This window comes from Balaenoptera musculus, chromosome 2 (genome assembly GCF_009873245.2).
Source record: "Balaenoptera musculus isolate JJ_BM4_2016_0621 chromosome 2, mBalMus1.pri.v3, whole genome shotgun sequence".
Taxonomy (NCBI): domain Eukaryota; kingdom Metazoa; phylum Chordata; class Mammalia; order Artiodactyla; family Balaenopteridae; genus Balaenoptera; species Balaenoptera musculus.
The window spans coordinates 10,427,961-10,986,468 of NC_045786.1; the positions used below are offsets into that span (position 1 = coordinate 10,427,961).

The window sequence follows — 558,508 nt, forward strand, 5'->3', positions numbered from 1 at the left end:
AGACAGGGCTGCCAGGGACACCTGCCGCAAGAGCCTCTGGAAACTGAATGGATCAGTATGAGCAGAAGAGGTAAACTTAAATCTCAATGGCAGGGATGCTTTCCCCATCTTTTCCATTACAATTTCCAGCACAGGGGAATACAGCTTGCTTTGTTTTGTTTTCCTCTTTTGGGAAGTAAGATCATTTTAAGTTCATACTTTCCTTAAAGCATGGAAAAAGAATTCCATATTTCTGCCTTTTCTGAAATGTCCCCACTGTTTGGGAGACATGTGCTCTAATTTTCGTGTTGAGCTCTGTCTCCTTGGAAGATGAGGCAATAACGCGGGATGAGACCTTTGCCTCCGTAGCCTTACGCATCTTTCTGGTACCCGCTATCTTATCCTTTTCAGTAACACCTCACGTCCCTGCCATTTCACTGTGTAGCATTAAAACTAGGTCAACCTGCTCTTTCATTAAATTTCCCTCAAACATAGCACTGTCAATTTCAGAATGTTTTTTCCAGGCGTGGTCAGTCAACGAGAAAGCCTGAGGAGCCTTGGGGGTTGCCATGGCAACCGCCGGAGAAGCTGGGAGATGAGGACACACAGGTTACATTAGCTGTCTCCTGTCACCCGGTGCTGCCTGGGGGCAGGGCCTCTTTCTGGAGCCTGGAGCCAGACTGGATGCTGGATGCATACAGAGCAGCAGGGAAGGACCAGCAAAGCGGCCACAGATGGGAGCTGGTCAGAGGGGACCCTCCTCACGGGGCAGAGCCCAGCCCTTCCTGGGGCTGAGAATCGAGGGCAACCTTCCGTGCCACCCGTGCCTTCATCTCCCGTTCTCAGAAACCCCCAATCTGTACGTGCTGTGAATGTAACATCTCCTGTAAACAACTTCTCCTGAGCAATGACTAAGAGGTGTGAGCTAGAAAGAGAGGCAGGGGCTGCAGGAAACAAGGGCCTTGGGGCTGGGACCCCGAGCAGGTCCTATAATGAGTGCGCTTCCGCGTCCTGCAAGGTAGACGGGATTTGGTAGCCATCTGCTGCTGCTTCTGCATATGTCCTGTTTTCTTTCTCTCCCTTCTCTTTATTTTTAACTCAACCTAAATAATTTTTTTTTTCCTCGCAAGACGTTCGTTGCCATCTGCTGACCAGACTCAGTCACTGCAAATAAAACTGCAAACCTGATATCCAGGCAAGAGGTGACTGCGTGTCACTGTGTCCTGGTGCTTCCGAATTAATTAGGCTAAGACTGAGGTCCCTGTTTAAACAGGATCGTGGTGGTTTTAGGACCAGGAAGCAGCAATATTCCAGGGTGGCTGGATAGGAGATTGGAAAAATAGGAAAGAGCACAGATGCCAAATCAGTGAGTTAATGACAAAAGGACATCACCATTTTGCCTCTTCAGATATGTAAACAAAGGGCAAGTATCACAAATCCCAATATTTTGTTATAAAAAGTTAGTTGAGAATATCACCATTTAATGCTTTAAGGAGGAAATGATAAATGTAGACATAATGATATAGAATAAAGGGGAAATGAATAAACCCGCGAGTCGTTAGGACGGATCCTCGCAGGGGCGGGACTGGGCGGAGGTCAGTGACTGAGGACAGAGGTGGAGACGAGGCCAGGCTGCCCCCCACATGTACAGATGGAGGTCCACATATGTCCAATATTTAAAATAATAATCCCAGCTAGACACTGCTATAGAAGATATATCTCATCCTCCTCCCTTGACGAATACGGCATGTCAGGGTGACGTGAAATGTCAGGCTGGAATTCAGCCCTCAGATTCTTCAGTTTTAAGTGCCAGAATGCCGGCCTGCAAAGACGCCCAGCCTCTGTGCCCCCGGCTTTGAAGCTGGTGCCTTCTCTCCTCACCTCTGGCTCCCTCCTGCGGGACGAGCTGGCTTCAATGTGTGGTTATCCCAGCTTCACATCCAAGTCTGTCCAGCCCCAGGTACGCACGTGGAAACCCACTCAGCCCTCTAGAGGATGGCCAGGGCCGGGGCGGGGGGTGGGTGCAGAGACAGGCGGAGATGCTGGTGCCGGCTTGAGGCTGCAGGGTAGATGGTTCCAGGGTCCCAGGTCCCCGAGTGTGTGGTCCACAAGGGGAACATGGCCCCCCGGCCCCTTGGGCTCTTAGCTGGTGGCGATGAGCTTGGCTGCGGGGAGGCAGAGCAGTCCTTCTAAAAGTTTGGGGCTGGGGCTGTGGGCCCTCTTGCCCCCATTTCCGGGCACTGCTGATGTGACCGGAGGTGAAGGGTAGGAAGGCATGGCAGGCAGCTGGGGCCTGGAATGTCCACTCTGCTCCCCCTACACTCCCAGCTGTGGCACGCGGGCTTAGTTGCTCTGCTGCACGTGGGATCTTCCCGGACCAGGGCTCGAACCCGTGTCCTCTGCATTGGCAGGCGGATTCTCAGCCACTGCGCCACCAGGGAAGTCCCAAATTATACTTACTGTTGAAAGTTATTCGTGCCAAAACCCCTTCACAGTCTCCTGCTATGATATCATCAGACTTCTCTGCCTGGCTGCACCCCTCTTTTTTTTTGTATTTTACTTTATTTTTTTAATTGGAGTCTAGTTGCTTTACAATGTTGGGTTCGTTTCTGCTGTACAGCAGAGTGAATCAGATATGCATATATCCCCTCTTTTTTGGATTTCCTTCCCATTTAGGTCACTAGAGATCATTGAGTAGAGTTCCCTGTGCTATACAGCAGGTATTAGTTATCTATTTTATACATAGTATCAATAGTGTATGTATGTCAATCCCAATCTCCCAATTTATCCCACCCCCTCCTTCCCCCCTTGGTAACCATAAGTTCGTTCTCTACACCTGTGACTCTATTTCTGCTTTGCAAATAAGTTCTGTACCATTTTCCTAGATTCCATATATAAGTGATATTGTATGATATTTGTTTTTCTCTTTCTGACTTAACTTCACTCTGTATGACACTCTCTAGGTCCATCCACATCTCTGCAAATGGCACTATTTCGTTCCTTTTATGGCTGAGTAATAATATTCCATAGTATATATGTAGCTTATCTTCTTTATCCATTCTTCTGTTGATGGTGTACATATATTTCTTTTTTTTTGAATTTTAGAATTTTATTTATTTTTGTATACAGCAGGTTCTTATTAGTTATCCGTTTCATACATATTAGTGTATACATGTCAATCCCTATCTCCCAATTCATCACACACCACCACCACCCCCCCCCCCCTTTAAGGCACACAATCTCCTAGGCTCCCGTCCGACCTTCCTCTCTGAGCTTCGTGTACCATTTCTCATCACCTACCTCACAAACCCCTGGTCTGGTCACCTCCAGCCCATTTTTAGCACAAAGTTCCTTCCTTCAGCATCTGTTCTTGTCACTCTAGATGCTCTTCCTGGATCACCCAGGTTATGTGGCTTCAGCTACAACCTTGATGCAAATAACTCCTAATCTGGGTCCGCTGAACATCTCCCGCTTGGATGAAGCACAGGGACCTTCACACTCAGCATGTCCAAAGCCAGATTAGCCCTCTTCCTCCCCAGATCTGCTCCATGTTCCAACTTCCATAGATCAGCATCAGTAGAGCAGAGAGCGCAGAGACAAGTGACACTTCCCCCCTCCCCAAGTCCCACATTCAAACACTCACCAATCTGTGTTTTCTCTCTTTTGGGTGCAATTTATATTCATCCTTCCCTCCCTCCCTCCCTCCCTCACTGCCTTTCCTCTCCACGTTTGTGCCCTTGTTTCTAACCTCATCGTTCAGATGACCCCACTTCTTCTTGCTTCCTTTCTGTTCACTTTCACTCTTGTTCATTTTCTTTTTCTTAATTAAATTTTTTTGCAGTATAGTTGCTTTACAATGTTGTGTTAGTTTCTGCTGTACAGCAAAGTGAATCAGCTATATGTATACATATATCCCCTCTTTTTTGGATTTCCTTCCCATTTAGGTCACCACAGAGCACTGAGTAGAGTTCCCTGTGTTATACAGTAGGTTCTCATTAGTTATCTGTTTTATACATAGTAGTGTATATATGTCAGTCCCAATCTCCCAATTCGTCCCACCCCTCTCTTCCCCCCTTGGTAACCATAAGTTTGTTCTCTACATCTGTGACTCTATTTCTGCTTTGCCAGTGAGTTCATCTGTACCATTTTTCCAGATTCCACATATAGGCGATATTATATGATATTTGTTTTTCTCTTTCTGCCCCACTTTCTGGAGAGTTTTTATCACAAATGGGTGTTGAATTTTGTTGAAAGCTTTTTCTGCATCTATTGAGATGATCATATGGTTTTTATGCTTCATTTGTTAATACAGTGTATCACATTGATTTGCATATATTAAAGAATCCTTGCATCCCTGGGATAAATTCCACTTGATCATGGTGTATGATCATTTTAATGTGTTGTTGGATTCTGTTTCTGGTTCATTTTCTTAAGTTTAAAAATAGTAAACCAACAAGAATTAACATAAAAGAATTTGACTGTTGGCTGCTTTTGATTTAATCCTTATTAAATCCTAAAATGACTTAAACCTTATAAAGTTAATAAATATTTTGCTTCCCCAAATTATTCCATTATCTTTTGAGGCAATTATTATGTTGAATTTAGACAAGATCAGGCACATGCAGGGTGATATGGCTGTAGTATTATGTCAAATTTAGATTAGAATCTTCAAATTAATTTTTATTACAGTTCCATATAGATATACATAACTGGAGCAAGTAACATGGACTCCTGTTGTTTCAAATATAGAGAAATGGTATTATGTATATCTTAAATGTGATTTTAAAACTTGCCATTAGAGTTTAAGATCTATCCTTGTCAGTATATATATGTGTATGTGTGATGTGTGTGAAGCATCTGTACGTGCACATACATATTTATATTTATCTATCATCTGTCTATCATCTATCATCTATCAATCATTCATCTATCTACCTATCTCTAGAAAACATATTCACTCTTTTTACTTCAGAATCTTAGTCCAACACATAAATATATCACAATTAGTTATCTACCCCTTTGTTGATGTTTTTTTTCCAATGAACATCATTGTACATGTTTCCTTTGGTACATACATAACACTTTTCTTTGGGTCTATTCTTGGAAGTGTATTTGTTAGGTCGTTTTGAGGCTTAAGAAAAGCGAATTTTGTGTAAAGATACATGGGGGAGGGGGCTGAAGCCGGAACAGGAAGGGGGGATGACAGGTCCCACCACCTCCACGCGTCTCCCCAGGCTCTGGGTCTCTCCTGCGGCGTCCCTGCTTCCGTCTGCCCAGCTGCTCCAACCCCTGCTACCGGCCGCTCCCTCAGCCTCCTCACCGCCGCAGCTCTCACGGGGCTGGGCTCTCATTGCCCAGCCTCCATCTCTTGGTGCCTTTAGAGCTCCTGGCCCCTCTGCTCACCCCATCTCTCTGTGTTTATCAATCCAGCTCTTGAGAACCACTGTGTGGTTGGCCTTTCTGAACCAGGCTCCGTGGAAGGATGTTGACTTCCTAGGGCTGACTTGGACTGGGGAGAGACTGGGGGCAGGGTGGGACCGTGACACTGATCTTTGCAGCAACAGGGCCATGGATGAGGGGCAGAGTCCCTGAGTGAGGGGTGAGCCCTGGCAAGCATTCCAGGCTTGGTCTGTGAATTACACGTCTATTTCCCTCCACACTCCCCTAAATCCTCTCTTCCAGCAGCCCTCCCTGACCTTCCTGTCAGATTTAGATGACCTTCTCTTTCCTTTCATGACCCCAACACGAACCTCTACGGTAACATTAATGACTTTGATCTCCTGTTTCTGCTAGATGTTTAGTCACCCTGATGGCAGGAACCACATCGCATTTTGCTTTGTCCAGCGCTCAGCACAGCACCTGACATGCGTCAGATAATTCATAAATGCATGAGGCTGAGTGCATTAAAAATGCCCAGGAGACTGGGAGAGTCTGCGAATGCCTCATGCATGAATTACAGCTTGAGCTGGGCCTACATTTAATCGGGTTGCGTTGGACATTTTTTCTCCCTTAATTTCAGGCAAGCAGATCCTGACCTCACGGCGAGGTGAGCACACCTTCCCCTGACTCTTTCCTTAAGCCCTTTGCTGCATCTCCGCCATCTCCAACCACCCCTCTGCCCCGACACCAGTCCCACATCTACACTCCAAAACTACCCCCCACCCCGGCTTGGGACCTATCCAAATTCTATCCAGGAGTCTAGGGCCCTTGAAGCCAAGGGGAAAACAAAATGTCAACAGAGCGTCAAAGAATTCTTGAAGGCAGGATAGTAAACCGAGTCAGAAAGGAGGTGGAGGCGGTTTCAGTGTAGAACGTTTGCCACTGAGGTGGTGACAGGCGGCCAGCAGCGTGATTCAGCGCCAGGCGTGACGGGGGGACGGGAAGTAGGGGACCGATTGCTGGGGGAGAGGAGGGGATGGAGGGGGAGTCGTGGCATCTGTGGAACTCGGCAAGCATTCTGACGAGCACAGCGCGGAAGAAAGCGCCGCGGAAGGAGTTCCCCTCCTGGGGAGGTGACAGGTTGGCGACTCTGTTATCTGTAAAGGGCAGCAGGAAGGGGTAAGGGGTCTGAGGACACGCGAATTTTACGGGGGAAAAGGGCGGGTGGCCTGGAGTTGCCCTGAGGGCAGTGGAGGGCGCCACCCCACCTCCAGGGCCAGGGTGGAGGGTAGGCAGCTGCCCCCTTGAAGGGAATATGAGAGGCAGCGGCCTCGGGAGCAAAACAGTCAAGGGACCTTCCAGAGAGGCGACTGAAGATCCAGGGATTTGGCCCAAGGCCGGCCGCGATCCCAAAGGGTGCAGGGGAAGGATATCAAAGCTGGAACTGATGGAAGGCGGGGTCAGGTGGCAGCTCAGCCAAGGCCCACGGGGAGGCCAGGTGACAAGGGTCCAGGCCTTCCCGTGGAGATGCCTCCGACAGGGGAAAGGGCGCCACGAGATGCCACCGACGGCCTCAACACAGACTGCGGCCGAGAAGATGGAGGGCTGGGGCAGGAACGGAGCTCTTCCCAGGGGCGCGCCGAGTTCCGCGGGCCCCCGCTCCTTTCCGCCAGTGGCTGGTTGGAGGCCGGAGTGGGGGAGTCTCAAGGCCCCGGGAACACGTCGCCAGGCTGAGAGCAGCGGCCCCGAGACCCAGGAGGCGCCAGCCCCGTGATGATTAACCGACCCCGGGGGCTGGCTCTGGCCTTCGCTCCAGCCTGGGGGCTCCCACACGCCTCCTGATGTCGCCTGCGGACCTGAAGGCGCAGAGACCCCAGACCCACAGGACAGCTCGGCAAAGGGCTGCTTCCCTGCCCTCCAGCTTTGCCCCTGCTCTGCTCGGGCCCCCAGGGTCCCTCATCCAGCTCCTCCCTCCGCCTGGTTTTATTTTGTTTCCACTGGTGTCGAGACAGCATACACGTGTTTCCTAATTTCACAGAGAAGGGCCCACCAATTTTGTCTCCTCCCAGAAGATAAAGCCTCTCTTTATAACCACTTAAAAATGAAAAACAGGGCTTCCCTCGTGGCGCAGTGGTTGAGAATCTGCCTGTCAATGCAGGGGACACGGGTTCGAGCCCTGGTCTGGGAAGATCCCACATGCCAAAGAGCAACTAGGCCCGTGAGCCACAATTGCTGAGCCTGCGCGTCTGGAGCCTGTGCTCCGCAACAAGAGAGGCCGTGATAGTGAGAGGCCTGCGCACCGCGATGAAGAGTGGCCCCCACTTGCCGCAACTAGAGAAAGCCCTCGCACAGAAACGAAGACCCAACACAGCCATAAATAAAATAAAATAAAATAAGAAATTAAAAAAAAAAAAAAAAAAAGAAAAACAAAATTATCAGGGACAAGTTAATTTTACTATAATTATTTCCTAACCTCTTCACCACAATTAGGATTTAAATTTCCTACACAGGACTTCCCCAACTGTAACGTGGGGAAGTTTCCATTTGATGAGGCCGCAAACTCTAAGAGCCAAACAGCCAGAGTTAGGACCCCCTTTCTCTTTTTCACAGGTCGTGGGTTAGATTTTTAGCTCATGAAACCTTAAGTGTTTGGCATATTTTCTACCACCCGTGGCTCGTTCATCTAATGGGTCCGGCCATGCCTCGCTCAGGGGCAGGGCCACATCTGCCCCCAAAGCGGAGCTGTGCTCGCCGTACTCATTCCACACCCCCCAGCCCCTGGGAACTATCTGGAAGCTTTTGCTGAGATCCATACAGAGCCACATCGTCCTGGAAATCCACCAGGGATCTAGTCCAGGCTTATGGTGGAGACACAGGAGGTCAGATTTGGAGGAAGAAGGGCTCCTGGGAGGTCAGGTTCTCCAGGTGGGCATCGGGGGTCACAAATCCCAAAGCTTTCTCCCCTGAAATACACATGGGTCCCTGAAGAACCAAGGCTCCTTGGGCTCTTGCCTCCGGAGATGAACCAGCATCAGGCCAGATGTGAGGGCATATATGTATACGCATAGCTGATTCACTTTGCTGCACGGCAGAAACTAACACAGCAGTGTAAAACAACTGTACTCCAAGAAAAATTTTAAAAAATAGATGTGGCCCTGTTTTCAGTTCCTGCGGAGAGCCCTGGCCCTGCCCTCCTCAGACTCAGGCCTGAGGGGCTGGGGGGCTGCTGGTGGGAGGGGCTGTTGTGGAGGCCCAGGGACCTTCTGGGCAGCACAGACAGGCCTAGTTCTTCCCTGACCTCTTGCCATTTGTGTAACAGCCTGTTATTTCAAAAGATTCTTTTTGACGTCCGCCATACTCTCCCTGTTGGTCATCCTCGCTGCTTTGAGAGAGGAGTTGGAGTAGCTTTTTTTTTTTAACTTTCTCTCTCTCTCTCTCTTTTTTGTACCTTTAAGCATTGCTGAGATTCTTTAAAAGGAGCATGTCCCGTTTTTTCAAAACAATAAGGGAGTTTCTGAGAAGAAGGAAAAAGAAAGAGAATTGAGGCAAAAGAGGAGGAGACGCATATAGAAGATGTTGGGACCCATTTCTGTTCAGATTTCACGGCCCGTTGGGCACTGATGGGCCAAACAAATCCAGCCTCAGTTAGAAGGGCCGCCTAGAGGCTGTCTCTCTGTCCATTCATGTTGCTTGTCTGTAGCTGCCGTACAATGAACTCAGAATCTGCCCCCCTCAAGGGGAAGCCTGGCATGGAGTGGAGGGGTTTCAATGTCATTTTTTGGCTTAAAAAATCCACTGTGATTTTTTAAAAGTTGCTTTGATCTTATGAATCCTCCCTCAGTAACCTTTGATGTGCATTTTCTGGACTCTTGGTTTCCCCTTACATTGCATTTTCCTTCCTTCACTTACTTCTATTAAGGAGATCAGAATGCTTTGTGGCTTTTGCGTGGCTTTTCTGAGCAGCGAGAACTTGCCATCAGCTTCTCTGCATTCAGCCACACTCTCCTCCCAGCAGCCTTAGTGATCCTTTTTAACAAACACATCTGTCACATCTCTCTTCTGCTCAAATCCTCCTGTGGCTTTCCATCTTGCTGAGAAGAAACCCCAAGTCCTTCCGATTGTCTACAAGGTCCGTCAGGAGCTGTTTCTGGCGTCCCGGACCCCCCTCCGAGTCTATGGGCATTGCTTTCCTGCCTGGTTTATGCTGTTCCAGCCCCACCAGCCCCTTGACGTCACTTCATCCCTTGAAGAACATGCCCACTTCTGGGCCACGACACTTACGCCCTCGTTCTTTCTGATCTCTCCTCAAATGCCCACTTTCAGAAAGATCTTCCAATTGCCCTACATAAACCTCCCAACTGTCATGCTCTATCTCCGGTAACTTACTTTATTTTTCTTTAAAGAACTTATCTTCGACTGTCATCTCTCTTTCCATCTATCAATCATCTATCTATCTATCTTTATTTTTTATTGTCTCTATCCTCTAGACCTTAAGCTCCACGAGATCAGAAACTTTTTTTTTTTAACTGCTGTATCCACTATATCTTTATTACGCAGCATAAGTGCTCAATAAATATTTGGTGAATGAATGAATACCTGGACAAAAATGAAACTTAATGATATTCCAGGTAAAAGCAGCCTATCTATTCCTATGTGTCTATAGAAAACAGTGTTTCTAAACTTGAGGACCAGAGGACGGCTGCTTTAGAGTGTCTGTTTATAATGCATATTTCTGGGCAGAGCTACTGAGTCTGAAAGCCTGGGGGTGGGCTCTGACATCTGCATTTTGAGCAAATTTCTCAAGCGATCCTCTCACCAAAGCTTGAAATCTGTGGGTCTGTCACGTCCTATCAAAGAATGAGTACGAGAGAGAATGGGGACAATGCAGACGATTGAGTTCCTTCTCAATCAAAGGCAGTTGACTGCCTTTTTTTGAAGGAGAGAGAAAGAATAATGTAAAAAAAAAAAAAAAAGTAGAAGCAAACAATATCATGCAAACTGAACGCATCAGTGGTGACTGATACTGCGATTATGGTCAGCCCTTCTTTAAAAAAAATTCAAGAGGTTCTAAGTCTCCTGGGTCTATGCAACCCATGTTATAATTGAGTAATAAATAAGGCTCTTTGTCATTTCCCTGACTCTCAAATTTAGATAATTTAAGAAATATCCATGGCAGCAGAAACCACTATTATTCTGAGCCAACAGTGATACAACTAATGGCAACTTCTCCTTCTGAGAAGAATTTAATATCTTTAGGTCTCTCCTATTTAACTTTATCTGGCATTTTATCTAACAGGCATGCAAAACTTTGGAGGTCATTACACAAACCTAACAAGACACAATCCAGACTCTCCAGATGAGCCCAGTGATGATGGAATAATTCTCAGAGGGGTCTGGCACTTAGGACTAACCGTGTTTTCAAGTCACCCATGATTCTGGGTAATTAATAATTACTTTTGCTATTTATTCATTCCAAACTATTTATTGAGGTTATATCAGGGTAGTAGGATAACAGTGAACATTATCATCCTAATTGCTAACTTTTGTGAACATTTATTATGTGTCTGGTTCTGTTCTAGGACCTCATGTACATTAATTCATTTAATCATCATGGCAACCCATGAGGCAGATACTGTTATTATTTTTCCCAATTTTAGATGAAGAAAATAAAGCACAGAATGGTACTCATAGATGCTGAGGTAATAAGTATTAGTAATAAAATTAAGTCAAGGCACTTACATAACAGAAAATAACAAATTCTGTAGAAGATCATTTCAAGCTATTACAGGACCAAGGATAAAAAGGTCTGTGACACGGGAATCAGGGAGGGATGAGCATTTGCTTTGGATATTAAATATCTTAAAGGACTTACAGACTCAGAGATGGTGTGTGGAGAAGAATGGAGAGAGGAGGAGGATGGAGTCACTCCAGGCAGAAAAATCCTCAGCATTTTAGTCATGCCAAAGTTGCCGTAGAGGCCCCTGTGTTGGAAGTGCCCATGCCCACCAAGGTTCAGTGTTTCTAGGGATGTAACATTTTGCTGGACTTGAGGCCTCACCTTGAACTCTGAATTGGTCTCGTCACCAGTCAGTTCAACTGGCTGACTGCATTTCCCAAATTGCCAGGGAATGGACCATAAGGTATGGGAATGAGATCTTTGTAAAAGGTTGTGTTTTTTTTAAGGCATACAACAAATTATGGAAACCAAGTCCTATCTTGAATCTGGAGCACTTTCATTGTCTGGTCCTGGATATCACCAGAGAAATCTCTAACAGCTTCTCCAGTAACTCTCCTTGGGCCCAAGGTCATCACAGTAAGGTGTGCAAGTAGGGAAGCTCACCCCACATTTGTGCAATGTTTGCTCACAGGCGCCTGCCTTCCCTCTGCTTAACCCAGGAGTGGGATCCGTGGGTAGGCTCTTGGCTCCTAACACAGGACTTGTTGCATGTTGTGGGCAAGGCCTCCGAGTTCTCCTCTTTTATTCAGAAACCTCGCTACAGCTTAGCAGGGCTGCATCCTGAAATGCCGTCCTCCTTTGGCAGTACTTCCATGATCCATCCTCGAGACTAAGAACTTTCTCTTGCTCACCGTGCTGTATCTTTTCTTTCTTCATTTCATCTTCCATCTGAAGCAGAGCCCGGTGGATCTTACCATAAGCAGTTCAAGTTGCTGCTCTGTCCTCTGTGTCCAGGAAGCTGGATACAAATTCACCGATGGCTGATTTCAATAATCTTCCATGTTAGACCCGCATGGAAGAGTACTAGAAATATCCGGGTTGAGGAAGATTTTTGTCCTTCTATCAGAAAGAACAGCTTGCTCACTTTAAACTTGTTAGGGAAAAAAAATTCCCTGGAACTAAAATAGTAATAGAATTCGACATCAAAAGAGGGGTAAAGAGTGAGGCAGAGATGGAGTGCGGGTTGGTTTACAGGGTAGAAAAATCTGTGTGCTAGGAAAGGAAAAAAACTGGATAAAATATTACGTATAAAGTTGGGCTCCCTTCCCAAGGCTGAGGGAAGAAGAATTTGACAAGTCTGAGTCTGTTTGTATAGGGTTCCGAGACCCTGACACACAGGCAAAGGGTCTTTGTGGGGTGTTTTCCACTGCATTAACCCTGTCTAGGCACGGCTGTTCGCCTGGGGATAATTTTCCCTCAAAGTATATCAAAGTCAAAGTGGAAATATTTAGAGTCTTTTCAGAGAAAAGTTGGATACAGTAAACATCATGAACACCCAAGTTGAGAGACCAGGAGATGGTTAAGGAAAGGACTGGCCTCTAGGGGGCGCGCAAACCTGAAGGCTGGTGGCGAGTAAGCCTGTGACGGGGCCCAGGGCGGTCCTGAGGAGGGTGCACGGATCGTCCAGAGATGCTGCCCGCCATGCCCGAGCCCCGCACTTGGCCGTCTGGCGTGTTTTCCTTTCCAACAGCCGGCACCTGCATCTCTTCGCCTAACTGCTGACCCTAGGCCAGTACTGACATTGAATTTCAGTTGCCAGAGCCTGCTTTGCCTGCACACATGGGTGGCTCTTACCCAGTGATTCTGGGTGTGGAAGTGTAAGTACTCCAGCGGCCTCACCCCTGATTGGGACAGTTTGACGTGGGGACGACACCGTCCCTAGAGCGCTCCTGTGGGGTTGCACCCAACCTGCCTGATAACTCATCTTTGCTTACCTTGCTGCCCATTCCTGATCCACTTCCCCACTTACCTGCCAGTTTTTCCTGGAAACACCTCCTAAAAAAATCGCTTTTGCATGAATTCTTGTCTCAGGGTCTGTCTGCTTCTGGGAAGACCAACCTAAGACAACAGGCCACCAGAGTGTTCGCAGGCACACGCCAGTCCAGACGGGGACCCAGGCTCTCACAGCTCCGTGATCTTAGCCGTTGAGATCCGTCCATTTCCTCCCCTCCCCGCGCTTTGATTCCACGATCACCAAACCACCTTCCAGTTATAATTCATCTTCCCACTGGGCTTTTCTCTAAGCAGAGAATATGTTTATCAGCTAGAAAGAGCAGTTCAAGTTCATTTTGGCAGTTTTATTTCTCACCGGCCATTTAGAGTTCTGGTGTCAGGAATGCAACTCTGTCGCCAAGAGTCAGACCATCCCTCAGAAACTGACAAATTGTATTTCAAAACCTGCAACTCAGACATCTCGGAAACACACCAGGTGCCACCTTGAGAGGGCATGTTTTGAAAGCCACCGGCCTCTCCTGGCACCTTCTTTATTGGGCTACTCTTTAACCAGCAGAAGCTTCAATGCATTGGTCTCCTGACCAGGCAGAGCTGAGAACATAGATTGTAAATGTTTCCTTCACCTCCTTGAGAACGATCCCTTCCTTCTCTTATTCCTCTGAGAGGCAGACCAATTCTTTGGCTGGAATCTTTAGAGAGAGATCCAGATTTGGGGTCAAATCCCATGACTTGTGCAATTTATAAAATCCCCTACTTACATCCTGTGAGGTTTATCATTTGGATATTAAGGGGAGAAATAAAACTTTTTTCTTGTGGATGCATCAAAGGTGTGGAATAAAACTAGAAACATGGCTAATTTAGAGCATGTTTTATCTCTACCTCTTCCACAACAGGCAGAATCACAATCTACTCTTTTGCTTCTATGATTTCATACTTATTCGTATATAGAAAGGTTTGGGTTTTTTTTTTTTTCAAAAAAAGAAGAAAGCTTGAGTTTTGATGAATGAGTAGAGTGACAGATGATAATGATTAATAAGGTAGGGTCACACACTATGAGCACAAAAGAATCACATTAATATATTTTCCCAAATAAACTCTGCTTCATAAGACTCTTATTTACGTGGCGGGTAATACACTTTTCATTGAGTTTTTCTTTTTCTGGACAGAAGTTCCGAATTCATGTGCAGCATGTAATTCCCTCGTCTTCCTCCTATGCATCTGGCACAAACCTGAAGGTCGGGTGGGGTCACTCCCATTGGATAATAAACTATAAAAAGTGGGTCGAGAGAGAAGCACAGAAGGCAGAAGCTACTCTGAGCTCCCCTGATGAGAGTCTTAACATTTTTGCCGCAGGTTTGAAATGTGGCCTCCGGGGACCGCTGTTTCCTCTTCTGAGTCATTGGCAGACAGCCCTCTTTCCCCTGCAGTTCTGAGCTTCACCACTAAGAGCCGCTGCTGTATCGAGTTCCACCTCGGAGAAACCAAACTGAAAGTTGGGGGGAAAATGACGATGAGATCACTTCCTCCGTGTGTCTTTCCACTTCGGGGAATGTTTTTCAATTAAAACGCCAGACACAGACAATCATCATTCATGGCCTGCCTCCTTCAGAGCTCGGTTGGAGGCCAGGGCCGGCAGGAGCAAGGCTCTCTATTTGAAGGAGCTGTCTGTGCCGTGGAAAGAGAAGCCAGAAATAGACCTGGGGAAAAATAAGGGAATGGGGACTTAGCAGATGCTCAGAGCCGTTTTTCTTCATAAATATTTCTGTCCACTTCCCACCCTCTTCCATGTCACTGCAGGCCATTAGCACTCTATTTTTGTTCCCGCGGACTCTCTGGGCTGGGCCCACGCTGCTTCCCCTCATGAGGGCAGCTCTCCTTGGCTGAGGGTTTGACAGCATGAGTTATTTTTATCCCAGTAGATTGCAGTATCATAACAGCATATATCTTGTGCCAAAGAATGGCCCCAAAGCTGATGAAGAGGAGAAATTATCTCAAAGGTAAACTCCCGGATCTCAAAATGCTTCTCCAGATAAGTCTATTTAAAGCCATTGCAAAACGAGTGACAAAAATATACACATCTTGACTGTGACCTGGAAAACAGCGTAGTATCTTCTCCAGTTTCATAATCACCCCCCAAGAAGGCCTGTCCGACGTCTAGATGAGATAGGTGGCCCCCTGGCTGTGATTACAATTGGGGTCCAAGAAAGGGGCCCCCATCACCCTAGATGTATCCAAAGGTATCCTTTCTACTTTCTTACTCTAATTAAAATTCTCCCACTGTGAATCCCTTTGGGTTACATTGTGATCTGGGGGTGGAAGCTGAATAGCGCCTGAAGCTGCAACCTACCTCAGTGTGATCCCCAAGTGGACAACCGTGAATTTGGATGCAGGGGAAGGAAACCGAGCTCAAGGGCAATGCAAATTAGAGGATCCAGGGAAAGGCCACTCAGCCACCTGGCACGTGGAGATGGTTGGTGCCAGAGGGGGATGCAGGGAGCCCTGAGGGGCCTGAAAACACACCTCAGGCAGCAGAACTCAGCATGACATGGGACCATGTGAAATGGCTTTTTTTTTGGCCAGGATCAGTTGGCTCTGGAGCCAAGCGATCCTGAATACACACGGGGTGCTCCAATCCAGGGTTGCCAGCTCCTGAACTCTTAGAATATTGCACCTGCATTGACGACCCCTCCCAGGCGCCCTCACCTCACTGCACTTTCTCTAAACTCAGTGGGTTTTGGTGTCAATTATCCTGAAACTTTCTTCTGTAACACATCCAACAGATAACATCTCCATGGAAGACACCCCATCGCTCGGCGTGGCCACAGTGCTGCTTGTTATACAATTAAACAAGGGGATAGTTGAGGCACATTTCCTGCCCTACTAGCTCTTGTTCCGTCTTTGTTGTTTCCAATAGTCAGATGACCCTGTGGCCTGGAGAGAGGCCATTGAAGAACCTCTGGTCTATAAGATCAGGAACGCAGGAGAATCTATAGGAACAAGGTTTTCTCAGGAGCATTTATCAGCCTATCTACTGCAGATCAATAAAAACTGCCATATAAAATCTAATTGGATTGGGCTTCATTTGGGGTCTCTGGAAGATGGAATCATGATATTGTCATTTGCACGGAGATGGGTTAAAATAAGTGGCTGTGGATAAGGAACACTCCAAAAAAGAGGCAGATCCTGTGCAGGACACTGTACCCCTGGATCAAATGCCAGCTTCATGGGAGGCGTCCAGGGTGCCATGACAACCAGAGCTGCGGTGGACGGAAGGCTGTGCATTCATCGGCTGACACACAGGCTGAACTGGGCGCTGCAACTTCCAGAAGCGAAGGAAAATAAAGAAGGGTCCACCTTCTAGTTCGCAACTCTATCTCCCGTTTGCCAGAAAGCCGAGTGGAGTATGTGGACACGCTGCTTGGTAGGTCCTGAGGACGGACACCTCTGAGCGTCCCCAGGCAGGAAAAAACCCACAAACCTAAAAGGTTCCTATAAGTCTGATCCGACAGATTCAAAGGCACTTTTATCCTTCCAGGTTCAAATTTTAGAGAATTTCCCTACAATCATAGAGGAAAATTTAAGAATTTCTTGGAAAATAGTACAGAATAGACACCAAATACCAAAATCCAATCACATTCACGATGATTTTTTTTCCTGCTTATCTTCTTTCCATTCACTAGTGAATATTAATAGCCACGACTGTCTTGCTCATCTCATCTGTAAAAACACTCCCAGGATCCAGCCCTGAGTTGTTTAGCTCCAGAAAGCCTTCCTTTAAACTATGGTAAGTGGTCACACCTCTTGCTGGATTCATCGCTATTAAAATATTCTGAGCCTGTGGTGTATATTGTGCTGGCCTCCATTCAAATACCCTAAGGTAAACCGATCTATGAGACGTGAATGTAAGACGACGAGGATGCTTGTTATAAACACCTTCTCAGGGTAGCACACCGACAGCGGTACCAGCTATATTTTAAACAATAACCTTATCTTGGGAATGATTGTATAGGCTCCCACAGAGACTATCTTGAAGAAAAAATACATTTCTTTGGTCAATCTGTGTGCTCTGTGCATTCATATGTCAATTTCATTCCCCCAAATTCACAAATTTCTGGACCTTGATAGGCATAGATCACTTTTGGAAAGTGAATATATTCCATTTGAAAGACTTCAAAAGTTAGCATTCAACTTCTCTTTGCAGAGATTTCTCGAGTAACTAAGTTCAGCCCGGGAGGTTTCTAGCCCAGGGTTTTAGAGAGATGATATTTAAGAGGGTGATAAATGCAGGTATGACATTCGAGAGTTTAGAGGCGGACTTTAGGGCCAGGCAGCCCGGGCTTGGAGTAGAGCCACTCACCAACGCTGGCAGGTCCCACCTGAATTCAGGAGTCCTTGGCTCCGGAGCTGATTTTTGACCGCTTCTGGTTTCCAAAAATGGCAGTTTCATTTGATTCAACTCAATTTTAAGTTCTGCTGCCTTAGGCTTGTGCCTAAAATTATAAGCACAAACCAATATTTAATTTTCACGGGCGGGTTACCGTAGTTACGGTAGTACTATAGAACAGAAGATAGGTAACCATTTATAAGTTTAGGAGTACAGCCTATGCTTTTGAGTTCTAAGTAAATAAATACTTAGTCATAAAATACAAATACCAAAGTTTGGATCTAAAGTAGCCTACGTGCCCCCAGGGGGTCCAAGCATCGTGGGTACCTGATACTTTCTCTACCATAAAAAGCCTAAAAAGAGTTATTCTCTCCAACTCCTCTGCCAACGCAGTGTTAGACTGAGGGCTGATGTTGATTTGACAGTGAGCTTTCATTAGGTACAAAGCAAAAGGATGACCCTCTGATATAATTACAGAGAGTTACACACAGCATGGTAAATGCCACTCAAAACCATTTGGTCTGCAAAAATTCTATTCGGCCTACAGTGAGGCATCAATCACACCAATATTTCTCTGTCATCTATTTAGCTCTTCTGTACCCCACACAATTTCTTTTGTCACGTCATCTCCCCGAGCTAAAAGGAAACTAACTTCTGCCCACGGAAAATATATTCAGATCGCTCATTAAGCAGATTTATTTAAAAAAGCGTCATAAGGACAAACCAGAGCAGGAAGCCAGTTGCCACTGGACTCAGATTGAGTAATTGGATTTTTCATCTTATGTTATGTTCCAAGGAAACAACTGAATCTAAAAAACGCAGACTCTTTTAGATTGCATACTACACTTCCACACTTTACTTCTAGTGAGATGATCAATTTTTCCACAACTTAAAAAGACAGCTGCATACTTTTGTTGTTTAACTCCATACATGTGAATTTACTAGTTGACAAAAAAAAAATCTTAAATTTTAAAATTTATTCTAATGATCTCCAAACTTTTAAAATGCACTGGTAACATTCTCTAATAAATCAAGGCATAATATATACTTGGGGTGAAATAATCAGTAATGCGAGCAGAAGTAATTTCTATTTCAAGTAGTCATTTTGATAAATGCACTTTCGGGGCCTCTTTTTGTGACATGGATTGTATGGAGATTGCTTTTATTGGCGATGTGGTTGACAGCGGGATTGGGTAAAAATCAAAGCAAATAGAGACTCTGCCATTTTCTTGTTGTTTACCTTTGCTGAATGGTTAGCATTATCACTGATGTATAATTTTGTAGAAAAAACCTTCTTAAGTCAGTTGCTCATTTTATAAGGATACATCTATTTTTATTTATTTATTTATTTATTTATTTATTTTTTGGCTACACAGCAGGCATGTGGCATCTTAGTTTCCCGACCAGGGACTGAACCAGCACCCCCTGCAGTGGAAGCACAGAGTCTTAACCACTGGACTGCCAGGGAAGTCCCAAGATACATCTATTTTATTTTATTTTATTTATTTATTTATTTTTTTTAAAGAGCAGGTGATATACAAGCTGGCTTTTTATTTTTATTTATTTAAACACTATTTTATTTATTTATGGCTGTGTTGGGTCTTCGTTTCTGCACGAGGGCTTCCTCCAGTTGTGGCAAGCGGGGGCCACTCTTCATCGCGGTGCGCGGGGCCTCTCACTATCACGGCCTCTCCAGACGCGCAGGCTCAGCAATTGTGGCTCACGGGCCCAGTTGCTCCGCGGCACGTGGGATCCTCCCAGACCAGGGCTCGAACCCGCGTCCCCTGCATTGGCAGGCAGACTTTCAACCACTGCGCCACCAGGGAAGCCCCCAAGATACATCTATTTTAAAACTAAGAAATGTAATCTATGAAGTCACTTCATCCAGTATGAACCTAAATTGCAATGCATCACAACACACTGAAAGCAAACCATCACTGAGGACACACCACCAGCCCTTATCTTGTGGGATTCCCATTCCTTCTGACAAGGGACTCCTCCAACCCACAGTGTGGCATCCAAACCATATAAGACCAATGAGGGCCTTGGTCTCAACTAGTATTTTAAATAGTGTTAAAAGAATTTCTTAACTTTAGATAAAGAAGGCAAATAGAAATAGAATACAAACATTTCCTCCTAAACCCCAGTGAATACTCTTATGTACTTGCTTGCTCACCCATCTTAAGACCACTGGTTTAAGATCACTGTCTCTTAAACTGCTCCATAAGTCACTGGCATCAGAATTGTGAAATATAATTATTTAAAATATAGATTTCCAGGGTCTATTTTGGATGAAACTTTTTCAAGTCTTTGAAAGTACAGTCCAGTAATCTTTATTGAGTAATAATAAGTATTGAATGTGTGTTGTTAGACAGATTTTTTGCAAAACTTTATATGTATATTAAACTATTTAATCCTTAGACCAACACTATGGGTTATATACTCTTCTTATGCCCATTTTACAGACGGAGAAATTGAGGCACAGAGAGGTTAAATAACTTGCCCAAGGCTACATGCTAATAACTGGCAAAATCTGGATTCAAAACCAGAACTGGAATTAAAAACACATTTAGACACTGTGAAACTAGTTCTTTAGATGATTCTTGTACACATTAGGTTTAGAATCACTGATTTACATGATTTTCTGAACATCTTGAAATTGAATGTATATGAAGATCATGCTTAGCTTGTTTCTGTGTCAAGTTATTTGTAAGATCAAAAAGGAATTTTTATTAATAATCATTAACCTCTGACTATAGATTACTAAATGATATTCCCAGGAAATAGAAAATCAAATATGCCAGAATGTACACAGTATTTGGTAATTTCCTTAATTAATTTACAAATAATGTCAATAGGTGTGACTAAAATTGCAGGGTTTTTTTTTTTCTCTCACATAGTCTTTTAACAAAAAAAGAGGTCACACTGCTGTCTGAACCCACGCGTCACTTCCCAGCGAGAGTAATTGAGAACAAATGTTTCTAGAGCAGTGTCCTTGGCATCAGAAAAAGAGAAGCAGCTCCATTTGGATGTTTGGTGCAGGTGGGGTCTATTTTTAGTCTCTCTGGCTATATATGTGGGGTGGGAGGATACAGGACAATCAAATCCCTTACCAGTGCTCAAACACCCCATTAAAACGGGGTAGCAAAGGAGGCACAGAGCTGTTGCCCTTAGGTTCCCAATGCAGCCAGGATCTCTGGGTAGGTCTCACTTTAAGGTGTATGAGAGCTGGGTGTATGAGTGATATATAGTCAAGGATGTAGTCGCTCTTCTGTAGCCCAAAGTCCAGGTCAGTAGCCCTAAGGTGCTGCAGTATCACCAAGGGATTGTGTTTAAAATACAAACCCTGGGCTTCCCTGGTGGTGCAGTGGTTGAGAATCTGCCTGCCAATGCAGGGGACATGGGTTCGAGCCCTGGTCTGGGAAGATCCCACATGCCGCGGAGCAACTGGGCCCGTGAGCCACAACTACTGAGCCTGCGCGTCTGGAGCCTGTGCTCCACAACAAGAGAGGCCGCGATAGTGAGAGGCCCGCGCACCGCGATGAAGAGTGGCCCCCACTCGCCGCAACTAGAGAAAGCCCTCGCACAGAAACGAAGACCCAACACAGCCAAAAATAAATAAATAAATAAATTAATTAAAAAAAAAACAAACCCTTGGGACTCACTTTCAGAGATTCTGTCCAATGGGGTCAAGGATCCAGCATTTTATGAAGGATTCCAGGTGAGTTCAATGCAGGTGGTATGATTACCACACTGAGAAAAAAATGGTGGAGAAAAGAGCTATCACTAGGATGGATATAACTGGAACAGAAGATAACACTTTGAAAAATGAAAAATATCAATCACGCAGAGCAGCACAGAGATGGACCTCAAAATTGGAGGGAAAGGGCTTCCCTGGTGGCGCAGTGGTTGAGAATCTGCCTGCCAATGCAGGGGACACGGGTTCGAGCCCTGGTCTGGGAAGATTCCACATGCCGCGGAGCAACTAGGCCCGTGAGCCACAATTACTGAGCCTGCGCGTCTGGAGCCTGTGCTCCGCAACAAGAGAGGCCGCGACAGTGAGAGGCCTGCGCACCGCGATGAAGAGTGGTCCCCACTTGCCACAACTAGAGAAACCCCTCGCACAGAAACGAAGACCCAACACAGCCATAAATAAATAAAAAATAAATAAATAAAAATTTAAAAAAAAAAAAAAATTGGAGGGAAAGAGGAGAAAACAAAAACTGAGGAAAATGATGAATGCAGAAGGCAGGGAAAGGGATGAGGCTAATTCACAAAGGTCCTTCCTCTGCTGCCTCTTTCTTCGGCTGAGAACAAGGACAAAAGAGCCATTGGATATCACCCCTGGTCTGCCTGACTTCTGGTGGCCAAAAAAGGTGACCAGGGTATCATTTGGGGGCCATGTTTTGATCGCCATGCAGGGGCACACAGAGGTCACACTGGGAATCAAAGTGAACAACCGGGAGCCAGGGGAGGTCTACTCTGGTGCCCTCTGGTTCCTGCAGGAGGATGTGATTGGATTGTTTGACTAATATCACCATCTGGCAGAAAACTAAAACCTGCTACTCAGAGACTAGCCTGGTCCTCTTGATAAGGAGGGCTGTTTGGCTAGTGGGTCTTATCCACAGGAGCAACACAGGGAAAGGAACTTGCAGTCAGGCCATCTGAGGCTCTGCCAGCTTCAGAGGTGAAGGTAGCACGTAATATTTGTGATATTGTGATTATAATAAGAAATGTAGGTTTGGTCTTATCCTGTTCCTGGCACAGAGCCCCTAAAATCCTTGGAATTTCCTAAGTATTGAGAGCAATAAAAGGTGTCCTTTGTTATGTTAATGAAGCGACTTTTGGAAAGCCTCTCCATCACTAAGGATGGAGGCTTAGGTTGCCAGGGGAACCAACCACATGATTAAAGGTGGGAACTTTCAGTCCCAACCCTAGACCTCCAGGGAGAGGAGAGGGCCTGGAGATTGAGTTCAATCAATGGCCGATGATTTAATCAATCATGCCTATGTATGAAACCTCTATAAAAACGCTAAAGGACTGGGTTTGGAGCACTTCCAGGTTGGTGAACACATGGAGATTCAAGGAGACTGGTGAGCTCAGAGAGCATAGAAGCTCTACATCCCTTTCCACATCCCTTGCCTGTGCATCTCTTCTATCTGGATGTCCCTGAGCTATATCCTTTTATGATAAATTGGTAATCTATTGATAGTAAGTTTCTCTAAGTTTGTGAGCTACTCTAGAAAATTAATCAAACCCAAACAGAGGGGCTTGTGGCAACCTCCAATCTGTAGCCTGTGGATCAGAAGCCCAGGTCACCACCTGGATTGATGTCTAAAGAGGAGGAGGCAGCCTTGTGGGACTGAGCCCTTAACAGTGGAATGCGATGCTGTCTCCAGGTAGATAGTGTCAGAGCTGAGTTGGATAGTAGGACCCCCAGCTGTGTCAGAGAGTTGCTTGGTGGTGTGAAAAACAAACAAACACACGCACACATTGGAATCAGTGTCAGAACATAATATTAACTTTATGCCTTTCACCACAGGTCTGTTGTCCACTTGCTTGTGTTCTAAGAGCAGGACTTGGTAGAGAGATGTGATGCCACACAGTTGAGAGTCCTGCTTAGGTGCCTCAGTTTTGTTTTTTGGTTTTGTTTTTTATAGATTTATTTATTTATTTATTTTGGCTGTGTTGGGTCTTTGTTGCTGTACGCGGGCTTTCTCTAGTTGCGGGGAGCAGGGGCTACTCTTTGTTGCGGTGCGCGGGCTTCTCATCGCGGTGGCTTCTCTTATTGTGGAGCATGGGCTCTAGGCGTGCAGGCTTCAGTAGTTGTGGCACACGGGCTCAGTAGTTGTGGCTCGCGGGCTCTAGAGCGCAGGCTCAGTAGTTGTAGCTCACGGGCTTAGTTGCTCCGTGGCATGTGGGATCTTCCCAGACCAGGGCTCAAACCTGTGTCCCCTGCATCGGCAGGCGGATTCTTCACCAGGGAAGTCCCAGGCGGATTCTCCACCAGGGAAGTCCCAGGTGCCTCAGTTTTTTAAAATGTTTTATTAACAGATGGCCTCACCTTCACATGCTGTGCTGTCACACATACCTACCTATACCTGCACTCCAGAGGAGAGTAACCTTGACCTGTCAGCAGCTCAGCTTATCAAAAGTCTCCAAAGAAGGATCCAATATTTATGTGCAAATAAAAAATATGATTCAGCCAGAAAAACTAGAATGTGTCCCTAGATAAAGCTGGAATTAAGAGATTTGCAGACTGAAACTACATTGTTTTAACATCCTGCAAACTTCTAGTTTGGCAATGGGCCTCTAGCTGACTATCAGAAGAAAGCCATACATACTTTCCTGCTCATATATGGAAGGAAATGGTTAAGAATATCATCCACTTTTCACTCAGTGCTCTCCATTTTAAGTTTCATGTGGGTTAAGACTCCGCACTCCCAGTGCAGGGGGTCCGGATTCAATCCCTGGTGAGGGAACTAGATCCCACATGCCACAACTAAGAGCCTGCATGTTGCAACTAAAAGATCTCGCATGCTGCAACTAAAGATCCCAAGTGCCGCAACTGAGACCCGGTGCAACCAAATTAAATAAATAAATAATAAATAAATAAATATTTTTTTAAAAAAGAAATTTATTGCAAGCTTAAGTGTAAGGAAAAGTTTTCCTTTTGCTGATAAACTGGCATAACTTTTCTATATTCTCTAAGATATCCAGATATCTGTTCCAATCTTTAACCCGACTATTTCTCTTTTATCCATAGTTCCTCTAATTCTGAGTGGCTTATATTTTTCTGTTTAATTGTGAATGTTATTTATATCATTTCAAGTTGCTTCAAATGTTTGGTGAAATTACATATGTAGGTAGGTATGTAGATAGATGATAGATGATAGATGATAGGTAGGTAGATAGATGGATAGATAGATAGATGATAGATAGATAGGAGATAATTTTTTCAAGTTAGGGAAGGTAGGTTTCTTTCCCTTATCATTTGCTCCCTTCCTGAAAACTTCAGGCTGTGAAGAAAGTCCAGGTTGTGCTGGTTTAGCTACCTGTGGTGCTACACTGCTCATATTTGCTGTGTTTCCCTACCTGTTGACTTCTTTTACTCGCATGCAGTTTTTACTGCTCAGTGTTGAAGGAGACAGATGATGGCCAAGAAAACAATGGGATGCAAGAAAGAATAAATGTAAGGGGTTCCACACTAGGAGTCTGGGGAGGTAATGAATGGATGCATTCTATGAGGGGAAATTCCCAAATCATGGGCCTTCCATGGAATTCTTCCTTGCCTTCAACTGTCCTGACTCGAGTGTAAGAGAAAGGGAACAGCTTTTTGAGTATGTTATTTTAGATCTTGTATATCTTCACACGTGCTAAAAGGCACAGTTGAGCTGCCAATGTATTTGCCTTATTCAAAAAACAAAAGAGCTTTCATTGTGGTGTTTTCCAGGCAACTGTCTTCTGTTTTGATCTTTCCTTGACCCAAATTCATGAATTCACTGAATTTTAGAGCTTTATCTAACCTGAAAGATAAGCTAGTCTAACAGATCCATTTGGTGAAGTGCAAAGATTTTTTGAGTAAAGCAGATTTGGATAAAACCACTGCTCCGTTGCTGAGAAACCTTAGACAATTAAGATCGTTTAGACTTGATCGCAAAACTAAAATAAATTTGGGCTTCCCTGGTGGCGCAGTGGTTGAGAGTCTGCCTGCCAGTGCAGGGGGCATGGGTTCGAGCCCTGGTCTGGGAAGATCCCACATGCCGTGGAGCGGCTGGGCCCGTGAGCCACAATTACTGAGCCTGCGCGTCTGGAGCCTGTGCCCCGCAACAAGAGAGGCCACGACAGTGAAAGGCCCGCGCACCGCGATGAAGAGTGGCCCCCGCTTGCCACAACTAGAGAAAGCCCTCGCACAGAAATGAAGACCCAACACAGCCATAAATATGTAAATAAATAAATAAAAATTAAAAAAAAACTAAAATAAATTTATATCAGAATGAATGTATAATGTTTGGTACAGTAATTTCTCATCAGTAACTGTTATGATTATTATTTTTTTCAGGCCCAGGCAGACTAAGTGACTTGTTCAAGGCCATACAGCAAGTTGTGGAAGAATTCAGAGTAGTAAGGCAGTTCCCAGACAGGTGCTCTTACCAGTATATAATACTAGTTTGTGGATCCCTCCCAAACAATATTTCATTTCTCAAAAGAAAGAATCTTTTTAAAAAATTTTATTTATTTATTTATTTTTGGCTGCGTTGGGTCTTCATTGCTGCACACGGGCTTTCTCTAGTTGCAGCGAGCAGGGGCTACTCTTCATTGCAGTGCGCAGGCTTCTCATTGCAGTGGCTTCTCTTTGTTGCAGAGCGCGGGCTCTAGGCGCGCGGGCATCAGTAGTTGCGGCATGCGGGCTCAGTAGTTGTGGCTCATGGGCTTAGTTGCTCTGCGGCATGTGCGATCTTCCCAGACCAGGGCTCGAACCCGTGTCCCCTGCATTGGCAGGCGGATTCTTAACCACTGTGCCACCAGGGAAGTCACCCCCCCCCAAAAAAAAGAATCTTACCAAAAAGTATACTTTATTGCACTCCAACTGTGTGCTCAAGTACTCTGTTAGGTGTTTGCAAATGTTATTTCATCTTTACCATAATCTGAAATATAGATATTGTTACACTTATTAAAAAACTGAGGCTCAGAGAAGTAACTCACCCAAAGTCACAAAACCTGGAAATGACAAAGCCAAGATTTGAACCTGGTCTCTCTGTCCCCCAAACCTATCAATGCGTGAGCTACGTTGCATATCTGTGTTGTCTAAATGGAAACTGGGCTCAGGAAGTCTCCTAGTAGACCCAAGGAACATGTGACTTCACATAAAGGCGTGATGAAAACCACCAAGCAAGAGTCAGAATTACCAATCTTTATTTGGCTAAAAATTTTGTTAAACAGACCCTCCCACTTTGAACATCTGCTCTGACTCATCCGATTCACAGAGATGCTGCTCTGCTAGATCTGAAATGAATAATTAAATGAGGAGACTGCTAACTGTCCGCCAAAATACACTCTCCCCTTCTTATATGTTAATATATCTTGGCCACGGCTCTCGGGTTAGACTGCCTGTTTTTTAGCCTGTGGTTATATGTGGTTAGGTGTGGCCATAGGACTAAGTTCTCACCAATGAAGTGTGAGTTTTGGATGTAAGCCATATGGATGTGCTCTCTTCCACCGTATGCTCTCCCCTACAACTGGCTGTTCTGGAACAGAAAGTGGCAGAAGTCCAGGTTTGACCATTGAGGGGACGCCTCTAAGGGTGATAGCACCATGACTGGAGAGGAACCTTGGAAGGAATTGCCTTGCTTACCCTGAAACTCTCAACTGAGAGAGAAACTTCCATATCCTTCAAGGCACTGTGTTTCGTGGTCTCTTTTCTGGCACTTGTTTAGCTTTATCAAAACTTAAACAGGGATGAAATAATTGCGTAGAGAAATTCCATGGAGAAATGGACTTGAGTTGTACCTCAAAATATTTATTAAAGATTAATCAAATGCAAAGGAAAAAGGCAAAGACAGAGAAGAAAAACTGTCTTTTATCATTGTCTGTTAGTGATCAGACACTCCCTGTCCATTAAAATAGAACAATAAATTCTACCCTTAGTGAGAGTGTCACATTTTGACAGAATAGAATTGTTTAATAATATAAAAAAATACTCTAAATACAAATGTCCAATAGAGTAAGTATCTTTAATTTTCATTTAATTGTCTAGGCCTGGTTTCTCTATCCACAATTCGGGGAATTTTTAATGGAAAAAGAGGACTTACTGTGGTTCTATTTGTGGTTAAGTAAAATTGTAGGATAAAACCAACTCTAATTCTATGGTGCAACTGGAAAAGGCACAAGCAATTACAATCTGACTATATCTGCTGTATCCTTAGTTATATAACTCTACCTTTTATCTTTTTAAAAGGGACTTTTCACTCCAGACATGATGAAAATAACGGGTACCAGATTTGCTGTCTTGCCATGAACAACTAGAAAACTGCTATGAGACACTGGATGAAAACCAATATAGGACTGATAGCCTAGTGAAAAGAGAAACAAAGAAAGTGAGCCCTGCCATCCTTCCGGCTTTCTGCCTGGCGGCATTTTCGGGGCAGCATTCAGGCAGGAGAAACTTGAGAAGATCATGGTCTCAGTGAGTTCAGGAAGCAGAGATCAGAGTCTGTAGGGGTTGAGGTGTGACTGGGGTTTGCATTGTGAAGGACCAGAGGGGAGAAGGGTACGCAGGAAAAGAGTCCCAGAGATACGCTTGAGGTCCCTTAGTCCTGTGGAATACTAAATGGGTCATGCAAAAGGGTAAAAGTCTATGAGGCTGAGAAAAGAATGGCATGGGATTTGTCTGCTAAATATCCCCACAGTTCACCCAGGGCTGGGAGATGTCCAACTTTCAACCAGCCAGAGTGGATTGAACAACTGGAACATTCAGGAGAGTCCCCTGAAAGCTCACAATTTAGCAGTGGAGTGAAACCACCCCTGAAGTAAAGGCAGTGCCAGACTTGCCCTAACACAGCTTTAAAACAAGCTTCAAGAATTTGAAAAAGAATGGATATATGTATATGTATAACTGGATCACTTTGCTGTACACCTAAAACTAACACAATATTGTAAATCAACTATACTCCAATATAAAATAAAAATTTACATTAGAAAAAGAATTACTCTAAAAAAAAAAACTTCAAAAAAATCAAGCTGAGTCTCAAGTCATTTTAGTAGGAAACAAAGTCCAATACTCTATAAAGACATGAAAATCTAGCACTCAACATCACACTAATCACAAAGCCTAGCTTCCAATAAAAAATTTATTAGGCGTACGAAGAAGCATTAAAATGTCATTTGTAATTTGCAGAAAAATGCATCAAAGATCCAGGAAAGACAGACATAGTAAAATTAGCAGACAAGGACTTTAAAATGTGTTTTCTAAATACACTAAAGGATTTAAAGGAAAATAGGAGATCATGAGGAGAGATATGCAAAATATATTTTAAAAGAACCTAATGAAACTTACAGAGTTAAAAAATGCAATATTTAAAATGAAATTTTTACTGAAAGCAATAAAAAGCAGATTAAGAGCTACAAAAGAAAATAACAATGAATTTGCATACATATTATCAGAAAGGTAGTACAGAGAGAATAAAAAGAAAAAGTTGAGTCTCAGTGACCTGTGAGAGAATATCAAGGAGTCAAACATGTGCAGTTTCATTCCCATAAAAATGAAGACTAGAAAAAGTATTTTTAAAACTTATAGCTGAAAAATATCCAAATTTTATTAAAACAACAAAACCATGGATCCAAGAAGCTCAACAAACTCCAAGCAGACTAAACACCTGTAGAAAACTATACCATGGCAGGCTACAATCAAATTATTAAAAGACGGTGAGTGAGAGACATCTGGAGAGCAACCAGTTGCAGGGGAACAGGCATTGTATATAAGGGACAAAAATAAGAAAGAGCATGGATATCTCCATGGGAGCCAGAAGACAGTGGAAAAACATCTATAAGTATTGGGGAAAAAACCCAAACACTGTCAACCAAGAATTTCATATCCAGCAAAAATTTCCTTCAAAAATGAAGGCAAAATAAAGAATTTTCAGGCAAATAGGAAGCCCAGATGATTCACTGCCAGCAATTCTGCCCTTCAAGAGGTTCTTCAGGCAGAAGAAAATGATGCCAGATGGAAAATGATCTATACAAAGTAATGAAGATTGTCAGAAACCATAAATATGCAGTAATTTTAAAATTCTTTTTCAATATTCTTTAAAATACAATTGACTATAACTCAAAACAAAAAAGGGAACAACCTGATTTACAAAATGGCCAGAGGAACTGAATCAGTATTTTTCAAAGAAGATATACAAATGGGCACCAGGTACATGAAAAGATGCTCAGCATCACTAATCATCTGGAAAATGCAAATAAAATCTCAGTGAGATATCACCTCACACCTGTTAGAATGGCTGTCATCAAAAAGATGAGAGGCAACAAGTGTTGCTGAAGATGTGGAGAAAAGAGAACCCTGTGTACTGTTGGTGGGAATGTATATTGGTGCAGTCACTGTGCAAAACTGTATGGAGGCTCCACAAAAAATTAAAACTAGAACTACCATATGATCTAGCAATCCCACTTTTGGGTATATACCCAAAGGAAAATGAAAACAGGATATCAAAAAGGTATCTGCACTGCCATGTTTATTGCAGCAATAGCTAAAATACAGAAACAATCTAAGTGTCCACCAATGGATGAATGGATAAAGAAGATATATACCACATCTATCACATCTTCTTTATATTTGTGTCAAGAATAAAGAATTCTCACAAATCAATAATAATAATAATAGCACAAATAACCCTATTTTTTAAAATGGGCAAAACATCTTAATAAATGTTAACTAGAGAACTTAATGGCCAATAAACACATGAAAAAATATTCAACATTACTAGTCATAAGGAAAGTGTAATTAAAACCATAATGAGATATAACTTTACACGCATTCCAGTGGCTCTGAACAAATGGAAATCTTACACATTACTGATGGAAATGTGAAGTGGTCAACCAGCTTGGAAAACAGTTGGCAGTTTTTTATAAAATTAAAAGTACACTTACGATAAAAATCATATGTTCATCTCAATAGATGCAGAAAAAGATTTTGACAAAATTCAACACCGAGTTATGACAAAACCTCTCCAGAAAGTGGGCATAGAGGGAACCTACCTCAACATAATAAAGGCCATATACAACAAACCCAGAGCCAACATCTTCTCAATGGTGAAAAACTGAAAGAATTTCCTCTAAGATCAGGAACAAGACAAGGATGTCCACTCTCGCCACTATAACTCAACATAGTTTTGGAAGTCCTAGCCATGGCAATCAGAGAAGAAAAAGAAATAAAAGGAATACAAATTGGAAAGGGAGAAGCAAAACTGTCATTGTTTGCAGATGACATGATACCATACATAGATAATCCTAAAGATGTCACCAGAAAACTACTAGAGCTAATCAATGAATTCGGTAAAGTTGCAGGATAGAAAATTAATGCACAGAAATCTCTTGCATTCCTATGCACTAACAACAAAAGATCAGAAAGAAAAATTAAGGAAACACTCCCATTTACCATTGCAACAAAAAGAATAAAACACCTAGGTATAAACCTACCTAAGGAGGTAAAAGACCTGTACTCAGAAAACTATAAGACACTGATGAAAGAAACCAAAGATGACACAAACAGATGGAAAGATATACCATGCTCTTGGATTGGAAGGATCAATATTGTGTAAATGACTATATTACCCAAAGCAATCTACAGATTCAATGCAATCCCTATCAAATTACCAATGGCATTTTTTACAGAACTAGAACAAAAAAATCTTAAAATTTGTATGGAGACAAAAAAGACCCCGAATAGCCAAAGCAATCTTGAGGGAAAAAAAATGGAGCTGGAGGAATCAGGCTCCCTGACTTCAGACTATACTACAAAGCTACAGTAATCAAGACAATATGGTACTGACACAAAAACAGAAATATAGATCAATGGAACAGGACAGAAAGCCCAGAGATAAACCCACACACCTATGGTCAACTCATCTATGACAAAGTAGGCAAGGATATACAATGGAGAAAAGACAGTCTCTTCAATAAGCGGTGCTGGGAAAACTGGACAGCTACATGTAAAAGAATGAAATTCAAACACTCCCTAACACCATACACAAAAATAAACTCAAAATGGATTAAAGACCTAAATATAAGGCCAGACACTATAAAACTCTTAGAGGAAATCATAGGAAGAACACTCTTTGACATAAATCACACCAAGATCCTTTTTGACCCACCTCCTAGAGAAATGGAAATAAAAACAAAAATAAACAAATGGGACCTAATGAAACTTCAAAGCTTTTGCACAACAAAGGAAACCATAAACAAGATGAAAAGACAACCCTCAGAACGGGAGAAAATATTTGCAAATGAAGCAATGGACAAAGGATTAATCTCCAAAATATAAACAGCTCATGAAGCTCAATATCAAAAAAACAAAAAACCCAATAAAAAACTGGGCAGAAGACCTAAATAGACATTTCTCCAAAGAAGACATACAGATGGCCAAGAGGCATATGAAAAGCTGCTCAGCATCACTAATTATTAGAGAAATGAAAATCAAAACTACAATGAGGTATCACCTCACACTGGTTAGAATGGGCATCATCAGAAGATCTACAAACAACAAATGCTGCAGAGGGTGTGGAGAAAATGGAACCCTCTTGCACTGTTGGTGGGAATGTAATTGATACAGCCACTATGGAGAACAGGAAGGAGGTTCCTTAAAAAACTAAAAATAGAATTACCATATGACCCAGCAATCCTACTACTGGGCATATACCCTGAGAAAACCATAATTCAAAAAGACACATGCACCCCAATGTTCATTGCAGCACTATTTACAATAGCCAGGTCATGGAAGCAACCTAAATGCCCATCGACAGAGAAATGGATAAAGAAGGTGTGGTACATATATACAATGGAATATTATTCAGCCATGAAAAGGAACGAAATTGGGTCATTTGTAAAGATGTGGATGGACCTAGAGACTTACTTCATACATAGTAAAGTAAGTCAGAAAGAGAAAAACAAATATCGTTTATTAATGCATATATGTGGAATCTAGAAGAATGCTTCAGATGAACTGGTTTGCAAGGCAGAAATAAAGACACAGATGTAGAGAACAAACGTATGGACACCAAGGGGGGAAAGTGGGGAGAGGGGGCGTGGTGGGGTGATGAATTGGGAGATTGGGATTGACATGTATACAGTGATGTGTATAAAATAGAGAACTAATAAGAACCTGCTGTATAAAAAGAAAATAAAATTTTTTTAAAAAGTACACTTACTTTGTGACACAGCAATTCCATCTCTAGGTATTTATCCAAGAGAAATGAGAAATATGTCCACAAAAATATTTGGATGGTAATATTCATAGTAGCTTTATTCATAATAGCCTAAAACATAAAATAACCCAAATGTCCATAGATAAACACATTGTGGTATATTCATGTAATAGAATAGTATGCAGCAATTTAAAACAATGAGCTACATTCTATATTCATTCAACAACATGGACTGAATCTCAAAAACATTAAGTTGAGTTTTTAAAAAGCCATGATACTACTTCATTTAAATGAAATTCTAGAAAAGGCAACACTAATGTATAGTGACAGAAAGCAAATCAGTGGTTGTTTATGACCAGGATTTGGGGAAGGGATTACTGCAAAGGGAAACAATGGAATTTTTTGTTTCCAATGCTCCATATCCTAATGTGGGTGTGGTTACATGGGAGTATACGTTTGTCAAATTCATTATACTGTAAAACAAAGAAAGTTGATTTTTTTAAAGGCGTATGTTTCTCTTTTTTTTTCCCCTCCTTTCTTTTCAGAATAAGATGCATCCAGCAGAGTTGCCTGGTTACTTTAAATCAGAAACTCCTTGAAAATCTGTTGATGAAGGGAGACTCACAGTGAGGTGATTAGAGCAGCTTGATTTGACATCTAAATGTAGAAGTTCTTAGGGGGGAAAAATCACCATTTGACTTGTTACCATATAAAGAACAGCCTGAGGAGGAGGTCAAGTGGTATTACTACTGTAGGCGCCCCAGACTATGAACTCATCATTAATAAGGATTCCGAAACTTCATCATTTCCATTAATAAGTTGATGTTTGCGTGGCAGACGAATTGCTAGTCTGATTGGAAATTCTTTCCTGCACTGAAGAAATGGCACCAATTAACAATATTCGTCTGTCAGTTCAGCTCTGCAGGTTCAGGCTCATTTAACTTGATAAAAATAGCTCCTTTTTTTCTGAGTAGGGAGAGTTTTTCTCTGCCTCCATCTCTGGTTATGGGCAGAAGTGGTGAAGAGGCTTATTACAGTGGTCACCTCCCTGTCTTGAATGCTCTCTACCCAGCTGCAGTGTCACATGCTGCCCCATTTGTGGATGCCCATTTCACGATTATCCACTGGAAAAGCATGCACAACGTAAGAGCAGTGAGTTTCAGTTTTACTGGGGGACCTTACTGGGGACTCTAGCCCGGGGGAGATGGTAACTCTGAGGAATTGTTGAAAGTTTTTGGCTGGGATGTAGTTAAGTATGCATCTTGGTGAAAGAGGACTGCTAATCACAGAAAACAGCTATCTCAAGATATTAATTTTAGTGCTTTTCACGTATGGGAAGATGCAAGAATCTGAGGACCTTGAAACACTTCCTCAGATATGCAGCTTAACTATCTAGGGGCCAGTATATCCAAAACACAAAATGCTTCCTGTTTTGTTCCATCCTGAATGATCCACAGGGCACAGTGTCAGTGCATGACTTCAGTGGTTAATGACGGGATCCTTGTAGAACTGGAATGGTGGGCAACATCTGCTTGTTTGTTTACAAGAGCTTCTTTGGTTTCTTTACCACAAAAGTCACTCTAAGCATATCTTTTACCCAAAAACCCTAATGCCGTGTTCTCTCTCTATTTGTCTTTTTTCCTGTTATTTTTTTTATTTTTATTTTTTGGCCGCGCAGCATGTGGGATCTTAGTTCCCTGACCAGGGATTGAACCCACACCCCCTGCCATTGAAGCGTGCAGTCTTAACCACTGGACCACCAGGGAAGTCCCTCCTCTCTTGTTATTCTTAATATCATCTTTGTCTCCTTCCCTCCCTCCCCCCACTTCATCCTTCCTTTTTTTCTCTTTTGTTTAGACCTTCACCAGTGCCTAGCATCTTTTAAAGTTTATGCCCCTTTTATGGTGAGATTATGGACGGGCTCCTGCCTAGCACTTCAGGCTTTGGGTATTTTTTCCCTACGCGGTTTCCTCATACTGAGGGGGGTACCATCTCCCCACAGCTGCTCACATCCTTTCCATTTTGAATGTTTTACTCCCATGCCGAGAGATAAGAGATGACTGGCTGGTTCTCCCAGTCATCTTAGCCCACCTTAAATACATACAGACTAATTCACTTGAGGAGTCTACGTTCTCTGCCCAAGGGGAAATCCCTTTTACGATACCTATAAAAGTGACAGAATCATCAATCCCAATGTAAAAGGTAAATGATAACTACCCATCGTGTCGCAATGAACGTGGTGCTAAAAAGTAAATCATTTGCTATAGAGTGGAAACAGGCAGATAAAAAACAAGGATAATGAAAGATACAGTGTGAAAAAGGTGAGCCAAACTTTTAAGGGTGATAAAAAGGCTCATTAACTGGACTGTAGTGATGGTTTCATGGGAGTTTATTGGGTCAAAACTCATCAGATAATACACTTTAAATAAAGACAATTTATTTACATCAATTGTATCTCAAAAAAGTTGTAAAGCAAAGCAAACCAACAGTAAAAAAAAAAAAAAAAAAAAAATATATATATATATATATATATATATGTGTGTGTGTGTGTGTGTGTGTGTGTGTGTGTGTATATATGTATATGACTTAGGGGTAACTAGCCAGGCTATCCTCACACGCAGACTAGTGTACATGGAACTGTAGCCTTGTTATTAACCAGTTGCAACTTTATTATATTAAAATTTCATTTTACCTTTAAAAAATTAGGGTGTGAGTACACACCGAATGAATGTTAAGTGGTTCTTGGTCAGCGTAGAAGCTGCATAATTTCTCCTGATCAGACTCACTTCTGTAATTCAGATTGTTTTAACCCACTGTTCCTGTATTTTGAAGGGCACTGACTTCTGTGGAAATATATGAAGCAGAGGTACTATTCACCCCGAACCCCAGTGACTTTATTTCTATCCCTGCGTTATCATGGGTCATCCATATTCTATAAGCTAGACTCAGTACTCTTTTAATGGTCTGTGATTATGTTTTGTTCTGATTATGGCATATTATGGATTTCTGTTCAGCAAACCTATTGTTTGATAATACTAGGAAATGGCTAAAATGTAGATATGTTTATTTGTTTTTTTAAACATCTTTATTGAGGTATACTTTGTATACAAAGAACTGCACGCATTTAATGTGTGTAGTTTGATGAGTTTGGATATAGATAAGCACCTGTGACACCATCACCACAATCAAGGTAATAGACATATCTACACCTCCCAGGGTTTCCTTGTGTTCCTTTGTGCTTTTTGTTTGTTTGCTTCTTTTTTTTTATTGGAGTAAAATTGCTTTACAATGTTGTGTTAGCTTCTGCTGTACAATGAAGTGAATCAGCTATATATATACTATATCCCATCCCTCTTGGACCTCCCTCCCACCCCTGCCATCCCACCCATCTAGGTCGTCACAGAGCACCGAGCTGAGCTCCCTGTGCTATACAGCAGGTTCCCACTAGTTATCTATTTTACACATGGTAGTGTATATATGTCAAACCTAATCTCTCAATTCGTCCCACCCTCCTCTTCCCCCTCTGTGGCCACATGTCCGTTCTCTATGTCTACGTCTCTATTCCTGCCCTGCAAATAGGTTCATCTTTACCATTATTCTAGATTCCACATATATGCGTTAATATACGGTATTTGTTTTTCTCTTTTTGGCTTACTTCACTCTGTATGACAGCCTCTAAGTCCATCCACATCTCTACAAATGACCCAATTTCATTCCTTTTTATGGCTGAGTAATATTCCATTGTATATATGTACCACATCTTCTCTATCCATTCAACTATCGTTGGACATTTAGGTTGTTTCCATGTCTTGGCTATTGTAAATAGTGCTGCAATGAACACTGGGGTACATGTGTCCTTTTGAGTTATGGTTTTCTCAGGGTATATGCCCAGTAGTGGGATTGCTGGGTTGTACGGTAGTTCTATTTTCAGTTTTTTAAGGAAAGTCCGTACTGTTCTCCATAGTGGCTGTACCAATTTACATTCCCACCAACAGTGCAGGAGGGTTCCCTTTTCTCCACACCCTCTCCAGCATTTATTGTTTGTAGATTTTTTTTTTTTTTAGAGTTTTTAACATCTTTATTGGAGTATAATTGTTTTACAATGGTGTGTTAGTTTCTGCTGTATAACAAAGTGAATCAGCTATATATATATATATATATATATATATATATATATATATATATATATATATATATCTCCCCATATCTCCTCCCCCTTTTGTCTCCCTCCCTGATGGCCATTCTGACTGGTGTGAGGTGATACCTCATTGTAGCTTTGATTTGCATTTCTCTAATAATTAGTGATGTTGAGCATCTTTTCATGTGCCTCTTGGCCATGTGTATGTCTTCTTTGGCGAAATGTTTATTTAGGTCTTCTACCCATTTTTTAATTGGGTTGTTTGTTTTTTTTGATATTGAGCTTCATGAGCTGTTTATATATTTTGGAGATTAATCCTTTGTCCATTGCTTCATTTGCAAATATTTTCTCCCATTCTGAGGGTTGTCTTTTTGTCTTGTTTATGGTTTCCTTGTTTTCTTTGTAGCTTTTTTTAAGAACACTTAACATGAGATTTTAAAACATCCCCTGAGCAACTATAAAAAATAAATGTTAGTGATAATAACCACTTCTCCATTTTTGCCCTGGAAGCTGGGGGGCTATGAGTCAAATGTACAGCTCAGTTTCTTGGGATGTTAGAAATACACTGTCGTTTCTATCCTTACCCTCACAGCAACTTACTTTTTCCCCATTGTTTTCTCTTTATCCTGATGTGTTTCTTTCTTTCTTTAACTCTGTTGTATTATAACAAGCTTCCACCACTCCTTTTCCAACAAGTTTGGGTGTGAATAAAGAAATAACAAACTTCCTTTAGATGTGAGAAATGTGAATCTTTTAAAGTGTTATTTTCCAGGGCTTCAAGGCAACACCCAGATAACAAGATAACATGAAAACTGTAGAGCTATATTGTGAGTCTAGGTGAGCCCCAGGGTGGCTTTCACTCACAAATCATGCTTACTTCTCAGAGCGCTGGACAGACATAAGCCCAGGATTCAGAGACAAAGAGGTTTGGGGTCAAAGCTTCCCTCTCCCACAATGGCATATTTGCAGCAAAATATTCTGTTAAGAGTCTTGGAGGACAAGGATACACTGGGGAGGGTGGTGGAAGGGAAGGAAATCCATTTCAGAGGGAAATAGTTACAAGATTACCGTCACTTTCAAGGTATAGCAATAGGTCATTATTATTAACCGGTGAACTTGGCAGAGAAAAAAAAATCAGTCATATGGAATCATGTATTATGTCCAGAAAGGACTGATTATTGGCATTTTTCTAGTGGACATGAAGGCATTATAGACACATAATCTTGGTTTTCTTGGTTTCTATTTCTACGGATTTGCACACAGTTGTACATTAGAGGCATGGATGCTGTACTAGGAACCAGCCTTGATGGACAGTGCTTAGCCTTGGCTGTCTTCACAATGCGTCATCTCTTTATCAGCGGGCCCCAAACACAGATGGAGCCTGCAAGAACACACAAAGCAGCATTTTGCCAAGGGTCAAGTTTCAGTTCCACTGTATAACATTCACAGAAGACACAGAAGGTGGCGGTTGGAGAGTGGCTGCTTTACTCCATTCAGTTGATGCCCAAGTTCCTTGATGGACAGGAATAGTTTTCTTCCTAGACCCTCAAAGCTGCTAATCTCCCAATTTTTAATGTGACTTTTCTTGTTTTGTCCCCCATGACCCCTCAATCTCTTTAATTCCTTTAGTCTTCCCAGGTTTACCCTGGCCCTGCCCCTTTGGTCTCTGGAGCAGGCTGTCAGTCATTCAGTTCCATGGGTTTTGTTGCCAGTATGGGGTATCTACCAAACAATTGGACATATCCCAGTGCCATGATTGATCTGCTTTGATCATTACAACTCTTTAGTGCAAGTGACAGAAAGGCCATTCCAGGGGACTTGAGTCCTCAGGTGTTTGTTTATCCTTTCAGGTTCTAGTTTGCCCTTGTTCTCATCTACTCAGTGTTCTCCCCCCATTGCTGGCTGTTCTGTAGACTTCAGGCCAACCTCAGGTACAGAGATATGAAGGCCTGCAGAGCCTTCTCCACCAGCAGTCAAAATTCCATAAGATGCAACCCCACAGTAAACCCCTTATTGTATCACTCCTAGTGCTTCTGCTTCCCGTATCGAATCCTGACCGATAAATACCTTTAAGTAAGACACCAAGACCTTGGAGAAGCCAAAGTCTATGCAGATATAATTTAGCTAATACTATCTCTTTGATTAAAAATGCTAGATCCAGGGCTTCCCTGGTGGCGCAGTGGTTGAGAATCTGCCTGCCAATGCAGAGGACACGGGTTCGAGCCCTGGTCTGGGAGGATCCCACATGCCGCGGAGCAACTAGACCTGTGAGCCACAACTACTAAGCCTGCGCGTCTGGAGCCTGTGCTCCACAACAAGAGAGGCCGCAATAGTGAGAGGCCCGTGCACCGCGATGAAGAGTGGCCCCCGCTTGCTGCAACTAGAGAAAGCCCTCGCACAGAAACGAAGACCCAACACAGTCAAAAATAAATAAATAAATAATAAAAAACAAAACAAAACAAAACCCAAAATGGTTTTTAAAAAAAGAAAAAAAATGCTAAATCCAGTTTAGATAGTTGTCCTTACCAATATAGGCATTTCCTTTCTACATTTTACTGAAGTCAAGTAATTATAAAGCTTGATTCACTATTTAATACCATATCATAAGCATTATTCATACTGGTTTGTAGTCTTTATAACCCTAATTTTAGAAAGATTTCATATTAGATTGAGTGGATACTCCATAATTTAATCATTTCCCTGTTGTTAGATATATAGATTTCTTCTAATTTTTTACTATTATGAATGATCTGAAATACTTCTTTATGCATGTGATTTTTCCCCATATTTTAGAATATTTTATTAGGCTATAATTTCATTAGTTGAGGATAAAAGTATGTAAAAGGTATAAATTTTTTATTGCTTTTGATTCATATTGCTTAATTGCTTTCAAAAAGGACTAGAATAATTTGTAATGCTATTAGCAATTGATAGTATTCTTACTAACTTTGAGTAATATCATTTAAAATAGTCTTTCTTTATTTAACCGAAAAAATGTACCAATGCAATTTCAAAGGGACTCCACATTGCCCACTTTATATTGGTATCTATTTCCTGCTTTGCAATATCTAGAAAGCAAACACTGATCCCAAGTGGATTGGAAATATTCTAAAGACACTTTCCCTGAAACACAGCTGTTAATTTCTGACTTCTGAATGCAGCCTGCCCAAAATATAAGGATTCAACCACATACTTTCTCATTAAACTGAGATTCTTTCACTTTGTGACTAGAGCAATTAAGAGACTCATCAGTGGAGACAGTGTGGAGGCAATGGAATCACGTGCAACTAATGTTCTTATCTTTTTAATTTTAGGTAATAGCACTTCTTCAGAATAACATCTTCAGGGAAAGCATATTGAATTCAATCTGTTGGGTGAATATTTTCAGTTAGAGAAGGTACAGTATGTATGTATAAATGAACGTACAGACTGCTGGTGGTTTATTTTGGTCCTATAGCAGTCTTGGAAATAGAACTGAGTTTTATATAGCATCTTCCAGAATCAGGGGAGCCCTAAGCTCTTTATGGAGCAGTGATTTTGGCTATGTCTAAATAAACCTCATCCTTATAGTCAAAGACAAAAAATTCAGATGACAAACTACTTCATCTTTCCATACAATATCATGTAAATGGCTTGATTTGGGGCTTCCATAATTGCATGGCTATTTTGGCTTTATGGATGCATCTTTTTGCAACTCCCAGTGCCCTGTAGAAGGAGAAAGGCTGTCAAGGATGTCCTAGATGACTCCCTGGGTAGGAGTGGGAATGCTCCTCTTGGAAACAAGTCATGGCACCAGTCATGGGAGCAGCATGGTACTGGCAATTTCAAGATGCTGCCCAGATATACAAGGGCATCTCTGTCTCAAAAGGAGCCATCCTAGCCTTTCTATGGGGGGCGGGGAATGGGGAGTTACAGTGCTTAGTAGTTGGAACAGTAATTATTGTGGATGATTTTTGTCCTGTCTACTGAACCGCCTGGTGGGTAAATGTATATATGGGACACTTTCCTCCTTATGTTCGGGAATAAATTTAGCAGGCATGTTTACCAATAGTAGCATTTTATAGCCTGAACCACACATGTTGGTCTGTGTTGTTACAGTAATAGCCATGTCTTGCATTTGTACAGATATTCAGAGTTTTTTAAACGCACTTATACTTCACTGGATTATCTATACAATAACATCTCAGCTCTTCGCTGCAAGTCTTGTCAGTTGTATCTCTTAACTACATCTCAATTGCCCACTACCCCCTTCTGCCTGAAATCATATCATGCTTGTTCCCACATCGTGAGTTGCTACCAAGCTGGTCTTCCTACTTATTACCCTCCTGAGGCTGTTGGCAACCTATTCTCCCTAGAACAGCTTGAGGAATCTTTAAACATCATAACTCAGGACATGTCTCTGCTTAAACTCCTTTATTGTTTTCAGAGTGCTGATAAAGATCTGAAATGCCTGACTATGGCACAAAGGCCCTGCATGATCTGGCCCTTCCAACCTCTGCAGCCCGCTCTGCTCTCCCCTCTCTCATGACCCCTCCAGCTCCTGTAAGCTCCTCAAGTACAACCCCAAGCTGCCTTCCCCGAGGACATTGGCACCTGCTGATGTGCCTGCCTGAAAACCTCTTCCTGGGGCTGAATTCTCATCTTTTGGGCTTTAGCTCAAATATCCCGTCTCTAAGAATCCTTCCCCACAAAATGGGGATTCATGGAGGATGTGAGACTCAGATGAGGACCCAAAGCGATGGAAGCATGAAAACTGGAAGGAACCTCGCACTCCTGCCAGAACTGATGCCAGCCTGTGACTTACATCCATTTCTCTGCCAGTCACTAGGAAGATCATAGATTATAGGGATACTTTCTATTTTTGTTTGCATTCTCTTGACTACAATGTTTAGGAAAATGGGAAGATATTGCTGATGTTAAGTAATTCCCGAGTGGTTGAGACTGGTTCTGGCAGGAGGGACTCTGAGAACTGACAAAGACACATGCTCACCAGCCCCCGTGGAGCCAGGCACCCTTGGGTTCCCTTTCAAAAGGGAGAGAGTTCCCATTTATAAGGAGAGAGCTCCTCTTGCTACAGAGTTGTTTGAAAGCACCCTGGAGACTTCCACTTGAAAGATGATCAGAAAACATCATCATGAGTTCTTTGATTTAAAATGGAATTTAAAATAGGACCAATTTCTACCCTTAAGTACAATAATATTTCCTCTAAACTAGGGTATATACACAGATCACTTTTCCTCTGGGATATTTTTTCTCATCCAAACATTGTCTTGCAAATACAATTTTTTACATGCATTTGTGACTCACTCTCACCTTTTTAACCTAGAAGACTCCCTGGTGTCAGCTGGCCTCCTCTGAGTTATTCATCCGGGTCTGAATCACATTGAACACATATGGCAGGTGTCACCCTGGACAGGCAAAACCAAGAGAAAGTCATGAAAAAAAACAAACATTACTTTTCCTAACCACTAATACGTGCTACTCATTTGCATTTCAGATAGTTTCATGCCCCTTTATTTTAGAACATTGAATCACAAAATAGAATTTTTAAAGACTATTTAGCCTCATAGCCTCATAGATGCATTAAATGCCCTGGGCTGTGTCTCCACCAAGCTTCATTCAGCCTCTATTTAACCACCTCCAGCAAGGAGCACTGACTTTCTTCTGGGGCTGCACCATCTTTGCGTGGAATTAATTGGTAGGAGGTTAAGTTGAGCCTAAATTTTTGGCTACTAACTTGATCAACAAAGAATGTATGCTTTCATCCAGGACATCAATTAAACACTAAAGAGCCAAGAAGAGAGCAGTGGTCAGCTTCTAGAGAACTCTAGAACCATTAATCAACACAGGTTTTGTCCTAAAATCTGGTCGCAGTGATTGATGAGGAGACCATGGAAGTCTTGGGCAATCAAGGCGCACTATATATTCTATTAACATTCCTGGGTTACCCCCCCTAATCTAGAAAACTCTGGTCACCTCAGGTTGCCCTCTGACATCCTGGTAGTGGGCAATGTTATTAAATAAGCTCAGCCTAAGGCAGGCGTTTGACAAAGATTTATATAGATTAAAACCCCTTCTCCCTTCACACAAATTTTTCAAAATCCTCTCAAAGTTCATCTATATCGCATCTCCATAATAATACATACCATGAGTAACCGTGGGACAGCCTGATACTTTGATTTCATTACAAATTGAGAGATGTTCATCTCTGCATGTATCACTTGGTAACGATATCTTCCTTCCTTTCCTGGGGCTCTTGGCATTTAAGGATGCATGGTATTTTCCCAATAGTACTAGAAAAATCATCGAGTGAATCTAATGTTCCCAATGTCTTCCTCCACTCAGGATATTGTATTTATGTGCCTTCTCCCCAGTATTTAGTTTCACAAGCAAAACAAATTCTGCAAATATATAAGTCCCATATCTTTGATTTGGAAAAGGTTAAAGGATCCCAGCTGCACAAAGTTTCTACGAGAAAGGATGTAGATTCTCACTGGCTCCAGTCTTAGGTGGGGAAATGGAGGATTCTAGAGTTCTGAACACAGCATGGGCCAGGGAAACAAGGAGAGGAAAAGTATAGACCAAGATAGGTTGGCTATGACTTTAAGCCGGGTAAACGGAGCTCACCTCAATTCTGTTGGAGTATCCCCCCGTTTTCACATCCTACAATAATGTGTACACTTGTTTGTAACCACATCAAAAAGGAGATGAGTTTAGCCTGGCATGACTTACTTATTCTCACTGAACCCATGCTGGCTGCTAATGATTGCTTTCCTTTTTAAATGCTCCCAAGCCATCTGTTTAATAATCTATTCTAGAATTTTGCCTGAGAAGAATCTCAATGCTAATGAAGTGGAAAGATCCCCAGGCAAAGATCAGGAGACCCAGGTTCTAGCCCAGGCTCTGTCATCAACTAGCTGAATGTCGCTGGGCCAGCACCATACCCTGTCTTGTCCTGTTTCATCTCTAAACTGAGAGGGTCAGAATCGATGATCTCTATGCTGCTTCCAGCTATGAATCTAGGATTCCTTCATTACCTTAGTCTGTAGTTCTTGGAACCTTCTCTTCCCCCTGTTGAAAATCAGGAACTTAACCGTACAGTCTTTGAGTATTTCTGCTCTGTGTGGTCTAGATCCTGTTACTTACTTATTAGTTGACTGGGGAAAATTGTTACAATTCTATGGGTCTCAGTTACTTCACTTTATTTTTTACATTTTTTTAAAGATTTTTTTTGATGTGGACCATTTTTAAAGTCTTTATTGGATTTGTTACCATATTGCTTCTGTTTTATGTTTTGGTTTTTTGGCCACGAGGCATGTGGGATCTTAGCTCCCCGACCAGGGATCGAACCTGCACCCCCTGCATTGGAAGGCGAAGTCTTAACCACTGGACCGCTAGAAAAGTCCCATCAGTTACTTCACTTTAAAAATGAAGGGGTTTAAATCAGATGACATCTACATTTCTGAGTCCAAGTCCATAATACCTAGACGATATCGAATATTGTTTCTGTGCCCACATTCCATACCTTCTTGAAGTAACCCAGTACTTTGTGTTTGGCCCTGGAAGATGAAAACACTCATCAACTCAGGGTGGGCAGAAAGCTTAGACATTATCAGTCAAACAACTGACTGAATAATATTTAGAGTGGCTGGTGCTTTTTTCCTTGCCTTGGATTTAAATAATCTTTAATTTCTAGTTTGTACTGATTTTTTAAGTGCCACCCTCCCCCGCTTTTCCCATTGAACAGCCAGGTCTGCTGCTGGGTTCGTTTGCACTGACTAAGGGCACCATGCTCATTTCAGTGAATGCTCCCAAAGTCTAAGGGTATGGAGAGAGGAATCTCAAAATCTGCTTCTGTTTCTTTATTTCAGGTAATGAATGCTTGGGTTATAGAGCTATTTTATTCCGGCCTGATGATGTGGCATGACTCAGTGTAGATGATTCCCACAGGAAGGTCTGATTTTTATTCTTTGACTCAAAACTAAAAATAGAGCCTTCAGCTCGCCCTGTACTCTCAGCTGTCATCTGCCATCGGAACCTGGGCACTTGGCATGTTTGCTTGTGGCTTTGAAAGAATCACTGCCTTCTCTGGGTTAAAATAAGGAACAAACAAATATACGTGTATGGACCTGGAATGTTGTTTCACTTCCTATTGCCTTTATTCTGGGTGAATTATGCAGCTGAAGGTGGCTTTTCTTTCAAATGTATTTAAATGCAATTCTTTTCAAAGGTGAGTATGAGGAGGTATGGCCCAGAAAAGACATATTCTGACTCATCACGTCTTTTTAAATATACCTTCTGAATAATCATAAACGCTGATGGAACTTGACTGTTTACAGAGTCTCATTTTGGGTGGACAAATCATCTGTCAACATTCTCGCTTTGGGAATAAAGCAGGCTGAGGCTAAATGAGCACTTTGCCTCAAGTCACAGACCTAAAGAGTCGAGGAAGTAGAACTGGACCCCAGGATTTGTATTACCCACTTGAAGTCGTTCTTCTGCTGGAACCCTACACCCGACTCCACCACCAAAGAAAATACACCAAAACGTCAGACAAAATCTGGGCTGGTTTCTTCATGAGTCCTGCCCAGGGACAGTCACACACACTGGCTGTCCTTGTGTCTGAATATTTCTTGTCTTTATTGTTTGTGACACACAGTTGAGGCCCCTTCCTTAGTTCTTTGTAGCCTTCTCATAGTTCTATGTCCTGGCTAGATGGTTTCCCTCAACACTGGCACAGAGCTGGGTCCACAGTAGGCTAATTAGTTTAATTCAGGAAAAATAAGCCTCCAGGCCAGAAAAGAAGACTCTCCCAGAACTGGAGTTAACAGATGGCATGTCTCCAGGGCGTGAGCCCACTTTAAGGCTTGTTCTGGTCATGCGGGTAGGTTGCCGTGTGCAACTCCAATTATTCATAGACTCTCCACATTTCAGCAGCAGAAAGAGAAAAAGGAGTTATTATACCTAAATTAAGTCCTTTGAGACTGGGGTTGATAAAATTCTCTTAAACATTTCGCTGGGAAAGATTTCCCAGTGTCCCTCAATGAACCTGTTACGTGACCATATGGTTAAGAAGTCCAATCCAATTGTGGTAGGAACTGGTCTGACTCCGAGTTGGTGAATTCCATCATACAATTCATAGTAGGGGTTAATTAAATTTTAAAATATTCAAATTGGGTTTATATGCTCCTGTAGCTAATGTTGACTCCAAATCTCCCTTTGTTTAGTTCCAGCTTATGCTCTGGGAAGTTACTAGTAATGACACAAAGCCCTAACACAGAGCATGCCGTAGACGTCTCATTAGGACTCAGGCCAGCCTGCCAAGACAAATAGGGAGCTGGTGTATTTCATTTCTTTTAAGCACTGGGTCGGGGAGGGCAGACTTAGAGAATGTGCAGTTACATGTTTAGGAGCAGATTAATTCAAGAGCTGTTATGTCCACAATATTCTGCTAGTCTCAATGCTCCCTCATCAGAGGTCATGAGCATGACATTGACAATGACCTTGATGGACTCAGGACTTTTCTCCAAACCTGTGCCTTGGTTTTACCTACTTTGCATCTCTGCTGGTTATCACTGTCTCAGCTCCAAACCCTCCTTCTTTGCCCTGCTTTGTGCTCCTGGAGATGGACCGTGGAACACTTCTCCTTTGTCAGCTGGTGCAACGTTAGTCCTTGACATTAGAGAACGTGGGAGAGACATTGGAAGAGGAAGAGGCTTCTCTTTTTCTTTCTGGGCCTGTACTTTTCTTGCTCTCATGGCATGGCAGGTGGCTTTCCTGCAAGGGGGCATGGGAGAGCCAGAGGTGCACAGCCTCCAGTGATTTCTATCGCTACCCAGTGAGTTCCACGGGGAGGTTCCTGGCAGCCAGTCCTGCCCTGTGGCATCTCAGGAAACTTCTCCATCCAGTGGGCTACAGATGCACAGACACATCCTCTCCAACGGGGGGTCTCAGCCACGGATGGGGGCTGCCTCCATGTTTGTTCCTTCCTTGGGCACCCTCTCTCAGCCCTAGAGGCAGGGGCTGCACTCTGCATCTGCTATTTCTGTATTACGAAGAGTTCTCTGTCCCCCTCTTGGAAGTCAATCGCTTGTTACTGGTTAATAATTTTACGTTAAATTTTCCCACATAACCAGTGTGGTTTCTGTTTTCTGACGGGACCCTGACTGATACAGAACCCCTTCAAGAATAGATCATCCTTTAGCCTCGGATCCATTTGGCTTCAACTGTGGATTCCCTGTGCTGCTTGGCCGTGTTTCTGATTGGGCTTTGGACCTTGCTCGTTGGTACTGACACAAAGACCTCATATTACATTGTGCCTTCATTTCCCTCCAGGTGCCGTGAATCAAGTTGAGTGGTTCTCTCCCACCCTCCGCGTCCCTCACCTCTGCTTGTCCAGGAAGAGTGATGAGTCATGTTCAAGAAGCCCGAATAATATGATCTGCCTACAAGGTTGTGTGACCCGCAGAAGCAGAAAGTATTGATTGATTCTTCACTGCTGTTTGAAGAGAAGAAATTGAAACAGTTCTTGGAATCACCCTGTTGCTGCTTTAACAAATACAAGCTAAATGCAGCTAAAGACATCCTAGAAGATGTGTATGAGATAATATAACAGTAATCGTTACCACTGCTATCATCATTGCTTGAAGGCTTACTGTGTGCCAGGAACATGTTAAGTTACTAACACATTATTTTATTTAATTCTTATAGCAAGTCAATAATGTAAGAGCTATTAGTTCCTCATTTGTATCAGTCAGGGCTCTCTAGAAAAACAGAACTAATAATATATATACATACATATATATATGCATATATATACACATATAGAGAGAGAGGGAGAGAGAGAGGACGCTTTATTTTAAGGAATTGGCTCACGTAATTGTGGAGGCTGGCAAGTCTGAAATGTAGGGCAGGCCAGCAGGCTGGAAACTCAGGCAAGATCTATGCTACTGTCTTGAGTGGGAAACCTTAGTTTTTGCTCTTAAGGCCTTCAACTGATTGGATAAGTCCAAGCCATATTAATGAGAATAATCTCCTTTACTTAAAGTCAACTGACTGTAAATGTTAATCACATCTACAAACTACCTTCAACAGCAACACCTAGATTAGTGTTTGATCAAATAATTTGTCACCATCGCCAGTGTAATCAACCTGCCACCAGGTAGCTGACTGATCGCTCTGGGGAATGATGGAATATTGAAGACTCAGTGTTGGCCTCAAAGTGGGCACACAGCAGTGGCTGTAGCCACCTTGGCCTTGGAGAGAAGAAGTCCATGTTGTTGAGCCCAGGCCTGACTTCCATCCCTGTCACCATAGCCAGTGTGTTCATAAACCCAGTGGGCAGTAACAGGGGTGAATGGGAAAGAGACTGAGGTATCCAGAGCAGATCATCTTATCCACTTGCTTACTAAAATCCTTCTCTGCTGAGGTCACCCTTTGGTAAGCACTGGGACACAAACAGGTTCATTTTTCTTTGTCCATTCAGGGAGGTCTCTCCACATACCTCTTCCCCAGACTCTGTTGTCACCAATATTCCAATCATGTTACTTCCAAGCCCTTGACCATCCAGCTAAACAACATCCAGTTCATGATGGGCTGCTTAGGTCATATGGTAGATTGGTGGACCATGGTTGAGTATTCAGTCTCTACTAAGGCCCAGTAGCAAGCCAAAAGCTCTTTCTCAAAAGGAAAGTAGTTGTCTGCAGAGGATGGCAGGCTTTGCTCCAAAATCCCAAGGGTCTGAGTTGCGATTGATCTGTTGGGCCTGTCTGCTCCAAACAGTATCTCTATCTGTCACTGACAATTCAAGCACCACTGGATCTGCTGGACCTATTGGTTCAAGGGGCAGAGTAGCTGGCAAGCAGGATAGACCTGTTAGAGAAGCTTCTCTTGTTCTGGGCTCCATTCAACGCTAGCAGCTTTTCTAGTCACTCAATACATGGGTCAGAAGAGTGCACTCCATGAGTAGCATGTTGCTCCCAAATCCAGAGACCCACTAGGCACTGTGCTTGTTTTATGCTTACAGTAGGGACCAGATGTAACAACTTGTGCTTCGCCTGAGAAGGGATATCTCAACATGCTTCACACCAGTGGACCCCCAGAAACTTCACGAAGGTGGAAGACCCCTGAATTTTTGTTCAGATTTACTTCCCACCCTGTGGCATGTCATCATCTGCTGCCAATGGTCCAGAGTAGTTGCTACTTCTTGCTCAGTCATTCCAATCAGCATATAATCAAGGTGAAGGATCAGTGTGATGTCTTGTGGAAAAGAGGTCTCGTGTAGTCAAGGTTCTTGCAGACTAAATTATGACATCGGGCTGGAGAATTGATGTACCCCTGAAGTAGGACAGTGATGGTGTATTTCTAGCCTCTCCAGCTAAAAGCAAACTGCTTCCAGTGGTCTTTAGTAATAGGTATGGAGAAAAAAAGCTTTTTCCAGATCAATCACAGCGACAGATCAGCGACACACCAGGTACCAGGGGATATGCTAATTTACTCAAGCAACAAAACCACATTTGGAACAGCAGATGTGACTGGAGTCACCACCTGGTTACGTTTATGATAATCCACTGCCATTCTCCAAGAACTACCTGTTTTCTACAGAAGCCAAATAAGTGTGTTGAGCGGGGATGTGGTGGAAACCAACCCCCCTGCATCCTTCAAGTCCTTGATGATGCTGCTAATCTCTGCAATACTTCCAGGAATTCACACTGATTTCGGTTTACTTTAATCCTATGTAGAGGCAGTTCTAGTGGCTTCCACTTGGCCTTTCCTACCACACTCCACAGAGCAGGGAAACAATGTGGAGCTTCTGCTGGTTGCTGAGTATTTCCATTCTAATTATGCATTTTGGAACTGGGGAAATAACCACAGGATGGGTTTGGCGACCCAGTGTGAGATAAACTTGAGCTAAGATTCCATTGATCACCTGACCTCCATAAGCCCCTACTCTGTTGACCCACAGTGTCAGTTCAGAACTAGGGTTCAATCACCCCTGAGAAGTCTGATTTTTTCCTTTTCCCCAGTGCAGAGTCACCCTTGTAAAAGGCAGTAGGTATCTTTGGAGAAGGCTGGGAGAAAGTTTAATAGTATACATTTTTGGCAGTGTGATGAGGTCCTTCTCCAGGGGACACAGTCTCCTCTTTATTCAATGGGTTCTGGGTGTGTAAACTGGCTCAGGGCTGGGAATTGACTCAAGGGCCGTGACTCTTCAGTTTTGGTGATTCAAGTTAGACTTCTGTCATTTGACTTAGAGCTTTTCCACATATGCAAATCAAGCCAGAATTTAGGAGACTGCCTGTCTATTTCTCTTTTAGGGAAACTGTTCAACTGGCCAATGACATAGGTCTCTGCAAGTCAGACTATTTTGATTGCTGCCTTGACTCTGCTATCCATTATGGTAACAACTCTTGCCTTGTATTGGTGATTAAGTGCCACCAGTGGCCCTTGTCACCCTGCGATCCAATTATCCCCATGACATTTAAGGATCCCAGTCAGTGGTAGCCATTCTCCCTATGATTTCTGACCTACAGAGAAGAGTGACCACGGAGTTCTTCAAGGATGCTGAGGCTCCTTTCACAAATTTGTTTTTCTGTAGTCATAGTGAAAGGTGTGTCCTCTGGCCCCTTGGTCATGGGGGCGAGCAGATCTTATATGACAAATCAACTTTAACATCCCAATCTCCCTAAGCCTTTGGATATATTCTTCTACAGTATACCAAAGAAGTTCTGGCATTTCAACTTCATTTAGTGTAGGAGACATTTCAGTCTATGTTTCAGCCAACACCACCCCTGCCCACCCCCGCCCTGCAAAAAAAACAGAGCTTTTTCTAACTCTTTATTGAACCCAGAATTTTTGTTTAGTGGGCTCAATAAATTCAGCCTGATCCAACATTACATTCCTTCCACCATCATCACGCACAACTTCAACTCCCATAAATATTCCCCATATTCCTGCCTGGATACATTGGAAAAATTATATGGTCTTTTGTGCTGTGACACATCTTGTGGGTCACACTTTGCACCTCACCTGGGGCTCGCAGGAACTTGAGTCTAGCTATGGGTCTAGAAGCAAAAAGCAGTGGTGGGGGCATGTCCTAGGAGAATCAGCCATGTTTTTCAAGGCAGTTCCTTCAGGGGAGGCCATTACAATTTCATCAGGCAAAGCAGGGTTAATCTCCTCAGGTGGGAGTGGCTTAAGGGCCATTTGTAGGGTGAAGAAGACTCACTGTCGCCAGCTTCATCAGGATCTAGCCGTCTGCCCCATTCCAGTTTTCAGGACTCCATTCCTTCCCAATCGACGCCTTTACTGCAACACCTTGTAAAGCTGAAAATTTAATTTGCATTGTAATTCAGCTGCTAACTGCAGAGATTCTGCGTCTGTTTTTATAAAGCTCAGCTCCAGGGCTACAGGAGGTAAGGATTTCTTTCAAGACAGACATAGAAAGTTTCAGATGATTCATGTGGTGCTAGAGGTGGGAATTTGAATCCCTGAACTAATACTTTTCTTTCCCCACACTGTCCATAGCAGTTAGGAGCAAGAAGCCAATCTCCTTATACTCGCTAGTTTGACAAAGTGTTCTAAGGTACCAAACAGATGGTCACCCAGAACCTTGCCTCCTGTAGGTATTGGATTAGGAATATTCAGTGGTGAGATTTTGTACATTTCTATTGCCACATTACACAATGGATTATCAGTACCCTCTCTCCCACCAGAGTCATTAGTGCATTTAAATCTAATCAAATTAGAGAACCAATTCCAGGAACCTCAGAACCAATTCAGAAAATTCACTCTTAAGATTCTGTTCCTCTAGAACTACTCTCAATACCAAAATCAGTATCAGTCAGAGTACTCCAGAGAAACAGAATCAATAGGATGGATGGATGGATGGATGGATGGATAGAGAGGGAGAGAGATTTATTTTGAGGAATTGGCTCACACAACTGTGGAGGCTGGCAAGTCTGAAATCTATAGGGCTGGCTGGAAGGCTGGAAACTCAGGCAGGATTTTTATGCCATAGTATTGAAGCAGAATTCTTTCTCAGTTTTTGTTCTCAAGACCTTGAACTGGGGACTTCCCTGGTGGTGCAGTGGTTAAGAATCCGCCTACCAATGCAGGGGACACGGGTTCGAGCCCTGGTCCAGGAAGATCCCACATGCCGCGGAGCAACTAAGCCCGTGCGCCACAACTACTGAGCCTGCGCTCTAGAGCCCACGAGCCACAACTACTGAGCCTGTGTGCCACAACTACTGAAGCCCGTGCACCTATAGCCCGTGGTCCGCAACAAGAGAAGCCACTGCAATGAGAAGCCTGCGCACCGCAACAAAGAGTAGCCCCCGCTCGACGCAACTAGAGAAAGCCTGCGCGCAGCAACGAAGACCCAATGCAGCCAAACATAAATAAATTAAAAAAAAAAAAAGACCTTAAACTGATTGAATGAGGCCCACCCACATCATCAAGGGTAATCTCCATTATTTAAAGTCAACAGACTGTAGAGAGTGATGGCATCTACAAAGTGTTTGTTGAGGACACTTGGTGCTATAGTCAGACGGTTTGCATTTTCCTGACCCCATAACTATTCCCCTCTGCTGTGATCTGCACCATCCACAGTTTCAGCTGTTTCTATTAATTGTTTTCATTTCTTCCTGGATGCCTCCTATTTCCCCCTTTTTTGTCCCTTTTCTGATACTTCTCAGTTTAATGCTACTGGCACTGGTTTTCAACACCCTCTTCTAGGTACATCAAGCCTCTTCTTCCGCACTGGGTCTCCTGTACTTTTAGTGTTTTCAGCATTTCTTGGCCATTTTGGCCACCAGTCACCGTCAAGCACTGATTCACTTCCAGCTTTGGGGCTGTTCCTGAGGAAAAATGTAGCTGCTAAATGGTAATAGATATGGAATAATTTACTTCTATTTAATTTATGTTTGGGATACAAATGAAACAACTGGATTACTAGAATTGTGTTATGTTAAGTGAATCTGGAAACAAGCATATACTCTCTTAATAAACTAAAAAAATGGGAATAAATAAGATTAGGTCTTAGAAGGGGATGTGCCTTTAGGAGGACACACTGATGAGTAAGATGCCAGTGAGAATTCCCATAACAATGAGCTCTCTGAGCTGAGGAGAGAGGTGTTATGTAAATGTCAGGTTATTTTTATATCATTGATACTTAAGATGCTCCAAAAAGGTCAAGCATTAGCCAAAGGGAACAGAATGTTTTCAGCTTTTAATGGACCAGACCCATTCATTTGGAGGAAGTTTAAAAGGAGTCTCACACACAAGGTGGATAAACAAGGCTGCGAATTTCTACCAAAATATTAATACCTTGAGTAGGTTTTAACACTTACAAATTCATCTCAAGAGGATTTGAACCAATCCACAAACAACTTTTATATTTCTGTTCACATATGGAAACTTTATAGTTATATGCATGCATATCATGACTACTTCTACATAACATGAAATATATGGATAAGAAATTCTAAAGCCAGTAAAACATTCAGTTTGTTCAAACACCCTCATTTCTCAGAAACATCTGAAAGTCTAGCATCAGTATTTATTTTTATGTGGATATTTTATTTAGATCCCACCAAGCTTTATTTTCCAAAGAGTTCAAATAACTAAAAGTAAGTTCCTACAGTCAAATTAAACATTTCTTACTTTTTATGACATATGGAAATATTTTTTAGAGCTCTAACAAACTGGGCCATGTCCCAAACCTTCAGCTTCTCCCTCCTTAGGGTGACAAATCAATTCTTACCTTGTAGTGCTGGAGAGTTACTGCGGTTCAGTCATAATCTGAAGTTTCCAGACACTGCCAGGATGTGGATGGAAGACCGGTTAGTACTGAACATTTTAGAAATTCTGCAGCAAGTCTTCATCCAACTCCTGAGTTTCTCTTTCTCTTCAAGTGTATTTTAGACAATGATTAGTAATCAAACATTTCAATTCGGCAAATATTTATTGAACTCAGAGCAAAGCACACGGCTAGAAATTGGGGATATAGAGGTGAACAAAAAAAATTTCTTGCCCCCAGGAACTCTTATTTTAGCAGATGATAGAGGACTATGTAACTAACTAAACTGTGAGTCAGTGCAGTCATAGACTTAAGCAAATTCCTAAGGCAAGCACAGAGGAAGGAGAAAGTCCTTCTGATTGTGGCATTAGGAAATGCTTCATGGAAGGAGCAGGGCATTTGTGCTGTTCCTTGAATAGGCTAAACAAACTAACATCCCAGGTTGCTTGGGATAGTCCCAGTTTACACTGTTTTCCAAGCATAATTATTCATTATTAGCACTGCACTTTCACTCTCAAAGGTTTTCTTTGGACAATAAATTATATGATCATACTAGTATTGGAGCACACATAAGATGCTGACACAGAGAAGAAGGAGGGTGAGAATTTCAGATGGACCAAACAGCAAGACAAAAGGCACGGAGGAATAAAATCCCATGGTATGGTATGCTAGGGGAAAAACTGGGCTTAAAATCTTGAAGAGGGCATTTGCCGTCTTTTCTATTGCTGTTTGAACTGAAATGGAAGTACGTTCTATAAGAATTGTCATGGGCTTCCCTGGTGGCGCAGTGGTTGAGAATCTGCCTGCTAATGCAGGGGACACGGGTTTGAGCCCTGGTCTGGGAAGATCCCACATGCCACGGAGCAGCTGGGCCCGTGAGCCACAACTACTGAGCCTGCGCGTCTGGAGCCTGTGCCCCACAACGGGAGGGGCCGCTATAGTGAAAGGCCCGCGCACCGCGATGAAGAGCGGTCCCCGCACCGCGATGAAGAGTGGCCCCCACTTGCCGCAACTAGAGAAAGCCCTCGCACGAACCGAAGACCCAACACAGCCAAAAATAAATAATAAATTAATAAATAAAGTAGCTATAAAATTAAAAAAAAAAAAAAAAAAGATCAAGGTGACCAGCTAGCTGTGTGACCTTGGCCACAACACTTTAAAAAAAAAAAAAAAAAAAAAGAATTGTCATGACCTGCTATCTGCATACTTATTTTTCTTTCTAGGAATGTGACTGTTGTGCAACAAAGACTTTTCCCATATTTATCTCTCATTTTCCATTTTCATTTGATCAGACAGTTTTATTTCTGGCAAAGTATTACATTCACATCGCAGAGAAAGGGAAATTAAAAACCAATTCAGACTTTCCATTGTCTGCCTTCTGACCAGTTAACATTGAATTAAAGCATTCAATGTGCTCCGAGTTTGCCCTTGTACTTTCCCAGAAACAAATGTTTAAAGAGAAAATAACCAAAATTAGAAAGACATTATTTCTGTCCTCATAACTATTCAGGGGGAAAAGGACAGAATATGCTGAAATAATAATGAAAATCTTAACTAACTTGCATTGCTTTAGAACAAGAGATTGACATGATTACTTTTCGGAGTGATAAAGTCAATCTCTGATAGGAATAGTCCTCTTAGGTATTTTTTTTTAACAGAAAGGTTCTAAATGTAGAACAAAGAAACAAGACTATCACTGTGCATAAATATATGAAAAATAATACAGCCATCAACCAAGCAATTCCAACAAACACTGAAAAGGCTCTATGTTCCTTATCACATAAGTAGACTTGATTTCCATGGCTTGTTAATCCCCAAAGGCTTTTGTCTCAGCTCTTTAGGATCATTCAAAGACCTGAAACCACTGATTCTACGTGTAAGTACCGAGAGAATACAGAATGTGCAAATACGCAATACACAGTGAAGAGTTGGGAAAGGGCCACTGCAGGAACCATTTAAAGGAAAGGTGATGCAGGGAGAGGGTAGATCCAGCTCCCTCCTCTGACCTCCTGCCACACCTGCTTCTTTCTGGAACTGCTTCAGAGCTGCCACTTCCAGCCAGGAATTTAGGTCCCCATCTAGGCAAGCCCTTTGCTCCTTTCCCAGCCCAATTCAGTATCAAGGTGGGTAGAGGATATTGAGGTCCATCGACCTTCAGAGAGGGCTTTGAAAACTTTTGAAATTATCCAAAATGTTAACAAACTTAGAAGGAACATTTATATTTGACATAGTTACCTAATTACTCTGATTTTTCTGGTTTCCTAGGAGTATAACATAACAGGAAACCCACTGGAAGATGCTATTTTGATAAAAAACAACCAATGTTTTTTTCCTCTCCTCCTTAGGCCCTCACTTTCCCTTACCCTGACTCTCATACTAGTCTTCTAACTGATCTAGCTGCCTCTAGTCTCCTCCCACTTCAGGCCATTTCTGGGCTGCTCCCCATCACTCGGGGAACAAATCATTTCCTTCTAAAATGTGACTTGATTATGCCCCTATTTAAAGCTTTTTGATAGCTCCCAGTACTAAAGGATACACTGTAGTTATCTGAAGCAAGACATGCAATGCTGTGCACAATTACCTTTCTGGTCTTACATTCTTTCCCTTTCATACCTGATGGCTTTGCAGAATTTCAGCCTGGTGAATGGGCCCTCCTTATTAAGCCAGCCCTGGCTCCGAGACTTAGTCACGCTCTCCTGTGTAATACCATAGCAGGGACCGGATACTCTTATGGGTCTGAGTGCTACTGGAGCACCTTGTTCATCTGAAGATCATCATCATTGCTTAGCAGATTGCCTGGTATGTTTGTTGAGTAAATTTAAAACGGTAGCTGAACAGGGAACTCTATTCAATATCCTTTAATAAATGATAATGGAAAAGAATATATATATATCCGAATCACTTTGCTGTACACCAGAAACTAACACAACATTGTAAATCAACTAACTTCAAATTTTAAAAAAGGTAGCTGAGGAACTCACTGCAGGGGGCACTTGTATGATCCCTGGTTGGGGAACTAAGAACCCATAAGCCGCGTGGCGCAGCCAATAAATAAGTAAATAAATAAATAAATAAAAATTAAAAAGGTAGCTGAATTAGTTCCCATTTAGCTAGAGCATCCTTAAATCAAAACCACTAGTCCTAACAGGTTTTATTGGCTCCGAATGATCACCTGCATGTTTGAGGCCACATTTGACTACTCACACATTCCTGTATATAGGCAACGTGGGGATGTGTGCGTATAAGTGTACCAAAACCAAAGATATATGGGATTCCTCCTAAAGTTGGTTAGGTGAAATGAATTCAACTTTTGATAGATGAACACACAAATCGCCCCAAATTGCTTTCATATAAATATGTTTTATTGCAGAGAAGTTATAAGTATTTACATGCTGCAACACGTCACGACATAAATTTACCAAATATTTTATGGTGGGATGCTGTAGGTTTCAGATAATAGTTTCAGAAGAACCACAGATTAAGTGAAGAGACTGACAGCTTTATTGACTCTACATCTCTCGGTTGCTAAATGCTAGAAGTCAAAGGCAGTGTTTTTTTCAGTCCTACCTGTCATCACTTGCATGCAGAAACCTAGGAAGCAAATACAAGAGAACTGTCGAGTTTCAAATCCATATGGCCACCAAAGTTTACAATGGGTTGGGTTATAATTCATGTCGTAAAGCGTTTAACTCTTGCATAAAATATACAGTTCTATTAAGATTGGTATAAATCTACTTATTTATAAACCCTGGCTTAAAAACAAGGACAGGATGCAGCGTGCACGTGCACTGAGAAGGACAACCTAGCGAATGTCTGTGAACTTCATAGTGTTTCCTCACTTGCTTATTGTTATCAGTCTGGGAAAACAACCTCAAGGATTGCAGATTTAAACTTCTCTTGGTGATAAATAATGGCAATGAAAGTCTAGGAAAGACCCCAGGCGCTCTTGCTGATTTATGCTGGTGGAAGAGAATCTATGGACTGTACTAAGGTAGAAACAGGCAAGTCTTCTTTAGGCCACATCTCTAGCAGGGTCATCCTGAAGTGCAATAAAAAGTCGCTGATGCCTGACTGCTTATTTCTGAAAAAGTCAGTAAAGTACTAACTAACAGATCTTGGATGTAAATGAAACAAGTAGGTGGGTCTGGACACTCCAAACCAAATTCACAACTTTATACCTTAAAGTTGTAGTCCAAGGTCACTAAGTAGATAGATAGGCTTTGATTGAAAAGGAAGCGGAGAAGGAAGTAAATGAAGAAAGCAAAAACAAATAGAATTTCTACATCTCTTCAAACCTACCCCACCATCCTGAGTAATGCACGAAGCAAGCAAATGGGTGAGGAGATTTATGCACAGCTTTGCAAAATGGTGAAATGCATGTTACTCCTGAATACAAATCACTGGGAAAATTTTGATGATGAATAGGAGAATTCCCAGTTTTTATCTTCCATTGAGAGTAATATTCCTAAGAACAGCCCCGTATCCACCTTCTGATTCCCTTTTCTCAACTTCTACCCTCCTAGCATGTTCTCCTTGCTGCTCAGAAAATGAGAAACAGTTATTTAGGCTATAAATGTCCTGGCCGAACAAGCCGTGATACTTCAGCATTTAGCGTGAGAGAAAGGAAGTCTTGGTTCTATTTTTAAGTGATTCATCTTAAAATAAAATGAGACTGAGTTTTGCAATGGAATCTCTTTGCATGATCACATCAGTAGGGCTAAATCAGCAGCTTCGGATTGCCATGCCAGGTGATCAGTGTGGAATGCGATACGTTTTATAAAACATGCTTTGGGGGCTGCTGTGCCTTGCAAATAACCCCTACATTTGGAATTTTGAGCCTGGTAGCTCACCTAGGCCATTTGCAGGACTTGGAAGTTTTCCAGGGCTTGGAAGAATGAAGAGCCCACACTGCCTCATAGGCTTTGAGTAACTCTGGTTATAAACCTCTTTGGGATTCAAGCCCAGCAAGTTCTACCCTTGCCTGAAGCAATGAATAAGAGTTTATGAGAATAAGTAGTTTAAGGTAATGTAAAATATTATATATTTAGTATACATAATAAAAATATATCCATATAATGATCTTGATGCTATAATAACTTTTCTCTTTAAAAATATAATCCCTTGAAAGTGCTATTGGGAGCTCCCTTTCTGTCTTTGTTTTAAAGGCAAATCCCCTGGCTCTGCAGTACTCTAATTCTCTTGTCATTCCCAGAGTCTTCCCTTGCCAATGGTAATAATAACGCACAGTATTTTTTTCTCACTCTTAGCTTCTTCCTTCCTTATGAAATGCTGCTAAATATGAAATACTGAAAGAGTTAAAAGGGACAATTAATTGGAATGAAGGCATTATCTATCCCTGACTTTGAACAAACAATAGATAAGTTGTCCTTAATGAGATGTATGACTAAGTAGGACCACTTGATCTCCAATATTAATAAAGCTTCTGAGTCCTAACAGGAAGTGCAAAACAAGAAACTCAACTTGTATAAAAAACCCTGATTAAGACAGTATAACAAACCATGATGTGAAATAATAGAGTCAAATCCAAATTCACAATATATAAACCACAGCCAAAACTAAAAGGTTTTATCATAACAGTTATGGCTTCCCAAGCCAGAGAAAGCGTACTGTACTTCAAGAATCAACTAAAGTTGATAGAGAGCAGGTATTCTGGAAGTTGCAATAACAATTGAGTAGCTGCAGATTGCATAAATGTGTTGTGTCACATAATATCAAAGTTATTTGCAAAAATTATACAATCTGGAATGCTGGAATGAGACACAACAATGTACTGAAACAGACATTTATAAGAAAATGAAAGCAATCATTAATATAAAAGGTATTTTTGGATGCATTAAGTTAGCAGTGCTATCAAGGTTAAATAGGTAAAGTAAGTTCTTTTTAGTCAGCTACTTAGAATTTCGGTCACATACGTCAATACCTTCCTCTCCTTTGCAAAATCTCGTCCCTCTTCTGTGTCTTCTGGTTTGCCTTGCTTGGGATCTTCAAAGTCCCAAGGGTAAGTATTGATCAGGGGCAGACATTGAGGGCTACTTCTCCCAAACATATGCTAAAGTGTAAGGATTTTCCCAGTGTTCCCTGGGGCAAGACTTTCCTGGCCAGTCTAACTTCTCCATTACGTCGTCGCCCTGGCCTCCTACGTTTTCTTCCACCCCTGCCTTTCACATTTCCCTTGATTGACCAATACTCCTTGGGAATTTGTGATCCTGTATCTTCCGTCTTATAGCGAATTCAGCGTTTCTTCCTTCTCCTTTTCTTTCTGGGGATGCTACACTTTAAAAGTATCCCAGACCTCTTATTTCCGAGGCCCTGCTATCTTATTTGCACTTAAAGCAGAAGAGGCAGGGATAGCTACACTTCTTTCAGCATTTGGTTGATCTGGGGTCTCAAACTCCCAGGGACACACCTCAGCTCGTGATGTTAAGGATTGCTGAAAGTTATTACTTGAGTTATATGAGTCAGGCACGTTTTGCTCAGAGGAAGATGTCTTTTTCTCCTGGTCTCCTAGTTGGTTGAGGTTTTCATTCTCCACTTTTGATGCTACAGCTTTGGGAGGCAGTTCTTCACACTGCCCAGCACACACACTGGCTGCAGAGTGCTGGCCTCCATTCTCCCCTTGAGCTCTTCCTGGGGGAACCTGAGTCTTGGAAATCACATACTTCTCATCTTCAAAGAGGGACTGACCTTGGATCTCCCAAGGGCACACCTCAGCTTTGTCTATGCTCTTCGGATTGGACTGCTGACATAGTTCAGCTGCCTTAGGCTTGGGATGAGATTTCTCCTTTAAGGAAAAAATTGGGGTTTTCTCCATTTCAGAAGCCGCAATCGATACGTGCTTTTGAACTTTTGATTCGGAAGGCACAGGACCGGGGGTCAGGTCGTAGATCTCCCAGGGGCACACTTCCCCTATGTCAAAGCTGTCCTTCATCTGGGTGGCGCCTGGGCTCAGGTCGGAATTGGCAGCAGGGGGGTTGGCCCTTTGTTGCCTCATAATCCCAGATTTCGGAGGTTTTCTTGGCTCCTCTGAATGATTGGAGTTTGGGGGGGCAGAGTCTTGAGTCTCTGCGTTATCTGAATTTGAGTATTTTCTGTTTGTCTCTTTCTCTCTCGGCAGAGCTTTCTGGGCTTTGGCCCGTTCCTCCACGCCGGATGCCTGGGTTTTCCCGGCCAATCCGAGCGTCTTCTCTTTGGCACTGGCGATGACGCTGAGGGACTTCTGTAACACGGACGTGCGGGGCGGCCCGGGCTTCTTCTCCGAGCTGAGGTTGTGGGCGCTGGCCGACTTACACACCAGAGGCACGGACTCGGTGGACACGGCCTGGCTGTCGTCTTGCAGGGCTCGCGGCCGGTTCGTTCCCGCTGGCGACCCCAGCGCAGAGTCGTCCGTGGCCGCCGCCTCCTCCTCCTCCCGGCTCGGGGCGGGCGGGCTGCCCGGCTGCTCCCGCACGTGCTCGTACGTGCTGTGCGATTTCTTGAGCGAGAAGACTCGGTTCCGCAGGGACTCCTCCTTGGGCTTCCCGGCGCCGCCCGCAGCCTCCTGCGGGTTCCTCCTGCCCGGGACGGTGCCCTTGGCCGTGCCGTGGTCCAACGCGTCCTTGTCCTCCTTGGAGCACTGCCGGCTGACCGTCTCCGGGATCTCGGTGATCCGCCTCATGATGGAACGGCCTAAGCCCTTCTTCGAGCACCGCTTTTTCTGGAGGTGGGGATTATTTGTGATCATCTTCTTCCTCTTATAGATTTCCAACTGGGCGTAGAGTTTCTTCAGCTCGTCCTGCCGTAACAAGAGCAGATTCAAAGAGGTGCGGAATTTAGCGTTTCGGCCGGCTAATATCACTAACTGTAATGTGAAGTCAATAAACGGAGCTCTTCCTAACATCTCTGCTCATCAACTTTCCCCTCACTCTCACCTTCTGATTCCTCTGTATCTTGTTTCACACAGCGTTTGAACTTTAAGACGTGAACTCCTGCATTCTGCACTTGCTTCATGCAACAGGCACTTTGAACTTGTGAATTGCGTGGACCAGGCTGGGCCTGGACCATATGACAAAACACAGCCTGTGTCTACTGATAAACCATACCCCTCAACAATATGGGAAGCGTCATGTAGCCACTGGTACAATTACACCTAATGTTAAATTAGTGTCCAACAGACCATCGAATACTAAAAGCGTCTTCTTCCTCCAAATGCTGATATATTGTCACAGATTATTTTAAATAATTCACACTCTCTGCTCACAGATCTATCCTAGTTTCCCATCAGCAAGATCTCATAAACCGTCATCATGGGACATGTACAACCAGTTCATCATCATGGTGTCCAATAAGTCAGTTAAGACTATCAAGACTGGCCTGTGAGGCCTAACTTATAGTGTGATTCTATGTTTTAGAACTGGATTAACTGCATGTGATGCCTTCAGTTCTTACACAAACACACATGCTCTCTAACACAAAGAAGCACACATGAACATCAACCCACACGTGCGAGCCTGTAGGAATGGGTGTAATCTAAAACAGAAAAGAAGAAATACTGGCATTACCCGAATGTCTTCTGGATCCAAGCTGTGCTCACTCCAGGCTGAATTGATACTGCTGTTCAGGTAGGATCCAGATCGGCCCATGTCTAACTCATCTTCGTATGCTTCTGTAGCAATGTCATCTCGTGGGTTATTGCTTGAATGTGAAAACTGCAATAGAAATTCAATATGAGTTGTAGACATTAATCCACTGTAGGACACAGCATAATAATTTTCTAAAGGTTCTAATGTTACATCATTTCTTCAGCTTAGATGAATTCATTCACTGAACTCTTTACAAAAGATTTGCTGTCATATTTGTGTTTTGTTTCCCACCTTACATGCTAGAGCACTTAGTGAGGCAATATTAACACTTGGTTCCCTCTTTGACTCCTATTTCCATTCTTGTCTTTTTTCCAGGTTCCAAGGGTTAACTCACATTATTCCTCTTCAATGATATTTGCATTTTGAAAATGAAAATAAGTAGAAGAATCCAAAGAAATGTTCTCTTAGGGCACCCTTAGTACACTGTACTCTAAGAGTAGCAATTTAGACCCACTGGCAGCTGAACGGGAGATATTTTTTTGAGAGGTGGTGTGTATCAGGTCATTTCACTTTACACAGAGGAGGCTGTATTTCATCTATGGGCACAATTGGACTGATCACAGGAATATGACTTTCAGTCTGTCACACAGAGCTTCAAAAACACTACTTTCAAAACTCAGGGGACAGGAGATCTGAATTCCAGCCTCAACTCTGTTGTCAGTGAGATCTTAACCAGGCCATGGAACCTCTCAGGAGCACAGTGCCCTCTTAGCCTAAAGGGCTTGCGCTGGATGGTATCTAAGTTTAAAATGCAAAGATTCACTGAAATTATAGATTGTTTTTCTTAAGCTCATCATTATTCTCAAGTTCCTCCTTCATTGCATTTTGATATATTTTAATTATCTTCATGTAGTCTTTTGATATTTTTCAGTTTCATGTACTCTTGCTATCTCTACTCTTCTTCAAGTGGAAAAGTGAGGAAGAATGAATTGGGTAAATGATGGAAAGCAGGAAGAATCAAAAGCATCCAGCCACATTTTATACAACATATAAACCAAGTGTTTGTCCTATGAAAATTGAGAGAACTTGGGTTCTCTTCTCCTACCTTGTCATCGGGTAAAATATTTCTTCAAATAATGCACAGGTTTTAAAAAACTAAAAATAGCAATCCCACTCCTGGGCATATATCCAGAGAAAAACATGGTTCGAAAGGATACATACACCCCCATGTTCACTGCAGCGCTGTTTACAATAGCCAAGACATGGAAACAAACTAAATGTCCATTGACAGATGAATGGATAAAGAAGATGTAGTACATGTATACAATGGAACATTACTCAGCCATTAAAGAGAATGAAATAATGCCATTTGCAGCAACATGGATGGATGCAGAGATTATCACACTAAGTGAAGCAAGTCAGACAGAGAAAGACCAATATCATATGATATCGCTTATATGTGGAATTAAAAAAAAATGACACAAATGAACTTATTTACAAAACAGAAACAGACTCACAGACTTAGAGAATGAACTTATGGTTACCGAGGGGAAGGGTGGGAGGGAGGGATAGATTGGGAGTTTGGGATTCACAGGTACACACTGCTATATTTAAAACAGATAACCAACAAGGACCTAGCGTTAAAAAAAAAAAAAAAGTAGCTAATCTCATGATAAGAAATGTAGCAGTAATCCAAATGGAATAGATTAGACTTCCAAAATATACATGTGACAGGGGTCCTTCCACTTAATTTGTGTGATTCTTGTCAAATCTTTTACCCTCTATACTATTATGCACTGTCTATAAAGACATTGATACTTAAAAAAACAAAATACAATTAAAGAAAAAAACAGAACAGGTTGCCCTTTGATACAGAGACACAGAGATATTTTAATGTCAACTATTGTTAAAATATTCAGCTAGGCAGGTGAACACAAATTGGAGATAACATGTGAGATGGTAGTTCTGTATTTAAGCAATAATGAATCTTTTGTATTTGGGACCAACTGAGAAACCACAGGAACTGATGAACTTTCCCCTCAGTCTTCTACTTATGTTTGTGGGAGCCACATGTGCCATAAACTTAAGGCCATAAAGGTGAAGAAAATAGAGTCCTGGTCCTCCAAAATCTCACATGCTACTGGAGGTTATTTAAAAGAATGAAATTATTTTTCTTGAGCAAAGTCTTAGAGATTATCATGAGTTTAAGGGACAGTTATTTGTCAGATATTGTCCATTTCCTGCTTTATGATTTTTCCTTAATGCTTATCTCTATCTAAAATACTATTTTAAATATTTATTTTGTTTACCTTTTTACCTCAGAATATAAGTACCAAGAGAGCACAGATTTATATCTGTTCACTACTCTTATTCTAGGATATAGTGCTTAGTAAAGCTCCTCAATAATGTTTTAAATTATTTATTGAAATATAATTTACGTACCATAAAATTCTCAATTTTTAACTATACAAATCAGTGTTTTTTAGTATATTCATGAGGTTCCACAATCATCACCACCATCTAATTCCAGAATATTTTCATCACCCCCAAAAGAAACCTTGAACCCAGGAAGCAGTCACTTCCATTCCCCTTTTTCCCCAGCCCATGGTACCACTAACCCACTTTCTGTCTCTTTAGAGCTGTCTATTCCGGACATTTCACATAAATAGAATCATATAATATGTGGCCTTTTTTATCTGGCTTCCTTGGCATAAGGTTTTCAAGGTTTGTACAAGTTGTAGCATGTATCAGCGTTTTATTCCTTTTTATTGATGAATAATATTTCATTTTGTGGGTATACCACATTTTGTTTATACATTATCAATTGATGGACATTTGGGTTGTTTCCACTTTTTGGCTATTATGGATAATGCTGCTATGAACATTCATGTACAAATTAAAAAAAAAATTTTAAGCCAGCTCTATTGAGGTATAATTGATATGCAGAGAACTGCACATGTTAAATGTGTACAATTTGATGAGTTTGGACATATGCAAACAGCCGTGATGCCATCACTACCAAGGTAATAGACATCAAGAACAAATTTTTGTGTAAACATATGTTTTCAATTCTGTCTGGAGCTCAATAGCAATTTTTTGAATGAATAAATAAATAGTCTGAGTATATACCCATCTAATAAAAATGTAATCATATTATGTACAGTATAAAGATGGTTACGATAGATTGCAGGAACAGACACATCCATGAAAATTATGGCTATTTGGTATAATTCAAGTAAGGAAGAAAATAGGCATTTTGCTCTGTTAACAATTGTTTGGCCTTTTCAATCAGGCTGAAGTTCAATGTTTTGGTTAATTGTGAGAGGTGAGGTAAAGAAAGCCTAGAGTGAAAGAAAGAAATCACAGTTCTGGTTTCAGCTGTGCTAACGTTACATTGTACGACACTGATAAAGATGTATTTTGTTTTCCTACATGTAAAAGGGGAAAACAATGATAATTTTTGTTTTTCTACACATAATATTTTGTTCTAATATTTTGTTTTTCTACACGTAAAAGAGGAAAATAATGATAATTTGTATAGTATCTTTTTTCCAAAACTCAGATATCATTTTGTTTTATTCCAAGCAGCCTCACTGCTATCATGTCATAGATGAGGAAACTGACACTCAGAGAGATGAAAAGTCTTGCCTAACGTTACATTACACAGCTAACTTGGGGTGGGGTATGAGTTCAGAATCCCTGTATTCTGAGTCCTGGCCCATTTCCCTCCACATCAGAATGCTGTGTAGATAAGTCTTTGTCAGAATCCATCATTGTTAAGCAAGACTCTTTTTATATAACATTATAATTATTTCTATTTACATAAAAATTCTCTGAATGTTTAAAACACAATACTTCCCTGAATACAAATCCAAACAAGAGGATTCTTAGACTAGGATAATTCTCTTTAAAAACGAGCTTGAGGTTACAGCTACAATGAAAGGCCACCTTGAACCCCTAATAATTAAAACATAAATAGATATCAAAGTATTTGGAAAAGGACTAAGACGGATGATGGGTTTTGTACAAACTAAGGCAGTTAAAAATTATGTGAGATGTTTAATAAATCCCCAAAGAAAAGAGACACCTAGATTCCTGAGGAGGGAGTTTTAAAAACATTGTAGTGTGTCAAGCAAATCTTCACACCTCCCTTTGCCTATATTGCCAGATATTTTTTAAAGGAGAAACAATTCCACGCTCATTTAAAACAACTATCTTGCAAGAGAAAAGTAATGTTGGAGGAATACCTTTGGAATCAAAAGCAACCCAATGGTGACTGTCACAGTCAAATGAGTATGTGCAAAATACAGCATCAACATCCAATCAGACTGAAGTCTTGAGGCAAGAACAAATCTGAAAGGAGAATTCACCACATTAGCAACCCAACAAGATCTCTACTTAAAACACTAGGATACTTGGAAACTCTTTTCCTCAATGTATTAGTAAAAGAAAGCAAGCAAGAAAGAAGTCATACTGTTATTTCTATGACATATATTTTCATCACAGAAGAATAAGGGTCTAAGTAACTCTAATTAGATGCATAAGATATGAACTCTTTAGTTCTTAAAATTATCAATAGTAAGAAAGATAACACATACATATATAACGTGCTAAACATTTCCTTGGATTATTATTTTGTAGGTAAGTTGAATGTGCAAAAGCAAAAGCAGTGAACACACGTGAATTCAAAAGAAGAGTAGCTTAAAAAATGATTGTTTCAGGCAAATTTAGGTTATAAGACACATCCAAATAACTCTTGATTATAATATTCTTCTCTTAAAAATATTAATTAGAACTAAGGAAAAAAAAATGGGTAAATATCTGTTTTAGTGAATGATCCCAGAAGTTTAAATGATAAGCAATGTAATGGATAAAATAAATGTACTAATGGTTTGTAATGTGCATCTTTTTAAAATTGTTTTTAAAAATTGAAATATAGTTGACATACAAAGTGCATCTTTTAAAATACATCTTAGTTTTTAAAGAGCATCAAATTATTTTAAAATAATTTAAAATATAATATTTAAAATCTTATCTCATTGAGGAATTTATAAACTTGTGTTCCAGGATGGCCCTTCAAGTAACATGTGTAGGAAAAATTCATTATTTATATCTGATCTGGTAATTCTGGAATGTTTTCACAAATCAGTAGGTACATGTACAAACTAGAACTCATGTTTTAAGGACTCATCTTTATGCAGAAACCAGATATTGCTTTTATTAAGGTCATTTTGCACTCATATTCTTCTTTTAATGTTTTCCCATCTATTGTTTATCCATGAAAGCTAAATATGAGATTTTAGTGCTTTTGGAATTAGAGAATTAGCATTTTGTTTCAATGATATACATCATCAAATTTGAAAAGCTCATATCCTAAGAAAATGCTTATGATATAATCATGAAATAAACATATATGAATCTAAAAAGAGAAGAGACTAATTTTATTTCTGCATTATACCATATTCATGACAAATTTACTAAGTAGATTAATATTATTAATATTTAAAACAAAATTTCCATCAAGGATATTTCTTCCTCATTTTCACTTCCATCCCCCCCCCCAAAAAAAAATCAAGCTAAAATGGAAACTCAGGAGTCATCAAAATGGAGATAGAGTTTTTTCCCCTGTGTCTGGAGATATAAAAAACATAGACTTATACACAGAAGTGCAGAATGGCCATGATACTTCACAGACAACTAAAAGGGATTTTCTGGATTAACATCTTTTCTAGCTCCTTTGTGAGAAAAGTGGCTTCATACCTGCTTTGAATGTGACTGAATATTCACTTTGTTCAGGGATGGGATACTTTTGACCATACAGTCTGTGCTGGGTCAAGTAAGATTTTTTTTTTTAAGCACTAAAATAGGATCATCTTACTCAATAAAAAGTTATAGTCTCTGAGACAGAGTACTGAGGCACAGAAGCAGTAGAAAATGTACCCCTGAAAATAATACAATCCCAATCTGCTGGGGCCCCTGCCAGTACTGGAGCAGACAGTTACATCAAAGGAGATGGATTTACAGTCAAAAAGCATCCTTATGTACTGGGAATTCCTATCTCAAATGCCAACACAGGTAAACTTCAAACCAGCCTGACAATACCTGGAAAAAAGAACGGGTACACATATTTTGAATTAAAACAGTGAATCTTCCAAAAAATAATTTTGAGATATGCTAACATCAATTGTCCTTAATCAGCTTTTAATTACTGCCAGATTTTTTTAGGTTGCAGTTTTGATTAGAAATACCTTAAGAACAATTGGGTTTTGAAATAGTATTAAAGCTTCATTTTAAAAAATAGTATTTCAACTTAAGAAATAGGTCCAAAAATCAGGCTCATCGAAATATTTGAAAATTGAGGTTAAGAATAAAGGCAAACTTTTTAAAAGCCTTGCACTTTCCCAAAGGTTTGCTTTATGCTTAGTACTAAAAATAAGTAAAGGGTTAGAACAGACTGAGCGAAATGCCTTCTCATTATTTATCCTTCTAGACTTAACCCTTTTAGGTTATTTTTGCTCAGTCTGACAATTTGGTAAGAAAGAAAGTAAATCTGTACATAATATGTAGTCATAGTTTTTAATTTATATATGTGTATGTATAAATATGAATACATACATATATGTATACATAATTTTATATTTTAAGCAGACAAGAAGAACATATATATCCTATTGATAGAGAATATCTTTGCTGATGTTGGATGCCTTATTTAATATTATTCCATTCTAGGAAAAAATTGCCAAGATGGATCCAGCTGATTTAAATTTTTATGTTATTGCTTCTTATCCTTATTTATTAATTTACTAAATTTATTAATTTATTAATGCTGGAACCACAGCATATATGAATTCAGTCCACATGTAAATAAGAAATTGTGCATAGTTGATTTCTTTAATTATCACTGCCTTTTACTTGCTCCTGGCTCATCCCCCTAAAATCAGTGTTCTGTAGATTTATTGTGTTAAACTATAATTCCATCACTGGTCCCTTATGGCCATACAAATTAAACTTTCAAGAGAGTAGCTATGATTCTTTGAAGCCAATGTGCCACCATCTAATCGAGTCTGGTCTATGTAGAAAGGTAAGTCAAATTTGGAACTTGAAATGTAGAGCTTCCCATTCAGGTTTGCTTAGCCTTGCCTAAGAAGATACCAAAAGATACCAAGGCTGGTCCCTCTGCTACCATTTGAAGTCCTCCCTGTTCAAAACCGATAGGGGATTAAAGAGTTGTCTGGAAGAAGAGTATGCTATGTCTGCCCAACACCAAACCTACTAGGTTCACCATGAACCATTCAATCAGAGCTCGTGTCTACGTGAACCCAGCTCATGGTTTTATATGATTCTTCTGGCTGGGTTGTTTGGGACTCTGTAGGAAAGACCTAAGCAAAGTAAGAAAGCTATTTTCAACAAGTATTTAACATATTTCCTATCACCCTGGTTCACTGTTAAAACAGTATTTTCTGAAGCGTGGCTGCTGCTATCAGATATAAGGGTTGGGGGGATTCCATTGTCGATTATATTTGGAAAATGCTGGTTAAACAAAGTTAAACAGGTATCTGTACAGCAGGACTTCTCGGTATGCTAGCTTCATTGTGACATTCCTAGAAGGGAGTTATCAAATGTGATGTGTCACAAATATACACGCATATAAAAACATCTAACAGTGATTTACTAATATGTTAATAGTGCTTATCTTTGGGTGGTTGGATTAGGGAGTTTATTTTCTCTTTATCATTTTATGATTTTTTTTGAAATAACCATCTATTGCCTTATTATTAAGAATTTTTTTAAAGTTCATTTAAAAATCATTTACCTTGCCTACTTCTGAAAGGACTTGGGCCAGTTGAGAGTTGAAAATCTATTGAAAAAACACATTAAATGATGGAAATTGAACAGAGTAAAATTGAACAGGTTGAAAAGATATAGATCAATTTTGGCAACTGTATTGAACAGATTTAATTTCTTGGGCGATTAATTTGGTTCTAAGAAACATAACAGTTAATTTTAGGGCACAAGTGGGAAACTCTGCATGACAGTTACATTCTGACAGTAGAAGACATTTAAACTCATCTGTGATAAGCCTTTTTTTTCAATTTTTATTTTTTACTGAAGTATGGCTGATTTACATAGCCACTATTTTATTTATTTATTTATTGGCTGCGCTGTGCAGCATGTGGGATCTTAGTTCCTTGACCAGGGGTCGAATCCCGGGCCCCCTGCATTGGGAGCGTGGAGTCTTAACCACTGGACAGCCAGGGAAGTATGTGTGATAAGCCTTCTTACATGCTTATAACTCTCTAGTTGGTTTGTTAATATAACATTTAACTTATCAATGGTTCTAGATAAGCATGTTTGTTAGATCTTGAAACACGTGTGTTTGATATTCTGAAAACAAACAACAAAAATGATGCAGCTTTTTTGGGGAGAGGGGTTGGAAGAAATGTGAAGGCTCTGGAGCTCTGGCACCATGACAAAGTGCCCTCTGGTGCTCACGGCATTTCAGACCAGGGCATCCTCGCTCATATCCTTGAGCTCTAGTCTGAGTGGAACTAGAGAAAGCATCCTTTTCTTTGCTTATTTATGATTTCATATTCTGCGTCTCATCTTTCCTCCCTCTTCTACTCTTTCTCTCTTTTCTCTCTCTTGAGAGAGGGCAAGACAAAGCAAGGGGCAAATTGCCTTGATTCCTGGCCGTCTCTGATGGAGTTTCCAGGGTTGTCAGATCATAAATACCTCTTTCTCTTACTTTAAGAGTTTAAAAAGTGTAGATTATGCCTGAGGCCCAACTGTTCTTTGGCATCATCTATTCCTAGAAGTGCAAGATGTCATTTTATGATTACTGACTAAAGTGAGAGGTGATAAACATCCTGCAAAACTTCCGCAGATCCACACCTTTTCACCCTATTATTAATCTCTATCTTTCCATTGCGGGCCAAGACTAATATTCAAAATTTCTAATTACATTCTTAAGTGTGTCCTAACTTTTAATATATGTAGAGCAATTAAATGGCATCTTTTTGTTGCTTTTCTGACTATAGGATTCCTTTTTGGTTGTTGTTCTTGTTGAGGTTTTTATTTCACCTTCAAATATGAATCAGGTGAAAATTCTCAGAAGATAAGTCATACATATTTCATTTTGTTCACTTATCATAAGCCACTCTCTTCCTCCTTTGTACTCATTGGTTATGGAGATACATGGAATAATAAGAAACGGAGGGCCAGGCCATATTTTCTTACCACAGAAAGTCATCGCTACAGTGTAATGATCAAAGAACCCCACTGCACACAAAAATCCAGTCATCAACTTGGAGTGGTTTTTTGGTTTTGAATTCAACAGATTTCACATACATAAGTTACCTGAGTGTTAAAATTTTGAAAATTTAAACCAGAATAATAAACATGAATGAAAACATAGACAATTTACCTGTATCTATTTTCTAATGTATGCATGTATTGCTTTATATCTTCAGAACAAACAGTATTATGTATCATAAACAATTTACCCAATGACATCCCCATAAGTGGTTTAACAAAATACAATAACATTGAGTTACCCTTCCAGGTAAATGAAGGCAATAAACAACTCATCAGAAGGAACTAAGAACAGCAGAGTTTAAAAAAAAACCAGAACGATTCATTTGCCATTTCTGTGACAAAGCAATTAGTCAACTTATAAAACACTATCCTTCCTACATCTTTCCATTATGCATCTTATCCAATTTTGCTATTTAAATTAAACTGCAACACATCAGAAAAATAAAACAGTTATTGAGTGGCTCTGCAGATCACTTGCCTAATTGTATGGAATATAGCGGAGATAATGAGCTCATTGTGAACTGCAACAGCCATATAGCGCGGCTCGTGAAAAGCTGATGGGACCGTTCGCACCGCATAGCAGAGATAAACACCCCATAGGAGGAATAAAAATTCAGCTGTGAGAAGAACAAACAAACAATTCTCTGTTAGTTTTATAGGTGAAGAAAGAAGTAAAATTTAAGCTCTTTAGCATGCATTTTGTGTCTAGGATAGAAACACATAGAAACAGATGCATACAAAATGTTCATATATGAATACCTATGCCATCTATTTATTTTAAATTTTTATTCAGTGTATAGAGGATTTTTTCACAGGTACACTTTGTGGTTTTTTTTAATTAAAAAAAACTTTTAAATAGTGTTTGGCATCTCAGATTTTGTGTGTGTGTGTGTGTGTGTGTCTGTGTGTGTGTGCTAATACCTGGCTTTTTCCTAAAACAACTGTAAAATAATTTTCCACATTGCCAACCTAAGTTTAAGCTGTTCATAGAGCATCTGGATCACAATAAAGTCCTCAGGGCAACAAAAGTTTATAATGTGTTTATATGCAGCTCCTAGAAATTTAAGTTCTTACTGCATTGAGTCTGGTTCAATACATAAAGACCCATTGCCAGAAATGTGAGAAAATAGGCTGGTAAACATTCAGTGGCATAGTTATAATTGAACCATTATTTCTTCACACATGACAGACATCCTATCTTTGGAGGGTATATGCTAAAGGCTCAGTGAAATTCACAATCACCTTGTTTGCTTGCTCAAGCCAGAAGAGACAAGCATAGTGTAGCAGTTAAGGATAGGGCTTCAGAGTCACACTAGACCTGATGGGGAATTCTAGCTGGATCCCTAATTAACTTTGCATAATCTGAGGCAATTTAACCTCTCTGGTCACAGTTTCCTTACCTGGAAAATGAGGATAATAAAAGTACATATTTCATGGAATTATTTGCTAATGAAATCGAATAATGGCTATAAAGCACTTAAGAGTTTCTGACAGAGTAGATGTCAGATAAATAAATAAATAAAACAGATGTTAAATAATTGGTTCTTATTGTTAAACATCTCCTTAGACTTTTTTTTTTTCAAACTGAATGTTGTTATTTTAATTCATTCTGAGCAGTAACTGTTACCATCCATTTTATCTGTCGTAGTGACATGACCTCATGGGAACATGACATCTAATTAACAAAAAGAAAGCTCTAATTTGGAGAAAACATTTCACCAAATGCATTACCTAGGGGTAACCTACTTATATACTGAAACACTGATTTCCAGTCCCATATGCCCAGGTGTTTTACCTGCCAAAGTTTCAGCATATTTCTACCATATTTAAACAATAAGCAGTGCCCTACTCATTGAAAATCCCTTAAGTAAACACATCTGTCAAGAGTTACTCTAAAACCCTAATGTGGTCAGAAGTTAAAGGGAAAATAAACCTTACTCAAAGGTCTCCATGAGATTAGAGTGGAGGTCCCAATTATTCTGTACGTTGGCCACTGGCCATGTCTGTGAATGTTCTTTCCAGCCTAGCTCTACTGGATCAGGAAAAGGAAAATCAGGAAATACTGACATGTTCGTGTATAACTTTCTTTCCTAAGGCTTATAGTTCGGTCCATGCTACTACTATTGCCTCTTCAGTCAGGTTTGAAATCTCAGTGCCACCTTTCACTGACACATTTCTACCCTGAGTTACTTTTCATATGTATCACTTCTCTCAATGTCCACAATTATAATCCTTGCCTAAGCTCCTACCAGTTTACTCCTTATTTGTTACAATTATTTATCAACTGCCCCATCGAAACCTGGATTCACCCTTTATTAATTCATTCTTCATAACAGTGACAAGTTCATTTTTCTGAAGCTCCACTTTGATCATATTACGATTTGTCCAAATCTTTGCCACTCCATTTGGGTTAACTGATTCGTATTTCCATTAGAAGATTCACTCATACCCACTTAGGACCCTGGAATAATTCCTGCTCCCAAAGGAAGACTACAGGGGTTCCTGCTAGGGCAGACATGTTTCAAGTTTCATGACTTTGATGACTTTCTTGCAAGAAAATTTCAAGACTTTCTTGCCACCCAGGCTTCCTGTTAGCTGTCCCATTGCTTGGCCTTATTCTTTTGTGCTTGTATATTTCTTAGACTCTGACTTCTTGTCTAGTCTCTGGCCCTCAGGTTAGCCTTCTGTGAGGAGCTGCATGCATCTTCATTTAGCAATCTTTAGTAGCTCACTATTATTTTACTCCTTGCCCTCTATGACCTCATGTTATGCAACCAACACAATCTCCCAAAGCTCCCCATCATGAACTCTGAGCTGACCCAGGAAGACTCACTGTCCTCTGAACACTCCAAAGATTCTTCTTGCTTCTTAGTCTTTGTTCATGCTATTGCTCACATACGAAATCTCCTCTCACCCACATTTCTAAACATTAACCAATTTTTCAATGTCTGATTCAGGTCCCACCTCCATCACAAGGCCACCTGAAATGATTCTAACTTACACTGAAGTTTCCTTCCTCTAATCTCTTACAATTTTTAACTGTCTATACTACACAATGCAGAGACTAATAATGCCACACAATATATAATTGGGAGAAAATTGTTCATGGAGTCTGGAGCCCCAACTGTGATGACCTTCTTCAGGGCAAGAATTGAGTCTTTCATTTATTTTTTCTGTCTTTGCCCACATAGATGATAGCAACAGTACTGATTACACATGGATAAGATTTAATAAGTATCTGTTGAATTGAATGAATATAAATGATATCAGTTTCACGTCATTAGAGATGTAGGCTTTCTGTTACCTTACCACTCCATCTAACACTGATGGATGTCTAGATCAATCTAACATCTATATACATGATCCATCTATATACATGATCTAAAGATCATACTGGCATTATTATTAATAGTGGCAATTGCTACTTACTGATAGACTGCTAGGTGTGTGGTACTGTGCTTGGCACACAAGAATGATGAATGCAAAAATATTATTATTATTTTTTTAACATCTTTATTGGAGTATAATTGCTTTACCATGGTGTGTTAGTTTCTGCTTTATAACAAAGTGAATTAGCTACATATACATATATCCCTATATCTCCTCCCTCTTGCGTCTCCCTCCCACCCTCCCTATCCCACCCCTCTAGGTGGTCACAAAGCACAGAGCTGATCTCCCTGTGCTATGCGGCTGCTTCCCACTAGCTATCTGTTTTACATTTGGTAGTGTATATATGTCCATGCCACTCTCTCACTTTGTCCCAGCTTACCCTTCCCCCTCCCCATGTCCTCAAGTCCATTCTCTACATCTGCGTCTTTATTCCTGCCCTGCCCTTAGGTTCTTCAGAACCAAAAAATATTATTAAACAATGCTAGTACAAAAATATACTGTAATTGAAGGAGTCACATGTAGCTGAATTATGAAAACACTATCCCCTGCCACCTATTGCAGTGTTTTCGTATAACGTTATACTGAAGATTTTTTTTTTAAAGAAAAGTAGTTATCAGGTTAATTAGTGTGCTACAATGGAGAATTACATTTAAAAATATAAGACAAAATAAGATTCCTCCTAATAGCTAAGCTGAACATTAAAATCATTTCATTAGCAATATCAAACAATATGCTCTGGCTGAAAAAAAATATAATTAACTTCAGACTAACACTGCAATTAGTAAAGAAAATATGCAGATGTTACCAAATTTTGCAGTGTTATTGCATGGGAGCTGAAATATGTGTTGTGCTTCTGCTTTAAAAAATAATTTCTGGTGGTAAATGATTTTGATGGGAGGCATGGGTATAGTTAAAAAGGGAATTGCATTCATATTTAAAGATTCAAATAGGGCTTTCAGAAAACTGAGGTATTCTATTTTTAACCTATAAGGAATAACACTCAGTTTAAAAGTTAACTACCATAGCTTTTAAAAAATTAATATGCCATAATGAAAGTAATTTCAAGTTATCTTTCCAAAGGCCTGGGTCAAGCAAAGAAGTGACAATTAATATCAGTTCTTTGCCACTGAAGATGTCCCAGATCTGTGATCTTAGAACACTCACAAGGGCTGAGAGAAAAACAACATCAAAGTACAAATGTCCCTCAAGCTGTGGTCCCCTGCTTTGCCATGTTGCAAAGGCATTTTGTATTTAATAACATTTTATGCCTCTTAGCCCGTTTGAAAATTAGTTTACATGGCACAAATAAATACATACAGGAAGCATTTAGGTTTCATTTTCCAAGTGTGTCTTTTAATGTCTTCTCTTTTTCTCTAAATCCTATCCACTTAGAAAATTTATGGTCAAAGTAAACTTACTCTGTTTTTATTCTAATAGTATGGTGGGCTGCATAGACGTTATGGTTAAGTATTAAGTCAAACAACTTCAATAATGCTTGAGAACAGCTCAAATTCTATCATTCCAGGGTTGGACTGCAAACAGAAGCCTTGATATTCTGGAGGCTTTCTGCCTTTTCTTTGGTTAAAATAAAGACAGTTATGAGACGTACAATGATGAAAACCATGAGAATGATACTCCTGGTAGAATCTTAAAGGGTGAAGTGACTTTGTGAGACCACGTGGTCTGCGGGTACATTTTTCAGTGTGTGGATGTGGCCGTGAAAGTGTTGCTTGGTGAGTTGCAGTTATCCTGGTTGTGGTGAAGTCAGTTTATTCACCTGAGAAGCATGGAGAAGATGGATGTTGCAATGTATTTCACCGCTAGGACACCGGGGGCCAGAATGTCTGTTCCCTTCTCAGCTCCTGGGAGCAGCAAGTCACAGGGGTGGGCAGAGCTGGGCCGTAGGATACGCCCATGGAGAAGCTAGCTCCATCCCTGCTGACTCATCGTGAAAACAGCAGAACAGGGCCTGGATCCCAGGTCTCCCGGTTCCTGACCAGGGTTCCCTAAATTACATCCTTCGACTGAGACTTTCTTTTGCTTTATTACTAACAGAGGTGGATAAAATCCTTGGAAGTATTTTTATACTACTGAAGAAAATAAACATTTTTCCAAGCAACAATTGTTTGTGTTTTAAACAACTAATATACTAATTAGAATTAGCCAGTGGTAGTTAAAAGAGTTCTACTCAAAAGTACTTTTTGTCCCTTATTTCGTCTGACTTCATAGCTAACATCTGTTGAATGTGCCAGGTGCTGTGCTGAATGCATTTTGTACATTATCTACATTTGATTCCTTTAAAAATGACTGGGGCAGAATTCTGAATGCTGATATTTCAAGTTTGGGTCAGAGACACTGTGTGGTGATACTAAGGAACACTGTTGTTAATCAAACAAACTTTACAGTTCATACAGCGACCTAACTGTCCTATCCTCTTCCCCACTCGCTGCCGGGAGCTCTAGGCAGAACTGCCCTGAGTACATTTGCAGGTTGGGTTTTCTTTACTGCTCCCTTTCACAGAGCTCTAGACCTGGGGTCAAGTTTTTCACAAGCTCCACTGGACTGGGGAAGGGACAGGAAGTGTACTTTCCCTTCTCTCTGGCGTATGTGTTTAAGATCTTTAAAGTCTGAGGTGGGGTGACAGAAATGTAGTGAACCCAAGGTTCTTCCAAGCTTATGCACACACATTAAAGGTCATGAATGCGAGAAGAGACAGAAGAGAGGGACAGGATGAGATCAGGGCCTTGGAGGGCACAAGGTCAAGGTCAGGGCAGCAGGCTGGGTCTCCCAGGAATGTCCCTTCCATTTCTCTTTCCCTGCCACTTGTCTGTGTGTTGTTTGAGGTGGGAGTTGGAACTGGGGTTATCTGTTACCACTTTAAAAATGTATTTTAAAATTTCAATCCTTTATGGAAGACTGACGGCATTGAGAATTGCCTTTGCTTGGGCGACATCACTGGAAACTCACATGTACTTTTGAAGGGCTAGCTTGAGTGGTTTTAGAATGACTGTAGTGGGGGTTATCATCCCAAGACAGTCCTGACCCCATCACAAAACCCCTTTCACTTCCAGAAAGAAAAATGGCACTGTAAGGATAAAATTAAGGAACAAAAATTCATTAATTTATCCTTTTTCTCAGCCCTTTAGCATCAAATAAATACTCCTCAAAGAAGTAAAATATTTTTCAGAAGATGTAGTATATAGATAAAAAAGGAAAATAACCTCCACTTGACGCATTCTAAAAACACTCAAGCAAGACCTTCAGAAAGTATGTGTGAGTTTCTCATGACATAGCCCAAGCCTGTCAATGCAGTCAAGCTTTTATCCTTTGATTGAAAATTAAAAATACATTTTTAAAATGGTAACCAATGATGCAGTGCGGATTAAGGCATATGGTACGTTAGAATAAAAAAAGATGTATGTAAATGATCCTAAATCATGAACATTAATCTAAGTCAGATGGAGAGGAAGTCTAATCTATTTTCCCCAATACTCATTAAAGGGTGCTTATGTCACATTTCACCTGTCACAACATAGCCTAATCTTCTGGGGTGATTAAGTATCTTAATCCTTAGAAACAATTGCTATTTTAGGGAGATTAACCAAGATGGCGGAGTAGAAGGACGTGCTCTCACTCCCTCTTGCGAGAGCACCAGAATCACCACTGGCTGCTGGACAATCATTGACAGGAAGACTCTGGACTTCACCAAGGAGGATACCCCGCGTCCAAGGACAGAGGAGAAGCCACAGTGAGACGGTAGGAGGGGCGCAATCAGAGTAAAATCAAATCCCATAACTGCTGGGTGGGTGACTCACAGACTGGCGAACACTTATACCACAGAATTCCACCCACTGGAGTGAAGGTTCTGAGCCCCACGTCAGGCTTCCCAACCTGGGGGTCCGGCAACGGGAGGAGGAATTCCTAGAGAATCAGACTTTGAAGCCTAGAGGGAATTGATTGCAGGACTTTGACAGGACTGGGGGAAACAGAGACCCCACTCTTGGAGGGCACACACAAAGTAATGTGTGCATCGGGACCCAGGGGAAGGAGCAGTGACCCTGGGGGAGACTGAACCGGACCTACCTGCTGGTGTTGGGGGGTCTCCTGCAGAGGCGAGTGGTGGCTCTGTTTCACCGTGGGGATAAGGACACTGGCAGCAGAGGCTCTGGGAAGTTCTCCTTGGCGTGAGCCCTCCCGAGTCTGCCATTGACCCCACCAAAGAGCACCGGTAGGCTCCAGTGTTGGGTTGCCTCAGGCAAAACAACCAACAGGGAGGGAACCCAGCCCCACCCATCAACAGTCAAGTGGATTAAGGTTTTACTGAGCTCTGACCGCCACAGCAACAGGGAGGGAACCCAGCCCCACCCATCAACAGTCAAGTGGATTAAGGTTTTACTGAGCTCTGACCGCCACAGCAACAGTCAGCTCTACCCACCACCAGAGCCTCCCATCAAGCCTCTTAGATAGCCTCAACCACCAGAGGGCAGACAACAGAAGCAAGAAAAACTACGATCCTGCAGCCTGTGGACCAAAAACCACAGTTACAGAAAGATAGAGAAGATGAAAAGGCAGAGGGCTATGCACCAGATGAAGGAACAAGAAAAAACCCCAGAAAAACAACTAAATGAAGTGGAGATAGGCAACCTTCCAGAAAAAGAATTCAGAATAATGATAGTGAAGATGATCCAGGACCTCGGAATAAGAATGGAGGCAAAGATTGAGAAGATGCAAGAAATGATTAACAAAGACCTAGAAGAATTAAAGAACAAACAAACAGAGATCACCAATACAATAACTGAAATGAAAACTACACTAGAAGGAATCAATAGCAGAATAACTGAGGCAGAAGAACGGATAAGTGACCTGGAAGACAGAATGGTGGAATTCACTGCCACAGAACAGAATAAAGAGAAAAGAATGAAAAGAAATGAAGACAGCCTAAGAGACCTCTGGGACAACATTAAACGCAACAACATTCGCATTATAGGGGTCCCAGAAGGAGAAGAGAGAGAGAAAGGACCAGAGAAAATATTTGAAGAGATTATAGTCGAAAACTTCCCTAACATGGGAAAGGAAATAGCCACCCAAGTCCAGGAAGCGCAGAGAGTCCCATACAGAATAAACCCAAGGAGAAACACGCCGAGACACATAGTAATCAAAGTGGCAAAAATTAAAGACAAAGAAAAATTATTGAAAGCAGCAAGGGAAAAACGACAAATAACATACAAGGGAACTCCCATAAGGTTAACAGCTGATTTCTCAGCAGAAACTCTGCAAGCCAGAAGGGAGTGGCATGATATACTTAAAGTGATGAAAGGGAAGAACCTACAACCAAGATTACTCTACCCGGCAAGGATCTCATTTAGATTTGATGGAGAAATCAAAAGGTTTGCAGACAAGCAAAAGCTAAGAGAATTCAGCACCACCAAACCAGCTCTACAACAAATGCTAAAGGAACTTCTCTAAGTGGGAAACACAAGAGAAGAAAAGGACCTACAAAGACAAACCCAAAACAATTAAGAAAATGGTCATAGGAACATACATATCGGTAATTACCTTAAACGTGAATGGATTAAATGCCCCAACCAAAAGACATAGACTGGCTGAATGGATACAAAAACAAGACCCATATATATGCTGTCTACAAGAGACCCACTTTAGACCTAGGGACACATACAGACTGAAAGTGAGGGGATGGAAAAAGATATTCCATGCAAATGGAAATCAAAAGAAAGCTGGAGTAGCTATACTCATATCAGATAAAATAGACTTTAAAATAAAGAATGTTACAAGAGACAAGGAAGGACACTACATAATGATCCAGGGATCAATCCAAGAAGAAGATATAACAATTATAAATATATATGCACCCAACATAGGAGCACCTCAATACATAAGGCAACTGCTAACAGCTATAAAAGAGGAAATCGACAGTAACACAATAATAGTGGGGGACTTTAACACCTCACTTACACCAATGGACAGATCATCCAAAATGAAAATAAATAAGGAAACAGAAGCTTTAAATGACACAATAGACCAGATAGATTTAATTGATATATATAGGACATTCCATCCAAAAACAGCAGATTACACGTTCTTCTCAAGTGCGCACGGAACATTCTCCAGGATAGATCACATCTTGGGTCACAAATCAAGCCTCAGTAAATTTAAGAAAATTGAAATCATATCAAGCATCTTTTCTGACCACAACGCTATGAGATTAGAAATGAATTACAGGGAAAAAAACGTAAAAAGGACAAACACATGGAGGCTAAACAATACGTTACTAAATAACCAAGAGATCACTGAAGAAATCAAAGAGGAAATCAAAAAATACCTAGAGACAAATGACAATGAAAACACGACGACCCAAAACCTATGGGATGCAGCAAAAGCGGTTCTAAGAGGGAAGTTTATAGCTATACAAGCCTACCTAAAGAAACAAGAAAAATCTCAAGTAAACAATCTAACCTTACACCTAAAGAAACTAGAGAAAGAAGAACAAACAAAACCCAAAGTTAGCAGAAGGAAAGAAATCATAAAGATCAGAGCAGAAATAAATGAAATAGAAACAAAGAAAACAATAGCAAAGATCAATAAAACTAAAAGTTGGTTCTTTGAGAAGATAAACAAAATTGATAAGCCATTAGCCAGACTCATCAAGAAAAAGAGGGAGAGGACTCAAATCAATAAAATCAGAAATGAAAAAGGAGAAGTTACAACAGACACCACAGAAATACAAAGCATCCTAAGAGACTACTACAAGCAACTTTATGCCAATAAAATGGACAACCTGGAAGAAATGGACAAATTCTTAGAAAGGTATAACCTTCCCAGACTGAATCAGGAAGAAACAGAAAATATGAACAGACCAATCACAAGTAATGAAATTGAAACTGTGATTAAAAATCTTCCAACAAACAAAAGTCCAGGACCAGATGGCTTCACAGGTGAATTCTATCAAACATTTAGAGAAGAGCTATCACCCATCCTTCTCAAACTCTTCCAAAAAATTGCAGAGGAAGGAACACTCCCAAACTCATTCTATGAGGCCACCATCACCCTGATACCAAAACCAGACAAAGACACTACAAAAAAAGAAAATTACAGACCAATATCACTGATGAATATAGATGCAAAAATCCTCAACAAAATACTAGCAAACAGAATCCAGCAACACATTAAAAGGATCATACACCACGATCAAGTGGGATTTATCCCAGGGATGCAAGGATTCTTCAATATACGCAAATCAATCAATGTGATACACCATATTAACAAATTGAAGAATAAAAACCATATGATCATCTCAATAGATGCAGAAAAAGCTTTTGACAAAATTCAACACCCATTTCTGATAAAAACTCTCCAGAAAGTGGGCATAGAGGGAACCTACCTCAACATAATAAAGGCCATATATGACAAACCCACAGCAAACATCATTCTCAATGGTGAAAAACTGAAAGCATTTCCTCTAAGATCAGGAACGAGACAAGGATGTCCACTCTCACCACTATTATTCAACATAGTTCTGGAAGTCCTAGCCACGGCAATCAGAGAAGAAAAAGAAATAAAAGGAATACAAATTGGAAAAGAAGAAGTAAAACTGTCACTGTTTGCGGATGACATGATACTATACATAGAGAATCCTAAAACTGCCACCAGAAAACTGCTAGAGCTGATTAATGAATATGGTAAAGTTGCAGGATACAAAATTAATGCACAGAAATCTCTTGCATTCCTATACACTAATGATGAAAAATCTGAAAGAGAAATTATGGAAACACTCCCATTTACCATTGCAACAAAAGAATAAAATACCTAGGAATAAACCTACCTAGGGAGACGAAAGACCTGTATGCAGAAAACTATAAGACACTGATGAAAGAAATTAAAGATGATACCAACAGATGGAGAGATATACCATGTTCTTGGATTGGAAGAATCAACATTGTGAAAATGAGTATACTACCCAAAGCAATCTACAGATTCAATGCAATCCCTATCAAATTACCAATGGCATTTTTTACGGAGCTAGAACAAATCATCTTAAAATTTGTATGGAGGCACAAAAGACCCCGAATAGCCAAAGCAGTCTTGAGGCAAAAAAATGGAGCTGGAGGAATCAGACTCCCTGACTTCAGACTATACTACAAAGCTACAGTAATCAAGACAGTATGGTACTGGCACAAAAACAGAAACATAGATCAATGGAACAAGATAGAAAGCCCAGAGATTAACCCACGCACCTATGGTCAACTAATCTATGACAAAGGAGGCAAAGATATACAATGGAGAAAAAACAGTCTCTTCAATAAGTGGTGCTGGGAAAACTGGACAGCTACATGTAAAAGAATGAAATTAGAATACTCCCTAACACCATACACAAAAATAAACTCAAAATGGATTAGAGACCTAAATATAAGACTGGACACTATAAAACTCTTAGAGGAAAACATAGGAAGAACACTCTTTGACATAAATCACAGCAAGATCTTTTTTGATCCACCTCCTAGAGTAATGGAAATAAAAACAAAAATAAACAAATGGGACCTAATGAAACTTCAAAGCTTTTGCACAGCAAAGGAAACCATAAACAAGACGAAAAGACAACCCTCAGAATGGGAGAAAATATTTGCAAATGAATCAACGGACAAAGGATTAATCTCCAAAATATATAAACAGCTCATTCAGCTCAATATCAAAGAAACAAACACCCCAATCCAAAAATGGGCAGAAGACCTAAATAGACATTTCTCCAAAGAAGACATACAGATGGCCACGAAGCACATGAAAAGATGCTCAACATCACTAATTATTAGAGAAATGCAAATCAAAACTACAATGAGGTATCACCTCACTCCTGTTAGAATGGGCATCATCAGAAAATCTACAAACAACAAATGCTGGAGAGGGTGTGGAGAAAAGGGAACCCTCTTGCACTGTTGGTGGGAATGTAAATTGATACAGCCACTATGGAGAACAGTATGGAGGTTCCTTAAAAAACTAAAAATAGAATTACCATATGACCCAGCAATCCCACTACTGGGCATATACCCAGAGAAAACCGTAATTCAAAAAGACACATGCACCCGAATGTTCATTGCAGCACTATTTACAATAGCCAGGTCATGGAAGCAACCTAAATGCCCATCAACAGACGAATGGATAAAGAAGTTGTGGTACATATATACAATGGAATATTACTCAGCCATAAAAAGGAACGAAATTGAGTCATTTGTTGAGACATGGATGGATCTAGAGACTGTCATACAGAGTGAAGTAAGTCAGAAAGAGAAAAACAAATATCGTATATTAATGCATGTATGCGGAACCTAGAAAAATGGTACAGATGAGCCAGTTTGCAGGGCAGAAGTTGAGACACAAATGTAGAGAATGGTCATATGGGCACCAAGGGGGGAAAACTGCGGTGAGGTGGGGATGGTGGTGTGCTGGATTGGGCAATTGGGATTGACATGTATACACTGATGTGTATGAAACTGATGCCTAATAAGAACCTGCAGTATAAAAAAACAAACAAAACAACTAATACTAAACTTTCATTGGGTTATTTGTATGGAAATATGTTAATATAAATGTTTCAGACATTACATGAAATTTCTAAAAATCTTATATTTGTATTTGTATGGAAATATGTATGGAAATATGTTAATATAAATGTTTCAGACATTACATGAAATTTCTAAAAATCTTATATTTGTATTTGTATGGAAATATGTACGGAAATATGTTAATATAAATGTTTCAGACATTACATGAAATTTCTAAAAATCTTATATGTTCTGGTATAATGTTATAAGTAATAATCCTAGTTATTACTTTAAAATGTATATCTCAGAAATAACTAATTTTCTTGTCAACTGCATTATTATGAACTTTCATCAAATCTTTAACCGTGGTCATTTTTAAGTCTTTTGTCATTTACAGACAGTTCTGGGTGTACTCTGATGATTTTGCAAATATGTTCCTATAAAAGGGTTTCATCTTCAAGAAATTCATGGAAAAGACTCTGACAAGTACAGGTTTCTGGTAACTGACTGTACTGCTGAACTGAATGAATAAGCATTTTCAGAACTCTAATGAAAAACTGATGAACTCATAAAAGTGCTAACAAAAGATCAAGATGAAAAAAAAATTAATTACATGGGACTGAGTGAACTGATGAGGATGAGTCTAATTTTTGTGACTTTCTGTCTGAATTTAAAAAAAAAAAAAAAAATCCCACAAGGACTCAGAGGCAAAGAATATACAAATCAATTTTCACTGCAAAGTAAAGGAGCTGTTACAGTGGAGGATTACTGGACTGAATGTCAATATTATGACATAGTATGAGTGTGTTTCATGTTTGGTAATTGCAATCATTGTTGCTTTTGTTGTGGTCATCCATGTACAATGCTTGGTGTCAGTCTATTTATGTCTTGTAAAAATAAAATACAGTGTGTGTGTGTGTGTGAATAAAAAAAAAAAAAAATACATACATGATAAAAAAAAAAAAAAAAAAAAAAAAAAAAGAAACAATTGCTATTTTAGAATTTCCCTATATAATCAGTAAGAGTTACTGTATTCTTCTCAGTTCCTTCTAAACACTGGTGTACCACTAATTAAATTACTGAACACATTGCTTGTTTTTTGTGTTTAAAATATTATACCAGGAAAGAGGAGAACAAAGAGCATGTTAATGAAGAAGAGAAAAGATTATATTTTCTGTGGTGAAAACATTCCATGTGAAATTTCATGGAAATAAATGAGTACTTTTGAACAGTAAGGAAATCAATGTTGGAATTCTCTGAAAGCAACCAAATCTTTTAAAATTCCCAAATGGAATATGTGAACCCAAGCTTATCATACCTGTTTAATCACTGCTTAGATTTCTCTCTATGTCTTTTTGTAAACTTGGTGAATAAAACATAAAGCAAGGGATGTCAAGTTCTAAGGGGTTTTCAGAACCATGAGGTACCTCATATACTGGTGGACTTTTCACAACCAGGAAGAGATGGGGGAAGATCCTAATTTATAAAACAGTCCTTGTCGGGGGATAGTTATTAGATCATGTAAATGCAGTTGAGAAGAGTTAGGCCATATCAGAGATACAGAAAGATACAGATAATAATAGAAGATAAAGAGAAGCCTGGATCGAGCTTTTTGTATATCTTCTTGTGCTGGCTAAGGAAGGCAGCAAAATAGCTTTATTCTGAATTATGTCCATTTTTAATCACATTAGATTATCACCACCTAACTTCTGGAAGAAATCAAGAAAACATTTCAGTGCTTGCCTAGATCTGAACTAAAGTTTGACCCAGAGATTCAGCCATGGAACAGAAATTCTAAATGTCTTTGAGGTTGCCATCCCTCAGCAGTCAACTTTTTGCAGCGCTGTTGCTTTTTCTCGTAGGCAAGGTAAGAATCTGCCCACTTACTCTAACTTACCTTGGTCACCGGTGCTGGTTCAGTATGTTGTCTATGTTCTGAACATGTAGTCAGAAATTGACTGCTAAACAACTAAGTATACAGAAGAATGAACCCCACTGTGTTACCACCTCTGCTATCGAATTTATGTATTCCACACTTGGAAGCTATATATCAGAGGACCTTGGCCGCAAGCTCTAAATCTAGGTGTAAAGATGTGGTCTTCTGACATTAGGAAGGTAATTCAGACATGAGAAGTCAGTTCCAATCATTTGTCAGTTTGTACCAACCAACTAGGAAACTCACAGGGTAATGAAGTTTTAACTTTTTAACCATGATAAATTTTATTGCTATTGTGAAAAATCCTGAACGTGAACAACTGACTACCAATTGACTAACTGGCATACACAGATTCAGAAAAAAAATCTCATAATCCTACTACCAACTTTTTTCAAACTGAGTATGACTTGGGATAGTTATTTGCTTTCTCCATTAATTTAGGGGAATGTTTGCCCATCCCAACTCCTTTATTCTTTACACAGCTCTAGGAGAATGGTGAAATAATAAAAATTTTTATCAAAAGCAAATCAGTTTTATTCTACTTCAATATTTGTAAATGCACTATGCAGGATTTTAAAAATTATAATTCTGATTTGCCATGCCAAATTTGTACCAAGCTCGTATTTTGACTGGATAGTTTGGATAAGTCAGAGGTCAAATTTCATAAAAGGGCTGGGGACTGTCATTTTAGTTTACATAATTTGCTCAAAAACACCTTCCCCAATCTGAACATACACTTTACCATTAAAATTGATTTGGGGACAATTGTGTAACTCCTAGATTTTTAGCTTTAATGTGTCTCCTCACACTGGTCTAACCCTGACCATAGAAAATATTACACAATAAAGGGAACTGAGCTCCTTCTTTGTTCATTCAGCAAATATTTCTCGAGAGCCTACAACTGACAGATACTTTGTTAGGTGCTACGGATATAGGGTGAACCATCCAGGCGATGTTGTGAAGAACAGATAGCTAGCTACTAGGTTGGGAGAGGAAAGAGAGTGAACAGATGTGAGAATCCTTCCTTTTGCCTTCAGTGAGCTACAGATAAGATACTGAAACACGCTTAGAGAAGTGCTGAGTCATATAAAGATGACTAGGGTAAGTACTGCGGTATTATCTTTATTATAGATGTAGATGATTTTCAAAGTCGTATGGCAGCTTAAGTTTTTCCAGGAATTCTAGTCTGATCTAGAAATATTCTGGAACATCCAAATTTTGAGGTTCTCTTTCCAAGAGATAAAATAAAATCTTTTTTTTAAAAAACAGACTACTGGGCCTGTAAAGTGTTTCTCACCCTGGCCAATGTTCACCTGTCTTTCCTAGTCGCAATGTTTAGAAATTATTTGCTTTCCATTAAAGTTTACTTCACATTTTTTAATATAGGACAAGCAATGATTATTGAGAATTATAAACAGACATAAATAATAATGGGATTCTGAAAGTCATTTTTCTTCCATCTCTATGTTTTGAAATATTTCCTATGTTTTCAGATATTTCCTCAAAGAAGAAACTGAGGCTCATAGAGGTTGAGAGGTTTTTCCAAGTAGTTTTCTATACCTGATTCCTCCTTCTGAAACACCTGTGGTAGGAAAATCACCTACCTGGGCAGGTCTGAGCAGACCCGTGCAGTAAGCAAAAATAGAAAGGACCCATTCTTTAAATTTATGACCCATATTTCTAACTGGAGTTCTACTTCAGTGGGAAAACTAGTATCACACTCTTTCAAATGGTTCTTTATTTTGCATTTTTTAAAAAAACAGATTGTTTCTGACGGGTAAAGGTGATCCAGAACACATGTTTATCAATAAATTAACCATCAATTTTCCTTTTTTTTCTAAATTGACTTCTGACACTAAGCTTCTTGACAAAGATTTTTCACAACAACTTTAAGGTAAAACCTATCTCCAGCCTCTCCACATCCTTCCCCCTGCATAGAAACATTTCTGTTTAGGAAACGGGGAATAATTTAGCTTTCAGTACATGTTTCTTTCTGGCTGACTGAAGATACATGGATTTATTCTTGAATAACAGCCTGGATATAAAAAAAATCTAATGGTAAACATGCTACTTATAGAAATATATAAAGAGGACTGAAAAGAGGCATATGTTACACATTAGCAAACATTAAATTAAGAGAGGTTAAATATGGAATATCTAATACCACATGCAGAAAGAGAAAGAAATGAAATCGCTGTAGGGCAGTGTGAAAAAAAGTTCATAGCAACCACATGTCTCTGAGTTTTCAGGATGGTCCTAATTTAAAATATTTGTTCCTGTTGTTAAATCACGTGTCTTGACTTTTGTTTAGAGAATTGTGTTACTGCAAGAAAAGTGTAATTTTTGAAACTAAGGTGTTGCAGAAGTTTATAGGACAAAAACAATGACTGGAAGATAGCAAAAACACCACCACCAAACATTTAACTTCTTACCTCTTGATCTCTGCACCCTATCATTAGTCTTTTATTTTCCAGTATTTTACATTCTAAAGAAGGTCACATCTGTGATTTCTATATAGAAATAAGTAGGGATACATAACTGACAGTAACCTGCAATTTATTTTACATAAACTTTCTTTATAAATAAGTAAGAATTTTATATGATAAACAAGATCCACTGAATACCTATAATGTCTTTAGTAAGGTGTTGAACACTTTATGGGAGATATAAAATATATAAAGGCCTTATTCCTCTCATCAGGTAGTTTACTATTGGTTTACATAGATAAGTGAGAATTGTTAAAAATTATTAAAAAGCAAAATTAGGTGGTAAAGACTCTTGGTACAATGGTAGTTCAATAAAGGAAGACAACCACTCGGACCTGAACCCAGGAATCTGTATAAAAGGGAAGTTCTTTGAGGCATGGTGAAGTTTAGAATATTGTAAAGAGGTATAGAGAACATTTCCTTTGATAGGAACAGTGGTGGAGGTGGCTGGGAATTGTGTGAAGCATGAAGGAAATGCCTAACTGGAAAAGAGGGTAATGCTGAAATACATTGTAAATAATGCTGGATGGTTACATTTATTGTGAATCTTAAAAACCTGTTAAAGGAATCTGGAGAACCAGAAAGTGATGTGATAAATCAATAAATTCAATCTATTAATAGATTGCTTTTAGGAGATACACACACACACACATACCCACACACACACCCCCCAAATTCAGGGGTTTTGGAGTTGGAATCATTAGAATGGAGAAAGACTCAGAGCAGTGCTTCTCAAAGTGCGGTTTCAGGACCAGGAGCCGCAGCGTTGCCTGGGAACCTGCTACAGATGCAAATTCTTGGGCTCATTTCCGCTTGTTCATTGCCTACCCAATGATGCCTCATTATGAATTTCAGTATTATATTCTTTGTAAAACATAAAAGAAATATAATGGGCTTTTCTTCATAGTAATATTGGAAAATGATTTTCCCTAGTTTGGTTGACTTGGATTGAAGAACGTAAAATAATGTTATAGGTTTCTATTAAGTAGAAATTTTATATCTGTACAATTTAATTTTCATATCCAGACTAAAGTCAGAATCGGAATTGCTTCTTACCTTAGTTCTATGCTTTATCTTCTGATACTGATATTGATATCTCCTGATACGAAACTACTGATATCTACTTTGATATTGATCAAAACAACGATGATTGACTTTTATGTACCCACATTGCTTTATTATTACAGATATCAGGCCTATAAGATTCCTAAAATATCTTGTCCAGAAAAATATTATTCCATTTAAATTGTAAACTAAATACACATTAGCTTCTAGCAAAATAGTAAATGTGAACATTCAACGAACAATTGCCAAATATGGGGGAGACAGAAAATGGGAATAAATTCATGGGTTTATTTTTGCCAAATAAAATTAAGATTTGTCCCTGGTTGACTGAGGGGAATGACAACAAAATAATAAAGGGTTTTTGTACTTTTGGAGGCTTAGTTTAAAATAGCCCAATAGTAACAACAGAAAAATTCCTGTGGATTTTTCTCTTCCTCATTTTTCAAAAAACTGAGCTACCAGAAAAATAATCTGTTTTTGGCCCAACTCATCATGGGATTCTTCCAAGTTCTCCAGTTTCTCAGTCACATAACTTACTACCTCCAAGGAGCATGGCTTTGTGTTTATATAATACTGGGCCTCCAGAGAATTCCCAATAAATTACCTTTAGAGGAAAGATAAATTAGAAATTTTGCCCAGAGTGCTCTAGATACCAAGTCTGATATATCATAGGACCAAAACTATATAAAAAATACCAGTACGTTTCCTTTTTCCTCCCAGCTAAAGAAATAAGTCAAGAGAACAGCTACTGTTAGCCAAATAGGGACACACTGATAGGACGGAAAGCAGAAAGTCTCTCTGTACAAAGAAGTTGCCTTTACTGACTGCATTTCTCCTTCTTGATTACATTTTCTGAACAAAGCTACACACCTTTGAAAAAGATGGAAACTCTCAGAAAAAGTTTGCATTCCGCATGTCATTATTATCTTTTCATAATATTGTTTCACCAAAACCATATTAGGTGAAATTCCTTTAGGGTTTGTGAAAGGGCTTGGCAAGGCTTCTAACGAAGTCCATTTTAATGCTAGTGGGCAAAGAACAAAATCGCACAAAGCAAGTGATCACATACCAACTGCTGTCATGTAATCCCAGCGCTCAACGAGGCACATATTGAAGATGAGGTGATCTGATGTTTGCCCTTGGCCAATGAGTGAAATCTGCCTTTCCAAATTCTGGCAAACAGATGAAGTCCAGCCAATGAGAAACCAAAACACTACCAGGAGTATTACTGCCAGCATGCTCAGGACCCGTCCACCGGTCATGTATGGAATCCGTTGGGCTGTTCGTGAAAGAAACACCTTCAAAACCCTGGAAAAGCAAGACATCAAAATGTGAAGGCAAACCTAACAACCAGAAAGTAAAATTCTAAGATATCTCATTTTTCTAGGTGATATTTAAACCCACCCAAACCTACTTAGGCAGAGTTTTAACATAAAAAACAAACAACAGTGTTGCCTATACTTTTACTGAATTTCATTCTACTTTACCTTCCAATAGCAGAACAAATATCCTGCATTAGGGGTCAGTGAGCCAACAGATTTGTGTAGGATGGAATTCTTTTGAGTATGTTTTAATATTTCAAGGAAAATTCTCAGGACCTTAGAAAGATCCATAGGCAAACATTGCTCAAACAGGGTTTCTGAGGGATCAAAAAATAGTCCTAAAAGTGAGTAGTTGGGTTTTACAATATTATACTAAGTCAAAGACTTCCTTAAACCAGTTATTTTTTTTTTACAGTAGAATGTTATAAAAGGTATTTTCTGAAAATCATTTTATATAGCCTCCCTTTATAGTCATTTTGTCACATTACCAAAAATAAGTATGAAAACTATAAGACGGGTATTTAAATACCCCTGAATAAGATTATTGCATTAAGGAAGAGGATATGACCTATAAGAAATGCAGTGATTTTTAAAATTTGGGGTTTTTTTTCTGTATATACGACTCAAATGCACAGCCAGAGTTGAGACCTACTGGATTACATGATATCTAAGAACTGTTCCATCTCTAAAAATGGTGTGAAGACAAAATCCAACCTTACTATAGGGATCTTTCCAGCCATCCTTTCTTTAATTTCATCTCCAGAATATTCTTAGCTGATTTTAACTCCCCATTCTCATTCTGATATTTTAGGTCACAATATTGTGGCCTGACATAATCTACCATGAGTGGTTTATGATACTATAAGGGTATCCATAATCAATTCCCAAAAGGCAAAAATGAATTCATCTTCCCAACTTTTCTATTTCCTCCTCAGTCTGATTCTTTCAACATTTTAAATGAAATATTCATAAAAATCATTATAAATATGGAAATGAAACATACACACCTGAAATAACCTAGACGTATTTTACTATTTTTTCTCTCAATGCTGGGCTTTGATAGCTCTTCCAAATTAACACAACACATCCAGTAAAGAAAGTTATTTTCTAGCAGATTCTTATTTATCCTTCCCCCCTGCATATCTTTAACCCCACTGTCCTTCACCTAACACACAGCATGAAGTTATTTAATTCTGAATAAAATACTTATCCTCAATTTTTATGTGGAACAATGTCAGTAAGGTATTAGTATAAAACAAGAGTACAAAAGAAGATCACTTTACTCACCATTTAACTACAGACAGTCCCCAACTTAAGATGGTTCGACTTAACGATTTTTTGATTTTATGATGGCATAAAGTGATAAGCATTCAGTAGAAACTGTACCTCGAGTTTGAATTTTGGTCTTTTACGGGGCTAGTGATATGTGGTACGATATTCTCTCCTGACGCTGCAGCTCCCAGGCAGCCACACGATCACAAGGGTAAACAACTGACCCACTTACAACCATGCTGTACTCATTCAACCATTCTGTTTTTTACTTTCAGTACAGTATTCAATAAATTACATGAGCTATTCAACACTTTATTATAAAATAGACTTTGTGTTAGATGATTTTGCCCAAGTGGAGGCCAATGTAAGTGTTCTGAGCACGGATAAGGTAGGCTGGCCTAAGCTATGATGTTAGATGTACTGAATGCATCCTCGACTTTACGATATTCTCAATCTACAATGAGTTTACCTGGACATAATTCCACTGAAAGTCAAGGAAGATCTGTAGTTCACCAGATTAGCAGTTCCTTTCCATTCCCTGGGTGAAACATACTGAGTATGGCCCGTGTCATGCTGAATGCTAGTACTGGCAGCGAACGCAATGTCTCTCTCCAGTATGCCTCAAACACTTTTGCTCCAACTAGCTGAATTGCTACTTGTTAAGAATCAGTTGTACTTGTCCCCAGATTATGTCCACTGTTATCATCTTTTTTTCTTGATAGTTGATAGTTGATTTGTAATATTATATTAGTTTCAGGCATACAACATAGTGATACAATATTTTATAGATCGTACTCCATTTAAAGTTATTATAAAATAATGGCTATATTTCCCTGTGCTGCACAATATATCCTTGTTGCTTATCCATTTTATACATAGTAGTTTGTATCACTTATCCCATGCCCCTAACTTACCCCTCCCCCCTTCCTTTTCTCCACTGGTAACCACTAGTTTGTTCTCTGTATCTGTGAGTCTGTTTCTGTTTTGTTATATACATTCGTTTGTTTTATTTTTTTAGATTCCACATATAGGTGATAAAAGAGTATTTGTTATCATTTTATATAATTTAACTAAATTGACTGTGTAAGCAAAGGAGACATTTGTACAAAATTCTATTTTGAATGCTTTGGAAGGACTCCAAAAAGGTGAGTCACTAAAAGAAACTGTTAACTTAGGGGAAAGTAAGAAAAATTTTAATATATTGCGGTGGTCAACAAACCAAAATCCAGAAGGAGTCTACACTCAGATTACCTCAAAATAACAAACAAAAACTCTTTAGATTCTCACTCCTACTTAAAGAACCAAAACTATGAACAATAGATAATACATTGCAGTGATTTATGCTACAAAGAGAACAATTAGATCCACAGTCAAAGAAGAGGACTTACTTCAAAAATATTGGTGAATGATTATTTGTATCTTAAATTACAGTATCTATACACTTCTTTAACCCCTTTCTACTTTAAAAAACTTTATTCATTAATTGACCAATCACTAATCCATTAAGAAGGCTTCTACTATAATCAGCAGATCAAGATTCAAAAACTCTATCCTAGGAATGAGAGAAATTTCTTGGAAAACTAATATTTTTGCCAGTGCCAATCTTATTTTTTGTAGGAGAAACCTGCAGCCACTATGTGCACATAATTGTTTCTGGTTGACCCTGGATGAATTCTAAATTCTGAATGATTAGGATCTCAAAAGAGGGAATCTGAACCATTTTTCTGGTCTTCAATATTTTGGCTAGGGCCAAAAGAAAAATAGAGAATTGTTCCAAATTCTAGCTTGACTATATCTGAATATCTGAAATGTAATTATAATGAACAAAGGTTTATGTAGTGACAACCATATGCGAGGTACCATACTAGGCATCATGGAAGGCATAAGATATGATTCCTGTCTTCCAGAAGCCTACAATCTAACTAGAAATAAGTATGTAAATAGCTACCATATAAAACAGCATATAATTATATGTTGTTGTGTGTAGTTAGTAAGTCTAGGAACCTAATAGAATAGGTGCTACTTGGTCTGGGTCTTGATGGATATCAGTAGGTAGAAATGGAGGAAAGTGGAGAAGATATAAGGAGACATTCTAGCTGAAGGGAATCACATAACAAAGTACAAAGCAGGGAAATGTAAGTTGTCTTTGAGGGACAGTGGGTGGAAATGTTTGGCAAGAGGGGAAGTTTTTTTTCAACCCACAGGGACTCCCAGGGATTTTTCAAGTTACTGCGAAGGGTTTCATTGGGTTGAGAACCATTGCTTCAGAGAAAAATAGTTATGACTTATATTTTCTTTCCATGGCCAATATGTGGGAAATCATTTATTTTTCTGATACTTGAAGATTTTCACATAGAAACTCTAAACCTCAATGAGAGGAAATATTGAATTTTTAAAATACTTCTTAACCAGATGAGTTTGTCATTTGCAGAGGAAATCTATATGATCCCAGTATGGTAATCTTTTAATCAAGAAATCCAACTTCTAAATTATCAGAAATTTTCATGCTTTCCAGATGACCCCATGGGTATTTATTGTAATATCTGAGAACTCAAGATTGTCATAGATCCCCAAATCTCATTTCCAGAGAGGAAAAGCCAAAGCAGAGCTCCCATGAGTCTCCTGTTACTGCTTTTACTGGCTTTCAAACACTAGAAAATACAATAACACAACTCTGCACGGCAATCTAACCATTTCAGGATATTGGTTTTTGTAAAATGGAATAAGATGCATTTTTCTAGGATTGCCTTAAAATAAAATGAGAAAATTCTGCTATATCTTTAAAAAATGAGCTCTTGTTAGTCTAGGGTTCACTGCCTAGAAACCAAGTTCTAAAAATGAAATCCGTAGCCACGCACTTATATGAAATACAGCAGTAGAAAAAATGCAATAATTAAACTTATATCGATTACTTTTCCTACTATTTTTTCCACAGATAAATTTTTAAGCTACCATCTGTTCAGAAGGTTTCACTATTCTAAAGGAAAGCAGTAATGTATACAAGAGCACTGCAAAAAATTTCTAGAATTTAATATAAAAAGGTATATTTAAAGCATATATTCAGTTCTCATTATTAATAGTAGATAAATTCATAGAAATCATGTTGAAATGATAAAAAAAAAAAAAAGGGAGAAACCCAGGAATTGGCTGTCACTATATGTCTGCCTCTACTTTTCCACGTTCCACATTTCTAGTTTGAGCTCATAAAACTCCACTGTAAGGACTTGTACTTAGGTTATCGATTATCTGCTTCAAATATCTAATTGATACTGTTACTCCTTATTTAACTTGATCTCTCTCCAGCTTTTGGCGTGGCGGAGGCACTTGGCTTCCATTATGTCACGTTCTCTCGATTCTCTGCCTACTCCTCTGTCAGCAGCTTTTTAGTCTCTGTTACAGAGTCCTCTGCCTCAGTCTTCCCCTTAAATAATAGTGTTCCTCAAGGATCTCCTAAACTTAGTCACCTTCTCTTCTTGCTCTACAGATTATACTGGGAAATTCCATCCACAATCCTGCTTCAATTATGTACATGCTGGTGAGTCCCAAATCTGTAACTTCGGTTTAGATCACTCTCCTGAGCTCAAGATCTGTATACTCAGTGACCTACTGGACATCAACAGTTTCCCCAAATAAAATCATCACTCTCTCCACTCCTCTCTCCTCTAACCCACTGTGTTACCTGTCTCAATGACCAGTAGTTAATTGCTCAAAGCAGAAACCTAGGAATGAACTTTGATACTTCTCTCTCATTTACATTCTGGACACCAAATGCATGATTAAGAACTTAATTTCTACCTCTTAAATATCTTTCAAGTCCTTCTATTTTTCTCCATTTTCACTGCCACTATACAGCTCCTGGTCATCAATCTCTGTCTTCAGTAATTTCCTAACCAGTCTCCTTATTGGTCTTGCCCACCTTCAGTCCACACTGTACGCTGAAGCCACAACAATCTTCTTAAACTGCACTCTGATCACGTTTCTCTCCTGTTTACAGTCCTTCTGCGGCTCTCCACCCAAATCCTAGCTACCTTACGATGGTAAAACGCCTTTAAAAATTGGTTCCTCCTTGCTTCAGCATGCTCATCTCTCACTATTCTTCCCTTCCTAGGGTCCTGCGGGTCCCTGTGGACTATATGCAGGTGTCCTCTATCTGAACCTTTGCCCTCAGCTTCCTGCACTGCCCCTCCCTCCATCAATACAAACACCTAATTTAGCTAATTCTGCATATTTCTTCATGGCTCACTTGAGAGGCCACTTGCTCTGGGCTAGTGGTTCCCAAACCACCAGCATCAACACCATCTGGAAACTTGTTAGAAATGCAAATTCTTGGGTCCCATCCATACCTACTACTATGTCAGAAATTCTGGGTATTAGGGCCCAGAAATCTGTATTTTAACAAACCCGTTAGGTAAATTCGGACGAAGGCTATAGTTTGAGAGCTTTTTTCCCCAAAAGGCTTAAGACTGGTGCAGGTGTCTTTCTAATGGGCTGACTGCTCTAAACTGTCAGATAAATTTTTGAGTTTTCGTTATGCTGACACCAAAATTTAAAGCCTCTAGTAACAGAAAGTTTTCCATTTTCAGAACATCTGCATCTGTTTGTGATTTAGCAGCATCTTTTTTGTGTACTAAACGGGAATGAACATATATATCCTCAAGCCATCTAGTCTTCTGTTCTATTAATTTAATCGGAATAATCCTTAAGTCTTGAAGTTCTCCATTAGACTTGAATTTCTATCCATTTTACTACTTTCTTAGAAACTCCAGAGAATAAATGCTTCTGATGAAAAGTAGGAGGTGATTATTTTCTTTTATAAATATAAAGCCACTCAAGTCTTGACAAAAGAGCCTTAAGAGTGAACAACACAAAAAGGGCTGAAGTCACTCCCTCTAGGTTTGCTTTAAATGGTCACAAGCCCTCATGTTTATTGAGTTTTTCAACAATTTCTCAAAATTTCATTTTCAGAAGTAACCTAAAGCTGCTTCTTGGTCACTGGGTAGATGTTAGGTATATATTAAAAAGGATCTGCATCACCTAGGCAGAAATAGATTGTTAACATTTATCAGACGTGAAGTTCAGTAAACTGTTGTGACTATTTTAAGTTATTGCTATTATAAGAAGGAAAACTCACAACTCAGCCTTCCAAATATAGGTATTTTTGTTCATTGCAGTGACCTGCTTGTGCTCTCATATCTCATACTAATCTTCCTTTCTTTTGACCTGATTGTAAGTAGATAGAATAAGGCAGAATGATGAAAAAATACAGGAAGAAGGAAGGGTTACAGGACTATTGCAAGTCAAATATAGAGCTAGAAGGAACTTGGGTATTATCTCTTCTGATATCAGAAACAAGGAAAGAATGTCTGCTCTCACCACTTCTATCTTTTGACCTGATTGTAAGTAGATAGAATAAGGCAGAATGATGAAAAAATACAGGAAGAAGGAAGGGTTACAGGACTATTGCAAGTCAAATATAGAGCTAGAAGGAACTTGGGTATTATCTCTTCTGATATCAGAAACAAGGAAAGAATGTCTGCTCTCACCACTTCTATCCATCATTGTACCAAAAGTTCTAGCCAGAGCAATTGGTCAAGAAAAAGAAATAAAATGCATCCATATTGGAATGGGAGAAGTAAAACTGTCTCTGTTAGTAGGTGACATGATCTTATATATGGAAAACCCTAAAGAACACACACACACACACACACACACACACACACAATCTGAGCTAAAAACCACATTCAGTGAAGCTGTAAGATACAAGTTCAACATTAAAAAATCAGTTTTATTTTTACATACTCGTGATGAGCTATCTGAAAGTGAAATTGACTAAACAGCTCCATTTACTATAGCATCAAAAAAATACCTAGGGGTAAATTTAACCAAGGAGGTAAAAGACGTGTATGCTGAAATCTCTACAACATCACTGAAAGAAATTTTAAAAGATCTAAAGAAATGGAAAGACATTCTGTGTTCATGGATTGAAAGACTTAATATTGCTAAGACGGCATTATTCCCTAAACTGATCTACAGGTTCAAGCCAATTTAACAAAACAGTGTGGTACTAGCATAATGGTAGACATATAGAACAACAGAATAAGACTGATCATCCAGAAATAAACCTCTACATCTCCAGTCAATTGATTTTTGACAACAGTGCCAAGACCATTAAATAAAGAAAAAATTATCTTAAAAAAAAAAAAATCTATTCAATAAAAAAGGGAGTTGCCTGGCAGTCCAGTGGTTAGGACTCAGTGCTTTCGCTGCCGTGGCCCCGGGCTCAATCCCTGGTCAGGGAACTAAGATGCCACAAGTCGCATGGTGCGGCCAAAAAAAAATCTTTTAAACAAATGGTCCTAAGGACAAGTGTATATCCAAATGCAGAAGAATGAATTTAGACCTCTACCTCACGTAATACACAAAAATTAATTCCAAATGAATCAAAGACCCCAATGTAAGAACTAAAACTGTAAAATGCTTAGAACAAAACAGAGGTATAAATCTTCCTGATCTGAAATTAGGCAATGGTTTCTTAAATATCATACCAAGGCATATGTAACAAGAGAAAAAATAGATAAATTGAACTGCATAAAAATAAAAAATTTGGCATCAAAGCACACTATCAAGAAAGTAAAAAAGAAAACCTACAGAACTGGAGAAAATATTTTCAAATAATTTATCTGATAAGGGTCTCAGATCCAGAATATATAAGAACTCATACAATGCAACACAAAAGACAAAAAAACCCAATTAAAAAATGGCCAAAGGACCTGAATAGACATTTCTCTAAAGTGATGTATAAATGACCAATAAACACCTGAAAATAATCTCAACATCATTAGTCATTGGGAAAATGGATAAAAAGATTTTCCTCCTTTTGCCCTTTAAAAAATTTAAAGTATCTTACTGTATTTTATGTATCTTTAAAAGAATACATAAAATAAATAAATATAAATATCTTTCAGTCACTTTCAAAATTTACTAGGGGGAGGGGTGAAGTGGGAGGCTGGGGTCAGCAGATGTGAGCTATTATATACAGAATGGATAAACAGCCAGGTCCTGCTGGATAGCACAGGGAACTATATTCAATATCCTATGATAAACCATAATGGAAAAGAGTATAAAAAAGAATGTATATATGTATAAATGAATCACTTTGCTGTACAGCAGAAATTAATACAACACTGTAAATCAACCACACTTCGATAAAAAAATTTACTAGGAAACAAAACTATCTATCTATCTATCTATCTATCTATCCGTTCCCACAAAGTGTAAATATTTGGTGCTAATGAGTGCAGTAGAGAAAACTGCTACAAATTGCGCTGTATCCAGAGCAAGCAGTACTGAATAATGCATGAAATGAAAATCCCTAGGCCAGAGCCAGAAGAAGGATTTTTTGCAGCCTGCTTAAATATTTGTTTTAAATATAGTACAGAAAAGTCTTTTGTTTTTTCTTGATTAGCCTTAGAAAAAGGAAAAGGCAATTTGTTTTCAGAAATCATATTACAGGGAATAGGAAAATGTTCTTCTAGCATTAAGTTTCTTAATCTCTCTCTACCCCCTTTCATTTAAAACAGTTCCTCATTTTTCCTCCTGAAAATATACTCAGATTTTCTGAGACTAGAGATATTGCCTTTCCAGGTTGCTTAAAACCAACCAACCGACCAACCAACCAACCTAGCTTAGCAAGTATTCTGTGAACCCACACATGCATGGATGTGCCAGATGTTCTTTTAGATCTGTCCTACATCATTAACGTACTAAGTCAAACATATCTATGGTTACTGAAGGAAACTCTTTTTATAAATGAACCTTCTTCATTTTTGCCTATTTCAGCTCTATTTTTCCTTATGATCCATACTAAGCCAGCTAAAACCTGTCCCATTCTCCCTTCCTTCTTTCTCCAAAGAGAAACAAACAGTTTTAGGTTCAAATAAATTGCATTGCATGAATGGCCTGCCAGTGAGGTGGGGCGGTGGGACTTGTCTGCCCTGGGTGCAGGTAATAATGTCCGTGGAGAATTTAAGGCAATAATAATGACAATTCAAAGCTGTTCTGCTTTTTTATCATTACCATGTGCTGGTGATTCTAAACAATGTCAGTGATAAAATACTCCTCCCTGAAGGACTAGACCACTTTCACCACCTTCCCCTAACTTGTTACACCTCTGTATTGCACTGTTAAAAAACAAAAGACTTGCAATTTTCCTTTGGATTGGTATGGTAGTCTTTGGCTGTATGACTCTCAAACGTGGGGAGAGACCACTAAAGAAAAAGGTGGGAGATTTGATAAAAGTGAATGAAACCCTTAAGTTCCCGTCCTAGGCTAACAGTATCATTTCTAGTGACAGACTGAGATCCTATTCCTCTTTCATATTTTCTTCAAGTTTTCAGAGCTACTGAATTCTGTAAACACTAAAATTGATCAGTGAGAGATCAGGAAAGAGAAGAAGAAATGTTGAACAATTTTACTAAGCTTTGAGGGAAATGGCTGAAATAAAACAAGAACTCAGGTGTTTCCTGCTTATCCTATTCTCAAGGGACTAGAACAGTCACTTTATTTATCAGTACTGATAACTGCCTTAGAATTTGCTGCCTAGAGAGGTATTACTTTCTTTTAAAAATTTGAAATAAAAAATGAAGTTCTCATAAAAATGAGAATATAGCATTCAAGGGACTTTATCCCTTAGCTCAGGCTACCTTGATCCCTCAAGCTACCCTGGGTCAGGTCTGACAAAGCCTGGTTCTTTAGCTTTCTCTTCAACTCTGTGACCTTCGCCATATCCTTCCAATGAATTTCTTTTTTGCTTAATTTAGCCATCCTCAATGTCTGTGGTTTGTAACCAAAACCCCCTACTTGACATATTTTACAAATATTTCAATCATGTTTAAGATTTACAGCAACTCCACAGGTGAGGTGAGAAGTGATTCTCAGAAGCTAAAATAATTTCTTCTTGGTTGTATAAGTTATTAGTGGCAGAACTGAAATTCAAATTTGGATTTGTAAAGATTTATGTCTTTCCTCTCTATCATGTTACTACAAAATCTTCAAAGTCCCTTCTTGAGGACAACACGTTGCTTGACTATAAGAGATATCAACCAAAGACATCCCTGCAGCTCCATTCACTATAACCATCCACCCATTCATTCACTTAACAAATATGCGAATACATTAAATGGGCAGGACGCAGCACTAAGGATGGGGAATACAAAGCTGGTTCAGCCAGTCACTTCCATCGGGTTGCTCACGTTCCTCTGAGATGCTGATTCTTCAGTTTATAGACGTACACAATATTGGAATCAGTTAAATTTAAACAATATGGAAAAACAATATAATACACAGCCATATGGTTCAGACAGGATAAGAATAATTCAGCTCATTAAACTAGAAATAGTTTCCACTCGATTTAAGCCTTCAGTAGGTAATTCTTCACTGCAATGACTTTTAGAGACACACAGTCAGAGAGAAAATCGTTTTAATTACAGTCTTTAAAATAAAGAAAAGAATGATGAAGTAATCTAGTTTCCCAAATCCCAATCATTTGTATGCCACCCTCAAGATTTCTGCCTGTATCTGTGTACCAACTAATATTTTCTTTAAATCAACTTCTATTTATTGCTTTAAAATATTTTAAAGGGACTTCCCCTGGCGGTCCAGTGGTTGGGACTTCGCCTTCCAATGCAGGGGGTGCAGGTTCGATCCCTGGTCGGGGAGCTAAAATCCCACATGCCTTGCAGCCAAAAAACCAAAACGTAGAGCAGAAGTAGTGTTGTAACAGATTCGATAAAACTTTAAAAATGGTCCTCATCAAAAAAAAAATCTTTAAAATATTTTAAAGAAAACTTTATATTGCTACTTTCAATGAAAAACTGGTAGGTAATCCATAAATAGAATGTAACTATGAAAATAAATACAGTGAAATAAAGATAAGAAATTTCATCTAGATAGTATTGCAGTGGGAAGCTCTGAGCCTGAAGCTTGATCCACTCTTCGTGGTAAAGGAAAATTAGCAACTGTTCGGCAGGTGTTAAAGACCTACTATTTCCAAACTATTTTTTCTCCTGGAAATAATCAGAGGGATGGAAAGAAAATCTGAATGGAAGGAATTTTCTTACTCTGTGATTCAGTGTTATTTAATACTGTGTTCTTGTCCCACAAACAGCCTCTCACAGACCGCAGTGTCATGTATTTCAGGCACTTGAGAGTACACAGTGAGTCAGGGAAATAGGAATGCTTTATGTGTGGAGGGAACTGTGGGAAGCAGCTTCCAAGTCTACATCTGACATTTTCATTCATTCACTTATCAACTATTATGCATTAAGCACCTGCCATGTGTCATTCATTGTGCTAAGGATTCATTTGTGAATGGAATTCACTTGTGAATGACCTCACTTCAAGTAGAAGGTAAATTAGGTAAAAATGAAGAAGATAATTACATAAGCAAACTGTATCATATAATAGAGGACCCAATAGATGCTAAGGGCTAGACTCATAGGGAGGGAGATCATTCTCAAGTCTCAAGAGGCCACCCATTCTTTTGGGAATTCCAGAAGTCTTACTGTCCATTATAGGCTGTCAATGATTTCTCATTTCCTTTAGCAAGCACCAGCTGAAAAACAGTTATCATATAAGGAATGGAAACCGGAAAGTACTTAAAGAACAGGACACAAGAGCAAAGTGTGCTGTGATGTGGAAAGAATAAAGTGAGTATCAGAAAGACCATTAGAGATTAGTCTAATCATTTCTTTTTGTAGTAAATAGACGGCTATGGTTTCCTAGGCTAAACTGAGATTTAAAATGGACCTCCTGAAGTCCAGTCCAATAAACTTTGTACTATATGACATATATAAGAAAGGATCTTGAGAGTTAAAGACATTTACATTTGTTCCAAAAAGATAATCTGGAGCATTCCCAGTTATTAAAATAAGTACAAAAAAATAGTAAAAGAAATGGAGATGCTTGTGTAATGGAGAGTATAATGATCACATTTCAAGAAAGGGTGAAGGGGTGGCATTTAAAGACAAATATAACACATATTATGGCATCTAAGATAAACTGTTTTATGAGTCATATCAAGATACATTTATTGAGAAATACTTATGGTCAAATTAGCATGAAAATATGAATGGCTTACTGTGACTATTAAAACAGCTTTAAAGCTGATCAGCGTAAAAGGTTTCCTCTATAGAACTACAGTGTTATCCTGCAGGAGAAATTTGTATTTTATCTCCTATGCTCTTTGGCACCACTACGCTGAGAAAACTTGGAAAGAGGAGGCAAGGGAAAGCCCTGGAATCATTTCCAGCTATCCCCAGCCTTTCTGGATAGGTAATTTATTTTATTGCCTCTTTCTTCCTAGTATTTATCATATACTTCTTAAAAGTAGGTGATTTTGAAACTAAAGTATAAGGGAATTTACAGTGTTCTCCAATTTATAAGGTTGATAATCACTGGAGCCTACTGGTTAAGGAGGGAAACCAAGAATACTATTTTTAAAAAAAAAAGAATACTATTTTTTGGAAATTCATCCAAAGAATATCAGTGGGATTACCCTGGGGCGTGGAACTCAGGAATGGAGGACAACAGCTTTTGTCAGCTAAGCATATTGCTGAATTCTACTATACAGGATTCTTTGGTAGCTCTGGACTTGGATTATTATTTCAGCTGTATTGTCTTTGTATTTCTTCCTGTTCTTAGCTAGTAAATACTGTTTCACATTCATTCTAAATTTATTTTTTATTCAGAATTAACCTTTCCATAACCAATGGCACATTCTATTAAAGCATGTTGTTCAAATTCAATTGTATTAAAGACTTTCCTAGAGTATCCTAAAGATATTGTCTTAAAAAGGAAAAATATATATCATCTTCCTATCTAAATTTCTGAAATTTAACCATTTAAGTGGCTGACTGAGCTGGCAATTACATGCTAAGTCAAACACTTTGATCCTCCCATGGGAATGAAAACTAATAAAACATAATATACCTGTGAAGCTTGAGAGTGACAGTTCCATAAACAGTAGCAAAACCGAGAAGACGGACCCATCTTAGGAGAATACAGCGAAATGTGCTTGGCTCAAAGTACAAAATAACAACCTGTGGGATGAGAAGAGAAAGAAAGAGACCTTCAGGATCAGCTGATGACCCACACATTAAAATCAGTATTTCACAGTCTGATGTTTAATACTATGAATTTTGACATGAGAACGTATTTATTTGAATAAAACTCTAAAATATTATTTTGATCATTCTTTGTCCAAAACAAAGAATTATAGAGTCTCCTTATTGTTTTCATATCAGATCTAAAGTCTTTAATTCTAGCTTTCAGGAGTTCCTAGCAATTGCCTCTAAATTTTTGGTATGTCCAAGCTTCAGTCTCCTTTACTTCCCCAGATGGGCCAGCCAGGCGAGCTTCCACTGCCTTTCTCAGCTGGAGCCGCGCCTATTCCTGCCCACACTTCCGGCAATACCTTTCCCCTGTCTGAAATATCCTAAGAGGAGTATCCTGTACTGCACCCCATCCCCCCATCATCTATCACTCTGTGTTTATTACCTCACTTAGTACTTGGCTCCATTACTTCACTAGCTCCTCTCTTCTCACTCCAGAGTTTTCATTCAACAAATATTAATTAAGCATTTATCATGAGCCAGGCAATATACTAGATGCTATGGGTACAAAGGCCAATAAGAAAGGGAAGAAAGCCATATAAAGAAGAAATTGGAGGCTTCCCTGGTGGCGCAGTGGTTAAGAATCCGCCTGCCAATGCAGGGGACACGGGTTCAAGCCCTGGTCCGGGAAGATCCCACATGCCGTGGAGCAACTAAGCCCGTGCACCACAGCGACCGAGTCTGCACTCTAGAGCCCGCGAGCCACAACTACTGAGCTCGTGTGCCACAACTACTGAAGTCCGTGCACCTAGAACCCGTGCTCCACAAGAGAAGCCACCGCAATGGGAAGCCCACGTACCGCAATGAAGAGCAGCCCCCGCTCACCACAACTAGAGAAAGCCCGCATGCAGCCGTGAAGACCCAACGCAGCCAAAAATAAAATAAAATAAATAAATTTTTAAAATATAAATAAAGAAAGAAAGAAAGAAAGAAGAAATTGCATCAAAGCAGTATAGGTGCTGTGATAAACATCTGTGCAGGTTCCATGGGACACAAAGGAACAAGTGGCCCACTCTGGGGGATGGTCAAAGGTCCTGTGAAAGCACAGTATGCACGACCTTTCGTCTGCTACCGCGTGGTTTTGAGCAAGCCCTCATTGAATAGGAAATGGTTTGGACCTGCTAAAGGATTAGCGCCGTTGAAAAATGTGGTCTTGCCCTCTCCTGCTGGAGCAGCTGGCCTGAACTGATTCTGCTGAGCACAAGGTCACTGTAACAGAAGAGTATGCCCACTCCTAAAATCTCAAGTGTCATTTTGGTTTTTCATCCCAAAGATGTGAATACTGGAAAACAGAAAGCATAGCTGGGGGAGATGGGGTGGGTGCTGACAGTTTCTTGCTGGTATCTGACAAGTGGAGCCCCACTCTCCAGCCGTACCAAGCATGACATTACCTGTAACTCTCTGCTGGCATCTCTCTAATATTTCTACTATATAAAAGTATTAAATTAAGCATTGACAAGACCATTATGATCAAATTCTCAAGGACTGGGGAAAAGACTGGCCAAAAGTGTCAGGAAGAAATGAGAAGAAGGTAAAAAATAGCCGTGGACAGGAGATAATGTTCCTTTGTGTGTATATAGTACTTGTCCTTAATTTTCTAATTCACTAAGTCTATGCTGAAGATAGAGATAAAGATTTGATTTCAGAATTTAATCTACCAGGAAACTGCATCCAAAACTTGATATAAAACCTTTCTTTTATTTTCTATTTTCACAAAACAAGTTAAAATTCTGTAACTTTGTATTCTAAGTTTTAGCTCATAAGTTTTAGACATAGTTCCTATGCACAAGGGTCCAGTGGTTATTATGAGTTCTGCAAAGTAAGCTGTACTGTTTACTAAGGAATCGGAGCTCAAGGAAGAAGGGAAAACTTATGGGAAAGAAAAATAGAGAAAACTTGATATAAGATTAAGGGATTAGGGAAGCATAAGTGTTCCTTCTCATGGCAGAGAGAAATGATAGATTAGAAACTAGAGAGATAGGACTCTAAAGTCTAGAATATATAAAATCTCAAATATTTCCACTAGAAATGGCTTTAGAGATTATTCCAGCACAGTGGATTCCTGGGGGCTGCAAAAGCCTGAGACTCATTGCAAACTTTTCTATTTCACAACAAGCAACAACTAAGAGAATGAATAAGCAAAGGTGAACAACTACACTACAGACGTCTGCATGATTTTTTTATTTTGAAAGAAAGAATTGCTCTTGAACTGTTTGGGAACTATTGATATAGCTTCAAACTTTTATTTCACAGATAAAGAATCTGAGAACTTGTTACTGTAAGTGAAAGATTGAGTCGGTCAGAAATAAATGAAAGAATAACAATTTTTTTCAACTTCCCTGGATGAGGTATAAGTTTAAAAAGTAATAGAAAATGAAACTCCAGTGAACTTAATAAAACATATTAGAAATAGTTCAGCAAATAGTGAAGTAGAACTCTCAATTTTGCAGTGTGGTGGTGGAGAATACAGGCTCTGAATCCAGTCTCCCTGGTCCAATCCTGGCTCTATTCTTTATTAGTTGTATGACTTTGACAGACATTGCCTTGCTATGCCTCAGTTTTCCCATTTGTAAAATGAACACAACAATAATACTTGCAGATGGGACTGTTCTGAAGTTTCAGTGCGATACACATAGTGTCTGCTACAGTGAGTATTCAGTAAGTATTGGCTAATATTATTATGAGAGTTGATTTATGAATGCTTTGTTCTAAAAGTTACCCCTGCAATGCAGTATAACTGCACCTCATGAATTCAATGAATTCTTTACTAATGCTTCTAGCCACTCCTTTTGAATTCCTATAATCACTTTTGGACTGTATATTTTTTCTACCTTATATTATAGTTATCTGTAGGGGTCTCTCCCTGAATCAAATGTAAAATCCGGTGTGTTTTACATTTATATGTAAAATATTTGCTCAGTGATCCATTTTAGTTAATTTAATAAATACAGTATTATCTTCAAAATAAACTATTTGAAAAGTCCCATTAGGGTTCACTGGTCTTTGTGACTCTAACTTACACGTTCACTATTTATTTACTTTGCGTGAGGCAGTAAGGGATTTAGAAGCCATAAAAGTAAATCCGATGCAGATTAGGTCCTCAAGTTATCATTTAGAAGAGTGGATGTTACAAGTAAATGATAAAAATACTGGTATGATCATACCACATATTTATCCAGCATTATTGCTAGATACTAAATTATACATTTTTGCATTACTTGCACATTTAATCCTCACAATACCTTATGAAGTAGGGACTTTTATTTTATAGAAGAGAAATGAGGCACAGAGAATTTAAGTGATATGCTCAGGGCCACACAGCTAGGAAGTGTCAGATCTGGGATCTGAATCCAGGTGGTTTGGTTCCAGAGTTCATGCTCATAAGAGCTGCACTGGCTTGCCTCTCCAAATAGTTCTACCATGTGGGGAGATGACAAATGCCATAATACCATGAACTGCACCATATTGAGGATTCAGAGAAAAGGGAAATTTCTCTCAGTGGAAACAAGCAAAGTTATCCTGGGAGGCTGGACAACTGAGAGCGCATGAAGGAGGAGTGGGTTTAAGTATGGAAGCAAAGAGGAAAGAGGGGGCCTGAGACAGAGCCATGGTTGTGGGGATGCTTCAGAGTGTGGAGTGTACAGACAGACACAGCAGGAAGACATCCAGGGGAGTGTAGAATATCAAGCTTCAAAGCAGAGACGTGGCCAGTTCACTGTAAACTGTGAATAACAGGGTGAGGAATTCAGATTTTATTCCAAGAGCAGACATGCCATTAAACTTTGAGTTGAGATCAGAAGTGTGTTCCAGAAAGTTACTCTGGTAGGAGCATGCAAGAAGACTGGTTGCCCATGGAAGGAGAAGACAGTGAAGGTGAGAAGACCAGTTGGAAAAAAGAAAAACAATCCCAATCCATCATCTTTCCCACCAGCCTTTTCCCTCTTCTTATATCTTATTCCACCATTCCTCTTTCCTCCAGCTCCCGAACGGCAGCTAGGGTGATGTTTCTGACACCTCACTCTCCTGCCTAGAACCTTTCACTGGCTCCCACGAAAAAGTCAAAATTACTCGAGCTGGTTGTCAGCAGCCTGCCTTTACTACATCATTGCTTTTCCTCCACCCAAGCCCTCCAATCCTTGCATATGCTGTCCCTTCTCACTGGATGTTCCTTACACAGCCCCACAGTCTCACCTGTACCTGGCTTACTCCTGTTCACCCGCAGGCCTCAGCCTGAATATCCCTTTCTCTAGGAGGACGAAGCCTTGCCTGTGGTTTAGGACACTGTCCCTGCTTTATGGCAGCACTGGACCCATGGCACCATGTTGGATTGTAGGCGCCGTAACAGCCATGTTTATTGTGTTCACTTCTGTAACACTGGCACTAGCAGAGTCCTGGCACACAGGAAATGTTCAGATATATTTGTTGAATGAAAGAAAAAATAAAGCTATAGGAAAAAGGTAAAGAAAGATGTAACAAATACAGTGAGAATGGGAATTCAGTCACGCATGGGAATAGAGGAAAAGATGATGCTGAATCAAGAAAACTGAGCAACCGATTATTTGTTGAGGCAAAAGAGAATAAAGTGTCAAAGATAATGTATAGATTTTAAGCCTAGATGACTGGGAGGATGATTGTGTTTGAAAAGAAACAGATAAAAGAAAACGATGCATAAGTTGAAAAAATTATGTTACCTCTGCTTAAAACTCTCCCCACTCCCACCTTGTCCTTCACGTTTCAGGTCAGGGCTGACATCCATGATGCGCCCCAGCACCCCCAGACCAAGTCAGGTTTCCATCTCGCTTGCACGGTATTGTATTGAATTCTGAGCTTTCCTTCATCACACTCGTCAAATCTATTTTGATGTAAGTATTTCTGTAATTCTCTTGTTGAATATGTCTTACTAGCATGTAAGACACGAGGGTAGGGATTGTAACTGCCTTATTCATGATTGCATGCCTATTCTCTAGTACTGTACGTTGTAATAGGAGATAACCCAATGTGGGAGGAATGAGATTAAAAAAGGAAGGGAGGGAGAGAGGAGAGAGGAAGTGAAGAAGGAGAAAAGACAGTAAGTTCATTTTTGGATATATGGAGTGTAAGTTTCCTGTAAGACATTCCATTCAGATCTAGCTTTGTATTAGTTAATATAATCTGTAATGAGAAAAAAACAAAAACAAGGCTAAGTTGTTTCAATGTTTTTCACATCCCTATATTTAACCTTTTCTTGTTATATATAATGTATATAAATGTATAACAAATTATTGTAAAATAAATACCTCCTCCCAAATCCCAAGTTAATAGCAAATTTCATCACAGACCTTGGTAGGAGAAGAAATGAAGAAAAACTAAGCCACTGAGCTGAAGATTTATGAATGATGCTGCTAATACTAAGAGCTGTCATTTTTCTGTACAAATGACAACAATAGCTGCTCAGGCCCACCCGCTGATCACTGTGCTAGACACGTTACTTATATTTAAGGTCCAAGATATACTTTATTATCCCCATTTTAAAGATAGAGGCTTAATTTTAATGGGGTTCACTGATTTGCCTATGGTTATCGAAATAGGAAACCCATAAAAAAAATTCCTTTACTGCAAGAGCTGCCTAAGGTGTATTTTCAAAGTACATGTTTCAAGGGAAAACTTTTCCCGTTTTCTTTCCAATACTAGAGGCTAATGATAGATATAAAGATATTTTATTTAATGTGTGAGAAGCAGGATATAAGCGAACCATCTACGGACCAAAGAACATGCACAACTGCTGGGCGAATAAGCACAGTGTATAAACTGTTAGGGTTAGGAGGGTGGGGTGAGAGAAAAAGAGACATTCGGGGCTAGCAAGAGAAAACAGGTCACAGCAAAACCACCGGTTTTCTTTTACCTTTAATATTGCCTCTTGGGAACTCACTATACTCTGCCTAGAGGTTTGTTTCCCCCAATCTCGTTGAGAGGAAGCCTTCAGTGTGAAGGTCTAAGGTGGATGTACCCCTATGGGCATTTTAACAACTTGGCTCTTCAACACTGGAAGTTTCTTCAGTTGCTTACAAAATTCAACCAGCTGATCTTAGTGGTGGGATGCTCTAGGCATTGTGATTTTTAAAAGTACTGCTGTTTTGGAAACAGCCTTCCAAGCATTCCCCGCATTCCAAACAAATCTGCACAGATTATCCACCCATTTCATCAAATGTGATTTTTTAAGCTAGTTTTGAAGTCAGCTTGATTGCTTATACCTTTTGGATACTGAACACAATGAATGAGGAAGAAAAGAGAATCATAGAGAAAAGACTATTAGTCTTTTCAAATATGTACAAAATAGAAGAATGTTTTAAAATATTTGCCTTTGCAAATATAGACACAACACCAGAGGTAGAAAATTGACCTCTGCTATGTTTGCTCAGAAGGTACAAGGCCTGGTGCTTCTGGAAGAATAATGTTTAGAAGGTGGAACCGTCGGCAGTCAGCACAGTCTGGTGCATTACCCAAAGCTCTGACACTGAAAGATGTGAAGCACCTGTTTTAGGCCTGATATTTTAAGGATCTGAGCAAGTTTCCTAATAGTGTTGGACACAGCAGTTCTACTTTCCTAATTGACTCGTCAAGTGTTACTTGCTTCAGTTCAGTGAAACTGGCTGTGAATTAAACCACTTTTATAGGTGAAGAAGGTGTTACATGCGTTGGGGTTTCTGTTGGTGTGTGTGAACAGTTTTATTTATAAAAAAAGATTCCTGGGTAATGGAAGCACGGGGACAGATGCCGGTGGTGAGACTTTTGTTGATGAAGTTGCCCTTTGATAAGGATCTGAGGGACTCCTGGGGCTTTAAGGACTTTCTCTACTACATCTACAATTTCCTTCTATTCCATACAAGGAAAAGTCCTGCTAGTCAAATATTTTCCAGGCCCACTCATCCCTCTTAAGTTTACTGTGCTCCCAACACTCCTTATTGAACAAGGGAGAATGAAGCTTATATCTCATCTTGATGGAGGACAGTCCACAAAAGTAATACTTGGAAATATCTAGTGTTAAAACCTAGTACTTAATCTACCCAGGTTTGCTATCTTTTGAACTAGGAGGCTGGAAATGAATCATTTAGGCAGGACTAAGTATATTAAAGCACTTTTATACATGACTTGCTTTAAAAATAAGTAGATTCAAAGTCCTTGAATGTATTCTAAATTATTTTTTCTATATTTGGCAAGACATATGGTTCCATCCACAGGAAATTTATTTAGGGTGAAAATGCATGTCCTGTAAATGTTTAACTAAATATCTAAAGTTGGATTCAAACTACAAAAAATAGAAAAATACTTAATACAAATTACTACACACATGAAGGGGTCTATGGGTGTGATTAAGACTTTACACAACCATGGTCTAAAACTTATTACTTTGCACTTGGCTCCTATTATTCCAAAGCAACAAAAAAGGGATAAATTAATAGACTAAAAATATAAAATACATAACTTAAAAATTTTATTAATACATACAAAGAACATTTTGGGGTTATTGTGACAGATGAGATATGCCACAGCCCCTCTAAAATTCCCAATGTAATACTCCTAAAAAAAAAAAAAGAAAAGAAATTAAAGGGTGACAGATCTAAAAACTAAAGGCAAAGATGACAAGATCCCACAGTCTCAGGAGTGAGTCTACTCACTGCTTGGTATAGACAGCATAGAGCTAAGAAGCACTTTTTAAATAAAACACCACATGCCTCATTCCCTGGACCAGAGTAAGATCTGAAGGCCCAAAGATAACAGAGAAAGATTTTCATTCACACTCCTTGTCAGGCTCTAACTCTGAGACCCACAGGCTTTTACTAAACAAAACAAACACATTTGAAAACTTTGGGTTGCGCCCTAACCATGCAGGAACTCTTTCTCCATCAGCCAGTCCTGGGGCCTTCCAGTTCATCACCACCCCTCCCCCATCAGGTCCTCTCTCCTCCATCCATTCACAGGTTAGAATTCCCAGGATGCAGCACTCAGAAATGTGATGCTCAGCTCCCCACGGAAAAGCGGAAAGACGCGGCAAGGTGGAGAGAAGGGCACAAAGAAGATGCAGCTAGAAAGTACAGGGAGCTTCCCTAGTCTGTCTTCCCATTGCTCCACAAGAAAAGGCACTTGGTGGAAATACCCTATCCTAACAAACAATACATGTAGAAACAAATGACTCTGTTTGTTTTAAACTTTTATAACCTCAGTTTATGTGTTCAAAAGAAATCATGTTTTGGTCAAGAATAAATTATGGTACATGACTTATGATAGAAGATTATACCATCCTTAATAATCGTGCTCTGAAAAATATTAATGAATACAGGAACTCTCTCAGGATTTATGTTAAGTGAAAAAAACAAGGAGTGCATAAAATACATTCACAGTATGATATTGGTTATGCTTAAAATGTATTTGTATACATGAATATATATATGTTCACATATATATACACACATAAGTAAAAGTATACCTATTACCTGCTTATTATTCTTAATTTAACATCCTTAATTTATTCCAGAAAACAGGGCATAAAGGGGATACACATAAAAGCCAACAGGAAAATGTATTGTTCTGTTTGTTCCTATTAAGAAGTCCAGCTAAAAATTATACTTTCTATAATCATCAAAAAAGCACAACAAACAAAAAAAGAAACAAAAAATCTGAAGCTATGGTTTTGCTTCCTATTTTCTCTTGCAATGCTCTCATGAGCAAACTGCATGTTCCTCTGAGAGAAAAACACATTAGTGAGCACAGTGGTGAGATTATGACCAAAGCATCATAGCTAACTTTTTTTTGGTTTTGTTTTGTTACTATGAAAAAATTCATATTTCTAAAATGGGCATAAATTCTTGTTAGGCTTCAGTTCAAAATCTTACTGTAAATATGTATTAAGCAAGGATGATTCTGAATAAATATAAATGTATATACATGTGTGTATATGTCAATATATATATATATTTATATATATATATATATCTCACAAAGTTAATGGTCTTGACAGTGATTCTCTGCTTTCAGTATTAGGTATGCATGTACTTCCTAGTATTTAAATTATTTCTATAATTAGAAAAAAAGGTTAGTTTAAATAAGAAACCATCCTAATATCTGCTACAGGGACTCAGTAAATAGTAAGACAGCATGGGATAACTGAATCTTTTAGTTTAATCCATGCAGATAGCAGGAGCATAAAATTAAACCTTCTGAGTCCTCTCCTAAAATGTGACTATAAGAAAGATGCAGTTTATCTATGAGCTAATAAATTGGCAGAGAGGTAAAAAATACATCTCTTGAGAAATGGACAAGTTCAGAAACAAATGAGCTCTGAATATGATCAGTGATTTAATGATTCTGGGGTTTTTTTCTTTTTTGTATAATGGACAAAAATAGTACAAGAGTCGGTAAATAGAATAGTAACGAAAGGCCATTAGCAACTGGGAGAGTTTACTTAATTCAGAATAAAAATATTTGTAACATGTATCTTAGAAATTTTTGCTGTGACTGCTGTCAGAACGATACACCTGCTTCAAAATATATATGCCATATGTATATGGCAGGAGAAGAGATTTGATAAGATAAAAAAATTTTAAAAGGAAATTTAAAAATTTCATTTGTCAAATAGTGCAAATATATGAGTTGCCTACAAGTCAGGTGGAGGGAGATGGCAGCCTGGTGCAAAGGATCAAAAGAGAGATTTGGAGTTAGCTGTCTTAAGGGCAAGTCTGGGCTCTACCACTAATTAGACACATGACCTGGGACAAGTATCAATACCTTAAGTTCAGCGGGCCTCAGTTTCCTCAGCAGTTTAATGAAAATAATGCAAACTCCTATAGTATTTATGGAAGCACTTAATAAACCACAGATAAATGGAGAAATGTCAGTTTTATTCTTAACATAGGCAAATTACTTTTTATATTTTTCACATTTGAATCAACAATCTGTTTAGTCCTCTTATACATTTATCTTCAAATGAAAAGAAGCTTCTGAATACTGTCACGTCAGAATGGAATATATAGGGAAAGGAAAGAAACAGAGAAGGCAAACTGAGTGTCCTGAGTGTGCAGTGACAGAGTTATTAGTATGATGGTAAAAGCAGGGGAAGCCAGGTGTATTAATCACCTATTCCTACATCACTAATTACTACAAACTTAGTGGCTTAAAAAACACATCTATTATCTCATGGTATCTGTGGGTCAGCAATCTAGGCTTTGCCAGTCTCAGGGTCTCTCCCGAGATTGCAACAAAAGTACTTGCTCAGGGCTGGTGTCTCATCTGAAGGCTCAGCTGGGAAAGGATACACTTCCAAGCTCATGTGGTTGTTGACAGGATTTGGTTCCTTGAAGGATGAGGAAACTGAGGCCCTGAGTCTTTGCGGGTTGTTGGTTGAAGGCCACTCTCAGTTCCTTGCCATGGGGACCTCTCAACACAGCAACTTTCTTCATCAAAGCCCGAAAGAGAGTCTGCTAGCAAGATGGAAGTCATAATCTTCTGTAACCTCACTGTGGAAGTGACATGCTCTCAATGTTGATGTGTTTTATTAATTAGAAACAGGGTGGTCAAAGGGAGGGGATTGAACAGGCTGTGAATACCAGGAGGCAGGGATCGCTGGGGCCACCTTAGAAGCTATCTACCACCAAAGGAGACCCTACTTTGAAATCATCAAAAATGCTATTATCTACCTGTGTTCAAAGCAAATGATATAAGAAGAGTATAGAACAAAAAGCCATTAAATACCCAGGGCATGCATTTAGAGAAAGAATAATGTGAAAAATAATTTTAAAGAAGACATTTTTAAAAGATGAAAAGAAATCTACCGAGTCTGCCTTCTCCAGCGGAGTCTAACTCATCATCAAGTTCATAATTCTGAGATTACTGCACATGTCTCATGACTAGATGCTGCTGAGAAAAGACTTTTTTGGTTGTAATATTTTTAAACAATAAGAAAAACATGATATGGTCACAGTGCACTGGGAGAAATAATTTGGATCTTTTCAAGTATTTATATCTATGTTTAAATTGTGACTAACAAAGAATGAAGACTTTCATGTTCAACCTGGCAGATTGAACATGTTTATGTCTGTTACTTCTGGAAACTCTAGTTAATGACTGTAAAACTCTGAAGGCCAAAGAGAGTATGAGTAACAATGACAACAGATGATAGCTATCAACAAAATTCTGGAAGATGGAAAGCAGATGGCAATGTATAACCAGATGAAGAAGTCAAAGAAAGAGGAAACCTGCACCCGAGAGGGAAGCCACTCAGAGGTCTGTCTGTCATCTTTTAGGAGGGAGCTGGACAATAATAATAATAACAGCATCTAATGAGTGCCTGCAATACTCCAATTACTTTTAAAGTGTCCTACACTGAACAACTTACTTGTTCCTTACCACAATCCTTTCAGGCAGGCATTAGTATACCCACTTTACCTGTGGGAAACCTGAGGCACAGAAAAGTTAAGGAATTTGTACAAGGTCACACAGCCAATAAGTGGCAGAGCTGGGGTTTAAACTGAGCCTGAGTCTGGAGCCCAAGTTATCACTATGTGTTACTGTCTGCTCTGCCATTACGTAGGAAAGATAGAGTAATCAGGTAAGGACAGTGGTCTTTGACGGAGGCTGAATGTCATCGAATGCCTGGTGCCCTAGGACTCTGACCAGCTTATTCATGGTGGTAAACAAGGAGGGCTTAAATTGAATAATGTTGTTTATAGGGTAAAAATAATCTTCAAATAAAAAGAAATGAAAGTTATAACTAAAGATAAAAGAATGTAGTTAACAAATGGGGAAATGAATGCTAAAAAACTAAACTGGGGTAATTCATGAAGAGAAATTGTGAAAGGAAAGAGTGACATCCCAGAGTTTGAACCACTGAGCCAGAGAGAAAGTACAGCCATAATCATGGGAAAAAATGGAAACCAGAAACCAAATCAGCAGTCTTCAACATCAGAATCACCTACGGTGGTGTTAAAACATATGAAAGCCCAGGTTTCCCTTCTAAAAACTTTGATTCAGTAGTTCCAGGGCACAGCCTGAATAATTTGCTTTTTTAAAATGCTCTGCAGGTGGTTTTAACTTAGCAAGGGTTAAGAGCTGCTGATAACCATTTACAGCCCAGCAGCAAGCCACACATGGACCTGGGATAACCACAGCTCAGACCAAGACCGGGAAGGGTGAGGAAAGCGTCCAATACCTAATAAAATGCAGTAAGAATTCTATTTCTAGAAAAATGCTCTACATATACATGCATACAAAATATGCAAAGATGTATGTCCAGGAATATTCACTAAAGCATTGTGTGTAACAGAAAAACAACGAAAACATTCTCCACCCAGAGGGAACGGTTTAAGTCTGTAATTCATGTTACATCCATACAAAATGCACAACAGTAAACTTTAAAATAATAAATGGATCTGATTCTGTTGCTGTAAAAACATCTTTAAGAGAAACTGTAAATGAAAAAAAGTTGCATAAACAGTATTAAAATATGATTCTGTTTGTATATACATAAAAAAGGAACGTCTGGCTGCACACTCAATGGCCTATTAAGACTATTTACCGTTGGGTAGCCTAGCCAGCTTGGCGGCTGAGGAGGTAGGGAAGGAGAGGGGGATTTTTATTTTTTAACATATCTTTTGGTACTAGTTGACGTTTTTTTTAAATAATGAGAATATATTACTTTTGTAATAAAGGAATAAAAAAATGCAGGAAAAGATTCTTAACTCATTCATTGTAATCACTATAAATGCCTGGCTCTTAATGGGGTCTGGAGGTTTGTTTCTAAGTACTGGGGATCTGAGAGCAAAATGGAGAAGGTACCATATGTGATATCTATGAATTGGCATTATATGGAGGTAGCAAGATACAGAAAAATGACCTCAGAGAAACCGGAGGATCTTAAGAACCCCAGACCTCAATAAAGAAACAAAGATGCAACACAGTGCACAGAAAAAGAGTTGAAGTACAGTATTTTGAGAAGAAAGGAGAAAAAATGGTGAAAAGACACAATATATAATAAGATGATTAAAAACAAAAGCTTTTTTAAAGCCGAGAAGAAAATACACAAAATGCTTGTTCGGTGTGTTATTTCCTGGTCCTAAGGCGGCCCCCTAGCCCTTGGCCAAGGCCCATCTGTCTACCTGAGCTTTGTTGGTCATCCTTTCCCTTGAGACTTTTGCATCCACCATTCACTGGAAAAAACTGTCTCTCTGTTCAGAGTCTGAAGATTCTTTCCAATTTGTTGAAGAAAGTGTGCAGAACATATAAAACAACAGGTCCTATAAACCACACTTAAAGTCTAAAAAAGTAATTATTCAAGCTACAGTCACAAGCCACGCTTGGGATTGGTCAGTCACATCTCCCTCTGTGGGGAAGTCACCAGTGCCGGTATTAATTCTCAATGCCCTGGGCAGAAAGAAGCATGGATTTCTTGAGAGGCAGAGGAATATAGGGGAAAGATTTTAGCATTTGTATACATAAAGGGAATGCTCTGCTACTTACTAACTGCATGACCTTGAGCAGCTCATTCTGACCATCTCCTTCCTCATCTGGAACACTGAGTTAATAACCCCTTCTCTCCCTCCCAGGATGGGAAAAATGTATGTGAAAGCACTATATCAACTAGAGTGGTATAATTATTTCTCCTACACTTATTCCTTCAGGATTGATGCAAAATCCTTTTTCTTTCTGTTTAAAGTGAGCATCAGGTGATTACACCTGATCTTTATAAATTCTCTCTAGATGGCAAATCAACATAAACATCAAATTGCTATGATAAGGGAACTGCTTTACCAGCCCGATTCAGTCTGAGTCATCCACTGCCTCGCTCCTCTGGGAGAAGAGACATTCGTATTACTCAGTTCCAAATAAAGGGCTGAAAATAAAAATCTAAGTTTAACTGTAGGTTACCATAAAAGCTCTTCAAGAATTTGTCAGTAAGCATTACCCAATGGATTTCTCAATATATTTTTAATCCTCCTCCTATTCACTTTCCTGTTCTGCAGTGGTCTGTTTAACGTATAACCATCACCGATAATAAAAAATGAATCTGTACGTGTAATTGTCACTGTTTATTGCATACTCGATTATCTATTTTCCTGAATGCAGATGCTTAGAAGGTTCAGTGACTTGGCCAAGATGACATAGTTTAAACACATCAAAGGTGGAATTACTCTAAATTGTCAACATTTTCAAAGAATGTCCTTTTTTTTTTTTAACAACTTTATTGGAGTATAATTGCTTTACAATGGTGTGTTAGTTTCTGCTTTATAACAAAGTGAATCAGCTATACGTATACATATATCCCCATATCTCCTCCCTCTTGCGTCTCCCTCCCACCCTCCCCATCCCACCCCTCTAGGTGGTCACAAAGCACCAAGCTGATCTCCCTGTGCTATGCAGCTGCTTCCCACTAGCTATCTATTTTACATTTGGTAGTGTATATATGTCCATGCCACTCTCTCACTTCGTCCCAGCTTACCCTTCCCCCTCCCTGTGTCCTCAAGTCCATTCTCTACATCTGCATCTTTGCTCCTGTCCTGCCCCTAGGTTCATCAGAACGACTTTTTTTTTTTTAGATTCCATATATATGGGTTAGCATACGGTATTTATTTTTCTCTTTCTGACTTACTTCACTCTGTATGACAGTCTCTACATCCATCCACCTCACTACAAATAACTCAATTTCGTTTTTCTTTTTATGGCTGAGTAATATTCCATTGTATATTTGTGCCACATCTTCTTTATCCGTTCATCTGTTGATGGGCACTTAGGTTGCTTCCATGTCCTGGCTATTGTAAATACTGCTGCGATGAACATTGTGGTACATGACTCTTTTTGAATTATGGTTTTCTCAGGGTATATGCCCAGTAGTGGGATTGCTGGGTCGTATGGTAGTTCTATTTTTAGTTTTTTAAAGAACCTCCATACTGTTCTCCATAGTGGCTGTATCAATTCACATTCCCACCAACAGTGCAAGAGGGTTCCCTTTTCTCCACACCCTCTCCAGCATTTATTGTTTGTAGATTTTTTGATGATGGCCATTCTGACAGGTGTGAGGTGATACCTCATTGTAGTTTTGATTTGCACTTCTCTAATGATTAGTGATGTTGAGCATTCTTTCATGTGTCTGTTGGCAATCTGTATATCTTCTTTGGAGAAACGTCTGTTTAGGTCTTCTGCCCATTTTTGGATTGGGCTGTTTTTTTGATATTGAACTGCATGAGCTGCTTGTAAATTTTGGAGATTAATTCTTTGTCAGTTGCTTCATTTGCAAATATTTTCTCCCATTCTGAGGGTTGTCTTTTCATCTTGTTCATGGTTTCCTTTGCTGTGCAAAAGCTTTTAAGTTTCATTAGGTCCCATTTGTTTATTTTTGTTTTTATTTCCATTATTCTAGGAGGTGGGTCAAAAAGGATCTTGCTGTGATTTATGTCATAGAGTTTTCTGCCTATGTTTTCCTCTAAGAGTTTTATAGTGTCTGGCCTTACATTTAGGTCTTTAATCCATTTTGAGTTTATTTTTGTGTATGGTGTCAGGGAGCGTTCTAATTTCATTCTTTTACGTGTAGCTGTCCAGTTTTCCCAGCACCACTTATTGAAGAGGCTGTCTTTTCTCCATTGTATATTCTTGCCTCCTTTATCAAAAATAAGGTGACCAGATGTGCATGGGTTTATCTCTGGGCTTTCTATTCCCTCTTCTTTTTAATGGAAAGCTGTCTGGTATCCAAAGTTGCATTTCCTTATTGGTAAAAGTCAAGTTACTAACTGCCTCACAACCTAAGTACTTTGAAGTCAGTGTTCTTCAGGTAATTCTGCTTCTACGTGTAGACACAGGCCTTCTCTCTTTGAAATTCCTGCCGTGTTCTGCCCCCTGCTCCACCGTTGTCTCTACGAGAACTGAACTCTAAGGTCTTTCCCACGCACAGAACCTTCTTCTGTCCACTCCTGCCATTCATTGTCCTCTGCAGTTCCATGCACCCTAACTTCACAATTCCTCGACTTCCTCTACTCCTTTGCCTTCCTCAGACTAGAGGAAATCTACATGGCCGTGTCCTGGATCACGTGGAAAGTGGGTATCACCTGGAAAAGCTGTCTTTTGAACCATATGCCAGAGGCTCAAGGCCACGGAAATAAAGGTGTTTCGAGGAATACTACTTGCTTGCTACCTTGAGAACGTCTTTATCTTGGTGAATAGAAGTTATACTCCATATTCTGCTACAGGTTTTCCATCCAAAATATAAATCTGCCTAGAAACCACTCTTGGTTTCCTGTTTTTCATTAAATAAAGATTACATTGCTTACAATGGCATACAAAATCCCTTCTTCTATGTCCCCACCATCCTTTATTTGTCCTCTCTTCCAATGCCATCTACATCTATCCATATTCTAGCCACATAGATTTTGCAGACCTAAACAAGCACAGACTTTCATAACTCCATGCCTGTATTTGTGCCATTAATCTTAGAATATTCCTTTCCCAGCAACCTCCCTAATTGTTACTCCAGAGAGCAAATATTTACTTCTTTCTGTAGCCTCTTCTGTATTCCATAGGTAGCAGTCCCCTTCTCTGTGCTCACAGAGCCTTTTTTCCTTTATTACAGAACATATTACATTGCATTGCAATACCATTTGTACACTATATCTCCTCCACTGGGCATTATGTTCCATTTATGCTAATTGAATGAATGAATGAAAGTGGTTTTCATTTAGGAATCATTAGCTACAAATTCAGCTACCTTCTTAAGTTTAACAAACTAAATGCATTAAGATAAACTCAGAAGCATGATAACAAGTCACAAAGAAAAGGAGGAGCTCTTGGAATAACCTTTGATAAGAGTCACTGAATAAGATGTGCCACTAAGTTCTCATAAGGCAAGTATAACTAGGATGTGTCATAAATAGTTTAATTTTAAAGGCACTAATAAAAAGATAATTTAAAAACATTTTTCTTACTGGTTGTCACAGTGCCTAAAATAGCTACCATTAGAATCACTTTTTATATCTTCAAAAAATCCCTAGTGAAATTTATCTGAAAGGATTAGAGTGATGACAACTAACTGAAAGCCACTTAGGATAGAATAAGTTCTAGAAATCATAGGTGCAGGACAGGGAAGTTTTGATGGAAAGGAGAAGGAAAGAAACTATTCAGGACATGGTCTACTGCTCAGATTGGGAGAGTTCAGTGAGGCAGCCTCCAGGATACCAGAGAGAGCTGGTGCCGAGGTTGGAAAGGCTTTGGTACTGATGCTAGAAGAGGTGCTGAAAAAGAGAGGCGCAGACCTTGGGCCTGTTTCCTGCTGCTTCTTGTAAAGATGTTTTCTCTCTCCAGGAGTGTTGTCACATCAGAATTCCTTAATTTATGCAAGACCTTAAACAGGCCTTTAGTCTGCATTTATTTTCTCGCATATGTGCTAATTTATCTGGATAACTGAGGAGCACTGTTTATTGGATATATTTTTAACCTTTCCTGCCTGGTGCTGACTCACTAGCAGTAGCAGCTCTCACTGCAGCCTCGTGTCTGCAGAGAGGAGGGGTGAGGGCACGTAGCTGCAAAGGCCTCAGAGGGCTGTCAGATAGGCCTCCTACATGTCCGCAGTGTCTAGACAGGTTCTAAGTTCTGTGGATTCTCATCTGCAACAATATTTCATGACTATAGGTCAGTTTGGGCTGTTCTTGAACTTCACAGAAATGGAATCATTGAGTGTATATTCTCCTGTGAGACTGAATGACTATCACATTCTCGGTGCAGAGCCAGTTTCACGTTGGCATGAGAGTGCTTTTAGCCTCTGACTTAATCTGTGAAAGAAATAAAGGAGAGGCCCTTTCTCTTGTGTGTGTTATGCTTGTTGTCTATGGCTTTTAAAATTTGTCTCAGGCATGCTTCTGCCCTGTTTTGAGCTTACCTTTTGTCTTTTTTGGAAGCCACAATTCAACCCGTTACACCGTGGACTCACCATCGCTAACCCCTCCAGCCCCAGGGTGGGGACTGCTGCACTGGAATGAACTGATTTTTTTTCCTTAACTTAAGCACCTCTACTTTTATTTCTAGGAACTAAAAAAAAAGGAAAAGACATCTGTTTGCTCTTTGAAAAAATAATAGAGATAGATTAAATTAGAAATATAAAATGTATTTTTATACCAAATATAAAATATAGAAATTGCCCATGTATTGGGAAAGCCTTTTGAATTTTCAAAACATCTTCACATTATCTCATTTTAGAAGCTACACAGTTACAGATCCACTTTGGCTCAGGAGAGGGAGAACCCCTCAGAGGCATGAGGAGAGAATGTGTACCCAGACCTCTAGCTGCCATCCAATCTCCTGACTCTCCCCCTGCAACCTAAACATATTAAGGGTTGAGGAACAAAAGACACTGATCCCGTGTGAGTGGGATGAAACAAGAATTTTTTTGTGGTGTCACACTAAAGCAGTTAGGTAAGAAGGGCCAGTAGGGTTTTTTGTTTGTTTAGCTCAAACTGATGGGAAAGTAAGACAAAAAATATATGCAAACTACTGTTGCTCACTTGCCAGTTATTGGAAAGAGAGGAGCGAGAAAAAAAAAACACACAACAGGAAGAACAGGGCAGATCTGGGATGCAGGACCAAGGTCTCATACAAAACAGAGGGAAGTCAAGGAAAGAAAAAGATCAACCTCCCCACTCCCGGCACCTCCACTGGCAGGAACGCAGGTTGTTTTAACAGTGACTATTCACTGGAGCAGTCACCAGGCCAACACGTAAGGTTCCTGTGTTCCCTTTAACCTTATCTCAACCTTCACAACATAGCTGCTGAGGTGTTCATGTGTTTCACTGCAATTTCTTGGCATCGTTTTGTGTTAGTTACCCTTCCTTTACGCTTTTACTTTCTATTTGTGCGAACCAGTATAATAACACATTATATATAAGTGAAGGCAATGCCTGAGTAGCCATGGCGACCTCCAGGACAGCCCCCCCACCCACCCCTCCCAGTAACCCAAGGTTTCCCAAAGACGCCTTTTGATGAGCAAAGGTTTTTACTTTCATGAATTCCAAATTATCCACTTTTTCTTTCATGTTCACTGATTTGTGTGTCCTCCCCTGCCCCTTTCCCACCCTCCTGACATATTTATCCAGTTGCTTTAGCACCATCTGTTGAAAAGACTTTACTTTTCATGTTGAATTACCTCGAAGCCTTTGTAAAAAAATCAATTGACCTTCTGTGTGTGGATCTATTTTTGGCTACTTTATTTTGTCTGATTGATCTATTTATCTATCCTTTGTCCAATTAACACTGTATTGTGTCCTGTAGCTTTAAAGTAACTCTTGAAATCTGATAGTATAAGACCTCCAGCTTTGTTCTTCCCACGTATTGAACTGGCTAGTCTAGATCCTTTGCTTATCCATATAAATTTTAGAATCAACTTGTTAATTTCTACAAGAAAAGCCTGTTGGAGTTTTGATTACAATTGCAATGGTTCTACAGAACAAATGGAAGAAAATCGACACTATTTAATTCACGAACATGGTACATGCCTCCGATTATTAGATTTTATTTATTTTCTTTTAGTGATACTTTGTAGTTTTTCAGTGTAGATGTCCTGCACACTTTTTGACACATTTATTTCTAGGTGATTAGCGCTTTTAGATGCCACAGCAAATATAATTAAAATTTTTTCATTTTTCAGTTGTTTCCTACTATCTATAAAACAATTGATTTTTGTATAGACTTTGTATCCTACAAGTTTGCCAAATTCACTTATTCATTATAGTTTTGTACATTTCTTCAGATTGTCTATTGTAAATAAGTATGTTGTCTATGAATAAAAACCATATTGCTACTTCCTTTTCATTTTGTACCCTTTCCTTTCTTTTTCTTGCCTTGTTACAACTAGCCAGGACTTCCAGTACGATGTTGAATGGTATTGGCTTGAACGGATATCCATGCCTTGTTCCTGATCTTAAGGAAAAAGTGTATATTTCACTATTAAGTATGGTTTTAGATAGATGTCCTTTATCATACTGAGAAAGAGCTCTTCTATTTTTTTTTTTCTGAGAGCTTTTATTATACATACGTGTTGAATTTTGTCAGATGCTTTTTCTACATCATTTGGGATGGTCATATGAATTTTCTCCTTTACCCTGTTAATGTGGTGAATTATATTATTTGATATTTTAAAAACGTATTAACCTAATTTTGAATTTGTGAGATAAACACCACTTGGCCACAATGTATTATCACTTTTACCTATTTCTAGATCCAATTTGCTAATATTTTGTTAGGGAATTTTGAATATACATTCGTGAGGGTTATTTTTTATGTATTTATAATATCCTTGTCAGGTTTTGGTATCAGGGTATGTTAGCCTCATACTATGAGTTGGGAAGTATTCTCTCTTCATTATCTGAAACAGTTGCTTAAGACTGACATTCTTTCCTCCTTAAATGCATGATAGAACTGGCTAGTAAAGACATTTTGGCCTATCATTTTCTTTCTGAGAGGTTTTTATTATTACAAATTTAATATATTTAATATGAATATGCCTATTCAGATTTTCTATTTCATCTTCTGTCAATATCGGTAAGTCATATTTTTCAAAGCATTTCTCTGTTTCATCTAAGTTTTAGAATTAGTTGGCAGAAAGTTTTATTGTATTCTTGTTGTTATCTTTTTAACGCCTGCAGAATCTTTGGTGATATTTTCTTTTTTATTCCTAAAATCTTAAATTTGTGCATTCTTTTCTTTTTGTTCTTGATTGGTTTTGCTAGGGGCTTGTCAAATTTAGTGCTTTTAAAAATAAAATTCTAGCCTTTGGTTTTGTTAGATTTCTCTATTGTTTGTCTGTTTTCTATTTACTAGATTCTTATTTTTATTATTCCCTTTCTCCTACTTATTTTGGGCTTAATTTATTCTTTCTGTAGATTTGTAAAGTGGAAGCACAAGCCATATTTTTTTCTAACATTAGCATTTAATTATATAAATGTCCTTAAAGCACTGCTCTGGCTGCATCTCAGTAATTTTGATATCTTGTATTTTTATTATCATTCACTTTGAAATATTTTCTCATTTCCATTGTGATTTTCTTATTTTACAAACTGGTTGTTTAGATATTGTTTAATTTCCAATTATTTGGGGCCTTTAGAGTTAACATATTATTTATTACTAACTTAACTCAATTGAAGTCACAGAATGTACTTCAGATATCTCCATTTAAAAAAATGTATTGAGTTTTTTTGGCTATCTTGAGGAACACTGCATATGTACTTTGAAAGAATGTGTATTCTTCCATTGTTGGGTGTAGTGTATATAAATAGCAATGTCAAGTGTTTTCAAATCTTTTACAGTATAACTGATTTTTTTGGTATGGTTGTGTAATTTTATCAAGACAGGGTGTAAAAATCTTCGATTTAATTGTGAATTCATTTCACTATCCTTTTAGCTTTCTATTTTTTTGCTTTATTTATTTTGAAGCTGGTATTACATGCATACATATTCAGGATTGTCGTGCCTTCCTGATGAATTAACAGCTTTATCATTATGGTAAAATGTACCACTCCAGTTTTCTTAGGCTTAGTATATCCTTTTCAAGCATTTAAGTTTTATCCTATCTACTTAAAGTACATCTTTTGGAGACAGCATATAGTTGGGCCTTGCTTTTTTATAAGTGCGGCAATTTTTACCCAGGTGCTACCCAGTCTGTGCGTAAGCTGCCACAGCCTTTACTCTCTCTGCATGCCTCCGTATCAGCCTTATCTCACCTGGTTCCGAGAAAGTAGTTTGTTGTTTTGCTTGGCACCTGTCCAACTCTTCCTGGCTAACCCGGTGAATTTCTCTACCATTCAGTGGGCTGTAGCCACACCTTCTACAACAAGGTCTGAATTCCTGCCTCGGGGACAGAGCCCTTTTCCAAGTTTGTCCTTCCTTGGGTACTTTCCCTCAGCCCTAGGAGGCCATTTAGCGTTCTCTTTATATCTTTATAGCTACTCCACTGTCATGGTTTAATAACTCTTTGTATTGAACTTCCACCGTTCAAATTACTGTATAGTTTCTCTCCGGATTAGACTCAGACTGGTTCATGAAAGGATCCCTCCTTTTCACAATTTATCCCCTCAATTTCCAACTTCTCTAGCAAAATTGAACTCCATCCTCCAACACTTCCAGACACTTAGACTGCAGCTTTTTGCTTGAGCTACAGCTCCACACACTACATAAACAGCAGAGCACCCTCAGGGGGAAAGTCAAATAATATGGAACCCATCCAGTGCAGTTCTGTTATCCAAAGGTTAAATTCCTTCTAGTTTCTGCCTCCTTTGGGTAATTTTCCATTACCTTCAAACAGTTTTGTTTTTGTATGTTGCCCAGAATTTCTAATTATTATCTGTTGGAAGGTTAGTTCAACATAAGCTACTCTGTTATTATTGGAACCAGAATTGCTGTGTAACTTTTGTAAACAACTTTAGTACAATATAATTCACACATCGTAACATACATTCATTTAAAGTGTCCAATTCGCTGGTTCTTTATTCTATTCACAGAGTTGTACAACCATTATCACAATCAATTTTTGAACATTTTCACCACCCGAGAAAGAAACCTCATACCAATTAGCAGTCATTCCCCATTCCTCCTCTGTCCCTAGTCATAGGCAACGACTAATCTATTTTTTGTCTCTATATATTTGCCCATTCTGGACAATTCATAATGGTATCATGCAACATGTGGTCTTTTGTAACTGCCTTCTTTGATTTAGCACAATGTTTTCAAGGTTCATCCACATTGTAGCATACATCATATTTCATCCCTTTTTATTGATAATATTCCATTGAATGGATATACCACATTGCTTATACATTCATCAGCTAATAGACATTTGGGTTGTTTCCACTTTTTGGCTATTATAAATAATGCTGTGAACATTCACAAACAAGTTTTTTTGTGAATGGTAAACTTATGTTTAACACTTTGAGGAAATTCCAAACTGTTTTAGAACATGGCTGCATTATTTTAGGTTCCACCAACAATATGTGAGGCTTCCAATTTCTCCATATCCTTGCCAATACTTGTTATTGCCTATCTTTTTCGTATAGTTATCCTAGTGGTTGTGAAGTGGTATTTTATAATTTTTGATTTGCACTTCCCTAATGATTCATGATGTTGAGCCTCTTTTCATGTTCTTATTGGTCATTTGTATATCTTCTCTGGAAAAATGTCTACTCAGATCTTCTGCCCATTTTAAAATTGGGTTATCTGTCTTTTTATCATTGAATTGTAAGAGTTCATTAAATATTCTAGATACAAGTCCCTTATTAGATTTATAATTTGCAAATATTTTCTCCCATTCTGTTTTTTTCTTTTTACTTTCTTGATGGTATCATTTGTAGCACAAATTTTTTATTTTGATGCAGTCCAGCTTATCTATTTTATCTTGTGGTTTGGTATCATATACAAGAAACTATTGCCTAACCCAAAGTCATGAAGATTTATATCTACGTTTCCTTTTAAGAGTTTTACAGTTTTAACTCTTCCATTTAGGTGTTTGATCCATTTTGAGTTAATTTTTGTATATGGAGTGAGATAAGGATCCGACTCCATTACTCTGCATGTGGATATCCAGCTTTTCTAACACCATTTGTTGAAAAAACTATTCTTTCCCTCACTGAATTGTCTTCATATGCTTATAAAAAAATAAGCTGACCATAAATATAAGGATTTACATCTGGACTTTAAATTTTATTCCATTGATCTGTCCATTGATTGATCCTTATGCCAGTACTTTTTGCAGTATATCTTAATTCCTGCAGCTTTGTAGTAAGTCTGGAAACTAGGAAGTGTGAATCCTCAAACTTTGTTTTTCTTTTTAACATTGTTTTGAATATTCTGGGCCTCCTGTACTGTCATACAAATTTCAGGATCAGTTTGGGAAATTCAGCAAAAGGATAGATAGCGTTTTTACAGAGATTGCATTGAATCTGTAGATCAGTTTGACATCTTAATAATATTGTTTTCCAATCCATGAATTCCATTTATGTAGGTCTCTTTAAAATCTCTTTAAATCTCTTTTATAGTTTTCACTGTATATGTCTTGCACATTTTTGTTAAATTTATTCATAAATACTTTATTCTTTTTTGATGCTCTTTTAATGGAATTGTTTTATTAATTTCATTTTGGGATTGTTCATTGCTAATAGGGAAATTAAGTTGATTCTATATATTGATTTTTATCCTGCATCTTTGCTGAACTTGTTTATTAGTTCTAATAGTTTTATTGTGGATTGCTTAGGATTTTCTCTATCCAGGATCATGTCATATGGAAATAGAGATATTTTTACTTCTTCCTTTCCAAACTGGATGCCTTTTATTTCATTTTCTTGCCTAACTGCTCTGGCTAGTGCCTCTAATACAATGTTGAATAGAAGTGGTAACAGTAGATGTTGTTGTCTTGTTCCTGATCTTAAGGGATTATTCTATAGATGTCTGCTATGTACTGTTGGTTTATACCATTTCCTTATTGATCTTCTGTTTAGGTGTTCTATTATTTATTGAAAGTAGGATATCGGAGTCACCAAATGTTATTCTTAAATTGTCTATTTCTCACTTGTGTGACTTCTTCAAAGTGGGGAAACTTATTAGAAGTTCCTAGACAAAAACCTCTGTGTGCTTTTAAGGCAACTACAGACAATTATAAGGGCTTCACCTGGTGGCCTCATGGGAAAAAGCTCTCCCCTCACCAGACCTGATGCACAATTTTGATGTACTACAGTCTCAAGGGATTTACAGGCAAGGGCTGTGGCCCTCTGGCTGGCCATGTTCTTACTCATATATGCACTCTTAGCATAGGAATCTCCATCCTGAGGTCTCCTAATTGGAAGACCTTGAAGTCATTTTTCTCCACTCTGAATCAGTACTGAGTACTTTTCCATTCCTAGCCCTTCTCCCCAGCCTCTGCAGCCACAAAACTGCAGGAGCCTTTTGTACGGGGCTCCTTCAGCAGTGAAAGGATTCCCCACACCTGTGCTGGTCTGTCTGACCCTCACCTGGTGACATTCCATGGAAGAAAATGTAACAGAGGAGAAGCCAGCAGTTTCTCTGGGTTAGCCTCTTGCTAATACTATTGCAGTTAAGTGATTAAAGGGCTTGACTGTTACTTTCATTTTTGGCTTGTTGCCTTAATCAGCTATTCTGACACCTGGCAGCTCAGTTCTCTCCAGCTCAGCTCAGCTCTTGACAGGACTCTTTAATACAATTTTATCTTTTTATTTTGTGAACAGTTTTTAAAATACAGAAGTTGACTGAGAATAATATAACCTTGACATTTGCATACCACACAAATTAACAATAAACGTGTATAGTTTTGTTATTAATTGCTTTGGGATTTTAAATAACTTAAAACTTCACCCATATCAGGTAGAAGCTTCTTAATTTCCCTCCATAGTCCCACTGTCTCCTACCTTCTCCAGAGGCAAGCACTAAAATGAATTTGATGTATATGTACCCAGGACATGTTTTTCTACTTTTGTTCCATTTATATGTATCCATAAATAATATATAACCTTATTTTGTGAGTTTTAAAATTTGTATGTAAGTGGTAAATTGTATATTAGCCTTTTGAAATTTATAGGTCTGTCTTTATGGTGAATTAAACGATCCAATTTCCATCAAGACAAAGTTAAATCCAGATCTCTTTTCTAATTGTTTATTTTCCCCCAACTCCCATATCTCATTACTAAAGCCAAGGAGAATTAGATGAGAGTTGGCCTTATCCTCACAGGGTTACAGAAATAGGGAGGTTATCTCTCTGTTGGGAGATCTCTCTTTATGAGAAAGTAAGCATATTAATTTCCTTGAAAACAGGACCCATATAGGTTTTCAGAGCTCTTTAAAAGCAGGGGATCTGTTACATACCCTAACCATGCCAAGCTCTGGGCTCCCAGTTGGGGAGTAACCAGATTAAGAGAAACTAGTTGAAAATGCTCATTTGAGTATTTTTTGGACATTTCCCTAAAACTGACAATGAACTACAGAAGTGAGAAGGGCTTCGGAGATCACTCATGCTAACTGTCTTAACTTACAAAGTATGAAACTGAGACCCAAAAAGATCAAGTGACTTGTGCAAAGTCACAGGTTAGCCAAACCAGGACTGCAGCTCAGGTCTCCCGATTCCTAGTTCACTGCTCTTTACGCTAATTACTGATTACTCAACTGGGCTCTGTGGAGGCATCCTCAGGGTCAAAGGAGAAGGTCAAGCAAGTTGGTTGCTAGGCCCCATTTCCTTTCACCCAGCATGCCTCAACTTTCAGGAACTGTTATCTTCTCACAGTTAATAGGCTGCAACGACTCCTTAAATGCATGTTGGCAACCGTTTTCAACTGAGCTATGAATGTATGAAGTTTCCTGTCACTGCTTTCACACCATAAGCAAGATCCCATTATTCTTGCTAAATTAATTTGACGGTGTCTCAAAAATTCACCTAAACACTTAGATTTTACTGGGTTGCATTACCAAGTAATATTATTATCACCTTTGTATCATTTACATATCATGCTAAAATAAGTAAAATGGAGGGATTTACAGCATGGTTATTTTAGTCTAGTTAAAATGTAAAGCTTTACATAATATCATCTTTGGAAGTGATTTATTTACTATACATATAGGATATACATTTTTTATTCTCCTGTGGACTGTTTTATCAAATAATGGTATACCAGCAAACACTGTTGGTTGTCTACCCAAACAAAATTCCCTTCTTCATTACTAACAGAATTCCGATGTCATCCAAGGGCCCACCTCTGTGGCATCCTGTATTTTCCAAAGGTGAGTACACTTATCTCTGTCCCAGCCCACATGCTCTTCTTACAATGTGATGTTTACATGTTTCCTTGAACCTTGTAACTGCTCTGTCCAATAGAGTATGCTGGAAGTGTGTTAAGGGACTTTGGAGGCTAGGTCATAAAAAAGCAATACAGCTTACACCTGGCTCTCTTTTTCTTGGGATGTTTGCCCTTGGAACACTTTGTAAGAAAGCCAGGCATCCACAAGGAAAGGCCAGGTGTAAATGTTCCAGCCATATGTCCAGCTGTTAGTCTTCCAGCCAACAGCAAGCATCAGTACTAGATGGATGAGTGAGAAGCCTTCAAAAATTTCACCCTGAACTTTTAAGTCCTCCAGCTGAGGCTTCAGATATGGTGGAATAGAGAGAAACCATTCCTGCTGTACCCTGTCAGAATTCTTGACCCACAGATTCTATGAGCATAATAAGTGGCTGTTTTTTGCAACTAAGTTTTGAGGTAGTTTGTTATGCAGCCATACTAACTGGAACAACACTGCACAATAAAGCCCGATATTCAGGGGGCACTAACTCTGTATCCACCCCGAGGGGTGGCCTCTAACCGAACTAAGCAAGGGGTTCTCAGTCAGGGACAGTCATGCCTCCACGTGACATTCGGAAATGTCTGGAGACGTTTTTGGTCGTCACAACTGGGAAGGCGGTGCTTCTGGCATCCAGTGAGTGCAGGCCAGGGGTGCTGCCAAACATCAGTATTCAATGCACAGGACAGGCCCTCCCACCCCAGCAAAGAAGTATGTAGCTCAGAATGTCAATATTGCCAACGTTGAGAATCCCTGACTAAGCCAACCAATAGCCTTGTGTGTATCGGACTGATCAATTAACAGTTGCTTGTGAAAGAGATTCTTAACAGATAGGCAGAAGAAAAAAGATGCTAAGGCATCCTATCAAAAGGAGATCAAACTCCAAGTTTCTAAATCTAAACATTAATATGAAGCTGGGGACCAAAAATGTTCACAAAAATACCAATTATACTTATACTCCCTTGTCTGATATGGGAGTTCAGGTGAAAATTTATAGCTGGGATCATCCTTTCTGTTTTCTATTCCCTAAAGAAAGAAAGAAACAAGAAAACATCTTATAAAGTTTCTGTAATGAAGAATACTAAGTTAAAGAAACTTATACATCAGAAATTATGGCCACATTCTATGGACATAACTTCAGTATATTAGGGATTTTTTTCTGAGTATTTAAATTGATTACCTGGGTAATAATATTCAGATTGGAATCCTGGATTTCTGAAAGTACAAATATTTGCATGTTTTTATTAGTCAAAAAAATTGGAATTTCCCTCTTTGGCATAAAGCCAAATTAACTGATGACTCTAGTAGCTTCATCTTAAAAAATGTGTTTGAGTGCTAATGTCATGTAAGATAATTTTTGCAATGTCATTAAATGGAGTTTTAAAAGATCTTCACGGTAGAATGTATCTTTTCCTCATTTGTGATATATAACTTGCCTTGAAGAATGCTATAAAAATATTTTTAAGGGCTTCCCTGGTGGCGCAGTGGTTGAGAATCTGCCTGCTAATGCAGGGGACACGGGTTCGAGCCCTGGTCTGGGAAGATCCCACATGCCGCGGAGCAACTGGGCCCGTGAGCCACAACTACTGAGCCTGCGCGTCTGGAGCCTGTGCTCCGCAACAAGAGAGGCCGCGATAGTGAGAGGCCTGCGCACCACGAAGAAGAGTGGCCCCCGCTTGCCACAACTGGAGAAAGCCCTCGCACAGAAACGAAGACCCAACACAGCCAAAAATAAAATAAATAGATAAATAAAGTAGCTATAAAAATATATATATATATATTTTTAAGACAGACAACAAGGATTTACTGTATAGCACAGAGATCTATATTCAATATCCTGTAATAACCTGTAATGGAAAAGAATCTGAAATATATACATATATGCACATGTATGTACATATCATATATATATAAATATAACTGAATCATTTTGCTGTACACCTGAAACTAAGGCAATACTGTAAATCAACTATACTTCAACAAAAAATATTTATATAGTCAGATTGATGGTTTTTTGGGGAGAATCTGTGAAGCATGGCATGAATTTTTTAAACTGTATAAAACGCAACATGAAAATTACTGCTTTGTAGTATATACACTTGGGTTCTCAATCACCCATATTCTCTACATAGTATTAGACGCCACACTGTCTCAGAGAGAAATATTAGCTCTGAGTGTGTACTTCCTGTTTCCATCTTCATTCTAAAGGGTGGTGACTTTTTAACCAGGTTCCTCAGCTTTGTGCAGTAGTCAGTGCTGAGCACAGATCTTCCTCTCTCTCCTTCCACTCTTAAGATTAGGAATGGTATTCGCCTCTGGTCGGGAGTTGTAAGAGCCAGTGTGTGCTTTTGCCACATTCTCTTTTCCATGCGTCCTTATGGCCAGCAATGTCCCACATAGTTGCCTGGGTCCCAGAGCGAGGACAACAAACAAGCACATAGACCAGAGCCCCCGGATGATCCATGATAGATGTGCAGCATGAATCAAAACTAGATCTTTTTGTTTTAAATTACTGAGAGTTTGGGGTTGCTCATTAGCACAGCACAGCCTAGTCTCTTATGTGCTACAGTTTGATAAAATGAATACTAGGCAAACATCCTTTGTGATAATTAGATCCTCAACTAATAAAACAAAACACCTGTACTTTGAGTGTCACAGTATAAACTCTCAAATTCTGGCTTCCCTGGTGGCGCAGCGGTTGGGGGTCTGCCTGCCAATGCAGGGGACACGGGTTCGAGCCCTGGTCTGGGAAGATCCCACATGCCGCGGAGCAACTAGGCCCGTGAGCTACAACTGCTGAGCCTGCGCGTCTGGAGCCTGTGCTCTGCAACAAGAGAGGCCGCGATAGTGAGAGGCCCGCGCACCGCGATGAAGAGTGGCCCCCGCTCGCCGCAACTAGAGAAAGCCCTCGCACAGAAACGAAGACCCAACACAGCCATAAATAAATAAATAAATAAATAAACTCTCAAATTCTAGGCTCACCAATATGTAGCAAAAGCTAAGTTGCAAGAAAGGATAATAATAATAAGAATTACTCTTCCAAATACTCTGAAGTATCTGAATTAAGGCGTATGATCAGAGCCCTACATACTCATGCTCCACGGGTTGGGGCCTTACAGATTTGCTGAACTGCATTTTAATGTCATGCTACCTGCCTCAATTGATGACTATTCGGAAATACCCCTAAGAAGCTCGTAATTGCACTTGTCAGAGGAGCATAAAAGAACAACAGAGCTGTCTCTTTATGAGAATCTCTGGGACTCGGTATGATAAAATTGGTTTCCTTTCTTATCTCAGGGAAACTCTCAATTGTATAACTATTGATATGTTTCCCACTTTGTGCTAGCTGTTAGCAAGTTCCAAGTCAAATTTTTGGTCCATTTCTAGTCAAGTTATAAAACCACAAAACCATATGGGATATATCTAGGGGACTAACAAGTTGTTATAATTTTTTTCCTACCAAACTTTCTTTTCCTCTTGATTTCTGTACTAAATTGCTGTTTTAATTTGCGAACAATTTTTATTATTTTGTTGTTCTGTAGATATCTCTATAAACTTTTAAAAAATCCTTTTTTTGTTTTTTAATTTCTGAATTATTATTTTTGGAAAGTTTTCTGTAAGGTTTTCCAAATCTTTGCTTGGGGTACATCACAGCATAAAAATTAAGTCTATCACTGTACACTGATACTTGTTATTTGATACACTTATATTTTGAGTCCTATCATATAAACATAGACTGTTAATTTCTTGCTTCAAAAAAATATTGTTGAATGCTTCAAAAATTACCTTCTTCTTCATTTACATTCTCATGTTTATTTTGTTATCCTGCTGTTGGGTGAAATTAGGAGTAAACCAGTGGATACTCACTCCTTCAACATGAGATGAGGTCCACTTTCTGGAAGACAGTTTTTAAATGACCTCTGTATGCCTATAACTTAATAAGGTTTCATAGAATGTACCCTTAAAAGTAATATTTATGGAAGGCATATCTTATTCTCTTAATGTTATCATTGCCTTAAACATTTTCTGCAATTCCTCTTTGATGGTAACTTTTAGGAGTATATAAGCCACATAAAAAGTTTCCTGTGACTGCCTATGGTGGAACTGTAGCATTTAAAGACAAATCACAATTTTGTGACACATATAGAACCTGGCATCAAGTTTTCAAAGAGATACAAAATAGTTCAATCCAACTTTGATTGACTGCTTAAAATGTTTCAGACACTGTGTTTAGAACACAACGAAAACTAAGATCTGCATTTACCATGGAGGAAAGCAGAGTCTAAAGGAGGGAATAGATTTGTGCTCAAATCACATCAGTAGACAAAGGGGTTTTGATTGAGGAGCAGGCACTGAGAAGAGAGCCTAACAGTGAGAGAACTTCCTTGATGAGAAAAACTCTGATGAGTCTTAAAGGATAAGCAGGAATTATCCAGGTGAAGAAAAGGAAAGGGGTGTTTGCATGAGGCAGGTACAAAGGCACGAAGGCATGAGGTGGCATTATGATCGTAGGCAAGGACAACACGCTCTTATTTGCTGATGAACGAAGTGTGAGGTGGAGAGTGGTGAGACGGCTGGATCTGAAGACAGAGCCAAGCCTTTGAGGGTCTTGTACACCATCCCAAGGAACTGAAATCCTAACTCACGGAGGAGTTTTACACAGTGGAGCACCAGAGTTGAATTTACGTTTTTGAAAATTCATCCTGGCCATTGTGTGTAAGGTGGATGGAACTAAGGTAAAAGGTGCAAAAGAAATCCAGAGATGAGAGAAACCAAAGGGACTTGGAGAATCAGAAGATGGCCCACAGAACGCTGGAAGGCAGAAAGGAGGGCAGAGAACTTCTATTCAGGGAAAACGGTCTTATTTAAAGCATGAGACAAGTGTAAAAACAGCTTGTTTACCTGAAAGAGACTGTTCTGGATTTGTCTTCGGTTCATGTTAAGGAATTATCCTACAATTTAGAATTCTATGCTTAGAGCAGAGCAGAGCAGACTCTTGAATTTTGGCTGGATCTGGAAAAGACCTTAGAGCTGACCTCATATAGACCCTTTACATTAAAAATGAAAATCAGAGGGCGGAAAATATACAGATAGGCTTTAGTTCTTATCATCACCATCAAAGCAAGAGCTAATGGTTCTATACTGTCTCTTATGGATGAAACACTGTTCTAAACTTTATACATCTTATCTCATTTAATCTGATAACAACCCTGTGAGGTAAGTACCATTATTGTTCACATTTTACAGATGAAGAAACTGTGGCATATAAAGCCGAAATAATTTTCCTAAGACTGAACAGCTAGTTAAGTGATGGAAGTGGGATTCAATTTCAGGTAGTATTACTTTAGAGCTTGTGCTTTCAATTCTACATTTAACTTCATCTAAGCCACAAAGCTAATGGTTTATCCAAAACTAATATTCAGATTTCTAATCTGGTGCACATTACAACATGTGATAGAACGAAAACTTTCCTATTAAAAGATAAAAACATTTTTACATGAATTTAGAATTAGACTATCCAGCCATGATAAAAAGGGGTTGGATCAGTAGAGAAAAGCCACATTCCTCCATGTAGGAGGTGACACATCATCTAAAGAGCTAGGTCCTCAATAATGTCCATCACTGGGAAGACCACCTCTCCCACACAAAGCAGAACTCAGTAGGAATGGCCTAGGTAGCCACAGAGTTGAGATCTGCCGTTTTTGGTCCTGCCTCTGAAGGTGATAAGGGTTTAAAGGCATCTCCCAGGTGATGGACTGTATAAGGTAGTGATCACCACATGGAAGCTGGCCAGGGGTTAGGAAGAAAGGAACCAGGCAAGGCTGAGATCGGGGTCTCTTCTTGGGCTCAGGACCAAAGCAGGAAACTTCTTGGATCTAATGAGGATCAAAGAAAGTTAAGTAGGGGGCTCAATATATCAGGCAAGTTGGGCAGCTTCTTTTACGGTGCGTCCTGTTCTCTCAACACTAAAACGGGAACTATGGTTTCCTCAGTCTAAGTCACGGGATATTAGGAGGATCGATGAGGTAGTGCCAGGCACCCTCGCCAACATGATCTCCTGCAGGTTCAAGTCTGCTTGAGTGTGCAATTTTTGTGCGTCTCTCTGAGTGCGCCCAGACCACAGCTGCATCCCCAAGACGAGGGCTACAATCCAGTTCATAGCCATTTTTGGATTGTTTTCCTCCAGGGTCTGTATATTCATTCAACAAACATTTCTTACCTGCCTACAGTCTGCCAGGCAGAGTTAAGTGCTGAATGCACTGCTGGGGGTACACTGACAAAGAAAACAGGATGCTGCCCTCCGGCAAACTGTGGTTAATTTAGTAAGGGAGAGAGACTATAAATACATAAACACACAGATAAACAAATAAATAATTTCAAATTATCATGAAGGAAAACATAACTAGGTTCAGTGATAGAAAATAACGGAAGGAGAGGTTTTTGGTGAGATGGCCAGGAAAGGTCCCTCTGAAGAGTGGCAACTGAGCAGAGACTTGGAGGATGAGCAGGAAGGATGCTGTGCCCCCTCGTGGGATTGTGCGGCCACGCAGCCTCGCTGTGAGGAATCCCCTTATTGCCTGGGGCGAACCTCCCCTCTCCCCCCAGCAATCCTCTCCCCAAAGCAGCCCTGACTCTCTCTGTTCTGAGCTGTGACGAGGGGGATTTCTCCTGCCCAGTTTGCCCAAGGCAGGTCTGGGTCCCCGCTCTTCCCTCTGCCCCTTTCTGGCTTCTGCTTCCTACCAGAAATGGTTTCCATAAAGCAGCCATCTATTTATGTGCATGATAGACTGAAACCCCTGCGTGCTGGATAACTTCAAGTCTTAAAGCACGTTTCCTTCAAAGTGAACGTGGCCTGATGCCAGACACAGCTGGAGATCTCCAAGCAAACTGTTTTCAGAGGAATAAAATGTCCAAATGATTCCCAAATCAGTTTGCTCTCACATAGCAACCTCGTTTTTTCTTCCATTCTTCTACCTTGCAGCAGTTTAATTTATATGCCAATAAGCTGCCGTGTGCAATAACTTTGCAATTGTAAGCCCTGTTCATTTATCAGTCACTTCACACTGTGTATACCTCTCCAAGATTTAAATGCATGCATCTGCTTCAGTGTGAGCCCAGCCAGTTCGATGTGTCAACAAAGGAAACATCCAGAAAAAATCCACCAGCATTTATGCTTTAATACCAAACAAATAAACACTTGGTCATTTAGTTAAGTTGATCACCTCAGATAAATCACTGTGTAAAGGTTATATGTGTTGCATTCTACAGTAACTTAATAAGGGTGCTGTCTGACTTTCTTTTAGGATTTAAAAGTGATAGGAAGCCAATCTATGCTTTCATTTCTTCCTTTTTTTCCCTGTCAAAAGGCATGGAGTGATTCCCAGGTGTTTTGAAAAAGTCAAAGTAGACCATCAAATTAAAAGCAAATATCATCCTAGAATCCAACGAAGGTCTCATACCAGTGCTTCCTTCCATATTTATCTGCTGTACATAGAGAACATAATTTTATAAAATATAGGTTTTCAAAGAAATCTCTAGCTCTCAGCAAATCAGATTCAATTAAAGTAATGACTATCTCAGACCATGAGCTCAGTCATTCCCAAGGTAAAGGGCAAGAATCCAGCCACATGTCTCTCTCATATCTTCTTTTGAGATAAGGGCACTAATACTCCTGAGGTTAATATGGAACTAAAAGAAAAGTCACAAATGTCTGATCTGAGAAAAATGGATTCATTCCGATTTAAAAAATCTGGGTAATTGTATGCTCAAATCAAATCAAGTGAAGGCAACAAACCTACTGGATTCAAAGACGTCCCACTGAACGGAGAATACGATCCAACACCTTCTGCCAGCAAGGCCTCTGTAACTCAGCCCCGGCTGCCTCCCGAGCTCTTCCCCTCACTCACTGCGCTCCAGCCACTCCGCGCTGTTTTTGATCCTCAAACTTGTCAAGCCCATTCCCACCTCAAGGTCCTTTCATTTGCCTGGAATGCTGCGGCTGTGTGTGTTCTCTGAAAAGGCTCCTTCTCTTCATCCGAGTCTCACCTCACATGCCACTTCCCAGAGTGGTCTTCTCACGCTCTCTCCTGTTTTGTATTCTCCACCGCACCCACCATTTTCTGAAATCCTTATTTGTTTATCAGCCAACTTTATTTTCTGCCTCCTGTACTAGACTATAAGCTCCTTGAGAGCAGGGGTTCTGTCTCTCATTAACTGCTATATCCTCAAAAAGCATACCGATAACTAGTTCAGACCGTAGGAAATATACAAAGGGAAGAAACAAACAACACGTGATCTTCAGAGAACAGGCAGGAGCACCCCAGGCTCCTGAACGGCTGAGGTTTGACCTATCGCGTTCTAAAGGGTGGGGGGAAGCATTCAGTAAGGAGACCATGCAAAATGGAGCCGCTGGGTGCAGACCCGCAGATCCACTGTATTCCAGGGAAGGTAAACTGTCCTTTCACTGAATCATAATGAACCTCTTCCAGACTCTTGAAATTGCAAGTTATCATTTGTAAAATAAAATTCTTCCAAAATTTTACTAACATCAAAAAACTTGCAGGAAGAGATGAAGGAAAAGAAATGAAACATACTCAGTTTTATCAGCTTGCTGCTGAGTCAGTTTTCAGGCTAAAATGAAAATAATTTCACAGAATTCAGTTGCTTCTGCACTTTCCACTGATCCAAATTCCTGAGAGCTCAACTCTGTGTTCCTCCAAGTCTGAAATGTCTTAGTCACCCCTGAGGGTTCCTTAGGCCCTGAGAAGAAAATCATCTCCAGCCCCCCCAGGGCCAGCCCCAGGCCCTGTAGGCTTCCAGGGGTCCCTAAAGCTCTCAAGCAAATGATTCACTGCTCTCCAGTCTCAATGCCAGGATGTAATGCCTTTTGACACAAATCCGACAGTTCTGCAATCCGGTGCCTGATGACACTGCAGCATCTTATAAGCAGAGGCTGTTCTAAAGCAAGGCGACTCTATTTAACTCCAACACCGTCCCAAATTCAAAAACAGTTTGCTGCCCAGGTGACAGATCACAGGAGGGTGATTAGTCACATATAATGTCTACTTCTTCTGCTAAACTACAACCTAAAATCTAGACATAGAAAGCCCAGGTTTACAAATATTAGACCGTTGGGCTTAAAGCTAGCGCCAATATTATGTAAACATCTACGGTTTTACTTTCAACACATTACAGTAGTGATTCTAACCTTTGGTGCATAGTAGAATCATCTGGAGAGCTTTTAAAATGCTATTGCCCAGGCCCCACCTTTTGCCAATTACATTAAGTATCTCTTTGGGTGGAATTTAGACGTGAGTAATTTTCGAAGCTCCTAGTTGTTTCCAATGAATGTGTGACCAAGTTTAAGAACCACTGATTTACAGAAAGATCTGTATTTAGAACCAAATGTGCCTTCTTGGTTTCCTTTAAAACTCTCTATGTAATGAATGACTGTATTTATACACAACACACACACGCACGCACGCACGCTCGCATGCACACGTGGGCAAACTGAATCTATGCTGAAAGAAGCTGGGATGGTTGTTACACTGGTGGGCAGGGAAGGCTGCAACTGGAAGGAAACTGAGGGGTGTTTTGTGCGGGGGGCTGGTAAAATTTTGCTGTGTTCAGTTTGTGAAAATTAATCAAGGTGCACATTTATAATACGTGTACTTTTCTGCACATATAAAATGTCAAACAAAAGTAAAAACAAAGCAAATAAAAACTACTTCTCTCTCTCCTTATACTTTCTTTCCTTTCTCCAAATTGGTATCTTGAAATGTTGTTTCCAAAATGCTAAACTAGTCCAAGATTCAATAAAGCTATACTTCAACACTGAAACCAGTAAAGTTAAATTCTTTTAACAAGGTTTAGTGATATTGCAAATATTAAAATAGATGCTTCCTGACATATTTAAGTGGAAATTAAAAGGTCTCTTTCAGCATTGTTGTTCAACAAAAAGCAGAAGGGTATTCTGTTTCTTTTTTTTTAAAACGGTGCTCATAAAACATTAAACCTATATTTGTCTCCTTCTTACGGAACCTAAACTCCATGACGGCAGGGACCATTTCTCCCTTCTTTACCATGTTATTCACCTTGCTTATTAGCACACAGCATAGAGTATTTGCTTAATAAATATTTGCGGAGGGGTGAAAGAATGAAAAAAATTAATGAATACCTGGAACAGAAGCTTGCTCCTTAACGGCCCTGTATTCTGAATATTTTATGTATAGCTGACCCTTGAACAACACGGGTTTGAACTGCATGGATCCATTTATACTTGGATTTTTTTCAGTAGTAAATACTACAGTACTACAGGATCCGCGATTGGTTGAATCCACAGATATGGAACCATGAATACGGAGGACCCTGGTACAGAGGGGAATCACATGGGGATTTTTCAACTGCACTGACAGTCGGGTGCCCCTAAACTCTGGCATTGTTCAAGGGTCAACTGTGTATTTTTTCTAATCTGTCTACAAGCTGATACTAAAATATCTCTCTGATAATACCACCTCTTGTTGCAAAAACATGGTTAAAACTTCCCTTTCATAAAATTGCAAGTTCTAAGATGTTCTACTGACTGTTAATAGTTTATGTTAGGCTTACGTTAATAAAAACTTCATGTTTTTCTTCCTCATAACCCTCCCCCCATACCTACCTTGTGATCAAATGCATTTGTAAATGCTGGCTTAAGCCTCTAAATACCAATATGCATTTTAAGTCACTAGGAAGGCATATACACTTAGCATGCAACACTTCCCAAGTTTATTTAACCATATAACACTTTATTCCAACGGCATTCCCTTTGAATACACAATACACAAGTAACTACAAAATCATCCCATATACCTTCTTATAAATAAAGAAAGCCCTCAAAAGTCATCTATATTATCAACTCTGACTAAACAATCTAAAGCTGCCCAAACTGTCACAAAAAATATGTTTTCACAGCTGTGAGACTCAAATTATTAGTTATGTTATAGACGATTAATTCACTAGTCTAAATAGTTAACGTTGCTTGAATAATTTCCCAATATAGATGCTGAAAATCTGTGACAGATGAGGTCCCTAAGAAATCCAGCTGCCTGCATTAGACACTGCAGGAGCATCTATCAGACCTGCTCTTCCACTCTGTGTTTATCCACCTAACAAGTCTAGTGAGTTTCCTGAGTCAATGATGGGCTACCTGCTCTGTCTCCAGATGTTCTCCTGAGAGGTTAAAAAAAATAGCCCCCTACCCAAACTACCCTTCAGAGTGCATTCAGTCAGTGAACCCTTTAAAAAAAAAACAATTCTTTCAGAAAATACCCTAAGACTATATTCTTGTAGGAGTGACATTTACAAAGAGCAGCAAGGGGCTTATCTGGGTGGCAGAGAGATGAACTTGGCTAGAATAGAATGGCACTGGGTTATATAAAAGGAAGAGGGACTGAGTGAGTAACACTGAAGTCAGACCAGAGGGGACAAAGGCAGAGCACAGGGCTCTCGCTGCAACTGTATTTAAGGAGGCCCCACTGTAGGGGGCCTCTCAAAGTCCAGCTCTTCAGTGAGGCCTCAGCAAAGGCATCTGTGATTCAACAATGAACACACCCCAAACTTCTCTCTTTGTAAAAGAGCTGCATGTCAATACTTTTTAAAAAATATACTAGGAAATACGGTTTTCTCTTAAGTTGCAATTCTGTACGTGCAGGTTTTTGTACTCACCGTCATCTCACTCTTTTTAAGTGCTCATTTTGCTCAAAACGATAAATCATTTTCAAATGTTAAAAATAAAAACAGAAAGGGAAATCTAGGAAAACAAGTCTTCTAAACACAAATTTACCATATTGGATAACGAGTATTGTTAGTATCGAAATAGAAAAAGCTCATTTTTGATTGATTGGACAGGTTGAATTGTCTGTATCATTCATTACAAGGCCAGTAAGAGAAGTGCAGTATGATTAATTTCATTTTCACTCTTTCATGTGAAATGTCTCAGTTTATTGTTCTCATCTCTTCTTTGCACTGAATGTTCAAAGAGCCTTGGCCATGTGCAGATAAAGCCTAATCCAAAAGTCTGTAATGTTTTGGATTAGAGCATTAGGAAAGAGCTTAAGAGTCCAAATACGAAACCATTTTTCTTTTCAAGGTAATATTTAATCTAAGAGTAAAGGATGAAAAAGGAGAGGACTAGAAAGAATAACTCTTTCATTACCTACAACACACTCACAGGAGACAATGAGCAACACGTTTTAACAGTCATATGTCCTAAACCACATGTGACAGAATAAACAGTGCCACTGAAGAAGCTAGAGGTGGTGGACTGAAGTCTGTAAGCAAGGGACAGTGTTTTATAGAAGAAATTCACCACCATCTCTTCTGTTTGAAGTGTTTTTGATTCAAGGATGTGCTTCATAGCATTAACTGTAATGATAAATACGGGAAACCACATGAATGTCTAAAGTGTGGGGATCTGTTAAATGCATTTTGGTCCATTCACATAATGGTAAGCTAAACAGTTATTAAACAGAATGTTTTTCAGTGATAGGAAGAAAAAATATACATTTAGGAAGACAAGGTAATAATGAAATTGTCAACACATTATCCTTGTTGTAGAATTATGCGTAATTTTCATCATCTTTATACTTATCTTCAATTCCTAACTTTTCTAAAAATAAACATTTTTGCAATAAAAACTTTCAAATTACATTTAAAATTTAGAGAATAAATCTGAGTACTTTTAGGGATGTAAGGAGAATCTAGGTGGGCTATATAGTGAGTGATAAATGACAATTTATCTCAACAATTTTGAGAAGTATATTATTTATTTGGAGATAGTTATTAGTCAATGTTCAATGAGGCTAAGCTGCAGAAACAAACTCGGAAATCCCAATGACTTAAAAAAGGCTATATCTCACTCTTACAAAGTCCAATTTGTCTCAGGCAGTCCTCCTCCATCTTACAGCCACCCCGTGTAGGAAACAAGTCCTCAAAAGTGTCACAGCAGAGAGAAAGACAGAGGAGACACACCGGCTCAATCCATTTTACAAATCATTATGAAATTTTACAATTTCACTGTCCAATCTACTCATGTGGCTCTCACACTTACTGCAAAGGAGAATGGGAAACATAAAGAAACACACGGATATTTGGTGTACGATAAAGTCTCTGCTACAGGGGTTTATAGAGACACTAATTACAAATAATTGAGTCATGATAATTTTTGACACACACACACGGCATACATCATACATATCCATATTGAAAATATACCCTGAATCTCACAAAGCTCAATTCTTCATGCTTTCCTTCGGTTTCCAAAGTCTCTAAAATGAACAGATATCTATTTTCTTTTCCAAATTGGTGAACATTTAGGGCACCCGCCACAAATTTTCACTAGAAACATCCTTAAACATGTCTACTTATAAACAATTGTGAGTCTTTATCTAAAGTATATGTTTATAAATAGTATTTTGGGGTTGTACATCATATATAATTTTATGTATACATATGCAAAAATGTATATATTTTTAAAATCTGTATAAATGCTGACAATTTGCATTCTAAAGTGCCTGTGCATAGAAATACAGCAAGTGAGAATTTTGGTTGTGGTTTCCACATATCCCCACAGCGGATGGATGTGACATTGGTATCTCCACTTCCATTTGCATGTCCTTAACTGCCCTTGAGGTTGGGCATCGCTTTACATATATATTGCCCAATTGGGTTCCCTCTTCTATAAATTTTCTTTTGATTTACTTTACCTTGTCTCTATGTATTTCTTCACACAGAAGTTCTGAACTTTGATGATAAAAATCTGCCTTTATGGTTTTTGCTTTTTGTGTACTAGTCAAGAAATCTTTTCAAGGTCACCAAGATAGTCTTTTATATTTTCTCCTAACAGCCTAATTTTTAAAATTTTTTCATATTTATATCTCCAATTTATCTGGATATTCTGTGTGTGTGTGTGTGTGTGTGTGTGTGTGTGTGTTGTGTGAGGTAAAGATCTGATTTTATTTTCTCCGCACAGAAGTCCTTGTCTCAACAGCATTCACTGAAGACTCTTTCCTTTCTCCACTACTTTTAAGTGTCGGCTTCTTTGCATATAGAAGTGAGGTAGGGGCAGGTGATGAAAGAAGGTGATTGAAGGGAGCAGTTTAAGGAGGTCTCCCCCGGGGAACGTGAAGTTTAAGTTGAGGCCTGAAGGATAATGAAAAGTTATACAGGTGAAGAGGGCAGGGCGCAGGTGGAGGTGAGGAGTAGGGAGTGACCGAAGATGGATCATTATTCAAAGAGGCATTCCAGCCTGAAACCCTTGTATTCTTTGAAAATGCTGTACCTCATCAGTGCTCCATAATGTCTATGAATTCACTTTGTAAATGGCTTCTCAAAATATGTCCTCTTAATATTTTAAAAATTCCTACCATCACTCTATACAGTAATGAACCTTATCACTGCTATCTACTTAGTGACTGAAGAAAATTTAGAAGTGTGGAATGTTAACAGAAATACAGGCAAAGGCTAAATATATACTATGATAACCACCACTTGCTAAAAGTTGGTCCCAACCCTAATCCAGATAAAATTTCCAGAGTTTTAAATGAGAAGCTTCCTTAAACAAACTTCTTTAGCAGCTCTTCCAATGTGAGGTATCTCTAATTCCTAGATAGGCAGAAATTTCAGTAGGTATTTATCTTGCTTTATTTTAGAAAAATCACTTGGAAGAAAAATTTTGTTTCGTTTCACTATTTTTCCTTATAACTAGGATATCAGGCCAACAAAAGTTCCTGTCTTCTTTTCTCCTTTGACTTCAAAGAAACTCTAAGCATTCTGTTATACACTGAAGTTAGCAATTTGTGGCAATATTATCTTTCTTAAAAAAAAACAAAAAACAAAAAAACCTCATAGCAAAGGGAATAAAGCTTAGAGTAAAACTACTGTTTTTCCCCTCAGATTTAGCTCACTATACTTACTGTGCCTACACTATAGCTTAAAATAACTTCCAAAGGTTTTTAAGCCATTGAAATCAGTGCACCCTAAAAGGAAGTGAGCTGTCAAAAGAAAAACCCGTATGAGAAAACCCATCTTAGGTGAGTCCCTCTTTAGTAGTTATCTAACAGCTCCATAGATTAAATAAGGACTTTCTTTCCTGTCTGAATCACATCTATTATACAATTACCTTCTTTCCAGGCATGTGAAAGAAACAAGAAGAGCTATATAAAGATTACAATTAGTAAAGACAGGCAGTCTCCCACCAGCTTTCCACAATGCACAATGAAGTCTGCATTGTGAGTTACATAATCAGTACCTCAGCAACCTTAGTTCTCTTGCCAAAAGTCATGGCTAGGCAGAGTCAGAGACAGGACTTCTCTTACTTAATTTTTTTTAATAAAGATAATATATACATATGCATTAAAGAAATGCAGAAAATATAAATCAGCAACTAAAAGAAGATAAAAACCACATGCACAGCAGAGATGAGATCTCACAATGGGCATAATTTCCTTCTCCCAGTTTCTCAGTTGAGCACATGGCTACCTAGGTAGAAGCCCATTTCCCAGACTTCTTTGAAGCTAAGGGTGACCATGTCCTTAAATTCTGACTAATTACATTAAATGGAAGAGAGGTACAGTATTCCCTCTCCAGTCCCCATTCTTCCTGCCTGCTTCCTTGGAAAAGATGTAATGATTGGAAGGGACAGAGGGAATAAATCACCCAAGATCCCTGTAACTGTGAAATGCAATTTAGCTTTGAACTAGTCACTTCCATACTTCTTTTTATGGCAGAAAGAAACTTTAGCTTTCTAAAGCTTCTATTCTTATGTTCCGTGGTACTTGCAGCTAAACCTGACCCTGACACCTATCTAATCCTAACGGCACTATATTTTTTGCTACCTACCTTTTGAGTTTTTATATATTCACAAGTATGCACTACCTCTTTAAATTCTTATTTTCAATTTGGTTTGTTTATTTCACATTGGGAACTCATGTAGCGTATGGGAGACTTCCAAGTTTTAATTAATTGAAATACAGTTTTATTCTTTTGAGTTGGAGTTTTAACTAGGTGTCAGAAGAAGGATGTTTTTCCTTTTTATTGTCAAAACTTTCAGCCAAATCAAACACTGTACTGAAAGCCAGGCGGTAACTTACTCTGTATGAATAACATGGGTCGGGTGAGACTGTGAAAAATGAGAAAACACAGGCAGTTTCCTAGTCAGGATCCCTGTGCAAGTCCAACAGATGGCTGGCACTGAGGGAGTATCGGCCCAGTATTTACAATCAAGGAGGAAGACGGCCTTTTAATACGAACTTCGCTAATTTTCAAATGATGTTGGAAGGGAATTATGGAAAAATAAATTAATCCCTATGCAGGAAAGCAAACTTATGTGAAGGGCAAATTCATAGTAAAGGCACTATAAAACAAATTTATTGTCTGGGACGCTGATTACAATTAAAATCAGGCTTTGGAAAAACTATAAATAATAAATAAAATCAGGCTTTGGCTATTAGAGTGTCTCAAAGACTTGGGGTAGCTCTGGTTGAATTGAGTTGGAATTTGGATTTTTGATAATTGTTGTGGTAGGTAGAACAGCACCCAAATATATCTATACCTTAATCCCAGGAATTTGTGAATATGGGATGTCTTTGTCTCCATTTAAAAGAGCATAAAACAAAGGATTGCTAAAACACCAGAAGGTACTAGCCTAACATGAAACATTAATGACACATTCACTTCATTTGCTATATGAAATTTCTCCCTTTTTGAAGGTAGGTATGAATAAAAAATTCACATTTATCTGAAGACAAAATCAACTGGAAAACTAAAAGAATACCTTTTTTTTCATTTTACTTTCCTAGAAATTCATATTTATTGTATTTTACCAAAGAATTTGACTATGACAGATTGGAATAAACAAAACAAAACAAGCAAGTAAAAACCAACAATTCCTTCACCGCACACAGTTTGAAAAGCACTACTGTAGGCCGAAGGTTTTCAAAGTGTGGTTCAAGGAGCAGGACCCGCAGAATCAGCATCCCTTGGGAACTGATTTGCAATGCAAATTCTCTGACTTGACCCCAGATTTACTGAATCAGAAACTCAGGGGCGGGGCCCACCAATGGGGATTTAACAGGTCTCAGGTGATTCTTATGCTTGTGAAGTTGGAGACCCACTGCTTTAGGATATGTTACTTTGTTAACTAACACTTACACATTTCATAATATGTGTCAGGCACTATTCTAAGCATTCTGCATGCACAGAATCATCCAAAGATACTTTTATTATCCCTGTTTTACAGATGAGGCAATGGAGGTCCAGAGAGATTGAATGGCTATCCTAAGGTCACACAGCTAGTGTGTCAGTTACAGTGGCTCCTCACTCCATGCTCTTAACCATTACCCAGTAAAGCCTAAGACTGATCACGTAAGTAAATACCAAGAAATAAGGTGTTCACTAGCTAGTGTATTAAGCTTTTCAGGAAACAACTGCTTTAACACAATTTAATCATGTGTCTCTAGAAAGTTAAGGAACAATTTTATTAGCATGTCAACCACGGACACATACTTGGTAATACGGTCTGTCAGAGCCTTTCATATCATATTATAGGGCAGTAACGTTTTTGTCATGTCAAAGCTCTGCACTGTTGGCTCATTTAATTTCTTGTTTACAGGCAATTAGAAAAATATTTATTGGATTCATACTATATGCCAGGCACTATGCTACACACTGGGGGGGGTGGTGCAAAGATGTATTAGACATAAGATAACACACATAAAGCACCTAGGATGTGTAATGTGGTATAGAGGATGGAAAACCACACAATAAATGTCAGCGCTCATTATCATCAAGCTGATCCTTCTGCTGTTGCTTAAAATAGTGAAACACAGGAACTCAACTATAAACCCAAATAGAATACAGTAATATTGTGGCAAAGAAATGAGAGTCATGATACTTTGTTGTTCTATGATACTCATACTTTCATGCTAAATGCATTAACAGTATTAATAAGAGAGAGAATCTCCTTCCTCCCTTTCTTTTCTCTTTCGTCCTCCTCCCTGAAGTTCAGCACTCTGAATGCAGGACTCCATTTCTTAATGTTTGCGCAATGTCATCATAAGGCTCTTTCTAGAACTGAATCATGAATTCATTTTTCTCAAATACAAAGGGACAGAAATAAAATATACTTTCCTAAGGAAGAACTGAAAATATGCCTAGTGATAAATAAATATGCCACTTGCTAGAAGCTAAGATTTCCAAGATGAAAATAATGCCATTTAAACATTACCTAAAAACTGCACAGTTTGCCAATGTTCAGCATCCAACTTTCACCTTCAATGTTCTATTTATCAATAAATAGAGTAGGACAGAGGAAGGTGAAATAAAATGGCAAAAGGTTGACCAAGTGAAGGGAAAAAGATTCTAGCACTACTCAATTTTTTCAAGAGCTGCCAAAAAGCCTAGGTTATTAAGTGCTTAATCCATTTTTGCAGCTTAAATTTTTTAATTAAAATTATATCTGAGTTCACGTGACAGATAATTCAGTTTTAGTCCTGAAGATCTGTACTATCTGTCCACATAGATTACAAGAACTAGACAATTGTCAAATTTTCAATTTACTTTATGATAGCAGAAATAGCTTAAGTAACTGAATAGCTGATACAATGACAGCCCTGAAGAGTACACGGATCCAAACACATCTGAATCTGAATTGAGTAGGACTTGACAGGCAGTACTATCATCTGGAGTCACTGTTCTATCAGAGACAGTCATTTTGCCATGGAATGTACACTGTCTGGAGGGCAGACATGAAGCCAGATCGCTGTATACTGTGGAATAGTTATCACAAAGTCTGGGAAGTCACTACCAATTATTTAGAATTTTGTAGTTTACTTATCAGGGCTCCCAACTTCAACTGCACTGAGATACTACCTGACTCTAGTGTGAAGTCCTGAACAATAGGAAAATGAGAGAAATAGCCAAAACGGTCACATTCTCAGAGATGTCCCAAGTTCTCATTTTTGCCCTGACCACTGACTTCCATGTGATATTTATGGAAGAGAAGGCCTGGTACCTCCTTCCTTCCAATCACAATGAATGAAATGGATTTGTTCTGACCTAAGTTCAACCCCTCCACTTACTCACTGGATCCCATATGCTTTGGTTAAGGGCTTCCCTAACGACAATATTCACTTCTCTTCTGCACCATTATTTTCCATCTCTATGGGGCCATCTATAGCCATGAAAACATGTTGTACTATTTCTCATTAAAAATAGTCTCAGTTGCTCTACATCTTCCTCTAGTATGCAGATACTCTACTTCCTTACACTGCACAACCTGCAGAAAAAACAGTTTCTACTTGCTGTCTCTATGTCACCTCATCCCGTCCCTCTTTGGAATCATACTAGGCTTTTATCATCCACCACCACACCAAAACTGGTCTTGTCAACACCACCTCAACATCACCAAATTCAGTAGGGATTCTCGTTCCCGATCTTACAAGACCAATCAGCAGCATCTGAAGGAACTGACCACTCTCTCTTCTTTTTCTTGAAATGAAATGTGTACATTCAATTGATCCTTCTCCTACTTCCCTGCTAGGTCATTCCCAGTCTCTTCTGCTGAATCTTCTTCATCTCCAGACCTCTAACCAATAGAGCATCTCAGGATATATATGTAATTATACATATAATTATATATATAAATACAATAAATACCCATACCCATTTACCCACCCACTCAGTTTAATATTACTATTACCTTGAAGTTCCCTTTATTCCCCTCTTCCTCTGTGATCTCAACCTCTTCACTTACCTCTCCCAGGTAACCATCATCCTGGATTTTGCATTTGTCATTCTCCTGCTTTCTTATGGTTTACCTCATATGCTCATGTCACACACACACATGCACGCGCGACTTCACTCTATATAAATGGAATAATACTTCTGCAATGTTACAGGATTTTTATTATGTATACTTAAGACAAGTATTACGGGACTTACATTATTAATTACAAATATTTTAATAGGCGTAATGTATAAAAGGGTATACTAAAATCAAGGAAGATGGGGAAACACTCGGTTTTAAATGCATTCTTTTACTGCAGATCTCAAAGCCTTTAATAAATAATGTTCACTATGACTTCTCAGATAGGAGCATTGGTCATGTGTACTTGACCTCTTCTTTTTTAGAGCATCTTTTACTTCAGAACATCTGATGAGATGCTATGATTTACATCAAAAGGTGAAATGGGCAGTTGTTTGGAGAGAATCCCGTGTAAGCAGCAAAGCCTCTCATCCCTCCTCACAGAGAACAAGAGCACTTGTATGGGGGCTGCGGTGAAGTCACATCCAGACCCCAATAGCACAACTGACTGTGTGAAGTGGACAAGATCATGGAGCAGACGAGTATTTTTTCCCATTTCTGTAAGCATGATGAAAAGTAGATGCTGGTTGCAGAAATGAACGTGTGAAGAATATAGAAAGTCGAAGTGGAATTGAAAGTAATGTTTGGATTAGGATGTCATCTGAACATGTCTATACTTGAATTAATCATATTATCTCCAAAGCTTAGAGGAGACATTCAAAATAAATCTCAATTTGGAAAACTCAACGATAAACAAATCATGGAGACTACAGACATCTAATCATAAATGACATCTCCCTTAGATAATTTAAGTATTTATGAAGGTCCACCAATAGTGATTAAATTTTCCTCATATTATAGAAAGTATAACACGAAGTGATATTCATATACCATATTCACAGCTTTTAGATAAATGTATAATTAAAATAAATGTGTAAGGCGACACACTTGTCTGATATATTCTAGGAGAGTAATCTGTTCTTTCTCCTAAAAGTTCATATTGACCTCATTTAAATGGTAAGTCCAAATTCTTCCTTCAGTCACACTTATACTAGGATCTGTATATTGTGAGATGGGGTTTTTATTACTATGATTCCATGTTAGTATTATTTCTTTATATTTTCCCTCTTTTGCTATTTTGTTTAAGCGACATATCTACTTTATTGAATTGTGACTCTTTAGTGACATTCTGTAGTCCCTGACATTCAAGGTGTGATTTGCTTTGTCAAAATGTCATCTTCTTGTCATTTTTAAAAGAATACTTACTACCATTTTAAATAGTGTTTTTAAGTCTTCTACAATTTTTTCCCCGGAAACTAACTTGGAAGAGGAAACTATTTTTCAGGACACTTTGCTAATTCTGACTCTAACAACTTTTATTCTGCTTGTAGCTATTTTCCTAATTATCTCTCAGACCTAAGTGTCTTCATAGCTTCTTATGTCAACTGTTCACAACTGAGACCCCAGAGATAAACTTGGACATCACAGTAGTGGCAGTCAGCTAATACAATTGTCTGACAATTCTGAGAACGTTTCCCACAGACTAAAGTTCTCTAAAACCACATGTTCACATATAACACCTAAAACCTAAAGTATAAATTTGTTAGCCATTTATTCACTGAAAATAACTTACCAAACTTCAGAAATAGCTAATTACTTATGTGTCTTGGGCCTGCACGGGAAAATTCAAGTGTATTTCTGTAAGCACAGGAGAAATAGTAACCACTGAAAAAGAGACAGAGTTTCTGCCATGTTTTTCCCATGGGTAAAGACATTAATCCACAAACTCTGGCAAGGGAATTAGAAATGAACTGATACTTTACCCCTTCCATAATTTTTTACTGAAGAGCTAAAACAGGCTAGCTATGACATTGCTACAGAGGTACAATTTCTTATCTTTCAACTCAAACCATCTGACTGTCAAATTCTCTGTCACTGCCAGAGCCGGCACCTCTCATCTGTTCCTCTGAAGGCATTCTCAGGATAATTTATTATGTCCCTAGTCTACTGCCAAATTGTGACATCCCTGCCTCCACATCATCGCTGAATCTGTCTCCATTTGGTCCCATTAGAAATTCTCTGCAACTGGGGTGGTTTATTCTCACTTTAATGTCATAATTTTTTATTTAACTTCTTCTCGTTTATTCCAAAATAATAAGTTCCTTAACTTCCTTTCATGGAAGAGTTGACATCTAAGCAAAGATTTAAAGAAGATGCAGGAGTTCGCCACAGAGACATGTGGGTTAAGAGTGCTCCAGGAAGAGGAGACAGCCAATGCCAAGGCTGTAGGGTGGGTGCACGCCAGGCCTGCTCATGGAAGAGCAGTGAGGCCAGTATTGTTGCGGCAGAGTGAGAGAGGTGGAGTGCACTACAGTACGAGGTCCAAGAGGTAAAGAGGAGCCCGGTCATGAAAGACTTTGTGGGCAAGAAGTAAAGACTCTTTATTATTGGTCTACATTCCCTTCCACCTCCCCATAGGGAAATCAGAGATAAAGACAGCGATCTAGAAGCAGAGAGACACAAAGATAAAGACAGAGGTAAACAGCTATACGTTCATATACATGTATGTGCATATGTGTAATGGCTTTAGTTAGAATTATATTGAAATTCAACACATTTTTAATGTGCTGTGATGGAAATAGATGCAACAGACATGGTCCTGCTCTTGAAAGATTTATAATTAAAAATATGATTATAACTAAAAAAGTAAAAAATAACATTTAAAAGGTATGAAAATCCATCATTAATAATACACAGAAAGAGCTGTACTACATATGTTAATCAATAAAGAATGTCTGAAAAATATTCATTCATTCAAAAAATATTTGTTGACCACCCACTATGCTCCAGGCATTATTCCAGGTGCTGAAATACAGGAGTGGACTTAAATTCTAGTGGAGGGAGACAGAAAATTTAAAAAAATATATATATATGTAAGAAATAAAGATAATAAAACTTACATATAAAGTGATAAATTCTATGCAAAAAACATTACCAGTGTGAAAGTGACCAGAAGTACTATGAGGCACAAGGCAGTCTGCAGTTTAAAGCAGGGTCTCAACAGGGTGAACTTCACCGAGAAGACATTTCAGCAAAGCTGTGAAGGAAGTGAGGAAGTTGTCACATAGATAACGAGGAAGAAGTGTGTTCCAGGCAAAGGGAATAGCTGGTGTAGGTCAGTAAGATGGGAGTGTGCCTGGCCTGTCTGAGAACAAGGAAGAGCCCAGTGCTTACTCTGCTTCCAGAGGAAGAGGAAGAGATAGGTGGGCAGATTATGTAGGCTTTTAAGTTTTTAAGTTTCATGCTGAATGAAACGGGGAGCCATTGCGGGGTTCTGAGCAGGAGTAGCTGACTTAGGTTTAAAAAGAAATTTCTGGCTGCTGTGTTGAGAACAGACTACAGGAGGACAAGAGTGGAGAGCTGGGAGGCTAGTTAGAAGGTCATTGCAATAATTTAATGCTCAACGATGGTGCCTCAGACCAGGGTGCTAACAGTGGAAGCAGTATGAAATGGTTGGGTCTGGATATGTTTTTAGGGTAGAACCAACAGGATTATTTCATGATGAACTTGATACAGGATGTAAGAGATAAAGGGAAGTCAAGGATAAACCCAAGGAGGTTTTTGTCTTGAGCAACTGGAAGGATGGAGTTGCTACCAACTGGAAGGGGCATTATGCTAGTAGAACAGGTCTGGTGGTGGTGATGAAATAAGGAATTAAGTGTTGGATGTATTAAGTTTGTGATGTCTACCAGACATCCAAGTAGAGATGTTGAATAGGTAGGTGCACATACACGTCTGGAATTCAGGAAAGAGATTTAGGCTGGAGATATAAATTTATTTGTTTTTGGCATGCGGAGAGTATATTAAGCTATGAGGATAGATGAGAATCACTAAGGGAGAAAAGAGAAGCCCCAAGAGTTAAAGTTGCACCAAAATGAAGAAATACACGTAGAGTTGTTACATTCCTAATCCAGAGCTCAGTCAGGAAGCACTGAGCTCAGTCAGGAAGCAATCTGTTCATTGGAGAATGAATCTTAGGGCACAGGGGGCCAAAGGAGAACTGGGGAATTTTCCTGTAGAAACACCACACCATCCCAGATTGGAGAGAGATTTGGAGACAAGCCATCCCCGTTGGTGGACCTAAGCAGCACACTAGCCAAGGAAAAGAGCCAGAGCCAAAGTGGGGTGAAAGAAGAAGGTGCAGCCCCAGATGATAACACAGACTAACCACGGGGCTTTGTGTGGTCTCAAAATGAAGAGGCAGCTTCACTCAACCTGTTCCTCCTGCTGCTCTCCACCTAATTCTTTATAAAATAGCTGGAAAAAACCTGCTTCATTCAAAAATGAAAAGCAGCAAATCAAAACCGCAATGAGCTACCACTTCATACCCATTAAAATGACTATTAAAAATAAACAAGAGAAAATAAGAAGTGTGATGTGGAGAAACTGGAACATTCGTGCATTGCTGGTGGGAATGTAAATTGCTATAGCCACTTTGGAAGATGGTTTGGCAGTTCCTCAAAAGTAAACAGAAAATGAGCACAGGATCCAGCAATTTTGCTCCTATACCCAACAAACTGAAAGCAGGGACTCAGATACTTGTACACCAATATTCATAGCAGCTTATGTGTAATGGCAAAACAGTGGAAACAACCCAAATGTCCACCAACTGACAAATGGTAAACAAAATGTGGTATATACATACAGTGGAATATTATTCAGCTATAAAAAGAAATGAAATTATGACACATGCCATAACCTGGATGAACCCTGAACACATTACGCTTAGTTAAATAAGCCAGGCACAAAAAGACAAATAGTGCTATGATGCTACTCATGTGAAGCACCAAGAATAGGCAAATTCATAGAGACAGAAAGTGGAAAAGAGTTTACCAAGGGCTGGGGGTGAAGAAGGAATGAGAAGTTATTATTTAATGGATACAGTTTTAATTTGGGATGATGAAAAAGTTATAGAAATAGATAGTGATGATTGTACAACATTGTGAATGAACTTAATGTTACTGAAATGTACATTTAAAAATTATTAAAATGGTAAGTTTATGTGTATTTTACCACAATAAAAAAGAATTATCCCAATGAAAAAGAAATAAAAATCAGAAAGGAAACAGCATAGACTCTGTTTAAATACTGAATGGAAAAGGCAGACGAAGAATGGATAACAGAAGTGACATTACACAAGAAAACTGATGAAAGTTCAAATAAATAATTCTCATAGCCTCAAAAAAATTACAGGAAACATTTTCTCTGATAAAGAAGCTCAAAGAAAAAGAGACTAGAGATCAAAGAAGAGAAAAGGAAAACAGAAAGAGATAAAATCACTCCAAAAAATGCCAGGGAAGGGGGAAATATAAAAATGAAAATTAAATTAAATTAAAAACTTAAGAGAGGTTAAAGGAATACTGGAATCAACTCAAGCAGAACAAACACAATTGAGAATAGTGTGAAGATCATGGAATCTTGTGGGAAAACCACAAAACAAAACAGAAAAGGACAAAGATAAACTAATGACTAGAAACATAGATACAGAAGGAAAAGAAAATCCAATGTATACATAATTCAAGTTCCTGAAGAAGAAACAAAAAATTAAAGATATAATTTAAAACCATTCCAAGAATTAAAGTGGCCTTACATCTATATACTGAAAAGAAACACCATGATCCAAGAAAAAAAAATAACACGATGATAAATTTCAAGGTAACTCCTAGTTTGATCATTTAATTGCAAGACTAAAGAATGACTTATTGGCATCAAGGCAGAAATATCAAGTCATCCATTGGAGGGAGAAATCAGGCTATTTCAAGATCTGGAAATAGTCAGAAAAAAGACACAAATTCTGAGCAATAGGAAGTGTGTCTTGAATTTTTTATAACCAGGGAATTTATTCTTCATGTTTAAGGACAATGGGTGGAGATTCTCAAGCATGTAAGAACTCAAGAACTACAGAACTCATTACTCCTGCAGGAAAACCAAGGGACAAATCAAAATAAAGAACTGAGGATTGAAGAAGTCAGGTTACAAAGATTAGTGGAAGACATTAAATATAGACCTAAGGTTGAACAACTATGTGAATTATAGTTTCAAAATTGCAAATTATAAACATTAACAATTCAAAAATTATTAACTAACAAAACTCAAAGAGTGGGAGGATGGGGCAAAACAAACTGAGTTCATTTTCTTAGCTATCAGCTGAATTCAAGTGATACTATCTAAAGTTGAAACATACAGCTAAGAAAAAAAAATTAACCCAACTTTTAAAACATTTCATAATATTTTTTAACTTTAGAAAGATCTTTTAGAATCAATAATCCTTGTTGTGAAGATTCATTTATCTAAACATTGGTAGTAACTTGTTTCACCTCAGTTTTTTAAATTAAAATAATAAAGATTACAATTAAAATTTTTGTTAAAAAAACCTCAGAGTAATCTTATCTGTATCTCAATTTCCACCATCCAACCATTTTCTATTTCAATTTATATACGTGCATATACAGATGTCTAAAATGATCAAATGCATACAATGATTATTTCTGGATAATAACAACTTTTTGTTATCTTTTACCTTTTCCTTGTATTTTTCCATTTTGTCCTAGTTTGTAAACAACAAATTATTATATTTCACAAAAACAACAAAGTATTTTTAAGAGGCATATAGTCGAATCGGTATTTATTTTAGTAAAGATGAAAACTGCTGTTTTTCACTGACAAACTAAGGGTCCAGTTCTCAACTCCTTAAGGCTCGGTTTATTAAAACTCATTCAGCTAAAAGAAGATTATTAGTTACTTCCTGACACATCGCTGACCCAAGACTCTTCACCAAATACCCTAGAATACTCACGCTGGATAGCCTCCGTGCCTTTGCCTGTAGACAACCATTCCCCCTACCCATCAGATCAGACTTCTGTCTGGAGGCTGGTACGGGAGAGGAGCACAGGAACGAGGGGAGAAGTGGAACTGCACAGAACCCCAGGGCATTTACATCCATTCCTTCTATTCCTCTAAACTACACTAGAGAAGAGAACAAAGTGACTTGGCGTCACATGCTTCCAACTCCCCTGAAGAGGTGGTCTAGTTCTCTGACATCTTTAGATTGCAATACTTTAGCCAATATTCCTGAAATCCTCTAGCTGTTTGTGGATTAAGAGTCTTCTATCCCCACACTCCTTGAGCTATCTCGGCATGAAACAGCCATCCCCACGTTATTGTCTTCTCTGACAGTGTTGCTGTGCTCATGAGTCGTAACTTTCCCTCCGATTTCCTTTTTCTCTTTTGCTCTGGTACCAAGCCAAATGGATCTAAATGGCACTGAGTAAGATGTAGTCTAGATCAGTTTAAAGGATAGAATCTTAAGTCTTAAGGATAGAATCTTAGAGTTGAGGAGAAATCTCCTTACAAAATCTCCTAGGTAACTGAGGTTTGAGAAACATTGGCCTAGTTGTAACACTGGCCTAGTTGTAAAACCGGGAACTTTCTGCCCTACGTTTGTCACAGTGGAAGTGAATCTGTCTCAGAACTGAATTGCTACCATGTCCCCCTAAAAAGGACCAGAGCTCCTTGGAGAAAAGGCTGATTCCAGGGCTGGGGTAGGGAAAGTACTTTCTGTTGCACTAGAAAGGAGGGAAATGCTCAAAGAATGGCAAAATCATATCCAAAGAAGGCAGGAGCCAGCTTGAAGGGACTCTCACTGGCCAATTCTGGGTTAATTTGAGCATCAAAATAAAAAATAAGAGTAACGGATTAAAAACTTGGCCACTTCAACTATATTCTCATGGTCTGATTCTCACCCTCCCTCCCCACTTTCAACTCTCTCTCCTTTATTTCCTGCCCTTTAAGCTCTATGCGTGGAAGCAACATGCTTCCATTTTTTTCTCTGCTTCTGGAGGCTGCACATGCTCTACACTGGAGTAAAAACGTCCAAGTTTTAGTTGTAGGCTTTGGGGTGACCATAGAGAAAGCAGTCTCTTAACTGAGTGAGGTTCTGTGGCACTGAAACTAACCTGACATGGTCTAATGGGACTGTTTATTAAGTTTGAGAGACAAAATTTCTATTTTTGTAGGTAAAACAACTGAATATCAGAAACTTCACGTGGCTCAACAGCATGGTCCATCCGAGCTCACAGGAGTTTTACATCAAACTCCTTAGTGCCAAACCTCAAGCTATTTCAGATTGGTTCCCTGTTTTATCCTCTGTGCCTTTTATTTCCTTGGAGGCCTAATGAGGAAAGGTGACTGATGAAGGGGTAGAACACGAGCCTCCCTGATGACGCAGTTTAATGCCATCTGCATCTCACATCCATCCCCTCCATCAGAAGTACTGTCCTAGGGTGAAGAGAGTGCTGGACCAGGAAACCACAGACTTGAGTCTAGTACTGACTTTCTCATCACCTCGCTGAGGAAAGTTGGAGGAGCTGCAATTTCTCTCAGCCTCTCTTCCTTCATTTGCAAAACAGAGGTTGAATCAAGACTAAGTTATGTCTGATGTCCCCTCCAGTACTAATATTTTGCAGCTCTTTTTTAAATAAGACTTGGGGTGGGCTGGGGTGGGGGGAACAACCTGAAAATAAGTACCATATTTATACATGTATTGGTGTGCTGTATAGAAAGGCACATCCATCAATCAAATAGATAACGAAGATTAAAGGGAAAAAATTTACTTTATTAGCTGAAACAGGTGGTTTGGTCAAGCCAGAAATAAACTTCTAGACTCCATATTACTTAATATGTTTTACTAATCCATAATATGTCATTTTATGTGATTTACAAGAAAACTATACTCTAGTTGATTTTTTTAAAGCTCTTTTTTTCTTTCTTTTATAAATTGTATGAAAGTTTTTTTAGGTGATTATGAGGACTAATCGTTTGTTCACAAATGTGTGGACTTCATATCATGAGTATCTTTTGAGAATCTGTAAGAAAATTTTTAAAAGCTTCAGTTCTCTGCTACCCAATTATAACAATGCTAAATTTAGTCAGATTTTGGTTTGTCCTTATCTAGACAATGATGATAATCTCTAATTTGGACTTTCCAATATAAGCATTGTTATGAAATCGTCTGTAGTCTAAGATTGCTTGGAAAAGGCAAAAATAACCTTAATTCTTGCAAATCTGTACAACAATATGTGGCATAAAAAGAAGAAAAGGCTCACTGCATAACAACTCAGTAGAACAGTGAATCTCCTCAAAGCGTCCTTCCATGGAGTTACCCAGCCCGAAAAACAATTCTACTTTACTCAAGAACACTGTTTAAAAAAACTGCAACCCCAAGTAAAAATTTTATGAGCAATTCTGGTACAGGCTACCCAAGGAACAGAGAAAGTAGTAAGATATTAATATTTAACAGATAAATATAGGTCACATTTACACCATCAAATAATTAGATCATTTGGCTATATTAGGTTTACTTAATCACCTTTATCACTTATTATAGAGGTCCCCCTTATAGCAAAAACTCTAGCCCAAAGTCATAAACTTCACTCTGCAACACCCAAGGAAGCCAATAAGCTCTGGTCTAACGACCAAGTTATTCTTCTTGTCAAGAATGCTCTATGCACATACACCCATGTGCATAAACATTCCCTATGTAGCCAAAGATTTTATTATCAATTTCTGAGACATCATCTTCCATTCTCTCACCTAAAATAAAATTACTTCCCTTTCCATACTCAATCAATAGTATATTTTAATGTCTTTTCTCCTCCTGTATCTTATGCTACATCCAAATCTTCATTAAATAATTTGGCCCTTTCTGCCATCAGAGCATGAACACTAACTTATTTAAAAACCAAGGTATGCGGCATGAAATTGAGAGCTACACGTTAATATTTCAACAGTTGCAGAAAGAATTTGTGCTATGCAAGATGAACTAGACAGCTAGTTAAACATGAAGTCAACATGATGAGGCATCCTAATGTTCCTGTTGGACAGGATTGGTTTGGTAAGTCTTCTGTTCTGTTTTTTTCCTCCCGGGCACAATAGGATTGTCAAGCAGAAGTGTTGTCTTTTATTCTTCTTAAATTTCCATTTCTCTTTCCTCTTTTTCTTTGTACTTGATATCATCACAAGTATAGGTCCATTAGGTGGCTTTCAAGATTGGATCCCAGTCAATGAAAGGGTCTCTAATAACTGCTTTGAACATTTAGCAGCCTAACATTTACTATTCTTTCAAACGTCCTTCTTTTCTAGAATACTTCTTCTGTTTAAGAGGCTTTAAAATTCTATAGCTTTTAGGCCATGCTCCTTATTATGGCCACTTGATTTGAATAAGTAAAAAATAAACCCAAATTTGCTAACACCTACAAATAACATTAAAAAGTGTTTTAATGCCTAGCTGTAGGCACTAAATAAAGTAGTATGAATAGGACTATCATTCTTGGTCTTCCACAATCAAGCAGATTCTTTGGAGGCTATTTCAATAGGACAACAGCCACTAGTTTAGGGTACAGTTCTAAATGCATCCAAATATAACCTCATTCATTCATTCACTGCATATTTACTGTGCTTCAACTATGGTGACAGGTACTGGGCTAAGTGCTGCAGGTACAATAGTGAGCCACACAGAAACAGGCCATTGCTCTCACTGAACTAGAGTCTGTGTGGGAGAGTGACACTAATCAAATAATTGCACTTTTGAATGTACACTTAGAGATAGGTGTGGTTAAGAAAGGGATTCCATGAGAAGTTATTATAAGGAATTTGACTTAGTTTGCGGTCAAGGAAAGCTTTCCTGAAAAAGTGATATTTAAGTAGAAATCTAAAGGATGACTAGTTGTTAATAGGCAGAAGAACTGGTGAGATGGGAATGGGGGGAAAGAAGAGAGGAGGATTCTTCAAAACTGAAGGAAAAGCATGCAAAAAGGTCCTATGAGAAGAGGCACATTAGTTTCCTGTTGCTGCTGTAATATAGCACAAATTTAGTGGCTTAAAATAGCACAGATTTATTATCTTACAGTTCTGGAAGTAAGAAGTCCAAGATGGGTCTTATGGAACTAAAATCAAGGGGAGAGTCTGTTCCCTCGCCATTTCCAGCTCCTAGAGGTGCCTGCATTCCTTGGCTTGTGGCCCCTTCCTCCATCTTCAAAGCCAGCAGTAGCCAGTCCAATATTTTTCATGATGCTGTCTCTTTGAGACTCTCTTTTCTGTTTCTCTTTTTCACTTAGGAAACTTGGGCCATTCAGATAATCCAGAATAATCTCCTTATTTTGAAGTCCTTAATTTAATCACATCTGCCAAGTTCCCTTTTCCATATAAGGTAACGTATTCACAGGTTCCAGGAATTAGGACTGTGGACATCTCTGGGGAGCCATTATTATACCTACCATGAGAGAGATCCTGTTTCATTTAAAAACTGAAAGAGGGTCAGGGCAGGTAGACGCAGAAAGTGAGGAGAAAAGTAGTATTGGATGAGGCTGGGGGAAGGGGTGGGGTAAGGACCACACTTACGTAACATCATAAACCATGTCAAGGGTTTTGATCTTTATTCGAAGAACACTGAGAAGCTATAGAAGTGGTGAGAGGTTATATTTGATATTTTAAAATACCCCTCTGGCTACTGGGTAGAAAATATATTTTAAAATAGCAGAGGTTCAGGAAAAAGATGATGGCACAGCAAGAACAGATATTCGATTATTAAGATTATTACTCAGATTACTGAAGTCATTTCAGGCTTTCACTTTGTAACTCGGTGATTCTATGACTTTGGTTAAATACCTGCCTGGTAGTTCAACCAGGAAGATTAAATGTTACAATGTACAACATGCCATTTATACAGGAACAGTACCAGGCATGATAAACAGTCTTTGTATTATTATATTGCTTCTATTATTAATTACTGTGTATAACTCTATGCTAGTAAATTAGAAAACTTAAGTAATATGGATAATTGTATGGAAAAATAAAAATGATTATACCTAAATACATTTCTATCTTAAGGAGAAATATAAAATGTAATTCAAGAAGTAGGAAACCTGGATAGATTAAGAACGCTTGTAAACAGTGAGTCAGGAAAGATGATCAGAAAATGAGGTAATGCAGAGGCAGGATCCAAATCATGTCAGGCCTTGAAGGCCATCCTAAGGATTTTGGCTTTTACTGTAAGTAAAATGAGAAACCTTTTCTGAGTTTTGAGGAGAGGAATGCCATGGTCTAACTTTGGCATTCAAACTGGTTGATATTTTGAAGACAGACAGATCGTAGCAGGTAAGCATGGAGGAATAGAGGCCAGGAAGAGAATGTGGCAATAACTCAGAAGACGGTGACTGTGGTTTAGGCTAGGGCAGTAACAGTGAACTGGTGGGGAGTGGCTGGATCTTTGCTATGTTTTGAATGGTTTTCTGATGGATGTGAGAGAAAGAGAGTTGTCAAGGATGACTCCCAGGTGTTGGGCCTGAGGAACCAGAAGGATGCAGTTGCCGTCAATGGAGATAGAGAGACGGGTTGACTTTGGGAGGTCAGTATCTCAGTTAGGAACACGACAGGGAGTTCTACTGGACCTTCCAATGGAGTTGTCAGGTAAGCAGTTGAAAGTGAGTTTGGAGCTTGGGGGAAAGGTCTAGGCTGGAGATATAAACTTAGGAGTCATTGTCAATTCAACAACATTTAAAGCTTCTGAGGCTAGACGAGATCCCAAGGGAGAATGTAGACTAAGAAAAGCTACAAGGACTAGTCCTGAGACACTCAAGTAGTAAAAAGTGGGAAAGAAGATTAAGAATCAGCAAAGAAGGCTGAAACGGAGCAGTTAGTGAGGTAAGGGGAAAACCAAAAACAATTTGGTGCCCTGGAAGGCCTACCTTTTCCTTCTCTAACATCTATTCATCTTTCAGATCTTGGTCAAGTGATATTTTATTCCCCAGACTTGGTCAGGTGTCTCTCCTAAATGCCTCCCAGCATCCTGCTCTTCTACTCTTCCTAACTTTTGTCACATTATATTATAATTACCTGTACTTCCTCATCTCCTCGTCTAAGCTGTAACCTTCTTGAGAAGAGAAAGCAAGTTTCTCTCACTTACAGAGTACTCTCAGATTAGCAAAGTGCTTAACACACAAGAACTGCTGAATACAAGTGGTTGAATTGAATTAGTAGAATCAATACTTATCTTCTGGTTACAGATATGTAACTAGTGTGATAGGAAGGTCTGTTATGATTATCCACGCCACTAGTACCACACACACACTTATTCTGCTTATTTGTCTACGTAACCATTTGGAAATTTTCAGCATTAACTACTTGGTGTGTCTCATGGTTCTGATTCAGGTAGAGGGGGAAGAAGAAGGAAAGCAGTGTTGATATGTATATACCAAGCATGCCTTTCATATGTGAGCTCACTTAAGCAGTTAACACTTCTCACAAATTTGGGAAGAAAAGAATAATTAGCTCCATTTTACGAGAGGAAACCAAGGTTAGTTTAGAAATGTTAATCAACTTGTCTAAGGTCACCCAATAGGTAAGAGCCAGGATTTAAATATCTGTAAAGCCCTTGTTTATATATCTACCATATATCTACATCTACATTGTATACAATATAGATATAAGTATACAAACTTGCATACAGATATAGAAATATATATAAGCATATATACATATAGTGTATAGTATATAGTATACGTATATAGCAAAATAAAATGGCTATTTTTAAAATGCAATTATAAAAATATGTTACTTACCGGAAAGTAGAGAAGCAGAGACCCAAAAAGGATTGTTTCCAACAGGATAAGGCCCGATGCCCTGATGCTCTAAAAACAACAACAAAAATAAAAATGTCAACGTTAACTGACATTTCCAGGCATGGAAGAATTTAAGCTCTTGTGACAACGTCTCAAGCAGAACAACATTCTTTGGTGGGGGGAAATAACCAGAAATTGGCTTGTATTTCAGACCGGTGGACTTAACTGCAACATGCAATAAGACTGACTATAAAGGTGGTGGTAGACTTAATGATACTGCCAGTGGCTTCATGGAATTTTGTTGTCTAAAATTTAAATCACTGAACTGAGAACACTACTTAGAAGATCCTTCCAATCTAAGAAATTCACAGACACAGAAAGTCTTGCCTGTATTGCTGAAACATCAGCCACAAATGCATTTCTTTTTTTTTCCAAAAGGATATTCTTTTAATTTGATTTTTTAATTGAAGTGTAGGTGATTTACAATATTGTTAGTTTCAGGTGTACAGCAAAGTGATTCAGTTACATATATTTTCAGATTTTCCATTACAGGTTATTACAAGATAGTAACTATAGTTCCCTGTTACATAGTAAATCCTGGTTGCTTATCTATTTTATGTATAGTAGTATGTACCTGTTAACTCCATACTCCTAATTTATCTCTCCCCCTCCTCCCTTTCTCCCTTTGGTAACCATAAGTTTGTTTTCTATCTGTGAGTCTGTTTTGTATATAGATTCATTTGTATTATTTTTTAGATTCCACATATAAGTAATATCATATATTTGTCTTTCTATGACTTACACCACTTAGTATGATATTCTCTAGGTCCATCCATGTTGCTGCAAATGGCAACATTTCATTCTTTTTTATGGTCGAGTAATATTCCATTGTATATATACTACATCTTCTTAAACCAATTGTCTGTTGACGGGCACTTGGGTTGTTTCCATGTCTTGGCTATTGTAAATAGCGCTCCTATAAACATTGGGGTGCATATATCTTTTTGAATTAGTTTCTTTTCTGGATACACGCCCAGGAGTGGGATTGCTGGATCACGTGGTAGCTCTATGTTTAGTTTAAGGAACCTCGATACTGTTTTCCATAGTGGCTGCATCAATTTATACTCCCACCAACAGTGTAGGAAGATTCCCTTTTCTCCACACCCTCTCCAGCATTTGTTCCTTGTAGACTTTCTGATGATGGCCATTCTGACTAGTGTGAGGTGAGACTTCCACAAATGCATTTCTGAATGCTATCCCTAAGCCATTTCACAAATACCTGAGCAATGGTTTCAGTGGATGAAACAAAAATACGTACAAGGTCTTAGCATCTCAGTGGTACATCTTGCATCATGTCAAAACATCGTTCCCAAAACTCAGTAACAGAGCTTCACTATTTAAATAACATAAATCACATTTAAAAACAGAGGTATCTCACCTTATGAAATGCCTAAATTATTAACTCAAAATTCAAAAGAATAAGTTGATTTTCAAATAAGCTTCCTGATTATTTAAAGTTTGCTAAGCATAAATATATTCAATAATCTTAAGATATTTTGTTAGACTCAAAATAGCATTCTCTTCCCAAAGCAAAATGCTTAGAGCTGTGACAAGAAATGAAAGACCAAACTATCAATCTTATTTAGAATAATAAATTTTGCTTTGATGAGTTCAAATATCAATATAGAGTAAACATATCGGTTAAGAATACAAAGACAAAAACAGGTCGTTCTAGAACACCCGTGTTTTCACTCAATGCAATGTAAAATGTATACACAAATTATACCTGGTGTAAATATGGTATCTTAACAGGGAAATACTTTTAAGTAGTTCAATTAATTTTGCAACCACAAAAAGACAGTGAAATGCTAAACCACAAGTCCATTACATTAAAAAGAAAAAAAGTGTCAGATAACTGGACAGCCAAGGAAAGAAAATTCTAATTCCTCTTGAAAACACTGGGAGGACATTGCTAGACACAGAGGAATACTTTGTGGAATCCCTCAAAACAACTCAGGATCTTCATTAATCTAAGAATTTGGGAACAGAGAAACAAGTTTAGTCAGTGAACAGACTTGATTATTCGAGTGGCTTCTCCCTTTTGGTCATTATTTTAGCTAGCAGATGCTCTTAGTGAAAAGAAAACTTCTATCAGCAAGACTTTAAATGGGTTTTGGCTGGCAGAATTTCCAACACGGCAAATTACATTCATACCTAATTATGAATACTCCATAGTTTAGTTTTTAAACTTTCTCCAAAATGACACTAATTTAGAGTGAGTCTAAAATATAATGCAAGACTGCCTATAAAAAAAGTCTATGCAATATTGTTTGAAAACAAGGGATATAAAAAGAAGCTGCAAGGCTTAATGGAAAAGACAGACTTTGCAGTTAACGTCATCTCAGTTTGAATTATGAAGCAACCACTTTAGTTAGGTGACCTTGAACTTCAATGGCCTCACCTGTAAAATGGGTATCCTCATCTTTGCCTTATTAAATCCGACATCTTTGATAAAATATAAAGTATATTAAAATGGCTGGCATCTTGCCTGATACGTAATAAGTAGGTATGCATTCCTTAAGGTAGAAAACAGCAGCAGGATCATGAATTTGAAAAACACAGAGGTATATGTAAGTAGCAGTGAACATTTTTTTAAAGTCTGGGATCCAAAATGACCCCAGAGGAGCAACAGCCTGGTGGAAGGGAACACAGAAGTTCTTTGTTTAGGGCCACTGGGCTCTTAGCTGTGTTACAACCATCACTACCACATAAAAACAGTTGTAGTGGTGCATGCTGTTACATACTCTCAGAGCAAATAATCTGTCTCCTTTTCGTCTGGACATGCTGAACTCTTACTACTTCATTGCCTTCCTCCTGGTTGAGTAGAGGAGCCCCATGATTTCAAATTATAAACTGGAACTCCGACAAATGGTTCCATAATCAAATGCAAGCCCTGTTCAAAATTTGTGCTTTTTCTTTCAAAATATGCTTGGGCTGAGTTGGCTTCATGGCCTCACAGAATGAGCAGGTACCTAATAGGTGGGACTTCAGGGACAAAGAAGAAATCTCATGCTCCCTAAAACAGGTCCACATTGTCTTATTGGTACTGGAAGTTCTTCTAACTGGAACAAAGCATTCTATTTTGTACTTGGTGCTAACAATTAATATACGTGTTGTAAGTAATACACTGACTTACGTTCAAAGTGAAGGATAGGAATCCTTTCCTTAAGGTCTAAGTGATAGGATGAGAAAGGAGAGAGGAGGGATTGAAAAACAAAGATGGACGAAAAAGATAATGCACAAAATAATAGAGGCCAAGAAAAAAATTTCATCTCCTTCACAGTTTTGCCTGAGATAGAAATGGTGGTATGGAACTCTTTTTAACCAGAGCTGCTAACTGGAAAACCCTTGAAAAACTTTCTTGAAAAATGATCAACAATACAAAGTATGGTACTATTTATATAAAACACATACATACAAAGCAACACTGTACGTTTTCTATGTGTGTGTGTGTGTGTGTGTGTGTGTGTGTGTGTATATATATAAAATATATCAAATCCAGGTCTGGAGGATATATACCAAACTGATAACAATGTATTTTATTTCCTGGAGAAGTAGATTTGAGGATAGATCAACTTATCTGGAAATACTTTAATTTCTTTGGAGATGTAGTCATATACTGCTGTGTAACATACATTTTAATAATTAAATAAATAAAATTAAAGAAAGATCATCTAAGATGTGTCAACTCAACTATTAGAAAATTCCACCATTAGGTATCACAATACACAAAGAATTCTAAACAAAGCCCTTCCTAACTAATATCTACTTAATAAATTTTATTCACTACTGACAACATGCATAAAATGATCAAACAATGTATGTATGACACTTATAGGTGAATATAAACCTGGGGGAGCTACTGACCCTAATTCTCTGGCTTAGACTCCATACAGCCTAATAAATATCATTCCAGAGTTTACAAAAGAGGAAAGCAGATTCTACCTCACTCCACTCCATCCCGCTTTCCCCAGTTCTTAAACCTTCAGAACTGACTTATGAGGGTTTACAGCAGCCAGATATCAAACCTGTAGACAAAAGAGAAGGGCTAATCTTACTACACCAATTTTATAAAATTATGTCAAAGTCAATATCTAAATTCCACAAGCTCCAGATGTAAAGTACAGAGGCATAAGATGAAGCACAGCTTGTCACAGAATTTGCCTAGGATTTGCCTAGGATGTAAGCACCCAAAGGAAGCTAACTTACTGGAAGTAAAAAGATGATAAGAATGCTAAAGTCTGAACTTCTAAAAATAATTTAAATAGTTTGTCATTATTTCCTTGATCCTATAGGGACTAACTACTTCATTTATATTTTTTAAACATTTTTCACCACTGGGGAAAGTAATGTATATCTTGCTAAAACAGTGTAGCTATTTTTGAATACAGCTGATATCTTCAGCCTTGCAGCAATTAAAGTTTCTTTCTATTACAAAAGGAAACTTTGAGCCTGAAGACATTTTTATACAGCTGGATCTCAGCATGTACGATGAAAATATAAGAAAGCAAGAGAATCAGATTCTGAAAAGAACGAACTAGCAGTGGTTTGGATGAAAAACCAGGACTCTGTAACTCTACATCATTTACAAAAAGAATTTGCCGTTCTGGCAGGAGAACATTCTCACGAGCTGCACTTTTTCTTTTAATTATTCTATTTCTGTAGAGAAAACCATGGACAGGGAGATTACAAATGAAACCCAACAACCACCTGATGAAATAATCACACAACGATATATTGGCGGCAAGATGCCCTGAGAAGAATCCTGTCACTGAGAGGTAAGAGGACACCATTTTCAGTAATTTTATTTACAATCATATAAAGGGATGAGAACAGACTCATCCAGCTTGACGGATGACATGAAATCAGTTTGTCTTGAGAAGATCTGTGATGAAACACTGAAAAACCAATCAGATTTAGAAAAATGTGTAAAGGAACAATTGCTCAAAATGTGGTTAGTTAAAAATCAGTAACAGGTTTTCAGAAGAATTCTCAGCAGTAAAAAAGGTGTAAAAAAGTAGAATATGGTCGGGATAGAGATTCCCAAAGTGAAGTATAAGTAACTCAGAGAATTATAAATTCGTGGAATGAACACATGGGCTTTATATGCAGACAGTTCAGAATCTCAGCATTGGCGGATCACTAGCAGTGTGACCCTGGGCAAGTTGCTTGACCTTCTGAGCTTCACTTTCTTCATTTATAAAATGGGTGTAATAATGCCCACCATGAAGTACTGTTGTAAAGATCAGTAATCACGCTGCCCGGCACAGAGCAGGCTCTCAGTCAGTGGACATGGACAATCTTTCATGGGCAGATAGATGAGGTGGTGTCAACATATCTAAGCTCACTCAGCCAACGAGTAACAGAACAAGGTCCCGTCATCCACCACTGCTGGTCCCAAGTCACGGCGATTTCCTCTGTACATCCAATCTGTCCCTCAGTCACCTTCTTACTCAAAGGAACAGAACTGAATGTAATACTACAATAAAAAAATATGTAGCATTATTAGAGTATTTAAAAATAAACTACAACTAAGGAATTTGGTTCAGATATTAGTTTTTAAAGTTACTAGTCAATTTAGGGCTTCCCTGGTGGCGCAGTGGTTAAGAATCCGCCTGCCCATGCAGGGGACATGGGTTCAAGCCCTGGTCCGGGAAAATCCCACATGTCACGGAGCAACAAAGCCCGTGCACCACAACTACTGAAGCCCGCGCGCCTAGAGCCCGTGCTCCGCAACAGGAGAAGCTACCGCAATGAGAAGCCCGCGCACCGCAACAAAGAGTAGCCTCCGCAAGCCGTAACTAGAGAAAGACCGCATGCGGCAACAAAGACCCAACTCAGCCAAAACAAATAAAATAAAATAATTAATTAATTAATAATTTTTTAAAAAAGTTGCCTGTCGATTTAAAATTCCTGACAGTTTTATGTAAAACATTGAAACAAATTGTCACATGGCCTTAATTAGGAATTCTTTTAAATTTCTAAGACTTCATAAGAAAGCTCATTTTTGTATGATATGGTAATTTGCAATGGTGTTGTTCAAGACCTTTTAGAAAAATAAGTTTATCCAAAAATAAAATTCAGAGTAACGTATACATAGTTTCATATTCTTTAAAACAGTACAGCACACTAAATAAAGAAAAAAGTCAATGATACTTTATATATGTGAAATAAAAAACAACCAGTCATTCATTGTTAGTTATGGTTCACCATGCATTGCTGGGCAGAAACGCCTCCTGGTTGCTTTGCAGGATTTCGTGAGATGCTTTGCCTTGTTCCCCCTTTGCTTTGTTTCAGATGATGTGGACACCTAGAAGTGTCTCATCTTTTAGGAGTTCAGTGCCTGATTTTATGACTCAAAGTGGTTGACTCTCACTGCCGTTGCAGAGATGCAGAATAACTAGGATGCATGACAAGGAACATTTTGGATCATCTTTACTCAGCCAGGGTCACCCGTCTGTGCTTATGACCAAAGCAACTTAAATGCCAAAGCACTTCCTATTAGACTTTGTCATTCCCCCACTCAGCCTCCCCAGCAAGATGCCACTGGAATGCATTCCCAAAATGCAGACGATCATGTCCTGATTTGTCCTCATTTTTCCCACAGCCTCTTCGCAAAAATAGCTGCTACTTCTCTATAATTTATTTGCAACCTCCTATTCCCTTTTTTTTCAATACTAAAAAATAGAGTAATTCATACTTCACAAAATGGAGATGAATTCTCTTAAGTGTCAAAAAAGCACACAGAAGTGAATGGTACAGACTAAAATATTACAAAAAGAATCTTGCCTTGAGAAGGATTACTTAAGTAAAGTGGCATGAAATTATTAAAACAAAATACATCATTTGCTCAGTCTTCTATTATTGATTAAAAGCTACTGAGAGTAATGGATATATTTTCAAATAAAAAGTAGATCACTGAAAAAAACAAATTCCCCTCATGAAAATGGAATGGAATGATAATAATTAAAACATAAAATATTAAGTACTTTAAAATTTGATATTAATTTTACACTGAGGTAAACTCAAATATCATCTAGTCTGACACCAATCATTTTTTTAAACTTAAGTATATTTTATACCCAGAGAAATTCAAGAGACGACATTTTTTGCTCAGTTTCACCTGATTGCTAAGTAGTATATTTTATACCCAGAGAAATTCAAGAGACAACATTTTTTGCTCAGTTTCACCTGATTGCTAAGTAGCAACAAATCTAAGCAATCTTTCTTCATCATTTGAACCTTCTAATCTCAGAATTTTTTTTTAATTTGGTATGTTGAACACTGTGATCTGTAAGGTGACTACTTTAAAATACTACTGCTCACACATAGGCAATAGGGCCCACTACATGTTAGCTGGACAACATCAACTCTCCTCAGGCTTCTTAAATGGGGGAGAAAAATATGAGAACAGAAACAAGATTGCTTAGAACTGTTAAGCTTGTCTTTAACACTTTGTCTATCTTCTATAGCATGTTTGGAAGTGCATGGAATGACTAGACAGAGTGTAAAATGAAGAGACATTTCATACTGTGTCTGATATTTGGAGATAGTCTAACAAAAAGTTCCATTCAGATAAGACATTTACAAATGTACAAAGAAACATGATGAGCATTTTGGTGGATAAACAAATAGATGATTTAATGCGGTGTAAGAGATGCCCCCTACTTGCAAGAAGAGTAAGCGGTTCAGAAATTTAAAATAGCAGTATTATATCTGACAGGCAAAAACAAAGGTAGATTATAAAGGGTTGTGGGAATATGACTGCTACTTAGATGCAAAGATGATGGAAACAGGAATTCGAAACTCAATCTCTAAAATAGTATAAATATTTCTAGATTAGATGGAGTAAATTGGATTCTGATTTTTGTCAAACTTGGGTGCATTAAGAAGATCTGTTAAATGGGTATTATGAAATTCAGTCCACATGGAGTGTATCACTCTTAAACTTGTTTAGCAAAAGACAAAGTGGAAAAAATGGGAGTCATATATTAATTAACATCCTGTTTACATTGTGATTGTCAATTCTAACCATTTGTTTCACTAAATTCTGCTACTTCAGTTAGTCTTAATGTTCATTAGCAAGTCATAACATATTTGCAATTAATAATTATCTTGGTATTTTAGAGTTTTATATTTTATATTATGAACATGGTTCAGGAAAGATTTTCAAATAATAAATTCATGTTTTAATTACAAATAGATGCTAACCCTTTAATATAGAATACAAAAAGGTCACACTAACTGAGGGTTATTTTAATTAGTCTTTTCTCTTCTCTTTGTTGGATCCTACTTAGTTATTCTTTGCTCTAAAATACATTATACAAATGCATTAGAATTAGACTATCAAATCAAAAAGATACAAGAGAAATAATTAAGTACAAGCAGAAATTTGACAGTAGAGAATCACTGAAAAGTTAAAACAATGTTATAAAACCAAAATTTAGAAAAAAGTTTTACAATGTAGTAGATTTTTAAAAAAGCAATTGCGTCTAACCTCATTGAAAGATGAACTATTACTAAAGCAGTTTTCTATAAATAATCAATATTTGAAGCTTTTTAAAGTAATGACTCCAAATCTGTATCTTCAGCCTAAGCCTCTTTCTGGAGCTCCAGAGCCATATTTTCAGTTGGCTATAAGACAGTTCTACCTGAATGACCCATAGGCACCTCAAACTCAAGATTTCAAAAACTAAATTTTTCCATTTTGCAATCTGCTTTTCTCTTCATGGTTCCCATCCTGGTTAGTGGTAATCAATTGCCTATTTTGTAGTCAAACTATCTAAAATCTACATCTATAGGCTAGAAATAAAAGTGGATTTTATGAAATATTCCTGGTTTTACTTTTGGTATTTTCCAGAACCCCCTCCAAATTTTGTTGACCAACTGCTTCCCTGAGTAAATGAGTGAGAAGGTAATGCATGCTGATGCACATTCAAGTGGAGAGAAAATCCTTCACTTTTAATCCATGGGCTCCTCTTCAACTTAGAGGATAAGTTAAATGTCAAAATCTTAATAAGAGGAGGTAGGAGGGAGAAGGAGAGAGGAGGGAAATAGAAGAAACTGTCAACGTGTGATCAACTCTTGGCCCAGGGGGTGAAATGCGGGGAGGCAGAGCGGACTCAGGCATGGGTGGGGTCACTGTCCTCTCAGCTTCCTCACAGACACCTGCCTCTGTATTCACTCTTGCCTTCATCTCCATCACTTCAATCAATTCTGTCATCTCATCCAGGCCTGCCCTCTTCAAGTTAGGCATACATTTCAAAGGAATTCCCTTATTTCTCCTAATCCCCAACTTCTAATTTCTTCCATGCCTTAATCTTACCCACCTTCTTTAAATAAAAGGGATATAATAAATGCCAATTAGGGTGTTAGTGATTAATCGTAGTTTAACGGTTGCTCCTCCAGGTAGGACTTGGAAGACAAAGTAGATGGCCAACACTTAAAACCTAAAGGCAAAGACCTTGAACTCTGAAAGTTAAGAGCAAGGCTATCAGCACAGTGGGTCTCCTGGTGCCCCCAAACCTCACTGTCTATGACCGTTTCCTCAGAGACTGTTCCTATATGGAAGCAAACCAAGGTATCTACATTCAATCAGAAACTGGAATGCAGAGGTTCCTTTTAGGAATAAGAAGGACCCCATCATCCTCATCTTCTGTTGAAGATTTTTTAAAGAAGAAACTCATATTTCAAAAAAGTCTTTTCTTCCCAGTTGCGCATTTAAATTCCATTAAGAGTCAGTCTATCTAACCATAACTACACACATCTGTGCCTCAGAAAATCCCCTAAGCCTTTGTTGAGGGCAAGCTAAGCGAGTAGGTTTGCTTCCCTTTATTCTTTCTGTCTTTGAAGCAGAAGTTTGTATAATAAGGAAGGTGCCTCTGAAATCCAGCTTTCATCATGTGACAGGTTTCACGACATGCTGTGTAGGTATGATTTCAAGGTCCAGAAGAGCAGCTTCCTTCCGCCCCCATGAATATACTCCACTTACTATGGTTTTCTCTTTGTTTCTTTTTTGACCACATCTTTAAGACCATGAAGGAAGTATAAATGCATAAATTCTGGGAATGAAAAAGCCAACTCAGGGGAAAGGGAGTAAATCCAGAACCACTGTACTGGGTAAAACAGAGACCTGAAATTATACCTAGTATTGCTAATTTGCTCATTCAGTGGCATTTTTCCCAAAGACACCTCTGACTTTAACAAAATGTTGATAATAAAAGTGGTAATAAGTAACAACAGTGACAACATTATGTAACAAATGAAGACAGTCGAATTTTTGTGCCAGCCATTATCCTAGGCACTTTGTATTAATTAATCCTCACAAAAACATTTAACTCTCATGACAAATAGTAGGTACTATTATTATCCCCACTTTCTAAATGAGGAGGCTGAGGTTTAAAGACGCTAAAAAACTTGCCCAGGGAAATCGACAGAATTGACATTACATAATGGTTATCACTCAACCTTGCCCCTATCACTTTCAAAAATCCAACTTTTAAAGCTGTCATTTAAAATAGCATTGGATAGCAGCTCCTGAAGCAACCTTTACTAACCTCCACTGAAATATAAAGACACATGTGAAATGGAAAATCAGTCCTGCTGTGAACAGGAAATTCAAAGCAGAAATACAAATTGAAATAAAAATGAGAAAAAAGTACTCACTCTCACAAGTAACTGGGAAATGTAAATTTAAAATATATCATTTTTAATCAATTAGATTCAAAAACTTAAAAACATTGACAATATCAATTACTGTTTAGAATGCTAGAAAATGGGCACTTTCATGCTGATAGAAATATAAATTGATGAAGCCTTTGATTAAGCAGTTTTGAAGTATCTATCAAAATTTTAAGTGCCTATACTTGATTATACCCACAACTCCACACCTAGGGGGTTTATCCTTAAGGATTACTTGCATGTTTGCACAAAAATATATGCACAAGAATGTTTATCAAAGAACTATTGGTATAATACCTAGTGAAAAAGTTGGAACAATTGGAATATCCATCAGTAACAGACAATATACAAATTATGGTTCATCCATATGCCATGCTATTATGCAGCCATTTAAAAAATGAGAAAGATACATACGTACAGGCAGAGAAAGAGTTCCAGGGACTTCTTAGAAATAATTTTTAAATAAAAAACCTATGTTAGTGAAAGGCATGGTATGAGTGTACATGCATGGATCAAACCCTTGATGGACGGTACATATTTTCTGGGAAGAGAAGTAGAAGTGAGAGGAAACATACCTTTCATTACTGCTTTTATATTTTTCTTTATGTGTTAATTTTGTACAACAATGTATTCATTTATTATTTAAGTAATAACCAACTAAAAATCCTAAATGCCAAAAAAGGAAGGGAAGAAGAAAGAAGAGAAGGGGTGAATGGAGGGAGATAGGCAGATACTCAGAATAGGTAAAAAATGATGAAACACAACCAAATTAGAGTCTGTCTACAAAAGACTTAACCACAAGCTTCAAAAGGAGAGGTATTCAAAAATCATCTCCAGGGTCTGGCATGTAGTAAGCATTTATATTTATGGGGGAAGAAAGCAAGATAGTGAAGATAGAGAGGAAGAAAAAAATGGAAAAAGTCCAGAGAAAAAGGGAATAAACAAAAATTTATCATGTAAAAAAAAAAATTCGCAATGCCAGTATCTGCCAGGGTGAAATTTAAGGTGAAAAAGCATGAAAAAGTGAAAAAAAGGACACTTAATATCAGTCATTGTTATCACATTCTTGCAAGCTGTAACAGTCAAAATCCTGAACCAGGTGAGAGGCCTGGACCTCGTGGCCCTGCTTCCCCTTCAGCCCCGTCCAGTACCCCTGTCCCCTGCGCTCACTATGCTTCAGCCAACCCGGCCACTTTTCAGCTCTAAGATGCATCTGCTCCCCACCTTAGCGCTGTCAGAGTGCATCCTGTTCTCTCACCCTTGCCTGTTTCCACCGCCCTCCCTAACCCTCAGTTGGCTCACATCAACTCATTCCTCAGGTCTTACTTTCACTGACTTTTCACACAATATAGGGTTTTTTAAGTGCCTTCACTGTAACACACCAGGCGGTAGACACAGGAGTTTCACAGAACTACCCAAACTGGGTAAGTTTCCACGTTCTGTGCTCATGGCACAGAGTGCCTCCATGAGTGGAACATTTATCACAACTGAAATTAATGTGGAAAGCAACATTCACGAGCATCACTTCCTAACAGAAAGAACATCTACCATAAATAAGCTGCCAAGTCTTAGTGGTGAGGAAGGAATTCTTCTTAAGCAGGCAAACGATAAGGACACCTGATAGCAACCGTGGGATTTTACATTATTCTGGAATTTCTGTTAAATACAATGAGCTATAAAGACTGGAAATGAGACAATGAGACAACACTGTGATCTGGCAGGAAGTTGCCCCAAGGAAGTAATCTGAATCACACACAAGATTTAGTTATAAGAATGTTTCAAATCCAAAAATGGGCAGAAGACCTAAATAGACATTTCTCCAAAGAAGATATACAGATTGCCAACAAACACATGAAAGGATGCTCAACATCACCAATCATTAGAGAAATACAAATCAAAACTACAATGAGGTATCACCTCACACCAGTCAGAATGGCCATCTTCAAAAAATCTACAAACAATAAATGCTGGAGAGGGTGTGGAGAAAAGGGAACCCTCTTGCACTGTTGGTGGGAATGTAAATTGATACAGTCACTATGGAGAACAGTATGGAGGTTCCTTAAAAAACTAAAAACAGAACTACCATATGACCCAGCAATCCCATTACTGGGCATATACCCTGAGAAAACCATAATTCAAAAAGAGTCATGTACCACAATGTTCATTGCAGCTCTATTTACAATAGCCAGGACATGGAAGCAACCTAAGTGTCTATTGACAGATGAATGGATAAAGATGTGGCACATACATACAATGGAATATTAGCCATAAAAAGAAACGAAACTGAGTTATTTGTAGTGAGGTGGATGGAACTAGAGTCTATCATACAGAGTGAAGTAAGTCAGAAAGAGAAAAACAAATACCATATGCTAACACATATATATGGAATCTAAAAAAAAAAAAAAAGGTTCTGATGAACCTAGGGGCAGGACAGGAATAAAGATGCAGACATAGAGAATGGCCTTGAGGACACGGGGAGGGGGAAGGGTAAGCTGAGACGAAGTGAGAGTAGCACTGACATACATACACTACCAAACGTAAAACAGATAGCTAGTGGGAAGCAGCTACACAGCACAGGGAGATCAGCGCGGTGCTTTGTGACCACCTAGAGAGGTGGGATAGGGAGGGTGGGAGGGAGACGCAAGAGGAAAGGGATATGGGGTTATATGTATACATATAGCTGATTCACTTTGTTATACAGCGGAAACTAACACAACATTGTAAAGCAAGTATACTCCAATAAAGATGTTTTTAAAAATGTAAAAAAAAAAAAAAAAGAAAAAGAATGTTTCACACACAGTATTATTTATATCGGGACAAAAGTAGGGGCAATCCACATCCCAAAAAGTTGACAAATGGTAAAATGAATTATAATATACCCTATAGTGTAATAATATTATGTCATAAAATTCAAGGTTTGGGGGCTTATTTAATGACAAAAGAGTATAAGATTATAATTTATATATATGAAAATAATTTTATACTAAATGTTTAGAAAACTAAATTACGGACTTATAGGTAATTTTTACATTATTACTTAAAATCTTCAGTCTTTTCCAAACTCTGTAAAATATATTGCTTTTACAGTACAGAACAGTTTAAAACTCTAATCTCACAGAAAGATTGAGAAGATTAAAGTTATAAAAAGATACCTTCTAAAACTGTTAAAATTAAAGAGACTGACAATACCAAATGTGGAGTGGATTTAGAGCAAGGGGAATTCCCATACATTGCTAATGGGAATATAAAATGGGAATTTCAAACTGTACAACCACTTTGGAAAATGGTCTGGCAGCATCTTATGAAAGTTAAAAATACATCTGCCCTGTGACCAAGCAATTCTATTTGTAGGTAAAAGAAAAACATTTGATCGCAAAAAAAACTTGTATAAGAATGTTCGCAGCGGCCGTTGCCACCACGCACGCCGTGGGAGCTGTGACTGATAACAAAGTCATACGGAAGCGTCTCCTCACTGATGGAGATGGCACTGGAGATGATGGGAAAATTAATCTGCCAGCGAAAAGTTTCATTAAATGGTACAACTCTGGATCCCAGGAAGAGGGATACAGCCAGTACCAATGTATGCTGAGCACACTGTCCCAATGTGAATTTTCAATGGGCAAAAGTTTGCTGGTATATGATATGAACCTCAGAGAAATGGAAAATTATGAAAAAATTTACAAAGAAATAGAAGGTAGCATTGCTGGAGCACATGAAAAAATCACTGCGTGCAAAAAGCAAATTCTTCAAGCAAAACGAATACGAAAAGATAGCCAAGAATATGATGCATTGGCAAAAGTGATTCTGCGTCGTCCAGACAGGCGTGAGACATTAAAGGAACTACAGGCTGTGGGAAAGGAATTAGAGCATCTTTCACATATTAAAGGAAGTATTGAAGATAAGCTGCAATTGAGAAGGAAACAGTTTCACGTTCTTCTCAGCACCATCCATGAACTTCAACAAACACTGGAAAATGATGAAAAGCTCTCAGAGGTAGAAGAAGCTCAAGAAACAAGCACGGAAACCAATCCTAAACCACAGACCAACTAATCACTCACCATTCCCAAGAATACTGAAGTAGCAACATGATCTTAGTGTGTTCAGAATTTGTTGTGCTCTTGAGATATTTAAAGTTTTGGCAATGAACTACTTTGCCTTTAAATATTAATGCACAGTTCATTCATATTTCTTCACATAGAGGAAGATGACTTCATTATGTATTTGTTTTTATTGAAATGCTTTTTTTATACTTAAAAGTAGGAAGCAACATCCAAAAATGTTTAATAAAATGCTTTCAAGTCAAAAAACAAAAAAGAATGTTCACAGCAACTTGATTTATAATAATCAAAACGGAGAACAACACAAATATCCATCCAACAGGAAAATGAATAAACAAATTATAATAATATTCTTACAATGAAATACCACTCAGAAATAGAAGGGGAAAAGTGTTGATTCACACAGCCAACATGAATCTCAAAGATTATACAGTATATATTAAAGAAGCCAGATACAAAAGAGAACACATTGCATGATTCCATTTATATGGAGTTCTAGAACAGACATAACTAATCTACAGTGATAGAAATCTGAGAGGGAGGTGTGGGGATTGACTGGGAAAGGGCAAGAGAGAACTCTCTGGGGAGAATGGAAACTTCTAAATCTTGATAAAGGCATAGATTACATGGGTGTATGCATCTGTCAAACACACTGCACTGTACAATTAATATTAATGCATTTCACTCTATGTAAATTGTACCTTCATAAAAATAAATAAATAACAAAGGATTTGAAACTCGCACTAAGGTGGATAAAGATAAAAATCAACAGACCTTTTATTACCCCTCAAATCTCATGAAATTGGTGCCACCAATTTGCAAGATCTATCACACAAAGGGTAAACTCACAAAGAAAGCAATAGTATATAACTTTCTGGTACTTCTACCGTTTGTACCTTCAATTTGTATATTCTATTAATTTACATTTAAGCCAATGACATTTCCATACTTCCCATTCATTTACTCCTATCTGATCACTTTGCAAAGATGGAAGAGAGCCCTACAAGAAAGGGAGCAAGAAATTGACAGGAAGCTCAGAGTTCTCTACCCACACTCCAAGAAAGAGGAATATCACACATAGGATGGTAATTAAATATGTAAGCTGTTAAGGAGAAGTGGTACATATATGCAATGGAATACTACTCAGCCATAAAAAAGAATGAAATGATGCCATTTGCAGCAACATGGATGGACCAAGAGATTATCATACTAAGTGAAGTAAGTCAGACAGAGAAAGACAAATGCCATATCACTTATATGTGGAATCTAAAAAATGATACAAATGAACTTATTTACAAAACAGAAACAGACTCACAACATAGAAAACAAACTTATGGTTACCACAGGGGAAAGACAGGGGGAGGGATAAACTAGGAGGTTGGGATTAACATACACACTACTATATATAAAATAGATACTCAACAAGGACCTACTGAATAGCACAGGGAACTATACGCAATACTCTGTAATAACCTATATTGGAAAAGAATCTGAAAAAGAATAGATATATGTATAACTATATCACTTTGCTGTATATCTGAAACTAACACAACATTGTATATCAACTATATTCCAATATAAAATAAAAATTTTAAAAATAGGTAAGCTCTGAAGTCTTTATGATCTGTGTTTTGCTTACTGGCTCTGTCTCTTTGGGTAAACTTTATTATTATTAGTTTATTCTATTTATTCTATTATTATTATAATAAATAATATTCTATTATTTATTCTATTCAATAAAATCTATTAAAAATTCAAGTTAAATTCAATTCTTCAAGAATACACTATTTACAGGAAAATGTACCATAACTATATAAAGCATATATGCCTGCTCATTTCTCAGTGCACACAAAAAATTATTTTGAAAATAGTGTCTAGAAATCTACTGCTAAGTTCTGATTCTGTTCTTCTTAGGTATAAACAATTTTGTCATTCAATGAGTTCCTGAATTCAATTCTGATATGAGTAAGTTTTTGCTAATATATTTCAATTATGTTTAAATTTGAAATAACATTTTGTATGGCCTTTCAAAAATCACTTGTTTTCTGGCCTCAAAAAATGCCTTTTTCCAAAAGGGCACCATAAAAACAAACAGAGCAACAAAAACCCCATTTGCTATTATTAAAACTGACAGAAGATTTTGTTGTATTATCATCCCTATTTTATCTACCAACTTAAAATATCACTACAAATACAAAAAAGTTGCTTATTTGTCTTATAGGAACAAAATGTATCTATTTGCTGGTAAACATTCAGATCAATTCACATGAGAATCTGTTCATATTACCTACTTGTTTACAAGTGGTTTGGGCAGACACATTTTTATAGTAACCCAATATAAGAAGAAAATAGGCTAGAATATCGATTACAACATTGCTACCATCAAACTTGCTAAGAGACTAGAACTTAATGATTGTAACCACTAAAAAAAGACAATTCATGTAATGTGATAGAGGTGCTAATTATCACTACAATAGCAATCATACTACAATATACAAATGTATCAAAAAACATGTACACCTTAAATTTATACAATGTTATATGTCAAATGTATTTCAATTAAAAAATAGGCTAGAACTTGAGCTCATCAATTACAAGAGAATTACATACAGTGTTTTTGGTTTATATCATTAAAATGACCATACTCACGTCTAGTCATTAATACGAATCAACTACATGCCAGATAAAATATTAAAAATTCTGAAATAGATATATATATGGAAATCCATGAGAACATCCACAACGTATGCTCTCAAGAAAATAAAATATAGTCATTAACAGAGTTGACCCATTACTGCTAAATCAGTTCAAAAACTGTCTAAACTATATCCAAACTCTCCTGTTTCTCAATGTCTGCTTTTGGAAGGCAAGCATACTCTCACCATATGCCTGTGGTCTGAAAGCACATATCGTGAAGGCTGTTTTCAAAGACTTGGAAAATTTACAAAGATTTTGTGACTTCCAGATTCACAGAGAGCTGTAAATAGATAGAACTTATTTTAAGGCATTTCAACATTAGTTCTCCTGATACCAGCAGAATAAATAAATCAGAGCAAATGGAGATGAAAATAATTTGATTACTTTCCCTTCCTGAATCTTAAAATATAAATCCCTCAGGTGATTCAAGTTTTGGATAAAGACTTAGAACAAGGGTTTTCTTATCTAAACTCTTCCTCAGTGGTACACAGTAAGTCTGCCCCTCTTCTTCACATCCTTTCTCTGGAATACCTATTTCATTCCCACAGCATCAGTGAATACCCCATCGTGGTAACTCAAATCTATCTCTAGCGCTGACCTATCTTCTGAGCACCACTCCAGGCTCCTCCAACTAGGGTTCATGGATGACTCAATCTCAGCATGTCCAAAACCAAACTCACCTTTGTCCAGCCAAACCTATTCCTTCAAAATGCCCTCTCTTTGTTAATGGCTTCAAAAAGCATGCAGAAAATCACATTAGAATCTTGAGAGTCATCTTAGACTCTTCTTTCTCTCTTTCACCACTGCCAATACCATTTCACTTCTTTTTTTTTTTTTAACATCTTAACTGGAGTAAAATTGCTTTAAAATGGTGTGTTAGTTTCTGCTTTATAACAAAGTGAATCAGCTATACATATACATATATCCCCATACCTCCTCCCTCTTGTGTCTTCCTCCCACCCTCCCTATTCCACCCATCTAGGTGGTCACAAAACACTGAGATGATTTCCTAAGTGTCAATGGACACTTAGGTTGCTTCCATGTCCTGGCTATTGTAAATAGAGCTGCAATGAACATTTTGGTACATGACTCTTTTTGAATTATGGTTTTCTCTGGGTATATGCGCAGTAGTGGAATTACTGGGTCATATGTTAGTTCTATTTTTAGTTTTGTAAGGAACCTCCATACTGTTTTCCATAGTGGCTGTATCAATTTACATTGCCACCAGCAGTGCAAGAGGGTTCCCTTTACTCCACACCCTCTCCAGCATTTACTGTTTGTAGATTTTTTGAAGACGGCCATTCTGACTGGTGTGAGGTGATACCTCATTGTAGTTTTGATTTGCATTTCTCTAATGATTAGAGATGTTGAGCATCCTTTCATGCATTTGTTGGCAATCTGTATATATTCTTTGGAGAAATGTCTATTTAGGTCTTCTGCACATTTTTGGATTGGGTTATTTGTTTTTTTGATATTGAACTGCATGAACTGTTTGTAAATTTTGGAGATTAATCCTTTGTCAGTTGCTTCATTTGCAAATATTTTCTCCCATTCTCAGTGTTGTCTTTTCGTCTCGATTATGGTTTCCTTTGCTGTGCTAAAGCTTTTAAGTTTCACTAGGTCCCATTTGTTTATTTTTGTTTTTATTTCCACTTCTCTAGGAGGTGGGTCAAAAAGGATTTTGCTGTGATTTATGTCATAGAGTGTTCTGCCTATGTTTTCATCTAAGAGTATTATAGTCTCTGGCCTTACATTTAGGTCTTTAATCCGTTTTGAGTTAATTTTTGTGTATGATGTTAGGGAATGTTCTAATTTCATTCTTTTATATGTAGTTATCCAGTTTTCCCAGCACCACTTATTGAAGAGGCTGTCTTTTCTCCACTGTATATTCTTGTCTCCTTTATCAAAAATAAGGTGACCATATGAGCGTGGGTTTATCTCTGGGCTTTCTATCCTGTTCCATTGATCTATATTACTGTTTTTGTGTCAGTACCATACTGTCTTGATTAGTGTATCTTTGTAGTATAGTCTCAAGTCCGGGAGCCTGATTCCTCCAGCTCTGTTTTTCTTTCTCAAGATTGCTTTGGCTATTTGGGGTCTTTTGGGTTTCCATACAAATTGTGAAATTTTTTGTTCTAGTTGGTAAAAAATGCCATTGGTAGTTTGACAGGGATTGCATTGAATCTGTAGATTGCTTTGGGTAATATACTCATTTTCATGATGTTGATTCTTCCAAGCCAAGAACATGGTATATCTCTCCATCTGTTTGTATCATCTTTAATTTCTTTCATCAGAGTCTTATACTTTTCTGCATTCAGGTCTTTTGTCTCCTTAGGTAGGTTTATTCCTAGGTATTTTATTCTTTTTGTTGCAATGGTAAATGGGAGTGTTTCCTTAATTTCTCTTTCAGATTTTTCATCATTAGTGTATAGCAATGCAAGAGATTTCTGTGCATTAATGTTGTATCCTGTAACTTAACCAAATTCATTGATTAGCTCTAGTAGTTTTCTGCTGGCATCTTTAGGATTCTCTATATATAGTATCATGTCATCTGCAAACAGTGACAGCTTTACTTCTTTTCCGATTTGGATTCCTTTTATTTCTTTTTCTTCTCTGATTGCTGTGGCTAAAACTTCCAAAACTATGTTGAATAATAGTGGTGAGAGTGGACAACCTTGGCGTGTTCCTGATATTAGAGGAAATGGTTTCAGTTTTTCACCATTGAGAACGATGTTGTCTGTGGGTATGTCATATATGGCCTTTATTATGTTGAGGTAAGTTCCCTCTATGCCTACTTTCTAGAGGGTTTTTATCATAAATTGGTGCTGAATTTTGTCGAAAGCTTTTTCTGCATCTATTGAGATGATCATATGGTTTTTCTATAGTTAATCAAATCCAAGAAGCGCAGAGAGTCCCATACAGGATAAATCCAAGGAGAAACACGCCAAGACACATATTAATCAAACTATCAAAAATTAAATACAAAGAACAAATATTAAAAGCAGCAAGGGAAAAACAACAAGTAACACATAAGGGAATCCCCATAATGTTAACAGCTGATCTTTCAGCAGAAACTCTGCAAGCCAGAAGGGAGTGGCATAACATATTTAAAGTGATGAAAGAGAAGTACCTACAACCAAGATTACTCTACCCAGCAAGGATCTCATTCAGATTTGACGGAGAAATTAAAAGCTTTACAGACCAGCAAAAGCTAAGAGAATTCAGCACCACCAAACCAGCTTTACAACAAATGCTAAAGGAACTTCTCTAGGCAGAAAACACAAGAGAAGGAAAAGACCTACAATAATAAACCCAAAACAATTAAGAAAATGGTAATAGGAACGTACATATCGATAATTACCTTAAATGTAAATGGATTAAATGCTCCAACCAAAAGACATAGATTGGCTGAATGAATACAAAAACAAGACCCGTATATATGCTGTCTACAAGAGACCCACTTCAGACCTAGGGACACATACAGACTGAAAGTGAGGGGATGGAAAAAGATATTCCATGCAGATGGAAATCAAAAGAAAGCTGGAGTAGCAATTCTCGTATCAGACAAAATAGACTTTAAAACAAAGATTATTACAAGAGACAAAGAAGGACACTACATAATGATCAAGGGATCAATCCAAGAAGACGATATAACAATTGGAAATATTTATGCACCCAACATAGGAGCACCTCAATACATAAGGCAAATACTAACAGCCATAAAAGGGGAAATCGACAGTAACACAATCATAGTAGGGGGATTTAACACCCCACTTTCACCAATGGACAGATCATCAAAAATGAAAATAAATAAGGAAACACAAGCTTTAAATGATACATTAAACAAGACGGACTCAATTGATATTTATAGGACATTCCATCCAAAAACAACAGAATGCACATTCTTCTCAAGTGCTCATGGAACATTCTCCAGGACAGATCATATCTTGGGTGACAAATCAAGCCTTGGTAAATTTAAGAAAATTGAAATCGTATCAAGTATCTTTTCTGACCACAACGCTATGACACTAGATATCAATTACAGGAAAAAATCTGTAAGAAATACAAACACATGGAGGCTAAATAACACACTACTTAATAACCAAGAGATCACTGAAGAAATCAAAGAGGAAATCAAAAAATACCTAGAAACAAATGACAATGAAAACACAACGACCCAAAACCTATGGGATGCAGCAAAAGCAGTTCTAAGAGGGAAGTTTATAGCTATACAAGCCTACCTTAAGAAACAAGAAACATCTCAAATAAACAACCTAACCTTACACCTAAAGCAATTAGAGAAAGAAGAACAAAAAAACCCAAAACTTAGCAGAAGGAAAGAAATTATAAAGATCAGATCAGAAGTAAATGAAAAAGAAATGAAGAAAATGATAGCAAAGATCAATAAAACTAAAAGCTGGTTCTTCGAGAAGATAAACAAAATTGATAAACCATTAGCCAGACTTATCAAGAAAAAAAGGGAGAAGACTCAAGTCAACAGAATTAGAAATGAAAAAGGAGAAGTAACAACTGACACTGCAGAAAGACAAAGGATCATGAGAGATTACTACAAGCAACTATACGCCAATAAAATGGACAACCTGCAAGAAATGGACAAATTCTTAGAAATGCACAACCTTCCAAGACTGAACCAGGAAGAAACAGAAAATATGAACAGACCAATCACAAGTAATGAAATTGAAACTGATTAAAAATCTTCCAACAAACAAAAGCCCAGGACCAGATGGCTTCACAGGCGAATTCTATCAAACATTTAGAGAAGAGCTAACACCTATCCTTCTCAAACTCTTCCAAAATATACCAGAGGGAGGAACACTCCCAAACTCATTCTACGAGACCACCATCACTCTGATACCAAAACCAGACAAAGATGTCACAAAGAAAGAAAACTACAGGCCAATATCACTGATGAACATAGATGCAAAACTCCTCAACAAAATACTAGCAAACAGAATCCACAGCACATTAAAAGGATCATACACTATGATCAAGTGGGGTTTATTCCAGGAATGCAAGGATTCTTCAATATATGCAAATCAATCAACGTGATACACCATATTAACAAATTGAAGGAGAAAAACCATATGATCATCTCAGAAGATGCAGAGAAAGCTTTCGATAAAATTCAACACCCATTTATGATAAAAATCCTCCAGAAAGTAGGCACAGAGGGAACTTTCCTCAACATAATAAAGGCTATATATGACAAACCCACAGCCAACATTGTCCTCAATGGTGAAAAACTGAAACCATTTCCACTAAGATCAGGAACAAGACAAGGTTGCCCACTCTCACCACTATTATTCAATACAGCTTTGGAAGTTTTAGCCACAGCAATCAGAGAAGAAAAAGAAATAAAAGGAATCCAAATCAGAAAAGAAGAAGTAAAGCTGTCACTGTTTGCAGATGACATGATACTATACATAGAGACTCCTAAAGATGCCAGCAGAAAACTACTAGAGCTAATCAATGAACTTGGTAAAGTAGCAGGATACAAAATTAATCCACAGAAATCTCTTGCATTCCTATACACTAATGATCAAAAATCTGAAAGTGAAATTAAGAAAACACTCCCATTTACCACTGCAACCAAAAGAATAAAGTATCTAGGAATAAACCTACCTAAGGAGACAAAAGACCTGTATGCAGAAAATTATAAGACACTGATGAAAGAAATTAAAGATGATACAAATAGATGGAGAGATATACCATGTTCTTGGATTGGAAGAATCAACATTGTGAAAATGACTCTACTATCCAAAGCAATCCACAGATTCAATGCAATCCCTATCAAACTACCACTGGCATTTTTCACAGAACTAGAACAAAAAATTTCACAATTTGTATGGAAACACAGAAGACCCCGAATAGCCAAAGCAATCTTGAGAAAGAAAAACGGAGCTGGAGGAATCAGGCTCCCTGACTTCAGACTATACTACAAAGCTACAGTAATCAAGACAGTATAGTACTAGCAGAAAAACAGAAATATAGATCAATGGAACAGGATAGAAAGCCCAGAGATAAACTCACACACATATGGTCACCTTATCTTTGATAAAGGAGGCAAGAATATACGGTGGAGAAAAGACAGCCTCTTCAATAAGTGGTGCTGGGAAAACTGGACAGCTACATGTAAAAGAATGAAATTAGAACACTCCCTAACACAATACTCAAAAATAAACTCAAAATGGATTAAAGACCTAAATGTAAGGCCAGACACCATCAAACTCTTAGAGGAAAACATAGGCAGAACACTCTATGACATAAATCACAGCAAGATCCTTTTTGACCCACCTCCGAGAAAAACGGAAATAAAAACAAAAATAAACAAATGGGACCTAATGAAACTTAAAAGCTTTTGCACAGCAAAGGAAACCATAAACAAGACGAAAAGATAACCTTCAGAATGGGAGAAAATATTTGCAAATGAAGCAACTGACAAAGGATTCATCTCCAAAACATACAAGGAACTCACGCAGCTCAATATCAAAAAAAGAAACAACCCAATCCAAAAATGGGCAGAAGACCTAAATAGACATTTCTCCAAAGAAGATATACAGATGGCCAACAAACACATGAAAGAATGCTCAACATCATTAATCATTAGAGAAATGCAAATCAAAACTACAATGAGGTATCACCTCACACCAGTCAGAATGGCCATCTTCAAAAAATCTACAAACAATAAATGCTGGAGAGGGTGTGGAGAAAAGGGAACCCTCTTGCACTGTTGGTGGGAATGTAAATTGATAGAGCCACTATGGAGAACAGTATGGAGGTTCCTTAAAAAACTACAAATAGAACTACCATACGACCCAGCAATCCCACTACTGGGCATATACCCTGAGAAAACCATAATTCAAAAAGAGTCATGTACCACAATGTTCATTGCAGCTCTTTTTTACAATAGCCAGGACATGGAAGCAACCTAAGTGTCCATCGACAGATGAATGGATAAAGAAGATGTGGCACATATATACAATGGAATATTACTCAGCCATAAAAAGGAACGAAACTGAGTTATTTGTAGTGAGGTGGATGGACCTAGAGACTGCCATACAGAGTGAAGTAAGTCAGAAAGAGAAAAACAAATACTGTATGCTAACATATATATGGAATCTAAAAGAAAAAGAAAAAAAATGATCAGAAGAACCTAGGGGCAAGACAGGAATAAAGATGCAGACCTACTAGAGAATGGACTTGAGGATACGGAGAGGGGGAAGGGTAAGCTGGGACAAAGTGAGACAGTGGCATAGACATATATACACTACCAAACGTAAAATAGATAGCTAGTGGGAAGCAGTTGCATAGCACAGGGCGATCAGCTCAGTGCTTAGTGACCACCTAGAGGGGTGGGATATGGAGGGTGGGAGGGAGGGAGATGCAAGAGGGAAGAGATATGGGGACATATGTATATGTATAACTGATACACTTTGTTATAAAGCAGAAACTAACACCATTGTAAAGCAATTATACTCCAATAAATATGTTAAAAAAAATAAAAAAGAAAAGAAAAAAAAAGGGAGAGACAGAACCCTAGGACAAATGGTAAAAGCAAAGCCATACAGAAAGAATCACACAAAGAAGCATACACATACACAGTCACGAAAAGAGGAAAAGGAAAAAAATATATATATCTATATACAAAAAAAAAAGGAAGAGAGCAACCAAATCAATAAACAAATCTATTAATGATAATTAACTCTAAATACTAAGCTAAGATAAACATAAAACCAGAAACAAATTAGATGCAGAAAGCAAACCCCAAGTCTACAGTTACTCCCAATGTCCACCGCCTCAATTTTAGGATGATTCGTTGTCTATTCAGGTATTCCAGAGATGCAGGGCACATCAAGTTGATTGTGGAGATTTAATCCGCTGCTCCTGAGGCTGCTGGGAGAGATTTCCTTTTCTCCTCTTTGTTCGCACAGCTCCTGGGGTTCAGCTTTGGATTTGGACCCACCTCTGCGTGTAGGTCGCCTGAGGGCATCTGTTCCCCATCCAGACAGGACAGGGTTAAAGGAGCAGCTGATTAGGGGTCTCTGGCTCACTCAGGCCAGGGGGAGGGAGGGGTACGGAATGCGCTGTGTGTTCTCCCGGGGAAGTTGTCCCTGGATCACGGGACCCTAGCAGTGGCGCGCTGCACAGGCTCCTGGGAGGGGAGGTGTGGATAGTGACCTGTGCTCGCACACAGGCTTCTTGGTGGCTGCACCAGCAGCCTTAGCGTCTCATGCCCGTCTCTGGTGTCCACGCTGATAGCCGCGGCTCGCGCCGTCTCTGGAGCTCGTTTAGGTGGTTCTCTGAATCCCCTCTCCTCGGGCACCCCGAAACAATGGTCTCTTGCCTCTTTGGCAGGTCCAGACCTTTTCCCGGACTCCCTCCCGGCTAGCCGTGGCACACTAGCCCCTTCAGGCTGTGTTCACGCAGCCAACCCCCGTCCTCTCCCTGGGATCTGACCTCCGAAGCCCGAGCCTCAGCCCCCAGCTCCCACCCATCCCTATTCTTTTGTCTCTGTTTTTCCTTTTTTCTTTTGCCCTACCCAGGTACGTGGGGAGTTTCTTGCCTTTTGGGAAGTCTGAGGTCTTCTGCCAGCGTTCAGTAGGTGATCTGTAGGAGTTGTTCCACATGTAGATGTATTTCTGATGTATTTGTGGGGAGGAAGGTGATCTCCACATCTTATTCCTCTGCCATCTTGAAGGTCTCTCTACCATTTCATTTCTACTTCCTCATTGTGCTTAGAAATCATTCCCATTCTCCCACCCCTACTGTCACTGTCCTAAGTCATGTTTGTCTTCATTTCTCCTGGTAACTAGTATAACAGATCCCTGACTGGTCTCTAAACTTGCAGTCTCATACATTCTAGGTTATCTTCCACATTCAGCCAGAGATTTCTAATAAAATACGAATGCAACCATACCATTTCCTTTTTTAAATCCTTGGTATAGTTTGCTATAAATAAATCCAAATTCCTTATCTCAGCATTTAAAGCTCTTCATGTTCTAGCCTCTTCCAACCTTTCCAGCTTCATCTCAAACATTCTAGAGACCACATGCTGTGTTCCACTGTGTTTTGTTTTGTTTTGTTTTTTAACAATGATCAGACATTGAGGATTCTTTTTAAAATTTATTTATTTATTTATTTTTGGCTGTGTTGGGTCTTCGTTTCTGTGCGAGGGCTTTCTCTAGTTGTGGCAAGCGGGGGCCACTCCTCATCATGGTGCGCGGGCCTCTCACTATCGCGGCCTCTCTTGTTGCGGAGCACAGGCTCCAGACGCGCAGGCTCAGTAGTTGTGGCTCACGGGCCTAGTTGCTCCGCGGCATGTGGGATCTTCCCAGACCAGGGCTCAAACCCGTGTCCCCTGCATTAGCAGGCAGACTCTCAACCACTGCGCCACCAGGGAAGCCCCTGTGCTCTTTTTAATCCCAAGAACTTTCCAGGTTTTGTCCTTTTACCTAGAAAATTCCTACTCATCTTTCAAAGCAGTTCAAATATCGCCTTTTCTAGAAAGACATTCCCAATGTTTCTTTCCATTTAGAATCAAGTGTTACTCCCTCTGTATACCCACTCTTATTTACTTTTCCGCTTATTATTACTGTGTTTATATCTACCTTTTTCATCAGCTACCTGAAGCTGCTAGAAAATATCACAGAAGGTATAGAGTACATTCCTCTATGTACGTTCCTCTAGAAATAAAGGCTTTGTACTCCATTTCAAGCTTAAATTCTAGCTCTATTGTATAGTTTTCCACCAAATAGTTAATAATACCAAGTTGCCACATAGCTACATGAAGAAGGTGTATAATTTTTAGAATGCTTGTTTAGATATAGAGAAGTTGAGCCTCTTCCTCAAGAAGCCTAATGATCTGGAGGTTTCCAGCAGTGGACCAGAAGCATGTACCCCGTGACTGTTCTCTAGTGAACTCTACCTCAAGATTATGCTGATTTGAAATTCAATAATATTATGGATGTAGTTCTCAAATTTCCTTCTAGACAAGAAAGAAAGAATGAACTTTGGAGATAAAAATCAAATAGTGACATTATTCCCCTATGGTGTTTTGGGGTTTTTTTCCATTCTTTCATTCAAAACACACACACACACACACACACACAAAGAGAGAGTTCATGCTGTCATGGAGTATTCAATTTTTTTTTAGGAAAAACATATTCAATACATCACAGACTGAAGTAGAGGTAGTTGCTCTAAAGCTGTGGTTCTCACAGGGGGTAACTTTGCTCCTCAGGAGGTATCTGACAATGTCTGGAGATGTTTTTAATTGTTACAAGTTGCATCCAGGGGTAGAGGTCAGGAATGCTACTTACAATGCACACAACAGCTCCCCACAAAACAGAATTCTCTAGTCCAGAATGTGAATAGCACCAAGGTTGGGAAACACTGTTCCACATGAAGACTACTCAGAACTGCAAAAGGACATAGAAAAGAAATCTGACCAAAAGTGAGAGCTTGGGAGATGCTTTCTTGAGAGTGATGAATGCTTGAGATCTGAAAGCCTGGGAGGAGAAAAAGGAGCTGAGTAGGTGGGTGGTGATGGAGGGAGAAAAGTGATAGTGTTCCAAGTAGAGGACCCACAGGTGCTAAGTCCCTGAGGTGCGTGTCTCATCACGTGACAGAAGGGTTTGGCTGAAGTGCCAAAAGAAGGAGAGAGAAGTAAATGTTGAAGTTGTAAAGACAGCCAATGCCAATCATGCCAGTACTTATAAGTATGGTTTAGGATGTTGTTCTCTATCCTACAGCAGTAAAAGGCCGTCGAAGGGTTTCTAAGGAAAGAGACTGGTTATACAAAGATTAAACTGAATTTAGAAAAGATCTCTCTGACTGCAGGGTAGAGAAGATCTTGAAGGAGAAGTTGGATGTGTGCAGGAGGACAGTATAACCATCCGGGGAAGAGATGATAGTATCTTGGACCAGGATGGTGGCAGCAGAGACGGAGACAAGAGAGTCCTTGTGAGGTGCAGCTTGACAGGAATTTGTGATGGGCTGGCTCTGGAGGGTGAGGGAGAGTGAAGTGTCAAGGATTATGCTGTGGATCTAACACAGCCTCTATCTTTGATGGATGGTGGTGGCAGGAGAGGGAGTGGATTAGGTTTGGCAGAGGAAGAGCCGGAGCTGGTTTTAAACATACTGATGTATAGAGACACAAGCAGGAATACCAGTCAGGGAGCTGGGACTCTGGGTCCGGAGTGCAGAGGAAATGTGTGAGGTTGTTTAGGAAGAGATAATAGGGAAAGAGAGGGTGAACTAATAACAGGGAAGACAGGGGATTGTGAACTCCAGCTGCCTCTGTTATTTATATTTGATTCTCATCTGCTGTCTGTTTCTGTCACATCTGCCTCAAGCAGTCATGTCTTTCAGCTTATTGCCCATATTTATCTCACTGGTGAGCCACTAGTGTTTGCCTTCTGCATTGTTGGTTCATTTGTTGTTGTGCCCAACTGCTCATTTACTTTCAGGCAAGCATTTCTCTGTTTGCTTATTTGTGTCAAAGGAAAAAACAAAAAAAAACCCTTAACCTCCTTTGTAGATTTGTATAGCATTTATGGTCTCTCTTAGTCCCTTCATGCTGCTAACAACCAGAGTAGATTAATCAACGGCTTTCCTCCATATTTGATTTCTCTTAGAATCAGCTTTCACATTTGTGCCCTCTCTACATTCACAGACATTTAAAAATAAATTTTCCTTTTGGCTATTTCATGGTCTGGGGTAAACAGCTCAGGAATTTCATTTCACCAAGTGAATCTAGAACAGTTCAAATGGCCCTGTCTCTCTCCACCATGCTCCATTGTCTCTGAAAGTCACTGCCCTCCAGAATACACCTCCCCTTGGTTTTATTTCTCCCTGGTCCATGAAAGCCAAAAAGACAGATTAACTATGGTTTGTAAAGGTTATGTTGTCTGTGTGATTGTGAGAGCACAAGATTAATAAAGAAAAGTCTCATGTCTCCCCCAGATGAGAAGTGTTTTTAGGGTTTACCTCCAGCCATAGAACAGGGCATGAAGGATGATTTTCAAGGTTTTAAGTCCATGGTTCTCAACCCTAGAGGTACCTTAGAAATACCTATGATAATTTAAAAAATTATACGTGCATAGAGACCCCATTCTAAGAACTTATTCCTAAGATCTGAGAAGAGGTATGTTCATCCAAATTTTAAAAGGCTGCACAGGGGATTCTGAAACTGATAGCCTAATAGATTTAAGTGACACCCACCCAAGCCAAGCACACAAGACTTCTTTGGAAAAAGTAGTCACCCACCAGCAGTCAGTATCTAATAATAGTGTCTAAATAGGCTAGCCAGGGTCTAGCAGTCATGAGGAGGAGAATCGTGGAATGAATTCCAAAGCAGAAAGGGCAAACTCCAAGTCACAAGAGGCAGAAGCAGGAAAACTGGTTATCTGGGCATCGCCAGCACATGCTTTTCTAACCACGAACTGAATCAGGTATAGAGACACCTTTAAATAGAAGCAAGTAGCCAGGGCAGAGCAGCAGAACCACGGCTTCAGTGAAGCATCTGTGTGCGCTAAGTGGAGGGGGTAGAGTTGAGTAAGAAGAAAAAGTTCTAGAAATAAAAGAGTGCAGAAGCTCAAAGACGAAAGTTGAGTAAACAGTAAGTATGGATGGTAAGAGCTCCTATAATAATTATGAATTAAATTTCTACTGCCATAGCCCAATAAAAGTTACGGCCTTTTTTATTTGTTTTAAGCTTCTCTGCTATTATTATTCACCTTTCTTCCCTATCCTTCCTAGTTTTCACAAGGAAAATGAGGCCAAATGTTTTAGAAATGAGACTAGGAGTCCTACCTCTAATCTATTTTAAATTTGTAGCCTAGAGCTAAAATTGACTGCATTACTGAAATGTCAAAAATGATCCTATCTGAATATTACATTCTGAAACAGAAAATAACATATATCCTTAAGAGCCCTCAGTAGTATTATAAAACAGCATTATATTTAAATTTAGTAATATTTTATGGAGAAATAATAAAATAAACTGGCAAGTCATTAGAATCGGCAAACAAGCTTTAAAGACATTACAATTTCTCAAAAATTCTGCATATTTCTAGGATCTGTGATAAATAAGAAATTGTCACTTTGCTAATTATAGCATTATAAAGATAATTTAAGTCTCACAGACTTTGCAAAGCAAGAGAAGGAAGAGAAAAAGGGTCGATGAGAATCCTACTTCTCCTCAACTTAAACTTTTTCTCATGTCAACTCAGCTTTCTTCCAAATGAAACCAATGTCTCCCTGTCAGATGCATTTCCTAGGCACGGTTGGGAGGGTGCTATTATGGACAATTAAACGGGAAAATGGAAACCCATGCTTTTCTTCTACAAACATCAACTAGCAAGTCAATTAATGAAGTTGTTGTGTGAGAGGCTCTGTTTTCTCTCTTACTGGTTATGGCAAAGGAACCCAGCTCAAGGCACAGCCAAGAGTGTCTTTTCTTAAGACAGCCTAAGCCTGTCTCTCAGGGTTACGCAGCGCTGGGCCCAGCCGGAAGATGGTGGCCGAGGCGCACGTGCTCAGCTCACTTTCAGTCCGTTTCTCTTCTCTGATCTGTGCCGAGAGACAAGAGTGAAAATCCAGAGGAAGAGCTCAGATCCAGCATTGAAGGGAAGCCCCAGAGAAATTCATCGCTTTGCAATATTGCAGACAGGAAAACCTACCAAGAACAGGTTCACCTTCTGTCCCCAAGAAAGCCAGGTTACATATTTACAGGTGTGTGAAGAAGAGCATGATCTTTATAGATGTGGAAGAGGAAGACAGGAGAGAACCTTGGTCTCATGGAAGCTCATCTCTAAAAATCTCCAATGGAAAGAAAACTCCCTGTCGTGGTTGCCTGACCTGTGGCTTAGAGCCCTGTGATTCTATCTGGGTGGACAGAGAAAGCCAAATGACAGAAAGTACTATAGACGTAAATACGAGGAAGGGGAGGCAAATGAGCTCTGCAGGCCCCTCAAAGGATGGCTCGTGACCTCTAGTCTGAGGAACACGGATACAGGAAAGTCTAAGAGGCTTCCAAACGTACAGGAGACACACACTGCACTCCAGCTGAGCAAGATCCACCCTTGAATGTACTAACAAAGCTAAACTGAATATGAATTAGCAGTGGCCCAAGAGCTCATGGGCAAAATGAAATTTTGTTTTGGTAAAGTAAAAACTTCAATAAAATTGAACATTATGATCCAAGGCAGCCAAGCCACGCTCCTCAGGCCCACAGAACCTAGAACCAAGCAAAGGACTTGGGCTCTTTGTAGCTATGTTTGAAAGGCAGATTGAGGCCTAGCTGTCCTGCCACCTTGCTCAACCATTCTGCCTGTGAAAGTTGTTTTGAAATTTTAAGTTCAGGATCTGAAGGGCCTGGTATATCACAAAGAGAACAGCAGCTCAAGAAACTAGCAAATGCTCCCAATTAGAATCATGTTTGTAGCTGACAAGTGACTGTATGGTAGAATTAAAGGATGCCAAGGTGACCTTTTAGCCAAAATATATCCAGGCATCCTGACCTGTACCTGCAATCCCAGCACTGTACATTCATTCATTTGGGTCTAGCCTTTTTAGTGTTTAAGAGTTCCTTATGAGGACTTCTCTGGTGGCACGGTGGTTAAGAATCTGCCTGCCCATGCAGGGGACACGGATTCAAGCCCTACTAAACCCGTGCACCACAACTACTGAGCCTGTGCTCTAGAACCCGCATGCCATAACTACTGAAGCCTGCGCGCCTAGAGCCCGTGTTCCGCAACAAGAGAAGCCACCGCAGTGAGAAGCCCGCGCACCGCAACAAACAGCAGCCCCAGCTCACCGCAACTAGAGAAAGCCCGCGTGCAGCAACGAAGACCCAATGCAGCCAAAAATAAATAAATTAATTAATTTAAAAAAAAAAAAAAAGAGTTCCTTATGAAAAGACAAACACCCCTGGAATATATAGCACCAATAAGCAAGGCACTGAGAGATGGGAGAAGTGGAGATGGAAACTGGACCAGGCAGGTGCTGTATTTTAAGTGACAGCCAACTTTTTCAGTAAAAGGCCAGATAGTAAATACTTTAGGCTTTCCATGTCCATCACAACTACTCACTTCTGCCACTACAGTGTGAAATCAGCCAGAAACAACATACAGATAAGCAAGTGTGGCTGTATTCCAATAAAACTTAATTTAGGGACACTGAAATGTGAATTCCATGTAATTTCCACGTGTCATGACACATTCTTCCTCTTCTGGTTTTTTTCCCCAAACAGTCAGCAGGTCATAGTATGCTGATCCCTGCTGGATTAGGAAATAAAACTCACAAAATAAATCTCCCTGACTTCAGTTCTAACTGGGATATATCAACTATAACTAGCTACTGAGCTCGAGACAGAAATGGGTCAAGACGCCACACGACTATAATATTCACACTAAAGTCTTCTATTAATAAAATATGCCCTTTTCATTGAATTTGGAAGATGTTGTTCATTTAATTATGGATAAAGAATGGCTTGCGTTATGACCTCAGGAGTATCTTTAGGCATTATTTTCTCCATTTGTGACTGAAGATGCTAATTACTGTTATTTCTTTCCCTCCTGGGCATTTCTCTCAAATTAATTAATGGTCCCACATATTAATGCTGTAAATGTACTAAGAAACTTGGAGTGATCATTTTGTAAATCCACTTAAGAAAAAACAAATGGACATGAAGCAAGATGCGACGTGCAAAATATTTGTAGTTCCTTGAATGATAACCATTCAGTTAACGTAACTACCTATGCTAATACTTCCCATCTTTTCAACTTTCTGTCTTTTCTTCCTTTCAAAAGAACTTTAGGGAAACGTCTGTGCTGTCCTCTTTGATCCGGGCTCTCAGCAGTCCTTTTATGTGCACTTGAACGTCCCCCATCCTTCCCCTACAGTGGCTACTGCCAAACTTGCATAGTATTCTCAACTCTCTACCCCACTCTATTCAAGAACGTTCAGTAAATGACCTTATTCCAAATCTCAGACAGAAAGTTCAAGCTAGAATTTCTTCAACTTTGTTGCCTCAACCCCAAATTATTGATGTCTACTTCATCAGAATCACCGTTTCTCTAGTCTCAGATACAATTAAGATCTTCTGTCCAAAGTCAATATCTCCACCTGTACTCAGGATCCTCTTCCCTTCTGTTCTCATGGGACCCCGTTCCACGTTTCTCTGTATTTTCAAATTGCTCTTCTCTCATTTCTCTAGTGGTTTATAAATATGTTCCCATCTTCTGAGATAAAACTCCCTCAACCCTGAGTCTCCTCTTTGGCCGTTTAGTCTTAGCATCTTTCTACTTACCTTAGAGCCAAGCTTCTTGAAATAATGCTGTATATTTATATTCTCTACTTTTCTATGTCCAATCCATCTCTGAGGCCACTATAATCTGACTTCTCAGAAACTGCCCAGGTAAAAGTTTTCAGTAACTTCATAATCATCAAATCCACAGAGTTATTTTCACCTGGAATTTACTGCAAATGCTGTTAGAGAAGGACCTAATAATGTATTTTTCTATATGACTGGACAATTATTCTTATACTATTAAATGCAATCTCAATCAAAATCCCAACAGGCTTTTGCAATGAGTTTGACAAGCTTTCCCTAAATGTTAAACATGGAAGAGTAGAGACTAAAAATATCCAAAAGATTTTAAAGATTAAGATGACCAGCTACCAAACACTTAAGTCCCAGTAACACTATCATAATTAAAACAGCATGACATGGGTACAGCAATAAACTATTTTAGGCTTCATTTTCTTTGTGGCTCTGTATTATCTGCTACTGTTAACAACTCCCTCTCTTTTGAGTCCCTCTCTCTTCGTTCCTATAAAATTTCCCTACTGGAGTTGGCTCATACCTCTCACTCCTCTGTCCCCTTTCCTCCTTCCTTTTCTTCTATCTATTCCAAAGATACTGGTTCAAATGTCTTCTTTTCTTACTGTAAACACTCCCCTGGGAAAGCTCAGAATTTGTCATGGTTTTAACTATCACTGTCTAGCCAACACTATTTCTCTGCTCCCTTCCCAAGTAAGATTGTTTCAAGTTTTAGATAACCATGCTTTCTCTACTTCCTCAATCATTACAGAAAAGTACACTGCTAAGGTTGCCAGTGACCTCTGTGTTGCCAAATTCGTTGCATACTTTTTCCACTCATATTATTCTATCACTCTGTAGTTTTCCCCACAGTTGGTCACTCTCTCCTTCTTTTAAATCCTGTCCTCTGGGAATTCCCTGGCGGTCCAGTGGTTAGGACTCCATGCTTCCACTGCAGGGGGCACAGGTTTGATCCCTGGTCAGTCAGGGAACTAAGATACTGCATGCTGTGCAGCACAGCTGAAAAAAAAAACCATACTGTCCTCTTTTGGGTTCTGTAATATGACTCCGATCTGGCGTCCCTCTAATCTCTTTGGCCACTCCTCAATTATTCAAAAAGAGTTCCTGTGTTTTACTTTTTCTTCAAAATGTTGAGGAGTTCAGTCCTGAGCATTCTCTTCTTTTTCTTCTTTGTACATTTCCTAAGTGGGTAATCTCATTGCCACAGCTTTAGATTCCTATGTCTCCCAGCTTATAACTCCTAAACTCTAGCTTAAACTCCTGCACTCAGCTTCCAACTCATATATCTAACTGTCCACCTGACATCTCCACTTTGACTTCTCACAGGTGGCTTAACCATCAGGGTTGCCAGAAAAATAACTCATATAAACAAAAAAGGATGTTTTAGTATTAGTATGCAATATTTGTCATAGACGTATACTAAAACATTATTCATGGTTGATCTAAAATTCAAATTTAATTGGGCATCATGTTTTTATGTGCTAACTTGGCAACAATAGCTGAACTTATGTCCAAAATGGAACTCTTGATTTTTCCTTCCCTTACCCTTCAAATCACTCTCTTTCCAGTGTTTCACTTTTTTTTTATCTTTTAAAATTTTTTTGGCCACGCAGCACGGCATGCGTGATCTTAGTGCCCCATCCAGGGATCGAACCTGCTCCCCCTGCGGTGGAAGCTCATAGCCTTAACCACTGGACCGCCAGGGAAGTCTCCACATTTTCTTAATTTTAGTAGATAGCACCACTTTTTAAAAAATTTTTTATTTTATTTATTTAATTATTTTTGGCTGCGTTGGGTCTTCATTGCTGCGCGCGAGCTTTCTCTGGTTGCGGTGAGCGGGGCCTACTCTTCATAGTGGTGTGCGAGCTTCTCATTGCAGTGGCTTCTCTTGTTGCTGGACACGGGCTCTAGGCATGCGGGCTCAGTAGTTGTGGCTCACAGGCTCTAGAGAGCAGGCTCAGTAGTTGTGGCTCATGGGTTAGTTGCTTCGCGGCATGTGGGATCTTCCTGGACCAGGGCTCGAACCCGTGTCCCCTGCATTGGGAGGCAGATTCTTAACCACTGCGCCACCAGAGAAGTCCTATAGCACCACGCTTTACCCAGTTCCTCAAGCTATAAACCTGAAGGGATCAAATTTGACTTTTGTTTTTTCTTCACCTCTCACATCAAGTTCATCAGTAGGTCCCGTCAATTCTATCTCCAAATGTATCTCAAATTAGGCACTCGTCTCCATCCCAGGGCCACTGCTGTCTCTTACCTAGACTAATTCAATAGGCCTCTTATCACTGCCCCCACTTTTACATCGCCCCTTACTAATCTATTCTCTGCAGAGCAGCTAGAGAAATTAGTTTAATACCTAAATGAGAGCATTTATCCCTCTGCTTCAAATCCTTCAGTGGCTTCTGACTGCACTTCAAATAAAATAACACTTAACTCTGGCCTATAGAACTCTGAATGCCTGGCACCTGACTCTCTCTGAGCTCATCTCTCTCCACTCTGCTATGATTCGCTAGCCATGCTGGCCTCCTTCACTTCCTAGAACACTCCAAGCTTCTTCACACATTGGTACCTTAAAGATGTGGTTTTTCTCTTCCTGGAATACTCTCCTGTCCCTGTTCTCTGCCTCCTGGTTATCCTTGAGACCTCAGATTAAATGACACTGACTCTGGGAAGTCCTCCTAAACATACAGTCTCCCCAACCCCATTATCCTCCCTCATTTTACTCTGTTACTTTCCTTCATAGCACTTACCAGCACTTATTAATTTATTTACTCACTTATCTTTGCCCCACAAGATTCTGAACTCCGATCATAGGATCACAGACCATCCTGTTTTGTTCACTATCCAAAAACAATGCCTGGGAACTTAGTGCACCCTCAAAAAACACTGAATAAATGAGTGAGTGACTTCCAAGTTTGCTTCTATGGTGCCAGACCCATAGGTCTAACATCCTTTGCCAGCTCAACAATTTATCTCAAGTGCCTATAGGATAAAGTCCACAATGCTTCGTCAGGCTTTTCAGGATTCATACTGAAATACTTCAACTTTCCTGAATGTATCCTGGGCTCTGTAATGTCTTTGCATACATGTTTGTCTCTCTGCCTAGCCTGTCCCTCTTACCTCCTATCCGTCTGACCAGTGAAATGTACTTTTCAAGATTCTTCCCATGTGTCCCATCTTCTAGGAAGTCTTCTCACACCACCCTCAACCACTCTTCTTTTATGCTGTCATATTCTGTACATACCCCTATTAATGGCTAACATTTACTGAGCGTTTTCCACAGGTCATTAGCTGTAATAAGTTTATAAGCATTCCACACACTTTAATCTTTACCATAACCCTATGAGATTTAGTATTATGAGACTCATTATTATTAGATTTATTATTATTGTCCCCGTATTACAGAAAAGGAGACTGAGACAAAGAGAGGCTGGTAACTTAACCTAAGGTTGAGGAGCTCCTTTGTGTGAGGCCAGGAGAGGCACCTACATAAAGGGACTCTGGAGCCTATGATCTTAATGACTATTCCCTACTGCCCTGCCAAGCACTCAACAAATTGTAGTACTTGTTTTCATATACCTTATATTTCCTTATATTCATTTCCCCATTAGATTGTGAGCCTCTCATGGGCAAGCCAGTATCAAAATCATCTTTTAAAATCTAGCTAAATGTTCATGGAATAGTTACTAAAGGCCTTAGTTTATAATTGTGCAAAGTACTTTGCCTACATGATATTTGAATGGGCTTTAAAAATGAAGATCTAAGGAATTTAGAAAAGACAGATTGGTCTCTCAGAATATTTTTCAACTGGCAAGCAATTCAGTATACTAGTACATTAATTTTTAAAGTTATTTTTAGCATACTTAATATGTAACTGGCTTTACCACTCAAATAAGCATAAGTAAATGTAAGTGCCTCAAAAGAGGAATGGAGCTTTGGTAATCATTAAGCATTTTATGTCTCTTAAGGCATACACAAATATGTTATATTCACTCTAGCTGTTCTTCGTAACTCATAATTAGTACCGTTGCCACCGGATGGAGTAGGAAGTTATTTAAATGATATTTCTTAAGAAGCACAGAAAGAAAGAAATCTCTTCAGCTAAACTATTTTTCTTCCCATATGTACCCCAACCACCACCCTGACATTCATATACATTCATACACACACACACATATACACACATACCCCTAAACCATTACATATGAGTTGCTCCTTGGGTTAAAGCATTAAAGGATGCCATTACAGTGCAAAACTGGGGACTTCCCTGGTGGTTCAGTGGTTAAGAATCCACCTTCCAATGCAGGGGAGATGGGTTCGATCCCTGGTCGGGGAACTAAGATCCCACAGGTCGAGGGGCAACTAAGCCCATGCACCACAACTACTGAGCCTGTGGGCTCTGGAGCCCGCACGCCACACTACAGAGAAGCCCATGCACCACAATGAAGAGCCCACACAGCCAAAAAAAAAAAGAAGTGTCCTGTGAGTCAACTTAAAAAAAAAAGTTGCAAAACTGTGTAGTAACACAAATGAGCAGAGACAAGGAACATATAAATCCATTTAAATGGTACCACGCAATAACTTAATTTATTCAGTTAACTAGTAGGCACCTAGCAAGAATGACGCATTGGACATGTAAAGTTTTGATAAGGCATAAGGGTATGAGGAAAAACGAAGAATGCATGCAGGCCTAGAACTTGGATTACTACATTGGGGCCAGAGTTGGTGAGGTCTACTTATTAAAATTTAAGAAAAAATTGCACTGTAAACATATGACAGATAGTATAGCACAGTAGTTAAGAGCAAAAATGAGTTATAAAGTCAAACAGACCTGAACTGGTAATCCTAGATTCCCTAAGTAACAATGAATGAGTTTCTTAAATTCTCTATGCTTTTGTTTATTCAAACATAAAATGAGGATAATACCAACTTACATGGTGGCCATAAGAATTCTACTCCAAAGTCACAGCCTATCATTTTATATATTTCCCTCTGATCACAGCACTTGCTACCCACCTGATACATTCTTCTTTATTTTTCTTTTATTGTCTATGACTACCAGCCCCACACTGGAATATCAACTCCTTAAGAGCACAGATGTTATTTGTCCTGTTCATCACTGCATTCCCAGTATGGGTAATAGTTCCAAGCACTCAATAGATGCTCAGCAGATGGATGGTGAATGGAAAGAAGGAATGGAGGGAGGCAGGCAGAAAGGGATGGAATGAGAAGAAAAGGAGAGAGGGAAAGATGAAAAATGGAGAGTACTAAAATAAAACTTCAAAAAACGGCGGAACTGTGCTGATGAACTAAGTAACTACATTAAAACATTTTCTCCCATCATTTAGTATTCTACACGATCACTTTTATGGCCCCATATTTAAATGCATGGATGACCTAACCCAATTTTGAACACTTAATTGTTCCCAGTTTGTTTGTACTATAAATAGCACTATGATGCAGATACATACACCTGTGACTATATTTGTAAGTCCTTGTGCACCTATATGATTTCTTTAGTACGGACTTCTAGGATTGAAACGATTGTGCATTTTTATGTTTATTACACATAATCCCAAACCTCATCCAAAAGTTTCTACTAATTTACACAACCATCAGCAATGTATGGGAACACCTAGTTCCTAACATCTTCACCAACACAGAGAATTATTATTGTTATAAAAGTACATGTCATTGTTTTCATTTGCATTTTGTTATTACTCATGGATATAGAGAATATATATTTTATGTTGTTGTTGTTTTACAGACTACTGATGGATATTCTTTGCCTATTTTTCTATTGGATATTTTTCTATTTCATATTGATTCCTAAGAGGGTTTTGTCTGTTTTTAGAGTAAGACTGTTAATCCTTCACTATCATATCGTACCAAAACACTTTTCTCCAATTTGCTTTTTAATTTTGTTTTAATTGTTTAAATGCTAGACTTAGTCCTAAAGCTCACCCTTTACAATTCGAAAGCCTAGTGACCAGAAAAAGTAGACATTCCCTACTGCTAATAAAAGTAGCTTTAAGGAAAGGTAACCTACAAACGAGTTAAATAATTTCCACAGTAACAGGAGGAAGAAAAGATTTGAAACTCTAAACTTGAGCTGGGAGACTAAGCTCTACTCAGAGCTCATAAAATATTTTCCTGTTAACAAAATACATTGGGGGATACAAGTTGTGTGCTGGAATAAAGGCCGTAATTTTTTAAGATCAAATTTCTTAGGGCACTTGTATTAATATACACCACACATATTTCTCAGAGGAAAAGTAAAAATGAATAAGAGTTAAAAGCATTACATTCTATTTGAAATACACTTGCCTTTAAATATTTAGGGAAAAGCACCTGTCAAAATACATTTCAGACTGTGTCAAGTTCAAACTACTTGAGAACTGGCTAGTAAATTATGGAATGGGATAACTCCTAGTAAATCCATTATATCTTGAATAGATAGAGCAGTTCATCATCTGTAGAAACCCTGAATTTTGATATAATTCTTTAAGAAGTGGGTCTTCCCTAGACAAAACAGTTTTATGGCCGTGCTTACCACAAAGGCCCTCCAACATCCTATATCGGTAGTTTTTATTCCTTCACTTGTCCCTTGAGCCTGAAATCCTAGTCAAGGAGTGACAAACATGTGGTACATACGTCCTTCGTTTCCCTGATAATACCTACGGCTGCTAAAGTTAGCCAATAAAACAATCATTTTTCAGAATAAATCCATTTGCTGCATTGGAACCCTTTTTAACACAGTGCTCCAATAAACTGATGGGAGGTGGCAATCGTGTTTTAGCTGAAGTCCCACTCATCATTAGAACGATGACTAATCTTACTTAAACAGTATCTGTATTTTAAATAGGAAGGCTTTAAAGCCTGGAAATCTTTCAAGACTAAAATGTGCGAAGCCCTAACACTTTGGGCACAGTGGCATTAATGTTTGGAATAGAGACGCTTAGCGTATGCTTCCTTGATCACATGCTGCCCTGCGCCTAATTGTAATGTTGCGGCTGGGCCTTTTCAGGCTTCTTATGTCCTAAAGAAGATCATTTGAACGTTAATTCAGAAAGCATGATTATACTTCTCTAACTTTCAAGCCTAGCACTTCAAGTTTCTTCATATATATGTTTAAATATATTTCATGGAAAGAAAAAATTATGCAAATAATATCAGGCATCATGTTACAAAATCAACCATTTCATTACAAATGATATAACTTTTTACTTAATTCTTCTTACCCCCCCCCCATAAGAACAAAAGTGTAGAATTAAAAGTTGTGATACTTTCCCCTTTGGTAACTCTTGGAATGGTCCAGAAATCCTTTCAATGAATGAGTCCTTCCATACACATAAGACATAAAAAAATTTATCTCACATTAGCTAGTATGATAAGGTTCCTATTTGTAGATTCAGTCCCCCCGAACTGCTTACTACATGAATCAGGCTTGATTTTAGAGTACATACACTATTGCTGTTGTTGTTTTCCAAATTCTTGAATGTCTCCATTTTTACATAAGATAAAAGCCATTTAGAGAGACTAAGTGACTTGTTGATTAGGTATATAACTATGCAACCTTAGGGTCACATAACTAGAATATGAAATCACTAGGATTTGCCTCAAGCTTTTTGACCCCAAACCTTTGCAAAAACGGAGGTAAAATGTAAGGAACAATTGTACAGAGATTAAAAACAGTTGGATTTTAGAATATCACGAAGGTAGGGTACAGCAGCTTAGACAGCGATAAAAACTGGAAGAGTAAAATAGAAGACAAACTTAAATAGCTTCTCAAAACACAGAGGAAACACTTAAAATACAATACAGTGAGAACATTTTAAAAAAGAAAGTCTGGAGACCCAACCTATACTTAACAGGAAGTCCTAAAAGAGAAGCCTAGAAAAACTAGAGCAGAAGAGATAACATAAGAACTAACACACAAGAGACTTCCCAGTATCAGAAGAAAGCTCAGTCTGACATTTGAGAGTATGGATCATATTTTTTGCAAACGCAATGAAGAAGAACTATATTATGATGGTAAAAGTAAAGAAAGAAGTCAATAAGCATTCAGATGGGAGATTTTGTTCCATAAGAGACAAAAAGTGGGCAATTCTGGAAATTGTCCAAAATGTTCAATTCTAAAAGATAAATGAAGCAGCAATAATAGAGCTTTAAAAGAAAAAGACAGTAACCCCCAAGTGCTCCCCCTAGCCAAGGGGCTGTCCTGTAAAAGCCACAGTCGGTGGGTGGGAGTTCAGATGTAACACAGGTACAAAACTACCCTTTTCCAAACAAACTATTTGAAGATATAGATATCTAATAATGATAAAAGATTAGTCAAAAGTCGGAACTCAAAGGCAAAAAACCACATTTGGAAAGGTCTTATGATGAGCAACTAAACCAAATAAACATCTAGGATGAAGACTAAATGATAAATTTAAATGTAGTGAGAGCCAAAATATATTAAAGAACTGCTTTTCCTTTGAAACTAATGATGGCTCTTACTGAAAATTGATGCAAATTAACCATAGATTAAATTTTAATAAAATGGGAAGGGGGAAATGAGGAAAAATAAAAGTACCAAATTTCTCATTCATATTCAATAAAGGGGAGTGAAAATATTATTGTTGTGATATTGTGTGATATTTTATTAGTTCAGTAAAGTTAAAATATCTGGTTAAGAGTCAAGATCAACATTGTAGCCCTTAGGAAAACGGAAATTGAGGGAAATACTGTCTACCATAAATTGACAGAAATATATAACATCATCTTATGTTGAGTGTAGTAGTTAGCCAGTATTAGAACAAGGTTTAAGAAAAAAATTTGTAAACCACTATGGAACTTCCATAATACCCCTATAGCTAGCTTCATTGAAGGTAATAGCTCTTGGTTTCTAACCATCCTACTCCTTTTCATGTATTATGCTGCACCTCCCTCCCATAAACAGAAAAACACATCCTAAAATTCATGAAAATTCCATGAATCTTAAGGGACCCAAAACGACCTTGAAAAGAAGAATAAATTTAGAGGCCTCACATTTCTTAATTTCAAAACTTACTACAAAGCTACAGTAATCAAAACAGTGTGATCCTGACATAAAGGCACAGACCAAATGGAACAGCATAGAGAGCCCAGAAATAAACCCACACGTGTGTGGTCAAATGATCTTTGATAAGAGTGCCAAGACCACACAATGGGGAAAAGATATTCTCTTCAACAAATAGTGCTGAGAAAACTAGGCATCCAAATGCAAAAGAATGAAGTTGGGCCCTTAACTTACAACATATACAAAAATTAACTAAAAATGGATTGAAGTCCGATATAAGGCCTAAAACTATTAAACTCCTAGGGAAAAAAACACAGCAGGAAAGCTTCATGACATTGGCTTTGGCAATGATTTCTCAGATATGACACCAAAAGTACAGGCAACCAAAGAAAACGTAGGTAAATTGGACTTTATCAAAATTAAAAACTTCTGGGCATCAAAGGACACTATCAAGAGAATGAAAAGACAACCCATAGGATGGGAGAAAATATTTGCAAATCATCTATGTGATAAGTGTAATATTCAGAATACATAAAGAACTCCTACAACTCAGCAATGAACAAACAACCAATTCAAAAGTAAACAAAAGACTTGAATAGACATTTCTGCAAAGAAGATATACCAATAAGCACATGAAAAGATGCTCAACTGCCACTAATATCTAGGAAAATGCAAATCAAAACCACAATGAGAATTCACTTCAGATTCATTAGGATGGCTATTATAAAACAAAAACAAAAACAGAAAATAACAAGTGTTAGTGAGGATTTGAAGGAATTGGAACCCTCATGAATTGTTGGTGAAAATATCAAATGGTCTGGCCTCTGTGGAAAACAGTTGGGTAGTTCCTCAAAAAGTTAAACACAGAATGACTGTGTGATTCAACAATTCTACTCCTAGGTTATATACAAATAACTGAAATCAGGGACTCAACCAAATACTTGTACACCAATGTTCACAATAGCATTATTTACAATAACCAAAAGGTAGAAACAACTCTTTCAACAGATAAACAGATAAATGAAATGTGGTAAATACACACAATGGAATATTATTCATCAATTAAAAGAAATGAAGTTCTGATACATGCTAAAACATAGGTAAACCTTTAAAACATTATGCTAGGTGAAATAAGCCAAAAACAAAAGGACAAATAGTGTATAATTCCACTTATATGAGGTACTCTGAAAAGACAAATTTATAGAGGCAGAAAGTAGAATAAAGGTTACCAGGGGTTAGGGGACTAGGGAGTTGTTTAATGGTTACAGAGTTTGGTTTGGGATGATGCAAAAGTTCTGGAAATGAATAGTGGTGATGGTTGCACAGTGATGTGAATGTACTTAATGCCGCTTAACTGTATACTTAAAGATGGTAGAAAATGGTAAATTTTATGTTATGTATATTTTACCACAATAAAAAAGTAATATATCTCCCCTTTTTTTCACCAAAATAAGCATTAAAACATCATAATTAGCCTAGTAGAATTTCAGCCACACTGTACATTAAAACATCTAATTTTCCAAACCAAAAATGAGCAGTTATAAAATCACTTGTCAATTAATTTCTAATTTAAAAAAAGAACTATTACAGGCCTGGAAGGGAAAATACAAACTGCAGTTATGTTCACTTTGAAAAATGACTATCACTATTTTTTCCAAACCACTAAGCTCAAAGAAAACATGCTAAAATTTACTAAGAATAAATCAAGCAAAAGATTATTCTCAGAAGTGGAATAAGCTGCTGTTCCTTCCAGTGTACCTTCTTTTCTTTCAAATTTTCACTTGAAAATAAATTGTACTAACACTTCACATTATTAAGCTGTAAGAAACTATGCTCTCTCTTCAGAATAGCTAATAGAAAAAGATGTGACTTGTCATAATATTTGGTAAAAAAAATAAAAATAGAAATAAGTTCCAAATATTTAATATTCAGAATCTTTAAAATACTGTTGTAAAAACTGCTGTTGCTTTAGAAGAACTTACTGGGTTTAAAATCACTCACAGTTTATTGACAGATTTAATCTTTAACCCAGGGCCCAAAGACAAATGTATATAGCTATTTCCCTAAATGTTTGTGCAGAGTAAAATTTAATTTACTCTTTGTGGCACTGTATCACCAGCCTCACTCCAAAATATAGCAGAATCTAGTTTGTGTTGTTTAAAATGATAAAATGTTAAACTAACCTTCGACCAATGATTGTTGGTACCTACCAACTGCAGAGTTGATATTTTAGGCGTGAGCAAACCTCATTTAAGTTAAAATACTCATAATTAGACTAAATTATCTGGTTCCAGAGTCTGCACACTTGTGCACAATGTTACACTACTTCTATGCTGCAACTAAGGTTTTTTTCTCTTTTGTCAGAATAGATGTACATTGACAGATTATGTGGTTTTTGTTCTTTTAATTATCAGTGGGTAAAGAATGTAATGGGAAACGCATAAGGAAAACATCAATTTTGCTCCAAGAGGGGTCATCAGTTTTTTGCTTAATCCAAAGAAATGTTGCAAAGACATGTGAAAACTTTAAAAAGCAAAGCCAAAGTCTACATGCCCTAAATATGCAATCTCTATTCTGGAAATGGCTTATCGCTTTTACAATTAATCCATTGCTTTTGGTAATTGAAATCGGAAGAGAAAATTTCACCAAATGTTTCCTTTCCTCACTGTATGAGATCTATGTTCACTGACTTTTTAAACTTCTTTCCTAAAAATATCTCCCCCATATGTCACATTCTGTGAAAACCAACTGATTCTTCAACAGGTGACCATCTTAAAACTAGATAATGTCTAATTTATGTATTCCAACTAGTTTGTATCTATAGAAATTTCACCAAATGACACGTAAAGATATCTATTCTCATGATAGCCCTGTAAAGCAGCATTTCATATGAAGGTGCAGGGAAATTCAAAAGGTTAATAACTTTGGAAATGTTAAGTAACATTACCATAGATTAAGACATTGGTCTAGCAAGCACTATCTCAGTTTTTTAATATCCAGTGTAATATTCTACCATCATATATCACTAACTCAATTTAGCACAACAATCATTAATGATTAAAATCAATTAAAATTCATAAAGAATTTTGTGATATCCACTGTGTAAATGAATTACATTATATAGAGATACTTCAGAGCAGTTTATTAAATAGACCTTTCAATTCTACCTGCTCTGCCAGTGATAGGCTTTTTAACAAGCAATTAATTTTATCTAGGTAACAGTGGTTAGATATTTCCCAATTCCACTTGCCTGCTACTTTATTATATATACAATCTAATATATAATACATATTTTGTTGCAAAAGAATGACAAGTATTGGTTAAATGAAGAGCAATTTGCCTGTTTGCACTTTCTTGCTGATATAAAGTTTGATTCTAAGTTGTTGTATGCTTCTGTTAATGAAACTATTTAAAATAACTAGTAAAGTCTATAACATTAACATAATGGATACATTCTCCTAGAATCTCAAAAGAGGTGTTTTTTTTTAATGTTAATTTGAGGCTTTGTAACACATGCCATTCACAGAGAGTTGTTTTCTTTTTTTAATTTCTAATGGGAACACTTTATACTTTCAATGAGTTCTGTAATCTAAACCAATCTCTACAACTCTGCTAACATGAAGGGGTCATATAAATTCAGAAAAGGTGGAAACTTTTTGTTTTTCTTTTCAATGGCACAAATATGTTTCTGAAAGCAACAGAACCACAAATTCTGACACAACACTGGCTGCATACAATTAATTGGGTGACCAACTGAAGACAGCTCCCCAGAAAGCTTTGCCCTGAACATTTTGGCATTTCGTCCGCCCCCAACTCAGAAGCATACAAATGCTTATACTACTCTCTGATTCCTCAGAACAGAACCAAAGGACAGCCTCTCTCAAAAGCCATATAAGCTCTGTGCAGGATCACATTCTGGGATACTAATGCAAGACAATATGTATGGTCATGAATAAATTCATTCTTCTAAGTATAATGTGCTCAGAAACAGTTGAGTCCATTTATCCTCTTCAAATATGGCTAAGAGAAATAAAAATGAAATACAATAAATAGCACAAAGCTTTCTACATAGGAAAAAATTAACAATATATTGGGAACTGGCAAAATAAGTTCTTCTAGAGGCTGAAGAGATGATGTAGAAGAGCCCTTTAAGGCAATGAGGTACTTGAGCTTCAGGGTAAACAGGGAGAAACATTCTGTAGAAGAAAACGTTATAATAAAGCTTCACATTTTCAATTCCTATTTCTCCTGGGAAGCTGAAGAATATAGTTTTCACACTCTAGTCCAATCATATTATAGAAAGACATCTGCTTAAGAGAGAAGCAACTGGGATTTGGAACAATTCTACTTGCTTAAGAAAAGAAGAGGTCAGTTCATAATAAAAAGAAAGGTACCTTTCATAATAAAAAGAAAGGTAACCAGGGTACCTGGGTTTACCTTTGCTTTGCGAAAGCGGTAGACCACCAGCATGCTCACGAAGTCGAGCAGCATACACAGGGCTTGGAAGGAGATGATAGCAAGTCGCAAATACTTATCCTCCTGGACAAAGCAGGGGCTGTCATCAGCACAGTAGGGGCAGCCCTCCCTGCAGGGTAGGCAGACATGGGCTTCTTCTGACACATCCTTTGCACTTCCTGCAAAATGGTGATCCGGACCCCTTCCTGAAATTTCCAAATAAAACCAGTGTCATTGCACCTCTGAGGTAGGTGAGACTGAGTACAGAGTCAAAACACATCCTCACGTCTTCATTCCTTTTCCCTCTTATTAAAGACCTTTCATCAATCTTCTTGCTAGAGGAGAGAGTTACTTTGTCTTTAGACTCAAACAAAATTCTTTTTATCCTTTTGATTAGAAAAAAAAAACTGTCATTCAGACTAATTCAGGAAAATTAGCAAAAATGGAACTAAAACTCCTCAGAGGCAAGGAAAGTCTTTTATTTCACTATCTACCTCTCACCAATGGAAACTCCCTATAGCACAAATAATATTCCATAAATATTTGTTAAGGAATTAACAGAAGGAAGGATAAGAAAGTTGTGTCATTCTTGTACCAAGTAAATATACACAACACTTTGGGAGCTCCTTGATCTAGATGGCACAGAACCCAAAATAAGACTCTGATTGCTCCTTAATCCAGCAGGGATCTCGTCTACCAAGTTCATTAGGTCTAAATTGGATAACATGGTACTTAATCGACAGTTGTTCAGTGTGCAATTGCCTGATGAGGATGCATCATTTGCCCAGAGTACAATCCATACTTACAGGCTCTCATGTAATTTCCCACTCTGCACACCCACAGGACATTTCCACACTATTAACTAACTGCTGCTATTGATCTCCCTTTAACTTTAGATTCTTCTGTCTCAGTTATCAAACTTAACTTAGCTCTGAAGCCCAAGAGGTAAGAATTCTCTTTAAATGTTGAGTTGAGTTTAGCACTGATAAATATCTAATTAATAATACATACTTAAAAAAAAAAACCCAAACCTATTTCTAACCCTGACCTCAACATGAAAGACATTAGTAAATATATACCCAGTTTAGTATATAACACAACCATACAGCTCAGTGTATAACACAACTTTGACTGAGGAATTTGGGAAAGGAGTTATTCTGGTTAACACCATTTTAATAACACAAAGTTCAACAGAAAATCTTTATTACTTTCATCTCCTGTTGAAGGTTCACAGTCTTTCTAAGATGTATTTTTGTCTTCATTCCTTCCTTAATAAATACAATAGCAAACATAATTGATTATTTCTTTGTTGATTCAGGATACACTGCTGTTTAAGAGTCTTCATTCTGTTACACACTGAAAAGCATATGAATTTCAGTGTCCAGCAGATATGGTTCCCACCCCTAGACAGCTCTGAGACATTAGGCAACTCACCCTACCACTTCGGGTCTTAGTTTATTTATATATGAAATATGAATTGCTGTGGGGATTAAATGACATAATGTATGTAAATCACAGTGCCTTGCTTTCTCTTCTCCAAATATGGGAGACACAAAGAGGAATTAGGAATCCACTGGTGTCTTAAAGAAAGGCACTACTGTTCAAAAACAAGGAAGTGACAAGAAACAGCTGAGATATGAAGGGAGTCAGTGGGAATGATAAGCTCCATTGCAGACAAGTTAAATTTGACATCCAACTCATTGTCCAGGAGAAATATACAATAAGAAATGAGAAATAATACAAGAATGGAGTGTGGGAGAAGAATCAGTGTCAGTGAAAGAACTTACAGAGAACTCTGGGAGTAGATAAGGTATTGATCAGGAACTGCAAAGAGGAAGAAGTTAAATAGGTAGAAGTTTTCACAATGTCACAGAAGAAAACTGGAATTTACTGGAACATGCTGGAATGTGATCAGAGAGGATGCCTGAGGAAAGACTATGAGGTTTAATGATTATTTCATCCTTCATTGACCTTTAAGACAGTAGTTTCTGCAGAGTGGTAGAGATTGAAATTAGGTTGTCAGGGCTTAAGGAATAAATATGTAATAAAATAGAATACTGTTTCAGTAAATGTTCCATTGAATAAAAAAGGCAAGAAAAGCTCATGGTTAATAGGTATAATAATAATGGGGTCAAAAAAAAAGGATTTTGGTTTTGTGTTTTGTTTTCTTCCATTACAGGTGAGATCTGAACATAGCTACAGTCAGCAAAAGGAGGCACTGGAAATTAAAGAAAGATTGAGAAGACTGGTAAAGACTTGAGAAGTTAGGATGGGAGGTAATCAAGAGCATAGTTGGGGAAATTAACTCTAATAATTGATGCCACTTCTTTTAACACTAGAAAGTAGAGGTATATTAAAGATATTTTAAGTATTTTTTATAGAGAGGAGGAATCAGTTCCAAATCATTTTGATGTACTGAAGAAAGAAAATGTGGAAGCTCATCTTGTAAAGTCTTACACTTCTTAACAGCTCAGGTAAGAGTATGTGTGGAGGTGGCCAGTCTGGAGCATGAAGCCATGAAAGGTTAAGGCGGCAGTTAAACACAAGACGACCAGTTGGGTCACCTGGCAGAAAATGAACCCAGTCTGGGTAAGATGGTAGGATTTACTGGGAGATCTAGTCAAGAGAGTTTTTTTATTTTCTACAATTTTCAGTAGCATAGAAACGAATGGGGAGGATAAAGCAGTCGAGAGGAGAAAATAAAGAGGACTGTGACAATGGCATTGCTGGGGAGGAGGAAACCCAATACAAGGCTGTGAAACGGAGCTGCTGCCTTTACTCCCTCGGGGTAGCCGGTGCTCAGTCTTCCAGCGGCCTCCTGCGTATGAGTCAATCTAAGGGATTAAACAGGAAAACATTTCCCCATCATCAACCTTACTCATTGGTCAAGGGTGGCCACCAGAGTCATTAATTTCCACACATTTCTGGGTTATGCACTCATGAGTCCAGAGCAGGTTACTGCACCCTAAAAAATTACTTCAGTGGTGCCCACAGCAGAACAGAAAGTCAGAAGTATGGTCTGAGGTGCCAGTCTGAGGCAAAGAGTAGTACAAATGTACTTATGCAAAGCTGTTCAAAGCTTTCAGAAAATAGTCATGGCAATGGCTAGAGTAAGAGGTAGGGCCAAGCGGCATGTGAAAGGATGAAAAACAGGTATGTAATACAGATACAAACTTGAGGAATAGTAGGCACACAAGTCAAAATCTATGAAGTATGAAAACCTAGGTTACTAAGAAAACAATGAATTAATAAACTCTTGAGTAAAAACTGGAGAGTCGTATAAGTGAAGCCAGAAAGAGTCACTGTACTGAGAAAGATTAAGAAAATTGTCAAGGATTCAGATGGTCTGATGAGGCTGACAAAAATGTCAAGGGCTCCAAGAACAGATGTGGGAGACAGAGGTCAGGATTTCCCCTTTGGGTCAAGATGGAAGAATGGGGATTGAATTTACTTTTTCATCAGAAATGATGAAAAAATGGGCAAAATATTTTAAAAGTAATGGTTTTATAGACACTGGACATTTGTAACAAAGGACGGTGATTCCTAACAAGTGCAAACACTCTTCAAATAAACCAACTACCATAAACAGAACCACAACAAAAGTTAAAGTAGTAAAGAAAAAGTATGTATAGAAAATCTTTGTTTTATGAAATAGTCCTTCTGAACCCAACAGGTAGCTAAAATCTGAGGTACATCAAGAGTCTGTGATGCAGGGCACACGGGCACGCGCGCACACACGCGCACACACGCGCACACACGCGCACACACACACACACACACACACACACAAAAGATGTGGTCCTTTTCTTTCCTTTACAATACGATGTCTCAATCCGTTTCTTAAAGATACTAGAGAATGCAATGAATTACTCCCAGTTTAAACTATCACACTTAAAGAGTAGAACCCGGGGAATTCCCTGGTGGTCCAGTGGTTAGGACTCTGCGTTTCCACTGCAGGGGGCACAGGTTCCACCCCTGTTCAAGGAACTAAGATCCCGCATGCCATATGGCGCAGCCAAAATAAAAAATAAAAAATAAATTAAATTATATAAAAAAAAATAACGAGTAGAACTCTCTCCAGATCCCTATTATACAAATTGTAACCAAATCACAGTATGGCAAGATGCTCTAATAAACTAGGTTGATCAAACTATCCAAATAGGAGGCTCAATGAGCTTTAAGTCATCACCAAAGGAAAAACCTTAAATTCATGTTAGGAAAAAACAAAAGGCAAAAGAGTTTCTCTTCTCAGACTTTGCCAAATTCAACAACTGATATTTTTAGAGTATTGTCAAAGACCCATAGGCATTCTGCAACACTCTAAACATTTGGGTTTAGTTATTTGTTTCCTTTTCATAAGACATCTCCAAGGATTAAAAAAAAAAAGAGAAAAAGAAAAAAGTTTCTCCTGCAATTAAAAATGGAGTACATTCTCTGTGAAATTTATTTTGTGTATATTAAATGTATATAATTAAATTCAATATATATATATATATTTTTTAATTAGGCTCTCTTTTCTTTCCTTCTTTCCTTTACTAGAAAATCTTATTCCTAAATCAGACTTATATACCATTTCTGCATATGAGAGGAAGATATATATTTCTTATTTCTTTCACTAACCCAATTTCGTTGCACATCCATCTTTTTCCTAATTATGGCCCCCCTACATTGGCATATTTTCTTGCGCATAAACCAGGGTTCTTTCATAGTGATCACAATATCCCCCAATTCTAATTTACTGGAGGGACTGTTACTTGTTTAGATTCAACCTGTTGAAGCAGAGAATGGGAGGTGGAATTCAGGAACACAAGAATCTCAGTCTGTTGAAGAGCTCATCCCTGTTGTCCAAATGCAGCTACCCTGCCCCATTATTCTCTTCACCATTATTCTCTATCACCTCGAGCTCCACACCAACACAGAGAACTTTTCACGCCCGATCCACTCTGTCTCTGTTTACTTCCCTTCCTGCTGCTCCAAGCCGTTATGACTATCTTTAATTGCCTGTGTCCCTCTGCTGTGCTTACTGCTAGAGTTCCACACATCCATATGCTAAACCCAAATAAACTGTGAACTCTCTAAAATAAGACTATGGTTTTATATTTTTATTTCCCAACCTAGATTAAAATTGCAAAAGACCCAACGTATACTGGGTTATAAAATACGATCATGAGTACAGGACATACCACAGAGAAGCCCATTATCTTCCTCAGGTAGGACTGAAATAATAGCTAACGAGTATTATGTCTACTGAAATAGTAATAGCTAGATTCAGGGTGGTAAATTGACATAATTCCAAACAATTCTATATTTCCTGATACAGGTAATACTAAGTTATGCTGGTTAAATGAGTGTTTCAATATTCATGGATAAAAAGCAATTTGTTAGAAGATAAATTATGATAACACCTTATTCTTTGTGCTCAAAATAATCACAAGATCAACTCACAAGTGTCAAACAGTGAAGTGCTGCCATGAGAAACTTCCTCTTTAATAACTGCCTTCACTTTATTTGATTATGAAAAATCATGAGATTCTATAAGGGACACAAAGTGTTAAAATGGAGAGAAAGCAAAGCTGAAAGTCAGAGACTTGATTTCTAAAGCTCAAAAACGCTAATATTAAGGATAGAGCTTTTTACATTTAACTGTTTCCTGTAGGATGCAAAGCATGATTAATCTTCTGGTTCCAAAAATATTTTATTAATTTATGCTGAAGTTCTCTACCTAGAACAAGAGAATACATGCAGTCAGTAGAAATCACACTACTACTAGATGATAATAATAATGGGCTTTTTGTTAATCTACTGAATGGTACTTTAAGTTTATGATGGTTTAAAATTTTAAGTTCCTAGAGAACAGGACTGTGATTTATATACCTCTTTATATACTCAGCACTGAACACAGTAATTTATACATACTGGATAGTCAGGAAATAATTGATAATGATAAAAGTGATCTCTCAAAAGAATAAATTAATTGACCTGTAATACAAATGTATAGTTGAAAATAACATTCAACTCAAATCTTTGTGTTCTCAAACCAGTTATACATAAAAATTATATTTTTCAAGATGCTAGACATAAACTAGAAAGATACATCAAGACTATAAGCTATTACTTAATATTACTGTTTAGAAATCATCTTGGATGATGATTTGATTCTGAGCAACTTGAAACATCCTCCATGCACAGAATCCCAATCTGCTTTGCTAAAGCTTAAAAACAAAGATGATACTTGGAACTTTCAGATGAAACAAATACTTCCTGAAGACAAATGGCAAATATGAAGAGCTATTAACTTTGGCAACAGGAGGTTTTCAGTGCATTATATGGGTGATCAAATATGCTGCCTTGAGCAAAACTATAGAGGGCATAGGGAGAAGGTTACAGTAGTGCCACAGGAGCACTGGTGAATCTAAAACATTCACCTGTAAATAGGAGCCCATCAAGATAAATTGTGACAATTCGTAAACAGTATGTTAACCTATTTGCTTAATTTTTTTACATTGACATCAGAAAAACATATAACCTCTGGACATTTATACCAAGTTTTAGAAAGATTATATATATATAGACTTTTGTATAAAAACTATAAACTTAAAGAATTAAATGATCAATAGATTTTCAAATGCCTTTTAAATTCTACTTTTCTATACATTCCAAAGTTTCTTTAATGTATATGTAATATTTTTATAATAAAAACATAAATATTTAAAACCAGGACCCTCTAGATAGCAATGAGCAGCAAAGTAAATTTTTGCTCCAAATCCCAAAGGCCTAATTAACCCACCAATGCTACAATTACTGAAAACTTTTAGACCTCTGAAACTGTGAAAATTCTATTTTTGTAGCTTTTAATTTGATATAATTTGAAATACACAGAATACCTGCAAAAAATCCGTATAAATGGATTTAAAAGATGTGGCATATATGCACAGTGGAATATTATTCAGCCACAAGAAAATAGGATATCCTGCCATTTGTTTCAACATGGATGGACCTTGAGTACATTATGCTAAGCAAGATAAGTCAGATAGAGAAAGGCAAGTACTATATGATATCACTAATATAGAATCATATGTGGAATCTAAAAAAGTCAAACCTGTAAAACACAGAGAGTAAAATGGTAGTTACCAGCTATAGGAGGTGGCGGGTTAAAATTGATGGTGTTTAAAACTACAAACTTGTAAGGATTAGTAAATAAGCCACAGAAATCTGATGCACAGTACAATGAATACAGACAATAATATTGTACTATAATGATGTAATGTGATAAATATTGCTTCAATGGCAGTCATGTTACAATATATAAATGTATCAAAGTAACACACTGTACACCTTAAATTTACAAAATGTAACTAATTTATCAAATATAAAAAAGAAATCCTATATATTCCTTACTCTGATTCACTAATTATTTACATTCTACAGCATTTACTTTATCATTCATATGTTCTCAATATAAAACAGATGTTTAAAAATGTATATGTATACTATTTTTTTCTGAATCATTTGAGATATTGTATCTCTCTACCTATAAACACTTCAGCTTGTATGTCCTGAGAAAAGAGCATCCTCATACAAATCCACATTACAACGATCAAAGTTGGGAACCTTAATATTGATGAATTTTTTTTTATGAATAGTCCATATTAAAATTTCATCAATTCTCAGAGTAATGTCCTTTGTAGCTGTTATCTATCCAGGATGATGCATTACATTTAGGTGCCACATCTCTAGTCTCTGATCTGAAACACGATTAAACAAAAAAGCATTTTTTTCTAGTCTCCCAAAACACTTTTCTGATCAGTTTGCAAATTTTGCTGAGTTTTATAAGGTTTTTGTTTTACAAATTATGATCAGCATATTTTTAAGAATGTACCATACAGCAAACATACAGCTGTTGAAAAATAATGTATATTAAATGCATATAATAAATACTAAATTGTATATCTGTATGTTACTGTTGGCTACATTTTTTCCATGAAATAATAAAGTACAATACTTTACATCATTAAATCAGGAAATAAAGATTATTTCTTAGTGAGTCCTTCATTTTTATGCTGTTCTTTTAAATTGTGTACTGCTTATGATATTCTAGTAAGATTAGGGTAGTTAACACTATTAACAATGCCTTTCTAAATATTTCACCCCATTTGGGGATTTTTAAAAATCTTCTATTGAAATAAATTAGACAATGCAAAATAACCAAAAAAAAATGAGGAGATACAGTTTTAAATAATGTGCTTAGACATCCTATCACTTTATGAAATCTGAATTTCAGTTAACAGTGCTATCATTCCCATAGACAATGGACTTGAGGACATGGGGAGGGGAAAGGATAAGCTGGGACAAAGTGAGAGAGTAGCATTGACATATATACACTACCAAATATAAAATAGATAGCTAGTTGGAAGCAGCTGCATCGCACGGGGAGATCAGCTCGGTGCTTTGTGACCACTTAGAGGGGTGGGATAGGGAGGGTGGGAGGGAGGTGCAAGAGGGAGGGGATATGGGGATATATGTATACATGTAGCTGATTCACTTTGTTATAAAGCAGAAACTAACACACCATGGTAAAGCAATTATACTCCAATAAAGATGTTAAAAAAAAAAAATAGTGCTGTCATTCCTACCTAGCCATACCTGTTTCCACAAAAAAGTTCAGCAAAGAATCAACTGTATTACTCATTAATTAAAAGTTGTCCTTACACATAATATTAAGTAGAAATACCTTAAACCTTTTCCTTTAACAAGGTAATACCATCCTTTTCCTTTGAAGGGAATTGCAAAGGGAATTAGAAGGTAACATTAGAAAACTTATGTGGCAAAATTCTATTTGAATGCCGGCTGCCAAAAAAAAAAAAAATTACATTGTGTATACATTGAGAAATTTCATTTGTCATAAAAATCCAAGTGGTAATTTCAGTCACTGCTGATGAAACACTAAAACTTTTCAGAAGTTTTCTTAAAATACTAGTTTTTAAAATTTTTTCTGAAGATTTAACAAATGAACAAATTAAAGGGGAACTTTTCTCCTGCTCCTCCTCTTCTATTTTTTTTTTATTAAAAAAAGTATACACCTTTCTTAATCTCTTAGATTGATACCCCCCTGGGAATAAATTATAGAAGTGTCAAACTGGTACATCAAAATGTATTTACCTTTTTTACAACTTGTGCACATATTTCAAAATGTACCCCAGAAAGTTTTCTTCCTATATTTTATGGAAGAAAAACACTGAGTTTCTGATTTAGAAAAGAATGAGGAATGAGTTTGAGGTGGGGAGGGTGGATTGAAGCAGAAGTTATATATTTCAGGTCTTCATAGTATAAACATTATGTAGAAATATCACTATTGTATTAAGGGTTTTGCTGATTAAGACACCTAAGTGCCAGAAGTATAAACTTGTGTTTTCACAATAGCAAAAACACAACATTTGGACATTTGAGTATCTGGATAGAAACCATACCTACCCTTGAAAGCCTGTTAAACCTTAAAGCTCTTACATTTGACCTAATTTACTAATATTGGACAGTGAGTTGTATTTTACTCAAGATTGCCCTCATTTGTTGTTTGCAGGTATTGCAATATGTTCTGGGAAGATAATGGGTCTGTCCTAGAAGCTTAGAAACCTCGCTTTTTTACTCACTTCTTTTTCTCCAGTTCTAAACAATGTCTGGCACAGAAGCAGTGCCCAGTAATATTTTTGACAGATGGATTTTCAGACACATAAACCAATCAACAAACCAGTTGATCAGAGGTCCGAGGTCCCTTCTTGGAGGTGTTGTGGCCCTCAGTGCTAGGAACTGGTTCAGGCCGAAGAAGCTTAGAGCTTGGACCTTTGCAAGACCAGCCCCATGTGTTTATATGTCACAGACCCCTCTTCTTTCCATTCAACAGGCATAAGAGAAAAAGATGAGTCACAGACAATGAACATAACTCAGCTGGAAGTAACAAAGAATCAAGTCAGACATAATGCTCATCTGAAATCATTATTAGGGTAAACATCATCTTCTTTTCCATACACATATCTGATTTTTCGTTAGAACTGGAGGGAACGTATTCATCAATCAATGTTTGGAGTTAAAATGCTGCAATGAGCTAACCATGGGAAGATATATTTGTTCATTATTTCATCTGTTTAAGATGATGAAGTAATCTGCCTCCAGTCTCCAGCTTGATAAAATCACATCCAAAAATTAAGTGGAAATAGGTACATGCACATGAGTAGCTCCAACACACTCAGGAGATTTCTGTGCATATTTGGTTCAGTATGTATAATATTCATGAGGAGAGAACAGTTAGCAAACTGTGGTCATGCTTATACTGTTGTCCAAGAAGACTGCTACTGTTAGGACATGAATATATATTTGCATATCCTAAAATCAGGATTAGCTAATATACTTTCATGCACTTATATCATGAATGGCTAGACGTAACAATAAGCTCAAAATGAAGCCCAGTGCAAAAAGTTTTTAATTTATATTTCCTCACTATGAATATAGTCAATCTTTCCCTGTATTTCTATATGCTTACATATACGTCTTATATTCACTTTTCTATTGTGTTCTAGATTTTTACTTCTTATAAGTGACTGTAGTAGTATTTTTCTTTGGACAAAAATACCACCTTAGACAGATCTTGGAACAATTCTGATTTGAATTATAAAATTATTAAACATGAATGGATTTTTTTTTTTTTGCCTGTGGACTATTTATTCAATCCCCACAACACCCAATACATAAGTACTATAAATAAAAAGACTAAATTCTCCATATTCGCTTTAATATAATAATCACTATAATTTGGGGGATATCATGTTATCTCAATTACTCCTCCTAACTACCAAGGGCATAGATTTCACTCTTCCTGATGTATGAATAAGGGGAGAGTCTCAGAATATATGAGAAACTTCCCAAGTCTCCTGTGAGTAAGTGGAGATAAGACTCAAATCTGTCTGTCTGACTCAAAGGCCATCCTCATACAAAGAGCCTGCTAGATTATAAATTGTCTAAGTCAGCAATCATTTGCAATTATGAACAGTTTCCTCTAGAAAAAACGTATGGCCTACTGTGAACACTGGAATGAATGCTGAGTGGGAACCAAACATACTGAGTGTACTGGTTTTCTATTACAAATTACCACAAATTTGGTATCTTAAAACAACACAAATCTATACTGCTTCTTACATGAAATATAATACACAGTTGACCCTTGAACAACACAGGTTTGAACTGTGCAGGTTCACTTACACATGGATTTTTCTCACTGCATATGTACTACAGTACTACATGATCCATGGTCGGCTGAATCCATGTATGTGGAACCACAGATAAGGAAGGCAGACTATAAAGTTATACACAGATTTTCAACTTCACAGGGGCCAGTGCCCCTAACCCTTTGTGGTTCAAGAGTCAACCACAGTTATATTCATTCTGATATTTCTATAGCTCAGAAGTCTGATATGGGTCTCACTGGGCTATCACCAAGGTGTGAGCAGGGCTGCATTTTCTTCTGGAGAGTCCAGGAGAGACGCTATTTCCTCGCCTTTTCCAGCTTCTTGAGGCCACCTCCATTCCTTGGCTTATGGGCCCTTTCCTCCATCTTCAAAGACAGCAATGTAGCATTTATCAAGCGTCCCACCTTGTGTCCTTACATCTGTCTCTGACTACTGCTGGGAATGGTTCTCTGCTTTTCAGGACTCATGTGATTAGGCTGGACCCACCTGGAGAATCCAGGATAATCTCCCCATCTCAATGTCTGTAATTTAATCACATCTGAGAAGTCCCTTTTTGCCATGTGAAGTACCATTTTCACAGGTTGTGAAAACTGGAACATGCACATCTTTTGGGGTTTAGGGGGCACTATTCCGCTAACTACAATGAGCTAATGTATGAATGATTGACAGTCCAATTCCCCTGCCAGAGGTTTTTTAATACTTGGGGGGAGCTGATTGTTAACACAAGTGAATCTCTAATTAGCAGTCTAATAATGTAAACAAATAAAAAGAATGAAATACCTAAGGGAAGATCTAACAAAGTAAAATTTCAGCTGGTAGGGGAGAAGGAAGACTTTGAGAGGACTGAGTATTATATCTCATAGCAGGGCCCATTTTAAGGATAAAGCTGAAAAACTCTGGGACTTGAAAATGTGTTCCTCAGCTGGGAAGTGGAGCAAGTACTAGATGGAAGGGATGAAAATGGGCAGAATATCTGAGGAAAGGGGTAAGCAGCATAAACACAAGCTTTCCAATAGTTATCATAAAAGTAACAATATTTTTGAGCATTTAATATGTGCCAACTACTATGATTAGAACTTTATATTCATTACATCATTGAATCCTTATTTATTCTATAAAGCAGATGGTATTATCCCAATCTTATATATGGCATAAATGAAGTTTAGGTTAGTTAAATAATTTAGCACAGTGCAAGTAAGTAATAGAGCCAGGATTCAAACCTCAATTAGACTTATTCCAAAGACTATGCTCTTAATTATTATATTAAACTATGGTAGAAATTCAGCTCTGAGATCAGCAACCAGGGAAATCCAACATGGTATGGAGTGTTCCAATAATTGAAAAGAACTAGTTAAAGACAAACAAGGTAAATGAGATAGTCAATAGCCCAAGAAGATTGGCGGCACTGGGAACTCTTCCACTGGCAAATGACCCTACTTTCCACTGGCAAATGACCCTATTAGATAATAGGGCCAGACATTTAGTGCCTGGACTCCAATCCCTATAAACAGGACTAATGAAAGAAGATGTAAAAACTGAAAATTAGGCAAATGACAGACAAAAGTATAGGCCCAGGCAGTTAGATGGAGAATTTTGCTACTACAACTGGAGTAAAGTGATTAGAACCAGGTCACAAGGCTTAAGTAAGACCAAGAGCAAAAGTAATGATGTTGATTATGAGAATATGATGTTGAAGCTCTTTTAATCCATTCCAAGTTTGGGATTAGACTAGAGACTGATACTGGACTTAGTGTGCAAAAAGCCAAATATCTCCAGCTCTCCAGTCATGAAACAGAAGAGGGATGGGGAGTGTGAGATCCAAGTGCAACACAAAGATGTGCATCCCAGAGACAGGTTAGCCTTGCTGAGCAGTTTGCTTGGAGCTCAGCATCCCTATACTGTACCTGCTTTCAAAGAGTTTTCCATTTCTTTCTTCTGAGACTACACATTTTTTAAAGCTCTGCTTTTGGGGGGCCATTTTTTCCCCACCATCGACAGAGTTAGCAAAGCAGGGATTGTCGCTTTTAGATGTGGGTCATTTGTTAGATGGGTTTATCTGGAAATGCACATGAGCTGAAGTCGATCCAAAAGGCAAGAGAGGTAAGACTGAGAGGCTGGTAATGTGTCCCATGAAAGAGAAAGGAGATTGTACTGAAGACAGAGTTCATACTGTGACAGATGGATTTGAGGAAGATGAGCTTGTCATAAGCTTGTATTTCAACAACCTGGAAGTGAACAACCTGGATTTGAAGAGACAGTTACACATCAGTACTTGGCGATTCTGAAATCCTGCTACTATCCAGATGTCAGATCCTATTAGCTCTCTCCTATGACCACCAATCTAAAGAGAGATGCCAGGAACACAGTCTCTGGGCTGTCAGCACAGTTTTAAATCAAGTCATCTGAACGTATCTTTGCTGTTCTTTACAAGCCCTTTGTTTACTGTGGGCCTAGGTCTAAATAAAGATTTTTAAATCACTTCATATTTTAACAGGATTTTTAACAGTCACACTGACATCTTCTCTAAGATACCAACACCACATCTTAGCTTCTCTCTCCAAATGGGATACAAGACTATATGTGGGAATTTCAGGTCTTTTTCTAGATTCACAGCTATAAATAAGTAAATTTTACCTTTGAGAGGCATCCCTTTCTGTTTTCTATATCCCATTTTCCCTATCAAGCAACAGATTTCCTCCTGTTGCCTTTAACTCCCAAGTCTTCTTTGTATTGTCCTTCTCAACACAGCACTGGTTGTTACAGACTTTTGCTGTCCCATCTTCCTTCTGATCCATGTAGAATTCATTCTCTAAGAATTCTAGTTTAAAAAATTGGTTATCCTAATATAATAAAATATGTGAGACAAAGTGCTAAATACCAATGGTAGTTAAGGAGTCTCTCTTTACATGTATCACTGATGTGTGTTTATATATGTGTTTGCTTATTCACTTATTTAACTATATCTATGAACACTTATTATGTGCCATGTACTATGCTAGCTGTTTTGCATACATTATCTCATTTATTGGGTCTTCGATGCTTTCTTTACCTTTGGCCCAAGGGATACATGTGGTCATTCCTTACTTCACAGTAACCACCTCAAGAATATATGAAAACGACTGCCCATATGAATTGCCTGGATACTATGATTAAAAACTTAACATATTAAAACAGAGATACGTAGTATAATTCTAATAGTAAACCAAAAATTTTTTTAAATGGTTGGATAGCCCTTGGTAGAATACCCTACTGAGTTGTAACTCCTAGTCCTTAGGACAAGGAATGAACACTGTTAGATTTTCATGCAACCTGGCAAGGCCATCAGGACAGATATTTTTGGTCAAAGAGCACTTTACTGACTTCAAATTATAACATGTAGCTAGCTTTCTGTTCTATCATTGAGGCAGGCCAGTTCTAGTTAAGTATGTGCTGAGGTCAAAGCTGAATCACAGGTATGCCCAAATATAGCTCATCTTTCTGAAAACTGTGGCCTCCTTTCCACAGCTGCTGTGTGTACAACATGCAAGTTATTAGCCTTATGCAGAGAAGCGGCCCCTTCTTAGAGAGAGTAGGTCCAGTGAAAAACACTGGCTTTTAAAATAAGGAGGAAAGTAGGAGTATGCAAATTAAATAAAGATAAGTTGTTAAAGGTTAACTAGTTTCTCCTGGTGGTGTTATAAGCAAATGGCATAGTCATTCTCTAGTTCTACAATATTTAAATGTTTTATTTCAGTCACATAGTGGGAGCTGAGAACAAATGTGGGTAAACCAGATACAAAATACCTTCACAGAACATAAGCTAAAACCTATTCCCTTAATCCTTCAGTGTTGAATCATATGTTATGTCTGGACCATAAACGTGAAGAATGCCAAAGTAGCTGGGCTATTGCCATGATCTTGTACACACACACACACACACACACACACACACACACACAATCATATCCATGCTGAAAATATGTTACCGTCATTGCTACTGTATTAGTTTTCTATTGCTGTGTAATAACTTATTGGAAACCTAGGGCTGAAAACACCTATCGTTACGTCCCAGTTTCTGTTGATCAGAAGTCTGGCACAGTGAAGCTGGGCTCTCTGCTCAGGGTCTCACTAGACTAAAACCAAGGTTTTGGCCAGGCTATATTCTCATCTGGAGCTCCAGGTCCTCTTCCAAATGTATTCACACTGTTGGAAGAACCTATAGATCCTTGCATTTATACAACTGAGGTTCCTGTTTTCTTGCTGGCTGCCTTAGCTCTTAGGGGCCACCCTCAGGTCCTAGCCACATGGCCCTCTCACAACAAGCTAATTTACTTCTTCAAAGCTGGCACTAGAATCTCTCTCCAGTCTGGGAAGGAGTCATTTAATGCAATATAATCACTTGAGCAACTATACCATCACCTTTGCTACATAACATAGCCTAGCAAGGGAGTGAGTACCTCGTTGTATTCACAGATGCCACCCACACTTAAGGGGAGGAGATCTGTAGAGCCCATGTGGGAGCAGAACCTTGGAGGCCATCTTAGAATGATGCCTACAACAACTATTACTCAGAACAAGGGCTGAACCCTGTGAATTATATGACTGAGGAGAGAGCAAAATGTTACTCACTTCCAGAACCTAGAAGTCAAGTGTAAACTGTCTCAAGATGAAGAACAGTGCTCTCCAAGAAAAAAACAAGAAAAAAATCCATAAATGTCTACCAAGTTTCCCAGAGGAAGACACTCAGGTCTAAATTTCACTGTATACTTTGAACTATGCCCAGTAGAGGTGCAAATTCCTATACAGACCGATAATAAGACTGACAAAGACTTATGGATGACTACCTAAATGATAGCTGTACCTCAGTTTTGGCAACCCCAAACCTTGTACCTCCTTTCTCCACTACACTCCTTCTTGTTATACCCAATAGCTGGCTACAAGCCAACGTGGCAACACTGCATTCTCTAGAGGTAGAGTAAAAAAAATCAATATTCAAATAGTAACTTTGACATCTTCTGGAGTAAGATTAAAACAACCAGGTGAGCAAGTTTTGATTCTGGAATACCTGCATACCTCAGAGATATTGTGGGTTTGGTTCCAGGCCACCGCAATAAAGTGAAATCGCAATAAAGCAATTCACATGAATTTTTTTGGTTTCCCAGTGCATATAAAAGTCATGCTTACAGCATTCTGTAGTCTATTAAGTGTACAATATCATTATGTCTAAAAAACCAATATACAGACCTAACTTAAAAAATGCTTTACTCATAAGAAAAAGTGCTAATCATCATCTGACAACACAGGGTTGCCACAAACCTTCAATTTGTAGAAAAGCACAATATCTTTGATGCGTAATAAAGCAAAGCACAATAAAATGAGGTATGCCTGTATATCTCCTGTATAATCACCTCCCCTTGAATGATGGTGGACCTGTAAATATGATGAGATAGGCTTTCCTTTGATTAAGTGACATTACATGGCAAAGTGATGGGATAGTCATTCCCATGACTTATATAATGATTATATTATATAAGACTCCATCTGAACAGACCGGAGAGATTTTCTTGGTAGCCTTGAAAAGTAAGGGTCACATGAGTAGGCCTTGAGGAGACTTCTAGGAGCTGAGAGTAAGCCCAGCTAGCAATAAAATGGGGACCTCACACATACAGTTGAAAGGAACCTAATTCTGTCAATGACCTGAATGAACTTGAAAGAAGTCCCTGAGCCTCAGATCAGATCACATCGCAGGCGACCCCTTGATTTTGGCTCCGTGAGACCCTGTGCAGAGGAACCAGCTAACCTCTGACTGAAAAGCTAATCAGTTGAAACTGTGTGATAATATGATTGTGTTGCCTTAAGCTGTTAACTCTGTGGCACTTCTTCATGTAGCATAGAGACCTAACATATAAACAAATTGAAACATAAATAAAATAAGCAAACTAGCAAAATTAGCTTTAGGAATTTTCTGCAGCAACACCTCTCAATAACTGAATCCCAACTGGTCTCACTGAGTAGCTACAGTATTTCCAGGCATTTAAAATGTATTGAAAACAAAAATATACCTAAAAAAAACCCCCACATTTTTTGGTGGTACTCCAGAGGACTGGAGATGACAAACTAAAGCAAAAACTCCTTAAGTGATGAAAGAATGCCAAACCAGTGGGGATTTAATCATCTAACTCCAACAAGGTTAAAAGAAAATCTGAATAATTAATTATGATAGATATTATGTGTATTCACATATATGCACAGAAGCAAAGGGCACTTACTCTGAAAGCTGTTCACTGAGAAGACTCGAGGATGATAGAATCCTGCTTTGCAAATGCACTGATAGGCTCCAAGCACGAATCCTAGGCCCTTAATCGGCATACACTATGAGAAAGAAAAGACAGCAGTACCGTTGATCATAGTTTACTTCACAGTATAAAGACTCACAGATATCCATCATTGCAAATGGTAACAGAGATATCACATTTTCCAGAAATAAAGTATCTCATTTTTGAACTTTATTTTAGGTTTGTTTGCCAACAGACATTTTTTTAGAAGTAGTTTTCTTTCTGAATATATGCCATTACAGCTGCAGTTGCCATACATCTTTAACTCATTCAGTTGCCATAGGAAGTAATTATAGTTTTTTTTAATGCCTCACATATCATCTTATTGCCTTAAGAGATATTTCTTAAGCCTATAAAAATATTTTAAAAAGTGATTCCATGCTAAATATTTCCACCAAAGCAAAGGTAGGTAGGTAAATGGACAGACAGATACATAGAATTTAAGATGTGAAAATTGCCTTTAAGAATTAAATATTCATCAAATTTCATCCTCGGATTAAAAAATACAAATTGATGGAATAACAAAACAAGTAAACTTTAAAGTGTAATTTACAAGAGGAAAAAAAGATAAATTAATGATCCGAAGTGCTCTTTACCTAAAATCTGTTTCATAGATAAATGTTCTACATGTACATAAACATGAAAAAAAATAATGATTGGCTTTCCAAACATATCACACCAATAGACATGATGGACATCCCAAAAGCTTAATATTGCCCTCTTTCAAGAATATCACTGAACCCTAGCAAAATTCAGTTTAACATACTTCATTTCTTTTTTTTTTTAACAACTTTATTGGAGGATAATTGCTTTACAGTGGTGTGTTAGTTTCTGCTTTATAACAAAGTGAATCAGCTATACATATACACATATCCCCATATCTCCTCCCTCTTGTGTCTCCCTCCCACCCTCCCTATCCCACCCCTCTAGGTGGTCACAAAGCACCGAGCTGCTCTCCCTGTGCTATGCGGCTGCTTCCCACTAGCTATCTATTTTACATGTGGTAGTATTTATAAGTCTATGCCACTCTCTCACTTCGTCCCAGCTTACCCTTCCCCCTCCCGTGTCCTCAAGTCCATTCTCTACGTCTGCGTGTTTATTTCTGTCCTGCTCCTAGGTTCTTCAGAACCTTTTTTTTTCTTTTAGATTCCATATATATGTGTTAGCATACGGTATCTGCTTTTCTCTTTCTGACTTACTTCACTCTGTATAACAGACTCGAGGTCCATCCACCTCACTACAAATAACTCAATTTCGTTTCGTTTTATGGCTGAGTAATATTCTATTGTATATATGTGCCACATCTTCTTTATCCATTCATCTGTCGATGGACCCTTAGGTTGTTTCCATGTCCTGGCTATTGTAAATAGAGCTGCAATGAACATTGTGGTACATGACTCTTTTTGAATTATGGTTTTCTCAATTGACTCAATTGCTGGGTCATATTGTAGTTCTATTTTCAGTTTTTTAGGGAACCTCCATACTGTTCTCCATAGTGGCTGTATCAACTTACGTTCTCACCAACAGTGCAAGAGGGTTCCCTTTTCTCCACACCCTCTCCAGCATTTATTGTTTGTAGATTTTTTGATGATGATGGCCATTCTGACTGGTGTGAGGTGATACCTCATCGTAGTTTTGATTTGCATTTTTCTAATGATTAGTGATGTTGAGCATCCTTTCATATGTTTGCTGGCAATCTGTATATCTTCTTTGGAGAAATGTCTATTTAGGTCTTCTGCCCAGTTTTGGACTGGGTTTTTTGTTTTTTTGATATTGAGTTGTATGAGCTGCTTGTAAATTTTGGAGGTTAATCCTTTGTCAGTTGCTTCATTTGCAAATATTTTCTCCCATTCTGAGGGTTGTCTTTTCATCTTGTTTATGGTTTCCTTTGCAAAAGCTTTTAAGTTTCATTAGGTCCCATTTGTTTATTTTTGTTTTTATTTCCATTTCTCTCGGAGGTGGGTCAAAAAGGATCTTGCTGTGATTTATGTCATAGAGTGTTCTGCCTATGTTTTCCTCTAAGAGTTTGATAGTGTCTGGCCTTACATTTAGGTCTTTAATCCATTTTGAGTTTATTTTTGTGTATGGTGTTAGGAAGTGTTTGAATTTCATTCTTTTACATGTAGCTGTCCAGTTTTCCCAGCACCACTTATTGAAGAGGCTCTCTTTTCTCCACTGTATATTCTTGCCTCCTTTATCAAAGATAAGGTGACCATATGTGCGTGGGTTTATCTCTGGGCTTTCTATCCTGTTCCATTGGTCTATATTTCTGTTTTGGTGCCAGTACCATACATACTTCATTTCTGCTACATTCAGTTACATAAGGATGGAATAACTTCCATTAAAATACAGTTTATCAGTAAAATAGGGTGTTTCAAGAATTTGATCAACACTGAAATTTCTTTTTTGATAGCTCTCTACCAAGATCCCAACACTTTACCTTTTTGCCATTATAACCTATTAGAGGAGCTTAGAATTTAGTGAATTTGAAAGTTATAAATAGTGACCCTCTGATACAGAGGCCCTTGAGAGAAAATTCTAAATTATCTAAATAATAGTCCTTCAATCTAAGCTTTAATGATTAGTAATAAGATCAAAATTACATATCATGAAAATTCCAGCAAACAGTAAAGTATTTATATGTAAGGTAGCAAGAGCTAATACATGCTCTAAATTCATAGGTTATAGCAAGAAAATCTTTGAAAAAGAGCTTTCTAAAAGACCTTGAATATTTTATTTCATTAATACCCTTTTTTTTTTCACCCAACACACTCATATCCAATTATGTCTTGCAATTGAAAACACAGTTCTTGACCCAGAGCAAAATACAAGGACAGATAAGTACCAGTCAATTCAACTGGGTTGGCAAGTAGTTATGAGAGAACTATCGTATGTGTAGAGAACTCCTCCAGGACCTAAATGAAATAACACATCCTACTTATAAAGGTCTAGTGATATATAGTGGGTCAGATCCTATTTCTGAATTGTATAAATAAAAAGGCAATTATAACACTTACCTTGGAGAAGCACTAGTATTATAAGAGATCATACTGTTTGTGGTCAGTCAGAAAACATATGCTTGAATTCTGACTTACTAGTTATGTGAATTTGGGGCTGTTCTCTTAACTTCTCTGAGACTTATTTTTTTTAACTTGTAAGAACAATCATTCAATTAGATTCAGGAACACTTTGAAGAAAGCAGAACTACCAAGATGTCCTGATAGGTGAAATACGGGGTATAAGAGGAAGAGAAGAATAAAGGATAACTCCCAGGTTTTCGGCCTGAGCAACCTTAAGAATGCAGTTGCCATCAAGGATCTGGGAAAGGCTGCAGGTGGAGTTGATTTGGAGAAGAGAACACAAGTTCAGTTTTGCAAATGTTAAGTGTGAAGCATCTATTTGAAATTTAATTCCTGATATCAAATAAGTAGTCTGATAAAGTAGAATGGAGTTTGGGAGAGACGTCTGGGCTCTATAATTTGGGATTCATTTGCATAAAGACGATAGACAAAGCCATGAGATCAGATAAGACTAGATCACTAAGGGAGTGCCTGTAGGCAGTGAAGTTAATAGATCCAAAGGGATGAGACTCAGGACACTCCAAGGCTAAAAGGTTAGGCAGAAAGGAAGAAGCAAAGGACACTGAGAAGAGCAATTCAGTGAGGTATCATTATTTAATTAACTAGATTGTGACGCTAAGTGCATAACATGGAATTTCTTATGAGTTACATTTATTAAACATTCATCCAGCCAAGATATGTCCAAGCAAACTAAGTCTTAGATACTAAGAATATAGCAGTGCACTTTAAATATTCTGCTTCACTGGAATTTGAAGGTTAATGCTATTCATTTAATCAGCACTAATTCCCTGGTAATGTGACTTGGCACTGCAACAGTGACTCAGTTGAGAATTTTAAATGTTTAAGGCAGATCTGAAAGTTTATTGGAATAAGAGTATCTCTTTAATATAAGCTAACTATAGAGCTGAAAGAAAATGAAGTTTTTTAAAAAATCTATTGATTAGATAAACATCAATAGATTTTGATTAGATAATTAGCTGATTCGATAAACATCACCAAATATAAAGTCCCCTGAACTTAAAAAAAAAAATGCTTCCTAATTTTATTATGGGAAACACTGCAATATGAATTATTAGTTACCTCAAACGCTTTGTTCTAGTCTTAAATTATCTTATATCCTTAAAGAAAATTTTTAAAATGTTCAACCAGTTAAATTCAATAAAAGAGTATCATCTGTTACAGTGGAGAAAAAAAAAAAAAAAGAATATCATTCCGCTACACACACTCTGTGTGTAACCGAATGTGCTGTTGCTTACACACACTTGTCTTGGAGTGTACAAGTGATCTTAGATTATTTTTCTATTAATGATTGTAATTTTGCACTCAACTTGCCATACTTTTGTGTTCCATCCACCACCACCATTCTGTAGCTACTCCAATTTGGCCACGTCCCAACCAAACTTACACATTTTCAAGATGAGGCAATTAGTTTATTAGTCTAGCTAATTTCTTTTTTAGTCTCCATAAGTATGGTGACTACTTAACCTACGTTTACTGTGATTGGACTGAGTAACTGCTTTTTATATTTTTTTCTCCTTAGGGATTTAGAATATAAACATAGATCCTCACTAGATACAGGAGAAAAAAATCTTCAAAATTTTACCATAACATTCATTTAAGATGTTCATTTTGGATATTAAAGATCTTTATTTTATATACTCAAATCTAAATCTTTCTACTTTATCTCCACAAAAGTCCAAACGGGTGGAAATGGAAAAAGCAGCACTTCTTCTTCCATAAGGGTAGCTCTTCCATGAGAGCCTTTGATAAAAATTAAGCTCTTCATATTAAGAGTTAAGGCACCCTTGTGAGTGAGGTAGGTGCTCAAAAGATTGGATGCCTTCTTTGATGAACCTTACCAAGCCATCAGCAGAGACTTCCTAAGGAGAGATCTTGAGAGCCCACAATCAAAGTTAGGTTCCTAGGAGTAATCCAGATCCAAATGGGAAGAGATGTTGGTTAAGAGTTTAGAGAAAAATGGATAGATTGCTAGAAGTATAAAACCTACCAAGTCTGAGTCATGAAGAAATGAAAATTATGTACAGACCTATAACTAGCAGGGAGACAGAATCAGTAATCAAAAATCTCCTAAAAGAGAAAAGCCCAGGGCCAGATGGCCTCAACAGACAAACATTTAAAAAATAATTAAGATCAGTATTCCTCAAACTCTTCCAAAAATTGAGAGAGAACAGATCCTAACTTATTTTATGAGGCCAGAATTACCCTGATATCAAAGCCAGACAAAGATACTACAAGAAAAGAAAACTGCAGACCAATAATCCTGATTAATATTGTTGTGAAAATCTTCAACAAAATACTAGCAAACCATATTCAACATCACATTAAAAGGACTATACACCATGACAAAGTGGGGTTTATTCTTGGGATACAAGGAGGTTCATGTTACAAAAATTAGTCAATGTAATACACCACATCCATAGAATTAAGGACAAAAACTATAGGATCATTTCAATTAATGCAGAAAAAGCATTTGATAAAATTCAATACCTTTTAATGATAAAAACCTCAACAAATTAGGAATAGAAGGAAACCATCTCAACATAATAATAGTCATATCTGATAAGCCTACAACCAACATCATGCCCAATGGTGAAAAGCTGAAAGCTTTTCTTTAAGATCAGGAACAAGGCAAGGATGCCCACTATTACCACTTCTATTCAACATAGTACTGGAAGTCCTAGCCAGAGCAATTAGGCAAGAAAAAGAAATAAAAGGCATCCAAAAGAAAAGGAAGAAGTACAATTACCTTTGTTTGCAGATGACATTATCTCATATGTAGAAAACCCTAAAGATCCCCACTGCCTGCCACAAATAAACTTTTAGAACTAATAAACATATTCAGCTACATTCCAAGATACAAAATCAACATACAAAATTGGTTGAGTGTTTATACACTAACAATGAACAATCCAGAAGGAAATTTTAAAAAACAATCCCATTTACAATAGCTTCAAAAAGAATAAAATAGTTAGGAACAAATTTAACCAAGGAGGTGAAAGACTTATAAACTGAAAACCATGAAACATTGCTGAAAGAAATGAAAGAAGACATAAAAAGGAAATGACATCCAGAGGAAAGGGGGTCCAAGATGGCAGCAGAGACTGATAAATAGCAAGGAGATTGAATCAGTAATCAAAAACCTCCCAACAAACAAAAGTACAGGATAAGATAACTTCACTGGTGAACTTTACCAAACTTTCAAAGAAGATCTAATACCTATCCAAAAAACTGGAGAGGAGGGAACACTCCCAAACTCATTTCATTAGGTCAGAATTACACTGATACCTAAACCAGACAAGGATAACACTGAAAAAAGAAAATCACAGGCCAATATCCCTGATGAACATATACCCAAATATCCTCAACAAAATATTAGCAAACCAAATGCAATAATACATTAAAAGGATCATAAACCATGATCAGTGGAATTGGTTCCACAGATGCAAGAATGGTTCAACATCTGCAAATCAATCAACATGATTCACCACATTAACAAAATGAAAGATAAAAATCATATGATCATCTCAATAAATGCAGAAAATGCATTTGACAAAATTCAACATGCATTTATGATAAAAAAAAAACTGTCAACGAAATGGGTGTAGAAGGAACACACCTCAACATAATAAAGATCACATATGACAAATGACAAACACACAGCTAACAGCACACTCAATGGTGAAAAGCTGAAAGCTTTTCTTCTAAAATCAGGAACAAGGCAGGATACCCACTCGCCCCACTGTTAATCAACATAGTATTGAAAGTTCTAGCCACAGCAATTAGGTAAGCAAAATGAATAAAAGGCATCAAAATAGGAAAGGAAATAGTAAAACTATCACTATTTGCAGATAACATGATATCATATACAGAAAACCCTAAACACCCCTCCAAAAAACTGTTAAACTAATAAATGCATATCAGTTGATGCAGTTGATAATTCAGTTAATATACAAAAATCTGTTGCATTTCTATACACTAATAATGATCTATCATAGAGCAAAATCAAGAAAACAATCTTATTTAACAATCACATCAAAGGAATAAAATACCTAGGGATAAATTTAACTAAGGATGTACACTGAAAACTATAAAGCACTAATGAAAGAAACTGAGGAAGACACAAATAAATGGAAAGACAGTGAGTGCTCATGGAGTGGAAGACTAAATATTGGTAAAATGTCCATACTACCCAAAGCAATCTACAGATTCAATGTAATCCCTATCAAAATTCCAAAGGCATTTTTCACAGAATTAGAACTAGTTATACAATTGGCATGGAAACCCAAAAGTCCCCAAATAACCAAAGCAATCTTGAGAAAGAACAAAGCTGGAGGTCATCATGCTCCTTGATTTCAAACTATACTACAAAGCTATAGTAATCAAAACAGTATGGTATTCACTTTGCTGTACAGTAGAAACTAACACAACATTGTAAAGCAACTATATTCCAATAAAAATTAATTTTAAAAAACAGTATAGTATTGACATAAAAACAGACACATAGATCAATGGAACAGAAAAGAGAGCCAAGACATAAACCCACACAAATATGGTCAATTAATTTATGACAAAGAAGGCAAGAAGATACAACGGGGAAAGAATACTGTCTTCAATAAATGGTGTTGGGAAAACTGGACTGCTACCATGCAAAAGAATGAAATTGGACCACTATCTTACACCATATACAAAAATTAACTCAAAATGAATTAAAAAATTGAATGTAAGACCTGAAATCATGAAACTCCTAAAATAAAACATAGATGGTAATCTCCTTGACATCTACGACGTTTTCGTGGATCTGACTCCAAAGGCAAGGGAAACAAAAGCAAAAATAAACAAATGAATCTACATCAAACTAAAAGGATTCTGTACAGAGAAGGAAATCATCATCAAAATGAAAAGGCAACCTACTAAATGGGAGAAGATATTTGCAAATCATATATCCAATAAGGGGTTGATATATAGAACTCAATAACCAAAAAAGAACTGCCATATGATCCAAAAATCTCACTTCTGGGTGTATATCTAAAAGAATTGAAAGCAGAGTCTTGAAAAGATATTTGCACACCCATGTTCACTGCAGCATTATTCACAACAGCCAAGAGGTGGAAGTAGCTCAAATGTTCATCAATGGATAAGTAAAGAAAACGTAAAGAAAATAAGAGTAAGTAAAGAAAATACAATGGAATTATTATTTAGTCTTAAAAAAGAAGAAAATCCTGTCACATGCTACAACATGAATGAACCTTGGGCACTTTATTCTCATTGAAATAAGCCAGTCACAAAAAACACATATACTGTATAATTCCTCTTATATATGGTATCTAAAGTAATTAAACTCACAGAACACTAAAGTGGAATGGTGGTTGCCAGGGACTAGGGCAAGAGGGAAATGAGAAATTGTTTAATGGGCATAGAGTTTCAATTTTGTAAGATGAAAAAGTTCTAGAGATCTGTTCCACAACAACGTGAATATAATTTATACTACTGAACTGTACACTTAAAAATGATTACGATGGTAAACTTTACGTTACATATTTTTACCACAATTAAAAATTTTTGAAAAAAAGAGTTAGAGCAAAATAGTCTTTCTCTCTCAACAATAAGTACGTAAAGACTACAGGTCATATTGCAACACATAACTGGCATGACATAAAATCCATCTCAACTCCTGGTAAAACATAATTGCAGAGCAAAACCTGGCCAGCTTGACAGTCATGAAGATTTTGTATAGAGGTACTATTGAGCAGTGAAATGGCTAAAAATGAAGGCTAAAATTAGATACGTACAGGGGAAGTCTTTTTTGGCAGTTAATGGAAACAATGCTTGTGCCCAAGGATCACATTTACATGTCATTCTGAAGAAAAACTAATTTAACTGAAAGAAGTAGGCAAAAGATGCAAATACAATAGAATTTATATAATTCAAAATCCTCTAGAAACCTTTAAATACTTTTCTTTCTTTTTTTTTTTTTTTTTACTTTGTTTTGGAATCTTCCTAAAATGTGAAACACTTTCTGGCTTCTCTGAATTGAACACCATAAACAGAATTTAACATTTTCTTCAGGAGTCAGAATCATTACTTTGAACAATAGGTACTGAACTATGCTGAAATACACTAATGCCCTCTGGAGCTATTAAAAGTTTATGGCTATTTTCTCATCTACCAAATAGCCCAGACTGCTGTACTGTTTTCTTTCTTTTATTTACTTTTTATGTTTTCTTTTTCCTTCTTTGTTATCATATTTTAATTGTAAAATATAGTTACTTCTAGACATGTCTTTTCTCTCCTATATTATGGTTATAATTGCCTGTATACATGGAAACTAGATCACCAAACATACAAAGCAAGAGTACATGAGATAATACATAACAAAGTAAGAGTAAATAACATAATAGTAAACAGTTCATGTTTACTGAGTGTTCGGTCTATGCCAGGTCCTGTTCTAAGCAATGTGTAAGTATTAACACATTTAATCCTACATCAATTTTATCATTATCTCCATCTTAAAGATGAGAAAATTAAGGCATAGACTGCTAAGGTAACTTGCCCAAAGCTTTAACTGGCAGAGCCAGAATTCAATCCCAGGAGTCTGGCTCCAAAGAGAGTAATAACTACTCTCCCATACACAGGAGTGGATGCTACTGTCTGGTCACTTTGGAATCTACTTTGTTTCAAGAACTTTATTTTTCCATTCTTCTTGTTTTTAAGCAATATTCCAAATGGATCAGTTTGCTGGATCATTAGGCTTCGGGTATGTGAAAGTTATTAATTTTTAAATGCATATATGAAATGTATTTTAAGAAATGTGGTTAATTCTTACACCTGTTACAAATTTTAAAAATAAGCCTCTCCCTTCCCAAAGCAGAGTTCCCAAAGCTCAGATCTTAGAAAACAAATCTTCATTTCAGATCATATAAGTAGAGTAACTCTTCTCTACCTGAATTCCTGAAAATAGAAGCCCTCTGGGTCTAAGGAGAATCAGGAGGCCAGTTCACAGATGCTTAGTCCCAAACTAAACTCAGCAAGCAAAGCAATGGAAACCAGGGAGTTCACGGCAGTCCAGATTGTCACTTCTTTCTCTCTGGTGGCCAAAACACGGTTCCACTCTGCTTTGACAGAAGATGTATCTAATTCCAGAAAGGGTTTCCTACTATAATGAATTTACTGAGCCTTATTCAAAACGCAGATTGCAACACCACAAAGGCATAGAGAAAAGTGAAAGGCCCGACACCGGAAAGACGAAGTAGCAACTGGGGCTTCTACATTATTTTAAAAAGCAAGCAACCTTTATTTTTATTTTACTCCTTCAATGAAACTTGTGAAGAAATACTGTAAAATGTTGAATCTGGTAATTTGCGAGTGGGTTTGGGGGGACTTGGTATTAAAACAGGTTAATTATCCTAACATCCAGTGACTTCTCCACAACTATCAGCAGTTTATTAAAACAAAAGGAAAACACTGAAACAGAGGAAATCTAAAAGGCCCCCAGGCAATGATAGGGTACACATCACCCACATATTGCATCAAACAATTTTCCAGGAAAACAAGAACTCATGAATAACACATAGTGCAGTATTTCACCAGGGAGAAAAAGAACTACATTTTGTCTCTATTATTCATTAGCTGCCAGATAACATGGTTTGAAAAGCTTGATGGACTGGAGCAGGGTTGGGGGTGGAAGGATGTTTTCTTTTAGGATATAGTTAAAATGAAAAAAGAAACTGTTTTCTATTATTAATTTTTGAAAAGTTCTTGTTGTATTCAGTGGAGCCCTCTCTCACAACACAGGGCTAAAGGAAGCCAATGCAGCATCTGGAGCAGACACATTACAAGTACTGACGCACAGCAAGATGCTTTGCGGGAGGTTGAAATTGACTCAGGAAAACGTTAGGATTGTATCTCATTGAGTGAGCAAGCCAATTTTTCTAGACCTTCTTACAGAAAAAAGTCCCAAACGCTCGATAAAGGTAAGTTCTTAATATGCTCAACACTTTAAAAAAAATAAAACAATGCCCCCCACTAAACCACAAATTCACTATGTTCTGCCTTTGACACCCTGTGCTTCCTGTGGTCACAGATCATAAGCAATGGGGACTTCCTTCTCATTACTGACTTAATTTAGCTCTTCCTTACTGAGCCCCATTGTGTGCTCTTTGCTACAGCAACAGAGAGGAACAAAATCATGGTCTAGTTCTCAGAGAGCTTACCACCCACAGGTAGAAAAGTAAAATCAAAGTTGCTGTATGGTGCTCTACCATGTTCACGGCTAAAGGGCTTCACATATATTTGTTTTTGAGTAGTCCATCTTTACACATTTTTCTGGTATCAATTGTTTGTTAAAATACAAATTGCTGTACTAAGAACAAATCAATGAAAGAATATATAATATGATTTCAACTTTATAAAATTCAAAAACGTAAAATTTTTATAAAGTACTATTTTAGCATATATACATATGTGAAACGATAAAGAATCGAAGTGATAACATAAATTTCAGGATAATGGTTACCTTTTGGGGGGGCAGATGGGTACAGGATGACAGAGGAGAATACAGGGGCTTCTTAGGTAATGGTAACAATCTATTACTGAAATGAGGGAAGGAAGAAACTGACTTTAGTTTCTGGCTGTGATACATTATTTTATAGCAGGATGAAGTTTTCACCAAAAACAATTAGAATATCTGGATAAAATGGAAGGAAGGAAGAAAGAAACAAAGGAATGAAGGAACAAACAAATGACTGAACTCACCTACTTACCTATGAGCAGGCGTCAGAAAGCTGCCAATGGAGCCAAAATTGAGAAGCCAAGATCACAGAAAGAAGAAAAATGCACAGATGTACTATATTCTTTATTTATGTATCAAACTGAGTATTTGATGATGTGAGGCATTGGGGAAAGACTGAGAATCCGGACAAATGGAAGCTGGTAAGAAGTAGAGAAGCCTGCAAAGCTTTCGTAATCTTACAGTCCAGAGGAGAAAAATAATCAATTTGAGCACTTCAAAAATACTCAAGCCTTAAGGACACAATCCCAGACAGAATGAAGTAACAAAGAAATAAGACTGAGACTCAAAATTTGTTGTTGAATTCTTAAGCTGTCTGCGGTGAAAATCAAAGAAGCAAAGCAGATGCTAAAGAGAAACAGGGTTGAGTTTCTGGTAGTATCGCAATGTTACATTCCTAAATTGGAGTTTAGGAATTTCCGAGGATGAAGGGCCCTAGTAAACATCTCAGTGAGCTCCCCAGTGCTATATCCTAGAAGTAAGAGTAAATAAGGAGCAGTTTGAGACTTTCATTGACTTCTGTCCAGCTGTGGGACAGATCAAGTACTGGTTAGATTAAGATGATCTGTCTCTATCTAGTTACTCATCAGAGACAGGGTAAAACCTCTCTGGAAGAAGGTAATGAATCCAGAACCACTACAACAAAACTATGTGTGGCATTCACTCTTAAATTATCAAACACTAAGAAATAAACACAATATAAACAGATCGACAAATGACCAGACACTCAAGCTACTGATAGATTTTTAAATAACTATAATCAACGTGTCCAAGAAAGCGGAGGACAACTTTTAGAAAAACTGGAATCTAATTTTTAGAAAAACAATAAAATATTCTGGAATATTCCAGAACTAACAAAACCAAGACAGGATACCAGAGAAGCCAGGGTAAGCCAAAGAGAAGACAGATTAGCAAAAACTGTCCAGTCTGAAGCTTGAAAACTAAATTGAATAGAAATATACAAAAGAACACAAAGGACATAACGAATCATAGAAAAGGGATCTAATATACTTGTACTTAGAGTCACATAAAGGGAGAGGACAGAAGCAATATTAGATAAAATATATCTAGCTATACATCCCAAAGTGGATAAACACACATCATAGTCTAACTAGAAAACCAAACACACAAAAAAATCTTAAAATAGCCAGAGGAAAAAAAAAGATCATACTTACAAATAAGTAGCAACAAGTTTGACAACTGTCTTCAAAACAGAAATAAAAGAAACCAGAAAATAATGGAACGACATCATTAAAGTGCTAAAAGAAGGGAAAACCCTAGAATTGTTTCCCAAGAGAAAATACCCCTTCAAATGTGAAATACATAAAGGTGTTTCAAGTCAAACAAAACCTGAAAAAAAAATACCTTATCACCAGACCTATGACAAAAGAAATGCCAAAAGAATTTTCAAGCAAAAGGAAAATTATGCCAGACAGAAGCACAAAAATGCAGGACAGAATGAACAGCAATGTAAAGTAAATATGTGGGTAAATCTAAAATAGATATTACAAGGTACTAATAGTAATAATAACGTCTCGTGAGTTTTAAGGTATATATTGAATTAAAATGCAAGGCAAAAGGCAGGGGGAAGGGTAAATGCAGGTAAAAGGTGCTGATACCCTATTTCGTCTGGGTAAGGTAAAAGAAATAACTTATATTTGTTTGTAATAAGCTAAGGATATATGTTGTAATCCACAGAGTAACTACTAAAAGTATAGAAAAATAGTGTATAACAGGCAAAGAAAAAAGGAGAATACTAATAAAAAGAAATAATAGATTAATGCCAACTAAGGCAAGAAAAGAGACAGAAAGGAGTATAATGGGACACACAGAAAAAGATATTAAGATAATATATGTGAATAAAATTAACAAGGAAGGGAAGAAGGAAAACAGAAAGGCAAGCAGCTGTCTGATTTCTAACAGTGATTTCTTTAAAATCTGCAAACATTGTTATGTGGTTTTTCCAGTGATGATTAGAAAGCAATTACATTTGTATAATAAGGCCATTAGATTAATATGATGTATGTTTACATTTTTATAAAAGAACAACAGCAGGAAAAACTAATGTTTTTTAACAGGATGTTACCTTTGAAATGGGGTGGATAATGATTGGAAGAGAGCAAAAATGGACGTTTTTGCTGGTAATATTCTCCATTCCCACCTGAGTGCTTGTTAAACAAGTATGGTCATTTTGTGCACTACTTTGTATGTATTTTGCACACCAATAAAAATTTTAAAAAATAATCAAGTAGCACTATGAGAAACCACTTTACACTGACTAGGGTGGCTAAAATTAAAAAGGTAAACAATAACAAGTGTTGGTGAGGATGCAGACAAGTTGAGCCTTCATACACTGCTGGAGGGATTACAAACAGTACAGTCACCTTGGAAAACAGTTTATCAGTTCCTTAGTTCCCATATAACCCAGCAATTCCACTCCTGGGTTTATACCCAAGAGAATTAAAAACATAAGACCCACACAGAACTGGCACAGAAAAGTTCACAGCAGCTTTATTCATAACAGCCAAAAAATGGACACAACACAAATTTCCATTAGCTAGTAAATGGATAAATAAAATGTGGTCTATTCATATAATAAATTATTATTCAGCAATAAAAAGGAATGAAGTACTGATACATGCTACAACATGAATGAATTTTGGAAAAAGTATGCTAAGTTAAAGAAGCTAGTCACAAGAGAGCACATATTATATGATTCATTTATATGAAATATTCAAAATGGGCAAATCCGTAGAGACAGAAAGTTGAACAGTGGTTGCCAAGTGTTGGGGAGAAGTACAAAGGAGTACAGGGCTTCTTTTTGGGGTGACAAAGAGCCTCTGAGAGTAGACAATTGTTATGGTTGCACTACTCTGAATATAATAAGAACCACTGAATTGTACACTTTAGGAGAGTGAATTTTATAGTATGTGAATTATAGTAAAAAGAGAAGACATTTCCTTGAAAACTGAGAAAATGCGGGCTATACAAACAAATGTAGATGGGATGCAGATAAAAGAGCTATAAAACTCAAACATTTTTGGCAATGCTTTGTCTTAGTCATCTTGGGCTGCTATTTATTTATAACAAACTATCATGATGGCTTAAACACAGATATTTCTCACAGTCTGGAAGCTGGGGAGTCCAAGATCAAGGTGCTGACAGATTCAGTTCCAAGGGAAAGTCCTTTTCCTGGCTTGCAGATGGCCACCTTCTTACTGTGTCCTCATATGGTAGAGAGAGCAGGAGAGCCCTGGTCCTTCTTCCTCTTCTTAGAAGGACACTAATCCTATTCCAGGGCACTACCCTCATGACCTCATCTAAACCTAATTACCTCCTAAAGGCAATATCTACAAATACCACATTTCAGGTTAGGACTTCAACATATGAACTTTGGGGGGGCACGAACACTCAGTCCGTAATACACTTAATGTGTACAAGAATACAGAAGAGAAGATTGATAATGTTGGCAGAGACTGGCAAAGAAGCAAAAGTACCATTTTAAAAGATAATGGCTGGAAATTTTCCAAAAACAATTAAGTTCACATTCCAGATGCACTACAAACCCTAAATTGGATTAATACAAGGAAAATAACACCTAGATATATCAAATGCAAAGACAATCTTTAAAGCTGGCTTCATATATAACTAAAATATACATTCTATATAATCTGAATATATTCAATATTATTAGATATTTATTATTATACTATTAAAATAAAGTGACAATGGCTTGTCTAATAAAAGTGCAACAGAAAATAACTGCTAATCTAGAGTTTATATACAATTAAAATACCCTTCAAAATTAAAAAGTGAAATAAAGATATTTTCAGAAAACCACAACCTGAAATAATTTTTCAGCTGCAAACCAATACTACATAAAATACTAGGGAGTGTTTATTAGACCAAAAGTAAATGATCTCAAATGAAAGACTGAAGATGCAGAGAGGAATCAAAAGCCATGGAAAGGGTAAAATCTGGGCTCATCTAAATTAATATTTACTATTTAAATCACTGATGTAATTATGTATGTATTATTAGGGACATCCATAAAAGAAGCCTAAGAGAATGTAAGATACAAAGTTGATAATAGTGATGAGAAATGACAGAAAGGACAGAAGAGGAAAGGCAACTAGAAATAATAAAAAAGTTCACAACCCAAATATAAAAGAACTCATACATCAATAAGAAAAAAATAAACATTCCAATTTAAAAATGAGCAAAAGCTTGAATAGAGTATCACAATTGTTAATAAACATATAAAAAATTTCCAACTTCATTAGTCATCAAAGAAAAACAAATTTAAGATAACCAATACATATCTACTAAAATGGCTAAAACTTTAACAACTGACAATTTAAGTGTTAGTGAGGATATGGAATAAGTAGAACCCTCATATAGTGCTGACAGACATATAAAGACATACAATCTCTTTGTAAATGAATTTGGCATTATCTACTAAATCTGAAGATAACATATCCTATTATCTAGCTATTTCAATCCTAGATGTATATGCAACTGAAAGATATGCAAACATGCTCTAATAGACAAGCAAAAAGAGCTGCACTGTTTGCAATAATCTCAAACTGTTAAGAAGCCAGATGTTCATCTAAAGTAGAATGGAGAAATAAATTGCATTTATCTAATATTATTTATATAATAGAATACTATACAGCAAGGAAAATAAACCAATGCTATATACAACAACATGGATGAATTTCTCAATCTCTCAAACAATGTTGAACAAAATAAGTCATATGTGCTGTATTATTCTATTTATATAATGTTTAAAACAGGATATTGCAATATGTAGTGTTAGAAATCAGGGTATTTTTTAGTTTGGGGGAATAGTGGGGAGGAGGTGCTGGGCAGGGGCACAAGAAAGCCTTCTGGCGTTCTGGTGATGTTTTTTCTCTTGACCCGAGTGGTACTTACATAAGTGTGTTCCCTTTGTGACGATTCATTGTGCTGTATACCTATGATTCTATATTTTTATGCAATGTGTTTTATTTCAATAAAAATTATAGAATTAATGTTATGCCACCCTTCTGCCTCTCACACCCCCAGTTTTTATTTCCCTTCTCTTTCACCTATCATATAAATTCTATTTTTTTAGTATTCTGATTTATTTGAAACAATCGGAACATTTTATCCATTCCATTTTTGCTGACAGAGAAGGAATCTAAGTACTGATATTGAAGGAGGAAGCCTCTGGAAATTAAAAGTAATTATACAAAAAATTATGTAAAATTCAGAATGTGTTTGCGTGCACTCAGTTCTTGGCTGCCTCTCAAGTATTTAGAATCTGAATGTACATCTGCATTTCCCCAGTGAAATTTTAGAGGGTTTTTCAATAGTAATTAGCAAATCAGCTAAAGAATAAAGGGCATAGAGCTAAACCAAAAGCCAGGAACTATACTGCTTATTAAATGCTAAATCAAAACTAAATGTTATATTCTCAAATGGCACTGAGCTTTTCTTTTATTATGGAGAAAAATAAAATATTATTTATCACTCACGAAGAAAATCATTTTAATTGGTATAATTGCTATCATTCTCGGCTGAAAAACATGCAAGATTTTCTAAACAATTTATCTTATTCTAGAAAAAAATTCAAGATGCATAAATGTCCTTAGTTCATCATTGAACCACAAAAAAAGTTTTTTAAAAAATAGGACAAATTTTAAGTAAATATTTAACGTTAAAAAATGTTTCCAGGGCTTCCCTGGTGGTGCAGTGGTTGAGAGTCCGCCTGCCAATGCGGGGGAGACGGGTTCGAGCCCTGGTCTGGGAGGATCCCACATGCCGTGGAGCAACTAGGCCCGTGAGCCACAACTACTGAGCCTGCGCGTCTGGAGCCTGTGCTCCGCAACAGGAAAGGCCGCGACAGTGATAGGCCCACGCACCGCGATGAAGAGTGGCCCCCACTCGCCGCAACTGGAGAAGGCCCTCACGCAGAAACGAAGACCCAACACAGCCAAAATTAAATAAATAAATAAATTTATAAAAAAAAAAAAAGTTTCCAAGTACTTTAGGAATATTCATTTTTATATAAACAGTAAAAATATTGGTTATAAACTTTCTTTACTTTATCATCAAAACAGGCCCCTCTAAATAATCTCTGTGGCACAACATTCAAAGCCCTGCACACACTCTTTCACGTCACAGAACTTTAGTATGCTTTGCCTTACCTGAGACTCTAAACCTAGTCTGATCAACAAAAAAATTTGGATGGAAATATAAAATAGCTATTTAATTTTAGCATTCCTGATATCTATGAGTGGGAATGTCAACTAAAGTTGACATGTACCCTAGACTTTAAGAAGACAGACTTTTTAAAACAGAAGGAAAATTTCTCCAATGAAACACAAAGTTCAGAAAAGAAACATATTCAAGAACACTGAGGAGTTCACAGGAGTAATAAGCATTAGCACTAAGTTTAAAAATTTTAAAGTACCTTCATTTCCTTTTTGAGAATGTCTGCAATGGCCAATAAGGGATATATAGGTACAAGGCATATATACGGACTCACCAAAGTATTTTCCATGATTTTATTTGAAGTTGCTAAAACTCATGGAGAAATGGATAGAAGATCTGAAGATATTACTGAATAATCATAAAAAGGGCTCTGATTAATAGAGGGAAATTTGTGGTAGTGAATTCCAAGGCCCCTGCTCTTGGCACTCTTTTCTTCAATGTATTTAATGACAGTTTGAATGAAGCATTGAGCGGATGATATTAAAGAATTAGCGGTCAAGAACACAGACTTTGGAGTGAGACACACTTTAGTTCAAGTCCCAGATGAACTACTTAATAGCAATGGAACATTGGGCAAATTACTGTCTCCTGAAATCCTATCTTCCTTATCTATAAAATGAGAATAATAATACTTCTTACATCATAGAGTTGATTATTTTATTTTACAAATGCTTGTACGGTATTTATTATATGCTTATTTTTAAAACACTTTATATATATTAATTCATTTAATCCTCATAGCAACCCAGTGAGCTAGATGTGATTGATTATCAGCATCTCAACTTTATAGATGAGGAGACTGAGGTAAAGAGGTTAAGTAACTTGTCTGAGATCACACATCTAACAATTCACAGAGTGGAGTTTATATTAGGTAAATAGAATGCCCAGTCATACTCATTAAATGTTAGCACTCATCATAATCATCATCATTGGAATGACACTGAATATATAAGATGATAAAAGCAGAAACTGAAAGGACAATAGGTTAATTAGAACAAAATAAGATTTAATATAAAAATATAGGGTCCTGTGACTGAATTCACAAAAATCAGCCACAGAAGTTGCCAAATTATGATATGACTACCCCCCAAATACTAAAACAACAGTTGACTGCATTAAAGGCAATAAAGTAATATAGAATAAATAGCCATTCACAGATAGATTATTAATTTCAATATTTAGAACCTCAGTTTAAAGAGACTATAGTCCAACTGAAGAGATCTAAAAAGGAATGATTCCCTTCCTCCAAAAAACCTATGATTCAACTATCTGTGGTATACCAGAGGCACACTTTAGGTTCAAACACAAATAGGTTGAAAGTAAAAGGACAGAAAAAAACATACCATGAAATCAGTTAAGAAAAGAGAACTGGTGTGGCTGTACTAATGTCAAATACCATACAATTTAAAACAAAAGTTGGTAATAGAGACAAAGAAGGACAAAATTTTTAAGGATGAAAAGGTCAATCTATCAAGAAGATATAACAATTGTCAACATGTATGTACCTAAAAACAGAGCACCAAAATACGTGAAACAAAAACTGACAAAATTGAAGGGAGAAATAGAAAATTCAACAATAGTAGGACACTTCAATACCCTACTTTCAATAAAGAATAGAATAACTAGGTAGAAGATCAATAGGAAAGTAAAGGACTTGAACCACATTATAAATCAACCAGATTTAACAGACATCTATCTAGAAAACACTCAATCCCACAAGAGCAGAATATACATTCTTTTCAAGTACTCATGGAACATTGTCCAGGATAACCAGGATAGACCAAAAACAAGTTTCAATAAATTTAAAAGGATTTATATTACACCAAATATGTTCTCTGACCAAAATGGAATGAAATAAAAAATCAATAACATAAAAAAATTTGGAAATTCACAAATATGTGGAAATAAACAACACAGTTAACCAATGAGTCAAATAAAGTATCATAGACAGACACTTTGGGATGAATAAAAATGAAAACACAGCACACCAAGATAAATGGATATACCTAGGGCAGTGTATTAAAAGGAAAATTTATAGCTGTAAATACCCATCTTAAAAATGAAGATTTCAAGTTAACCTAGACTTCTAACTTAAGAAACTAGAAAAGAAGAAGAAATTAAATATAAAACAGGAAGGGATGAAATAAATATCAGACTGGAAATAAATTTAAAAAATATTTTTAATTTTTAAAAATCAACAAAACTAAAAAGTTGGTTCTTTGAAAAGATCAACCAAGTTGACAAATCATTAGCTAGACTGACCAAGACAAAGGAATGAGAAGACTTAAACTAGACAAGCTGGTCCCAAAATTCATAGGGAAATGCAAGGGACTCAGAATAGCCAAAACAATCTTGAAAAAGGAAGAACAAAGCTGGAAGACCCATACTACCTGATTTCAAACTTACTACAAAGCTAAAGTAATCAAGATAGTGTGGTACTGACATATAGACAGACATATAGATCAATGGAATAGAATTGAAGAGTCAAAAAGTAAAGCATTACATTTATGGTCAACTGAATTTTGATTAGGGTGCCAATATAATTCAGTGGGGGAAAGAATGGTCTTTTCAATAAATTGCACTGTGATAACTGGATATTTACATGAAAAAGAATGAAGTTACATTCCTACCTCACACCATATACAAAAAGTAACCCCAAATGAACCAAAGACTTAAATGTAATAGCTAAAACTATAAAAATCTTAAAGAAAATATAGAGATAAATCTTCATGACGTTGGATTTGGAAACCTATCTTTAGATATGACACCAAAAGGATGAAAAACAAAAGAAAAAAACAAATTGGACTTCATCAAAATCTAAAATTTTGTGCTTCCAAAAATACTATCAAGAAAGTGAAAAAAACAACTCACAGAATGGTATAAAATATTTGAAACTCATATATCAGATAAGGGAATTGATTCTAGTATATATAAGAACTGTAACAACTCAACAATAAAAGAAAATAAAAGTCTGGGGGTTCCTCAATAAATTAAAAATAGAGTTACCATATGATCCAGCAATTCCACTATTAGGTATATACCCAAGAGAACTGACAACATATATTCACACAAAAACTTGTACTCAAATGTTCATAGCAGCATTTTTCATAATGGTCCAAAGGTAAAAATAAGCCAAATGTCCACCATCTGATGAATGGATAAACAAAATGGGACATATCTATGCAGTGGAATATTATTCAGCCATAAAAAGTAATGAAATACTGATACTTGCTACAACATGGACAGCTTCTAAATCAATGAAGCCAAACATAAAAGGCCACATATTGTATGACTCCATTTATATGAAATATCCAGAAAAAGCAAATCCACAGAAACAAAGTAGATTAGTAGTTCCAAAGGGTAGGGATGGGGAGAATGATGAGTGACTGCTAGCTCATGGGTATGACCTTTCCATCTGGAGTGATAAAAATGCTCCAGAAATAGCCAGTACTGATGGTTTAACAACTCTGTGAATATACTAAAAACCACTGGATTGTACATTTTAAGAAAATAAACAAATAAACTTTGAAGAAAAAAAATAAAGAATGACCATAAGTTAAATCTGGAGAAACCAGAAATATTTAAGCCAGAGAAAAGTAAAGACTCAAGGAAGATATGAACACTACCTAAAAAATCTTTAAAATAAGACAGAGCAGAAACTAACACACCATTGTAAAGCAATTATACTCCAATAAAGATGTTAAAAAAAAAAGACAGAGCTATCGATATTAGCATCTATATTGTGCAGATATATTAATATATCTTCTAATCATCTCTAAGAGTGTTATGTAAATGAACTAATGACGGCTCCTGGATATTGTTCCTATGTTACACTTCTTCACAGCAGGTTCAACCATTAGCTCAAAGCCCACCAGAGCCAAACTCAAATTATTATACACTCAATCACTTTAGATACTGCCTCAATAAGCATATTTTTAGCCATTTAGAGCCTACCTGCTTTGCACACTCTGCAGAACTTCATTCCAACACCTGCTAGCCATAGTTAAGACACACGCAGGCCCTATAAAAGATCCCAAGCCTCTGCTGCCCTTCAGAGCTCTCTGACCCAGAGACTCCCCATCTTGCAACTGAGCGACATGGCATCACCTGGACAATAAGGCCTCTCTCCATTTCCCCACTCTCCCAGGAGTTCTCTTGACTTCTTTCCCTTTTGAGAGGGGACCCTGCCCCACTGACTCTGGAACGTCTGCCACCTGGGACTTCCCCTCTCATGCAACTGATCCACCCAAATAAAGCCATTCTGTGTTCCTGCCACCTCATGGCCATGTTTTTCCTTTGATCTGTCCCCAAATTCTTCAACTCACCACAAAGGGGTTACTTCGTTTGATTGAAACCATATTTTGGTTCAATATAAATGAAAATCTAATAGTAAAAGATGGTCTAATACAAATATGTGATGAGTTCTCTGTCCCTTACAAATATTCACACTTTGAAGGGCAAGACTCTCTGAAAAAGAAACAGAAACTAGATAAATGGTTTGGACTAGAAGAATGCCGGTATAGCCTCAACCTAATTTTCAAAATGTAGAAAATAATCCAAGACCCAAAATATTTTACCAGTTTGGATTGGTTATTCCCCTAGTAATACCCAAATAATTCAATTTAACTGTAGTCAACAATTTGTTTTCCTATTGGGAGATGAGGAAGATCTGATATCTGAAAAATGACAATGATTTCCTGATTTTCATCCCCAAAATAATGTATAATTGACCAATTTTTATTGCAAGTTGCTATAAATAATGCTAAACTTCATGAAGAAAATGTATTGGTGATTTCTAACAATATGTTAACACAAAATTGGTATTGTTCCAGTGATAACAGGTAAGAACTACATTTGGTAAGAGTAAATAAGTACTGTGAACCTATTAAATAAACAAATGAACAACTGTTAGTCAATTACACAACTGTTAGTCAATTACATCAATTCTTTCGTGAATAAGAAAATTTACATTTAGGTTTAGGAACAGGAAGCAAAGATGATCATGATTATCACTTTTTAATAAAATAATTAAGTACTCACTATATATTTTAACGTGAGGATAACAAGATGAATAAAATAGTTATTTACATGAAAACATATACCTAGTTTCCTAGACAGAGCCTAAGTCACCATGGTAATTGAAGCAAGATATATTCAAGGATTTCACAAATGAAAGCACTTCATTATTGAATTAACAATCTGTGTTTTAGGTCTGAAAAGAGTTACTCGACACTGGTAAACCACCACTTCAACACTTTTGAGCCTTCCTGCGGAAGACAATTCTGTGATTCAGTAGTGAGGGGAAGATCCTCTTCCCATCCCACAATAAGATACAGCAAGCATAATGTGCCCAGGGAGGCAGACATTCAAAGCTCTGAATTCTGTTTCATTTTTAGGCTATGGTCCCAGCTTTTATTGTAAAAAAATCAGTAATGGAAACCTTTAGTGATTTAAAACAGACAACTTGGCCTCAGTTCTGCACCAGGTTCAACAGCTCTAATTAGGCTAAATCCACCTTAGAAAAGTGAGGTGTAGGAAATAATCGTTGTAAAGCACTTTTTAAGTAGCAAGTGCCACAAAAGTGTTAAATAATAAGCTTAAGTACTACAAAAATTAACTGTTAAATAAAAAATTGGATTTTCTTGAAGAACAAAGTAATCAACGGCAGAAATCTATTTCCCCTAAACTGGAGATAGCTGTAGTCATTTCTGCTCTTGCAGAATTTTAACAAGGTTGTTAAAGTGAAGATGTAATAGGTATTATCACAGCAATACTGTAATAGGACAGGAAGAAATACAAGCAAAGCTGCAGAGTATTAGTTTAGAAACGACTACCCTAGATTTCTTTCTAGCACTGTATATGTCATCTGGTTTATATGTTTATCTATTTCTTTGAGCATATATTTAATTCTCTTATATTCTTACAGTGGCCATGCTCAATACTAAGAAACCTCAGAAAGAATCAGGAACGTAATATACAAAGTAGCCGTTCAATGCATATTCTGCTTCCTTAGATATCTAAAACATGAGTCAGATACATCAGATACCAATAAAAAAAATTCAATGGCTTGTAACACACTGTGAAATTATCTCATTAGTCAGTTTTATCCTTTTAGAAATGAAAGAGATCTCTAGAACCTGTGTCTGTAATCTGGGAAAAGCATCTCTTTAATGGTGGGAAGGATTATAAGGATATATAATTTGAGCCTTTGATATTCAGGTAGGTTCTGATGGTTGGAAAGGCAGAAGCAACCAATCAGCAAAGCCATATTTGCCTTTTATTCTTAATACTATAGACTTATTAAAATTATATTAACATAAACATATTAAAAAGCTTATATACTTTAAAAAAAGGTTCTAGAAATTGAGATACCATATTAAAGCAAAAATGAATGCCAAGAAATATCCTAGAATTTTGCATGAGTTTCTTTGTCTGCTTTATTTTAATTTCTACCTCAAAAATTCACTTTTTTATCAGACTTAATTCAAGGACTTCCCTACACAGTTGTAGGACACTGCTGAGCTCACTGTGAAGATGGCAGTGTTAGTTTTTCATTAACTAAACTGATGGCCTTAACTTTATCACCATGGGTTCCACTGTGCTGATATTCAAAGTATTTAATGACGGTATGGCATGGATACCAAACAACCAGAACAAATGCTGGCCACAGTACTAGAGCATGGTCCTGGGGGTCCACTGCAGATCCAGAGGTCCTCTTTTACTTGGGGATGTCCAGGTGTTTCACACCAAGGGGCCAGGACTGGGAGAGGAGTGAAGTAGGTATTTGAGTGATTCTGAGAAGTGGCTATTTATCCACAATTTTAAAAAAAACAACAACGAAAGCAACAAACAAAAAAACTATGGATATGGCTGCTTTGCTATATCAGACCTGGGTGTCAGCCTAAACAGAAGCAAGTCCCCATCTGATTCAAAGGAAACATGGAAATTCAAATACAAGGAGATAGTAGCTACCTTTACTCCGTTGTCCCTTGTCCTTTTATTATCTGACACTATTTGGCGCAATTTGGGAAGCCTGAACCCACCCCAACTCCCTCCCCCCGCCAAATCTTCGTAATCCTGTACTGTCTTTGAGGTTTTACCATTTGTCCCAGGACTGCCATTGGCACCCCCCACCACAGCTCTCCAGGACAGTTTAACATGAAAATAAGGTTGTTTACTTGCTACCTCTGCCATCCTCAGCCTTCTGCTGAAGCTGCCACACAGATTTTCCCTCATTCTGTCTCAGTAGGAGATTTCTGAAAGGGGTCACATTTTAATTTCAAATGTTAGATACCCTACTTGCAACAAAGAAAAGAAAGTTTTAAATAGAATGCCAAGAATTCCTTCTCTTCACAGGCATATCTCGTGCTTAGGAGAGATTTAGAGTGAGAGCACAGGTAGGATGCCAGCTTTCTCTGTAAGCAAACACCTGTTCAGGCTCGTAGGCTCTTCTGTGTAAGAGTCCCCATCTCACCCGGAGATAACTGACTATTTTCTCTTAGCATTTTGATGGTATTTCTATTATGTCTTGTAATACTCATTTTAAATCATTTATCTACAGTCTTCTGGACTGGGAGTACCTGACAACCAAATATTTGTTATGTGAATTAGTGAATGAATGAACAAATGAATGAATGAAAGAAACTGAAGTCCAGGATGAGCACATGTATATGAAAACATGTATTCTTGCTTTGTACAGGAGGATGAGGAAAGAAAGGCAGACGAGTCCTAGCAAAGGTTATTCCTTTTCTAGGAACCATATCACTTGCCCCCCTACACATACTTCCATACAAATATCTTGCTGCCCAATGCCTTAGCGTTGCTAAAATGAATGATAATACCCAATACCTCATCTGAGGGCTTTCTGGGATACACTTAGTAATTTGGGCTATCTCTGCCTTGGTTTCCCGACCTGTAAAATAATAAAATCCTCTATTAAGATATCTTATATAGCTGAAATACAAACGATGGTGAAAAACCAATATGAGCCAGCAAATTTCAATTTTCACAAGAGATATTTAGCTAATATGAATAACCTCAAAAAAGAAACAAACAAAAAACAAGCAGACATGTCATCATTAGTATATTTGCATTATTAATGGCCATAAATTATAAGAATTATGAAAATAGAGCTGATATCTCTCCATGCTTAATCGACAAATCTTTTACTTCCTTTGTAATATTTTAATCTGATTTATGTTTAAATTTTTTATTTATAAAAATACAAACGGCTACATTGCAAGCTACAGTCCATACTAGAAATATGGGTATTTTCCAGGCAAATCACATGGGGTACTCCTGCTGCCTGATTTCACAAGAGATCAACGTACTACAAAGATGTCTTCAACTTTTGTTCTGTGATAGAAGTCAGAAATCTTGTCAAGAGCCTTGCCACACAGTAAGATGGGCAAGAGAAAGACCTTCATCAGAGAGAGGCTTAGTAGGACTCCCACTGATCAGCCAGCAGGAGGGCTCTCTTCGTCTCTGTCTGCAGAATATTGCCTGATGGGACCACTGAGAGATAGGTTAGATATCTGCTCTGGCAATACAGGACACATGGAGTCTATCCTTAGTTACCTGTCAAACTGACACTGGCCTCTACCTCAAGACAAAGTCAAGTATAGCAAATGGTATTCATTTCAGAGAAAGCAGCTGCATTACTTGAATATAACTCTGCATAAAACTAGCATTCCTATGCTTAATCATGGTATGAATGCTTCATGTTTAGACACAATTTTTTAATATAAAACCTTTGGAATATTTTATCCATGAATGAATCAAACCATAAAGCAGGTGGAGTCTGAGATTCTGCAACCTCTTTTTTAAAAAAAATCAAGGTAATCAATTCTTAATTTTATCTCCAGCCCCAAACAAAATAACTCAAAAAATACCATCAGTGAATTCTCCACGTCTCCATATTTTGAGATCTATTTTGAATTTAATGCTGCACAATATAAAGAGTGTTTCCAGATGGCTGAACCTTTAAAGTAGTGAATCTTGATGAATGTCTCTTCTGAGAAGAATGCCAAGCACAAAGCAGTAACAGAAACTCAGATACCAATGAACACAAAGGTGACCTAGTAGCTTCAGATTAGTGTAGGAGGTCTGAGTTATACTCTAGCCTCTATTACTAATTATCTTTGATATGCATACGATCTTAAGTAAAATACATAATTTAATAGCTCCTCCCTCTTTGTGAAATGATGAAATGTTTTTCTCTTTCTTGGAAATGTACTGACAATTTTCAATGATCCAGAATCCATAGTGCATGTGTATCTTCTAGCAAGGTAAATAACCACCTGCTAGGAGTCATGTAAGTTACATAAAAAATGGTTTTCAAAAAATGGTCCATGTAACACCTCCCTCAGAATTGTCAGGATTACTTGTCAAGCTTTCTGAGACCCATTTAGATCTATTAGTTCAAAATATTTTGTGAACCAAGTCCAGGAGTCTGAACTATTCAAAAGCACCTTTGATGATCTTTCTGCATTCTAAAGTTTAGAAACTACTGAAAAAAGATTTCGATAAATCAAGGATGACTTGTAAAAATCCCAACTCTAGGATTTTATGATCAAACTAGACATAGAGCCATACACTAAATAAGTCATGTGGTGTGAAATTAGTAATATTATATCTGTAAGCAGAATAACTGACTTATGCTAGTATTGATTAGATTCAGGCAATTTAATATCTTCATGAGAACATATAGATAGTAACAGATAAAGTCAAAACAGGTCTTTTATATTCAATTTTAAGTGGTTTGAACAAAATTAAATGAATCAGGAAACTTATCAGGTTTTAGTCATCTGCTTACTCTCTTTCTCCTCCAATTAGGTCAAACTTTAGAAGCAGGAGTCATGATTTTCTTTACCTCTCAAAATGCCTGAACATCAAATTTCAGAAATCCTAGATATTTAGTGATTGCTTAAAGAGGCAAACAATGTTCACTTCTAATACCTGAGCAGATTAAAAGGGGCTACTAAGGCATCCTAAACTTACCTCCATATGGCCAAGATCTAAATCTCACTCTCCTAGAAAACAGAAAGTTTGCTAGTCATCTGAACAAATCCCATTTTGCTCAAACAGAGAATTTCACTGATGCTTTACTTGACCTGATGAGTATTTTATCTATCAAGCAGAAGACCTAAGAAGATGTAGGTTCCTTCCTTAGGTGAAGAAAGGTAGAGACTCACTTATTCCGTAGGGCTGAGACTGGCAATGAAAACTTCTCTTCACTAGAGGCACTGAGCTTCTGTGACTGCATTAATACCAATAAGTATGCAATATTATGAGCCCTGTGGCAGATAATATGAGTTATCTGGAAAAATGAAAGAACTTAGACATCACTCTTACACTACAATTTATACACAACAAATCCTGGGGGAAAAGAAGGGCATTAATCTCTGCTCCTATATAACCAGCAGCAAAAAAGGATAGATTCCAGAGACAGAATAATTGTCTGAAACAACAGAAAGGATTACATTTCTTTCTTGAAGAGTATATATCAAAAATTTTTTTGAATTTTATTTTTTTATACAGCAGGTTCTTATTAGTTATCCATTTTATACATATTAGTGTATATATGTCAATCCCAATCTCCCAATTCATCACACCACCACCACCACCCCCACCCCGCCCCGCTATATCGAAATTTTAATAGTGATTCTCTTAGGATGGTAAGATTCAGGTGCTTTTTATTTTCTTTGTTGCAATTTTCTGTGCCTTCCAAAATTTTACAACAAAACGAAATTACTTATTTAAAAAACAGTTGTAAAAAGTAAAACTTGAAAAATAGTCTACATCTCTGTGAGTTATTAAAGAAAAAGAGTATCACGTAAGTATTAGGATCCAGAGAAGGCAAGAGACTACAGAGCTGAAGAAACAACAATAAGAAACAGGAGGGACTAATAGCAAACCAGGAGGGTCATTGCTGGCATCTAGACTTTTAAATGCTCCTTTAGGTATTTAAAGGGCCAGAGACAGGATACATACCTCGAGGCTTAACAATGAAAATGAAGTGCAAGAAATAAGAACTGTGTAAGTAATTTAGCACACTATTTTAGAGGGCTATTACCCAAGAAACAAAATAAATTATACTCAGACAGATATGTATGCTAGATTTTAGCAGTTTTCAAGAAGACATGGAGGTACCGTATATTTTTATCATCAAAGATGCTAGGAGAGAAAACAGGAGCAACTAAGTACCAGGAACTCTGTCAGTACAATCACAGCTGGTTATGGGGAGAAAATTCGAGGCATCTAAGGGGAAGGGGGGTCAGAAAGTGAGTTCTTCGTATGTTTACTCTTCATTTGTTTGTATTTTTTTCAGAATATATACTAAGGATGGACTGAACTTTAGATAAATGCTGCAAAAGATTGGCACAGAGCCTTTTAAAACATACTGTGGAAGTCCCACTTCTACCCATTAAATTATAACTTGTTTCAAACTAACCCTCTTGCTGAGGCTAACTCTAAGACCTATATAAAAGAAACAAACAAACAAACCAAAATCCTAACTGTCTGAAGGAAAGTAACCAAAACAACGAGGACTTGAGGGGCCAAGATCCTGATAAAAGAAACTCCACTGAGGTGAACGCTCTAATCACATTTTTTTTCCTTTCAAGATACTTGCAAGTCTACATAGAGTTCAAACAAAATGTGTAACCTAGAGGCTACATTGGTCTTACTGACCTAGGGTGACAAAAACTGGAGCTCCGTGTTACTAAAGCAGACAGAACTTGAGGGACTAAGATCCAAGAGTAGAAGAACGAAAAAGAAGTGAGCTAACTTTTTGTAGACACTTTTCCCAAAAGCACTTCTGATTTCTAAGCTGCACACACGTGAAGCAAAATGAATCTAGCAATACATAAAATGACAATTTATTAGAAAACACTGGATTTATTCCAGAAATACAAGATCAGTTTAATATTAAAAGCCATTCAAGGGCTTCCCTGGTGGCGCAGTGGTTAAGAATCCGCCTGCCAATGCAGGGTACACGGGTTCATGCCCTGGTCCGGGAAGATCCCACATGCCGCGGAGCGGCTAGGCCCGTGAGCCACAACTACTGAGCCTGCGCGTCTGGAGCCTGTGCTCCTCAACGGGAGAGGCCACGATAGTGAGAGGCCCATGCACCGCGATGAAGAGTGGCCCCCCACTCGCCACAACTAGAGAAAGCCCTCGCACAGAAACGAAGACCCAACACAGCCAAAAATAAAATAAATTAATTAATTAATTTAAAAAAAAAAAGCCATTCAAAACAGTTCAACATGTTAGCAGAATATAGTATAAAACTTGTATGATCATTCTAGTAGTGCACCAAATCCAGAAAAGAATTTGATAAAATTCAACACCTTCATGAAAAAAAGCTTAGCAAATGAGGAGAAGGAAACTTTCTTAATATGATAAATTTATCCACAAAAAACCTTCAGCAAATGTCATATTTAATGGTGAAATATTGAAGGCTTTCCCAATATTCCCAAATGGGAACAAGAATGTCTGTTATCTTTGTATGACTACTTTTATTCAATATTGTACTTGAATTCCTAACTAGTGCAGTGAGGAAGAAAAACAAATTGAAGGGGTGAGAATCAGAAAGGAAGAAATAAACATATTATTCAGAGATCACAAAATTGTCTACATAAGAACTCTAAAAGATTGAGGCACTCAACCTCATTATTTATCAGGAAAATGATAATTAAAATGAAAATTAAAACTATGAGACAGCACCATACAACATCAGATAGGCTAAAATTAAAAGTTACAATATAATATGTTGGCAAGCATGTGGAACAAATTTTACATTCGTGTAAAATGGCTGGCAGAACTATATATTGATATAATCACTTCAGAAAACGCTCTGTGGTGGGCTTCCCTGGTGGCGCAGTGGTTAAGAATCGCCTGCCAAAGCAGGGGACATGGGTTCAAGCCCTGGTCCGGGAAGATCCCACATGCCGCAGAGCAACTAAGCCCGTGCGCCACAACTACTGAGCCTGTGTGCCACAACTACTGAAGCCCGCACGTCTAGAGCCCATGCTCTGCAACAAGAGAAGCTGCCGCAATGAGAAGCCCAGGCACATCAACAAAGAGTAGCCCTGCTATCCGCAACTAGAGAAAACCCGCGTGCAGCAATGAAGACCCAACACAGCCAAAAATAAATACATAAATTAATAAATTTATATAAAAAAAGAAAACTCTCTGACAATATCTACTAAAGAGGGACATTTGCTACCCTATGACCCAGCAATCCCACTTCTAATTATATTCAATATATGCAATAGAAACGTATGGATATATATACAATGAAAAACATGTATGAGGATGTTCATAGCTTCATTATTCGTAGTAGCCAAAAATCCAGCATCTGTCATAATAGAATGGATAGACTGTGGTATAGTCACACAATACGATACTAAGTAGAAACTAAAATAAACTGCTATTGCTACGCATAACATAAATAAGTCTCATTCCAAATCGTTAAGCAAAAGAAGTCAGGGTTCGCATTATGACTCAAATATATAACGCTCAAAAATATGAAAATTTTTCTGTTTAGAAAAGTGGTTAACCCTGGGATGAAGGGATCATGTTGACTTGAGGGAGTACAGAGAAGACTTCTGGGAAGTTAGTAATGTTCTATATCTTGATCTGGGTGGTGGTCTACACAGGTGTGTTCACATTATAAGAACTGATTAAAAATTTAATAAAAATTGAGTGTCAACTAAGATTTATGCAGTTCACTGTACATATAGCATATATATAGTAAAAGAATTTTTAAAGTTAAAAAATAAATTTTCAAAGTTAAAAAATTTAACGTAAATTTTTTAAATTAAAAAATATTGTCAAGTATTGCTATGATAACACTATAGGAAGTGGTTCTACTTCTATTTAAGATGTCAAGTGCTGCTATATTTTCAGAAAATATTCTGTATAAGTATTTAAGCATCTACAGAATCCCACATAGTTATAAATTACTTATATTTTCCATTTATATAATTTTTAACATGCCATTACAAGAAAACAAAAATATACAATGAGTAATATTATTTAGGATGCTTTTAGCTAATGTTATTTAGGATGCTTTTATTTTTTAGGATGCTTTTATCTGTATCAGAAAACTCTGACTCAACTAAATGACACTAATAGGGAATTTATTATCTTACAAAAGAACTCAAGTGCTTGGCGATTCCAGTGTTGGTTAATTCAATACTTGAACATCATCTTCAAGGACCCAAGTTTAGCTCCACCTTACTGCTTTGCCATCTTCACGTATCAGTTTTGTCTTGAAGCTGATGACCTCATGATCACAGGATGGCTACAACAGTTCCAAGCATCATAGTGCCCAGAAGCAGGAAAGGAGAGCTTTCCCATTTTAGAGCAAATAAAACATTTCTCAGAATCCCTTCAGCAGACTTTCCCTCCCTTTCATTTGTTACAGCTTTGTAACACACTCTTGCTTAAATCAATTACCGGCAAGGGGAATAGGAGGGTGCACCAAATTGAATAAGATCTATCAGGATCTAACTCTGAGTCACTGAGAGAAAAGCAGATACCCGAATAGAATCAGAACTCTGTTAACAAGGAAGAGGAAGAGGGGGTGGGGAATGGTTTTTGGGGACAACCAAAATCATCTACTATAATAGCCAACTGAATCACAATTAAGGAAGCACAAAATAAATGGTTCTTTGGTATCATTCGAAATGTTTGTAATGCTATTAATTTTAAAATGTTCTCTCTGGTTCTATTATCTATGTATTTTTTTGCCTTACACAACAAATTATACAGAATTATACAGAATTCAAATATAAAAATTCAAGTAGAGATTGGCTTATCCACATTTTGTATTTTATTTTTATGAGACAGGTAAACAATATAAATACAACGATTCATTTTTTTAAATACTTGCCCATTCAAGTATTTGAGTAAATACAAATAATGCTCCAACGTCCATATCTTTTACAATAACAATACTATGACAACAGTCGATCTTCACACTTGATAATAATAACAATGAGAGCTAATTTTTATCAGGTGCTTACTGTGTGCTCACTATGTTCAGCACTTAAACGTAAGGAACTCGTTAAATCTTCATAACAAATCTTTTAGGTACTACTGTATCTCCCTTTTTACCAACAATGGAACAGAATCACAGAAAAGTTCTTTAAATTTCTCAAGGTCACATAACTAGTAAATGGTGGAGTCATTTGGCCATATTTGTGATTGGCAAGTTTAAAATATTAAGAAGGCACCCAATATAATAAATTAATTCCGAGGATATCAAGTTTTTGTTTTTATTTTTTTTTTACAATACAATGACTTAGAGAAGCAAACTTGATACAACCAAGGTATTGGGTTACCAATAGACTATAAACAAAATGGTAACATGGTTCAAGAAGCTTCAAGAGAAGAAGAGACGAGCTTATTAGAATAGCCTTTCTTCAGACTCTGCAACTCCCCAGACAGGGAGAGGAAGTAATTATCTAGAGAAAAGGTCCTAGTTACTGGACAAAACACCACAACAAGGCTAAACTCCTGTGTTTAGAAAAATTCCACAGGACTGTAAAGCAATATCAGTGGAACATTTTATATAACATATAGGCTAGAAAATATTCTACTTACCATGTTGAGATATTTTAGGTCAGATTCACGAATAAAATTTAAAAGTCAAGTTATTTATAAAAACAATATTCCATCATTTATAACATCAACAAAAGGAACTGTTATTACATCACCTCACAACACTAGAAATTTCTATTCCTATGCAAAAAGCTATTAGTGAGTAATGAAATATTAATAGCAAGAATGTAGTTGCTTCTTTGGCATCTAACCAGGTTTAAGCCATTAGTAAATCATGTATTTATGCCAAAAAATAAAAGTATAGAACTCATTTGCTCTCTCTGTTCAGTATTAACTCAAAAGTGTGTGTTGGATTATTCTAGAAACAAAACACTGCAAAAATCTGTAGACTGCACTTATATCCTGAATAAGTAAATTATTTGTAATACTTGAACAAATGTCCCAGTATCCTAGAGATTTGTACAATATTACCTCTAAGAATAATATGAAGAAAAACTATTTTAAAAATAAGAGATTTGCATTGCCATTTCTACCTAGCCAGCTCTTCACCATGAGACAGATCCTTTTGTCCTGGCCTCTCTGTCACTTCACACCAATTCCTGCCCACTCCCTAACTTGCATATCTGGAATGAAGATACATATGACAGGATTTTAACTTTTTTTTAAATTTATTTATTTATTTATTTTTCTTATTAGTCATCCATTTTATCCACATCAGTGTATACATGTCAATCTCAATCTCCCAATTCATCCCACCCCCACCCCCACCCCCTGCTGCTTTCCCCCCTTGGTGTCCATACGTTTTTTCTCTACTTCTGTGTCTCTATTTCTGCCCTGCAAACCAGTTCATCTGTACCATTTTCTAGGTTCCACATATATGCATTAATACATGATATTTGTTTTTCTCTTTCTGACTTACTTCACTCTGTATGACAGTCTCTAGATGCATCCACATCTCTACAAATGACCCACTTTCGTTTCTTTTTATGGCTGAGTATTATTCCATTGTATATACGTACCACATCTTCTTTGTCCATTCGTCTGTCGATGGGCATTTAGGTTGCTTCCATGACCTGGCTATTGTAAACAGTGCTGCAATGAACACTGGGGTGCATGTGTCTTTTTGAATTATGGTTTTCTCAGGGTATATGCCCAGTAGTGGGATTGCTGGGTCATATGGTAATTCTATTTTTAGTTCTTTTAGTTATTTAAAATTAAAAAAAAAAAAAGTTTAGGATGGAAAAGTCAAATACATAAAAGCAGAGTCAAGAATGTCATTTCATATTTCTCTTGTACTTTCCTTTTCACATGTAGTATCACATTTTATTCTCACAAGAACTTTATGCAGTAGTAAAGGAGGATTTAATATTTATACCACTTTATAAGGAGAACTGGTCACATAGAAGCTGAATGCCTGAGGTAACCCAGCTCTTCAGAAACAATCATAACTGGACCCAGGCCTGACTCAATGCTCAGGTTCTTCCCACTCAGACCTTGCTTCCTTCAGATAGTGTACTTTCTGGCTCTGGTTGCAGAGTATTAAAGAAATTGCACTGCTTACCTAAAACTGAAACTGACCTGTCCCAGCAGTTTCTGCACTTCCTGCTGCCAATTCTATTGTCAGATGCATTGAAGCTTCACGATGACAGAAGACTGAGCAAAGCAGAGGAGGATATGTCTCCAGTAGGAGAAAATTGATCATTATAGATCTGGGGTAAATGGTAATAGCAGAATAAGCTGACAATTAATTCAATTTTAGGTTCTTACTTTAATACTTCTTCCAAATTCTACTCATAATATACTCCCTATTTAAATTCATAAAAATGTTTAACTATCCACACAGTGACTAGTTTAATGCCTAAACTTTGGGGGTAATATTATTATTTGCCAAAACTGGAAATAAATCTACTGTCACTTCTAGTTGTCATTTTATACAAGTGGCCTACTGTCCTTTCAATAATTTCCATTTTAGTTTCTTATAGACAAAATACTCCCTTTGATTTCTAGTAGGAAACCACTCTCTTTAAATGTTTTTATAAATGGAACTACTGCATTTTCTCCATGGGAACCATATTATATTTGAACTATAATGTATAGGTTTAAAAAACAAAGCAACACCTGAGCAACACTGTCAAGAGTACAGGGAGGACACTGTCTATAATTGGCTCAGAGCACGTGACACTAAACCCAAATCATGTCAAATCAGAAGCTCTGCCCAGTCATTTTCTTTCTGTCAAAGTTCCAGGAAATTGCCCTACAACTAGATGGTTGGTACTACCTCCTCTTAGCAAAAGAGAACAACCACTGTGCCCTTGCAGAGTAAAATATTTTGATATGTAACTTCTGCTTATATGCTTAGTTAATACATCTTTGGCCTCTTTTCATTTTAGAGGAAATTTAGAAACTAGTCAATAATTATTCTTTTCTTCTTGAAGGAACATCCATTTTCAGTTACTTATTCTCCCTCCTCCATTGTAACATGTCCAATCAATTACAGTGAGACAGGTATTTTACTTACAGCACTCACATCTTACGTTGGGGATGAGCTCTATGGTCACCTGTAGTCAAATGTTACATAATTAAAATTAAGAAAACCCCTTCAATCTGCCTTAAAATACAGAATATAGATATGTATATACAACTTTGCATGGTAATTCTTCTACGTATTAAACTTGAGAACCACTGAGATACCTGAAAAAACGAACCTAGAGAAAGACTATAGCAGAAGTGTGTGCATTCAAACCATTCTGCACTTAAGACAACTATTAAATCCCTAGCTAATAGGCAAAAGTAGAATTTCTAATGTGTCCCCACTTGCCTACACTGTTTACTCATTAAAAAATAAAATCAACTGAATGCCAAAAATTTTTTGTCTATAAAATGAAGAGACTGGACAAGAGATGTCTAAGTAAAATGTCAGCTTTAATGTTCTATGGATTCTCATCAGATCTCATTCCAAGGAAACCAACATCAGAGGCTGTAAATTGTGAAAAAGTGCCATAGTTCTACCTTAAGAAATGCTGTCAATTTCACTAATTTTACCATTTTCCATCTTTTTTACATCTTCACCAAAATCTGTTTTTACCAAATGAGTTTCGTGACCCAATCCACCCAGTTAACAATGGCTCCCAAATGTGTCAGCAGATCAGAATCACTGGAAAGCTGTTTCCCTCCTCAGATCTACTGAAATAGAATCTCCAGAGATGAGACCCCAGAAATGTATTTGCCAAAAGCGCCCCAGGTGATTCTGATAAAGGCATTCTATGAATCTCTAAGTTTAAAACCACAGAACTATATGTACATACTCTTTATCCTTGGATGCCATATGTTAACAAAGGAGTTTTGGGGGGAATTCCCTGGTGGTCCAGGGGTTAGGACTTGGCACTTTCACTACCGCTGGCCTGGGTTCAATCCCTGGTTGGGGAACTAAGAACTCACAAGCTGCGTGATGTGGCCAAAAAAAAAAAAAAAAGACTTTTTTTTTTAATCATTTTTTAGATTCCATTTTTTGTTTTTATGTTATTTTTTTTAACCTTTTATTAGAGAGTATTTCAAACATACACAAAGTAGAGCAAAGAGTAAACCCCTATGTAACTTTCAACAATTATCAATTCATTGCCAGTCTTATTTTTTCTATACCGCCACTCCCACATATTATTTTGAACCAAATCCCAGAGAGAGCAAAGGATCTTTTTTGAACCTGGGTAAAAATAGCTTCTTCTCAAAATAATGTCACATTCTAACACTGTGGAGAACACAGCCTGCATGACCCAAGTCTCTAACCTGGAATGCAGAGCCTGGGATGAAACAGGCCAGAAATACTAACAAAAGCCATAGACAGTGATGGCAACTTCTCTTCAGAGTCATTGCTTTTAGCCCTTCTTAAGGTTCATGTTATTCCCTACATATTTTAATGTGCTATCACACCTCTTTGAGTACTGTTTAAGTCAGTCTGGTTTTCTGCTATAGGTTCATAGATACAATTATCTTGTTCATCTTCATCTCTAATTATGATAAAGTTTAGATAGATCCAAACTAGTAGATCACACCAAAACAACACTAGTTGGTAGAAAAGTGTGACATCTGTCTAACTAACTGGAATATGACAAACAAGTCAGCAAAGAAAAAAAATTACTGAAAATACAGCTAAATGTGTCATACTACATCCTAAGAAAACATGGTCTTCCTTTCTCTTTTCTGTGGCAGATCTAAAGCAGTATTTACCCAGTACAGAGAATGTACTGTTTTAAAAATAGAAACAGACATTTATTATTATATTATTATTTATCATAATTTGGGCATTTATCATAATTTGGGCATGTCAAACATGGTATGTGACAGTCTGGTGTCCTTCCAATATGGTGTAGATTGATGCATTCCATTCTATTCTGCTTGATTATCTTTGGTAATTAAAAGAAAGATGTTTTTCCAAAAGCTAGGTTAAGACCTTAACCATGCAGACATCAATTAGTCAAAGTGAAACAACTTAGCACCGGGTCAACTTGGTTTCATCTGTGAAGGAAAGAAGGCTATCAGAAAGTAACACTCAACCCAACAGCACAGACCGTTAACTGTTTCCTAAACGTTCCCAGGTTCTACTTTCTAAGCATCATCTTATCAGAGATACAGTAGGATCAATCTCACTAGACTAAAAATCCTATATGGTATCCCTAGGGTAGGCTGGTGTTCTTTGATTTTTGTCTGTCTCTGTTCTACAGCTGTCCAAGGAGCAGAAAGCAACATTGAGATGCCTCCCCAAACTTGAGTTCCCTTATGCTAAATTTCAGTATACATGGCTTTGCTTCTGTGTTTTTTTCAGCAACCTAATTCTAGTTTTAATAAATGTGAGTCATTACTATAGTGGACAACTATAAAAAGAGGGGAAGTGTTTGGAATAGAAATGAGAAGTAAAAGAAGAGCTCAGCTAGAAAAGTTTTTAAAAGTTAAAGGGAATAAACACAGATGTTACACAATCCTACACCTGTTAAAAAAGAGTGGGCTGGATAATACATTTAAGAGGTAACAGCCTGTCCTTTGGGGCTGTACCTGGAGAGACACAGTGGGATCCAGGAGCTGGGTTAACAAGTCCAAATCAAAAAGTCTGAAAACCACTGAATATTTGTACAGCAGGATGAGCAATGAAAATAGAACACATCTTAGTATCCACATTATTTACAACAAAGCAAAACTAATTTATAAGCGTCTCAACCAAAGTACCAGGCAGAATGATCCTAACATTTCCAGTGAGCTAGGGAAGGCAAATGGAAAGTAATCATGTACGGCATTATTACTAAATTAAGATGAATGAAATGTCATTTACATTTTTCTTTAGTATGCTACACTGTTTCATTTCTGAAAAGAATAGCTTTTATTGGTTTACTAGACATACTGGCTTCTAAGGCATTAAAGATTATGTAGTGCTATCAATATGTTCTTCAGGTTTTCCAGAGGAAAATATTCCAACAAACAGACATTAGGTAACAAATATTTACAAAGTGGAATGTATATTTAATAAGGTACTATTATTGATATTTCCCAACAATTTCCTACTAAAATAAGTAAAGTTTATTAACAGGCCCTAGTCTGTCTGAATCTGAGACCTCCATTGTAACCACAGTTCCAAACGTTGCCACAGGTGGGTTCTAGAATAAAAAATGGTGAAGATTCCTTGGTATCTAACACCTGTTTGCAGGTATTTCTCTTCCTTTATTATCAAGACAAGAATTAGTGCCTCCTCATTCAGGAACATTTCAAGGGAGTAACTCTCAGACCCAATGCACTAACCAAATTATAGGGACAAATTATATACACTTTAGCATTATCTATAGTACACACTATTAACACTGTCATTTTTTAAATCTTCGTCTTCAGTTCAGAAAATTCTGAAAATGCATTCTGAATTTCAATCTGTTTTCTTCATCCTTTTCTTTTATTCTCTTCTAACTTTTTTGTAATTTTGTCAACTTTTCAGTTTTCAGTTAAGCCCAATAGTTAAAAACAAAGTACACAGGCAATTAACTCCCCAGTCAATAGTAACAGTTATAAAAGCCAGTGTAGCAATCTACATTTGGTTAGTGCTTCACTGCTCCTGCCTTCCACCTCTAAGAATCATAAATCCCAAAACCCCTTCAGAATGCAAGTCTAGCACAGATGGAAGGAGTTTTATCTCACTTGGGAACTGAGAAGGTGAAGTCATTCCAAAGTGGAAGAGTACAAAGCCAGTCCCATGTGTACCATTTAATTCAATGGTTCCCTTATGAGGCACTTCATTTGCTGGTGCACTGCTGACAGCAGAAATGCTGCTTAGCACAGCAATATATAAGCCATTTGTGCGGCATTATGTTAGCAAATACTTAAGGCCATGGAAAAACTGAAGAAGTCAATGAAATCAGGTTATCTGCATGACTCTGAATCAAGGCTTCAGGATACTGGTTTAAAGGAATGCACCCAGGTACATAAAGTAGAATGGCTCTGCACGTACTTCGGAAAAGGTTTTCTCCATCCCACACTTTTGAATGAATAAAAACAAATGTTAAATTCCAACCACAGGTTTTATACCTTAATTCCTTCCATTTTTCCTCATTTCCTTTCCTTTTGCTTTTCCTCTGTTGTGTAGATTTATCTATGGACATTGTAGAGAAGAGTGGAAGAAAAGTATGTAAAAGGTATACAAAAATTAGCCCTATCATGGTGAAGGAAAGAAGAATAACTTTGAGTGCAGAGCCATGGATGCAGAGGCCTGAGCCAATGGTGGGCCCAAGAGAATAAGACCACCACCCTGATGGGCCCAAAGAGCAAGGCTGCCATCCCAGCAGTCCCAGAGGACAGAGTATCTGGCCACAGATAATTATTCTATGGCCCTGAAACTCAACTTGCCCTACTGAGTTGTCATCTTGCTTGGGACCTGTTATCCCTTTATTCCTTCTAATCTCCCCCCTTTGGAATGGAAATGTCTATCTATGGATGCTCTACCACTGTATTTCGGAAGCAGAAAACTTGTTTTCCACAAAGAGGAATTCATACCCTAAGTCTCACCCATAATTGATTCAGATGATTTAGGTGATGATATTTGGGACTTTTTGTGTTGATGATATTTAGATGAGATTTTAGACTTCGAGTTAATGCTAGCATGAGCTATGACTTTTGAGGACAGTGTGATTACGTGAAAGTATTATACACACAGAAAGTATATGAATTTAGGGAGGGCATAAGATAGACTGTTATAGGTTGAATTATGTCCCCAAGAAAGATGTGTTAAAGTCCTCATCCTCACTTCTTATGAATATGACCTTACTTGGAAATAGGGTCTTTGTGACATTATCAAGTTAACATGAGGTCATACAAAGTTAAGGTAGACCTTATCCAATACGACTGGTATCCTTATAAGAGGAGGAGAGGTGATAGAGACACAAGAAAGAAGAATAATATAATAATAATATAAGAATTTATAATATAAAGAAGAAGAAGAATATGTGATGACAGCAGAGGGCAGACAGCAAAAGCAAGAAGAACTACAATCCTGCAGTCTGTGGAACAAAAACCACAGTCACAGAAAGATAGACAAGATGAAAAGGCAGAGGGCTAGGTACCAGATGAAGGAACAAGATAAAACCCCACAAAAACAATTAAATGAAGTTGAGATAGGCAACCTTCCAGAAAAAGAATTCAGAATAATGATAGTGAAGATAAGCCAGGACCTCGGAAAAAGAATGGAGGCAAAGATTGAGAAGATGCAAGAAATGTTTAACAAAGACCTAGAAGAATTAAAAAACAAACACCTAGAAGAATTAAAGAACAAACAAACAGAGATGAAGAATACAATAACTGAAATTAAAAATACACTAGAAGGAATCAATAGCAGAATAACTGAGGCAGAAGAACGGATAAGTGACCTGGAAGACAGAATGGTGGAATTCACTGCTGTGGAACAGAATAAAGAGAAAAGAATGAAAAGAAATGAAGACAGCCTAAGAGACCTCTGGGACAACATTAAACACACCAACATTCTCATTATAGGGGTCCCAGAAGGAGAGAGAGAGAAAGTACACAAGAAAATATTTGAAGAGATTACAGTCGAAAACTTCCCTAACATGGGAAAGGAAATAGCCACCCAAGTCCAGGAAGCGCAGAGAGTCCCAGGCAGGATAAACCCAAGGAGAAACACGCCAAGACACACAGTAATCAAACTGACAAAAATTAAAGACAAAACAAAATTATTAAAAGCAACAAGGGAAAAATGACAAATAACATACAAGGGAACTCCCATAAGGTTAACAGCTGATTTCTCAGCAGAAACTCTACAAGCCAGAAGGGAGTGGCATGATATATTTAAAGTGATGAAAGGGAAGAACCTACAACCAAGATTACTCTACCTGGCAAGGATCTCATTCAGATTCCACGGAGAAATCAAAAGCTTTACAGACAGGCAAAAGCTAAGAGAATTCAGCACCACCAAACCAACTCTACAAAAAATGCTAAAGGAACTTCTCTAAGTGGGAAACACAGGAGAAGAAAAGGACCTGCAAAAACAAACCCAAAACAATTAAGAAAATGGTAATAGGAACATACATATTGATAATTACCTTAAATGGGAATGGATTAAATGCTCCAACCAAAAGACACAGGTTCGCTGAATGGATACAAAAACAAGACCCATATATATGCTGTTTACAAGAGACCCACTTCAGACCTAGGGAAACATACAGACTGAAAGTAAGAGAATGGAAAAAGATATTCCACACAAATGGAAATCAAAAGAAAGCTGGAGTAGCAATACTCATATCAGATAAAATAAACTTTAACATAAAGAATGTTACAAGACAGTTACAATGCTTTAAAAGACAGTTATAACTCGTAAATAAAGAAAATTTCAAGAAAATTCCCAACGAAATAGCTGCAGGCCCTTATAATTTCATTGGAGAGTTCTACCAATCCTTAAAAGACCAGATCATCCCCATGCCACATAAATTATTCCAAAGCACAAAATATGAAATAAGTCTTCCAAATCTTTGTGTAAAGCAAGTATAACATTAAAATCTGATTCTGTAAATACAGTACAAAAGATTACAGATCAATATCACTTATCAATAGCATTACAAAAATATTAACAAACTAAATCCAACAATCTAATGCTACATTAAGATATGTATACATCATGACCAAGTGAGATTTATTCCAAGAAATATATTATTCAATGAATTAGGGAGTCCATTAATATAATACAATGTAACAAAACATCTAAGGAGAAAAATGATTGGATTATTGCTCTAGATTAGAAAAAGTAAAAATAAAATACTTTTGGCAAAATTTAACATCAGGTTCTGATTTAAAAAACACTCAGGAAAACAGGAATTGATATATACTTTTTTAATATAGTAAAACATGTAAACCTTAGTCTTAAAACCAGTATCTTAATAGGAAAGCACAAAAGATATTTCTCTTAAGATTAGGAGCAAGATAGAGATGTATCCACTTTCTCCACTACTATCTAATGTTGCAGTGGAGGCAACAGTAAATGCAATTAGAAAAGAAAAATCTATTAGATCAGTGGTTCTTACAGTGTGGTCTATAAACCCCAGGTGATTCCCAGGAGTCTTTCAAGGGGTTTGGCAATGTCAGAGCTTTTCCCCCAGTAATACTAAGATATTACTTGCTTTTTCTACTGTACTGATACTGGTACTGATGGTGCAAAAGCACAGGGGTTAAAATTGCTGGCATCTTAGCATGAATCAGGGCAGTGGCATCAAACTTGACTAGTAGCTACTGTATTCTTTACTGTCAGGCACTAGAAGAAAAAACTGCAATTTCACTTAAGAATGTCCTTAATCAAGCAGTAAAAAATATTAATATTATTAAATCTCAATCCTCGAGTACATTTCTTTTTAATATTCAGTGTGATAAAGAGGAAAGTATGCATAAAGTATTTATGCTGCACACCAAATTATAACGTTTGTCTCAAGTAAAATCACTTGTACAATTGCTTCGGTTGTGAGCTGAATTAGCACTTATTTCATGGAACACCATTTCCCTTGAAAGAAAATTTGACAGATAAATTATAGTTATTCAGATTGGATATCTGGCAGACATTTTTTAGAAAATGCATAAAGTGAACTTCAAGGAAGACAACTGGCAAGATTTGCTGCCAATGACAAAATTCAACTTTTAGAAATCTTACATTTACCACCATGAGTTTGACAGGTTCCCAATAATTAAAGTCTTTTCTGATGAGATCAGTAATAATTTTAACAAATGTGATTCTTTAATATTTTCTAATGAAATGTGGTAACATTTGGAATATTTGCATAAATCAGTGAAACAGTATCTCTAAAACATATGTAACAAAGTCATGCATGGGTAAAAGACCCATTCAAACTGCAAGACACACTAACGGGTTTTCATGTAACATAGCATAAAAAATACACTGAAATGGTTTCAGATTCCATGTTACAAATAACATTAAGAAGTTACCACATGTCATGTTTTGGAGTATAAGGAAGAATATAATTCTCTGAAAATGTTACTAAAATATTCCTTTGTTTTCCAACTACGTATCTGTATGAGGTCAGATAATTTTCATATAGTTCAACCAGAAAAAAATAGTGCAACAGATTGAATATAGAAATAGATATAAATATTCACCTGTCTTCTATTAAGCCAGATGTCAAAGTGATTTATAAAAATGCACAACAATGTCAATCTTGTCACTAAGTTCGTAAAAGTAACACATTTTTATTTTCTTTTAATTTTTTTAAAACAACTGTATATTTCTTTTTTTTTTCTTTTAGAGAATATATTCTTTTTTTAAAAAATATTTCTTTTTGGTTCCGTTGGGTCTTCATTGCTGTGTGCAGGCCTTCTCTAGTTGCGGCAAGCGGGGGCTACTCTTTGTTGCGGTGCGCGGGCTTCTCATTGCGGTGGCTTCTCTTGTTGCAGAGCATGGACACTAAGAGCACAGGCTTCAGTAGTTGCAGCACACGGGCTTCAGTAGTTGTGGCACGTGGGCTCAGTAGTTGTGGCTCACGGGCTTAGTTGCTCCATGGCATGTGGAATCTTCCTGGACCAGGGCTCAAACCCATGTTCCCTGCACTGGCAAGCAGATTCTTAACCACGGCGCCACCAGGGAAGTCCCAGTAACTCATTTTTTAAAAGCTGTGCTAACATGCAATGGATTTATCAGTTATTTTAAAGTGAATTAACAAATATAATTTCCCAAGTCTGAATTCTAACATGGTAAATATTGACAGCTATAATTCATATAGCCAAAAAGTTGGGGCATATTCAAAAATATCTAAGAGCATAAAGGGATCCTGAGACCAAAAAGTCTGAGAACTGCTGAATTATAGCATTAGAGTGTGAAAAGAAATAAAACTACCTCTATTTGCAGAGGTACTGAAAAATCACACAGCATCAATGATAAAACTACTTTAAGCAATAAAAGAATTCAATAAAAATCAGAATACAGAATTAACATACAGAAATCAATGCCCTTTTTATACACAAGCAATAATCTGGTAGACTGGATACAATGGTAAAATAAATGCATCTACAGTAGTAAAACAGAAAATAAAATATTACTTTGAATAAACTTAACAAAAAATGAAAGCCAATGTGAGAAACACTTTAAAACACCTCTGAAAGACACAAAAACGGTCTGGAACAAACGGGAAGATGTCCCTTGTTCCTGGATAGAATGGCTCAACATCATAGAGATGTAATGTCTCCTCAAGTTAATTTATAAATTTAAAACTATTCCAATAAAGACACCAAAAACGTTTCTTTTTGTTCATTTGTTTGTTTTGTTTTTGGCTGCATTGGGAAGCTGGGTGCGGGCTTTCTCTAGTTGCAGTGAGCGGGGGCTACTCTTTGTTGTGGTGTGCAGGCTTCTCATTGTGGTGGCGCCTCTTGTTGCGGAGCATGGGCTCTAGGTGCACGGGCTTCAGTAGTTGCAGCCTGTGGGCTCTAGAGCGCAGGCTCAGTAGTTGTGGCACATGTGGGATCTTCCTGGACCAGGGGTGAACCCCTGTGCCCTGCATTGGCAGGCAAATTCTTAACCACTGTGCCACCATGGAAGTCCCTCCTTTTTTTTTTTTTTTTTAATGGAGCTACAAAAGTTCATGTGGAAAAATAAGCATGTAAGGAAAGTTAAGAAAAACTGAAAAAGAAAAGTTACAAGTGGGAAGCAAGCCTAACTATTTAAATTCTAAATTCTCTATAATTCAAACACTGTGGCACTGATGTATGAATAGACAGAGGGGACTAGAATAGAAGTAAACCCAATATGGAATTTTAGTAAATAAAGGTAACATCTCAGATTATTGGAGCTAAAAAAAAGAGATGTATTAATAAATGGTGCTGGGAAAACTGGAGAGACATTTGGGAAAAGATAAAATAAGATCCATACCTCATGACATACAGAATTCCATGTATATCAGAGAGCCAAGATAAAAAAAATAAAACCATACAAGCTCTAAAAATTTAAAAATACAAATAAATACTGGGCTGAGATATTTCTCACCTGTCATATTAGCCAAAATTAAAAAGTCTGACAACTTGTTATGTTAGCAAGGCTGTGGGAAAACAGGCATTCATACCTTGCTGGTACAAATGCAAAATGGCACAACCTATGTGGAGTGGAATTTGACAATATCTAACAAAACAATATATGTGTTTACCTTTTGATGCAATAATCCCACTTTAGGGAATATTTCCTAAAGATACACTACCAAAAATATAAAAATACATACACACACACCAGGTAATTTATGAGAACACTCCAAGAAACTGTAAAACATTAGAAACAATATAAAAGGTAAAACACAGAAATATAGTTAAATAAACCATGGAACATCCACACAATGGACCACTATACAGCTGTTTGAAAATATGAAGAACTCTTAAAACTGATATGGAATTATTTTCAGAATATATTGCTAAATGAAAAATCACAGTGCAGAAGAGCCTTGAGACTACAGTACCTTTTACACAAGAGGGAAGGAGTAGAGAGAAAGAGAGATATGAGAGAGAGAGAGACAGAGAGAGTATATTTATTCATTTGCGAAAAAAAGAACCATATGACAGATAAACCAAATAAACTAATGAACTTAGTTACCAACAGGGATAAGTGGAAATAGGGTAGGAAAAAGGAGGTGGGAAAGGCTTGAAAGGGATAGAGTAGGAATTACACTTTTCTCAGAATTCCTCTTTATAAAATTTTTACTTTTGAACCATATTAATATTTTAACATTCAATAAATGAAAAAATCTATGAGACTGGGGATTTTAAAAATCACTAAAATGAAATACAAACAAATTTTCAAATGAATAACATCACCTCACAATATTTGGACTATATATTTTCAGACTAAAGACAAGAAGAACTATAAAGAAATATTAAACTTTAGTTCGTAGGTTTATTTACCACAGAGGATGACTTAGTGATTATGAACTACTTTGGTGTGTCCTAGGATTGAGAATGAGGAGAGTTAAGTGTCTCATTGTCAGAGAAGAAAGTTACACATGCAGAGAGAGAAGACTAGAGGGAATTCTGAGGTGCTGACTTGGAAGAAGAGGTGAAAACATGAACTCAGCTATGTATGTGTGCACATGTGTAGACACAGAGACAGAGAAAGAGGGTGGGAAGAGAAACCACAAATAGATTTCCTGAGAGACCCCAGAATCAATACCATCCTAGTAGCAATGAACCCACATAACATGCAGATCTCACGTTCTAAATACCATTCTCCACTAGGAGGAATCAGGGCTCCATGAAGAAATGGCTGATTCCAGGGCCAAGGTAGAAAAAGGACAAGATGAGCCTGTAACATCTTATGTTAGAAAATAAGAAAATGCTCATGGAATAATGGGGACGAGTCAAAAGGACACAGAACATCGACTGAAGGAACTCCTCCTGGCCACACATGGGACAACTGGAACATCAAAATATATAATTACAGTAATGGATTATACATTAGTTTTCTAGGTTGAATTTCTACGAACTGAGAAGTTCACTTGTGTGATTGGTATAAGGGAGCTCTGTGGGTTCACTGAAAGGTCAGTAGGGCAAGAAAGACGAGGGTACTCATGAAAATAAAGTTCGTATAATCAGCTCTATAGATGGGTCTGGGTAGGGGAGCAAGATCATAGAGAAGTTATTAACACTGGGAGAAAATGAAAGGCTCCAGAAAATGGATCCAGGAACTAGAGTCTAGAAGCTAATAGGTGACCCTGACAGAAAATGGTGACACAGGACAACATAAGCCAGAGAGAGAGGCTGAATGAGGGAAGGCGGGAGGGAGGGAAGAGGTTTACATGAGAGTTTGTCGCATGGCATATATCTCAGACATGTACTGGTTGCTGGTTTCCTCTGGAAGAAGAACAATGGCTAACCACCATTAGGTTCATCCTAAAGGCCACCTCAAAAAAAACTGTTCCAACTTTCCATTGTTTCCTCTGACATCAACCACCCTGGATTAGATATACATTCTTCACATTATATTTTTTCAAATATTGTCAACTTTTTCAAATGACAAAATGCTTTCCTGTGGTTTCAAAGTGAAATTGTCAAAAAGAATATGAATCCTTTTTGTTCAACTTCAACTGGTACCATTCCAAAATACATAATTGAAACCTCTCCCAAGTAGGCAGTGATAAAAATTTTATATAATGTGCCTGCATGTTTCTTTCATAAATAAAAGATGGCACAAAGTATTTGTAACTTGCCCATCATTATCAGAGCTGGTTGTGTCAGTGGAGCGTTGCTATTTGTGATGCAGTTTAAAGTCTTAAATTTCAGCCTTTTGGAAAGTAAGTCTAAATTCCTACTGAACAGTTTTCCAAAATTGTGTTTTGCAGACCAATGTAATACCTTCAGCTCAGCATGAGCTTAACTAAGGATGCACAATTTACTAGAGTTCTAAAAGACTTACAGCATATGTACAGATGTAGAAAAGGAAGGAAGTAATTCCAGGTAACAGATATAGCATATAGCAAAGATACAAAGATATAAAAACAAAGGAGTGTACGTGTACATGTCTGTGCATGCACACATGCGTGCACACATACGGTAAAAAAGTAGGAAAAGACTAATCTATGTCTCTGTACTTTTTCTTAATTATTCTGTCAATACCTGTCTTCTCCTCCAGATTCTATGCATCATGACCACAGGTGCCACATCTCTTTTGCTCTCAGTTGTATCCACGTTGCCTCAACAAGTATTTATGGAACAATGAATGATAATAATAATAACCTGTCTGACTAAGCTGAAACTTAATGAGAGATATGTAGTACCAAGTGAAAAGTAACGTTGGAGGAGCCCAGTAAAGCCAAATTATGGAGGGTCTTAAAAGTCAACTAAGAAACCAAATGAAAGGAATATATGGAGTGGACAATAAGGATTCACTGTACATCCTTGATCAGGGAAATGACCTTCTGAAAATGACATTTTAGGGAAATGGTAGGGATGTAACAGATAACAAGCAGAAAAACAGAGAACATAAGTTGGGAGGCAATAACTGTAGTCCAAGTGTCAAGTGATGAGTCCAATTCAGTGTTATAATAATAGGAATAGGGAGGAAGCAGAAACCCAAAAAGGCATTTCAAATGAAGAATGAAAACAGATTCAACAGTAATGTCACTTTTAAAATCACCTGAAATTACTTAGATTCACTTTTTGGAGACTGAGCCATAAACTTAAACCACAAGTAATGATTTAACTACTAAAATACCACTTCTCTCCTATGATTCATTTGTCTCCACTTCTACCTCTAGGAACGCTAACAATTACAATGTAAGAAGACTTGAGCCACCCCAAACCATGACAATTCCCTGACGTCTTAGGGCACCTTATAAATTGTTGTTGGTTTGTTTGCTCTGTGCAAAATCACCAAGCCAAAGTAAAAGTTAAAGACCATGGCCAAGAGAGACTCCCAGAGGCACACACAGTTTCCTGCTATCTGGAGTACCCTTCTCCTCTCCTTTACTCTATTACCTCCAGCTCCTTCTCAACACAACACGGGCATCTCCTTCACTAAGACACGCTTTCTGATCCAACCAAATGGAGATGAAACCCTTGTTTCTGCCCCAGAGGATTCTGGGCTCACAGCATCATCACACTATCTTATAACTATCATAATTATGATAGGTGTGCATGTTGGCATATGTATAACCCCTTTGAGTTCCCTGAAAACGGTGATTTAATCTTACTCTTGTCAGTATCCCTAGCACTTGGGACAGTCCCTGGCATAGCATAAAAGCTTAATAAATAGTTGATGAATGAACTATTAAATGTCCTTGACCTAAACATGCAATGCTAAGAATCTGGGAAGGGATTCTTTAGGCAAAGAGATTACACATCCCATCAAAATGGGACAAATTTGCTATCACAATACTTCTGCAGTATAACAAACTGATTTCTGTTAACCAGTTCTCCCCATCTTAATTGACCTTACCAAATTCTACAGGGGAAGAGGGTCAATGAGGCAACAAAGTATAGGAAGATTATTTTCAAACTGTGCTTGATTGAATGTATTCAGATGTCACCACCAAGGGCGTAGGAGGATTGAACAAGTAGAGCACTAGAAGTTCTTAGAAAAACTTTCTAAGAGTCAGGGACTACAAAAGAGTAGAATGTGTCACCTCCAAAAGGGTGAGCTCTTCAGACACAGACGACATATCTACTTGTTGAATTGCTACTGAGCATATCCAGGAATCAGAGGGTAGCTGGATTATATTACCAGCATCACACCTCATAAGCTTGAGACTTATGAGACAATTGACAGTCCTTCGATTCTCTCATATTTTGAGAAGCAATGTCAAAGAAGAGTGGGTGACTCTAAAATCCACTTAACTACTTGTTAGCCTATTAGCCAGTGTGACTCTGGGAAAACTCTTTATAAGTTTCTCAATCCTCACTTGCAGAGTTGTTTTAAAGACTTGTAGACATATAAGGGAAAAAAATCACATAACTGGAGAGACACACACACACACACACACACTCAATAAACTGTAGCAACTGTTATCAAGCTATTATTCTTCTTCTCATTTGTCTGTGCACTTAGCTTCTCTATAAAGAAAAGTATTGAGTCTTGAGGCAAAAGTAAACTGATAGTTATAAGTGATAAGTAGTACTGCTTCCTAAGTACCATGTATTATTATTCTGAAACAGAAAATAATGTGATATTATAAAAATCACACTTGAAACTTCTAATTTCCCCCCTCAATCTACACTCATTTGGAAAATTTCAAATGGCTCTGTGGTTTCAACTAATTTTTTCTTTTATTTTCGGCCTTAGGTAAAGTTTTTCTGAATATGTATGGTTTCATCCTTGCATCACTTATTATTTACTTATTTTTAGACATTACTACAAACTTCCCAATTCAAGACTAGACACATTTTTTTTCTCTAGATAAAGAAGATAGTAGGAATATACAGAAAAATTACATTAAGTCAACAAATTCTGTTTAAAAAAAATATTTCTAGCTTTGGAGAAAAGGTGTATATTTTTGGTTGAAAGAAATTGGTATAGAAGGGCTATCAATAGTTGGAGCACACAAGAGTGAGCATAGGCCTCTACTAACCTACCAAACTGTGAATTAACACCAGCTAAAACCTTAAGCACCAGCTGTGTGCCAGGCCCTGTCCAAGAGCCGCACAGGAGTTACCTCATGTCAGCCCTCGCAACGACCCCATAAGGTAAGTTCTACTACCCTCCTCCTTCTTTTCCAAATGTAAGAACAGGAGCACAGAGAGGTTAAGTTGCCTGCTCAAGGCCACACAGATGGTAAAAGTGGTAGGTGAACTTGGCCCTCTCCTTCTGGAGCCAACAATCTGAAACACTGTGTAAACAAGGGGTGAAACTTCTTACCCCTCTTCACCTCTCCCATCTGCCCACCCCAGTTTTCTATAAGAAGAAACATTTATATCTCACATATCCCCTTTGGTAAGCCTGAGTGTAGGTCCATGGGGATAATACTACAAAACAGTATCTAAAATTATTACAGTTGAGGAAACTGAGACCTACAGGGCAAGGACACTTGCTCAGGTAAATAACTTCAGTAAATTGTGAATTTAAGATTTCAAGCCAGATATTTCCAAACTCAGGCTGTGTGCCACATGGTGACTTTTCAAAATAATTTTTTGCCACACCCTTTCTTTTAATGAAAACTCCTGGAAAAGTCCACTATAAAGAATAAACATGGGATTTCCCTGGTGGTGCGGTGGTTAAGAATCCGCCTGCCAATGCAGGGGAAACAAATGGGTTCGAGCCCTGGTCTGGGAAGATCCCACATGCCGCGGAGCAACTAAGCCCATGCGCCACAACTGCTGAGCCAGCGTGCCTAGAGCCTGCGCTCTGCAACGAGAGATGCCACCACAATGAGAAGCCTGTGCACCACAACAAAGAGTAGCCCCCGCTCGCAGCAACTAGACAAAGCCCGCACGCAGCAACAAAGACCCAAAACAGCCAAAAGTAAAAATAAATAAATAAATTTATTAAAAAAAAAAAAAACATGAAGCTGCTTAGAAAGCTCCAATATAGCATCCATAACTGAATTAAATAACACACTACCACCTCTTCATGTATAGGCACTACACACATATATGGGTGTAGCCTAAACCACAATAGCTTTTTGCCAGGGGAAAGGAGAGGAGGGAATTGCATTACTGACTGCACTGAGTCTATAATTGGCTAAAATCCCCAAGCCCTTTACACGCATGGTCCTTTTAGGCCAGATCTCACTCATTCCTGATTTTATACAAATAATATAGAGACCCAAAAGGCAGGGTTTTCCCTTTATCCTTTTCCAATTTTGTCATGTTAGATCTAATCCATCTCTCTAGGTTAACAAAATAAATAAATAAGACATATTGCTTTATCCAGGATTTCTCAGAGCCTTTAATACGCTTTTTGACTCAAAAAAAAAAAAAGGGTTAATTACCAAATTTGGGGGTCCGAGAAAGAGATGTTCCATATAACACACCAACTAATTAACAGTTTGGGGTACTATTATTCCAAAGATGCTGTCAAGATCTTTCAGGAAGCTGATACAATCATTTTAACATATTTGTTTTCCTTCCCAGCTTTGTCTATAAATACATAAATTGGATAATCACATTCATTTTATCTGTGTAATGTTTATCTAAAGCATGGTAAAAATATTGGACAACACAAGGTTAAGGACAGAATTTTTTTTTACATGCCCCTAGAAACCTCACTCTGGCAGTGCTGTCCAATGAAACTTTCTGTGATAATGGAAATGTTCTAAATCTTTGCAGTCCAATATAGCAACCACCAGGCACGTACAGTTACTGAGCAGCTGAAATATGGCTAGTGCAGCTGAGGAACAGAATTTTTAATTTAACTGTAATTTATGTTTATATAGCTATAAATGTTGCTTATGGGACAGCACAGCAACTAACAACACACCATGAACTACTGGCATCCACAGGACCAAAGCTTTGGCCTGATTGCTACAACCGGTTTCCATTTAAGAACACTTAACTGTCCCCAAATTGAATTTCTCCATATTGACATGAGGCTATCATAAAATAGTCTGTCATGTATTATGATTGCTACATTTTATTCATCTACCGGGTTAGGAACTGAGTCAAAGAAATAAATTAGAGTAGCCTATATAATTTTTTCAGAATTTACTTTGGTATCATCTGATTTCTGTTTCTTCTTCAAGTTTTTCACAAATAGTTCCTAAAAGCCATTCTAGATTTCTTTGCTCAATAACCACAAGTGGCTGTGGCTACTGCAATGGACAGCTCAGATATAGATCTCACCATGGAAAGCTCCACTGAACAGCACTGACGTAGAGCTGGGACTGGCAAACTACAGCCTAAACTAGGCCACATCCTACCTGCAGCCTGTTTTACATGGCTTACAAGCTAGGAATTGCTTTTACATATTTAAAGGGTTGTTTAAAAAATAAGAAGAATATGTGACAGAGACCATATGTGACTCACAAATCCCAAAATATTTATTACCTAGACATTTAAGGAAAACATTTGCCGACCCCTATCCAAGAGTAAGATGTATTCTAGACGCCACTTAGCAAAGCCTAAAAGCAAGCCCCCAATAAGATCCACAGGGGAGTTTTGAGATTGAGTCCTACCGAATTACAGTGTAACAGGAAATATTTAGGCTTTCCCATGGAATACTACTCAGCAAGAAAAAAGAACAATTACTGATGGATGCAATAAACAGATCAATCTCACAGACACTACATTGAACAACAACAACAACAAAAAACATACACAGAGGAGTACATACTGTATTATTCCATTTATAAGAAATTCTGGAACAAGAAAATCTATAGTGATAAAAGTAGGTCAGTGGTTGCCTGGCACAGGTGGCGGGGAGTGACTGATTGCAAAGAAACACTGGTAAACTTTCTTGAGAGATGAAAATCCTACACACCCTGACTTGGGTGGTGATTACACAGGTGAATACCTTTGTCAAAAGTAGTTGACCATAAAACATGTCATGAAGCAAAAAAAAAAAAAAAAAAGTAGTTGACCTTACAATGTACTTTATCATACATAATTTATACCTCAATAAAGTTGATTTTTTAAATCTACTCTAGAATCTCATTTTTAAAAAATCCATGTCAAAGGTATCCATTCGTGATACATAGTATTCAATTACTTTCCCTTTCTGAAAATCACATTTCTCCATCCAAACTTTCAACATCTTTCCAATTCTTCACAAATCCCTCAAAATCCCAACACATAGGATATGATTTATCTAGGACAGGAAGTAATCCAAAGCAAATAAGTGTTCACTTATAAGTTCTTTACTCATTCGGGGTATGTTTTTTCCCTTGCTAATATTCACTTTAACTTTTAGCTTGAAGATCTTTATTTTGGAAAAGAATATGGAATAGAAATAAAATTTGAAGATTCTGACCAATTAAGTCAGTATCTCTGACATTGGGGCCCAGACACTGACATTTTCTATTTCTTTTCTAATGAATGGCCAGGATTGAGAGCTGGCTCAGAAGACTAGACTTTTAAAACTACAAGTGAGGATGTTAAAAAGTTATCTAGTCAGACCATCTTATTGTAGAGATGGAGAGACTAAGGTATGTGATATAGTTTTTATTAATTGAAAAATTTTATCAAGGAACACTATTTCTGAACAGTTCCTTCCCTTGCTAATGTTCCAATTCATAGATTCACATACCTTTTTCTAACTTCTCACAATACATTTTGAAGGCATTAAGAATGGCAGGTATAACCATAAGTAGGTATCATATAAAGCTTATAATAATAGCACACAAATGGGTGACATGAGATAAGTTCAGGGGCCACTAAACCACCACATTAGTCTCAGCCTCCGCACGAAGAATGCCAATCAATGAAGTAGTAATGTCTATACTCCATCCTCTCTGATAAGACCTCACTAATACAGAACCACATGGATTCTACTGGTTTTACTTTTGCTACTCGACCCACCCTTGTCGAAGGTCTGTCTCACTCTCTCTGTCTCTGCCTCTCCCCCATGAAGTTTCTTTTTCCTCCATGTTTCTCTTTCTTTGGAGCAGAAGGGGTTACTTCGGTATTAATCCAATTTAAGCGAATACACTGGTTTCTTTTACCCTCAATCAGGCCAAAAGGATACATGTGCAAACAGACATTACTAGACTAAATAAAATCATTCTTATGTATTCAGTAAAGAAAATTACGTGAGAACCTCTACGTAAGAGGCAAAATTTTCTTAGCTTATTTTTACTCAAACGGAACAAAGAAAACTGTATTTAAGAACGTATGTAGGCAGAATAATCCCCCCTGCCATCCCCACAAAGATGCCCATGTCCTAATCCCTAGGGCCTGTGAATGTTATTTTACTCTGCACAGGAGAACTAGGTTACAGATGGAATTAAGGCTGCTATTCAGCTAAGGCTGTTTACCCTTAGAACAGAGAGATTATCTTGATTGCCTGGGGGGTGGGGTGCACCATATAATCACAAATGTCCTGGAATGTGAAAGAGGGAGGCAGAAGAAGAAAGTCAAAGGGAGATGCGGCTATGGAAGAATGATCAGAGAGATGCAATTTCTGGAGACAGAAGGAGGAGGCCACAAGCCAAACAATGCAGGCAAGCCACAAAGCTGGAAAAGGCAAGTGAGCAGGTTCTCCCCTACAGCTTCCAGAAAGGGGCTCAGCCCTGCTGACACCTTGACTTTAGCCCAGTGAGACCTGTGTCACACTTCTAATCTACAAACGTGTAAAATAATATATTTGTGTTATCTTAAGCCACTAAATGTGGCTACGCTGTTATAGAAGCAATAGAAAACTGATACAAAATGCTTCTAACATGTAATAATATAAATTAAACTCTTCATTCAAAATTTGTACTGAAAACATGTTCAAACTATTCCAAGTGAAGGATATAGCTCTTTTACAAATAAATTTGAAAGAAACCTTTTCAATTATGCTAACTACAATCTCAAATCATTGCTGACAAAACAGTTTAGAAAATAAACAAGTACTCTATATACATCAAGTTACATTTAGCTCCAGCTAAAGAAAGTAAGTTGAAAATGAAATTTAAAGGTAAAGTGAAAAGCTCCTTCTGATTGGAGTAAATAAACATGGAGATTTTATTTTCCTGGCAACATTACTAAGGGCTGTAAAAGCAGAGAAATGGAAACCATCTAAAACATTTCTTTTAACTAGCTCAAATGCCTAGGCAGGGAAAAAGAGAAGACTTGTTACTGAGAGAGAAAATTTTTTTTTTAAAGAAGAAGAAATAAAAAAAAGCCAAATTGCTGTGAAATACACAGGCTAGAATGTTTGAGATTATGACTCATTCAAAGACTTGAACAACCCACCTTCTAATTCAAAGCCAGGATTCTGGCTAAGCTGATAAAGGAAAAAGTAAAAAATTAATGAGAAAGATAAAAATGTACCTTAAAATGTTTAAGATTGAGAACAAACTTGTACTGTACTCTTAAGAAAATTAGAAGCTCCATTTTTAGATTTTAAATATATATTGATATGTTAATTTGCAATCATTCTGTTTTAATAAAACAAATTTAATAACAGGCATTTTTTAAATTTAATGGCAAAATCCATTGTTTATATAGAATAATGATGCCAGTTCAAATCAGACTTTTAAAAAAAAATACCTGTTTTAAAAGCATGCTCTGAGAATTATTTATTTTGTTGGGTAATACTATTTAAGGTCAAAAGTTTGCTAAGTTAAACAAATATTTAGTAATAAAACAACATAGGAAAATTAGAATTACAGCAGCTAAATTCTATTATCTGGAACTTTGGAGTTAAGCCTTAGTATAGAGCATAGCCAAATTATAGGAACAGTGTACAAGAAGAAGTAACCTATTAATATTACAGAACATAATCCTAACAACAATAATAATAAATAAGTAAAAATTTTTATAGATAATAATAAAAGCTAGCATTTATGGAGTGTCCATAAATCTCAACAGGCAACTCTGCTGGGCATAATCCTTACAATATCCCCACATTTACTCATTTCCTACACATGGAACCTGAGGCTCAGAAATGTCAAAGCGCCTTGGCTACTAAGGGGCAGGGATGGAATTTTAACCTACATATGACTGGCTCCCAAGTCTATGTATGCTCTTCCCAACGTACAACACAGCAAGTATTATATTATGACCTCAGATTTCACTGTCCTTACAGTACACGTTGCAGCTCAACAGGCGAGGTCTCAAAGCACAAGTACACAGCTACCGACAGAAAAAGAAATTCAAATCTATGTCTCTTGCCCCCAAATCCAGTTTTCTTGCTAAGATTATGGTCTACAAGCCACTGATAACCTGCATTGTCTGGTCATTATACTGACTGACCCCCAAAATCTTGCATCTTCATCTGAGCTTTGGTAATATTAACCTGAAGGGAAGATGGGGGTTAAGAGGTAAAACAGAACATAGTTCCTGTTTTCTGAAATGATGATACCCAGGTGATAGGACTGAAATAGGTACCATGTACTGAGGACAATGGATGAGAAATGCTTCTGGTTAGGGCCGTATCTTCTTATGCTTTCTGGCTTTCTGGCCCAAACAGTTAAAACAGCACAAAACAATTCTCTGGAATCTCAGATGATGCTCACACATTCATTTACTCATGTACTGATTCATTCATACAACACCCCTTCAAGACCACTGTCAAACATTACTGTGCCTCACACCCATAAATTCATTCAGATGGCAAAAACTTGTCACTTCCCAAATCAAGAAAGTGAGGCTAGAGAGACTGACAAAGTGGCCCTGGTCTGCAAAGATAGCAATGTCAGATCTAGAAGTAGAATCCAGTTCTTTAAACTCCTGGCAAAGTTCTTGTGCTACGGAGTACCTAGTACAATAAACAAGAGACTAAGCCACAAGGAGCTAATTAAACTACAGGCCATAAGCAATGAGTAGAGTAGGTAGAGTGCCAGCCTTTTGCTACCTAAGCCTGTGTTGCAGCACACAGGCACAGAAAGACACTGAAGGATGGATTTTACTGAACTCCCATTTCATTACTGTGCTGAAACGAGATGACAGAAAGGTATAAAATACCTAGAAAATGCTTGATGTATTGAACTCAGTTGACTTATTCCTTCAACACTCAACAAATATTTATTGAAAGTCAGGAGACAGCCTGGAGTTGAATCCTAGACCCAGCACTTACTAAATACGTAACTGTGAGGAAGTTACTCTGTGTCTGTGTCTCACTTTCCTCACCTGTAAAATGGGGATAATAATAGTAACTTTCTTACAAAATTGTTATGATAATTAAATGAGTTAATACCTGGCATGTTGTAAGCACTTAATAAATGTTAGTCATGATTATTTTTATTTGATACTTCTAATGTATTGGGCACTAGAAATAATAGCAATAGGCAAGACAAAATCCCTTTCCTCATGAAGCTTCTTTCATTTTAATCTTAAAAAAAGGAAGACAGACAGCAAACACACACACTTAGATAATGCAGTAGCAAGTCAGGATAAATGTAATGAAAAGTTAAGCCGGGTACAGAGTTGGGGATGCTGTTGGTGACTCACCCAGATCCCCTTTCACCACACGATGTACCCACTGTCAGCTTCAGTCAGCATTGGCTGCTAAGGGTTCACAGCTACCTCCTTCCCTAGAGAACTGTCCACTGAATGGGAGCTGCCTCATGCAGAAGACTGCATCCCATTACCGCCAGCCCAGGAGCAGCCAGTGACTGACGGACCTGATCTACAAATGGCCAGTCTCTTTGCCTCCAAGTAGGACTAAGGCTTTGATAAGATCTGTGCTCCAATACTCCCGATGCAACCAGACTAAAGCAAGTCCCCAGCTGAGCCACATCTTCGTTTAAGTTTTTTTCTCCCTGCCCTATAGTATTCCTCTCATTCCCCCTCTCCTGAGAGCACTCCCTCAATAAATGACTTTCTCAAGAATATTTATTGCAGGTTCTGCTTCTAACATCACTGACCTAAGATGTTATTTTTTAAAAGGGTGTCACGGAAGGCTCTTTTGATATCTGAGCAGAGACCAGAAGAAGAGAGCTTTGTAAAGAGCACATTACAAAGATGAAGAGTACGTTAGGCAAAGCAAACACCTCAGTCTGGAAGAAATTTAGCAGGTTCAGGTTCATGGCCCCAGCAGACCATGAAAAGTGTTTCCAGATTTTGTTTGAAGGGCAAAGAGAATGGAAGCAAAGCCATTGGGAGATTTTAAGCAGCTGAGAGACACGATCTGGTTTGTTTTTTAAATTGATTACCCTGCTGCTGGGTGAACAGACTTTAGAAAGGGCAAGCATGAAGTAGGACTGCCAGTTAGGAGACTACTAGACAAGACCACATTATATATCATGAGGTTTGGACCATGGATTTAACAGTGAAAATAATGAGAAGTACAGGGATTTAGGATGTATTTTGAAGAAAGAGAAGTCGATAACAGAATTAATGAAGGTAATCAGAAACAAGAGCTGAGCGTGATTCGTAGGATTTTGAGTACAGGTGGGTGACACGAGGAGGTGCTGACACGGGGAAGACGGGAAAGGAGTAGGTTGAGAAAGGGATAGTAAAGGAAATCTCCAAATGAAATACTGACAAAGCAGTCAACTTCTACGCCCTCTTCTTTTTAAAGTATTAAATCAGTAGGGGTGAGAATTTTATCAGATGTTAATGTCTTCTACTTTTACTTTCAGCTTCTGTGCATTTTATACAACTAGATGCTCACCTGACAAGCTAGACATCCTAAGAATCTGACACCATATGACTCACAGATAGGACCAATATCTTGTCCCAGTGCAAACTTGCTTTAAAAAGGCAGAGAGAATGCCAGTGCCTAAGGAAATTTTTGCTTCCACGTTCTTAGCTGGGAGGCAAAGAAAGAAATTCTTGGCACTATTAGATCACATGATGGATTAGTATCTCTTTTAATACACAAATCACTGGCCCTTTGCCTGATAGATGAGATTATACCCAAATCATAGGGGTTGGCTTTTCTTTCCATATTCCTCTTGTTATCTATTCTGTCACCTGGGATGGTGCACTTTCTCAACTCAACGCAAACCAAAGATAAAGCAATGATAGTCAGGTAGCCTTGTTCCCAGAAAATATGAAATGACTCACCATCATCAAAGCTAGCCCAGTGAGTCAGAAGCACGACTCAGAAAATTCAGCAAGAACATGCCTTTATGAACTGAAATTATCTTGCTGAGCAAACTAGGCTGATTTAAAGAGGGATTTCCACTTCTGTTTTTAATTACAAGAGATTATTAAGATTAAGACATGATTTTAATATTGATTTAAAATTTTGTTAAATGATAATGACTCACAAAGTTTCTCCCACGGTGCTCCCACTAAAGATGTTTTGTTTGCTTACTTTTAGTCAGCTGTCCTTCCCTTGGTTCAAATAACTAGAATCTCATTCATCTTTCATTAGTTGATTGACTACACAACAGCAATATCAAGGTAGTTGACACAACAGTGACAAGATAAAAGAAAATTCATTGATTTGTTAGTAAACCTACATTATTTAAAATATGAGAAGTTATAAATTTAAAGAAATTTTTTAAATCCCCAAACCAGGGTCAAGAAGACAGGATGGTCCATAAAAGCAAGAATATAACCTGCTATGAAGAAATTATGCATAATATTCTCCCTCTAATCCTAACATTTATCTAGAAAACATGGCGCCTACATGGACCTTGCAAGAAATTTGGTCACTATTCTTGCCAATTTGCATCAAAAAATAACACCAGCAGCAATAATAGTATGCCTACCACTTTTTGAGAGACTAATATTTACTAGTCATTGCATTAGGTACATAATACGTTTTTTTTTAATGTTTTTTTATTGTGGTAAAAGTCACATAATATAAAACATACTATTTTAACCATATTTAACTGTACAGCTCAGTGGCACTAAGTACATTCACATTGTTGTGCAACTCTCACCATCATCCATCTCCTGAATTTTTCACCTTCCTAAACTGAAATTCTGCCCCATTAAACACTAACTGCCCATTCCCCCTCCCCACCCCACTCCCACCCCCCAGCCCCTGGCATCTACCAATGTACTTTCTGATTCTATGAACTTGACTATTCTAGGTACCTTGTGTAAGTGGACTCAAACAGTATTTGTCTGCACCTACTGTATATTGGAATGCATTTTTAAGGTTAATTTCATATATGTCCTACAAACAGATTAGGTACGTCATATCTTATTGTATCTTCTAAACAAAGACTAAACTCATTGTGAAGATTATCCCCATTTCCTTAAAACTTACTGATACTAGGAAGACTATACCTACTACATAAGTGGGAGAATCAGGAACCAGGCTCAGTTTCATGGTCAGATATCTTCCCTGACTCCACACACCAGCCATGTTATAATATAGATTTTTCTTCATAAAATAAAAAAAATAAAAGTATAGAATGAATAACTGTGCAAATCCCTCTGTTCTCTATTAGGAAAGGAACACTCATGAAGCAATAGTGTATGAAAGATGTATCTTTTACAGTTGATCCACAAAGGAAAAACTGCAAAATCTCAAAGGGCCACTTAGAAATCAATGAGCTTATATCAATATTTTTGGTCAGGAATGGTAGAAGACATAATTTTTTTTTAGTAATAGCGAAAGATAACTTTTGCATACCGTCTTTGCAACTGATCAAATCTCTCATCCATTTCCTGATGGGAAAAATCACATCCAACTCACTGTGACTGATTTCTCCTTAAAACTCTTGTTATTTTTATCATCATCCATCATTGTTTACTTTCTTAATGAACCACATAATTCTAGGCAGATAAGTGTCTTTTACAGCAAACAACACAGTAATTCTTGGAGAAAATAAATCAGTCTAACCAGGAAAATACTGAATTTTGTCCAGGAAATAAACGTTTTCTTCTTTCCATACATACATGTGTGTGTGTGCGTGCGTGTACGTGTAGGGAGAAAGATAAAAGCAATTCTGTGTATAAAATTTGGCTCAAATTTGTATAATTTAGGTTGACATCTTTCAAATCCATATCTGTGCTCTTTTCACAAGTCATTACATTCAACTTAGCTCTATCTATTTCTCTTTGCCAAGTCCTTTACTCCCTCATTCAATGATTCTGTTATATAGATCTAATAAACTAGCAATGAAAAGGGAGTGTGGGAAGGTTGCATTGAAAAGCGTAACTAGATCTAAGGTCAATGAAATGCTTTAAATTGTCTGCTCATCATGGGAAAATTTATCCAAAAGGAAAGAAAAAAATGTCCTTTCAAAGTAACCTTCAAAGATTTTTATAAGACAAAAGGAACAACCAGCTCATTCCAAACAGACTTTCTAAATTCTAAAGCAAACAGAATTATTAATTTAAATGTTTCCTTAAAATGCATTATTTTATGTTAACTTTGGTTCTACAGTATTTACCAACACCAAATATATAAAAATGTATGTTATAAAAAGCCCCATGCAACAGATGAGTTGCATATTTGATACCAGAGTGATGTTGAAGTCATTGTATCCTCTTTATGATGACAAACAAAAGAAATTTCTATATGGCCTCAGGATTACGAATATTTCTCACTTCCAAACAACTGGTCTTTTAAAATCTACAGTTCACTATAAACCAGGAATTGATCCCATTTCCCTCTTTGTGTGGCTGCTCAAAGATAAATCTGCGGCCTATGGGACTTCCCTGGTGGCACAGTGGTTAAGAATCCGCCTGCCAATGCAGGGGACACGGGTTCCAGCCCTGGTCCGGGAAGGTCCCACATGCCGCGGAGCAACTAAGCCTGTGCACCACAACTACTGAGCCTGCGCTCTAGAGCCCAAGAGCCACAACTACTGAGCCCGCGCACTGCAACTACTGAAGCCTGGGAGCCTAGAGCCCGTGCTCCGCAACAAGAGAAGCCACCGCAATGAGAAGCCTGCACACCACAACGAAGAGTAGCCCCCGCTCGCTGCAACTACAGAAAGCCCGCGCCCAGCAACGAAGACCTAACACAGCCAAAAATAAACAAGTAAATAAATCTTAAAAAAAAGATAACTCTGTGGCCTACATTTAGAATCTAATGGCATACGTTTTGTATGTTACTTCACACATTTCTTATTTTTCCCACCCTTCTCTTTCTCCTGAATTTTTCTTTGCCTACTGTTTTTTATTTAATGTTATCTTGCTCTGTTATGTACATCTTTGTAAGCTGACTTGAATTTTTTTATGAGATGGAAAGAGATTGCAATTCACAATACAAAATTATAATGATACATATTATGACTGCAATTATATTAAAGATATGGCTGCATGCAGAAGGCAATGTGCAAATATTAAGATAACTGTGTGATGGTGTTAGTATTATAAACGTTTTACTTTTTTCTAATTATGATGTATTCTCTTCATTAAATTTTTACATATTTTGGTTAAATTTTTATTGCAGTAGAATTTTATCTTTAATGGCAGTACTCTGGTGACCCTAAACAACCAAAGAAACATAGTATATTTGATTCAGTTAAGATTGGGTTTTAATTAAACATTTCAAAAGAAAATTCTATTTGCATAACATATAGTTATCTAGAAGAACTAAATAAAAATTATCCTACTTAGGTTCAAAGTGAGAGAATATATAGTAAGACAAATAAATAGAAGAAAATACTCCATAAAATGCCTTGCCTTATACAAATGAACACCTCCCTGCTACAAAGTCATTACCACCTGACTATCTAGTATATTTCTGTTGCTATTGACAAAAAAACTACATTTTCTATTATTTTATCTGACTATTGATCTATTTCTCCCTTGGATGCTTTCTACTGTCCTTCCCTTTCCTTTTGAAACCACGTTTTCTTTTTCCATGCACTGACATATTATTTTAAGGTTTACCGTCATATGAATTGTCCCCTTGTGCTTTTAAGCTTCACCAGTAGATTTTGTAGATTGCTAGTATACCTTTAAACATTGGGTTACATACGTTATTAACTATCTTGCCTTGTACTTTTCTTCCTAAATTCTAACCTCTGAAGACAAAATTTGCCCAGAGTGTTACAAATGATATTATTCAAGAGGGTAGTAGTAACAGGAATTCAGTCATGTTAGAAAATTAGGGAGGCAGTATATGAAATTATTTTCTAGAAGTCAATGTTATGTAATGTCTTTGACATACTGGATAAAAAGAGCCATGCTGAATCTGAGTAAGTTTTCCTATCTCTTGCTCTTTCTGAGTTGTGTGGGTTTTGACTATAATGCCAGCGAATCCAAAATTAAGTTATTTAACCTTGACATTCTAAGCAATGTACCCTGTGTTTGTTATGTTTTTATGAGCTCATAGGGTCACTAATTGTGTGATTATTTTATTGTCAGGGTAATTAATGAAATGTTAATTAACATGGCTCATGATAATGAAGACTCAGAGGATCCAATTTCTTATAATTAATTAGTCTTGATTTGTCATTCTATCTCCATATCTTATTCACGAATTTAAAAGTAGCATTTCTCTAAGGTTATTAACAACAACGATAACAAGATGGTTTTCAAAATTCAAATTACATTTTTCATAATCTTTATATATAGTTTCTTAAAAATAAAGACATATGTGGGCCTGTACCAGTTCTTGATACAAACTTAGAAAATATTTAAATCTTCTTCCCTTTGCCTGGAATGCTTTCCCCTCACCTGCTTGGTGGACTTTTATTCATATTTTAAATCCGACCCCTGGGAATCTTCTGATTCTCTCATGTATGACTCTTCTATATTAAACTCATACATTTGGTTGCATATCACAATATCACAATTATCTACAGGTCAATCCCCAGATCAGAACATAAACTTACTGGGAAGCAGCATATATTTCCTATTCAACTTTGTGTCCCCAGTCCCCACCATTGTGTCTTGCATATAATAGAAGTTCAGTTAAGTGCTTATGGGTAATAAATGGTCTAATTTGATCCTCATGTAACATGAGGTGAAGGTGAGAAAACAGAAGCTCAAAAATATTTGCCAGAGGCCAAGTTGCTAGTAAGTCCCAAAACATGACTAAGTTTTCTGACTCCTGTCCCATTATACTCTCCTATGTATATGTAAGCATAGAAAGGTGAAAAAGAAAGAGAAAGGAAGAATATAAGATGGAAACTCTGTCCTTAAATGGTATGTGAATTTCTCTAAGCACTATATTAAGTAGAAGGGAAGAGTTAGGAATAGGGTTATGAAAATGAATGAACTATATATTTAAGATTCACTCATTGAGAAGACTAATAAGAGTTAGTTATTATGGAAGAAGCCTGAGTGGAACAAATGGCTTCTATAATAAATATATTACTTAACAAACATCTAGAATGAAAGACCTTTTGACAGAAAATTCCAATCTATGGGTAATTACTTTTTTCCTGTCTGAACAAGGATGCCTATTTTAACTTTGTACATGTTCTGTTCTTGGCATATGTAAGTGAATGTGATATAATTAAATGGCAATCTGAAAATTAACCTTCACCTCCATCATTTGAGCTGAAACTATAAATAAGTTCTAGTCTAAATGAGGAATAACTAAAAAATGAATCTCTAAGTCTAGAAAATCTAGAAGGGTAAAGTTTCTATATTTGAGTATACTTCCTCCCAGCAACATAAATTAGAAGAAAATCATGTGATCACATTTCTTCCCAATAAAATAAATTAAAGGAAAATCAAATAGGTGAATTTAAATAAGTTTCAGGAGCACTGGAACTGTATTCCCATTTGTATTCATATGTTATTATGAAGTAAAAATAGGATGAGAAATGGAAGATCTTGATTCTATATTAAATCAGCCACAAACTGTGTGTCTAGCCCTTGATAAGTCCTTTGATCTGTTTATGATTTCATTTGTAAAGTAAAAGAGCAGGACTAAGTGCTCTTAAGAATTCTGAATTACCCTAATTTGTTATCCTTTTATAGTTTTTTCTTGAGAAGCAATTGAGCTTAGGGATTGAAAACATGCATTCAAACCCCAAATTTACTACTTAAAAGGTGTGCTAACTTAAGCAACTAACTTAATCTCAGTGTGCCTCAATTTCTTTATCAGTAAAATAAAAGTTGTTGTGAGGATTAAATGAATACGTAGAACATGCTTAAAATAGTGTTTGGGGGACTTCCCTGGTGGTCCAATGGTTAAGACTCCATGCTCCCAATACAGAAGGCCCGGGTTCAATCCCTGGTCAGGGAACTAGAGCCCGCATGCCACAACTAAGAGCCCACATGCTGCAACGAAGATCCCGCGTGCCGCAACAAAGACCCGGCACAGCCAAATAAATAAATTAATTAAATTAAAAAAAAATAATGTTTGGCATATCATATGCACTATGTATATTTTAGCTACTATTATCTTATACCAATCTTGTACAACTCCAACTTTACCAATGATGAAAAGGTGGATATAGGAATGCAGAAAGTATGGTATAATGGGATTTACACTTGAGCTATTTAAACCCAAGGCCTGGGTAATTTGTGAATACAGTGCATTAATATATTCTATATTTTCATATTCCCCCATTAAAACATAATGGATAGGTACTGCCAGCTTTTATTTGAGACACATAAGGTTGGAAAGAGCATTACTCCCACCCTTAATACAATAAAAATAACAAAGAAAATTCTGGACAATTTGAAAACTCCCAACTTTTCTTCAACTCATTAGAAAGCTGAGGTGGTAGGGCAATAGACTCTAACCTAAAATCTAAGGAAAAACAGGCACCCGCAAGGAGAAACAGGATGTGAGCACTTCTTACCTGGCACACACATTATCAGAGACCAGTAAGAATTCAGCCAAAATTTTTAATAAATTAGTAAATGTTAAATGTGGGCTAGCAAGAGAGTAAAAATCTTGGAGAAACACACACATAAGAGGAATTCACAGCATTTCAGGCTCTTCTCCACTGTCCTGACCTACTGCTCATAAAAAAAAAAAAAAAAGATTAGTGAGAGTCCTGAATATATATATAATCCATATATATATATGGATGACACCAGACAGAAACTTGGATCTACACACACAAAAAATAAACAGCTGGAAATGGAATAAATTTAAATATATATAAAATTTATTTTTCTTATTTTTCAATGCTCTAAAAGATCACTGACAATCAAAAGAAAAAATAGTAGCATTCTATTATGTGATTATACTATGTAGAAAAGTAAAATAGCACCACAATAACACAAAGGGTTACAGAAAAAATATTGGAAAAATACAGCTGTATGGTCCTTACACTACCTGTGAAACAGTATAATATTTGAAGGTAGACTCTGAGTAATTAAGATATATATTGTAAACTATAGGCAAACACTAAAATGCTTTAAACAAAAGGGTATAACTAAAAATCCAATATTAGATATTAAAAAATAATAATACCCTAATTTTTTAAGAGGTCAGAAAAAGAAGGAAAAACAAAGAACAGAAATAAAAACAGAAAATGCATAATAAGACATTATATGTTAATCCAAGCATACCATTAATTACATTAAATATAAATGATCTAAACAAAAAATTAAAAGACATTGTCAGATTGGATAAAATAACAAGACCCAAATATAGCTATGTATAAGAAAACCCACCTTAAATATAATACAAAAATAGGTTAAAAAAATAAGAACATAGCAAAAGATATGCTATTCAACCATAAATCAAAAGAAGGCTGGAGGCCCTCAACCAAGATGGTGGAGTAGAAGGATGTGCTCTCACTCCCTCTTGCGAGAACACCAGAATCACAACTAGCTGCTGGACAATCATCGACAGGAGGACGCTGGAACTCACCAAAAAAGATACCCCACATCCAAAGACAAAGGAGAAGCCACAATGAGATGGTAGGAGGGGCACAATCACAGTATAATCAAATCCCATAACTGCTGGATGGGTGACTCACAGACTGGAGAACACTTCTACCACAGAAGGCCACCCACTGGAGTGAAGGTTCTGAGCCCCACGTCAGGCTTCCCAAACTGGAGGTCCAGCAACAGGAGGAGAAATTAGTAGAGAATCAGACTTTGAAGGCTACTGGGATTTGATTGCAGGACTTCGACAGGACTGGGGAAACAGAGACTCCACTCTTGGAGGGCAAACACAAAGTAGTGTGCACATCGGGACCCAGGGGACGTAGGAGTGACCCCAGGGGAGACTGAACCAGACCTACTTGCTAGTGTTGGAGGGTCTCCTGCAGAGGCGGCGGGTGGTTGTGGCTCACCGTGGGGACAAGGACACTGGCAGCAGAAGTTCTGGGAAGAACTCCTTAGCTTGAGCCATCCCAGAGTCTGCCTTTAGCCCCACCAAGGAGCCCAGGTAGGCTCCAGTGTTGGAATGCCTCAGGCCAAACAACCAACAGGGAGGGAACCCAGCCCCACCCATGAGCAGTCAAGCACACTAAAAGTTTTACTGAGCTCTGCCCACCAGAGCAACAGTCAGCTCTACACCACCAGTCCCTCCCATTAGGAAACTTGCAAAATCCTCTTAGATATCCACATCCACCAGAGGGCAGACAGCAGAAGCAAGAACTACAATCCTGCAGCCTATAGAACAAAAACCACATTCACAGAAAGATAGACAAGAGGAAAAGGCAGAGGGCTATGTACCAGATGAAGGAACAAGATAAAACCCCACAAAAACAACTAAATGAAGTGGAGATAGGCAACCTTCCAGAAAAAGAATTCAGAATAATGATAGTGAAGACGATCCAAGACCTCGGAAAAAGAATGGAGGCAAAGATCAAGAAGATGCAAGAAATGTTTAACAAAGACCTAGAAGAATTAAAGAACAAACAGACATGAACAATACAATAACTGAAATGAAAACTACACTAGAAGGAATCAATAGCAGAATAACTGAGGCAGAAGAACGGATAAGTGAACTGGAAGACAGAATGGTGGAATTCACTGCCACAGAACAGAATAAAGAGAAAAGAATGAAAAGAAATGAAGACAGCCTAAGAGACCTCTGGGACAACATTAAATGCAACAACATTCGCATTATAGGGGTCCCAGAAGGAGAAGAGAGATGGAAAGGACCAGAGAAAATATTTGAAGAGATTATAGTCGAAAACTTCCCTAACATGGGAAAGGAAATAGCCACCCAAGTCCAGGAAGCACAGAGAGTCCCAGGCAGGATAAACCCAAGGAGAAACACGCCGAGACACACAGTAATCAAATTGGCAAAAATTAAAGACAAAGAAAAATTATTGAAAGCAGCAAGGGAAAAACGACAAATAACATAAAAAGGAACTCCCATAAGGTTAACAGCTGATTTCTCAGCAGAAACTCTACAAGCCAGAAGGGAGTGGCATGATATATTTAAAGTGATGAAAGGGAAGAACCTACAACCAAGATTACTCTCATTCAGGATCTCATTCAGATTCGATGGAGAAATCAAAAGCTTTACAGACAAGCAAAAGCTAAGAGAATTCAGCACCACCAAACCAGCTCTACAACAAACGCTAAAGGAACTTCTCTAAGTGGGAAACACAAGAGAAGAAAAGGACCTACAAAAACAAACCCAAAACAATTAAGAAAATGGTCACAGGAACATACATATCGATAATTACCTTAAATGTGAATGCATTAAATGCTCCAACCAAAAGACACAGGCTTGCTGAATGGATACAAAAACAAGACCCATATATACGCTGTCTACAAGAGCCCCACTTTAGACCTAGGGACACATACAGACTGAAAGTGAAGGGATGGAAAAAGATATTCCATGCAAATGGAAATCAAAAGAAAGCTGGAGAAGCAATACTCATTATCAGATAAAATAGACTTTAAAATAAAGAATGTTACAAGAGACAAGGAAGGACACTACATAATGATCAAGGGATCAATCCAAGAAGAAGATATAACAATTATAAATAAATATGCACTCAACACAGGAGCACCTCAGTACATAAGGCAACTGCTAACAGCTATAAAAGACGATATCGACAGTAACACAATAATAGTGGGGGACGTTAACACCTCACTTACACCAATGGACACATCACCCAAAATGAAAATAAATAAGGAAACAGAAGCTTTAAATGACACAATAGACCAGATAGATTTAATTGATATTTATAGGACATTCCATCCAAAAACAGCAGACTACACATTCTTCTCAAGTGCGCATGGAACATTCTCCAGGATAGATCACATCTTGGGTCACAAATCAAGCCTCAGTAAAGTTAAGAAAATTGAAATCATATCAAGCATCTTTTCTGACCACAACACTATGAGATTACAAATCAATTACAAGGAAAAAAACATAAAAAACACAAACACATGGAGGCTAAACAATACGTTACTAAATAACCAAGAGATCACTGAAGAAATCAAAGAGGAAATCAAAAAATACCTAGAGACAAATGACAATGAAAACATGACGATCCAAAACCTATGGGATGCAGCAAAAGCAGTTCTAAGAGGAAAGTTTATAGCTATAAAAGCCTACCTCAAGAAACAAGAAAAATCTCAAATAAACAATCTAAATTTACACCTGAAGGAACTGGAGAAAGAAGAGCAAACAAAACCCAAAGTTAGCAGACAGAAAGAAATCATAAAGATCAGTGCAAAAATAAATGAAATAGAAACAAAGAAAACAATAGCAAAGATCAATAAAACTAAAAGCTGGTTCTTTGAGAAGATAAACAAAATTGATAAACCATTAGCCAGACTCATCAAGAAAAAGAGGGACAGGACTCAAATCAATAAAATCAGAAATGAAAATGGAGAAGTTACAACAGACACAGCAGAAATACAAAGCATCCTAAGAGACTACTACAAGCAACTCTATGCCAATAAAATGCACAACCTGGAAGAAATGGACAAACTCTTAGAAAGGTATAACCTTCCAAGACTGAACCAGGAAGAAATAGAAAATATGAACAGATCAATCACAAGTAATGAAATTGAAACTGTGATTAAAAATCTTCCAACAAACAAAAGTCCAGGACCAGATGGCTTCACAGGTGAACTCTATCAAGCATTTAGAGAAGAGCTAACACCCATCCTTCTCAAACTCCTCCAAAAAATTGCAGAGGAAGGAACACTCCCAAACTCATTCTATGAGGCCACCATCACCCTGATACCAAAACCAGACAAAGATGTCACAAAGAAAGAAAACTACAGACCAATATCACTGATGAATATAGATGCAAAAATCCTCAACAAAATACTAGCAAACAGAATCCAACAACACATTAAAAGGATCATACACCATGATCAAGTGGGATTTATCCCAGGGATGCAAGGATTCTTCAATATATGCAAATCAATCAATATGATACACCATATTAACAAATTGAAGACTAAAAACCATATGATCATCTCAATAGATGCAGAAAAAGCTTTTCACAAAATTCAACACCCACTTACGATAAAAACTCTCCAGAAAGTGGGCATAGAGGGAACCTACCTCAACATAATAAAGGCCATATACGACAAACCCACAGCAAATATCATTCTCAACGGTGAAAAACTGAAAGTATTTCCTCTAAGATCAGGAACAAGACAAGGATGTCCACTCTCACCACTATTATTCAACATAGTTTTGGAAGACCTAGCCATGGCAATCAGAGAAGAAAAAGCAATAAAATGAATACAAATTGGAAAAGAAGAAGTAAAGCTGGCACTGTTTGCAGATGACATGATACTATACATAGAGAATCCTAAAACTGCCACCAGAAAATTACTAGAGCTAATCAATCAATTTGGTAAAGTTGCAGGATACAAAATTAATGCACAGAAATCTCTTGGACTCCTATACACTAATGATGAAAAATCTGAAAGAGAAATTAAGGAAACACTCCCATTTACCACTGCAACAAAAAGAATAAAATACCTAGGAATAAACCTACCTAGGGAGACAAAAGACCTGTATGCAGAAAACTATAAGACACTGTTGAAAGAAATTAAAGATGATACCAACAGATGGAGAAATATACCATGTTCTTGTACTGGATGAATCAATATTGTGAAAATGACAATACTACCCAAAGCAATCTACAGATTCAATGCAATCCCTATCAAATTGCCCATGGCATTTTTTACGGAACTAGAACAAATCATCTTAAACTTTGTATGGAGACACAAAAGACCCCGAATAGCCAAAGCACTCTTGAGGGAAAAAAACGGAGCTGGAGGAATCAGACTCCCTGACTTCAGACTATACTATAAAGCTACAGTAATCAAGACAATATGGTACTGGCACAAAAAAAGAAACATAGATCAATGGAACAAGACAGAAAGCCCAGAGATAAACCCACGCCACCTATGGTCAACTAATCTATGACAAAGGAGGCAAAGATATACAATGGAGAAAAGACAGTCTCTTCAATAAGTGGTGCTGGGAAAACTGGACAGCTACATGTAAAAGAATGAAATTAGAATACTCCCTAACACCATACACAAAAATAAACTCAAAATGGATTAGAGACCTAAATGTAAGACCGGACACTATAAAACTCTTAGAGGAAAACACAGGAAGAACACTCTTTGACATAAATCACAGCAAGATCTTTTTTGATCCACCTCCTAGAGTAATGGAAATAAAAACAAAAATAAACAAATGGGACCTAATGAAACTTCAAAGCTTTTGCACAGCAAAGGAAACCATAAACAAGACGAAAAGACAACCCTCAGATTGGGAGAAAATATTTGCAAACGAATCAATGGACAAAGGATTAACATCCAAAATATATAAACAGCTGATGCAGCTCACTATTAAAAAAACAAACCACCCAATCCAAAAATGGGCAGAAGACCTAAATAGACATTTCTCCAAAGAAGACATACAGATGGCCAAGAAGCACATGAAAAGCTGCTCAACATCACTAATTATTAGAGAAATGCAAATCAAAACTACAATGAGGTACCACCTCACACCAGTTAGAATGGGCGTCATCAGAAAATCTACAAACAACAAATGCTGGAGAGAGTGTGGAGAAAAGGGAACCCTCTTGCACTGTTGGTGGGAATGTAAATTGATACAGCCACTATGGAGAACAGTATGGAGGTTCCTTAAAAAACTAAAAATAAAATTACCATATGATCCAGCAATCCCACTACTGGGCATATACCCAGAGAAAACCATAATTCAAAAAGACGTATGCACCCCAATGTTCATTGCAGCACAATTTACAATAGCCAGGTCATGGAAGCAACCTAAATGCCCATCAACAGACGAATGGATAAAGAAGATGTGGTACACATATACAGTGAAATATTACTCAGCCATAAAAAGGAACGAAATTGGGTCATTTGTAGAGATGTGGATGGATCTAGAGACTGTCATACAGAGTGAAGTAAGTTAGAAAAAGAAAAACAAATATCGTATATTAACTCATATATGGGGAACCTAGAAAAATGGTACAGATGAACTGGTTTGCAGGGCAGAAATTGAGACACAGATGTAGAGAACAAACGTATGGACACCAAGGGGGGGAAGCGGCGGAGGGGGGCGCGGGTAGTGGTGGTGTGCTAAATTGGGCGATTGGGATTGACATGTATACACTGATGTGTATAAAATTGATGACCAGTAAGAACCTACTGTATAAAAAAAATAAATAAAATTAAATTTAAAAATTTAAAAAAAACAAAAAACTAAAGAAGGCTGGAATAGCAACATTAACATCAGGAAAAAGTAGACTTCAGAGCAAGGAATAATAAATAACAGAGCTAAAGATGAATATTACATAATTAATGGTAAAGAAGTCACTCTCCAAGAAGACATAAAAATTCTAAAAATGTATGGAACTAACAACAGAGCTTCAAAATATATTAAGCAAAACCCCAATGAAATTAAAAGGAGAAACAGACAAATCTACAATTATAGTTGGAGACTTCAAGACTCCTCACTCAGTAACTGACAGAACTAGTACACAGAAAATCAGTAAGGCTATAGAAGGCCTGAACAACTCTATCAACCAACTTGATTGACCTGACATTTATAGAACACTCTACCCAATAACAGTAGAATATACCTTATTTTCAAGTGGTCATGGAACATTCACTGAGATAAACTATATTCTGGGCCACAAATTTCCTTAAAAAATTTTTTTAAATATACAGTTAACCCTTAAATAACATGGAGATTAGGGGCACTGACCCCTCACACAGTCAAAAATCCACATATAACTTCACAGTCAGTTCTCTGTATCCAAAGTTCTGTATCTGCAAATTCAACCAACCATGAATGATGTAGTAATATAGTATGCATTTATTGGAAAAAATCCTCATATAAGCGGGCCTGTGCAGCTCAAAAGTGTTGTTCAAGGGTCCACTATATATCATACAAAGGATGTCTTATGACTATAAAAAAATTAAACTTGAAATCAAAAGTAGAAAAATACCAAGAAAATCCCTAAATATTTAAAATTGAACAATACACTTATAAATCACCTATGGCCCAAACAGGAAGTTTCAAGGGAAATTAGAAAATATTTTGAACTAAATTAAACTGAAAACACAACACATCAGAATTTATTAAATTCAGCTAAAGCAATGAATGCTTAGCGGGAAATTAATAACATTAAATGATTCAGTGTCAACTAGATAACCTAAGCTTCTGACATAAGAAATGAGAAAAATACGAGCAAATTAACTCCAAAACAAGGAGAAAGAGAGAATAAAAATATAAGCAAAAGTCAATAAATTTAAAAGACAAAAATATAGAAAATCAATGAAATCAAAAGCAAGTTCTTTGAAAAAATCATAACATTAATAAATTTCTAGTCAAACTGAAAAACGACATGAATTATCAACATCAGTAATAAAAGAGGGGACACTATTAAAAACCCCACAGATATTAAAAGTATAATAAGAGAATACTATCAACAATTCTATGCCCCTAAATTTGACAACTTAGATAAAAGACAAAAAACATTCAAGAAGAAATAACCTGAAGAATGCTATATCTATTAAAGAAATTAAATTTTAGTTTAAATCTTCCAAAAAAAAACCACTCTTCAACAAATGGTGTTGGAAAAACTAGATAAACACATGCACAATAATGAAATGGGATCCCTATCTGACACTGCTCACAAAAATTAACTCAAAATAGATAAAAGATTTTAAAATAAGCTCCAATACCATAAAAGTCCCAGAAGAAAGCTTAGGGAAGAAGCTCCTCAACACTGGTCTTAGCAATGATTTTCTAGATATGACACAAAATGCACGAACAAGAAAAGCAAAAATCAACAAATAGGACAAAACCAAACTTAAAAGCTTTCACACAGCGAAAGAAACAATCATCAAAATGAAAAGGCAACCTACAGAATGGGAAAAAAATTTTACAAACCATGTATTAGATAAGGGGTTAACATCTAAAGTATATAAAAAACTCATACAACTCAATAGCAAGAAAACAATCTGATTTCTTAATGGGCAGACAAACTGAATAGCCATTTTCCCAAAGAAAACACCCAAATGGCCAACAGGTGCATGAAAAGATACTCAATATCACTAATCATCAGAGAAATGCAAATCAAAACCACAATGAGATATCACCTCACACCTATTACAATGGCTATCATCAAGAATACAAGAAATCACAAGTGACGGTGAGGATGTGGAGAAAAGGGAACCCTTGTATATTGTTGGTGGAAATTTCAATTGGCCCAACCACTATGGAAAATAATGGAGATTCCACAAGAAATTTAAAATTAAAAATATATAAATGTATCAAGTTAACACGTTGTACACCTTAAATTGGCACAATGTTATATATTAAATATATTTCAATAATTTTTTTAACAAAAATCACTGCAAAGAAAGAGAGGGAGAAAGAAGAGGAAATTAGGGAGGGCGGCAGACTCCAGATCCAGGTGATTTTACCGGTGAATTCTATCAAACATTTAAGGGAGAAATAACACCAACTCTACAGTAACTCTCCCAGAAAACACAAGAGAATGAAGCACTTCCCAAATCATTTTAAGAAGTCAGTACTGCTCTGATGCTAAAACCAAACATTACAACAAAACTAGAGACTGATGCCTCTTGCTATCATGAACACAAAAATTCTCAACAAAATATTAAATATAAAATTGAGCAATATATAATAAGGATAATACATCACAAACAAGGATATCCGAAATATATAAAGAACTCTGAAAACTCAAATTAAGAAAATAAACCACCCAATTAGAAAATGAGCAGCAACAACAAAAATTAAACAGAAACTTCACCAAGAAGATATATAGATGGCAAATAAGCACATGAAAGTATGTTCAACATCATTAGTCATTACAGAAATGCAAATTAAAACCACAAGTACACACCAATATTTACCTATTAGAATGGCTAACATTTTTTTTAAAACTGAAAATTGCAAGTGCTGGTGAAGATGCAAAACAAATGGAATCCTCAGATATTGCTAGTGGGAATGCAAAATGATACAGCTACTTTAGAAAACAGTATGTTTTATATATATATATATTATATATATATATATATATAATATATATATATATATAATATATATATATGTAAGACTTGAAATGCATTTACCATATGCCAATCTCACTCCTAGTACTTACCAAGAGAAATAAAAACTTTTTTCACACAAAAACCTGTACATGAATATTTATAGCAGCTTTATGCATAATTGTTAAAAACTGGAAACATCTTAAATGTTCTTCAACTAGTGAATGGATACACAAAGTGTGGTATAATCATACAAGGGAATACTCCTTAACAACAAAAAGAAACAAACTATTGATACATATTATATGAATGTTTATCAATGTATTACATTAAATGAAAGAAGCCAGACACAAAGGGCTAAATACTGCATGATTTCATTTACAAGACTTTCTGGAAAAGGCAAAATTTTAGGGACAGATATCAGAATCACCAGTTGCCAGAAGTTTGGGGGATTGGGTGAGTAGCTGTCTAAAAAGACACAACACAAAGAAATTTGGGAGAGTGATTGATCTGTTCAGTAACTTGATTATGATAATAGATACTCAACTCTATGAATTTATCAAAACTTATAGATATAAATCCTAAAAACAGCTAATTTTCATGTACGTAAATTTTAAAATAAAGTTTAAATTTATAAAAGAAAAAAATTAAATAAACTTGTCCTTATTTGGACTATATTTCTATATCTACACTGGTATCCTTGTGATGTGTCTCTTCATATTTTATACTCAGGTGAGAAATGTCACCAGAAATTTGGCAATTGTATTCATCTAATTTTAGGTTTTATTGGTCCTCTATATTGCCTTCTATTTCATTAATTTCTGCTCTTTATTATTTTCTTCCTTCTACTTTCTTTGTGTTTATTAATTTATTCTACTTTTTCCTAGCTTCTTATGTTAGACACTTACCTCATTTTCAGCCTTTTTTTTTTTCCTCTTACAAGCACTTAATGCTGTGGGGTCATTTCCAAGTGCCACTTTTACTATATCCCCAAATTTTGATATATATTATTTTCATTATTGTTTAATTTTTTTTTAATTAATGGAAGTTCTGTGTTTTTTTTTTAAAGATTTGTTTTATTGATTAATTGATTGATTGATTGCTATGTTGGGTCTTCGTTTCTGTGCTAGGGCTTTTTCTCTAGTTGCGGCAAGCGGGGCCCACTCTTCATCGCGGTGCGTGGGCCTCTCACTGTCGCGGCCTCTCTTGTTGTGGAGCACAGGCTCCAGACGCACAGGCTCAGTAGTTGTGGCTCACGGGCCCAGTCGCTCCGCGGCATGTGGGATCTTCCCAGACCAGGGCTCGAACCCGTGTCCCCTGCATTAGCAGGCAGATTCTCAACCACTGTGCCACCAGGGAAGCCCCCATTATTGTTTAATTTTAAGTATTTTTCAAAGTTTCCATTTTGATTTCTTCTTCTACCCATGAGTTATTTAGAATGACTTAAATTAAAAGAGAGAGAGGGGATTCATTTTGTTTTTTTTTAACTGATGACTAATTTCACGACATGGGCAGTGCATGTGGTGTGGTCAGTATAATACTGCTCTTTAAAGTTGTCTGAAGGTGACTTACGGCTTCATTGTCAATTTTTGTAAATGTTTTGTCTCTTTGTAAATGATTGAGAAAAATAACATAGTCCATAGTTTGGAAGCAAAGAGTTTGGTGTATGTGCATTAAGTCAAAGTTCCGAACTGTGTCGTTAACCTTCTATTTCCTTATTAACTGCTTGACCCAGAAGTTTCTGATATCTCCCACCCTTATAGTAGGTTTGTCAATTTCTCCAAGCATTTCCATCAATTTTTTAATATAATTTAAAACTATTTTATTAGGCGCATATAACTTTAAAATGCTATTTATCTCTTCCTTGGTGTAGTGAATCTTTGCTTATAATATAGTGACTGTCTTTATAACCAATAGTGTTTTTTGCCTTCAAGTCTGTATTACCTTACATTAAGACAGCTATCTCAGGGCTTCCCTGGTGGCGCAGTGGTTGAGAATCTGCCTGCTAATGCAGGGGACACGGGTTCGAGCCCTGGTCTGGGAAGATCCCACATGCCACGGAGCCACTAGGCCCATGAGCCACAACTACTGAGCCTGCGCGTCTGGAGCCTGTGCTCCGCCACAAGAGAGGCCACAATAGTGAGAGGCCCGCGCACTGCGATGAAGAGTGGCCCCCGCTTGCCGCAACTAGAGAAAGCCCTCGCACAGAAACGAAGACCCAACACTGCCAATAAATAAATAAATAAATAAATAAATAAATAAATAAAATTTAAAAAAAAAAAGGCCTCCTGCCTCCGCCGAATCCTACCTATAAAAAAAAAAGAGAGAGCTATCTCAGCTTTCTTTCAGTTAGTATTTGCCTGGTATATCTTTTTTCATCCTTATTCTGTCAAACTGTCTGTGTCCTTGTGTTTTGACTGTGTTTTGTCTAAACACAATATAGCTGGATTTTCTGTTTTTAATTCAATCTCAACCTCCTTTAACAAGAACTCCTATTTACATTTATGTATTACTGAAATCTTTTGATTTGTTTATACCATCTTATTTTGTGCTTTTTATTTGGTCTGATTTTTCTGTGCTTAGGTGGAATTGCTAACAATCTTCCCCACTTATTCCATTTTTCTCCTCTAATGCATAAGTAGTTGTGCACTATTTTTCTTTTAGTGGTCACCTTTAAAATTTTACCATGCATAAAAGTTTGAAATTAATCAGTAGTAGGACAACCTAGTGGTTAGGATCATGGATGCAAACCAAATCACCTAGATTATCAAATCCTGTCTCACTTCTGTGGCTTCAGGTTGTCAGTTTTATCATCCGTAAAATGCAAATAATATCACTAACCTCATAGGGTTATTGTGCACCCTAATGTGGGTAACTATACACACAGCAATCAGAACATGACTGATATAGCACAAGCACTAAATTCATGGAAGCTAGTAGGAGTGTTATTGTTAGCATTTACCATCATCCAAAACCATACAATGAGCTCAGACTTAATCAATTCCCTCCTAGTTTACATATTTGTGTCCAGCATTTTAATTATACCTTATAATATTTTCTATCATAAATTATTATTGTTTTCAACATAAAGTTTATTTCTAATTTCCCACATATATACTATTTTCTTTGCTCACCATTCTTTTTTTTTTTTTTTAATCTCAGGTCATCTTTCTTGTATCTTTTTTTTTCTTAAGTACATACTTTAGAAGTTCCTCTAGTGAAGGTCTGCTAATGGTAAATACTCTCAACATGTTATTCACTTAACCCTCATTCTTGAAATGTAGACTTTCTGGGCACTCAGTTCTAGATAGACCATTTTTTCTTTTAGCATTTTGAAGATATTGATTTTCTAACTATTATGCCTTTGTACTAGTTGTTTTTCACTACAGTGTACTTTTAGTATTTTCTTTTTTAAATTTTTTACAGTTCTACCATGATGTATCTTAGTATGGGTTTCTTTTTATTTATTGTAGGTGAGATACACTGGGCTTTTCTGAATCTAAGAATTATCTTTCATCAGTCCTGGAAATTTCTAAGGCATTATTTTTTCCTCATTCTATTTTTCCAATCTACTAATGTGGGTAGCCATACACTAGTACTTATTTAATTCTCCATTTGTCTTAAACTCTCATATTTTCCACCTATTTCTCTATGTTTTGTTTTCCAGATAATTTTATATCAATCTACCAGTTCACCAATTCTCTCTTCACCTGAGTCTAATATGTTTAATTTATGAATTTTAAAGTTATTAATCATATTTTCATTTCTAGAAGTATGTCTTTAAATCCATATGCCATATTTGATACTCTCTCATGTACTGCTCTTTTTTCTTTCTTTATATTTTATGTATTAAGTATATTATATTATTTTGCTGGTAATGCCAATACCTCAAGTATTTAGAAATCTAAATCTGCTGTTTGTCATTTTCATTAACTTTCTCATGGTTTCCCAATGTCGTTGTCATTTTTCTTCATATGCTATTTGGCTAAACACAGTGTCTGGCATTTCTGAGTCTTGGGTGGCAGGTGGATCATCAGGGAAGCTTGGTACTTGCTTCTGCTAGGTACCATACGAGGGACTCCAAACAAGAATTACTTTAAAATAATGTCTCAGCTTGGATTTGTCCTACTATGCAGATAATTTAAATTCAAGCTCCAGATCCAGATGAGGGCAGGCCTGAGATCTGCAGTTGCAAATTCTCAAGAAAGCTTCCCAAATTCCCCAAACCAGAGTCACCAAGATGTCAGGTTATTTTGTTAAATTTGCCAGCCAAGTGGGTATCTTCTAGGCCACTTTCTCTGAAGAGTGCTATCCCTTTTAGGGTCCAGGTTTAGCCACTTTTTGATGGCCTCAGGTCAGATTTCCACAGAATTCTCCACCAGAAGCTATTAATCCCCAAGACAAGTTTCTTCATAGCAGCCTTTGTTCCCACAGCAACCTGAGTTCCCAAACTTGCTTATCTCCCTGGTTTCAATTCCATAATTGCTTGAGGTCTGACTTTTGTTTTGGTTTTGTTTCTAAAATTTTGTTTCTGGCATTTGGAGATTTCCCTTACTTTTTTACAAAGTCAGCTTTTCAATTAAAATTATGTTTATTTTATTTTATCCAGCTTTTTGGAATACCATATTTATCATTCTGCCAGAAGCAGAAGTCTTTTATTGACTTTTTTCTCTGTAGGAGCTGACAGTACAATCCTACTCATTATAACTCTGCTCAAAGACTCCTGTTACTTTTTAGTTTTCTTTGAAAAGCTTCAATTAAAATCAAATTAATAGGTGGATGCTTTTAATACTCTGGGTGTGGGGGGAAAGTCTCTAGGATATATATTTCACTGCTCTTACTGCTTCTGTGACAAACCTGTTCCCTAATCATTCTACTTTCCTTCACTTTTCTTGATTCAAAATCTGAAATTAATTCAGGTGAGTTTCTTCCTTAGGCTTTTAATAGAGAAAGCACTTTTCTTGATTCAAAATGGTCACTGTGCTCAGCAGATTCTGTTCTTCAGGACTACCATTTTTCATGCACAAAAATGTGACACTTCTCTCACTCAAGTTAAAGTATTCCTCTTGCCTTATTTCTTTACAGACAAGGTCCAATTACAACGATTCCTACTGATCTGTTTGGACTAATGTCCTGTGTTTCTTAGCTCTCTGTCTAGATTTTTAGAGCAGAATAATTTTTATCACCATAATGTGTTACCAAAAGGGCCTACATCCAAATTTAAATAACTACTCAATTGAACTGTCACATAATCAGGAAGGGCAAAAGACCTTGTTACTGTGTCCCTGCCACTAGATACTTTGAATATATCCAACAACCATCGATTAAACATTCCAGAGGAAGAAACAGAAGCAGTTTTTATTTTTTGGTATCTCATGTGTTGTTTTTTTTTTTTCCTAAATCAAAACAGAACAAGAGAGAGAAGAGTCCAGTGAACATAACAGCATGTGGGTGGATTCTGCTCAAAGTACAGTAATACAACCATCCAGATTTTAATCAACAGAATTCACACTGATCAGTGTTATTACAGTGAATGCTAATTAAATGTACCATGCCTTGATACCTAAAATAAAGTGTTACTAAATTCAACCTCAAGCAAAAGGGATCTAATTCCCTTTGAAAGCTACAATTTGCACCAAAGCTCACTCAAGAAGAAATGCATTTTTAGCTGTTTTCCCACAACATACAATAAATAGAAACAGACCTGGGAAAGCAGTGAGACTATTAAGAACAATAAATAATGATGTTCTAGCCACAAAACAATGTGCTCTTCAAGTAAATAATTGCAATATACAATATTATTATAATAATATGCCCTAAAAAGATCAATGGTCTGGGAGTCAGGATACCTGGGTCCCTATTCTAGCTCTGCTAACAATTAGGAGTATGACCTTGAACAAATCACATAACCTCTCTAGGCATCATTTTCTTCACCTGTAAAATGACACAATTGAGCAAAATGACCTAGGTTTCCTTCTGGAAGTTATATGAATTTTTTTTAATGTGTACTTTCTTTTTCAATAGAAGAGGGTATATAAATGAAAGTCACTATCATGACCATTCTTTGATACCATGTCTGGATTGGGGCAATGAAAGATGGATGAAGAGGCCTGCCAGCATTCAAGTATGAAGAATCCACTTCTCAATTTCCCCTTCGAAAACCTCCCCAGTTTCTCTCTTCCCTGCAACATGTGAAGGAAGGGTGTTGAAAAGATTGTTATTGGTATGAAAGTCATTTATCTCCTCTGATATTGTTTTCATTGCTAATGAGGGGCTAAGGTAGAGGACAGGGGATGTTTCAAGAGTTCAGGGGGAGGAGGGTCTATAAAAGGAAAAAGATTACTACTTAATAAAGCTGTGGTTCTCAATGGTTAGTGTATATTAGAATCACCTGGGGTTCTTATTAAGTCAGGAATTTGGTCAGTTTGAGAAGGGCCTCAAAATCTGTGTTTTTGAGAGGCAACCCTGATGATTTTAACGAAGACACTCCTGGGCTATATTTTAAAAACATATCTCTCAGACTTCCCTGGTGGCACAGTGGTTAAGAATCTGCCTGCCAATGCAGGGGACACGGGTTCGAGCCCTGGTCTGGGAATATCCCACATGCCACGGAGCAACTAAGCCTGTGCGCCACAACTACTGAGCCTGCAATCTAGAGCCTGTGCTCTAGAGCCCGTGAGCCACAACTACTGAGCCCACATGACACAACTACTGAAGCCTGCACACCTAGAGCCCGTGCTCCACAAGAAGAGAAGCCGCTGCAATGAGAAGCCCGTGCACCGCAAGAAAGAGTAGCCCCAGTTCACCGCAACTAGAGAAAGCCTGCGCGCAGCAACAAAGACCCAACACAGCCAAAAGTAAATTAATTAACTAATTAATTAAAAAAAAAATCTCTCTCAACAAAGCTCAAATTATAAAATTTGTTATGGAACTCTGGAACAGTGCCTACAGAGCTTAAGTTTATGGAAATGTTTTAAGATGATTTAAACAAAATCCAAGTACATAACCCTTTAATACCAAGAGGCTATAATCAGGAGTCTAGAACTAAAAATGTTATTAAATTAGCATAATTTAATATAATTTTCCTAAACAAATGGTCCCCAACCACTTTTTCAAACAAGAATAAATTTCTACAATTCTAGCAATATTGTTTTCCTGACAATTTAATTCCTTTTTCTTCATCTCCATAGCAGCTTTTATAAAGCTTCACTCCTCAGCACACACAAACATCAGAATTTAGGATATTGAAGACGAAGAATCTATATTTGCCATTAGGAATTTACTTAACTGATTATACTACATCAAAAAACACAATAAAGGTAATTTAGTTAATTTCTGTAACACGTGGTAGAATTAAAATACTTCATAATATCTCTGCAGTGCCTATCTAAATGGTTATATGGCTTTGACGGTTTGGTGGCATCAAGCAAAATTAATTTTTAAAACATCTGCACTAATGGGCTTTCAGATAAATCAAAAAAGTGGGTCACATTCTGATCCCAGAAACATATGCTCATCTAGCTTGGAATTTGATAATTTGCTTTTCGGCTGTCACCAATTTCCTTGTGCTAGTCTACGTGTAGTGAACACTGAGGAGTAAGTTGTTTCACAAGTCGGACACAGTCACCGATGTTGTTAACTAATACATACCTATTGCAGGATGCATATAAGTTAATTCTCACATAAAATTATCTCCTCAATAAAGCTCTTTTATGCTCCCTTTATATCATTACTATTTGAAGACACAGTGAACAGCTTATTTTAGAAGCAAGCCTATTTTACCATCCACAGGTTACGTAGGACATGGTGTGACCACATGAAGTGTGTGCATGTACATATGTTTTCTGAATACAGGAGAGAAATAAATATCTCCTAAAGAAAAACAGGTTTAGAAATGGTTGAGCAATGAAATCAAAACAATCTTGGATGTTGTGTAAATAACTATAATAAAAATGTGGACTTCAAAGGCAGAATAATCATGGGCTAAGTGGACAGAAAAACATCCCAACTGTAAAAGGACAATCACAGAGGAACTGGTGCACTACCAGCTTGCCTCTTTTTCTAAACCACATAAACCAGAGAAAACTCATGTTGAGTAAAAACCATTTTCTTCAATGCATAAAGAAGGTACTGAAGAGATAGAGCGAATCGGGAAGCAAATAAATGCTTTCTCTCTATAGCTAAAGTCCATAATAGGCCCGCCTAGCTAGACTTCTTGAAGTACTTCATACTAGGTATGGATCAACTCATCTTTTTATCCCTGAAATATATTTCAAGTAAAGGGAATGCTATTTTCTACACATAATGGAAATCTTTGTTAGTACCAAAAGAGTTAAGATATCAATCCCCTTAAGAAAGTCCTTGAATATTCTTAGGACAGATTTCAACGGCAGCCCATTTGTCAAACTACGTCTCTGTGTGAAAGTGAGGATTCTCTAGTTAGACTGCATTATATGCTGTCACTCCCTTTTAACTTAAGAGATACTGCCATTGACAATGAGGGGGCTAGTGCTCGAAGTGTGACTGAAATGGTGCCTGATGATCACATCCCACAGAGCAAACTAGAGAGGATAGGGAAGAACATAGGTGATGTAAGGGGTGCATCTCCAGGAACCAGAAAACAATTATACTGCTTATAAGCAGTGAATTTTAATTGTGACTTGGAAATCAGAATATCTGAATTCTAGTTCCAGTTATGACCTACTGTGTGACTTTGGATAAGACATGCCTTTTTTGTCTTACAGAGTCCTCCAGCTCTTATGTTCTAGAATCTCATGAAATTATGATGTTGACATATGCATGGATCTTACCTATAATTCTAGGAGCTCAGCCTTGGTTCAAGGCAGTCCTGGATAAAATTTTAAGTCTAGTACATCCCTGGATAACTTTCCTCTCATGTTGCAGTTTGAAGGAACATTTGCTGTTCTATTTCTTTGCCTCACAAGCAGCCAGCATTTTCCTCCAATTTAGGCTTCCCTTCCCCACCCTATCTCTGATTGCTGTGTTTATCCTAGTATATTTTGACTGTTTCTATTTCCATTCCATTTTGTACAGGAGGACCAACTTCTGTCTTGATGAATGAATCTCCTGAGAGAAGTAAGCCATTTTTATAAACATTCTGGGAAGGTGATTTCTGCTCAAAATAGAAAGCTGACATTTGTACATCTTTCTGTCTATATGTATGGATTGACTTGAGCATGATAGCACATAAATAAGAGATGGGGTCTTGAGACAGGTTAAACGAAAAAGGGCTAGAGAGAGGAGAGCCAAGGAAGCAAGGAAAGCAAAGGAGAGGAAATAGAAAATAGGGAAAATAAGAAAATAAATCACCTGCCAGAGCAGTGAGACATTATGCTATCTGTATTATCTGAATAAGCACCATATCAAAATTTTCCCTGGTACAAGAGAATCAAAAGGGCAAATAAGCAAACAATATATTACTAAAAATAACATTTCAGAAGTTTAGCAAGAATTTGGAAAGCTTAAGCCTAAATAACTTTAACTGTAAATTTAGCAACACCACTAAATTACATTAATACCACTGGACTAAGTGGCTGTTATTCTGTAGTTCAGAAATGATTCCTTGCCCTCTGAGTATCAGAAGCCCTCACTCATCACTGTTCACCTGAATTTCAGACAGCTACCCTCCGCGTTCTTTGAAGACAAGATGTATGCGAGCTGGTTTGAGATGACCTGGGAGGCATCCCTTATCCCCAAAACCAACTGAGGGCACTACTGGGCATTTTTGGTCACAATGAAACTTATCTTGAGAGTATAAATACCATGCTTCTAACTTACCTATTCTGGAATAGAACTCTGTAGAGACAGCATTCAAAAGTCCTTGGTTTCTGTAGACACACTATGAAGCTTTAACTACACCTGCCATATTACAAATGTGTGATCGGGGTGGATGGAACAGAGTATGCTCACCAGCACTTCAAGGCACACAGCTTAAAGCAGACAACTCTCTGAAAATTGGGAAGTATGTAAATAAGATGGTTTCATATAATATCACTTCTTTCATTCCTTTGGTATTTGAGTCACTGTTATGCTAAGCATTGTGCTAACCATTAAAGATAAAATTAGGAGCAGAACAGACACCCATAGCTTGGAGTTTAATGGAAGAAAGACACACAAGTAAAATCATCACATAAACAAAATATATAATTATAATATAAAATACACAATACACAGGTATCCTAAAGCTTATCCATGCACCCTCATAGTAGATCCTAGGTTAAGAACCCTTGATCAAGAAATGGCACCTTAAGGGAATTATGCTCAAGTAAACATTCTCTTCAAGTTGAACAGTTTACTCTTTATCCTATTCATAAGTTAAAGAGTATTTTTTATCTCAATTGATTAAGTATTCACTTGATCTCATATATAAAGTATTTAGAAAATTGCATGTAATACTGAACTGTATATTCAGATTACATATAAAAGGTACTTTTTGCATACACGCCACTTGAACATATTGCTTGCAAAAAAAAAAAAAACTTATGCTTTAGTGTTTTGTCCTACAAAAACAAACAAACCACCACTGCATTTAAGTATAATTCATTTCAATGAGATACACAGAGAGGTTGATAAATACCAAAGCAAAAGCAAAAAAAAAAAAATGAAAACAGAAACAAACAGCCTCATCTTGGGTAAATGTACCACTTTGGTTAGGCTTCTTGAAATATTAAAAATAGGTCACAGGGCCAATTCTATTTTCAAGCAAGCATGAAACCCACAGATAGCACTGGAGACTGGAAAGGTACTCTTTTAGATGTCACTGTGACAAGTTTTAAGAACATCCTCTTAGCATATGAAGGATCTACATGATACTATCAGCAAAGGTAATTAAAATGAAGAAACACTATGATACCAGTGTAGCAAACAGTGTCAGGGTCTTCATTGCCCTTTGTTTTGGTTCTCTCTGCTGTGTAACAAACTACCCCAAAGCTTAGGGGCTTAAAACAAGAGAGCTGTGTTCTTTCTCACAGTTCTGTGTATGGAGTTGGGTCAGCTGGGCATCTCTTGCTCAGGTTCTTTAATGCAGTTGCAATCAAATGACAGTTGAGCCATATGAAGGCTAGTCTGGACACCTAAGATGCTTCTACACTCACATGCCTGGCCTTTCAGATGGGATGGATGCAACAGCTGTGGACTGGCCAAATGCATGCATATATAAATATATACAATATCTTGATATATAAATAAGTACATATATTTTTTTTTTCCACATGGCCTCTTCAAATGCCTCACTTGAGTAACCTTGTAGCATGGAAATCTCAAGGTTAATTGGATTTCTTACATGGCAGCTGGCTTTGCCCAGAGCATGCATTCCAAGAAATCAGGGTGGAAGCTACAGGGCTTTTTATGACCTGTCTTTGGTATACGTGCAGCATCAATCTGGTTACAAAAAGCCAGCTCAGATTCAGTGTGTAAAAGATAGACAAGGGCATAAACACCAAGAGGTGTGATTCATTGGGAGGGAGGGATCTTTGGAAACTAGTTGCCACATAACTGATTTGAGAAATAAGAGCCATAGTCAAAAATACCTGATATGTGATAATTAGGAATGGCTTTCTTGAAAACAAACCTGTGATATATGCAATAAGGTGAAAATTTAGGTCTCCATATACCAAAAGATGGCGTTAACCAACAGACAACATTTTATAAAATTTATTGCGTCATGTATTGGAACTTACAGCCACTTCTAGGCACATACGATCATGACGCAACAGCAGAATCTTTTAAAAAATAGTCATAAGCAGCATCTTTAAACATGAAATAGGGGAGTTCCCTGGTTGCTTAGTGGTTACGATTCCAGGCTTTCACTGCCATGGCCCAGGTTCGATCCCTGGTCGGGGAAATGAGATTCTGCAAGCCATACAGGAAAAAAAAAAAAAAAGGCTGTGAACATAAAATAAAATTATAATAGCATTTTTGAAAAGAAACTAAACCTATTAACATAATAAAATGTCAGAAAAATTATTTCATAATCTAGAAATAAAACCTTTCTTCCAGGTTTCCTTTATCCATGCTTAATTTCTCCTGATACTCAAACGCAAAATACTTAAAAGTTACTCAGAATGTCTTCCAAAGTGCATTACAATCATTAATTAGTTATTCCACACAATGTTCCCCTGAGGAAAATAATGATAATTATCCATTATTATGGAAAGCAATAGCAGGCTTCTAAAGACCAACTTGCCCAAGTGCATACCCAAAGAATATGATTTTTCTCTAAAGCTTTTTAAACCTCAACTCTCACTATTAAATCATACAAAGTCTGCCATTCCTGGTTAAGCCATCTGTTCACTTGGGAAGATATATTTTATCTTGCAGACACTAAAATTAATGTGTGAAACTAATCATTTGCTAATATTGTAGCTAGATCTCTATTTACTCAACTTGGTCTCAAGCCCTAAATCTAAAGATATATAAATAAAGATATATAAGAAAGCTCCAACTTGTCTGACTTGCAGGAAATGTCATCATTATTTCTCCAGAAGAAATAATTTTAAACTTATAATTGTATCACAGTTTTAGATGCCCTAGTATTTTATTAAAGAGAGCCATAAAATACAGCATTTTAATAACATGCTGTGGTCAATTAACATACTTTGACCTAGACAAAGTATGGTGACTACCCTACCTCTCTGTTTTGCTACATCTGGCCTCGCTGCTCCTGTCATTTATCTTCTCCTTTTTTATTATTAGCTCCAAAGGGAAAAGCGCTATGGCAGTCATAATGGTTAAAAGCATGGATCATTTTACAGATAAAACAGAGCGTTTTCTGAACAAATCTTCATTATTCAAAAAGATAACTGACTCTGCTATGTTAACTGACTCTAATTTATTCCATTGAAATTACGTCATTTTCCGTGCTAAGCTAGTCATAATCCAAGCATATCACACACTGATCTGCTGAGACTATGAAACTAGTCTATCAGAATTAATTAGCAAATTAAAAGACTTTGCACTAAAAATTTCTCAGCAGAGGAAAACAAAATTACATCAGGATACTGTGAAAGAGGTAAAAAAATAGAATGTTGTAAAGAAAAATAAAACAAGCTGAAGATCTTCCTATTCAGTTGACCACAGGTAGAGTAGATTTAGTTACACAAAAAGCATATTGGTTTGAGGAGGGTCGGGAGTATTAGAAAGTTGGTGTTTTATGTGAATGTGGTCACCTGTCCTCAAAGCAAACTATTCAGCTGAGGAAAGAAAAAAGGCAGGTGAACAGGAATAGACATGAATCAAAATGAGCAGCTAGATTTTAAGGGGTGTTATTAACCTTGGCTACACAATGGAATCCTGTGGGAGCTTTAAAAATCACTGATGTCTCAGATATTCTAATCTAATTTATCTGGAGTGTGGCCTGATCTTCAGGATTTCTAAAAGCTTCTCAATGTGCAGCAAAATTTTTGAGAACCACTGATTTAGATGTTAGTCATGGTCAGGTGGGATACAGTTCAGGACAGGAGGCTGTCATCACTGGTAAAGGTTAAGGGGAAATACTGGTTTTGGCAACATAGCAGAAGAGATTTTCAGAGAACCCTCTTGTGGTATAGCACAACTAAAATGCTAGATGAAATATTTTAAAACATCTTTTCTAATGTATTATCCACCTGACAAGAAATTAAGAGAACTTCTCAAAGGCCAGAATGAAAAGAAAGCACAAATCCTCAGAAATAAGTAGCATGGGAACTGACAGCTGCTTTGAAGTCTATGGGAATTCTTGCTAACCTAGACCCTGAGTTTTAATCAGTTACATGTGGAGAACAGAAGCCCAAGCCAAGGGCCCTTTTAGAGTGAAAGGTCAGATTAGAGACGCTCCCTTAAACCTGATGCCTTTGAAGGGTGACATCCTCAGAACATGAAAGGGGGGTGACAAAACCAAAAAAAACAAACCAACCAAAAAAAAAACCTGTTCCACCAAAAGAATAATACAAGTCATTCTTAGCCTTAACTCTGGATTCTTTGGAAGAAGAGGAAGACGTCTGCCCCGTTTAGGAATTCATTGTGCAGCCTAAAACGTGTCAGGCCAAAAATTTAGTTAAAGGGGTCCTGAGACAGTGGTGACCACACTAGTAGAAGCAGACACAAGGCCCCTCTGAAGAACACACCTCAACCCAGGCCTGAAAACAATCTGCAGATGATGTTCTGAGAAACTGGGCCTTGTAATATATGAAAAAAATAAGAGAGTCATAAGGAAAGAAAGGTAAAGAATCAAACCAAAAACTGTAATTATCAGGTATAAAGGGGAAAATAAAGCAAATTCCTTGACCTAAGAAAATATATCTTCCAAAAAAACAAACAAAAAAATCTATTACAAATATCACATGCAGTTAAATCATTCTTTAAAAAGCAGGGAAAATACAAGGATTCCTACTCTCATTACTTCTATTCAACGTCGTACTGGAGGTTTCAGTCAGTGGAGTAAAATAAGATAAATAAAAACTATGGGGAATGGAAAAGAAGGTGGAAAACTATCACTGTACACAGACAATAGACGCCAAAGAAAAATATTAGAATTATTAAGAGAGTTTAGCCAGGTAAATGTATGTAAGATCAGCATATAAATTTTTATTGAAATTTTACACATCAACAATAAAGAGTCAGAAAATGCAATTTTTAGAAAGATGCCATTTACCATAGTAACACAAAAAATAAGGTAGCTAGGAATAAACCTAAAAAGTTATGTGCAAGACTTAGAGAATATTATAAACTTTAAGACACTAAAGATGACTCAAATAAAAAGAGAGATATAATGTGCCCCAAAACAGGAATACAACATTCTAATCTCAGTTCTCCCCAGATGGATGTAATACAATTCAACCAAATTCTAAATGGAGTTTTTGAGGAACTTGACAAATTGATTTTTAAGATTTACATAGAAGAAGGAAAGCCAAGAAAGGCCAAGGCACATCTAAAGAAGAATCAGGAGGGAGTTTTTCCTGCCAGATATCAAACCTGATAATAAAGCGACAGTAATTAGGAAGTGGGATGTAAGCGCAGGTATAGATGACTAGAACAATTTTTTTTAAAAATGTGAAGCCCAGAAACAGACTCATACATACATGGAAACATTACACAACAGAGCAGACACTGGGCATCAGTGGAAAAGGAAAACCAAAAAAATTTCTGAGACAATTAGTCGTCCATATCAGGGATTAGCAACTACAGTTCACAGGCCAGATCCAACAAGTCTCCTGCTTTTGTAAATAAAACTTTATGGGGACACAACCGTGCTTATCCATTTACAACTTGTCTTTGGCTGCTTTTGTGGTACAATGACAAAGTTAAGTATTACAACAGGGACCACACAACCTGAGAAACCTAAAATATTTACTATCCTATCCTTTACAGAAAGTGTGCTGACCCTTGATTGATATTTTTTAAAAATTAGAATGAATTCCTACTTTCTACCATAACAAAAATCAAGTCCAAATACATAAAGAATGTAAATGGGAAAGGCAAAACTTTAAGACTCATAGAAGAAATTATAGAAAAATATTCCTATGATTATGGGGTAAGGAGAGATTTGTTTAAAAAGATATAAAAAGCACCAATTATAAAGGATGTTTTTCAAAATAATAAATTAAAATTAACTTTGGCTCCTCAAAGACACTATAAAAACAACCTACAACCAGAGGTAAGATATTTAATCACATTAAGCCACAAAAGGATTAATATATACAATATATAATAAAATTCTACAAATCAATAATACTAGCAACCTAAAAGACAGAAATACAAAGAAAACAAAATAGTCATTTCACCATGTAGTAGAAACATGATACTCGATTAACATAAAAATAAAAAATTTATCTCATTAGTAGGCAGAGAAATGAAAACTGAAACCACAATGAGATGCCATTTCACATTTTCCATATAAACCAAAGTTAAAGAATTAGACAATACCAAGAGCCAAGGATGTGGCAGAACACTGGAACTCTTGTACAAACTGGTACAGCCACTTCAGGAAACAATTTGGCACTACAGATAAAGTAGAGCATGGGTTTGGTCTATGACCCAGCAACTCCATTCCTTAGAGGAATTCTTGCACACATGCACCACGAGATGTGGCTAAGAATGCTTACTGAAGCACTGTTTTGATAGAAAAAGAAAAAACTGAAAACAACATAAATGTTCACTGACCACAGAATTGATAAATTATCATACATTCGTAGCATAGTACACAACACTGAAATTGTATGAATGGAGCTACACACATCCATAAGAATGAACATCAAAAACTTTATATGATGCAAAATAAGTACAAACTGCATTCATAAAATATTTCAGAAATCAAAACTAAAAATGTTATTGTTTAGAGATACATATGCATATAGTAAAACTATGAAAAGCAGCAAAGAAAGGATATGTAAAAGATTTTTAAAACCGTCTAAAAAAAAGAGTTCTTTCATTGGTAGGTAGTAGCAGGAAGATGCATTTGGGGAGAAACCCACAGGAGGCTTCAAACATTTATTTTAGAAACTGAATGGTATTTACATAAATCTTATCATTATTATTATGATTATTATTAACCCTGTTAATATACATTATATATGTTCATTTGTATGCACGATATATTTCATAATAAAAAAAAGGAAGAAAGGTAGGAAGGGAGGGAAAGAGGGAAGGAGGCAGTGAGGAAGTCAGCCAGCCTAACAGCCTTGTTTAAAGGCTCAAAGAGGCCTCTGGTTCAATGGATATTGACTATACTGAAGCATTCTTAAGATAGGAAAATTAAGATATAGGACTTATTATAGGGCCTATAATGCAACTAAGTTCTATATTAAGTATATTTTGAGCACATAAATAAAGGAATAAAGTGAACGAGTGAACATATGCAAGCATGCTTTATGGAGGGGTGCTCTAGTAACCTGAATGAGCAGTTTCTTACACCTAGTTTAAAAATCTACTCGAAGTCTTTTATCTTAAATGTCTTAGACCTCTCCATCTGGCTCTAGGCACCTGGTAAAATTCTCTGGTAGTTAAAAGTATCTCGTAAAAATAGTTTCCAAGAGACCAGATTATTTTTATTTCTTAATAGTATATAACCTTGGAATCAGCTGGTAAAACCAAATTTTATTCCTATTTTGTAGAAGAGTCAGAAGGCATATAAGAGAGGAAGGATGAGCAACAGAGGGGCGGATTTTTCATCCTCTTCATTTTCCCTAACTCTCTTGGACAGGAGATGACGCTTGGTTCAAGGACAAGAAACTTGTAAAACAAGCTTAATTGTGTAAGTAGATATATGAAAATGGACCTATGAAACTTCCAAATTTATCCAAAAATTAAGGGTCATTCAAAAATAACTGTTGATACAAATTAATGATACAATGTGAATACAAAGTGATTTACATTTTAAAAGCAGAATAAACAAAATGAGAATACATAAATAGGTGTCAAAAATGTTTTCAAACCTTGAGAAATTATTTTGGATAAATAAAAAAGGGGAAAAAAGACAGCAGATGTAGTTTACTTACTCTGTTAATCAGAAGATAGAGCATAATTATTACCTCCCTTATTTCTAAATAGAAAATCAGCTTTATCTGGCAGCCATATACTACTGTTGGCTCACATGGAACTCAATGTTAACCAAAATCCCCAAGTCTTTTTCACACTTATTAAGAGGTATGCTAAGCCATCTATTCACCAGCCTGTACCTGAGACAATGTTTTTTGTTTAGGGAAAACAGCAATGCAGGGCTTTAAATTTATCCCCATCAAAATTTATCTTGCTAATTTCAGCCAATTGTTTTTATTGTTAGAATATTTTTGGATCTCAATTCTGTAACTGTAATACATTTACTAATGCTATTAGCTTTGTTTCATCTGCAGATTTGCTGAGCATATCTATGTTTAACTAGGGCATGAAATAGGACAACCAAGGATGACAATTAAAGCACACTACTTTTAAAGATCAGATTCTTCATGTGCAATGCATAAGGTGCACTGAAGTCCATCAGATTATTGAATGTCATCTCTAAATAAAAACACATCTTCTTTTTCTAAACATCTTCATAATATTTTCAGCTTATGATAGTAATTAAAGAAGGTGTTTAATATTTATTTAGTTGCTAAAAATAGGGTTAAAAAAAGTACTCATTAATTGTATGGAAAGGGCTACTGGGTAATGAATGCAGATGGTAGACACAAGGCCATTGTAGCTATGGACCCATAACGTCTTTAGTCACAGCACTCACTGATACACCTACAACTCAGCACACTTTGATCCTGAACCAATGCTGAAAATAGAAACTCTATGTGAAAAGATATAGCATACGCAGCAGTCAGAGTGTTAAGATGGTCCCCAAGATTCCCACTCCCTTTTGCACACATTCTTTATAATCCCCTGCGCCTTGAGTATGGACAGGTCTGTGAATACATCAGATTTTATTCCTATGATTAAGTTATTTTACATGACAAAGACAAAGGAATTTTGTGGATGCAATTTTGACTGAGTCAAAAGGGAGATTATCCTGGATGGGCCTGACTTTAATCTGGCACGAGTTATCCAAAAGGGACTGAGATTTGAAGTAAAAGAGATTCTCCTGCTGGCTTTGGAGAACTAAGCCTTTATGTTGTGAGAGACCTACTTGGCTAGGACCTGAGACAGCTCCTCTAAGAGCTGAGAGTGACTCTGACTGACAGCCAGCGAGCAAACAGGTATTTCAGTCCTACAACCACACGGAAGTAAATTCTGCTAATGACTTGAAGAAGCTTGGAAGAAGACCCCACACTCCAGATAAGAACACAGTCCTAGCTGACACCTTGAGACCTGCTGAGACCCTGAAGAACCAGGGTCCTAACTGAGCAAAGGACCAAGTTAGGCTATGCCTAGATTTTTAACCTACAGAATCTATGAGATAATAAATTTTTGTTGCTATGGACTACTAACTTTGTGTAACGTGTTATGCAGCAATACAAAATTAATACAGTACATAGGAAATAAGACAGTCTTTCTGGTCCTGCCATCAAACAAAGTACCTGATGACTTGATGCACAAAGCTGAATTGAGATATATTGAAAGCTGTAAGGGATCCTAGAGAAAAACAAAACTATCATTACTAAAATTATCTACTGGAAGCAGTATTGTGTTGGTTTGCTCTCCATAAAAGAGCTATTTGCAGAGAGAGACAGAGAGAAAGACACAGAGAGAGAGTCAGAGAGAGACTGGAGGAGCAGGGAAGAGAATGAATATGAATAATTTACGTAACTGGAGAGGCTGATGAAAATAGTGTCCAGGAAGAGCAGGGAGTCCAACCCATAGAGCACTTGATGTCATTATAAAAGCTACGGCAAGAATTTCCAGGAAGTAACAGACACAGCAGGACTAGACCTAAGACTTTCTATGTTTATTTCAAGGACTGAGTATTAAAGTATTGAGCCTCCGAATCAGCTAACTCTCTTGAAAAAGTAGATTTAGAATTTATCGAGTAGTTGGATATTTTTAAAAGAGGAGAAAGTTAATTTGCAAGCAGCTTTAGAAATAACCAGTAACCAATAACCAGAAATAATCAAATACATAACACCAATATGCTTTCAAATGCATTTTTAGTCTCCAAGCAATCACATTCTCAACTTTTCTCTAACAATACCAAGGTATTCTGAAACTGGATCTTTAAAATCTGTTTCCCTTCCCATTACACTTCTTGACCTTCTTTGTTTTCTTGTATATACTGTAACATGATGATATCAATGCAATAAGAGTATTGTAAGTAGAATTTATTTTTTCACTTCTGAATTATTTATTATTTTATAATTTAGTGAACTCCTATGAACTCATTCTTTTATGAGCTTTTCAGAACTTTGATTCAGTAACTATGCTAAAATATGTAAAGAAAACTTTAACCAGCTATTTTTAAAAATAGGCAAAACAGAATTCTTCAATAACAATACAATTTTAAACTAAAGGTTATGTTTTTGTCATGTGATAAGAAGCTTATCTTCAGGATCTGCTACATCATACGGTGTTTTTGTAAATCCATTTTTAGAATTCATATAGGCTCAGATGGTTTTGTAATCAATTTTTCCTGTTTCACCATGAAGAAAAACACTTTTATCAAGGCATCTCTGTGAATGGTTCAACGGAAAAAAGAAATAACCAACACATACAGGCAGTCTTGGTTTCCTTAAAGAGTATTTTATAAATACTACAAAGAAAGATCCAAAGCCCAAAGTACAGGTGGTAGCATGAACATTTTAAAAACCCTATGTTCCTTAGTTCTTAGCCACAGAAGTTCTTTTTAATGATCCATAAGTGAACGGCACACAATAGTCAAAGCTCTTGAATTCATACATACATTATCCTTCCGTTGGAAAAAGCAAGCTAAATGATAATTAAGTTAGCTTAAGACAACTATTTGGAAATATCAAGAATAGAACCTTTTTTATGGTTTCTAAAATTGCATCACTCAAACGTATTGGTTTTATGATTACTAAACTTGCGAAGAGCAGTGGACAACATTCAGTTCACTGACTTTTTCCCAAGGCAAATTTTATAATTTTCTTCCAAAAGGATAGCTGTTTTTTCAGATAGTTATCCCATCAACAAGTCAGAACCGTTTTACACATGTTTAACTGCAGAACATGCCAGAAACTATGAAACCATTATACACACACACACACACACACACATATAATGGTTTCATCATGGCTCATATGCTTATAGAGCATCGTTCACTGGAAAAATTTATCACATCTTATATCTTCTCCACAGTAGGCTTGTGAAAATTAATTTGCTTTCTATAATTATATTCTTCCTGTGTCAAAGAAGATTCTGAGTGACATTATCCATAATTATCAACTTCCTTCCAATCTCCTTAAAGTTGAAGGTAGAATCACAGCTTTAGGATTCCCCTTTAAAAAGGTTCCATGACAGGGATTTAGTAAGTACATTTTTTAAATTTATAGGCTTTTTTAAAAAAAGAATTTTGCCACAATCTTGGAGACTGTCAAAGTTGTCACAAACCAGGGTTGAGAATCAGTCTTACACCCACCCACCCCACACACACATTTGCGTGCATAATGGAACTAGAAGTCAGTTTCAGTTGAAGAATGGGTCATATTCCAGAAATAGATCAACAGTTTCTAGGTGACTATTTATGGATTTTTTTAATCCTTTCTGCCTCTTCTCTGAACACTCTACCTTACGTGCTAATAAAAAAGTAATCATCAAATCCCATGATCCTATGACTCACTCACAGGATTCACTGACAGGAGCCACGTCCTGAGCTGAGTCCACCCTTGAAGACCTGACCTAGGATGGGCCTCGTCAGTGTGTCCCTGGGACAGGTTGTTTGGCTAACAACTACCCTGATTCCCTTCTTGGGCTCCTCCTTTACTTGTCCTTCAGTTGAACTGGCATTTCTCTTGAATATCATGGTGGACAAAGATGCTTTTAAAGACATTTCTATATTTATATCCACAAGCAATTGTAGAATTAGTAGTTGAAAGATGAAAGACCAGTTTAGGAATAAGAATTCTAAAGCAATGACTGAGATAGGTAATGTCCAAGAAGCCATGAAATATGGAATGTTATTTCAAAGTTCACCGAGAACTAAACTCCATTTTCCTCTCTTGCTGTCTTTCTTGTGAATTGATGATTTTTTGTAGTGGTATGCTTTGCCTCTTTTTTCTTTATCATTTGTTTATCTGTTTTAGGCCTTTGCTTTGTGATTACCATGAGGCTTTCATAATACATCTTATAGTCATAACAGTCTGTTTTAAGCTTATAACAAGTTAACTTTAACTGCATAAAAAAAAGTTCTAGATAGTTACCTGATTCCACATTTTGTATTGTTGATGTCCCAATTTACATCATTTTATATTGTGTACTGATAAACAAAACAGCTATAATTATTTTTAACGTGTTTGTCTTCTAACTCATATGCTAGAATTTAATGTGATTTATACATCACCACTGCAATATGAAACTGACTATATATTTGCCTTTACTAGTGACTTTTCTACTTTCATATGTTTTCATGTTATTCATGAGTGCCCTTTCCTTTCAGCTTGAAAACTCCCTTTAGCATTTCTTGTAAGGCAGGTCTAGTGGTGATACATTTCCTCAGCTTTTGTTTGTCTGGAAAAATCTTTCTCAATTTCTAAGAGACAACTTTGCTGGGTAAAGTATTTTTGTTTGGCAGGTTGTTTTTTTCTTTGACCATTTTGAATATATCATCCCACTCTCTCCTGGCCTGCAAGATTTCTGGTGAGAAATCTGCTGAGTTTCCTTTTATGTGATGACTCATTTTTCTCTTGCTACTTTCAAAATTCTGTCTTTGATTTTTAAGACTTTGTGAAGATGTCTTTGGGTTGAATCTGTTTGGGCATATTTGAGCTTCATGTCCTTGGATGGCCATATTTCTCCCCAGATTTTGGAAGTTTTCAGCCACTATTTCTTCAAGTAAGTTTTCTGTCCCTTTTTCTCTCTTCTTCTGGGACTTCTATAATGAGAAGGTTGTTTTGCCTTATGGTATCCCATAATTCACATAGGCTTTCTTCATGTTTTTTCATTCTTATTCCTTTTTCTCCTATGACTGGATATTATCGAGGGGTCTGTCTTCAAGTTCACAGATTCTTTGTTCTGCAATAATTGAGCCTAATGTTAAAGCTCTCTATTGCATTTTTCATTTAATTTGTTGTATTTATCAGCTCCAAAATTTCTGTTAAGTTCTTTTTTATGATTTCTATCCCTTTGATGAACTTCTCATTTTGTTCATGCATTTTTTTTCCTGAGATCATCAAATTGTCTCTCTGGGTTCCCTTGAATCTCACTGAACTTCCTTAAAATAATTATTTTGAATTCCTTTTCAAGTAACTTGTAGATCTCCAGTTCTTTGGGGTTACTTACTGAGAAATGACTGTGTTTCTTTGGTGTTTTCATGTTTCCTTGTTGCTTTGCGTTTTGATGGCTTTGCACTGATATGTACACATTTGGGTGGGCACGTCTCCTCTGCCTCAGATGCCTGTGAGTGCCATCAATACTCATAGGAGAGATGCATGTGACGCTGGGCGTCCTGCATTCCACTGGCTGCAGCTCACCATCAGAGCAGGGAGAAAGGCATTTTGGAACCAGAAAGAAAAGTCTTCTTCACACAGTGTCTCTCCAACGCCAGCTACTGAAAAGCTTAATACTGTCCCAGATGGCAAAAGGGAAATGTTTACAGGGCTCAGATCCAGTATCACAAAAGCAGGGCAAAAAAGGATGGATTTGGAGTGAGGAAATAAGTTGATAACTGGTACAAGGAATATACAAAACATTTAAATCTCTTGATTTCCACCTCTGACAGAAAAGATTCAACTTGGGGGTTCACCAATAAAAAACTTAAGTCTCTTTTAGCTTTAGATAAAAGGACAGTGAAATTCTAATGAATAGAAGCCCAACTCACTTCATGTTTTACTAGTGAAATGTCACATATCCATTTCTCTCTTTTTCCAGGCTTAATTTCTAGTCTTATAGATAGCATAACGGGGAAGTCTTAGGAAAATATATATTATCGGGACCAAACTACCCAGATATGATATGATATGATATGATATATGATATATATGAAATGATACATAATATACATTGTAATATTTTTCATTATATTCACAGAATTACTTACTTACATGTATACATGTACACACACATTTAACCTTATTAGTTATTAAAGAAATATAAATTGCAGGAACAATTAAGTACGTATTTTTTACCCATCAAATTGACAAAAAATAACTAGCATTTAGTACTGGAAAGAGTATGGAAAAGAGTGCAGTTCGAAGCTGGTGAAAAGAGGAAATGTAGGGGGTAATTTTTTTCTCCTTTTTAGTCTTCGTATTGTTTTCATGATTAAAATAAATATTACTTTTATAATTTTGGAAGAATTTTATAAAAATAAAATGTCCAATTATGCTGTCAACAGTGGTAACACCCTATTGATAGACTGATTTTCAAATCACATTTACTTCTTTAGACGCTGACATTGGAGTCATAATACAAAAATAGCTGGAAGAGGAAGACCAATTCAAACATTCTTTTCCAAATTAGAAATAAATTTAAGTGTAACTGACCATAACACGCCCAATATTTAAGACTCCAGAAAGATGTCTTAAATCTTACTGGTGGAAACATTTCAAACAAAGATGTTTTAAAGTTTACTGGCATAAACATTTAAACAAGATTAGCTTTACAATTTATAGCTTCTCTAGAAGAGAAAATATAGCGTAATATGTGCCACCCAAACTTGGTGATAACAATACTTCTTGAATCATAACTGGTCAATCTTGAGGTTGGTCACTGATGCTGGTGCTTTCACCCCTATCTCCCACTCAATACCTCCTTGAATTTGATAAAGGAAAAGAAACCCCCTAGTAGCTCACCTCGTCTTTTCTCTCCCACCTAAAGAAAGCTCAAACCTAGCTCTTTATTAGCAAGAGTTCAAGAAAATTAAAAGGAGTTCATGTCAGAGGCAGGCTTTCCCTTCCAATTTCCCTTCCAGTTTCTTCACTCCGCAAATACTCCACGTCCCCCCTGCACCACTGACTTGCACCTCCACAACATACAGACAAATGTGCATTCTCAGAGGATAATCTTTCCAGTTATGAATTATAATACGTGATTGACATGTATAATCAGACCTCATAATATTTTCCTTGAGCTCTTTTTTAGTTGTAAAACTCAAGAAGGATCAAATTTCCTTGATCTTCATGCCCACGACACCTGCAAAATATGTGAAGCTAAATGTGTGAAGGAATTCAATGGAATATATTCTAATTGTGGAGTCCTGAACAAGAGACCTAAATGGGATCGTGTTCTGGAGGTATATTACTAGGCTTAAAGAAGATCTGCTGCTGGACTGGTATTTCGCATGGCACGTATGGAACCAAATCATGTTTTCTAATACATTCTATTCTTGATTTGGTTTAAGTTGTATGTGCATTTTTAAAAGCAGAACTAGATGAGTCAGAAAGTAAATTCAAAAATTCTCTGAAACTACTGTGTAAGCTGCAGCTCATAAACCTCTGTGGAGTCATGGAGTCACCTCAAGAAGCTCAAAAAGCTCAAGAACCCACAAGAAGAAATTGTTCTAGTTTAAACTAAAAACAATCTTGATATTTATATCTTATTTATCAAATGTATATAAGACTACTGTAATAAAATGATTAGTTTATTATGTTTTCTCAACTAACAGATATTAAACGTATAATCATACTTTAAAAGATACGCACCCACTGCTCTAGGAATGCTCGGGACTCCTAGAACCTTTGCCCAAGTTGCACTATTTCTTAGCCCAACATTTATTGGAAATTAAAACTTCTAGCTTTCATTTTTCTTTCGGGGAATTAATACAGTTTAAAAAGAAAAAGGAAAAGAAAGACAAGAACAGGAAAGGAGAAAAGGAGGAGAGCAGAGGGCAGGAAAAAGGAAAAAAACAGTAGAGATTAAAAAATAAGCAAAGACAGGCAAATGAAAAAAACAGAAGAGGGTGAGGGAGATAGGAAGGGAAGGCTAAAAATTGACAAATTTCCAATTACACATTTATACATACTGAAAAACTTCCTATCAAAAAAAAACCTAATTTTTAATTTGGTAGTTTGATTGTGGAGGAGAATTTATATGGATTTAGCTGAATAGTATTTGTAAAGCTCTCTATTTTTATGTCAAAAAGAAAGAGATGGAGGCTTCCCTGGTGGCGCAGTGGTTGAGAATCTGCCTGCTAATGCAGGGGACACGAGTTCGAGCCCTGGTCTGGGAAGATCCCACATGCCGCGGAGCAACTGGGCCCGTGAGCCACAACTACTGAGCCTGCGCGTCTGGAGCCTGTGCTCCGCAACAAGAGAGGCCGCGATAGTGAGAGGCCCGCGCACCGCGATGAAGAGTGGCCCCCGCTTGCCACAGCTAGAGAAAGCCCTCGCACAGAAACGAAGACCCAACACAGCCAAAAATAAATAAATTAATTAATCTTTTTAAAAAAGAGATGCAGTTTTTAAAAGCATCATGTGTTCATTCATTCTTTCAAATCTAGGTAAGTGACAAAAATACTTGACAATGGTGAATTGAGAATAATCACTAGTCAATCTGTAGAGCCACCTACTCTGAATTCTTTACACCCTTTTTACAAAATGCATCTATCACAAATGAAAAACAATAGAAACTAAAGCACATAACTAAGTCATTGTGGCATTTACAGAGTTTTTATTTGATTCTAAAAATAATAGTAGTTGATTATAGTATTTGTGATAATAGAAGTTTCCTAATAAGAAAACCATAATTTTAATTGAACCCTTATTCATTTTTAATAGAACTGCTTGCAATAAGTAAATGAAATAAATGAAGTAAAATATAAAACAAATTAACGTTAGACCTACAATCTAAGTATCCAAAAAGGTTTTCAGATAATAGGAAGAGTATTATGAGTAACCAGGCTATGCCTAGAATCTTCCATTCCTGAAGGAAGATGGACTACCTGGCAAGCTATGGCAGAATTAATCTAATTAATCCAAATCTTTCTTATGGATGTGATACAGTGATGAAAACAGTCACCATAAGAGATACTGTATAACACAAATATGATATTGTACATGAAATTAAACTACAAGAGCAGCCATACAAGTAAGATGTATGAGTAGGCCATAGCCCTTGCCTCAAGGTACTCTTGCATCAGCAACTGATCAGTCCAAATTCTTAATTAAGATGTAACCTATATTAATTTTTTTAAGTAGCTGAGCCTCAGTTCCCTCATCTGTAAAATTGGAATAATAATAGGTATTTTCTAGGACTACTTTGAGGATTAAATTCAATACATACATACATACACACAGACACACAAACATATATACATATATATATGTATACACACACATATATATGGCACAATAATAGGGCAGGCATCTGATGAAAGTAGCTATTGTAATTAAGAGTAATCAAGTCATTTTAATACAGCATTATAGGTATTAAAATTAAAATATGAACAATGTACTAGAGCTGCACATAAGGGAGAACTTGCTCTGCCTGAATTGGGGAAAAGGCTGCCAAGGGGTCACAGAAGATCAAAACCTAGGACTCCAAGAATATGCAGGAACTTTCAGGTGGCCAAAGTGAGAAACAGTATGTTATTCCAAAGGAAGAGCATGTGCAAATATATGCATGGACACATGAAACACCACAGTAGAATCATGGAAGACAAGTAACCGGGTATTGTAGAATGAGAAGAAATTTAGATTTAGAAAGCCATGTACATAAGGTAGCTTTTATCACAGAGATTAAGGAGAGTCACTGAAGAATATTAGGCAGTCAACTGCAAATATTTGTTGAGTGCCTTTATTACAGACATTGTTATGGCACTTGAGATACAGTGATGAACATAACTGATGTGGTTTCTGCCCTGCTGGAGCTTACAGTCTAGCACAGAAGACAGACATAAATAATTATAAATAATTTCAAGCATATAAAGTGCTATGGAAAATAGCTAATATTTATAGAGAATGTACATGCAAAGCATTTTGCATACATCAGAGAATAATTCCCATTTAAAGAAGCTGGAGGCATAGAAAGGTTAACAAACTCAGGCAGTCTCAATCCGAAGTCAGCACTTTTAACTACTATGCGACACAATATCAAAAAAAAAAAAAAATACAGGACAACATAATCACATCAATTTTTTAAAAATCACATTGGCAGCAGCACAGACAATGAATTGAAGAAGAATAAGACTGAAGACAGGAGGAGAGTACTACAAAAGTCCAAGAAAGAAACAACTAACACTAGAACTAAGTCAGCTGTAGTAACAATGAGAGAAGAGGGGAACCTTCAAGAGTAAGACATGGAGATCACCTTCCTCCCCACAAATACATCAAAAATACATCTACATGTGGAACACCTACTGAACGCTGGCAGAAGACCTCAGACTTCCCAAAGCCGTGTGGCTGACAGGATCTTGGTGCTCCGGTCGGGTGTCAGGCCTGAGCCTCTGAGGTGGGAGAGCCGCGTTCAGGACATTGGTCCACCAGAGACCTCCCGGCCCCACGTAACATCAATCAGCAAGAGCTCTCCCAGAGACCTCCGTCTCAACGCTAAGACCCAGTTCCACTCAACGACCAGCAAGCTCCAGTGCTGAAAACCCTATGCCAAACAACTAGCAAGACAGGAACACAACCCCACCCATTAGCAGAAAGGCTGACTAAAATCATAATAAGTTCACAGACACCCCAAAACACTCCACCAGACACTGTCCTGCCCATCAGAAAGACAAGATACAGCCTCATTCACCAGAACACAGGCACCAGTCCCCTCCACCAGGAAGTCTACACAACCCACTGAACCAACATTACCCACTGGGGGCAGACACCAAAAAAAACAGGAACTACGAACCTGCAGCCTGCGAAAAGGAGACCCCAAACACAGTAAGTGAAGCAAAATGAGAAGATAGAGAAACACACAGCAGATGAAGAAGCAAAGTAAAAATCACCAGACCAAACAAAAGAAGAGGAAATAGGTAGTCTACCTAAAAAAGAATTCAGAGTAATGATAGTAAAGATGATCCAAAATCCTGGAAACAGAATGGAGAAAATACAAGAAACGTTTAACAAGGACCTAAAAGAATTAAAGTACAAACAAACAATGATGAACAACACAATAAATGAAATGAAAAATTCTCTAGAAGGAATCAATAGCAGAATAACTGAGACAGAAGAACGAATAAGTGACCTGGAACATAAAATAGTAGAAATAACTACCACAGAGCAGAATAAAGAAAAAAGAATGAAAAGAATTGAGGACAGTCTCAGAGACCTCTGGGACAACATTAAACGTGCCAACATTCGAATTGTAGGGGGTCCCAGAAGAAGAAGAGAAAAAGAAACGATCTGAGAAAATAGTTGCAGACATTATAGTTGAAAACTTCCCTAACATGGGAAAAGAAATAGTCAATCACATCCAGGAAGCACAGAGAGTTCCATACAGGATAAATCCAAGGAGAAACACGCCAAGACACATATTAATCAAACTATCAAAAATTAAATACAAAGTAAAAATATTAAAAGCAGCAAGGGAAAAACAACAAATAACATACAAGGGAATCCCCATAATGTTAACAGCTGATCTTACAGCAGAAACACTGCAAGCCAGAAGGGAGTGGCAGGACATATTTAAAGGGATGAAAGGGAAAAACCTACAACCAAGATTACTCTACCCAGCAAGTATCTCATTCAGATTTGACAGAGAAATTAAAACCTTTACAGACAAGCAAAAGTTAAGAGAATTGGGCTTCCCTGGTGGAGCAGTGGTTAAGAATCCGCCTGCCAATGCAGGGGACATGGGTTCAAGCCCTGGTCTGGGAAGATCCCACATGTCACAGAGCAACTAAGCACATGCGCCACAACTACTGAGCCTGCGCTCTAGAGCCCATAATCCTCAACTACTGAGCCCATGTGCCTCAACTACTGAAGCCCGTGTGCCCAGGGCCTGTGCTCTGCAAAAAGAGAAGCCACCACAATGAGAAGCCCACACACTGCAATGAAGAGCAGTCCCCGCGAGCCACAACTAGATAAAAGCCTGCATGCAGCAATGAAGACCCAACGCAGCCAAAAATTAAATAAATAAAATAAATATATTAAAAAAAAAAAGTTAAGAGAATTCAGCACCACCAAACCAGCTTTACAACAAACACTAAAGGAACTTTTCTAGGCAGGAAACACAAGAGAAGGAAAAGACCTACAAAAACAAACCCAAAACAATTAAGAAAATGGTAATAGGAACATACATATCGATAATTACCTTAAATGTAAATGGATTAAATGCTCCTACGAAAAGACATAGACTGGCTGAATGGATACAAAAACAAGACCCATATATATGCTGTCTACAAGAGACCCACTTCAGACCTAGGGACACACAGAGGCTGAAAGTGAGGAGATGGAAAAAGATATTCCAAGCAAATGGAAATCAAAAGAAAGCTGGAGTAGCAATTCTCATATCACACAAAATAGACTTTAAATAAAGACTATTACAAGAGACAAAGAAGGACACTACGTAATGATCAAGGGAACAATCCAAGAAGAAGATGTAACAATTGTAAATATTTATGCACCCAACATAGAAGCACCTCAATATATAAGGCAAATGCTAACAGCCATAAAAGGGGAAATCGACAGTAACACAATAATAGTAGGGGACTTTACCACCCCACTTTCACCAATGGACAGATCATCCAAAATGAAAATAAATAAGGAAACACAAGCTTTAAATGATACATTAAACAAGATGGACTTAATTGATATTTATAGGACATTCCATCCAAAAACAACAGAATACACTTTCTTCTCAAGTGTTCATGGAACATTCTCCAGGATAGATCATATCTTGGGTCACAAATCAAGCCTTGGTAAATTTAAGAAAACTGAAATTGTATCAAGTATCTTTTCTGACCACAACGCTATGACACTAGATATCAATTACAGGAAAAAAATCTGTGAAAAATACAAGCACATGGGTCTAAACAATACGCTACTAAATAACCAAGAGATCACTGAAGAAATCGAAGAGGAAATCAGAAAGTACCTAGAAACAAATGACAATGAAAACACGATGACCCAAAACCTATGGGGTGCAGCAAAAGGAGTTCTAAGAGGGAAGTTTATAGCAATACAATCCTACCTCAAGAAACAAGAAAAATCTCAAATAAACAACCTAACCTTACACCTAAAGCAGTCAGAGAAAGAAGAACAAAAAAACCCCAAAGTTAGCAGAAGGAAAGAAATCATAAAGATCAGATCAGAAATAAATGAAGAAGAAATGTAGGAAACAATGCAAAGATCAATAAAACTAAAAGCTGGTTCTTTGAGAAGATAAATAAAATTGATAAACCAGTGGCCAGACTCATCACGAAAAAGAGGGGGAGGACTCAAATCAATAAAATTAGAAATGAAAAAGGGGAAGTTACAACAGACACCACAGAAATACAAAGCATCCTAAGACACTACTACAAGCAACTCTATGCCAATAAAATGGACAACCTGGAAGAAATGGACAAATTCTTAGAAAGGTATAACCTTCCAAGACTGAACCAGGAAGAAACAGAAAATATGAACAGACCAATCACAAGCACTGAAATTGAAACTGTGATTAAAAATCTTCCAACAAACAAAAGCCCAGGACCAGATGGCTTCACAGGTGAATTCTATCAAACACTTTCAGAAGCGCTAACACCTATCCTTCTCAAACTCTTCCAACAAATAGCAGAGGGAGGACCACTCCCAAACTCATTCTACAAGGCCACCATCACCCTGATAACAAAACCAGACAAAGATGTCACATAAAAGAAAACTAAAGACCAATATCACTGATGAATATAGATGCGAAAATCCTCAACAAAATACTAGCAAACAGAATCCAACAGCACATTAAAAGGATCATACACCATGTTCAAGTGGGGTTTATCCTAGGAATGCAAGGATTCTTCAATATATGCAAATCAATCAATGTGATACACCATATTAACAAATTGAAGGAGAAAAACCATATGATCATTTCAATAGATGCAGAAAAAGCTTTTGACAAAATTCAACACCCATTTTTGATAAAAACTCTCCAGAAAGTGGGCATAGAGGATATCTACCTCAACATAATAAAGGCCATATATGACAAACCCACAGGCAACATTGTTCTCAATGTTGAAAAACTGAAACCACTTCCTCTAAGATCAGGAACAAGACAAGGTTGCCCACTCTCGCCACTATTATTCGGCATAGTTTCAAAAGTTTTAGCCACAGCAATCAGAGAAGAAAAAGAAATAAAAGGAATCCAAATCGGAAAAGAAAGAGTAAAGCTGTCACTGTTTCCAGATGACATGACACTATACATAGAGAATCCTAAAGATGCTACCAGAAAACTACTAGAGCTAATCAATGAATTTTGTAAAGTAGCAGGATACAAAATTAATGCACAGAAATCCCTTGCATTCCTATACACTAACGATGAAAAATCTGCAAGAGAAATTAAGGAAACACTCCCATTTACCACTGCAACAAAAAGAATAAAATACCTAGGAATAAACCTACCTAAGGAGACAAAAGACCTGTATGCAGAAAACTATAAGACTCTGATGAAAGAAATTAAAGATGATACCAACAGATGGAGAGATATAACATGTTCTTGGATTGGAAGAATCAACGTTGTGAAAATGACTATACTACCCAAAGCAATCTACAGATTCATTGCAATCCCTATCAAACTACCAATGGCATTTTTCACAGAACTAGAACAAAGAATTTCACAATTTGTATGGAAACACAAAAGACCCTGAATAGCCAAAGCAATCCTGAGAAAGAAAAACGGAGCTGGAGGAATCAGGCTCTGTCACTGCAGACTATACCGCAAAGCTACAGTAATCAAGACAGTATGGTACTGACACAAAAACAGAAATATAGATCAATGGAACAGGATAGAAAGCCCAGAGATAAACCCACGTACATATGGTCACCTTATCTTTGATAAAGGAGGCAAGAATATACAATGGAGAAAAGACAGCCTCTTCAATAAGTGGCACTGGGAAACCTGAGAGCTACATGTAAAAGAATGAAATTAGAACACTTCCTAACACCATATACAAAAATAAACTCAAAATGGATTAAAGACCTAAATGTAAGGCCAGACACTATCAAACTCTTAGAGGAAAACATAGGCAGAACACTCTATGACATAAATCACAGCAAGATCCTTTTTGACCCACCTCCTAGAGAAATGGAAATAAAAACAAAAATAAATAAATGGTACCTAATGAAACTTCAAAGCTTTTGCACAGCAAAGGAAACCATAAACAAGATGAAAAGACAACCCTCAGAATGGGACAAAATATTTGCAAAACGAAGCAACTGACAAAGGATTAATCTCCAAAATATACAAGTAACTCATGCAGCTCAATATCAAAAGAACAACCCAATCCAAAAATAGGTAGAAGATCTAAATAGATATTTCTTCAAAGAATATATACAGATTGCCAACAAACACATGAAAGGATGCTCAACATCACTAATCATTAGAGAAATGCAAATCAAAACTATAATGAGGTATCACCTCACAACCTTCAGAATGGGAGAAAATATTTGCAAATGAAGCAACTGACAAAGGATTCATCTCCAAAACATACAAGGAACTCATGCAGCTCAATATCAAAAAAACAAACAACCCAATCCAAAAATGGGCAGAAGGCCTAAATAGACATTTCTCCAAAGAAGATATACAGATTGCCAACAAACACATGAAAGAATGCTCAACATCATTAATCATTAGAGAAATGCAAATCAAAACTACAGTGAGATATCATCTCACACCAGTCAGAATGGCCATCATCAAAAAATCTACAAACAAATGCTGAAGAGGGTGTGGAGAAAAGGGAACACTCTTGCACTGTTGGTAGGAATGTAAATTCATACAGCCACTATGGAGAACAGTATGGAGGTTCTTTAAAAAACTAAAAATAGAACTACCATACGACCCAGCAATCCCACTACTGGGCATATACCCTGAGAAAACCATAATTCAAAAAGAGTCATGTACCACAATGTTCATTGCAGCACTATTCACAATAGCCAGGACATGGAAGCAACCTAAGTGTCCATCGACAGATGAATGGATAAAGAAGATGTGGCACATATATACAATGGAATATTACTCAGCCATAAAAAGAAATGAAATTGAGTTATTTGTACTGAGGTGGATGGACCTAGAGTCTGTCGTACAGAGTGAAGTAAGTCAGAAAGAGAAAAACCAATACCGTATGGTAACACATATATATGGAATCAAAAAAAAAAAAAAAAAATGGTTCTGATGAACCTAAGGGCAGGACAGGAATAAAAACGCAGACTTAGAGAATGGACTTGAGGACATGGGGAGGGGGAAGGGTAAGCTGGGACGAAGTGAGAGAGTAGCACTGACATATATACACTACCAAATGTAAAATAGCTAGCTAGTGAGAAGCAGCTGCATTGCACAGGGAGATCAGGTCAGTGCTCTGTGACCACCTAGAGGGGTTGGATACCGAGGGTGGGAGGGAGATACAAGAGGGAGGGGATATGCGGATATATGTAAACTTACAGGTGATTCACTTTGTTATATAGCAGAAACTAACACAACATTGTAAAGCAATTATACTCCAATAAAGATGTTAAAATAAATAAATAAATGAATGAAAACAACTGGAAATTTAGCAATATCACATGAATATCAGAAAATTAATAAATAAAGAATAAGGACTTTCGTAGAAAAAAAAAGAATGAGGAAGAAAACAAATTGATGAGATACTGAGGTAGAACTGACAAGAACTCACAAGTGACTGGTTGTGGGAGTGAGGAAAAGGGGAAAAAGCTGAACACGTTGCCACCAGAGAGACCTGGCTATCAAACTTTTTTTATTTTTTTAAATTTTTATTGGAGTATAGTTGATTTACAATGTTGTGTTAGTTTCAGGTGTACAGCAAAGTGAATCAGTTATACATATACATACATCCACTCTTTTTTTTTTTTTTAGATTCTTTTCCCATATAGGCCATTACAGAGTATTGAGTGGAGTTCCCCAAGCACTTTTGTAATTCAAAATCTAGTCAACCCTGACAGAGGAAAAAAGGTGCAGGATTTCATTTCCACTCACCCTCATTCAACAACATATGTATCACTGTTGCAGGGGTAACAAAACATGGTATAGCTGTCAACCAAATATTTAACATGTTTAAAAAAAGCTTTGTGAAGTCTTCCACGTTAAAAAAAAAGATTCTGGGATCTCTATTTCAACAAAGGAATAAAATACTAAATTCACTTTTAATTTTACACATGTATGGTATTCATTTGGTCCAAAGACTATCTTGACTGAACAGAAAAAAAAAATGATGTTTACCAAATTTGCAATTCGTTAATTAAAAACAAAAATTAAATCGTTGTTGACCAGCTTACCACATGATAGGAGTAAAATTTCAGACCAATCTTAAGAAGAAAATTTTCAGGCATAACTTCAATATGCCATTTATTAATAAACGGCACTAACTAAACAGACACACTGGCCTTTATACATACTTAAGGCTGCAGAATCCTATACAGTTCTATGTGCTTTAGTGTATAAATGACTTTTAATTTACATTTAAAATTTCAACACGAGGGCTTCCCTGGTGGCGCAGTGGTTGAGAATCTGCCTGCCAATGCAGGGGACATGGGTTCGAGCCCTGGTCTGGGAAGATCCCACATGCCGCGGAGCAATTAAGCCCGTGAGCCACAACTACTGAGCCTGCGCGTCTGGAGCCTGTGCTCCGCAACAAGAGAGGCCGCGACAGTGAGAGGCCCGCGCATCGCGATGAAGAGTGGCCCCCACTTGCCACAGCTAGAGAAAGCCCTCGCACAGAAACGAAGACCCAACACAGCCATAAATAAATAAATAAATAAATAAAGGAGTTCCTTAAAAAAAAAAAAAAATTTCAACACGAAATTCAAAGGATAAAATACGGTATATTCCACTATTTGACGTTTTGGTCAAATTTGTTAAAAAATGAAATCAAAATCAAAACCCTAAAAGTGTCTTTTTTATTCAAACTAATAAGTGAAATAATACATGAAGATTTTTACCTGTAATGCAGTCACTATAGTTAGAAATACATATCAAACTTAATATGTGAAATTTTATTTTAGACAGATTGCCATTCAAACTAATGTGATCACTGTCCTTCTGTCATCCACCAATTCTAATGACACTAGGCTAAAGGTTCAGTGGAGCCTGAGGCTGAAATTATCAGGAGGGAAGATGGAGGGGAGAAGTGGGATACAGAAATCTGTCAGTAGAATCATCAAACTAAGGGAGAGAAAGCATAGAAACCAGGAAGTGGAGTCAAGGTTAGAATCATGCAGGAGCTGAGAAACAGACCAGATTGGACCTCTCAAATGTTTGATCTTGGGACCCCTTTACACTCTTGAAAATTATTGAGAATATCAAAGAGCTTTTATTTATGTTGGTTATATCCATTGTTATTTACCATCTTAAATATTAAATGGAGAAATTTCCAAAATATTTATTAATTCATTTTAAAACAGCGATAAGCTCATTACATGTTAACATAAATAATGTATTTATGAAAAATAACAGTATTTTCCAAAAATAAAAAACTTAGCAAGAAAAGTATCATTGTTTTACATTTCTGCAAATCTCCTTAAAGTCTGGCTTATTAGAAGACAACTAGATTCTCATATTCCTTTCTGCATTCAACCTGTTTCTATATCAGATCTTATGAAGCCTCTGTACACCCATGAGAATAGAGTTCAAAAGGCAAATAATGTCTCTGAATTAATATGAAAATTATTACAAAAAGGTTTAACTTCACAGGCTTCCTTAATAGGGTCTTGAGGGCCCCCAGGGGTCCTCACTTGAGGGGTTCCAGGATCACACTTTGAAAATGATGATATTACACAAACATATTTTAAAAGGTGGCAAATGAAGGTGATTTGCAGACCAGCATAAAAACAAAACCCATAAACGAAGTGGTTTAGCTTCTAAGTCTATGAAATCTGGGCTTCAACAGAATTAGAATCATGATGGAGCCAAGCCTGTAGAGACAATTAACCATTATCCTATTTCTGAATGTAAATATAGAATCAACTCTATAGGCTTTCCTTCAGGTAATCAGGGAACTGTAAAGCAGGAAAAATTGTTTTTGCATGTATAAAACAAATTGTACTGACAAGTCAATAGTAAAATCTACTGAATAATTACATAATCGAGATTAGGTCATGGCTCTACTTCATTACAATAATTATGGTAAGATGTTAGAAAGCATTGCTTAGGGACAGCTCTCTTTCCCGAAGAGCTATAAAAATAAGTGGATATCTACATATTTAGAACAGTATAAAAAATATTCCTTCTGGAGACAGCATGAACCAAAAGCCTTTTAGAATCTCCTCCAGACTTAAGAGTCCTTGAGTATTTTTATCCCATTGAAATGGTCTCTGACACATCTGACATTTCCCCCTTTACACTTTTCTACTTCATGTACAATAATTGCTGTAAACCTCTCCATTTACAGTTCTTCTTTGTTTTTCCCCTTAATCCTTCTGTTTTCAGTGTTTTGGTTCCAGTTCCAGCCCACACACTTACTCCTGTTTCATTCACTGCTCCCTATACTTTTCCATACACCTATGTCAGTTTACATTTTGAAATACAAAAATATAATTAAATGTTATACATTCTTGTGCATTATAAAGACAACAGCAACTCAAACTATGAATAAGCAGAAAGAGGGGAAAAATACAATGACTTCAAGTGAAAAAAAAAATTTAAATAGACACTTGCACATTACTTTGCCGGCAAAAGCATTTAAGTTATTTCAATACTTTATGTTCTGCTTGTATCACCAACCACCCACTTGTTCTCTCTCAATCTATAAACCCTGGGGAGGGAAAAACAATGATAAATCGAAATGTGTCCTGGGTGAATAGAGATTTGTAAATGACTTGGTAAAGATACCCCAAAAATAAGAAGGTGGTAAATAAGATTTTTTCTCTTAGGGAAAAAAAAAATCAAGAATAGAGTTTAACTCTTGTATAATACAGTCAGTTAAAGCTTTCTAAATCAGCCAAGGGCTGTAGCTAAGCAACATGATTCTTCACTGTGCTCAAAAGGGGGGCTGCCAAGCATCAGTAGCCTCATTTCTCACTGAAAGCTTTGACAAGCTTCCACCATATTTTATATAATTGTAGCAGAGGGAGTGCCAGATTAGATCTGATTTGCTGTCATAATGGGATTTTTTTCCCACATAAGCTAATGATGCAAAGCTATATTTAACCCCTAAAAAGTCACCCTCAGGCACTCACTGTATATTCTGATTGCCTCTCATATCTAGAATTGGACAAGTAGCAATTTTTCTGCTACTGAAAATGACAAAAGCAATGGTTTAATAGGTAGAGGTTTTTTTTCCCTGATTGACTCCATTATAAATTTAGCTACATACTCCAAATCTGTTCACTAACTTCATATTTCATCAGATGTTCTCTCACCGCATTGAAAAGATCAAGAAATCTAGTACTTTGAGTTCATATCCATTGTTGTATGTAAGTCAATCTCCTTGCCCCAGCCTACCCTAGCCTAGCTGCATATGCTGCATATGTATATGCCTATGCCCACCTTTAAGCTCAGCCCCATTCTAACCCCTGATCATAGAGAAGTTTGGGAGTATTTTAGGTGTTTATCTTCAGCAATAGTTAGAGTCTAAAATGTATTTATATATTATCATAAACACAGTAGATCCCCTCGGCATCCCTGTACCCAATGAGTTGCAATCCTCCATATTCACCTTAGTTTTATTCCTACATTCTGATTTGTATTCTAACTCCCTGCAAGGAATAGGTCCCTTTCCTTAACACCTGCCCTCTTAACTGATGCCCAGACAATGTGTACAGCCCTCACCAACTTCTATCTAAGGAGATGGATCTTATCCCTTGGGTTCAGTTTCAAACTGGACATTTCTACCATCCCAAATCACTGCCATACATTGAAACAAGAGTACCACCACTGGCAAGAAGCTTCTGCTGCTGCCGCTCACACACCTGTAAGATGGAAGCACTTGTATATTGATCCTAATCCAAATTTCTATGTGAGCTTGCCATACCCTCTTGGAAATTTGTTTCGGCCACCTGAGAGCTAGATCACTTCTTCCTGATTGGTATACTCCTAACCGATTAGTTAAGTAAGATTCCAGCATGCCTCTTGGCTGAACTCGCATGGGTAAAACCACAAGACTAACAGTATCAGCCCATGGGCCATTACCAGTCAGTGATTCTCTTCCCAAACAATCATATGTCACCCATAGTACCTTCCTATAGTTTAAATTCCTGAAATACTATTTACTAGATTTATGACCTCAGTCAAGTTACTTAAACCACTCTAAGTCTTAATTTTCTCATCTAGATAATGGGAATAACAATAATACGTAACTCACACTATAATTAAGTATGAAATGGATACGTCTTTTTTTTTTTATGAAATAATTATTTTCTTAGCGATTGAAAAACAAACTTGTATCAAAGGGACACTTCACTTTTGGCGTCTTATAGACTTTTCAGGCTTGGGCTAAAGAAAACTTAATTACTAGCAAATATTATCAAAAGTGCCTTTACCTACACTACTGGTAAGAGATCTTATGAATAAGATCTTGTAAGGGTTTTTTAAAAAAACATTTTATGTAGTCCATAAAGTTGATAAAGTAGAAAGCTATAAATCAAGATTTAATAGTTTTTTGTCTCAAATAGACAGATAAATAGAGATATAGACATGAGATAGACAGATCTAGAGAAAGAGTCTATTTACCTTAAATAGACAGGATGTGCTCCCCCTTTGTACATTCTAATGCAAATACTTCAAAGGTCCCAACGTTAGATCAACAAGTTCAAGAAGGTTGGTGATACAATCCAGTGACATGGAATGTATACAAAGGAGTGTTATTCAAGAGCAGATACCGAATATCATGACCTTGTCACAGTGGAAAAAAAATGGATTTATCTTCTCCTCTAAGGTATCTAGTATCTGATTCCTTCATAAGCAAAAGAAGCAAATTAGAGAAAAAAATGATACTCCTCTATATTGCCTCCTTTCTGGCTCACATCATCCCAGATTCGCAACCTAAAGTCAACTAAACATGTTTTGGCTTTTCCTTCACTTCCGTCAGAATGTGTTAGTCATGCATAACCATCGCCAAAGTGCTTAATGAGTTAAGTGGAAATCAAATCCTATAAGCTAGCTTGAATGAAGGCGTCAATGATGAATAGCAGTTTGCTTTATCATTACCATAGAGCAAAATAAGAAAATCTCAAGTTTTGCAGGCACAATCACATGCAATGTGAGAATTCAAGGTATTGCCAATGCAAGGATAGTCAGAGCATTGCCTTTGGATGGAAACACCTTTCAGTTGTTCCCTTTACAGTTTGCTAGAAGTATAAAACCTTCGGGTTGCAAAGATACTTAAGAGGCACCTACTCCAACCATATAGCCAATGTTGCATGAAGTTTTTATAAGCCCTGCAAAATCCCCTCTCTCTTTCTCCCTTTCCCCCAACCACAAGATGGCAATAGCCACTGGTGAACCCTTGCTCTGTTGCTGGAAACATCTTTCTCTGAACAAGAAAGCCAGCTCTGAACAAGAATTTGAAAAAGGATAGATACATGTATATGTATAACTGAATCACTTCGCTGTACACCTGAAACTAACACAACACTGTTTATCAACTATACTCCAATATAAAATTAAATGTTAAAAAAAATAAAATTAAAAAAAACAGAGAGTCAGCTTTCCCTTAACTGACTTATTAGGCACCCCAGTACAGTTATTTTGGAATACTATTTCCTAACTCTAGTTTTGGAGCAAGTCCAGAATATCTAGTCCAAATAACTTTCAGGAGCATAACGAAAACTCTGAAAATATAATCAGTTTTCCATTAATTTTAGAAAGGTCTATGTAACAAAATCAAACAAGTTAGGTCTTCACAAGTTCAAAAACAAATGGGGAGTCATCCAGTAGTGGTATGGCCTCTTTTGGTTAAACCTAGTAAAACGATACTTGACTGAAACAGAAGATATTTAGCCTAAAAGAAAGACTTAGAAGCAGGCTGACAGCAGTCTTCAAATATCTGAGTGGCTGCTGTGAAGAAAAAAAAAAAAGTTTAACTTTATTTTGAGCAATTCCAGTGGGAGAAATCAAAAGCAATAACTATATATTATTATAAGGAGGCCATCTACCCACAGAGCAGGTTGCCTCCATTAATTCAATATATGTACCAGGCACTGTGCTAGGCACCAGTGAACACCTGATCACTGCCCTACATCTTAGCAGAAGAGTGTGATTTCACATTAATCACATTTTGTATTGGTAATGAGAGAAAACAGAAGTTTTACTACAAACTCAGTGGAAATTTAAATGTCTAGAAGATTACCAGTATTTACTTGTTGCCATTTACCGGAAGATTTTTTTACAGTTTTCAGTGTAAAATAATGGCATTAAAAATAGTTTGCAGGTTTATCGTTACTTATTTTCAATTGAGTTAACACAGTAGATCATAAGAATGATTACGTAAGCCAAAATTCATTTCAAGTTTGTCCTTAAATGTCCCTTAGTGAATTTAAAGGCAATGTTACTGATTCACCCATATAAGGAAATTCAGGCATTTGAAAGGTTTCAATAATTTGTGTGGTTTGACTACACTATAAGCTAGGCCATATTCAAAAGCCCAGCTTGTCCACTAATTGTCCAGTGTCCAATGGTTCCATGTGGCTACTATGTATTTCAAATCAGGTTAATGAGGCTAAGGACCTGAATTCTTAATTTTGTTTAATTTTAACTGATTTTCATTTCAGTAGCCGTATGTAGCCTGTGGTTCTCATATTGAACAGCACAGTTCTAGAGACAGGTGAACGATAACATTTGTAGTGCAGAACCTTTCTAGAGAAAAGAAGAGCAATGTTGAGATTTCAGCCACAAGATGAAAACTAATATACAACAGTTTCTAAACAATTTCACTCAATCAGAAATTGAATTAAATAAAAGAGCTCTAGAAAAGTACTCTAAATCCTGCCATAGCCAAATGATTAAGCTATGTTCTGTATATAAGAGGGCTTTCAAAAGAAAATGATTAATTCCTTCTGCTTTCTTTAGATTTTTGCATTAAATTTCTTTTCTTGTGTACTAAACCATATCCTTTCCTATATTTTAACTTTTTAAAAATATTTCTTTAGAGATTCACTGAGTTGCATCTAATGAAGTAGTACGGAGTTACACGTAGACTCTCATTCAGTGCATTCAATAGAAAAGAAGAGATATCCAAAAATTATCTTATCGCTATATAAAACCACTGGCTGAGCTGACAACAAAACCATTCCCGTGATTCTGGGTAGAACAGTGAATCTGATAACCTCAAGAAGTGGTCTCCAAAGCAGAGGACACATGTGGGAAAAAAATACAAAAGTTCTATTTGTATTTAACTTTTTTAATTAAAAAATAAGAAATAAATTTAGCTTTAGTAATATTTAAGACTTGGATTGACATTAATGCCTTCACTCACTCCACATTTCATATGACCATAATACTGATAAGGCACCTGAGGTAAAACTGGGAGTTTTAAGACAGAAATATTGACAGTGGTTACTTGGTTCCTATATTTGCTTTCACATGTCAATGTATTACCTTTTATATTTGACCATCTACATGGATTTACAGAGTATATTATTTTAAATTGTAAAATATTTACAACTCTTCATAATAAGATGGTGTGTGACCTGGAAAACCTTTTCCCACACAAAGATTTTCTGATTATCAGAGTGAACTACTTGCTTCTAAACTCGAAGATTAGTTATGCATTGCTGTTTACAAAAAAGGCAAATGTTCTAAATTTGCTGACCTGCTCTATGACAAGTGGATGTCAGTAGTGTCTATGTAGCAGGTGGTTTTTTTTTAATATATAAGCTCTTCCTTCAAAGTAAATGTGACACTTCAATAATCCATGTGAAAGCCTTTTGAAGTGAGCATTTTGAAAATGGATATTTGGAAATATTTTCAGAGTTATGTGGGTTTTGTTGCCCAAAACTATAAATACTCACATAGCCATACAGTTTAAACATGGAAATAAAATTTCCTAATCTGTTTGAAAATATTCCCCACGAAAGTCTGAGTGGATTTTTAACCTATTCTTTTAAAATATTAAAATGCCCAGCTTTCCAATTAGTAGGGACCAGCTGACTTCAGGTAAGATGAAAAACTGCCAGCTGTATTTCTGAAAAAAACCTTGGCAAAATTGGTAGATGGAACTGAGAAATGAACACTGTTATTTAGAAAATATAGTCAACAATTTATTTCTTCAGTTGGGATTGACATATCCTTGCGAGGCATATTTTCAAGTATGACAAACATTAAAACTAAATATAAAAAAAAACTGAACTTAGACTTCTGAATCATTGTATTACTAAGTATTAAACTAAGATTTTTTTTGTTTTTAATTTTTATTGCAGTATAGTTGCTTTACAATGCTGTGTTAGTTTCTGCTGTACAGCAAAGTGAATCAGCTATACATATATCCCCTCTTTTTTGGATTTCCTTCCCATTTAGGTCACCACAGAGCATTGAGCAGCGTTCCCTGTGCTATACAGTAGGTTCTCATTAGTTATCTATTTTATACATAGTATCAATCTCCCAATTCATCCCACCCCCCGCCTTTCCCCCTTCGTATCCATACATTTGTTCTCTACGTCTGTGTCTCTATTTCTGCTTTGTAAATCATCTATTTACAAAGATCGTCTATACCAATTATTTCAGATCCCACATATATGCGTTAATATATATGATATTTGTTTTTCTCTTTCTGACTTGTATGACCGTCTCTAGATCCATCCACGTCTCTGCAAATGACTAAACTAAGATTTTTTTTAAATGACGAAGCATAATCAATCATAACACTGTCACTGAAAATTTTTCAAAGACTGTAAGTCAGTCAATTACATTGCTCTCATTAAAGATACATTTATTTTTATAAAATATAATCTACATTAAAACCATATTTTATATTTATCTCAACCCAATTAAGTTTTCTGATTTATAATATACAGAATATATAACAAAAGATGCATATACTTTATAGAATAAAAAATATACAAATACCATTGGTGAATGCTTAAAGCATTTTTACTAATAGAATACAATCAAAAAGTTTCAAGGCCACTGTCCTCATGTTTCCTACTTTAAATAATGATTTTAAAAATTCTTCTAGGGGCTTCCCTGGTGGCGCAGTGGTTAAGAGTCCGCCTGCCAATGCAGGGAACACGGGTTCGTGCCCCGGTCCAGGAAGATCCCACATGCCGCGGAGCGGCTAGGCCCGTGAGCCACAACTGCTGAGCCTGCGCGTCTGGAGCCTGTGCTCCGCAACGGGAGAGGCCCGCGCACCGCGATGAAGAGTGGCCCCCACTCTCCGCAACTGGAGAAAGCCCTCACACAGAAACGAAGACCCACCACAGCCTAAATAAATAAATAAATAAATAAATTTAAAGCCATGTATTTAAAAAAAAAAAATCTTCTAATAGAAACAAAGCAAAAGAAAACCTTTAAAACAGCAATATCGATTTATTTGAATGTTTTTAATAAACTATTCTGTAGGAGAAGATTTTGTATACTCAAAGCAAACAATGATATGAAATAGGTCAAGAATTATTTAAATGGATACTGAAAACATGATCAAGTCCAGGTAGCAGTGATCTGAATCAGTCATAAAAACAGCCAGAATAATCCTGCAATCCAGTTCAGGGTGTCGACTCAGATCTCAATTTACTATGCCCTTCAAAAAATACTTATTGGCCTCCTAGACTCGATAACAACCCAAACTTGTTGAGAATTTATTCTCCTCACAAACCACCCCATGCCTTTCTAAAATGCTCCTGAGGCTTCTCTCATTGGTTACATACCACTTATCTGTTTCCAACATCAGACTCGCTATACTAGTTTAAGATACCTTAGAGGCTGAAAGGCCAACACACTGGAAAAGAAAATTTTAAGTGAAAAGTTTGCCTCAATTATAACTTTGAAATTTGTAACTCCCTGTGGTATTTACAAGAGAAGAATGTTAAATATTGGCAAAATAAAACCCAGTAAACACGATGAGTGTCTCTGTTTCTAGCGATGTGGATTTTCATAGACAGGCCCCTACACCCTACAAATACGAATCGTGGTAGACACGTCCCAAAACAACCTGGTTTACACAATGATCCTTGGGGTCTGTGACAGAAAATCTGTGACAAGGGACAAAGGCAAGCCAGTGCAGATGAAAAACACCCTGAACAAGGGCTTTTCTCTCTGTTTCCCAAGCAGTAAAAACATCAGTAGAAGCCAGTTCCTAGCCTCCAATTCACATCACTACAGGGAAGGACTGAAAGACCACTGCTGGTCCCGAGTCTGAGGATGTGGCATGGACCGGCGGCAGGTACCTAGAGTGACCAGCACCAACTCCAGAACCTTAGAGAAGTTCCAGGCCAGCCCTGTGTCAATCAGACTACCCATCAAGGGCCTCAGGGGCCCAGCCTAGGACACCAAGATCTCGACTCCCAACCCTAGGACCTGGGCAAGTAAAGGGGTCGAGGGATCCAGAGTTTTCAAAACATGCATTTTGTAGATTCAGTGTTTGCTGATGTTATTTTTTGATCATTGAACCTCTTTGTACAACATTTTCAAATGAGATTCACTGAACTGTTGGTTGTCTTACAGGGTATGTTTTTCTGTTTTTTTCCTATAGGAATTGAATAAATGCAATGCTCCCATATGTATAGCCAAAAGTTACACATTCACTCTAATCTTTATTTACCAGAATAGAGGATAATATTTTATCTTGAAATAACTTAGCTTTATTTGAAATCTTTAAAAAGACACAACCCTCAGAAAATTGATAATCCTGATGCAATGAAAACAAATCAATCTTCCAAAAGGCCACCCAATAAGACCATCTAGTCAAATACATAGATGTGCTATATGGAAAAAAAACTACAACAAGATAATTAGAGGCAAGCAGCAACTGTAACAGACTGATAAAAAAATATCTCCTTGTTTCTAGACAGACTGTTTATTGAACCACCCAGGAGCACCACTGAAACAAGGCTATACAGAAATGAGCACATACAGATCAATATCCACAATATGACACCCAGGCAGAAAAAATTCCACTCTGGCTAAAAGACAAAGCTTTGTAGCTATATGCCATTGGCATGGAGATAATAATCAGGCTAAAGATATTTACCAAATCAGTGACTGAAATTCATATCTTTAGAAATGCCAGAACCATCCAAAGGGAAGTGGGAACTCAGAAGAGTTCAAAACCATAGGAACAAACAGTGAAGGGAGGTGAAAAGAGGATCTTGACCTCTGTGTCTTGACAAGACAGAAACATTTCATTGACATAACTGGGTCCCAATTTGGGGGCAGGGAGTGAAGGAAGTGAAGGCTGTGCAGAGGGTTGGCTACGTGGAGGTGTATGGAGATGTGGGAGTGGGGATGTGTGGGGTACAGAGGAAGAGGGGGGTCATGGAAGCATGGTGGGGATGTGCGATGGGCTTAGAGGGATGTGGGGGATTTGGGGGTTTCATCGAGGGTGGGAGGATTGAGGGATATTGTGGTGGGAAGTATGGAGGGCAGGTGGAGGTGTGCATGGAATGCAGGGGGATGTGGGGAACTGTGGGGAGATTACTTGCGGGAGTATGTGGCAAAAATTCAAACTGAACATGTAGATTACTACATTTATGGGAATATTCCCTATTTTAAATAAATCAAGCTGACTTTCCTCATAAATTCATGGAAAGTTGAGACAGCCCAAGTACTTAAGGTCAGGAGCTTTACTGTACATTTGTTTCAGAGCATTTTGGGACCTCAGAGATAGATTACTGAAAATGAAAAGAGGATGTCATCACATGTCATCTCTGAAACTACAAAAGACAAGTGACACTAACTTGAAAAGATACACGCACCCCAATGCTCATAGCAGCATTATTTACAATTGCCAAGATATGGAAGCAACCTAAGTGTCCATCAACAGATGAATGAATAAAGAAGATGTGGTGTGTATGTATGTGTATACATACACACACACACACACACACACACACACACACACAATGTAATACTACATAGCCATAAAAAGAATGAAATATTGCCATTTGCAGCAACATGTTTGAACCTGGAGGGCATTATGCTAAGTGTAGTAAGTCAGGCAGGGAAAGACAAATACTGTATGATATCACTTATATGTGGAATCTAAAAAATACAACAGACTAGTGAATATAATAAAAAAGAAGCGGACTCACAGACATAGAGAACAAACTAGTGGTTACCAGTGGAGAGAGAGAATGGAGAGAGGGGCAATATAGGGGTAGAGGGGAAAAAAGGGTTATTATGGGATTATATGAAATCAACTGTGTGAAACTTGAAAATTGTAAAGCACTACAGAATTTAAAGAATCTTTCATTCAATAAAAAAAATAATTTAAAAAAAAAGACAAGTGACAGCCTTATTTCCAGAAGTATGATCTCTCTGCCTGTCCCTTACCAAACAGAGTTCCATGAAATCAAGTATGGATAGGAACTGCAAATTGGAAAAAACACACCAAATACACACATTTCTGTTTCAGTTTCCTGTGTACAGTTTTCTCCTTTTTTTCAAAATCTCCTAGCCATACTTTCTCTATTGCTTTTCTAGCAGATGGCAGGGTGTCTGAACGAATACCATCAATGTTTCAACAAGCATCATATTCCATAAAAATGTGCATAATTTGATTGACCCCTCTTGGGACTGGTTTCTCACTTCAGGGCTATTTTAATTTCCAGCCCATTTTGAACAATAGGGTCAGCCTTTGACTAAAGCCAAACTTCAGACATAATTTTAGTTTCAGCCTTCTCTTAGTCCCCAAATGAACAGTTATTCTGCACAAATTTCATTTTCTACTCCTCTTTCAGTTCATTTGGCAACATTCAGACCTGCATAGGAGATTTTTTTCCCAGTAAGATGCCTCTTATTCACCTACCCACACAAATACAATATATTCAAAAGTATTATATTTCTGAGCTTCTGATTTCAGAGAACTTTATCTCCATGTTCTTACCTCTGAATTGTTAAGGTGACATTTGTGAGTTCCTGAAAACCAGCCATCACTTGAACATTGGTCAATGTCCACCTTCTGAAGATTTATGTCAACTTTCATGACACCCCTTAAAACAGAGAAAGACAAAAAGAACAAATTAATTTGAGCCTTTACAATATCTAACTCTGTATTCTACCCTAGAAATCAGCCAAATCAGCATAAAGAATGCACTAAAATTCTTCAAATTGCCCACTCATATTCATCTAAAGTGTACCGAGTGTAGACAGAGAACAGAATCAGAAAGTATTAGTTTTATGTAAGTCCGAAAGCAGGGACTCTGTATTGTTCACTGTTTCAGCTCCCTGGATAATGCCTGGCACACAGTAGGTGTTCAATAAATATTTGCTGATTGACTGAACTCCGGACAGTATTACTCTGGACGTGGTAGCAAAGTCGACTCTGAAATAACACCTGCTCCCAGTACCCCTTCTATTAAAGTAAATTTTTTAAAAAGCCCTTATTTCTTTCTACTCCTATTTCCCAATGCAGGGCCTGGGATGGGAAGGCTGGGGCAAGGGGGCTGGGAAATGAGTTAAGAGGGGAAGACAGTATCAGAAAATAAGTATCTCTTTCCTCTGATCTTCTATCACAATGACTTTAAGCAGTTCTTTAGGTCTTCCAATGTTCCACACTGAATAGATTTGCACCATCCACAGAAGTGCCGTTTAGTGTTTACTCTTTTAAATCTAGAAATAAAAACACTGCATTTCACTTACCCATTTGAGAAAGGTCACTAAGAAAGAGAACTCACAAACTCAGAGCCAAAAACAAAATTTCAAAGAAAGCTCCAACTTCACCTAAAATTCCTCCATATTTGCCAACCAATCTCCCTATATTTTCCTAAGATCACTCTCTTCTATTTTTCACCAGCAGTAGCACCCCTAGCACCAGCAGTAACAGACCTATCTGTCCTACACTGAACTATCGCACCTGGACTTACTTGAAATAAATATTCTGGGGACTGGCCCTGAAGCCCAAAGCTCTACAATGACTTTTTTTTCACCAGGTTGAGTAAAGCATACACACTCCACTAAAACTCACTAAATGTAAAAACACATTTTCAAGGTCCCATGTCCCCAACTTAAACTATTTTCATTATGATATTATTAAATATGTACAAACATAAAGGTGGGCTCAAATTCCTTATATTATAGGTTTTCTAGCTACAAAACACACACACACAAAAATAGCAAAACAGTAAAGCCAACAATTTTTAAATTTAAAAAATTACTTTAAAAACACCAATGATTATGTTTTGCTGAACTAAATTACCTCTCAGAAAAGAAATATGGTACCAACTGCTAGTTCAGCAAGCCTGTTTTACCACATGTTATGACTCATTTTTCTCATCTCTTTTCTCCTTTTAAACTACTGTGAAAGCTTCTAACAGAGTGGCTTAATGTCATTTGGGTTTCATCTACAGTGAATAAATCATTTACTTTTTAAAGCTGCCTCTGTTCTTATTAACCTGTGATAAAGTATGTACTACGTTACCTAGTGCTAACATGCTCAAAAGAGACACAAAAACAAACAGGCACAACAAAACCTCCCATCAGCATTTGGTTATCCAGACAGCCCAGAATATGTGTAAGTTCATTTTTCAGAGGATCACTGAAAGGAAGACCCAAAAATGTATCATAAAAACCTTATAAATCCTTCAGAGAAATAGCCCCAGTTTGCAAAATCCTACTATTGTGGACCATAATTCCATAAAACAAATACTATTCATGTGATAATTAACTGAATTCCCAAGTGACCTAATGCCTTAACCCAATTAGCTCCTTTGCTCTTTCAACAAATATTTATTGTCTGGTATGTGCATATCGAGATAAGAGATGCCATGGAGACGAACCACATAGGTCCTGCCCAAGGAACCCCAAAGGTTTAAGACGCCTTAAAAAGTATCAGAATATTTCATGGAGAACGGATGCTAATTTCTGAGGAATGTGGAAAGTTATCACTTGGGGTAGAACAGGTATTCCATAAACACTGGTTGACTTGCTGTCTTCGCCAACCAGGACTTCCCATAAAACTGTGTTCCATATAGGTCATGGCAATCAGGGCAAGCTCACTCTGGGCTCTACTTATGGTCTTTGGAAAATAACATATCCAGTTTTTCATTCATTCAATAAATTACTTATTGAGCACCTCCTAAGAGCCAAAATTGTTCTAGGTCTCTGAAATACATTAGTAAGCAGGAAAAAAACAGTTCCTGCCTTCATGGAGCTTAACTCTAGTGTGGGACAGACAAATAATAAAGCAGGGCTATAATAAATAAGTAAATTATACTTCGTACTACAAACTAAAAAGTGCAATGGAGAAAACAGAAACAAAACAAAAAAACAACTTCAAGGAGGTAAGAAGGATGGCTGGGAGTAGAGGGTAGGTTAAACTTTTTTTAAAGGGTGGTCAGGATAAGCCTCACTGAAGTAAGATTTCTAAGTCAATGGTTCAAGGTACAAATAATCACAGCAGATTCGTATTCACACTCTAAGTTACCAGCCATCTTCCTCAGTGACATAAAATTTCACACTGGACTACCACCGTCCGCTACATTTTGGTATACCTGAACGGCTTATTAAGAATATAAATAGGAAACTAATAAAAATATGTATTTCTGTTTGTTCCACAATCGTTAGTAATAATAAGGTCAAGTTTTCCTCCACTATCTTGCTACCCTTTAGGGCAAGATAGTGGAAATCTCAAAATCCTCCAGAGCTGGCTCAGGGACACGGGTTAATTTGGGACTCCAGGAGGATGCAATTACTCTGGTTCCTTGCCTGAGAAACCTGGCTTAAAAAATTGGTATCTTGGGCTTCCCTGGTGGCGCAGTGGTTGAGAATCTGCCTGCTAATGCAGGGGACACGGGTTTGAGCCCTGGTCTGGGAAGATCCCACATGCCGCGGAGCAACTAGGCCCGTGAGCCACAACTACTGAGCCTGCGCGTCTGGAGACTGTGCTCCGCAACGAGAGGCCGCGATAGTGAGAGGCCCGCGCACTGCGATGAAGAGCGGCCCCCGCTTGCCGCAACTAGAGAAAGCCCTCGCACAGAAACGAAGACCCAACACAGCCAAAAATAATTAATTAATTAATTAATTTTTTAAAAAAGTCATTCTCCTACATACCACAATACCATTATCACACCCAACACAATTAAAAAAAAAAGAAAAAAAAGAAATTGGTATCTTAATGGCTGAGAATTTCCCCCCTTATTTCCAGGTTCCTATACAGGAAACAAAAGGTCACAGCTGACTTGCAACTCAGCTCATGAAGCTCTCTAGGCTCAGAGTAAAACCGCCAAAGGAGGCCTTCCCTGGTGGTGCAGCGGTTAAGAATCCGCCTGCCAATGCAGGGGACACGGGTCGGGCCCTGGTCTGGGAAGATCCCACATGCCGCAGAGCAACTAGGCCCGTGCGCCACAACTACTGAGCCTACGCTCTAGAGCCCGCGGGCCACAACTACTGAAGCCCATGTGCCTGGAGTCCGTGCCCCCCAACAGGAGAGGCCACCGCAATGACAAGCCCACGCACCGCAACGAAGAGTAGCCCCCGCTCACCGCAACTAGAGAAAGACCGCGCGCAGCAACGAAGACCCAAAACAGCTAAAAATAAATAAATACAATAAATAAATTTTTTTAAAAACCTACCAAAGGTAATGAGCCGTGCGTTTAGCAGCTGGGAAATCAGCGCTGACTCTTCTTCAGTAGCGCCTGGGCCTCGGTGCCTGGAGACCTACAAAGCCCTTGGGGAGGCGCCGTGACTTTCTGTGGGGGGTGGGGAAATGGAGGCCTGGGGCATTAAGCGGAAAGAGAACAGCTCTCTCGGTTTGGGAAAAGCATTCAGCCACAGCCACGCACTCAAACGCCGACTCCCACGCGCCGGCAGAACTTGGGCCTGCGGAGGCCCCCTCTGCGCCTGCGCAGGCCCCCGCCGCGCCTGCGCCCTGCGTCTCCTGAGCGAGCCCCTCTGGGGCGGAAGTGCTTCTCCCACATCCGGTGAGCGGGCACCGCCGGGAAACTTTGAGGGCGCGCAAGTGGCTGACGTGTGGTGGCTTGAGGACCGGAAGACGAGGGCCAAGAAGAGCCTGGTAAGTGGCATCCAGAGAATGGAAAATATAGCAAATAACATCCCCCAAACCTCTGGGTGCTTAGCTGAGCAGCAGATTAGCATTTTCCTCCACTTCTCTTTCTGACTCCTGAAAGGCAGCAAAAGCCCCAAACAGGATTCATCCTCCAACTAAATTTGGAATTTCCCTGACGTTCTCTCCCCATGAATGGGCTTCCGTCCTTACAGTTTGTTCTGAAACTCACCCCCCAAATCAAAACAATTGTCAAGTTCCATAGATTCTACTCCCTGCATGCACCGTGACCCTTCTTCATTTCTGCTATTTCCGCCTGGTTCAGGTCTTCATCTCTCAGAGAGCTAAAAAATTTTTATAATAGTTTACTAATTTGGTCCTGTCTGGCATTGCTCCAGGTGAAGATCTCGGTTTGTAGGCCCTCACGTTTTTACGGTTTAAGGTCCTTCTTTAAGAAACAAATACAAAACTGTGAATATACATTTTTATCACAATATGACCTTTGGCCCTACATGCTTGTGTTATAAGTGCTGGTTGGGTAGTAAGATCATTATCAGAAAGCATTTCTATACCAAAACTTAGCTATAGACAGAAGTGACTACAGACTACCTTAATATATATTACTAAATAATCGAGAACTTCCCCTTAACCAATTTCCAGTAACGCCCACAGCCTAGGGAAAATGTAATGGAGGCAAGTTATAGTAAAAAGAGACTATTCAATTATATCTTCCTTTTGCAAATTTTACAAAAAACAATTGACCACAAAATTCGTTGTTAGTGCCTATTCCAGGGCTTTAGAAAATTCTCATGCAAGCAAGGGGCCGTAGAGCTTAAGCATGAAACACTGCTGTCTGTTTAACCTTTGAAACTTGTAAATATGATCCTCACAATTCCCTGCTTAAAATCAATATTTCCCACTCTCTTGAAGAATGAAATCCAAGCTCCTTGGTATAACATTATATTCAGGCCCCTCCTACTTCTAACTTCTCCACCCACTCACTTGCAAACATTCTTTGTTCCCGACAATTCAGAATTACATGTGGGGTCCTAAATAATTCATGCTATCTCAAAAAATCATTCTTTCATAGATACCTTTATATCTGAAGTTCCTTTGCCTCAGTTGTGCTTTACCTATCATAGCTCCTACCTGGCTTCTTTTTAAAGCCTTCTGTGAACTCCAAGTCTCATTTAGAAACTGCTTCTCTATTCTCCCCACAATACACTGTGCTTACCTTCTTCATATCATTAGCACCTTTTATTATAATATTGGATTTTTAGTGATCTGTTTTTCCCACCAGACTAAAATTTCCATAGCCCATGGCTTTGTAATATTTTCCCTCAGCTCCTAAATCAGCACCCACCCCCCAAAATTAACCTTGAAAAATTGCAGATGCTAGAGAGATGTGAATAGTAGCTAAAATAACCATGACCAGAGAGAGAGAGAGAGCACGTGCCCGTGCGAAAACCCAAGGAAACAGAAAACTATCATGGACTGCTATGGGTGAATGAATGGAAAGAAAAACTGGGTATGTTGAAGGAACGTTTTGAAATTCTCCTTTTGTTTCTTCACCACGTTACCTTGGGCCATAATTTTCCTTCTTCATCACTACAGAAATTGACAGTAACAACCCATTAGTCAATTTTGATGGGGAATCAGGGCAGAAGTTCTACCAAAATAAAGAGTTGATAAAAACAGATGCTGTTAGACCAGCTGCCATCAGTCATTTCCTCCAAACAGTAGATAACCAGAACAGGACCTGGTGCCCAGCAGGGGGTTGCTTACATAACAGAAGCCTAAAACGTATGGCACTGGCTTTGGGCCCGGGCAGAGGCAGAAGCTAGAAGGGCCTCAAAGAAATGGTTAATAAAAGTGGGAATATGTTGGTGAGTCTTAAAGGACAGTGTAGAAATGATACTGGAGACAGAAGAAAAAGCAACCTTTGGTACATAATAGTTGGAAAGTTTGGCAACACTGTCACCTGTAAACCAATGAACTTGTGGATATGTCTAAGGAAGTTTCTAGGTAAAATGCAGAGAATACTACCTGGCTTTTTCTAGCTGACTGTGATAGAATACAAAGAGAAAAGCATGAACTAAAGTAAGAGTTGCTTAGTCTTGTTTTGTTTTTGGCTTTTTAAATTTTTTAATTGTGGTAAAATATATATAACAAAATTTACCATCTTAACCATTTTTAAATGTACAGTTTAGTAGTGTTAAGTACTTCATATTGTTATGCAGTCAATCTCCAGACTTCTTTTCATCTTGCAAAACTACAACTCTATACCCATTAAACAACAATTTCCCATCCCCCTCCTCTGCCCAGCCCCTATGTTCGAACCACAATTCTAACTTCTGTCTCTAAGTATTTGACGGCTTTAGACATCTCATGAGTGGAATCATACGTGTCTTTTTTGTGGCTGGCTTATTTCACTTTGTATAATGTCCTCAGGTTTCATCCATGTTGTAGCATGTGTCAGAATTTCCTTCCTTTTTAATGGAATAATATTGCATTGTATGTATATACTGTATTTTGTTTATTCATTCATTTGTTGATAGACACTGAGTTGCTTCCATCTTTTGGGTATTGTGAATAATGCTGTTGTGGAGTTGCTTAGTTTTGGGGTGAAATTTAGAGGAAATATTAAAGAGTCAGGATTTGGAAATAAAACTGTTGCACATCCCCTGTGTATTCTAGCAAAAGATTCTCAGAATATGAAATGGCTTCAGAGCAAAGAACCACCTCAGGGTGGGTCTGGAAAATCCTTTGTTAAGACTTAAGAAAGGTCTAAGGCAGTGTTTCATAGAGGCTCTCAGCTAGACTAAAGGACTTCTGATGGTCTTACGGGTATGCCTCATAGACCCTCACTGTTAAACAATGGGGATTCTAAGATTCTCAAGGCTTTATTTATTTATTTATTTATTTAAATTTTATTTATTTATTTATTTTTGGCTGTGTTGGGTCTTCATTTCTGTGCAAGGGCTTTCTCTAGTTGCGGCAAGTGGGGGCCACTCTTCATCGCGGTGCAGGGGCCACTCTTCATCGCGGTGCACGGGCCTCTCATTATCACGGCCTCTCTTGTTGCGGAGCACAGGCTCCAGACGCACAGGCTCAGTAGTTGTGGCTCACGGGCCTAGTTGCTCCGCGGCATGGGGGATCTTCCCAGACCAGGGCTCGAACCCGTGTGCCCTGCATTGGCAGGTGGATTCTCAACCACTGCACCACCAGGGAAGCCCCTCAAGGCTTTATTGCACAGTAACCACAGGACCCAAGATAAAAAACTTCCTGTCTTAAAGAGATTTGTAAACGTGACTTCTGTCTAATAGAATGAAATCCAGTAAGATTCATAGGAAACCTACGTTTTTCAATGAATAGCATAGGTAAGAGCACTGTCATCTTGAATTAAAAAGAAAAGAGATAGTGCAAAATTTTAAAAGACACTTTCCCCACCCCCACCCTTCTGTGGGCAAGAAGCAGGCTGAGAAGGCCACTCAATTGCAAATATAGTCAGTTTCTTAGCGAAAAGGAAGGGTAGCTCAGAGGACAGAATCAAGAGCCCAGAGGGTAAAGCCAGGACCTTCAGAGAATTTTCCCGGGGAGTAGGACTGGTCCTAATCAGGAAATCGGCAATATGTGTTGAAATGAATTTCAGAATTGCCATAGACTAGTAACTGCTATGTGTATCCTGTTCTCCTGCTTTTTTAACTGAAGTGTTATTGTAATTGTCCTATCTCTTTATCACATGTGGATGTTTCAGGGATACTGGGGGCAGGGGACGGATAATGTTTCTTTACAGGTCTTTAAATTGAGAGATACTATACTTGAACTATGCACATAGCACTCATGCTCACCTGGGTCTCATTCAGTTGGCTAAGTCCTGACTTCAAGACAATATCACAGTGAGATAAGACTTTGGGGGTGGGAGACTTGAGAGGAGTAAGTGTATTCTGCAGATAAGAAGCCCTACTACCCTATTACCCTGCTGGAAGTAAACGCAAGGTGCCAGGTGGAGTAAATGTGGAAAGAGAGTTTAGTGAGCAGTGCCCATGCATCCCCCAGCTATTCCAACTTCTCAGCCCAGTTGCCAGATATATGAATGAAGAAGCCACCTTAGAAGTGGGTCTTCCAGCCCTGGCCATGCCAGCTGACACTGCATACACTAGAAACAAACCACTCAGCCAAGCCCTTGCCAGATCTGTGATCCACAGAACTGTGAGAAAAATGCTTGTTTTAAAAAGCCCCTAGGTTTTTCAGTAATTTGTTATGCAGAAATAGGTAACTGGAACATCTAACCAACATAGACACTGTATATGCGGAAAAGAAACAGTGGATTTAGAGGACATAGCTGCCAAGGGCATCTATGCTGCCAAGGGCACGTGTGTGTGCTTGTGTGTATGTGTGTAAATTTATCAACAATTGACATAAGAAAGAAATAATTGTAGTTGGAAATTCTGACATACCTCTGAGAAACTGATAGATTGAACAGAAAGAAACAATTAGCAAATATCTCAGCAGTACAATTAGTAGACTTAAGCTATTTAGGCATATATAGAGTCTTCATGTGACAAATAATTCACTTTTTGTTTTCACATGCACAGAATATTTACTGAATATTTACCAAAAATAAACCAGAGATAATATTTCAAAGGGAACCTCAGATTCCAAAGGATCAGTGTCATACACACTATGTCCTTTAGTCATAATGCATTAAATTATAAATTAAGTTTCTTAAAAGGATAGCTTAAATACATCTCACATGTTTCGAAAATTAAAACAAATTCCTAAATAACCCTTAGGTTGAAAAAGAAAATTAATGAATACTTAGATTTGAATGGCAGTGAATACACTACAAGTAAAAAAAAAATTCTGGAACAAGGGTTAGAGAAATGAATGAACCTAGGGCTGGGGCAGGGAAAATGCAAGATACACTTAAAGCATCATTTTCAGAAAATAAGAACAAAGGCATGTCAAAAAGACACACAAGCCAGCTTAAAAGAGTTCCCAATTGTGGAAGCTGGAGTAGTTTGAGCAATGAAATAAATAATGATAATATCTGATTCAACCCCCAAAATAAATATTCATAAGTCCATACTCATATGAATAAATGATTAAGTTAGTAAATGAGGAAGAAGACAGAACTCTTTGTTACAAAAGAATTCCAGCTCATACATTTAGAAGGAATGAGGGAAATAGAAAATCATCATTAGAATACCACATTAATAATTGTTGCAGGCAAGACCTGCTGATAAATCCTAAAATTAGTGGGAAAAACATTAAGAAGAAACAGGATATTTGAATAAGCTCAAAGCATCTCCCCCAAAACATTTATTCATTACTGTAGTGGTTTTAACGTATGTCCAAAATTCTTTGATACTCCTCCCTCCAGGAAGAAGTGAATTCACCTTCCCTTGAGTGTGAGCTTAACTTAGTGATTCACTTAGAATAAAGTACGGAAAGGGAAAAATAGTAACTTTAGAGTGGAGAAAACCTGGCAAACACCCCACTAACCAAGTGACCACGGTTAACATCACCAGTAATAAGACACATCAATACTATGTACTCTGTGGTATGATGCAATGAGAAGAGCATTTCCCCTCTATTGTATTCTTCCCAAAAGTCCATAACCTCAGTCTTATCATGAGAAAGCATCAGACAAATCCAAATAGAGGGATATTCAACAAAATACCTTAGCAGCACTCTTCAAAAGTGCCAACTGATAGTTGATAACATAAGAGAGTATTGTTTAAAGGCAAGGAAAGACTGAGAGACTGTCACAGATTGGAGGAGACTAAGGAAATATGAAAAACAAATGATACATTAGTTTGCTAGGGCTGCCATAACAAAGTACCCAGACTGGGTGGTTTAAACAACAGAAACGTATTTTCTCATAATTCTGGAATCTAAAAGTCCAAGGTCAAGGCATCAGTAGGGTTGGTTTCTTCTGAGACCTCTCTCCTTGGCTTGTAGATGGCCATCTTCTCTCTGTGTCTTCACATGGTCTTCCCTTTGTGTGTTCCTATGCCCTAATTTCTTCTTATGAAGACCCAAGTCATATTGGATTAGGGTCTATCTTAATGACCTCATTTTAACTTAATTACCTCTTTAAAGATACTGTCTCAAAATACTGTCACATTCTGAGGTACTGAGGGTTAGGACTTCCACATACAAATTTTGGGGAAACATAATTCAGCCTATAAGATATGGTATCCTATTTTGGATCCTGGAAGAGAAACAGAGCATTAGTGGAAAAACTGAGGAAATCTGATTAAAATCTGTAGCTTAGTTAACAGTGTTGTACTAATATTAGTTTCTTAGTTTTAATAATTTTATGTAAGATGTTAATGTTATAGGAAGCTGGGTGAAGGGTATATGGGAACTTTCTGTATTGTCTTTGCTAATCTTCTGAAAGTCTGAAAGTATTTCAAAATAGTTTAAAAATTTTTAGTTATAAAAAAACTAAATTTCTTTGAAAAGATAAATAAGGGAGACTCAAGAATTAAAGAGAAAATATGCAAATAAACAGGAAATAGGCAAATAAACAATACACAGAATGAATAGATACAAAGGAATGTTTTAAAAAGCTATTATTATTTTTAAAAAATATATGATTAATTATTTTGTAACAAACTTTTAAAAACTAGAGGAAATGAAAAAACTGGATAAATTGATAGAAAATATACAATGCTAAATTTGCCACAAAGGGAGTGTAAAACTTGAACACAACCATAAGCATAGAGAGTTTTAAATCATTCACTTCCCAGAAAAGCTTCAGGCCTACGAACATGGTTTTGTATATGAATTCTACCAAACTTTTAAGGAAAAGTTCTTTTATTTTTACAAGTTCTTAAAACCAATAAAACCCAAAATTATCCAATTTATTTTATATGATTTTGATTCCAAGCCACATGAGGACAATATAAAAAAAAAAAGTCCCATTTTAACTTTGCATAAAGATCCAAGAATCCTAAAGGAAATCTTGGCTAAGCAAATATTAAAATATATTAAAATAATTATACATTATGATCCACTGGAGTATATCTCAAGAATAAAAGGATGTTTTAACATCAGAAAGTATATCAATGAAATTCAGCAATAATAGAAGAAATGAGAAAAATTATATGATTGTTTTAATCAATGTAAAAAGGCATTTTAAAAAGTTCCAACACCTAATTTTTTTTAATGGTATACTAGAAATTGAAGGATACTCTTAACTTGGTAAAACTTGCCTCTATCAACTCTATACTTAAAAGAAGAACTTTTTCTTTAAGATGTTCCCTTTAAGTCAAAAATGTTTACTATCACTGATGCCGTATAACATAGTTACTGAAAGTCACAACTAATTCTGTAAGAAAAAAAAAGAAATGAGATATAAAGATCAGAATAGAAGAGATTAAACTCATTATTTGTAGATGATATGACTGTTTAGCAATAAAATCAACAGACAAATATGAGAACAATAAGAAAGTTCAGCAGGATTGATGGATACCAGATCAATGTACAAAAATCAATAGCATTTCTCTACACCAACAATCTCCAACAAAAGTTATAACTAAAAAGATGCCATTTAAAATAGCAACAGAACCCATAAATTCTCTAGAAGTTAACTTAATCAAGAATACACAAAACGTTTATGGAGAAATTTTGAAGTTCTATTGAAGGACAAAACAGATGATCTGAATAAATGGAGAGACATCACATGCTCTGAAAGGGAATAATTCAGTGTATTAAAAATGTCAATTCTCATCAAATGGAGCTATAAATTTAATGCAGAACCAATCAAAATTCTATATAGATTTTTTTTAGAAACTTGATAGCTTACTTTAAGTAGAAAAATAAAAGTCAGCTGTGAAAAGGGGAAAGAGGTAGGCTTTGCCTAAGCAAATATTGAGACATACTACCCAACCACAACAATGAAACATAATAGTATTGACCAGAAAACAGACATGGGAAACAGTGGAACAAAACAGAGAGCTCAGAGACATACACATGCATATAAGGCACTTATTTGTATGATAAAGGCTGATAATGTTGGGAACCTGGCTCACTAAATGGATAAAAATAATAACTGCATCCCTACCCAATACCATATACAAAGGTGAACTCCCAATGTTAAAGACCTGACTGTGAAAGGTAAAACTTTAATGGTAGTAGTTGATTATAGGAGAATATTTTTGTGGCAAAGCATTGAAAGACTTCTTAAAATGAAACCCAAAAGCATAAACTGTAAGGCAAAATTTTGACTAAGTAAGTGACATCAGAAATTTTTAAAAATTCCATTCAAGGGGAGATATTATGGACAAAGTTACCTGAAAGATGACAGATTGGGTGATATTGCAGTGTCTAAAATTGACAAGGAAATAATATCTAGAATACACCAGGATCTCTTGCAGCGTAACGGAAATATAAGAATCACAATAGGAAATGGGCAAAGGCTATAAACAAGCAGTTTACAGAAAAGTAAACCCAACAGGCTTACACGCACATGAAGAGATGCTTAAGCTAATTAGTAGTCAGAGAAATGCAAAGTAAAACAATAGTGAGATATCACTTTACATTCATTAAAATGGCAAAAAATTAGAAAGCTGTATGATGCCAAGTGCTGGCAGGAAAGTGAGGCTATAGGAGCCCCTCTGCCCTGCTGGTGGATATGTAGACTGATGCAGCCTGTCTAGAGAGCAATCTTGCAATATTTTGTAAAATGACATTTACCCCTCCCTGTGACCCAGAAATCCTGCAATTCAGTTTATCTTTCAAGAAAAATTCTCATGCAGGTCCATAAAGGGGCGTATAAGCTTACCACAGTGTCATTGTAATGGCAAGGAACTGAAGACAGTCTGGGTGTCCATCCCTAGAACTGGACAATTTCTACATGCTATTTAGCAGTAGAGTCCTAGGCATCAGTAGGGAAATGAACTGGTTGTATACATAGCAGCAGGAAGAGATTCTTAAAGCAGAATTGTATAAATAAAAAGTAAGCAGAATAATGAGAAATATAGCAATTATTTAACTAAAATGATTTGCACACAAATAGCACATGAACAGAAGAGCATGCTTCACAGGTTAGTTGCTAGTGGGGTGGGATCAAGGAAAAGAAACTTTTTTTTTTTTTTTTTGGCTGTGTTGGGCCTTTGTTTCTGTGCGAGGGCTTTCTCTAGTTGCGGCAAGCGGGGGCCACTCTTCATCGCGGTGCGCGGGCCTCTCACTATCGCGGCCTCTCTTGTTGCAGAGCACAGGCTCCAGACACGCAGGCTCAGTAGTTGTGGCTCACGGGCCTAGTTGCTCCGCAACATGTGGGATCTTCCCAGACCAGGGCTCGAACCCGTGTCCCCTGCATTGGCAGGCAGATTCTCAACCACTGTGCCACCAGGGAAGCCCAAAACTTTTTTTTTTTAAGGGACAAAGAGCGATTTCCTTTCTGTTTCCTTATAACTGTAGGAGCCTCTAGATTCATGTTTCAATCATCTTTGGGTAACTTCCTCACTTGGGGCCTCTCATCCTCAGAAAACACTGCTCACAAAAACATCTCTACCATTTAGCTCAACCCGTGACTACAAGAAGTACAGGAGAACCAAGAACACAGTCTGATTCCCTCTAGATTATCTTGAAGAATTTGACAACAGTCTGTCTTAAAGCAAGAAAATGTTCTCCCACATTACTTTGCAGCTGCCATGTCCAGAGAAGCTTGCCAAAGCTTTACATAGTGACAAATGTCTTCCTCTGTCTGGCTTCTTGTTCTTGGAAGGCATTTTGGCAATCAGGTCACACCTTCCTTGGGAAGAGCTATGTATTCTGTGTGGGGAAAATAACTCAAGTTTGATTTAAAAAAAGAGAGAGAACCAATAAATATGAAGTAAGGTCAATCAGAACATCAGTTCTCCATCCACAAGTGTACAATCTTTGGGGCTCTTGGAGGTGATCCTTTTTCAAAGTTAAGTGCAGCACATATCTTAAAAGTGTTAGGGTTTAAAGTTTGATAATAGATGATTGTCCCCCTGAAAAATATATTTTGAGTTTGCTGCTTTTGCAAAAGTAGCTGACTAATGTCTCATTTTATGGTTTTCCTTCACTGCAATAATTTTGAGGTACATTCTATTTCAATTTTAAATGAAGAGAGGACAGTTTATTTTATCAAACACATCCACAGTGTTCTTTATATCACCTCTTTGAATATGACCATTTCTAAATGGGGTGGAAAATCCCTTGTCAGGGAACCCACTACAAAGAGATCACCTGTCTTGACTCATTTTATTCAAATAACACTTCTATAAAAGAGCAAGTACTTTTCTTGATTTATAGATGAGGAAAATAAGGTTCAGAAAAGTTATATAATATGTCCAAAGATATACTTTTTTTAATTGCTAGGGGAGAAAAAATAAGAAGAAAGTATATTCTGTCAGAGAAAATAAATGTCTAATGTGGACACTAATCTGTCTTAAAATATAACGATTTCCTACCTTGAGTTTCCTGGTGATTTCATTAAACAAGTCAATTATGCTTGGCTACAATAGCTAAGTGAAAATAATCTTTTTTGTTAGTAATTTTTAAAATCATTAAATTTTTTTTTTCTGTTGGTTCTTATTCATATAGCTCTTCAAGTGAAATTACCCATCTGATAATCTGCACAGTTTTTTATTCTAAATGACTTCTTTGTAGACCCTAATATTTTTTACAAAAGGTACAAGTTAGCCATTCATAGTAACTTTTCAGAGAAAGATATATAGCTTGTGCCAATGAATTCTTCTGATTTAGAAATAATAAGAGTAAGCAAGGCTATAAAGTAAATTTAAAATGTTCCCATTGGAATTTAAATTAAAGTACTTTGGTTAGATACCCAAGATATGAACTAAATATAGGATGTACTTGTATGCTTAGAACCCTATGTTTTAAGTTATCATTTATTGGGTACTCATTGTGTGTGACACATTATGCTATACACCCTTAAAACATGCTCACTGAACTGTTATGTGACTGATATTATTCTCCCCAATTTATATTACAACTATATATGGTCAATATCATTCTCCTAAATAATAGTTGAGAAATTCGGGACACAAAGAAGTGAAATAGCATACCTAAGGACACACACCTAATAAGTAAAATAACTGAATATGATGTCCCTATCTTAGGTATAAGGGTAAGGAGAGTGGTCAAAAGACCTAAGTTTGAGTTCTTGTTCAAGTTGGTGAGTTGAGCATATGTTTCTCCACCTCATCCCTCCACCTTAATGGCAGTAAATAAATACAAGAGGGAATGAGAAGAAGTAGTTGACCAGAGATTTGACATAATTCTCCAGGATCATACTGATGATAAGCCAGAGTGGTGGCAGCTAAGCCCAGGACATGCTCAGGAGAAGGCTGGAACAGAGGTGGAAACTATTCTTTAAGCAGAGTTTCCAGAAAGATTTTAAGCTCAAAGTCAACAGGTATCAAGAGTGGAAGTAGAAAGTGAGGCAGACATCAAGGTGATGAATTGAAGGATTTCCTTCTAAACAGTTACACGAGTTGGCACATCCTCTCCTTGCATGCAGTGATGACATTTATTCCCAAGCTAAAAACCAAGATCTATTATGTAAAGAGATTGAAAGAAATGTCTGGAAAGAACTAAAACTTCTAAATGGTTATTAGTTCTCCCAGAGTAAACGTCTAGGGTGAGCCAGAAACTGCCAGGTTCCTTCTCAGGCATCCTAAAATGAATGTTGAAAGCCTGACAGTCAAGGGGAGGTCTACTGAGGAACTAGGCCTACTCATCTGCCATAGGAATCCATGCCATCTAGCTATATATGTTTACCTAGCCCTTCAGTCATAAAATCGATGGCTAACAAGGATCATATCTGAGATGAACTGGTAGCATAAAGGAGAAGAACTGGTATGAACAAGCAAAATAACTGAACCTGGAACAAACAGCAATAATTCAGGGAACAGAAGACAATTCAGTAGATATTTTAATTAATATTCTCAAAGAGATTTAAGAAAATGAACATACAATTATGAAAAAAATAATCAGAGCAAGAAAGAGTTCATGGAAAGTAAAAGTGATTGCTAAATGAAAACTAATTTAATTTTTCAAAAAGGTAGAAAAAATAAAATCTTCTAGAAAGTAAAGTAAAAAGAAAAAGCGATGAAAAATGAGAGAAGAGTTAAGAAATACAGGGATCAATCCAGAAAGTTGAATACTTAACTGTAGGAGTTCCAGAAAGAGAAAATGCATAGCAGAACGTAGTTTTAAGCCATCATAAAAGAAAATTACTGAGTGGAAAAGTCTAAAAGGGCCAACTAAGTGATGAGGTTGATGAATAAAAAGAATCACATCTAAGCACATCATCATGAACATTCAGAACCCCACGGAAAAAGAAAAGATCTTAAGAGTTTCCGTGAGGAGAAAAGATTACCTACAAGGGTATAATAAATCAGGTTAATACCAAATTTTTCACCAGCAACAATGAATGCTAAAAACAATATAACAATGTCTTTAAAATTCTGAGGGCAAAATGACTTTGAACCTATAATTCTATATACAGACAAACAATCAATCATGCATGAAGACAAAGACATTTTCAGACATGGGGGAGATTTAGAAATTTTACCTTCCACAGATTCTTTCTGAAAAAGTATTTGAAATTGCGCTTTAGAGGGTGGGAAAAAAAGAAGAATTCTTGAAATAAGAGGACCAGCACCCAACACACAATTGGATCCAAAATTTCAATAATTTGAAAATGTTTCCATGATAGTTATTCTGCAGAAGACCTAAAGCAATTTGTACAAATTATGGGACTCCAAGAAGCATGTCTTCAACAAAAATGTAAATTTTCTTTAACAAAGAATGATTGATTAAGAAGTTGGATGATCTTAGAAGTAAGAAAACATAGGGTTTCTTTTTGTTTCTTTAACGTGAAAAGAAAAGCAATTGGCAGCTGCATGGAGGGAAAATAGGTGAAAAGTCTCCATGCAGACATGCACAAACTAAAGGTAACATGGTTTTGTGCAACTGATCTAAGAAAAAGGGAGAGATAATCCATTGGTCCTTGAAATTTGGAACATTCTGAAAATGGCATAGATTCAGATATTCAGATTTTAATTTTTAGAAGCAACTAATGGACAAAACACAGAAGTGCGATTTTGGGAGTTTTTTTACTGCAGTGACAGACTGAAAATGTTACCATCTTGAATTACCTAAAAATATTGGAATAGGAGTAGGGAGCGTAAAGAAAGAAAAGAATAGAAGATACTATTTAAAATTGATGGATATAAAAGTCAAGGTAACCAATAGAAAAATTAAAAATATAATTAATAAAACAATGGAGAGAGTAGAGAAAGGAAAAGTGAAATATAAAGAAGCTTAAGTTTCACATTTGTCGTATCAGAGAAGCTAATGGTGATGATTTTACTCCCCAAAATTCATAATCCCAATTTTCCATTGATAATGCTCTTCATTAGAGATGTACTTCTGCCTATACTTCCTTTCCTATGGTGCAAGTCTGCTTCCTCCAAATTCATGTCCAAATGTTTGTGGTGTCCCTTCTGGCTTTTCCGGTCTCACTTCTGTATCTTGTGCCTCTCACTGGCAGTTTTTCAGGCAGCCCCTAACCTGACATCTTAGTCCTCACCGTAAAAGACAACAGAGTGAGGCGGGAAACGCCAAACGACAAGACCTGCCAGCCACCAGCTTGAGAGAGGTGGCGGACCCACTGCATGTCATCTCAGGCATGCTGGTGAGGGAGAAAAGTGCTTGGCCCCTGAGTTTGCCTGCTGTGCCTCTGCCTTTAGTCTCCTGCTGTCTGTGTTTGGAAAGGGTTTCACTGTACAGGTTTAAGCCAGGGAGCAAGAAAAGCACCCAGCTGATTTTTGCAAGAAATTCTAGATTTTCAATCTCTATCTCCCTTACCACTCAACTCTTTCAGTGTATTCATTCACAGCCAAGAATGGAGCAGCTGTAAATAGCTTCTTTGACTGAAATCTCATCAGAGAAGCTGGAAAGCCCAAGCTCCCAGAGCTAAGGGAGGCACTGGGCAGGAAGGCCAAGACTGAAAGAAGGAGGAAAGAAAAATGGAAAGTAAAGAAAACGAATATACATCCACAATCTACATAGTACTACAGGGCTAGAAATTTGTAAAGCCCTTAGCATGTTCCTATATTTTAACCATTTACTGAGCACCTTCTACATCCCTTACTCTCATTTTCTATGTCAACCCCCCCTCACTACATTCCAGCAACATTGACTTTCTTTCTGCTCTTAGAGCATTTGAAGCTCATTCCTATCTCAAGGCCTTTGTTCTCACTGTTCCCTATCTCAAGCATGATTCCTAAGCTTAAGCTTGTTTCATGGCTGTCTCATCCTTCATTTCTTAACTCAGAGTCACATCTTCAGAGAGGTTTTCCTTAATCACCCTATTTACTGCAACGCACCTTACCTCTCAGCCATTCTTTACCACATTATCATATTTATTTTCTTATAGCATTTGTTTGTATCAAGAATTATATTTATCTTGCTTGTTTGTCATCTATGTCCCCCCACCCACCAAAAAAATCCACAGGTACAGGGATTTTTATCTGTCATTTTCACTATTATATCCTCAATACCCATACTCCTAGCCAGGCACATGTTATATACGTTATTTTTTTATTTTTTTATTTTTTTATTTTTATTTTTTTAAATTATTTATTTATTTATTTATGGCTGTGTTGGGTCTTCGTTTCCGTGCAAGGGCTTTCTCTAGTTGCGGCAAGCGGGGGCCACTCTTCATCGCGGTGCGCTGGCCTCTCACTGTCGCAGCCTCTCTTGTGGAGCACAGGCTCCAGACGCGCAGGCTCAGTTAGTTGTGGCTCACGGGCCTAGTCGCTCCGCGGCATGTGGGATCTTCCCAGACCAGGGCTCGAACCCGTGTCGCCTACATTGGCAGGCAGATTCTCAACCACTGCGCCACCAGGGAAGGCCACGTTATTTTTTTAAATAACACATTCCATACATTATGCTAGGCTCTTTACATAGGTAAGATTGTTTACTCTTTACAGTGTACTCTATACTCTTTGCAGATAAAGAAATTGAGTCACAGAAGGAAATAACTTGCCCAATATCACACAGTAAGTGAAAGTGGAAGCTCGTAGATTCACATCTAGGTTTATAATCCTAAAACCCTTCTTCTTAGACACTATTCCACACTTCCTGAAATATGCAAGGCACTTTCAAGAGGCAGTGAATATGGGAAGTCATGAAATGTGGTCCTTGCATTTGAAGGACCTGTAGAACTGGTTGGGGAAATAGGATGTTTACATTAAGAGACAAATTATAACAACAAGAGGCAGCTGCTCTCATGATAGGCCCTGTGATCCCCCTGCCTTCATAACCTACTAGTCATCCTGCCCCTGCCAGTAGGGTCATAGCCGGCAGCCAAAGTTTTTGGACGACTACAGCTGAAGCTGCCAAGTATTTACAACTCTTAATTCTTACTCTTAAAATCGTTTAAAAGGAATTTTATGTGTTTCAAGCTTATCAGATACTGTTTACTTTTTCCCAAGTTTGTGTTTAAGGACCAGCTCCTTCTGAATTATGAAGACTTTGTTTTTGATACAGACTTCTGAAGCTGTCCCCACATGTCTCTGTCACAGGGTCTGGAAGGGCCTAGGAACGTACTGTCAGGCTTTTCAGGTGATCCTGATACCCAGCCAAGTTTGGAATCAGTGAATAATGACCGTAAATTAACGTTTACTTGATGACTCAGGGTCTTTTTATCTGTGCCTGTTATTAAACTACAAGTTCACTGCAGCCATAGCCAGTGCAAATGATGGTCACCACTTCCCTGGGTCTCAATTTCCTCATGTGTAAAAGTAAAAATAAATTGGGTTACATGATCTCTAAAATCCTTTTTACTTCTAAAATTCTAATTCTTCAAAAAGGAGCTTTCCCAGGATGTTTACTAGAACACTGTTTCTTTCAAGAATGCCCCAGTTGTTATTTGCTTCTTTCTCAAAAAAGTGGAAAGACAAATAAATTTCTAAATAACTTTCAGAGGGCTGTAATATGAGGGCCTTCCCACAAATCTAATTATTAAGTTAGTACCTGAAACAGCTTTCTCAAGTGTGCCTTATCCAGAAAAACAGTAATCTTCATCTTTCTCTTCATGAGCTTTGGTCTCATCTCTTAACATGCACAACATCATCTCTCATTTCTCTGTAATCCACACAATATACAGCAGCACGCGCCTCGCTTCTTGCCCCTGAAGCTCACCTGTACTACACGTTTATGGACGGCACAGGAGGAAGTAGGCATGCATCAGTTTGTGCTGCGGTAATTTGTAAAGCCTAAACATTCTTTTCCATCATGTAGCCATTGTTATTTTCTAAGGTTTCTTCTGACAGGATTCTAAACATTAGTAATGTTAAAAACTGTGTCCTTAAACATGTTAAAGCCTTAAATAATGTCTATATAATATGTCATTTTAATTATTTCTTCTAGGAAATTTCATTTATAATACGTTCAAATTATGAGCAGCTTCTAGTTGACTCAATAAAGGTAAAGTGGCAAACAGAGCATTTTAGGAAATTCCCTGGTGGTCCAGTTGTTAGGATCCGAGCTTCCACTGCAGGGGGCCTGGGTTGGATCCCTGGTTGGGGAACTAAGATCCTGCAAGCCATGCAGCACAGCCACAAAAAAAAAATCATTAAAAAAACCAGAGCATTTTAAGAATATATATTGTAAGGTATTAATATTCCTTTAATGGGATAAGCTCTGCATCAGCCTGTTTATAGCTTTGACTTCCTGAGATAAAGTTCTGAAATGCAAGCACAGTCAACCTATCTTTGTAATGATTAAATCTTCAGGAACTTGATTCCTCACTACTTGCTAGAAAAGAATAATTCAGCTTCATCAGAACTATGAAAGTGCTCAGTGGTAAACGGAGCTTCATGAAAAAGTAAAACACTATTCCACAGCATCATAGATTGCTAACTGTTTTTCACTGTTTCATTCATCTCCATTTGTTCCCTGTCCACACTCCTCTCTACCCCCTACTTTTTCCCTCTCTCCTCTCTTTGTCCCCACAGAGATTCACACACACACACACACACACACACATTTTCTTTTCAAAATGCATCCTTTAATGGGAAATCTTAAATATAAGACATTTAGCTATATAAGTAGCAAAGCCATGCTTAGCAACAAATTCTGGAAATAATTTGGCCAGATGTTCTTTTTGAGCCTTAATAACATCTAAATGTGAATTAATATTCCATCGATTCATCAAAATTTTCCAGTTCTCATTCATGTCAGATTCTATATGCAGTGATCTTATGTTCCAAACAAACAAACAGAAATGTGATCTGACAAAATCACACACACACACACTCTCACACACTCACACACACACACATACACACAGGTACATATAGAACTCTTGAAATAGGATAGCCACAGAATAGCATTTTTATATGTGTTCCCTCTACACCAGCTGCTTTCAACCAGAGGCATTTTTACCCCTTAGGTGATACTTGGCAATGTTTGTAGACATTTTTGATTGTCACACTGGGCAGGGAGGTTGCTACTGGCATCCTGTGGGTAGAGTCAGGGGTGCTGCTAAACATCTTACAGTGAAAAAGCCCCCACAGCAAAGGGTTATCTGGCCCCAAATGTCAATAGTTCTGAGGTTGAGACACCCTGCTCAACACAGTGGTCTAAGGCATCAAATAAGGGGACAGCCAAACTCTTCATCCCGTTCCCGGCAACTGACTAGAAAGGAAAGAGAAAAAACACATACCTCCACAATTCCATTTAAATCTCTTTAACCAAAACTAGTTACATGGCTATACCACAAAGCTTTTATTTCCACCCTGAAACTTTTAAGCACTTTAGAAAGGAAAGACAGATCTAGTCCCTCTATTTTTAGTTTATAAGTGGTCTTGTATTCTCACTGTCCTATCCATCTCCCCACAGTGTGAGTGAAACGCTTTGCCAGATGGTGTAGGAAAGATTTTGATAATCCTTACCTCACCTATGCTGAAAATAAGTTTCTGCAGCTTCTGGCCCGATGTTTTGTGTATTTGACATATATTAAAAAGACAGTGTGGTTACATGTTTTAGTATAGCTTGTCTTGTTTAAAAAATTATTATGAAGACAAATAGCAATCTGATATACAGCAGTAAGGTCTAGGTTTTTTGTTTCCATATAGGCATATTTTGCTGCATACTTATAGCTTATAGATGACAGTAGAGCTTTATAGTTGGAGAGACCATGGAATTTAATTTCCCATTTTCTAATATCACAGTTCATCAAATATAAGATGCCATTAATTGTAAGATATGCTATTACATTCTGTACCACTAAAAGAAAGTGTATGCCAGTTGGAAATGACATGCCCTCAATAATTAAGACACATCTCAGTTTGAGAGACATCAAAATGTGGAAAAGGTACATCTTAGAATTGATAAAATACATTATTCTGTACTACAATACCTTTACCTTTTCCTCTTTCTGAGATAAAAGCCATGTGTCTTGTTATTCTATAAAAATCCTTCCATGATAATGTAATAAGGCATACACGTTGGAAAACACATAAGTGGTGAGAAAACCAGGTTAAGAAAGTAAACCAACATCTTATGTAATTCTAAGTTCCCTTTTAGGTTATAAGTGCACTGGGTACTTTGCTAACTGGACAGGATTTTTTTTTAATCCTGTTTTGTCTTATTCTAAATGGAGGAAAGTTACAAGAGATATTATAATGAATAAAAATTAACAGGATTTCAATTAATTATAAGTATCAGTTAACTATAAAAGAGAGAGACTGCCTTCTTTAATAAAAAGGAAGGAAACAGTGGTTTTTTGAGAAAATGATCTTGGGGTCAGATCACATTTAAGCTAATCTCTGTTTTCTATAAATTCTACCTATAATGAAGGTAATAAAACTAGGTGACTCCTGTGATTGGTTTGAGGCACTATAATATCCTTTGGTGTCAAAGAGAAAGTCAGTCATGGTTCCTACACTAAGTTTGGTATTGTAGAAAAGGGGGCTGGGGGGGGTGGGTACCTGAGAAAGACTTTTAGCCAAGAGCATTAATTTTTTCCTAAACTGAAGAAGTATTTTATAGAACAGTCTATCCACCTAAATCTTCTCATAGGTCAAGTTTTAGGAAGAAAGACTTGTTAGATGAGTAAATGCCCAACCAAAGTAGAAATTACACCAGAAAAAGGTTTCTTGCTAAAACTTGAAAAACGAATAATACTAAAAGACCAGCAAAACAAGCCAATGTACGTATGTGCCATAGCTGTGCTAGGCAAGAGCCTAATGATGCTGTTGTCTGCAAAGTCTCCGAAACATAGCCCCAAGGCCGGTGAACTGCCCATTTGCACATAGTGGCCATCACGCTGCCAAAGTTACCAAAATTCCAATGTACTATTTCAGTAATTCTGTTTAAATAACCCTGTGAACATCAATCCAGAACTGAATAGAGAAAACAAACAAGGCCCTAATGCTTCTGTACCAACCAAGTACAAATAACACCAACAACGTACTTCTTGGCATCCCAGTATATTACAATATAATCATAAAACACGGTGCATGTTGGAAAAGGGTAGCCTTAAAACCCTGAACAATGAACAACAAACTGCTGCGTTTATGAAGCTGAAAGTAAAATTTGACTTATCCAGCAATTGAGGCCATAAAATCAGTCTTGTGAGGCATGAGTTCTCTCCCCAGAGGGGAGGCCTAAACTCTTGTCATTTATTTAGCAGTCTTGAAATCCCATTTCAGCTTCCAAATGCGTGTTCTAGAAGGTGGCAAGATAATGCTGTACCACTGCTACACCACACTAAATAGCCTCCTTTGAAGTATTAACACCAACTACAGAGGTAAGTCAGAGACAGGTTGTTTTTTAACAGTAAGTAGGAGCTTCAGGATGCCTAAACATTGATTACCTTGGGGGAAATTACACAAGTATACTGAGGCCCTTGGTTTAGAAATCTGTGAAACAGCTTCTTGTTGACTTTAAGTAAATTTCAGGTGATCTTTCAAGATCTAGAAACTCAGATCATGCTTATTCTTATTTTGAAATGGAGTTCTCATTTCCCTTAGTATACTTAATTCAGTGTACACCGAGAGGGCTTTCTCTAAATATCCTATGAGTAAATGACCGTGATAAAGTTAAACACTGCACATATATAAACATGATCTGCATTTAAGTGAGGATACATTAACTGGTTTCAGCATAACAATCAAAACTTCACAAGTTAAAGTGACACAATTAATTATGTACATAATCTTAGACTTTTAGATTATAAGGAACCCAACAGGTCACCTAGTCCAACCCCCTTTAATTTACAGATGAGGAAACAGGATTAGAAAGGCAACTGCTGCCCATGGGAACACCATAGTCAAGGATGTGGTCCAGGCTGGGGTCAACGTCTCCTGTCTCCAAGGCCAGTATTTCCCCCATGATCCACTGTAATTACAAGCCTTCACAATAATAGGAATGAAACTAAGTCATTATATAAATTATAAATTACTAGAAATCGTGTGACTTTAATACAACTAAAAGTGTTCAGTATTTAGGAAGACAGAAGCTGTGACACAAAATATTTACTGAACTTCCTGTGTGATGACAGTTCTTCATTTAGTCTTTACAAAATCCCAAAGATTTTTACTTTACTATTCACAGATTAAAGATGAAATAATTGAGACTCAAAAGCCTCAATAGCAGAAGTCCATCTAAAAACTGTTTGATCTATTACCCAGGTAGACAACTCTGTACTGTTCCTATAGGTAACCTCTTCACCACTACCAGTACCCACAAGAGAGACAAGATATGTTTGGCCTAGAGCAAGATGGTCATTTCTCTAATACTATGTAAATTGCCATCTGCAGAAATCTATACCAGAATCTCTGATGGAGGTGTGTGGGCACATGTTTGTGAAGGAGAGAGAAGTAACCCCTCAGGAGTCAGTGACTCAGTGACACCAATGTTAATTATGTAAGTTTCTAAAAAGGCGTTTCCACACTATTGTGGAAAAATGCAGGTCTGACATTCATTTGGTGTCCTCTTCTGCACGTTACTCCCCCATCAATATCATTTCCACAAGGTACTGCATTTATGTGTATCAGCCCTGTTTCCAAAGCCTCCTTGTTGCCCGTTGGATAGGTCACTTAAGAACTCATAGAACAAAGAGTTATAAAGGTATATGGATATCACCAAGTCTCTTTCCACGTTTTAATTGTGCAGAAACTGATTTTCAGACAGGTAATACAGCCAGTCAGAGACAAAACTGGGACTTAGGGCAAAGTTCTGACTCAAGTCTAATACTCTTCTCTCTATACAACATACTTGATTATAAGATTGGCCAAAAAGAACAAGTGTCTGTCACTTACTTGGCCAAATATATTAATTATTTCAAGCCAATACCATGTTACATTTTTAATAACAAGGTGAAAACAAAATTGGTAATTAAGAGATAGCAGCATAGGGTAGTAGAAAGACAATACAAGCCTCATAGCTAGATAGATCTAAATTTAATTCATGCTCCCTAATTTACTAGCTGTGTTGCCCTGGGCAAGTTGCTCAACTTTCCTGAAGTTGTAACTACCTGAGAATACTAAGAATTAAATGCAGTGGGATATTTATAAAACATCTGACACATAGTAGATGCTCAATATATATTGGTTCCCATTAATTCTAACCCACCGCAAAAGAGCTGTGCCACTCTAGCAAATTCCTTTAGCCCTTTGGGTCTCAGTTTCCTCCACTGTACAATGAGAAGAGGAAAGAAACCAAATGAATTCCAAAATCCCTTACAGCTCATCAAGTAAGAATTCCCAAAGGTTCCTTTACCTTAATTTAAATTCAACAAACACTTAGGTACCTTATATTCATCCTAGGCACTGAACAGTTCCAACCACCACCAGGAATGTGTCTATGATTTCATTAGAATGGGCTCCAACGCCATAGTACTTTAAGTTCCACACAGAAAAATCAGCATACAAAAGCAAAGGACTTAACTTTGAAGAAAACTCTGCAAGGACATCACAAACCTAATATGATAAATAAAAATAATTTAGGGTATACCTTAAGTTGTTAGTCTTTTTTTTTTTTTTGCTGGGATAGAAGATGAGAACTTAAGTGTTTATACTATAGGTCTATAACAAGACTCAGGAGCCATTTAGGTAAAGCACTAATGCCATTTTTGGGGGAAAAAAAAGCAATAAACTCTTCCCATGTGAGTCTTATACTAGGCCTTAAAATTTAAGAAACCTGTGTCATTCTGAAGCAGAGGGGAATAAAATTTATTCTGAGAGGTGTTTTACAGTGATAAGCATTAATATAAGAAGGTAGTTGACCATGTTTTCCACATTACTTTTGAATTTCATATTTCAGATTTGCATTCTCTAAAAATAAAATATAATTTAAATCTTGAACCTTGTAAGTAAGACCTGGGGAAATATTAGCTAAAATAGTAACTGAAGTTAAATGAAAATCTGAACTACAAAGTTTATCCTCCTCTTCTCTTCCATGAGGAAATCATTAGCAATAGATTTTTTTTATTACAGATAAGGCTTTTTGCAAATAACACTCTATAGATTCAAAATAGATTTAAAATCATGATTAGAGCCTAGTCATGGTTTCTCAGAAATTCATTTGGGGTTTACCCTGTTACCATACCTGTACAATATTATTCACTTACGTTATAAAATTTTAGAATACACATCTTAGGTGATAAAACATCAAAAACATTTGCCTTTTATGAGTATGAAGAGACAGAAAAGGCCCATTGAAATTTATATATATATATATATGGCATAGTGTGAACCAGAGGCAGAAGGCCTGGATCCTATTTCTGCTGTTGTTAAAAGCTTGATATGTGATTCTTGGACAAGTCACTTCACCCTTCTTATCTGTTTCTTTATGAAACAGGAAGAACCGTCTGATCTAAGATTTCTTCCAGTTCCTATAATTAACATCTGTGCGAATCCTCAATACAGTACTTGAGGAGCATGGGACATGGGGCAAAAGTACTCACAGGAGAGCACTTATTCTGCTCTTCATGTGTGCTGCTAGGAGGAGCCAGATTCTGTAGAGAGCCAGACACTAAATGGCCTGGCTTCCTGCCTTGGCTAAAGAACACCATCGATGACTATGAAGGCACTTAAAGAGACTCAGCCAGAGGAAACAATCTATTTTCTGAACATAGTCCAAAAATTACATAGGGTCGTGTGAGCCTACACAACATGACCCCTGGTGTCTCAGCCTTTTATCTTGGCCTGTGGAAGGCCTGAGTTCATTTAGGTGACCTATGCTTTCTGAGCCTTATGAGAAATACTTATGAAAATAAATGGTTCTCATCCCCAGTCTCATATCTGACCCTTGAAAATACATATATTTTTATGCAGGAGCTGCAATACATGCAGCACTCCTAGGACACCTTCATGAGACAGAATTTAGCATAGTGGTTAAAAGTGTGAATCGAGCTCAAATCCCGACTCTACTACTTAACTGCTGCGTGATCTTAGGAAAGAAGCTTAATCTCTCTGTGCTTCAGGTTCCTTTTCTGTAAAACAGGGAAACTAATAAAACCTAACTCAGGTTTGTTGTGAGGATTAATCAATTTAATACATGCAAAGCAGTTAGCACAGAGCCTAACATAAAGTATCAATATACGTTAGTAAGATGGATGAATGGATAGATCAATTGATTGATTGATCGATCTTTCAGTTCTGGGACCTAGGACTCCCTGAAAAGGCTTATGTGAAGGCCAAAAGCAATTTTCTAGCAGTGAATGGCATCTGCAGATCTTTTCTGAGCAAATAATAGAGCAAAGACTCAAAGCTGGGCTCAGCTCTTACTAACAGGATCCTGCAGAAATCAGGAGGAAATAAGATTATCCTTAAAGTAGGAAAGAGTTACGCTGGTTTAAGACAAGATCCTTTAAAGAGATAGACACACACAAAAAACATTTAATATGGTCATACAGAGTTAGAGAAAGGAGGTTACTTTTCATTTATACCTTCTCAAGTGTTGCCAGCATTAAAAGCCACAGAATTTTATAACTGGATGGCTCCCTAGAGACCATCTAGTTCAACTCCCTTACTTGATAGGTAAGTTGTTGAGGCCCAGAGAGATTAAGCAACTTTCTTGAGGTCATTCAGCAGTAAATAACAGTGCCAAGACAAATAAGCTTTGACTCCTCCCATTTGCCCACCCAGTACTCCCCCTGGTAACTTTCACCAGGTCATCATCCTGTCCTTGTTGTACCAAAAGGGCATTAAAACACACACAGTTTTCTTACTTTTGCTCAGTTTCCCAAAAAGTACAGAAGCAACCTCAACCCCCAAGACCTTCTTCCCATTGGGAATTGGGGAGGGTCCCAGTCAATCTGTGGCCTTCTCCCAGGCCCTCTTTGGAGTTTCTACTCTTTCCTTTCTGTTCCTCATGCTCACTCAACAGGGCTGCTTCTAAAAGTCCCTCACCCCAAAAATCAGGCACGTCCCAGGGCACAAGATACCACCTGCTAATCTGCAAATTCTCATCTTCCCACAAATGCTATACCTTGAGGCAGGAAATACAGAACTATTACTAAATTTTCTCTGAGCTCCCTGAGTGAATTCAGTGAGAACTGATTCCTCCCTCCCTAGGATAACTCAACCAGGTTCATTTATAAAGTGTGTGTATGTGAAGGGCCAGAGAACCCTTAGGTGTGCCTAACACAGAAAACAGGAGAAAGAGGGGACCAAGGAATGGGAGATGAGTTGAGGGAAGGAGGGAGATGAGTAGAAGGAGCACACCTATCAAATTGCAAAGTATGGTTCCTAGAGACAGCTATGCTGCTGATACTGACTCACTGCTCAAGGGACAGAACTGCCGAGGGGACTGCAGTGTTTTCATTATGCGCTCTGGTAACTAACAACAGACTGGCGCCTCAAACTACACACGTAGGAGGAAGTAGGTAGAGGCTATCCCGAAGTAGCAGAAATAACGAACTCTCTTCCCACTCCCTTTTCTACTCTTGTGAGTTGCTCGCCACTCTGTGCGTGGCTGGCGTGCCCTGAGCTTGCCAGGGTGCAGTGCATCACCCCTGACCGGGAACTCCCCTCCCTGCTCTCCCGAGGGTTAGAGAGAAACAGAGAGCATCTCTCAGCTCTACCAAGAGCTCCCGTCCCTTGCCCCTTGCAGGGGAACTGATTTGAGAGAAAAGCTTTTGCTGAGTGTCTGAAGCTGACAGATGCGGGGCACTTCTTGTCCCTAAGCACTTGCGCCTGCGTGGGGTGTCCCTCAGCCTGGGTCTCTGCTTTGAAGGTGGGAGGCCTAAATGTCACAGCCAGCGTTCCTTCCCCACACGCGCACCTACCCATGAAACCGGAAGGAAGGCTTTGCTTTTATCTTTTTTCCCTCCCTACCTGAATTCCGGGACCAGGTTAGGCTGCAACCCGTAGAAAGCAGCGGAGAGAGTGACCAACCACCCGGGCTTGTAACTGCCGTTCTCGCACTCCAGATAAGGCGAAGACCACCTGACGTGGCTCTTGTCCCCGCTAAGACCGTCCCTGCGCCGCCAGCTGTGGCCCAGGCCCCGGGGCCCCTGATTGGAGCCGCGGCGGTGCAAGTGAGTCCTCCACTTGCGCCGGAGGCCGTGGAACCACTCGGTCTCCAGCGTGGCGTTGGCCAGGTGGTGTGCTGAGGAGGACAGGTCCTGGAGCAGGATGCGACTCTCCTCGCGCGTGGCCTGGAGGAAGACCTGCGGGGCTGGGGCGGACAGCGACTCGGTGCTGAAGGTGATGGCCGCCCGGGAGATGCTGGGCTCACCCTCCAGGAGGCTCCGCACCAGTGCCTGGTACCACTCCAGGTCGTCCTGCAAGTTCTGCTCCCGCGACTTATTGCTCTGCAGCATCATGTTGAGGAAGTTGGTGGCGTGTGTCAGCGTGTCCAGCGCCCCGTGCAAGGAGGGATGGGAGCTGGCTAGGGCCGGCGACTTCCCCGGCAGGCCCGCCAACTCGTAGCGGCTGGAGCAGTTGGCTCGCTTCAGCTGGTGGGAGTCCCCGGTGTAGAGGTAAGAGGCCACGTCCATGGGCACCTCCTCGGCGATTTTCTGCGCCAAGATGGTGCCGTCGGTGGAGCGGCTCCAGGGAGCCGAGGGGTCCGAGAAAGAGGCTCGAGCCGGCTGCTGGGCGTGCTGCTTCGCCCTCAGGGTCTTCTCTCGAGGGGAATCCGTCCGACTTGGAGGGTCGCGGCCGGCGCCGACAGCTCCTAATCCCAGGTGAACGAGCAGGAGGCAGGAGAGTAAGGGATAAGCCATGGCTCCCATCTGCCTCGCAGAAAGGAGAGGAGGTAACGGAAGGAGTCACTTTTTAAATTTTGGTCGTGTCTATCAGCAGTAAGACTTTTCCTAGGAGTCTTCCCCCTTTTCAGCTGGCACCCAGTCCAAAAGGACTTTAAAATAGCAATGTTCTGAAATATGCGCGGCTGACTAAGCTACCGTCACTGGAGAGCAAATCACCTGTGGCAACGCTGGCTGCTCCCGCTCCACAGCGGGTCGGCTCGGGATTACGCACCTCGCAGCCTTGAGCCGAGCAGGTTACCTCCCCTCTCGCCGCCGGCAGCTATAGTTAGCCTGCTTACGTCTTTCTGCTTAGCAGCTTCCACCGCCGCTCTCATTGAGGTGTGTTCGGGAGCTGCTGCTGCTGCCGCCGCCGCGCCGCCAAAGACGCTGCTCCATCGTCTCGCCCGTGGCAGGTCGTTCCCGCCTCCCGGCTCAGGCTCCTCCTCGTTCGCTTCGCCCCGAGGCGCGGAGTGCGCGCGCCCAGACGCGCGGAGTGCGCGCGCCCAGACCCGCACCGCGAGCGCAGCAGCTAGGGTTTCTTTTAAGGCGTTTGTCTTTCCGGAACCACGAGGGATAGGCAGCTGGTTAATTGGAGTCTTTAAGTTTGGCCACAAACCACACTCCTGCCTCTCCCTGCTCTCGGGAGGAAAGCCGATTTAAAGAGGCAGCTTGGCCGCAACCAAACCCTTGTAGGGCGGCTTCAAGTCGTCTTGTGCCCTGTTTGGCCGGCTCCTCTGTCAATCAGCCGACTGCCATTTGTTGGGCTGGGGCGGGAGCTGTCCAGTGCTGAACCCGAGGCGCAGGAGGAAGCGGTGGCGCGGGATGCAGCTCCGCTGAGTCCTTTCACCCCCTCGCGTTCCCTGATGACTCGGGAACCTGAGGGGGTGAGAGGTGGGGTGGGCGGAGTGAAGGGAGAAGCAGAGGTTTGGTGGCTCAGAGCGAAGGAAACTTGGACGTACCGAGGAGGAGGGTGTTGGCATATAGCATGCTTAGTTAAATCAGCCTTTCCTTTCGCCTGGAAAAGAGGGAGAAAGTAGTTTTCATTTGTGGCTTAAATCGGAGACGAGGGACGTAGGATGAAGACGTGTCCTCCCGAACATCTGCTCATTTTAGGCAAATTATCAAATCTTCCTCCTTGTTGTCGGTTAAAGAAATGATTAAACCCTACTTGCCGAGGTCTTAGCTATAAGGGAGTAATGGAGACATCTACCGGCTGAACTTTAAGGGAGAAATGCCATATTAAAGGAACCTCTCTGCTTGAAAGGGATGAAGGGGAACCTGTGGAAGTGTAAGCAAATGAATATGTGGAAGGGAGAGAACATGTGCCGGGGCAGGACTCGGACTGTGAAAGAATGAGAATGAGTCTGTTGAGCGGGAAGGGAAGCCATTCTGACTGGGAGTTCCTAGAATTAATGGATGTAAGAACTAAGACATCTGGTTAACTATAGGTTGGGATGTCCCAGCCGAAGAAAGAAGAGCTGAATAAGTATGCCAAGACCCCCCAGAATGATTGGAAAATCCCTAACACAGTCTAATTGTTTTATTTGAAGCTTTAAGAGGGTCTTCTGACATTTTCATTCTGAAAATACTAATTAATACTTTGGATAGGTAGTGTTTTATGCACCTCCACCTTCCATATGCACCTCCACTTTCAAATTCCCCAAGAAAGACACAAGATAGAAAGTCTCAAATTCACTTCAATTCCCAACTTAAAAAAAAAAAAAGTTACCTGTGGCATTCTAAGGTAGCACTGCTTAGATTTGCTTTATCATTTCATTTTATTCTTCCTGTTGAGAAAATACCTAAGCACAAAAATTTAAGCTCCAAAGAGCAAAAGTTTGTCTGCATTGGTCACTGTAGTATCTTGAGCACCTAGAACACACAGATGCCTGGCACATAGTTGGTTCCCACTAAATATTTGCTAAACTAATGAATGAACCAGAAGATAATGATGATGAAGCTAGTTATTTAGCAATCCATCTCCTTACCTAAGAAGAGAAGTCTGCCTGTTGTGTCAGTGGTGAGGGCTTTTGGAATAAGACATAGCAACCGGTTTCCAAACTGCCATGTATGGTCTCCAAGGGAGTTTTTATAGCTTTGCAAAGAATGGTTATTAGATTTGTGTTTATTTACAAGTAGAGTTCGTGTTCATATCTGACTTATTTAAATTTTGCTTTGCAATGTATATGCTTTTGCTAAATAAAGGTCATCCCAGTTTAATCCTCTACTATAGCAATGTGGCAATAATAGGAGTTTCTGTTTGTTTAATTTATCAGAGTATACAATATGATTTTCTATTTAGTTGTCTAAAGACTGGTGTAATTTCATCATTAATTGATTTTTTAAAGAAAACCTGTATCTTATTAACAATCCTTTAAAATTTCTAGTATTGCATTTTAAAAGGAAGATATAATTTTATTAGTCGGTCCTTCTATAAGTAATTCAATGACTTAGCATAATTGAAAGCCCTGGGTTCTGGTCCTATCATTATTTTAAGCAAGATATATGGACACTAGCAAGATATTTAAAGTTTCTGTGTCTCGGGATGCAAACTGTATGTGGGCCTCATGATTTGACATTGAGGGAGTACTGAAATGACACCTGAGCCACTCTCCTGGAGTGCCAGTCCTTCCCCTAGTGCACATCTAACAAGAATGGAGCAGGCTATGAGAGGCTCTTGCAATTTGGGCATTCCCTTCAGGGGATCACCTTCAGTCTACATTGCCAAACAACAGAGGTAAACTAGTTAGGTCTAGAACAACACTGCCCAATAGAAATATAATGTGAGTCACAAACGTGATCCACATACATAATCTCAAATATTCCAGTAGCACATTTTAAGAGTAAAAAGAAAAAAAAGTGAAATTAAATGTAATAATATATTTTATTTAGCCCAATAGACCCAAAGTGTTATATCAATAAGTAAACAGTATGACCATTATTAATGATATTCTGCATTCTTATACTAAATCCTCAGAATCCAGTGTATAATTTACACTCACAGCGTATGGCACTTCATATAGCTACATTTCAAGTGCTCAATAACCACCCGTGACCAGAGGCTACCATAGAATACAAGCTCTGGAAGATAGTACATTGTGGTCTAGAATGATCTAGAAAACCTAGGTTTACTTACGATAAGGTACCATGGTCCAAATGATCTAAGACGCCTGTCCATTTAATAGGTCTGGAGTCAAGGTAACTAACTGAGTAGATAGACAACCCTATGTCTATGTTAGTGTCTGTCACTGAAGGAGATCATCCAAAAGAAGTTATTAAAGGGGACCAAGATATAACACGTACTCATACCCCTCTAAGCAGACTACAAAATTCCACAGCAACTCATAGACATATTCATTCAACAAATGTTGATTTAGCCTCTGCTGTGTATCAGGCATCGTGCTTAGTACTCAGGCAAACACCTGCATGATGGACACATGGACCTCACCATCAAGTGTATAGAGAGAGAAACATAAAAAAGCAAACAAATAAATTTTAAAATTACATATTGTGATCAGTGCCATGAAGAAATAAACGCTGTAAAGTTACAAAGAGTGCATGATATGGGGGCAGGGAGATTCTTATATAGAGAGAGAAAGAAAAGGAAGACTTCTATGAGGAGGTAACAGTTGAGCTAAGATGTAAAAATGAGGAGTAGTTAACTAGGTAGTAGGTAGTAGTGAACTAGCTAGGGGTAAGATGAAAAGAAACTTGGCAGGAAAGAGAAATGGAAAAAGATGACTGCATTAAGATGAAGTTCATATATAATATAAAAAGTACAAACAATTGAGACAGAAAGAAAATCATTTTATAAGATAATCAAGTGATCCTGGCATGAATAGCACCTCTGTCCCACCACCAATTACATGAGTGTGATTTGTAGAGGAGATAAATATCCCTGTGTAACCTCAAGTTAAGAACTAAGTTATCTAAGTGCATATTAATACTGTGTGGGAGCTTGACTGTAATAGAGCAATGTATACAAGACCCGTAGGCCCTGTGTGAAAAGGCCCAAAGCATTTTCATCACAGCCTGAAAAGTCAATCTAACTGCTCTAGAACAGTCAAATTTGCATTGATGAAAAAGCAATATGCAGTGGAGCTTTGAGTTATTAGTTGTCAGTATATTATTGATTTATCATGACTGTAAAAAGGAAGATGTGATATTAGCATATCTTTAAGTAAAAGAAATTAAAGGAGGTTAAAAAAAAAAACTGCTGAGACCAGATTTTATGTGAGCAGTATAGGTAAAGTTGTTTCTAAAATTTAAGTGCTCCTTTAAATCATTTAAATCAGCAAGGATTAGGACAGTGGGATATGGCGAAAGGACACTGGATTGGCAGTTGGGAGACCAAGCTCTAATTTCCACACTGCTGATATCTAGTCATGTGACTTTTGACAATTTCCTCAACCTCTCTGAGCCCTTTTGCTTCATCTTTAACATAAGAGTGATGTATTAAGGACTTCCCTGGTGGCGCAGTGGTTAAGAATCCACCTGCCAATGCAGGGCCCATGGTTTCGAGCCCTGGTCCGGGAAGATCCCACCTGCTGCGGAGCAACTAAGCCCGTGCGCTACAACTACTGAGCCTGCGCTCTAGAGCCCGTGAGCCACAACTACTGAAGCCCGTGCGCCTAGAGCCCGTGCTCCGCAACAAGAGAAGCCACCGCACTGAGAAGCCCGCACACCACAACGAAGAGTAGCCCCCACTGTCTGCAACTAGAGAAAGCCCACACGCAGCAACGAAGACCCAACGCAGACAAAAATAATTAATTAATTAATTAATTTTTAAAAATACTTAACTTTAACCAAAAAAAAGTGATGTATTAGATACAGCCACAACTGGAGCAATTTTAGCTGAGTGATGGATAATGGTCCAGGTATATTTTTCAGGAACTCATCATTTTTAGTAGTTCTAGATTTATAATGTAAATGTTATTTTTAGGTTAAATAATGCTAGGTCTCAGTAAACAAAGTGGCACAACCCGAATCAAATTCTTGATAAAGCAAATAAAGCCACAAAGAAGCAGCATAATCTGTCAATATAACACAAAATCAGAAATCCAGTTCTTATTCCTGGTCTTACTGAGATTCTGGATTTCCCTGAGCTTATGCTACCCCCTGTGCCTCATGTTCCCATTTGCAAAATGAAGATCATAGTCTTTGTTTTCCAAGGGCGGTGGTTTTGAAATTTCTGGGTGAAGAAGTATCACTAGAGAATTCTGATCACTGCTCTAGGTCTGGGGAGAGGTTAAGAATCTGCATTTTAATAAGCACCACAGGTGGTTTTGATGCAAATGATCCATGGAGCACATGCTGAGAAATGCTGCTTTGAGCCACGGAAAATAACTCTAAGATAATAGGGGAGAAGATCTCCTGGTAAACACAAAGCTGTGCTGTAAATTGCGAAATGTAGCGTGTGGGGGGCAAAAATGAAAATAACACCTATAAAGAGATTATCATCATCATCATCATCACCTAATCATTTATATAGCACTTACAGTGGCCAGGCATTGCTCTAAGGATTTTACGCACTTTAGCTCATTTAGTCTTCTTTACCACACTGTGAGTTTGGTACAGCTACCATTTTACAGATGGGAAACAAACAAACAAATGAATTGCCCTAAGTAATACAGCTATCTGGCTCCAGATGTCATACCCTTAATCACTACACCAGTGGTTCTCAAATGTTGATACACACTAGATATACCTGGAGAACTTTTGTCAAAGCACAAATTAGTGGCCTTAGCCCCAAAACTGCTGACTTGGTAGGTCTAGAATAAGGCCTGAGACTTTGCATTCCTAACAAATTCCCCTGTGATGTTCATACTGCTGGTCCAGGGAACACACTTTGAGAACCACTGCTCTGAGATGTGCTTTTCATCATTATAATCCCTGACTTTTTGGTAACACTTTCCATCCATTTAATGTGGAAAGAGGAGAAAGTCAAATTAAGGGATGAAAATATGCCTGAAATCTACCAAGAAAAAAAAAAAAACTATTTCTATTTCTAACTTAGAAAGCTTACTCAAGATGTTTATGTTTTTTACTTAGCAGTTTATTCTCATCTGCCTCCAGTTTACCCTTAAAACTCTTACTCCCTGTCAGCATCACTTCTAACAACACTCCTGCTCTTTCCAGAGTCGTCTCCTCTGTTTTTCACTGAGAAGTCATGACTTGGGCTGTTCTTGCATTCCCAGTGAAGTGCAAACACAGTATCATCTATAGAGTCACTAGGGCTTTGACCCAAATTGCTAGTTTCCCTAATCCCCTTACCCCCATGCACACAAGATGGTTCTGCAAACTAAAGACACTTGAAGAACTTCCTGACCACAAGGGAAGAAAACGCCAGGAAATGGCATTTATGTTAGGAGAATCCTGAATGTGCTGAGGTGAAGTATTTCCCCAATGTCCCATGACACTGACCTGACATTCAGCAGTGCAGGAAAGGACCAATATGACCTTCACAAAAAAATCACACCAAATTAATTATTCAAAGCCCAACTCCATTCAATACAAGGATCGTCTCTGTTTCTTATTAAGAAATAAGAACAACCAAAAAATTTGAAACAAAGTTTACTGAAATATGGACTTTGTGGATAGCAAAAGATGGGAAATGGATTATTTTGTCTTTGCTCAATTTTGTCTGCTTCCCTTGCTGGAGGGAAGCCCCTCACACCATATGTACCCATATGTTGTTATAATTCATGATATAGCTTTCATCAGCATATTACCTTGGGCATAATGGGGGTTTACTTCATGATCAGTTTAGGACTTGTCTCTGCATCTGAACACAGGAGCTTCTGAAAGTTGGGATCTTCAAGTGCCCAGGATCATGCACACATAGGATACACTAACCAATGATGGTTCCTCATTGATGAAGAGCAGAAACTTGTAAATCCAAACAAACTTATGAAGAACAAATTTAAAGTAGTAAGCTGCTTATAAACTTTTTGCTGTTATTTTAAAAAACTTGAAGGAAATTAATCCAGTAACGTTGATATTGTTGAAATTGCAGACATCATCTTAACATCAGGATTGTATGGAAAAGGAAAACAAAGAAACATAACATGGAAATATATGCCAACAAAATGTAGTGAAAGAAGACAATCACTGCACATGTTTCAGGAATATCCACAGGCTAAGAAAATGACAAACCTAAGTATGAATCCAGGTACAAAACAGTTCTGCAAATCTATCGTTTTATTTTAACAGTAATATTATGTATGCCTACTTAAAACAAAAAAAAAGTTTCCTCCAGACCTCTGCTATCCCTAAAGAAAAAAAAAAAAAAAAAGGAGGCAAAGAAATTTACTTTAAGATTTCCTATCTAATCTGTGGTCAGTTGGTCTCTCCTCCTCTTCCTCCTCTTTCTCCTCCTCTTACAGACAGTAAGTGCTCAATGACAGATTAGCTGTAAGTCTGGGTTGTCCCCAGGGAAAGGGAAGAGAGAACGTCCATACCTGTGAGATAGTTATTGACGTTTACTTAGAAGTGTCTTCTTTTGATTACTTTCGGTACTAGCATTTAAGTAGGTCTGAGGCAGAAGCCTGAGTCCTGTGGCATATATAAATCATTTCCACTTGTCCTTTTGATGTACCCTTGGGAATCAATAGTTTCAGGGAAAATTTTGCCTGGTCTTTACCAACAGCTCCCTATTCAAACGCAGGAGAATTTTAGAGAAGTTTTGGCACAAGAAGCTTTCAGTTCCTTTTGTTCACTGTGTCAGTGAATGTTCTTGGGTGATGGGGCTGGCTTCCAGTCTATATGGCCATCATTTATCACAGCGTCTGTGGAGGGATGGGTTCTTCATGAGCATAGAAAAAGCACACTAGGGAACAGAAGCTAAAAAGAGAAACAGTTTTCAAGAATCTGCAGTATCATGAAGACCAAATGTGATGAAAAGTAGCTGTCTCAACTGTTCGTTTTTATATCTCAAATCAGATATTTTAGAGTAAAAAATTAAAATGTAATTAAAAGTCAAGAAAGAAGTAGGGGGACTTCCCTGGTGGCGCCATGGTTAAGAATCCGCCTGCCAATGCCGGGGACACAGGTTTGACCCCTGGTCCGGGAAGATCCCACATACCGCAGAGCAACTAAGCCCATGCACCACAGCTACTGAGCCTGCACTCTAGAGCCTGTGAGCCACAACTACTGAGCCCAAGAGCCACAACTACCGAAGCTCGCGCGCCTAGAGCCCATGCTCCACAACAAGAGAAGCCACCACAATGAGAAGCCTGCACACTGCAACAAAGAGTATCTCCCGCTCACCGCAACTAGAGAAAGCCTGCGCACAGCAACGAAAACCCAACACAGCCAAATAAATAAATAAATTTATAAAAAAAAAAAAGAAAGAAATAAGAAAGCAATAAGAAGGCTTTTCTGAATGTCAAGGTTGTTTTTAATTGAAATGGATTAGCCAAGAGCAGAAGAGAATATCTTTCCTTGAAGAATAATTTGTGATCTCCAGTAGAAACTATATCCATGTATCAGAAATGAATTATATTTAATTCTGCCTGGATAGACAAATGAACCAAATGGTCATTGGAATCTATTCTTCTCCTACAGTCCTATAATAGACTGAGGAATATATCCTGTTATGTCCCCACAAACAAGAAAACTAGTGCATGCATATTTAACCCAAGTACTTTTAGGCATCAAAATCCAGTCTCTTTGTGCTACCACTCCTCTCCCACTTCATTACTCAACCTGGCATTCAAGGCCATTTACTAACTTTTTTTGCCCATCCCACTAGTCCTCCATTACATTTTGGAGGTACTCCATTCTAACAAAGCTATGCTGTTTGCACTCTTCCTTTATAAGTAATTTGCATGCTCCCATCCTATGTCTGCCTTTGTAGAAGTTAATTCTGTGTATTGAGAAAACTTCCACAAATACAGTTCCTCTCCTTTAAGACCTTTAAGAACTACCAACACTTTGAATAGACATTTCTCCGAAGAAGATATACAATTGGCTAATAAGTGCATGAAAAGATACTCAACATCATTAGTCTCTAGGGAAATGAAAATCAAAACCACAAGATACCATTACATACCCACTAGAAGGGCTATAATAAACAAGACAGATGATAACAAATGTCGGTGAGGCTGTGGAAAAACAGGAGCCTTCGTATACTTCTGGTGGGAGTGTAAACTGGCACAGTCACTTTGGAAAACAGATTAGCAGTTTCTCAAAAGAGCTGAATATAAACTATCCTGTGACCCAACAACTCTACTCCTAGGTATTTGCCCAAGAGAAATGAAAGCATTATGTCCACACAAAGACACACACATGAATGTTCACAGCAGCTTTACTCACAATAGCCAAAGTCCAGAAACCACGGACAAGGTCCATCAACTGGGGAATGGGTAGACACAGTGTGGTACAGCCATGTGGTAGAATCCTATTCAGCCATAGCAATGAACAAATTGCCAGCACATGCTATGTCACGGGTAAAGCTCAAAAACATTATGCTAAGGGAAAGAATCTGGACACAGAGACCACATATTGTATTTAGATGAAATGTCCAGAAAAGACAAATGTATGGAGACACTAGGTAGATTAGTGGTTGCTTGGGGCTGGAAATGGGAATAAGAATCAACTGTAAAAACCAAAAAAAACAAAAGAATCAACTATAAATGGGCACAAGGGAATCTTACTGAGGGGGATGAAGATGTTCTAAAACTGATGATGGTAGCTGTACCACTCAGTAAAGTTATTTAAAATCATTTGAGTTGGGCTTCCCTGGTGGCACGGTGGTTGAGAATCTGCCTGCCAATGCAGGGGACGCGGGTTCGAGCCCTGGTCTGGGAAGATCCCACATGCCGCGGAGCAACTCGGCCCATGAGCCACAATTACTGAGCCTGCGCGTCTGGAGCCTGTGCTCGGCAACGAGAGGCCGCGATAGTGAGAGGCCCGCGCACCGCGATGAAGAGTGGCCCCCGCACCGCGGTGAAGAGTGGCCCCCGCTTGCCACAACTAGAGAAAGCCCTCGCACAGAAACAAAGACCCAACACAGCCATACATACATATATACATACATAAATGAAAAGAATGTAAGCAGACAAGAATAGCATTTAAAAAATTTAAAAAAATTTTTTTTAATTAAAAAAAAATCATTTGAGTTTTACACTAGAAACTGGTGATATGTAAAATGTACCTAATAAAGTCTGTTAAAAAAAAAAAAAACTACCAACTCTAGGTATTCTCCAAAACTGACTTGATTTTCTAGAATCAGCCTTTGATTCTAGCTAGAATCATCTTAGTTCTTAGAACCTATTCTGTATGATATGGTTTACCTATGCTGATTTAATGCTATCTGTGAACGTCTAGGTGAACATCCGAAGAAGTTTTGGGTAGCATTCTCATCTATATTATTTATTATTTTATTTTATTTAACAAATACCTATTGGGGGATCCACTATGTGCCAGACACCATTCTATATAAAAGTGATGCAGCAGGAAACAAGTCAGGTTTCTGCCATTGTGGCACTTACATTCAGATGTAATATGTACTGTGAGTAAAAATAAAGTGGGATAAGAAGATATATAGAGATTGGAAGTCAGGGAAAGCACCTCTGGTTAAGTGGCATTGAGTAGGAGAGTGAACGGTGTGAAAGACCAATACATGGGAAGACTCAGGAGAACAACTTTCCCAGCAGAAAATAATGATCATAAAACCCCTGAAAGAGTATCAAGCCTGGTCTGTCCCAGGAACAGCAAAAATTTCTGTGTGGATAGAGGTCAAGGAAAGATGGACGGAGAGAGAAGGCAACAATCAAATCACATAGAGCTTTTTGCGCTGTGGCAATGAGTTTTGGTTTTATTACAAGGGCAACTGAAAGTCATGGAAGGGTTTTGACAGGAGTAACAAAATCATGGGGGCTGCTATATAGACTGACTGAGGAGGGCAAGAATAGAAGCAGAGAGACTAGTTAGGAAGCTGTTGCATTAGTCAAAGTGAGAGACGAGGGTGTTTTAGACTAGAAGTGGATGGGAAAGCAGGATGATAATGGTTGAGATGGTTGAAAATTGTTGAATTCAGGATTGTAATTTTCCAAAGGTTGGGAACGTGGCTGCCCATTCATACCCTCTGAATTTTAGTTGCAAATAAGGTTTTCCTAGAGTAAGAATAATATTAATATATAAAATAATGTGTGCCAACTTCATTTGGGAGTAGAATCCTAATTTTAGAATAAAAATTAATTCTATTCCATAGAAAAATCACTGTTCCTATGTATCAGTTTAAAGTACTTATATCCCAACTGAAAAATGAGCAGAAGACATGAGCAGAAATTTCAAAACAGAAAAAACATATATGGCCAGTAAACACATAAAGCAAATGTTCAACCTCATTAGTGAGCATGGAAATGCAAATCAAAACATGAGACGTATGAGTTATATCTATATGTTTGGCAAAAATTAAAAAGTCCAGTAATGCCAAGTTGTTGGCACTGGTTGTGGAAAGGATGGAGGAGATGTGGATTCACAAAGTCTCTTATGCTCTGCTGGTAGAAATGTAAATTAGTATGATCATTTTAGAAAATAATTTTGGATTATCTAGTAATGCGAAACATTCACCTACTCTATGATCTAGCACTTCCACTCTTGATATATACACAAAAGAAACTCTGGCCCATGTATACCCTATGTTATATACAAGAATGTTAATAACATCACTGTTTAAACAGCACAAACCTGGAAATCCTGACTGCCTATCCACAGGAGAACAGACAAATGAACTGTGTTATCCTCACACAGATGAAAATAAAAACAAGGAAATTATGAACACAGGATTCAGAGAGATGGCTGACCTCCTTGGGTTGGGGGGAGGTATGAGAATGGGATAGGGTACCCCTCACCCTTTGCAATTCATTGGACTGACAAGTCTGGCAAAGAAATGGTATAACTGTTCCAGTAGGTGCCAAGATAGTACTCCTCCTCGGTAACACAGTCAGCTTTTCTGACTGACTTAGCCCAGTGGCCAACAATCTACTTGTGGCCAGTTTCGGTGCTCAGACAGGGATCTGAGGGAGGTATCTGAGATCAGGAAGGGTTTTTAATGCCTGCCTTCAACTGTGCTGAGCCTCTGTCTTTGACGAAGTCCACTCTAGGAGAAATTTGATTCCACTTCCGGGGAGTCCAGCCCTTTCTTCTCTTCCATATCAGTCTCTCTACTTACGGAGTCTGTATCCAGAGCACTATTTCAAGACCTCCGATGTGTCTCCTCAAAGACTGGCTGACCCACTTTCCAGATGGAGCCAACATCATCCTCCGTCTGATCCATAAATCATGAACAGAAGGCTGAGGAAATGAGAAGCTGCGCTCCCACTGGGAGGGGAGTGAAGCTTCCAGCATGGGGTGCACAGCATGATCACAGAGGCACAACATAATTCTCCAGAAAGCCAGTTCTGATGAATGACAGAACAGCCGGTTCCAGATGAAACTATCCTGGATTTTCAAATACAAACAGTAACATTGAAATGAGCTAAGACTTACCACCAACTTAATTGGACATATTTAATTATATGTATTATGATTATTATGGCACCTGAAGACCAGATATAAATAGTAAGCCATTCACATATTTTACCATCATAGCTATTTCTGGGATTCCCTCAGACAAAAGATGGGAGAGAGAAAAGATAAAGTGTATGAGCTTCTCTCCTGCCAGAAGGGCACAGGGCACTGCTCCAGCCCTCCTTCTCTAAAAAGGACTGAGGGTGTCCCATAGTACCTGAAAGAAGAAAATAGTGAGATACCCCAGAGAGGCTGATTTCAGTGTTCATTTAAAAGTCCAAAGTATCAGGTCAGATCTCTCTCTGATAACAGCAGAGAGAAGCCCTACCTGGGAAGGGGATGGAGAGGGTGGGGCGTTTTTCAAACATCAAGAAACTGTGGAAACCAGCTACAGTTTAGTGAGAGCTGGTGGGAAAGACAGCTAGATATACAAGCAAGCTGGAAGAATAGCCATATTTTCAGTGCAGCATAATAATAACTCTTACTCCAGGTATTTTCTTAAAGCTAAGCTTTTTACTACTTAACTCATTCCAACTAAATTAGGAATTGAAATGAGAAAGGCCAGATCATAGGATACCTCTTAAATACAGGCAGAGGATTTTAGACTTCATACACCAGTTCCTTGATCATCAATAAATTCATCTCTAAAATTGACCTGGAGGTTATGGAAAGAGTAACTTCAGGGGGAAAAAAAAAAAAAAAGCCTAGAAATAGGTCTCTATGCTGCCAATGAGTTCGGAATTGGTGAATTCCTAAAAACCAGGACAGAGCTTCCTGCAAATTATGATGAAGTGGTTTTTGCCTCCAGTTCACTGGCTTTGTGTTACAATATCTACCGAAGAAGCTGGGTTTTCTCCCCCCTCGCACCCACTCCCTCCTAAGATGGGGGCAGGTTTGGGACAAGGATCAGGAGAACACTGAGCCAAAGTGCTAATGGGTAGACTTTTGAAGCGTGAAGAGTGAAGAGGATATAAAAAAAATCTTGTCTCTGTATAATGTACCCACCTGAATTCCTCTTTTGGATTCTTTATCCTTATTTAAACCTGTCATTTGAGCAGCTGAAGTGAAAATATGGGCCCAGGATCTCCTTCTGAGTGAGAGAAGCACCTCTTCTCCAACATCCTCACCAGAAGAAATCAATGGAAACAGCCTCCAATCAAAGGTCAAGAGGAAATCAGAGGGGAGGGGGGGAAAGTCGCAATGAGTAGCAGGTCGGCCTGGCTACGCTGGGTCTTTCTAAGATCTCAAGGTTCTCTCTCTCATAAGCTATCTTTTCCTGGTTGGATTTGACTTTTGTGTTTTGTTTTCATTTTCGTTTTGTTTTCTTACCATAGGAGTGGTAAGGCATTAAAGTTTAGGGAGTGAGCCGGGAGAAAAATGGCCAAGAAAACAGCCTGGCTGCCTTCAGGCTAGGCTTCTGAGTCACGGAGAGCAAAAGGGAGTCCTCCCAACAGCTCAGGTCCAGCTGAACTCACCAGGATCAGAAGAGCAGCATGCAGATTGGAGTCAAAGTTCTGTAGAAATAAACAATACGTACGACTTGGGGGTGGTTTTCACGTCCACACAGAGCTCCCTGGGGAACCTCATTCATTTGGGCTGAGTTTGCAGGTCCTGGTCATGACCACATTCTCCGTGACCAACACTGACTGATGGTGGGAGGCGGGAGTGCTGCCCATGACTAAGCAGGGTGAGTGGGTGCAGGCCCTGCGGGCCGAGCTGGGCAGATCTCTGCCTCATACCCTGTACTCTGCAACTCAAGAGACACCTCGGAGGGGAAAACAGAGGCACCATGAGGAGGTATTTAGACGCAAGAATAGGCAGCTGTCACCATGCCTCCCCCTGAATCCTTAGTTCCGCTCCTGACCTACACAAACAAAGCCTTTTCTTGAGCTCTGATCATTGGGAAACAAGAGTCAAGATGCTAATCACCCAGATTTTGAAGCAACAGACTTTTCTGTTTCTTGTTTTTGTATCATCACAAGGTTATAATCGTGGTTTACAAATTCAGATGTGAATGGATTATGGCTTTTAAATATTCTAGGAAACAAATTAATTGTTACTTGAATATTTCATCTCAATGAGCAAATCAGAAATTCAGCCTCGGACATTCTGGAAAGGTCTGCCTCTCCCATACCAGATTGGACCAGGTTTCCAAGGCTTCACACAGTGACAGGGTGCGGGAGCTTGGTCCTCAGTCATCTGTTTATTTCCACTTACTACCAAGATAGCCACTGTTCCTGGTTGTATAGACCCAGACCTGGTGGCTCTCTGATGCATTCCAGACCACACATGGGCCTCAGGAATCTCTGTCCGGTGCAGAGCTGAGCTCTGAAGTGCCTGCGATCTAGGGTTGCCAGATTTAGGGGGAATTATACACACACACACACACACACACACACACACACACACACACACACACACACACACACACAAAAGAGGACATCCAGTTAAATTTGAATTTCAGATAAACAACAAATTAATTTTTTAGTGTAGGTGCGCTCCATGCAATATTTGGAACATATCTTCTATAAGCAGGACCTGGGTCGCTGTGTCTCTATGAACCTCTTCTAATACTAGACCAGGGGAACTTTTTTTCTGGGGAATCATTGTTCTTAGTGGGATTAAATGTTTTGAAACAAAGCTGGGAACATCCTGCAGATGGTTCTGCTTTCCACCTGCCACATAACTGCCCTGAGGCAGTGAATTAGTCTACTACCTTGAAATGGCAAGGCAGAAATTAAGGTCTCAAATTGTTTATCTATACTTCCTTTTTTCCCTTTTGTTCTTTCTCTTACTCTCTCTCTCTTCCTCTCCTCTCTGCTTTCTTTTTGCAATATCAAAGGAAAATGTTGGAAAAATACATTTTTATTTAGGTCAAGAGATCAGGCAGTTCTTACACTATGTAAGAGATTTATGAAAATACAGTAAGACTATATGAAGCCCAGGAAGTCAGAGTACCTTAGAACGCAAATACAAAGGAGTAGGTATGCTCACATCTCACAAAAATACTTTTTCTAAATTTACATTTCAAGACCCTAGACTTTTTTCTGTAAAAGTGTGATCCCATTGTAACTCAAAACAGAAGTTACTAAGAAAATGCATGGTTGTCTGATAACCACATATACTTGTTTTAAAAGTATTTTAAATATATTTATATGTGTTTAATTTAATTGTTGATTGGACTATTCCAAGAAATCCAGAATACATTCTAAGGAATGAATGAGACAACTGCACAAAAACGTGTGTAAAAAGATGCTCATTGCAGCATTATTTATGATAAAGAGAGGACTGATTTAAGTGCCCTTTAATCAAATATTGATTAAATAAATTGTGCTATAATTACCTGCTATGGCTATTAAATCTGATAGTCTAGTCATCATTAAATCAGAGTTCCTATAGTAAGGAAGAGAAGTTAAAAGATATAAGGAGTGGAAAAGAAGATATAAAACTGTCATTTTCCAATGACAACGTAATTATGCATGTATAAAATCCAAAATCATCTACAAATTATTTGAATTAGTAAGTTTAACAAAGTTGCCAGATACAAGGGCAATATACAAAAGTCAGTTGTAATTTTATACCAATATAAATAGTTTGAAAATGAAATTTTTTAAAAAATTTATAGCAGCGTCAAAAAAAAAAAAAGGAAGGGAAAAGATTTTCAAGGACTCTACACAGAAAACTATAAAATATTATTTAGTGAAATTAAAGACCAAAATAGGGGAAGAGATAGATCAAGTTTGTGAATTACAAGAATCAACGTTTTGAAAATGTCAGTTCTCCTCTAATTGAACCTATAGAGTCGGCGTAAACCCAATCAAAAACCCAGCAGACATTTTGTATGTGTGATAATTGATGAACTAGTTTGAGGACTTCAATATAAATGCAAAGGGCCAAGAATAGCCAAGACAATCATGAAAAACAAAATGTCCCAGTTATCAAAACTTAAGATAAAGCTGCGGTAATTGAGACAACTGTGGTATTGCCTCAAGGATTGACAAAGAGACCAATAGAACGGAATAGAGTTCAAAATCAGACCCACACATGTGGTCACTTGATCTATGACAAAAGCGGCACTGCAGAACAGTGGGAATAGGATAATCTTTTCAATAAATTGTTCTGAATCAACTGGCTTACTCAGATGCACCTTCAGGACAGAAGCTCTCATTCTCCCAGTTGCTGGGAAAGTTAGGTGGCTGCTCACAGCTGCATCTCGCTCTGGGAATTTCCCTCAGCCAAAGACAGCTGCATCACCCAAGATTACTCTCTCTCCCTGAGGGTACCCCACCTCCAGTGACTGGTCGATGCAAGGATGCAAAGTCCTGGCCCTTGCCTAGATTGGTCTCTGAAGGGCCGTTCCAGTTCAAGAGCGCCCCTTGGGAGCAGCTTAGGTCACTGATGCAGCTGTGTCCTCACAGCTTGTCTCCCTGCACCCAATCCTGCTTCCTCTGCTGCCTTTCAGATTGTACCTGAGGGGTTTACGCCAGCAACACTCCTGCACACAAACCTCAAAAGCCCAGATGCTGTTTCCTAGGGAACTCACCCTGGAACACACTGAAAAAATGAACATTGACACATACCTTACATACAATTAATGCCAGGTGAGAGTATACCTAAATGTGAGTGGTAAAAAATAAAATTTCTGTGAGAGTTTCTAACATAACAGAGCCTCCACTACCTTGGAGTTAAGGAAGGATTTCTTAAACAGGACTAACCATAAAGAAACTAACCATAAAGAAAAAGACTGATAAATTGGACCACATTAAAATTAAGACTTTTTCTGTTTATCAAATGATACCATTTAGAGTAAAAAGGCAAGCCACAGAGTAGGAGAATACTATACAATAACTATAAGCTACAAAGGCTTGTATACAAAATATATAAAGAAAGACCAAAAAATCAGTAAGTTAGACAACCCAATAGAAAAAAGGGCAAGAGACTTGAATAGGTACTTACCCCCTCCAAAAAAAGACAAAATGGCCAGCAAACAAATGAAAGGGAATTCAAACTTATTATTACTCAGGAAAATACAAATTAAAACCACAGTAAAATACTCATCTTAAACTCATTGGAGTGGTGAGAGTCACAAGTGTTGGTGAAAATGTAGAGCATCTGGAATTCTCAGACACACAGCTTGAGGAAACTGGTATTACATAGTCTAATAAAATTGAGCACGTGCATGTATATCACTTTTAGGAATATCCCCAACAGAAATGAGTGGGCATATATACCAAAACACTTATGAATAAATGTTCATAGTAATATTATTCATAATAACAAAAAAATTAGAAGAGTCCAAACGCCTGTTAATTTTTATAGACAAGAGATAAATAAGGCAAGGAAAATAGAATCAAAACAGATGAAGAGTAATCAGGAAATGCCTGAAAAGCAATCAAATTATGCTGAGGGAGAGGATCTAGAAATTAGGACAGCCTTGAGTAAGACAATGGTAGGGGGAAATAAATTTAACATTTTAGATATGGTGGATAATTCCAAATAATTAAGGAATTATTATTACTTGATTTATTTGTAGAAATTTATATAATTCATTCCTTTCCTCTAACTAGAGTATTATACACACACAGCTTAGAAATAGAAATGAACTGAACACAAAGTAGTATATCCTTCAGTGAGGAGCTCCCTGTCAGATCTCTGTTCCTCTGAGTTGTCCAACACAGTAGCAGCATACCACACCACTGGCACCCCTACCACCAGCCTGGTAGCAGGCAGCTTTCCTGGGTGCAGGCCCATGGTAGTTAATTGTATATGTCAACTTGGCTGGGCCGTGGTGTCCAGATATTTGGTCAGACATTGTTATGGTTGTTCCTATGAGGGTGTTTTTGAATAAGATTACTATTTAATTGACCAATTAATTTAATTGATGAGGCTCACCCCATAGCGTGGGTGAGCCTCATCCAATCGGTTGAAGGTCTCAATAGAACCAGGACAGACACCACCACCACCACCCCATGTCTCCCTCCTGCAGCAAGAAGGAATTCTGCCAGCAGAGTGCCTTTGGACTTGAACTGCATCTCTTCCCTGAGTCTCCAGCCTGCCAACCTACTCCATCAGATTTTGGCCTCACAGAGCCTCTTACAATCATGTGAGCCAGTTCCCTAAAATCAATCTTTCTCTCTCGTGTGCACGTGCACCCCCTGCCCCCCCCCACACACACAAACACACACACACACACCCTTTCTTGTTTTCTGGAAAAGTCTGACTAATACAGAGCCTAATATCTGGGAAGAGTCAATTCCCCCACGTGGATACCTGGATGAGCCTGGCATGAATGGTACTGGCTTCACTTCATTCCTGGTCCTAAGTGAAGCCTGCCATGTAAGTTCCTCTATTCTCTCTGAAAATCAGTCTTAAACACATCCTTTCCTCCCAGTCTTTCAAACTCCACCATTTCTTCTGTGTCTTTATAGGGACCAAACTGAAGACTGTCTGCATTTTGGGGGAGAGTTATCTGTGCCAGGCTCTGGTCCCCTGCCATGATTGTGTGATGCTCTGACATGTGGTTCTCCTCTGAGCAGGCTTGTCTCATCTTTTTTTTTTTTTTTTAAATTTACTTTATTTATTTATTTTTGGCTGTGTTGGGTCTTCGTTGCTGCATGCGGGCTTTCTCTAGTTGCGGTGAGCGGGGGCTACTCTTCGTTGCGGTGCACGGGCTTCTCATTGTCATGGCTTCTCTTGTTGCAGAGCACGGGCTCTAGGCGCGCGGGCTTCAGTAGTTGTGACATGCGGACTCAGTAGTTGTGGCTCGAGGGCTCTAGAGCGCAGACTCAGTAGTTGTGGCGCACGGGCTTAGTTGCTCCGCGTCATGTGGGATCCTCCCGGACCAGGACTCGAACCCATGTCCCCTGCATTGACAGGCGGATTCGTAACCACTGCACCACCAGGGAAGTCCAGGCTTGTCTCATCTTGAGTGTCCCCTGACACTCCAGTCTCTTCAGGATCCTTTTTGTTCTTTGAGTTTTTATTTAACAGATTGAAACTCTGTATAAACTAAACCCTCCTCTTTAATGTCAAAAGCATCTCAGATTTCAACTTTTTTCTTTACTAGAACCACATTCCCCAAGGTTAGGCTTGCTTAGCTCTACTACTGAACGAGACTAATATTCTAAGGTTACAGTTTCTTCCCTCTGGCTAGCTCCAAGAAATCCTTTCCTGCCCTAAGGTTGATTCACTACGTGGTCATTCTTCAGCTTAGAATCACCCGAGGGCTGATAAAAACATAGTCTTCTGGGTCCCACTCCCAGCGTTTTTGACTCAGTAGGTCTGGGGTGGGGCCTGGGAATTTGCATTTCTAACAGGTTCTCAGGTGAGGCTGACTGTGGATCCGGGGACCACACTTTGAGAACCACTGCCCTGGCTCTGGTTCCTTAATTGCTACCTCCTGTGCCTGTTTTGCCATTGACTCCCTTTAGCCCCTAAATCTTTTACAGATTTTATCTCTGCTGGTCCAGGATGAAACTCAGAGGGGGAAAGGGAATGGGAGCGCTCACACAGGCTTCCACAGTGGAGATCGGCCAAAAATAGTGGGAATTCAATTCAACATCACAACCAGTTTTTTTTTTTTATAGTATTGTTTATTTCTCCATTTTTTTTAAAATTTTATTTATTTATTTATTTATTTATTTTTGGCTATGTTGGGTCTTCGTTTCTGTGCGAGGGCTCTCTCCAGTTGCGGCAAGCGGGGGCCACTCTTCATCACGGTGCGTGGGCCTCTCACCATCGCGGCCTCTCTTGTTGCGGAGCACAGGCTCCAGACGCGCAGGCTCAGTAGTTGTGGCTCACGGGCCTAGTCGCTCCGCGGCATGTGGGATCCTCCCAGACCAGGGCTCGAACCCGTGTCCCCTGCATTGGCAGGCAGACTCTCAACCACTGCGCCACCAGGGAAGCCCCCACAACCAGTTTTTTGAGTGGCTGGTGTGTTATAAAGCACTGGTGGGGAGGGGTTAGAGAGATAAATAAGTTTCTGTTCTCAAGAAACTTAACATCTAATAAAGGGAAAGCCCAGCATAGCACTAATGATACTATAAGGGAAAATGTATTCTCTTAGAAAAAACGTTAAAGGGCTCTGGGACTATCCAACACTCTTGGTGTCCCAAGCATATTCCCTAGGCCTACCCCAGAGGTCATGGCCAGGACTCATTCTCAGGGTCATGAAAGTGCAGTGTCAGCAACTCAACAATCCTGAGTGAGCACCTCTTTAAATTTTGCACCCTAGGGGTCTCCTAGGGTGTCCTCCTCCTAGCCTTGGCCCTGCCAGAGGTTACAAGAGAGTTCCAGTGTTCCTGATGGATTTCAGCCTTTCTCTCCATACAGGTATTCTCTACCAGAGGAGTTGGCCAGGCAGGTCTGAACCACGTGTACAGCTGGAGATGGAGCCAGGAGCTCATGAAATTACAGTGCAAAGTGTATAGAGCAAGAAGAGCAGAGGGCCTCAGGCTGGTATTTGAGGAATGCCAACATTCAAGGGATGGGATTCAGAAAGGTAAGTAGTAGAACAAAAACCAGTACAGCTTGAGATCTGCTTTGATGACTGAATGAAGTGTTAGACACAGAACTTGCCTTTGGGAAGCTTCCAGGCTAGTAGGGGAAACAAGATCTGTGCTTGAAAAGATAAATATTCTGGCACCAAGCCCCAAATCAGTGTTAAGGAGAGAGTGTAACGAAGAGGGTTAAGCTAAGGCTTGCCTTAACTTGAGCAATGTGATCCTCAGTTTTTCCATTTATAAATGGTAACAGCGATATTGATTGCATAGTGTTTTTATGAAAATTGTGTAAAATAATTAAACTCCTAAGCACAGTTGCTGGCCCATAGTAACCACTCAGTAAAGTGTTCTTATTGTAATGTCTGTTGTGATGTTGTTGCTGATGATGATGAGTAAAGTTTAGAAGAAAGAGAGGGAGTTGTGGCTTGTGTTGGGAATGATGGATGACGGACAGCGAGTAGTTGGAAGGGTCAGAATGTAGAGCAGGATTCGCCTACATCCTGGGGCAAGACACTGCAACACGGAGCAGGGGCAGTGATTGTTAAAATTGCAGGGATGAGTCAGAAGATCGGTTTGTTCAGAGTGTGTGCAGCCTGAGAGGGAGACGTTAAGAGTAGATAGTAAAAAAAGTGCTTTTTGTAAACATGTACGGTGAAAGATGTTAACTAGACTTATTGTGATGATCATTTCATAATATATACAAATATTGAATCATTATGTTGTACACCTGAAACCAATATAATGTTATATGTCAATTATATCTAAATTTTAAAAAAAGGAGTAGATAGTGGCCACACTGTGAATCTTGGGATAGGAAGTTTGGGCTTTGCCCCAGAGTTAATCCAGAACCTCTGAAGATTTATGACAAAAAAAATAACATAAATGAAAACAATCTTTTAGTGAGATTAATTTATAAATTGAGAGCGGTAGTAGGAAAAATGATGCTGGGTAGCTCAGTACCTCAGATATGATATGATGCTAGGTTAGTGGAAATTGAAAGGAAGGAGAACATTGAAGAAATATTCAAAAGAAAAGAATCAATTCAAAACAGAAGAAAAGGGTGTTAGGTTAAGATATGAAGGCATGGATGGAAGTAGGCATCCCTTTTCCTCATACCTGGATTTTGAGGTCGGGTTTCCTAGAGAATGGTTGTATTAGTCTGCTTGGGCTTCCATAACAGAAAACCAGACTGGTCGGCTTAAACAACAGACACTTATTTTCTCACAGTTCTGAAATCCAAAAATTCATGATTAAGGTGCCATCGCAGATGGTTTCTGGTGAGACCTTTGTTCCTGGCTTACAGGTGGCTGGCTGCCTTCTCACTGAGTCCTCACATGGTCCTTCCCCTGTGCACGTGCTGAAAGAGAGATTTCTTCCTCTTCTTAAAAGGACACCAGTCCTGTTGGATTAGGGTCACACGCTATGATCTCATTTAACCGTAATTATCTCCCTAAAGGCTCTATCTTCAAATACGGTCACATTGGGGAGGGGGGATTAGAGCTTCATCATATGAACCTGGGGCAGGGAGCGGGGCAGGGACACAATTCAGTCCATAACAATGGTGTTATGTGCTACTGTGAGACAAAGGAACTACGAAGTTTGAGCTAATGGAGAGGAAGATAATTTGGGCTTTAGACATGATGGTTGGTTAATCTATAGCACCATCCAGTAAAACATCCTGCAATGATAAAAATGTTCTATATCAGCATTGTCCATTATTGTAGCTACTAGTCACGTGTGACAACTGAGCATTTAAATGTGGCTAGTGAGACCAAGGAAATGAATTTTTAATTGTATATACTTTAACTGTATTAGATAGCACAAGTTATAACCATAAGAACCCTAGGCAGAGTAAAGAGGTTTTATCAATAATTAGATAGCTAAGGCTTCTCCTAGGCCTTAAAGTCTGGTACTATAGATATTCAACTTCAAACCACCTCTTGTCGGCCAAGGAAAATCTGAAGCTCTGAAAAGATATATGACTGTTCCAGGTTAATGCAGCTAGTTAGTTACAGATCCTCAATTTAACAGACAGCTGAAGATATACAACTGTTTGTCAGGGACTGAGATCAATGCTTTGGAGTCATCCCCTGGACATGACATGATAGTGGATATAATCTAGAAAGAAAGGATAAGCCTTGATAAATACTTACCTAAATAGAATGAAAAGAAAAACAAATCATAAAAGGAAATAGATTTTCATCTGCCAAATTTATACCAACAATTAGACAGCCCCAGATCACCACCACCTCAACATACTCCAAGTGCATCTCAGAGAGGTGGGCACAGTTAAAGGGCGAGAGCCCTTGTGGCCCCCATCTCCACTCACACTGGCTGGCTGCCCACAGCGAGGCTCTCAACCTCTCTGCGCTTCCTTTTCCTCCTTTGTAAAATGGCAGTAATGACATGACTTCCTTCCAAAGGCTGTTGAGAAGATTAAGTGAGGTGGCATGTAAAGTATCAGCAAAGCCCTGGTGCATAATACACATTCTTTAAATTTTAGATTAAAAAAATGAAATCTGTCTTGTCCCTAATCTTGTTCCTCTTCCTGCGTCCCTGATCTGGGCTAATATAGCCTTGCCGTTCATGTAGTCAGTCTTTCTGGAAACCTGAGTCACTTTTGATTTCTTCTTCCTCATTCCCCACATCCAGTAACTCACCAAGTGTTACGATTCAAGCTCCACAGTCTCTCAGATGTAGCGTCCTCACTGTGTGTCCTCCACTCCTGCTGTCGCTCACATCCTCGGCACTTTCTGTCAAAAGTGTCTCCGCTAACGATGTGTTTGCTACATCCATCCATTCTGTACGCCAGGGTGGGATTTTGCACCCTTCCCCTGGCAGTTTCTTTTTGCAGACAGGATTAAGTTGACATTGCTCAGCTCGGCACTCAAGGCCCTTCACAGCTCACCCCCCAATCTACCTCTGTTTTCATATTTCACCTTTTACTTTGAACCAAGAATACATAAATAGGAATCCGTGCATTTTAAAAATTCAAATGAATGATTGTCTTGTGACTCTGTGTGGACCTGGGAGGAGGAAGCAGAGTTGTTTGTTTGTTTGTCTGTTAATTTGACTTCTAGGGGAAAATGCAGAATTCCCCATTAGAGCTTACAGAGAGATTCCTTTCCAGTACCTCCTGTAATTAGGGGGATTGTGTGTTCTCATTTGCCCAGGACAATCTTCTTTACAACTGTCCGTGCTGTATAATTTTTAGGAGCAACCTCCCCCCATTTCACCCTCAAAAGTGTCCCAGTTTGGGCAATAGGTTGTGTGGTCACCTAGAACCCACCTTGCCAAAATAAGTCAGTCTGAAGAAATGAAGGACAGCAACAGAATGATTGTCCCCACCCACCCATCTTCTTTGGCATTTGGCCTTGGAGTCACTCTTCACTTCTGTCAGCACCTCCTGCTTCCTGCTGGAACCACTGCAGGGCTGCTTAGGCCACGCTGAAGCATCTCTTCCAAGCTATTGCTTCATACCTCCCAAGCCTCTTTATTAAAAATCACCTCATGGCCCCATTCTCTGAACCTACTTGATGAAAAAAACTAATAGCTAAAAAGTAGCTAGATGTGCCACCTTCCAGAGAGAATTTATGAATTTTAAAAGGACCTTAAGAGCCCTGACCAAATGAATGACTAACGGAGGACTTTTAGAACTGTGTAGGTGTCAGCAGTGTCATTCAAGTGATGCATCAGAGGCCAGGGATGGCATGAGGGACCGGAGAGGACGTGAGCCATTGCTCACACCCCTGACCGACAGGGAGAAAGAGATGGGGGAGGGGGGCGTGGGGGGCACATAGTAATGAATGATCCTGGAAACTAAGAGAAATGTGAAAATTAAAAAAAGGCATGACTCAGGGAAATTACTGCTGGGGACTCCCTGGGCATGTATTTGGAAATTAAACACGAGAAAAAAATTGTCAGAAGTAGAGGATACACAAGCTGTTACAAAGAACCGGCAGCGTTCCAGCCAAGCCAAGTCAGGCAGGCACAGGGCAGGATGCATATGGTGACAAGGGGTTCTGTTCTCTGGCACTATCCCCAACACCCACAAGCTCCCCTTTGTCTGCTCGACACTGAGGGATGCTCTAGCACGAGCTTCCTGAACAGCGCTGGTCAGGAGAAATAGATAGGAAGAAACTTTCTCAAATGGAAAAGTAAAGAGCTGACTTTAGTCAAGAGAGTATTTAAAAGGTTTCAGAAAGGGAGATGGGAAGAGAGAATAGATCCTGTCTTGGGAACACTTTACAAAGTTAAGACAAGAGATCAAAGACATTTCAGAGACTAGGCTGAGAAGGAGAACCCTAAAAGGGACAATGAGACTGTGTCTAGGAAGGAATTACATAAAATGGGAGCCCTTCCATCAAAGGGGCAGGAGAAATAGACAGTGGAGGCAAACAGGGATGTATTTTCAGCAATCTGTTTCTTTCCTCACTGCTTTCCTTCCTCCTTTCCCCTGTCCTTCCTAGTCTCCGTCCCCACCTCCTTCACTTCCTTCCTTTCCTGTCTTCTGAGCTTGGATGTGGACCTTTGGCTGGCGTGCCTTACTCTGCGTACCAACTTGGGAGGTACCATACTCGATGCAGTGACCTCTAGCAAGGTTGAACTGTCTCAGGGGAAGGGGGGCAGATGATGGAGGAAATTGCTGCAGGCAGAAGCTCAGTACCAAATATGACCTTATTCCTCTTTTAATAGAAAAGTTTGATTATTATATCTTTTTTCAGGATCATATAGAAATTGGCCAAAACCTGGTTCATCATCTGTACAGAAGGTCCTGGGAGGCTGGGCTTTTTCAGTCTGGAAAGACTATTCTCAAAACATTCAAATGCTAATTCACACATGGCTGATAATTCTACGGAGTAAAAACTCAATCTCATTTGTAATCAAGAGAACAACAAAAAAATTAAAAAATAAAAATAAATGCCATTTTTTTTCATTTTGTATTAGTAAAGACTTAAAATCAAAAAGAGAAAACACCAAGATTTGTGAGGAAGGAGTAAAATAGATAATCATATACTATTTGTGGAATTATAAATTGGTATAATCATTTTTGGAAGATTGGGCAATATGTATCCAGAGCTCACGAAAGTTTACATAAAGAAAGCAATCACAAATATGCCAAAACAGTTTTATACAAAGATATTTATTTAGTGTTTTTATAATAGTGAAAAAATAGAAAAAAAATGCAACATTAAAGGATTTATTTCTCCTATTGAAGTATATCTGACATAGAACATTGTATAAATTTAAAATGTAAACATGTTAATATGACCCATTTCTATATTGCAATATGACTGCCATTGTAGCAATAATTAAGTCAAAACCGCTGTGAGAGATCACCCCTCACCTGTTAGAATGACCATCATCAAGAAGACAGGAGATAACAAGCGTTGGTGAGGGTGTGGAGAAAAGGGAGCCCTTGTGCACTGCTGGTGGGAATGTCAGTTGGTGTAGCCACTGTGGAAAACAGTATGGAGGTTCCTCAAAAAATGAAAAATAGATCTACCATGTGATCTAGCAATTCCACTTCTGGGTATATACCTAAAGGATTTATTAAATAAATTATGGAGCATATTAAAAATCATAGGATATATAAACATGAAGAATGTTTACACTCTACTTAAATTTAAAAGGTCCTTTATAGGACAATATTACATATGATTTCAACTCTTGTCATATTATATACGTATAGTAGAAGGTGAGAAGGTTTATATATATAAAAATTTATAGTTAATTTTTTTAAAGAGTGAGCTCACTCACTGTGGCCAGGGTTAGTGTTTAGGTCCTGAGGTGCCAGTATCTCTCCTGGCCCAGAACTTGGCATGTGCTGTTTCCTCTGACTAGCTACCTAGAACGTTTACCTACCTATCCTATCCTCCTTCCCTTCCTCCCCCTCTAATCATTCTTCAGAAGACAGGTAAAAGATGCGTTCTTCCTAGAAGCCTTGCCTGACACCCTGGTCTGTCTGGTTCCTCTGTTATGTGCTCTCTAGGACTAGTATCTTCTTCCTTCAGAGAAGCTCCTCAATTTGTAGTAATGCATGTTTATTAGTATAACTATTTTGTCACCGTCACTCCCACTTGAAGGTAAGCTGTACCAGCGCCCAGACGATATTTCTTTTGTTCACTCTCATATCCTCATACCTAGCCAGTGCCTGGCACATATTTTGTGTTCCATAAATACCTATTGAATAAATGAATGAATATTTGAATATTAATATTTGAATGAGTGAATGAATAAGCATAAAGGTTCATCCTAACTTGATCTCCTGGAAATCTTCCAGATTAAATGATGCTCAAAATTGCTAAAAACCACTAGGAATCCTCCAAGTTTGTTGTGATCTGGAGTCAAATAGTCTTCATCACTCAACATACATTTATTCATCACCTATTATATAGTATAGAGGTTAAGATCACAGGTTCTAGGGTCAATGGCCTGGTCAAATACTTGCTGTGTGAACACTGGGAAGTTAGTGAACAGTTCTGTGTCTTAGTCAATTCATCAGATAACAGGAATTTTAATTGTAAATACGTATCTCGAGTGGTTGTTGGAAGAATTAAGTTAATAGAGATGAATCACAGAAACTGGCACATGGCCACAGTGTATGGGATCGATAAATGTTAATTACTGCCAGCATTACTATTAATTTTTGTATCCAAAAGCCCTTGCACTATAAGTTATGGAGAATGCGATGATAAATCAGGCAAGAATTGCCCTACAAGATCTTGTAATTAAGCAGACAAGATAAAGAGTATAACAGTGGAAAGAGCACAGATGAAACAGGAGAGCTAAGAGAATTCAGAGGAGGGAGCAAAGTACATCCAGGGTAGATTCTTTTCTGGGCATCAGATAGAAGACAAACTCTGATGTTGTTTAAACAGCAAGGTATATCTTGTTTACATTTTAATGAGCTCAGATAGATACTCTTAAACAGATTAGACAAACTCTGCACCAACCTGGTTAGCAGCTCTAGCTCATTGGGGATGTAGTCACAGCAAGGGGCAGCCACAGCTTTATGCATGTTTTGAAAAGATTCACACGACTTCCCTGGCGATCCAGTGGTTAAGACTTCGCCTTAATGGGTCCGATCCTTGGTTGGGGAGCTAAGATCCCACATGCCTGGTGGCCAAAAAAACCAAAACATAAAACAGAAGCAAAATGTAACAAATTCAATAAGGACTTCAAAAATGGTCCACATCAAAAAAAAAGAAAGTCGGGCTTCCCTGGTGGCTCAGTGGTTGAGAATCTGCCTGCCAATGCAGGGGACACGGGTTCAAGCCCTGGTCTGGGAAGATCCCACATGCCGCAGAGCAACTAGGCCCGTGAGCCACAACTACTGAGCCTGCGCGTCTGGAGCCTGTGCTCCGCAACAAGAGAGGCCGCGACAGTGAGAGGCCCGCGCACTGTGATGAAGAGTGGCCCCCACCTGCTGCAACTAGAGAAAGCCCTCGCACAGAAACGAAGACCCAACACAGCCATGAATTAATTAATTAATTAATTAATTAATTAATTAATTAATTTTAAAAAGTCTTATAAAAAGAAAAGATTCACACAAAGACATCTCCATGCCAGGTCTCCTGAAGACCAGCTGGACAGGGCACATCAACATCGGGCTCAGAACACTCCCCGCTGGCCAATCATGGTTCACTTTTCTCCAGAAAATACTCTTCTTGTTTTTGCAAAGAGTCTTGAACAAGGAGCCTTCCCTGAACCCTTGTTATTCTGCTGTTCAGCCTGATAAACATGAGAGACCACTCTTCCTCTCGCTAAGCTATGGCAGTTCTCTGCCAAGATAAGATTATACCGGAGAAGATGATTATCACCTAATAAAACAGCTTACCCAACTCAATATTAATCATGACTGAGTTATTTTACCAACTGCTTAGAGAACTATCACCTCGTACAGCCCAGCAGGCACCCTTGTATACATTTTCTCTTTCAGCAGAACAATCATCCACAGTCAGCAACGGGCCATTTCCATGGAATATTGCTTGCAGGTAGATAGCTCCACCAATGCTCCCTACTACCACCGTCACCTTCACCCCCCACACACACACACACATCCCTCCCTCATTCTAGAAATGCCTATCTGTCAGCCCCTCCATCAATGTACTGCATCTTGGTCTTTGGAGTGAAATGACAGAGTAACAGCTGGTGGACAGAAAGCAAAGTCAGTCAAATACAAACATAGCACAATTTAGACTTTAAAGAGACCTGATTCAAAGTATCTCAAATAAGCAATTCAAAACTGTTAAGTGACCAGGTGAGTTTTGTGGTTACAGATTCAAAGTGAATTAATTCAACAAATATTTGACCGCCTACTCTGGGCCAGACCCTGTGCTAGTTGCTGCTGGTTTAACAGGGAGGAGTCTGGCCAAGGAAGTTTATACCCCAAAACTTGACAGTGTTGTGAGGAGTGTCCTTACTCCCCAACTTCTAGAAGATGTGCTGATGGCAGTGACAGGAGCTGAATTTACTTGAGTTCAACTCTCATTTCCTAAGCACCTATATGGTGCAAAACATTTTATCCAGCACTGTAGGATTACATTCAAGTCATATAATACATTGCCTCTGCCCTCACAGGTACTACAAACTACTTAGGAAAGGCCAATATTTGGACAGGTCAACATACATGACCTACAGCTTGAGGCCTTGAGCACCGGGTTAAGTTGAGCCAAAACTATTGGGTAAAATCCATCAGTGGATGCTCTTTGAGCTAGTCCTTCAACTTCCTCTTTGCAAGGGTTTTATTTCCTATTTGAAATTGCTCTTCCCTAGGAAGGTCCAGGTTAGGACTGCGTAGGGGAATGGCCGATGTACAGGAAGCAGCCTCTACGGGAAGCATGTACAGTGACGTGTGTTTGGTTGCAAGAAGCAGAAAACCCAACTCAAGAACACAAGTTGCATGTGCCATTGAAAAGTCCAGAGATACAGTGAAATTCAGATGCTGTTTGATCACTCCAGCACAGCCTTGGTAGTTGTCTCCACTCTGCCCTCCTCTGTGTGTTTGCTTCAACTTAAGCTAGACTCCTATAAAATAGGATGGGTCAATGGATACATCAGTCCCAAGCCTCCGGTTTCCACGTGGCACCATATTGGAGGAAAAGGGACCTTTTATTTCTCCAACCACCAAAAGTCTTCCACTCTATTTGACCCAACTTAGTTCTCATACCCCTTGGAACTAATCATTAAGATTAGGGGAGTGTCAGGGGCTGAGTGACATAGGCTTAGAAATAAGAAGGTAATCTCGCCCAGGACCTGTGATGCCAAGGCAGCTGCAAGGGGCGACGAACAGTCGGGGTTGAGCCCCGAGTGAGCTGAGGGCTCGCACTCTTCTAGTCTCCCGGGCCTGCCCCGCCTGAAGAAATGAGTGGTGGGTTGGCCCCAAGTAAAAGCACAGTGTGTGTATCCAACCTGCCCTTTTCCCTGACCAACAATGACTTATACTGGATATTTTCCAAGTATGGCAAAGTTGTAAAGGTTACTATAATGAAAGATAAAGATACCAGGAAGAGTAAAGGGGTTGCATTTGTTTTATTTTGGATAAAGATTCTGCACAAAACTGTACCAGGGCAATAAACAACAAACAGTTATTCGGTAGATTGATAAAAGCAAACATTGCTGTTGACAATGGAAGAGCAGCTGAGTTCATCCGAAGACGAAACTACTTTGATAAATCTAAGTGTTATGAATGTGGGGAAAGTGGACACTTAAGTTATGCCTGTCCTAAAAATATGCTTGGAGAACATGAACCTCCAAAGAAGAAAGAGAAAAAGAAAAAAAAGAAAATTCCTGAACCAGAAGAAGAAATTGAAGAAGTAGAAGAAAGTGCTGATGAAGGGGAAGATCCCACTCTTGACAGCCTCAGTCAGGCCACAGCTTTCCAGCAAGCCAAAATGGAAACCCAGTTCAGGGGGTCCCTCAACATCAGATGATTCAAGACGCCCAGGGATAAAGAAAAGCACATATTTCAGTGATGAGGAGGAACGTACTGATTAAAATTATATATATTATGTCAATATCATTAAAAAATTTTTAAATCTTGGAGTACCAAGTTCCATTGGGACTAAAGATTACTTTTAGAATTTGAACATAAGAACACTTAGTACCAAATAGTTTTTTACTTTAAAATAGTTCATAGGAAATTGAAAAGTAATTTTAAAGTATCATGTTTATCTTGCATCAAGATTTGCTAATAATCATTAATCTTGAAAACAGTTCATTTGAATAAAAAAGAAAACTTAATACTATCATAATAATGCTATTGTCATCCCAAGAAAAAAGGTAGATAAGTAAAAAGATTTGTTTGAGAAGTTCATTATAAAAGTTTATTCATGATTGGCTTATTTGAGGACTTCTGAAATAAATTTCATCTTTAAAAAAAAAGGTAGGGCTTCCCTGGTGGCGCAGTAGTTAAGAATCCGCCTGCCAATGCAGGGGACACGGGTTCAAGCCCTGGTCTGGGAAGATCCCACATGCCGCGGAGCAGCTAGGCCCATGAGCCACAACTACTGAGCCTGCGCTCTGGAGCCCACGAGCCATAACTACTGAGCCCGCGCGCCTAGATCCTGTGCTCCACAACAAGAGAAGCCACCGAAACAACAAAGAGTAGTCCCCGCTCGCCGCAACTAGAGAAAGCCCGCTCACAGCAACGAAGACCCAACGCAGCCAAAAATAAATAAACTAAACTAAAAAAAAAAAAAGGTAATCTCTAGGCCAGTTACCGTGGGAACAGGGATGAGAATATGTTGATTGGTTCAGGACCTCCCCCCTTTGGTTTCGGGTTGAGGTAGTCAGGAGTCAATCTCACCCACAAACAATGTGTTAGGAAGTGGTGGGGGGGGGCATTTTGGCAGAAAGGAAAGCAACGACGTACATCACAGGTAGACCCTTCGAAACTGGAAAGATTCAGACTCATTCACTAAAAGAAGGCAATAAGATGGTAAGTGATATCTGGGGAAATGAATCAGTCCCTGTAAAGCATTCTGTAAGAATGAGCCACTAAATAATAAGCATGTAATCATTGGGATGCTTTGTACACATACTAACTCTGCAGATTGCCTGAGCTCAGGGTGATTTTACTGCTGTTACTCTGGCAGCAAGCCCTCCTTGCCAAGATTGTTATTATGGGACCAGCTGAGCTGTAGCAGCCTGGAGGGTTCTTTAGCTCCTCATTCATCACAGAGACATTTATTACCTACTTGGTACATAGCCCCCTCAACATCAAAAGAGAAAATTGGAGGAAGATCAGCAGCCATGGAACCAATACACCTCCTTCTAGCCCCTTCTGAACACAAATCTAAACACCTTTCCGGGCGTGGGGCAGGGCCCTTCGTGGTTCAGTATCTCATGTGGCTCTCTTCTCTGAAGGGAGCATGTCAGTTGCCACCTGCATGGAGGAGATATCATAGTGGCCACACGATGTGGATAAGAACCCCAGTTTGGGAGTCTTCACAGCTGGGGTCAGGACCTGGCCATAGTGCGGTGTCTGTTGTGGGACCTCAGTCCTTTTGTCTCTCTGGGTCTCAGTTCATCTTGTAAAATTAGCTAACGTTGCCCTATCACATTTTTTTTTTTAAACATCTTTATTGAAGTATAATTGCGTTACAATGGTGTGTTAGCTTCTGCTTTATAACAAAGTGAATCAGTTATACATATACAATATGTTCCCATTTCTCTTCCCTCTTGCATCTCCCTCCCTCCCACCCTCCCCATCCCACCCCTCTAGGTGGTCACAAATGCCCTATCACATTTTAAGAGCCTAAGTTTTTATGGTAGACTTCCCTGGTAGAAGAGTCTCCATCCTAGTTCAAGATTGAAAAGATGTTCTATCTTAGTCCTGGCGCCCCAGGAAAGAGATCCGTGTGAGGGACTTGGCGGGAGTGCTCTCAGGATCAACACTCCCGAGGGAGGGAAAGAAGTAGGGTTGGGAGGCGGACAGGTTGACTGCGGCGCGGTCTCAGTGCAGACCTCGCAGTCATCACACAGCGAGCAGTGGAGCTGGATGGACCTTCAGGGCCCACACTGAGGAGGGGGCTGGGTCTTATCGACAAGGCACAGGGTGCAGCTCCCCGCAGAGAGAGCGCCAGACCTGGGGCAAGGCCGTTCTCCTAAGCTGCTGGCAGTTGCCTGGGAAGGACTCAGTTGTGAACTTTCAAACAGCCAACACCCCTGGAAACCAGGGACAGAATGCCTCTGTCTTGAAGGGGGGTTTGGGGGTCTGAGTGACAGGCAACAGCACCCACTGCATGTCCTGCAGCCGTGTCCTCTGAATATGGGGACCAGCGCAAGGAGGGGCCATGTCTCTTCCCTTCCTAGTCTCTGTCCCTGTATGACGGCCCAAGGCACCCAACTTTCCCTCTAGTGATTTTCTGAAGGGAAGACTAATGCTGGAGTCCCCCTCACCTGGCTTTCATGGATGCTGTGACTGAGCCTGACTTAATTATGCAAACAGCCCTCAGAGGAAACCAGGCTCCTTAGTGGTACAGGGGATGTTACTTTGACCCTGTGAGCACTGCTTTTTAAAGGGCGTTTTAATTTATCCCTCAGAAAAAAAGAATTTGGTATGTTGAATGTTACCTTTGAGAACAGCTCTACCCTTATATATCCTTGTGACAGTCCCCTTGTGTGATGTTATTAACATTTCCTTAATTTATACCTAGGGGAACCAAAGGCCCACAGCCTTTTTCTGGAGGGGCCCTAAGTGTGAGGAACTCTCACCTGCCTTTTGCTGAGAGTGAAGAAAAAGCTTTCTTTACAAACTGAAACAATGTAGTTAATTTTGACATTCATTTTTCCTTTACCCACTATTTTTCTCTGATTTAACTGTTTTAGAATATGCTTTTCTTATATTTCTGTCCTTTGGTTTTGAGCAAAAGACACATCTTAAAAATATCTAATCAATAAAGAAGATGCAATTCCATTATGCATCACTTCCTTTAATAGGAGCTATTTTAAACCTGGACTTCCAGAACTAAGATATCCAATAGTTTATCAGAAATAATTAGACAGTTTGAATAAAGTATATTTGCAGGGCCACAACTGCCTCTTTGTATATAAATTTGTACAAAGCCATCAAAAGAATGCTGGTAAAACCACTCCACTTGAAATGACGTCCTCACTTAAATAGAATTATCCCAGTGCAGTTGTTCAGGGAAAAGGATGTAGAGACAGAACCTCCAAAATAGTTATTTTTAGAATCAATCAGGAGTTTAAGAGAATTCAACTTTCCAAATGTAACTCCAGTGTATGAGAAGACATTTTTTTGGCTGAGGAAATTCTCACCATTATAAATCAGTTGCACATTTTTTAATGAGAGTCTACTTTATGCTCCACAGTACTGGTCAGAGGAGAGTGTATCAAGAAGTATTAAAAAAAATGTCTTGCCCTCGAGAAATTATAATCTCATTGGGGAGAACACACTAGCACATGAGATAATTAAAGCACAATGAGGGCTTCCCTGGTGGCGCAGTGGTTGAGAATCTGCCTGCCAATGCAGGGGACACGGGTTCGAGCCCTGGTCTGGGAAGATCCCAAATGCCACGGACCAACTAGGCCCGTGAGCCACAACTACTGAGTATGCGCCTCTGGAGCTTGCGCTCGGCAACAAGAGAGGCCACGACAGTGAGAGGCCCGCGCACCGCGATGAGGAGTGGCCCCAGCTCGCCACAACTAGAGAAAGCCCTCGCACAGAAACGAAGACCCAACACAGCCAAAAATAAATATAAAGAAAGAAAGAAAGAAGCTTTCATTTAAAAAAAAAAAAAAGCACAATGAAATCTAAAATACTCTAAATTTAGTGGAAGTTCAGGGAGGGGAGAGCCCAGTAACCGCAGGCTGATGTAGGTAATGAAAGCTTTTACTAAGGGGTTAGGAGTGAAGCCTTTGAGAGCCCCAGTCGAACTACAAAAATACTTTCTGGGAGGAGCAGTGTTTTAAGTGTTAATTACTTTTTAATGTCTTATCTATAAATTATTGATTAGACTGCTGAACACTTGAGTTGTACTTGAGAGGAATAGCCGACAGTGGGTCAGGTAAGCTTGGAGGGAGGGAGGTCCCAGAGAAGGTTTGAGAGCTGGAGGCGCCATGTGAGGAAGGGCAGGCCTGGGTGAGAGTCCTGGGGGTGTCAGCAGAAGGGGTTGACCGTTGGTCCACATGGACAGAAAGCCTCAAGGAAGGGAAGAAGAGGCAACCAAAGGGAAGTTCCCCCAAAGCAGTCTGTGCCTGCTGCACATTCAGGGCCAAATTTGCTAACCCTCCATGGAATATAAAGGGAGTTGAGAAGTATTACAGCTTCCCTGGTTATTTCAAATAACCCCCGGTCCTGGGCAGAGTCACTATCTGCAGTGGGGGCTTCCCGGCCCCAGCCCTTCTTTGCTAATTCTAGGCCTTTCCAAGTGGTAGAGAGCATCACAAGCAGACCTGAGTCACGTCAGCATGACTCAAGACTTCCAAGGAGAAACTGAGAAGAGTATGTAGTTAGCAAACGATAAGAGTAATTATGAATTGAGCAGGTACTCTGCTCGGCACTGCTGTACACATTTATTAGTCAGTACTTAATTTAACCTTCAAAATCATACTTTGAGACTGTGGTTATCCCGTTGTACAGATGAGGACAGTGACCCTCCTGGAGGTTACGTAACCTGCCTTAAAGGAAGTATTAGAATGCGCTCCCTAATCCATTCATTGAATGAATAATTGATTGAGCCAATCAATTAAGAATGCTCCATGAGAACAAAAATTACCAAAATTATGAAGATTTGTAAAGTGCCTGAGTATGAACAAAGTACTTTTGTGTATCGATTACCTCTCTTGGTTCTCACCACAGTTCTCCAAAGAAGACATTTTGCTTTCTCCTTCAGCAGATAAGAAAGTGGACACCCAGAAAGGGTATGTGACTCACCTGTGACTTCTCAGCTGGTAGGAATTGCTTGAAACAAGATTCAAACCCAGATGTTTGAACACCAAAGCCAGTTTTGTTCCCACCAAGGGCTCCAAGTCCAGGAGCAGGAAGACAGTCTGAGGGCTGAAGGGAAGGTTGCCCTCCCACGGATGAACACAGTTACAACGAACAGAATTGGTTCGGCTTTCCCATGGTTATTATTCTTGTGATTCCCCCTATCCCCATATGCTTGCATACAAAACTTGCCTTTTTCAAAGGAGACTTTTTGTGGAACTCTGGTGTACAGCAGGGAAGGTGAGTGTATGCAAAGACTGCAGCCTACCCTGAAACTAGTCTTGGGCAGGAGAAAGGCATAATCACAGTGATCTCAAGAAGCTGGAGAGGAGAAGCCCGCAGGATCCCTGGGGGTTGTGAAAAAGAAAAAAGGGAGCAGAGACGAACGAGAACAGATTTGAAAGGTGACACCAGGGCTTAGCTGGTGAGAGAGCTGCCCAGTCTCTGCCGCTGGGGATGTTGTCATGGCAGTGAGGTCCCTGGGAACCGGGCTCTTCAGCCAGACTCCCTGCCCATCCCCCAGTATCCACCCAACAAAGCCAACCCCTCTCTTGGAAAGAGCGCGTGGAAACCATTAAGATAATGCAGTTCCTTCCTTGCTGACTTTGCCATTGAGAGCACCAGGCAGATCCCTTGAGCCAGACTTTCTTCGAATGGGAGAAGTAGAGGAGTTGCTGCCATGACAATGCAGTTCCCCTGCCCATTTATACCATCGGTGAGCTGGGGGAGATCCCTGGAGGAAGTGGTTCCCCACCTACTTCACCAAGGCAGGGAAATCGCCAAAGACACACAGATGGAGAGGAGCCTTAGGGAATGTTCCCTCTAGCCTGAAATGGATGCTGGAAGTTGCCGTGGCAACCTGATTCCTTGCCCACCAAACCATGAAGGAGGGAGAGCAGCAAAGCCGAAGGGCTGCAGCGGAGCCCGCTCCTGCCGGTCCAGCTCTGGGCTCCCACTCTGGCTGTACGGGGAGCGTCTGTCTTAGGTCAGAGGCGTCCCTGGGAGCCCAGCCCTTTCCTGTAGTATCTGTAAGGACAAACTGGGTACTGGCTCTCTTCCATGAAAGGACAGTACTAGTGAAGCCGGAGGACCAAAAGGAGCAGCTGAAGAAAACAAGTGGACAGTTGCTATCCCTCTCAGCAGTGGCTTTGTCATCGGGAAGCATTTGAATTGCAATGTGAATTGAATTTCCTAATTTTTGTCTCAGTTCTTGAGTTTCCTCGGGTACCTCCCTCAACTAATTATAATCTAACATTCAGAGAGGTGGGTTTTGCTTCTTGGGAGCTGGGAGTAGTTGTAGTATAGAACAGTAGGTTCAAATATTAAAATTCAAGTTATGCATGTGTATGTGATTTATATGATTAAAATTTCATCTAAACTATGAAAGAACTGAAAAATGAATAGAAATAAACTGTTTTAGGAGCCAAAGGCATGAGTTCAAGAATCCCAAACGCTGTTGGTAATAAGAAGTATGTGACCCAATTAAAGCACAGCCTTTGGAGTCAGAGACCTGAGGGTCTGCATCCCTGTTTATTATCATAACTACTAGTCAAATCCAGAGACTAATGAGTGAAGAGTGAATAAAACACACCAGTATATAATTGACTGGTCTTTTTTTAGACAGCTGTATTGAGGTATAATTGACATACAATAAGTGGAGCACATTTAAAGTGTATCATTTGATAAGTTCTGACGTGTGTACACCCCCTTGAAACCATCAGTGCAATCAAGTGAATATATTCAAGTCTCCTCATGCCCCTTTGTAATTTCTTCTTCCTATCCTTTCCTGCCCGCCCCCAGCCCACACCTAAGCAACCCCTGATTTACTTTCTGTCAGTATAGATTCAGTTGCATTTTCTAAAGTTTTATATGAATGGAATCAGACAGTATGTACTTTTTTGGGTCTGATTTCTTTTGTTCAGTATAATGATCCTGACATTCATCCATGTTGTTTTGTGTACCAATACTTCATTCCTTTTTAATGCTGAGTGTATGCCATTGTATGGACATACTGAAATTTGTTTATCCACTCATCTGTTGATGGACATTTGGGTTGTATCTAGTTTGGGGCTCTTACCCACAGAGCTGCCTGAACATTTGTGTACAAGTCTTTGTGTGAGCATATATTTCTTTTTTTCTTGGGTAAAAACCTAGAAGTGAAATGACTGGATCATATGGTACGTGTATGGTAACTTTCTAAGAAATTGCGAAATTGCTTTCCAGAATGATTATACCATCAGGAGTACATGTGAGTTCCGTTTCTTCCACGTCCTCCCCAACACTTGGGATGGCCAGTCTTTTTAAATTTTAGCCATTCTAATAGGTGTGTACTGGTATCTTGCTGGGTGATTGATCTTTTTTATTGCATTTCCTCTCATTGGATCATTTTCATTTCCTTCTGGGTTCAGAAAAACAGCATCACTTGAAACATGATAGAGGTGGGTTGTGAATCAAACCAGCTAACAGGCCACATGGCTAAATTTGCGTTAATGAGAAGAAGAAATTAGACTTATCTCACCATCATTTTACTGTCCAAGAGTGACAGATACAATGCAGTGACCTTAGTACGAGATGCTGGTGGCAGATGACATTTTATGCTCGTCAGTGATCACAGTGACAGCTACTATTTATCAGGTTCTTATTATGTATCAGACCCTGTGCTAAGGGCTTACATAAATTCTTTCATCTGCACAATACAGTGAAGTAGGCATTATTGTGCCCACTTAGCCACTGATGGAATTGAGGCTAAGAGAAGTTAGGTATCTTGGGAATAAGTAGAAAATACCTGGCCCAAAGCCAACCCTGATGCAAAGCTGATGCTTTTAACTACTGTTCTCTGAGCTGCCCAGGTGATTATGACTCAGCATACATATAGAGTACCCACTCCTGAATAGGCAAAGCAAGTTTTGTATCAGCTGCTATAAAGAGGAACATAAAGACAAATATATATATATATATATATATATATATACAAATCTTATTTTAACATCCTTACAAACCTGCTGGGCAAATGAATATAATTCAGGTCAATGGCTGATCGTTTGCTCTATGCAAATATCAAAGTAAAAGTACTCAACTTTACTAGTTAAAAAATATACAAGTTAAAAAAGGACACCATCAGTTATATGTCAATTATATCTCAATAGAGCCAAGTTAAAAATGTTAATTTGAAAAAATGAGACACCATATCTTCTTATCTATATCATTTTATCTATTTGCTGAGGTATGTTTACATGCACACAAACATACACACACACGAACAGTGCTAATGAAGTTGCAGTGGCACTGGACCTCTCATACACGGCAGGCAGGATTTTTAAATTGCAACCGCTGCTCTCAAAGGAAACTGGGCAGGACATACATATATACATATATATTTTTTCATATATCACAAGTGCTCCTACCACTTGGCCCAGTGGTTACCCTTCTAAAAATCTACCCTAGGGAATGAGGTTCAGAATAAGATTTACCTAAAGGCTATTTATCATTGCTTTGTCATAGTAAAAACCATAAAAACAGCTAAAATGTTGAGAGTAGGAGAGCAGTTAAATAAATCTTGGTACAGTCATATATGGTGGAGTATTGTACATCTATTAAAAATTACATTGTTGGGCTTCCCTGGTGGCGCAGTGGTTGAGAATCCGCCTGCCAATGCAGGGGACACGAGTTCGATCCCTGGTCCGGAGAGATCCCACATGCCACAGAGCAACTAATCCTGTGAGCCACAACTACTGAGCCCGCGTGCCGCAACTGCTGAAGCCCGCGTGCCTAGAGCCCGTGCTTTGCAACAAGAGAAGCCACCGCAATGAGAAGCACACGCGCTGCAACAAAGAGTAGCCCCCGGTTGCCGCAACTAGAGAAAGCCCGTGCGCAGCAATGAACACCCAACACAGCTAAAAATAAATAAATTAAATAAATAAATTTTTTTAAAAATTACATTGTTGAGGCATATTTAAAGACAGCTATGCCACCTTATAATGCTAAGTGAAAAGAAGCAGGATACAAAATTATATGCAGAACATGGTTCCAATCTTATAATAGAAATCACATATATACATATACTGAAACTTTATCAAGTATTTATATTTTTGTCTTCAGAAAATAAGATATAGAAGGAAAAATACCAAAATTTAATAACAATGATATTTTGTGGGATTTTAATTTTATTCTTTATGTTTTCCCTGTATTTTCTACAGTCAGAATGACTACTTTTACAGGCAGAAAAAAAATAATAATTAGTTTTTTGTTTTTTTTTTAATCAAAGTAAGAAATCAGCCAGGTTATTACAATTCATTGCCCAACTTCTTACCTCGCCTCAGCCATGTAAAACGGGGTTGACCGAGGCTTGGAAGAACCACCCAGATTGGAAGTGGCAGCATGGCTGTGTGAAATGCAATGACTTTTCTCTGGTAACTTGCATAGAAGACCTAATAAAAGCATCTTGAATAAGGTCATTACCCCTTCAAAGGAGGAGGAAGGCTGTGTCATAGCCTGACGTGCCTATTTCTAGCACTCGCCTTTGTGTGAGAACAGCATGCCTGGATTATCAGCAAAAGAATCTTAGGAAAAGGCCCTGCCAATAAGGAGTCAAAGTCATGTGAAAGGGTCAGAGGAAGAAAGACCAAGGACTCAGTGTGGGAGGGACTTCCCAGACATACTGTACAACAGACAGAAAATATGCACCCATATATCAAGTTCATTCCTCACCGTCACGAGGAGTAAATTCACATCCTGTGACATTGCTTTCTGTCCTTGATTATCTCAAATACAAGAAAATATTATCAATCAGCCTTTCTGAAAAATACCAATACCAATGAGCCACATTTCCTTTTCCTTCATTTGTCTGTGTTAACAGTGTTGATGTAAACCTTCCTGAAATAGAAGCCAGCACATTTCTTAAAATATTTTTTTGATGAGTGGTGCTCCCCACTTTCCCTTTCCTATTATTTCCCATGCCTCTCACAAGAAAAAGAAAAGAATTCAAAATTTTTTTCCCAGTTGATCATGCTTTGGTTAGCGGGGGATTTTTTTTTTTTTAATCAGTCATCAGTTTTTTTTTTTGTTTTTTTTTTTTTTATTAATTTATTATTATTTTTTTTTATTTTTTAGTTGTTTTGTTTGTTTTTTTATACTGCAGGTTCTTATTAGGCATCAGTTTTATACACATCAGTGTATACATGTCAATCCCAATTGCCCAATTCAGCACACCACCATCCCCACCTCACCGCAGTTTTCCCCCCTTGGTGTCCATATGACCATTCTCTACATTTGTGTCTCAACTTCTGCCCTGCAAACTGGCTCATCTGTACCATTTTTCTAGGTTCCGCATACATGCATTAATATACGATATTTGTTTTTCTCTTTCTGACTTACTTCACTCTGTATGACAGTCTCTAGATCCATCCATGTCTCAACAAATGATTCAATTTCGTTCCTTTTTATGGCTGAGTAATATTCCATTGTATATATGTACCACAACTTCTTTATCCATTCGTCTGTTGATGGGCATTTAGGTTGCTTCCATGACCTGGCTATTGTAAATAGTGCTGCAATGAACATTCGGGTGCATGTGTCTTTTTGAATTACGGTTTTCTCTGGGTATATGCCCAGTAGTGGGATTGCTGGGTCATATGGTAATTCTATTTTTAGTTTTTTAAGGAACCTCCATATTGTTCTCCATAGTGGCTGTATCAATTTACATTCCCACCAACAGTGCAAGAGGGTTCCCTTTTCTCCACACCCTCTCCAGCATTTGTTGTTTGTAGATTTTCTGATGATGCCCATTCTAACAGGAGTGAGGTGATACCTCAATGTAGTTTTGATTTGCATTTCTCTAATAATTAGTGATGTTGAGCATCTTTTCATGTGCTTCGTGGCCATCTGTATGTCTTCTTTGGAGAAATGTCTATTTAGGTCTTCTGCCCATTTTTGGATTGGGGTGTTTGTTTCTTTGATATTGACCTGAATGAGCTGTTTATATATTTTGGAGATTAATCCTTTGTCCGTTGATTCATTTGCAAATATTTTCTCCCATTCTGAGGGTTGTCTTTTCGTCTTGTTTATGGTTTCCTTTGCTGTGCAAAAGCTTTGAAGTTTCATTAGGTCCCATTTGTTTATTTTTGTTTTTATTTCCATTACTCTAGGAGGTGGATCAAAAAAGATCTTGCTGTGATTTATGTCAAAGAGTGTTCTTCCTATGTTTTCCTCTAAGAGTTTTATAGTGTCCAGTCTTATATTTAGGTCTCTAATCCATTTTGAGTTTATTTTTGTGTATGGTGTTAGGGAGTATTCTAATTTCATTCTTTTACATGTAGCTGTCCAGTTTTCCCAGCACCACTTATTGAAGAGACTGTCTTTTCTCCATTGTATATCTTTGCCTCCTTTGTCATAGATTAGTTGACCATAGGTGCGTGGGTTTATCTCTGGGCTTTCTATCTTGTTCCATTGATCTATGTTTCTGTTTTTGTGCCAGTACCATACTGTCTTGATTACTGTAGCTTTGTAGTATAGTCTGAAGTCAGGGAGTCTGATTCCTCCAGCTCCATTTTTTTCCCTCAAGACTGCTTTGGCTATTCGGGGTCTTTTGTGTCTCCATACAAATTTTAAGATGATTTGTTCTAGCTCCGTAAAAAATGCCATTGGTAATTTGATAGGGATTGCATTGACTCTGTAGATTGCTTTGGGTAGTATACTCATTTTCACAATGTTGATTCTTCCAATCCAAGAACATGGTATATCTCTCCATCTGTTGGTATCATCTTTAATTTCTTTCATCAGTGTCTTATAGTTTTCTGCATACAGGTCTTTCGTCTCCCTAGGTAGGTTTATTCCTAGGTATTTTATTCTTTTTGTTGCAATGGTAAATGGGAGTGTTTCCTTAATTTCTCTTTCAGATTTTTCATCATTAGTGTATAGAAATGCAAGAGATTTCTGTGCATTAATTTTGTATCCTGCAACTTTACCATATTCATTAATTAGCTCTAGCAGTCTTCTGGTGGCAGTTTTAGGATTCTCTATGTATAGTATCATGTCATCCGCAAACAGTGACAGTTTTACTTCTTCTTTTCCAATTTGTATTCCTTTTATTTCTTTTTCTTCTCTGATTGCCGTGGCTAGGACTTCCAGAACTATGTTGAATAATAGTGGTGAGAGTGGACATCCTTGTCTCGTTCCTGATCTTAGAGGAAATGCTTTCAGTTTTTCACCATTGAGAATGATGTTTGCTGTGGGTTTGTCATATATGGCCTTTATTATGTTGAGGTAGGTTCCCTCTATGCCCACTTTCTGGAGAGTTTTTATCAGAAATGGGTGTTGAATTTTGTCAAAAGCTTTTTTCTGCATCTATTGAGATGATCATATGGTTTTTATTCTTCAATTTGTTAATATGGTGTATCACATTGATTGATTTGCGTATATTGAAGAATCCTTGCATCCCTGGGATAAATCCCACTTGATCGTGGTGTATGATCCTTTTAATGTGTTGCTGGATTCTGTTTGCTAGTATTTTGTTGAGGATTTTTGCATCTATATTCATCAGTGATATTGGTCTGTAATTTTCTTTTTTTGTAGTGTCTTTGTCTGGTTTTGGTATCAGGGTGATGGTGGCCTCATAGAATGAGTTTGGGAGTGTTCCTTCCTCTGCAATTTTTTGGAAGAGTTTGAGAAGGATGGGTGTTAGCTCTTCTCTAAATGTTTGATAGAATTCACCTGTGAAGCCATCTGGTCCTGGACTTTTGTTTGTTGGAAGATTTTTAATCACAGTTTCAATTTCATTACTTGTGATTGGTCTGTTCATATTTTCTGTTTCTTCCTGATTCAGTCTGGGAAGGTTATACCTTTCTAAGAATTTGTCCATTTCTTCCAGGTTGTCCATTTTATTGGCATAAAGTTGCTTGTAGTAGTCTCTTAGGATGCTTTGTATTTCTGCGGTGTCTGTTGTAACTTCTCCTTTTTCATTTCTGATTTTATTGATTTGAGTCCTCTCCCTCTTTTTCTTGATGAGTCTGGCTAATGGCTTATCAATTTTGTTTATCTTCTCAAAGAACCAACTTTTAGTTTTATTGATCTTTGCTATTGTTTTCTTTGTTTCTATTTCATTTATTTCTGCTCTGATCTTTATGATTTCTTTCCTTCTGCTAACTTTGGGTTTTGTTTGTTCTTCTTTCTCTAGTTTCTTTAGGTGTAAGGTTAGATTGTTTACTTGAGATTTTTCTTGTTTCTTTAGGTAGGCTTGTATAGCTATAAACTTCCCTCTTAGAACTGCTTTTGCTGCATCCCATAGGTTTTGGGTCGTCGTGTTTTCATTGTCATTTGTCTCTAGGTATTTTTTGATTTCCTCTTTGATTTCTTCAGTGATCTCTTGGTTATTTAGTAACGTATTGTTTAGCCTCCATGTGTTTGTCCTTTTTACGTTTTTTTCCCTGTAATTCATTTCTAATCTCATAGCGTTGTGGTCAGAAAAGATGCTTGATATGATTTCAATTTTCTTAAATTTACTGAGGCTTGATTTGTGACCCAAGATGTGATCTATCCTGGAGAATGTTCCGTGCGCACTTGAGAAGAACGTGTAATCTGCTGTTTTTGGATGGAATGTCCTATATATATCAATTAAATCTATCTGGTCTATTGTGTCATTTAAAGCTTCTGTTTCCTTATTTATTTTCATTTTGGATGATCTGTCCATTGGTGTAAGTGAGGTGTTAAAGTCCCCCACTATTATTGTGTTACTGTCGATTTCCTCTTTTATAGCTGTTAGCAGTTGCCTTATGTATTGAGGTGCTCCTATGTTGGGTGCATATATATTTATAATTGTTATATCTTCTTCTTGGATTGATCCCTGGATCATAATGTAGTGTCTTTCCTTGTCTCTTGTAACATTCTTTATTTTAAAGTCTATTTTATCTGATATGAGTATAGCTACTCCAGCTTTCTTTTGATTTCCATTTGCATGGAATATCTTTTTCCATCCCCTCACTTTCAGTCTGTATGTGTCCCTAGGTCTAAAGTGGGTCTCTTGTAGACAGCATATATACGGGTCTTGTTTTTGTATCCATTCAGCCAGTCTATGTCTTTTGGTTGGGGCATTTAATCCATTCACATTTAAGGTAATTATCGATATGTATGTTCCTATGACCATTTTCTTAATTGTTTTGGGTTTGTTTTTGTAGGTCCTTTTCTTCTCTTGTGTTTCCCACTTAGAGAAGTTCCTTTAGCATTTGTTGTAGAGCTGGTTTGGTGGTGCTGAATTCTCTTAGCTTTTGCTTGTCTGCAAAGCTTTTGATTTCTCCATCAAATCTAAATGAGATCCTTGCCGGGTAGAGTAATCTTGGCTGTAGGTTCTTCCCTTTCATCACTTTAAGTATATCATGCCACTCCCTTCTGGCTTGCAGAGTTTCTGCTGAGAAATCAGCTGTTAACCTTATGGTAGTTCCCTTGTATGTTATTTGTCGTTTTTCCCTTGCTGCTTTCAATAATTTTTCTTTGTCTTTAATTTTTGCCACTTTGATTACTATGTGTCTCGGCGTGTTTCTCCTTGGGTTTATTCTGTATGGGACTCTCTGCGCTTCCTGGACTTTGGTGGCTATTTCCTTTCCCATGTTAGGGAAGTTTTCGACTATAATCTCTTCAAATATTTTCTCTGGTCCTTTCTCTCTCTCTTCTCCTTCTGGGACCCCTATAATGCGAATGTTGTTGCGTTTAATGTTGTCCCAGAGGTCTCTTAGGCTGTCTTCATTTCTTTTCATTCTTTTTTCTTTAGTCTGTTCTGCAGCAGTGAATTCCACCATTCTGTCTTCCAGGTCACTTATCCGTTCTTCTGCCTCAGTTATTCTGCTATTGATTCCTTCTAGTGTAGTTTTCATTTCAGTTATTGTATTGGTGATCTCTGTTTGTTTGTTCTTTAATTCTTCTAGGTCTTTGTTAATCATTTCTTGCATCTTCTCAATCTTTGCCTCCATTCTTATTCCGAGGTCCTGGATCATCTTCACTATCATTATTCTGAATTCTTTTTCTGGAAGGTTGCCTATCTCCACTTCATTTAGTTGTTTTTCTGGGGTTTTTTCTTGTTCCTTCATCTGGTACATAGCCCTCTGCCTTTTCATCTTCTCTATCTTTCTGTAACTGTGGTTTTTGGTCCACAGGCTGCAGGATCGTAGTTTTTCTTGCTTCTGTTGTCTGCCCTCTGGTGGTTGAGGCTATCTAAGAGGCTTGATGGGAGGCTCTGGTGGTGGGTAGAGCTGACTGTTGCTGTGGCGGTCAGAGCTCAGTAAAACCTTAATCCACTTGACTGTTGATGGGTGGGGCTGGGTTCCCTCCCTGTTGCTGTGGCGGTCAGAGCTCAGTAAAACCTTAATCCACTTGACTGTTGATGGGTGGGGCTGGGTTCCCTCCCTGTTGGTTGTTTTGCCTGAGGCAACCCAACACTGGAGCCTACCGGTGCTCTTTGGTGGGGTTAATGGCAGACTCTGGGAGGGCTCACGCCAAGGAGAACTTCCCAGAACCTCTGCTGCCAGTGTCCTTATCCCCACGGTGAAACAGAGCCACTACTCGCCTCTGCAGGAGACCCCCCAACACCAGCAGGTAGGTCTGGTTCAGTCTCCCCCAGGGTCACTGCTCCTTCCCCTGGGTCCCGATGCACACATTACTTTGTGTGTGCCCTCCAAGAGTGGGGTCTCTGTTTCCCCCAGTCCTGTCAAAGTCCTGCAATCAATTCCCACTAGGCTTCAAAGTCTGATTCTCTAGGAATTCCTCCTCCCGTTGCCGGACCCCCAGGTTGGGAAGCCTGACGTGGGGCTCAGAACCTTCACTCCAGTGGGTGGAATTCTGTGGTATAAGTGTTCGCCAGTCTGTGAGTCACCCACCCAGCAGTTATGGGATTTGATTTTACTCTGATTGCGCCCCTCCTACCGTCTCACTGTGGCTTCTCCTCTGTCCTTGGACGTGGGGTATCCTCCTTGGTGAAGTCCAGGGTCTTCCTGACAATGATTGTCCAGCAGCCAGTGGTGATTCTCTATTAATTTATTATTTATTTATTATTTATTTTTGGCTGTGTTGGGTCTTCGTTTCTGTGCGAGGGCTCTCTCTAGTTGCGGCAAGCGGGGGCCACTCTTCATAGCAATGCGCAGGCCTCTCACCGTTGCGGCCTCTCTTGTTGCGGAGCACAGGCTCCAGACGCGCAGGCTCAGTAATTGTGGCTCACAGGCCTAGTTGCTCCGCGGCATGTGGGATCCTCCCAGGCCAGGGCTCGAACCCACGTCGCCTGCATTGGCAGGCAGACTCTCAACCACTGCGCCACCAGGGAAGCCCCAGTCATCAGTTTTATACACATCACTGTATACATGTCAATCCCAATCGCCCAATTCAGCACACCACCATCCCCACCCCACCACAGTTTTCCCCCCTTGGTGTCCATATGTTTGTTCTCTACATCTGTGTCTCAACTTCTGCCCTGCAAACCGGCTCATCTGTACCATTTTTCTAGGTTCCACATACATGCGTTAATATACGATATTTGTTTTTCTCTTTCTGACTTACTTCACTCTGTATGACAGTCTCTAGACCCATCCACGTCTCAACAAATGACTCAATTTCGTTCCTTTTTATGGCTGAGTAATATTCCACTGTATATGTGTACCACAACTTCTTTATCCATTCGTCTGTCGATGGGCATTTAGGTTGCTTCCATGACCTGGCTATTGTAAATAGTGCTGCAATGAACATTGGGGTGCATGTGTCTTTTTTTTTTTTTTTTTGAAAAAAAATAAACTTTTTATTTTGCGATAATTATAGGTTTACATGCAGCTGTAAGTAAAAATACAGAGAGATCCCATGTACCATGTACCCTATTTCTCCCAATGGTAACATTTTACAACACTCTTGTCCAAAATCACAATCAGAATCTTGACATAACTACAGTGAGGATGCAGAATATTCCCATCACAACAAGGATTTCTCTTGTGCCATTTTATAGCCACACCCACTTTCTCCTACCTTCACCCCCTCCTTAACCCCTAGCAACCACTAATCTGTTCTCCATTTCTTTGATTTTGTCATTTTAAGAATGTTATATAAATGGAATCATATAGGATGTAACCTTTTGGGTTTGGCTTTTTTTTTGCACTCAGCATAGTTCTCTGGAGATTTATACCGGTTGTTGTGTGTATCAATAGTTTGTTCCTTTTTACTGCTGAATGGTATTCCATGGTGTGGATATTCCATGGTTTGTTTATCCATTTATCCAGTAAAGGACATTTGGGTTGTTTCCAGTTTGGGGCTATCACGAATAAAGCTGCTGTAAACGTTCATGGAGAGATGTTTGTATGAACATAAATTTTCATTTCTCTGGGATGAATGCCCAAGACCACGATTGCTGGGGTCGTATAGCAGTTGCATTTTTAGTTTTTTAAAGAAACCGACAAATTGTTTTCCAGAATGGCTATAACATTTTACATTCTCACTAGTGACGTAGGTTCCTTTGCATCCTTGCCAACATTTGGTATTGTCATTATTTTTTATTTTAGTTATTTTGATAGGTGTGAGGCAATATCTTACCATGGTCTTAATTGGCATTTCTCTCTTTCCATGTGCTTATTTGCCATCTGTATCTCCTCTTCAGTAAAATGTCTCTTCATATCTTTTGCCCATTTTCTTTTTTTTTTTTTTTTTTTTAATATTTATTTATTTTATTTGGTTGTGCCAGGTCTTAGTTGCGGCTCGAGGGCTCCTTAGTTCTGGCATGTGAACTCTTAGTTGTGGCATGCATGTGGGATCTAGTTCCCTGACCAGGGATCGAACCCGGGCCCCCTGCACTGGGAGTGTGGAGTCTTTTTTTTTTTTTTTTTTTCCTTTTTTTTTTTTTTATTCACACACACACATACTGTATTTTATTTTTACAAGACATAAATAGACTGACACCAAGCATTGTACATGGATGACCACAACAAAAGCAACAATGGTTGCAATTACCAAACATGAAACACACTCATACTATGTCATAATATTGACATTCAGTCCAGTAATCCTCCACTGTAACAGCTCCTTTACTTTGCAGTGAAAATTGATTTGTATATTCCTTGCCTCTGAGTCCTTGTGGGATTTTTTTTTTTTTTTTAATTCAGACAGAAAGTCACAAAAATTATACTCATCCTCATCAGTTCACTCAGTCCCATGTAATTAATTTTTTTTTTCATCTTGATCTTTTGTTAGCACTTTTATGAGTTCATCAGTTTTTCATTAGAGTTCTGAAAATGCTTATTCATTCAGTTCAGCAGTACAGTCAGTTACCAGAAACCTGTACTTGTCAGAGTCTTTTCCATGAATTTCTTGAAGATGAAACCCTTTTATAGGAACATATTTGCAAAATCATCAGAGTACACCCAGAACTGTCTGTAAATGACAAAAGACTTAAAAATGACCACGGTTAAAGATTTGATGAAAGTTCATAATAATGCAGTTGACAAGAAAATTAGTTATTTCTGAGATATACATTTTAAACTAATAACTAGGATTATTACTTATAACATTATACCAGAACATATAAGATTTTTAGAAATTTCATGTAATGTCTGAAACATTTATATTAACATATTTCCATACATATTTCCATACAAATACAAATATAAGATTTTTAGAAATTTCATGTAATGTCTGAAACATTTATATTAACATATTTCCATACAAATAACCCAATGAAAGTTTAGTATTAGTTGTTTTGTTTGTTTTTTTATACTGCAGGTTCTTATTAGGCATCAGTTTTATACACATCAGTGTATACATGTCAATCCCAATTGCCCAATTCAGCACACCACCATCCCCACCTCACCGCAGTTTTCCCCCCTTGGTGTCCATATGACCATTCTCTACATTTGTGTCTCAACTTCTGCCCTGCAAACTGGCTCATCTGTACCATTTTTCTAGGTTCCGCATACATGCATTAATATACGATATTTGTTTTTCTCTTTCTGACTTACTTCACTCTGTATGACAGTCTCTAGATCCATCCATGTCTCAACAAATGACTCAATTTCGTTCCTTTTTATGGCTGAGTAATATTCCATTGTATATATGTACCACAACTTCTTTATCCATTCGTCTGTTGATGGGCATGTAGGTTGCTTCCATGACCTGGCTATTGTAAATAGTGCTGCAATGAACATTCGGGTGCATGTGTCTTTTTGAATTACGGTTTTCTCTGGGTATATGCCCAGTAGTGGGATTGCTGGGTCATATGGTAATTCTATTTTTAGTTTTTTAAGGAACCTCCATATTGTTCTCCATAGTGGCTGTATCAATTTACATTCCCACCAACAGTGCAAGAGGGTTCCCTTTTCTCCACACCCTCTCCAGCATTTGTTGTTTGTAGATTTTCTGATGATGCCCATTCTAACTGTTCTGAGGTGATACCTCATTGTAGTTTTGATTTGCATTTCTCTAAGAATTAGTGATGTTGAGCATCTCTTCATGTGCTTCATGGCCGTCTGTATGTCTTCTTTGGAGAAATGTCTATTTAGGTCTTCTGCCCATTTTTGGATTGGGGTGTTTGTTTCTTTAATATTGAGCTGAATGAGCTGTTTATATATTTTGGAGATTAATCCTTTGTCTGTTGATTCGTTTGCAAATATTTTCTCCCATTCTGAGGGTTGTCTTTTCGTCTTGTTTATGGTTTCCTTTGCTGTGCAAAAGCTTTGAAGTTTCATTAGGTCCCATTTGTTTATTTTTGTTTTTATTTCCATTACTCTAGGAGGTGGATCAAAAAAGATCTTGCTGTGATTTATGTCAAAGAGTGTGTTTTCCTCTAAGAGTTTTATAGTGTCCAGTCTTACATTTAGGTCTCTAATCCATTTTGAGTTTATTTTTGTGTATGGTGTTAGGGAGTATTCCAATTTCATTCTTTTACATGTAGCTGTCCAGTTTTCCCAGCACCACTTATTGAAGAGACTGTCTTTTCTCCATTGTATATCTTTGCCTCCTTTGTCATAGATTAGTTGACCATAGGTGTATGGGTTTATCTCTGGGCTTTCTATCTTGTTCCATTGATCTATGTTTCTGTTTTTGTGCCAGTACCATATTGTCTTGATTACTGTAGCTTTGTAGTATAGTTTGAAGTCAGGGAGTCTGATTCCTCCAGCTCCGTTTTTTTCCCTCAAGACTGCTTTGGCTATTCGGGGTCTTTTGTGTCTCCATACAAATTTTAAGATGATTTGTTCTAGTTCTGTAAAAAATGCCATTGGTAATTTGATAGGGATTGCATTGAATCTGTAGATTGCTTTGGGTAGTATAGTCATTTTCACAATATTGATTCTTCCAATCCAAGAACATGGTGTATCTCTCCATCTGTTGGTATCATCTTTAATTTCTTTCATCAGTGTCTTATAGTTTTCTGCATACAGGTCTTTTGTCTCCCTAGGTAGGTTTATTCCTAGGTATTTTATTCTTTTTGTTGCAATGGTAAATGGGAGTGTTTCCATAATTTCTCTTTCAGATTTTTCATCATTAGTGTATAGGAATGCAAGAGATTTCTGTGCATTAATTTTGTATCCTGCAACTTTACCAAATTCATTAATTAGCTCTAGTAGTTTTCTGGTGGCAGTTTTAGGATTCTCTATGTATAGTACCATGTCATCTGCAAACAGTGACAGTTTTACTTCTTCTTTTCCAATTTGTATTCCTTTTATTTCTTTTTCTTCTCTGATTGCCATGGCTAGGACTTCCAGAACTATGTTGAATAATAGTGGTGAGAGTGGACATCCTTGTCTTGTTCCTGACCTTAGAGGAAATGCTTTCAGTTTTTCACCGTTGAGAATGATGTTTGTGGTGGGTTTGTCGTATATGGCCTTTATTATGTTGAGGTAGGTTCCCTCTATGCCCACTTTCTGGAGAGTTTTTATCATAAATCGGTGTTGAATTTTGTCAAAAGCTTTTTCTGCATCTATTGAGATGATCATATGGTTTTTAGTCTTCAATTTGTTAATATGGTGTATCACATTGATTGATTTGCATATATTGAAGAATCCTTGCATCCCTGGGATAAATCCCACTTGATCATGGTGTATGATCCTTTTAATGTGTTGTTGTATTCTGTTAGCTAGTATTTTGTTGAGGATTTTTGCATCTATATTCATCAGTAATATTGGTCTGTAATTTTCTTTTTTTGTAGTATCTTTGTCTGGTTTTGGTATCAGGGTGATGGTGGCCTCATAGAATGAGTTTGGGAGTGTTCCTTCCTCTGCAATTTTTTGGAAGAGTTTGAGAAGGATGGGTGTTAGCTCTTCTCTAAATGTTTGATAGAATTCACCTGTGAAGCCATCTGGTCCTGGACTTTTGTTTGTTGGAAGATTTTTAATCACAGTTTCAATTTCATTACTTGTGATTGGTCTGTTCATATTTTCTGTTTCTTCCTGATTCAGTCTGGGAAGGTTATACCTTTCTAAGAATTTGTCCATTTCTTCCAGGTTGTCCATTTTATTGGCATAGAGTTGCTTGTAGTAGTCTCTTAGGATGCTTTGTATTTCTGCGGTGTCTGTTGTAACTTCTCCTTTTTCATTTCTGATTTTATTGATATGAGTCCTCTCCCTCTTTTTCTTGATGAGTCTGGCTAATGGCTTATCAATTTTGTTTATCTTCTCAAAGAACCAGCTTTTAGTTTTATTGATCTTTGCTATTGTTTTCTTTGTTTCTATTTCATTTATTTCAGCTCTGATCTTTATGATTTCTTTCCTTCTGCTAACTTTGGGTTTTGTTTGTTATTCTTTCTTTAGTTGCTTTAGGTGTAAGGTTAGATTGTTTACTTGAGATATTTCTTTTTTCTTTAGGTAGGCTTGTATAGCTATAAACTTCCCTCTTAGAAGTGCTTTTGCTGCATCCCATAGGTTTTGGGTCATCGTGTTTTCATTGTCATTTGTCTCTAGGTATTTTTTTATTTCCTCTTTGATTTCTTCAGTGATCTCTTGGTTATTTAGTAACGTATTGTTTAGCCTCCATGTGTTTGTGTTTTTTACGTTTTTTTCCCTGTAGTTCATTTCTAATCTCATAGCGTTGTGGTCAGAAAAGATGCTTGATATGATTTCAATTTTCTTAAATTTACTGAGCCTTGATTTGTGACTCAAGATGTGATCTATCCTGGAGAATGTTCCATGCGCACTTGAGAAGAACGTGTAATCTGCTGTTTTTGGATGGAATGTCCAATAAATATCAATTAAATCTATATGGTCTATTGTGTCATTTAAAGCTTCTGTTTCCTTATTTATTTTCATTTTGGATGATCTGTCCATTGGTGTAAGTGAAGTGTTAAAGTCCCCTACTATTATTGTGTTACTGTCAATTTCCTCTTTTATAGCTGTTAGCAGTTGCCTTATGTATTGAGGTGCTCCTATGTTGGCTGCATATATATTTATAATTGTTATATCTTCTTCTTGGATTGATCCCTTGATCATTATGTAGTGTCCTTCCTTGTCTCTTGTAACATTCTTTATTTTAAAGTCTATTTTATCTGATATGAGTATAGCTACTCCAGCTTTCTTTTGATTTCCATTTGCATGGAATATCTTTTTCCATCCCCTCACTTTCAGTCTGTATGTGTCCCTAGGTCTAAAGTGGGTCTCTTGTAGACAGCATATATATGGGTCTTGTTTTTGTATCCATTCAGCAAGCCTGTGTCTTTTGGTTGGTAATTATCGATATGTATGTTCCTATGACCATTTTCTTAATTGTTTTGGGTTTGTTTTTTAGGTCCTTTTCTTCTCTTGTGTTTCCCACTTAGAGAAGTTCCTTTAGCATTTGTTGTAGAGCTGGTTTGGTGGTGCTGAATTCTCTTAGCTTTTGCTTGTCTCTAAAGCTTTTGATTTCTCCATCAAATCTAAATGAGATCCTTGCCGGGTAGAGTAATCTTGGTTGTAGGTTCTTCCCTTTCATCACTTTAAGTATATCATGCCACTCCCTTCTGGCTTGTAGAGTTTCTGCTGAGAAATCAGCTGTTAACCTCATGGGAGTTCCCTTGTATGTTATTTGTTGTTTTTCCCTTGCTGCTTTCAGTAATTTTTCTTTGTCTTTAATTTTTGCCAATTTGATTGCTATGTGTCTCGGCGTGTTTCTCCTTGGGTTTATCCTGTATGGGACTCTCTGCGCTTCCTGGACTTGGGTGGCTATTTCCTTTCCCATGTTAGGGAAGTTTTCGACTATAATCTCTTCAGATATTTTCTCTGGTCCTTTCTCTCTCTCTTCTCCTTCTGGGACCCCTATAATGCGAATGTTGTTGCGTTTAATGTTGTCGCAGAGGTCTCTTAGGCTGTCTTCATTTCTTTTCATTCTTTTTTCTTTATTCTGTTCTGCAGCAGTGAATTCCACCATTCTGTCTTCCAGGTCACTTATCCGTTCTTCTGCCTCAGTTATTCTGCTATTGATTCCTTCTAGTGCAGTTTTCATTTCAGTTATTGTATTCGTCATCTCTGTTTGTTCTTTAATTCTTCTAGGTCTTTGTTAAACATTTCTTTTTTTTTTTTTTTTGTTAAACATTTCTTGCATCTTCTCGATCTTTGCCTCCATTCTTATTCCGAGGTCCTGGATCATCTTCACTATCATTATTCTGAATTCTTTTTCTGGAAGGTTGCCTATCTCCACTTCATTTAGTTGTTTTTCTGGGGATTTTTCTTGTTCCTTCATCTGGTATATAGCCCTCTGCCTTTTCATCTTGTCTATCTTTCTGTGAATGTGGTTTTTGTTCCACAGGCTGCAGAATTGTAGTTTTTCTTGCTTCTGCTCTAGCGGGGAATTTTTAAAGATACCTTTCCCAATTTGGGTTATTTCCATAACAAACTAAAAAGGACTATATTGCCAATATTACTAAGAACGTGCATAAAAAGATGCTTAATCCGTTTTGATAAGGTATTCACAGGCATAAAGAAACATTCAAAGTGGTTAATCATTGTCATGAGAAGCTCAGAAAAACTATCACTTTCAAATGCAGTATTTAGGACACGCTCCCATGCATTGAGTCATCCCTCCAGCATTCATGCTGGCCAGATTCAATTTAGTCAGTGGCAGCATTTGCAGAACTGCCACTGACTAAACAAAGCCTTTAAGAAACAGAGAGGGGGTTGGCTGAAGGAGCTAGCCTTGTGTGACATGCCAGCCCAGGCCTGCCGATGAAAAGCGTGTAGAAGGACATCGTGGAAAATCCCTAGGTCCTGAAATCCCAGCGCCAAGTAAGGGGAAGTTGCAGAGGTTGCAGTGCAGGTGCACAAGGAAGGCTACAGAAGTACAGCACAGAAAGACTTTCAGGGCCCACGCTGCCAAAACGAGGCCTGGAGAACATTAATTTGCAGAGCAGCAGGACTGATGCCTTTCGAGATAGGATACAGTGTTTCTGGATGCTGATGGAGCCTCTTGAAAGGTAGATAAATTTCTGGGGTCCCTTTTAGGGAGACTCTCACCCCGGGCAGGCTGGTGATCATCACTGCTGACCTAAGCACAGCTATATACAGAAGGACGACACCAGGAAGCCTAGGTCTGTGCCTTTGGAAAGAAAAGCATCACACTCAGAGAGTCTGAGGAACTTTTATTGATATTAAGCAACAGATTCACAGGTATCAATATAATATAGAAGCCAAACTTCATTTAAAGTCTATAACTGTAAGAGAGCTTATATATGACTTCCAGATCCTCACAAATCCATTTATTTCAGAAAAGATTCTAAAGAAGAAGTCTGGAAAATCCTTAATTAAATTTTGGGATTTAGATGATGATGGGATACAGAATAAAGGAGGACTCACAGATCTTTGGGGTTGATCGGAGGAAGGCCACAGGGAGGAAGTGATTTAGGAATTTTCTTGTGAAAGTGTTGGAAACATACCAGCAGAGAGGTCTGAAGACAGTGAGGCTGTCCACAGCAGGCACGGGCTGGAATGTCCACAGGCGGCAGGTCAGTCCACTTCATGCACGGATCTGGAAAGGAGCAGATCTGCTCAGAGTCAACCTTGGAATGGAGATCCCTGGCTGCTCTGGGTCAGCCTAGGGGATGGTCCCAGGCTGTTCTGAGTACGACTGAATTTCCTTTCTGAAGCAGAATCTGCCCTATTCCAGGAACCTAGGGTCTCTCAGAGATAAGGTTGTTCAGGAGAGACAGTAGCCTCCTGGGGATGCCTGGGATTAGAGAGTTTGGTCAGTGTGCCTCAGTCTTTAAACTCATAGTTGCGTGGATATTAAGTTTGTCAAAAAGGTGGGAGTCAGAAGTTGTACAAAATAAATGATCTGCAATGCTCATAAAAAGATACAGGGAGATGGAATTCCCTGGCAGTCCAGTGGTTAGGACTCTGCAATTTCACTGCTGAGGGACTGGGTTCAATCCCTGGTCGGGGAACTAAGATCCCACAAGCCGCGCGGCGTGGCCAAAAAATAAGTAAATAAATAAATAAATAATTTTAAGATAATAATAATAATAAAATCATTGAAGAGCAATCTGCCTCTTCTTCGGTGGAGTCTGAGAGCACATAGGAATGCTGGTCAAGCTTGGAGGTTGTGCTGAGAACTTAAAAAAAAAGAAAAATGATACAGGGAGAAAAAGGAAAGATATGACAGAGGAAAGCATCTGAAAGAATAGATAAAATAGACTGAGGTAGAATAACAGGATTTAGTTTACTCTTTAAATTGAAGGCAAGCAATTAGAAATTAAGGGTAAATTTTCTAGTCCTTTCTACTCATACATTCAAAAGATGTAGAGTAATCAAAAATGCATGATATGTTCTCTGTTGTAGTTACCAGAGAGAACCAACCCCCGCACACACATTAAATCTGAATAAAGAAAAAAATGCTGCTTTTGTGTGCAGGGAAAAAGAAAATAAGGTCAATGGCAAGCAGGACAGGGTTACCTGGTGGTCCCAGAGGGGCACCTTTACCATGGCCCATAATTCAAGGTGGCTGATACAGACTAAAGGGGTTTAATTCCAATGGACCAACATTTAGTGAGCACCTACTAAGCCCAAGGGCTGGAGACTGTGGAAACACAAAGATGAATAAGAAGAGACTCCTCCCTTCTCAAGTTCACAGCCGTCTATTGGGAACCAGATCAGAACAGGAATAAGAAAGATATAAGTGAATCCAGTCTTTAGAGTTGTAATAAACCAACCTTAAAAATGCCAAACCGTTTGTTCAGAAGAACAGCAATCTGTTCAAATGTAAGCCAAAGGCAGTAAGCTCTAAGGCCTGGCCGGTCTGCCAAATAGACATCACTTGTGATTTTAGGGATTCTCTGTTAAAAACATCAAATCACAACCCCTCTTAGTCCCCTGGAAACTCATAATCCACTGTTTAGCCTCGCTGAAGGTTTTCAGTATCTTGAGCAAGTCGTAATGTCTGAGTGCAGGCTCTGGAGTAAAGACTCCCTGGATTCAAACTATGGCTCCACCATCTGCTAACTGTGTCCTTGAGTAAGCGTCTTCCCCTCTCAGTGCCTGAGTTACCTTATCTGTAAAATGGATACCTTCATCACAATATTGTTGAGAGAATTAAGTGACCCAACATTTGGAAAGCATTTAGAAGCATTTCTGGCACATAGTTAGCACTGAATAAATGTTAGCAACTTTTACTGTAGAGGCCCCTGACTAGGAAGTTCTCACTAATCCTTATCAACCAACACCCAAATAGGAAAGAGCAAGAAGAGCTATAGGTTTAGGAGGCTGGAGGTGAAGAGAAGTGGGGTTAAAAGAGTAGCAGAAAACAAATAGCTGGGGGCTTCCCTGGTGGCACAGTGGTTAAGAATCTGCCTGCCAATGCAGGGAACACGGGTTCAATCTCTGGTCAGGGGAGATCCCACATGCCACGGAGCAACTAAGCCCGTGCGCCACAACTACTGAGCCCGCACCCTAGAGCCCATGCTCCGCTGCAAGATAAGCCGCAGCAGTGAGAAACCCGCGCACCGCAACAAAGAGTAGCCCCTGCTCGCCACAACTAGAGAAAGCCCGCACGCAGCAACGAAGCCAAAACCCAACGCAGCCAAAAATAAATAAAATTTAAAGAAAAAAGACAGAAAACAAATAGCTGGCTGTTTTTCAGTGCTGCTGGGTACCTCCCACGATGGCGATTCTGGACTGGGACTAGGGGGGAGGCTAGAGAGTTGCCTGGGCACAATGCAAAAAGAGGCATTGCTCTCAGGCTCAGGCAATCAAAGGGCTGCCGGGATGCCTCAGTTGCCTCACCCTAGTTCCAGCCCTGCTCAGCATTCCTGCTGGTTTCCTCCCAGGGCTTGTTCCTTGGGTTTATTGCCATCGTTTTTGCTGGAACAGGAAAGGACACGGACAAAAATGTGAGAGAAATAAAGAAAAGTTAGCCAACTAATGAGTCACCAAACATCTGTAAAGCCACATGCAGTGAGTGATCCCAAGAGTGACGCCTGCCTCCAACATGGCTGCTTCCACCAGTAATCCAGTCAACATTGGGGGCGGGGGGGAGGGGTGCTGTATCAGGACGCCCCCTGCTTAGAGAGCTGCCCGAGTAAGCGGGAGTCTGGGGTTGGGGGTTGGGAGGGCCTGCTAGGTTGGCGGCAGGGAGAGTGCATGAGTTGGCTGCCAGAGTTGCTGAGTCTCTTGGAGTGACTCAAGCTGACCTCATGTAATCCTATAGAAGCATTTCCCCCATGTTTATGCTTAGCATAGCTGTAACCATAACCTCCAGCTCGTAACCAGGAATCCATTCTGTCAGAGAACCCTGCTCACGTCCTGAAAGGGCCCCTTTCCAGGGAGCGCGCTGAGATGTCTAGGCGCCCCCTAGTGGTAAAGGTTTGTGCCATGGCTGCAGAGAGCCCTCACCACCTGGAAGGCAGGCAGGATCCTGAAAGGTGATGGGAAGACTATTTAGAAATGTGCTTTCTCCCCTCCCCGGGATGAATGGGTGTGCCAGACTGGCTGTACCAGAGGCCACGTGCCTCACCTCTGCCAGACAGTATGGGGGAAGGATGAGATGCTTGCCAGGCAGAGACCACACTGAATTTTCAAGAAAACTTATTATCCCTTATCAAACCTTCTCCCTAAGTAGTTTCTGGGGCAGGCTAATAGGTACAACCTCTGTGGACACTGAGCTTTCAATTTCTTGCCTGTTTGTCTGGAAACAAACCGGAACCTCTCTGAAGCCTCTGAAAGAGGCTTCCTTCCCTTCTCCTGGTCGGCATGCTGGTAAGGAGACTGGAGGTCAAGCTGCAGAGCCGGCTCAGACTCCAGGGCTGACCCTGCAGGCTTCCCTGTGGATTGACGCAGGAGCCCTTGGTTTCCGAGCTGAGATTGAGTCAGAGATGTTACTCATTATTTACAGTTAATAGTAATTAACATATAAAGATCACTTGAGGGAGTATGGGCTCTGGTGCCAGACAGCCCAGAATGAAATCCTATTTTTATCAGTTACCAGCTCTGTGACCTTGGGAAAATTACTTCACCTCTCTGCTTTTGTTTTCTAATCTGTAAATCAGGGATAATAGCAACTACCTAATAGGGTTACCCAGAGGACTAAATGAGTTAACATGTATAAAGCCCTTAGAATAGAACCTGACACATTATAAGTGCTGTGTGTTAGCTATTACTATTGTTGTTCTTGCTGTTGTGTGTTAGGCATATAAATTATTATTATTATTTGTCTGCTCTCTTTTACAATAATTTATAAAAATCCTGATGTGAACGAGTAGTTTTTGATTCCTTTTTGGACTACACTGTCCTGAGGATAACGTGGCCCATTTTGAGGATCGTGGTGGGGACTAAAATCATGTGTAGTGCTTGGCATGTAGTAGGTGCTCAACCAAAGCTAGCAGTAATAGTAACTATCACTAGGAAACAAAAGAAGGTGAAAAATCAACACGTGTAGCAGCCTAGGCACTGCTACTAACTAGATATGAGAATTGCAGCCTCTCCAGGCAGGTTGCTTAAACCCTCTGGGTCCAGTTCCTCGTAAAATTTCCATAAATTGAAAAGTTTAGAGCTGGCTCTTCTTTACGGTAACTGTCAGCTCTAACATTCTATTGTATTAGAAGAGCAGCAACTGGCGGGGTAAGATCGTACCCTCATCAGGAGCTTAGTGAGTACTGTTGTCTGGCGACTGAGGAAAAGAAAGAACTGGAAGAAAAGGTAGCCGACAGCACTGCGAGGCGTGGTGGAGCTGAGCACAGCACTTCACTGACCTCATCTGAAACAGACGTCTGCATCCCTCCTCCGGCTCCAACGGATGACTCCATCTCTGTGCCCCGAGTTCATCTGGTCTAATTAGGCGTCACTGAGTATTGACCTAGTGAGGGGAATATGAAAAGTGCGTTGACTAGAAATCAGAGATGCAGATTCTACCTGTTGCTCCAATACCAACTGGGTGGAAGTCACAAGTTCTCTGTACCCCAAGATCCATCCCCTCTCCAAAATGAGGAAGGACACTGTCTACCTTCAACATACTTCCCAGCAATCTTGGGAATGTAAGTGATTTAAACTTAGTAAAATGAACTTTAGGAACTTTGGAGTGCTTGAGGAAAAGAAAATGGAGACACTGAATCAACGTCAGGCAGACTTTTAAAAACCACAAATGTATACTATACCATTTAGATGAGATCTGCATTAGAAAAAAAGGGGGGGGGGACTTCCCTGGTGGTCCAGTGGTTAAGACTCTGTGCTCCCAATACCGGAGGCCCGGGTTCGATCCCTGGTCAGGGAACTAGATCCCACATGCCGCAACTAAAGATCCCGAGTGCTGCAACTAAGACCCAATGCAGCCAAATAAATAAATATTAAAAAAAAAAAAAAACAAGACCAGTGCAAACTAGAGGTGGCCTCAGAAAGTTGACAGTGGTAGTGTCAATTAATAGAACTGAAAGCACAACACGGATAATTTAAAATTTTGAAAAATCACATGTAAGCATCCTGCCCAGTCCCTCAGAGAGCTTCAGGTTCCATCCATTGCAAGGCTCTCAGCCTCCCTGGCATTCACAGTCCACCCTCATGTCCAGGGCATTCTAAGGGAATGTGTTACTGGTAACTTTGCCTACATTAGCGTTATCAAGAATACAAAATGGTCCTATTATTATGTAAGCAGTCTCAGTTTTAACAGGCTGTCAGTCAGCTCCCTCCAGGCTTGGCAGCATCTTACTGTGTTGGCAGATAGAACATTCCAACCTGGTTTATCCTGTCATGTTTTTGACAAACATCATCATAAGCCAGGTGCCTTTTTGAGCCGTCACCTCCTCTCAGGCAGCTGCCTTATCTATCAAGAGGAGCACCCATTAAGAATTGGGGACATTATTTCAGCAGGTAATTAACCAAGCTAAATGAGCATATAAATTTGTTTCCAATTCAACTTTCCATTTCTTTTCCCAGCTGCTAATAGAGGGAGCAGAGTCAGTAATGTGTTATGAATGGATGATGTGTGAGGTTATGTCTTAATAAAAAACACATGTCCATGCAGATTTTTACAGCCAACAATTATGAGAACTCTGACAATTTTAAAACATCCACGACACATCCAAAAAAGCACTATCTTGTATTTTGTGATTGATTATAAGTATGAAAAGTTGTGTTTTTTAAAAGGAGATTTGTAAAATGCATTTGCAGTCGGAGCCAAATACACTCAGAAGTCACCAGATGCCTCCCCTCGCAGCCCCTGCGAATCTCTGCACCTGATCATGACCTCACCTCCCTTAAATGGCCCAAATCAGGACATTCTCCAGAGGGTGAACTGAGTGTCCTGTATAAACCCTTCTCAACACGCTTTATTTCGAAAGGAATAGGAATGAGGACAATGTCTTGAAGTTTGGACTTCTTTGATTTTTTAGAAGAGTTTGCAATCTACCCAGTCACCACCCTCCCCCTACAAGTAATCCAAACTTTAATCATGTGAACTAGGGCAGTATGCCTAAGACAATGAGTTTTCACTCAGAGCAAAACAGATCTGTGAAGTTGGAGAGCACAGCTCCCCAAAAGGATGAGGAGGAGGACTCAAGGTACTCAGGCTAGTCCGAGGTCAGGCACCAATGTCTACTCCATGACAAGGACAAGACGGCCTTCTGTAAATGGAGACTCAGTAAATTCAGGGGCGGGGGGGTGTACTAGAAACAGAAATCAACAGAAAATGGAGTTGCTATTAAATGGTCAGTGGTTAACACTTGCCCCGACCCGCCCAAAGCAGGGGCTGAATGTGACCAGACCCTGCTCCGAAAGATAACTCCTTCCCTGTACGACAAGCTTATTCATGAGTGCAAACTGGTCCTGAACTTTGGGAAGGGCCAAGAGTAAACTTAGTGTTGGGGAAAGAACAGCAAGGTGGAGAGATTCCCGTCAAAGCAGAAGCCAAGTGTCACTTCTTTGGCATCCGGGCTGGATGGCCGGCCCTCACATGCAGACCATCACGCCAACGAGGCACAAGATGCAGTTTGGCGTTGTTCAAAGTGCTCTGACCCTGCAGGTCCCTGCCAACTTCTGTGCTGAGGAAGAATTGTGTTAATTAATAGGAAATGTGCGTGAAGAAAATAAATATCACAGCAAATGCCACTGGCTCTAAAGCCAGAGGATCTTGATCTTCTCCAGGGCTGGGTGGGGGACATGGCATTAGGAATAAAGCCCAAACACGCATCACCCTCTCTGCTGACTTCTTCCCCTCTTCATTAGCCATGTGACCCTGAGTGACCATTCATTCACTGCCGCCATTTACAAAGTTTATAGAATATTGAAAATGTTCCATATTTTGCGTTTCAGGCCTGGTCCTAGGCCCTGGGGCTGCAGAAAAGACTCTCAGATGGGATTTTTGGCCTCAGAAGTTCATGTATGAGAGCTTAGCCAGAGAGGAGACTGTCCTGCCTGCGGGTAATTAAGAAGATGAGACCAGCTCCGATCTTGCTTCTTGGAGAAAAGGCTCCGTCCACACTCCCTTCTCTGGAAGCTGGCTGCTCCCCACAGGCCCTGGTGAAGGGACAGGGTGTCCTCTGACCACAGCTGATGGAATCGGAACTAGATAGGGGACCCAAGAGGAGCTAAGAGATGCTTTGCCTTGAGGATTAGAATCGTAACCCAGAGACGATCATCCCAGGCGGTGTAGCTGAGAGACCAAGAGAGCTGGTTCCCAACCAGATGCGCCTTGACGGAGAATGCGTCGCTACGGGAAAAGGGCGGAAAGAATCAGATACCCAGAAGGAAGAGGAGATAAGAGATTGCCCGAGTGTCCTGCAGAGGTGGGAGAACACCTTCAGGTCCTGACTTGTTCAGCCCCAGTGGAACCTGGCTGTGCTTCCCACCGTAGGGCCCTTTGACGGGGGCTGGACTGAGTGAGCCTGGGGCCCCTTAAGGAGCCAGTGCCGACAGCGCTGCGGCGGGTGGGAGGCTGGTCCTGCGAGCAGGCCTGTAGGCTCAGGAGGTTGGCACTCTTCTGACAGCCCTTGCAGTTTCATTCCGTTCATCAGAAGAGCCAGTCCTGACGGGCCCCCTACCTTCTCTCACCCTGCCTCGGGCCCAACACAGCGGGCCCAGCATGTGGCTGAGGAACACGTTTTGAATCCTTGTTAGAAGACATGGCTTCAGTGACCTTGACCTCATTTGTTTAGTTTCCAGCTTCTGCCACTTCTATTTTCCCCCGAAGAGCTCTGTTAACGTTACCTGGTGGCTGCTTCCTGAGCCGTGAATCATCACGCTGTAATCAGTCCCTCTGTGAATTCTGAGAGGCTGTGCCCCTGAACACTCAGCTGGCACTTGACGCTACCCTATGAGGACTCGGAAGCTGCTGTGCAGTCTTGAGTGGTTTTCCATCTGTCACAGGTATATGTCTTGTTTTCACAGTTAGAACTCCTTGAGAGCCAGGGCTATGCGTTGTTGTTTTTAAAGCCCTAATATGCAGTCATCTCCACGCAAGAATAAGCCCTTCGTGAACAAAATGACAGTCAGGTCCCCTCAGTGCTTCTCTGCTCATCGGAACTGAAGGACATGAGATAGCTCTGGACTTGAGCTAGCCCATTCTTTCGCCCACGAGCCCCTTGTGCCCTCCACCCCGGGGCAGAACTGAACCGTAAGGCTGATTCTCAGCACGGGAGGAGAGACCTTAGGAATCCAGAAGAGCAACGCGTATTTCAGAGGAGGGAACCGAGGCCCAGAAGATGTCCCCTCTCCGTACCACCCACACCATCGCTCTCTCCTGGCCCGCTTGGCCTTCATCAAGTAGGCAGCTCCCTTTTGCTGTATGATGGTGAGGAGGGGGGAGCAGGTCTGGCAGCGTGTCTGCCTCTGCTTCTTTTGCCAGGCTCTGGAGCTGCGGGGAGCCTGGCTGCTGACGAGTCCCCGCCCCCGCTGTCAGAGGCCAGTGAGCCTGGCCCGCTCCCTCCTGGCCACGCTCCTGGTCACAGAGTCCAGCCCAGCACTGACCTCAGATGACTGGTCTCAGGACTTCTCTAGGCTTGTCTGATTTAAACCACTTCCTCTGCCTCTCCCCCAACTGCCCCAAAGAAAACAGCTCCAGGATTCATAAAACAAGGCAAGCTGGCCTCACCCCAGCTCTGGGCCTCACCCGGTAGGGCTCCCTGACGTCAACCATTCACGTACCACATCTTAGAAGATCAGCTCCTGGGGGAGGGTGTCCCAGAAGCCGTTTCTCTACCCAAGTCCAGCCTCAGACAAGGCACCTTATGCAAAGCAGACACAAGATGGGCCGTTGGGCAGTTCAGTTACCTTGGATCATGGGAACTCTCGCCAGCTGTCTATGCAGAGGAAGTTAACGTGTTAATGGGAAATTCGTGTGAAGGAGGTTCGTGCCACGTGTCAGAGCGAAGCCCCCCCTCAGGAAGCCGGAGTCCGGAGCGCGTCGCAGTGTCGGGCAGGTAGCGGGTGTGCGTGAAGGAAGAGGTGGTCCTGCCTTTCCTCCAGAGCCTCGCACAAAGTCTCTGTCCCGCCTCCCCATGCTAATGAGGCACTTTCCTCTCCATTGTCTCCCAACAGCAGCGGAAATGAGTCTTCTCAGGAGGTTCAGCGCCTGCAGAGCCCACCAGTCACAGTGCCTTCGGCTGCAAACGCAGGCTCTAAGGGTGCTGCTCGGCAGCCTGGGCCCCCCGCTTCCCGGGGGCGCTTCTCCTCTGTTAGCACCCCCTCCGTCAGCCCCTCGCAGAGCTGTGGCTTTTCTGTGCAGAGCCAGGCTGACACCCAGCCGTGACCACGCTGAACGTCAATCGCTGCTTCACGCGTCTGCCCACGAGGCCTTGCGCTCCCTGAGGACACGGCCCAGCCATAGCCACCGGCCCATATTGTGGGATGATCAAACATGTCGAATAAATGAATGACTGACTAAACTCCCAGGATAGGCTCTGACAAACCCAGATTAAAGTGAAAATTACCATGAGGACCAAGCGGTACTACTCCAGGATATTTGCATCCTGAAAGCCTTTCACCAACCTGAAAGGAATTGGAGAATTTTAAACACCAGGTCATTGGGAGGGAGAAGAGTTTGGGGAAAATCCAGTGGCCAGTCAGAGAGCCCTTCGAGCCCAGGATACAGGCAATAAGGCGGCACCTTGTCGGTAGAGAATTTAAAAGCAATAAGAAATCTGACCAAGATTGGTTTCCTTTTATTATAACCTTAGCCAGCAATTTTAATGTCATTGATAAAATACCTCTTCCCCCCACAAAAAAATCTTTAGCTGGTCTAAGTTGTAAGCAATTGCTGCAGTTTATTGTTGAGTATTAATAACAAGGAAAGAGAAATTCCACTATGTTTCTTTTCTGGACATTATTATTCTTCTTTTAATTTTACAATTATTACTGAAAATAGTTTTGTTGTATAGAGGAGGTGGTTGTTAAAATGTGATCCACTTCAGATGTGAAGCCAGTAATGCCATGGGGAAATCTAGGGCACTAAAATCATACCGTGTAAGCACTGCACCCACTGAAGACCAGCTCTGCCCCTGCCACTCTCTCACTAGTCCTTCTCTACTCATTAATCTTGTTTTCCTTTCTTCATAGCCTTTTGCACTGCCTGAAATTCTTCCATCATCCTCTTCCTCTTTCTCCTTCTCCTCCTTCTTCTCCTTTCTCTCTCTCTCTCCCTCTCTCTCTCTCAGGCCTCCAACTAGAATATGACCTCAGGAGAACAGAGACTGTATTTGTCTGTGTACTGTATGTAGAAGGTGTTAAAGAACATTTAGTGGATTAATTAATTAATTAGACAACCTAAACTTAAGGCAAGTTTCTATTCCAGTCTTGAAATGATGACCTCTGGATGGTCCGTGAAGCCAGAGTGGGTGGACTTTGAACCGCAGGTCCGTATCCTTTAATTAAGTCGCTCTTTTTGCTCAGTGGTGCTATGATAGCTCAAGTCACGTTGCTAAGGGCAACACACCTTGGCTTTTCCATCTTCATCTACTCCCCTCAAAAAAAAGTACAAAAAAATTCTTTTAAAAGGTTCAGATGTGAAAAGTCCCCAGAGGAAGAAAAATGTCCCCAAACTATACTCTTATGTAATCCAATCATAATTATAAAGATCTCAGTTCATCAACTTGAACAATTTTTTTCAGCTACCACATTAACAGGTTTAAAGGTATTTGCTTCTTACTCATTTTTTACTTTTTAAAAAATATTTATTTATTTATTTGGCTGTGTCAGGTCTTAGTTGCAGCACGCAGGATCTCCGTTGCGGCACACCGGCTTCTCTCTAGCTGTAGCACACGGGCTCCAGAGGTGCAGGCTCGGTAGTTGCGGTGCCCGGGCTTGGTTGCCCCGAGGCATGTGGGATCTTGGTTCCCCGACCGGGGATTGAACCTGCGTCCCCTGCATTGGAAGGCAGATTCTTAACCACTGGACCACCAGGGAAGTCCCTTTACATTTTATTTTGGGGTTTTCAGGGGGGAAAAAAAGAGAATTTCAAGACATGAAGACATAAAAAGGTAGGTTTCCAAGTTCTGTGGTTTGCAATCCAAGTTATTGGGGCAGTAGGAGGGAACACAGGTGAGGCTGACAGTGGGACCCTGGGTTTGACCAGCACTGATTACTCCCTCCCACATCCCCACATGCAATCAGTCTCCAATTCTTTCGGACTATAACTCCAAACTATTTCTCAAATCTAACCTTTCCTATCCATTTGTTAATCAACAGCCTTCTGGTTTCCCTGCCTTCAATATTGTCCTCAGTCCCACCACCCATCCTTCCCAAGGCCAGTAATCAGACCATGCCCCTCGCTGTATAAAATGCTCCAATAGCTCCTCTTTGCCTAGAAAGAAAGGTTCAGGCTCCTTAATGAGCCATAAATAGGCTCTCCAGGATAGCACATCTATTTCTTGTCCCTCTTCTTGCTCTTAATGATCTAACAAACCCAGCTCTTGTAGTTCTCTGAACACCCTATGAGGCTTCTCACCTCTGTGTCTGTGTATAGGTTGACCTTATACCCCAATCCCTTACCCAACCCTCCATTCTCTGGTTGATTCCTACTCACCTTTAAAGACTCAATTTAAGAGTCACCTCCTCCAGGAAGCCTCGTTGGAAACACTTCACCCAGTCAGAATTAGGTCCATCCCTTCTATATTCCCTCAGACTCCTCTGTCATTCCCTGTATGTTCTCAAATGGTAATTACATGCATATGGTTCCATTAACCTTATTAGCCAGGAATTCCTGAAGTCAGAGACTGGATCTTATTCGTTTACTTAGTGCTTAGACAATGTCTGGCACATAGTTGGCCCTTAATGAGTGCTTGTTGAATGAATTGAGTATCTGAATGACAAAGTAGCTTTTTTGACTTAAGTATATATTCTTAGAAAAGTCAAAACATTTGAAGAACCGCTTTTATGTAAAAACAAAGTCATGTGAACATGCGATCACCCCAGTCACTCTGGGAAAAGTTTGCCCAAGGGCCAGTTTAACCGCTCCTAGCCTGGCTTTCTCAAGTCCCAGGAAGGGACTCATCGCCCTCCTTTGTGCATGGAGGACATTTTTCTCCGGGGTTGCTTATTTAGCACTTCTCATGGCACTGAAATAACTTACTTATCATTGGGTCTAGTTGCACCTCAGTTCAGAGCAGAAATAGAGACACAGTGAGCTGGAGACAGGACATGCTTGTTTGGGAATTTACTGAAATCAGTCTTGATCTGCAAGCTTCTAGAGACATCAGTTAATTCCCTGAAGTTAAATCTGTGTTTCTAGGGAGAGCTTTTTCAACCTACACAGAACCTGCAGATATTTTGATAAAGCTCCCCAGTTACGCTAATATGTGCTCAGCCTCATCCTGCTAAACACAACCCACCTGGACAGCTGATCAGACTGTCCCCTCCACTCATGAAATGCAAGGGTCAGAGCGTGGCAGCAACGGTTTTCTGGGAGTGGACACCATACTTTTCCTCTTACCGCAGTTCAGCCCCAGCATTTCTGACGTGTTTCCCTAAGAGAACTTTAAGAATTGGGAAGATGTAGCATCGTGGGTCATTGGAAAGGACATAATCAGATGCTGGAAGAAAATGTGAATTAGAGGATTCCAAGGAAATGAGTACCAGCTGGTCTTCTGAGATTGCACAACCCCAAATAGGGCTTTTCCTGGCCAGGACCGTGCCAAGAAGATGCCCTTGTAGTCACCAAGCCTGTGGCCGTGTGGTAAGGGCACACATTTAACCCTTAGTGAAGGTCCCCAAAGGCAAAGGAAAAAAATAACAGAGAATAATGATGGCAACTGCCAGCTGTGCTTCTTTCATAAAGTTGGGGTTAGAAGAAGATTGTGCAAACTCCGTGATAGAACAAGGCTATTGTCCTCATAACACGCCTAGTGCCTCTAAATGTCCAGAAACTCAGCTAGCAAGATGTTCCAGGAATTTCCCAGACCTCCTGTAAATAACAAACAAACGCACCAAAATCAAAGAAAAACACTTTTGTTAGCCATACATTTATTTGACAAATATTTATTGACATCCCTCCATATGCCAAGCCTTTGGTTAGATCACAAATTAAAAGACTGTGTCCCTTTGGTTCACTACTGTACTCCCAACACTTAGTATAGTACCCAGCACATAGTAGGTGCTCAGTAGAATGTCCAAATATATATATTTTTTATTTGATGGGGAAGTTAATTCAGTATATGAAATGAAACATTTTTCCTTTTTCTTTTTTGGTGTTTGATATTTTCTTCATTCAAACTGATACGCAGCCCAACGTTACCAGACTAATATACGAGAGTGCTGTTTTGACTAAAGGGTATGATTTCAGCTACATTTCCATTATATATGAAGTCTGACAATGAGGTAATTATTTTATCACTCATAAATGTGACTCAAAAACAATCTCAAAAAGGTGCTCTAAAAGACTTTAAATATGAAATGTCCCAATAAATTTAGACAAAGATCAGTTTCCACCATGACAGCATGAGGACCTCTGCAGACTTGTTTCCCAGTGAAATTGGTGAAAATTATTTTTTTTAATAGCCATTTAAAACCCCTAGAGTGACTTCCCCAGTGGTCCAGTGGTTGAGAATCCGTCTTGCAATGCAGGGGTCGTCGGTTCGGTCCGTGGTCGAGGAACTAAGATCCCACATGCCGCAGGGTGTCTGGGCCCGCCCGCCGCAACTGCTGAGCCTGTGCACTGTGGAGCCCGCGCCCCAGAACTAGAGAGAAGCCCGCGCCCCACAAGGAAGAGCCCGCGCGCCGCAGCGGAAGATGCCACGGGCCACAACTAAGACCCGACGCAGCCAAAAAGTAAATAAATAATTTAAATAGATAAATAAATAAGTAAAACCCCTAGAAATGGTTTGAAGGGCATAGAGTAAAGGAAAAAAACATCTGTCCAAGAAAATCTATGAAAATTCATTAAGAAAAAGGAGTCACTGGTATTTGAGCCATTCCCTTCCTGGCCCTCTGGGTTCAGTGAGGCAGAGACTCCCCTCCAGGCTGGTGGAGCCAAGATGGCAGGGCTTCCTCCCCCCAGCTCCCAGCTGGAGGCCTGTCTTCCTAGGAGGAGCAGGATATCAGCATTTTTATCCAGCCTCAACTTCCTATTGCTGAGGCTAAGTTGTGGGCAAGTGCCGTGGAGAGGTGGGGTTTCCCTCAAGCCCCCACTGATGGAAGGTAGGCTTTACCCTGGGTGCAGTACTGCTGGGAATCCTGGAGCCCCCATCACTCCGGGACCAGCTTGTAAGGCAGTGGTTCACGCTAGGAGTAGCAAGCGGTCAACAACTAAAATGAGGGTGTCATGCTGAAGAAGGGGTGCATTGTCCCTGCTCCCAGCTCCAGAGCCCTGGCTCAGAAATTTTGCCTGGAGGTAGAAACAGATCCTAAAACTGATAAATTCTAACCTCTTTCCAGAGGAATTATTTTTGCAGCACAGTATAGAGAAATTCAAGCCTAAGAGCTCTCAAGGACAGTGGATGTTGTTGTAGGGGTAACTGGGAGGAAGTGGGCTAATTCTCAGAAGGGAGTTGAGGATGGAGGTGGCTGGGTGGACCCCTCCTGGGGTCAGAACAAATACCAGTGACCTTGGGAACTTTTCCTTCAAGAGAACCTGAATGTGACTGAATTTGTCTCTAGAGCAATTTATGCCTCTAGGGTATTGTCGAAAATAATAGAAGGATTAATCAGCCAGCAGTAGTGGAGCCTAACAGCTGGGTGTGGTCAGGGAAAGAGGAGACTAAAGCTCTGCCCATCCCATCCCATCCCGGGGTGACTGGGCGCCCCCAAAGCTGTGCTTCCCTGAGGAGCCGTATCAGAGGCTTAACACTGTGTGTGGGAGGACACAGGGGTGGTGGGGGGGAGGAAACTTCACTAAAACAATCCAGCCAATCATTCGAAAAAGAAACTGGCAAATAACAATAACAAGCCCTGGGGTGGGGGAGTGAGGAAAGTACCAGAGTTGCTACAATATGTCCAGTTTCCAACAAAAAATTACAAGACATGCAAAGAAACAGGAAAGTATGACCCAGATCCTGGGCAGGCAACAGAAACAGCCTGTGAGAGCAAACAGATGGTAGAATTAACAAAAAAAAAGACTTCAAAGTGGCCGTTATAAATCTGTTCAGTGAAGGAAAGGAAACTATGATGAAAGTAAAGAAAGGTATGATGATAACATCACATCAGAGAAAGAACATCAATGAAGAAATAAGTTAATATATGAATGAATGAATGAATGAATTGGTAAATGAAAGAATAGACTTTTAGCAGCAGAACTACCCCTAACATTTGCAGGGTCTAGGATAAGAGTGAAAAATGGAGGCCTGCCTACTACATATCTAAATATTTAAAAGATATGTCAAACTAACAGACTGTATGTTAGTAAACTGTTTTATCCTCATACTTTGAAACATGTACTTGCATAATGACTTAGGTACTTGCGGTATGACTGCGAACAACCCAGCCCACCACGTTCAAACTCTGTCTCCCACTCTTCCTCCAAGATCTGCTTTTGGCCTCTGGAGGCACATCTGTCCTCAGACCGGGGGAAGAGACCTGTGCAAGCCCTGGAGGGGGCCCAGAGCCACCTGAGAGGGGAATCTCTGGGTATTAGACCCCAGAGCCTGATCCAGATTAGCACAGCAGTTCTCAAATTGGAGCAGACAGAATCACCAAGAGGGCTGTTAACATACTGATTGCTGACCCCGTCCTTCAGAGTTTCTGACTGAGTAGTTCTGATTGGGGTCCAAGAATCTGCATTTCTAACAAATTCCTAGATGATGTGATGCTGCTGTTCTGGAGGCGGCGTTCTGAGAGCCACAGGCCTAGAAAGAAGACGGGCTCTGGGAGGGCATAGCTTCATTGGCCTCTGGGGAGGGCCCTTTGGAGGAGAGCCAGAGCAGGGTCTTCTTAAACACGGGGCCCAGGACAGGGCTCTCTTGTCCAGGGCTACTTGGCAGTGGCAGAAGGTATACCAGGCAGCCTGAGACATTGCAGGGGATAATGCCTAATGGGGTGCCTGCAACTCTGAATGCAGCCATTTTTTCATCACTGGAGTCCAGTCATTTATTTGATCAGGAGACACATACTCCCTAGCAACTGACCAGCCTGTTTACTCCAACCAAGTCCAAGTGCCAGGGGGCACGAGGATGCTCTCCTTCCTTCTATCACCAGTCAGGGGATGACACAGCAGCAGGGTCAGCCGAGGTTCCGGTGAGAACAGGTATTACTTTGTTCACACTGAAAAATGCTAACTCAGTTCCTTTGAGCACAAACCCTTTTTCTGGAGTCTCCTCTATTAACATCACGTGCAAGAATTTGGGGAATTACAGTACTGCCCTGTTCTAATGGGAGATTCAACTGCCTCCCCCATCCGACTTTTAAAAAGGTAACCAAGTGATCAAATAAAAGATTTATTTTCTTACTTTCTCTAACCCAGAGATGTCAAATGACTAAGCTGTGGATCGCAGAAGAAAAGACTAAAAACAAAATGATATGGTGAAATCACAATGCCCATTGTCTACACCTAAAGAGCCAGAGGAGTCATCTGCAGGTGATCAAATTAACTCCACCCTGGCTAATTGCACTTTTGTCCAACGGATTGATTTATAAAATCTGCAACTATAGCCTTACTTTACATCGGGCACACCGAAGCAGTAGTAGGCTACTTTATTATCATTATTTTTTTAAGTTCATGCATTCTTTCAACGAGATAGCCATGACTAAGGTCTGGAAACAGCAAGTCACGAATGAGCCAAATAACCAAGTCACCGTCACCGGGCCCTATATCCCCCCACAGCAGACCTGCACATCTTGAACTTCTCTTCCTTCCTGTGGTCAGGAGGTCACCATCAGCCCTCTCATTTTCCAGGGTACGAGCCAGCACACTGAGGAAGTGACTTTCTCAAGGCCGCGGGACCACTCATCTCTCCCAGGCATCTAGGGAAGCAGCATGGAGTTAATGTGCACCAGGAGATGAAGGGTTAATATGAAGCTTAGCCTCTTGAAATAAAACCCCCTGAATTTGCTCAAGGACATCCTTTAAATTCCTTTCCTCCAGCACTTTGTTTGCAAGCCCATAAATAGCTCCTCTTCAAACACAAACTGAAAGCCCAATTTAATAAAAGAGGTAAAACTGTTTCTGGGCTGAAGTGCTTATTGTATTTGCACAGGTCAGAGCTATAGTGTTCGCTCTGATCTCAGTTTAAATAAAAGGCAAAGAATTTGAGTACAGCAGTCTCGGTCTCGAGATTCCCGTGACATGGGGGATGGTTTTCTTAACCCACTGCAACTGCACATGGAATGCTGGAGGCTGCCTGCTTGTCAGGGCGCGGACTTAGATGCTCAGACGCCCTGGGCGGAACAGCAATGAATTCAGGGGACGCTTGGGCCGGGAATTAGAAAAAGGAAATAGTTCCTGCTTTGCTGTTCGAACTTGCCTTAGATCACGAGCAAACAGTAATGGTGGTGGACGGAGGAAAGGAACTTTCTCGTAGATTGCTCTCTAAGAAGAAGCTAAGTGCTGTTTTCTTCATGCCGATTATAACTGGAAGAGCTGCTTACATCTCATCTAATTCAATCCTCTAATTTTGCAAATAAAATCTAGACTCAGAGCTTTCAAGCAGTTTGCTGTAGGTAGGTAGGTAGGTAGGTAAGCAGGCAGAAAGGAAGGCGATAGGTAGGTAGGTAGGATGCAAGGAGGGAGGGAGACCGTAAGTAGGTAGGTGGGTTCTTTACCAGATACCAGTTCACCTCATCAGGCTATAGCTCGACTTCTTTATAAGCTCATGAAGAGATCAATATAGGATTTAGACAATTCATGTGTGAAAGCTTCTCAGTTCATTCTTAAAATAGCAACATGGCTATCTGAGGTGATTGGCTAAATTCTGAAAAATAATACCATGGAGACTTTAGACATAGCCCTCAATAAGTGATTTGCCGGTAACTCTTGTAATATTCTCTTCTGTTTTTCTCAACGTTCCTAAAATTTTACATTTACAGGAAAGCAAAAGAAAGTGATTTTATGACATTTTCCAATAGTTTATCTGAATCTTCTCACGTTCCCAGCTGCTTTATTCTGGGCTCTGTTCATATTTGCAATGCCTCTAGCTCATGACACAGCAGAAAGTGAATCTGGACATAACAAGTTTCTAACACTGGTGAAAAAGAAGCACAACCCAGTGCTGAATTAATTAAAAGAAAAAAGAGGCCAGGATACTGCCCTGCAGGAAAAAAACATCCCCTGATGTCTTGTCTTGTGGCAGCAGTTGACACAGATGGCCTGTTAAACACAAAAACTTCCATGGAGTGGGAAGAGTCTCCTTCAGAAACACAGCTTCCATTATTTCAGAAGGGCATTTAAGGACACTGATTCTTGGCTTCTGGACCTTGCAGGGGAGAATCAGTCTGTTTGCTTAGTGCTGACATCCACTAGGGGGAGTCAGGGTCCTTCTGTGGATTTCTACAGGGACGAACTTCCCAAACTGCAGTCATCTGAAATAGAAACAGAACTATGGAAGCTGGGAGAGGACGAAGGTGTCACTTCTGCCTCGGACACACCTCTCTTTGAAGAACGCTTAATTAATTCATGGATTTAGCTCTTCCTTCCACAAACAATCACTGAAGGGCTATGTCATGTGTGTCTAAAGTCGGCAATGGGAACAGTGGACATCAACACACACGGAAGGGCCAGCCTCACTTCCATTTTCGAACAATGTATGGAAAGTAGAAGCTAGGAAGCCTGTGATCTCCATTTACTAGTTGAAAACTGGTCAACTTTCACCCCACTTTCGTCCTACCTAAGTGAAAAGCAGCAGTTGCTTCATCTGTCTCCGACTTCAGCCACATACAAAGGTAGTTAACCTTTTAGCAAGAAAATGAAGTCTCTTTTCCCTTCAAAATTATAACTCCTTCCTGTAACCAGTTTCTGCAGTTTTGTGTTAAAGAGACATTCCTTGGAGTCTTCAAGAATCCCCTATTAAAACACCACCGATATGTGGGGGGAGAGTATGTTACGGTATAATTTACAATAGCAAAATCGGAAAGAGACTAGAGGCTCCATACCAAGGGAACAGCAGAATAAACTATGATGAAGCCACAGGATGTGATATGATGACAACTTTAAAATCATGCTTTAATATAATTATAATGACATGAGAAATGATTACCAAATAGTGTTAAGTGAAAAACAGCATATTGGAGTTCTGATATAAAAAATCTCGATTTTTTAATTAAAAAAAAAAAGCAAAGGCACTCAAATCCTGAGATCAATATCTCTAAAAGGTAGAGTTACAGATGGACTTACATTTTGTCTTATTTTTGTAGTTTCCTCAAAAACCTGTTCAAATGAATATTTATTAGTTTTATAATCAGAAAGAATTTTTTGTATACTATTAGTCCAGGGAAAAGTGATAGCTAACTTTTTGGGATTGTCAAAAGAAAAAGGGAGATTTAACAGCTAACCAAGAGCTAGGGATGGTTGACAGGACAACTGAGGGGCAGGCCTGCAGGGAGTGGGTGGGGAGTGAGTAGGGGGATGGGAAGGAAAGATTGAGAAACAATTTTTTTCCTACTACTACCTTGTCACAATAAGGCCTTGGTTCACCTCCCTCCCTGGTCGGAGGGCAGCACTGGGCCCAGCCAATCTCTGTTCTTCAGGGTCAAAAATCAAGAAAAAAAGAATGACATTATTGAAGACCTTGCCTAATGAAAACAAGCACTTTTAATAAGAGACAGATTAATACACGGACTTTGAGATCTTTGCTTTGATGGCTTTGCAAGGCAGAGAGAACAGAAAAATTAGTTACCATTTAAAGTTTTATTTTTACTCTGCTCAGCTCAATTCCCATTGATTATGAATGGCCCAAATAATGTTTAATAAGCTCTAAATGGCTTTCTGTCCTTCATAGAACTCATTTGGTCACTTGCAGGTGTCTATGATTGGGTGTTTTATATATAGAAAGACATTTGCATTATACACCATGGAGCGAATATATTTAGCATGGAAGAAAGGGAACAAACATTACTTGGTAAAGTGACGTTAGCAGGAAATTACCACCTGAATGAGGGGGTGTTTCAAGCATATGTTACAATTTGAAAGAAAGCTTAGAGGTATCTCTTCCAGGCACAGAAAGTCTCTCTTAGAGCTAATTTCCTTCCAAGATTTTTGCTAGACTATGGGCAACCCAGAGAGACAGTGTATGGAAGGAAAATGGGAAGTAAGAGGTGAGAAAACTAGAATGGCTGACTAGTATATCTGTGAATATGTGAATAAGTACCTAGGATTTTTCTATTTATCTATGGGAATCTAAACAACAATTGTGGGACTTCCCTGGTGGCATGGTGGTTAAGAATCCGCCTACCAATGCAGGGGACACGGGTTCGAGCCCTGGTCCGGGAAGATCCCACATGCCAGGGAGCAACTAAGCCCAAGCACCACAACTACTGAGCCTGCGCTCCAGAGCCCGCGAACCACAACTACTGAGCCCACAAGCCACAACTACTGAAGCCCCACGCCTAGAGCCCGTGCTCCACAACAAGAGAAGCCACCGCAGTGAGAAGCCTGCGCACTGCAACGAAGAGTAGCCCCCGCTCGCCGCAACTAGAGAAAGCCTGCGCGCAGCAACAAAGACCCAATACAGCCAAAAATAAAAATAAATAAATAAATTTATTTTAAAAACACAGGGAAAGTTGTGGAAGACAAAGAGTTCTGTCCTAAGTGTCAGAAGGCGCAGCAACATGGTTAAGAACTTGGAGCCCTCCATTGTGAACCTGAAATCATCTTCCCTCTTGTCGTCACCCTGCCTTCAGCCCGTAGCCCAAAATGGGGTTGCGGGGTGGGAACCGGAACCATGAAATGACTGCACTGGCCAGAGACTAACCTCGAGACTTTGAACTTGTAAGTGTTCCTCTGCTGCTTGCCAACTTTCTTATCTCTTTGTGGTGGATCTTACTGATCTGCCTAGGCTTACAATTGTAAATGATTAACGGGTAGAAACGAAATGCCTAATCCTTTTGGCAGTTTCCGAAGATACTTTCCCTCCACAGCCAGCACTGTGCCTGTTTATCAGAGAAACTTTTCCTTCAAATTGTAAGATTGGTCCCTTTGGAAAGTGCATTTTTATTTTATTTATTTCTTCAGCTCAAACAAGTGCTGTGTTGTTGCTTCAGGGTAACACATAAGAGCCTGGTCATCGTGCCTCAGTGCAGTCACCACAGTCTCCCTTGGAGCCTGAGGAACAAGCGTGCAGGGAAGGAAGAGAGAAAGCCAGGAGAAGGTGAAGGTGCTTTCCCCGAGGGAAGAAAAAGACATTTCAGACACCGTGAGAAGGAAAACGACAACTGTCCTTTCCATGCCTGCCAATCCCAGGGACTTAGTGCTAGAGTGATCACGTACACCAAATAGGAACTATCCGGTAGGTTGTCTGAGAAGGAATCTCAACAATTTTGTAAACATATGACAAGAATCAGGGACGCGAATAAATGGTATTAAGCCATTTCTTATGTCAGTAATTAGATCACAGAAACAACTGCGTCCCAGCAACTCCTTCATCACAAGTGTTCGTGATATCACACCTTCACTCACTGTAAGATGGTTTGTTTCCCCCCCAGATGAAAACAAAGAAACCAGGATTAGTTCCAAACAACAACAAAAATAACCTAAATAAGCTCAGGGAGAAAATGTATTTAGATGAAGGCTTGAAAGGCATGGAATTCTTTGAAGAAGAGGTAAGGAACAAGGCATAGGAAAACTCAACAATGCCCAACTGTCTTAGCTCAGGTTTCCTAGAAGCAGAGCCTAAAGTGGGGATTCTTGCTCCAGTGACTTCTTGGCTCTTGCTCTCAGGACAGGGGAATAAGGGGAAGGAGTTCATCTGGGGGTGGAGGGGGAAGCTAAGCAAGAATCTAGTCTTAGCTGGAGACCAGCTTCAGTATGGCTGCCACTGGGACACTGTGGAGCACAAATCGCACCTGAATTAGGTCCCATCTTTAGTGAGGGGGCTGGCCTGTGCCCATCCACCTTTTGCTGCCAAGGTCCGTTGGGCGGGGTGGGGAGGCTACCCAAGGGTGCCGGGTTGGCTGGAGCAGACGGAGCGGGGCAGTCTGCAGCGTGGGGGCAGCTGCGGGTCACAGCAGCTACTGGATGGGTGCACTCGCTGGCGAAGGGCGTCTGGATGGGGCCGCCCATGGCATCCGCTGTACCAAGCGAGTGTCAGGCCATGACCTGATGCACAGAGTGGGAGAGATGCTGGGCAGAGCAGTGGCTGAACATGATAGGAAGCTACTACGGACATTCACTCGAATCCATTCCCACCTCACCAGAATGAAAGTCCTTCCTTTTTGGAAGTGCAGGAGATAAAGTTAAATCAATAGTAGAACGCTCACATAACAAATCAGACAAATGTGGACCAGATGCCTACTAACTCTTTCAAGCTTTATAACATGGAGCAAATTACTCACTTTCTCTAAACCTCAGTTTTCTCATTTATAAATTAATAATAAATATAAATACATTTATTATTAGAGATAATAATACTACCTTAGCTATGGGATAAGTATTAAACAAGATCTTTATTAAACAAGATCTTGTATTTTAATCAGCTTAGCCCAGTACCTGGCACATAGTAAAGGCTAGATAATTGGGGATTATTATTAATTTGGAAGGCAATTTTTCAACAGTGTATATCTGATCGGAATTGTAAAATGATGCCCCATCAATGGGAAATCCAATAATTGTACCAATACCTAACATAACATGTCTCTTGGACTTGGCTGTTTACCGAGTGCTTTCGTACATGTGGTCTCATTGACCCTGTTTTACAGGAAGAGAAACAAAGACTCAACTCAGAGAGCATGTCAGGAAAAGCCTCTGGACACACTGCCACAAGCTGGAGGTCCCCTGTAGATCTCGCTTTCTTTGTGTTGGCAAAGTTTTACCAACTCCCAGGGGGCAGATGTGTCAGCTTTTCCAAGGGGTTGGGTGACATCCAAATTTCATGTTGGAAAGTACTACTTAGTATTTTATCCATCCTGGAATGAGAGAAACATTGAATCAACAAGGGAACATTATGTATTCAATGGCTTCCCAAAGGTTTAAGTGTTGATTTATCTGTGTCGCTGGCAGAGCCAGGCGTGTTGCTGCTCCTCACTCACATAGGCTTAGCACATGGGCTGGAGAGAATCATACCTTTTATCTGAGCACCAGGATCCATAATCCAAAAGCAAGAGGCAGCAGGAGGCTCAACCCAAATAGCCTCTACTTAATCTTCCCACTCAGAAATTGGCCAACCGAAGTGTAAAGACCTAAAATGTGAACATGCATTGCTCTGCAATGTGCCATTGATGTCACAGCACAGTCATTTGGGAAAAGTGAGATGGGTCCTAGTTTTCTCTTCAATAACTAGTTCAAAAGAAAAAAATTGTATATTTTTTCTTTTTAAGACTACATGATAGTAAACAACAATTTAGCTGACTTTTTTCCCCTACTGAATGTTTTTGAGTATCATGTAGTCATTCCAGTAGTCAAAGCACAAGTTAGTCCATAGAGATGAATAATTTTTTAAGTTGCAACTTTCCTTGGTAATCTATTCCTAAGTTTTACAATTTTCTCTTCCGGGAATTTAATTCTTCGTATTGGATCTAGGCCATTTCTTACAAAATTGTCTCTTACTTTGTCCTCAGAAAAAATAAAGAACATTATATTACTGAATACAATTCAATAGTACACCTTCGCCTATGTGTGATACTGGTCTACTCCTTCAAATTTCTCCCATGCAATTCAAATAATCACAGATTACTGATTTCTTCAATTCCTCCTTATACATGATTCTTTATACATAGGTGGTACCAATTGTTTCCAAAGTTCAAAATAGTTCTGGGATTGTGTGATCCAGGATTGGTGCTGTCCTTTCAAGGTCTTGGTTGAAGATGTTTCTCAGAGAACCTGATTCAGGGATACCTGGCCTACAGGCATCCAAGATATTTGGGAGGCCCCAGTCTCCTCTGAGATAGTAGTTAAGACAGTCGAGTGGAGGCACACCTGAGTTTGGATCGCGGCTATGCCATTTACTGGTTGTTCATGCTTGGGTAATAATTAACATCTCTGTGCTTAAGAACTGAGCCTAATAGCTACCTATTTCATAAAAGTTTTTTGAAGATAAAATGAAACAATACTGTGAAATGATAGACATTCCAGCAATATTAGAGATTATTAGAACAAACTTTAGTTCTTATTACATTATGTGCTCATCTGCTGCTTGCCTGAGTTCTACTGGTGGATGAAACAGTATAAGATGTTGAGTTCACACATATTTCTTCCTCATCTTTAATTTTCCCTTTTGAATGTGTTAATGTAATGAATGTCATTGACCTTCCTGGGCCAAAGATATATCTTGTCTCCCTTGAGACATTCAGAGAAGCTTCTGGCTAAGTCATACTTAGTCTGGATTACTCTAGTCACCTGAGTAGCACACTCAAGGCTTTAGGATGTGCTGAAGAAAAAGTAAGTCTTCTAGGAAGCCACTCTTCTAAGAGCCATGTAATTGATCTCTGTCCCAGGTTTTGAAAGAAATTAGTTCAGAGGGAAATTCAGCAGAGAGCAAGCATCATTTAGACTTAGAACAATAGGTTCCCCCAACATCATTGTTGGAAGAAATCTTAGAGGCCGTTTCCACCTGACGCATAAATTCTCCTTACAGAGTCCTTGAAAAGTAACCATTCGATCAATCAGCTTCAGACAGCTTGACTTGGTAGAAAGTTTGTCCCTATTTTGAGCTAAAATATTCTCCACTATGATGACGTCTACTCATTGGTTCTCACTCTGCCCGTAGCATCCCTATATCCTTGAAGGTGAATCAGATCCCTCTGCCATGGGACAGATCTTTCCTCTTGAACACATCCATCTGGTCCCTTCTACACCATCCTTGCCATCCTTCAGTGTTCCATTTTTTTTCAAAGTAAATATCCCCAGTTCTTTCATTAAAATGGAAAAAATTACCTTGTACGTATCACTGTGAGTACCACTGTAATTAAAGAAAGGGTTATTAAAAATCTGATTATACACACACACACACACACACACACACATACACACTTTAACCTCACCTCAGCCACTATTTTGTAGCCAAGAGCCTAGAGCGGTTTTCCCCCATATTCTTTTTGCTTTCTTACCCAGCAAAACTGGGTAAGAGATCTCACCTCTCTGGGGCCAAAAAATACAATAGATTGCACTGAATATTGCCATTCTAAGCTAACTTTATATGTATTGTGGCATATATGGAACAGTAGCTTGCTTGGGTATGCCCAGAGGTCCCCAAATCAGTGGAGGTTGCAATGCTGTTTGCAAAGATTCCCCATTACAACCTCCTTCTTCCCAACCCTATTTAAAGCATACAGCTGCGCAAGTAACTTAAGAGGTCATTATGGTTTTCTACATTTACAGAGACAATTTAGTTTGTACCTTCCTTAGCTTGAAAATTGTTTCTGGTTTTACGGGGAAAATCATTCCAGGGAAGGAAATTATTGAGGTTTCTACTTTAAATATTATGGCACTACATCAAGATAAATAAACATATTTAAGGAACAATGAAATGTAAAGGGAATACTACCATAGCCGTAGTGGACATGGTAGAAGAACACAAAGAACCACCACAGAGTAAAGTGCTTCTCAGTAGTGGGGTGAGGTTGCTTATTTAGTATTCAACTTAAGATTTTTTTGAGAAACAGTAAATAAATGGGTAGGACCTAGATGGCATGTGTGGTCACTCTCATAGTGTCCTGAATGGGCAGAGTATTTACTTCATACCCCATAGAACGGTGCCTGAGCTGATTCATTTTGCGTACGTATCTGTTTAGAGATACACTGATACACTGATGTATTTTTTCCCCGAACGTTGCATTATGCAGAATTGTTACCGAACCAGGTTTGTCTGCCAGACGCACGGCACAAGCCAGGCGCTGAAATACTGAAGTTTGCAGCAGAGAAGTTTATTTACAAGGCAACCAAACAAGGAGGTGGGAGAACAAGTCTCAGATCTGCCTTCCTGAAGGTGAGGTGCTGGAGGTAATTATGGGATAAAGAAGCAAGGTGGTCTTAGGCATGGGGAAAGGTCATTGGAGGTAGGGAAAAAGTGAGGTAATCGGTGTTCTACGCACGTGTATCTGGGTTACGTGCTTCTTCATGGGATGCATATTTGAAAATGGAGGCACTTAACATGACCTGACAGTGGAGTTTTCGGCCCTCTGATGTCAGAAGGTCATTTATTGAAGACCCAGTTTTAGGGCTGGTGGCCCCAACTAGTCTTAGCTAGCCTGACCTGTACAAAGCTGACTCCAAGTTCCTAAAAAACAACGTAAGTCTTGTTACTATAGCAACCCGTATGTCAGAGGTGTTATCTGTAGAGGTGGTTAAGGAGTCTGGTGATACATTCCATAGGCTATGTGAAGCTTGGAGGGTATGCAAGTAAAGAGAGGAGAAAAGGAAAGAAAGAAAGAACTGAAGGGGACTTAATCAGTGAAGGCAGTTTACAAGTAGAGGGGTTTTTAACAAGCTGTTGCTTTATCTGTTCTGTAAAACAGGCTCAAGAATTTCTGCTAGTCACCAGCCTCTGTTAATCCTGTGGGTCATGGTTTCCGAATATCTTCTTAAAGCTCAAGGCTATTTTGATTTCACTATTTAAGAGAAGTGGTAAGTAATTCAGATACTTGACTTTCTCACATCTGCCAGTATCTTAGAATTCTCACAGGATTGCTTAATCTAAGAAAATTCTAGCCTCTTAAGCACTACCTCCAGGGCACTTGCTATAAATTCAGAGACATGACATTATTCCTCGTATATAATTATAGGATTTTAAGGTTAATTTTAAGCCAAACTTTGACTATTGACATTCTCCTCCTCCTCCTGCTTTATAAGTGAGGAACCTTTTAAACAAGAAATGAAATTCTAAGTGTATCCAAGGCCAAAAAATGTGGGAATTTGTAAAATACAGTTGTGAGAATTTTTTTAAAGTCCATGCTATTTCCCTGGTTAAAAATACTGTGAGCCTGATATTCCCTTGGTATTCCTTAAAATTATTCCATTAAACAATCATAGTGACATATAGGTGTGAGTGAGGCACCCTTATAAGATAAATTTTACTATCCAGCTATTGAGATGCTTGCTATCATTTTATTCACTCTATTTTTTTTTTAAGATTTATTGATTGATTGATTGCTATGTTGGGTCTTCGTTTCTGTGCGAGGGCTTTCTCTAGTTGCGGCAAGCGGGGGCCACTCTTCATCGCGGTGCGCGGGCCTCTCACTATCGCGTCCTCTCTTGTTGCGGAGCACAGGCTCCAGACGCGCAGGCTCAGTAATTGCGGCTCACGGGCCTAGTTGTTCCGCGGCATGTGGGATCCTCCCAGACCAGGGCTCGAACCCGTGTCCCCTGCATTAGCAGGCAGATTCTCAACCACTGCACCACCAGGGAAGCCCTATTCACTCTATTTTTGACATGGAAAATTAGAAAAGAAAATAAAAATGGAATCTTGGTATAATGAGATTGAGACTGTTATTCTCTTATCAACTTTATGCAACATGAAATCTTTTAAGAAATTTAGTAAACTTTATCATGAGCCTGTCCTAAGCACCGTATGGTACCTATTTTCAGATAATGAAATACCTACAGAAAACTTACAATGACTTATTTTTGTCTGTGGCTGTGATGCCTCTTAGTAATTCGTGGGCTTTTGACAGGAATTTTAGTCTTCCTAATGCAATCTACAAGGTGTGACCAGTTGTCACATACATCATAAGAACAATAGCATACTTATATTTTGTTAAAGCCGAGGAAAATTCTTAGGAATGAACGTCAATAAACCCGATCTACATGGCCACAAGTGGAGTCAAGATATAGCCCATGTTCTGTTCATCTGACCAAAATAGGGAGGCAAATAATTCTCAAATCTATTCAAACCTATTTTACAGAAAGCATCACATTTCAGCTGCTTATTTTTGTCTTCATTCTACTTGGTGCTGAAAAGAGCCACCTTAGTCTTAAGGCATAGCTTTTATCCTATTCTAGACACTTGCCCAATGGATGCAGAGAAAAATGTATAAAGTAATGAAGAAAAATGCTTGTAAGATATAAATACTTGGAGTGACCTGGTTCTTTCATAAGGTAGTATGAGTCTTTCCGCTTTTCCAAAAAAGCCTCGGGAAAAATTGCTAAATGTTTAATCCAGTTTTGCCAATAAAAAGACAAGATCATTCTTGATGAGTAGATTAGATCTATTTTTTTTACCTATTCACAAACTGTCTACTTAGTGGAAAGCCCCTAAAGAAAGCAAGACTTGCCCCAGAGGGAACATGGGAATTTCCTAGTTACATGAAGTTTGTACACAAGCTATAGCTTGAAAATATTCCCCATTCAGTGATTAATATGGCTACTGCAAATTGGAAAAAGTATCTCTGGCTTTGGATTTATTTGGGGTTTGGCTATTCTCCGGAAATTTAACATTTTTTTCAACATTCAATAACATTGAATATAGAGGTTTAGTTCAGCTCAAGATACTTGATTTTTGGTTTTAAAGCCCTTGTTGGTTTAAAGTCATTCTGGTCTTAAAGCCAAAATGGCCTCCTCTGCCATCCCTATGCTTTCAGTAAATGGACCTAAAACCCAACAGTATGATGCAAATAATTTACAACTCTACCTCCATTTCCCAAAAGCCAAGCAAAAGTCTCACAGAATATATCATCCTATCAATAAGACTGGCTTTGATATTAGCTCCATATAGGATAAGTAATAGAACTGATCAAAAAGAGATACAGATCATTTGAAAACTAAAACGTATACTTAGGAGAAGAGTTAAGGATATTAAGATATAGAATCAATATGCAATAAAGCCTAAATAGTCATTTGAGAATGTTTCACAAAACTTTATTTCTCGAGTGGAATTTTCATAGAATGTCAGATAATGTCAGGTAATGTTATCCTGTGGGTAAATCCATTTTGCCTTGTTATTAACCTCTGTTGAAATAACTTTGGAGAAAGAAATACCACTGAGGCGGCTCCTTCCATTTTTTCAAGTCACAGAAGGGCTTCCATGTATTGAGCTGAATTCTATCTACAGTTTCCAAATCAAACTTGGTTTACTCCTCTTCTGCATGACTCGGATTCCACCATTGGACGGTAATTCTCAAAGCCCCTCCCAGGTGTCTCTGCAGAGAGCCACTAATTAGGATCCCTAATTAGTTCATTCATGCACTTGTTCATTCACTGATTAAATATTTATTGAGTATCTATTATATACTAGGCACTGGGGACAGTTAAAAAAAAGGGGGAGGGTGGGACACACTTCCTGCCCTTATAGAACTAATGGTTTTAGGTAGAGATAAATGCATAAAAATAAATTTACTATACATTATGGTATGTACTTCCACAGAGGTTGGCCAGACTTTGTGAAAGCCTAGAGCAGGGACACATTATCTTGGTTTGGGGGTGGGTGACCAGAGAAACCCCCTAGAAAAAAAGACACTTGAGATGAGTTTTGATGATCAAGTTGGAGTTAGCTAGGTGATTAATAAAAAACCACAATGATCCCATTTAACATAGCCAGACACTGAGCTAAACCCGTTATAGACATAATCTCATTAATCCTTAGTAATACTGTAGAGAGTGATTTCCTCCCCGCCCCCCATTTTATAGATGAGAAAGTGGAGGCTTAGAAATGTCAGTGCCTTAAGCAAGTTCACACAGCAAGTAGCATAGCTCTATCTAGGAGAGAGCCTCCCGCCAAGAAAACAGCATATGAGAAGGTCTTAAGAAGGGAGATAGACTGCCCGTGTGAGCCACACAGGTGGGACTGTACATCTGAAGCAAAACCGGTATGTGCAGGAGTGAGGGTTGCTGACATGCGTAGACGGGCTGTAGCCAAGCTTTGCAGAGTGGCTAAGTTAAGTATTTTGGATTTAGTCCCATAGCTATGAAACCTCTTGAAGGATCCCACACAGGACAGGAAGAAAAAGAGTATATTTACATATGGAGGCTTTAGTTTGTTTACCTTTATTTTATTTGAGACCTGGTGCTGCCAGTTTGCATGACTTGAATACCATCCATTCCACCAATGAAAAGTTTACTCCTAACATCCATTATGCTTATGAACGTACCCTTTGTGGTGTAGATTTCAGTAATAATATTTGAAGTGCTAAGTCACCCCCCTCTGAAGTGTCGATCCCTAATTAGGGCATTTCAGATGCTAACTAACCACCTTTGGAATGTCGGTGCCTGATTCAGACACTTCAGATGCTTCCTCACTACTTGCAGGATGTAGATTATACCAAAATATTTCAAACTAAATCGACATAGAGACGACGTAGCCCTTAGATAGGGCTTGCTACTAAAAACAGGAGAGAAAAGTGTCCCTTTGTGTGTGTGTGTGTTGGAGGACGAGCAGAGACATGCTCTGAGTGATGTGGCCTAGTCATTTCCTTTTCCTGACCGGGTGTGCGGGTGACTTAGCAATGCGTGAGCCTCTGCACCCCTTTGTCTGAAAACCCTCGTGACACACTTGGGCTCTACAAACACAACCATTATCCCTCACGCCTTTCCCATAGCTCCAAAGTACAGACGTGAAGTCAAGGCAGACAGGCTGACACATCTGAGAATTGAGAGCAGGATCTGAAACCAAGGCTCCGACGGCATCATGTCTCCACGTGGCTGGCCTTGAGAGAGAGGCACGGTCTCTGGGCTCTGCTTGGGGAAGGGAGGCTTATTCTGGGCTAAAAACAGACGAAGCCCTGGCACCCCTGCAACAAGCAGGCCAGGAAGGGGTGTCAGTATGTCTCCCTCTGGGAGAGATCTGAGCAAGATCCCGTCTGTCTTCCTTTTACATGTGACAAAATCAACTTAACACAGCACTTCAGAGATGGCACAGAGCCCTGTGGGACCCTTGGGCTGAGAGAATCCCATGAAAGCTCTGGCCCCCATTCCCAGAAAAACAATGAAAGACCACATAGGCACATACATGGTTTTGTACATAATTTCAGGAGGAACATGGACCTTCCCCTTCCCTAAAAAACTATGTATCTTTCAGTGCAGCCTAAGAGAGAAATATCTTGGGACGGCAAAAATATCACAATAAAGGGACTTCCCTGGCGATCCAGTAGTTGAGACTCTGCGCTTCCACTGCAGGGGGCACAGGTTCAATCCCTGGTCGGGGAACTAAGAGCCCACATGCCACGTGGCACAGCCAAAAAAAAAAAAAAAATCACAATAAATACCTTTTCTATAATTTCATCTCATTTCAAATCAAATTAGCTCAAAATAAAAACAGAATTGTCTGTTCTTTGGAGTGTCCGGCGGTGGCATAAACAACCCTGATTTCCTTATTCTTGGTAATGTTTGGCCAAGGTTGGGTGCTTCCTGGCAAGGATGCTAGAGAGGGGATTCCTATACTGGATGGCAGATTGGGCAAGACGCCTTACACATAGGCCTTTCAACCCTTAAGAGTCTATGAGCTTCCATTTGAAATATCTGTTGGGGAGGAGGAAGTTTCCCCCTCTATTCCTCTTGAGTTCTTGTGTCTGGACTAATAGTGAAATTGACACATCAAAGACAGACTAACAGGGAAAAAGAAACAAATGTTAATTCATGTATGTGGCTGTCTCATAGAAACAGGACCTAAGAAATGGCCAAAGCAGACAGTTTTTATACTTTTTAGACAAAGGAACAATAAATTTGTGAGGAATTCACAGGACAAAGAAACTCGGGTTTTGGCTGCCCGATTAGTGAAAAATCTAAACAGAGTTTGGGCTTGGGGTAGTCAATTTAAAAAGTAACCATGTTTGTCTGTATCTGCTTCTCCGTGGATTTTCCCTGTCTCTGACAGGAAGGGTGTCCTTCTACTTCCAGATGCAGCGAGGGCACCTTTCACATGAGAAATCGATATCCTGCTTTCAGAGGGACAGAGGAAGGTCAGTTTTTCTTCTTGCATCGGCTGCTTCTCAAGCGACTTCATTTCAAGATAGTCAATATGCCGTTGTGGCATGTTTTGGGTTGGTCCACCCTGAGCTCCAACACACCCGTATGACCCCAAGGAAGGAGATGCTGAAGGATCTTCAGGAGTCACGGAGAATTCATCTTCCCACGGGCAGGTCAAAGGTTGTCTGAGGTTTAGGTCTCCATCAGGATCAGTTCTAACATCCATGAGGTCAGTAGCCCCTACCTACCAAGTCTACTCACTCCCAACTCCCTTAGGCCCACAGAGTGGGTGGGGACTGGGGGATGGGACCGGGGGCAGGAAAAGCAAGCCTAGGAATCAAACTTCCTCCAGGACTAAGAAGACAGAGATGAGCAACTAGGAGTACTTGAGGGCTAGGGGTCTAGTCCTAGGGGGTCAAAGTTCAGTTTTCTGGTGGAATTTGTTTCCTCCTCACCCCCTCCTACATATACTCCCAGTCCCAGGCAAAAAGAGAGGGTAGATTCTTTTTTTTTTTTAATTTTATTTTTGGCTGTGTTGGGTCTTCGTTTCTGTGCGAGGGCTTTCTCTAGTTGCGGCAAGCGGGGGCCACTCTTCATCGCGGTGTGCAGGCCTCTCACTATCGTGGCCTCTCTTGTTGCGGAGCACACGCTCCAGATGCGCAGGCTCAGTAGTTGTGGCTCACAGGCCTAGTTGCTCCGCGGCATGTGGGATCTTCCCAGACCAGGGCTCAAACCCGTGTCCCCTGCATTAGCAGGCAGACTCTCAACCACTGCGCCACCAGGGAAGCCCGAGAGGGTAGATTCTTATTTGAAGAAAAAGAGAATGCATATGCCAAGAATAAATAAGTAAAACATACACACAAACATTAAGACAACACCAAAAGGGGACAATAAAATGTTAATAGTAATTACTTTGGGGTTATGAGCTTATAAGTAATTTTGGTATATGTATTTATACATATCTTTATATGGATTGCCTATGTTTTCTGCAACGATTTGATATTTTTTTAAAGCAATAACAATATTTTTTTAATGTACTTTTTTTAAAAGTAAATTTATTTATTTTTGGCTGCATTGGGTCATTGTTGCTGAGCGCGGGCTTTCTCTAGTTGCGGCGAGCGGGGGCTGCTCTTCCTTGCGGTGCGCGGGCTTCTCATTGTGGCGGCTTCTCTTGTTGTGGAGCACGGGCTCTAGGCACGCGGGCTTCAGTAGTTGCAGCACGCGGGCTCAGTAGTTGCAGCACGTGGGCTCAGTAGTTGTGGCTCGCAGGCTCTAGAGCACAGGCTCAGTAGTTGTGGTGCCCTGGCTTAGTTGCTCCGCAGCATGTGGGATCTTCCTGGACCAGGGCTTGAACCCATGTGCCCTGCCTTGGCAGGCGGATTCTTAACCACTGCACCACCAGGGAAGTCCCAATAACAATATTTTAAAATGCAAGTTCTTATTTAGAAATACAACCCATCGTTGTTGTTGGATGCAGGCCCGGTAGGATAACTCAAGACCAGACATGATAATAATTAAATTAATGATAATAAATATGAACTAATTAATACTAATTAATATTAATGATGAAGTAATTCTGGGAAATAGTGGCTCTTGGTTTCTTTGGATGCCTGGAGCTAATCACCAATGCCAGGAAGCATAGGCAATACATCAAAGCAAATTAGCATCCAACAAACTGAATATTGCCAAATAGAGTCTAAACACAACCTGAGCACATATACTTTAAAATGTAACGTCAGCCTTCAGCAACAGAAGAATCCCTGTTTTGCTTGGGGTTCCATTTCTGTGCTACCCTCTTTATCCTGGCACAATTCCAGCTTCCCTCCTCCTTCAAGAGCTGTGTGTAGTCTTAGGAGAGGTTGACAAAAGCCATGTTGTCCCCCACTTCTATTTTATTCTCTTCGTGGCAGCCTCCTCTAGCCTCTGCGATCTCCTGCGGGAACTACTCCAAGAATCTCTTGACAATTCTCTGCCTCCATTTCATCCCTCCCTCCTGCCAAAACCAGAGTTTCCATCCTGTGATTCCACCTTGCCTGGTGAATCAACACATTGAGCTGAAATTCAAGAGCAGGTGCTCGTAACTGTAAGCGCTGATTTTCAGTCCAGCTGTTTCAAACGTGAGTGTATAGGGAGATCCAGGGAAATGAGAAGCAGGATTTTCTTTATTTAAAAACATTTAGTGATTCTCCCGAGCAACCGTGGGTGGGCCAGTGTTGACTGATATGTTCTCATTTCAGCACACTGTCCTTACGGTCAATAGGAGTAGAGATTATATCTTTTACCTCTTTTGGGTCCTCCACTTCATTTATTGTAAAGCTGAGCACTGAGTAGGTAGTTTATAAATTCTTATTGACACGGCGCAGACATGACGGCCAAGGAAATCCGCTAATGCTGTACCCTGCAACTGGCAGTCCCTGCGCTTGGAGACCCGTGAGAGGACCCCTCCTACAACCGGATATGTGGCGAGGATCTTTCTGGGAAGAGTGAACAGATTTATAGGGGCCTGAGGATGGCAAACTCTTTAGAATTTCAGACTTTGGACTCAAATCATCCACTTACTAAGCCAGCGTCCTGTGTCCCTGGCACAGTATGTCTGCTTCGATCCACAGTCAGCCCATGAACACTTAGTGAGTGTCTGCTATGTGCCAGCCCCTGGCTGGTAAAGTGGATCCGAAGATGAACCAGGGGCAGTCCCTGCCCTCAGGTAATCCAAATCTGCTAAAATTGTGATACAAAAGCTGTGACAATCTAATAATTGCCTTACGGAGTGTGGATTTGCCCGAAGGGCTTCCCGGTTGCAAAGGGGAACAGAGGAAAGTTTCCAAAGAGAGAAAACTTTTGAATTGTGCTTTGAAGCACAAGACCAAACCCATGCAGACTTGAAGGAAGAGCACTGGAGGCAGAGGGAATGGCGTGCGAAAGCACAGAGGCGTGAGGCGCGAGGTACGTACAGAGGAAGACACATCCCCCACGGGCTGGAGCCGCTGAGGAGGCGGGGGTAGGGGGCCTGGCTTCAGTGCCGAGTGCATGGCAGGATACGGGCTGTAGCGTAGACCGGGGTGGCGCAGAAGGCGGGGGGATGGGAGAGACGCGCCCTCCTCTCCCGGCCCTTCCTCTCCTGTCGTTGCCCTGCAGCCCAAGTGGCTGGGTCTCTCCCGCCGTGATGTGAGTCACGGCCTGTCTTCTCCGACCAGGCCTGAGAGCGACCTGATGGAGGTGAGCCCTATTCCTAACGCATTCCTCTGGACCAGGTGTCAACAATTACTAACAGATGAGGCCAGGCCCGCTGCGTCATCAGCAGAGGTGCCATCAACTCCCTGACCTTGCCTGCAGACAGATTCCTGCCTCGGGAAACAGGACAGCACCCTCGGGGTGTGGCGGGGGCGGGGGGCACACAAAGAGGAAAAATGGAAGAAAAAAACTGCAAGAGACTTCCCAGACAGGGAGCGGCTGTGCAAAGCCCAAGGTTTTCCTCAGACGTTCCAGAACAGCTATGAAAAAGCCAGGCTTAGTTACCTCTCCTGCCCCCTCAGCAGGACCCTCGGCAGGAATGTGAGGAAAAAGCAAAAAGGCCGAAGGAGAGCTCGCCCAGAGCTCGTAGCTCACTGAAGCTTTTTCCTCTTCTCGGGAAACCGGAAATGCGTGCGGAACACGAGACTAGCCTGACGGTGAGGAACAGAAGCGGGAAGAGAGGGCTCGCTCCCGCTGGGAGCGTCTGCCGCGCCGCCTGCTGCCCTGTCCCTGCTCCTCCCAGAGCCCGGTACAGAGGGGGCCGCCCCCAACAGGGAAGGCGGCTGGAGGGGGGCGCCCTGACGGCGCTCTCGGCGCTGCGCCTGGCGTAAGGTTTCTTTCCGTCAGCCGGGCGTGTCTGGCAGCCGCGAACAGGCCAGGCGCCTGGGAGCTTCCCGTGGTGCTCGGTTGCCATGGAGCGTGAAGACAGAGCAGGTGGCTGGAGGTGGCGCCCCAGCAAAGGCTGACATTCTTGTGCCCAAAGATTTTGCATCTGGGCAGCCAGCCCATTAGCGGACCTGAGAGACCTCTTGTCTCATTGAAAGAAACAGGAAAGGTTGAGATCATCATTGCATTACATCCTCACACCCCTGGGGTGCTGTCTACTTGGCCAACACGGTGAACTGCCTACCATTCGCTTCAAGTTCAACCACCACTCAAGCTTTGTGACTTAAGACCACAGAAATTGGAGACGTTCCTCCTGGGAAAAGGGCACCGTGGCCTGGGTGCGGTGAGTCTGTGCACGTGGCACTGCTTCTGCTGCGGATCTATTCGAGACATCAGAGCGGCCTGGCTGCCTCTGGTGGGGGGTTACTTTGGCCTTTTGTGGAGAGCATGTTGAGAGACCAGCATTCCTCATCCGGAGTCTTTCTTACCCGGGAGACTGGCACCCCGTCTGTTTGCACAATACAGTTTTAGACTCCGAGTCACCTTACGTTCTCTTCTTCGTATCACTTTGCATTAAACTCAGCAGCGTTCTAGTACCTTGGCTTCTCCTTTCAGGAAGCAGAGAGGCCTGGGCAGATGAAAGGATTGCATATATTAGATGCCCACTCACCTGGGACAGCCAGGTTTTGGTAACAGGGTTTTATCACCTCCAGCCCTACAAAACTCTCACCAGGCTGCCCTAGGCAAAGTGGTGAAACACGTCCAGTTCATCCAGGACTTTTTTCTCATCTCTCCTTATGTCAACACTAGCCAGCATATCCTTCCATTCCCACCAGACAGAGCTTCATACGGTAAGTGTGTGTTGACATTTATTTGGCCAAGCAGTGTGTGCCAGGCTCTGGGCTAGGCCCTGGAGGCGTGGCAGTGAACAGAACAGACAAGCCTCCTCCCTCATGGAGGGGTTGAAAGCTGCCCTGATATTTGCTATATACATTTTTCTTTATACTTTGTACAGACAGAAGGACAAAATGAACATCAATCAAGTGTCCTCTTAAATAGAAAAATAACTTACAAAGGGGAAACTGGCAATGGAAGCCTGGGCCGTGGGGAGGGAGTGGGCAGGGGCTTCTCAGAGCAGCTGGTTGGTCTCTGAGCCTTAGTGGTCACTGCCACGTGCCCCCCCCCCCCAATCTGCCAGCCACAGCTTTCTTCCCTGCTGCCCGCCTTTGATGTCATTGGTCGGCTCTGTCATTTCTAATCAGGGTGGGATTAGGTCAAAGGTGAGAACCAATCCCTGCTCTATTTAAAACTGAATGATAGATATATACACTACTATGTATAAAATAGATAACTAATGAGACCCTACTGTATAGCACAGGGAACTCTACTCAGTGCTCTGTGATGACCTAAATGGGAAGGAAATCCAAAAAAGGGGATATATGTATACGTACAGCTGATTCACTTTGCTGTACAGCAGAAACTAATGCAACATTGTAAAGCAGCTATACTCCAATAAAAATTAATTTAAAAAATAAATTTTAAAAAAATTGAATGATAGAGGGCTGGCAGAGGGGCTGGCAGTAACCACTTGCAATTATCTAAACACCAACCACATACTCTCCCGACTCCGGACCTACATTCATAATGTTCTCTTTATGGGAACTACTCCATAGTGATACCTGATGAAGTTTGATCTTTTCAAGGCCCTCCTCCAATCCCTAATTTTCCCCAAATGAGTTAACCCTCCCCCAAATATGAGTTAATCTTCCCCCAGGCCCACACGACATGTTTCTAGTCCTTCTTAATAACAATTCACACACTGGGTCTGCACTGCAATTGTTTCTCTGTGTGTCTTTTTCTTCCCATTGAACTGGGAACTCCTGGGGTAACAGGCAGGTGTTGTCACCTCTGTATAGCTTATAGTACATGGCACGTGACAGAAGCGCTTCACAAATGGACCACTCTTTGCAGACAGACTTGCATTCAAATTCTGACCCTGACTCTTACTAACAAGGTGAACTCAGCAAGCTGATTAACCACCCTGAGCCTCAGTTTCCTCAACTGTAAAATGGAGATAACAATTACCTCAAAGGAGTCTAAAGACAGTACCAGGAATGTGGTGTTTATGCTGTACCATCTGACCCGTGTTATAACGATGATGGTGGATAAAGACGTAACATCCTCAACTTCTGTGTATGAGCAATATAATAAAACTGACGCCACCAGAAAACAACTATTCCGTAAGAATTTCCAGAGTCTTTCTCACACCTGCCATGCTAGAGATGCTTTAGTTGGTGACTGGAATTTCTCTAATAGAAAAGAAGGTTGGCAGTGCTGCAGGAATAGACAGATGAATCATAATGTTTGGAGATGTCTTCAATGAAAGTAAAAAGAAGAGCAGCTGAAAAGATACATAAAAGAGCTTCACTGTGTCCTTTTATCAACCACGCAAAAAGGAATATAATAAAATCTCCCCCCCTGCAAAAAAAAAAGATAATTTTTTGATCATCAGTATTTCTGTGGAATCTTCTGTTTGTTAACATTCCAACTTAGACCAAATCTAGAGCCATCTTAATGGAAATCCCCCCCACTTTTTTTTGCCAGTTTATTTGCTCCCTGGAGCTCATGTCCGCAGAGAGAGATTCTACTACATCGGAGTAATTGAAGCATATTTTGGAAGCGTGGACCCTTCTGATAACATCCTGTAAAAGCTGTGCCTCTACGCGGAATGCAAGCTGGGAAGAAAGCTGGGTAACAGCGGTAACAGTTGAAAACCAGGACCATTTCTTTGAGATGTGGCCTCTAAGGTAAATTACACTGTATTCCTTCTCCCCACTCAACTTTTGAACACAGGCAAAATTGATTTAAAATAAAGATGGCACTTAAACTAAAAAGAGGTCATGAGAGGGCAGGGAGACAGGGTGAGAAGGAAGGGCCATCATTGATTCTTAGGGATCTCAGTGAGGGAGAATGGTGGTGACACTAGAATATTTTAACAGAAAAACCACCGGACTCCGAATCCAAAGATCCAGATGTGAGTTCTGGTTCCTTCACTTAGAGAGCTGAGAGAACTTCAGATATTAACTCATCTCTCAGGACCTCTGTTCCTCATCTCTAAAATGGAGATAAAAGTACATCACCGACCTCACAGGGATGCGGGGGAACTGAGTGAGATAGGAAACAAAAGCACCTTGTAAATGCAACAGCCCCATTCATTTTTTTTTAATTAATTTATTTATTTGTGGCTGTGTTGGGTCTTCGTTGCGGCGCGCGCTTTCTCTAGATGAGGCGAGCGGGGGCTACTCCTTGTTGCGGTGCGCGGGCTTCTCATTGCGGTGGCTTCTCTTGTTGGGGAGCATGGGCTCTAGGCACGTTGGCCTCAGTAGTTGTGGCACATGGGCTCAGTAGTTGTGGCTCACAGACTCTAGAGTGCAGGCTCAGTAGTTGTGGCACACGGGCTTAGTTGCTCCGCGGCATGTGGGACCTTCCCCGACGAGGGATTGAACCCGTGTCCCCTGCTTTCACAGGCGGATTCTTAACCACTGCGCCACCAGTGAAGTCCCAGCCCCATTCATTTTAAAGCAATTGTTTTAAACCCAACTGATTTTGTAAAGTGTGTAATAAGAGGAGCAAAATAGATCAAAATAGTAACAATGGTTACTATTTCATAATGTTGTGTTTGGGGCAACAATTTTGTTTGTATTTTTATTTATACTTCTGTTTGTACCTCATTATCTTGCCAACCTTTCCACAATGAGCATGCATTACATTTGCAATCAAGAAAGTTACATTAACCAGTTAATATATGTGTGGCTTAGAGATACACACCATGTAGTGAAAGTATAAAGGAATGTGGGAGAATGCTACACACTGACTTCAGGATAAGGTTACCATTGGGATAAGAAAGGAGATGGGGTGGAGAAGAATGCGTGAAAGCTCCAACTGTATTGGTAAAGATCAAATTCTTAAGTAGGGACTCCCCTGGTGGTCCAGAGGTAAAGAATACGCCTTCCAATGCAGGGGATGAGGGTTCAATCCCTGGTCGGGGAACTAAGATCTCATGTGCCACGGGGCAACTAAGCCCGCATGCCACAACTATTGAGCTTACATGCCTCAACTAGAGAGCCTGTGTGCCGCAAACTACAGAGCCCACTCGCTCTGGAGCCCGTACGCCACAACTAGAGAGAGAAAACCAGCATGCCACAACTAGAGAGAAGGCCGAGCAGACCGCGGGCCGCGGGCCGTGATGAAAAAGATCTCGTGTGCCGCAACTAAGACCTGATGCAGCCAAAAAATGTAAGGAAAATAAATAAATTAAATAAATAAAATTTTTTTTAAAAAGCCATTAGAGTTAAAAAAAAAAATTCTTGAGTAGAGTCCTGGGTACGCAAGTATTTTTTTTAATGATTTATGTATTGTATGTGTTTTAAATATTTCATTATAATTTTTAAAACAAAGTATCAGTGCTGGGTACAAAGCATTATGTGCAAGGATGCTTATTAATTTGCAACAATCAAAATATTTTAAACTGTCCAACAATAGAAAATTGGTTAAATAAATTTTGGCACAGTAAAAAAAGAAGGAAGATAATATTGTTAATATTATTATGATTGTCCTATGAACCTTAAGTCACCTCGTTTCACTGAGCTAGCCGCTGCCTCTACCGTTGAGAGTGGAAGATGACAGAAAATTGGCACCTAATTGAAAATTTGATTCCTCCCACTTCATTTTCTCCAGTACTTTATTAAGCCCATTATCGGTCTAAATGTATCCACTTAGGTGAGTATTCCTGAGGATTTAGAAATGTTCAGTCAGTATTGTGCATCATCCCACACATATAAGAATATTTAATACTTAAACAAGGAGATAAGAAGAAGGAAAAATTTGCAAGGCCCAAGCGAGGCCACCTACTATCAGGACCTACAAAAGTTAGCCTTTAGTTAGCATACTTGCCTCTTTACTTTCCAGGTGAGAAGGCTTGATTTAGGTTGACTTTTTGTCTCCTTCCTCTTATCAAGTTGTTAAACTAAGGGAACATTTTCTCACTTATTTCATTAGCCTCTACGACAGATATTAAATAGTAATGGACCTTGCCAAGGATTTGACATTTCTGTCCACCTGCTTCTGCACATTCTATCCAAGAATTCTAAGAAATGTAGCTTTCAAATCAGTGATTAAAGACAACTGGCTTTCTGCTCTGTTCTCGGGTGATTACACTGTGATCTTGCAGCTTAAGGTAAGTTTTTTCCATTTTTATAAATCAAAAATAACATTATTTTATAAATGTGTACATTGCTGATGCAGATACAGCTGCCAGCCACTAGGTGTCACAATGGCGAATTACAGTCTCATTTCAGAGGATCACCAGGATAGGTCTTCATGCACAAAGGTGAGCTGGATTTGTCCTCAGCCCCTGAAGACCCCTGCTTCTGCCCTGTTCGCTTCAACAGCTTAGTGATCTCTCTCAAACTTTCAGGAAGGGACCCAGCAGAGTTCTGTGGGAATATGAACACGCAGACTGCTTCACCCAGGAGTATTTATTGTCCCTCTTACCTGAGGCTGACATTTTTACCCTAGGATTTTTTTTTCCCACTTATCAGTGAAAACCCCTTAGTATATTCTCTCAATTCTTTCCTTTCTTCCCCCTGTTGCTAATATTTCCTTGGCTTACTTCCACCCTATGACCTCTGGTTTCACGAGAGAACCAGATGCAGATGTGGGAACACTCCCTAAGTTTTCCCGCAGAACCTCTGCAGAGCTGCTGTGGCGAAGCCATTTGTGCTGATGCTATTGATACACTTTCTCTGTGGTGCAGAGAGGGGGCAAAGGGAGGAACAGGGTCTTGACCTTGAGAAATGATTCAGAAACTGTGTGTAAGGGACCACGGAAATAAAAAGCATAAACAAAAAATGAAAAATGTGACCAGGAAAATATTCCGTGAGAAATAAAATAAATTAAAATAAGATCTAATCAACTCCATTATACATGCTTTCCTTCTGTACTATGCGTGTATGTCAGGGAAACTGCTGGGACCATCTGTTAAATGTTTATTTCCATTATTACTTCTGAGGTGCCAAAAATCCTGTAATGGGAAGAAAGAAGAAAATAGCCTTTAAGACTGTTGGAAAATGATCAAGAAAAGAAAAAGCCAGAAGCCAAGTTCAGGCTTAAGTTCTGTCTTCCTTTTTATACCAGAAAGTTCTAGAACACGCAAGTCCACCTTTTCAGGGAATTACTACCTAGGCATACTGTTGATGCCACTTCTTTATGGCCGGGAAGGGGACACTTGGGAGGAAGACATCATGTCATTTGTAAGTACTTCTTTAAAAGGACAGAGGAAGTCAAGCAAAGACAGGAAACAAAGCTTCTACTTTCCTTGTTAGCTCTTCTGGAAAAAAGGTTTGAGAAGAAGGATGAAGCCGTCAGCCAAAATAAGATACAAGAGCTTGTCTGTACAATTTGATTATTCATGCTTTCCTTGCCCACAATTAGTCTGGATAATCAAATACTGAGTGACCCAGAAAGACTAAAAGACAATGAGGCACTTTCAGGTGGCCTCACATGCTCCTGAGGTTTAATCCTGCTCACTAGCATCCAAGAAGAGCTTCATCATGGAAAAACTGAACACGAAAAGATTTGGCATCCCTGAACGAAACTTGAAAATTTGTGTTCACATTGGATTAACTTTATAAGAGGAAAAATTGGGTTTTTCTGTTCCCTGAACTGTAAGAATTTGGATAGATAAAAACTTAAACTGCCAGCAGCTTCAGAGTTAATAACCCTGAATCTTGTTGCCAAAAACTAATTTTAGTTGGCGGAAAGCAAAGTGAGAGTCTACTGATTTGGCCGAAACTTGCAAATGACAAATTGTCATTTTTTCTCCACCTAAATAAAATAGCTTCTACTGAAACATTGTGAATTTCTAGGATATTGAAACTAACATATATGACTTACTTTAAAGACCTTTGGGCACTTCAGTAAATAAATGTTTTGGCTGGAATACAACACAGCAGTTTGGTAAAAAAGAAGTCAATCTGTTTAAGGAAAGGTATAGTGAGATTTCAGTATTTTACGGAACAAAATTATTTTAGGCTTAGCCTTTGGAAGGGTCATGTTTTTGGAGAAAGCAAAGGATTGTGGTTCTTCACATGTACTATCTCATGTTGTTCTCACAACCCAACCAGGCAGGTATTTTTATCCATATGTTCTAGATGAGCAGCCGAGGCACAGGAAGATTTAGTAACTTTCCCGGGGTCTTAAAGCTGGTTTTGGAACCGGGGCCTGGATACAGGTGATCCAGCTTCAGAACTGCCTCTATAAAGCATACGGGAAAAGTTTTTCACCTCTGGGATATTATAAAGATGGTAAGATGCAAGAAAACCTTTAAAGTATGGAATTAGAGCATACCACCCACACAAGAAAATGGAGGTGATAGTTCTAATGATTGACATAATGCTCTCATCAAAAGTCCATGATACATACACACGCTACCACATGTAAACTAGTCAGCTGGTGGGAAGCAGCAGCATAGCACAGGGAGGTGGGCTCGGTGCTTTGTGACCACCTAGAGGGGTGGGATAAGGAGGATGGGAGGGAGGCTCAAGAGGGAGGGGATACGGGGACGTGTGTATGCATATGGCTGATTCGCTTTGTTGTGCAACAGGAATTAACACGGTATTGTGAAGCAATTATACTCCAATAAAGATCTATTAAAAAAAAAAAGCCCATGATACTATTGATCGTGAATTCCTCTTTTGTGTCAGTGAGATTAATTCTGGACTTGATACAATGTATCTAAGTTTTAAATAGATCATTTTGGCTTTGCAAAGATATGGCTTCTAGTGTCATTCTGATTGTACCACCAGGAGATTTCTCATTTCCCCTGTGAAGAAGAGAAAACAGCCAGATTGAATCACAATAATTACTAAACCCCCCTCCATAGCATTGGTTAAGCACTGCTCCACATCCTCTTGCAGTTTTTTTTTTTTAAATCCTTTTACTCTTGATAAAAAAGGATGCTGAGAAGATGAGCAAGGCTTTAATCAGTGCGAAATCAAACCAAAGGCTGATTTAAGCAATTTCTGGAAATAATGTCCAGGTCATTCCACATCACTGACATTATGAGAAACAGATACCATTCATGAACTACTGAAAGAAAAAAAAAACATAGTTTGAAACAAAAGTGTGCATTTAAGATCATATTGTCCCATTCTATTTCAGTGTCAAAAACTGGCATTCATTTCAGAAATCAACCTAATAGGATTGCAGGGATTTTTCTTGAATACATTAAATCATTCTCAGAAAAGAAAACTACTACTTAAAAAAAAAAAAATCAATGTGCTTCTCAGTTCTCTCAAAATTTAAGGCAGTATTCGTAATGGCACCCTAAGAATATCTTTTTTTTTTTTTTTCTTTTTTGCCACACCACGCGGCTTGTGGAATCTTCATTCCCCGACAAGGGGTTGAACCCAGGCTCATGGCAGTGAAAGCGCGGAGTCCTAATCTCTGGACCATCAGGGAAGTCCCTGTTTTTCGACGTCCTTTTTTTTTTTTTTTTTTTTTTTTACGGCACCCTAAGAATAATATGATGTATTCCTTAAAACTTCTCACATACATCAATTTACCAGATCCCCATAGCAAGTATATACCAATTTTAAGATTAAGAGATTAAGATTAAGAAACAGATTAAAAAATAGAGGCCTGTACAGATGAGAAAGGTACTCACTGATACTGTAATAAGAGTATCTTTTAAATGTAAACCTAAGTTCCTTAAGAGTTAAACAAATGTCTAATGCCTAATTCACTTACTATTAAAAGTGGAGATCACAACCTGTGACAGGCAGCACTATGACATGGGGAAGTGGGGACACAGCACCATTCCATGTCTATTTAAATTGTAAATTTCATGGGCATCCTTCAGACAGCTATCAGATTTCTATCATCTTTCCTGATAACCAGAAAAGTAAAACAACTCCTTTTAAAGAGAAACCATTTCCTGTGACACCTTACCCTAGAAAACAAACCAAAAAATTGTGAGTAGATGTTGAACAACAGTGGTACCCACAGGGACTTCCCTGGCGGTCCAGTGTTTAAGACTCCGTGCTTCCACTGCAGGGGGTACAGGTTGATCCCTGGTTGGGGAACTAAGATCCCACATGCTGAGAGGCACAGCCAAAAAAAAAAAATAGAGATTAAAAAAAAAAAAAAAAGGTACCCACAAATAATCTGAAATATCCTATAATACTCTACCTTAGAAAGTGACTGCAAGTCAAAATGTTCCATTACATAAAGAAGGCTGCCCAACAAGCTTAAAATTCAATAATTTGTTGTGTTATCTGTTTTATTGTCAGTTATCAGAATGAAGTATACCAAGAAGTCAATTAACTAAGACTTTATCCTTTAGACAATAATACACTGGTACTTTGGCTGATACCAAAGAATTTGAACTTGTAAAGAATTTTATAATAATTTTTTTTAAATGATACATATTTATAAGAAAGAAAGCCAGGATTTTAGCAAGTTAACTACAGAAGAGCATATAAATGCTAAAGCTAAAATGAACAGGAATGGTCGTTGCTCAGGGAATAATTTAAATGAAGTGAATTCTGATTTGCAACTTGAAAATGTTGACAAATAGATGGGCAGGATTTAGGAAGCATTTTTAGTAGAACATGGTAAGGAAAGACAGGAGGAAAGAAGAGCAAGACAGTTTTGGGTGTGTGTTAGGGGAGAAACAGAGATGCATTTGTTTGGAGGTGAAAGTTCTCCAGATCCCCACATGCTTTCATCAGTAAGGGAGTCACTTTACTTTCTCTTCTTTGAAGAGAGTTTGGAGACTATTTATTTCAAGATGTGATGGAAAATTAGAGTGAAGATTAAGTGTCTAGTGAGTTAGGCATGCAAAACCATCACCATTTCCTCTCCATTCTGTTCATCACCAAGTCTGTTCATCCTACTCTATTCTTGATCTCTGTGAATGGTAAAACCATCCATCTAGTTTACAAACTTGAATCTTTCTCCATGCCCTTCTCATTTAATCTGTCATCAAATCCTATAACGTGACGTCCTAAGTATTTCTTGAAAATACTCCTTCTGGTTCCACTACTGCAGTTTATACTCTGGCCTCTTAATGGGTCTCAGGTCTGTGAGTCTAATCCCCCCACCCCACCCAGTTGCTAGCAGGATCCTTCTAAAATAAAGAGTTAATTATGGTATTCTACTTAAAATTCTTCAGTGATATCTCATAGCTTTCAGAAACGTGTAAACTCATGGATCCTGCCTGATTTTCTAGCTTCATCTTCACAACCCCATACATGCATGTTTTGTTCCAGGCAAGCTGAGTGATACATCCCTAGTCGCCACCATGTTCTTCCCTCTGCTCACCAATTCACCTACACAACTGTCACTTGACTTTTAAACTTTGACTCCCACGTGATCATCTCTTCTAGAATGCCGTCTTTAATCCCTCAGTCTGATATCTATGACTCTCTTTTTGGCTCCCATCCATAGCCCCAGGTCTAAAACATGATCATGGCCTGAAGCAGACTAGGCAAGGGCCAGCCAGGCAGTTGTCCAGGGCACCAGTCTTCAAAAAGATTTACACATGGTTAGGAACATTGCAGAGAGAGAATATAGTGTTTATCAATACCACTGGTGCTTAGAAGGACTACTTCAACAAGGTTCTAGGAATCAGAAGGTGAGAAGACCCAAGAATATGCTTGACTAACAATAAAGGATTTCTAAACTGCCTTTCAAAGAGGGTGAGTTTGGTTAGTTTCCATGTTTTTGTTTTGCTAGTAAGGTATGCAAGTTAGGAGTCCAAGCTGAGCTGCTTAGGACAGCACAGGAGAGGGAACCTCTGCCAATAGGTGTCCTTCTCTGTCCTTCCCTGCACTGTGCTTGTGGTGGGGGGTCTGTGCAAAAACTGTGGTCTCTCCCCAAAAGGAAAGTGGAACAAATGCTTAAAGAACATCAGTTTGAAGGGGAACCAAATATCTAACTAGCTTTTTCAGGGTACACCATGTTTCTGGCTGGTTCTGGTCATAATATATATCATATGATCTTGTAATAAGTTGAATTACTTGCCTAAGTTCTCCATAAGCTTCCCAAGGACTGAGAGTATGATTTTTTTGTTTTGTTACAAATCTGAAAAAGGTACATGTTCACTCAAAGTGTGTGATCTAGAGGGATGATGATACAAAGATCAAGAGTTAGCAGTGTATATTTAGCACTGTCCAGAGAAGAACGATCTTGAGTCAAACAGGTAAGAATATTCTGTTCACTCAAGAGGTATTCTATTTTTATTTTTTAATTAATTAATTTATTTATTTATTTTTGGCTGTGTTGGGTCTTCGTTTCTGTGCTAGGGCTTTCTCTAGTTGCGGCAAGCGGGGGCCACTCTTCATCGCGGTGCGCGGGCCTCTCACTATCGCGGCCTCTCTTGTTGCGGAGCACAGGCTCCAGACGCGCAGGCTCAGTAGTTGTGGCTCACGGGCCCAGTTGCTCCGCGGCATGTGGGATCTTCCCAGACCAGGGCTCGAACCCGTGTCCCCTGCATTAGCAGGCAGATTCTTAACCACTGCGCCACCAGGGAAGCCCAAGAGGTATTCTATATTGTGGGATAACTACAGTTAATTGTGAGTGAAACATCCCTGAAAACTATCCTTCTCTCTTTGGTTTGACTTCATATTTACCAAATAAACTACTATTTCCAGGGTATCTTCTTAAAAGGGATGGAGAGTCTTAGGTGGAGAAGACCAAGTATGTGGTCACTGGAAAGATATATCAACCATTATAAATCAATAAATGTACATTTTAGTTTATGTTAATTCTTCTATAAGTGTGATTAGCGGAAGATAAAAATCTCTAAATCTGATCAACTTTGTGTACCTGAACAAAATTTAATTTCTGGACTTCTCACTCTGGTGACTGCATCAAGGCACTATGTCCCTTTCTGAGGTCTTGGGAAAATCAAATAATTTATGTGTAATCATTTTCAAAGTTATAAAGCTCCTACATGTATTTTTTTCCTCTTTGATAAGAATGACCTGCATATTTCAAAGGATATTTTAACTTTGATTGTTTTCTCCTTAAAATTTCATTTCATTTCGGTATGACTTTTGGCCAGTAGAAATTTTATGCTCTTGACCCAATTTAAACTAATATTTTCCTTCCTTCTTTTGCCAGTAAAATATTATTATACTCAACTTTTCTCAAGAGAAAGACGTTCTGTTTCTTCATAGTAGGCTACAACACTGAAGGGAAAAGGGGGTACCTTTTGACTTGACTCTTTTTCTGGAAAGTATACAGAATACTGTGAATAAATAAGCTTTTCAGATCTTTTAGGATTAAGTTACATTACTTTAATAGAGAAGAACCCTAAACAGATGTGGAATTTACAAGGAATGATGTTTTTTCTGGTAATGACCCATGTTGATTTGGCAGTTGTTTAAATATTATGTCAGCCAATTATATTTAAAATCTCAAACAGATTGGAGAGATAGTCCCAGAAAAAAAAGGTAATATCGAGGGCAAGTAAAATTATTTTCTGAAAACTTCTGCTATTTGATTTGAACCTTGTAAAATTCAAAACAAATATGAATAATCTCCAATCTTGTCAAACCAGGATGTCAAATCATTTTAACCAGGCCACTTGATCCAGTAGAAATGCTATTTTCTTGCATATCTTTTCTGTTAGATTAGGAAACTGTGTTGTGCTAAAATGAACAAGTTAACAATCCATTATGCAAAATCATGGGTTAAATGTTTTGCAATTCCAAAATGTTAAGATTTGAGAAAGGTAATGTCACGTGTTTGCCATATATTCAGTGTGGTAGTAATAAATGGCTCTCTGAAAAAAGTGTGTGTGTGTGTATACATAAGTTTATTAAGACTTTTACTGATTAAACAATGTAGAACACAAAATTACAAATAATAATAAAATATACAATACTCTTTCCTGTAACTGTATATAACCAATTTCCACCGAATGCTTTAACTTATTTTTGCCCAGCTCAAAATGTTTAACTACTCTATATCACTTGGTGCCAATCTCACTAATTTTACCTGTAATCATCACTTAGAACTGTATTAAGCAGGGTTGTTAATTGCAAATAACAGAAGTTACTCTGAACAAGTTTAAGCTTAAATTAAAATAAATTTATTAAAAGATAATAAATGGACCAAAGAATCTCCAGAAAACCAGAGAATCAACTTTAGAGGTTGGCACCAGAAACAATACCCAGGTCACATCATTGAATTGCTTTTGGGGAACACTAAAATGGCAGTGAAGTCATTAAAAAAGTAAGTCATAAATGGACAAAAATGTCAGATGAAAAGACCAGCAGCAGCACAGAAAGCAAGTGAATGACTCAATGAGAACATGAGATAGTAAGTGCTGCAAACAAAACATATAGAGGGACTTCCCTGGCACCCCAGTGGGTGAGACTTCGCGCTCCCAGCGCAGGGGGCCTGGGTTGGATACCTGGCCGGGGAACTAGGTCCCACGTGCTGCAACTAAGAGCTGGCACAGCCTAAATAAATAAATGAATAAATATTTTTTTAAAATATTGAAAACCCAGAAGTTCTCTAATTTTAAAGAAAATGATATACTACAACATGGATTGCAAATCTGGGGCGTGTGCTGTCAAGTATACCCCAAACAGTATTTTTTTATGTGGCTTCAAAAGAAAACCTATTGCTGGGCATATAGTTATAAATTAAAGTTTAATGTTGCTATGAATACAAGCAAGCCTAGTTTAATCTGAAATAAAATTGAGTGATTTAAACATCAAAGTGCATTGATATTTGTGCCTTAAAGAGTGCCAAGAATTGGCACTATTGGCAATATCTATTGTTGTTGTTTAAAAATGTTTTTAACTTCTGTTCAAAATGATTCCTAGTATTTTTTTCTTATTTTAGCATTTCTTATGAGCTCTGGAATATCTATCTTAAAGTTTCCATTTTGAAAAATGGCAATTTTTAATGGATTGAGAGAAACAGTATTTGCCATGATTGTTTTTGAAAGTGAGTTGCTATTAAAATCTAACAAAAACTTCAAAGAGAACAATTTATTACCTTCTAAACTCTATTTTGATGAAAAAATATTTTACAATTTTCATTAATATGTAATTTAAAAATCTCCTTTCTTTTTTCTCAAAAATCTTACAAGTTCACTATATTTTTGACGTGGTAAAATAATTTCAAAGATAAGGTAGAAATTATAACCATAGCCTAAGAACTGATAATTTTTCATATCATAAACAGACCATACGTTTTTATTTTAATACAGCCAAGATATGAAATCTATTTTTACGTCATTAGAAAGAATCACAAATGTTTGGAAGTCCATTTTCACTAGCCTTCAACACAATTTTACAAAACAGTATACCTATTGGATACAAGAACATATAAATATTAGACAATCTAAATGTCCACTAACTGGCAAATGGATAGATTATGGTATTCATACTATAGAATATTATACAGTAATAAAAATTAATGAACTATGGTTTCACTCATCTGCATGGATGAATTTTAAAGTTTTTAAATAAAAGATCATGGAAGAATATATATAGTATGATTCCATTTACATAAATTTAAAAAGAGGCAAAACTAAACAGTGCAAAATTGTAATACAAACAAGGGAATGATGAAGAGAAAATTTAGGATAGTGGTTACCTCTGAGGGAGAGAAGTAAATGTAATGAAAGAGGAGCCACAGCGGGTGTCAGAGAGGAGGAATGGTCTATTCATAAAGCAAGGTGTGGGGCACATGGTTGTTTATTATTCCTCCTTAAACTGTGAGTGTACTTTACATACTCTGGAGAAAATGGGAGGTAAGAAAGTGGAGACCATATATGCAGACAACTCTTTTTGAAGAGGCTTGGTCTTGAATGGAACATAAAGAAATAAAAGAGTAGATGGGGGGAAATGTGGATGTTTAGTTTTGTTTTGCTCTTATGCTTTATAAGATATGAAAAGAGAGCATCTGAATGGCATAGAAAGCAAGCTTCCATCAGAGGGGAGAGGCTGAAGAAACAGCAGAGGAGAGAACTGATGAGGCAAATGACGTGAGTGCCCTGACGGGAACAGAAGCCAAGACACACCTGAAGGAATACCACCCAGTTCAACCCAGCGGCAGGCAGGCGAGGAGAGAAACAGGTACAGCAGATTTAGACATTTGGTGGTGGGAAACCATGTCTTCACTGCTGGCTTGTCCCTCTTGACTGAGGCAAGGTTTTTAGCTGAGAGGGAAGGGCTAGAGTTGGTTGTAAGAAAAAGTGAAGGCATGAAATAAGTTTTGGACAGAGAACAAACCAACCACAGATAAAGGCAGGTGCCCTCTTGAACAACTCACCATACCTATTTCCTTTGTCTGCCTAAAATGTATTTCCCCTTCCTTTTCACCTAGAAAATCTTGCCATCCTTCAGGACTTACCTCTGTTTCTCTGTCCTCTGTGAAGCCTTTTCTGACTGGTCCATGGTAATCCTACAGCTCTTGACTGTATCATTTTTCACTTACTCATGACCTGTCTTGCAATAACTCTTCTGTGTTGTATCAATACATGATTTAATTTTACATGTTGTCTCCTTAACTACAGTTCTTGTGGGCAAAAATCATGTCATTTTTTTTTAAACACTGTCCCTCCCACTTTCAGAGAAATAGTGCATTCTCATACACACAGGATAATTTACATGCATTTTCTAAACATGTCATTTACTGAAACAAATATCCTTAAAAGCAAATGATAAAATAACTAAGACCTATGTGAATAAGTAAACTTTGAATCTTCCATCATTTTCTTGTAACGGCTCTTGGTTTTCAAGTTTTGGTTTTAAAATGTACTTGTTAGAAGCCATAGATCCAAAGTTAACATAATTAGTTTAATTTAAAAATTTTTTAAACAGATTGTTTTTGCTCATTGAACGATTACAATTTTTTCTTGACTACTTGTAATATGTTTCTTTTTTTTTTAAGTTTATTTATTTATTTTTGGCTGTGTTGGGTCTTTGTGGCTGCACGTGGGCTTTCTCTAGTTGTGGTGAGTGGGGGCCCCTCTTAATTGCAGTGCGCAGGCTTCTCATTGCAGTGGCTTCTCTTGTTGTGGAGCACGGGCTCTAGGCACACAGGCTTCAGTAGTTGTGGCACGCAGGCTCAGTAGTTGTGGCACGTGGGCTCTACAGCGCAGGCCCAGTAGTTGTGGCACACGGGCTTAGTTGCTCTGCGGCATGTGGGATCTTCCCGGACCAGGGCTTGAACCCGTGTCCCCTGCCTTGGCAGGCGGATTCTTAACCACTGTGCCATCAGGGAAGCCCCTGTAATATGTTTCTTTATGGAGGTGGTTCTCCCAGAAAATGAAGCAGAATGTTATCAGCAAAAACAAATTATGTTAGGAATGCCATCTTGTGGTTGAGAGTAGTCCATTACACTAACAGGTCCTTTCACTGATAATCTTTAATTCAGAAATAAAACACCCAGGAAATTCACAAATGTAAATCATGTTTATAATGTATTGTTACTACAAAGAAGGAAATACTAAATATGTGCATCAATTGTATGTGATTTTAGTTACCAAAAAAGACAATGTTCATTGAAAAGAGAGACAATAGACAAATTATACAGGAATGGAGTCCAAATAATACAGGAAAACTGGTAGAACTAGAAACATACTTCCATTAAGACTATTCAAATACCCTGAATTTTGGAAAGCTTTTCTTTTGAAATAGATACATAATTTTATTTCTGTATCCACTACTAAGTAGTTCTGTTGATTATTACATCGTGGATTTAAATCTTGTGTCTTGATTTTCAAACTACATCACCTTAACTATACAGATCCAAAGGGGAGTGAAGGCCAGAGCACTTATCTAATCTGGGTAGCATAGAATACACATAATTAATTACAAGTCCGAAATGGAGAGTCAAAAACACTACTAGCCCTTTCTTAATAGATGAGCTTACTACTTCCTCCAGAGAAGTTAACCATTAGAGTGGTAAATTATCTTTCTATTCAATAGAGAACTGGTAATGGTTACAGATGTACTACGTAACAACTATGCTTAAATGTTTTAATTGCCAGATTGAATACCAGACATTTTGGTCTGCTTAAAAGTGGGGGTGAGGGAGTAGAAACTGATATATCCCTCATGAGTGCAAAGCACAGCACAAGGGTCTGTGCACTATGCTACCTGTCACTTCCAGATTAAGGATCCAAGGAGCATGTGTAGGTATAATGTTCAGATCTAGAGATTAGGCTATTGAAATTCCGAAAGATAACAGATCTACATATAGACATACATATTTACATAAAAAACAAAATGTTATTTGTATTCCAAATCAACTTTTGTGATCTATTATTGCATGCTTATCACCAGAAATTTTTTTTACTCAGAAAACTTCTATATGAAGTGATTTTGTACTAGTTTTTCCACGTGACTCTTCAGGACATTCATATCAGCTGCACAGACCTGGCACTCCATCTTCTCTTGCTGTTTTGTTCTCTCTAATAAAGCCTCATGAGGTGGAGGTAATGCATTGTATGAACTCAGTAAATAAACCTGACTTGATGAAGTTTGACTGATTTCTTTGATCTTTAAAGCCTGCATGATAGCAGGTGCAAACTTTGAGTAATGAGCTGTAGATGAGACGATCACTGGGCAGGTTTTATCTTGCATTCTGTCTGCAACTACTTTTGCAACAGCAGTGTGTGGATCCAAAATATACCCGGAAGTATTGTAGGTGGAGTGAATAGCTGCTAGGCACTCTTCCTCAGAGCACCAGTCAGCTACAAAATCCTGCTGAACTTTCTCAACTAGAATCTTTTCTATCTGGAAGTGATGCTGCTCTTCTAATTGATTAAATAATCTTGTCATTAATTGTCCATCTTTATTAGCCATCAAGTGTAAATGTCGCTCCAGGTTTGAAGATTTGAGAATATCAATTGCTGGTGAAAAGGTTTGTGCTAATTTTCTTTCCCTTAGATCATAATGTCCTGTTTTTATAAAATCAGTCAAAACATGGTTCTGATTAGAAGCACAAATAAATTTTCGAATAGGGATTCCCATGGTTTTGGCATACACTGCTGCTAAAATGTTACCAAAGTTTCCTGTGGGAATACACACATCGACTGGGCTTCCAAAAGAAATAAATCCTTGGCTAACGAGATCAAGGTATGCAGAAGCATGATAAACTACTTGGGGAAGCAGTCGGCCCCAGTTTATGGAATTAGCTGAACTTAAGACTGTTCCATATTCCACAGTAAGAAAGCCAGTAAAATCAGAATCTTGAAAAATCCTTTTTATAGATGTCTGGCAAAAATCAAAATCTGACTTGACACCTACTGCCCATCCATTTTCGTTCTGACTGCCAATTATTTGTGCTTTTTGAAAATCACTTACTCCATCCTCAGGAAAAAATGTGGCCACAGCTATTCTTTGCTTGTCATTCTTACTAAGACGACTAAAGCCATTTAAGACTGCACTCCCGGTGTCTCCTGAGGTGGCTACAAGTATCATGTAATTACAACTTGGTGGAATACAGTGTGCAAAAAGATGGGGCATGAGCTGTAAAGACAAATCTTTAAATGATCCCGTTGGTCCGTGGAACAACTCCAGGATGAACTGGTTGCCTGACAGGTGCCTGACAGGGGCAATTTTTGAGCAGGCAAAGTTTTCCCCATAAGCAGTTTCAATCATTTCTCCCAACCTGGAAGCAGGTATGTCAGCAGGATGTATACATTTTTCCAAGAGTATTTGTGCTCTTTCTATGTACGTTGCTCCTACGAGGCTTTTCCACTCCCCACAGTTTAATTTCGGAAACTCCTTCTCAGGAACAAAAAGTCCACCATCAGGAGCTAACCCCTCAATCACAGCTTCACTAAAGAATTTTGTTGGAACCTTCTGTTCACAGTCTTTAGGCCAAATGTGTCTTGTGGAAATGAATGTTTCCGAGTCCACATCTTGGTATCTTTTAACTGCATTCAGCACTTTGTCAGCCACCTCCTCCGGGGAAGCCCCATCTTCGCATAAAACACGAGTATCGTACCACTTCTTATAATACTGTCTTCTAAACTTAAGTAAGTCTTTCATAGATGTTCCAGAATTCTGACCTACAATCCTATCTACTTTCATTAATTTTAGACGACTAACTATATCTATTGGAGGTACATCCAGATAAACAATTATTCCATTTTTCTTCAGATGCAGCATGCTAGCATCATGCATTGGATTGGACCCAGTAAGGGAAATCACACTTCCAGATGCAGAGAAGTTTAACACAGCTTTTCCTTCCTCTTCTAAAAATTGCTCATTACCAACATCCTGCAATTTTTCAGACACACTCATATTCCAGGTTTTTTCAAGGATATCATCATCCACATCTATGACACAACAACCTAGTTTCTGACCTATTATTCTGCCTACTGTTGTTTTCCCAGCACCGGGTGGTCCCATCAGGATAATATTTTTGTCTCCAACAAGAGAGTAGATTGAGTGCCATGACTTCCTTAATTCTGCAAGTGCAAAGGTTCTTGAAAGAAATAGCTGTGCATGTTTATCCGTTTTCACATGTGTACTAGAAAAGCATTTCTGAGTTATTTGTTTCAGATGCTGACATCGGTTAAAGTGGAGCATTCTCTTTTCACTTTTCTGTGCAATCCAACCTAAAAACTGGCTTTGGCCCTTTCAAACATAAAAACAAACAAAAAAGACATTTGGTTACTAATTTCAAAAGACTATCCCAATAGGATTAAGTATAACCATGCCCACAGTACATAAACTGTTTAAAATTCTTCCAAATTTATGGGATATTTAAAAAAGTATTCAAACACAAATTCTCATTTATTTCATATTATCCTTTTAACAATCTTTTCAAGTCTCAAGACATTGAGTAATCAAAACTTTAACAACTTGTAACTATGAGCAACACTTTATTCAGAAAACGCCGTATCATAGATGCTTTTTCAAAAAGATACTAAATCAAATTAGTATTTATTTTCCTATAATGAAAATTGTCTCATGGTTTATAACCCATGTAAATAAGGATTATTTGGAATTGGAATGCTATTTACTTGCAATTCAAAAAGCTGAACAATACTCTTTATATTTAATTTCTCTTTAGTTATATGAAAATGCTGATAGATTATCATGTTACTCATAAATTTCTTAGTCAAAGAATTCACAATAAACCAGAATAAAACATTTGCTTATAAAAATAAATAAATAAGATGCTTAAATAATTTTCCAAACTATAGGGCAAAGGTATGACATTTTCTTTCTTACATGCCTTTTACATGCATACTGTTAAGAATCATTCTTACATATTTTTCATGTTGAAGGCCTTAAAAAAAGCTAGTGAAAGATATAACATTATGCAAATACTTAAGAAAAATTGATAATCAGCAGCAAAGTCAAAGGCTACATATCTATAACCTTCTCTGCATGGGACCATCACTTTAATTTCTGTCCTATAAACATCATCAATGGAGAGACTTAACTCGAATTCCAGACTCCAGAGTGATAGCAAAAAAACTCAGGAATGTTTCCAATGATAAGAGGACAAACTTATTCTGGCATCCAGAGAAGCTCTGTAATTCCCCATACTGGTCAAATCCCTGTCTTTGGAAATATACTCACCATTAAAACACAAATGTATGCAAGACAAGTCAAATTTTTAGTCATATGTAAAGTACCATTTAATAACTGCTGCAATGTTTATTTAAATTGACTAAAGTAACTTTACAGACATGTAGTGGGGCTTTTCACGTGTTCTGTGGTAGAACCAATATGCAACTAAGCCACATTAAATGTCAGATCGTGAGTTTAGACATGTTCTGAAAACTTTCAGTCATTTGCCACTCTGATCATCTATGCTACTCAAACTGTTCTCTAATAAAACATTTAAACTATTTTAAGCTAACACCGAATTTAAGTTAAATTAGAACTTTTAAGAGAAGGAATACATTTCCTTATTTGGCTTTTCAGCTTGTATGTGCTTAACTCCCACTGACTTGTAAACATATGACACACAGGAACCAATCTTAGGTGAAGAGTTTGTGGATGCTGAGGCAAAGCCATCTTTGCAAAAGGTGGAGTCTATAAGGGAAAAAATTTCAAGTTAATCATAACAGTATCATAAAATTCCACACAGTCTATTGTTAAAATGTCCATCTGAAATTTTTTAAGTACAGAAAAATAATAAACTGACCCTTTTCATGGTTCCCTAAAACTATTATTAAAAGATTAAAATACTGTCTTTTTTTCCAATATGTACATCTTATGATAAAAAAGAATTTTACTAAAAAAAAAAAAAGTTTTTACTAGACAGTACCGAATTTCTGCCACAAAGCAATATACAAGACAACATAACCAAATGATAAATATAAATCTTTCACATGACACCTAAAACTTTCAATGATTTAACTGTATGTTTAGTGATCAGTAGACTGAAGCTATGAAATGAGTATCTGAATTACTCTTTTAGGTTGTTTTATCCATCTGAATCACTACATAATTTAGATGCAATAATATCTCCTGTAAAAAGCGCAAACAAAGTGTCTGCCACACATGGGTACCTCTTGGCTATTTAAATGATTTTATAATAAATTCAAAGCACATAGCATGGTGGCTGGCACATAAGACCATTTATATAGTAATATTAACCACTGTCACTCAATGACAATAGACTAAAAACATATAAATTGAATCAGAATATCTAGGCACAAAGCTAGGCATATTTTTTTATGGTTTGGTTTGTTTATAAACCTTCAGAGAAAACAGGGGTACTCGTCTGTGAATCGAGAACTGTTTTGTCAAGCACAGTCTAATCCTTTCCCTGAAACAAACCAAGGATCAGAGAACTGTACACTTGAACCCTATCAGCAATTTCTTTTATTAAACTACTTTTATTCTGGAACTCTTCTTTAACACATTATTTTGAGGACACTGTATAAAACAGCCTGATTAACCTCCTATTCAGGTGGCTTTTGCTTATAACATCACAGAGTGTCTTCTTTTTTAGTTCCCAATGCATAACTTTCTGAGGTCTATATTGGTAATAATTGTGTATTACCTGAGTAGCTGGTTTGTTTTTATGGGCATTAAATCTTTTATCTGATCTTTTCCACTTTATGTTGGTTGCTACAATGCTTAACATCAACTCCATTAAAAGCAGAAGACTGGGGCTTCCCTGGTGGCGCAGTGGTTGGGAGTCTGCCTGCCGGTGCAGGGGGCGTGGGTTCGGGCCCTGGTCTGGGAGGATCCCACATGCCGCGGAGCGGCTGGGCCCGTGAGCCACAATTACTGAGCCTGCGCGTCTGGAGCTTGTGCTCCGCAACAAGAGGGCCGCGATGGTGAGAGGCCCGCGCACCGTGATGGGGAGTGGCCCCCACTTGCCGCAACTAGAGAAAGCCCTCACACAGAAATGAAGACTCAACACAGCCAAAAATAAATAAATAAATAAATAAATAAATAATTTAAAAAAAAAAGCAGAAGACTGTAACACAAACATTATGCATGTTAACTTCACCTTATCTTTCGTAACCTTATTCTTCCTTTGTTTTATATGAATTCAAAGTAGAAAATTATGACAGTTCAACTTATTAATTCTGTATCAACATTACTTCACCATGAAAATCTTCCTGAAACTAGCAGAAGGCAGGTATTAAGTGCTCTAACATTATCATTTTTAAAGAAAATTAAAGAAGCTACATACTAAATTTTGTAACATTTAGCCACAAACTCATTTTAGGGTTTCAACATCCACTGTAAGCAAACCAAAAGACAAGAGAAGATGGAATAATGCCCACAGCATGTAACTTTTATCTGGAAACTGCATTTTTACTTAAGAGGTAATGTAGTCAATTTTCATTATTCATGGTAGTTATGTTCTATCACGTCACCATGAATATGAATTAGTGCATATTGAACCATTGCTCCTAGGGGAAATACAGGGTTAGGTTCCTGTGAGCCTCTGGTCACAACATTTTTGCCAACCGATCAATACGTAAGGTTTTATGTGTGTTTCTGCTTAAAGACATCTTATTTAATATATATAAATAGTGATTCACTACCATTGAACTCAGCCTTTAACACACACCTAAAGGAAACTTATCTAACACACACATTTTCTCTGTAAGGGACATCGTGGCCTTAGTGCCTTAGGAACACGAGCAGCACTTCGGCGCTCTGCTTGGGGGCCATTTTAACCAGCAAAATCACCAGCTAGAAGCACAAAAACGCAAAAAATGTGGCACTTAAATAGAATTCAAAAAAGACACTGGTTTATAGTAGGAGCTGAAACAAGAAGGCAGAGCATCACCTTGTTTAACTCCAGCTTGGAATGCATATCTCGTGACTCAAAATTTTCACCACTGTGCACGTGGCCATGAATGATTGCAAAAGTGCTACAAGTATTAATTTTGGGTTATAAATAAATTTTAGTGAGTAGACTTCACAAATATAGAACTTGTGAAAAGTGAGGACCAACTGCATATCATTTTCCTTTATGATTCAAAGCCATGCTATTAGACTTTTTCATTTACTTATATTTTAATACGTTTTTCAGTACAGGGGTTATGAATAGGCAATTTTTCTTCAGCCAAAGAACAAAACTATTTCAAATTAAATGCAAGTCAATCACATAAGAGTCAAGAAACAAAAACAGTACTTAAAGGCTAAATCTCTTGATCATTAAGTACTCAGGTTTTACTGAATCATTGATGTTCTCAAATATTTTTTGTAGAGTCAAGTCCTACACAAAAAATATTTTAGTAAACTCTCTAATTTCTCAGGGGATAGAAGATATATACCACTCCATTATACATTAATAATTTTTAAATAGGTTTTCTTATCACTTACAGTGGAGTTTTTTGATCCACTAGTTCTAATGGACACATTTTTGACATGAAAGACACTTGCCATTCAAATAGATAAATGGAAAGGCAGTGGTGTGTCAGTATCACAGCAAGAACTTTAAAAAACAAAAACAGAATGTCCACATGTACATATTAATTTAAGTACTGTGTGACCTCCAAGTATGAAATTTAACAATTTTACTGTGGCAAGCTGATCAAAACTGAAGAATTCAAGGGAAAAAAAGTACAGAAACCACTTTTTTAAAGGTTTTTAAATTATTTCCTAAGAATGATAACAAAGTTATATACTTTTAAAACAGAAATACATATTAATTTCCAGGAAACTATTTACAGTGATATTTTCCTACATTTACCACTAGATGATTGATAATCAGCCAAAATCATATTAAACCCATTATCAATTTTTACTTCCAAAATAGTCCAGAAATTTTCAATTCCATTATAAAATTACCTAGAATACTTCTGGGAAATTGTCAAAATCTATTTAGTGAAAATGATTTAGCATTTGTCACCCATTTAAAATATTTGTTATTACTCTCCCAAAATAAAACATAAGACATAGCACTTCAAAAATTATTTCATGATGAGAACTGGCTACAGTTCAATGAACTTTTGAAAATATTTATGCCATGATTATACTTGTCATCCTGTTTTAATACAATCTCTATTTAAATTTCTAAGAATGACTAAATCTAGTCCACTATTTTATGAAGAAAGACATTCTAAGGTTTTTAAAAAATTCTTTAAAAATTACTGCATTTTTACAATAAATTGTTTTCCCATAAGTAATACGAAAAAAATGCAAATATATTAGTATATAAACTAACCAGCAGAAGGTTAGAAGCTTTGCTGCTTCTGACTACTAAGTAAAAATCCTCTTAACAAGCCTTCAGTCAGTCAGCTGACTGAAACAGCGAGGAGGAAGGACCACACTTCAGTGCCATGTGGTAATCACAGGGGTCTTACAATGAAAGCATTTTCCAAGTTCACCACTCATCTTTGCCTTTATCTTAGAATCAAGCTGACTAAGCCTTTCCTGTTGGTAGTCTTAACGCTCTTAGATATTCTCTTTAAGGTCTTGCGTATCTAATTCAAAAGCCTCTTTAAGTACCCTTTGCAATTCTATAACTTAGAAAAATATTGTAAAGAATATGTCTTTAGAAAGGGTTTATTTACCTCCCAATTGTCCTATTTATATTCCCACCTCTGCCCATTTTATTCATTTAAGTAGATTAAAATAATACTTAGTGAAAAAACCTAATTTGTATGTACAACCATTCATATAAGGGGTGTGTGCAAACTACAACCACAGGCCAAATCTGGCCCACCCCTATTTTTGTAAATTAAGTTTCATGGGAACAAAACTTTGCTCATTCATTTTTTTCATTTGTTAAGTATTGTCTTTGGCTGCTTATGGTACACCAATACTAATTCTCTGTGGACATACTGAACATAGGCATTTTCCTGAACAGGACTGCCATTTTGAGGGAATTATAAAAATTAGAAATGCATTCTTTGTAAACATACTTTCAAAAGGCAAGAATTACAGACCAAGTATCTAAAGGAAAATAAGTTCCTTTCCAAATGATTTAACAACTTCATTAAGATGGTGCACTGAGGGCCTTCCCTGGTGGCGCAGTGGTTGAGAGTCTGCCTGCCGGTGTAGGCGACGCGGGTTCGGGCCCTGGTCTGGGAGGATCCCACATGCCGCGGAGCGACTGGGCCCGTGAGCCACAACTAACTGAGCCTGCGCGTCTGGAGCCTGTGCTCCACAAGAGAGGCCGCGATAGTGAAAGGCCCGCGCACCGCGATGAAGAGTGGCCCCCGCTTGCCGCAACTGGAGAAAGCCCTTGCACGGAAACGAAGACCCAACACAGCCATAAAAATAAATAAATAAATAAAAAAAAGATGGTGCACTGAGGGCTTCCCTGGTGGCGCAGTGGTTGAGAATCTGCCTGCCAATGCAGGGGACACGGGTTCGAGCCCTGGTCTGGGAAGATCCCACATGCCGCGGAGCAACTAGGCCCGTGAGCCACAACTACTGAGCCTGCGCGTCTGGAGCCTGTGCTCCGCAACAAGAGAGGCCGCGAACTATAGTGAGAGGCCCGCGCACCGCGATGAAGAGTGGCCCCCGCTTGCCGCAACTAGAGAAAGCCCTCGCACAGAAACGAAGACCCAACACAGCCAAAAATTAATTAATTAATTAATTTTTTTAAAAAAAGAAAAACTCATAGCTAACGTCTTAAAAAAAAAAAAAGATGGTGCACTGAATACACTACATTGAGACCTTAAATTCTGTTTAGTATTTTTAAAACCATAATAAATATACTGACATCAGTGAAATTACTGTATTCATTAACAGCAGAAAGTCAAGACTAGCTAAAGCCAGTGGGTGCTTACTAACTGGAGAAATCATGCTTTGCCTTTATTGGCTCTTTTAGGAACTGATTCACATAAACAGTCCTAAAGCGTTCCTTCTAATTAGAAAGTTTATAAACTTTGGCCAATGACTGTCCACTTGGCTTAACGGTATTATCATTCTGAGTCCTTAGTTCAAATCTTAGCATATAGCGAGAACATTATTCTTCTCTATACATGCTAAACAAAAAACCCCAAAACGTAAAATACTCAAAGTGGAAAGAAAAAGGGCAAAGTGGCATATACATATAAACTGTTTTGTTTCAAAACAGAAAATCCGATGTGAAGAACAGGAGCATTACCCCCAAGGTGCCAATCATCTGAAATAAAATGTTTGTTAAACGCCTGGGATAAAAAATAAAAACCTGACCAACTGGATAAGAAAAAACTAAATTTATTCTTGTCTAATGAAATTCACTAAGAGCCCAAGATGATAAGGACCCACACATTCAGCAAACCCTTTTAAGTTAACCAAGCCACCAGGCTGTTTTAATCGCTCCACCGAGCACCCTGGCAGTGAGATGACCAAAACTGGCCTTCTCTTATCTTAGAGCATCCTTAGTCCCTTCAGGCAGAGTGGCCTCTATAAGGTTAGTTCAGAACCATACTGCCAAAATGTCTTTCAAAGCCTCGGGATGGTGAGCTTCCTTCAGCAGTCATATGCGAATAAGTAGGTTCACGGAAGACCAAATGGTTCAAACGGAATAAAACCTAAGATCGTTTTCAAAAACGGACACCAAAAAAAAAAAGGGCAACAACTCAAGGGCCCGTTTAAAAGGCTTCTCCTTCAGGCTTAGGCTTCTCGTTTAAAAAACAAAGACCTAAAAGGAGGGGCCCGATCAAGAGGTAAACTGGCGGAGAAGGGGCGAGGTGCGGGAGAAAGGGAGGCAGGTGGCCCAGGGGAGGACGGGCCGCGACAGGTGAAACGGGAGGACGGCGGGGCGCGGGCGCGCCCGCACAGGTGGCGGCAGGGCTGAGCCCGGGACGTAAGCAGCCGGGAAGGCGGGCGCGGACAGAGCGCTGGGATCACCGCCGAGCAGCGCAAAGGGGAAGGCGCGGAGCGGGAAAGGCATGCGATGGGAACGGATTGGTTTCTACAGTTTCCCTTTCTCCTCAAATAACTCACCAAGAAAATCACACTGAGAAGACTGGGGAAAGGAAAGGAAATGGGAAGGAGCGTCCGGGAGCCGCCAGTGCCGCCTCGGGCCGCAACCCCACACCTCGGGCGCCCGCCCAGGACGGCCCACACCCTCGGTCCCAGGCCTCGCTAGGCCCACCCAGGTTCCGCACAGCGGCCTTTGCGCCTGCGCCGAGGTCGGCCTCCGCGTCCTCGTGCGACGCCCACGGCCGGAGCAGCCCAGCACCGGGTACGTGACTCGTCCCGCGCTCCACCCACCCGAGCCGGCTCCGATCCTCGGGCTCCTCCCACCCTCATCCCACTCCCGACGTCGGACGTGCGTCAGCGTGGCCTCAGCCGCTCGCCCCGCCCCCACCGGGTTGGCACCTGCGCACAAGAATGTTATTGTGCGACGTCTGCACGCCAGCTTCGCTGCTGCACGTGTCTCTGGTAGAGTTTATCTTTTTCTCCAAATATACAGAAACAGGAAAGAGCAACATTTTTAAGGGGACGCCACTCTTCACCCCTTTACTACCAAAGGTACATATAAACAGTGGTTTTCGGGTTGAACTTCTCTGAGAGAAAAGGAGCTGCAGAGAGAGGGAAGAGAGGAAAGGTAGTTTGCAGGGCCACCTTCCACTTCCCCGTTGCCTAGTAACTGTTTCCAGGGCAGTCGCGCCGTCAACAACGCTAAGTGATCCCAAGAGTAATAGAAGAGATATTTTATTTTCTTCCCAAGAGAGGACAGCTAAGAAGAGGTCAAAGGGGAATTGTGTGAAAGAGAGAAGGCTTAGTTCCTTGAGAAGGCAAGAGAGTAGGAGAGGAAAGGGGAAGCGATGAAGAAAGGGATGGAGATATTGGTATATTGAGAAAAAAGCTGAGTAGTTTTAAGGACTCATTTGGTGGCCATGGATCCAACGTGCTCTTCTGAGAGCATTTATAACCTCATACCCAGTGACTGGAAGGAACCTCCCCCGCCTCCTAGGTATGTGGGTAAGCGAAGATTACCACTTGAAACAGGAATGGGGAATTATTGTTCCATTTCAGGATTAAATAAGCGTCATATCACTTTCAAAACGAGATAACATGTATTTTTGTCTCAGTGAAGTAGCCTTGGATGACAACTTCTTAAAGAAGAGTTTGCAAAATATAAGTATTTAGCATCTCACAATTCACAGAGAGGGCGGCCTGGTGCTGTGAGAGGGCCGTTTTCTTATGTTAGCCTCCTTTTAATACGTGTGTGAGTGTTTGTAATTTAATTGTTCGTGTATGATGTGGCATACACCATAGCCTGAAATTTCTTATTGTTGAAAAGAGAAAATCACAATTTTATTATCCTGTGTTAGGATGCTTGAAACTTGGTTTCAGGAGTTCATTGTTTTGTTTCTGACTACACTGCTGCTCCCTCTATAAAGGGATAATACTTACTTTTTTTCCCCAAGAGTATTGTCAAATATAAATTCCTGTTTGTTTCTGAGCCTCAGTTTTTTGATTGGTGAAACAAAATAAATGGATGAGATCGTTTCTAAGGTCTTTTTTTTTTTTGTTAACTAAGTTGTCATTTTCTTTCTTTTTAAAAAAATAAATTTATTATTTTTGGCTGCATTGGGTCTTCATTACTGCATGCGGGGTTTCTCTAGTTGCGGCGAGCGGGGGCTACTCTTTGTTGCCGTGTGTGGGCTTCGCACTGCGGTGGCTTCTCTTGTTGCGGAGCACAGGCTCTAGGCGCGTGGGCTTCAATAGTTGTAGCACACGGGCTTCAGTAGTTGTGGCTCATGGGCTCTAGAGCGCAGACTCAGTAGTGGTGGCGCACGGGCTTAGTTGCTCCACGGTATGTGGAATCTTCCTGGACCAGGGCTCGAACCCGTGTCCCCTGCATTGGCAGGTGGATTCTTAACCACTGTGCCACCAGGGAAGTCCCTCTAAGGTCTTTTCTTGATCTGATAGTTGATGGAAGGAAGAGTGGATTGATAGAGACCCAAAAGTATGTAACTGAGTTAAGATTTTCATGTAGGTGTTAGGACCCCCTTTAATTCCCCAAATTTCGAAAAGGTAACCACACAGTAAACATCCCAGTTAGTCTCCTGGGACTTAGCGCTTACTTAAATCTATGGGGAGAAAAGAAGGTAACTGATAGAGAAAATCGCATTCCTCCTAGGATTTTTGCAGCTTTTACCTTTCTCTTTTTCCTGATCCAAATCAAAACCGCATTGCATGAGCACTGGGCTAAAAACAAAAAAACAGAAAAAACAGGCTCTGCAGCTAATTGGTTTTGTGATCATGAATACATTTTCATTTGTTTTCTGATCTGTAAAACAAACTAAATGAACTAGATAATCTTTAAGGTCTTTCACGTCTAATTATCAATTATCTTTACTAGTAATTACTTGGGGTGCATAACATCTTCAACAAGAGGGCAGATCCTTCCATTTTTAAGCCTGAGTATCTGTTTTTAACCAAACCAGTACCTATTTTGTTTTTCATTAGCGTCTCAAAATCTGGTAGAAATTAGAAATAGGAATTCAAAGTACGATATGGTACAGTTGCAGAGGTTATGAGAAGTGTTCAAATTAACTATTGCTGAATGGACTTTTGGTCAAAAATTCCTGTATATTGTACAAGATAAAGCTTCTTTGTATAACTCACTGGCAGATTATATTTTCCATAGAATACTGTATATTGTACAAGATAAAGCTTCTTTGTATAACTCACTGGCAGATTATATTTTCCATAGAATACTGTATTTGAATGTTAAGATAGTTTATTAAATAGGTGTTTTGTTTTTTGGTAAATTTAAAAGCTTTACTGCATCTAGGTGACTTTTTCAAGAAATTTTATAGGAAAAATCTTTATTCATTTGGCAAGCACTTACTGAACTCCTATTAGTGTATAACATTGCCCTTGGGCAATGTTGGAGTGACAGCACAAACTCCTTGGTTTACTCTGAAGGAGTAAGGAGAAAAAACTAACCTACAGTGAAAGGAGTAGAAAGCATCCAAATGTGATGGCAAAGAACTCATTGCATTAGGGTGAAGTTAGCCTACACTGTCAGCACAACCATGCAGCTCTTTGCAAGACTGGCAAGATGATCGTCCAGCTTTCACAAAGAGGTGGATTCCTTGGGGAAACCAACAGTTGACAGCACTGTGATCTCCCTTACCTCAGATGTTACAGGCTCCTTGGGGAACTGAAAGATAAACATTAAAATGTTGGTTAACAATAAAACCATATATTATTGAAAACCCTAATGAGAGATGCAGATGCTAAATGAGAATTTAGAAAATGGATATATGTAATCAAAGTGGGATGAAGGGCACCCTCTTCCAGTTGAACAGTGAGCTATGAGCAGTCTAGGTCCCAAAATTCTACACAATTGACTAGTGCTGCAATAATATTGGCCTGACATTTAAAACAAAACAAACAAAAAACAGTAGTTAACCAGATGTTCATCTAACCCATTAGGATAAAAAAAATCTCAAACTGTACCAGCTCTTGGTCTGTATTTCTCTGTGTGCTTTTTAAGATAAACTACTCTAGAACTGTGTATCTACAGATTTAATATGACTATGTGGTGACTATTGGCAAGAAAATAAGTGCAAGTATGATACATCTATTGAAGATAACTTTAGTTTTAGAATAATTAATCTATAGCCCACATCTAATAAAAAGTAGAAAGTAAGGCCAGTTGTCTAATAAAGTCACCCTCTGGATCCTTATAATAAAACCACACTATCCAGAAAATGGAATAAAATGCAACTATTGAAAAGAAAGTATAATGGAAGCAAGCTAAGTGTCCATCAATAAATGGATGGATAAAGAAGATGTGGTATATATATATACAATGGAATACTACTCCGCCATAAAAAGAAGAATGAAATTTTGCCATTTGCAGCAACATGCATGGACTTGGAGGGCATTATACTAAGTGTAATAAGTCTGACAGAGAAGGACAAATACTGTATGATATCACTTATATGTGGAGTCTAAAAAATATAACAAATTAGTGGATAAAACAAAAAAGAAGCAGACTCACAGAAATAGAGAACAAACTAGTGGTTACCAGTGGGGAGAGGGAAGGGGGGAAGGGTAATATAGGGGGTGGGGGAAAAAAGGATTATTATGGGATTATATGAAATGATGTGGGTGAAACTTTTGAAAATTGTAAAGTGCTATAGAATTTAAAGACTCTTTCATGCAATAAAAAAAGAAAAGAAAGTAAGCTTTATGTGTACTAATATGGAAAGGTATCACATTATATTAAGTTTTTTAAAAAATAAATTTATTTTATTTATTTATTTTTGGCTGTGTTGGGTCTTCGTTGCTGTGCACGGGCTTTCTCTAGTTGTAGTGGGCAGGGACTACTCTTCGTTGTGGTGCGCGGGCTTCTCATTGCTGTGGCTTCTCTTGTTGCTGAGCACAGGCTCTAGGCATGCGGGCTTCAGTAGTTGTGGCACGTGGGCTCAGTAGTTGTGGCTTGCAGGCTCTAGAGCACAGGCTTAGTAGTTGTGGCACATGGGCTTAGTTGCTCCATGGCATGTGGGATCTTCCCGGACCAGGGCTTGAATGCGTGTCCCCTGCATTGGCAGGCGGATTTTTAACCACTGCGCCACCAGGGAAGCCCCTATATTAAGTTTTAAAAATCAAGTTACAATTCATACATAAATAGAGATATAGAAAACATAATTTTTTCTGGAAAATGAATTGAGGAGATGGAGGGAACCTAGATCTTTATTCCTTCTTGTTGTTGTTGAGATATAATTGACATATACCATTACATTAGTTTCATCATTAAAAAAAATTTTTGTAATTTGGAAAAATTACAAAATTATTATTCATATAGAATAGAATATCTTGTTTTCTATAACAGATGGTGAGCTTTCAACTCACACAAAATAGTGTAATGAATCACAAGATTGCAAATTTTAAAAAGGTGAGAGTGTATGCACTCCTTTTTACTCCAGAGGAAGTTATTTTATTAAGGGATCATATCTGCCAATTCCAACTTCCATGGGAATTTCAAGGCACAGATTTGGATTGAACATTATTTCCTGATGGTATCTAGTGAGCTCATTCAGTTTGGACCATAATTAATTCCCAGCCATTTAGTTCATGATTGAGGAAAGGCTTCTAAAAGCAAGAAACAATTTAATGTTTCTCCACACAAACTTACCTATATAGTAAGATGAGAATACAAATTATTAGAAGTGGTATAGCTGAACTTCTGCTTCCAATCAAGAGTGGAATTTACCCTCTCACCTTAAACAACTAAAACATCAGAAAAATATATGTAAAACAATGGTTTTTCAGGCACTGGACAATAGGCAACACAGAGCAATCACCCCTAAGAGAAGGGAAACAAGCCCTACAATTGTCCCAACATACTCTCTGGAGAGAATCTCCAGACAAAAGTCCAGGAAAGAGAAATTAAAACAAAATCCAGCAGTTTCCCTGAGTTAAAGAAACAGAGTTCAGAGTTTGAGGTGGTCAAGGCATGTAGAGTTCACAGCACAAGAGTACCAAAGAGGAAAGAACTACATATATAGAGAACTATAGAAGTATGCAGGAGAATTTCCCTGAAGTCTTTGGTTGACAGTACTTTTGTATGTTGAAACTACCAAGGCCAGGGAAATAACCAACAGAAGGCAGCAGAGCCAGATAAAGTTTATATTCCCACCAACCAGAGTGGAAACTCCTCCTAAGATGCAAGGGGTTGAGTAGTGCCCTCAGAAATATATTGTCTCAGTAGTAGGGCCAAATCAGAAATAGACTAAAAGCTCCTGGACCCAGAAGTACAATGTATAACCAAGAGAAAAATCAGTCAATACAAACAGACAAAGAAATGACATCAATGAGAGAATTAGTAGACAAGGAGATTAAAACCACTATTTTAAATATTCTCCATGTGTTCAAAAAGGCAGAGGAAAACATGAGCAAGATATGGAGAGAAATAGAAGGGTAAATAAAACCCCAAATCTAACTTGAAGACATAAGTAATACCATGTCTAAATCGAAAATAGTATACTTAATGGGAATAACAGCAGCTAAGACACTGAAGAAGAAAATATTGTTGAATTTGAAGACATAGTTATACTAGAACAATACAAAATGAAAATGAGAGGGAAAAAAAACTGAAAAGGAAAACAGAATCAGTGAGCTATGGACAACATCAAGCAACCTAACACAAGTGTAATTAGAGTCCCAGAAGGAGAGTAGAGAGATACAGAATAAATATTTGAATAATGGTTGAAATTTTGACAAAATTAATGAAATCTCTAAATCCACAAATCCAAGAATCATAATGAACCCCAAGCAGGAAAAGGAGAAGGAGGAGGAGCAAGAGGAGGGGGAGGAAACCATACCAAGGACCATTAACATAAAATTTCTTAAAACCAGTAATAAAGAGAAAAATCCTAAAAACAGCCAAGGAAAAAAGAAACATTACATACAGAGGAAGAAAGAAGGTCAGCAAATATCAGAAACAGTGGAAGCCAGAAGTTTAAAAGTCCATAATGCATAAGAAAAGGGTATGAGTTGGAAATTTGGATTTACACAATGAAATAAAGAACACATAAAATGGTAAATATATGGGTAAATATTAAAGTTTCTTCTTTGTAAATTTACTTCTGAATTTCTTTTTAATTTCTTTGGCTTTTTAAAGGGAAGGTAATCACAATGAATTACAGGTTTTATAACACACATAGAACATTAGGATAAAGGTGGGGGGGTAAAAGCAAGTATTCTTTTGTAAGGTTCTTTTTTTTTTTTAAACTCATTTGCGTTTTTTTTGTCGTTGTTGTTTTTAAAATTTATTTATTTTATTTATTTTTGGCTGTGTTGGGCCTTCGTTTCTGTGCGAGGGCTTTCTCTAGTTGCGACAAGTGGGGGCCACTCTTCATCGCGGTGCGCGGGCCTCTCACTATCATGGCCTCTCTTGTTGCGGAGCACAGGCTCCAGACGTGCAGGCTTAGTAGTTGTGGCTCACGGGCCCAGTTGCTCCGCGGCATGTGGGATCTTCCCAGACCAGGGCTTGAACCCGTGTCCCCTGCATTAGCAGGCAGATTCTCAACCACTATGCCACCAGGGAAGCCCTTGTAAAGTTCTTATGTCCTATGTGAAGTGACATAATAATACTTGAAGGTAGGCTGTGATCAGTTAAACATGTATATTGTAAACCTTAGAACTTCCACAAAATAAAACAAAAACAAAAAATAAGGCAGAATAAAATAAGGAAGAACCAGCAATGGGGTATGTAGAAAAGAAATAGCAAGATGGAAAATTTAAACACAAACATATTTTAAAAATCACATTAAATGTGAATGGTCTAAATACAACAAAGAAATGAAACCCTTTGAAAGGATAAAAATTCTGTGCTTTCCTTAAGAAAATCCCCTTAAAAATAAAGACACAAGTAAGTAAAAAGTCAAAGAATGGAAAAATACTGTTACCATAAATCAAAGGAATGTGGACTGGTTATATTAATATCAGACAGAGTAGATTTTTAGAGTACAGAATTTTAAAGGGGATATAGAGTATTATTTCATAATATTGAAGTGATTAGTATTTCAAGAAGGTATTCTAAATGCTATGCACCTACTAATAGAGCTTCAAAATACATGAAGCAAAACCCGATAGAACTAAAAGAAGAAATAGACAAATCCACAATTATAGTCAGAGATTTCAACATCTCTCTTTCAATGATTATTAGAACACTTGAAAATACTTCTAACCAGTTTGACCTAATTGTCATTTATAGAACACTACAGCCAACAGCAGCAGTGTGCACTTTCTTTTCCAGTGTATGTAGAACATTTACCAAGATAGACTATGCTTTGTGCCATAAAACAAGTGTCAGAAAATCTTAAAGGATTGAAATTTTACAATTATATTCTTTAACCACAATAGAAGTTAATTAGAAATCAAAGAGGTATCTAGAAAATCCCCAAATATTTGGAGATTAAGCAAAACACATCTAAACAAACTCCTAAGCCAAAGAAGATATCAGAAGGGAATTAAAAAGGTATTTTTTAATTTTATAGCTTCTGTTAGATAAGTGTAAAGGTTTAAAGTCAAATATCTAAACTTGTACCTTAAGAAACTAAAAAAAAAAAAAAAAAATTGGAAAAGAAAAGCAAATTAAACTCCAAATAAGGAGAAATAGTAAAGATCAGTGCAGAAATCATTGAAATGGAAAACATGTGAACATTAAAGAAAATCAATGAAAAGCTGGTTTTTTAAGAAATCAATAAAATTAATAAGCCCTTAGCTAGACTTATCAGCAAAAAAAAAAAAAAAAAAAAAAAGAGAAGACATAAATTACCAATATCAGGAATGGGAGAGGTGACATCACTATAGATGCTACACATATTCAAAGCATAATAAGGAACTACTATGACCATCTTTATCCTGGCACGTTTTTCTTAGGGCAAAGGTTCCATCTAGATTGCCTAAGCCTGATGGACAGGGCTCAGATAATTCAGATAATTATGCTTTATGGCTATCTCCAAATGAATATAGATATATATAAATTAGAAATGTATATCTTTTTTTAAACTTTAAATAATTTTTACTAGAAATATAAATGCTACACCTTTTTTTTTTAATTTTAGGTATGTATCAGTTTTTAAGGCAGCTGTAAAAGATGACAAGCAAAAATTTAAAACTGCAATGAAAACTATGGGACCAGCAAAACTTGAAGTACCTTCTCCAAAGGATTTCCTGAAGAAACATTCAAAGGAAAAAACTCTACCGCCCAGTAGGTTTTATCACTCTTTTTAATATTAAAAGTATTAGCAGATAATTTAAAATTATTTTGTCTGTGAATATTAAATGTTTACAGTGATAGCAACTTTACCTCATATTAACAGAATTTGAGAGACTAGGAGAAAGCAGAAGTCAAGAACATAGTAGATGCACCCCAGTGTTCATAGCAGCATTATTTACAGTTGCCAAGACATGGAAGCAACCTAAGTGCCCATCAGCAGATTAATAGATAAAGATGTGGTATATGTATACAATGGAATACTACTCAACCATAACGAAGAATGAAATATTGCCATTTGCAGCAACGTGGGTGGACTTGGAGGGTATTATGCTAAGTGAAAGAAGTCAGACAGGGAAATGTATGACATCACGTATGTGTGGAATCTAAAAAATACAACAAACTTGTGAATATAACAGAAAAGAAGCAGACTCACAGATAGAACAAACCAGTGGTTATCAGTTGTGAGAGGGAAGAGGGAGGGAGCAAAACAGAAGTAGGGGGTTAAGAGGTACAATATTATGTATAAAATAAGATACAAGGATATATTGTACAACATAGGGGATATAGCCAATATTTTATAATAACTATAAATGGAGTATAACCTTTAAAATCACTATATTGTACACCTGTAACTTATATAATATCAATATTATACATCAACTATACTTCAGTGAAAAAATATTTTAAATAAATGTTCTCAAAAAGACCCACAATGTAGTAGAAAGAGAGAGTGGAGAATGCCAAGTTGCCCCCCAAATAGACTTTCCTTTGATGGTGCAAGCATCTTGAACTACATCTTGGACTATCTGGTAAAACCCCACCTCTAGCACCACATGCCCCACCATCTTCATAACTAGCTATATGACTTCAATAACAAGGATCATAAGAAGAGTTCTAAACCTCAGTGGGCAAGATAGCTCAGCATCTAAACCCTGTCGAGTCTTTTCTCCAAGAGATGAAAACTACAACCGTTACTATCAGTTGTCGAAGCAACTGTCAGGCTCACTTTAGCCTTGAGTATGGGCTTTAACTCTCTCCGATCTCTAAGACCATTAGGACACTGAAAGAGTTAGATGTAATGGAGGAGCCTTCATGAATGAGAGCCAGTTTCTTGGGCATGCTACCTGTACAGTCACAAAGGGCCCCGTGCTTCAAGGATCCCACACTTGGTTTAATGCTCTGCTTTTGCCATCTTGAAATGCCTAATAATTTTTTACCAAGGAGCCCCACATTTTCATTTTGTACTGGGCCTCACAAATTATGTAGTCAATTGTGGTCATAGAGAATATGGATATCAGGGGAAAAGGCCATCAGGAAAGTGGAGAGTGGATGAAAAAGGAATTGTTATTGGTATTCATGGAAGCAACTTCTTCCCATCTTGGGTATGTCTTCCCTGATGTTTTCAGATAATAAAGAGAAGAGGGCAATGAGTCTATCTATTTTAAAAAGTTAGCCTCGGTGACTTCCCTGGTGGCGCAGTGGTTAAGAATCTGCCTGCCAATGCAGGGACACAGGTTTGAGCCCTGGTCGGGGAAGATCCCACATGCCACGGAGCAACTAAGCCCGTGCACCACAACTACTGAGCCTGCGCTCTAGAGCCCGCGAGCCACAACTACTGAGCCCGCGTGCCACAGCTACTGAAGCCCACACGCCTAGAGCCCGTGCTCAGCAACAAGAGAAGCCACCGCAATGAGAAGCCCGCACACCGCAATGAAGAGTAGCCCCCGCTCACCGCACCTAGAGAAAGCCCGTGCACAGCAACGAAGACCTGACGCAGCCCAAAAAAAGCCTCTTCCCATCTTCTGGCATCAAGGAAATAATGCAATATCTCAAGCCCAACTAGGGTGTGCCTTTTGACAAAAATGAAACTATTTCTCCCTATGGCAATATTATGTGTCCCACAATCCTCTCTCATAACCCTCATGCCGTGACAGAGGATGAGGACATTATTGGGAAAGGTGGAAGAAGCAAGTCTGAAAATACAACATTCATGCTGAAATTCATGTCTCCAGAAGCCTCTCTTGTAGCTCCCTTAAGTGGAGTCTTGATATTTTGTCACCCACAAGCATTTGAGAACACTGGAAAGTCTTAAAATGGAATTTAATACTTTAAGTGCCTTAGAACCAATGACATTACTTGGGTCCTCACGAATCCTCTCCAAGGTTAAGCATATTACATAACCTAACTATATAAATCCTAAGTTTCAAATAAGGAGAAAGGGAAGAAGTCTGTCTCTTCTCTTATAAACATTATAAGGCAAAACAAACACAAAATTTCATTGGCCTTAGGAATAAAGAAATTCAGGGCATTGCAAGAGCTTTAAAGGCCCCGTCCAGTGACACAAAGTTAAAGGTAACATAGGCCAAAGCTACTGCCAGTCTCTTGGTGAATATTCTGCCATTCTGAACACAATAATTTGCTAGACACACTGAAAAATACCTAACCGGTACAAGAAGATTTCTCTAAATTTAAGTAGTAGAACATCTGCCTGACTACGAGACCGTGTTGATATTGCCGTTTTATTATAGCCTAAAAAGAAACCCAGTCATTTGGTTTTCAGACTTATTAACACTACCACCGAATAATTTGTAAAGAGACATCCTCGCCCCATTTTCCGAGCCACCCCACATTGCCAACCCCTACTCCTCGGATGAAAAAATATGATGTTTAGATATTGATAGATATAAGGGTAAGATGGGGTGGGCTTTAGGCTCTATCCAGTGCATAACCACAAACAACCAAGGTTTATAATATACTTACTCAACTAAGAATGAATTATCAGTCTTTCTAAACTGTTTCCTCATTTTTTGAGAATTCAGTTTTGCCTCTTAATTGCATTTCTAAAACTATCGTTATGGGAGTCCTTTGCATGCACTTTCAACTCATAATTAAATCTGGCTTCTAAATGTTTCCCATGTGAACATCTATAAGATGTGATGCCTCTGGTTTTTTAGGCAAACTGATTATGCCAACCTTACTTGATATACCCAACCTGACTTGGGTATATCTGGTAGAAGGGAGCTATTTGGGTTGTAACAGGCTTATTCTCTGCTCCGGGCTTTGGAAGAACTCCCTAATTCAATTTCTGACAATGCTCACAACATCTCAGTAGTATGTTAAATAGGAAGAGGATAACCATTTTTGTAGGTCAGAAACAATAAACAATTTTACATATTGTTCAAGCAAATATATACAGTATAGTCTACATATTATATTTTATTTTTTCATCCCCCACTATAATGTAAACTCCATGAGAAAGGGGACTTTGTCTCTTCTGTTCACTCCTGTACCCACAGTTCCTAGAGCATTACCTGGGGACATACTAATTGCTCAACAAAAATATATTGCATGAATTCATGAATAAGTGAACATTCAAAACCTCCTTTATAATGTTTCCGGGGGGGGGGTGTAGAATTATCAGGGGTATATTGGTTTGCTAGGGCTGCTACCATAACAAGTATGGGGTAGCTTAAACAGAAATTTATTTTGTGACAATTCTGAGAGCTAGAGTCCAAAATCAGGGTGTTACTGGGAATTCCCTGGTGGTCCAGTGGGAATTCCCTGGTGGTCCCTGGGCTTCCACTGCAGGGGGTATGGGTTCGATCCCTGGTTGGGGAACTAAGATCCCACATGCCACGCGGAATGGCCAAAAAAAAAAAAAAAAAAAACAAAAACAAAACAAAACAGACAAACAAAAAAACAAGATCAGGATGTTTCCAGGGTTCATTTCTTCTGAGACCTCTCTCCTTGACTTATAGATCACTGTCTTCTCCCTGTGTCTTCACATGGCTTCCTTCTGTGTGTGTTTGTGTCCAAATTTCCTCCTTTTACAAGGACATCAGTCATATTGGATTAGGGTTCACCCTAATGACCTCATTTTAACTTAAGTCCCTCTTTAAAAGCATGTCCAACTACAGTCCCATTCTGAGGTACTGGCATTTAGGGCTTCAATGTATGAATATGGTGGGGGGGACACAATTCAGCCTATAACAAGAGATAATCCAGTTCATAAACTTTTAATAATAAGTATTTTTTCTGATAATAAAAGTTATATAAAATGATTTAAAAGTTCAAACAGTACAGAAATGAATAAAGTCAAAGTCCATAGTAATTGTGATGGGGTTAAGATTTGAGTAAGGTGGGGTTTTTTGTTGTTTTTTTAAATTTATTTAATTTATTTATTTTTGGCTGCATTGGGTCTTCGTTGCTGCATGCGGGCTTTCTCTAGTTGCGGTGAGCGGGGGCTACTCTTCATTGCGGTGTGCAGGCTTCTCATTGCGGTGGCTTCTCTTGTTGTGGAGCATGGGCTCTAGGCACGCGGGCTTCAGTCGTTGTGGCGTGTGGGCTCAGTAGTTGTGGCTCGGAGGCTCTAGAGCACAGGCTCAGTAGTTGTGGCTCACGGGCTTAGTTGCTCCGCGGCATGTGGGATCTTCCCAGACCAGGGCTGGAACCCGTGTCCCCTGCATTGGCAGGCAGATTCTTAACCACTGCGCCACCAGGGAAGCCTTTGAGTAAGGTTTTGTCAAGATAGTTGTTGCCTTCGGTTCTTGGAAATAAAGTGTAATTATTTTACATTTTAGCATTTTGACAAACCACTTTGATGTGGCTGTATCAAAATAGATAAGTTGGAATGGTCAAGTCAAAGAGACTGTGTAAAAATGGCCAGTTTCATCTGCTGCTAATGAAGAGAATGTGGTAGAGAGAGATAAGTCACTTTGGAGAGCAGTTATTTTAGGAGGTGAGCTGTAATCAGGGAGGAGTGAATAGGAAACCTCAGCAGTGTTGGTCATTTATCATTTCTTAAGCTGCATGTTAGGTACATTGCTATTACATGATTTTTATACCTTAAAATAGTAATCGTTTTAGTGAAAAACATCCACAGATTCTTGGATACATCAGATACATCAAGTTTGATTTATTTACTTGGCGATTTTACAGTAACTTTCCTCTGAAGAGGCAATTATTCATAATATTGAAGGTACTCAGAAAAAAGTGTTAATGTTTCTTTGGACTTTTTTCAATGGGCATACTGAACATTTGTTATTGAAATCTTTATAAGAAAATATTTTTATAATAGCTAATAAAAATGTTTTAGCTAGCATATGATTTGGGGTGTTTATTTTCTTCCCTTAGATTTTTATATTGTTCTCCAACATATTAATTGATTATGTCACATTTAATTTTTTGCATTTATGATTACTGATTTTTACCTTAAATATTTGAATATATTATTAATAAAACTCTAATATACTAGTGGTAAAATATCTGGATGCTATAAATAGTACTGAGTAGCCACATTTATCATTTAATATTAACAAGGAAATGTTATGTTTAACAGAAAAAAAGTTTGAACGGAATGAGCCCAGAAAGCCTCCTGTGCCATTGAGGACTGACCATCCAGTCATGGGAATACAGAGTGAAAAAAATTTTATAAATACAAATGCAGCCGATGTCATTATGGGAGTGGCTAAAAAACCTAAACCAATTTATGTTGACAAAAGAACTGGAGACAAGCATGACCTTGAAACTTCAGGACTAGTTCCAAAGTACATCAATAAAAAGGTAGCCTTGTGATATATTAATAAGACCTGATATTCAGATAATTTAAATATGGTATTCATAATGGTTGTCTGTATTATCACTAATAGTGCCCTCACTGACAAACTAATGGTTACCAGTGGGGAGAGGAAAAGGGGAAGGGGTTGGAAAGGGGTAGGGGATTAAGAGGTACAGATTACTATGGATAAAATAAATAAGATACAAGGGAAATATAGCTAACATTTTATAATAACTTTAAATGGAGTTTATATCTATAAAAATTTTGGGGCTTCCCTGGTGGCGCAGTGGTTGAGAGTCTGCCTGCCAATGCAGGGGACACGGGTTCGGGCCCTGGTCTGGGAGGATCCCGCATGCCGTGGAGCGGCTGGGCCCGTGAGCCACAACTACTGAGCCTGTGCTCTGCAGGGAGAGAGGCCGCGACAGTGGGAGGCCCGCGCACCGCGGTGAAGAGTGGCCCCCGCTCGCCGCAACTGGAGAAAGCCCGCACACAGAAATGAAGACCCAAGACAGCCAAAAATAAATAAATTAACTAATTAATTTAAAAAAAAATTTAAAAAAAAAAAAAATTTTGAACCACTACGTTGTACACCTAAAACTAACATAATATTGTAAATCAACTGTACTTCAGTTAAAAAAATAGTGCTCTCACTGGACAAATTATCTAGATTGCCAGTTCTCACTCCTCTGAAGTCTGTGTTTGGTCCAAATCTAGTGTGATGAAATTACAGAGAATTTGGAACGAACAACAACATATAGTTCAGTAGAGGAAAACTGTAATTGTTTTTCATAATTTCAATTATTAATATATTTAACATTTATAAGAAACATTCTCTAAAAGGTACTCATTTTCGGTGAGGTGGAATTGTCACTAGAAGCACAGTTGTTACTATAAATCTAGAAGGAATAACCTTTCAGAAGATCCTAAGATTTAGTCATTAGTTTACATTATCTTGTTAACAGAATGAGAGAAATGAAGAGGAAAACAACTTTAGAACCATCCATCCTATCAGTGTACTGTAAATAATTCACAGTACTATTTCAGTTTGAATATACTCATTTGTGTTTGGTTTGGAGTAAAGCAGACCTTGAAAGTGCTGTACAATATTTAGTCTTTTCAGGACCTTCATTTCTATCTGAAAAGGTGCTTATCAGATAGGCATATAATTTCATTGTTGAAAATTATAGAAGCTTGGGTTTAGCAGTTTAAGTATAGAACTTTAAAATTTAAAAAGCTTATGAAAAATACCTTATATAAGACCTATTTTACATTGCATACTTATAGAGCATAAAAGTGCTGGAAACACACATAGTATAATATGAGTACAAAATCCTAAAGAATAATAATGCATAATAATAACTTGTGGCAAAAAAGAAAGGAAGGAAAGAAGGAAGAAAAGAAGAGAAAAAGAGGAAATTGTAACATTGATGTAAGAGGGGCTTGTACTGAGGTCATCCAGTGATCTACCATGGTGAATCCAATGACTGTTCACTGTCAAAACAGGAACGTCAAGGCTGTTGTCAGAGAACACTACTTATTCCCTGAGAAACCCTTGTCACTCAGCTGGCTGAGACACCTTTGGAAGACCTTAGTAGGAATCTAGGAGTTGGCAGCTCATGCTTACAAAGATTTCAAGTTTCTCTGGATACGTCTTCCTTCTATGGCCCCTGGAGGCTCTTCAGGGTCCTTGTCCCATAGGGTGTGGAAAAGCAGAAATTTCATTCTCCTGGATCTTTTTTTTTTTTTTATTTTTTATTTTTGGCTGCTTTGGTTCTTTGTTGCTGTGCATGGCTTTCTCTACTTGCGGCGAGCGGGGGCCACTCTCAGTTGCGGTGCACGGGCTTCTTATTGTTGCGGCCCCTCTGGTTGTGGAGCACGGGCTCCAGGGTGCACGGACCCAGTAGCTGTGGCACGCAGGCTCCGCAGCTGTGGCTCACGGGCCCAGCCGCTCCACGGCATGTGGGATCTTCCCAGACCAGGGCTCGAACCCCTGTCCCCGGCATTGGCAGGCAGATTCCTAACCACTGCGCCATCAGGGAAGCCCCTCTCCTGACTTTTTAAAGCCATTTCCAATCCATCATTTCTCCACCATCATGTAAAAACCCTTCTCCTTTGATGGTCATGCCACAAACCGCCACACTGGCTGCCTTCCACCTAAGCTGTCCATTTCAATACATTTTCTGCCTTGAACAGGAAATTGAGAGTCTCCATCACAGAGACAGAAAAATACAAGGTTAGTCTACCTGTGCTTGTCTATGAAGCCACGCAAATTCTCTGCTCCTAGTGTACTCTCAATGGCTAACCAGTCAGGGCTTACGAAGAACTAACTCAACTTACTTTCTGCTTATCTGAGTTAAGCTTTAAAATCTATTATTGGTAAGTGAGATAGTAAGTCCTTTTAAAGGCAAGGCCATTTTTTAAAAGTGAATGAACCTCATGTTTTAGTTCCATATAAAGTATTACATGCCCATTTGTGCCATGAGAATAATTTGTGTAAGCAAACTGAAACATGGATGTATGCCTGAGTTACATAGCAATAATAGGAAGACAAGCATTTCAAATTCTAAATCTGCCACTTACTTAACTCTGTGATTTTTAACAAGTTATTAGATTTATCACAGCATGGTGAGGATTAAATGATATAAAATATATTAAGCACTTGACACAATACCTGGTACCTAATAGAAGTTCAGTAAAGAGTGGATATTATAATATATGCAATTATTAATATTAATAGTATACATTAGCCCTCAATGATCCAACACATGGGAATATTTCAGATCACTGCAGCTTTTACCCATTTGTGAGGTAGTTCTTTTTCCTAAACAGAGTATGCTAAATATAATTTAATCACTTGTGATGACACAATCATCATTATGAACCTCAGTGGTTGTATTAAGCTGAAATGAGGTGTTGCCCTCAGTGTTTCGTGAAATGGATTGAACTGGTTACCATGAAACTAACTTACCAGAATACTGAGCTCTTAGAGTCTATTTGTATAGTGCTTTGCAACTTTCCAGAACACATTTGTAGCTAGGATTTCTATCCCTTGTTGTCAGGATTAGGTTAGGTTGTGCTGTGGTTAACAACCCCCAAATTTCAGTAACTAAAAGCAACTAAGTCTTATTGCTTGCTCGTGCGACCTGTGCATTGAGGATTGTCGGGAGCTCTGCTTCTCGTCCTCATTCCAGGACCCAGGCAACCGAAAACATCACCCATCACCACACCAGAGAGAAACAGAACACGGCAAGTCAGCCATTAGTTCATGAGGCTTCTACCCAAAAAGGACATGACTTCCACTCACACGGGGAAATTCAGGTCACATGGCTGCATCTTACTTGAAGGGGAGCAGGAAAATATTGTCATACCAAGTGCCTAGAAGGAGAAGAACCAGAATATTTGTGAATAGTTTTAATGACTCATATCTCGCAACAGCTACTTCCTCAGAGAGGTCTTCCCTGACATCTTTTTTTTTTTAATTTAATTTTATTTATTTTTTTATATATCAGGTTCTTATTAGTTATCCATTTTATACATATTAGTGTATACACGTCAATCCCAATCTCCCAATTCATCCTACCACCACCACTCCCCCTCCCTGCCACTTTCCCCCCTTGGTATCCATACGTTTGTTCTCTACATCTGCGTCTCTATTTCTGCCCTGCAAACCGGTTCATCTGTACCATTTTTCTAGGTTCCACCCATATGCGTTAATATACGATATTTGTTTTTCTCTTTCTGACTGACTTCACTCTGTATGACAGTCTCTAGATCCATCCACATCTCTACAAATGACCCAATATCGTTCCTTTTTATGGCTGAGTAATATTCCATTGCATATATGTACCACATCTTCTTTATCCATTCATCTGTCGATGGGCATTTAGGTTGCTTCCATGTCCTGGCTATTGTAAATAGTGCTGCAATGAACATTGGGGTGCATTGCTCCTTTTGAATTATGGTTTTCTCTGGGTATATGCCCAGTAGTGGGATTGCTGGGTCATATGGTAATTCTATTTTTAGTTTTTCAAGGAACCTCCATACTGTTCTCCATAGTGGCTGGATCAATTTACATTCCCACCAACAGTGCAAGAGGGTTCCCTTTTCTCCACACCCTCTCCAGCATTTGTTGTTTGCAGATTTTCTGATGACGCCCATTCTAACTGGTGTGAGGTGATACCTCATTGTAGTTTTGTTATGCATTTCTCTAATAATTAGTGATGTTGAGCAGTTTTTCATGTGCTTCTTGGCCATGTGTATGTCTTCTTTGGAGAAATGTCTATTTAGGTCTTCTGCCCATTTTTTGATTGGGTTGTTTGTTTCTTTAATATTGAGCTGCACGATGGCTTCCCTGGTGGTGCAGTGGTTGAGAATCTGCCTGCCAATGCAGGGGACACGGGTTCGAGCCCTGGTCTGGGAAGATCCCACATGCCGCGGAGCAACTAGGCCCATGAGCCACAACTACTGAGCCTGCGTGTCTGGAGCCTGTGCTCCCAACAAGAGAGGCCGCGATAGTGAGAGGCCCGCGCACCGTGATGAAGAGTGGCCCCCACTTGCCGCAACTAGAGAAAGCCCTCGCACAGAAACGAAGACCCAACACAGCCAAAAATTAATTAATTAATTAATTTTAAAAAAATTCCTAAAATTAAAAAAAAAATTATTATTAAAAAAACTTACTATAAAAAAAATATTGAGCTGCACGAGCTGTTTATGTGTTTTGGAGATTAATCCTTTGTCCATTGATTCGTTTGCAAATATTTTCTCCCATTCTGAGGGTTGTCTTTTCGTCTTGTTTATAGTTTCCTTTGCTGTGCAAAAGTTTTTAAGTTTCATTAGGTCCCATTTGTGTATTTTTGTTTTTATTTCCATTACTCTAGGAGGTGGATCAAAAAAGATCTTGCTGTGATTTATGTCAAAGAGTGTTCTTCCTATGTTTTCGTCTAAGAGTTTTACAGTGTCCAGTCTTACATTTAGGTCTCTAATCCATTTTGAGTTTATTTTTGTGTATGGTGTTAGGGAGTGTTCTAATTTCATTCTTTTACATGTAGCTGTCCAGTTTTCCCAGCACCACTTATTGAAGAGGCTGTCTTTTCTCCACTGTATATTCTTGCCTTTTATCAAAGATAAGGTGACCATATGTGCGTGGGTTTATCTCTGAGCTTTCTATCCTGTTCCATTGATCTATATTTCTGTTTTTGTGCCAGTACCATATTGTCTTGATTACTGTAGCTTTGTAGTATAGTCTGAAGTCAAGGAGTCTGATTCCTCCAGCTCCGTTTTTTTCCCTCAAGACTGCTTTGGCTATTCGGGGTCTTTTGTGTCTCCATACAAATTTTAAGATTTTTTGTTCTAGTTCCATAAAAAATGCCATTGGTAATTTGATAGGGATTGCATTGAATCTGTAGATTGCTTTGGGTGGTATAGTCATTTTCACAATATTGATTCTTCCAATCCAAGAACATGGTGTATCTCTCCATCTGTTTGTATCATCTTTAATTTCTTTCATCAGTGTCTTATAGTTTTCTGCACGCAGGTCTTTTGTCTCCCTAGTTAGGTTTATTCCTAGGTTTTTATTCTTTTTGTTGCAGTGGTAAATGAGGGTGTTTCCTTAATTTCTCTTTCAGATTTTTCATCATTAGTGTATAGGAATGCAAGAGATTTCTGTGCATTAATTATGTAATTATTTACAACTTTACCAAATTCGTTGATTAGCTCTAGTAGTTTTCTGGTGGCATCTTTTGGATTCCCTATATATAGTGTCATAACATCTGCAAACAGTGACAGTTTTACTTCTTCTTTTCCAATTTGTATTCCTTTTATTTCTTTTTCTTCTCTGATTGCCGTGGCTAGGAATACCAAAACTGTGTTGAATAATAGTGGCAAGAGTGGACATCCTTGTCTTATTCCTGATCTTAGAGGAGATGCTTTCAGTTTTTCACCATTGAGAATGATATTTGCTGTGGGTTTGTCTTATATGGCCTTTATTATGTTGAGGTAGGTTCCCTCTATGCCCACTTTCTGGAGAGATTTTATCATAAATGGGTGTTGAATTTGTCAAAAGCTTTTTCTGCATCTATTGAGATGATCATATGGTTTTTATTCTTCAATTTGTTAATATGGTGTATCACACTGATTGATTTGCATATATTGAAGAATCTTTGCAGGCCTGGATAAACCCCACTTGATCATGGTGTATGATCCTTTTAATGTGTTGTTGGATTTTTTTTTTTTAAGTATTTGTTTATTTATTTATTTATGGCTGTGTTGGGTCTTCATTTCTGTGCGAGGGCTTTCTCTAGTTGTGGCAAGTAGGGGCCACTCTTCATCGTGGTGCACGGGCCTCTCACTATCACGGCCTCTCTTGTTGCGGAGCACAGGCTCCACATGCACAGGCTCAGTAATTGTGGCTCACAGGCCCAGCTGCTCCGCGGCATGTGGGATCTTCCCAGACCAGGGCTCGAACGCATGTCCCCTGCATTGGCAGGCAGATTCTCAACCACTGCGCCACCAGGGAAGCCCCTGTGTTGTTGGATTTTGTTTGCTAGTAGTTTGTTGAGGATTTTTGCATCTAGATTCATCGGTGATATTGGTCTGTAATTTTCTTTTTGTGTAGTATCTTTGTCTGGTTTTGGTATCAGGGTGATGGTAGCCTCATAGAATGAGTTTGGGAGTGTTCCTTCCCCTGCAATTTTTTGGAAGAGTTTGAGAAGCATGGGTGTTATCTCTTCTCTAAATATTTGATAGAATTCACCTGTGAAGCCATCTGGTCCTGGACTTTTGTTTGTTGGAAGATTTTTAATCACAGTTTCAATTTCATCACTTGTGATTGGTCTGTTCATATTTTCTATTTCTTCCTGGTTCAGTCTTGGAAGGTTATACCTTTCTAAGAGTTTGTCCATTTCTTCCAGGTTGTGCATTTTATTGGCATAGAGTTGCTTGTAGTAGTCTCTTAGGATGCTTTGTATTTCTGCGGTGTCTGTTGTAACTTCTCCTTTTTCATTTCTAATTTTATTTATTTGAGTCCTCCCCCTCTTTTTCGTGATGAGTCTGGCCAATGGTTTATCAATTTTGTTTATCTTCTCAAAGAACCAGCTTTTAGTTTTATTGATCTTTGCTATCGTTTTCTTTGTTTCAATTTCATTTATTTCTGCTCTGATCTTTATGATTTCTTTCCTTCTACTAACTTTGGGTTTTGTTTGTTCTTCTTTCTCTAGTTCCTTTAAGTGTAAGGTTAGATTGTTTATTTGAGATTTTTCTTGTTTCTTGAGGTAGGCTTGTATTGCTGTAAACTTCCCTCTTAGAACTGCTTTTGCCGCATCCCATAGGTTTTGGATTGTCATGTTTTTATTGTCATTTGTTTCTAGGTATTTTTTGATTTCCTCTTTGATTTCTTGGTTATTTAGTAATGTATTGTTTAGCCTCCATGTGTTTGTGTTTTTTACGTTTTTTTCCCTGTAATTGATTTCTAATCTCATAGCGTTGTGGTCAGAAAAGATGCTTGATATGATTTCAGTTTTCTTAACTTTACTGAGGCTTGATTTGTGACCCAAGATGTGATCTATCCTGGAGAATGTTCCATGTGCACTTGAGAAGAAAGTGTAGTCTGCTGTTTTTGGATGGAATGTCCTATAAATATCAATTAAGTCTATCTGGTCTATTGTGTCATTTAAAACTTATGTTTCCTTATTAATTTTCTCTTTGGATGATCTGTCCATTGGTGTAAGTGAGGTGTTAAAGTCTCCCACTATTATTGTGTTCTGTCGATTTCCTCTTTTATAGCTGTTGAAGGTTGCCTTATGTGTTGAGGTGCTCCTATGTTGGGTGCATATATATTTATAATTGTTATATCTTTTTCTTGGAATGATCCCTTGATCATTATTTAGTGTCCTTCCTTGTGTCTTGTAACATTCTTTATTTAAAAGTCTATTTTATCTGATATGAGTATTGCTACTCCAGCTTTCTTTTGATTTACATTTGCATGTAATATCTTTTTCCATCCCCTCATTTTCAGTCTTTATGTGTCCCTAGGTCTGAAGTGGGTCTCTTATAGACGGCATATATATGGGTCTTGTTTTTGTATCCCTTCAGCAAGCCTGTGTCTTTTGGTTGGAGCATTTAATCCATTCATGTTTAAGGCAATTATCAATATGTATGTTCCTATTACCATTTTCTTAACTGTGATGCATTTGTTTTTGTAGGTCCTTTTCTTCTCTTGTGTTTCTCACTTAGAGAAGTTCCTTTAGCATTTGTTGTAGAGCTGATTTGGTGGTGCTGAATTCTCTTAGCTTTTGCTTGTCTGTAAAGCTTTTGATTTCTCCATCGAATCTGAATGAGATCCTTGCCGGGTAGACTAATCTTGGTTGTAGGTTCTTCCCTTTCATCACTTTAAATATATCATGCCACTTCCTTCTGGCTTATAGAGTTTCTGCTGAGAAATCAGCTGTTAACCTGATGGGAGTTCCTTTTTATGTTATTTGTCATTTTTCCCTTGCTGCTTTCAATAATTTTCCTTTGTCTTTAATTTTTGCCAATTTGATTACTGTGTGTCTTGGCGTGTTTCTCCTTGGGTTTATCCTGCCTGGGACTCTCTGCGCTTCCTAGACTTGGGCGGCTATTTCATTTCCCATGTTAGGGAAGTTTTTGACTATAATATCTTCAAATATTTTCTCAGGTCCTTTCTGTCTCTCTTCTCCTTCTGGGACCCCTATAATGCGAATGTTGTTGCATTTAATGTTGTCCCAGAGGTCTCTTAGGCTGTCTTCATTTCTTTTCATTCTTTTTTCTTTATTCTGTTCCACGGCAGTGAATTCCACCATTCTGTCTTAGAGCTCACTTATCTGTTCTTCTGCCTCAGTTATTCTGCTATTGATTCCTTCTAGTGTATTTTTCATTTCAGTTATTGTATTGTTCATCTCTGTTTGTTTGTTCTTTAATTCTTCTAGGTTTGTTCTTTAATTCTTCTAGGTCTTTGTTAAACATTTCTTGCATCTTCTTGATCTTTGCCTCCATTCTTTTTTCCGAGGTCCTGGATCATCTTCACTATCATTATTCTGAATTCTTTTTCTGGAAAGTTGCCTATCTCCACTTCATTTAGTTGTTTTTCTGGGGTATTATCTTGTTCCTTCATCTGGTACATAGCTCTCTGCCTTTTCATCTTGTCTGTCTTTCTGTGAATGTGGTTTTTGTTCCACAAGCTGCAGGATTGTAGTTCTTCTTGCTTCTCCTGTCTGCCGTCTGGTCTTCCCTGACATGTTTATTTATCTCAAATAGTTTTCATGACTTTCTTTCTTCTTACTGTATTTTACTGTGGAGCACTTACATATATTATTTTATACTTTATTTTTGGTGAGTTTCTCTCAGTATAGAATGCACATTCCACGAGGACAGAAACTTTGCCTTTCTTATTCACTAGTGTAGCTAGCACCAAGTACATCCTGAAATAATTCTTTGAAGAATGAACAGGGAGTAGTTCTGTTTCTCTACACAGTGGTATCGACACATTCACTAACTTGAAAGAATCATAGCTGATTGCTTCACTGTCAGTCCTTGTAAGCAGCCCAGGAGCCTAAAATTGTATTTTGTAGTTCCAAAAACAACCTTAGGGGCCCAAGTCAATTTTTTCTGAAAGCAGATGTGCCTAGCATCTTTAAGAGTTTGTTCTTACAATGCATTGGAAGCATTTATCTTCCTTTTTTTTTTTTTTACGAGATCATGCACAAGAGACCTTAAGATACTTGAGATATTTCAAGGTAAAATCTGAAGCACCTAAAAGATATAAAGAAAATCCAGTTCTTCGGGTTAAAGTAAGGGCCAAGTCATCAGCCAAGAACAGGCACTGGGAACATTCAAAAGAGGGAAAACAAACAGCCATGATAACAGCACAGATGGTTTTAAATGACCAGAATCAACTAGTTCCGAATAGGAAAAAAAAAAAATCACCGACTTTTGTTAACTTGCAGTGTTTTGAGCAAAGGCTTTAAGTCTGTAACATTTCTTTTGCTCCTAGTCATTGCTTGGTATGTACACATATATAAGATTACTTTCAGGATGTTGATTTTTTTTTCCTGAAAAATCCTTACAAGGGTTATGGTGTCACGCCTGAATATATACGTAAGCGAAATGAAGAAGTGAAGAAAGCCCAGGAAGAATATGATGACTATATCCAGGAAAACCTCAGGGAAGCAGCTATGAAAAGGCTATCTGATGAAGAAAGGGAGGCAGTTCTGCAGGTAAGCGTCTGTAGTTTACATTCATGTGTAACTCTTTAAAACATCTGTGAAAGAAAGGTCCACCATCAGTGATTATTAAGGCCAGCACTTTGATTTTGAAATCAGAACACTCTCTTTTGCTTATAGTGACAACTGCATGCAACAAAGCTGGCTCTTTGGGGAGAGCGAAAAGTTGTGATATAGGGATTGTTGAATAATAATTTGTTTCCAACTAGGTGAGCTTCTGTTTCTTCCTGAAGTAGTGTCATAAGCAAGCTAAGCTTCTCCTTCAATGAACGTGCATAAATAAAGTAAAAAAGCATTTTGATTTTCATTCCCATGCCCCTGAATTTTTCAGAAATAATATCCATAAGGTAGATATTTTTCACTAGGTGGAGCTCTAGAATAATTGAAACTGTCCCTAGACCAACTTTTTTTTTCTTTCTTATAAGCAAGTGTCCAGATTTTAAAATAACCAGGTGTTAGGCTTTACATATGTTTTCTTTATTTGGAATAAAACAGACTTAAAGACACTTACACTGGAGTTTTTAATGCAAGACTTCTATCTGAAGCATTTAAAATATTGGGGGATGTGAGCACCGTTGCTCCATCATCTTTAGAGAGTATTTATTAAGCACCTACTTACACTGTTCTATAGTTGTGCTGTCTTACAGAGGTAAAAATAGCAGTTTATTCTTTGTTTTGTTACTTTGAAAGCTTTCTACAAAGTCATTTCTGGTGACCTTTTCAAAACAGCAAAAAAAAAGCTATTTTTACAACATTAATTTCTATTGAAAAATGGATTCATATGCTGTTATAAATTCTTAGCATTTTATCAGTGTCATCCCAATCATCAGTAAACACTTATTAAATGTCTGTTCTGCATAGAGTATCATGCTAAGCCCCAAGGGGCATAAAATAAAATTTCTGCTATGGATAATGTTGTAATTTAATTGATAAGAGGTGCTGTGTATATATGTACATATAGAAAGATGTGTGTGTGTACAGATCATATGTTTTATAAGGTTCACAGGCATGACCATCCAGTGCAGGACATAGGTAGGTCTTTAGCTGCGCCTTAAACTGCAGAGTAAGAGGATATCGCAGACAGCAGGAGTGGCCCGAGGGCGGGGACCCTGTCTCTTTGTTGTCAGCAATCTCTGCAATGCCTAACCCAGTGCCCAGTGTAAACACAGGTGATTAATAATGGTGCGCTGGAGAGAAGGAAGGAGGACAGGCAGGCAAGAAGTCTGGCACACGTGGAAGTGGGACTCGGCCCGTCATTTTCAGGAAGAGCACCGCTCTTTGGTTTCCTCCCTCCCTCTCTCCCTCCCTCCTTCCCTCGCTCCATCAGAGTCTGCCATTCTTAAAACATACATGCCTTTGTGAAAGCCAGGTTTTCATATCTAAGAAAAATAGGAAAAGAAAGGAAGAACCTCCCTGGGAAGGAAAAGGCTCTTCCCTCGGGCACCTGCTTAGTGGGTCAGCAGCTCTCAGCTTCCTGATGTGGTCGCTACAGAGTTTCTTTGTAGACACTTTGATAGACAATAGCCGATCCTCCCGTGGATGCTGTATTAGCTGGGTAGTGTAGCTGCCATGGTAACAAAGCCACGAGCTCTGTCCCTGACAAACCCTGAGCCCTGCTCCCTTCCCTGGTTGAGAGTTGCATGTAGTTCTGTGACAGTATGGTCATATGTCCCCGAGTAGGGCACATTCTGCTCATTCTTCATAAAATAACAGTCTCATTATCCAGGAAGGGATCATCTGGTCTAATTATTCCAGACTTCTCATTTCACAGATGAGGATAGAAAATACAAATATATCAGTATTAAGTGGGCACATCTGTTCATTCATCCCTCCATTCATCTACTGAACATCTAATCTACCATGTTCCACTCACTGTACCCAGCCTGGGGGATATACTGTTGTAAGCAAAACAAACGTGGTCCTTACTGTCAGTGAACTTGGAGGTTGGTTTACGTGTGCCCCTGGTCACAACATTATCAAGTAGCTGACGAGGGACTAAAACGCACATCGACCAGTTCCCAGGCCGGTGTTTTCCTACCACATAATAAGCACGTGCATGAGAGGTAACAGAGGGAAGCTCTTCCCGCCTGGGATCCAGCAGGAGATAGAAGGCATACTCGGCTGGGATTCTGAAGAGAATTTACAAAGGAACTATTTACAGAGGTGAAGCAGGGCTAAGGGAACCAACAAGGAACACTGAGGCACCCAGGACTAGGGACAGTGGGAATCACCACCACCCTGGGCTGGAAGGGCAGGGGCAGGAAACAGCATTACCAGAGCCGGGTGGGAGCTGGAGCCTGGAAGAGGGGCCCCGAAAGGCACTGTAGTCACAGATGGAAGGGCCAGTCGTGTCCAGGTGATGTCAAGGGTGGGGGAAGAAATGCCCCAAGCTCGCTCTCCTCCCACCGGTGCCTTCCTTGGCTGAATTCAGGCAGAGGCTGGAGGGAACAGTGCTGGGGGAGGAGCAGCCCATAGGAATAAATACCTCAGCCCCACCACCGCCCAGCCCCTAGTCACAGCGCAGAACAAGAAGGTGGAGAATGGATGGGGGTGGCAGCAGAGGAGGATGGACCTGAACACACTTCCTATTATTTTATGACTGCTTCTCCTATGTGAAATTTTTCCAAAATTAACAATATTATTTCAGTATTAAACTAGCAGAGAGAAAAATGAAGAAATAAAGGTAAGGGAAAATCAGTATCGCTGCAGTGGATAAAAGATTTTTTTTACATGAAATAACCACAAAACTGCTAAGAGGCTATTTCGGTATAATATGAAATATCAATCACATTTAGTTCCCATCCCTAGAGGTTGACTTTGATCCAAATGTTACTGTACACACTGGAAGATAAAGAAGACTATCCTTTAAAAAGAAAGACTGCAATACGTGTAGCTGCTGTGACCACAAATAATAGGGAAAGATCACCCAAGGAGCTATGAGAAACCTTTGATATTTCAAAGTGTATAAATACATAGATTTCTTCTCTGCAATAGGCAACCCTGTGGAGCACTGTGGAAACATATTTCCCATTTCATAATGCAAGGCTGTAGAGAAACAGAATTCTTTTGAGGACTTCTTATTGGAATACTTCTCATACACTATTAACAACTGTGTTAGCCCATCCCCCTCTTTTTAAAATTTAGAAGACGCTTCTACCTTTTCCCTTTCCCAAATCCTTGATATAATCTCACTCAAGAAATGTTCAGCATTTGTGGCCTTTTTTCTCAACAAATCTTTTCTATAAAGTGTGTCCAAACTTGTAGTCATTTTTACCTGAGCATGGAAATAAATCATTTTGTCCCCGAAAAGTTTACAAGATTAAATTTGTACTATGAGGGCTTATTATGAAGGTATTGTTATATAAGGCACTTCTAATTCTCTCATAAATCTAAATGTATGGCCATGATTTTCAAGGACCATATTTTCTTTCTTTTTTTTTTAATCAATAGTTTTAAATTATGCTACTCCTGAGCTCTGGCTAGGACTTCCAATACTATGTTGAATAAAAGTGGCAAGAGTGGGCATCTTTGTCTTGTTCCTGATCTTAGAGGAAAAGCTTTTAGCTTTTCACCATTGAGTATGATGTTGGCTGTGGGTTTGTCGTATTTGGCCTTTATTATGTTGAGGTATGTTCCCTCTGTATGCACTTTGTTGAGAGTTTTTTTTAATCATAAATGGAGGTTGAATTTTATCATGCTTTTTTGCATCAATTGAGGTGATCATATGATTTTTATCCTTTACTTTATTAATGTAGTGTATCACATTGACTGATTTGCGAATATTGAACCAGCCTTGCCTCTCTGGAATAAATCCCACTTGAATAGGATACAGGCATTACCTTGTTTTATTGCACTTCATTTTACTGTGCTTCACGGATACTGAGATTTTTACAAATTGAAGATTTGTGGAAACCCTGCACTGCCAGATGATGGTTAGCATTTTTTAACAGTAAAGTATTTTTTTAATTACAGTATTTGGTTTTTTAAACATAATGCTATGCATACTTAATAGACTATGGTCTATTTCTAGTTTCATACCATTGTGGTCAGAAAATATGTTTGATATGATTTCAATCCTCTTAAATTTATTAAGACTTGATTTGTAACCTAACATATGATCTGTGCTGGAGAATGTTCTGTGTACACTTGAGAAGAATGTGTATTTGTTGCTTTTGGATGGAAAGTTTTATATATATCTGTGAAGTCCATCTGATCTAACCTGTCATTTAAAGTTGATGTTTCCTTACTGATTTTCTGTCTGGATGATCTATCCATTGATCTAAGTGGAATATTAAAGTCCCCTACTATTATAGTATTGCTGTCTGGTTTTTTCTTTCAATTTGTTAATATTTGCATTAATTTTTTTTTTAAGAGCTCCTGACTTATTTATTTATTTATTTTATTTTTTTGGCTGTGTTGGGTCTTTGTTTCTATGTGAGGGCTTTCTCTAGTTGTGGCAAGCGGGGGCCACTCTTCATCGCGGTGCGCGGGCCTTTCACTGTCGCGGCCTCTCTTGTTGCAGGGCACAGGCTCCAGACGCGCAGGCTCAGTAGTTGTGGCTCACAGGCCTAGTTGCTCTACAGCATGTGGGATCTTCCCAGACCAGGGCTCGAACCCGTGTCCCCTGCATTGGCAGGCAGATTCTCAGCCACTGCGCCACCAGGGAAGCCCTGCATTAATATTTTGATGCTCCTATGTTGGGTACATAAATATTTAAAAATGTTATATCCTCTTGTTGTATCAACCCCTTTATCATTATGACATGCCCTTTGTCCCTTATTACAGTCTTTGTTTCAAAGTCAGTTTTTTCTGTCATAAGTATAGCTACCCCAGCTTTCTTTTGGTCTTCATTTGCATGGGATATGTTTTTCCATCTGTGTGTCAGGGATCATAATTTCCAGGCAATATTTTAAATTCTACTTTCAGTTTTACTTTTCATTTTTGTGTAAATAAAATGATTTGTGCACCCATAGTGAATAACAAAGTGTTAATTTATAAAATTTCATTGCATGAGTTCAATTAGTTTAAGACCATTTTATCAGTGGAGCCTCTAGTGCATTGTGATAAGAAATGATAACTGTGCAGAGATGGAAATAACCTTTATTGCTCCTAAGAGATTCCTAATTTTGAATTTGTTGGTTTCTGAGAACATAAAAGGTTAACTTACATTATTGAATTAGCATATGTGTTACATGTAATGATATTTCAGTCATTTCTAGAATAAATTAATGGGAAGTATAGATCCATTAACTATATGGAGGAAGAATTCTTTCTAATACTGAAAACACATAAAAGATTATCACTTGTTAAATTGAATTTTGGCATGTTATACAATTCCATTTAGTCAGATGTAAGAAAACATGGCCATGTAAGTCAGAATCAAGTGTTTTGATGTGATTTCTCTGTTGAAGAATGAGGATAATATTTTTTTTCTAAAGAAAAAAAATGAAAATTTTTATAAGAAATAATTTCCTGTTCAAAATTGTTTTTTTGCTTGGGACATCAACTCTTAAGTTGTTTTTACCAAAGCATTTGCTACGAGCTTAGTTTCATACTACTCATAACTCTGCACACACGTATTTGATGGTAAAAACAAGTACAGTAACATTAAAAACAAAGAAAATAAATACTCCCAGTGGGAATTGAGCACACAATCAAGGACAGGGTTTGGCCTCTGTACAGTATTTTTTGTTACTGTGGCCAAGAACTTGATAAACACATATCATTTTTTAGTTATTTTTGTCAGCTTTCTTTACCTGTTTACATTTTTCCTTCCCAGTGCAATTTTCTTTGCAATTTACTCTGCTTCTGCAGTTTACTTGGCTATGTACAGTTTTCTTTACCATTTGCAGGGGCTGAAAAAGAACTGGGAAGAAGTACATAAGGAGTTTCAGTCCCTCTCGGTCTTCATCGACTCCATACCAAAGAAGATTCGCAAGCAGAAGCTGGAAGAAGAGATGAAGCAGCTGGAACACGACATTGGTGTCCTCGAAAAGCACAAAATTATTTATATTGCTAATAAGCAATAGTGGATTTTTAAAAATATAGTCATTTTAACATAGAAAAGAAAACCCACGGAAAACATAGAAATTAAATCATAAGTTTTTTTCAAAGAGGAAAATACTATGAAGAGTATAAAACTAGTCTTTACCAAAATGCTTAGGCAACGTTTAAAGAATAATTGTATTATTTACTTACATAGAGAAAAAAAAAATTTTTTTTTTCACCAGCGTCAGGGTTTCCATGTATAACCTGATTAAAATTTGATGTACTTGTTTCAGATAAACATTCATTTCTGGGCCCTGAAAAATAAAGTCAGCACTCAGAACTTCACGTTTTTTTCTACACTGCGTAATACAAGGAATACAGGGTTAAAAACTGTAAAGTATTTTGAATTGGAAATAGTGGTGTAAGCTTTTTTACTACTCTGAAGTATTTTCTACATATTATTCCAGAGATCCAAAAATTACATATATTTTCTGGTAGCCTATGTCATTTGCAGCTATTCACACCTATAAATATTTTCAATATCCATAATGTTATATATAGGCTGAGAGGTTTACATTTGGAGGAAGAAAAATTAAGAAGATAACATAAAATCAAGGAGACAACTTATAAATTGTGTCACTAAGGATTGTTGAAGAGAATAGCCTTCTTCCTGACATCCAGCTTTTAAAAACTGCTATTCTAGGTGCTTTATTCCATAATTTACTATGTGTATTTCACTCAAATGGATATTACTTTTTCTTTTTGGCTTTCTCTATTTCATGAATTCTAATGTTTCTATTTGTAAGGTTACATAATTTATTAAGCAATAAGTTTATGTAAGTAGAGCTGTCTTCAACTCAAAATAAATGAGCCTATAAATGTCCAAGAAGGAAAAGATTCTTTTATGAAATTTTAAATAGAGAGATTTGGTAAAATATATGAAACTATAAAATATCAGAGCAATAACCATTTTTACTGCTTACACTGATTTTTATCCTGTTGGCAACACAGAAAAAAATGATAATTTTTTCAGGCTTTTTCACAAACACGGAATTTGGGAGCATTGTAGAAAAGCTAACTTTCATTAAAGAAAAATTTTTATGTACAAATATTTTTGAAAACTCACTTTAAACTTTTTTTCACGTATCTATCTAGGCATCATTTCTTTATTCCTTTATTACCTTAGGACAGATATAAAATAAAGAATAGTACAGTTGACCCTTGAACCATTAAGGGGCTAGGGGCGCTGATCTTCCACACAGTTGAAAATCTGTGTATACCTTATAGTTAGTCCTCTGTCTGTTTGGTTCCTCCATATCCATGGTTCCATATCCTCAGAGTCAACCAACCACAGATTGTGTAGTACCACCGTGTTTATTATTGAAAAGAATCCACGTGTAAGTACACCCACACAGTTCAAACCCATGTTGTTCAAGGGTCAAATGTATATGATAAATTCTCATTTATGCAGAATTTCCTTCCTTTTTAAGGCTGAATAATACTCCACTGTCTGTATATACCCCATTTTGCTTATCCTTTCTTCTGTTGATGGACACTTGGGTTGCCTCCACGTTTTATCTGTTGTGAATAAGGCTGCTGTGAACATAGGTATACAAATATCTCTTTGAGACCCTGCTTTCAATTCTTTTGGGTATATATCCAAAAGTAGATTTGCTGAATCATATGGTAATTCTATTTTTAAGTTTTTGAGGAAATGTCATACTCTTTTCCACAGCAGCTGTACTATTTTACATTCCCACCAATGCTGTACAAGTGTCCCAGTCTCTCCGCATCCTTGCCAACACTTGTTGTTTTCTGTTTTTTGGTAGTAGTCATACTAATAGGTGTGAGGTGGCACCTCATTTTAGTTTGGTTTGCATTTCCTTACTGATTAGTGATGTTAAGTATCTTTTCTTGTGCTTATTAGCCATTTGTATGTCTTCTGTGGAGAAATGCCCTTTGCCCATTTTTTTAATTGGATTTTTTGATTTTTTTGTTGTTGTTGAGTTTTAGGAATTTTCTGTATATTCTGGATATTAATCCCGTATCACATATAGGATTTGCAAATATTTTCTTCTGTGGGTTGCCTTTTTACTTTATTGATAGTGCCTTTTGATATACAAAAATTTTCAATTTTCATGAAGTGTCCAGTGTGTCTATTTTTTCTTTTGTTACCTGTGCCTTTGGTGTCATATCCAAGAAATCACTGCCAAATCCAATGTTGTAAAGGATCTTTTATCCTGTTTTTTCTTGCAAGAGTTTTATTGTTTTAGGTCTTACATTTAGGTCTTTGATCCATTTTGAGCTAATGTTTATACATGATGTTAGTAAGTTTTAAAATCAGAAAGTTTTGAATCCTCCAGTCTTGTTCATCTTTTTCAAGATCATTTTGGCTATTCGGAGTCCCTTGAGATTCCACATGAATTTAGGATAGGTTCTTTTATTTCTGCAAAAAAAGGTCATTGGGATTTTGCTAGTGATTGCATTGAATCTGTAGATTGGTTTGAGTAGTCCTGACATTTTAACTATATTAAGTCTTCCAATCCATGAACATGGGATGTGTTTCCATCTATTTTTGTCTTCTTTAATTTCTTTCAGCAACGTATTATAGTTTTCATTATACAAGTCTTTCACCTCCTTGGTTAAGTACATTCTTAAGTATATTTGATGCTATTGTGAATGGAATTGTTTTTGTAATTTCCTTTTTAGATCATTCATTGTTTATAGAAATACAACTGACTTTTGTGTGTTGACCTTATATCTTGCTACTTTGCTGAGCTCAGTAATTAATTCTAACAGTTTTTTTTGTGTATGAAATCTTTAGAGATTTCTACATGGAATATCAAATAATCTGCAGATAATTTTACTTTTTCCTTTCCAACTTGGGTGGCTTTATGTCTTTTTCTTGCCAGTTGCTCTGACTAGAACTTCCAGTACTACGTTGAATAGAAGTGGTGAAAGCAAGCATCCCTGCCTTGTTGCTGATCTCAGAGGAAAAGCTTTCAGTCTTTAACCATGATGTTCACTGTAGGTTTTTAGTATATAGCTTTTATTATGTTGAGATAAGTACCTTTTATTCCTAGTTGTTGGGTTTTTTTGTGTGTTTTTATCATGAAAGGGTGTTGTGAACATCACTTTTTAAACTAAGAGCTATCTCTCAAACGATCAGTGTGTTCTCTCCTAGTTATCAAGCTATGTGGGAAGAAAAATCATAATCAAAAGGGTATCTTGGCTAGAACAGAGTAAAAAAAAGTAATTAGATTATAAAAATCTCTTCAGCTAACAAAGCTCATTCATTGTCATTCAACAAATACTAACTGTCTATAATGTGCCAGGAACTGTTCTGATTGCTGGGTAGAAAAGTGAACAAAATAACTATGTTGGAAGACACAAGTAATCAGACAAATGCATCTATAATTAGAAATTGAAATTAGTGATTGGTAAGAAAAAAAAAATAGGAGGCTATTTTGCAAGGGAATATAAAGTGAGTCCTAAATCAGATTTTATAGTTAAGGGGATGCATTTCTGAGGATCTGACATTTAAAAATAGGCTAAAGAATGAGTAAAAGTTAGGAGAGATGGGGAAGAGAAATATTGTGGAGGGAAAAAGAATCCAAGCAGAGAGAATAAAATGTGTAAAGGATCTGGGGCAGGAAACCCTGAACCCATAGGAGGAAGGCAGCCATTAGGGCTGGATGGTACTTAGAGAAGGGAGAAAGGTGCAAGGTGAAGATGAAGAGGGAAGCAGGGGCCATTGGTGTGTTTTAAGCAGGGAGGTGGCACGAGGCGAAAAATATTTTTATTTTTTTATTTTTTAAATATTTATTTATTTGGCTGCACCAGGTCTTAGTTGCAGCACGGGGGATCTTCGTTGCCATGTGTGGGATCTTTAGTTGCAGCATGCAGGATCTAAGTCCCTGACCAGGGATTGAACCCGGGCCCCCTGCATTGGGACCATGGAGTCTTAACTGCTGGACCACCAGGGAAGTCCCAAAGAGTATTTTTAAATGATCATTTACTATATGGATTAAAGTGGAAGAATGAATGAATGGGGGGATACTAATTAGGAGACTATCATAGTCCTCCAGGTAAAGAAGATAGTGGCATAGACCAAAGCTGTGGTAGCGAAGGCAAAGAGTAGCTGTTGGCTTCCAGAAATATGTAAGAAATAAAAATGTAACTTGGTGATGGATTGAAAGGAGAAGAGAGTGGTTTCAAGGATGACAGCTACATTTCTGATTTGAGCAACTGGTCAGTGAGGGCGCCATTTTCTGAGGTGGAAAAATCTAAAGGAGGAGCAGATTGGAGGAGGTTATGGTGAAGAATGAAAAATACAATTTTTTTTAAGCTAGTGTTCTTTATTTATTTATTTTTTGGCCACATCATGCGGCATGCAGGATCTTAGTTCCCCAACCAGGGATCGAACCCGTGTCCCCTGTATTGGGAGCGTGGAGTCTTAACCACTGGGCAAGGGAAGTCCCAAGAATACGATTTTTGACATGTTGTATTTATGATAATCTTGTGACATCTAGTTGGAAATTTAGGTAGGTAGATATTTGAGTCAGAAAAGAGATCTGGGGTAGAATGATAAATTTTGAAATTCAGCAGTGTGAATGAGACCCTGGGACAAAGAATTGAGTGAGGAGACAGTGAATGAGCTCCCATCAACTCTTGTGTTCAGAAGTCAGATGGGAGAGCAGGAAGGAGCAAGGAGATGAAAGATTGAGTGACCCAAGAGGTCAGAAGAAATCCAGGAAGCCAAGAAAATTCAAGAAAGGAGTGCCCTTTTCCTAAGGTAGAACTTTGAAAATGGGAATGAAATTCTCAACACCTGGCCACGCCTTCCTCTTCCCTGCTCTGAGCAGGCTACAGGTCACCTTCTATATGGGCTCCTCTGCTCCTGTTTTATATTTGCAGTCCAAACTCTTATGCTGAAACCCTTTTATCTCTCTAGGTATGTTAATCTCATTGATCGATGTCCCAAAATTAGCATGTGACTTAAGGTGCCCATTAATACAGCCCACATGAACACAATTCGACTACCAAAGTGAAGGAAACTTCTCAGCAGCTCAAGGACATTTTTCAGCAGTTAAGGAAGCCAATGCTGCTTAATATCATAATTAACTCTTTAGAGGGCAATCTAATTTCACAGAAGGTGGTCTATTCATAAATACTGATTACTCCAAGTTGGAGACAAACATTTATAAGGGACAAAAAGAGCAAGGTAGTTTTTTTTTGGAGCATTTCTTTCTTCCTGCTCTGATGTGCCATGGTGAAAAAAATCAGCAGGTCTGACTCTGACAGTAAGTTATGTGACTTTTTGGGCAATCACTTAGTGTTCCTCAACCTTGGTTCCATCTATAAAGCAAACTGAACTAGATTCTGTCTCACCCTCCTTCCAGTTCTAATGGTGTGTCACTATACAACGATATGACTATTTTCAACCTCGCTTAAGCAGAAGTTTGGTCTTTAGACTGATCAGAATGCAGAAAATCGTGAAGAGGATCCAGAGCCAATGAGTTTCACCAGCCCTCGTCAGCTCAACCCGCCATTTGACAAACTGGAAAAAATGTTAAGTAAAGTGAAAAACATCACTTGTTTGCAGATCTTTTTAGATGAAGATTCTCTTAATAATAGTCATTTGAGGTTTTCAATCACAGGGTGTTCTTCACTCTAAGGATTTTAAGTAGATGGTCTCTCTAGAAAACTAGTGCTGAAAGGAAAAAGGAAGGAAGGGAGGACAGGAGAGAGGGAAAGGGACAGGGGGAGGGAGGGGAGGAGAAGTGTTTAAAAAGAAATGGGATAATGTCCCTTTAGCTAGAAAGAGTGGTTCCAGTTACAGAAGAACATTCTCTCTGACTGTACCAGAGCCTCTATGCTTTTAGACGATATCTGACAAAACAAAACAAAACAAAAAACAAAAAACTTGTCTTCATAATAAAAAAATACTGAATGAGGTCATTTTTTCTTCACACATAATGTGCCTGTGATGAGAAAGAACTGAAATTAGCAACAGACTAAGTTAATGCTAATTATCCCTGAAAACTAAAGATAATGTTTCACAGGATTGGTGTAAAAAGACCATGCACATAATAATTTGTTTAAACTGCACATGCAGATATGGCCTTTAGATACACACTTTTTATTCTAAAAGATGTTGCCTCTATAGGAAATGAAACTGGATGGGTGTTTGTTTGTTTGTTTACCTGCCTTCACTTAGGCACCCAGATGAGTGTTGTCTATGAAGTTAGGGTATACACTTATCTAAATGATGCTCCTGATGTGGAAAACATCTGTGGAATTCTTTTGGAATAAAAAGCATTCCTCCCACCCCTGAACCTCTACCACCAAGTTCTCCTTTCCTGAGACAGCCAATGCTTCAATTTTTTATGTACCTTTTCAGAAATATAAAAGCAAATGAATGGACTTCCCTGGTGGCACAGTGGTTAAGAATCCGCCTGCCAATGCAGGGGACACGGGTTCGAGTCCTGGTCCGGGAAGATCCCACATGCCACAGAGCACCTAAGCCTGTGCGCCACGACTACTGAGCCTGCGCTCTAGAGCCCGCGAGGCACAACTACTGAGCCCACGTGCTGCAACTACCGAAGCCTGTGAGCCTAGAGCCCGTGCTCCGCAACAAGAGAAGCCACCGCAATGAGAAGCCCGCGCACCGCAACGAAGAGTAGCCACCGCTTGCCACAACCAGAGAAAGCCTGCGCTCAGCAACAAGACCCAACACAGCCAAAAATAAAATAAATAAATAAATTTATATATATATATATATATATATAAAAAGATCCTGCAAGCCTCGCAGCGTGGTCAAAAAAAAAAAAAGAAAAATCAAATTAAAAAAAAAAAGCAAATGAATATATGTATATATATATGGATATATAAATGTATATATACCTATATGTATATATATGATATATGTACATATATACATGGATGGATATATACATATATATCATGAAATACACCTAATTATGTATATTATATATACATACATATTTCTCTCACTTTTTAAAAACTCAACTAAGAGCACACAGTAACACTTGCCTTTTCAGTTAGTAAGCTCATTTTTTATCAATACATAATGTTCTTCATTCCTTTTTGTAGATGAATAGTATTAAGTTGTATGGGTGTATATAATATATTTTACCAGCACCCTATTGATGGACATTTATTTCATTTAAGTTTTTTCAGTATTTCCTATTAAAAGCAGTGCTGAAGTAACTGACCTTGAACCTACCTCATTTTACACATTTGGCTATATTTGTAGAAAATCATTCCCAGGAGTAAAATAACTAGGTCAAAAGGTATGTACACTTGTAATTTTATTAGAAACTCTTTTAAATTTTGCTCTGTGTGTGTTTGTGTGTGTGTGTGTGTGTGAATAGGTGATGTATATACATGGTCAAAAATTCAAAATTCATAACTACCCAAAGGTGAGTAAGGAGAAGTAAGTCTCCCTCATGCTTCTTTCCTGTAGCCACTGAATCCCCCTGCCCAGAAGCAACCACTGTGACCAGCCTCTGTGTACTTTCCAAATAATACTCTAGGCATATGTGTGTAGGATAAAAGTAATGATATATGTGTCTATAGGAGAATTACTCCAATTCAACAGGTATGTGGTTTTCTTCTGGTATGTCAGTGGAGATCAGAAGACTCTTGCCAAGAGAGGTATCATATAGTCAGTGTAAGCACTCAGGCAAGGAATAGCTTTTTTATCGTCCCATCATTCATTATCAGCCATTATCTGTAGATTCGATCAAGAAAGCAGAGGTTTTATTGACTTTCACTATGCCTGTGTGTTCATTCTGGATGGAAGAGAGGCCATGGATATGGGACCTTGCCCTGTCCTTGGCCACACCATGTTGAATTTCCAATCTGGGTTCATTGCAACCATCTGAGATCTGCTTTCATCTTCCTAGTGGTGGGGTGTGCATTGAGTCTACTGATTCCTGTGTTTGGTGTTCTTCTCTTTCTTAGAAACACTGGAAGCCTACACATTAATTAACTTTAGATTGCAGGCCACATTCAGAGAACCTCCCTTAACTTTATTCACTCCCATCTTTCTGTGCAAATGGGCCTGAGTTCTTCTCTTTCTTAGTATCTTGTTAAAAATAAGAAGCAGTCGACCCACCACAATATCCTAAGTTTTTACAAACAGTCCCCCTTGAGAGTGTAGCTAAGTCACGTGGTTTCTCTTCTGTGACAGTACAAGAGACAATTTTACCAAATACTTTGCCGTGGAATAACAAGGGTCAGCAGCTTCCCAGCCTGTCCAAGAATCTTTCCTATCATGCTTATGCCACCCTGTTCATGACTATTAAAAGGAATTGGACCTTTCATGGCTCAGAAGTCTGTCAAGTCTTACCTTTCATAGGATCCTGTTCCAATGATGTGGTTCTTGTATCACCTAAGTGAACATAATAACCAGAGTTTGCTATTACACGCTCAAGGCCCCCTATTCACCAGTAGGATTCAAAGTTTCTTTTAAGCAAGGAAAGCAACAAAACAGAGGGACCAGCAGCTGTCTGCTTTCCTTTCTATCTCCTGGTCTTTTTGAGGACAACACAAAGGACAAACTTTAATCTTGTGCAATTCCCACATGTATGAGCTGTGCTTTTTGGACTGATACAGGTTTCTTTTATCTTCATTGGCTTTGAGGAGACAGTGAAATTTTCTCCTGGGTAAGCTCTATGGCTGTACACAGCCAGCAGGCTAGGATTCAGGCCCAGCACCCTGGAGGTCACATGTGGTTCCATCTGGACAAACACTTCAAAACAAATTCCCTGGCTTTTCTTCAGAATTATTGAGATGACAGGCAGCTGCCACCCACGTGGTAAGATGGTGTCCAGCACTAACACGAAGGCCTTACAGTATGTGGGTGGTAGACAGTGAGACTGGTGAGTTAGGCTTTAAATTATTAAATTATCTTAGAATTTGGAACACCATCTTGCTATATCATTAAACTGCTGTAATTCTTTTGCAGTGCACCCATAGCTTTTCCAAAAATCACTGTGACACACCCTTTGGGGATTTAAAATACAGTAGTAAAGCTTAAAAGACTCTATTTCTTCTAAGTGTATTTTATAACATAAAAAATAATGTGCCAAGGTTCCAAGTTTTCAGAATTTCTAGTTATTTCAGAATTAGCCAAACAAGTTAATGACAATTGACTCATACACTTTTTGAAAATTAAATAAAATGGAAACTTTTCATAAAGTAAAAATGTAAGCCACAGGCCTTAAAGAGAATAATCCTCTTTGTAAAAAACGCATTATTCTAGCATGATTTAGTCTTGTGTTTCTAGTAATATCTCATACGTTTAAGTATATTTTAAGCAGTTATCTGACATTGATTCATCATATGGCACTTTGGGCATTGTTTTAGGACTCAGGTATTTTTCATGTAAATGGAACTTAATTATATTGAGTGTTCAGACTGATATTTTATTATTACAATCCCTTTAATACACACATTGAGGCTAATTATCTTAAAATAGATTTTTTAAAAACTATTTTAAATGGTTAGATTCTTTTAAAAGTCACATCAGAATTCACGTGTTCAAGATATTTTATTCAAGTGTTTAAGAGAAAACTAATTCTAAAATTATTATACTTGCTAACCAGTATTCTTATGGGGGTCTTATGTAGTGTGATTCTTTTTACCTGCTCTTCCACCTTACACATTGAACTTTTCTATTGCATGTTCTTAAGATCATATTTTGCTTATTCATCCTTCTCATGCCCATATCTCTGCTTTGTTCCATGCTTTTCTGTAGACACAAAAACTTTTCATTTCCAGGACAAATAGTAGTATAATCATTTATAAATGTCAGTTAAACTCAACATATAGAGAGAGCCAACAATGGACAAAACTCAGTTGAAGTGACAATGACTCAGTTTGCTCATGTGTGTATAATGAAACATCACAACTGCACCTAGTCAATAGTGACTATGAGATACCATGAATTCTAAGGCAGTCTCATTTCAGAGATGTTTTGATGTGAAAACTATGCATCTTAAAGTAGATGTAATATAGTAGTAGCCCTTCTACTAAAACATCACACCACCTCCTAGATGTTACCTTTCTTTTAAAACCCGGCTCAAATCCAGCTCATTGTGGAAGCGCCCACGATTATTACACCACTCAACACACCACATTGCTCACAGAACCCCGAGTATCCACTTACGCAGTGGTATGTCACACTTGCTCTCTTTTTCAGAATAAATTCTTAGGAACCAGGCTGTAAGAATCCTCTTTGATATTGCTTAGCATGGCTTTCAGCTGACAGCTGGGGTGATGCCCTCCTGGGAAATTAGAGCAGAATAAAAAGCAGTGGGCATCAAAGTGCCCACTTCGATGGTTAGTTTAGCAAACTTATAGTTTGATCATTCGATGTGCAAACATTTCCCCTTATATTTAGAGCTCTTGTCCTCCCTCTGTAACACCTGCCTATTAAATCCACAATCTGTTGGATTTGACTCCTAACCGATGCTTAATTTGTGTAGCTTAGATATTTCTGTGAAAATTTACTACCATGATTACTCTACCATCTAATGGGGGGAAAAGTTTTGTTCCTATGGTAACTGTTGTAGAACAGTGCATACTTACTATACTTCTAAAATATGCAGCCCAACCTTGTGGGAATACACATCATCTTGAAAGAATTTTCTCCCTTCAATAAAGATTGATATTTTCCCCCATTTTCACCTGATTTCAGAATAAAATAAAACTTTGTAAGAAGTGCTAAGGAAGAGCTTGAGGAAATGAGAACCGTGGATGGGTCTCGCCCCTGCAGCTGTCATGGGAGAGCAACGCAGCCCTCAAGTGGTTTCTGAGAATACATGTCCAATCCCTCTATGGCTGTATTCCTCCCAGACTCTTTCTGTTTTCCATGTCTCATCATGTTTGCTGTGTTTGGGATGTTGCTATGCAAAAATGATATAAAAGAGTGGGGTTTTTTCCTAAGGCAATCAAGCTTAGCAAATGCAAGTTTAGGATGATGCAGAAGTTTCTCAGAAAAATTTTAGCATTCCTTGGGGAATGATTTAAGAATGCTCATGATAAGAAAGGATAAATGTCAATAATGGCCTAAAATGTCATTCCACATGAGAAAATTAATCAGTTCCAGGGTTTTTGTAACTATTGATATCATTTAAACCACAGTTCTTATTTGTATTTTTGCAAACGAGACTTTCTCCATCTTTTTTCTTCAAATTAGTTACTCTCTATGAGTTTTTTCCCTTTAAAAATTCTATGCTACAGGGCCTCCCTGGTGGTGCAGTGGTTAGGAAACAGCCTGCCAATGCAGGGGACACGGGTTCAAGCCCTGGTCCGCAAAGATCCCACATGCCGTGGAGCACCTAAGCCCGTGCGCCACAACTACTGAGGCTGCGCTCTAGAGCCCGCGAGCCACAACTCCACAACTACTGAAGCCCACTGCCTAGAGCCTGCGCTCCGCAACAAGAGAAGCCACCGCAATGAGGAGTAGCTCCCGCTCGCCGCAACTAGAGAAAGCCCACGCGCAGCAACGAAGACCCAACGCAGCCAAAAGTAAATAAATAAATAATTTTAAAAATTATATGCTACAATCTTATTAAAGCAAAGAAACAAATACATCAGAACTACAATTTTTAGTATTCGCTAGAAAAGTTTGCATTATGGTCTCCTTTTTGTTTTATCTTTCTTTTTGTGTGTGTGAATTTTTCTCCAGAGCTTACTTAGAGATCTGTGGATTCTATAGTTCTGTGATAGAAGAGGAATTAGGAAAAATGTTGATAATATCTTAAGCACATAACCCCATCCTCAGCAAACATGACTTATAGACAGTAATGATGAAGGTAGCAGTCCCTGAGTACAGGTCACCCTGCATAAGGTACAGGATTCGTAGGTGGTATTATGGGTTTCCAAACATCCTGCCCTCTCATCAACATGTGACAGTGTCTGAAATTCCACCATCATGTTTTATCGGGCACTCCTGAATTAGATTATCCAAACAGGGAGAAGGCCCCAATAGAAGGAGTCAGAAGGCACGTAAGAGAGTAAGGCAGCATAGGGGACTGAAAAAAAGCGCAGGTGCACAGTTACACCATACAGGGCAGGTCCAGGGGAAGCTTGGACGGCAGAGGATATTATGAAGGATATTAGCTGCTTGATGAGTGACAGCGTGTCAGCATCTGTGTAAAGAGGTTGGCGGAAGACATAGAAGGCATTTCCTGCTTTCTAAGCTTGCCGTGTTGGCTCTGCAAGACCTCAGTTTTGTGCAGTCTCAGACCTCACAGGCAGGATCACCTCAGAACAGCTCAGCTTATGCTTTGTTTTCCTTGTTCATCAGCCCCGGAAAAGGATTGTTGTCGCAGAGAAAGAAAACGGAGTTCTTCTTCCTCTTGGGCCTGGGAACACCCTGCTCCCTATATCCGGATGAGAAGGAAGAAGGAATGGGAGCCCAGGATCTTAACAGCATATGGGTTTAAAAATCTACCAGGTAACAACATTTTCCACCAATATTTTCCACTCTTTCAGTGTCCCAGTGATGATGTAGCTGATGGCCAGAAATACTAGAAGCCTGATCTCTGGTTAAAATCTTTTTTAGAAGACTATAGATTACTTTACTACATCTTCTTATATTTTTAGGCTGCAGCTAATTTCTTTCAGTCTTGGGTGTGTGAAGCCGTAATTATTCGATCAGCTGAGATATATATAACACATATAGATATGTACACAAAGGTATACAGCTGTCATTACCATAGGGCATAAGGGAGGGTCAGCATGATAGACTGCTGAAAAGTCTCTTGTAAAATTTTTGTTCAAGGATCTAAATGTAGAATTAAGCAAAGAGTAATGCAATGAGAAATACTAGGGCTTAACTGAAAGAAAAGACAGAATTCATGATCTTTCATGCCCTACCTCCATGATAAGTATTCAGTTCATTTGGAGGTTTATTCTCCTTTGTAAGAGCCAAAGCCTTTCATCATTTCTGGGCATGGCATACCTCAGAGGCAGACAAGGTGGTACCAGCTGCACATGATGAAAGAAATCACACGATTTCATTGTGTAGAGTAATGACAGGAATGGGCAGTTCAGACCAACTGGACCCATTTCTGCCACTTTTTCAAGCGTGCACGCGTGCACACACACACAGAGCAGAAAAAGAAGACTGAATTTGTGGAGGCGGGAATTGAACCCAGTACCTGAGGAATCTTAAATCTTCTGGGTCTGTTATGGTGGGCAAAGCAGCGGGTCTTGCTCACAGTAAAGAGTAAATTTGTTTATTACATTAGCCCAAAAAAAGCTAAATTATTACATGACTTTTCAAAGCCATGAATAGCCAGTAAAATGAGAAACAGAGATATTGCCACATTTGCTTCTCTAAAATAGTAATGATAGCAAACATATATAGCAGTTACTAGGGTCTGTATTGTTTTAAGGGCTTAAATAAATTCACTTAATGCTCATAATAACCTTATGATTATGGTTAAGTATGATTTTCCTCCTCTTCTAGTAATTGGAAAACTGAGGCACAGAGAGGTTAGGTGATTGTCCAAGAACGCACCGTTACTGACTGGCAGCGGAAGTGTTGACAGGGGAGAGTGTGGACGCCCATTAATAGAGGCATACCCTCAGGCACCTGAAGGGTAAACGACGTACACCGCGCCAAGATTTCACTTAAACTCCAGCATCTTTCTTGTACCATAGTCCATCCACTTGAATGCCTATGTAAGTGAAGTGGCACATTCTAACAGAGCGAGATTGCACCATGTGGAGAAGGCACCCCAGGGAGTGGGCTGGCAGCATAGGCTGCTCAGTGGATAAGTGTCTCAGAAGAAAGTGTCTCAGAAGAAAGTGTCCAGAAAAAGCCCCAAGGCACTGGGAGGAAAAAAGGAAGGAAACTGGAGGGCATTACTGCCTACGAGAAAGTCGGCACTGCTTTCAAAATTAATGAGAAAGTTGCACATACCACACGCAATAGGGTCTCTCCTTTATTAGCCAGTTAAGTATTAAGGATTTTGCATGTTTCATTTTTCTTCTCTAATTACAAAGGTGGTTGTGCACCTATAGGATTAGTTTCATTGCTTTGTATTTGATAAATTCACATATCAAGTCTTTAAATGTAGCAAATGTATGACTTGCTGAGGGCTGTGTAGCTCATTAGCAGATAAAGAAGGAGATGCACTCAGTGTTTTTCCAGAAGAAAACCCAAAAGAGGTTCAGGCAAGATCAGAACTTTCCAGTAAATAAAACTTCTCAAAAATGAGATGGGGTGCCTGCAAAGGGCTGAGTAGCCATCAGTAAAAGCATCCTGACCATAGGCCAGGAATCCCCGCTGGACCAGATGACTTCTAATACTCCTCCTGCCCCAGTGCTAAGACTTTGGTGATTATTTTCACAGGGAACTTGATTTTTTATGTTCATAGACATCTAAACATTTGGAAATTTAATGAAACCATTTTAAGTAGTAAGAAATTGAAAGACAGAGCTCTCAGTTAATTTTATGAAGCATGCAGTCTTAGTTTTCTAAATACCCTGGATAAGTTGGCAAGCCCTCTGCAGTGCTGGGGCTCAGAATCGGGGCTGAGCAAGTATGTGAGGGCTGTGGTCCCTGAGGGCCTGAGTGCAAGGAATAGATACAGCGGAGAGGAAGGAAGGGGATGGAGGAAAAGAGGAATAATACAAGTGACAGGGATCCTGATACGAATGTAATCATTACAACAGTCACATCAGAGAATCATGGCTGTTCTCATTTTTCACATGGAGGAACTGAATCTCAAGGTCGTGAGTCCCAAGACCATGCGGTAAGTGGCAGAGGCAGGGCACAGACTGCAGAGCTGTGACTCACCTGTGCAGTAGCTTGCTCAGCCTAGCATGCGTGGCTCTGTATTAAAGACAGGCCTGGGACTTACCTGGTGGTCAAGTGGTTAAGACTCTGCACTCTCAGTGCAGGGGGCCTGGGTTTGATCCCTGGTCAGGGAACTAGATCCTGCATGCCACAACTAAAAGATCCCGCATATGGCAACAAAGATCCCATGTGCTACAACTAAGACCCAGGGCAGCCAGATAAATAAATAAATTTTTTTTTTTTTAAAAACAGAGGTCTGAGAAGAGAAGCTTATTTCCGAATCCTGCCATAAGCCTCATGAATTTAAAATATCAGTACTTTGGGAAGTCTTTATGTTGCTCAGCCTCACCTGAAACTCACCTTTCTTTATATGAGATGGAAATAATATTAATGAACCCTATAAGTCTATTAATTTTTTTTTGCCACACCACGTGCCTTGTGGGATCTTAGTTCCCTGACTGGGGATTGAACCCGGGCCACGGCAGTGAAAGTGCCAAGTCCTAACCACTGGACTGCCAGGGAGCTCCCTAAGTCTATTAATATTATAAACTCAAATTCCCATTTTGAAGGACTAAGAGAAAATGGAAAATGATTGAGTCCATAATAAAGAGAAAGTGTAGAAACCAAGTTTTGATTTTGCTTCTTGACCCAAGCTTTGATTTATATTTCTCTATGTCTGAAACATAATCAATGTTTTCTCTGTGTTTGGTTATGTTTCTCTATTCCAGAAAGCATGAAAGAAAGAAAACCCTCCCACAAACTTTTCTCACATTATTCCATTGAGAGAGGGCTACAGACTAATTAGCTATGGGTCTATTGGCTATCAGACAAACCTTTTCCTTTATCTCTTCAAAACAGAGTAGAAACAGTTGAGACCAGCATAAGATCTGTTACTCTAGGACAGTGATACCTAACTAGAAATGATTTTGTCCCTTCCTCCCCTCCAGGAGGACATTTGACACTTTCTAGAGATATTTTTATTACCACAACTGGCAGTGGTACTGGCTTCTAGTAGGTAAAAGTCAAGGATGCTGCTAAACATCCTACAATGCACTGAACAGCCCAACAACAAAGACTTATTTGGCCCAAAATGTCAATATTGCTAAGGTTGAGAAACCCTGGTCTAAGACCTGGTAAAATGCATGGGAGTTTACGTACCTGGGCATGCCCCTGGCAAAATCTTCTAGGCCTCCAAACCTAGGGAATCTCAGCACAGTGGAATTGCCTAGAGCTTTGTGGGAAGAGAACATTTTCCCTGTATTCTCCATTAATTTTCACAGGTTCATAAACTGGGCTTAGATAATTATTTCCAGTGTCTTCTTTCTCCATTCTTTCTCATTATGCAAAGGCAAACCGGATTTTGAGAATTTTTGCTTGTCTATTATTTTACATCGTTTTTCATGGTTTGATTTTTAGGCCAAATTTTTCCTTTCTGTTAATTTAATTTTTTTTACAAAGGGAAGAGAATGTGGAAGAAGATTTGGAAAAAAAAACTTTTAAATGTCTGATCTCTCTAAGAATAAGAACAATCATTGGAAATTTATGTTCCAAGTTTTCCAAATTAACACCAAATGGTTTCTGAACAACTACTCGAATGACAATTTCAGTAACCATTTTCAATATTTATAATTTTTAAAAGTCTGCTATTTTAAAAAAATTCAATCTGATTAGACAACTGGCCTGAATCCAAGAAGTATGCTGAAAGCAAGAACTCAGAAACACAAACTAGTTTTAAAACTTAAAAAAGAAATGTTGATAAAGAATGCAGAAAGTTCACAGGTAAGAAAAAAAGAAAACATAATACAAAAGGTGATAGAACTTGACTATCAAGGTGAAAAGGTAATGAGTGCAAAGTCCAGGTATGACATTTATGATTTTTGAGACAGTCTGTCTATATCACTTAAGCTTTGGCAAAATCCCCAGACTCACAGAGAAGACTGAGTCATCCCTCATTCCTTTATTCTCTGTAAAAAAGGTGACCTGGGTGTATATTCTGTGACTGATTGTGCTGAACATGATGAAAATCTGAGAATAAAAAGCCAACGACATCAGTTGTAAAGTGAGAAAGAAATTATTTCCTGGTTACGCATTTGGCCTTATCATACAAACTAGATTTTTCTGGCCTCCTGTTTCTTTAAATGATCTTAACTTAAAGATGTGTTGAAAATATCTCACCTGTGCGACTTTTAGGGTTGTTGCCATGTGTGGGTTTGGTATGAACCAACAAGAATCTGAAGGTTATTTCTCAAGCCAAGAGACAAACTCAGATAATGACAAAGTTGGCCTGAGCTTTGAGTTCAAAAGGATCATGATAGTTTTGCTGAGCTCAGAAATAGTGGAGAATTTGAGGTAAAGTGAGTGCTAAAGCAAGAAAACCACTGACCACAGCAACCAAATAGCACCTAAAAATGGCCTGTAGAAACAGAGCATGGCTTCACCCAAATACTAATGCAATGCCCAGTCCTGCATTGAGGGACAACTTTCCACTAAAAGACTTTCCCCAATTGCTCCTTACAGAGAAAATTAGAAAAATGTTAAGTGATTTTAAAATTTGATCCATTTATACTTGTTCCTTAGGTGTAAGTTATAAATATTGGGATTATCAATGTATGTTTGATGGAAACTTATCTGAAGTATATTCATTAATTTTGAAGTTAACTTTTATTGTTGTCCTTCATATTCCAAACATGAAGACCATTAAGTCAAGCTAATTTTTTTCTTTCTAATATAAAATAAAAAATAATAAAGCAATAAATAAAAAAATAGACCTCTTAATTAATTTGGATTCCATTACTATTTGTGCTAATTATACAGAGGCTTTTCTTGTAGCTTACTTTTGTTTTACATAGATGACATATATATATAGATTATATATATATATAAAGTTGATAACCCAAGAGCTATAATTTCATGGAAAATATTAGCTCATTTACATAAAGAAACTGTAAATGATATAGAGTGTAGGTTTATTTATTTAAAACTTTTCGACTGATCTGTTTATTAATGCAGAAATTCTAACTGACTAGGAATTCCATTTTAAATTATTTTTTAATAATAGATAAAATGTATTGTGCACTCCTTAAGTATTTGGTACTCTGAATACGTTATTTTATTTAAGACACACAATAACCCTAAGAAGCAGGAACTAACATTATCTTCATTGAACAGGTGCAGAAAATAAGGCAAAGAAGTTAAGAAACTTGCCCAAGGTCAGGTGGTAGGTGGTGGAGTCTGATTTTAAAGCTGAGTCTGCCTGACTTGGAGCCAAAAGCCTAAAACAGAGTACCATAAACTTTTCATTAGTCTAGGTATTACTTTATGGACTACAGTAAAAGCACATTGTTTTTGTAGTAGTCTATAGTTAAGAATTAATCACAAATTCAAACAGACTTTTCTTATTAGTTCCAATTACTAAGCTTTTAACATATGTTAGCTAATGCTCTTCCCTCAAACCTCAAAGTGTTTTTGCAATAAAATTTTATTCATGTTCAGTTAAAAATCCCATGAGATTTACTATGATTTTCCATTGAAGAAAGACATTAATATTGCAAGCTAAATTTAGAACCATATATCAAGAGCCTTAAAATATTTACATCCTATAACTTAGGAATTCAATTTCTAGAGAATTTTTCCTCCAGAAATAGTTAAAATACATATAAATATTGTATTACAAACATAGTTATTTATATGTTTTTATAAAATCAGAATTCGGAAGTAATAAAAATATATTGAGGAATGGTTAAATAAATGATGACATTGCCATTTCAAGTGATATTTATAAAGAGCTTACTATACCATGGAAAAACACTTGAGTTATATGTTTATTTTACTTAGTGTGTGAAGCAGAGAAGCAGGGCATTATAGAGTAAGCATTTAGTCACAACCGTGTAAGATAAACTTTCCAGAATCGCAAAATTAGAAGATACCAAACACGTTTAAAATGCCTTTGTATTGTACTCTTATTTTTCTATATTTTCGAGTTTAAAATAATTTGCACGTACTAATTCTAAAATGAAAAAACACATTTTAATTTTCTTTTAAAAACGTTATAGGCCAGTAAGATGGCAGAATGAGAGCTCCCCGGCTTGTGTCCCCCACGGCAACAGTACTTTGGTCATCCTCAGACAAAAGTGCCTTTGTGGGAGCTCTGGATCCAGGTAAGAGGTTGTGAAAGCCTGATGGAGCCCAAGATCGTCGAGGGTCGCTTTAAGAAGGCACGCCCACACCCAGGCGGCAGGCCCACTGACCGAGGTCCCAACAACAGGCCCAGAAACAGGCTCTTCTCCCTGTGGACTTGCCAACAGCACCATTCCCCAAGGGACTCACGAGGATAACTGGCCTGCCAACCTCAGTCCCAGTTGAGGACCCTGAAGTGGCCTGTGACCCAGCTCCAGTCCCTCTCGGCCACAATCCAGAAGGAGTCCTGCTCACCCAGGGACCCATGCCCGTCAGTGACCCTGGAGGAAGGCCCACCAACCTTGGTCTGATGGTGGAGCCTGAAGTGGCCCTACAGCTTGGCTCTAGCCCTTCTCAACCATGGTCTGAGAGTAGTCTTGACCACCCAGGGACATGATGGGAGACGTGGTCCTTCACATTCCTGATGGTGGGCCTGCTGACCTTGCTTTGTTTACATATCCTGAAGCAGCCCTGTGACCTCGCTCCAGCGCTACTTAGCCATGGTCCAGAGGCAGTTCGGCTCACCCAAGAACCCAGCAGGAGACATGCCTCCCCATGCCCCTGGAAGTAGGCTTGCAGACCTCAATTCCTGCTGTGGATCATAAAGCAGCCTCTCATCTCAGCTCAGTCCCTCTCAGCCATGGTCCAGGGCAGTCCTGCATGCGCAGGGATCAGTCCTGCATGCGCAGCAGGATCTCTCCCAGGAACCTGGTGGGAGACACACCTGTCTGTGTACATGATAACAGGCCAGCTATCTGCAGATCCAATTGCAGACCCTGAAGTGGACAGTTGTCCCAGCACCAGCCCTACTGACCAAGGTCCTGGAGCCATCCAACCAGAGACCAAACAGGATCCATGCCCACCTGAGCCCCTGGTAATAGGCCCACCAACATCATGAAACACCACTGCGGACCCATACCCCTGAACAACCAATGGATCAAGGAAGAAATCAAACAGATCTTGAGACAAATGAAATGGAAATGAAAATGGAAACACATACCAAAGCTTATGAGATGCAGCAAAAGCAGTTCTAAGAGGGAATTTTTCAGTGATAAATACCTACATTAAGAAAAAAGAAAGATCTCAAATTTACACCTAAATTTACACCTATAGGAACTAGAAAAAGAAGAACAAACTAAGCCGTCAGTTAGCACAAGAAAGGAAATAGCAAGGAAGAGCATAAATAAATAAAAGACCAGAAAAACTTTAGAACACATCTATAAAACTAAGAGTTGGCTTTTTGAAAAGGTGAACAAAATTGGCAAAACTTTAGTGAGACTAACCAAGAAAAAATACATAATATAAATAAATAATTTTATAATAAAATAACAAAATTATAAATAAAATTATAAATGGAAGAGGAAACATAACTGATACCACAGAAATATAAAGGATCATAGGAGACTACTATGAATAATTATATGCCAACAAATTAGATAACATAGAAGAAATGGATAAATCCCTAGAAACATACACCTCTCATGACTGGATCATAAAGAAATAGAAAATCTGAAGAGTCCAGTAATGAGTAAAGAGATTGAAGCAGTAATCAAAAATCTCCCAACAAAGAAAAGCCCACAACCAGATGGTTCCACTAGTGGATTCTACCAAACTTTTACTGAAGAATTAATGCTAATCCTTTTCAGACTCTTCTAAAAAATTAAAGAGATGGAAACACTTCCAAACTTTGGTTATGAGACTAGCGTTACCCTCACACCAAAGCTAGATAAGGACAGTACAAGAAAAGAAAATTACAAACCAATATCCCTGATGAACATAGATGTAAAAATCTTCAACAAAATACTAGCAAACAAAATTCAACAGCACACGAAAAGTATCATACACCATGATCAAGTGAATTCTATGCCTGAGTTGCAAGGATGGTTCAACATACACAAATCAATAAATATGATATACCACATTAGCAAGATAAAGGATAAAAATCATATGATCATCTCAATAGTTGGAGAAAAAGCTTTCGACAAAATTCAACATCCTTTCCTGATAAAAACGCTCAACAAATTAAGTATAGAAAGAATGTACTTCAACATAATAAAGACCATATATGATAAGCCCACAGCTAACATCATACTCAGTGGTGAAAAACTGAAAGCTTTTCCTCCAAGATCAAGAACAAGAAAAACGTTCTCACTCTCACCACTTCTATTCAAGATAGTACTGGACATCTTAACGTGAGTAGGCAAGAAAAAGAAATAACAGGCACCTAACTCAGAAAGAAAGAAGTAAAACTGTCTCTCTTTGCAGATAACATGATCTTATATATAGGAAACCCTAAAAATTCCACCAAGAAACTGTTAAGAGCTAATAAACAGATTCAGTAAAATTGCAGGATACAAAATCAACATACAAAAATCAGTTGTGTTTCTATGCACCAGCAATGGACTATGTGAAAAAGAAATGAAGAAAACAATCCCATTTACAATAACATCAAAAAGAATAAAATACTTAGGAATAAATTTAACCAAAGAGGTGAAAGAAATATGTACACTGAAAACTATAAGACATTGATGAAAGAAATTGAAGAAGACACAAATAAATGGAAAGATATCCCTTGTTCATGGATTGGAAAAATTAATAGTGTTAAAATGTCCATTCTACCCAAGGCAATCTACAGACTCAATGCAATCTTCATCAAAATGTGAAATACCTTTACCTATATCTAATGGAATATAATGTAATATTATATGTTATCGATTATATTTATGTTATGTATTCCATTATAATATACAATATATCCTGTTTTATATATAAATTATATTTTATTTCATATATATGTATAATATTCCACTATATACATATAGTAGAATATTATTCAGCCATAAAAGAGAAGGAAATCCTCCTTTTTCTGACAACATGGATGCATCCAGAGGACAGTATGCTAAATGAAATAAGACAAATACTGTATACTCTCACTTACATATAAAATCTAAAAAAGTAAACTCACAGAAGCAGAGAATAGAGTGGTAGTTTCTAAGGACTGAAGGTGTGGAGGTGGAAATTGGGAAATGATCAAAATGTACCAACTTTCAGTTATAAGACAAATAAGTTCTGGCCATCTAATATACAGCACAGTGACTATAGTTAATAATACTATCTTGTACGCTTTACATTTGCTGAGAGAATAGATCTGAAGTGTTCTCACCACACACACACACACACACACACACACACACACACACACAAAGATAACTGTGTGATAACTATGGGGATGTGTTAATTAGCATGATTGTGGTAACATTTCACAATGTATATCTCAACTTACCACGTTTTACACCTTAAATATACACAATTTTTATTTGTCAATTATACTCAATAAAGCTGGAACAAAAACAAAAAATTAAAATTAAAAGTTATGAACAGAATTACTAAAACTTAGCAAATTCGACCGTCTGTGAGTCAAGTTCAACTTGCCACGAATCCCACTGGTGCAGCTAAGGTAGTGAGTGTAGTTAGAGATCCCGAGGTAGAAAACACAGAGAGAACTCAGTTCCTTCAAGTACAAACCACAGGACTATTAACGTGGGCACTGCAATAGATTCCCATTGTCCTGGATGTGATAGCTCCTTAGAAGCAACCAGGAGCCCAGTATGCCCAGGCCCTTGTATGACTTGCTATATCACATCCCAACTTTGCCACTTGGTTCATCTGGATACCCTATATGCTGGCAGTGTCTCAAAGCAATGGTCTTTGGAAGCCACCGCACTATCACTGAAAGAGACCAAAAGGAAGTGCCACAATGAGATACCTTGCCTCTCTCTTGCTACTCTGAAGGCTGATCTTGTTCATAGCTGGGGGAAAAAAGAAAGTATGCATGGCAGAGGGAATGGGGGTGGGCATGGGGGTAAGTTCTTTGTCTTTTAGGACAAGTCCCATGTCAACTGGAAGGATGGCATAAATTGCAAAGTCATGGCCTTTCAGAGGTTGAGAAAGCCCTTAGCCATGTCCATTTAAGTTCTTTTTGCATATATATTTTTTAAATTTATTTATTTATTTATTTTTGGCTGTGTTGGGTCTTTGTTTCTGTGCGAGGACTTTCTCTAGTTGTGGCGAGCGGGGGCCACTCTTAATCGCAGTGCGCGGGCCTTTCACTGTCGCGGCCTCTCTTGTTGCGGAGCACAGGCTCCAGACGCGCAGACTCAGTAGTTGTGGCTCACGGGCCTAGCCGCTCCGCGGCATGTGGGATCTTCCCTGATGAGGGCTCGAACCCGTGTCCCCTGCATTGGCAGGCAGATTCTCAACCACTGCGCCACCAGGGAAGCCCGCATACTTTTAAAGAGGAAAAAAAAAAAAACCCCAATGCATAGTTGGAAAACAATGTTATATTTTAAATATTTAGTCCTCTCAGATGTATCTTTAAGACCATATAAATTGCTTATTTCAAGATAACAAGTATAAATTTAAATAATTTATAATAATGCAATTTAAAAATACTTTTATAAAACACCCTCTAAAAAGGTTTGCATGGTACAAAATGTTTGGGAAACATTCCATTTTGCTACAGTCTTCTTGAATATTGACAGTGCAGGTTGGCATCTTAAAGGCTTCCAGACATTCCACAAGATAGAAGGGTTTAGCTTTGCTTATCCCATTGTTTCTCAAGCCTAATGAGTCACAACATCTTTTTCAAGCATAAAGAAAAGTGAATCGAGGACTTCTCTGGTGGCGCAGTGGTTAAGAATCTGCCTGCCAATGCAGGGGACACGGGTTCAAGCCCTGGTCCGGGAAGATCCCACATGCTGTGGAGCAACTAAGCCCGTGCACCACAGCTACTGAGCCCGTGTGCCACAACTACTGAAGCCTGCGTGCCTAGAGCCTGTGCTCCACAACAAGAGAAGCCACTGCAATGAGAAGCCCATGCACCGCAATGAAGAGTAGCTCCCGCTCATCGCAGCTAGAGAAAACCCGCGTGCAGCAACGAAACCCAACGCAGCCAGAAATAAATAAATAAATTTATTTTAAAAAAAGAAAAGTGAATCGAAACACACTTTGGGAAGTGTTTCTCTAGGTATGTCCGTGTCCAAATCTCTTTTTTCTTTCTCAGTCTCTTTTCCCATGTGAGACATCAGACCTCAAACTACTTCTCCCCAGCCTCTTTCCCAAGCTCCCTCCACCTCGACCCTAAAATACAACCCAGAACCTGGCAAGAACTGGATCAGTTCCTGAGATATTGCTGGTGGGTTTCGTATATCAACTCTGATCTGAAGAGAATCCATGTTCAGCCAAGAGAACATTCAGTTCCCATTCCACTTGGTCCTTAGTCTCCCCACACCAGCAAAAGTTTTCATCAACTAAGGTCTCCTTGTTTTGTGTGTGTATGTGCGTGTGTGTGTGTGTGTGTGTGTGTGTGTGTGTGTGAAGTGGACATCTTTCCATTAGAAACTTGGCACTGGCTGAGGCACCAATTAATTTTGCATAAGCTGCCACTGCACCATTAGAGGCTAATCCGTTCATTCATAACCACAAGGTATTGTGTTAGGGTCATGTACATGACTTGTGCCTCCAGCACTATGGATTTATTTAGTCCTTAGCCTCTAGTTCCTGCAGCTGTGTCCTTTCAATGACTGCTTTATGGTGGCCAAGAGCGTTGAGGTCGCCTGCCAGGACTCTGAGATCTGGAGG

The 558,508-nt window shown here is 38.6% G+C and overlaps 4 protein-coding genes and 1 pseudogene across 9 annotated transcripts; 3 read left to right on the top strand and 2 right to left on the bottom strand.

The window, feature by feature from the left end:
• Positions 1–56,635: 56,635 nt before the first annotated feature.
• GPR158 (G protein-coupled receptor 158) lies at positions 56,636–384,654 on the bottom strand. The gene is made up of 11 exons (XM_036839951.1): positions 383,327–384,654; positions 353,844–353,949; positions 229,574–229,676; positions 212,071–212,294; positions 164,730–164,798; positions 104,200–104,309; positions 90,687–90,925; positions 71,665–71,803; positions 66,119–66,224; positions 61,851–61,997; positions 56,636–61,084 (listed from the first exon to the last, which is right to left on the bottom strand). The coding sequence occupies exons 1-11, from the start codon at positions 384,226–384,228 to the stop codon at positions 59,609–59,611; spliced, it is 3,621 nt and encodes a 1,206-aa protein (XP_036695846.1). The 5' UTR covers positions 384,229–384,654; the 3' UTR covers positions 56,636–59,608.
• LOC118891099 (THO complex subunit 7 homolog) lies at positions 178,863–179,519 on the top strand. Its single transcript, XM_036844738.1, has one exon. The coding sequence runs from the start codon at positions 178,863–178,865 to the stop codon at positions 179,517–179,519; it is 657 nt and encodes a 218-aa protein (XP_036700633.1).
• Positions 384,655–414,626: 29,972 nt separating the features above from the next.
• On the top strand, positions 414,627–415,620 carry LOC118890758 (annotated as a pseudogene).
• A 76,551-nt stretch (positions 415,621–492,171) lies between these two features.
• THNSL1 (threonine synthase like 1) lies at positions 492,172–503,440 on the bottom strand. 2 transcript variants are annotated; one of them, XM_036844778.1, is made up of 3 exons: positions 503,316–503,440; positions 497,968–498,111; positions 492,172–495,578 (listed from the first exon to the last, which is right to left on the bottom strand). In XM_036844778.1, the coding sequence occupies exons 2-3, from the start codon at positions 498,058–498,060 to the stop codon at positions 493,299–493,301; spliced, it is 2,373 nt and encodes a 790-aa protein (XP_036700673.1). In that variant the 5' UTR covers positions 498,061–498,111; positions 503,316–503,440; the 3' UTR covers positions 492,172–493,298. The 2 variants fall into 2 exon arrangements, with proteins under 2 accessions (XP_036700673.1, XP_036700674.1); XM_036844779.1 differs by lacking the exon at positions 497,968–498,111 and having other exon boundaries at positions 503,316–503,402.
• Positions 503,430–546,319, top strand: ENKUR (enkurin, TRPC channel interacting protein). Of its 5 annotated transcripts, none has more exons than XM_036844785.1 (5): positions 503,430–503,556; positions 511,913–512,058; positions 517,406–517,629; positions 527,707–527,853; positions 533,712–534,639. In XM_036844785.1, the coding sequence occupies exons 2-5, from the start codon at positions 511,971–511,973 to the stop codon at positions 533,886–533,888; spliced, it is 636 nt and encodes a 211-aa protein (XP_036700680.1). In that variant the 5' UTR covers positions 503,430–503,556; positions 511,913–511,970; the 3' UTR covers positions 533,889–534,639. The 5 variants fall into 5 exon arrangements, with proteins under 5 accessions (XP_036700680.1, XP_036700681.1, XP_036700677.1 ...); XM_036844786.1 differs by lacking the exon at positions 503,430–503,556 and adding an exon at positions 503,675–503,846 and having other exon boundaries at positions 533,712–534,731; XM_036844782.1 differs by lacking the exon at positions 503,430–503,556 and adding an exon at positions 503,706–503,756.
• The last annotated feature ends 12,189 nt before the right edge of the window (positions 546,320–558,508 follow it).

Excerpts from the sequence above, each read along its gene's own strand:
- LOC118891099 (XM_036844738.1), top strand. The coding sequence starts at position 178,863 with ATGTTCGCAGCGGCCGTTGCCACCACGCACGCCGTGGGAGCTGTGACT.
- GPR158 (XM_036839951.1), bottom strand. The coding sequence starts at position 384,228 with ATGGGAGCCATGGCTTATCCCTTACTCTCCTGCCTCCTGCTCGTTCAC. Across the intron at positions 353,950-383,326 it reads AACCTGGTCCCGGAATTCAG|GGGTGTCATGAAAGTTGACA; the intron begins GTAGGGAGGGAA and ends CTCTGTTTTAAG. Across the intron at positions 164,799-212,070 it reads ACCGCTTTCGCAAAGCAAAG|AGCATCAGGGCATCGGGCCT; the intron begins GTAAACCCAGGT and ends TGTTGTTTTTAG.
- THNSL1 (XM_036844778.1), bottom strand. The coding sequence starts at position 498,060 with ATGGAGTTGATGTTAAGCATTGTAGCAACCAACATAAAGTGGAAAAGA. Across the intron at positions 495,579-497,967 it reads AAAACAAACCAGCTACTCAG|GGCCAAAGCCAGTTTTTAGG; the intron begins GTAATACACAAT and ends TATGTTTGAAAG.
- ENKUR (XM_036844780.1), top strand. The coding sequence starts at position 504,215 with ATGGATCCAACGTGCTCTTCTGAGAGCATTTATAACCTCATACCCAGT. Across the intron at positions 504,292-511,912 it reads GAACCTCCCCCGCCTCCTAG|GTATGTATCAGTTTTTAAGG; the intron begins GTATGTGGGTAA and ends TTTTAATTTTAG. Across the intron at positions 512,059-517,405 it reads GGAAAAAACTCTACCGCCCA|AAAAAAAGTTTGAACGGAAT; the intron begins GTAGGTTTTATC and ends TATGTTTAACAG.